Source organism: Urocitellus parryii, chromosome 3 (assembly GCF_045843805.1).
Source record: "Urocitellus parryii isolate mUroPar1 chromosome 3, mUroPar1.hap1, whole genome shotgun sequence".
In the NCBI taxonomy this organism is placed as follows: Eukaryota; Metazoa; Chordata; class Mammalia; order Rodentia; family Sciuridae; genus Urocitellus; species Urocitellus parryii.
The window spans coordinates 10,222,319-10,799,034 of record NC_135533.1 but is presented as its reverse complement, the minus strand read 5'-3'; the positions used below and the strand labels follow the sequence as shown (position 1 = coordinate 10,799,034).

Sequence of the window (576,716 nt, the reverse complement as noted above, 5' to 3'; positions counted from 1 at the left end):
GCCTCAACAGTCCTCTGGCATCTTGGTGCATAATTAATGTCTACAAGAAGAAATTTTACTAATAGTTTCATATCTGTATCTGAACAGGACCAGAGCCTGCCCTTCTTCTTCCTCTTGAGGAATAATCTTAGATGCTTTCATATCACTCAATGTCATTTTAGATGTGCTCGTATCACTGGTTTTCCATGAGTTGAGGTTGGATCAGATATGCTTTTACATTTCTCATTGAATTGAGTATCAAATGAATTTTAAAACTATTTATTCATTGCCGGGGTCTCCAAAATTGAGCACATTCCATCGACCTCCTTCACCTAACTGTATATATGTGCTAAGTGCATATGTCTTAATATTTAGAAGAGAAAACCAAAAAAGCTGTAGCCAACTGTGGTGACCCCAAACCCAGCAGCACACACATCCATTCTCCTGCGATTGTGCCTGCCATTTCAAGGACAGCTCAGGCCCGTCTATCTGCTCATGCTGCATGCCATTAGGAAACTCTAGATGACAGTCACTGACTCTAGTTAGGGAGTGAACCTGTTGGCCGAGTGAAGACAGGACATCCAAACACGATGAGAGACAGGAGAGGAAAAGAAAAAGGCCTCCACACAGCGTAGGAGCAGTGAGCATCATTCACAAACGTGGGGCCAACATGTTCAGTAACAGGCAGTAAAGGGTAACACTGAGCCTTCCTCTCTTATGTAGACTGAACATGTGTATCCAGGAAGATGGCCAGTGTTGTTTAGGATTAACCAGAGGACATGGAGGTGGGGCTGTGGGTTTTGCTGTGCACCTTCTCCACGTGTGGCTTCCCGGGTCTTTGCATCAGCACTGCCATCTTGCTAGTTCAGGTGTAGATCATTTTCCTCCTCTGAATTTCTACCCCTGGAAGAGGAGATTCCACCACAAAGTGTGGGTGCCTCGCCAGCCGGCTGAAGGGTGGATTGATTTTGCTCATATAAGCTGCTTGATCACGTGGCTTCTTAGGGTATTACCTATAACATTCCTGTATAACAGCCTGCCCCGAGATGAGGAGGGCCACTTTCACCCAGAGTCCTTCTCAATTCCACCAGGAGAGCAAATACAGGGCTAGTTGGGGGTTAGCATGCACTTGACTCAACTATACTTACTGCATGTGGATGGAGATACTCAGGTGATTGCAGAATATAAAACAAAATAGGTTTTTATAATAACAGCTAATATTGTGATTCGTCATTTATCAAGTGGTGTGTGCTCTACATTGATATCTCTTTACAACGAACAATTTCATTTAGTTATTTTAACAAATCCATGCAGAAAGTCCTGTTCTCACTCTATTTTATATAAGTGCAATGCAGAAATTAACATGTGTGGACTTTCACCTATTCTGACTCCCAAACCTTCAGGACTTCAATACAAGGACATAAGGTAGTTATCAATAACAGTGTTATAGAATAAAGAACAAAGCGAAGGATCCCAATATAGGATTGCTGAGTGAAGGAGCACTTTTTTTAGAGCTGATCTAGCTCCAGGAAGCCTGGTGGACCAGGAGTCTTGTAGGAAAAGGAGGCGGTCCTGGGTGATTACTGTTGTGTGCAGAGTCACACGGTGCTTTAGGTTTTAGAGGAGCACAGAGCTTGAAGAAGCCAAGAATAAGGGTTGTTCTCATTCAACATGGAGATTTAGTTCAGCTAAGACCTGGGACACCAGACTACTCCTACTAAGTCTTTATCTTTCTCTGTGTGTTTATGCGTGTAGGGGGAGTATCTTTAGATCTCTAGATACAAAAGGATCTATGTTTGTGAAAAGAAGCAGCTTGACTATAAACCAGTATGTGAAAAAAGTGGAAGGGTTAGCAAGAAAAGAACTGTGACTCCAAAGAGCAGGGGCGTATGGCCAGGAGAATCCTGGAGATGTGCAGGATGGAGAAATGACAATGGAAGAAAAGTTTAACAGTCCGTTCACATTGCCTGAACAAGCAAGCTGAAATAGAATGGATGTTGTATAGCATTTTAACTAAAAAAAAAAAAATAGCTACTTTCTAAGACAAAGGAATTCAGCTTTATTTACAAAATAAGTGCCACCTGAAAGGTTGGTGGTATCCATCAAACTTATTAAACATGGCAGGCATTAGACTTCCGACTGTTCCTTTGTTGCTTTTAGTTCTAGACAGAATGAGTCCTTGTGAGTTTCTTCTATGGTGAATATTAATAATAATGTCTCCTTCACAGTGACAACACAGGAATTGCAAAGATATTAGCAGAAGGTATTTACTACTTAATATTTTTTAAAAATATGTGCATTCCTTCTTGTCTTATAGAACAGAGGATCTTCAGGGCTATTCTCAGATGTCGGTAGGCACATAGTGTGCTGGGATAGAGGTCCTGCATCCATGGCTCTGAATGGGATGGGCAGAAATTCAGATTTTGGATCATCTCACATATCTTGCTGATGGGTCGATCATCAGGCCACACTTTGAACATCAATGACAGGGCAGCATTGTTAAATCTTCCTAGGGGAAAAAAGATGGGTCAAAAATGAAGGAAATTATTTGCATGTGGTCTCACAGGACTATGTGGACCCTCAGGCTCTGATGCTTTTTCTGCCTACAGGGAAGCTCCATTTTTCTTTGCCTTCTTGATGAACGTTGATGACAGTGCAGGCTGGGTTGCTATTTTGGTTTTTGTTTGGTTGTTGTCTGTTTATGTTTTAATTTTCATTACCTTGTGGGGCCAGGAGGAGAGAAGCACTGTGAGGCACAGTCAGGTTTTGTTCTTGGAGGGCTGGCTCAGAGCCAGGGTGTTTGGGTTCCATCAGAAATTGGAAAAAAGGAAAAAAAAAAGGTGGTTGGGAACTCTTCGTGCTCATGCACATGGAACACTTCACTTGGGACACCCGATGTGTGGGGGTTTTCCTCACATGGCAAACAATGAGTGTCCCAGCTAGGTGTCCCATAATTCACTACTTCAGTTCTGACATGATCTACCGGGAGATCATGTCCGATCTCATGAGTTAAGGCCTTGGACCAGAAACACACACACACACACTCAGATGGCAACCACAAGCCCCATCTGCTGACCTGTGCTCCTGAATGACCAGCCACGATTCAGGATTTCCACCGCATCACTGCAGGCCTAGGGGCTGCACACATTGTTCTGCTCATAGTCCTTTGGTAAAATATGACACCACCTAAGCGTAAGAGGGCTGCAAGATGCAGTCCCCTGGTAGAGTGACATCCAGAGAAGGCCGTCCCTCAGGAAGGGCAGCCCAGGTCTTTCAAGGCAGGACACTGACTGAAGGCGACTGTAGCTGCTGAAGCCAATGGACCTAAACTCAAGCTCTGGGTGCCGCCTCTTTGACTCCCTGGTTCTGTGGATCCTAAATCAACTTCTTCCCGGTGACATGGACCTAGTCAGGACACGGAAATCAGAACATTACACCATCGCTCTCCACCCTTGGCACCTCTCTCCGGCCGTCCTGAAGACACAGTCTCCTCAGCCTCAGTGTTTCTCTGGATGTTAGTAGCTGCTTTTACAAAACTCTGAGGATGATTCCCGTTGAGCAGGGGTGACATCCACCCACTCCATGTGCGGTTTCATCTGTGTTCTCTTAAATCAATCCTATGGTTAAATTCTAGATGTACTTTAATCATAAAAGTCATACCTAACGATATTAAATACTCAATACTAGCACACTATAAATGTTTTTTTATTTCAGTTGATACTGAGTGTTTCACCTACATGCTGAATTCTTCCTTATTTTTATGTCACTTTTACTCTTTTCAAATAATAAAAGCTAGCTGGGCACAGTGGTGCACGCCTGTAATCCCAGTGGCTCAGGAGGCTGAGGCAGGAGGATTTGGAGCTCAAAGCCAACCTCAGCAACTGTGAGGCACTAAGCAACTCAATGAGACTCTGTCTCTAAATAAAATACAAAATAGGGTTGAGGATATGGCTCAGTGGTCAAGTGTCTCTGGGTTCAATTGCTGGTACCCCCCAAAATTAATAATAATACTAAAAATAAAACTGTCAAGTCAAAAACTCTCTCAACTTACTATTAACAAAATACAGACAACATTGAGTTATAACTATTGACATTTATGTTTTTAAAGAACTTTCTTAAGTTTTGGTTTGTGTGATATTCTTAAATGTTGAACTTAGTATTTTTAGTATCTCATTTTTAAATTTTTAAAATTTATTTTAATTAGTTGTACATGGCAATAGAATGCATTTATGCACTTTGATGTATCATACACAGATGGAGTATAATTTCTCATTTTTCTGATTGTCCATGTTGTAGAATCACATTGATCCCATGCAGTCACATATATACATAAAGTAATAATGTCTGTTTCATTCTACTGCCCTTCCTATCCACATATCCCCTCCTCTCCCTTCATTCTCCTCTACCTAATCTAAGGTAACTGGAGTCTTCCCTAGTGCCCCTCCCCTTGTTGTGAATTAACATCCACATATTAGAGAAAACATTTGGCCTTTGATTTGGGGGGATTAGCTTATTTCACTTAGCATGATATTCTCCAACTCCACCCATTTACTGACAAATGCCATAATTTCATTCTTCTTTAAAGCTGAGTCCATTGACTATATATAACACATTTTCTTTATCCAGTCATCTATTGAAGGACATCTAGGTTGGTTCCATAGTTTAGCTATTGTGAATTGAACAGCTATCAACATTGATGTGGATGTGTCACTGCAGTGTGCTGATTTTAAGTCCTTTGGGTACAAACTGAGGAGTGTGATAGCTGGGTCAAATGGTGTTTCCATTTTGAGTTTTCTGAGTAATCTGCATACTGCTTTCCATAGTGGTTGCATCAATTTGCAGTCCCACCAGCATGCACCTCAGATAAAGCATAGATCTCTAGGATATATAAAGAAATCAAAAAACTTAACACCAAAAATCAAATAACCCAATCAATAAATGGGCTAGGGAACTGAACAGACACCTCACAGAAGAAGAAATACAATTGATCAATAAATATATGAAAAAAAAAACGTTCAACATCTCTAGCAATTAGAAAAATGCAAATCAAAACTACACTAAGATTTCATCTCATTCCAGTCAGAATGGCAGTCATCGAGAATAGAGGCAACAATAAATGTTGGTGAGGAGGTAGGGGGAAAGTGCACTCACACATTGTTGTGGGACTGCAAATTGATGCAATCTCTCACTTTTATACGTGTGTTTAAATCCAGTGTTCTGGAGGTGCTGATAATGTAGAAATGTGTTCTCTAAAATCCTTGTTCATGCAGGGTTCAGTTGCTGCTTGCTCCTGGAGGGCAGGGTCCTCAGATCCATCTTCTGACAGTGATGTGAACTGTTGAGCCGTCTCCTCTGAGCCATGACTTTTCTCTGCCAGCCAGTGCTTTCCCTTCCTCTATGTTTATGTTTTCCCCATGTTTATGTTCCCTTCTGACAATCTGCAGAAGCTGAGACCACCTCAACTTGACATGGAACAGAAAATACAACATTGGATGAGATGCATTTCCCAGATTATAGTGACTTTGCCATAAGATTTTATGTTTACCTTGTCTTAGTTCCAACTTTCTACATTTTACCCTAAAATGACTTCCAGCAAGTGCTGTTTATATGGTAAGGAATATAAGAAGAAAACATGCCCTGAAATTTTAATATGAACAAGATTTCACAGGGGGTTTTATTTTCACCTGGGGATGAAGCGTAATAAAGAAGAAATGGCTCTAATGTTTATAGATTGCTTTCCACATACCAGGTGTTTCAGAGGACCTGGAGCTGTGTTTTGGCATTCCTAAAGAAATGTGTGCTTTTTCTTAGGTGGATATGCACAGCAGAGCACAAGTGAGCCCACTGGCCAAACACACTAAACGTGCAGGATACTTTCTCAGGTTAGTGCCACAGCCAGCAGGTCAGGATGTCGGTATAATAAACAGCAATTTGTGAACTGCACCATGGCTTGATATGAAATTCTCATTCCTCCTGTGTCTGGTATGTGGAATAAATATTAATAATAATGAGAGTGCCTTCTCTAGCAAGTATCTCCATCCTCCTGGAAGAGAGAGTGGAGGTTGGAGAAGCTGCCCTGGAGAGGCTCTGTGATCCCAGGAGAGGGTGGACTCTGAATCCAGCACCACTCCTCCTTCAGAACTGAGAAGAGATAATACTTCCCACGGATAACCTGCATTGGTGGCTTGTGCCCTAGGAGACCCTCCCTTCAGGCAGGTCCTAATGAGACCCTAATGACACCTCACCCCTCTAGGGACTCCTCACTGGTTCCATGCCTCCCACCCTGCTCTCCCCAGCATCTCCACACCATGGAGTGTTTCTTGTAATCAGATGATTCCCACAGTCACTTCTTCCCACTTGAGATGACACAGAGGGCCCAGATGACATTCAGGAGAAGCTGGACTGCAGAGGTGAATGTCAGGGCTCATCCATGGTCACATGGTCCTGCTTCCTGGCATGTTCCTCGTAACCACGGAAAGACTGGGATTCATGAGATTCAAACCATGTCGAGTATCCGGGGGTCTAGAATGAGAGCTGTTGCTTCAGAGGTGTGCTCTGTGCTTGTCTCTGCTTCCTAATTGTGTGCCCTGCTGGGGATGAGAACAGAAACAGAAGAAGACAATTGCTTCGTCTTTTCTTCCCAGCAGACGTAGGCATGCTCAAAGTCTCATGACCCAGTGAGTCCTCGAGAGCTGCTAACTAGACTGAGCCCATCAGAGAATAGAACCTCCTTCTCCGAGGATTCTGCTGCATCTCAATCAGGAAAAGGGGAGGAGGGTTCTGAAGCTACCAGAGAAACAGGACCCTGTTCCAACCTTCAACCACTTCTCCTGCTGAGGTCCTTGAGCCCAACTGTGAGAGCTCCCCAGTTGCCTTATTTTATTTTACCATAAATTCTGCTTAGACACATTTCAAAGGCTAGTTTTTTTTTCATTCTTATAGTTCAAGCACTAGTAAGGGAATTCACATCTCATAATACAAGCTGATTATTTTTCTGCTATGGAAATAGTGTCTGGGAAAGTTAATGCTCACTTCTTTGACATATTTTTCCCAAATAATGTAAGTATGTACTTCATCCCTTGGCATTCTTGGGGAGTGGTTCAAAACCCTCTGAGGATAATAAAATCCGCAGTTGCTTAGATCCCGTGTATGAATGGAATAGCACTTACCTGTAACCTACATACATCCTTCCACGTTCTTTATGTCATCATTAGAGCACTTTAATGACTTATACAATGTGAGTGCTACATAAGTAGTTGTTTAGTTGTTATTCTATACTAATTAAGGAATAATGATAAGAAATTGCATCACCAGGTGCAGTAGTACATGCTTATAATCCTTGCCATTCAGGAGGCTGAGGCTAGAGGACTGTCCACACCTAGGAGTTCAAGACCCAGCCCAGTCAACAAAGAGAGGGAGGGAGGGGGGGGAGAGGGAGGGAAGGAGGGAGGAAAAGTTTGTATACGTTCAGAGCAGCTGCAGTGTTTTTTAGAATATTTTACTCTTGGTTGTTTGAATCTACAGATGGAAATCCTGCAGATACAAAGGGCTAACTGGATAGAATTTGATTAATTTTGTTTTATGGAGTGGAAAAACAGCAGCAGGATAGCAATAAACTTATGAACATTGATGCTAAAAAACAATACATTATCTACAAAATTATCTAGTTGACTTATACTTTTATAATTATAATCACTTAAACTTGTAAAACCTTTAAAGCACAATTGGCTTTAAAGAATAATGGCAAGCGGAGCAGATGGTTTTCTGGGACTACTGTGAATGTGGAGGCCATTCTTGTCAAGTTCGCACTGCCGTAGGCTTTCCAAGAAGTTGTTAAATATGGATGCTAATTGATCTTGGTTATTGAGTGTCCACTGTATCCCAAGAATGTGTTCAGTGTTAACATATATTATCTCAATCTTCATTACACCTCTCAAAATATGTACTACTTTTCTTCTTCTAAGAAAAGGAGACTGGGGCTTGGAGAGGTTAAGAAACACACTCGAGGTCCTATAACTAATAAATGAGTGTCTGAACCCTAGGCCCACATGCTTATGTTGCCATATGGCCTCCCACCTCTGCTCTCCAAATCCTGGGACTCTGGGCACACACCACCAGCCCACACTTTCACTGCTATCTCTAGTGCATTCAGTGTTTTCTTTGTATGAGAATCTGGCTCAAGGGAGAATGTGGGGAGCTCATTAGGGCTTTGTTTTCTCATATTTAATCAAATCAATATCCAAAAAATAAATAAACATTTATTAAACATGATAGATGTTTCAGGCATGAAGTATAGTCAAAAATATCATAATTATAGAGTGTACTAGGTCAAAAATACTTCTTCAATCTCAGGGTACATTTTAAGCACACATTTTGAAGAAATTAATTGTGAAGCACAGTTAGATAGTTCTTATTGGTCATTATGGAGTCAAGAAAGAATGTGTCAGCATTCCAGATAAGTGGGTGGGCAGACAGTGTTACTCTTGTGAATTATAAGACAGTATTTTCTGGGATTGCTTACAAGAAGTCAACCCGAACGCAGACTTCCTTTAAGAATCAAAATCCTCAGAGAAGCCACTAAGATTGGAACTATTGGAACTATTGACAAGTCTCCAGAAATACTGTGGAAATATATGCTGGGGAGGCAGAAAAGAGATTCCAAAAACGGAAAACTGTAGGAGAGAGAGGAGGAAACCTGAGAATGGAGAGAAGAGATGAAAAAAGAAGTCCAAAGAAGGAAGAAAACATCAGGATAAGGACAATAAAAAGGTGTGGTACAAGAAGAGGCCCAGGGACACACAACCATCAGGAGACAGAGGAATCTTCCACTAATGAGTGCATTAGTTACAACATGTATTTCTTGTTACCATCCAGTATTTCAGTTCAGCTAAGAATTTAAAAATAGCTCTCATTTTAGGAATGCTAATCGATTCATGCCCAAAACATTAAAAAGGAGCTCATCAGCTCTTTGAATCTTGAGTTTTACTTTTTGGGACCCAGGTCCATCTAGTGCTAACAGGTTCTTTCAGGTGTAAAGAAATGATTTCAGTCTTGGGTATTTACCTTGAAACCATGGAGATGCCATAGAATTTATTAGTCATCAAATAATTTGCCAAATTTTTAAATGACTAACTTGTACATATATATAAAGTACATAATTTCAGGCATAAAATAATGCCTAAATGTTACATTTGGAACTGAGCCATATTCCATTTTTAAAGTCTCTCTTTCACTCTTTCAGTCCTTTGGCAAATTTAATTCATTTGAATTCAAGTCAGACATTTTTAGTAATGTGTAAAATTAAATAAGACATGGGATAGGAAAGGAAAAGAGTGAAATGTGTTTCAAGTATTCAATGTTCAAACATCTTTGGAGATCCCACAGTTACTGTTACCAAACTTCAGAAAGTCTGCTCTATTTTTCCTGGGGAGGAATGCCCTTCATGGGTACAATTACAGTAGACAAGATTTAAGCAAGACAGAAATTCCAGATCCACTCCAAAGATGGTGCCACAAAACCATGCTTAAGAATTTGTACACGCATTTGTGTTTATTCATTTATTTGCTCACTCTGCCGACCTTCACTAAGTGAGAATCACAAAATTGAGTACACATGTTCCTGGCTCCCCAGGAGTATGTTAACAATCCAGTACAGAAAAAGCAAGCAGATGTTCCCCCCAGATGACACCCCAACCCTAAAGAATCTTCATGTACATGTGGAGCCCTCCTTTCTTCTTGCCTCTCTGTTTGGCTTTTAAGGAGATTCATGCTTTGTAAATAGTGGGTTCAGTTCCTTTACGTAATCATTTGAAAAAATTACAAAAGGAAATAATGGGGGACTGAATAAGGAGATTGAGATTTTCAAAACATCCAAGTTAATTTTTACAATGAGATATTTTTCATACACACCTTATGTGTTTTCCAAATAAATTAAGAAGTTTCATCTAACACAGTAGGTTTTTTTTTTACATAGAATCCTAAAAGTAAATAAAAGCTCTATTGTATGTTATAAATTTATAATATTCATTTAAAGAATTTATTTGTGTTTTAGTGATGTAATAATTTATTGATAATACTTGTGAGTACCTTTTGTGCCCCTAGAGAAGAATCCAGAAGGGGTGAGCTCAGGGCTCCAATGAGATGATCAGAACGGCTTTCCCTGGGTTGCACTGCAATGAGTCCAAGTCTCTGTTCAGGACCTGGTCCTCAGTTTTAGATCCAGCTTTGGAAATATTGTTCACTGCACACCTTTCTCAGCTGCACCACACTCTCCAAACTAGAAAGAGAAGCATCAACAAGCCCGAATGGGATTAATTTACTTGAAAAATGTATCTGCAAAATCAGCCAAGTACTTTACTGATCTCCACATTCTCTTTTTGTCAAAATGTCTACACAGAAGGCAGTTGGGGTGGGGGGTGGGTAATGGGGAATGAACTCAGGGCCACTCAACCACTGAGCCACATCCCCAGCCCTATTTTGTACTTTATTTAGAGTCAGGGTCTCACTGAGTTGCTTAGCATCTTGCTTTTGCTGAGGCTGGCTTTGAATTCCCAATCCTCCTGCCTCAGCCTCCCCCAAACCACTTGAATTACAGGCATTATCTCTGCACAAGAAGGCAATTGAATACACAAAGACTGAGTGGTGAACACACAATCAGAGCAGAGGGTCTAGCTGGAGATGTCGCTGGGTAGGGCCATCCATCACTGACCATCGGGATGATAGCCACAGACCTGCCTGGAGGACAGCATCATCACACCAGCAGATAGACTTCCAGGGCAGCGTAAAGCAGTGCTCACAACTGCTGCCTCTTGGGGATCAGCTCCCTTCTTTATTCCTGTGTCCCTGGGAACGATTACATTTGGGTTCCCTGCACCACAGTCACGTCCTCCTCCTCCCCGGCTGGGTGAAAGTGCATCAAAGCGTGCTCAGTGGACTTTGGGGTGCACACAGAGCTCCCGGTGACACATTTTATCACGTTGTCTTCCTTCTCATTCATGATGAGTGGATTTGCGTTTACTTCTCAACAGGAAGTGTTATTTCTGTTATTTCGCTTTTTTTTTTTTTTTTTTGAAGAACATCTCACTGATGTTGCCATTGATAGTCATGACAGCTGGGCCAGGCTCTAATCAAAAGCAGCATCCCTCCTGACCGTGATCCTGGTGAAGGGTTTTCTTCAGAGGCAGCAGACACAAGTTCCATAGTTCAACCTCAGGTTAAATGCCAGATTTCTACATGACAAATTGAGGAAAATGTTACCCAGGACTTAAGCTCAAAAAATTAAATATTATTTGGCACATCACCAATTCACAGAAATACCAATTACATGACTGATAATTTATTGCTATAGTAATCTATAAAATGACTGATTTACTTGGCTATCTTGCTGCCAAATATTTTAATTAGCTATCTGCAAAGTACTTAGCAACTCTTACATTGCTAAAGTAAAGCAGAGTTAATGTTTTCATGAATAGTCATTTCTTCCCCTGTGAATTTTACCTGATATGAATGCTAAGCATGGCACAAATCGTATCAGTCCCACAACACATTGTCATTCTGGGCACGGCCTTGCCTCCTTCTACTCGCAGAAGCAGAACTTGCTCTTTTGTTGTTAGAGGAGGGGTGAGTTACAAACAATGCACCATGAACAACTTCCTGAAGTGTCTCCACACACATCTGCACACTCTCCTAAACCTCCATTCTCTGCATGTGTGCCTGACCTCTTGCTCTCACAACCATGCACTCAACATCCAGGCTCACCATACAAGGATGCTGGAACCTCTGAAAAATCCAATCCCTACAAATTTTATAGGCTGCTATTCAAAATAATTTTGATAATTCTGTACATGACTTGATCTGTAGATTAAATACCAAGTGATGAATTGGTTTACATTCATAACCTATTGCAAAATAAAGTTTGCCCCTAGGGTCCATATGTAGCAGATCCATTGATTTGCCCTAGGAATTAAACAACCACGTTATCATAAAAGATGCCTTTTATATTTTTGTTCCTCCTGCTTTGTAAATGGCACTAGAATGCAAAATAAAGATAACTACCAGTTCCCCTATCTGTCTAGCTCACAGAGAACCATTGTGGAATGATTTAGCTTCTGACTGGTTGGAATACACACACACACACACACACACACACACACACACACACACACACCCTATTGGTTGGTTCTGTCTCTGGAGAACCCTGACTAATGCACTGGGTATGGATGGAAAGCCCCAAGCAGAGTTAACTGAATGGAAGGAAAATAATTTTAATAATAATATTCATAGCATCATGCCGAAGTGCTGACTCTGTGCCCTCTACCGCACATCATCAGGTCCTTTACAGTGATAACCTCATTTACCATCATGGCAAATCCACTTCTCATTATCATCCCATTTTATGATGCAAACATCAGGCACATGGAAAATGTCAGACTCTCACTCAGTCTGGCTCCCAAACCTTCTCTACTTAACTAGACAGTATATTACATCATTATCAACACTATCAGATGAAGAGTAAGACTACCATATCCCAAGGAAGGACACGTTAGATGAACATGGGTTTCTTCCATCTTCTGTGTGCCATGGGGCCACCAGAAGAGGCAGAGGTTATGTGTGTGGAAGACTTCTTGCCTAGGCCCATGAGTTCTGTGGGGCTGAGAGTCAGGCTTTTCGTAATTTATCCAGACTGAATATATAATTTGCAACTCCAATATCCCTACTCAGCATTAGTTCCTGACGGATGTAGCATGTGCCCCAAAACATCTGCAGGGATGCATCCAAAAGGCAGGACAAGGTGAAGAGCATGACCCCACAGGTAGGTTGCAAAGGAAGGGAGATTCCCTGAGATGAGGCAAGCTGTGAAAACCGCTGGGCTACAGAAACCATGCTCAGAGAGTCCCCTGTGTGGACCTGAACTCTGGGTGCAGTACTTCCCCGGGGTTGACCCACATGTCCACAAGGTCCATGATGCGGCCAGCCCTTGAACACATGAGCTTTGTATTGGAGACCTGGGTTCCAGGCCTGGTCTTTTGTTTGCTATCTGCACTCTTCCTGGGGAAGTCCCTTAATCCACTTAATGTAGGTCTCTTGTCCACAAGCTGTACGTAAGAGCTGCCTCGGCTGCTTCAGAGGACTGCTGAAAACTCTAGCAAGAGGATGCTGAGGCACAGCTTTACAAGTGTAAGATGCTACTGTCACTATTACCATTAGTTCAGAAATCATTGCAATGCTCTCAAGTGGCTAGACTTTCTGGTTTGGGACCATGACTGTCCCTAAGACAGAAAGATCAGTGGTGCTGAGAGGTCACCCACCTTTGCGCACGGGCCTCTCTGCGTCCCCTCTAGAGGCATGGGAGGGAACAGTCTATCCCAGAGGCAGAGCTTCACCCAGATCAGTGCCACTCTGTGAGTCATTTGGCAAAGACCTCAAGGAAACCTCTCTGCCTCTGAGCCTGGTCCCAGCTCACGTACTAGGAAAACACAGGGGTCTCAGTTTCCAGCCTGGGACTGACAAGTATCTCTCAAATGTGGACCATCTCTCCACAAAAAAAAAAAAAAAAAAAGATGAGAATTGGTTCATTTCTTTTTTTCAGTAACTATTTTTTATTGGTTCTTCTTAGTCATAAATGACAGCAGTATCTACCTTATATAGTTATTCAAGCATGGAGTGTATCTTATTCTAATAAGGACCCCTTTCTTGTGGGTATACACAATGATGGGGTTCACTGTGGTGTATTCATATGTGTACATAGGAAAGTTATTTCAGATTCATTCCACTGTTTTTCCTTTTCCAATCCCTCTTCCCCTCCCTTCATTCCCCTTTGTCTAATCTACTGAATTTCTATTCCCCACCCCCTGCATTGTGGATTAGTTTCCATATGTCAGCAAAAGCATTACACCTCTGGCTTTTGGGGACTGACATTTTATTTAGCATGATAGTCTCCAGATCCACCCATTTGTGGGCAAATGTCATAATTTCATTCTTCTTTATGGCTGAGTAATACTTCATTGTGTATATTGACCACATTTTCTATATCCATTCATTGAAGGGCACCTAGGTTGGCTCCATAGCTTAGCTATTGTGAATTGTGCTGCTGTAAACACTGATGTGTCTTCGTCACTGTAGTATGCTGATTTTAAGTCCTTTGGATATAGACCAAGGAGTGGGATAACTGGGCCAAATGGTGGTTCCATTCCTACTTTTTCAAGGAATCTCCATACTGCTGTCCAGAGCGGTTGCACCGATTTGCAGTTCCACTCATCCAGCAATGTATGAGTGTGCCTTTCCCCCCACATCCTAGACATTCCTAGTACATAGTAAGTACTCACCAAAAATGTGTTGAATGAGTAAAAGTTGCTTTTGCCATCTGTTGACTTAATTTCCAAATTTATGGTGTTGACCTTCTTCTGATTTATACTTTTCTTAAATTCTTTTAATTGTAGAATATAATAGAGTAGAAATTTCATTGTAACTGACATTCTTGAGCATTTACTATGTGGGAGGTACTATATACAATGCTTTAATATAATCCCCTCAACAATTATGTAAAGCAGGTACTAATAGTATCTCATAAGATGGGGGAAAAAACGAAGGTTAGAGAAATTAATTAATTAATACAAAGTCACAGAATTATTCAGTGATGGTCACATTATTAAGACCAGGCAGCCTGACTTTAAATGAACTCCAAGCCAGCCTTTTGTAGAGGACCTACCTACAGATGTTCATGTTCTGAATGGCTGGCTAGAGGCCCATTTCTAGTAGCTGCCCAATAAATTCTGACCAAGTGAACAAGTAAATGGTCCATGTGGCTAAATATCTACCCATCACAATCAGGCACAGGGAGTGTGACCTTTGATCTTTTTAAGGTAGATAAGTTACTGTTCACTCGATTTGCCTAATTCTTGCTTTTACATATTCTTATATGATAGATATCCATAATCATGCCATCTTTCTGACCTGTGAGGAAAGAAACAAATGAGGGTGGAAATTTAGATTTGCTACTTAAACATGCTGAGAATGCTCACTTACTTCTGTCCCAGGGAACAGTGGCCACTGGCTTCTCGAGAGAGTGTGCCGAATGACCCAACCTGCTTTGGATGGAGCCACGTGGGAGCCCTGTCTGGGTGTTGCTCCTGGAAACTGGCAGGAGGGTAGAGGCAGCAGCTACTGGAAATGACAGGGTGGGACCGTGTGTGGCAGCGGGTTCGCTGTGCCTGAAATGGGCACCTGCAGCATTTCTGGCATGTGGGCTGGGGGCGGCTGATGCCCGCCCTACAGGATTGCTGTTTACTGTTGGCTGAGGGTAAAATCATCACTGTTGAACGTGGGTTGTTGAGAGCAGACAACCCTGAAGAGCCCTGGAATGCTGTCTCGCTGGGCTGCAGGTGCAATGTCTCACCAGCCAGCAGGGAAGCGTCTCACGTCCCTCGCTTTCTGGGCATGAACACTCACGGCCCATTTTTTAATCTATTTTGTGTTCCTTTTTGTTTTTTTAATGTCATTAAATAAATTTATTGTGTATGCCATACATAATATTTTAAGGTGTGTAACAATGTTATAAGATGCAAATAAACACAGAGGAAATGGTTACTATGTTGGAACAAATTTACATATCCACCATCCCTCATCCCACACAGGGGCAAGAGAAGTTACTACTCATTTCCCCCAAATCCTGAAACAATACACTGTTGCTAGCTCCAGTCCTCAAGCTGTACACTAGATCTTCTGATCTGGTCAGCCTGCATGTTTGTTACTTTGTATCTTTTTATCTATAGCTCTCTATCCCTTCTTCCTGCCCTCCCCCACCACCCTGATAATCATGTTTTATTCTCTATTGTTATATATTTGACCTTGATTTTTTTTCAGATGTATCTTTTTTCTGTTTGAATTATTTCACTTGGCACAGAGTCTGTTAGATTATCCATATGGGGCAGATGGTAACATCTTCTTGTTTTCTCAAGGCTGAATCAGGTTCCATTGTACATACATCTCACAATTTCTTATCCCTCCATCCAGGGATAGACTCTGAGTTAGTTCCCACATCTTTCCTATTGTGAATTCTGCTACCATGAACATGGGACTGCAGAGATCTTTGTCAGGTGGTGACCTCAATTCCTTTACGTTCAAAACAAGGAGAGAATTCTTGAAATAATATCAGGCTAAAAAAGAAACAGATCCTGGAGCCAAATATGATTTAACCAATAGAGTGATGGCTCAGAGTCTGGGAACTTTCTTTGCAGTGACATTGCAATTATGAGATGCAACAGGATGTGAATCCAGGACCAGTTTGCACAGCGCCCTGCGCCTGGGCTGAGGGAACCTTCTCCAGCCCAAGGACCCAACTGGATCTCAAGGCCTTGCGGGCACCTGTCTAAGGGGCGAGGGGCGGCTCCTAATAGAAAGTGTTCTTGAAAAACGCTGAGAGTGGGTTTAATGTGATCTCACCACAAAAGTGATAAAAACGACCTGAGCTAATTCATGTGTTCATCAGCCCGAGTCAGATATTCCACAGTGTACACACATTTCAAAACACCATGTTGTACACAAGGAAGAGATATTTTGTTTCTCATTTTAAAAATAAAACAAACTTTTTTTTTTTAAGTCCACAATCTTCACCACAGGCACAAAGAAACAACTTGAATTTTTTTTTAAATTCACTTAAAGAAAAGGGAAAATATACCTGACACAGTTCCCAATATACATTAATATGTGAACAAAAGATGCTACTGCACAGTATGGTGAGAATCTAGGGTAACCAAATAAGAGGTGTGTGATTCTCTCTTTCTAGAAACCAGGTTCTGATCAAGGTGGAACAGCCGATGTTCCAGGAAGATGGGAAATAAAGACAGCTTCCAGCTGTCCACAATGCAATTCTCATGGTGTTTGCACTTTACTAGGAGAGGAGATAGGAAGAAATGATGGAAGGAGATTTAAGTGAAAATGCCAGCAGACTGAATCTGGCAGAAGATGGCCACCTCTCCTGGCCTGGGTTGTTTGCCCTTCTCACAGCCACAGCACAGTGAAAGGCTGGCATGCGCACAGTGGCAGCTACTCCCTGAGCTGCAGCAATGTCCCTAATGAAGGAGTATGACCTCATGGGCTACTGGACCTTTTTGAATCCAAAGCCTGTGCAGTCACCCAAGCCTTAAAATCGACTCTCCCTCCTGCCTTCAGATTCTCAGAAATTCTTTAGCAATCATAGATCAACTTAATATGCAGATGCAGTTATCCATGGGAGGCTGTGGCCAGCAGGTCATGGAGACCTGTTTTGATAGGAGCTGGAGTTCTACATACCTGAGGAGGGTGGAGTGTCAAAGCATATCAGGGATTCCCCCTGCCAATTACGCCTGTTTCAATCCTACTTCTTCTGAAACCTACACCAGATTCTTAGGTCTCTGAAACCTACCACAAGTCTTAAGAACATGGAAAAAATGAAGCAAAACAAATACATATTATGTGCTACCAACAATGAGCTGATGAGGTAAGTAACTGAAGCCTTATACAACAGAACATGCAATTGACAACAAACAAGCCAAAAGCAATGTCGACCTTCTCCTTATCTTTCACAGGAAAATCTCTATGATGCATTGAGAAAATCAAGGGTAAAGGGAGGAAGGGTGGACAATCTCTCTGTGCTTATATGTACAAAAAAATAATTCTGGAGGGTAAATAAGAAACTAGGAAGAGAGGTTGGAAACTTGGAACTCAAAGACAAACAGGGGTATGTCCACACCTTAAGCTCATGCAATTTGGGGCAACTTCTTTAAGAAAGAATGTGAATCTATGAATACAAAATTGGTTCAGGGCTTTGAAGGGATTCAGAAATGTAAGCCTCCCCAGCTTCATGCTAAATCCACTAGTGGAGAAGAACAGGGCAAGGTGAACATCAATGGATATTTTTTGAAAACCGTTTGGAATTTGAGCCATTTTTACCTATTCAAAAACTAAACTTTTACAAGTCAGCATGTTTACCAAAGCAACTTTGAAAAAAGAGAATCAATTAGGTAAAATTCACAACAAGAAAAACTACAGTGAAATGGCATAATTTACACATCAGATTGGCAAAGTTCAAATGACCCCCTCTCCTTAAAAATGTAGCTAGTGAGGGCATGGAGAGTCAATCATGCTGTAATGACCTCCATGGAGAACAGTTTGCTAAAGTCTCAATTACAAATACACATACCAGTTGACCCAATTCTGCTCTGAGGCAGATATCCCACAGGTAGACTAGCACACATGCAAAACAACAGAGGCAAGGGTTATTGTTTGAAGCACTGTTGGTACTGCCAAACTGTTGGAAACAACCTTAATGGGACACTGGCTAAATAAATCACACTAGACCCATTCAACAGAATACTGTACAATGGAAAAATAATCAAGGAAATTCTTTATATAATAATACAAAACACTCTTCAATCTATATTTTCCCATGACAAATTTCAAAACATTTTGTAGACTATCCTTGATATAATCTATTTCCTAGATCAGCACAGAATGTTTTGGAAACATTTCAACAACAACTTGTAATAACTAGTGTCTCCAGGGGAGGAAAAATCTAGATAGTTAGGGAACATGGAGGAAGGGAAAATTGATTTTGTACTTTGAAGTTTTGAAACATGTCAATGGATAGCTTTTTCAAATATGATATTGCAGGGGAAAAAACACATTACAAAAATTCTGCAAAATTCACAGCAACCTTAAACTCTACTGCAGTCTGAGACTGTCCTGAGGACAACCTATTGAGGCCCTAAATCTTCCAAGAGAGATCAGTTCCATATTTGATTCAGACCAAGTGAGAAAATGAAGATTGGGAATATTGGGCATTTTCCCCTCCACTGGAGGGCAGATTACTCACATTAAAAGTCTCATTAGTTATTCAATGGTTCGTGAATTTATGATTCTAAATGAAACATTTTGCAAGAGAGTTTTTTTTAGTGGTCCTGATAAAATTTCTAGAAAATGATTCAGTAAGTTCCCAGCAGCTAAACTTTTTATTTCTCTGAGATCCCAATGCAGTTGCTTGAGCTTCTCAATGACTAAAGAAACTCCTTTTCCCCAAGTCCTGTGCTAATGACTTCTATCACGAGAAGGAGGTGTCTGATACACAAAGGAAACAGAAAAAAGCAATCAAGTCCAGTGTTCATTCCTTTATTCTTTCTGGAGAAGTTAGTTATTTTGCTAAACTCAAAGGAAGGACATGGTTAAATTCCAAAGCTGACGACTCACATCCTAAAATAAATGAGCCTGAGATGGAAAATATTGGATCCTAAGTACATATCATTATTCTGAACATTAAAAACAAAAAATCTGCCACTGGTCACGAATGCAAACTCTTCAGCCAGAGAATTAGCATAGGAGGGGAGTCTTTGGATTCTGATGGATTTTGCATTTCAAGAGTGCTTTAGAGCCAAGAAGATATTTCAAGATTGCTATTTCCTTGAGATGCCTAAAATCTGCAGAACACAGCTTGTGCTTGGTTTTATTTCCACAAGATGGTGCTATAGCTTCTGCCAACTCCACTCACCTTTCCTTCAGGAACTAGGACTACAAAATATTCTGATTAAGGACTAAATCTGCATGAGATCTCATGAGTCCCTCAAAGAAACACTGTGCATAAACCTCCCAGTGGAGGTTGACTTGGGCCCGAAAGTGAAGACTGTTCCAGGTACCAATACCTTCCACCACCCCCACACATACCTGAGAAGATGTCTCCAGCCTTCAGCATCCTCCTTTCCCAAAATTCTGCTCTTACTGTCAGAGGTATGTGAGGCAGGGGTGGAATGTGGGTACTGAGGAGTGGCCAGAGTGCTCATGAGAATGCATGCTATGGAAACATGTCTCCCACACCTGCCTATACTTTGCGCCCAGCCCAAGGACTACTCTTTTATTAGAACCTTTCCTTTCACTCTGGCCATATTAATCAAATGTTCCTTTGAATTTCTGTGACATTATTCTTTTTACCTCTCTTTGGGCTTATCAAATGTTGCTTTACAATATCATTTTACCATTTTGATCAAAATGTTCCACGTTCTCTTAAGGAAGGGTTATGTTATAATTATCCCACAGCAATGAGCATCCTATCATTAATTTATGCATAGTCATGAGACCATAGTCATCTCAGCAAGTAGTTTTCTCAGCATAGTCATCTCAGCAAGTAGCTTGACTGATTTGGAGGGCACAGGCTCTGTTGGCCACTACCTGGACCTAGCAATATGATCTTATAAATTATACCATCTCAGGAGCTGTTTGATGATCTCTAAAGACAGTATTGAACTGTCCTAACTCCGTGGTTTTTGCATTGGTTTTTCTTTCTTAAAGCCTGCTTCTATGACTTTAACATGTTTAATGTTGCCCCCTTGAGGGAACCATCAAAGCAGAGATATCTGTATCATAAAGGAAATAGAAGGATATTTTGCTAAGCCAGAAAGCATTTCTCTCTCTATTCCTCTCTATTCTTATCTCCAATTATCTCTCTCCCATCCAGCGCCTCTGTTCCTTGGTGATCAACCCTGTGACAAAGCTACACTTGGCTCCACTCTCTCTCTCTCTCTATTATCCATCTTCCCTCCTCCATAGGAAAAGAAAGGGCAGGGTAAGTGGAGGCCTAGGGACGGTGCCAGATGTCCTGCCATCAAGGGTGGGTGAAGACTGCCATCAAGGGTGGTAGAGGCAGAGGCTGCACTGGGGAAACAGAGTGAGACCATATGGATCAGGGTGGAAGGGCACAGTCACTGGGGACTTGAACCATGGAATGGGACACCTCCAGACACAGACATCAGGGCTTGAGATTAGGGATGAGGCCAATAACCTTCCACTGGCCAAAGAAAAAGGTGGTGTTAGACCAGTGGGAGCATAACTATGGGAGCAGAACTAAGACTATTTCTATGTTCAAAATCAATAGCAGGCTGTTACCAGGTATTGGCCTCAATTATGTCCAGAAGAAGAAGAAGCACAAGGATCCAAGTGATTCTTTAAATAACATGAGATTTTATACCCCCAAAGACAAACTATCAAGAGATATAGTGCATGTTTCCAGCTCCTGCTAAACAGGAGAAAAAAAAGATGTATGCATAAAATTGACAGCCAGGTGTAAACATGTATGTTCATATCAGTATTATCATACATATGCACCTCTCATTTTATGCCAAAATGAATATGAATTATAAACATAAATATACACACAGAGAAGATAACATTAAAGGTAGATTATAAAAGATAATAAGCAGAAGGAGAATAAGAATAGAAGGCATAAGAGTTCACAGCATATTCACCAATCCTCTAATATCTGCAGGGATGGTCCCAGGAACCCTGTGGACACCAGATCCACAGATGCTCAATCCCCTTATATGAAGTGGACATGGGACTACATACAGAGACTCCTGTACTTTGGTGAGCATGCAGGCCATTTGGTCATTACAGGGAGCAATAATCTGCAGGACCTTGTCAAATAAGCACACCATTGCCAAAAGCGCAAAAGCAAGACAACCTGAATCAGCACTTGCAGGCACTGCTCACTGCAATGAGGACAGGACTCTGCTGTCTCTTGGACTACCAGCACTCTGCCATGTTTCTTCCCCAGGAGCTTTCTGGGGAAGTATCTGGCTGTTCACTGACATCACTTACCAGATGCTTTGGAGATGCTCAACTGAATAGGAGGTAACCAAGTTAAACTATCTTCCTACAGGTGATATTTCAAGAGCACCCAGCCTCTAGTGACTCAGGAAAGGTGTTAATGGAATTGCTGCCCTATGAACATCACATGAAGGTACCATCAGGTTGAGATTGATTTGCAAACTCACCAAAAAGATAATCTGTTCCTCGTCTAAATACTCATAGTACTCTGCACACACCTCTGTTATAAAAGGCACAGTTGTCACTCAGTATTTGCAGGATTTGGGCTCCAGGACCTCCCAAGTATACCGGAATCCATGATGTTCAAGCCCCTTATATATACTGGTAAAGTATTTGCACAGAACCTTTGTACATCATCCTGTGTACTTTAAATCATTTCTAGATTACCTATAATACCTAATAAGGAATACAAACTTTGTTAATAGTTCTTACACTATATTGTTTGGAAAATACCAACAAGAAAAAAGTCAATACCTGTTCAACATAGATGCAAATTTCAGTCCTTGTTGGTTGAATCTAGACAAGGAACCCACAGGCACAGCCAGCCAAGTGCATGACATTACAGCATTATTATGTACCTGTATCCTCTTGGGCATCAGGGCTGGGGGACCTATTCATCTCTTAGAATCCAGCAGGTGTCCCTGAAATTGCACTTTGAGCCACTCTGCACACTTGGTGATTCTACACATCATTATTAATTCACAAATGAACACTTTTCAGGAGTCATATGTAAGGCTAAGGCTGGCCTCTTTAGTTTTTTCATTCTACAAAATTCCCATCCTCTTCTACCCACCTGACTTCACATCTATCTCTTAGAGTTCCTGAAGTCTAAAACATTTGAACTAGTATACATGTTCCTCTCACAAGCACAGCAGATCCTTTCTCCATTAACCCTCCCCAAACCCCCTCCACTTGCCAGCACTGAATAAAATTGATAGTCCCAACTAAACCAGGCAACTGAAGCCCTGAGTCCAACACACAGACAACAGATGTGCCTACCATATTTTACTGCAGAGTTGTCACAGATTTTATGCCAGTTGTTTTTTTTTTTTTTTTTTGCAAAAAAGTGGGGGTGTAACAATTATGTGCAGCTTTTAAAAAAAATATCGTGCTGGTATGACTTTAAAACCATTTATTATTAAACAGTATTTGGTACAAATTACAATGTACAAAATACTTGAAAATATACATTAAAATTGAATAATTCAGCCTGGTGCAGAGTCATGTGCCTGTAATACCAGCGGTTAAGGAGGCTGAGGAAGGAGAATTGCAAGATTGAGGCCAGCCTCAGAAACTTAGTAAGGTCCCAATCAACTTAGCAAGACACTGACTCAAAATGAAAAAAATAATAATAATGAGGGCTGGGGATGTGGCGCAGTGGTTAAGTGCCCTGGGTTCAATCCCAATACCAAAATAAATAAATAAATAAATGGTCTAAATCTAGATTCATCATTTTTTCATGAGAGTTTAGCAAACATCTTTCCAGTTTGGGAAAAAAAACAAATATTAGTTGTTACGATTTGTGAAAAATAGTTAAAATATTCCACCTAAGAAAATTTACTCTAATGTTGCAAAATATGGACTTGAAAATTTCACCTGTGTCCTAAGATTCTGCACTTCTGTCACTGGTTTCCTGATCTGACACCCCGTCCTCAGCACCTCTCACTTAAGATGTGTTTCCATTGGCACTATGGGCTCTAACAACAAGAAGCAGCTCTCTAAAATACACTGACAATGTGCCTGGGCATGTGGTGCATGCTGTTGATGCCAGAGACTCAGGAAGCTGAGTCAAAAGGACCACAAGTCCAAAGCCAGTTTCAGCAATTGAGCATGACCCTGTCTCAAAATTAAAACAAAATAAATAAATAAAAAAGAACTGGAGATATGGTTCAAAGAAAGCAATATACTAACCACATGTCTGCAAGGACAATTGTAGGCTCATTGCTCTCAGTGCACAAGAAAACAGGTGTGCTTCCCTCTAACACCACTGGTGAACGTGTTGCTGCTCTCTGTTCATCTCTTAAGTGGCTTGACCAACAGAATTGTACCATGTGATGATTATGCAATGAAAGATTACAAACCAATTTTGTGACTGGAAAAACCCAGAGCAATGATTATGCAGTGAAATACAGTCAACTCCCAGGAAAGACTCCTTCATGGGTCTCTTCAGTCAATCCTGAAAGCAAAGTGAGAAAGAAAGGGCCAGGATATGAAGCACAAACTCAACACAAGCCCAAGGTGGGTTATCTTTCTTCTGTAAATAAAATGCAGGTCTCTGGAGGCAGTCACTATGGAAGCAAGACTCCAGGATGAAGGATCCTGATGGCTTCGATGGGGCATCACTGGGGAGCTGTCTCCCACAAGAAGTGAAAACTCCAGACAAGTCACTTTATTTGCGCCCACTTCCAATAAATGAGTTTTAAAATCTGATTTTATGATTTTACCTTTGAAAACCCAGACCCTCTGTTCCCTCCCTCGCTGCTCATCGGCTCCCTCATCAGTTCAGGGCGCCATCTTTTCTCACCTACAGGACGGCGATAGCCATGGACTTCCCTGCATCTGCATCTCCCTACCCACCCAGGCCACTCTCCACACTGCAGCCAGAGTGTTTTTATAACCTTCTAATCTGATGTCATAACCTTGCTGGATGGAAATCTTTTAGAGGAGGCCCAACTCCAGAAAGCTAGTGCCTGAACTCGGTAGCATGCATGGCCCAGAAGTCCTCGTGATTTGGCTGCCTATCATTCCAGCCTCATTCTCTGCCATTTCTTGACCACACCTCTGATGAAGCCCACTCTGTTTGCACTTCTCTGATTAGAAGGTTCCCAGACCTGTAATTTTGCACGGTCCATTTCTCCTATTGGTATGCCTTGGCTGCATCCCCCTCTAAAATGGCAAGAGCACCCTGTAAGACACGTCAACTCAAATACCACCTCAACCCTAGGGTACCTCTGCTTTCCCAGGCAGTGCCACCAAGGCTCTCCTCTATGCTGTCTACTTCACATCCATCTCAACATGACACACATGCTACTGTGTGTTGCCTGTTTTCTCCTGGATTTGATGGAGAGCTCCTCGGAAGAAACTTCAGCTTGCCTAGGTGGTGTCTAAGAACGCATGCTGAGTAAATGACTAAAGAAACACATGAAAGAGGCAAATGAGTACTTACACCTTGAACAGCACTGAGTTTAGGCTAATGCCAATGGGCAGGGGTTGAGAAAAGAGCTAAGGGGAAACCAAAAACGAGAAAAGAAGAATAAAACTCATCATCATGGAACAAGACCCACAGTGGCCATGTCAGGGTGGATTTGGAGGAGAAAGATGGCAACACCACAGTCAGCCAAGTTAAGGAAAGAACTCAATTTAAAATAAGTTCCAAGAGGTTAGGCTTAGGTTGTGAGAGAACAAGCACAAGATCAGAAGAGTTGGAATTAACCAAGCAGGAGCCTGGGATGGAGGCCCTGTGAAGTGTCTCCAGGGATGACGCTGATGAGCTTCTGCTTCCAAAAAGGTCACAGAAATTCATTTAGTCCCAGTACCTACAACTACACAGGACAGTTCACTGTCCTTACCCCTACTTGATCTCATAGCCACTGTTTCCCATTAAAGGGGTCCCAAATTCCAGAACCTACTTTCTTTTATTTATATTTATATATGACAGCAGAATGCATTACAATTTTTATTATACATATAGAGCTCAATTTTTCATATCTCTGGTTGTATACACAGTATATTCAAACCAATTCGTGTCTTCATACATGTACTTTGGATAATAATGATCATCACATTCCACCATCATTTATAACCCCATGCCCCTTCCCTTTCCCTCCAACCCCTCTGCCCTATCTAGAGTTCATCTTATTCCTCCCTTGCTCCCTCTCCCTATCCCACTATGAATCAGCCTCCTTATATCAGAGAAAACATTCAGCATTTGGTTTGGGGGATTGACTAACTTCACTTAGCATTATCTTCTCTAACTCCATCCATTTACCTGCAAATGCCATGTTTTTATTCTCTTTTATTGCTGAGTAATATTCCATTGTGTATATATGCCACGCTTTTTTTTTAACCATTCATCTATTGAAGGGCATCTAGGTTGGTTTCACAGTTTAGCTATTGTGAATTGTGCTGCTATAAATACTGATGTGGCTGTGTCCCTGTTTTTAAGTCCTTTGGGTATAGACCGAGGAGAGGGACAGCTGGGTCAAATGGTGGCAGAACCAATTTTCTTTTCCCCTATCTAATATAGCCTTCATTTAAAAATTACTTTATCTTGAATCAGTTGACCTTTCCCAGTCCTTCCCACCTTGTTACCGTAAATTTATTTATCCAACATGTAAAACTAAAACAGGCCCTGTTAGAAATAAAAACTAACCCACATCCAGCACCTTCACACATGAGGTACTTGTACTAAGTGATTTCTAGGCATTATTAAATTTTATTATCCAGTTTTAAGACATTAGGAAAATGAAGCATATTAAGATGAAACAAAGAAAGTTAATATGCCCAAGATTTCACATGAAATAAGTGGTAAAGGTAATTTTAAAAAGTTTAAAGTGGTTGGCCGGACCCAGTGGCACACGCCTATAATCCTAGTGGCTTGGGAGGGTCAGACAGAAGAATTACTAGTTCAAAACCAGCCTCAGCAACTGCAAGATGCTAAGCAACTCAGTGAGATCCTGTCTCTAAATAAAATTCAAAATAGGGCTAGGGATGTGGCTCAGTGGTCAAGTGCCTCTGAGTTCAATCCCCAGTACTAAAACAAACAAACAAACAAAAAAGTTTAAAGTGGTAAAGGTAATTTAAACACAGACCTTTCTGAACCCAATCTCATTTTCTTTCTACCATGTCCTCTTTTCTATAAAACCTTTCAGAGAAAATATAGGGCCCAAATAAAATATTAAAATCTCAGGACTGGACAAGTCTAAAAAGCCCAGTCACCAAGAGCAAGCATCAAGAAATGTAAAAGAAGAAAATACAAATGAATATTGAGAACTACAGTCTGTATTTGAAGAGAAGAAGAGCCAGAGAGGTAGGTTGGTCCCCACAGGCAAACATACCCTGCAGACATGGCCAGGCTCAAAGGGAACAGCAAACTTCCCAAGAGGTTAATTTTAACTTTTCTATATTTTACTACCAGTTAAGAGCCAGGTCAAGCCTTGCATGCTTAACTCTCTGGACAGGAGCCGAGGGGGCACTAAATTAAGGGTGGTGAACAAAATTACTGACAGGTCAGAGTTGGCAGGACAAGAGGTCAAGTCTATGAGACCTGAGACTCAGAAACCCAGGAATGAAAGTTTTAAGCTAAACTCCTTAACTTACAAGAAAAGATTCCCTGTTCTCATCCTTTTGTGAGCTGATGAAATGTGCTGTCCCAGGCTTATGTATCTGAACTCTACTCTTGTTTTTCTTATTGTTTCCTGTACATTCTAGGGCAGCTTAGAACACTAAAGGCTACTGAACCGTTGAGTTTAACCCATCAGAATAACACAGCAATACTAGCACATGCTTGGAACACAGAAGGCCTGCTCCAGGAGCCTATCAGAGCAGGCCATTCTTCCTTAATTACCTTCTATTCTACAGGACCAATGCAGTGGCCGATGGGCACAGTGATCAGGACATGGTCAAACTCACTAAGCCCTTCTGGCTTATAGACCATGGCATTCCTAAAAAAAAAAAAACGAGACAGAAATCGCAGTAAGATTCTCCTGACTCAAATCACCAAGGACAACCCTGGAGTCACAAGTGGGTTTGGGAAAGTCTTATTAAAAGAACATCAAAGGCCTGGGGATGTGGCTCAAGCGGTAGCGCGCTCGCCTGGCATGCGGGCGGCCCGGGTTCGATCCTCAGCACCACATACCAACAAAGATGTTGTGTCCGCCGAGAACTAAAAAATAAATATTAAAAATTCTCTCTCTCTCCTCTCTCACTCTCTCTTTAAAAAAATAAAATAAAAAAAAATAAAATAAAAGAACATCAAAAGTCTGCTCCCTAGGTAAGGGGTTCTGTATGTGCACAGCACCTGCCCGTGTTGTGGCATTCTCTGAAGTGGTTGGAGAGACTGTAGAAACACCCATTCAAGATGACAGAACACAGTGTTTCCCTGAAAGAATCAGACAAAGAACACCCAGGAGAAAACACAGACCAAGGACAAAGACATTGGCTTAGGACTTAAATATAAATAGATGTACTTGCTAGTGCATGCACATGTGCAATACACACACACACACACACACACAGTTCTGGAAAGAAAACATAGGGAACACATACCATCATATATATAACCACCCTAAAATGAACTCAGGGATACAGAACCAAATAGACGGTATCTACAGAAAACCCAAGGACCTATGGTCTTAAAGATACACACACACGGGGCTATGGCTCAGGGGTACAGCACTTGCCTCAAACATGTGAGGCACTGGGTTCGACCCTCAGCACCACATAAAAATAAAAAATAAATAAACCAAATGTGGGTATTGTATCCATCTACAAAGAAAAAAGAAATTCTTAAAAAAAAAAAAAAGATACACACATGTAGGCCCTGAGAGAGAGACAAAGGCAGAGACAGAAGGACACAGAGAAAAGAGAGACAGACAGACTGACAACAGACGCAGGGGAGAAGAGAGATCAGAGATAACCTAAGCAAGAGACACCTTGATCCCATAGAGACAGCAAACGTCAAGGAAGAGAGACTGGCGTCGGGGCCTGAAGGTGGAGGCGCGCACAGGCCAGCGACGCTCCGACGTGCAGGACCCGGGCGAGCGCACGGGGCAACGGCGCGCAGAGCGGCGCGGTCCGCGCTGGCCGGGGAGGACCTGGAGCCCGCAGAGACACGCCGAGAGCTTTCGGAGCACGGAAGCGCAGCCAGCCCCGACCCCGCCCGCTCCCGGTGCCAGAGCCCGGGGTCCCTCCGGCCCGCGCGCCCGGCGGCCGCGCCCTCGCTCCCCTGGACGGCGGCGGCCCGCCCGGCTCTTCCCCGCCGTGACGCGGCCGCCTCCTTCGCACCAATGAGGCTCGGGCGCCTCGGGCCCCTGCCCCTCCCCCGGGAAGGTGTGTCCCTGTTTCCTCACCTGAAACTTCCTTGGCAGAGCCCGATCCCTCCTCCCGTCCGGGCGGCAGGGGCGGGCCGCGGGTGGGGCGGCTGGGGCGGCCGGGCCTGGCCGGGGACTGCGGCCGGCGCCGGGACCTGGAGGGGACTCTTGGGCCCGGGCAGCATGTGACACCGACCAGGTGGGTGCCCTCCTTCCTCCCCAGCCCTGGGCTCCGGGCCGCCGGAGAGCCCGGCGGAGGTAAGGCAGGGACAGGAAGGAAGAGGAAACTAGGCCTCCCCGGGGACCTGCCCCAGCTAGGTCCCGGGGCGCAGGCTCCGGAAATGGGGGGCTGGGGCGACGGGCAGAGCCGGGAGTGAGGGGCTGAGGACCCCGATCGGGAGGAGGAGGGAACCTGGGGGGTATACCCTTGCCTGAAAACTGCTTCCAGCCGGGTCCCCGCCTTGTAAATGGGCACCCTGTCCCGCAGGACCCGGGGCCAATAATCAGGGCTCGCTCTTCCAAGTCTGGCCCTGGGGAAAGCTAACCTCTATAATAAGGAATAACTGAGATTCCCTCTCTAGACCATTCTTCACCTGGAGATGGGTTGTTGGCTTCCTCTTCATAACCAGGCCTGGGCCTTCTTTCGTTGTTATCTTCGTAGCGTTCTGTACATATGTGCGCCTGTCTGTGTGCACACCTCTGGACCCTGTGGGTAGAGGCTCTTTAACCTGAAACAGTTTGCCTGTATTTGGGGAGCTTCCTGAAGCTTCAATTAGTAACCACATTGCATTCTGAACCTAGGGAGGTGGGAAGGGAGCTGTTTAGAGCCGGGGGCTGCGGTGAGGGTGCAAGAGGCCAATCCCAACACTGGTCTAAGCATCCTTTACAGCTGCCTTCCAGTGAGGCCTGGGGGAGCTAATCCTGGTGCCACTTGTTTTCAGATCTCAGTCCCCTTCTCCCCTTCCTGGATCTTGGATTCCCAGGACAGACTTGCTCTCCTGTCTACCTAGAAGTGAACTCTGGCCAGGACTGTTGTCAGACTGAGGGGGAAGGGCATGTCACACAGGCTAGGGAGAGAGGGTGGTTTTCCCTTTCACTTCCTTCCTCTTTTCTTCCCCCACTGCACTCCTGGCTCTTGCATCCTTGACCTACTCCAGAAACCCCAGCTCCCAGGGAATCAGTCAGCAGTAGCAGGGTGGCCTCTTCCCAGCTTCCTGCTCTATCTACACCTGGAGCTTGAAGAAGCTAGGCCCTAGCAAAATGGGCATCAATTTTTTACCAATCTGTGGGCATGAAACTGAAGCCATGACCCTTGAAGACCTTTGAAGGGGGTCCTCGGGGCCTGGGGGGAAGAAATGAGAGGTGTCCCTTCTGTGTGAGACTGTGGCTCAGGAGGAATTTATGCCATGGTCACAGTCAAGAGGAGAGAGAAGTCAAGAAAAATTGAAAGAAAACCCTCCTTTGAAAAAGATACAAGGATTCGAGATGTAGTCAAGAGCCTTCATACCTCTGGGTTCTCTAGTGTGTTTGGCTACACATACTGTGGTCTGTCTGGGGTTGTCTGTGGCCACATTACACACCATGTCTGTGGGATAGACAAGAAGACGTCATACCTGGTGTCTGGAGTGGTCAGTTGATATGTGATGTGGACAGAAATGGGGCCACTCATAGGATCATGAATTGGACAGGAGCAGCATTACTAAAATGGTGGTGATGTAGACACAAACAGGTGACTTACAGCATCTGGTGTAGACAGGCTGGGTCATGCACAGTGTCTGTGGAATGAACAGATGCTGGTCACTCAGTGTGTGTGCAAGGTGGACGGCAGCAGGCCACCCTCTATGTTAAGGACACACACGGGTCATGCATACTCATATTTTCTATGGATGGCACAGGGCCACAGGTGGGCTAATGGTGTTCTTATCTAAGACCATCATCAATAGTGTTCTTATCTAAGATCATCTGGTCTATAGGCAGTAGATGATGTGAAATTTTCAAGTGTCAAGGAATAGAAAAAAGTTCATAAGGAATTATAGCTTTCCTCCAGTGTATAAGACAGGTCTTAGCAGCCAGTGGTCCAGAAAGCTACCCTTATTTTAATACCTTTGTAGAGTTGTGGGCAATAACCTTAAAACAGTGAATAGAGTTATGCATCTGTATGATGATCTTATTTTCAAAATCAAAACGTATATTTTTTATCATGAGCAAGAGGATATTTTCCTAACAAGAGCAGAAGTACAAAGTACAAAGGCACAAGTATTGTAATCTCAAGATTATTACAATAATTTATGTTGTAAGTCAGAATATTTGAATTGCCATTTCTAGAAAACCTAGGAAGTTTTGTCTTCAAAAATACATATAGTGCTCAGCATCAGTTCAAAGATAAAGCAATGTGACTGGAGGTGGGGTATCTTTGAAATAGATATTTCAAAGAATTTTATGTCTGGTGACTAGAAATGGATAAGAGCTAAGGTGTTGGGGGTCTGTAAGAGAGACAGCAAGCTCTGGCACATACTATTAGTGGGGTGACTTGAGCTTTGTCTTCTAAGAAGTCACACACAGATGAAGTCATGCAAATGCAAAATGTCTCTGATCTGGAAGGAGGCCAGATCCGCGTGATGCGGTGCCCTGTCTTTCCTGTGCTCACATTAATAGTGATTACTCACCCCTAGTGCAGAAGAAGATGAGGATGTTTGCACTCTAACGGAATGGGCAATGCAAAAATACTTCCCTTCTGATGCCTTTATCTGAGTAAGACACCATGTTCTACAGATTTCTTTGAGCTTTGTCACATTCTAGCTGTGTCATGCATGGTTGCAATAGGATTACTAAGACTGGATCAAGTACAGGACTATGGAAAATGTCTCCCTTTGGGGTGAGTGGAGTCTAAGGCAGAAAACCAGTGATGTTTCCAAATGCATAAAAACAGTGTTAGAAACAGTGTTAGTGGACAGTAATGTGCCACTAGATTGGAACTGAAAATATCCAGGTAGCACATGATATAGAGAGATAAAGCTTAGGTGTCACAGAAACACTTTTATAAATTCCGTGACTACTTGTTTTAAGGCCATGGTGGTGTATATGAGGAATAAGGCCTGGAAAATACAGATATGGGTGAGGGGAGAGGATGGAGTTAGTCAAACTGTCTCCCCAGGGAGTTAGGAGCCAAGTTTCAGAAAGTGTCTACAAGGACCACATATGTTATTTAAGATGTGGTGGAGACCGTAAAATCACATCACAGTATCACCTCCAGTGGTTATTATATTTTATACTTAAGGGATAGATATAGGGAGCAAACCACATACTGTCAGTTACCCAGAAACATAATAATTCTTCGACATGGGTACAGTTATGTTAGACATATTTTGCCCCATGTAGATGTATCCACATCTATGGATGACCAGGAACTTGTCCAATACTACTTTCTCACAGGGGCCAGGGTCCTTCTTCTTTGGTTATATAAGGCTCTATTGTACAGAGCCTCAAGTGTTCCTTACTGTGGGGAGGAGTGGTGTATACATGCATATGTTTGCATATATATGCATATGCAATTGCTCAGCATTCTGGTGATGAGCTTCCAGTTTTTCCACTTTAAGCCTGCACCAGACAAGAAAAGTTCAGGACCAGATACAGGATGGAGTCTATGAGGCTTCTGGAATCTTCCCTTGACTGATGAGCTGCCAGCTTCCTGACAGATAGACTTCTGGGTGCTAACAATAGACCTTCAACAAAGGATCTTGTTTTAGATTCACCTATGCCATTTGTTTAGGAAATTTGGGCCAGTGTCTAGGGTTAGTTTGCTCATCTACAAATTAAGCAAAGTTTTCTGTGTCTCCAAAGGTCCCTCTAATTTATAAATTTTATATGTCTCTCTCAAACTTTTTCTCTCAGATCAACAGTACTTACTATTTCTATGGCTCTTAAAAGCAATGAGATTTTTTTTTGTTGCCTCATTGAATATTCATTAGAATTGTGAAGAAAGTACTTTAATCTCATTTTAAAAGTTAAGGGATGTTCAAATAGATTAAATGATTTAGACAATTGTCTTAAAAAGGCAAATATTTAAAAAACCAAAACAACTAAAAATCAAACCACGTGCCTTTAAATCTCCATTCTTCCTTGGGTCGTGTAGTTGACTGAGAGCCAACTAACCTTCTGGAAAGGGGACTGAGCAGGTTACATGGCAGTGTTTGTGCCATGTGGTGCTCCTAGTCTAACCACAGTGACTATCAAGAGAAGCAAAGAATTCTCTGGGGCAGAAGAGAATTCTAGGTGGAGACAGGTGCCGACAGGTGGTGAAGTTGCTGGAAAGAAAGGAGGAGGCCAGGTTGTGCAGCTTCATGCTGAATATTGAGGTTTGTCTCAAGGGCAGTCAGAGGCCACTGATGAATTAAAACTAGAAGTGATGTTTTGAAGATCACTCAGGTGCATTGTGGAGAATAAGATGGAATGGAGCAAGATGTGTGGAGATCGGTGGACAGGCTGCAGTAGCCTGGTGAGGGGTGGCCTGGTGAGAGGACACAGTGTGCTCCTGGTGTAGCCATGAAGATGCTGAGCAGTGGTCAACCCTGAGGAGTATTTTAGGAGGTGGATCAATAGGACTAGGTGATTGATTAGATATGGCAGATCTGGCCCAGGAGAGAAACAAGAATTTTATTCTTTATGTAAAAAATATTTATTAAACACTTAGTATGAACCAAGTATTGTGCTAGGTTACACAATTGAACAAGCTAGATGCAGTTCTTAATCTCATACAGTTTATCACACCATAGTTGAAAGGAGGGTAAGACAAAATACACACATAATTACCTAATTTTAATTGTATAAATACTACAAAGGAGAAGTGAAGTGAATTATAATTGATAATTGCTTTAAAGAGAAGTAGAGTTTAACCCAGTTAGAGCATTGGAAACCTAAGACATACATCAGGGAAACTTCATAGTATAAATAACAATGGAAAGAATATTTCTGAGGTCAGTAGTGTTCAATATAACTCCCAGACATGGTATGTGACACACTATCCAAGATAAGAGTCCATTGAGCTTCTTTGGAATTAATAACATGATGGTTCTAAGGGATGCTGGAAAATTGGGCCATTGAAGTGGAGCAGAGGCAGGTAGGATGTGGGGACATGAAGACAGCAGATGGGCACAGCACCTTCTAGCCATTTGAAAGACGAAGAAGACCCAGGGATGTGTAAATACTGATGGAGTAGTACCAGGAGAGGACTTGAAGGTGAGAGAGCAAGATAACCCACAGTCCTGAGGGAGCAGAGTAAGAAAAGGGGAAGCTTGGAGAGAAGGGAAGATGGAAGGAGTGGAGATGCAGGTTGCTGTGGATTGCAAGAAATCAAAGTAGCTCCTCTGCTGGCTTCTGAGTTCTTTACAGAGTAGGAGGTGAGGTGTTCTGCTGGAAGTGCCAAGAGAAGCAGGAAGGTCACACTCTTGAGAAGTAGTGGGAAGAGTGTACCTAGTTGCTGGGGAAGAGGGGAGAGTGAGATGATGAAGGTACACAGCTTTATGGGCCACAGTAAATCTAATAAATTAGTTATCATTCCACTTTACAGCAGCTGCCTCTATAATTGAAAACAAAATTATTCATTAGTTATGTCTCTCCTAGACACTATAAAAGAAGGAAGGTGAGTAAAATCAAGACCCTGCACAAAGCACAGGAAACTATTGTACCTTGCTCATGGGCTGTAATAGCCTGACCTATTTTAATCCCGTCGACAGTTTAGAAGGAAGGTCCTACTCCCGACACGGCTTCTCTGGGCTATTAGATCTAGGGTGTGTCACACACTATGTCTGGGAGTTATATGAGGCTGAGTCACTCTGGGTGTCCGGAGAGTCGACAGGGAGAAACAGACAATGACATAATAGAATCTAGAGGGCAGCGGCTGCTGGGGGCTCTTGGCGCTCTGACAATGGTCTTACACTGTCATTGGATTATTATCTGCTTCCCCCATGAGGCTGCAGGCTCCGTGAGGACAAGGTCTTTATCTCGTTCACTACTGAATGTTCTACACTTAAAAGGGTCACTAGGGAAATCTTTATCAAATAAACAAATAAATGAGAAGTTTATAGAGGATACTGCTTATTTGGATGAAGACCTTTTGTCTCAAAAAATGACCCAAAATGGAACCAAAGAAATGCCCTACTCTTCTTTGCAGTTTCCTTAGAAACCTTTGTCTTATATTCCTCCATAGGATCAGCCCTGATGGAGGCTGAGGAGCCCCAGCATGGAGCCTCTATTCCCATCCCTGCGGTAGAAGAATTCAGAATTATCCCTGAAGCTATCATGAGGAGCAGCCAGATCCCCACCATGGAGCTTGAAGCCCAAGAAGACCAGGACCCATCTTATAAGTGGGCCGAGAGACATAGACTCTTGTTGACCCAGCCAAGAGGGTTACAGGACATGACTGACTCTGTAGAGGAGGGCTTGCCCTCTTTCTCAGAGGAAAGTTCTGCAGATGTGGAGACCAACCAGGAGAGCCTTGTGGCAGAGGCCTATGATACCCCAGGACACCAGGAGGCAGTACCTCAGAGCCTGGCAGACAGAGGGCCAATGATACCAGCTCCCCCAGAGCTCTGGACCTGCCCCGTCCAGGATGAACAGCTAGACAAGTTCTCAATATCCAGTGACCTGGGCTGCAGAATAGAGGTGGAATTTCAGCCAGACCTCACTTCTTTGACATTGGGGTCTAGAGAAGCAAAAGAGAAGGAGGCAACCTCTCCCGACACCTTGGCTCAGACTGTACTTTGGCTTCCCTGTGAAGAGCACCCTGCAGAGATGAGCCAGACTCAGGGCTCTAGAGGTGGAACTGTCAGCCAGAAGGAGGAGCGGGAAAGTCAAGGGGGAGAAGAGCTCTTACAGCCCCGGGAGACTCGGGGGCTAGAGGAGCAGGGACAATATGAAATGGGATCTCAGGGGAAAGGGGTTCTGGGGGAGGATGCTTGTTCTGGTGGGCTTTGGGAGGAGCAGGAACAGATAGTGGAGCAGGCTAATGGTAAAGAGTGGGTACACGGGCCAAAACAGGAGCAGGTACAAGATGGTGTGTCGCTTGGAGGACGAGAGAGAGAGAGACTCAGTGGGGAACTGGAGGTTCTGAACCGTGGTGAGCAGGGTCAAGAGGGGAGGGAGAGGAAAGCCCAGGGTCAGGGAGACCTCGAAGAGAGGGGACAGAGGAAGAGGGAGTTGAGGGGGCCTGAAGAAAGTAGGGTGGACTCTCAATACATGGAGAATCTAAGCTTAGTGGGGAAGTCAGAGGAAGTACCTGGAAAACAAGATCAGAGTCTAAAGGGGAAAGTGATGGCGGCAGAGGAGGAGGAGCCAGGGAGCTGGGCTGGGGGTGGGCTGGGGGCGGTGGGAGATGAGAGGAGCACAGAAGAGGAGGAAGGTACTCATTGTCCTTCCCCCCTAGCTCCAGTAGCCCCTGAGGACCATTCTCCTGGTGACTTACTTGCAGATGCCTTTTGTCCCGTGACCCAGATTCCTCAGACTGAGGAACTATCCCCCAAAGCTCTAACCTCTGCATTGGAGCCAAGAAGAGACTTGCCCCAGCTCACTTCTCTACCTGGCTCCTCTCCTACTGCAGTGTCACTGGACAGTACAGTAGCTCACAGTGACCAGCAAGAAGAGTCCGAGCTGAAGAAGAGGCCAGTGTCCAGCCAGGAGACTGAGGTGATCTCTGCCCATACATCTGTGGCTCCACCAAGGACACCAGGGTCAGCTGCTTTTAGTTCTTCCGAAGTCCCCCCCGTCACAGCTGCCTTGTCATCTGAGAGTCCCTCAGCTGGCTTTCCTAGGAGGGAGACCCCAAGAACCTCTTTCTCAACTGACACCCTATCTCCCTGTGGGGCATCAGAGACTCCCTCGGTGGCCCTTCACAGCTCCCTGTCTGCAGTGACCACCCAGGACCACACCTCCGATGGAGCCAGCCCTCACAGCCCCCCAGCCAATTGCAGTGGGACCATCCAACACCTAAGGAGCAACTCCTTCCCAGGGTCCCACAGGACAGTGCCGCCTCCAGACCTGGTGGGAATGTCACTTTCTGTCTCCCACTCAGAATTACCCCAGAGGCCCCCCAAGCCTGCCATTTATGGCTCTGTGACCCCAAGAAGGGACAGAAGAAGTAGTAGGGAGTGCAGCGTGATTTCAGAATTCCCGACTGCATTATCCACCCTGAGACAGGACTCTCAAGAGTTCACTTCAAGTCCAGAGAGACCCTGCAGTCCTCATAGCAGCCAGCCCTGGGGCTCTCTCCCACATTCAGCTTTTACTCCAGGGTCTTCTGCCTACAGTTCTTCCCCACCCACGGTCTCCATGGAGATGAGGATCCATGAATCTCTGAACCCTCCCCCCCTAGAGAAGAGACACATCCACTCTTCCATGGTGGAGAAAGATGGCCATCTTCCGACAGTGGTCCCCACAGTAAAGCGACACAGCCATCCTCTGTCATGGTCCCCAAGTTCAGAGATACATGGTTCTCCTAAAGGCCCCCTTCCCCAAATTCCTGACCCCCTTGTGTCAAGGCAACACCGACCTCTGCCATCTACCCCAGACAGTGCCCCCCATACTCAGACCTCTCTCCCCCCCAGGCTGAGATACAACAAGCCATTACCCCCAACTCCTGATATGCCCCAGTCCCACCATTCTCCCATCTCTTCTTCCAGTATCCCAAGGATCTACAGGCCTCTACCCCCTGTCCCCATTATGAACCCTTCCACCGAACCTCCTCCATTGCCCCCAAAGTCTAGGGGTAGGAGCAAGAGTACTCAAGGAGGACTTGTGAATTCAGGGGGTCAAGCCAAACCAAGACCCACTGGCCAAGACTGGACCATCTCCACTCCCCCCTCTACTGGACGTACCTCTTGGCCTCCAGCCACAGGCAGATCAACCGAGTCTTTGGCTTCCACCAGTAGGAGCAGGAGTGAAGTGTCCTCTGGCATGGCCTTCAGCAACATGACAAACCTTCTAAGTCCCTCTTCCCCTACTACTCCTTGGACTGTGGAGCTCCAAAAGCCCACCACCAAGGACGAACCGGCACTCTCAGAGGAGCCTGAGGGCCATGTCAGAGGAGTGTTGAGAAGATCAGACGCCCAGGAAGGAAGCAGTGGCCAAAGGAGGTCTTCTGTTTGCCCAGCGAGGCAGCCAGAAAAGCCCAGCCATCCCCAGCTGGAGAAGGCATCCAGCTGGCCCCACAGGCGGGACACAGGGATTCTACCAGAGGGCAGCGGTGGACAGACTGGGGGGCGTGGCGAGGGGTCCAACAAACACAAGGGCTGGAACCGGCAAGGCCTGCGCAGACCTTCCATCCTGCCCGAGGGCTCTGCAGGTGAGCAAGGGTGAGGGCCAGAGTGACACCACTGTGAGGCCAGCTCTTTCCAGCTTTCACTACCACGTCCCATCTTCTGTCCCCAGGGTCGCTGCTGTTCCCTCTGCAACTTCACTCACTCACATCTTGCCTTCAACAGAGACACCCATGAGCATCCTCTCCTTCCCGTCAACCTCCACATCTCTTTTCAACCCGGGCCTTCTTTTAGTGTCTGTCTTCCCCCACCCCCATGTTGTCTTGGATTTTTTCTACTTTTCAGCACCTACCTGCGTGGAGTAGAGAAGGTCCCTTCTACTTGTCCCATTCCTATTCTGACGAGGGCAGGGGATATAGCTGAGACTGGTTTCCTTCAATACTCTGTACTGGTCTTTATTCCCTCCCAAATTCCTTTTATTTTATTTTATTTTATTTTGGCTTTGGTTTTTCCCTTCTGGATACCTGAATTCTCACTGTAAGAGTTATCTTCTTCATTTTTCTCTGAATGTCCCTCTGAAATCTTAGTTATGTCACCCATTTCTATTTTCAGATTCAAGAGGTTCAGCCATGGGCAGATCTCCTGGACCCACAGATGCCGTTGTTTTCCGGTGAGTTACCTTCTCCTAATGGATCACTTGTTCTCTCTCTCTGCTTGGGATGCTAAGATTTCATCATCTGGATTTTAGTTGATATGGATTCCGGGACCTAGAGTGGCTCATGGCTCTCTCTTTGGGGGGTAAATTGGGGAAGAGAGACACCAGGAATCCAGGGCAGGGAGACTAAACTCTACCTGTGGGCTCTGTTGGCTGAGTCTTGAGTCATCCATCCTTCTCAGTCCTTTGATCTTGAACTACTCCCCATGTAAAAGTTCCCAACCATCCCGAAGAGGGTCAGGATGCAACTCTGCACCTCTCTAGGGAATTGGGTCCTGACATCCCAGCACGTGCCAGGCAGGTGAGAGGCTTTCGCATCTGCAGTTGCCCGGAGTCATCTATCTCCTGGCCAGCAAGCACCTCAGAGCCTTCCTTCCTCCACAGGGAGAAGAAACCAAAGGAGGGGACAGGAGGCTTTTCAAGACGCCGCTCCAAGCTCATCAACTCCTGTGAGTACCTTGGAGTGGGTCTGCAGGCCTAGGTAGATGTTCTGCCCAGGAAGGGACGGGGCCTCATGATTGTCAGCAGGCTGGGGTGATGTCTGCAGGAGAGAGAACTGCCAGGTAGCTGGGCAGCTTCCATCTTTCCCTGGGCCTCCGTTCACCTTCCCTTTCTTCCTCTCTTATGCGTCCTCCCATGCCTCTGTAGCCCAGCTACTCTACCAGGAATACAGCGATTTCTTTCTGAACAAGGAGATTCAGAGCCAGCAGCGGCTGGACAGCCTGGCAGAGGCCCCTGGGCCCACCTCCCCGCGGCAGCCTCGGAAGGCGCTGGTGTCCTCAGAGTCCTACCTGCAGCGCCTCTCCATGGCTTCCAGTGGCTCCCTCTGGCAGGAAATCCCTGTGGTGCGCAACAGTGCCGTGCTGCTCTCCATGACCCACGAAGACCAGAAACTGCAAGAGGTACCAAGCAGGGCAGGGTGTGGGAGGAGAAGGGCTTACAGGAAAGCTGGCAAGGTTGCCTTGCTGACCTTACTGTCTCCTACTCACAGCACCACCTCTAAGAGCAGGCTGTCCCCACCCCATGCTCACCCCACCACACACACACACACACACACACACACACACACACACAGTGACCCTGAATCCTCTCCGTTCTGGAGAATGAATTGTTTTCCGAGTATGAGCACTGTCCTCCTCCCTGCTTCCTCATGCCACTGTGCATCTGTGCCCACCGGTTACTGGTTCGGGGCTTGTGTAGAGTAACGATGTCTTTGAATTTGTTGGATGAACTTCATCCCATGCTTCAGGGTAGACTGAAATTTCCCTCTTCCTGCAAGATTTCAGGCTACACTGAAGTTTTCCTCTTCAATCAAGATGTTATTTTTTTGGTCCCTAGAAGAGGGCCCCAGGGAGTTGATCTAAGAGGCTTTAGGGCATCTCTTCTGGGTCTTCATTCCCAAGAGCAATACTAGAGGCTGTTAGTCGGGTTTTAAGCTATCACTATTAGCATCTTTTTCCATCAAAAGCTTCTCTTAACTCTCAGATCTATCTGGAATATGGTGCGCAGCCTTTCTTCCTAGGAAGACAGTTGAGCAGGGTCCTATAGAATAGTTTAAGAAATTAGCTTTGGGAGTAAATGCCCTGCATGGGAAGCTCACTTTAAGATCTGCTGTTCAACTTGGCCAAGTTACTCCATCCTTCTAAGCTGATGTTTCCCCGTTTGTAAACTAGAGATGCGAAGAGTTACTGGAGAAGTGAAAAGATGAGAGCCTGGTACTCAAGAAATGTTGACTATGTTAGTGCCAAGTGAGGTACACCTGGTTCCCCACTTACCAGCTGTGCAACTTCAGGCAGGTTATATAACTTCACTAAATCTCCATCTCCTCATCCACACATGGAGGTTAAAATGCCTACCTTTCAAGGTGGCTGGGTGGTTTATTTTATTCATTTAGTTTTTGTGGGATGAGGAATTGAACCCAGGGCTTCTCAACCACTGAGCTATATATATCCTCTGCCCTTTTTGTTGTATTTTGAGACAGGGTCTAAGTTGCTGAGGCTGGCCTCAAACTTGTAATCCTCCTGCCTCAGCTTCCCAAGTAGCTGGGGTTACAGGCGTCACCACAGCTCTGGGGTTTAAGTGAAATAACACGTATTAGTTTAGCATCGTTTGCTAAATGTTAGTGCCGAGCTTTCCCCTTTCATCATCAGGGAGGAGTAACAGTTTGGCCATAAGAATTTAATGGTAATCAGTGCTTTTACTACCACAGAGACCGATGTTTTTAGGTTTTTCAAAGCTCAGACTTGAAGGCCCTGTTCTCACCACCATTTTTAAAATACATTGAGAATGTTTAGAAAATCACTAATGTACCCATATTTCTTATTCAAACAATGGGATAGGACACAAACTTTAGCTCTGTCTCCCCAACTCCAGCAAACCAGTAAGTCTCTAGGGCTCCTGGTCCAGCTCTGGCCTCATATTTGTGAGAAGAGAGGCCTCTGCGTCTCTACCTCTTATACACACACTTGCATGTCATAAAATTGCCCCCTGGGGACTACAGTGTGCTGTCACAGGCTCCGTTTCTTTTCACTGTCTTTGGGAGGGGAGAGCCACTCTATCTGCATAAAAAGACAAGAAAACTGAGGTTTAGAAAGATTCAGTGAACCACTCAACGCCGTAGGGTCGGTGAACACTGGCCCCAAGACCAGACAAACCTGCAACCTTAGCTCGAGTGCTGCTGGGGGGAGGTTGTTGGGCCATGTCATTGGCCATCCAAGGGGTGTCTGTCTTCTTTCGCTTTTCTACCCGGGGTCTATCTTGAAGCCACATGCCTGGGTGGAAAGCATGAGAAGCCCACACTAGTCATGGCCCTGAGTCATTGGACCTCCTGCTGGAACTTCCAAATATGCTCTCAAGGGCTGTGTTTTATGTTATACCACAACTGCACCATCTCGTTCTCAGATATCCTGTTTCTTTCCATTTCTCCTCCCACCCCAACCTGATCCATCAGCTTCATTCCCTAAAACTGTTCCTCTCTCAAAGACAACTCTATCATCCACCTAGTGACTCCACTGTTCACCTCGTTCCCTGACTTAAACACCAAGGCGTTAACTGTGGCCCTTCCTTCCTATTCAGGCCCCATTTCTAGCAAGTAACCAAGTCCTTCCAGGTCTGCCCCCTAAATACTTATGAAGTTGGCCTGCGTACCCTCATCCCCTTGTTTTTTGAGGGTCTCATCTTTCATCTGGTATTATTACAACATTTCCTACCCTGGCTCTCTTTACCCTTTACCCTTTACTCTCTTACTCTCTTCTCTACATTGTTCCAGAAATGTCTTTATCAGAAAGCACATCTCATCAAGTTTTTCCCCTACATAAAACCTTGTATTTTTCATTTTTCCCTTATCTTCAGTCCAAACTGTTTTACATTGTTTATTTAACTCTCTAGATCTTGTTCCTATCTCTCTTTGCCTCTTCCGCCTCATCTCTTGATACTTTTGTATAATTGGTTCCCAAAATGCTCAATTTATTTAGGAACATTTTTTTGAAATAAATGTTATTGTGTATATTTAAGGTGTACACCCTGATGTTAGGAGATATATATATATATATATATATATATATATATATATATATATAGTAAAAAAGATTACTGCAGTGAAGCAAATTAGTATGGTCACCATTTCTCATAGATATCCATTTGTGTGCATGTTTAGTTTCTTGATTGGCATATTTTTGCCTTTGGGTGCTTGCACATGTTTTTCAAGCTCTGGTTTAAATCTTACATATTGAAACAACTCTTATCTCTCCCCAGATCAAGTTAGATTCTGTTGTGACTATGAGCTATGAAAGGGTCTATTTTATTTAGATCCCTAACCCTAGAATATTCCTTAGTGTCTGGTATATGCTAGAGAGCTAGCAAAGTTTTTCATTAGTCTTCTTCCTTTTCAACATCTTAGGCCAAATTTGAGCTGATTGTGTCAGAGGCCTCATACCTACGCAGTCTACACGTAGCTGTGGATCATTTCCAACTTTCAAGCCAACTCAGGGCCACCCTTTCCAACCAGGAGTACCAGTGGCTCTTCTCTCGGTTACAGGATGTTCGAGACGTCAGCACCACGTGAGACTATCCTCTCCCAAGTACCACTCCCTCAGCCTCAGTATTGTTAGCCACTGAACCTTCAGTCAGTGTTTTCCCCCTTAGAAACCTTCCCTTGGCCATATCTCAGGATGAAATTGGGCCTCAGCTCCCTCTATGATTCCAGATGGCTGTAGAGATAGGAAGAGCAAAGAAGCAGAGACAGTTGAGTTAGGCAGGCCATCACTGGATAAGTAAGTTAATGAGAAAAATGTCCGGGGTGAAGGTTGTGGACATACTGTGGGCATGCGCTGCATTAGAGATAAGGTGAGGAAATCATCTGAAGATGGGAAAACCAGAATAAGATAGAAGAAAAGGAAGAAATAGAATATGAGAATCAAGAGTTAAATCAGGAGCAAGCTAGCAATAGCCTTAGAGAATCCTAGTGTGTGGCAAGGAGCACAGAGCTAAGGAGAGTCAATAGAAGTTACAAATGGGAAGAAGTCAGAAGTCAGGGCATAGCAGGGGTCAGCCGGCTGCTGAGTTGAGGCCCTAAAATTTCACGAGACTTGTTACTGTACAGGTTCCTTTCGGACCTAGAAGAGAACTTCGAGAACAACATCTTCTCTTTCCAAGTGTGTGATATAGTCCTGAACCATGCTCCAGACTTCCGCCGGGTCTACCTGCCTTATGTCACCAACCAGACCTATCAAGAACGCACCTTCCAAAGTCTGCTGTGAGACTGATCCCCATTCAGTTTTTGGTGGGCCCTGCAGTGACCTTGTGCCAATCCCTCACCCAGAGTGCTGTCCCAAGGGTCCATGTCCCTGTGCCTGCAGTGTGGTGTCAAGCCCCAGCATGCCCTCCATATCAGATCTTCTCAGCAATCACATCTGGGCCCCTCTGCAGCAGATCTCACCATTGTCTCCCAGCCCCAGATATTCCACTGAGCGTCCATTCCCCACGCCTTCACGGAGCCCCCATCATTCCCCTTGTCCCTCCTCACCCGAGGTTCACTCTCATGCAGGAATAGCAACAGCAATTTCCGAGAGGTCTTGGAGAAGCTGGAGAGTGACCCCATCTGCCAACGCCTTTCCCTCAAATCCTTTCTGATTCTGCCCTTCCAGCGCATTACCCGTCTCAAGCTGCTGCTCCAGGTATGCCAGATACTTTATGGGTCACCACCCTGAACTCAAAGGGATGATCCTGAGAAGCTTCAGGACAGAGGACCATCATTTTTTGGCCATTTACCTCCTGTGGAGGATGTGAGCAGTCTCCCCACTGCATACACCCTTCTTTCTCAGAAATATTTGTTGTTAAAATTGTATCCCTAGGCTTCTCCATTAATCCACCCCCAGTTATCTCTTCCTGTTTGTTTATTTCTTCTTACCACCTGGCTCCTGCCTGCTGTTTATCCTATAGAACATTCTGAAGAGAACACAACCTGGCTCCTCAGAAGAAGCAGAGGCCACAAAGGCCCACCATGCCCTGGAGGAGGTCAGCAGCTACCCACTCCCATCCTGATTGTCCTTCACAGACAAGTCATCCCTTCCGCAGGCCCACAGCTCCAGACAGCATGGGAGGTGGGATCCTGTTAAGGGGGAGCTCAGCCTCCCTGCATCCACCACACCTCCAAGCATGTCCACCCACAGCCTCCTCTTCCATACCCAGCACCACATACCAAGGGACTGCGCTCCCACTCCCACAGCCCCTCACCCAGGAGCATTCTGTCAGCTTGTGCAGAATACACCAGAGTCCTAAGGCTTGACCTCCACGTTCCCTTCAGTCAATGCCAGCCCAGGAGAAAAGAGGAGGCTGTCATATCCTTTTCCAGATTGCTTTCAGGGAACTCTGAGATCAAAGACTCTAATACAGTCCTTGTCCCCTTTCCTTGCCTTGCCAAACCCTCAGCTGATCCGAGACTGCAATAATAATGTCCAGAGGATGCGTCGGACAGAGGAACTGATCTACCTGAGCCAGAAGATTGAATTTGAGTGCAAAGTGAGTTAGTGCCCAGCCCCCTACTCTGCCCATCACTCTCTGTGGCGTGTCGCACAGGTCACCTTCTAAACAGAGTCCTCTTGTTTCCCTCTTTCCAGCCTCCAACCATCCTGCCTCGCTTTCTGTTCTGTTTCTGGGATACACAAATATCCTCTTCAGTCTCCAAAACTATTGTCACTGTCACGTGAAGGTGCATAACTGTGTGCATATTATACTCTTTTGGTGTTAAAAAGGGAGGACAAATAAATACATACACACACACTATATACACACACACACACACACACACACACACATATACATACACACCCACACACACATTTGCTTGTGACTCATAGGGAAACTCTGGAAGGATTATTTAAAGAAGGAACAGCAGTTACAAGGAAGAGGAGGAGTGGACAGGATAGTTAGAGGGTTCAGAGGGAAACAGAATCTAGGCAGGTAGGTTATGAGTAAGAGAGAAGATAAGGAAGAGATGGTTGGTGAGGAGGGAGGACTGTCTGTGACGCTGCCTTCTCTCTCTCTCTGCCCCTAGATATTCCCACTCATCTCACAGTCTCGCTGGCTGGTGAAGAGTGGGGAACTGACAGCCCTCGAGTTCAGCGTCTCCCCAGGGATGCGAAGGAAACTGAACACACGTCCGATCCATCTGCACCTCTTCAATGACTGCCTGTTGCTGTCCCGGCCCCGAGAGTCAGTGGTTGGAATGGGAGGCTGGGAGAGAAAGGGAATGGAGGAGTCAAGAGGGAAGGCCTTAAAGGAACAGAGAAGAGTTGTCTTCTTAGAGGATCTTTTCAGTGGTTCAACCCATGGAGTCCAGGTCATAGCATAGAGAAGAGAAACACCAAATTTTGTCATGAGGAGTTATAAATGCCTCCATAATGGAGTTATAAATGCCTCAAATGATCTTCACCACCTTCTGAGATCATTTTTTGTTTGTTCGTTTTTGTTTTGTTTTTTTGGTGTGTGTGTATGGGTGTGTGCACGCTTTGGGCTGGAATCCATCTGCTAGCCCAGAGATACTTAATTAATTTCAGATCTTAATTAAGCTCTATTCCTTGGAACCTTGGAAAGTTTATATTCATTCTGTTTCTTCAACTTCTTAAAGTAACCCATTATTCATTGCAATAGATGAATTGCAATGAATGTTTTGCCAAATTGGTGAGGACACAGGAGCTACCATCTTGAAAGCAAGTTAGGACCATTTTGTGGTTTTTATAGGAATTTTCAGGCTGCAGATGCTAAGGACATAGAGTTTGAACCCAAGAATGTGAAGGTGGATAGAATAAAGACAGCCTAGAGTCCACTGAAAAAGACTTCTGTTTTGCAGGGGTAACCGATTCCTGGTATTTGACCATGCTCCCTTCTCCTCCATCCGGGGGGAGAAGTGTGAAATGAAGCTACACGGAGCACACAAAAACCTCTTCCGCCTCTTCCTGCGGCACAACACACAGGGCACCCAGGCCGAGTTCCTCTTCCGCACAGAGACTCAGTGAGATGGGGCTGGGCAGGGGCGCTGGTGTGGGTAGCCTGGGAAGGAAGTGGGATCAGGCAAAAAAAAGATGTCCAGGAAACCACCTAAACACTGCTTAGCCCCCTCTGGACTGGGGGCCATAATGGAGAGCTCTAAATTCCCAGAGGCAACTTGCAGGAGATCACAGGCAGGAGGAAGTTTGAAGTTGCCATTAAGACTCAGCATCTATTTTATATCTTTTACTCAAAAAACTAAAGAAGGGGGATGGACTGGTTTGGAGTAAGCAAAGAATTTACATCCTGGTGTCTGTGAGTTCGTGTCCATGTGTGCAAGCCAGAGACCCTTCAGTGCCATGGCTGCCGGGCACATGTATGAATAAGACAAGCACTGGGTGCCTTTTGCTCCCCCACCCCAACCTGCCTACTCCATCTTCTGTTAAGCAGAAAGTCATAGTGCTGAGAAATTTGATTGGCTTATCTTTTCAATGATCATAACAACTAATATATTCATTTGATCTTCGGAGATCAACAATTTTACCTATAAAATCTGGTTCACAGCCAGGTGCAGTGTCAGATACCTATAATCCCTATAACAGGGAGACTGAGGCAGGAGGATCACAAGTTGGAGACTAGCTGTAGCAACTTAGCAAGACCCTGTGTTGCTAAGTTGTCAAATTTTAAAAAAGAATTAAAAGTAAAAATAAATGCGGTACATGAAGCCTATAGCAGTGAATTCCTAAAAGACTATAGTATTACCAATATTATAAAAGATATGAGAAGAGTCTTTCTTTAAAATTTTCAACATATCTGATCATTTGAGATATCCTACATTCAAGAACCTTTTCAGTTTCGTCCCTTGGAAGACTATTCAGGGTAGTACTGATAACACTTACCTTCACTTATGGAACAGAAAGGCAGATAGCAGGTTATGTATGCTAAATATCACATAAGCCAAATAATCAGATGCAGTTATGTTCTCTTTGTTTAGTGCTTTGGGTAGAATTTTCCAGTAAAAGTGTCAGCTCTCAATTACCTAAGCATATGTGGAAGCAGAGGTTAAGATAATGCAAAACCTCCAGATGATTATAAAATTAGGATTACTTTGTATAAGAATGACAACAACAACAAAATACTAAGCTGTTTCTCCCCAGTTGAATTATTATCACAGAATAACTTTTTATTTTTGAAATATTTGATTGATGTGGGCAAGAGAGTGTCAAGAATCATGCAAAGTGATAGAGGGAATCTAAATTGGGGCGAACATTTTACTTGGCACAATTTCCAAAATGGAAAGTCTGCATGTGTGTAATTGACAGTTAACTTAATACCCCGACTTGGAAGGTATAAGGAATCTGGAGGGGGAAAGAAAGAGGGAAAGTGTGAAAGACACGTTAACCTACGGTTCAGGATGGTACCAGGTTCCACCACGTAGGGTCCTGGTGACTTTGTGGTGAAATCACTGAACTAGAAAGTCCTTCCCACAGCTATTTGCTTCCCAATCATTGGCTCTGATACACACCCGCAGGCTGCAGTTGTAGCTGAAAATACCACCCTACTTTGTTTTCTCAGAAGTGAAAAGCTTCGCTGGATCTCAGCCCTGGCCATGCCAAGAGAGGAGTTGGATCTGCTGGAGTGTTATGGTGAGTGAGGATCATCAGGGTTAGAGGTCTCCCCTGGACACAGGAGGTCAGGGTGCTGGGCGGTAACTCTGTGAGGCTTCTGTTGTTGCTTTTCCTCAGACTTCCAGAGTGAAGCTTAAACACTGGAGCTTCAACACTGAGACACATTTGCTTCACCATGGCAATGCCCTTCCCCCCACACACACCCTGCCTTAGGCTATAGTTTATTCATTCTAAGATATTTGTCCCCTTAAGTCCATTCTGCTGATTTTGCCTGGGTTTTACTAATTTGAAAGTGTTGGGGAAAATAGGGGGTCACAGGAGGATAGCAACACAGATTTGTCCTGACCATGCCCCTCCTGTATGGGATGGCCTGAGGCCAGTTAACTGGAGGGTCCCTGGTAGCTGCAGGCTCACATTCTGAATTTGTGTGCATTTGTGCCAAGATGGACTTCTTCTGGCTCTTATATCAGCCCTCAGTTGTCCACCAGCAAGGATTTCCTAGTTTATGTCCAGAGGGAAAAAAAAAAAAAAGAACTCAAAGGAATACTGGGTTTTTAGTATCTGAAAAGAATAAATGAATATAAGGAAGCTTTGAAAAGGAATTAGGAGAACTAAGCTATAACTGAAATGTTAACTTCCTATATATTCCATTAGTTGGCTTCCCTAGTGGATAAGGGGGGCAGGGTAATTTTTTCTTCTTCATTATGATTTTAAGAATGGTAGATGGGGAGGAGTTTTAGAAAAAGAAGTACAAATAATATGCAGTCTTGCGCTTGTTTTCTGGGAGAACCAGTGCAGCGTAGTAAAGCAAGAAGAGCAATACACGCATATGATGGAACACTTAGAGGTCAGCCCCACTCTGAACTTTTTTATCTTCAGCCTCAGCTCTATGGAAATTTTGCCTGGTTCATAAAAATAAACAGATATCCAGCAACTCCTCAAGAATCATCTTGATCAATAATTATCTTGGTCACTCTATGAGGATACTGAAGCCAAAGGGGATGGAGTCCCTTGTCTTGTGCATAGTTGGGATTCCACTGATGGAGTCTCCCAGTCTCACTTCAGACATTGAAGGAAATGAAGAATGAGTCACAGGCTCAGATTTTACCATCTCAGTGGAGAAGCAAAGCACATAAATGGAACATTTAGAAGAAGGAGACGTGGTTTCTTACCAAAAGTCAGTTTTAAGAAGTTCACAATCCATCAAAGACCAAGGGGCTGGGGAGGGGTTCAGAAGGAAAGTGGGTCTTCAGTAGGATCTCTAGTATTTGTAGTAAACAAACAGTAGTCGCAGATTTCTCAGTCATCTTCTCCAGAGAAATAGAATTTGGGATCCATTTCAGTTTTGGTATTTTAATTTCTGTAACAACTACTTGGTTCCTGGTAGAAGATGAATGTTTTTCCAAACTCCCCCTTTGTTTAATGGGCCCACACTTACCTCTAACTTAAGTCCTGCCCACTGCTCCCTGCCATTTCTCGCTCGTGTTCTGGGCTCCTGCCCCTTCTGATCTCTCTTCACCCTTCTCTTCCAAAGACTCCCCACAAGTCCAGTGTCTTCGCGCCTACAAGCCCCGAGAGAATGACGAGTTGGCACTGGAGAAGGCCGACGTGGTGATGGTGACTCAGCAGAGCAGCGATGGTAAGAGGGAGACTCCAGGAGGAGCAGGCCAGGTGTCAGAGGCAAGACGTGGGGGTGGTTAGGTTCCTGGGGCTGCTGTAACAGAGCAAAGTTATCCTCTCACAGTTTGGTAGGCAAGCAGTCCAAAATCAAAGTGTTGGCAGCACCATGTCCCTTCCGAAACCTCTAGGGAGGATCCTTCCTATCCTTGTCCAGTCTGATAGTCACACATGTTCCTTAGCTGTAGCAGCACATTTCCGGTCTCTGCCCACGTCTCCCTGGGGCCCTCTTCCCTCTGTGTGTGCCCAGGTTTCCCTCTTTCCATAAGGACACCAGTTGTATTGGCTTAATGGCCACCTTATTCCAATCTGAGCTCAGCTTAACTGTACTAATGATATCTGCAACAACCTCATGCCCAAATAAGGTCTTGTTTTGAGGTCCCAGGGATTAGGAAATCAACTCATACTGGGAAAGGGGACACAATTCAACTCCTAACAATGGGGAAGACTCAGAAACGGGCAGCTGCAGATTTCACCAGACCCAGGGCAGCCATATTTAGTACATGAGGAGGCTGGCCCCCTCCAGGTAATTTTTTGTGCTTGCCCTGTGCCCACAGGCTGGCTGGAAGGTGTGAGGCTCTCAGACGGGGAGCAAGGCTGGTTCCCTCTGCAACAAGTGGAGTTCATTTCCAACCCAGAGGTCCGTGCCCGGAACCTGAAGGAGGCCCATCGAGTCAAGACTGCCAAACTACAACTGGTGGAACATCGCACCTAGCTATTCCCTGAGAGCAATCTCATGAGCTTAAGAACAAGCTGCCCTCTGAACCTGCTGCAGAGGCTTTCTGTGGACCAAGAACTAAGTCCAAGAACAAAACCCCGTTAACCCAGCCACTCATCCCAGGCCTCCTTTTCTGTGCTTTGTGCTTGGTGGGGGGGATGTTGAGGGACTTCACACTGGACTCTGGGATCCTTTTTTCATAGGAAAAGGGCCTGAAAAGCCTTATTCAGGGAACTTTACTTCTGCTACCATACGGTCCTAAAGCATCCTTGGCTTCCCGAGTGCAGATTTAGACCCGGCCCAAGTTCCAGTCATGGCCACATGTTCAACACTCTGACCTCAGGCCACTGGAGGACAATGTTTAAGAGGGATTGACACATCAGATGGGAAGGTCAAGCTGGTGACCTCTAAGGTGTCTTTCAGCCTCGGAGTCTCCGCAGTGGTTGGTGTGAACGCCGTGCGTGCGTCGCGGAGATCTGTGTCTCTGGGTGGCAATGTGAGGGGGTACTCTTGCCATAATAAACTTGGCACTTCTCTGAGTGTTTTCTTCTCAGACTCCTCAGAGTGAACAAGTTTCAAAACATGGATTCCCGTAAGAGTTCCAGCCTCTTTTTTAGGTGTCATGAAAGAAGGCCAACATGGGGTGTAGGGTGTGGCAGCTGCTTTGTGACCCCTGAGAGTTTGGGCAGTTGTTCTTCTTTTCATGGTATCAGAAGTAGGAGAAGGAAGGAGAAGTACTCGATGCGTAATGAAAGCCCCATTCAAACCCTGTTTACTCTACCTATAAGGTCTAGATATTGGCTAGTTTGGGTGGATGTGACAAATCCTATTCAGACCATTCATGATTTTCTTATTGTGGCTCAAATCATTGTGAAGATATCTTCACAGAAGTTTTAACTTCTTTATGAAGGCAGCATGGCACAACAGAAAGAGTCCTAGAATCCAAGTCAAGAGGCCTAACGTGCAGTTACCACAGGCTATGATTCAATCTCTCCATGTCTCCGTTCCCTGACATGTAGAATGCAGGATCAGACCAAGCAAGCTCCAAAGTCTTATCCAACTCTAACCATATATTTTTCTCTGTCTCCTTTAAGATTACCTTTCTCAGTTGAAGGGTATCACTAAATTGTCTTTGTCACAGAGAACTGTTGTGTGATGTAATAATAACCTAGCATCTTCCATGGCGTCTTTTAAGCTAGATCATTACGGTCTTTCCTTGAAGGTTGCATTGCAACTTTGTAGAAAGGTAAGAATAAACATTATAAAATTTGTTCTATCTCCAGTTCATCATGATAATGACAACACAGTATCACTTTTGATAATACGTTCTTTTCAATCCATCCTAAAATATGTTAGCTTGCTTATTTTTTTTTAATTATTATCACTATAGCATGTAAGAATGAAGATTAACATTTTGTCTGAAGCAGTATGATTGCTAAAAAGTTTAAAATAGACGTTGGAGAATTTCAGTTGTGGGGTTTTTCCACTATTTTCATAAAATCAGATTATAAATTAAGTAATATTTATTATTAATATATGATAAGATTTGCATATATATGTAAATATATAAACGAATAGCTCATTGTTATTAATAGCAACAATAATTTTAAGAATCCAAACTATTTGTGCAAGCCAGTATTTGAATAATGGCCATATGGTTCAATGCAACCTTATATTTTTGTAGACAAAGTTCCCAATATTTGCTCAGAGAAGTAAAATACCACCTTCTAAATGAAACATATGCAAATAATTTTTTGAATTGCATGACTGCTTCTTTGCTTGAAGTTGTTAAGGCTTTCGGATCCCTTTGAACCTAAGTTCTTTAAGACTTTTAACTCTGTTTTCAATATTTAATATGTATTCATTAATTGGGTTATTATCTAATCTGGGAAGCCAAAAGATATTGGCTTCTACCTATGTTTAGATCGTTGGTTAAAAAACAAAAGAGAAGAACTTAGATATAGATCTCTTGGCAGTTGAATTACTAAAATTTCTCTAATTTGAGTACAGGAAAAATTAAGTGTAGGTATAGTGAAATCCTTCTTCAGATTTCCAGAATTGAACTTAATTTTTTCTTTAATCTCAACTGGCATCTTTGGCTTAGAAACATAGCCAAAATTGTTAGGAAAGAATGTAGCAACAAGCATTAGCCCATGTTTTTTGGATAAAATTGCATTTGAAGCACATATGAATGTACAGTGTTTTGTTGCTTTTTAAAGTAAAACAATGCATGAAGAAGTATCTTTAGGAGACATCAACAGCAGTCCTCTGTGTAGACCCTCTTCTGACTGAAACACAAGTGGAGCTTAAGATCATATGATTGATTGGATAGTGAATTATTTGTGAACTTGGCTCTACTGAATTTGCAGGTCATTTTTGTCTACTCACTTAACTTAGAAAGCTATCCTTAAGTTTTCACTACCAACATTCACTTCAAATTAGCTATTATCTTAAAATTTTAATTGTGCATTGCTTATCACCTTGGTCATTTATAACGATCTTGATAAGACCAGCCTATGGAGACTTTTATTTTCCCCAGGGGTAGGGATCCAACCCGGGTCCTTGTACATGGGAGGCAAACTCACTGAATCATAACCCTATGCACACATATTTATCCCCCTGAAATAAACTTGATTTCCTTTTGGATTCCTTATTGATCCAGTCATGTAGTGTGTGCTTTTTAAGCATTTAGGGGTATTGCCCTTATGGTAAATTCTTTATGGGATCAAATTAGAAGTCCAGTATTTACCAACACTTTACCAACACTTGTGCATGTTGGTACTCGGTTTTCGAGATCTCTGCATGAATAATTTTTGTGGCTGTGACTTGGTTTTACCACTAACACCAACCGGTGACCCTGGAGCCACATTTGCTGTAACATGACTCTAGAGCTGCATGATTATAGTGACTCCAAACCTGTAGTTTAGTGTAACCTTCTCACTCTGAAATTAGGTGTGTGAAAGGGCAAAGGTTACAAGTAAATGAGCTACAGAGAGACAGATGCCAAGCTAGTCGTGACTCAAATAGACTTCTTGTTCAGATTTAGAACATTGTCTAGGCTTAATAGTCTTTGACCCATTTTTTTCCATCCCGCCCATTTTAAATGACAGTTACGGAGTGGAAATTTCCCTAGCCTCTTCCCTGCAAGAGCATCCAGTCAGCCTACAATTCCCAGGGACTGTTGTGAAAGCCGAGGCTAGGCTACAGGCACAGAAAAGGCAGGGAGTGAATGGCGCTGTGGATTCTTTCAGGGTGGCCTGTGAGCAGGGAGATGGTAGAGGAAAGGAGCTAGGTTTTTGTGTGCTATAAACTGTTTTTCCGAGCTGGAGAGGGTGGGGGACTGCTGATCCCTGTGCTTGGTGAGTGAGTCATGGGCCTGAGGGCAGAACTTGCAATAGGGAGGGGCTGAATCTGGCCCACACACTTCTTCAGGAGCACCAATGGGCAGATAAATATTTTCCTGGCACTTTACCTGAGCATTTCAGAGAAGCAACTATCTTTCAACAATGCAGAAGAAAACACAAAAGTAAAGCGGGATCTAGTCAGTTTGTACCTTAAGATGGAAGCTCTCAATTAGACCCAGGGGCTCCTGAACACCAGGAAGAAAGTTCAGGCTGGGAGAGGATAGCTGAGAACAACATACTGTCAGGTATTGTGGTCAAGTTTTAAGACCAGCAAGAGAGACTTCAGACATCTTAGAAGCAGACAGTCTCTGGGAGAAAAGCCAAACAAGGGAGACAGAGGACCCAGTGGACCCTGTAGTGGGACTCATCTGGCCAATTTTGCCATCTTTTCTTATGGAGATCAACTTGTGGGAAGGAGAAAAGCCCATGCTGTTGGAATCCAAAGAATCATGAAGCCCTTTTTCTAAACCCGTATTTATGTCTAACGTGCCTAATACAGATTGGGGAGGGAAAGTGATTTGCCTGATATCACACAGCCAATTAATTATAAACTACAGATGTAAACAACTCAGTGTTCACCCCTGGGATTTAAGCAAGTTGTTCACTGAGTTTGTTATCATCATAAAAGGTGAAAGGTGACTTGCCATCAGAGGCAAAGATTGAACAAACAGAATATTAATAGGCAGGAAATTTTGTGAGAGAGCAGGAGAAGCTTGTGGTCAGGTGTAGATCTGTTAATAAGCAGGTGTTGGTGATAGGATGGCGTGTGGTCAGGCAACAGACTGGAAACAAGGGTCAAGGTGTGGTTTGCAAAACAATCATCATCCTTGCACAAGCAGGGCCTTAACCAGAGACTCCTGTGAGAGGGGGAGAGAGTGTGGGTGTGAGACGGGTGGCTGTTTAGATTTGGAAGAGAAAAGTACAAAAAAGGATCTTTGGAGAAGACGGAATCAATGAAGAATGTCTGGTCTTTCTCCCTGAAATAGGATAATACTGGTCTTAGCAAAGGGAAATAAAAGATGAAGGCATTTTTAAGCTAAGAATTCAAAGAAAATGAACGTACAGACTATTTTTAGAAAGCATTTAACAGTTTTCCTTTTCTGAACATGGATTGATTGATTGATTGATTGATTGATTGATTGTTGAAAGTGTTTTCAGTGCTTGGGACTGAACCTAGGGCCTCCTCACACGTGCTCAGCATGGGCTCTGCCACTGAGCTACACTCCCAGTCCTGGCAGTTGTCCTTTTAATGTCAGGCTAGGAACATTTTTTTTTTAACTCACTTGATATAAAAGTGAGCACTTGATTTTGCAAATTCCTATAATTAATAGTTATAGAAAATAACAGAAGAATCAAATCGAATTGAATTCTGTGCTCTGCACAGGGTAAAGTGAACAACCAGTGGGCAAAATTGAAGGTTGGAAACATTCAGTGCCTGTTGTGGTCAATAGCTCAGAAGAAGAGGCCTATGGAAAAAGGAGGCTGGTGTTCCTAGTGGGCCACAGGAATACGGACTGGGCAAGGTTGCAGCAGTTGGAGGGGCACTCAGGATGGAAGGCGATGGAAGAGGAGGACATGGGCAGACCTGAGCAGTGATGGGGGGAAACGCCAGGAAGGACCCACTGCCCAGTCTCTGTGATTGGAAATCCCATCCTCGGATCATAAAACTGGGAGGAAGGATGTGCAGAGGCAGCCTGACCAGGCGACGAGAAGCAGAAACAGAATGTGAAGGCTTGGAATGAAGACAATCAGGTGCCGGAGGCCACAGTGCCCAGGCAGAGACCACCCCCGCCTCTGGACTCCTGCATCCTGCCTGGCTTCCTCCAGGTGCCGGGCTCTGGAACCCGGACTCCCTTCCACATTCCCTCCTCCACCCCAGCCAACCTTCCCTGTTGGCATCAGAGCATCCTCTACACCACCTGTGTCCCTCCTGTTTCCCTCCCGCTGTGCATTGTCAACACTTCTCTCCAGGACACTGGAAGGATCTCCCTGTGGCTCCCAGGCTTGGCATCCATAGTGTGATTATAAGGAAGAGTGATTATAATGACTTAGCCGCCTCCCTAAGCCTGTTTTCAGGGAGTCCTTCACATTGGCTTCCTGACTGCCCCCTTTACTCTCCAAATCCCTTTCCAGCTGTGCAGTGTATACCTTTCCTGTTCCCTTTTACCACTATCCTTTTTCTCCCTCTTCGACATCACAATAATATCCCCATTTATTTTATTTTATTGGTACAAGGGATTGAACTCAGAGGTACTTAACCACGGAGCCACATCCCCAGTCCTTTGTTTGTTTAGACATAGAGTCTCATTGAGTTGCTTAGGGCCTCACTAAATTGCTGAGGCTGGCTTTGCACTCACAATCCTCCTGTCTCAGCCTCCCCAGGTGCTGGGATTACAGGCATGTGATGCCACCACGCCTGGCCCTTCTTTTTAAATCAAATGGAACAGTACTGTTTATATTATTTAGACACCGATCTGGGGCCATGAACCTTCTTGATTATCTCCCTCTACAACTATCTCCCTCTAAAAATTATCAACAGACATTGTTTATTGAAGTTGTCATCTCATGGTATGGTTTTATTTATTTGTACTGGGGTTGAACCCAGGGGCACTTGACCATTGAGCTACATTCCCAGGCCTTTTCATTTTTTAAATTTTGAGACAGGCTGTCACTAAGCTGCTTAGGGCTCTGCTATGTTGCTGAGGCTGGCCTTGAACTGGTTGCAATCCTCCTGCTTCAGCTTCCCAAATTGCTGGGATTACAGGTGTGTGCCACTACACCTGGCCAGGATGGGTTTAAATTCTATTCCAAACTTATGCCTTTTCCTACTTTGAGCAAATATTTAAATCTCTCTGAATCTCAGATATTTACCTATAAAATGCATAAAACTTAATGAGGTTGTTTTGAAAGAAAATTACCCAGCAAAGCACTAGCTATTCAATAAAAGCTAAATAAATGTTTATCATCATTATTAATATTTTGTCTCAGGACCAATTTCTGGGTCCTTAGAAGAAGCCCTTTCAGCCTATTAAACATAAAAGCTCGGGAAATTATCTAACATTCATAGCTTTTTACCTGTTAAGGATCTTTCGGGTTTTTTTTTTTTTTTTTTAAATGGGATGCTAGCATTGCAAAGCAAGACTCCCCCAAGTGCATTTGAAGAATAAAATAAATTCAAAGACTCTGTCTAGTTTTGGTGAAGGCATTTTTTAGGAAATCATTGAAACCTCAGTTTCTTCCTTTGTAGACTGGATGGTTCTGTCTGCCCACTTACTTGTCCAACTCCCCTCCAGGGCTCACAGTCCCAGTCGGGCTTCTGAATGTTTCCCCAGCTAATGCCTCTTCCAGCTCTTTCCACTTCTACCCCCAAACCACCCCCTGCCAGTCTCCATGCCACCTTTTCTTCTGCTTCGTTCTCCCCTCCTCCGTGTTAAAGCAGCCAGTCCTGTGTTCACCTGAACAACAGAGCCCCAGCACCATGGCCTGGTCTTTAGGGCCTCTCCCAGGCTCCCTCCCCAGTCTCCCCTGACCAACGTTGGCCCTGTACTGACCCCTGTATTGTAACTGGTGTCCAATGAGACTGGCAGTTCCCAGAAAACTGGGAAGATATTTTATCTTTGTGTTTGCCCAGTACCGACAGTGTCTGGAAATGTCCCCTGAGTGATGGGAAAATATGTCTGCCTTTATTTCTCAGAGCTTTGTTATGAAATTCAAATGAGAAGGTCTTTATAAAAGAACAGTATGAACTTAAACTACAAATATAACAACCCTAAATCTCCTGAAGCTCTGGACTCAAATAATACCTCTTCTGGGTGAAGGAAGGAGATGCTTCATTTCCAGAAAATTAGATAGATTTACTCTTAAATAATCAAGACCATTTAAGACTTGGAACTCACTCAACAAAAGCCAAATTAAAGCCTGTTTCCATTCTGTGTTCCATTTAGGTAAGTGGTGTTTAAATGGACATTTAAAAATAAATTCTAATGGGTTGTCTCATAAAATTTTGTAACTATAATATAAAATATTCAGCCAATAGGAACAGAAAATAGAAAGCAAACCTGCTTTAGAATAAAACACTTTTTTTTTTTTTTTTTTAAAGTAAAGATGAGCATGAAGCTTGATTGAAGAATTCTGATGCTGGGAGTGAGGCTGGGAGACCATGTGGGTTCTAAGTGCCAGCACTGAACCCAGGTCTGCTCAGAAGCCTCACCTGCGAGAAAGCTGGGTAGGCAGCATCCCACTCCAGGGTGATTTTGAAGCTGTCATGGGTGCAGATGTCCCTAGCAAAATGTGACAACTGCAGTAGCCAGATTCAGCAAGCAAAAATATAAGACGCCCACATACTGCAGAAAAATGCTGAGGCTAACAAATTATTTACTCTTTACCCCAAATTCCAGTTTAACTGAACATACTATGTTTTATCTGGAAAACCAAGCTACACCCCAAATAACTTTAATAACTTTAAACTGGTGTCTGTTGACAGGATGGGGCTCTGGGGCATTTTCCGGAAAGAATTCCCACTGTCTTTCTCACTGTAAACATTTTAGGTCAAAAATCAAGTGGTGGTAGATTGCCATCTAGTGGAATGATGGAGATTGGCAAGGAAAAAATTTGGAGTAAACCGATTTTCTTTTTCTTATTCCGAGATTTGCAAAGAAAGATTCTACTGTGACCAACAGCAGCGTCCCATGGTTGTACTGTCAGAAGATGAAGACGGCAAGTGTAAGGTGGGGGAGGCAGGAGCAGATGGGTTTTCCCAGAGGTTCCAGTGGAGTCACACAGGAGCAGGACCCTCAAGCTGCAGAAATTGCTGGACCTTGTGAGAGAAGGTTCAGCCACGAGGACTCTGCCCTCGTGAATGGATTAATGTCATCTGCATGGAAGTGGGCTGTTAAGAGGTGAGTTCAGTCCTCTCTTGCTCTTTGGCAGATGCCATGTGATGCCTCTGTCACCCAGTAACATATCAAGGAAGCCCTCGCCAGATGTAGTGCCTGGACCTTGCTTCCCAAACCACAAGCAAACATATTTTAGACTCCCCGGTTTCCAGAACCATGACCAAATACATATCTGTTCATTATAAGCTACTCAGTCTATCGGTATTCTGTTGTAACAACATGAAATGTACTCAAACAGTCAATAATGGTAATATAAAACCAAATTGGGGACAGGAAAGAACAAGGGGAAGATAAATCTACTCCCTGAGGCAGACATAATAATATCCATATAACACAGAGAAAGCAAAAGCACTTAGTTCTTGGTTCAGCCTCTATGCTCAAAGAAAGGAAATAGTATGGAAATTAAGAGTTGGGCATAAAAACGTAAGGTAGACTTAGGACCCAAACCAGAGTCTCACAAGTGCTTAAATAATTCTATATTTTGTTCAGTGAGAACAGGAAAGGTGATCTGAGCCTTCATAGAGGCAAATATCTTGATTTTCAAAGAGACGGTTTTTAGAAACCAAAGGAAAAGAACTTTAATGTGAAATTCCTACAGGCTTCTGTAATAGATTGTTAAGAGAAGGTTTATCGGCATTTTGATAATATGGTTTACGGTTAATAAACACCAGGCACAGTGGTGCACACCTGTAATCCCACTTACTTGGGAGGCTGAGGCAAGAGGATTGCAGATTTGTGGGCAGCCTCAGCAACTTAGCAAGACCCCTCAGCACTTTAGCGAGACCCTGTCTCTGCATAAAATTTAAATATTACAAAGGGCTGCCTATCCAGCCCTTTGTAATATTTAAATTTTAAATATTACAGTGCAAAGTGTACAGTGCAAAGTTCCCCTGGGTTTAATCTCCAGTACCAAAAATAACAAATAATTACAAACAACAATTGGTGTTCCAAAATTACAAGCCACACCAAACTCATCTTCTTTGTTATGTAGTTAGGTTTCCAAGAATGTTAAATTATCTGATTGCTGTACAGACAATGTGATTTGACTTTATTCAGTCAAAAATGCAGCCCCCCCCCCAAATCCACCCACAGACAAAAAGTCTGTGGGAAGGTGCAAACAATGACTTTGGACGATAATGGAGTTGAGGAGCGTTTGTGCGACCCGTGGCAGGTTCTGCAACTGCATCTTCTCCTATCTCTCACTCCTCTTCCTCACTGGCCTTTCAACCCTGCCTCCCTGGCCCTCAGTCGCTCATCTCCTTTCTTTTAGAACTACCTCCTGGTTTTCCTTGGTCACGTGCACCTGTCTGTCCCATTAGCTTCCCCTGCTCCTCTTCACTTCCTATTTCAGGTGACATCTCGCCATCCTCCCACTTTGTCTTGCTCCCCTCATGAGCTTGCTGTAAGGGCTCTCACTCTCCAGGTCTGTGCCCCCTTTTCTCTTCTGCTAGACCTGATTTCAGGAGAGAGAAATCCCTATGGCTCTTTCCCTCTTCTGTGCCCTGTTACTTCTCCTGCAGTCTCTACTCTCCATTTGTCTTTCTGGCTCTTTTCCAATCCCTCTCCCGGGTGCCACACCCCCATCCCTTCTCTTCTCAAATTGGTTGATGACCCTCCTTCTCAGTCTTCCCTTTAGCCCTTAATGTGCTGAAGCAGGACCTCAAGCTTGGAGCCAATGGGTTCTAATTAATATTTCCTCCTTCCTTGCCTGATTCGGCTGACCACTAGCAGATGGAAGGAAGCCATTCAGGTTCAGTGTGGATACAAAGCCCATCTACGCATTGGAGCAGGAGGAGCAAGGCCCACACAGGCACGTCCTCGCTCTTTGCCATTTCTTCATGAGCCCTGGACCCACTGTCTGGCCATCAAGGACAGTTTCATCATTGGTCAAACTGCCTCTCTCCTCCTCTTCCCTCAGCTCAACCTACCACCAAAACTCCCCAGACTAGCTCCCAGCCCCGGGGTGCAACCATAAACAGAAGTGGTAAAACTGAAGTTCATGGGTGAGGGCTAAGTGAGATGTAGCGATCATTTTAGGAGATCTCTCCAGGTGCTTCTTTTGGCGTCTCTGCTAGCTGGGGTGGGGGGAGACACAAAAGACCCTGGACCCTTCACCGCTGTGGCATTGTCCTGCACAGGAGAGGACTACGGGCTTGCAGTTCTTACTCGTGTAATTTTTGGGGTCCCCTCATCCCTTATTCTTTCTTATTATCCTCTCCCCCAGATAAGAGCTTTGGGGAAATGAGTCACAATTTGCAACCCTGGAGACTTGGCTTTGAACACCCTGGGACTTCTCTTGCAATGCTAGTTCTACAGGACCCAAGTTTTAGGGACAAACCCAGACTCAAGTTTAGATCTAGGTTTGTGAACAGAACGTGATTTAATGGCAGGACTGAAGGAAGAGCTCAAGATGCCCAATTTCTCCTTTAGGGGAGCCAGGAACAATACATGATCATGTCCAGTGGGGACTCCCGAACAATTACATCTCACAACTAGTCAGTGGTAGGCCACGGAACTCCTCCTAGGTGGAGGGGGAGGACCCACAATCAGAGAACACAAGGTAGACTAGTTTACTGCTTACAGCGGCCCTCAGGCTCAGTGTCCAGCAGTGAAAGGAAACAACGTACTGACACAACATTCAGAAGTAACCTGGGCTCCCCTTTCTTCAGGACCATCATAGAGGTGTGGGGGAAGGGCAGGTCCAACCCTCTTCCTTCTCTAATGCCCAGCAAGACAAGCACACATCGGGGAGGCATCCGATCCCACCCAGCCCAGAATCCTTCTCAGCCCTTCCATCAGCACCCCCTGTGCAGGTACCCCAATCCTGTCCCCCCATGCCCAGGACCCTCTTTCTACTCTTCGACTCCAACTAGGAAGCACAGCCATTCTTGTCTTCTTTGACCTCCTCCAATGCTGTGGACGGCTCCAGGGAGAAGACAGGCTGCTTTTCTTGTGCCTTGCTGAGTAAGGGCCCAGTTCCTGGTCTGGCCCCTTCTGGCAGCGGGTCAAGACCTGGAGAAGGCTGCCTGCTCATTGCCTGAGCACCAGGAGCTGTACACAGATCAGGAAAATAGCCATCTGCTCCTGAGGGGTGCCCCAGTGTCTGTGGGTAGAGTGGACCAGGGAAGGGCAGTTCTGGCAAACAGAGGTCACTCCAGGACACTGCACCTGGGAGGAGGGTCAAAAGACATAGGAATGATTCGACAGACAAAGAGCATCAAACATCATTCAGTGCCTATTAGAAGGGATTTTCTTTTACCATCCACAGCACCACAGCTTAGGACCCCAGTGCAAGTCTTGGAAAAACTGGCACCAAGCTCTCCCCACAGGACCAGGAAGGCTCCTGGGCTCCAGGTTCATCGGTTTGGTAATATGGACACTGAGTGGACCTGGGTCAGGCCAAGTGCTGTCTCTTGCAGCCAGCAAGGACAGTGGGGCCACCTGGATGGGTCTTTCAATCCCCTTCCCAAGAATTCTCAATGAGTGGATGCTTCTGGGACTTCTGAGGTCCAGGTGGACTAGTGACATGCTGACATAGGCTGCCATCTACTCTCTGCCATGTATCTTTTACTCATATTATTTCTAATCCTCACCAGGTCCTTCAATGATCTGCACTCTTGTCCCCACATCCAAGTCCAGGACACTGAGACTTAGGAGACCTGTAACTAGCTGAGCTGGGACAGGTAAAAAGCACGCCCTGCCTCGGTCTACCCTGCAGATAATGAGACTGTCTGAGCCTCTGCACCTTCCTCAGTCATCAAAGGATCTTCTTTCCCAGCCCTAACTCACCCACATTTCCCGCGGGTGGCTGCAGCAGAATCTGCCCCGATGGAGGGCCTGAGTAGTAGCCCTGTGACATGCCCCCACTGGGACCACAAGGAAACATAAAGAGGGGGTCTTCCGGTGGTGGAAAGGTCAGTGAACTGGGCATGGGGAAGGGGAAGGGAGGCAGGTATGAAAACTGGGGCTGGGGAGGCGGGAAAAGCTGAGTCTGTGGAGGCTGGGGGAACTGGACCGGTCCCGGCTGGCTGCTCTGTGGGTAATCCTGGGCTTCTGGGTCTTCCAGATACGCGCAGATGGGTGGTGAGGAGACGCTGTGGGGGACAGAGGAGTGTGCAGCGAGGTCCAGAGGTGGCCTGGTTCTTGCCGCACAGTAGGCGAGACCTTCTGACTTCCTCCCCCCAGCTCTGTGGGCACCCCACACTGCTTCCCGCCCCCGCCCCCAGTGCTTCTGCCGGTCCTCTGTCTGTTTCATTGCAACAATATCCTAGATCATTCCTACTCCAAATCCACTTTTGAAAATATATATATATATATATTTTAGTTGTTGATGGACCTTTATTTTAGTTATTTATTTATATGAGGTGCTGAGAATCCAACCCAGGGCCTCACACCTGCCAGGTGAGCCTGTAGCACTGGGCCACAGCCCAGCTCTCACGTACCCTTTTAATTCCCATCACATGTATGATTCCTTGCTCCTCGCAGCCCTTCCCCCCGCTCAAGGTCTGACTTTTCCTCCTTTGTATCCCTCCCATAATCAATCAGGTCTCTCTCCCTCTTAGGTCCCATACCTTGTCCCCCAGGATCCAGTGGGACTGCTCTCACTTCCAGGGACATCTGCCAGCAGAGACATCAGCTGGGGGGTGTGCACAGGGCCCAGGGGAAAAGGAAAGTTGGTTCTTCGAACAGGTGGGGGACTGAAGAGTGGTGGGGTCACCACCCTCTGAGTACCCTCGCTCTGTTGGATGGGTGCCAGAGTCTGGTCGGACATCATCAGCAGAGGGGGCTCTAGGAACAGAAGTCAGGGAAGGACTTAAGAAGACAGCCAGGCAGACCTGGGACTGTGGAATGACAGACCTGTGTGAAGCCCAGGGTCCCCTGAATGGGCTCCTCTGGCCCCAAACCCTGGAGAGCTTTGTCCCATTCCCATTTCTTGGGCAAGGACCCTCTGAAGGGCCAAGGCCTTTCTTGGGCAGGTGAACCCTCTGAAGGTAGGAGCTCACCTGGAAAGGTATCCAGAGTGGGCTCTGCAGGGAAGGGGCCAGACTCCCCATCCATGGGTGTGGGAAGTGGGGGCTCTTCCGTAGAGCTGGAGGCAGAGAAAAGGGACTATGAAGCTCTGGTGGTCTCTGGATTTAGACAAGCATCTCAGAGCACAGAGGGATACCAAATCCATAAACTCTGCCTCCTGCCAGACACTGGCCAGTCACAAACTCTAGCAACCACCCCAGGCCTGACAGCCAGCTTCCAACGCTTGCCCCTTCAAGATCCCAGGATCCCAGTTTGGCTTCCACTTCTACCTACTGGAAGGTCCAGAGGGTTCCTCACCTGCACTGGCTGCTGGCAGGAGCTTCAGGATTGTCCTCATTTTCTTTCCCATTCAACTTCTCAACTTTTCGCCACTTTGCCCGGCGATTCTGGAACCACACCTATGGGGTAAAGATACTTGGAGAACTTGAGGAAGGGGGGGAGGAGAAACTAGAGTCCAGGGACATCTGCCAGCAGAGACATCAGTCAACACGGTGCACGGCTACCTAAGGGTGGGAGGTCCCGTCACCACTTTGCTTCGGAAGCCTGCCTGTCCACTTGGTTTAACAACCAAGGCCTCTATGTACCTCTTTCTTCTTCTGATAGTACATGGCAGCAGCACTATTAGAAGCCCGCGGAGAGGCACCACCTCAGAGACCCAACTTCAGCCTCCCTGCACTCTGAGGCACGTGCCCTAACCCACAGGAATTCCAATGGGTAGCTTCTCAGCAACCTCCTACCCCTGCTGGTTAACCAGCCCCCTTTACCATGATGCGCTGGGGAGTGACCCCCACCGTCTGGGCTATCTCCCGGCGCTTGTCACCATCAGGGTAGTGGTCTTCTTGGAACATTCGCTCTAGCTCTTCCAACTGGTCTACAAGAAGAAATGGGCAGGAGGAAGTCAATCACAGTGACATGGCAAGAGAGAAGAAGAGGTGCCTGCCAGGTGTCTCCAGCAGATAGGACCACTGTCCCTGCCCCAAGAGCCTTGCAGCCAAGTTCCCCAGTGGGCCAGCCATTCTCTCTTGGGCGTCATGGCTGAGACCTGTGTGGGGTTTGCTATCCTGACCCTTCGTCCTGGTCCCAAGCTTGCTTTCTGCTGAGACAACCTAGCCTTCCCCTTGGGGCCAAAGGCACTGCTGTGGGGTCAAGAGAGATCCAGGACAAAGTGATACACAAACGGCTTACCTGAACGGTAGAGGGTTCGAGTCTTTTTCCGAACTTGGCAGTTCACTTCTGGGGGCCCCTTCTTCTGGTCTGCGTTTTGGCCGTTCTGGGTCAATGTGCTGAGGAGGTTGGCCAGGTGGCAGGGGCCCCGGCCTGACCCACAAGGCACAGGGTTGTGAGTGGCACAGGATGACTTAGCAACACTGAGCAGTGATGTTGAGGCCACATCCGTGGCATTGGGTTTTTTGTGTTTACCAGGGCCTGGGGAAGCCGGTCTCTTTACTGTCTTTGCCTGTCGTGCTAAGAGGGAAGAGCCTTGCCCCTGAGACTGGGGTCTGCCTGGGTTCTGCCTGTCTTTGTGGACAGCCCTGGAGCTGGAGGGCTGGCACACGCGCCTGGCATTAGCACGAGTCGGTTCTCCAGTGGGCTCTGGAGGCGGCTCCTCTCCTGAGATGGCACAGGGGGGTGGCAGCTCTTTTTTCAGGGTGTCCTGAGTGTGGGGGGCTGACCCCTGCTTCGGTTCCTCCTCCAGTTCATCAGTCAGGGACTGGCCTCCACCTTCCTGGCCTGTGGGAAGCAGCAGCCACTGACCTCAGCCCCAGGTAGAAGCAGGAGTCTGGGCTCCAAGGACATGCTGCTTTCTGCTCTACAGTGGACCTGTTGTTGGACCCTAAGTTTTCATCTGTCTACCTATCAAATGAGGCCCTAATTCCAGACTTCCCTTCTTAATTTGATGGTTGCAAAGATTAGATAATCCAACTGCTTTGGAAAATGTAAACAAACATATATAGCTCTAAGAGGGCCTTAGCCCATGCTAGGAGAGTAATCCTAATTTAGGATGCTTCTTCCCCATTTTTTTTCCCCTCCAGATACCAGGAGTTCGAGGGACAGCCATCTGTTCAGGTATTTCTAAGGGACTACGGTGGGGCTGAGGGCAGACTAGGAAGAGAAACAGATTGATTAGAATTCTGCTTCACCTGAGACTGGAACCCAGACGTGACTGCCAGCAGAAGTGACAAGGCAGGTTAAGATGGGTTCCAGAGCTCAGGCAGGGAGGTCAAAGGAGGTAACAGGAAGGACAGGCAGGAACCCTCCCCTTCCCTAGCACCCACTCTCCCTGCCAGCCCTCCTCAACCCCATGCACCTCCACTTCCTCCCAGTGTTCCCATATTCCTCCCCTCTGCCCAGGCCAACCCTCCCTTTACAGGTGAGGGAAAAGGAGCCCATTTGGAATCCTTTAAGCTTGCCTTCCTTTCTTCTAGCTGACTGATTCATCCAGAGCTTACCATGGTCCAGGCATAAGGCTGAGTTAGCACCTTTCAAAGCTTGGTACAGTGTGCATTTAACCCCTGTGAGGAAGGCACTTCTCCCATATGAAGACATGAGGATTAGAAACTTGAGTAATTAGCGTAAGATCAAATAGCATAGGGGGCACAAGTTCTCTCCAGGGTCACCCAACACTCCCCTTCACTTCCGGACTTACTCATAACCAGGCTTACTCATGACTTACACATACCTACGGTCCAGGGACCTGCTGTATCATTTCCAACGAAATTGCAAAATTTTGTAAATAAATGTTAACTAGATAAAGGCCATTGTTATTTGAATGGAATTGCATCATGCATTGTAATGTCTTAAGAAATAATTTTCTAACAATATGCAAAGCAGGAGGGTAAATTCTGGCTCAGGTGCTTTATCAAGTTGTTTCCTGGGACACACAACAGGCCTGAAGTGCAGGAGCCTGTCTGAAGCTGGTATAGAGGGTGCACAGCCACGGGGGTTAAAGGGACAAGGTTGGATGGAGATGTGGGTAAGGAGGTGCAAATTAGCTTAATGGCGTTTTCCTAGTGCCTGTAGTGTAGCAATAAACCTGGTACAGATACAGAGTAGGTGCTCAACAAACATGACTCTTTCTCATCTTTCTCTCTCTCTCTCTCTCTTTTTTTTTTTTTTTTTTGGTACCAGGGATTGAACCCAGGAGCGCTAAACCACTTACATGTCTCCTTGGAGTGATTTGCCCTGGAAGAAAAGTGACGGGCGTCAGCCCAGCCCAGCGTTTTGTCACCTGTGCAGTGGGAGATCTGAACCCCTAGTTAGGGAGGTCTGCGGTCACCTCCTGTCCCACTACAGCGCACCAGCTACCCAAGCTCTTAGGTCGTCTAAAGCGGGCGAAGTGGCCAGAGGACCCCGAGTCTCAGAGAGCCCCCCCAAGCTCGAACCCCTTGCGCGCTCACCCAGCGGTTCCCTGCAGGGATCCTCCCTGGGCTCCATGGCGTGGACTCCCGCGCCGCGGCCGCCGGCTGGGGCTGCACAGGCGCGGCTTAATGAAGCCTCGCCGGCGGGCAGGTGTGCAGAGCTTGCACGAGCGGGGCCTGCAGCTCGAGCGTGCATCCCCTCACCCCCACCCCCAGGGCGAGGCCGACCCCGGAGGCTCCGCGCCCGCAGGACAGCTGCAGGGACTGGGAGCTGGGAGCGCTGCGCCCCTTGCTCCCCTCCCCCGCAGGCCCAGGGGGCTTGAGGAGCCCAGGTGCTGCGTCTGGACCCCTCCCCTCCGCCCAAAGCTGAGGCAGGCGGGGAGAAGGGGGGCAAGACAGCAAAACCACTGGGGGTCTCCAAGCACGAGGTGCGGTGCTGGGCTCACCCACGCCCTAGGCACACTTGGTAATGAACTTGATTATGATTTCCTCCTGAACCCTTCCTTCGGGCGGTGGAGGATGACTTCTAGAACCATCTAGGGATCCTCAAATGCTTTTACTTGTCCTTCTCTCCTTCCTGGTCAGTAGGCTGTCTCGGAGCCTCAGGATGAACAAGCCCCAAAGTCCCACAGTGAAGGCCCTTCATGTTCAGAGCTTCCGTCCTTGTCACATTTCCACCCAGTTGCTACCTCAGTTTTATTGGAAAAGAAGGAATTCTCTTGACAGAGATCCCACAGGGGAGAATCTTTATGATTCCTAGCTCGTGGAATGTTTCATATCCGCTTTATTGAAAAAATCAAAATGTAACATTCTTATTGCCTCTGCCTTCTGCCTGAGTGGGTGGGTGAGAAGAGTGGGAGTGGGAGGAAGGCTGGACCTATTGAAGCAGGTGGTTGGAGTAGTGGGTGGGGAGGTTGAGTTCTGACCCAAAGGCAGGTGTTTTGCTTTTAGGCTTCAAAAGACTCTGGACACCAGGTGCTTTCATGCTACCATCAGCTATGGGTACATTTTCCTGTGTCTTCAGTGGCTTTGCGAGCCTTTGCATCTCAGAGGGTTGTGAGATCTTTATTCTTTTCTGAAACATAAAAATGTAAACTAACTTCATAGCAGTATGATCAAAACTTCAGGCATCTGACATTTCATTTCTACTTCTTCCATAAGACGGATATCCTAAGGTTAAGGTGGACTTTAGATACAGGGCCCAGTTTCTCTGCGGGAAATGAGGGATTCTAGGCCATTCAAGCCAGAAAGCGGCTCCGTGAAGCTGCACGGCTTGGAGGCGACATGGTTTTAAGTGGAACACAAAAGTTCCCTTGATTAAACACTTATAGGATAAGGACTGTATGCTGGGCACCGTGGACAAGTCACTTTCGTATCCAGAAGCTTTCTGGTGGAAAGAAGATGAGAGCACTAACACCATGGGTCTTGCCAATACCATGTGGTCAGTGGTGAGTCAGAGGTGTGTGTGAGCTCATGTGGAACCCAGAGGAGCAGGAAACCCAGGCGGACTGGGCTGGAGGCTTCTTGGAGAAGGTGGCCACCTGAGCTGTGAGTCTCACAGCTTACCATCTCACAGTCCTACCTAAAACCCCACCGTGGCCCCTCACTGCCTGGATAAAGCCCTGCGTTGGGACTAGAGCTTTCCATGGGCTGGTCCTTTCCTCTGAAGTCTCAGATCCCAGTGTCCCTACCTAGGTATCCCAGGGGTTTCTGTCTCTTTTGACCTAATGTTTTCTCAAAGTATTCTTAAAACCTCCTGAATCACAATTTCTTAGGGAGTTTATTTAAAGTACGGCTTCTAGGTCCCCATCCCCAGAAATCTTAATTGGCAGGTCTGCAGAGGGACCCAGAGACATCCATTTTAACGGTCCCTCCAGTGATTTTATACATATCAGAGTTTGAGTCACTGTGAGACTCTTCAAAAACAAAGTCCACTACAATCATCTGGGGGATACAAGTGGGGGCAGCAGATGGTGGGCACTCTATGGGAAGGTAATGACCTTTATGAAGGTGTCCACTGCGATGAGCAGCAGGACACAATTAATTTCTTAATAGAATGTCCTGTCACATTAAATTCAAAATAAATCATCTTTCTCTGCCATCATTGACGTTGTATTTTCTCTTGCTGCCTGGCTGCCCTCTGCCAGGGGAAAGATCAGAAAAGAAAAGGCTCAAATCACCATTGACTGTCCTTTCCTGAGGTTTCCAAAGGCAGGCCCTGGGCAGAGGCTCTGGAGGCTCTGGCAGCCTGTCCCAGCCATTGGCACTGGGCCGTCCACAGCGCCTGTCTGATCCTCTGGCCATTTGCCTCCTGCAGCTGCAGTCAGTCTTGATCTCTGACCCTTTATACAAACTTTGAATGAGACAGGGTCAGGTAGTGCAAAAGGCTATGTACAGGGACTGAAGGAGTTTGAAAATATTGGCATTTTCCAAACACATATTGAATTTGTGGGGCTTGGACGAAGAAAAGTTTCAGCTTTCTTGCTTGCTTTCTCAGTCTTGGTCTTCTTGGCTTCTTAATGTATGACTTGTTTTTCCCCCAAATAATATAGTTGGGTATTTATTTAAGTGAAGAATTTGATGTAATGTCTACAGATGAAGTAGCCATTAAGATGCCGTGAGTGGGAGACTATCTTAATGTGCTTTGTTGGGGAGGTATTGTGTGGCTGACATGTGCCCTGAAGGCATAATTTGCACACAACAACTGTGAGGGAGGGAGGTTTGTCATGGAAGTTAAAACCCTCTTCCAGGAGAAAGTCTGCCCTATCATATGCAAACAGCACAGGTATTGTTATGGCATCCTTGAGGGGATTTGCTTCTAAGTCCTCTTGACTACCTTTCATCTTTGTGATCAAGTATTAGTTGATAATACTTGATTTCATTTAGAGAAAAGGCAAGCCTATTTTATTTTATTTTATTTATTTATTTATTTTTTTTTGGTTTCTTAGTTATCAGAGCCAAACCGTAAGCCACTAGTACCCACTTAGCAAGAGCCATTTCTCCCAGCATCCTTTTCTTTCCATGGATATGAGAATGACGGAGCACAATGAGACCTGTCTTGCTGTCACCAAATAGTTATTTTTTTTTTTCAGCCTGTTAGCCATATACTTAGGTTAAGGGCTCTTGTCCTTCCTCTCTGTTTCTGAAAAAGGTACCTGATGGGGAACATTTTTCAAAGCAGAAGCACAAAGTGATTTGTTCTTATTCTGTGAGACACACCCAATTTAGGCAGCAACAGGTCACTGGGAGACCTGGGAGCAGAGAGGCAAGAATATATTGTGAAAGGGAGGAATAGACAGGCTCTGGCCATGGAGATCAGAGTCACAGCACATCTGGGAGGCAAGGGCCCAGGAAGTGACCCGGAAGAGAAGTCAATTCCAAGGGAGGGAGAGAAAGTACATGAGATGAGCAAGCGCTCAGAGATCAAGACTGGCTGTACCTGCAGGAGGCAAATGGCCAGAGGATCAGACAGGCACTGTGGACCCCAGTGCCAATGGGGACTCTGGGACAGGCTCCAGGGCCTGCCTTTGGAAACCTCAGGAAAGGACAGTTTGAAGTCGCTGGGGGTGGGGAATGGAGAACACCTGGCTAGAGTGGAAACTGCCCTGGCAGGGCGAGGACAGGTTCTGGCGTGAATCAGTGTAATGACTTTTACTGCCCTCGCCCCACACAGTCAAGACTGGATGCCTCTAAGAATGGGGGCCGCAGGGAACACGTCAGGGCAGCTGCTGTGGTTTACAGAAAATCCCATGGTCTCTTGGTTTGGTACTTGAAAAAGTGCTTTCACTTGGGTTCCAACCGCTCCTCCCCAGGGACTGTTTCAGGGGCGCTTTCTTCTGTCCATTCTCCTGGTCTTCTCCAGGACTGAGGCGCTAATTGCAGTATGGCACTCACTGAGTTCCCCTCAAAATCTGGCCCCAGCCTCCAGCAGCCACACAGCCTGATGTTCTGAACTCTGAGTCCTCTGGCCTGTGTCTTCTCCCACCCAGATCACCTTGTTTCACCAGCCTCAAGCATCCTTCCTTCTCTTCTATTTTGGTCAAATTCTGTCAAAGTCTTACTCCTACTTCAAATGTTCTCTCAACCCAGTGCCGTGGGAGGGAGCAGTTAATTCCAGCTGTGGACAGCTGACATCGGTGTCCCAGGAAAGAGAACATGAGGATTCTGCATGTTGTGTATTGAGTTCATGCATGGCAATATCCAGGTCTGCATGCCAGGCATTTCTACTTCCTGTATATGTATATATTTGTTGGATTCTCATAACTTCTCTTTAAAGTTCTACTATTGGCCCTTTTTTTATTAAAGGAGACTCTGTGGCAGAGAGAACTGAAATACTTTTGAACCCAGGTATTCAGCCTCCAGCCTGCCCTCTAACCACTGGATACACTCTTTATTTGCTTAGCTGGATCACGGGGCTGGACATACTGACTTGCCCATAAGGGATTGATAACTGTCCATTGACCAGCAGTTGGTACCTGTTGCCAGGAGTTAGGGAGCAGGGAAGGAGGTGAACCTTGATGTGGTGGAGTCTCCACAAGCCCACAGGGAGGACAAAGTTGGATAGAATTAAATACACCTGCATGCACCTGAGAGCGGCCTGTGGTTTCCTAGGTGATAATGTCCTGGAGTCACTCTAGATGTTACCCTGGGGAAAGCTGAGAAAAGGGTATATGGGATCTCTCTGTTTTATTTCTTACTGTTATTATTATTTCTATAGATATGAATCTATATTTATCTCTAAACAAAATGTCAAAAATATGATCCCCATGTTCTGAGCACAAGTTCAGTTCTTTTAGATTTGGTCAAATTTAATTCACAAAATTAAATTGAATTACTGTATTTTATATGTAGGGGAATTACTAACCTTATGTTGACAGTAGTTTTTGAATAAAGACTTAAATTATGTCTATTCCTTTAATGGGGTGTGGAGAGGCAAGCAGAGGAATTAATACTCAATTTGTTTTAAAAGTAAGACAATAATAGGAATGCAAATGTGTTAGAAAAATAGTGGTAAATGCAAAATGATTAGAAATGGAAAAAGTGCCATTTGTCCTCAAAGCATCAGTTATTTACCATTGCACACATTTTATCTTAGTGTTTGTACCACTATTTTTGCTTTGTCTTTATGTGCTTGTGGTTGCAATTTTATTCCATGTGTGACTGCAAGCATTGCTCCCCCAAAAGGTCTATGAAAACAGTTCTATATTATTTCAGAGTCTTCAGAATTTACCGAATGACAGCACTATAATTCAAGGGTTCACCACGTGTGGGGAGAAAACATAAACCTTGTAATTTAAATATCTACATTTTTAAAAACTGAAATGGAAAGTTGGCAAGAAAGCTGCTAATTGTTTTTCTCATATAAGCTTCTCCCCCTCTCTTCCAGCAGGTTATTGATCTAGGTTGGGTTTGTTGTTGTTTGTTTGCTTGTTTGTTTTATCTCAAGCCCAACCATAAAGTTGTTCTTTTTACAGAAACAGGTTGCACAATGGGTGAGCCACACTCCTCCATGTCATCAAGGCGGGGTCTGGAACAGAGGTCAGAAACCAACAACCAGCAGGACAGCTTCACATAGGGGCAGGAAGTGCCTCTGACAAGGTCCTTGCTCCTTCAGTGTCCTGGGGCTGCACCATCTCTGCTGGTGGCCTGGCTGGGGCTGGGGGTTCCCAACAGGACCTGCTTTGTCAGGAGAGCTCAGTAGGTGGGAGGAGGGCTCTGTCTTCTCCCGAGGCCTGGTCCCCATATTCTGCTCCATCTTTAGCCGTGAAGCCTTCTTGGTGTCGCATGACACAGGTACCCTCCCGATCTGGTGAATAGAGTGTAAAAGGTAGGAGCAAGTCTTGGCTAGCAAGTTCCTCTGCCTTTTTGGAGAACCAGACTTACATTCACAAAGCATGGTGACTATTCCAGGTCTTTCAGTGGAAGATGACCTAACCTTGTTTTTAAATATCTCCTCTGCTGAGGTCGATCAAGGCCAAGATTGCCAATGTGGGTTAGAAGCTGGGAGTACCGTCCTTTGCATGGAGGAGAGTGTGGTGACATGAGGCTGAGTTCAGTGAGGCACAGACACTAAACTATGACAGACTAGATTGATTACCTGGGAACTAATTCATCCTGCCAAACCTGTTGTTTAGTTGGTTGGAAGAAAGCAATAGAACTGGATAGGCTACTCGAGCTGGTCTTCCTTTTGCAAAAGGCTTCTGATTGTCTATCTTACAAGCTGGGCTGCTGCATGTGTTATTAACTTAGTGCAGGGGAATTTGTGATTTAACCTGGATGGGGTTTTGTCAGGTAGGCGGTCATTCATAGCAGTCCTCAGGAGAGGGAGTCAAGAGTAAAGGACAGGAGGGGAGCCATATTTGAAATTAGATGCACTGAACATTATTAAAGACCTATCTTCTGCTTAGGGATATAACTTCTGATCTGAAATCTTAGAGCTACTGCCCCAGGCACAGTTCTTTATCTGTGACTTGAGCTCATGAGCAAGGACAAGCAGGGATGTCTCTCAAACTTTCAATCCTAGTCTGATTCTCAGTCAGCACTCCTGAGACCCATGCCCAAATCAACAGCCCCTCTCATCTTCCTATCATCTTCCACCCAGTTGGAACCGCCTTGGTTCCTAGCTCTCCCTCATAGCCTATGCATCAACTGTCTGAATATTCCCATTTCCCTGTCTACTCCTACCCTGCTGTGCTCCATTCTCCACGGACTTGCAAGAAAGAGTGTCTTAAAAATGCAAATTAAGTCACATGTGTCCTCTTCTATTTATATGCTGTAATGAGTTTCCATTGTCCTTAGAGGAAAATCAAAACTTCTTCCTGTGGCCCTGCATGACCCAGCCTCTTCTACTTCATCTGGGGCAGCCAATCTTGTTCTTCAAGTCCCTGAAACACATCAGGATTTTTCTGTCTCTCAGCCTTCACATGTGCCCTTGCTGACTTGGAGACCTCCTTGTTCTCTGGTGGCTAGTTCACAGTCCCCAGGGAGGACTCCCTTGGCCACATGCTTTGCTGCACTCCTGCCTCCTAATATTCTCTGTTTCCCTTACACCACTTCAGACGACACGGGATCATATTTTTGTTTACAGTCTGTCTCCTCTATTTTTAAGTTTCTTGGGTACAAAAACTATACTAGTTTGTTTCACCACCATATATACCTATGTGTTCCACATATGAGGCATAGTGGGTAGGTTATCAGGGTTAGTTATCATGAGTGAACTCATGAATGAACTCCGAATATGGATCTTTTTTTTTCTTTATCATGTTTGTAGCACATATTTCAGTTTCTGGTCACTCACTGTCTTAGGCACAACAAGTATTTGATAAGCCTAATAAGTTGGGATCGTTCCTGGAAATATTTATTAGGTATTTTGAGAAGTGAAGAATCCAGTAACCAGGAATAACATGTACCATGTTAGAGTCCTTGTCATTACTCTCTGGAAAAGTTCACAGTCACTGGAGGCCATAGCTTTTTGGAGGCTGAGCCAGGTTGAGAGCCTGTTAGGGCTGGCTCAGTCTTTAGTAATGGACACAAACAACCTCATATGGAAGGTGGCCTTCGTGTAGGCACTGTATAGCTGTTTTTCCTGTTTATCCTGTCTGACCCTCTGCCTTTCCATTAGAGTGTTTAAAATATTTATATAGAATGAAGTTATTGATATAATTGGGTTTAAATTTAGCATCTGGCAATTTGTTTCCAATTTGTGTCATCTGTTCTTGATTCTTCTTTTTCTGCCTTATATTTGAGAAGCTGTGTATTTTAATTTCATTTGTTAGCTTGTTACTATACCATTGTTTCACGACATCACTGTTCTTTAATACCTTTATTTTATTTATTTATTTTTATGTGTATAAGAATCGAACCCAGTGCCTCACACATGCCAGGAAAGCACTGTGCCACTGAGCACAACCCCAGCCCATCACTGTTCTTCTTTTAAGTGACTGCTTTGGGACCTGCAGGATATGTTTAACTCAACAAGCTACTTGCAAGTGACATCATGCCACCTCACTAAACACAGCAACCTGAACACAGGGGACTTCTGTCTTCCTTCCTGTCCTTTGTGCTATTGTTGTCATACATTTTCCTTCTACCCATGTTATAAAAACCCCACAATACATTATTATTTTGGTTTTCATGGTCAATTGTCTTATAAATTTTTTTTTTTTTTTTTTGAGAGAGAGAGAGAGAGAGAGAGAGAGAGAGGAGAGAGAGAGAATTTTTAATATATATATTTTTTTTATTTTTTAGTTCTTGGCGGACACAACATCTTTGTTTGTATGTGGTGCTGAGGTTCGAACCCAGGCTGCACGCATGCCAGGCGAGTGCACTACCGATTGAGCCACATCCCCAGCCCCAAAAATGTTTTTAAAATTAGCAAAACTAGTACTATATTTTGCTTACATATTTTCCATTTCCACTGCCCAGCATTCCTTTGGATGGATCTAGATTTCCATGTCATATAATTTTTCTTGTTAAAGGAATTCCTTCAGCATTTTTTCATAGGAAGTCTGATGATGAATTCAGCATTGACGTGTCAAAATAGTCCTTTCTTTGCCTTCATTTGTGAAAAGTGAGTATAGAATTTTATGTTAACAGTTGTTCCTTGAGTATTTTAAAAATGTTAGTCCATAGTCTTCCACCTCCATTGTTCCTCAGGAGAAATCTGCCATCGTTCTTTGTTCATCTACCCATGTGACCTTTTAGTACCTACCTGGTTTTAAGATTTTTCTCTTTATTATTCATTATGGGCAGTTTGATTATGCTGTGCCTTACCATAACTTGCTTTATGCATTTTGTGCTTGGAGTTTATTTAGCATATAGTTCCCATCAATCTGGGAGATGTTTCATCTATTATTTCTTCAAATTTTTTTTTCTGTGTCCCTTTCTATCTCTTCTCTTTTTCGAGGGCTTCAGTTTTACTTCTATTAGCATTTTGAAGTTGTCTCACAGTTCATTGGTGCTTTACATATATTTTTCAGGCTTCTTTATCTTTCTGTGTTTCATTTTGGACAGTTTCTATTACCATGTCTTCAAGTTTTCTAATTTTTCCTTCTTCTGTGACTGTAGTTAATTCCATCTGGTTTATTGTCTCAGACATGGAGTTTTTCATATCTGGAATTTGATCTGAGTCACTTTTATGTCTTCTCCATGTGCACTTATTTTCCTCTGCATTTCTGAATATATGGAATAAAATTATAGAATGACTCTCACATCCTTGTCTGCTATTTTGGGTCTATTTCTCTCAATATACTTTCATCTGATGTTGGATTGTCTTTTCATGCTGCTTTGTATGCCTAGAAATATTTTATTGAGTACTAGACATTGTGAATTTTACCTTGTTGAATATAGTATTTGTGGGTATAGGTGCTTGTGTGTGCACATATGTGTGTCCTTGACATACAGTGGCTTAACTTGAGATCTTTCAACTTATAAGGTATGAAAGAAATTTGTATTCAGTAGAAATCATTCTGTGAAGTTAAAATTTTGAACTTTTCCTGGGTCAGTAATATGTAATATGAGACCTCATGATCTCCCAGGCAGCACCCAGGAGACACAGATCCCAGTCAGACATGCAATAACATGAGTAACAACTGGTACTCTGCAGTGTACTGTGTTGCTAACATGTTTGATAAGTTAGGTGTGCTAAATGCGTTTTTCAGTTATGATATTTTTAATTCACGATGGCTTTCCTATGATGGAACCTCATCATAAATTATCTGTATATTTGCACACAAACACACACACACACACACACACACACACACACTATATCCATGGATTCCACATCCACAGATATAACCTACTGAGGATCAAAAATATTCTATAAAAAGTAATTGTACTGTACATATGCAGAGTGTTTCTTCCTGTTATTGCCTAAACAATACTGTATGACAATTATCAATAAAACATTCACATTGTATTAGGTATAATCAACAATTTAGAGATGATTTAAAGTATACAGGAGCTGTGCATAAGTTTCATGGAAATACTACGCCATTAACTTGGAGATTTTTGGTACACATGGGATATTGGGAACCAGCCTCCCACTGATACTGAGTAAAAATGTGTGTGTGTTGCTCCTAAGTTTTATCCTGTTGTTTTGTTACTTAAAAATGCTTTAAATTTTTGAGACTTGCTTTTAAGTGTTTTTAGGTACAGAGAGGCTTTCAGTGTAAGGGTAATTTCCCCAACAGCCGAGGTGATAGGCCCAGCCTCAGTACCTGAATGTGAATACCAAGTGTGAATTACTATGTTTATCTTCTCTGGCTGGCAAGAATCCAAATTCTTCCTGGTCCTGTGTGAAATTTGCTCATTTTACCTCTTATTTTCCATTGCTTGGTTCTTTTCCTGGCTAGAGTAGTTTTCTCACATACCTGCATTGATTGGTTTTCACCTGAAGACGTGAGGGTCTTCTAGTCTCATTCTTCCCTCTATTCACTCTCCCCTCTCTATGTATAACAAGTACTTTCCTCCCCAGCATCTGTCCTAGGAAGTACAGACACCTCAGTCTCCTTGAATCCCTCAATTCTGTGTCCTCAACTCTGCAAGAAATTACCTTCAGAAAACAAGCTGGGGAAATTGTGGGGCTCACCTCATTTGTTTCCCTTCTCCCAGGAATGAGTGTCCTTCAAGGGTTGTGGTCCAGTGGCTGTGACCATTGGATGACATGCTTTGCACAGTTTTTGAGTTGTTGAAGTTCACAGGGTAAATCTGATGTCTGTCCCCTGATACTGATGGGAAGCAGAAGTGCCCACAGACTACTTGTCAATTTTGGTTTGCTTCCCACTGTCTAGAGAATCAGGTCCTAGCTCTATCTTGGCTTATTTGGCCCTATAAAGGCTGACTTCATTCCTATCCTACATACAAGCCACTTTTACTTACTCAAAACAGCTTGACCATCTGCACACATTTCCATCTCAGTGCACTGGATGACTGCCTCCCTGTGTGTGCTCCATCTGGCCAAATTTCACTTGTTCCTCGAGACTTAACCAGATGACCAGTTATTTTACTAAACTTATCCAGGTGTCAGTGTTAGTTGCTACAGGATTTGCCTATATTGTGGACAGTCTTATTTTGACTTCTACTCCTAAGATCTCCTGATCTCCTGGAGGGCAGTAACCTTTATGCCTTATTTAGATTTTAACCTCTCAGCCTACCCCGTGCCTGACATAGGTTCTGGGAAAATGTTTGCTTCAGTAATGAACACCCAGTCCTAGTGTGTAATCTTGCTTTCTAAAGACAGTATGGCTTGATTATTTGGGAAATGTGGAAATGATAAAAAACAAAACATCAGAGAAGCAGTCTTGTAAAAAAAAAAAAAACAACAATGACAACTAAAACTTGGGCTGGAATGGCTGCCAGGCTGTAGCAGGTGTTCTACATTATGCTAATCAGCAAGGATGTTGGGCAGGTGCTGGTTCCCTTCTAGAACATTATCTCATCATTAAAACAATTTGTGGCCCATAGTCTAATTTTTTTTTCTCTCACAGATGGTAGAGTTCTCTTGTTTCTGTGATAGGTAAGTGTAGGAAAAGTTATTTCCTACAATCTCTTTAGAGATCATCACTTTCAAAGCATCAGTTTTACTCTGAGAGAGTTGGAGTCAGCAAAATTCTGGCCTGAGCGAAGCCAGGGTCTTAGAGACTCATATCTCAGCTACCTCTTGAATTGCCTGGGACACATGCACTCGGGATCATGGTGTTAGGGATTCAAGAGTCTTACCTGTTCCTGAAAGTTGATAAGGACAAAAGATTTTGGAAGCCCAACCCTTTAGTCAAGAAAGGGAGAGGTTCAGATACATCCCAGAACAAAACAAAACTCTCCAGAATTTTTAAAAAAGCTCACAATACTGAGTTAACTTGCTTGTTTGCCAGTGAATGTACCTCGTGAATGAAATTCACTGTTTAGTTAACTGGAAGTGACAAGGAATTTATCCACCAGGAAGAAGTCTTCAAACTGGTTATACTAAGTAATGATTTAAAACTCCTTCTGGATGGAAGATAAATGAATTCATAACTTATGAATAGTTGGTCAAATCATTTCATTGGTCAGAAGGTAGTCACTCGTTTGATCCAGTGACATTGTCACGTACCAGGTGTGAGTCAAGGTATTGTGTCCTTTCTCAGCATGGGATGTCCACTTACTGTATGTTCATGGCTGTTGTTCAAATTCACCTGGTTGGAAAAAGTTTTAGTGAAACCCAGCACTCAGCTTTGACCTCTCCTAGTCATTTGTAGCTGAAAGTGGAAACTTCTCCTTTCATTGGTGTGGTAATATAATTTTTACCATGTGGATTTTTTGGGGGGAACACACCCGGTTTAACTCAGAGAAGAATAGAACACAGAATACATGTTGATAGGGAAAAATGATGATGTTTACTAAATAATAGATTAATGTCAATATGTGCTAATATAGGACTCTTAACAGGTTAAAAAAATATCACGGGTTGATGAAAAGAACTTGGGTTTTGGAGAAGGGAAGATGTAGTTTTGCATTACAATTTAGCCTTCTACTAGCTGGACACATTCATCTCAGTCTTATTTTTTTCATGTAAAATAGGGACAATATCAGTCTCATGAGTTAATGGGAAGATTGCATGAACCAGCTCCCTCTGGCAACCACCTGCTGCTAATGTAATGAGGAGTGAAAAACTAAGAGCTTCCCTCCCCACATCCCACTCCTCTGTAGCCATCCCTCCACACCCTCCTGCTCCCTCTTCTCCTTCCCAACACGGCCCTTCCATGCTCTCCCCACTTTATGTATATCTCTTTTTATTTCTCCCCTGATATTGAAATACCATTTGCAGATCTCAAGATGACCTTTATGCATATTCTTCATTAATAAACTATACATTGTAACTTCAATGCAATGTTCATCTTTATAATAGATTCTGAATGCTTAGTGTTGAAAATGGGGCAGTGACATCCTCTCTATACAGGGCCCTAAGTGGCCTCCAGCAGAATCCTAAATTTAATTGACTAGCAAAGACCTGCCTTGATAGGGTCCAGAACACCTTGGGGAACATTTGGTACTCAATGACCAGGCTAGATGGCCTGTCATTTGTGTGTGTGTGTGTGTTTGATGGGAGAAAAGAGTCAAGATGTGAATACTCCAGGAGGCAGAAGAATTCATGGGATTATAAACAAGCACATACCCAAGTTCCTAGAGAATAAAGTGAAACTAGGTTCCCTGTTGTATCAAAAGAACCACTTGCCATTGAGAATTTATCTCAATGAATATAGGAGACTTCTGAATTACTGGCCCCCAGGCCTGAGGGCACTGCCAATCTTCTCCACCATCCTCTTACCAGAGATAGTTTAAAGCTTCCTCTAATGAAGGTGGAAGAATATTTCTAGAGAACTGACCGAAGGCCACAGCGTAAAGTGACCTAGACTGACAGCAATGTTGTTTTGCAACTTCTCTGGGCAGGTGTGAGAGTCTAACATTGGTGACTGTGTGTTTGGAAAAAGGGCCATCCAGGAGATATGTGGGCAGTGGGAGTCTTAAAGAGATGAGGGAGTCCGCCACGTGACCAGGATGGGATGGGATAACTACACTGCAATACTAACAAAAGATGATCCTCAGATCCCACTGCACTGGAACAGCAAGGCTTAATTGTCTCTCAGAGGACATGTCTATCACTGACTCTGTATAGACAGGACCCAGGCTGACCCCCTGGCTGATCACCTGGAAAGTACATCCTCTTCCCAGACCCGCCCACAGGAGGAATGAGCACCAAGGTGCAGCTGCCTCAGCCTGGAGTTGAGCTCATCCTTTTGCTCACACAATGTCCCCTGAATTATCATATGGCTTTTGATTCATGGCAAGGACCCTTGGAAAATGTGTGAGAAAATGGAAAATTGAGGGGGAGGGTGGGGCATTACTGACCCTGCTTTGGTCTGTTCTTCTGGTCAGTGAACTGTATATTTGCCTCCTCCTTCTCAATGTCCAGAGACAACCTGAGAATGTCACGGGATTAATGGATCTGGCACGGATTCCCAGAGGAGCCCTGAGTGCTGTGCGGGTTGTCATTGCATCGGGCTAGGCTCTGGCTTCTCCTGGTCTAGAGATCTAAGAGCTAAGAACTCAAGCTGTCTGCTTCCCTCACAAGTACACACGGTAGGTCAAGAAAACGGGTTCAGTGTAATTAACACGTTCTGCAAGGCCACCATGCGAGCACTGAACATGCACTCTCTGCTTGGTGGCCCTTTCTCGGTAGAAAGAGGGGCTCTTCTAACTTCTATGCTTTTCCTGCTGTCTGAGAGAGGTTTCAAATTTCTAAACATAATCTGACTGTGCAATGCAGGCAATCTTTTCAAGTTTCTCCAGGAATCCAAGGGTTTATGGTTAATCCCCCTCTGCTGATCTCTTTCCTCTACCTGGACATTATGTGTACTAAGCACATTCTGAATAAAACACATGCTTCTTCATGCTGAGGCTGGGGGTGACACGGATGAAGACCCATGACTGTGAGTAGCCCTCATAAGCCCATGGGAATAGGTGGAAAAGATGTCTCAAGGTACCTTTTTGAGATGTGAATTTGTATTTTGTTACTATTTTTTCTTCCTTTGTATTCAGGCACTTGATCAAGCCTTAGCATTCTTTAGCTTCAGGGTACTTTGCAGGGCAGAAAGTAGCCTGCAGTCAAAGACTCTTCTTGTCTTTCCTAAAAGTATAAATGGTACTAAAGGGTTTGGAGGAGAGGAGGGAGAGGAGTCACTTGGAAATGATGGAGTCAGCAGGTAAGTGTCCCACCTGAGGAGGGTCTGTGATGAGAACCCAGGCAGCTGTTGGCAACATCCCAAGGAGGGGCAGAACCACACAGAGGCTGGCTTAGTTTCCTTTTCCAAGTATCACTCTGGCCTTCCTTGCTCCCTGCCCCCATCATGCTTTCTGGAGCACCTGCTGTGGACAGCACTGGGAAGTACAGATGCCACAGGGAGTAAGTGGTGGATCTTACCCTGCTCGCACCATAGTCTCAGGGGGGAAATAATTATAAGGTAGGGTGCTACTTCCCAAGATAGAAATATGACCAAGGTAATGGGGGGAGATGGAGAAAGAGATGTCAGTCCCAGAATACCAGTTACTCTCTTTCTTCACTGAGTTCTTTCTTAATTTCCATGGTCTGGTTCACTCCTGAGCCCTCATCTCCACCATCCTCTGGCTCTTTGTTCTTTAGATGAGATTTCTAGTTTCTGTGTTTTCATCTCTTTGAGACCCAGAGGAATTTGTCACGGGTCTGTTTTTGTCCTCTGCTTTTCTCTAAATTTCATAAACGTAGGCAACAAAGGAATTTATTGAACAGTATATGAGTAGCTCATAGATTCAGTAGAAGTGAAAACACAGACTTGGAAAATGGCTAGGCAGAAGTCAGGTTCCCACCCAGAGCAGAGTGGGCACTTTAACCCTAGTGCAGCCCTGCTCTAAATCACGTCTTGACTCGTTCTGCAACGGAATCTCTCCTGGCAAAGTCCTGAGCAGAAGCATCAAATTGCCCAGTGGATGGATGCTCACACCCCAGTCTCTAGAGGGCAGAAGTGGATTCTTGTCTCCAGTAGTGAGGAATGGGGTCCTGCAGCCACAGAACCCACACAAACGGGGAGTTGTTTGGATGCTGAATGTAGAAACAAACAATTCCCCTCCAGCTGTCATTTGCCTGCATTTTATCAGGAAGTCAAAATTCATCCCAATTGAACAACTACAGTTCTCATCTTTAGCTTGTTTGCATGCTGTCTTTCGAGGGGCATTCAGGGTCTTCCTCTTGGACGCTTCAGGCCTCACCCAAATCTCTAGGTACAAAATGGAGGTTTGCTCCCTCTGATCCCCCACAATTCTGACCCTTGGGCTTCTGGAATCTTCCAGGAATCTCCCACCCTTAGCAGGGAGCCCAGGAGACTTCAGACTAATCACGGCTGTTCTGTTTGAGAAACAAGATTTCCATTCACTACAAATGCCTGTCCACCTTTTCTCTGCCATCTCTTCAAGTTTCCCTTTTCCCTAAAACAACCTGCCTTCCTGTTTTTGAGCCATTTTCTCCTGGTTGTTGCCTGTACTAATCACCTGTCCCTTCATCAATAGCAGGGAACTTCTTCCTGGCATCTGTACTTCTTCTGTGGACATGACATCTGGGATATAAGGGAAACCGCTCTCTACTCTCTGCTTCCCTTCAGATTTGGCTGCACTGCCAGAAATGGGTTCTGAGGGGGAGGGGGGTGGAATCAGAGAACTGGAAAGGCACAGATCAGTTAGAGTGGGTGGCAACTGAATGGCAGGCGCCTGATGCAAACTAGCCTGCATCCTGACCTCTTTATCTTCTGTTTCTGCAACACAGCAGCCTTTGCCAACATGGCTTTGCTCAGGTCATGCCACAGCTAAAGCCAGTAGTCTGAGCGGCCTCCCAGTCTGCTGGAGAGATGCTCTGCAGGCATGTGTTGAGCTGCACCTGTGGTGGACAATTACTCCTTTGGGCACTTGATGGTCATGCCTTTCTGATCTATTTTTTTTTCAAACTTGATGGTGTAATATAAAATTATTCTAAAGAATCAGTATGGAGGTGTTATGGTTTGGATGTGAGGTGTCCTCCAAAAGCTCACATGTGAGACAATTCAAGAAGGTTTGGAGGAGAGATGATGGGGTTACAGCCTTCATCTAATCAATGGATTAATCCCTGATGGGATTAAGTGGGTGGTGACTGGAGGCAGGTGGGGTGTGGCTGGAGGAAGTGGTTCTTTGGGGGCATAGCTATGGGGTATATATTTTGTATCTGGAAAGTGGAGACTCTCTCTCTTTCTGCCTTCCGATCACCATGTGAGCTGTTTCTCTTTGCCAACTCTTCAGCCATGATGTTCTGCCTCACCTTGAGCCCTGAGAAATGGACCTGGCTGTGTATGGATTGAGACCTCTGAAACCGTAAGACTCCAAATAAAACTTTTCCTCCTCTACAATTGTTCTGGTTGGGTCCTTAAGTCACAGCAGTAAAAAAGCTGACTAAAACAAGAGGTTTCTCAAAAAACTAAAAATTAAACCACCATATGATCCAACTATTTCCCTTCTTGGTGTCTACCCAGAAGAACCAAAGTCAGCCTACTTCAGAGACACCTGCATACCTCTGTTTATCACAGCACAATGCAACATAGCCAGGTTATGAAATCAGCTTAGATATGCATTGACAGATGAATGGATGAAGGAAATGTGGTTCTCTCTCTCTCTCTCTATTCTGCCATAAAGAAAAATGAAATTGTGTTATTTGCAGGGGAACGGATGGAACTGGGGAACAGCATGTTAATCTAAATATTGTCAGACACAGAAAAGTATCATGATTTTCTCTTATACGTGGAAGCTAGAGGGGGAAAAAGAGAAAAGGGGATATCATGATAGTAGAAGGAAAAAACCATGTGTAGAGGAAGAGGAGCTAGGGGAGGGTAGAGGAGAGGGCAAGGGGAGGCACTGAGGAATAGTGGTGACCACATTATGCTATGTGCACGTATGGATGGACCACGGTCAAGCCCACTGTTCTAGTTCATAGGAGTTAAGAGTATCCCCAGGGCTCTCATATTGCCCCCCACCCCCAACCTAGCTTGCAGTTCACCTTAACTTTCCTTCCTGTAATCAAAGGGTCAGGAGTGAGGACTTTAAATAAAGTGGCTGCCTCCACAATGACAGCTTTTCCTATTATTAAGAGTATTATAACATATTCTTTGTCTTGTCATTTATACACCGATAGGGTTTTATGTCTTTTATCACCTTGAAATTTTCTTTGTAGATTTTAATTTCAAAGGTGAAGAGGGAGTCCTCAATTTCTTTGATTCTTTGACCTCTGAGTTACAAGACAGTTGAAGTAAATCACCAGAGGCTCAGAGGTGAGAAAGTAGCATTTGTTCTGGGAGGATTCGACATCGTAAATTTGTCCTTAGACTTATAAGTATGTTAAAACACCAAAAAAAAAAAAAAATCCATGATTTGTGTTCTTGACCTTGAGCAAGGAATAGCATTGCCCTATGAAGTCTGTGGGCACATGCCCAGTGTCACTGCTCCCTGGGTTCAGGCAATACACCTCTGCTCTTCCTGTTCAAATCAAGAGACTATTGGTGCAACCACAATCTCGGTGCAAAAGCTGCATAACTACGGGAACTTACCCTGCATGCTTCCCACCTACTTAACGACGATGGCACACAGGAATCTAGACTCACACACTCAGATAAACTGAGAAACATCTCCTTTGTTCTGTAAGTCAGCCTCCTGTTGACTCTCTAGGTTGTGTCTTTCTGGGCTGGCAAGAAATTCATCATGTCATTCCAAGGCTTCTCCAAGATTCTGGGCCTGACAGAGAAGATAACACCCACTCTTCTGTCCTCTGTCCTTGGAGCACATCACTGAGACTCAACTCTGTCTACACATCCCTCGGTGCTGAGAGCTCTCTGCTGGAGTGAATGCAATTTTTGGTAGTAGGGCTCAGTGGCCTTCTGTCTGTAGAATGGACACAGTCCTCTCTGAGGTCTTGCTTCTCCTTCCACTCACACCTCCTCACCTCCTTAGCCCATGGACAGATAAAGTCCCTTCCTGATCTCTGCCTCTTCAGTACACTTCACCGCCCCCTCCCCCTCAAACCTGATCTTAGACGGAATCATTAACACCCACAATTTGTTTCTCTTTCTTTGAGAATATAGAGGACAAAGCTCAGAAAGGGAGGGAGAATATTTGCATCCCATCCTTTCAGTTAGCCAAAGAAACTAGAGAAGGCTAATGTTAGGAGTGTCATGCTGTAACTCCCAGACATGCATTAAGTTCCTACTATATGCAAAAATTCTCTTCCTTGCAAATTTGCCATGTCAGTGGTAAAAAAGTCATACTTGAGTTCAGAAGAGGGTATATAATTTGCATTGATTTTCATAATTTTAATTAATCTGGGCAGCTAATATTGTCTGTGATGCTACAAGTTGAATGGATGGATGATTATGTACTATTGCTATTTAGAAAATAGCAATACTTGGTCAATCTGGAAGAATAATTTGTGAAGGTGTTCATTTGTATTTTAGTATCATTTTTGTAAACAAATTAAAGAGCAGAAAATATTAATGCTTTGTGGACAACTCAGCCCTCTTACCCAGGATCAACACTGCTTCTACTTAGCAAGCAGAAATTTTAATTTGAGACTGGGGGTTGTGGGGGAGTTTTCCCGATCCAGAACAAAGACAAGAGGAATTTGTGCTCTTAAATTCCTGAATCATGGCAGCAGAAGAAAGGTGTAGGGCTCTGAAGAGGCTGACCGGGCCACATCTGGAGGGTAGCATGTGCTGTAAGGAAAGGAGTGAGCCCCACCCCTCACCTGTCTGCTTCTTGGATGTGAGTGTGCACACGTGCGTCTGTGATCTGTGAACATCAAAGACCCATGGCCCATCGATACACTATTTCCCACTTGGTTAATAGGACTGAGATGACATATTGACACTGGAGTCAGGGTGGAAGGTGAACTCTGAGATCTGTGACCTGGAGACTTATCACAAAGGACCTCTAGGCCCAGGTTGAGCAGGATGGAATGGCGGCCCCTGTGTCTGAATGAATTGCCAACGTCTCCTCAGCAGACTGAACTGAAGACCCTCATGCCTCACACACTACCAAGTCTGACTTTCTCAACGTGCTCGTTTGTGAGAGCGCAGAATCAGATTTAATTTGATTCAGGTGTTATTACAGATAGAGGACTCAATCTTTGAAGAAGCTCCACTAGAGGCTGCAAAGAGCATATCCATGGAATAGCAAAGCTCTGGTTGTGAGTTCTGTGGATATTATCAATTGCTGATGTGGCTGTGGAAGGGGCTGGAGCTTTTCACTAGAACTCTTTGTAATGATGGCAATGTTCTAGAACTGTGCTGTCCAATACACTAGCCACTATAGGTATGTGACTGCGTAAATTTATATTTTAATTAAATACAATTTTAGACCTTAATCACACCAGCCACATGTCCTATGCTTGCTAGTGGCTTCCCTGTTGAAAAGTTCTGGAATCCCAGGAATCTTGTGCAGAGGTGATCTCTCTAGTTGTGACTTGGGACATAGTATTTAATTTTTGTGTGAACTACGATTGACTAGAAATGTGTTCCTGAAGCACAGTGTTGGAGAGGACTTGCACTAGTGTTTGGATACACTGGGGAGAATGTTGTGATCCACGTCCTTGTGAATGTCGGAACGGGGTAGTGATGGGCTTAAAATGTGTTTACCACTTTCTATGTTAAACTTTTCTTCATATTGGAGAATCTGTGTGTGTTGAGCAACCTTTTGGATCGCTCAGTTCCTGTGCCATCCTGTCCCCCATCTGCTTGGACCAGCGTCTCCAGCAGGCCTGTTTCCACGCTCCATTAGGGCTGGGCATAGTAAGAAGCCCTTGTGCCCCCAATCCCCCAATAACACCCAGTCAGACACTTGAGCCAAGGCAAGTGCCTGCTCTCTTCTCTCTTGCAGACTTATGTGGGGGTTCTTTGGAAAAGACTCGGGAGACAGAAGCTGGGCCGGCAAGCTTTGGTTAGAAGGAAAGGGAATCAACAGGGAAGGGGAGAACCACTTTTCCTTTCCTTGCTTCCCTGTCCATTTTCCCTGTTTTCCCGACTGAGCACAATGGTAGCATCTGAAGTCGTATGTGCCACAGACTGTCATCTTCCTTTCTTTGCTTGTATCAAACCCCCGAGGTAGTTTGTCTACTTTAAATACAATGACCTCTTCCTACTAGCACTACCTTAATTTGCTTAGGGGCTTATTTGGGGAAAAAGAGGGGTCCATAGGGTAGTTTCTGTTTTACTCCTCACATTGTGTGTCAGTCTGTCTTTGTCCACAGTATACATTAGTGTCTCGTCCAGGACTGTGTCTTTGTATGGGGGTATCCAATAAACTGACAAAACCTAGCAGACACGGTGTGATTTATTGAACTGGGGTACCTGGGAGTTGGAAGGAAGCTTGTGCTCTGCTCTCTGATTTCCCAGCTTCACTGGGTTGGGGTGTGAACCCAATTCTGGTTGGACTGTCACAGCTACCCTAAAGCAGCTTTCAACCCTGGCGCCTGATGATGGCCCTTGTATCAACTCTCCGTTTTCTCAGAGCTTCACCATTAGGAATGCTCTTCCCAGGGTTTTCCTATGATGAGCCTCCTGAACTTGGTTGAAAATATGGACACAACTTAATTCACTGTTTTACATGGTGGAGATGAAAGTGGAGCATATACGCTGTACTTTAGTAGGGTTTGGCTGCCACCTGGTGGAAGAAGTTCTGCTGTTTTTCAATGTTGATCAAATATATTTAGACTCATGTCAACTAGATGTTTGATGCCTGAGGACATTGGGAAATAGTTCAGTTGCCATAAGGTAATTAAAAGTCCATGCCTGTGTTTGTGAAAGGACATGCATACAGTCCTGCTCTTTGCAAATATGCTGCTCATTAAGGAAAGATTTGAGCACCGGATTAAATGTCCTTTGGTGTTTCTCCCAGCTCTGAGATTGTGTAAGTTTATACCTAACTCTTGAGGACAATTTTGAGGCCAGAATTATTAAGATCCTTATTGTCAATTGGAGCTAGAGTAGAATCCTACCAATGCCAGCGTAGCTATGAGATCTAGAAACCCACTCTTACAATGGATCCTTTGGGAAAATTTCACACAGGAAGGAATCCTCATCTCTATCAGAAGACAGCCCTGTAATTGATAAGCATGAGAAAGAGTAGAGTAGAAAGGTACAATTTAATAATACAAGGTACCCAATAGATTTTCCTTAGGTCAATTTCTTCCTTATCAGTACCTAAAAGAACCACAAGAAAGAAGGTAAATGAGTTATTTGCTTTGGGTTATAGAACCGTTTAGAGTCTAGGAAAGACATCTTGATATGGTATAGTGATTAATAGGTCAATATAGAGAATCAAATTTATTCCCCTTCCCAGATTTCCTTAGCCCCCTTTTCTGGGCCAGGGCTTCACGGTCTGTTTCCTCCATGGAGAGGCCTAACAGTTTCACCCTCACCCACGCCCACTGTGCACTTGTCTTCCCCAGGGTGAAGGCTGGCTTCTGAGGGTACCAAGGTCAGGTGCAGCACCACAGTTCCATCAAGGCCATGGCGGTGCCTGCTTTCCCTCAGCAGCGGCCAAGGGAGAGCGTGGTGACACTCCCGGGGCTCAGCCTCCCCAGTGGGTGCCTAGAAGGCTCCACTTACTAAAGACAGACCTAGTTCAAGTTCAAAAGGAAGGGATTGAGTCACAGACAGAGGTACTAGCTTGTGCAAGGGACTTGTGAGCACAAATCGAATTTAGAAAACCAAAGGTGCCAGGGTGGCTGGAGTGCAGAGAGCAGGTGGGAGAGGACAGATATTGCAGGGCTTCCTAGGATGATCCTGGACCTCAGCCTGACTGCAGGGATGATTCCTTCAGGTGAAAGAGCAAAGCAAGCATCGATGCATTTTGCAAGATCTGGCCACAGACTGGAGGGAGTCAAACAAGGAGATGATGGTTAGAGTGGAGGCTGGAGGTGATGGGGGACACCAGAGTGATGGCAGCAGACTGCAGTCAGGTGACCAGTGACCCTGGTTTGGCTCTGGCTTTTGTTGAGTCATTTAAGCCATCTGAAGATTCACTTTCTCATCCGTAAGGTGGAGTTAAAACTACCCAATTCACATTCTTATAAAAGATCTGGTGAACACAATTGCTAAACAGTTGGTGCTTTACAAATGCTATCTGGGTGTGAAGACGTGAGGAAGGAGGGCCCTCCCCTGAGTCAGCAGCTTTCCTGCCAGGGTAACTGCAGTGTCCTTACTGAGCCCCTTGCTTGAGCATATCACTGAACGCAGGTGATCTCCCTGGACATCAGGAGGCTTACTATTTAAATCCATCCACTGGGTTAAGGATGGAGCCCTAATTGTGAACACCAAATGCCTGGAAGGCCAGGAGGAACAGCAGTGTCGAGATGCGCCAGCTGGCATGGGTCACACGCTGTGCCGTGCACGTATGAAAACACAGATGAAGAGTGTAATTAGCAATCGGGGAGTGACGGTACGTTCATCCAGTGAAAACAGGTTATGGATTTGAAATGCAATGTGAACTTCATCATCTGGGTGAGGTGATTTCATAGTTGACTAATCTAGCAATCCTATTTTAAAGGGTGCTAATTAAAATTTGCCGGAGGTTATCAATTTACTGCCAGAACTGCAGAAAAATGGGCATGGTTGGATTTCAGTCCAACTAATTATTGAGTAAAGCATAAGACTTGATTGCCATGTCAGGGGAATGTTTTAGTTGGGGATATTTTGGAACTTTTTTTTTTTTTAATTTACAAGAGGAATTATTGAGACACTAGAATATCATAGAATCTTATTTGATTTATTTTGTTCATCATTAATCATATCCAGTGTCATTAGAGAAAATTCATTTTTACATTTGGTGCAGGAAGCCTGGGGTCTGGCTTGTAGCAAAGGCCCTAGGTAGCAGGGTAAGTGGGCGTGTTTGCAGAATACCAAGGAGGCCGGGAGTTTGAACGGAGTGGGCAGGGTGAGAATGAAAGATCCGGAGATCTGAGGCATTTTCCTTCATTATAAAGACTTGGGTGAGGCAGGAGCGTCTCAAGGGTTTGTGAACAAGTAGAAGGATGGGATTGCCATCAATGGAGATGGAGCAGGCATTAGGGAGAAGAGCAGAAGTTCAGTGTTGGACAGTTGATATGAAAAGTGTATATCGATATCCTCCTGGAGAGGTCAAGGAGGTAAGTTCTAGGTGAGATCACAGAGGGAGCGAGCAGACACAGTGAACAAGGGAAGGATGGTGCTTGGCCTGAGAATGTTCTACACAGAAAGGCTGGAGGAAAGTCGAAGAACCAAGAAAGGATTTGGAGGAGCAGCTAGTGGGTCAGGAGCGTGTGGTGCTGATTGTATTAAATACTGACCTGATGGGTTACGTCCAGTGAGGACTGAGGCTTGAGCACCGGCTTTAGCAAGGTGGATGTTGTCAAGGGTTCCTTAAAGATGGTCGCTCTGGTGAAGAAGTGAGGCCGAGGACTCACTGGAGGGGGTTTAAGAGAACCAGAAGAAGAAGATTGGAACTAGAGAGCACTTGGATAACTGTTTGACGGAGCTTAGTTACTGCAAAAGGAGAATAAAGAATTCAGGTGGTAGTGGGGTCAACAGAAGAACTTAAGATAGTATTCTTTTTCAATCCCAATGAGAATGATCCAGGGAAAAGACAAACCATGATATCGGAAACAGAGGGTCGGACTGCAGGGTGACCTTGAGTGGCTCAGAAGGGAACTGGGGGAACTGTGTCCAAGTGCAGAGGAAGAAGGGTCACATGCCAGTGGGTGGGTCCGCATGGGGCATCTGTGGAGTTCTCTTTTCATTGCTATGGTTTTCTCAGGGAAGCAGGAAGCTAGGCTATCTAAAGAACTGAGAAGAAGGAGAGCTGTCCACTGCTGGGCGTCCCTGATGGCCCACTTACAGGAAGGCATGCATGTGTGTTTATATGTCATTTTGAGTTAGGCCAGTCTTTGTGGCTGCCATGTTTTTCTCCAGGAATTTTCAGGTGCAGGGAAGGCAGAGTTGATTTAAACAGGGCTTTGGCTTTGCCCAGTGAGCACAAGAGGGTCTAGGGTACAAATGGGTGTGATTAAAAGGACCGATGTGGAATTTCAGGAGGAGATGCTCAATGATGTTGACTGTTGAATGAATAAGTGATTCAATGAAAAGCTGAAACTTAATAGAAAACAAAATAATATGTGTTTGGGAATATTAAAACAAATTCTCTCAGGGCCTGAGAAACTTCAGAGTAAGTCAGACAGAAGGGTCTCTGTGCTGCCGGATGCACTGTGAGTGCTCAGTCTGCCCATTTCTCTGTACAGCGTCTTCCTGGACTGTTCCGTGTGCTTCTGGTTCCTAGTGGCTTTGAGAATCCTAGTGTATCAGCCTCTGGGCCTATAACCGTGACCCTCTGGGCCTCTCTCCATGACTCTTCTTGTCAGTTTGTGTGAATGTCTTTGAATCTTAGAAAATACTTTTATTTAAATGAGCTTTATTTTTTTCTTACATAGAAAGCTTAATTAAGTATTTTATATGTACATATTTTCAAATATAAGATTTAATTTATAATCATAGGTGGGACTTATTCCTTCGTAAAAATTATAGAAAAAAGAAGATAGAAGTATAAAGAGGGGGAAAAAAGCCCCTATAATTTCATTGCTCAAAGTTAATTTTGATAAAAATTTAAATATATATTTCTCCTAATTTGGCTAATATTTACATAATCGTGATCACAATGTTGTTATGCACTCCTCTTTGTACCCTTAACATTATCTTATTTTTATAGACTTTCCACAATCATCCTTTTTTACTGCCTAGAAGGCCACCTTCTAATTGTCTGTTGACTTTTGATTAATATTTCAAGGTCACGCTAATGAGAACTCTGAGCGCTCTAGAAGGGGGGACGCCAAAGTTCCTCCCTCTTCTCTGTCTCCTTCACCCACAGTGAAGGTCTCACTCTTTCACTTTTTGCAGTCTTCCTGGTCTGCACCGTCACGCTCCTCTTTCCTTTTTCTTTTCTTCTCTCCCTCTCTCTCCTTCCTGCCCCTTTCTCTCCGTTGTTTCTCATATGCTTAATTATCTTGCAGCCCTGGGAGGGCATTGCTGTAACCTAGCGTCTGCCTTCCCGCAGGCACTCACCTTGGTGTTTCAGAATCAGATAGCAGTTTGGAATATCCCACTTACCTGTCATTTCTGCTTTATTGAAAGTTAACTCATTGTTATAATGAAATGGGACAGTGCTAGTCAGTGTCCTGACTGGGACAGTGGAACTCTGGTCGAACCAGGGAAACTCATTTTCATCCATAGTCTTTCACTCACCTGCATTCTTTCGTAGACCAAAACTTCACCAGCCATAAATCTCCCACCTGGAAACCTGACTAGCGGATTAAATAGCAGTACATTTTTAAGAGTCTGTAAGAATACATTTGTAAAACTCAAAAGTTAGGATCGCTTCGTAGGGTTTTAGCTGAACAGCACAAACCAAGAGGTAGCAAACTTCATATTGGTTTAAACCTTGGATTTCCCTACACAGAGTCTTGGAGAGTAAACCGAGAAGTCAGATCCCAAGTGCTTGTCTGGGATTGGATTGAGCACTTCTGTTGCCAAGAAGCTTGCCCTGTCCAAAGGGAGAGAGTCCCTTCTGTGATTACTGGAAGATTCTCTACCACAAGATGAATTGCCTCCTGTAGTCTCCAGAAAGCTTCTGCCATATGGAATCTTTCAAAGGCTAGAATATGAGTCAGTAGAAACTTTAGTGAGGCCTCTGTAATGCCCAGTTCTCTGTATCAATCTGTCTCCTTTGATTCTAACATTATTTACCTTGATTTTCATGCTGTGGAGCCTCAGCTTTACAAATTACATATCTACCCTGGAAAGGCTGAGGCGCACAGCAACTTGCAGGAAGCTATGAGTCCCTGAAAACAGGAGTGGATAACACCTGTATCAATGTGACTGACACCATTTATGTATTTATATGGATACATAATCACTAGAAGTACCTAGAGAAAAAATTGTGAAAATGATTTGCATATCCACTTTTAAAGATTTAGGGCAAATTTTTCTCTTTGTGTAAAACTTACTTTATTCCTAAACAGATCTCTATCTTACCTTGAGTTGACCTTAAAAAGAATCTCTTGGCTTCTTCATGCTTTAATTTGTGACTTTTCTTCAGGAATCTTATTGTTCAATGACACTGCACCCAAAATGACCTTGTTGCTCAATTCCTTGCAATGGAATTGAATAAAAACTTAAGAGTAAAAGGTCAGCTTTAAAATATGCATAATAAACTCAGAGACTGAAAGTGGTCCCACAACTTTCTGCACCATTTCTCTTCATCTCATTATTCATGTGGGCCTCCCTGAATTTTAAGGAGGAAAGATAAAAGAGCAGAGCATGTGGACCACAGGGACCAAGGATTTTTTTTTTTTAAATGAACAGGGAATTAAAGGTAGATTGGATGGTGTTTCTTAATATTGTTGCTACGGTGGTTGCGATAGTATGGATGGACACCCAAGAAGTTACTGTACCACAGAAAAGTAAAATCTCAGTATTATTCTAAGAAATCCTTTATGTCCTAATGTTTTTGGTCATAGAGCCAACATATTGAAAGCCTTATTATTTTAAAGATGACTAATTTTAAAATTTCTTAACTGATAACATTAAAGCCATTGGGGGGGCTGGGGATGTGGCTCAAGCGGTAGCGCGCTAACCTGGCATGCGTGCGGCCCGGGTTCGATCCTCAGCACCACATACCAACAAAGATGTTGTGTCTGCCGAGAACTAAAAAATAAATATTAAAAAAATTCTCTCTCTCTCTCTCTCTCTCTCTCTCTCTCTCTCTCTCTGACTCTCTCTCTCTTTAAAAAAAAAAAAAGCCATTGGGGTTATTCCAGCAAGATATGGTGGGACAAGGCTTGGGAATTTATATGAAGGACAAGTGGGGGAAATATTTTAATAGTACATAGAAATCTGATTCATGCATTCTACAAATATTGCTGAGTGTTAATAAAAGGGATAGAAAGATGTTTCTTTGGATAAGTTTTTAAAAATAGCAAGCTATTTTTTGGCATCAGTAACTTTTTAAGTTAGGTAAAGGGTTGTCATGTAATCATACATACATGCATTCTGCTTTTATACATGATGCACCAATTAAAAATAAATAAGTAGATAGCAAACCAATACAGTAGAGGAAGGTGTTGAGGGAGAACAGAGAAGAGGGAAGAAGTATTGGGTACTGAAATGGAGCCAATTATGTTATATGCATTTATGAATAAGTCAGAATGAACACCACTATGGTTATGTATAACTATAATGCACTGGTGAAACATTTTTCATAAAAGTTAGATAACAGTGCCATTTTGTCATTCAATACAGAACACTGAATCTTTAGAGTGGCTAATTTCATATGGGTTTAAAGGTTTAATCTGTAGGACAAATAAAATTTAAACACAAAGGTAATAGAAATGGTATAGTCTCTTAAGTATTTGAAGTTGACATGTGTTCTTGCCCATAGTCCAACCCAGCTCACAACAGTTACATTCATGCATGGTACCTCCAAATACAGAAGTCACCCCAACTCTAAGATCTCTAGATCTGAAGAACTTCTGTTACCCTCTTGTTCTTCCATCTGTCCTGTTAGGCCAGGACAGTCATATGTGCTCCTCATTGATTCTTTTGGCCCAAACCAATGTTCCAACTGGTCATGACTGCCTCTGGGCTTTCACTTTCCTTTATCTCTGGTTCAGGCAAATTAAGGTCCCTGGCCTTCAACTTCCATTTCTTCTTGCCGAGTGCTTTGCTTTGGATGATACCTTCAGGCCTGGCCTTGGCCCTGTGAACATCGTTTCCCACTTCAGATGTGAGTGAGCAAGAATATCACCAGGTCTGTCTAACCTTGAATTAGCACATTTATCTTTAGGACAGAGGAACTTATTCAGGGACAACTCAGAGTATCTACTTTAAATGGATCAAGGAAGAAAGAGAACAGTTGTTTTCAGGGACGAGGTGGATCATGCAGTATATCATTGTGGTGCCTTGGCGGTTACTTGACTACAGAAGTTTTTATTGCACATTTGCTGCAGACAAGGCCCTATTCTAGGAGTAGGGGAGAGCAGACGACAAGAAAGACAAAGTGCATGACCCCAGAGCATTTAAATTCTAGCAGAGTCTCACAATATTGAACAACTAAGCATAAAATTAAAGAAGGCATTTAGATAGAACTCTGCACAATTCTTTTTTGAGAAACCACGACGCACATATTAGAATGTCTACAATTGAAGACATTAATCACAGCAAGTGTGGGCAAGTTTTGGTAGAACTAGAATTTTCACACACTGCTGGTAAGAGATTATAATGGTATAATCACTTTGGAAAAGGTTTGACAGTTTTATAAAATAAAACATGCATCTATCTTATATTCTAGATATTATACTGTTAGGTATTCACCCAACATAAAGAATATATCACCTCAAAATGTGTGCACAGATGTTCAAAACAGCCTACTTGTAATGATTAAAAGATGGGAACTGCTCAAGCCCTCATCAAGAGGTGAATAAATAAACAACATTTTGGCACATCTATACAATACACTACTGCTGCTCAGCAATGAAAAAGAGTGAAACATTGAACACATGCAATAACACGAATACAGTTCAACAGGGCAGGCTGATTGAAAGAAGTTAGACATAAAAAGTATAGACACAAAGTAGAACATACTGCATGACATCATCTATAAAAACATCTAGAAAAAGACATACAGTAGTGAAAAAAAATCAGACTAGCAGTTGGGGACAAGTAGGCACAAAATAGCTCTGCTCATTTCTTATAGAAGGTTATACTTACAAATTCCTATGCTTGTTTTTTAAAAATATAACTGGCTATCAGATATTCACAAAGTCTTTAGGTCTTTAAAGTACTTCTAAAAAATACATATTAAGGTATGATTTTTATCCTTAGATCAATTGCTTTGACTATTAAAACCCTTTTCAGCCTTTGGATTAATTCAGTATTGTGTAACTTAGATTTCTAGGTTCAGGGACCAGTTGTAGGTCTATTATGAAAAATTTCTTACTTTTCAACCATGGATGATCTCGGGGCCCTCTGTTTGTATTTTTCAGGTTATTCACAGGGATGGAATGAGTCTTTACTGCACTGTGTTCAGAGCCCTTGCTTTTAGTACATGGGGACAAGCCCTTGGATCTGTTTATTTGCCATTAACCATGAACAAGGTGATGTTACATAACCTCTTTTCTGGGGTGAAGCAGAGCAGTTTTGTGTGCAATGGTAAAATTACACATCAACTCCCAGCTGGTGGAGAGTAATTGATCATGTCTGCCTGGAGAAGCGTTTAGAGATGGATTCTGAGGCTCAGGCTGGGATTCATCAGAAAAGAAATTAGGACTGATAAGTGAAATCTGCTATGGGCAAGGAAGGGTGAACTTGTATATGGCAGGAATTAGTCCATACACATTGACACCCTAGGAATGGCCTGACTTTATGGATTTCATTTTAATTTCTACAAGGAAGTACATTCTAATATTATTCTAAACTTAGGAAATTAGTGCATGCTCAATGCAGAAACCCCAGACACATACACTTCAAAATACCTTCATGCACTTTGATCTTTCTATAGGTGTGCTCGTCAATCTAGAAAATATTTCTGTTTTTTTTCAATTTCAGACACAATGATGAGAATATAGTTGTTTCTTTGTGTGTGTATGTGTTTGGGTCTGTCTATGGACTTGGTGCAGGACAAAATGTATTCCTTATGGGTCATGGTAAATATAGTTTGAAAGTCACCACTCAGACCATATCCCTTTATAACCAGAGCCTGAAGGGAGAGAAAAATGATTCTTATGCTTTACTGACTTGGCATATATCATCAGTCTTAATCATGTCAAATCCACGTGCTGTTTTGGGAGCATGGGTTTGAGCAGGACTAGTAAGCAAGGTTGGCTTCACACACAAAAGCCTGGTGCAAAAGCTCAAGCCTTACAGCTCTATGAGCACACCCAGGCTGCGTCCACCTCCTCTTTGCTCTAAGTGATTCTCTGTCATTAGTGAATGCCTTGTTCCTATCCTCAGAGAAAACTGCTCTGCTTCTCAGAAATTAAGGAAAATACAGTCCTCTGCCAGATCCACTCCCACCTACTCCAGCTCCTTAAATACACACAGAATGTATAACATTTTACTGTTTATCATGACTCCAACTATTGGGCCGTAGCCACATCCCAATTTTCCTACTGCCTGAAGAGAAGGGTGATCATAGGATGTTTTCACCAATTGGTGATTTAGATAGCCCAATGCCATTTTGGGTGACAGTCAATAGATTTATAAAAGCTATAAACCTGACCCATGTTAAGAAGAAACTGATTAAAGTACAAGGTAAGGAGCATGGGTTTCCCAGCAGGGCCCAACTTATGTTTCTCTTAAGAATACAAGCTAGTGGTCAGAATCTGAACTAACAGGACTGAGGGAAGAAGAGGGGCTTCCTTGGAGACTCAGAGTTTATTATGCACCTGCAATCTCATCATCTCAAGGCTTATACTGTGACCATAAATACATTAATAAGTGGGCTCTCTTTCAAATGATTCAGTGGGGGTAGCACATACAGGAAAATTGCCCTTAGGTTGTTTCAAGGGATGGGAAGAGGTCAAATAATAAGATCTGTGCTTAGTTTTTCAGTAGCTAGCAGGAATTGGGAATTCTAAGAGAATTCCTTCCACTGGCCTTCAATGGTGTCAGCATGATTCCCAGGGGGCAGTGTAGATAAGTCTCAATACTCCCCCCACCTTCCCACAATGTTTACTAAGCTTCAGCAAACCATATATATTTTTGATAAGCATCTGTTTATTATAACTGATAAGACTGTCAGAGTAAATAGGACATGCATTCTTTGGGAGTAAAATTTCTAAATGATGGACATAGTTCTCTTATAAGTTGTGAGTGTACTTCTAGTAAACATGACTGAGCCACAACTTCCAATCAAGTAGAAAGTTGTAACCAGGGCTGAGACCGTGGTCACTCTGGCCACTCCTCCTCTCTCCTGGTTCCCTTTGGGGCAGGGTTGTGGGGCACTGTGGAGGTCTTAGGCAAGTTTTCCATTGGAGGTTCTGAATTAGACTAGCCAATCAGTGGAGGAGCCAGTGCTTAACTAGCCTTCCCCCAGCTTCCTAACTGTCTCAGCTGTGTAATCCATCATTATGAATTGAAATCTGTCATGCGATTTCAGAGAGCAACCCAGTGCTATTAAAACTCCTTCTCACCTCTCTCCATGGAAGTTACTCCCTAGATTACATGGACCAGAGGTTTACCCTTCGTCCTTTTGGACCCCTATTGTCCCATCTCTAAAAGTAGAGAAATATTGTACCTGCTTACCTTGTAGGATTTAGAATGGATAAAAAGGAAGACGGAAAACTTGCAAGTGATTCTATGTGAAAAGATGGGGCAGCAGAGAGAGGTCCGAAGTATTAATGTCCTGGCCTGCCCTCTGAAGTCAGATGAGTGATGTGAATTCATTCTCTGAGCACAACATTTTATACAGAAACAATGATTATGAGAGATTGGTCATGATGAATGCAGGTGATTAAAATGGATTATTTTCTTAAAAATTGACCACAGACATGAACATTGATAATTTTTTATTTGACATCTGGATTTTTAACTTATATATTTGCATAACATAATCAAAAACTATTTTTAATGATTATCTGCTCAGAATCACAAGATAGTTAACTGATCCCTTTTAATTCTCTATTTGTAATCTGAGCATCACCCTGGTGTAGCACCGAGAAGAAAACAGTTGTTGGTCACTTTCCTTATAGTGACATAGGCACTCTCTGTACATGGAACACATTGGGCAGGTTCTCCTTAAACTGTGGATTGTATGGCAAGATTGGGTTTGGTAAATACAATAGGGAAGGGTAGAAGAGATAGGAGGGTCTCTACATAAGAGAGACAGAATACATTTTTTTTTTTTTTTGTACTGGAGATTGAACTCAGGGGCACTCAACCATCAAGTCATATCCTAAGCCCTATTTTGTATTTTATTTAGAGACAGGGTCTCACTGAGTTGCTTAACACCTTGCTGTTGTTTTGAACTTGTTATCCTCCTGCCTCAGCCTCCTGAGCCTCTGGGATTTTAGGGGTGCGCCACCATGCCTGGCTGAATACATTTTGATGTACTAATAGATGAAGCTGGCCATGTCAGTAACTTACAAGTGCTAATGTGAGCACTGAGGAGTGTGGAAGGAACCTCTGATACACAGTGTCCAGCCCCTCCTATTTCATAGCTAAGGACTGGGGTCCAGGGAACTTAGACTGATAGCAGAATGGAATAAGAACACTGGCTTCAGGTTCTGTCTCCTTGGTATACAATATTCATTGATCATCTTAGATTCAATTTCTGGTCATTTGAATAAATACTGGCCTATGAACCATATTTTTTTTAAGGCTGAGGTATGTCAAAACAAGTTAATTTTTATGTTAATTTTCCCCTGTACATTTTTTTTATCTAGGTTGTAATGATGATGATTATCACCACCACACAAAAACTTAGCAATCATACTTTCAAATTGGTGTTTAACGCAGAAGCAGGGTATCATGAATTGTCATTTATCTTTCAAGCACAGACTGCAAAACCATTTTCAAATCTAACAATTAGGCCAATTATTCTTGACTTATTATTTATGCTAAAGATAGTAATGAGGTCAGGGTGAAATGGTTCAGTTCTAACACACCAATCTGGAAGAATTTCTTTTTTGCAGGTAAAAGGTAACATTGTATTATGTAGAAAATTAACATTAGGAGATATTCAGAGGCAGCCCTCATTGTCAAGCATTTAAGGATGGCCTAGATTCTAAGAGGAACTTCAACAGAAGTTTTTTCTGCTTCAAAATTAAAAGAAGTATTTGAAGATAAATGGAAAGATTAAATAATCAGTACGGATTTTTTTTTTATAATGGAATGATCCACATGAGCTTTCCAATCAATGTAATAAAGTTGATTTACTTTCATAACACATAATTTTTCCACATTAAAATTGAGATCTATCATTTATAGTGTCACTTGGATTATCTAAACAGTAACATCTTTGTTTATTTTATTCATGTTTTGTGGTGCGGTGGGTCAAACCCAAGGCCCTGTGCATGCTAGAAAAGTGCTCTATCATAGAATTATGTCCTCAGCCCCTCACATCATTGAAACAAGTGGGCTTCCATGCAGAAGTTTAGATTCCTGCAAACCTGGTTGAATTGTTCATGTAAAGCAATAAACCATTGGCAATAAGGTAAGGCAGAGGCACACCAGTAGATGCCCGTCAGCAGGTTAGTTTTTGATAGCCATGGTCCAGAGGAGTGGATGGCTGGTCTCCACAGTCACAACACCAGACCCATCGTAGGTATTAGAAGTACTGACCAGTGTTCCGAAACCAAGCACATCATTTGCTGTAAGAGGGAGAAAAAAAATTAGTGAGAGGAAAACTTTTTCCAGTGTAGACTGATTTTGTCAATAGTTACCAAAAAAGCAAAGAAACACACACTTTTTATAAAATATATATGAAATGGAATAGGTTAAATAAATGATGTAGAGTTTTAAAGCTAAAAATGTCTATAACTTGCTACTACTATTCTTCCTAGAATTGGTTATTTACCATTTTGGGATGTAGACCAATATTAATAATAAATTTCATTGAATTGTTTTCTTTCTTTTTTTTTTCTTTACCAATTGTAAAACAAGAACCCACATCTTTAATGTGTCATTTACTCCCTTGCCTTGGTACAGTTCTTTTTTTCTTGATGATTCAGAATTAACATTTTACATGTTATTAAATGTAATATGGATACAATTTTAGTTTCAAATATAAAATATAGGTGACAGAAAGCTGATTACCTAAAAAAAATAAAGAAAAACATGAGATTTTTGGGCACAGTGAATATGGCTTATGTTCTTTAAAATTAACAGGAACTCCATGGTCAAGGCAGACTTTCAATTTGATATTGAGCAAGTCATTTAAACTCAGCAATAAAATAAAGAGATGATATCATCCTTTAAACTTCTTAATTATCAAATTAAAAGCCCTACCAGTTAAGTTATATAACTTTCATACATACAGATTTGCATTTCTGGCAAGTGAGTGCCTAGGCACAGATTGGTACCACCCCCTTCTCTTTGTTCACATAGGAGCACTGACCTTGAACTCCTGACTGTCTTATGAAATTCCTTGATAATTGATATTTTGTTTGGTAAAATTTGAAGAGGAATAAAAACATCAGTGTCAGAAGAGGCCCCTTTTCCTTCAAACAAAACCTAACCATGGATTTACAGTGTAAGGGAAAAGATCCCATCTCAAAGCTCACTTCCCACTAGAGGGAGCCTGCCATCTTTCCTTGAAGTTTCAAACAGGCAATCTAAAAATTCAGAGATGGTGTTACTGGATAAGAGAAAGTCAGCATTACCAGTTCACATGGTTTATTTATTAAAGTCCAAGTTGTTTTATGGCTGTCAATGTCTTTATTGCTACAAACATAAAGCTATATAGTAGCACCTCACATAAACACGACACAAATTTGTAACTCAGTGGAAGAAGCTCCTGCCTCTTCAGTATTGGGATTCTGGCCATACAAAGTTCCTAAGTGGTGGTGATGCATGCATCAATATTTGCATATATAGACATTCTGGCACAAAGAGTGTGCTGGTTGTCATGGTGGGATTCTTGATAAAGTCCACTTGGCATCTCTGTGGGAAAGAGAAGGCTTGACTCTCCTGAGTGGTCATCTTGCCTGGTAACTTGGTGCTCACCAAGTGACTTCCTGAGACCCATCCCAGGCCCAGGGTTTCAAGAGTTTCCCAACAACCAAAAGGGAAGGAGCTGGGGAGCAATTTGAACATCTCATACTACTTATCGATCATAAGTACAATTGAGGACGCTTTAGCAGGTCCCTCAGGAAAGACCTGTACACATAAGCTAGCTGAATTTGACAGTCTAAGATTCTGCAAACTAATAAGGTCAAAATCCTAGTTTTTACCTGAGCTTAAAGGATAAAAGCATAAAATGTTCCTCCAGTTTGTAGTTGCATAATAATTTCTTTCTGAAGATAAACTTATGGATTCTAGGTTTTGGGGGACAGTTACAGACATTGTACATATTGGTTTTTCTAATACACAGTAGCATCCTAATTAGTTCTCAAATGGGAAAAGAACTGACTGCAATGACTATATTGGGACATAAGAACATGCAATATTTTCCTGCAGGAAACATTTCTTGGTGTTAAGCAAGGCAACTATTAGCCATGCTTATAAACTGTATTTTTACTTTATTTTGTAATAAAGTTTCATTAAAACCAATTACACAGTTATAACTAATTAAAGGTAGAAAATTGTATTTGATAATCTCCAGCTTTAGAAAAGTATGGTAAAAATATCAAATTAAGATGAATAAGCTGAAACACAAAATCATGAATTTCAATTTACTATGTCACACGCCAATTATTTTGGAATATATTATCTCCAAGTCAAATAATCATATTTTTGGATAAAACATCATGTCTTTCTTAGAAGAAAAAAAAATGTGAAAGAAATATTTGAAATTGTGATTGGATGCCGTTACCCCAAATGTTGGAGGGTCAATAAAATACAGTTGTTTTTTTTTCTTATATGAGATGCCTATGACCAGAAGCGTTTCAAATTTTGGAGTGTGTGTGTGTGTGTGTGTGTGTGTTTGTGTGTGTGTGTATGAAATATCCTGGGATCCAAATATGAAATTCATTTATGTAATATATATACCATATACACATAGGCTGAAGGTGATTCTACATAATATTTTTAACGTGCCTGCATTTTTGACTGTTACCCTCACATGTGGTCAGGTGTGTAATTTTCCACTTGCACTGTCATGCTGAGGCTCAAAAATTTGGGGATTTTGGGATTAGGGATGATCAATCTGTGCATGAAAATGGCAGAAAGATAGCTACATGCAGACAGGGGAAAACAAGTAACTTCTTTATTTCTATCCCGGAGGACTTTTCCAAAACATTGTTTGATGAACTGATAGAAAATTTAGAGTCAGGTTTGCACAGAGTCGAGTTTAGCTAACCACGGTTGCTCCAAGACAACCAGTTATTCAGATCAAATCCTTTTTTTTTTAACAAAAGACAAGAATAAGATTTACAGATACATGTGTAAGATGGTAAGCAACTATAGGATGTGTGACCAACATAAGCAGCTATCACTGTGTGAATGTGAAAACTGTGTCTTCTCTATTCATTTCCAGCCACGATCATCAGTTGTATTGAGGACAGGTTGTCTTGTAGTCTTGACAGTATGAATACTGGTTCTCGTGAAATTTAATAGGGGGTATATACTAGGGAACATGGAGGCATAGCCTAACTTTTGAGTTTTGATATTTTAGAGAAATCGTAGAACTTAAGAATATGAGAAAGACTGACATCGATTTTACATTTTTAAATCCATTATCTCAACCTGTGTTCCTCCCCTGTGGCAAGGTGCGAATCAGCCACTTGCTACTCTGTGTTTGGTGATGTCTTACCAGCTTTTCTTCAACTCTGGAAAAAGACTGAGGACTTATGAAGTAGAAGCTGGCAAACTTTTGGGAATCAGTTATTCACCTCTGTTCACATCAGCTGCAGGGTAAGTGGGGCCACTTGCCACTGGTTTCCTGCCCACCTTACCTCTGCAAGCTGCTCAGTGGGCTGTGACTCTCCTGCACTGGTGACAGGAGCCCACTGCTTCTGGAGGTCTCTGATGCCTCCAGCATTGATTCCAAGAGCAAAGCATTTTTTTTTCTTTGCACCTAAGTGACTATTCTGCTCCAGAATTTTTACAGAGAAAGCAACAAGTACCCCATCATGATGGGGTGAATAAGGCAGTCCTAGGTGCAAACTGGGGCTCCCCCATTTGTGAACTCTGTGGGCTCAGTTACTTAAACTCTGGCCTCAGTGTTCCCAACTGTAAAATGTGAATAATATCATCTCCTTCACAGAGAAGTTGTGTGGACCATTTGGTCCAAATTCTAACATGCAGTAAGTATTTAAGAAATTCTCATCTGCCTTGCTTTCTATGATTGTTATTCTGTCCATAAAATAGACCAGGTTTCTCTTAAGAGAGAGGGAGAGAGGGGGAGAGAGAGATCATGATTTGAATAATTAGCAAATGCCTTGTTCAAGTGATTAATTTATAGCTGGCTGTGAGGTGAGATGAGGTTAATTGTCAATTCTGGTGGGCCAGCTTCTGTGGAATGACTTTGTAAAATCATTTCGGTGCCACCTTGGCCTGTGTATGTGTATGCATTCATTTGTTTACAGAGAGCTGGTCCGCCATAATCCATGGCTTCTACTCTGTGAATTTAACCAACCATGGCGCAAAAATACTCAGAAAAGAAAAACTGTGTCTGTACTGAACACACACAGCCTTGTTTTCTTGTCCTCACTCCTTGACAGTACAGTTTAAAACTACTAAGTAGTGCTACTAAGTAGTGTTTACAATGTGATAGGTATTATAAGTAATCTAGATTTAAAGTGTCAGGAGGATGTACTTAGGTTATGTGCAAATACTATGCCATTTTTATAGGAAGGGCTGAGCATCCAGATGTTGGTATCTATGGGGGGTTCTGGGGCTGGTCCTGCCTGGACACTGAGGGGTGACTATGACTGTAGTTATTAAAGTTTGACTCTGTGATGGCCACCAGGGTAGCCATTCCGTTACAAGGACTCTTGGGGTTTCCGACCCTGCTGGAATGTGAGGTTCAGTTCTAGGGGCTCGACTAGACATACTGGACATCACTGGCTTTAAGATGTGATGGAGCCACCGTACCCTTATAGTCCTTATTTCCTCCCTGAAGATTCTTGTCCTGTTTGGAGAATTGCTACACATGAAGAAAATATGACTTAGATTTTATTCACTAAAAAGAAATGCAAACCATACTGTCTCTACCATAAGTTCACTATTATTGGTCTTCATAATTTACAATTTTTGGCATACAGATTTAAAAAATGCTTTATATTTATGTACCTGTGGCAAAATATTCTATTCTAAAAATTGCCAATTTATGCTATAAAATATGAACTCTGGAAGTGGTTTTTATTAAAGTTATTCCTTGTAAAGTCGTGTTTACATTTAGCATTGCTCTTGAAATTTTTCAAAAGTGACATCGATATATTGCCTTTTCATTCTTACAGGCGGAAAGTCAAAGCAGTCCTAGTGTCGAGCTATTGAATACATGGTTTCTGGTGTTTATGTTTATATTAGAATCTTAAGAAATACAAGTTTGAAACCATCTTTCAAAGTAAGAAATACTTTCAGTTGTCTGTCTATACCAGCACGGTCAAATATAAATATGTGATCCACACATCTAGTAAACATTTCTGGTGAACACATTAAAAAACAGAAGAAGTTAAAAAGCTAAAGATTTTATTTAACCTAATATATCTAAGTTATTATCATCTTCATAAATATAAAATTATTAATGATATATTTTTTATTCCTTGTCTACACTGTGAAATCCACTGATGACACATATCAATTTTTATATTTACTGCATATCTCGATTTAGACAAGTCACATTTTAAGTGTTGGGAGCCACGTGTAGCTTGTGGATACTGTACTGACTGAATGGTGCAGATCTGGGTTGTTGAAGCAGAACCTGTGCTTGTAATTCAGCTATCAGTTTTTCCAGAGGAACATCACTTTTTGGTTTGACTCTATGGGTACTGATTTCGTGTCACATGTAGATACACACTCATAATCAACCCGAGTCATCAGGTTACAAAGGAAACAGTAGGCTCAGAGAATATCAAATTCAAAGGATCAAGAGACACTTGGATGGTCAACACATGCTCACTTGTGAGAAAGACTGAGTCCAGTGCCTTCAAGGGGAGGGCTAAGAAGTACCTGGCAGACTCTGCAGAAAAGACAGCTAAAAATGTAAGCCCTAAACAAACTAACTTAAAATTGCCAGGAGAATCTATAGTGCTTTCTGTAAAGTGTGTAATGAGTAGACCCCTGCCTCCTCCACGTGTGGCACATAATCTTCCAGTTCTACTCCTTTCTCTGATTTTTTACCTCTTCTTAATTCTCCAGACTCCAGATCTGATTATGTCATTCCCATGTGAAAAACAAACAAACAAACAACAACAACAATAACAAACTAAAACTGATGGCCTCTAATTGCCCAAAAGGTAATATTTAAAGCAAAAGAAAGCAGACTGCTTCCCTTGCGCCAACCACAACCACACATCTTGGCAGGGCATGATAATCTGGCTACTTCCTGCCTACCTGTTAGCTACCCATGCTACTTGCTAGTCCTTGCATAGATCAGGGACTTCCTATTTCCATGAAACATTTTATGTGTCCCTCTCACTTTCTGGGAAAACAACAACAACAGTCTTTTCTTTGCATGTTGTATCCTTCTAGTCTAAACTCTAATGTCACTTTCTAGCTGGTATTGCTCTTTGATGTTCCACCTGCCACAGACCAGATTAATAATTCTCTTTTCTATTTACAAACGACTTGACTGCTTCCCTAGAACACACTTTGCATTATAATCTGATTATTCAGACTCCTAGTCTAGGGCAAGCAAAGTGGAGGGTGAGCCTGAAACACCTTGTTCCATAAAAGGAGAGAGTGCTCAAGAAATTATTTAGGCAGGGGGAAGGGACCCAGGCGCTGGGGAAATAGAAAAGAACACTGAGGGAAATGCACTGCACTATGTGAATAATTGGAAGAATCCCCAGAGGCAGTCGGATTTACAGAAGAAAGAGCCAGCTCCTCATGGGAAATGATGGGAGTAGGGACACAGGCACATGGTGCAGCCACCCCTGTGGTCACTGGGTCAGGTAAGACCCACCAAGGACAGTCAAACCACTGGCTGAGACACTGTTGGGGGAGTAGCATATTCACAATATCCAAGCACCACTCCACCAAGTACTTCTAATTCAAAAGAAAGAATGGAGCAGAGAATCTCATCAATTCCATTTAGCCACATGCTCAAGCTTAGTTAGCACCACCCAGGAAAGGATGATATGATACTGTGTGCATCCTGACATGGTGCTAGAGGATACAACATCACCTATTTAAAGACTTTTGCCAAGAATATTTTTCCTGAGTCTAATCATGGAGAAATGATCAGGCAAATGCAGATTGTGGGGTAGTCAACAAGTTAGCTGCTTGGACTCTTCGAAATTGTCATTGTCACAGAAGACCAAAACCACTGGGAGGGCTTTTGTGAATTGAAAGAGATGAAGCAGACAGGACAACTGTAGACAACGATGGAGTGTAGATTGCAGATATCAAAAAGTTATCAAGAGGCTGGGGATGTGGCTCAAGCGGTAACACGCTCGCCTGGCATGCGCGGGGCGCTGGGTTCAATCCTCAGCACCACGTAAAATAAAATAAAGATGTTGTGTCCACAGAAAACTGAAAAATAAATATTAGAGAATTTTCTTTCTCTCTCTCTCTCTCTCTCTCTCTAAAAAAAAAAGTTATCAAGAGCAAGCAGGACCACAGGAGAATCTGAATGGGGACTGTATACAACCATCGTATTAATTGTATTTTGGGGAGTATAAGTACTGTAGTTCTGTAGGAGGAAGCTCCTGTTCTTAGGAGTTGGTGGCTGAAGAGTTTCAGGGGTTTTAGTATGATTACATCCTCAAGTCATTCTCAAATGATTCATAAAGGAAAAGTATACAAATACTTTAAAAGAATGAAATATAAATGTAGAAAAAATTTTAACGGTTGGTAAATCTCGGTGTAAGGTATACAGACTTTGTTGTACTGTTTATTCAGTGTTTTTATAGGTTTGAAATTTTTCACTATTGAAATTTAATACTACAATTTTTGGGGAGAGGTCAGGCTAACAGCTAGGAACTTATGAAGGGAAGCACTTCCCTCACATTCACCTGTTTCCTCAAAAGCTGGAGTAAGGAAGTGGCCCTACGAGGCATTAGAAATGTTCCCTGATGTGTAGTGCTTCCAAATAAATCCACATAGAGGAAAATGTGGGCCACGCTGAGGAGGCCATCAAGTGTGTGATGTGTCTGCCTCCCAGCTTCTTGCAGGAACTCCTAAAGACCTGCTGAGCACCCAGCTGGGTGGTGGCCCTCCTGCCACCCTGTGATGCTGTGGACAGAGCCTTGGCTTGCTCTCAATGGGGCAGGAGGATCTGAGGAGTACCCTGTTTACCTACCAGCACTTCCCAGGCCTGGGAAATGTAAGAGAAAGCTCATAGTTATGCCTGTCTCTGATTCGGAGTCTGGTGCTTCCCTTCTGGACTTTATCTCCCTACACCTGATCTGCTGGAGACTCTCCCCAGGGTGAGGACTCATCACCTCTGCCCTGACAAGGAAGGAATCCTTTCTCCAACCCCAGCATCCAAGGAAGGGCATTTATGATTGTTTGAAAGTGGCTGCATTTATCTCCATCTCTCTCAGAAGGCATGTGTTCCCCTTGCCCTTGGATTAGGGCTGGAAGGCACTGGAAGGCTTCTGATGTTCAATTATTCTTCCTTCTCCACATTTTCTGTGTTATGACTCAGACTGCTGTCCAAAAAATGATGACACTGGGAAAATGCTGCTGTTAAAGGATCAAAACCTCCAACTGATTATGCCAGTTAGAAAATGTCTCCCAAGATCAGAACTTTCATAATAAAAAGTTATGATTTGTCTTCATTAAAATGAATTCCCTCCACTGTAACATCACTTGCTTTTTCCACTCTGAGCAGGCCCCCCACTGCAGCTAAAGAGCCAATCACAGCTGCTGTAAGAAAAAGGAAAAGTTGACTGTGTATACACGAAAAAGAGAACAGCCCAGATCCATAAAAAGTGACCTGTTTGCATTACTGATTAGTGGTGAAATGAATAATCGGTGTAGAACTGGATGAAAATTTTCAGTGTAAATTAAAAAAAACCCCAAGTGTCAGATTTATATTTGTATGCAAAGAAAGGGCCACTAGATTATTCTAGGACTCTCTGGGCAGAATGACTCTGCTCTCCTGCCTTTAACTCTAGGTAGGGCTCTGCATTGCCTGGACACTGTCCTGCCCCAAACCATCCACACAAGTTCGAGAATTATGGCCTGCATGTGGCTCAGACGACTGAGGTTCTCGTTCTAACACACTGCTACCTGGCTGTGGAACAGGGCAAGTCATTTTGTGTGCTGGGCCTCAATGCCACCCCAGAAAATGGAGGGCTCAGCTCTCCACTGTAATATCTACAACATTCACTCAAAGTTCCTCAGGTGACCTCGGCCTCCACTTGGAAAGTGACAACAACACCCATCTGCAGTGATTTCTGATACAGCCACTGTGAAGATGGATGAGCAATGGCTATTCAGGGCTTTGACTTCTCCAGAGAAGTCAAAATCTGGGATAGTATCATCATTTCATCTGTACTTAGGAAGCTTTAAAGTGGCATTTGCTTCTATCCTTCAAATGTCAACAAAGATTATTATAAGTACATCAAACAAATGGAAATGGCATAGAAAAGTGAAGAAAGAGAAGAATATGTGAGGTAGCACAGTATAATTACTTAACATCAATCTCAAGCCTGCAGGTGGCATATATCAAGAATAAGCTAAAGGGACATACTCCATGGTCCCCTAACAGTCAAATCAGATAACCCCCGAACAAATAAAACACATAAGAACAGGTGCTCTTAATGCTCAAGAAAAGGCATCAATGTCTTGGGAGGAACAAGGAGGGACAAAGGACAACCAGAGGTTGCAGAACCTCCTCTTCAGATCAAGAACAAAGTGTGTGATCAAGAGAAAAGTTGGTGGCACCTCCCACCCCTTTACAAACTGCTTCAGAAGACATTATTCATTTGATTAAGATTTGGTTAAACCAGTCTCCTAACCTGGCTATACACCTGTCTACTTAAGCCTCATGCATATGATACATCGTGTCTGAAATAAGGAAGATTTATGCCCAACTGGCGAAGGTACCTAGTAACCCTACCATTAATAGAATAGGTTTATGCTCCTTGATGGGTAGGATCTGGATGAAGTTATCATGATGGGTAGAGATGAAGGTGGTGAAGCAGGAACCAATGAAGTGACAATTTTGGCTTGTGAATCAGAAGAAATAACAAGGGTATCCACACAAGTAAAACCAGGTGGCTCTACAAGAGGAGGAGGGCTGGTGAGTCTCCTTTACAAGCCAGTGTGGCTGCCCTTGGATGCCACAGCAGACACAAATGTTTGCCGACATATTTTAAAATAATTTTGTTTACAGTTTTTCAATGCTAAGTTAATGCTAAGTAATGCACATTATATAAGTTTGATGAAATACAATGTAGTCAGTGAAGATCAAGTCTATGTGGCTATACAGAAAAAAAGACTGTAAAGGGAAAATTCATAATTAAAACCATGTCTCTGGATCCCAACTGGGTAAATATAGTTCATTGTATGTATTTAAATTTTCTTTATAATATTTTTAGAATAAAATAAAAACAAAAATAGGATAACATGAATGTTCACACAAACTATGGGAAGAAGGAGTATCTCTCTTTATTTCCAACAGCAGAACTAAGTTGGACAAGAGTCCCCAAATTCTGAAGATATGGTACTTATATATTACAATGAGGGTGTTTCTAAAAATATCTATATTATCAAGTTGTGTTATATAATCTTTTTTCTAGCTGTGACCAAAATACTCAAAAAGAACAAATTAGAGGAGGAAAAGTTTATTTTGGCTCACAGTTTCAAAGGTTGAGTCCATGTGGCTCCATTATTCTAGGTCTAAAGTAGGGCAGAACACCATGGCAGAAGGGCATGGTAGAGGAAAGCTGCCCAGCTTATGGAAGTCAGGAAGCAAGAGTATGAGGAGCCAGGGACAAGATATGTAATCCCCAAGGACATGGCCCAGTGACCTACTTCCTATAGCCATACCCCACCTGCCTGCAGTTACCACTCAGTGATTCATTCAATTATTACTCCATCAAATAGATTGTTGATCCACTGATTATGTTATACCACTCACAGTCTAATTATTTCCTCTTTGAATATTTCAGCATTGCCTAACATGACCTTTTCTGACAGCTCACATATAAACCATAATACATCTGTATGATCACACAATCTCCCCCCAAAGAAAACCCCAAATACACCAATATGGGAGAAAAAGTCTTCCATTTTTACCATCTAGGGAGAATTAGAAAAACTACTACATCTGTTGAGAAATCCTAGGAGTAAAGTTTGTTTGTTATTCTAAGTTGATTCTCTGTTTGTTTATGATTGAGAAGATGTAGTAACATTAACCAGAGGGTTCTTAAGTCTTTGAATTTATGAAAAATCCTTGCATTTCTGCAAGATTCGCCATGTGAATTGCTCTGGCTCAGTCTCCATCAATTCATGCAGAACTTTTGTGATCAATTCATGGGATCCTTTGAGGTGACGCCTCGTGGGTGAACAGCCCACTCCTCGTACAAAGGTATCTTCCCCGAAGGGCTCCCAATTTCCATCTTTGGTTCTGTCATCCACTGCATTTTAGGTCCTCTGTTGAAATGGGCTCCTGTCGACTCCAGTTTTACCAGAGCTCCTGTGGCCTTCCTTCACCAGTCCTGAACACCAATCCTGCCCTTCCCCATAGTCCTGGACATCATTTGACTTCAATGGTAGATGTTCTTTCTGATATCTCAGCCTGAAATCAGATACTCTTAAAAAAATGAAATCTCAATCAATGGTCATGGTGGCTTTTCATTACCTTGTTGAAAAATATTTACAACAAAGAAATAGCAGATGGATGTTTGCAATCAAGCAGGGCTCAGTACAATCATATGACTGCTTTTAGAAGAGAGTTTCATTTTGTGACCGCTGTCTTTTAGGAAAAACAGCATTTAATTTAACTTCAAATATTTTAATATTAACAGATTTGATTTGTTATATTAAAGGTAATAAAGCAGTGTCTTGGACTTTATCCATAAAACTAGAAGTATATATGCTTGCTCCTAATATAATTCATCATGAGCTATTTTCATTTTTAATTTTCCCTTACTGATATACAATGATTATATTTCATATTGGGAATAGTTGGCATCTTATTATATGAATATTCTAATGAGTCTGAAAATATTAGCTATTCTTAAAAACAAGTCACTTTAATTCCAATTAATATATTTTCCATCCTGCTCTGGTTATAATAATCAATCCATTTTTTAATATTTATACCATGGACCTTTTTCCTAATGACAGCCTTAACTTCTTTTTTTGATGAGCTTTTTTTGCATTAACTATTTGCATGCAAGGTTGTATAGTATATTATCCCAGCCTCAAATTTATAGCCTTCTATTTGGCATTTTATTATATCTCTGTGGAATGGTAGCATATATAATGCTCCCTTATACATTAAATGTTCCAATGCTTTTCCCAGATTAGATGATAAGCTCCTCATGGGTGGAAATATGCCTTGTAGTAACTTCTTTGCTCATAGAATTCTAATATGGAAGGAACCTGGTATATTATCCACTTCAGTTGTTTAACTCATACAACAACTAAGGGCAGTTGCTCCTACTTTAACTGGTCAGGAATGCTCGGCTCAGAAATCTATGCTTCTGCAGAGACCAAAGTGGTCTCAGGCTTAGGTCTTTAAGCCTGTAGAGCTTAAGAGCCATGGGTCTAATACTCAAGCACTTTGTTTAAAGATGGAAAAAGGAATTCTAGACACCTTATTGATACATAGCACTGGAATCATGTCTCCTAACTTATAACTCCATGTGATTCCTTTTACACCAATCTATGGGCCTCAACCCAGTGGAAGGGGTCCCAGAACTATTGTGGGCTCAAAAGTAAATGATTTAAACTACATGTTTAATATTTAAATTGATTGAAAATATGGCTATATTACCTAGATTTTTCTAAACCTTATAGTTTTTGTAGACTGATGAATGTCCTAGGCTTCTGACCAGGAGCAAAACTGACTGAAGGATTTCTCACCTCTGATTTGTGAGTAAGCTACAGCCATGGCACATAGATATAAATCCCTTAACTAAGACACCTGAATTTTCTTTTTTGGAAAAGGCACTACTTCCAATCCAAAACAGTATCTAGAGAAACGTTTCCCTCAGCCTCTTGTCAGTTAAGTAGTATTAAGGGTCTAGACAAGGGGGAAAGAGGAAATGACCAAATAGGGTTAACTTCTAGGTCATGGTTCAATACTCAGTTTTTAGTAAAAACATTGTTATAGCTGTAATAAACACATTAGATTAAAGGTGGAAAATTTAGCTTATCTAGTTTCACTTTTAATATGGGAAAAGCATTTCCTGGTATAGAGAAAAGCTTTAACTAAAAAGTCTTTTTTTTTTTGTAATTCTGGGATTTATATTATTAGAAAAGATGAAAAAGAAATTCAGTGGTTATGAATGATTATATTTACGACTAAAAGAATGGATAAGTTTTCCAGAAATTTGTCATTAATAACATCAAAAGTAATCTGGATACAAAAGTTTTATGTAGAAAAGATATATTCATTTTGAAGTCTTTAGAGAAGGGTAAGAACAGTGGCAATATGGTTTCTATACTGAAAGAAAATCATTTCTCAACAGCTAAGTTGTACTGTTCCTTTACACAGGCTAATGTAATATTCTATCAAAGCTATAGGTTAGGAAACTGCATTTATTTAGCATGATATGGACAAATTTAAAATTTAATCAATTTTGTAAAAATCAGTCTTTGTGAAAATTTAATTTTCCCAAACACGTTAAATCACAAGTATCTTTGTACAGAAATAGTTTGAGCATGCCTTTGCCATATTCTTAATAAGTAAACAATCCCATATGTTCCCTGAAAGTGTCTAGGCTGAGAGGTGTGAAAGACGTATGGCTCCCTCCTGTTCCTCTGGTGCCATATGTGGTATCTACAGTTGGGGGAGGGGTTGGAGGGAGCTCCTCTCGTTTGGGCCCTCATAGTGCCTTATTGATGATTTTGATCCGATCAATATTGGATGGGGCATCCTACTTACCCTGTTGGTGACTTCTCACCTATCTACTCTTAATCAAAGACTTTTTTTTTTCCAAGAAGCAACCTAGGGGCAGTAGATATTCTTCCCCTTATTATTTCTACAACATCTGAACCACCTGGAGGAATGTGAACAATCACCAAGATCCTTCTTTGGCATTGTGTCCACTGCGTGGGAGTGAGTTCCTTCCTCCAGAGATGATGGACATGGTTGCAGTGTTTCTCTCTTCTGTATTTCCTTTGGGGATGGCCATGGAATGATCTCCACTTGGGCATCTGAGGCCATCTGATGGATCTCCAGTAGCAGCTGCCTCTGATCTTGGCTTTGAAGCAGCTTCACTTATAAGCTGTGGTCATGGATTTCACAGGCCTCATTCCATTAGTGCTAGTGTATCCTATTTTCCACTCATGGATGGATGGGGCCGTGATGTCTCCTCTCCTGTGAATCAAAGGGGCGTCCCCTGTAGTGTGCAACACAGACCTGTGTATTGATGCTGAGAGGTATAGGTATTTTTTGCTCTAAGTGTTAATATGACTGACAAAATATCTTTATTTTGGTTCTTATTCCACAGGGGTCTTTCCCTTTCAAAAAAATCCAAAGGCACAAGTAACCTGTCCCATGTCCTTTTTCCCTGTCCAGGGCTGAAGAAATCATCTCTGAAGATGGAATTTTTCCTTCCCATTCTACAGACAGGTAGACATTTACCTAGGAACAGGGATGAGCATCCTGCAGATTCTAGGCATGATTTCAGGCCTCTGACACACTTCTGCTTCAGGCCCTGATGAACCTTCTTCCTACCACCATCCTTGGTATTTCACTGGATAGGATGGTTGATCTTATGTTGATTCAGGATTTAAATATGCTTTAACATTCTAAATCAATTTTACTTTATTTTCTGAATTTCCCATTTCAGCACATCTTTATCTTTCTGTGTTGCCTTAATATTTTAAATATTTTGAATCAAATAGGAAAAGGTGCTTTAAAAATTCACACAGTTTTTCTAAATAGGAGTTAGCTTTGAAACATGGCTCTTGTAATATGCAATGCAAGAATGCAGCTGTATTTTAGGAGTAAAGCTTAATGTTACGTAAAAGATTTTTCTTTTAGTCATGAAAAAATATGGGAAGTCAAAGTGAAAAGCTACCTTTACCTTTTTATAAAAATTCTCATGAATTAATTATATTAATTATCTATCATTAGCTATCTAAGCTTTGTGATATAAACTCAGGACTCTCAAATGTAGTACTTTAATGCAACAGTTCACTCTTCAGGCAGAGACAAAGATTTTAACAGTTCAGCTGACTGCATAGAGTTCAATCGTCAAAACAGAGCACAAGATATGTTCTGGTATGTGATATATACTACTGGTTTCTAAAATGCTAAGAGAAGAGTTTTGATTGAGCCACAAACAGTATACAGTAGGGATTCCCTCAGTCCAAAAACATATTAAGAGGCCCTTATAAGTAATATGAAGACAAAATCACAGATTAAATTCAGGTTCTTCCAGGTAGCTCTTTTATGGCATTTGGGGTTTAAGAGACAATGATAAATGAGAAAGAAAAGAATTTTACCTTAAAGTCTGGTCTCTTTTTAAAAAGAGTTTAGAAAATTTTTCTTGGGCTCATTTAATTGCTATACCAGGAAGTTTAAATTCTTTGTCTCTTCTATTCCCTTGAAACTTTTTAACATTTTGTATAAGCAACAGACAAAAGCAGTCAAGTTACTGCTTTAATCTACATAGACAGGTACATTATTTTTTTTTAAATTTTTATGTATGAGGGTAATTCTTTAGAGTGGGGAGTTCTATGTATTGTTGGAAAAACTATTCTTCACACTATAGTTGTGTTAATCTCTCTTTAAATATAAAATTCACTGTGAAAATTCTGACAGTTTTATGTCTGATATTTTTATGTCTATTAAAAAAAGAGTTCTGGGTTAACACAGGTAGGAATGGTGGGGTATTCGGGCATTTTGCAGAGGATGAAAAAAGATACTACCAATTCCTCATGATGTACTAGCCAAGCTCTGTAGGGATCTTAGTGGGGCTCTTAGAATTAAGAGTTCTTTCTCTTAGAATTAATGGTTCTGTGTGTGTGTGTGTGTGTGGCAGGGGATGAGTGAATTTAGGAATTCTGTGCAAAGCATTGTGTGCAAAGCATTGTATTAAAGAGAAGGAAGGTTATTTTACATTTATGCTGGGACTATTCTCAATTATATAGTCTGTCAATTCAAGAATCTCCATTACAACATGGGAATCCCTAAAGGCCTCTCACTAATGGTTTATATTAACCCAGAGTATCAATGTTCAAAATATTTCCATAGCTTAGTCACTATTCAGAATCATGACTTCTTACCTAGGCAGACACCAGGTTTGTTTTGCTCCCTTTTCCATCTATGCACAGTACTTAGTACAGTGTGGACTTGCCATAAATATATACTGAAGAAATAAATGAATATCTGAATGAGATAACCAACATAGAGACTAAGAATGACTGGCACCTGTTAAAAGAGTCTGACTTGGACCCAGGTGTAGGTCTCAGATGATTCACAGAGACAGTGAAGACACAAACAAACCATACTTCTTTGGTATTTATTCTCCCTAAGCTCCCTGGCCATGGGTCTTTGACTTCCAGAGACCTCTTTCAAAGAATTCAGCATTTCCTTGACTGGTAATGACTGATTGAAGCTTATAAACTCCAAGTCTTCCAGAACTCGATTAATGTTGCTTCTAGGTTATCTTACCTGGGTGTATCCAGGACTTGGTGGGGAGGAACACTGGGCCCAATAGCTAGATCCCTGGTTCCCATTCCCTCTGTTTTGGCCAGTCTCCTTGGCCCCTGATATCATTAGCAACTGGCAATTAGCTTTGTTTAAACCCCGAAGTACCATGCTTCCATGGATGGAGCTTCAGGAAATTCCACTGGCTTTTGGATGCATGTTTGTAAGACCTCACTGCAGCACAGTGTGATGTTGTGACCCTCCCCAGTGGACATCAGGGTGCTCTCCCTGTGAGATGTGGAAAGCACTTGCTATATGGCTCAGTGGCTTTGCTACTGGTGAAAACATCCCATTAAATTTTCTCATCAGGCCAGAGGGAAAAGGGAAATTCATTAAGAGAGACAAAGTAAAGGTTTACTATATAATCAATCAATAGTAAGGTAACACCCTTGTTTCTCTTACCAAGCAAAATGCCCCTGAAATATTTTACAGGAACAAGGGAATTTCTGGAATTTTAACAAATAATCCCCTAAATGTGCACTCTCTGACATACCATTAATCATATCATTTATCATGCCTTATGATTCCACATTTATAAGGTTAAATCCTCCTTAAACTCTCTGAAGCTTAAACCACTAGTATGAATAATAGGTAGATTTACTATAGTTCTGGATATTTTCTGTGGCGAATTAATTTAGTATTAAGGTTGATGTGTTAGTTCACTTTTCTTTGCTGTGACCAAAATACTTGATAGTAACAACTATAAGGAAGGAAAGGTTGATTTTGGTTCTTAGTTTCAAGGTTTCAGCCCATGGTCAGCTGGTCTACTGCTTTGGGTCTGAGATGAGGCAGAACATCAGGGTAGAAGGATGCAACCAAGGAAAGACACTGAACTCAGGGCAACCAGGGAAGAAGAAAGATCGAGAGACATAGAGAAGGAGAGAAGAAGGGGCCAAGGACAAGACATAGTCCCCAAGGACATATCCCCAGTGATCTCTTTCCTCCAACCATCAAACATACCCCACTTGCCTGCAGTTTCTACCACCAGAAGCAAGTAGTCTGTTCAAGTATCACTGGATTAATCCACTGCAGAGATTGGAGCCTTTGTGATATAATCACTTCCCCAAAGTACCCCCTCTGCACTGCATTGGGGACTAAGCCTTTAATACAAGACTTTGGTGGTCATTCCAGATCCACACCATGTCAAGTCAATGTCTGCCATTATCTGAATTTTGCAATTCCAGTTTTGGAAAAAGAAATTTGCAATATGATTGACAGAATGCCCACTTCTTAGATCAATGAAAAATGAAAGAACACCTGATTAAAGCCCAGTTCCAGGTAGTTGTGAGGACTTAGGCATGTCACTTATTATCTGGGCCTGAATTCTAAATGTGCAAAATATAAAGTTTATGATTGGCAGAGTTCTCAAGTCTGTATCCTTTAGTTCACTGGTCTGAGAGATTGGATTGAAGTTACACTTTCACAGTTGGGACCTCTTTGAAGGTTCAAAATAATGTAAGTTTCCTTGCTCCCCCACTGCGCCCTTCTGGTGGAGCTGAGGACTGAACCCAGGGTAAGTCATGGTAAGCAAGTGCTCTACCTCTGAGCTATGCACCTAGCCCCTCTGATGCAAATTACTGTACACATTATACTTCCATTTGAATTCCTTAAATGACATTTCTGTAAATTTCCTTATCTCCATTCCATTATTGACGACTTCTTAAACCTCTTCTGTCTCTCAGGTTCCTTATTCTTTTAATCAAAGGAACAATGGGTTCTAAATATAAAATCGTTTTAAGTTTTAACAGTAATAAAGTGATAAGAAACTTGAACATTCATATGAGCAACAGCAAGATCATATAAAAAAGAGAATTTTGATCCAAAACCTGCAGAAGCCTACCTGGGAAACTAACCCCTTATCTCCAACAACCAGCCTAGGAAATCAGCCTACTATAACTTAGACTTGTAGGAAGTCAGACTGAAGTTTGTATTAAGAACCCAGAAAGCTAAACAATAATTTCTCTAACAATTGGTCCAAGCCAGGATAACAGCTTCCCTAATTTTTGTGCCAGATTCTAACTTTACCAAGCAAAGAAGGCCACCTGTGTTCCTGGACCCATCAGAGAGGGTACCTGCCGCTATCTACCCTGCCTACATCCTCCCCTGCCAGTGACTCCAATCAGGGCTCACCTGCACTTCCCCCTACGATTAAGCTTATTCCTGTCTCTCCTTTGAGTCTGTGCCACAAAGAGTCACTCTGCAAGTGACAGAAAACACAGCCTTTGCTTTTTCTCTTTTGTCTTCATTTATTTCCACAGTGGGACTAAAAAGAGACATGGAAAAAGCACTTGACCTCAGCTGGACAAACTTTCTACATTTCCTTGGTTAATCATTATTTTAAAGTCCATTGTAGCTACTATTTAAAAACTTAAACATATTTAAAACTCTTATCCTTACCCATGGGTATCCCCATTTACTCTGAGGATATGACTTCACCCCATCTTCTTGGGGAAAACAAGCCCAAGAAGCCCCTCTGCAAATTATCAGGATTCACTTTAATATCTCTATCTTTAATCCACTCAGTTGCTCCCTTCCTCTGGACATCTCTTCTGTGCAGGTTTAGATACCACTGTCCCTAAACTTCTCATAGCTTGGATCTACAGATTATTCCCCACTCTTGCCTGTGTCTTCAAACCCCTCTCATCACCTTACTACTCTCCACCTTGAACTCCTGCACTCCACCTCCATACCAAGTTCCTCTCAGGTATCAATCTCTCTCTTCTTCCTCCCAGGGCCTGAATACTGAATTACTTGTCTACTCTCACTTGCCCTTCACCCACATCTTGCTGCAATGCGAGTTTGACCTCTATTACGCCATTGAACTTTACTAAAACCACCAATGACTTCATTTTCCCCAAACACAATGTGTATTTTGGGAGCCTAACATTATGAGTGAACATGCATAGGACCTTGTACTTCTGTATTTCTTAATTTAAAAACATCTTTGCATTGGTGAGCAATGCACAGGCTCATAGATTTCCTAGAATTAACTCTTATCCTCCTCCATCAACTGGATGAAGTAGGTATTATTACTATTATTCCTATTTTTGGAAATTGGGGCTTACAGAGGACAAATCAACCCCTGTAGAACACACACCAGTTCTTCCTGCTATGGTACATTGTTGCTTCCTTCCTTTGAAATAGCAAAAGTATAAGAAGGAAAATACCCTTAAAAATCCTCAGCATATTTCCTGATACCTCAAAAAATTACATTGGGTATTATTATTTTTCCAATAATAATACAGTGCTGAACACATGGAATACCCTTAATAAATGCTGACTGATTACATGTGCCAGAGAGATCATAATAATGAGGTTTAGGAGTCGTGGTCTGCTAAGGCTTTAAAGGCAAAGAACATTGCCTTTTTCTCAGACCTAGAGGCCTCCAGAGGGTTTTAACTGATTACACTGACTTTAGGGAAGAATAATAAAAACGCTTCTATTTTTTCCTTCTCCATAACACTCATCCATTTCTAAAAAAGAAAATTACAGACTGTGCTATTTGGTAACCCTATCAACTTTTTCACAAAAGGCTTTGCCTTTATCTCATTATGGCAAACCTAAGTTGGTAAGTGTGAACTGAGGAGGAGAGCTGTGAAGTCCTTTTGCCTCTTACTGATGTGTGTAAATATTGAAATTTATGAGATTTATAATTTGAAAATCTGATAGTCTAAGAAAATAAAGTGTAATTACAGAGCTGAACACACACAAAAAAAAGAAAATGAGGAGCACAGATTTACTGATTTACTCCCCTGCCTTCCCTCCCGCTGGAACCGGTTTATGTCATGGAGACGACAAAGACAGCTGGAGGGACAAGAGGTCCTTAACACAGATTATAAGGAATGCGACTCCCTTCAAGTTCCAGGAACAGAGCCAAGGGAGAATGCCGAGGGGTGAATTTATTTATACTTCCCTATAACAGACTCCTCAAAATCTTTAATGAAATAAAAGCATTAGAACCTATTTGTCATTCTGCCCCAATGTTATTAAATGCATAGGGAGAGTCCTCAGAAGACAGTTGCCCATTTGCCAAAATGTCCTATACCAACTTAATCACCAACTGGAAGACGTCTTTCCTTAGTGCAAGAGCAAAGAGACATGACAGATTCATGGACACTCTACTACTTTAATGATGCTTCCCTTACAGAAAGAAAGTTATACTGGAAGAAGTGGCGGGCGGGGGGTACAGGAAGCAAACAGAGCACTAGGTGTAGGCTTAGCTGAATTTCTGGGTCAAAATGTATTACAGGCAAATTATTTGGCAAGAAACCTATAAGCTGGATAAAAGCAGCTTAAGGTAAAATTTGGAGGGAGAAGGTAAAGAATCACCCAGATAGACTACCAAAAGCAGATACCATAGATAGATGTGGTGTCTTTCTGGATGCCATACCCATGTCATGAGGATACAACTCTCATGAAAGCCAAATGGGAACACTTCTTATGGATTAGGACTGCACCAATAGCTAGGGAGCATGTTAAAAAAAAAAAAAAAAAAAAAAAAACAGAATTCTACCTTTTACCTTAGACTAAACATTACAATTTTATAGTCACAATTCTGAGAATGGCTCAACCACTAAAAAATAGTAATGAAGTGTTTCCTTTATTTACATGGATGCTTTAAAATGTGAGAAAAACTTATATTAGATAAAGGTGCCAAAAACATATATTGGAGAAAAGATATCTTCTTCAACAAATGGTGCTAGGAAAACTGAAAATCCATATGCAACAGAATGAAATTAAACCCCTATCTCTCACCATGCACAAAACTCAACTCAAAGTGGATCAAGGGCCTAGGAATTAAACCAGAGACTCTACACTACATAGAAGAAAAAGTAGGCCCAAATCTCCATCATGTTGGATTAGGCCTTGACTTCCTTAGTAAGACTCCTATAGTGCAAGAATTAAAATCAAGAATCAATTAAATGGGATGGATTCAAACTTTTTAGTTTCAATCCAGCTTCTCAGCAAAAGAAATAATGAGGTGAAGAGGGAGCCTAGGGAATGGGAGCAAATTTTTACCACTTGCACATCAGATAGAGCATCAATCTCTAGGATATATAAAGAACTCAAAAATCTTAGCACCAAAAAAACAAACCACCCAATCAATAAATGGGCCAAGGAACTGAACAGACACTTCTCAGAAGATGATATACAATCAATCAACAGATATATGAAAAAATGTTCAACATCTCTAGCAATCAGAGAAATGCAAATCAAAACCACTCTAAGATTTCTTCTCACTCCAGTCAGAACGGCAGCTATTATGAATACAAATAACAATAAGTGTTGGCGAGGATGTGGGGAAAAAGGCACACTAACACATTGCTGGTGGGACTGCAATGTATCATTACCCTAAGTACACGCATGAGGACATGAATGGTGTGACTGTACGTTGTATACAACCAGAGATATGAAAAATTGTGCTCTATATGTGTAATATGAACTAAAATGCATTCTGCTGTCATGTATAACAAATTAGAATAAATTAAAAAAATATGGAAAAATAGAAAAGCTAAAGGTCTGGAAGATCATAAAACCAAAAAGGTCAAAATCAGTAATAAAAAGGGGCTTCAAAGCCCTGTCTGGAGTGAAGGAAACAGTTTATTTCCATGTGGAAAGATGATGCGGCGTCACCCCTTGTCCTCACTTGGCTTTTGTATTCTCCACCAGGGAAAATGATACTGTGTGCTCTATACCTAGGAACCTGAGCTCAAGGCAGGGATGGTCCTGAACTCAGATCACTGAAAAGAATTTCCAGCCATCACCCTGGAGTGACTGTTTCCTTTTCAAGACCATAGTTTTACTTTTGTATACTGTTGAGAATAACTTGGTGAACGTGGGTGAAATGATTATACAGCAGATAAATTCAGAGGTGTTAATGAATACATTTGCAAAGAGTTTTGATTACCAGCTCTTTGAAATGGCTTGAATGGTACCAGATTCTGAACTTGGACTATCTCATTCAATTTTGTTTCTTAGTCTTAGAATAAAACTAGTTAAGTTAATTTCTTTCGTAGATGACAAAATATTGGCAAAGTAAGCCAAGAATCAAGATTCACAATGACCCTGAAAAGTTACTGTGATGAGCCACAGGCTTGGGAGGATTATACATTTTAAAAAGGGTGAGTTTTACAGTATGTGAATAATAGCTTAATAACACTTTTATATAACAAACACAAGCCACAGGAGGATGTTTAACTGGAAAAAGCAAAGCTTCATATTTGAGTTAAAAAAAATCATGTATAAGGAAAGTTTAACTGAAAATAGAGGTGGCATCTGAGTAGAGAACAGCTCAATGTCAGGCACCAACATGGTCCCCTGGGGCTGGAGCTTCCTGATCAGCAGACAAGGTCCTGGATCCTTAGCACCTGATGCGATGTCTGGCACAGAGTAGATGCAGAACAAACAGTTGTCAAATAAATATGCTGCTTCAAAACAGCACAACAAATGAAAAGCAAAACCCTAACACAAACTTAGAGAGACTAAAACTAAGAGTCTCTTTTCTAATTAAGAAACCTAACAAATGGAGGGGAAAAAAGATGAGAATAAACACAGAATAAACAAGAATCCTGACAGTGTTTTGTTTATTTGTTTTAGGGTTAACGAATGATGGGGGAATTGTGATCTTCTTACTTTGTATTTTTGCCTGTTTTCCTTATGTTATTGTAGAACAAAGAAAAAAAGATTCTCTGTTCTCCCTTCACCACCCTACAGCTGTTTTAACTGGAGTCACTGGAAAAAAATATTTCATTATCATTTTAGTTATATTTATTTTCTGTTTGTCAAAATGATTCTAGATTCCCTTATTGCTGAAAAGATATTTTATCAGCCTTAGGCATACTGTGATCCTAAGGACAATAGCAGATCCACCCACCATCTTTTGCCAAGTGCTCGTGCAACTGAACTGGGGAAAATAATACAACTTTATCCATGTGGCTCTTCCAACATTGTCTTAGTATGATTTACTTCCTCTAAGAAAAGGTACTTGCACGAACTCAAAATAGTGTGATTTAGAGTTGAGGCTGGATGCCAATTCTGGAGGTCTTCTTTTTTTAAAAATTTATTTATTTATTTATTTATTTTATTTCTTAGTGGTAGTGAGGAAAAACTTCTCTCAGAGCATTAACTTCTTTTTCAGTGCACATAATTGGTAATTTATCTGATGCTATCCCCATACTGTTACCTCCAAGTCTAAGTTCTACCTCTCAGGAAGATTTCACCACCCCTTCAGGCAATTATAAGATGCTTTAGAGCAATAACAGAGAAGAGGAATGAAGGTCACAGGCTTAGCCAAGGCATTTCCCACAAGGCAATGGGGAAAAAATCCTTCTAACATCTTTATTCATGAGTAAACCTAGAAGACAGGTGACTGTTTGTCTTCTACAAGTTCTGGGGTGGTACTGGGCCAAACACTACTAGTTTGTATTTTACTCTCTGGTCATGAAAACAACTCAAAATTAGTAATTACCATGTCTAGTCCCGGAGAACCTGTTTTTAGTAGGCTCGTTCAGAAGGGCATTAAAAAATAATCACAAAATAAAGCAAACCCACAACCAAGCAACAAACCCTACGTCACTTTACAAGCCACAGTATATCTCTCTAATTTTCTCATTTTTAAAGGACCTGAACAGAATATGCTATCCCAAGTCCAAAGAGAGACAGAGGACTATGGCAGTCAGACATCCCACAGGTCAATTTTAAGGCAGAACAGTGACATACCGGGAGACATGAAAACAAGCCCGGCCCCAGAGCAGCCAAATCTTAGCTCAGCTGAAGCTGCATAATGGAGAGTGAATGACTGCTGTCTTAAACCATGAGTCTTCATTTTAAAAAATTCCATAAATTACATATTTATGGGGCATGATGTAATGTTTTGATATGTTTACATTGTGGAATATGTTTACATTGTGAATCAAGCTAATTGACAAAAACTCATCACTTTACATACTGATATTTTTGTGAAAAAAAAATACCTTTTAGCATTTTTTGGGGGGGCGGAGGGAGTAGGTACCGGGGGTTGAACCCAGGGGGGCTCAATCACTGATCCACATCCCCAGTCCTATTTTGTATTTTATTTAGAGACAGGGTCTCACTGAGTTGTTTAACGTGCATCGTGGTTGCTGCATCCCATAAGTTCCAAGGTGTTGGGTTTCCATTGTCATTAGTCTCAAGATATTTGAAAATTTCCCATTCAGTTTTTTCTCTTTGACTTACTGGTTGTTCAGGAGTGTGTTGTTCAGTTTCCATGTATTTGCATCATTTCAATGGTTCTCTTATTATTCAAGTCTAGTTTTAATTCTATTCTGGTAAGAAAAGATACTTAATTTGGTTTCAGTGTTTTTAAATTTGGGGAGGTTTGCTTTGTGGTCCAGCATATGATCTATCCTAGAGACTATTCCATGTGAGCTCTAGAAGAATGTGTACTCTGTGCTGCTGGGTGGATGTTATGTGCGTCCATTTGGCCCAATGGACTCCCATCAAAGCCCACAGCTTCCTCCCTGATTTTCTCTCTGGATGGTATCCATTGCTGAAATAGCAGGATTCCATTCCACTACTATTATCAGGTTGCAGTCTATTTCACTCTTCAGGTCTGATAAAATATTAATATAAAATACACTTTACATATTTAGGTACGGTGCTATGAGGTGCATATGTATTTAAAATTGTTATATTCTCCTGGTGAACTGACCAATTTTTTCATGGTATAAGGATCTTCTTTGTCTTTTTCTGCTGTTATTGATTTAAAGCCTATTTCTCTTGATGTAAGTATAGATACTCATCCTTTATACTTACAATTAATATAAAAATACATCTTTTTATCCCTTCACTCTTAGTCCACCAATGTCCTGAATGTTAAAGTTCATCTCCTGCAACATATTGTTGGGTCTTCTTTTTCTATCCATTCAGCTATTCTGGGTCATTATTTAAAGTTGAGACTGGTAGGTGAAGAACTTGCTAATGGAATTTTGTTAATTTATAACTGCTCTGTAGTTCTTTTGCTCCTTTCTTCCAATCTTGTCTTTCCTTATGATCGGATGTATTTGGGAAGTTATATACTTGGATTCTGTTCCCTTTCTCTTTTGTGGATCCACTAGAGGTGTTTTTACCTTTATGTAAACCACTGAGTTTTAACACAGCATCTCTGTGGTGATAGCACATGGATGTCACAGCATAACAGACTAGAATCCTGGTTCCCAGGCTCTTTTTTGAAGGTGGTTTTATCTGTCACTTCTTGTTGTTACACTGGTATGACAGCGTCACATGAACAGTTCACTCTTTGCAGTCTCTGTACCCTTTCCCTTGCTTTTTTTGGTAACATCAGTTTGGGGCTTCATTACCTTGGCTTCCCACTGCCTTTCAACCTTGTTCACAGGTACCTTTCTATGCTTTAGAACCATTCCCCCCGCCCCTCACAGAGTTCTGACATTGTGTTTTCTTCTCTTGGCAATTTAACTGTCAAATAATGGCCTATTTCTATAACATTTCAATGCACTTTAAGATCCATACAGATTTGGGGGAAGAAAGGAAGTAAAAGTAATAATCATTATTACTTATTATCATTCTTTGTTTAACTTGATCCAAACTGGTTATGATATAGTTCGGGGATACATTCCTACATTCGGGACTTAGAGACTATCTGTGCCTTTTTTTTTTTTTTAATAAAAGTTCGTACATCAGAATGCACGAACGAGAAATGCAAAGTTAGAAACCTATCCCATGAAGTGCTTTGGACACTCTGACAGCTGCAATTTATCAACATAAATTACTGTGCTTAGCTGCAAAGCTTTTGTCACAGGGAGACAGGGCACTGCCTAAATTGCCCGCTGCCTTCTTTAATAATCATTTTAGTTCTCACAATCCACATATCTTAGGAAAAAAGATACCTTGATGCACACGGAGGCAGAGAAATTCAGATTTTATGTATATCACTGGGAGCATCAACATGCTTCTCTATTCATCTTTAGATTAGAGTCTCTTCCCCCTGTCTAGAGGTGGCAATAGATTACTTAGGCAAGAAAATGGGACCAGGAGAGTGAGGAAGCTTAGCAGTAAACAAGTCAGCCTGTCTACCATCTCACTTCCTTTTGAGTCAAAGAAAAGACCTGACAGAATTCACTGTCCCTGTCTTCCTGATGACTTCTAACAGCATTAGGTAAGGAGAATACTTTTATCTCTAGAATCACACCAACAGATTGATTTTAAAATGCATGCACTTAACATGTGTTCCTAAGACCATTATCATTTGATAAACAGTATGGCTAAGGGTCTTCAAGCCACTTTATAAACCTTAAGCACAATTTTTTTTTCCATTAAAAAACATCCATCTGCATCTTAGAGACATTTGAGATACATGACCCTACCAAGTTTTGTACATATTCATAAAAATCTAATTTGGGTGATGCAGTTGAATTCCAGGCCTTTTCTAATAAAGTGGCAAGTTTAAACCTGGCTCTAGATCTCCTTAACTTCAAAGCCCATGCTCACTGCACTGTACCTGCTGCCCTTACAGAAAGTGTCTGTCCATTTACCCCATTTTTAGAGAGCTAGTTTAGGACTGCTATCCATCATGCCTAATTTTTAAGTTGTATTTCTCTAGCAATAAATGAACAGAAACTTCTGGTTTAGATATTCTAAAAAGAACTCGTGGTGAGTTAATAATTCGTACATTTGCTAAACTCCCTGCCCTTAGAGTCTATACTGCTGCCCAAAGAAGGTTCTAGAGACAAAGCCAGAGTTACCTGCAGTCTCTCGCTTTCTATGTATGTTATGGTTTGGATCTGGAATGTCCCTCAAAGTCTCAGGTGCAGAGAGGGGAGGCTGTGGGATGACTGGGTCACCAGGGCTCTGAGCTCTTCAGGGCATTAACTCACTGATGGCTGAATGGACAACTGGGAGATGGGGCCCATTGGGGGGTGGGGACGTAGATCACTGGAGACATGCCCTGGAGGTGTTTATCTTCTCTCAGGACCCTACCCCCCACCTCCACCCATCTCCCTCTCCTTCTCTCTGTCTCCTTTCTCTTCTTCCAGGCTGCTGTGAGCTGAGTAGTGTTCCTCTGCCACACCCTTCCACCATGATGCTGCCTTGCTTCAGGACCAGAACAATGGAGTCAGATGACTAAAACCCCTGAAAACTGAAACTGTGAGCCAAAATAAATCTTCCCTCCAAGTTGTTCTTGTCAGGCATTTTGGTCAAATTGGGTACTTTCAAATATTTCATCCGTTAACAAATGTTTGATAATCATGAGGGACACCAATAGGACATCTGTGCTATACAGAACAGCAACTGCCCTTACATGTCCACCTCTGAATCCCCAGAAGTAAGAATGCAGATGGAATTCTATTTACTAATCATCTGACCTTAACATCAGGAGACTCTCCTGCGCCAAGATGATTAGAAGGGGACTTAAAAGTAGAAGGGGGGGAGGTCAGAATGGGGCAACATGAGAGAGACTGACCCTGTGTCACTGGTTTTGAAGATGGAGGAAAAGAGAGAGAAGAGCCAAAGAAGGGGGCCCCAGGAACTGGGAAGTACAGGGAGACGGGCTCTCCCTTACAGCTTCCCTGGGAACAAGGGTCTGCTGACATCCAGTTTTAGCACGATGGGGCCCTTTTCAGACTTCTGAACCACAGAATTGCAGGATGATAAATGTGTATTGTTTAAAAACAACAAATTTCCTAGATCAGGTATAGGAAACTAATGCATCATTGTTTGTGAGATACGTTACTAGTAAGGCTATTTAAATTATGGATAACTAGAGACAAGTATTTGAAATATAAAACAGTGTCTTATTTCAGCGAAATAGTTTTATAAAAGAATAGAATGGCACAAACAAACCAAGAGAAAAGCAGATAAATCTGACTTCATTACAACTGAAACCTTCACGGATCAAAGGACAGTATTAAGTATGTGAAGAGAAAAACCCATAGGGAAAAAAAAACACGTCTAAATTGCATATCTGATGAGGGTCTGGTATTTAGAATCTACAAAGAACTCTTGCAATAAAAAGACAAGCCAAGTTTCAGAAGGAAAAAGCACATGGATAGGTCTTTCTCCAAAGAATCTCCAAACAACTGACCCATAAGATGAAAAGATGTGAACATCATTAATTACTCAAGAAATATAAGTCAAAACTCCAGTGAGGTACCAATTCATCCCACTGTTAAAAAGGAAAATGGATGTTGATGAATGTGGAGAAATGGAACCCTTGCACATTCCTGCTGAGAATACAAAATAATGTAGCCCCTGTAGAAAACAGTTCATCAGTTCCTCAAAAAGTAAAATATAGAACTTCCATATGACTTAGGAGTTCCACACCTAGGGGTGTACTCAAGGGGACTGAACACATACACCTGCAAAATCGTGTACAGCAATGTTCATAGCAGCATACTCGGAAAAGCCCCAAAGTAAAAACAACCCAAATGCCTGTGTACTGATAAATGAATAATAAAAAATTTGGCCTTTCTGTTCAACAGAATATTGTATAGCCATGAAAATAAATGGTGTGCTGCTTTATGCCACTCCAAGAGTGTATCTGGAAAACATGGCTCTTAGTGACAAAAGCCAGACATATATTCCATTTATATGAAATGTTCAGAATAGGCTAATCTATAGAGACTGAATGGATTCATTTTCCAGGGGAGGGAAGGTATGGGGGATGTGGACTAAATGCTAATAGGCTGAGGTGAAGAACTGCTCTGGAATTACCTGAGGACAACGTTGTAGGGTGTATATGCCAACAGCCACTGAATTGTAGACTCCAAAGCAGTGCATTTTATGTAATGCTAATCATCCTTCCTATTAGACAGAAACCCGACATCACAGGCTTACAGCTGAGAACTGAGTATCTAGAGGAGCCAGGACCTCGGGGACCTTACTGCACTAAGCTGGTACTAGTTGCTCTCCGGTTACACCTTTTCCCTCGCACCCAAATTCCCCCACAGTGCTGCCCTTGATCTTAGGTGTTTCCAGCTCCAGGCAGAACAAACACTGCCTCATCATTTCTAATGCTTTCTGATGAAACTCAACTTTCTGGAGCACATTTTCAATTTTAGCTTCAATTCATGTCTTATTTACTGGAGTTTTTGCTTGTTCTTATGTCGGTAGTCCTTTCACCAAGACCCTCTTGCCTATGGTACCCCTCATTCCTTATCAATGAAATAGTAAAAACAAATCAAGTGTTGAGAATCGCTGTCTACTAGTTGGAAGTTAGATACCATTTCTATTTGTTTGCCTTAGAAATTTCAACGTGTTTATGCTAATATACTCTAATTCTTCAATACTCCACTAAACGGCCTGGAGAATATAAGAATGTCAGGATGTGTTAACTCCATGTCACCATTCCAACTGATATGTGTATGCTATGGTTTGGATATAAAGTGTCCCTCAAAGCTCACGTGTTGAACCCTGGATCCCCAGGGTAAAAATGTTCAGGGTGGAGCTTTGGGGAAATAAGTGACCAGTTCAGGAGAGCTCTGACCTCACTGGTGGATTGCTTCACTGGTGGAGTAATAACTTGATGGCATTATTGGGAGGTGGTGGAACTATAGTTGGAGGATGTGGGTCTCCCCAGAAGGGCATATCTCGTCACTGACTCAATTCTTTCTCTCTCTGCGCTGAGTGGCTGCCATGAAGTGAGAAGCTTTCCTCTGCTGTTTCTGCTCTGGAGGCAGCTGAACATGGTCTCTGACTCCATGAGCCAAGATAACTCTTTCCTTCCCCACATTGTTCTCAGGTACTCCTCAGAGTGACGAAAAGGTGACTAATGTGGCATCTATGCTATGGCTACATATTTTAATTCCATGTTCTTTTCCCTGTACATTTTTGTTAATGTTTCATTTTGAAATAATTAGAGAGATACAGGAGGTTGTAGAGAAATGTAAAATTTCCATGCCCCTCCCCCAGCCTCCTCCAGTGTTAACATCATGCACAATTACAATGGCGTCAGAACCCACCCAGAAGTTGGCACTTGTACATCCCACTCCTTGGTGAGTGAGTGTCAGGGTGAGGGTGGTGGGGGAGGAGTTTATGTCATTTCATTACTAGACAAATATGGTATAACCACCACGATAACAAATATATCATGGTGCTCCTCTGTGTTACCCTTTCGTAGCCATATTTACCTCCTTCCCCATGGCTAACCCCTGGCAAGCTAATCAATAGATTACTAATTGATCACTGATCACTAACCATATCTACAATTAGGTTATTTCACAAATTTCACATAAACGAAATTACTTAGTTTATAATCTTTTGAGATTATATTTTTTCACACAGCTTAATTTCTGCAAAGTACATCCAAGTAGTTAAATACATCAAAAGATTTTTTTTTTTAAATTGTAGAGTAGTATTCTATGGTATGGATTTTTCTCTCTTTTTTTTTTCCTAGAATTTTTTAAAATTTGTGGTTCTGGGGGCTGAACCCAGAGCCTTGTGTCTACAAGGCAAGTATTCTACCAGTGACATATACCCCTGTCCTATTTCCTAAGAATTTTGTAGTTTTACATTTATTTTCATTATTAAATTCCAGTATATTTTTAATAATAATCCTATTTTTCTCTAATTTCTTTTAATTGACAAATATATATTTATCATGTAGAAGATAATGTTTTGAAATATATATACACACACATTGTAGAATGAGTAAATCAAGCTAATTAGCATGCTTGTGTGTGTGGGTGTGTGGTTGAAAATAAAAAATCTCTTATCAGTTTTCTAGAATACACTACATTGTGATTAATGATGGTCACCATGTTGTACAACAGCTCTCTGGAACTAATTCCTCTTCTCTAACTGAAATTTCGTATGCTTCAGTCAACATCTCCCTGACATTGTCATTTCTCCCCAGCCCTGACAACCACCAACTGCAGTCTGTTTCCACAAGCCATCTCTTTCAGACTGCACACAGAAATAAGACCATGCGTATTTGTCTTTCAGATTCACGCTCCCTTCTAAAACCATTTACTTTACTTCCTCTGGAACGTCCTTGCGTTTTATCTGGGATCATTTCCCCACTGCCTGGAATACACATCTGAAAGAACATTCTCTTTGTGGCGGCCTCCCCACCTCTTTAAGTTGTCTGAAATGTTTTTCTTTCATCCTAACTGTTGAGAGTATTTCTGCCTGGACAGTTCTAAGCCACAGTGCCCCCCTCAGGTCCAGGGACACTATAATCCTCCTGCTGTGGCTTCCACAAGGGGGCAGAAGTCACCTGATAGAAAACTGTTGCCTTTGAGAAGAAAGACACCTTTTGCCTCTGGCTCCTTTTAATATTTTTCTCACTTAGTGTTTATGTAATTTCACTAGGTAGGACACTATGCTCTAAATATCTGTGTCGTTCTGAAATTCAGATGCTAACGTCTAATTCCCAATGTGTTGACATGAGAGGTGGGGACAGTGCCCATAAATGGGCTTAGTGTCCTTGGCAGAGTTCCCATAAATGGGATTAGTGTCCTTACAAAGGAGACCTTTTCTAGCTATTTGCACCATTTGCCACTGAGGACACACGGCTGGCAACTATTAGGACTCTGCTTGTGTCTTGTCTTGGACTTCTCACCCTCCATGGCTATGAGCACTAAATGTAAGCTGTTTATCAGCCACCCAATCTGGTGTCCTGGCAGCCCAAGTGGAGCAAGACATGGATCTAGATGTGAATTCCCTCTTATTTATCCTGTTTAAGACCTATCCTCAGCTATTTTTCTTTCAAAATTGTTTCTTTTCCATTTTCTTTCTTAATTTCTTCAAGTTTTCAAGCTTGACTTTTATTTCCTCAAAGAGTAAGCATGCCTGCTGTAGTCTTAGCCTGATATTTGTAATATGTAAAGACCAGGTTGGGCGTTTTTTTCCTGATGAAAAAAAAAATTGTCTTACGTCTTCCTAAGTCTTGCTGTTTCTAACATGTGATAGCACAGCATTGTTTAATAGAAGAGTTTTTAAGCAGAATTGAAAAAGGGTTCCCTGAAGTGCATCAATTTTCAGCAACCTGGAATAGAAAAACAAAGCAATATGCTTTTGGAAAACCCTATCTCAAAACCAGAATCCCTAGGAGGAAAAAGTTAAGAAAACCAACATTAGCTACTCTGGAAAGAAGTCTGGGGGAGCACGTTGCTCTCACACTGATGATCTGGGGGCCACTGCACCAGCTGATATTTAATAGAGTATAATCCCCTGGCCATGTACTCACTATTACAACTCACTCCTCTAAAACCAACCCAAAACTATGAATTTGTATTCCATTTTTAAAAATAACTTCAATATTGAAGTTTAAAATATTTTATTTTGTCAAGCTGACAAAAAAAGCCTATATCAATGAATTTCATCATTTGACTGAACAATGAAGTCATGCACCACAGTGGTGAGGAGTCAGACTTTGGAACCAAATTCCTGGATAACTGCTTAGTTTGTCTTCTTCCTAGCTGTGGGTTTTGATCAAGTTACTTAAACTTTCTGTGCCTCAATTTCCTCATCTTTAAAACTGGCATGCTAATAATGTCTACCTCAGATATTATTGTGAGGATTAAAACCATTAAATTATATGGAAGAGGATCTGGCATCTATTATCTTGTAAGCAATTTTAATTAATAGTAGTTTTTTAAATCTTTATTCATTGACAAATAAAGGAGAGATCTGAAATCTATTCCAAATGGGAATGTGTGCTGGGTGTCATTTATGCAGCTAAGAAAGCTCTCAGGCAGTCAGACCTGGAAAAATGTGTTGAAAATATCTGGAGGAGATCTCTGGATTTCTTCACATGTCTTTGATATTTTTCTTTCTTTCCATGCTCCAAGTTAGAAATTTACTGAACTAGAGTGTGAGCACCTGAAGGCCCAGGGCCTAATACAACTTACGCTGCAGGAGGCAGTGTGTTCTAGATGGAGTGAGGAGATGAGCAGAGAGTCAGGGCCATCAGTGATGGCTTCATGCTAAGAAAATACACCCTTAAAACCCCATGTGCATACTCAAGATACAGAGAGTGAAGTATTAACCTATTTAAAATTTTTCCATGACAAAAGGATGGCAAAGTTATAAGCATTGCTGCCTTAAAGCTTTAGTATTTTTGGCAAATTAAATATTTTGTGATTTTTGTATTTTTATTATAAATATGATTTGTTTCAGGATAAGTGAAGGAAGGAGGCTGAAGAGAATTATTTAAGTTGGTTAGAGAGAACTCAAATTTGAACATAATCTTTAAACCAAAAGTCTTTTAATTCAATAAAAGAAGGGTTCATTCTATGTTATTAGTAAATATTTGTTTCACAGATAATTCAATTAATAATATTTTAAATCTTCAATGCATAATCAGAAGGAATATTATTAAATAATACATCATTTCAATTTTCTTTTTACTAAAAGTAATGTAGAAAGCAAGGCCCTCTGCTTCTCTATAAAAAAATTTAAAATATCAAATAATAGTGGTTGTGATAAGCAAATGACAATTTATGACACTGTGCTAATAGGTCCCAAGATCTATGGGGACAAAAATAAGATCAGTATAGTATTATAATTTTATGGGTTTTTTAGTCAAAGAGAATTCATATTTGTATATCAAAGAGACACTTAACTTTCCAAACAGATCATTCTCAAGTTATCTTTATAAGTATTTCTTAACCAAGGAAAAGTGAAATGTAAGTGGTAGAGAGGAATGTAAAACCAGCTGAGTACAAAGCCACCTGACTTCATCCTCTCCTCCAGAAACAGGAAGATCCAAATGTCTGGTGAGAAGGCACACTCGCATTTTGAACGGGATGCTGGGATATGCAGGTGATGGACAAGACCTCATTTCTTCACTGCACGCCTAACAGCATGGATTTGAGCATGTGTATATTAAAAATGTCAGAAATAGGTGGATAGTTTTTTCTTGGAAATGTAATGATGACTTGATGTCTAGGTTTATGTTTTCTCTGCTTTGTTTTGTTTTCTTGGTTACTTGTGAACTGACAGTCTTTTATATTTCGAAGAGTATTATGCACATGAACTAAATGACCAATAGCACTTACTCTGCCTGGCCAGGAGTCTCGTCCTAGGAAGTCAGGGTACATGGCAGCCTTGAAGTATGAGAGTCCTTGGCTGCATTTACTGGATAGCATCCTGCCACTTGGCTTACTCTTGTGTATTTCATACTGTCTGGTACAGAGCAGGTGCTGAAGCAGTAAGGATTGGTTTTAGCTATGGGGACTTGGTCTCCCAGACAGATTCTAAGTACCTGGGGGGCAGATGTATAACATGTCTTTAGAATATCTTGTGACCTTTGGGCTAGCATTGAGCACATGATAGGTGCTAACTAGCCAAGGCTAGTTATTATTATTAGAACAATTTGTATTACAACACAATTGTGACTCCTTCCCATTTACTAAGACAGACAGACAGACACACACACACACACACACACACACACACACACACCCCTGCATTTTATATGGTACAGGGAGATTAAAGAAGATAAACCTGTTAACAGTGAGTTTTATTTTACAGTTACTTTCTGTGTAATCAACAGGTTTTGTACATCATCCATAGAAAATTTTTCAGAAAAGATGAGCAAGTAAACAAAATTCTAGTTCCTTGTAATGCAAAAAGCATTCAAGCAACATGGAGCTACTGACAGGTGGCAGTGCCTCTCTCCATTCTATCCTGTGCACATCACATCACATCACATGTCACTGGCATTTGAAATCTAGATCTTAGAAAAACAATTTTTCCAGCGAGGTTGGAAACTTTACCATATAGTATCTTACAGAGAAAAAAAATATACAAGTCACTTGTTGGGAATCAAATGCCACTACCACTAAGATACCTTCAATTTGGAATAGATCTTCCCCAGTAGCATTATAATTAAGACCTCATTTCTTTCTTATAGTAATTATAGGAGGTGGTATGACAAGGGTATTATGACTCCATGACAGATAAGGAAACTAAGCCAGAAGAAGCTTAAGTGATTTACTGTCTATTGGGAGTCAGATGTAAAACTGTGGCCAGAATTCAGGACTCCTGAATCATAAAATACTACATTAAAAAATTGTTCTTGAAGGGCTGGGGATTTAGCTCAGTTGATAGAGTGCTTTCCTCACATGCACAGGGCTGTGGGTTCAATCCACAGCACTACCAAAGAAAATAAAAATAAAAAATAAAAAAAAATGTTCTTGAGGTAGTTATAATAGAAGAGAAAGATCCTATGCCATGGCATGGAAACTTGAATTGCAATACGAGGTGGCCTTCCAAAGTAAATTGTCAGTTACACAAAAGAAAAAACCTTGGGAGATTACTATCTCTTTAGTACTCTTGAGGGTGGAATGTCCTCTAGACTGTAATTCATTTCCCATCCTAAGATCTTTCTTCTTCTATATTTTAATACTGGGATGAGGAGATAAAAGTATATTGATTTTCTGTCTGTCACCATCTTGCCCAGACTTCTTTTAATCTTTCAGATACTGGAGGAAGATGTTCCATGTTTCTCATCTTGATTAAGCCCTCTTTCTGTATTCCAGGGCTTCAGACAGCCCTTTTATTTTGGTCCTTACTACTCAAGGTGTGCTTTGTGAACCAGCAACAGCATCCTGTGGGAGCTCCCGAGGCAGATTCCCTCCCCCACCCACCTGCACATTCCCAACTAGACACACTCAAGTCTGAGAAATCCTGATGCAGGTCATCCCTTCAAAGTTTGACCTCTCCAGTCTAACACCACTAGTCTCCTTACCTTCCATCTCCTGTGCGTCATCCTTAAAACAGCACAGGTTGATGACTCACGGGGGAAAGAAATAAAGAAACAGAAACAGTAAATTTCTCGCAGACTCCCCTCTTCAGTGACCAGCAGCCCTTTTAACCATCAGACCACCTGCCTGCTGCTGCTCTGCTTGCCTCGGTCCTGGAATGAGTTCTGTGGCCTGCTGTCTGCATGTTTAAATCTCTTAGTTCCTTCCTAAAATACTGAAACTTGACTTCCAGATCGACACATATGGAACACACCCATGCACATCCACACACACATACACACACACACCCATGCACATTCACACACACACACACACACCCATGCACATCCACACACACACAGATGTAAGTTGTGAACTTTGGTGAGGTCAGATCAGCTTTTGAAATTTCCAAGGTCCTATGCTAGAAGATGATCTATCCTAACAGCATCCAGGGCCTGACCATTTTTGTGTGCCTACACTTAACGATTCATCTACTCAATGTTGTCACCTACGTGCCCATGTCCTGCTTGGGTGGCTGGACAGACCCACACTAGGACAATATGCTAAAGGTCTCCTAGAGCACACCCTCAACCTTGAAAAACAGAAATCTAACAATCTGTGGAAACATCACAGAGTATACCCAGACTCAGAATTCATGAAAATGAAACAAATTGAGATGGTACTTCCAGCTTAAGTTAGATTTTCTGTGGTCTTGTGTTAGAAACGATAAAAGGACAAAGCAGTCATTGGAAGCCATGGGACTCCTTGCCATCAAGTGTCGCAGGAAAACGGCTTATGACATTGAGGAAGCAGGTAACAAATCCTCTTCACCCCAATGAGTTTCTGAAGGCAGTTCACACAGCAAGGTTTGAGGGTTGCAATGTTTTGAAATTTACTGGGTCCCACAGCCCACTCGCCTCTATAGATTTTGAGCAATCTGCTCACTGGTGATTGGATGTTGTGCTATTCATCAGGTCTGCCTCTTATGAAGAAAAATGAAGAGCATAAAAGGAAAGAGCCACAAGGAAAATGGGGGTGTGCTGAAAGGTTAATGTGCTCTTCAGCCCACTTCAGATAGATCACTAGGTAGCCATGCGATCTGTTGATCTGATGCATGCAGAAAGGACTGTCACGCCTCACCTTTGGAGATGGGCCATTACTCCTGGTGACAGATTATGAATTGTGGAATATGGCCGGCACCTGGCCAGACAAGGAAGAGTTCATAAATCAGACTCAAAACAGAAATACCTGACAAAAATCCTTGAGTTCTTTGAGGGGCTGGGAAAGATATATAAAGAGGAAATCAGTTAAAGTCATGTGTAAATGTGTGTGTGCTGGGTGCAGGGGGGCTGTGGATTTTCGAAAGGCCTTTGTTAAGGTTCTGCAGAGGTATATTTTTTTGTTTTCATTGTTGGTTAGCTAACGTGTTTTGGTTCCCCAGGGATGAGGGTGGAAATCAAGAGTTCATGTAGAGAGTGGTTAGGATAAAGATTTTTGTCTTTAATGGGAAATTGGTTTGAACCTTGTAACAGAAGAGAGAAGAAGTGATCGATTTTCTTAACAAAAAGTGTAAAACGTTGATTCTCTGAGATCAGTGCTATCTTATTTTACAAATAATCTAGAAAACAAACCTTTACAGATCTGGAAAAGAGCCACCTCTTGGTAGATAATACTACACAAAATGGTAAATGGATGGGAATAGATAAAAATAAGGGCATAAGAGTCTGTGAAAATATCCAGGACAAAAAAAATGTCACCTAAATTGAAGTGTTGACACCTAAATGCCCTTGAGGAAAAATAATCTAAACCCCTGTAAGAAGCTGGGTCCATATTTTTGTGTGTGGCACAGGAATGAATCTCAAGTTGCTTCCTCACTAGTATCTGCAAACGCGCTCCAGTGTATCCCAAAGGCCCACAAACGCAGACAATCCTCTGGAATGGTGTTGGCGACACACAGAAGGTAGCGCTCTGGTCACGAGAAGAAAAATGAGGCTATGTAAATATATGGGTCCTTGCTACAGTGTCACCAACATAACTTTTGAATAATTTTATACTTAAAAAAATCATTATTTAGGCATGTTTTGATGATAGTATAGAACACCACATACATAAAGTGGAGAAAACTCTTATAAGAATAAAAGGGACGTGGAGTATTTTATTTCTTATTAAGAACAATCTCTCATAGTATGCTTTGTTTAGCTAAAGTTCTCCTCAGGGCTTTTAAAAGAGTTCTGATAAATCTATCCTTATGTTTTCAGATAGGAAATGCCATGCTAAAGTTTTTCCTGTTCAGTATGAATATCAATCACTTAAGTTCTCGGGGCAAGTTAGTTTCTCCTTTTCTGTGGAACACACTTCTGCAAAACCCCTCCACTCTTTTGGCACATTTGTGACCTTGACCAGCATTTTCCTACTACTAGCCAAAGCTGTTCTGGGGCACTGAATCCCACGTTTGAGGTCACATGCAGAATTCCTCCCAAGGGCTGCTCCTGATTGTCCCTGGCAAGCAATTGCCATCCAACTAGTAGGGAAAGATGCTCAGCAGCAGGTACTGAAGTCTGGAAGCTCCTGTGGAGGTAACCACAGGAATTATCACATAAATTTAGGGGATTTGAGCATAGGACAAGATTTTGGAGCCAGATCCGTGGGGCCAGTAGCATCAGTTTATCTCAGAGGGAGGGGTGACACAGGCAGAAAGAGAGAAACACTACAAATTAACTTGGCACAGGATAACCAATGGACCAGAGAGAGGCATCTGATCTTAACTGAGCCAGAGACAGTGGGTGAGCTAAGGACTGAAAAGCACTCGTGTTCCTTGGCAGGCTAGTGGAGAGCTGAGGCAGGAGCCCTCTTGAAGTAGCCATGCAGCAACTTCCTGCTGCAGGAGTCCAGGAGATAGCAGCAAGTGCCTGCCATGGGGCCTGGAGGGTGCCCGGCAACATGCCACTGAAATTGTACAGAGAGGACAGTGCCCCGGGGATGAAGGCTGGGATGGGGACGGGAATGCACCTCACTTTCCCTTTGGGTCTGGTGGCTCAGGGGACCAATCCAGGAGCTGGACAGAGGGGTGCAATGGCACTCAGGGTTGATTCTGGGAAGACCACAGTTGTGCACCATGGAGTATGCAAGACTCCTGCCCTGCCAGTGAAGGCTTCAGGAGGCCCCTGAGCCCAGACGCCCAGCACGGATGGGCAGCTGCCCAGCCTGGGGTGTGTTGATGTAATCATTCTGGAGCAAGTACTACCTAATAAAGTTCCAAAGGAGAATCAGGGTTAAACGCCAGCTGCAGGAACTTGCTTTTAGAACTCTGCACCCTGGGAGTGCATGGTTCTGGTCTATCTGGACAAAACTCCAATCCATGGTACTTCCATTCTGTCCTGCCTTGTAGTGCTGAGAAGGGAAGCTGAGAGCTTCTACCAGCCTCAGCTCCAGGCCACTCCAGCTGGCAGCTCTGTGAGCCACTCAAAGAAGATCTAAGAGGTGCACAGCCCGTGAGGAGATGGAAAGGAGGGCAGAGTGGCCTAGGCAGACTGGACCACCTCAGAGGAGACAGCCCCTTCATTTCTCATCAAGAATTTTCCCCTTTTCTATTTTGTAGGGCTGTGTGTTCTTGCTGTGCTGCTTAGTTTGGGTGTACACACACACTTCTTTTTGTTTGCTTTTCTCATTTCTTTTCACCTGTTTGTTACTTTGCCTTGTTTTGACTTTGAAGGCTTAGGACTTCTTGGTTGGTTGTTTGGGTTTGAGTCTTTGTTCACTATTGCTTATGTTTTAATTACATTTTCTTTCCTTTATTACTCTTTCTTCTTTCTTTCTCCATAGCCAAATTCTCTTGATATATATATATATATTTACTTTTTACTTTCTCTCCCTTATAGCCATCACTTATTAACTCTCTTCTGCTTTCCCTATATTTACTTTTTGAATATTTTAAGCTTTCTTTTGCCTTCCTGCCCATTTTCTTTTCTCTTAATTAACTGTGATTTATCGTTGTTAGAACTATTTAGTTTATATAACCCTGACCCCACTGTTCATGTTGTTGCAGTTACTAGTAGCGTGGGCAGTGTAGTTAACACCTGCTGTTTACTGTTAGGCCAAGTCCACAGCTGTTCATTGTTGCTGTTAATCACTGACCCTGCCATTCCTGTTTTCTGGCAGCGTTGCAGATGTCACAGTTGGCACTAGGCACTTACTTTAATGCCCCATATTCATCACTAGTCACCACTGCTATTGCTGGGGCTGTTTCCCCTTTTTCTGAGAGGGGCTAGGAAGCCGCCAGGACACTGAGACTCCATAGCTCTCCTGGAGCCTCAGCAATACGGAATTCGGGGACAGACACCCCAGACCAGTGACCAGGCCCCAGGTAGGAACAGTTGGAAAGGACCTCAGGTCCCTCTTCTGGACATCTGCAACTACTACAAAAATGGTGGGTGGTTCCAAGATGATGGTTCAGAGGAAGCCAGAGCCTTGCAGCAGTTCTGCAAAAAGGAATTGAAACAGCAGCTCAGGAGAGGCAGACGGAGGCAAGGCAGAGGGAACCGGCCCTTGGAGGATGCTGCGTCTATGTGCTAAAGCAAAGAAATATTAAAAAAAGATAAAGGACACCTCAATGAAGAAGAGGAATCCACCTGAACAGATGTGCAAGCCCAAGACCTTCGCAAACGTGAGGAGACAGGCAGACCAGTCTCCCCTCCAACAAAAGGATCAGGAGGGAGTGAGGAGTGGGTGTGGAGAAGTGCTGGGAATGAAATCTACCAGGTTACACTGTGTTCATTCCAACTACAATGTCATGAGTCCTGTGTGTATGAGTGTGTGTGTGTGTGTGTGTGTGCATAAAATTTTATGCATTAATTAAAATAAAAACAATAACAAGGAGATCAGTAGAGTAGAACAAGTGGCTTAGGGGAGAGAGGAAGAAAGGAAAAGGAAAGGTACTGGGGAATGAGAATGATCAAATTATGTGCATGTATAAATATGGCCCCATGAATCCCACTGTTATGTCTAATCATAATGCACCACAAATAATTTAAAAATGCTCTCTTAAGTTGTATGTGATGGTGTGACTCATTATGTTAATGTGATATTACATGTTTATTGATTTTCATATACTAAAATCATCCTTGTATCCTGGGAAAAAATCTCATTCCATCATGGTGAATAGTTCTTTTAATGTGTTGTTGAATTTAGTTTTCGGTTTTTGTTGAGGACTTTGGTATCAATATTCATTATGGATATTGGCTTGTAATCTTCTTTTCCTGGAGTGTCCTTAACTGGTTTTGGTGTCAATGTATTAAATGTTTTATTTCTTCAAGTTAACAAATATTCTAAAACTGAAACCCTTGCTAACTCTGGATGTTGAAAACGTGAATGGAGAAGTTATATTCCTACATTTGTGCATTTAGAAAGAATTCCTCAAAAGAATTCAAAGTTTCTGTGAGGTAAAATAAATATGCACATTTGTGGTGGACCATGCTAGAAGACAGACTGCAACAAAATTTAAAATAAATTTCAATTACCTAAAGAGAAATGTTTGTTCATGTAAGTGAGAAGATGTATAATCCAACAGCTTAATAGGCAAAGACAAAGAGTTGGCAGCTCAAAATAAGTAACTTATGAAGCCTGTAAGTAATAAAAAGATGCTCCATTCCCCTAATAATTAAATAATAATTTAATTGATAATGATATTCCAGTAACAATATTACCCATAAGGCTATCAAAGAAAATTAATTTAAAATTAATAATCTTCATCCCATGATCCAGCCATCCTATACTAAGTCCTACACTAACCCCTCTTGACTATTCACACAAATACATACACAAGAATTTTCTCTGCAACATTTTAATGATGTTAACAAAAAAGCCTTAGACATATTCACAAACATCTCAAGTCAGGACTAGTTAAATAAATCACTGTAACTCTGACACAGAAAAAAAAATATGCTGAAGTGGAAAAAGTCAACATAACAGAGTATGTGGTCTACTATCACTCTTTGGATAGAAACATGCATACAGAAGTACAAAGAAAACTCTAAAAAAATCAATAAAAAAGTAAAAAAGCCAGGTATCCTCTTTTTAAAGTTAAAATTTGATGGGATTTCTATATTCTATGTTTTATGTATCTTCACTGTTCCATCATTTGGATAACGAAATTTTTGTAAAACATGGTGAATTTTAACATTTATTTTTAAATTAATTTATTTTAGAAGAAGCATATAATCAAAGTCATGGGCTGTTTGTGGCTTTGGAACCTGGATAGAATATCTGAAGATTTAATTTAAAGGAAGAAAGTAATAGAATAAACAGCATTAAGTATTTCCTTAGTGAACGTGCTGTTTTATTGTGATGTACAGGCTGGCAATTAGTAATCTAACTTAAAGCCCAACTGCCTTAATTGTGTATTGTCCTCCAGTTATAGTTTAGATAGTAGGTGTACCTCAAAAGCTCATGTGTGAGACAGTGCAAGAACATTAAGAGATGAAATGACTGGGTTATAACAGGTTTAACCTACTCAATGCATTAATCCCCTGACAGAGATTAACTTGGTGGTAACTGTAGGCAGATGGGGTGTGGCTGGAGGAGGTGGGTCAGTAGGGGCATGCCTTGGTATATATGTTTTGTCTGTGGTGATAAGAGCTTGCTCTCCCTGCTTCCTGGTGCCACGTCCCTAGCTGCTTCCCTCCACCACACTCTTCCGCCATGACTCCTGCCTCACCTCAAGCCAGCTGTCTATGGACTGAGACTTTTGACACCCTGAGCCCCCAAGCATACTTTTCCTCCTCTAATCATTCTTGTTGGGTTTTTTAGTCACAGAAGTAAAAAATCTGAGTAAAACACCTCCTAAATACAAGAAACTCTAAAAAAAAAAACAAAACATTTTTCCAAATGAATGCACTACTTAATATATATATATATATATATATATATATATATATATATTATACAAAGTATGTCATATTTCATCCAAATTGATACCAATTAATCCATTTATTGACATGATATGTAAATTTAAAAATTCTGGAAGTATTCTATCCAAAATTTCCAAAGCATTCATAGAACCAAAAATGTTAAAATGACACAGTAAATGTAACCAAAACTTGGGACAGTATTTCCCCCTTTTCTATCATAAAATACATAAGTTTATCTCACAAAACAGTATAGGCAGCAAAAGAGAATTTTTCATGGCATTTCCCGATCAACAGTACCACTGTCAACCTCAACCAATTCCCAAAACATTTTAAAATGAGCAATTTAGTTGCTAGCTCCAAAATAAATAGTTTTATTTATGCAAAGTCAGAGACAGTCTTCGCTATATGGGCTACATGGTAGAATGTCTGCTTCCTTTATCTCTGTGCCACAGTGACTCAACAATCTGGAAATCATCCCAAGTGATCCCCTTGAGTGTCCAAGGTCAGAGTCAGTTCCAACATTTGTGGACTCTAGTTCACTAACTAGAGTGCACTCTTGGTTCATGCTACTTAAGTGAATTTGATAAAGGACGTTGGAATTAACCACTAGTTAGGGTCTGTTAATTAGAACTGTGTTTGACTTCCCACAAAACATACAAACTGAGTTGGTACTGCCGATTTCTTATCTATTTGCCTTTCTGTGAGGTTAAGAACTGTTGTAGAGCTTGGTATTTAAAGAATGACCACCGAAGAGCATTCATTCAACTAAGGCAATGGTTCATTTTAGGTAGTTTATGGAAAGATAACTTGACACCACTGGATATTCAGAATTTGATAATCATAGGTAGAACATGTCTATTGCACAACTAGGAGCAAAACAATGGAGCTGTTACAATCTAGGCTCCTGTGCAGGAAAAACCATATTTGTTTGGCATTTTTTCTTATTATACAAATAGTATTCTGGACAGGTTAGAAATTAAAAAAAAACTCACAATATTTTTAGTTTATATGTATTTTTCCACCTTCAATACTTATATTACATATAAGTATTTTTTGGCAAAGTTCAACCACAGCATACATACATTTATATACAGTTTTTAAATCTACTTTCAAATTAAAATTTGCTTGTTCCTGAGTAGCCTTCTTCTTCATCATGATACAACCATTTAAAGAGGGAAAGGTAGGAGAATATTTTTAATCTAACCATCCAATTATAGCATTTTTTTAGACTATTTTGGAATCTCAGCAGAGTCTTGAACCTTTTTCTTTCTTTCCTGGCTCTGTTGTCATCAAATGACTGAGTAGAATCCATAGGTCTGAGTGCAAATTTCTTGCTAAGGTGTTTATAGCCTCAAATGTGATTTTTAGATACTTTCAAGTTACTGATATCATTAATTTAATATGTAACCTAATTTGTTTTTTTTAAATTATTTATTTATTCCAATTTGTTGTACATGATGGTAGAATGCAATTCATATTATACATAAAGAGCACAATTTTTCAAGTCATTGATTGTATGTGAAGTATTTTCACACCATTCATGTCTTCATACATGTACTTAGGATAATGATGTCTAACTCATTCCATCATCATTCTTACCCTCTTACCCCCTTCCTTCCCCTCCCTCCCCTTTGCCCTATCTAAAGTTCCTCAATTCCTCCCATACTCCCACCCTATTGCCATTATGAGTCAGTATCCTCATATCAAAGAAAACATTCAGCATTTGGTTTTTTGGATTGGCTTGCTTCACTTAGCATGATATTCTCCAACTCCATCCATTTATCTGCAGATGCCATGATTTTATTCTCTTTTAATGCTGAGTAATGTTCCATTGTGTATATATACCAAAGTTTCTCTATCCATTCATCTAAGGAAGGGCATCTGGGTTGGTTCCACAATTTAGCTACTGTGAATTGAGCTGCTATAAACATTGATATGGCTGTGTCTCTGTCATATACAGTTTTTAAGTCCTTTGGGTATAAACCAAGGAGTGGGACAGCTGGGTAAAATGGCAGTTTCATTCCAAGTTTTCCAAGGAATCTCCAAACTGCTTTCCAGATTGGCCGTAACAATTTGCAGTCCCACCAGCAATGTATGAGTGTGTATTTTCCCCCACATTCTCGCCAACACGTATTGTTGTTTGTATTCTTGATAGCTGCCATTCTGACTGGAGTGAGATGGTATCTTAGAGTAGTTTTGATTTGCATTTCTCTAATTGCTAGAGATGTTGAACATTTTTTCATATATTTGTTGATTGATTGTATATCCTCTTCTGAGAAGTGTTTGTTCAGGTCCTTGGCCCATTTATTGATTGGGTTATTTGTTTTTTGGAGTTAAGGTTTTTGAGTGCTTTATATATCCTAGAGATTAGTGCTCTATCTGATGTGCAAGTGGTAAAAATTTGACCCCATTCTGTAGGCTATCTAGTCACCTAACTCATTGTTTATTTTGCTGAGAAGAAGCTTTTTAGTTTGAATCCATCCCATTTATTGATTCTTCGTTTTAATTCTTGTGCTATAGGAATCTTATTAAGAAAGTTAGGATCTAATCAGACATGATGGAGACTTGGGCCTACTTTTTCTTCTGTTAGACACAGGGTCTTTGGTTGAATTCCTAGGTCCTTGACCCACATTGAGTTGAGTTTTGTGCATGGTGAGAGATAGAGGTTTAATTTCATTTTGTTAATGTGGATTTCCAGTTTTCCCAGCACCATTTGTTGAAGAGGCTATCTTTTCTCCAATGTATATTTTTGGCACCTTTGTCTAATATGAGATAAGTGTAGTTATGTGGGTTAGAATTTTGTGTATTCTGTACCATTGGTCTACAGGTCTATTTTGGTGCTAACAGCATGCTATTTTTGTTACTATTGTTCTGTAGTATAGATGAAGGTCTGGAATAGTAATGCCACTAGCTTTACCTGTCTTGCTAAGGACTGCTTTGGCTATTCTGGGTCTCTTATTTTTCCAGATGAATTTCATGATTGCTTTTTCTATTTCTATAAAGAATTCATTGGGATTTTGATTGGGATCACACTGAATCTGTATAGTTTTTTTTGGAAGTATGGTAATTTTGACAATATTAATTCTGCCTATCCAAGAACAAGGTAGATCTTTTCATATTCTAAGGTCTTATTCTTTAATTTCTTTCTTTAGTTTGTTGTAGTTTTCATTGTAGAAGTCTTTCACCTTTTTTGTTAAATTTATTCCCAAGTATTTTATTTTTTTAAAAAACTCAACCAACTTCTAATTAAAAGAAAATTAAACAGAAATCCTTGATCTTGAAAGTACATCGAAAAGCAAAAATAAATAATAAAAATTAAGAAATAAAGAAGAGAAACATGATAGAAGGTATCAATAGTAAAACAGATCAACAGAAAAAAAATCTGTGAAATCAAAGACTATTTGAAGATACACAGTTAAATGAGAAACAAAGAAATAGAATGAAGAAGAATGAAAGAATTCTTATAAGAACTTTGAGATGCCACTAAAAGAACATATATTTGGGTGACTGTGATTCAAGAGGGACTTGAAGATGCTAAAGATGAAGAAAGCTTATTCAAAGAGATAATAACAGAAATTTCCCAAACTCACAGAAGGATACCACTATTAAGGTACAGGAATGTCAAAGGTCACCAGTAATAGTTAACTCAAACAAGTCTATCCCAAGACATATTATTATGATCAAATATTCAAGAATTAAAGACAAACTGTTTTCGAAGCAACGGGAGAAAATAAATAATAAATAGAGGTATTCCAAACTGCCCGAAAGTTTTCTCAGCATGAGCACTGCAGGCTAGGAGGTGTGGGATAAAATTTTGTGCAGAATGAGAAAAACAAATGCAAAAACAAAACAAAAAACTACTAATAAGTAATACCATACCCAGCAACAGTATTCTTTAGAAATGAAAAATTTAAAGATATCGCCAAGCAAAAGCTAAGGAAATTTATCACAACCTGACCAGTCCTGCAAGAAATGCCAAAGGGATTTCTCCAACTGAAGGATACTACTGAGTGTGAAAAAAACATCAAACCACTAGTGTACAGTGCACTGGAAACAGTACCTACTGGAAACAGTGCACTGGAAACAGTACCTACACAGACACACGCAAGGCTCTAAGATAGTAAACATGGTACAGAAATCATTTATATCTTTAGAATGAAGACTAAAAAGCAAAATAATAACTATACTAATATCTTAAAATAGAGGCACTATAGAAAGAAGATATGACATCAAAAATTTACAATGTTGGGAGGAATAGAGGAAAGGCATAGGTAGTGTTTGCCTTTCACATATATGCACATAAGCATGTATTTGTTTGTCGATTTAGTTAGCTTTATTATGTAATATTTATTAATTGTAATTCAAATCTTCTGCACTTTTTGATTTATTTTTCTTTGTCTACTGTGGGCTGCCGGAGGTTAATTAAAACCTGTAATCACTATTGTGTTTGTCAGTTTCTTCTCTGACTTTTCTGTAACTTACACTTTATGGATCTTGCTGTGATAGTATCTGGAGACACAGAGTTTTGTCTTCATTATGTTCTTCAGCATAAATTCCTCATTCATCTCTCTGATGAGTTCATTGTGAATTTAGCTTTGAGTAATAAAAATCAGAGCAACTTTATTCTTTATTAGTGTTTCTAGTATGTTTAACCTTTTTGTGTCATTTTGCTTTAAATGGATCTCCTGTGGATAGCAGATAGATGGTTTTGCCCAATCTGTTTTTATTTTTAAATTAGTTTTATTGTACCCGTGTGTTTTGTTTTAGTCTCATTTTATGTGTGGCTTGAAGAAACCATAAAATATACATTCTTATACACACACACGAAAGTCTATCCATCATTTAATTTGAAACTCTGTGGATAGTTCCATGTTATTAATTTTTGAGTCTTTTACGATTCCCAGAGGTGTGCATAAGGGCAGTTTTTTGACTTGAACTGAAATGTCAGAATGAGTGAATGGACAGCAGCAGAGTTTGGAAAATAATTGACAACTCAGGGGTGATGAATTGGGGCAGGAGTCCTCTGGCTTCTGGAAGAGCACAAAACCTGGGTTGCTGCAGTGTGCACCAGCTGCTTCTGGGCTCGGCACAGACTAATTGGACAGACATACTCCTGGTCAACAAGAAATAAACACCGCCCTGCCTCTTCAGCCACCTGGCCCTTACTACCAATCAATCCCGGGGCCATTCCAGTGTGAATGAGAGTTTAACTGCCCCATTTGCTTTTCCTACTTCAATGTGAGGCTGCAAACAGCAACCAAGGAATAATTCAAAGAGGCTTCACATTCACAGAAACACAGACATGTGGGGCCTGCAGGAAAGCTCCATCCAAGTTGGACTTTCCCTTCTTGCCTTCTTGCTTCACTCAAGCTCCTCATTGTCTCTGCCTCCTTCCTGAAGTCGTTCTTCATTTGCTTTACATTATGCTAGTCTTCTAAATATCCTTTGATAGCCATATTTCTGAATTCTTTAAAAGAACCTTTGAAAGAATGAGGTTGCAGTCACTGCATTTTTATTCCTGGGTAAGGCGGGAGTAGATAAGACTTAAAAAGAAAATTAAAAAGCAGCTACAAGGGTTTGTTGGCCCACCTGTCCTGCCCACAGTAAAAAGAGCTTCCCCTGGAGAAACCAGAAGGGGATGGGGATAGGATTGGGGTGGAGAAATGCAGGTAGATTTGTTTGAAGAAAAAAAGGATTATATTTTTAAGAAAACAGGCATGTGTACTTAGAAGCTGATTTATGAAGCGATATATTATGCTTTTGAATATAAATGGAAAACAACAATCACAGTAAGATGAAAACCAAATGTTGGACTGGGGGAATTCTGTGCTAAATGAATGCTGATCAGGTTACAGAGCAGCCACTACAACCGTGAAAATCAAAAAAAAAAAAAAAGAAAAGAAAAAAAAAGGCAACCTATAGCTTCAGGAAAGGGATCAAAAGACAGTGCCTACATCCTATGTCCCCTCTCGTCTTTTAGTTTTGCAGAGAACTTGGAAAGTCACAGGACATGGGTTCCATGAGCTCCGGTCACCATCTTCACTATTTTTCAAGGTGGTGGTAATTTCTTTACAACAGATCAAAGTGATGACATTGTTTTTTGAAACAGTTTTATGAACTAGGCTTTGCAGACTTTTGCACAGAACAGCTATGATAATAAGCTAAAGCTAAATAAAACTTGCAGAAATGAAATTGGTGGAAGTGGGGGAAACCACAGCTGAAAAAAATACACGTTCATTTATTCTTCATTCCACTTTTTGAACAGTTTTATTAGTGAAAGGTGGACTAGAAGATTGAATTGTCCTTTATTTTGAGAACCCGATGAGGGTTGTGAATTTCACGCTAAAACCATGAAATAAGTTCTGGAAAGAAATTGAGCAATATGGAGTTTCAGCATGATATACATATAGATCTGACAGAAGCTAAGCAAATTCATATCCAGGCAAATGAACATCTTTCCTAAGAATCAAAACAAAACAGCATTTGCTTTGCAATTCATTTTTATACTTTGGGGGTCCTGCAATCTTTATCATTCTTCCCCAGATGGATTTCCAGCTTTGCCAAGTAACTGTGAGGGTTCACCATGGAAGCGGGGCAGGAGAGGAGCAGGCCGGAACCCAAAAGCCTTCCTGTGGACGTTGGTGTGTTGATGGACTCAAGTCTCACTGGCCAAAGCTCTCATCCTCTGACAGACTGACATTTTGATACAAGAGATAAGAGAAATCTGCCCAGTCTTGTCTTCATATTCAAATTAAAAGGGAAAAAAAGCAAGTAGGCTTAAAAAAAAATAAAAGAATGTGATTTGGCAACTGACAAAGATTTGTGTCTTTGAGTAATGAGCAAGTGAGTTAAAATACCCACTCAGATTATCAGGCTCTTTATGTCAAATGGCTCAATTTCATCCTACCTATTTTTTTCCTTTGTTTGTATAAAATATACCAAAATCCATGAATTTAATTAAAGTCAGCGGGCTTTACTTGGCTTTCATGTTTTACGGAAGCATGACTTTCCACTCTTGTGCTCCATAAATAATAACTGTGTGGATTCTTATTTTTAATTCACAGTGCTTTTTCAAACGAACTTCCCTAGGAAAGAAGATCTCATAAGGAACAGAATTCAAACTCCAGTGTTTACAGAGTTGGGCTGCAGCGAGTTTGACCAGAAATAGCCGTCTGCTGGCAAGGTACTCTGTCAATTCCGCCAGAATTTAAGTTAGGGAATGAATTTTTTAAATAAACGACCCAAGTGGCATAAAGGAAGTTGTGACTGACAAACATATGCTTGACCAATTTGTAGGTTCAACTCAAACATACTTAGTAGTTATTCAGGTTTTCTGTTTCTGACCCAGGTCCTCAGGTCCTGAGGGGTCTGTGGAGGAAGAAGGAAGAAGGAGGGAAGCAGATGCTCTCCCTGCCAGAAACTGCTTGTAATACATAATATCCACCTTCCCATTTGTATAGAACAACAGAAGCTCTGATCTTCAGACATATCTCCCCCCGCCTCCTCTCTCCTGAGAACAGAGATGACATGACTCAATCTCCTCTGCAGCTAGGTAAATCAGTGAGAGAAAGTTCTAGCTAAAACGATACATGCAGAAGTTGTATGACAGACTAAGGAATTCCCCTTAAAGAGACAGTTAATGCTTTTGCTAGTCTATGCTGTTCCCTAGACTAGGAGGGACAGGATGGAGCTGCAGTGGTCATCCCTGCCCATGAAAGCTCCACCCAGGTCTGGTGGAGAGACTGGTGGGAGGAGCCAGGAACCAGTGTCCTAGATGACCTTGCGAAGTGAAGCAAGGAACATCCTTTGACTGTATCCAGTGACTTCACTTGAGAAAGAAATCTCTGCTGCATTGAAGCTACTGCTATGCTGAGCCTTTGTTCCTCCAGCTGAATGAATCCTGATGGATATGCTTTCAGGAAAAGAATCTTTGAAGAAGTAATTATATGTGTAATGAAATGGATGTAAAGAGTGTTGTAGGAGCTGGGGGTGCTGGCCCATGCCTGTACTACTCAGAAAGCTAAGGCCAGGGGACCTCAACTTCCAAGCCAGCCTGGGCAACTTAGTGAGACCCTGTCTGAAAATAAGATCTATAAAAAAGAAGACTGTGAGTATAGCTCAAGGGTAGAGTATCCCTGAGTTTCAATCCTGAGTCTGCAAAACAACAACATCACCATCACCAACAACAAACCAGAACGTTATAGGAACCTAGGGGCCAAGGATAGCCATCATCTTTTTGTGTCTGTGCTTATCTACTAATTAAATGGCAGAAATGAAATTTTTAGACTTTATTGTCTTTGGCTTAGTAAATTCCGGTCTAAGCATTAATCCTAAAAGGAAAATTCATAAACAGAGAGAAAACATCTTGCAGGTAGCTATCTCTTATAGTATCATTTATAATAGTAAAAAGAATACAACTGTCCAGGGGAAACAAACAGGTAAGTATTTACATTGCACAGAATGTTATGTAAGGCAATAAATGTATATTTTTGAGGACTGCAGACAGTATGTGATATACTTTTAGGTCTGTTTTAGAATAATATGGAAAAGGAGTATAGACAGCATAAGTATGCACACAGAAAATGACAGTAAATACATCAAAATTGCTATTATTTGTTGTTTGGATGACAAGATTATGGATGATATATTCTGATTCTGAATATGGATCTTTCCTAATTTTCTGATATTCCAAATTTTCTTTAATGAGCATATAAAACATAAAAACCAAATCTAAATGCACTTAAAAAATTTCCCTTGCTCTAGAAAACTATCAAGATAAAACAAAATAAAGACAGTAATAAAGTCTGCCAATTACACTTAGAACAGCAGTAACATGGGGTTAGGGTGCCTGCGAACTGGCTTATAGAATCACATATAAAAGAAGCACAGGAGTTTCAGTTTAATATAAATTCAACAGTAGTTGATATTTAGTAGTATTTATTATGTGAATTATTGAAGGAGCTAATCCAGAGCTGAGCTTCTGTACGACGGTGATGTTCAAGAAAGGATAGCAGCAAACCGCTGGACTCACTGCTGTAGCGTGAGAGCACCCTGCTCTGCTCTTTTTTTTTTTTTTTTCAAGAATATAGTGGTTTACCATTTACAAATCTTTCACATACATTCTCATTTGACCCTCACAACAACCCTGTGAGGTAGGCAGCACAGACATTCTTCTCAATTAACAGATGAGGAAAGTGAATCTAAGAGCAGTTAACTGATGTGCCCAAGGTTCTGTAGTTAGCAAATAGTTTGTAATATCAGTCTTTGGCCTAAAAATTCAGTGCCCAACCTCCCCTCATACTTGCCCTACCTACTTCACAGGGATAATGAAGATAAAATGATTGAAAATTAGAAAAATACTCTGAGGGGAAAAACCACTATATAATTATACCCAACATTGCCCATGATAGGCGTAGCTCCCTGCTCTGCTCTTAGTAATTTGCCGACGCACAGCAGTGAGTCCATGGAAAGCATGTGGAAGATGTTAAGTGCAGTACCTTCAAGAAATTAGGACATTTACTCTAGAAGAGAGTTCACAGAGGAAACATGCTAATTGGCTTCTGCGTGCAGGCTGTGGTGGAAAGGCTGGCCTTGCATGCCCCAGTTCAGGGATGAAGGAGTCCAAGGTGAAGCAGATCGTGTGCAGTTGAGGAGGCAGAGAACCCGCGTGTTCCCTGCTATGATCTTGCAGTGACTTCTGCTTCTTTCTTTCCCTTTGAGCATATGTAGACTGTTTCCCCTACTTGTCTACTAGTAAATATAGAATTTTTTCTAAAACCAAATCCATTTAAACAAGGAGGATTTTTTTTTCTTTTTTAATATATTTTTTGAAGTTTGGCTTTAAAAATAATTTAAAAACCATCTAAATTAGCTCTCAGTTTTTGTCACCAAATCTATAATACTCTTCAGTCAATGGCTTCAGAGGGTAAAGTGCTTTCCATATATGATCTTTCTGAATTCTGCAACAATCCCCATGTTGTGCAATTTCTTTGCTTTTCTAACCTGTGGTCAGATGTTTCACTGTGGTTCTGATGTCTCCCTCTGTTTTGGAGTTTTATTTTTGAAGACCCATTCCAATCTCCAGCAAACTCTTTATGGATAAAGGAGGCAACAGGGTTGGGTGGGGCAGGCGTAGATTCTCACATTGATACTGCAATCAGGAGATGTCGGGCTTTTCAAGTCAGGTAAGTTAGTTATGAAGGAAGTGTGGCTAGAACACAGGCCCTACTCTACTATGCTGCCCCAGTAAACTCCTGTTTCCTTCCTTCTGCTTCCCAGGACTATCATTAGGAACCAACACAGGACAAAGTGAACATACCAGCAGTAACACGCACTTAACAAATCCATGTTCACATTCTAAGTAATCTTCGTTATGTTCATGATTGGCTTCTTGACAATCTTACTTCAGCTGGAACCTCCAAAGTAGGAGCAAATTGAACAAGATGGGCCCAAAAGATAGGTTAATTATGCTTCTGAATTCAGAATAAAAAGAAAGTCTCAAATACTCTTTTTTTTTTATTTTAAAGAGAGAGAGGAGAGAAAGAGAGAGAGAGAGAGAGAGAGAGAGAGAGAGAGAGAGAGAGAGAGAATTTTTAATATTTATTTATAAGTTCCCAGCGGACACAACATCTTTGTTGGTATGTGGTGCTGAGGATCGAACCCGGGCCGCACGCATGCCAGGCGAGCGAGCTACCGCTTGAGCCACATCCCCAGCCCTCAAATACTCTTTATAGAACTTTTGATATACTGTCCACAGGTTGAAAGCGTTTTAAATTTCCTATTTATGCTCCTTTTTTAAAAAATCTCAATATATTTGTTGTTCATGTCTTTTCATAAGAAAGTAAAAAACAGTCTATAAATGTGACCAAAATTTGCATGCTTACCCCAAATACACGGGCACACAACTTTACAGAGATGCTGAGAAACCATGTTACCTGAAGAGCATTAGGCAATCTATTTAATCAGTTGCAAAGCTTTAGGAAATACAGCACCATTTAAGTAGTTCCTAAATGTAGGCCAGTGGTTATTAAACCCAGAGGTATGGGATGGGGTCCATATCCACCTCAAGGCTGCCTTATTTGAGTACTTCTATTTGAGAAATCAATAAGAAGAACTACTTGCCTAGATTCTCTAATTCCCCACATTGAGCTCTTAGACTCTTTTTCTAGTCTTTAACTAGCAAGGATTTGACAGAGAAAGCTAAAAAAAAAAAAAAAAAATCAGGAAAGACAGGGACCAGAAATGATGGGCCCATTCTTCCTAGAACACACTATTACCCACCTCATTCGACCTCCCAGGAAAACAAGCTAGCAACTGCATTTTACACTGAAACCCATTCTCTGGTTAGAGGTTACATTTCTGGTAGGGCACAGGCTGTTTCCAAGGGTGCAGAATGAAATGCAGAAAGCCATCATCAATCATTCATCAGTTACAATTACCATTTGCATCCATTTATCTAATCACAGCCTGCGGTAACCACCACCCAGGAACAGTTCAAAATCAGTCTAACACAGAAGCGAGGAAGGGATTATAATTCTCTAACATTGTCTAATACACACGGCTGCCCCTGCTCATGTTGCATGTTAATGAACTATACGTGTTCTGTCTTTGCCATATCACACACTTATACAGGCTAAAAGAGGGTAGAATTATTCTACTGCGATGAGAATATATGGATAATCACATGCCACATTTCTTTAAACCATTGAAGACATAAATCCTTTGAGTTGCTAATTCCTGGGACAGGTTTGAAGCACATTCTCTCTTTTTGCTTATATAACCATGTAAAGTGCATGATTTTGCAAAGCTGTCATGACTTCCATTCCTCTTCTTTCCTGATCTTGCATACATATGTCCCCAATCAGTGTCCTGTTTCTATGCACTGATTTTCTTTTTCCTACCAGGCTTTATCTCAGACATCAGGTTCTTTTCATGATGACAATTAGGTCTGAAGTTTTTACATGTTCACTTTTCCATGGCATCTTTTGGGGATCATTATACAAAGTTAAAAGCCTTGAAGACAGTTCTCCACAGGAAGTGAGTGACCTTCCTTTTCTCTCTGCTTGCAAAGTTCCTCTATTCATGCCTCCTTTTCACAAGAATACACACATGTGTGCAAGTGTGTGCATGCTTGTGTGCTTAGAATCACCTCACCAGCCAGACATGCACTGAACTGGTTTCTGCTTACATCTGGTTATATCATTAATGTGCTTACACACTTTTTACTCTACATATCATAGTGTACCCATCTTAAATTCTCCAAATTTCTGCATTCCAATCTTTAATCTGAAAATGATAAAGGCTATTTCATAGTATCCTTATGAGGAATATATAGTACCTAGGATTGTTCAAGGCATTTATTGTGTATTTGATAAAAGTTTTATTCCTTTCCTCCTTTTTCATGTGCCAAAGAGGAGAATGTCAATTTTTTTTCTGAATGTTTATGTATATATAATTATTATAGATTGAAAAACGTTAAGTAATATAACATGCAGATGATAGCAAAATTATTTTGTTGCTTAAGGCTAAAATTTAATCAAGGTTTAAACTGCACCCTTCACTGCCATCAGGTACAAAGACCTGCAGAAACAAGCAGAACACCTCTAACTAATTGAAGCCTAGGTCACTCAGGCTACCCTGCTATTGGACTGTGTTAATGTAGCCACATAAACTTTGTGGGGAATTTAGCATTTTGTTGCATTGCATGCTTGCAATTTTATAATGTTAACTAAATTCATTGAACATGGGGAGGCCTGGGGGGCATGAAGTACATTAACTCTACAGTTATTTCAGATGGATTTAACTGCATTTCTTCTGTTCTTTGGGTCAAAAGATTAGTTGGTATTTGCATTCTAGTTGAAAACCTCCTTAAGGAAGCTGACAATATGGTGAAGACTGCTATTTTCAGGTCATTATCTCCTCCCTCTTTTCTGTCTCACACTTGGATCTGGTCTCCCTACAAAGGGTGCTGAGACCTCTGTATTCCTCAGTATTGATCTCTATGAAGTAGCAGAAAAACTGCCTTGCCTGGGGTGTCTGTCAGGCCTACTGTTAGCCTGCATGATGTGGTGATGAGGTTCAGGAGATTTCCAGTAGGAGAGGTGGGGTGCTCAGTACCACCTGCTTATTATGGGTTCCAAGGTATCTCTGGTCTTCTTCCTGGAAGGAACGCACACTTTCTCTCTTACCCCCCTTTCTTGTGTTCACCTACTCATTTTACCCAACTTTTAAGGCCCAGCTCCATGCAAACCTGAATTGTAGGGCCTTCTCAGAGCGGATGATGTGCGTGGCTTGTCCTGGATGCACTTCTTGCTGTGTGCTTTCTGGAATACACAACATACTGTCTTGCTCATGTATGTAACAGAGCTTGTCTCTTCCAAGTGACTAGATGTGCTTCAGCTCAAATGGTACACACCAGCAATGTGATTCCTAGTCTTATTGAGATTTTACTACCTAAATTTCTTAGAAGTTGGATTTTTAAAAATTCCTTATTTGGGAGGGAGAGACTATCACTTGAGACTTGAATATTTAGCAATGGGATGCTTTTAATCATTAGGAAACTAGACAATGAACATGTACTGTTAAAGCCAATTACAACAGAACCCAAGGTCTATGTGTAAGATCCAAATTGAATGGATTTCACCATTTTACAATTTAAAATTAATTTTTTATAAACACATTTATACAATTTAAAAGGCTTTGACTATTAATATATCATGAAACTAGAATGCATTTAAAAATATTTTACAGTAGTAAAATGGGTTAATGCCTTTGTCAGCACTCAAGCCTGATTATCTAAAAGGATAATGGGACTCATGACACATCAGTTCTGTAAACATATCGTAATCTACACATCATTTCTTGGGGTAACTTACAAAATGAAGCATACAGAAAAAAAATTTTGGAAAATACTTTGTTCACACATTTTGAAATGTGACATTAGAGTTACTTATTCATGAGAATTTCATAATATATTAGTAAGCATGCTGCAGGATATTTTGGAAAAGTAATGAAGGCTTAGTAATGCAAATTTTTTTCTAAGCCTCCTTTCTTTTCTTAGCCCCCCCACACCCCAGCCTTCTTTTCTAAGAAACAAATGAGGTTTCAGTTGAAGATTGAGCTATATTGCTGCCCATCATTTTGTTTATTGCCTCATTCTGAGCATCTGCAGAGCTGCTCATTCCGTTGGGTCCACCTCAGCTCCTCTGTTAGGCTCCCAGCCCTTTGAAGGCAGATCTAAGATGTACCATCTTGTTTTCAAGGCCAGCAGTAGAATACCCATTGCAAAGCACGTGCCCGTATAAATAGGGCAAGAGCTTGCCAAATAGAAAAGGGATAGGAGAACAATGAGAAGGAGTGTGCACGATGACTTGCTCACACCTACCATCTGCTAAAGACGCTGCCACCATGCTTGCTTGCTCTTGTTCAAGAGATCTCATTAATCCACTCAGCTACCTGTGTACAAAACCCCCACGTGGCATTTACCCAAAGCTTCTAGGTTCCTAGACACTTGTTTCTGCAGGGCCTCAGAGACACTCTTGAACATAAGGACATTAAGGACACATATGGCACTATGGGTTCTCGGTTGTAGGGATAAGGGTAGGACTACAAGGGAGAAAGCTTCTTTTAAGAAATGGGAGCTGGCCTAGAAAAGGGAGAACGGCACTGGCAGACAGAGGAGGTGAAGGAATAGCAGCAGAGAAGTGGGAACAATGTGGGGGGTGCAGGGATCTGATGGACACCTAACAGTGAGGAATGGGCACTAAAACACAAACTCAGACTCCGTCCCCTGTGCAGGTAGTGAGCATACTTCATATGTTTGAGTAAGAGAGACAACATTCAAATTATCTGGCAGATTAAAAAAGGCATCTTAGAAGAGAAACCTACTAGTAGACAGATAGCATTAGAGATAAGAGACTCAACTAGGGTGAGGGTAATTAGAATTGGAGATAGGGGAAGACTGCAGAAATACTTTGGAGGCATGATCACAAAGACACCTCTGCCCGAGTAAAGTTTTTCAAAGGGAACTCATGAATCACTTCCTGGTTAAATCACGGAGATGTTTTTGGAATGCTCCTGGAATAACGCCACATCCTGCTACGGCCTACAAGGTTTCCCTCCTGCCTGCTCCTTTATTTCATGTCCAACATCCAATTCCACCAGGAAAGCCCTTGTCCCTTGGTATCCCTCAGTCCAGGTCCCTTCCCTCGGCTCTCAGGCTGGGCTCTCTCCCATTTCTTCTCATTCTTTAGATCTCACCTACACAAAGGGATCTCCTTGGAAACCTCATCAGTGTGACCTTCCTCAGTTACTTTGCAGATTTTTAATGTGCCGATTTCTCCCACAGCACGCACCCTATAGTCTATCTTGACTGTCTATGATCCTGGTGCTACACTGGTGTGCTATTGCTCCCTTCCCACTGTGTCAAGGAAGCCACTGAATTCTCGAGTCTGGTTGATCACTGTCAGTACTACCACAGGGGTGCCTGGTATATAGACACCCCTGATATGGGTGAGTATGTGTATGCATGAATAAATATGAGAATATGCTTTGAAGGCGAGGGAGAGAAAGATGTGCAGTTGGAGAGGACCGGGGTTTGCTCTTGAGATTCATCTGATGCCCAATTTCACCCTAACCCACTCTCTAGAGTGCCCCTACTTTGTTTTAGAATAAAAATCTAATCCACTCATTCATATTGTGAGGCAGGCGCTACAGATAGATAGACGATGACCCAGATAACAATGTCCTTAAGACAAGATATGAAATGAAGAAAACTGGGTTTACCAGGCCTGAGAGGCACTTACCTGTTTGGGGAACATATATCTATCTATAAAAGTATTATTGCACATGAAATGCTTAGTTCTTCCAAGGTTAATTTGAAAATTTGTAGATATGGTCTTTCCCCCATTTGTTTCTCAGAAAATGCTTAAAGAAGAGGAGAGCAAGGAAATATCCTCAATGCCAAGAAATACACCACTTCTATAATATGCCAAAGCATATTAATATCCTATTCAGCATATGATCATCACAAAAATCAAAGTGGAATTTCTTAAATAAAATTGAAGTCAGTCTTATACAAACAAACTTAGGGGACTTTCCCCTTTGCTTAATTTTAAAATTATTTGTAACCTACTTTATGAAATATATATAAAAGTCTCTAAAATTAAGTAATTTTGATATACTAAGGGTATCTTAATTTACAAATGTCTAGATCCATCCATTTTATTTTTTTTGTACAAGATAGTATCATATACATTAAGTTAAATGATGACAGATCAATTAAAATTTAATATATCTTTTAAAGTCAATGAAATTCATCTTATCAGAAATAATTTCTTTGGAAAAGATAACTAATAATACTAAATAACATTAAATACTAATACTAAATAACACTAAGTACTAAGTAAACAATTTACTAATACTATTAAATGAGTCACTTTCATTTTAGATTCAGTTTCAACCTTCCTGATACCCAAAGTTTTCCAATTTTAGCATGCTACAGGATCATATAAGATTCTTAAGGAACTAAAATTGTCAAGACCTAATCTATAGGTTGGAACTCAGAAATGTAAGTTTTAAAAACACCCCAGGAAGTTATGGGGGAACAATTTAAAAATATTTTTTTCTACATTTCTAGACCTCTCCCTTCCCTCCAAAATGAGTTTTGAGAAAAAATGTCTAAATTTTATAATGCTTCATAATTCAGAGCATTTTGCCATCCATTATCTCATTTAATTTTCATAACAACAGGAACAGAGAAACAAGAGCTACTAGCATTCCCATTTAAAACAAGAACCCAGAGGCAAAGAAGTGACTGTCTTTTCTCATGTGTTCTTCTTCCTAGGAAAGTACAGTGGTAGTGACTCGTTAAATATTTGAGTATTTGCTTTTGTGATAGGCACAGTTCTAGGTCCTGGGGAAAAAACAGTAAAAAAAAAAAAAAAATAGATTAAAAGAAACACTTTCCCTCATGAAGATAATGTTCTGGAAGGGGGAGACAGACAGAAGCAGCAGAGATAATAAGTAAATGATGAAACTAATATTCAGTGCAAGATTTCTGCTCAAGGTTAACCAGAAATTCAAATACTAAACCTTATGAAGAGTATCAAATGGGTTCTCCAGTTAACAATTTAACATAGAATAAAAGGGACTTCATTCCCTTAGGAGTCTAATTAATAGATATTTAATTATTACAAAACAATATTTTGCAAACATACAGCCCCCTATTTAAAAAAATGTAGCAACAAAATCTTACTGTATTGTATGTACACAACCAAATCTAAACACATATACTTCTTGATTCTGTTCTGGCTATTATAATGGAAGTGCACATGAGAAATGGAACCAACATTCCTTAGTCTTCCTGTAGGTGGCGGTACAGGTCCAACAATGATCCCTGGCTCCCAACTGTCCCTGTCATTGTCTCACTCAGCTAAAAATCACACTGGACTCTGTGAAAACCACATTTACTCTACAAGCAGGAATCACTCTGCAATGGAAACTTTCTTAAACAATTGCAGGACAACTCTAATGTTTAATAAAGGCTTTCCTGTAGAATGTATTAGGTCCCACGTAGGCTGAACTGATAAAATAGTTCTGTTTATGCTGAGCTAACTGTTTTAGGTTGTTGGCAAGTATAGTAGAATGCTTATTCCTGAGTGGGAAAATGTTTCATTGATAAAGTGATACATAATAAATCATTCATGTGGCCTCCTGGTCTGCCTCAACCAAAGGAATGCCTTTTTGTAGCATTTAAATTTCACTTCCTAACCTCGGAAGTGAAGTAGTATTCTGCAGGGAGGCAGGTTTCCTGTCTGCTGAGGTAAAGGATGAAGGGGCCAAAACAGAGGCACTGTGTGGGGCCAGACCATGATGCCAAGCCGAGCAGGCCTGTCTTCTTGAGCCAGAGCTCAGAACTGCTGTAGGCAGCTCAGGTATTTAAGAAAGAGAAGGGTCAGTGCTTCTGGTCCTGAAACCCAGACTTTTATATTATTTCATACTGACTGCCTGACTGATGAACCTTTGGGGGTCATTAATGGCTAATGTCAAAGAACTGTAAAAGGAAAGAAAAATACTTCCAACTATGCCATGGCATCAGACTAACTTTTCCCATATACTTATTCTCATAGACTTATTTCTTATATATTTGAAAAAAAAAAAAAAACCCTTTTTTTTTTTCCTGGAAAAAATACAAGACCAGAAAATAAATTGCAGTAGATCAGACATTCAACAACATGTCCAATGGACTGGCTCTCTTCGCAGGTAAATCCTGAAACATGCTGCTGAGATGGTAAGAAGGGCAGTTAGTCATCGCAGCCACTGGAAAGTCAAAAGGAAATTTCTCAGTGAAGAAAATGCTTTTTTGGACTGCTGAAAAACACATTTCCGCTGCACCCCTGCCCTCATGGCTAGTTATGCTCCCTGCGGAAGGAGATACTTTGCTGACCTCTGGCCGCTGGCGGTCACCCAGGCCATCGGAGATGGTTAATCCTGCTTGCCCTTTGTCTGAGCCAGTTAGGGGAAGAAGCTGTCAGGGGAGAGATGAGATGTTCTTTTTCTAAATCTCCTTAGAGTGCACTGCTTCAAGTAGCCACTCATCCCTCCCGTCCATATGGCCAGCTGAACCGCAGTGACAGAAATCAAGAGCATGGAACAATTCAGGGACAGATGTTTCCGATCCAGGAGGAGAGAGGGCCTGAAATGAAGGGAGAGGGAGCAGCATTTGGACAGAGGGAGGAAGCAAGAGTGCAATATATCAGTCCTGACCCACAGTCCCTCCGGCTGACTTCAAGGAGTTTATTGTTCAATTATCGAGGAGTTGAGGCACTGAAAGGAATCCAACAAGGACCCGGAGCTCTCAAAGCCCTGGCAGGTAACAGCCCAGATCAGAAAACCAACAAACTGTCAAAACAATGCCTTTACTCTTCTTCCCTGTATCTCAGGTTTGGGTGCCCAGCTGAAAAGTTTCTCCCAAAGAAATCCCCTAATTTACTATAAGGTCAGTGTTTCATTTAACAAAATAATTTTAGTAACTGTACTGTGACAATGGCCATACTTTAATTGAAAAAAATTCAAATTATAACTTTTTAGTGATTCCCCGATCAACACGATGATTCTACGAATTCCTAGCCAGCAGTTACTAAGGAGGAAGTGACCCCAAAATCCTGCTCTCTGCCCTCCAGCTTAAAAAAAATTCCTAAAGACTAACTGAATAAATAAACCTGGATTTTTCAGCATATTTGTTATAATTTTTCCTCAATTTGTGATTTTTCCAGGAAAATATCTGTCTTTATGCTCCTGAGGATTCTGTTAATCCATGCTGTAATACAATCTTAAGAAAAAAAAACTGATCTACAGAGTATATGAAATTCTGTAGAAAAAATTTACAACCGAATCTGGACATAGAAAGGGAAAAAGTAAGGCGAGTACTACACTAGGAAGTCCAATCTGTAGTTTCCAAAAAAAAAAAAAATCACTCTTCACATGTAGCATAGTGAAGTTTCTGGAACTAAACAATCGTGATTAAAAAAAATAAATAAGTACGAGACACCAAATTGGATTGGCGGCGGAGGAATTTATGGATTTTTAGAGAGGAGGTGTTATACCAGTAAACAACTCTTTGTCTTCTGAAATTCAAATTACTTGATGGCATGTAATCTATTTTAAGCTGTTTCCAAGAAAACAAGTGAATACGCTTAATTATGCACGGTGGAAATATAACTGAATGCACTGGCAGTCACAGAAAGGTGCGCGCCACGCTCCTAGGCAAACAGCAATTCAGTGGTAGATCATTTTTATGTTTATAATTACTTATAGTTTCCAGGGCTATCAGTTCCTCCTGTGACGTTAATCACCTGCTCTGTCATGGCCCTTAGGAAGGACTTACGTGACCTGCCCTCCAGCGAGACAGCAACAGGTAGGCTACTGCCCTGAAAAGAGCTCCACAGGAGGAACAGGCTTCTTTAACCACGTCAGCTCATTAACGCGAGCAGATGTTCCCTTTCTACAGAATCTGCCCATCTCCAGTCCTGAGTTCTACCATCCAAAACAGTGCTTTGCCAGACTTTGAGATTTTACTGCCGTTCACATCACAAACAAGGTGTCAGGCCAGGGGTCCTTACCACTTGTACAAGGAACAAGAACCCCTAGACTGTTATTTTAAAGACCCATTTGAACATTCTGAGAGAATTATTTGGTTCTGGGGAATGATATGAAGATATTATTGAAGAATCCCATTACAGGAGAACTTGGGATGATTTCACTTTGGTGGCCCCTTTCATCTGCCAGGGTGCCTACTTCACCTCCGCCCAGTGTGAGCAGATCCGTGAACAAGCAGAAAGTTTTCACTGCAGTGCTGCTCAGCCGTGGCTACTCAGCAAGCACTGGAGGAGTTTTAAAGAGAACCCAGCATTGAGGCTACACTGAGGTCAAGCACATCCACCCTCTGCACGGGACATGAAGGCACCGGTTCTTTTTATAGACCCCCAGGTAATTGTAGTGTGTGGCCAAAGTTGAGAACAAAACCCCTCACCTGTGGGCCTATTAGAACAGCATCAGGCAACTAATCTCTGCAAAATTCTCCTCCAGCATGTCAGTCTCCCCACAGCAGATCTGTTTTCTTAAATCCTATTAAAGGTTTTGGTTTGGTTTTGTTCTGTTTCTTTTGCCTTCGATAGAAGGTGATGGATTAATGGTAAGCACATGGGCTTTGGAGTCAGGCGGCCAGAAAAAAATCTGACATCTACTACTCCTAGGCTTTATGACCCTGTGCAACAAAGGTAGTATTTCTGTCTCTCAGTTGCCCCCTCCTGTGAAGCAGTACCTAATGATGTCCTATTACACGAGACAGTTCACAGAAAGCACTCAGAATCTGACATAAGGTAGCACATGGTATTCCCTTAGTATTTATTACCATTATTTCTTGTAGGAAATATAAGGTAAAGGCCTTAAGTGGAGTTGATATGGCTATGCAGCAGTATGCATTTATTTTGGTAATGGTGGAAAGTCCTGGTGACAGCGTTTGTATTATACTTACTTTAAGCAAAAAGAAATTATCTATCTTCCTTTATGCTTTAAGGTTCTAGCTAAATTTTGTTGAGCAAAGCGTTCTGCAAATTAAGGAAATGTTTAAAATTATTTGTGATGTAATTAATTTACTTTTATTCTGTAGACTGAAAACACAACTTTAGGAATAGCTGGGGGCAGTGGAGTCTTGGTTTGAGGCCTTCGGGAGTTAACTAGGTGGATGCCCGGGGTAAATGTGGGTAAAGTTACATGGCCAAGTTTTGGGCTTTCAAATGGTTTACAAAGCATTTTTTGTTTGGTACTGTACTTCAGGAATTTTGCTGACAGAGATAATAAGAATTTCTTCGTCATAAACTTGAACTGAAATAAAAACCACCAAAAACCACTGACAGGTCTTGTCTAGCATAGTGCTAAACAAGGCCTCAAATCTTCAGAAACATCACAGGGTTTTAATATTCAGGGAAAATTTTATATTCAGCTCTAGTGAAAATATCCTACTTCAGCTGATCTGATTATGATTCAGCATCATCTCAAAGAAGAGAGAAGTATAATTTATTATTGTTATTACATTGGCTGGTGATTGGAAACATATTACCAATGTACAAATTAGAGCCTCTAATTCTAAAGTAATTATCAGCCAATTTCAGAGTTGTTAACAGAAGTAGAATTATGAATATATTAGCTGATTCACCCTTACAAATCAAGTTTTGATTAGATAATACTACACGCTAATATTTCTTAAATTCAAATTTCTTAAAAGGCTTTTTAGAATAAAAATTTTGATAAAAATTTTTAATAATGTATGCAGAGCTCGGGAGGGAGAATAAATGATTGATGGTTTTCCTTTATAAACCCTATTAAAGGTTCTGATTTGGTTGGTCTCCAACTGTTTTGGCTCAGAATTAGGAATTCTAGTTTTGATGATAGCTCATGTGCATTGATTAGAAAAACATCTCGAAGAGCTATTAAGCATCAAGTTAATCACTACAAATGTAGTAATGGAGTATTTCATACTAAAAGTTCTTGATGATTCTGATTTTCAATTTATTATAGGATTAGTGCTATTATGGTCTGGATATGTGGTATCTCCCAAAAGCTCGTGTGTGTAACAATGCAAGAATGTTCCAAGGTAAAGCGATTAGATTATGAGAGCAGTCACATAATCAGTGGGAAAATCCACTAATATGGATTAACAGGATGGTGACCATAGGCAAGTAGGGGTGGCTGAAGGAAGCAGGTCACTGGGGCTGTGCCTTTGTGGTTTATATTTTGGCCCAGGTGAAGGAACTCTCTCTCTCTCTGCTTCCTGGCTACCAGGAGCTAAGCAACTTTCCTCTACCATACCCTTTCACCAAGATGTTTTGCCTCAGACCCAGAGTTACGCACTCATTTGACCATGAGCTGATTCTTTGAAACTCTGAGCCAAAATAAACTTTTCCTCCCGTAAATTTTCTGGTCAGGTCTTTGGTCATAACATCGAAAAGCTGACTAAACAATATACCCTTAAAGAAGCATCAGTAGTTAGTACCTACAGAAGAGCACATTCGCCTATTCATTTTAAGTAGTCATATTTGAATTCTACCTGTCGAAATAATCCTTCCATCAACAGCATCAGGTAGTATGAAATTCTTCAGAGCAGGAGGGTAATTGGTGGGTATGTAATTGGGATGGTTTTCTAATGTCTAAAGAACATTATTTGTAGTACATTATAGTATACTATAGTACATATAGTATATCACTTTTTAAACAAAGGTGATCAGTCTTAAAATGAAAACCTTTGGGTCATCAGGTTTGGTCAGACCAACCTGAGAGAATAAATTATCAACATGAAGACCTGACACATCTCACAAGGAGCAGACACTTCCAATTTATAGTTTGTTGGGAAGAGCCAAGCAGTCCTGCAAATCAAAATCCTAAAGAAAAGAACATTCTACAGAAATAAGGAGTCATGAAAGGTGAACTTATGATTTCAAAGATGAATAGTACATATTAAAAAAAGATGTCATTTAGTATAGCCTCCATTTTAAAAGCATGTGCTCAACAGATATTATCCTTTATAATGAGTGAGAAAAAGCTTCCTTTGAGTGTTTATATTCAGATACCTGAAATGAGGTTATAGTTTCCTATATGGTCTGACTTTGAAAAACAGAAAAAAGAAAAACAATTCCATTTACTGTATCTCTAGCCCATACGATGGTTTGAGTCTTCTTTGTTAAAATACAAAGGTGACCATTTACTTCTGTTTGAAGGTTCCCCTTTGCCTGTAAACATGGTCCTGGAGAAGGGATCTCACCCATACCTCCAGAGTCTCCACTCCTCTGAATTAGGCTCTCTCTTGACCTGTCACGACACTCTCCAATGAGTGCCACTGGTCCTCAAATGTGTTTCTCTTTCTATTATTGCTCCAAGATTTCTCTTCAAAGACTGTAACTATGACATATCATTGTTTCCCCAAAGGAAAAAAAAATGAGCTTACCAATCATGAGTCTTTGGGATCAAAGGAAATATTCAGTTAAAGAGATATATACATTTATACATAAATTACACATTATTTAAACCCTGTGTGAACAATTATGTGTTTTTCCAAACTCACAAGCAAGAAAACCTACCTGACTGGATCCTATTCATAGCCCAAAGTCAAAAGAGAAATTACTGTAATAACAGAAACTCACAGAAATACACAGGCATCATAACTGACTTGGAATGGATTTAATATTTTTCCATGTTCAGAATACCAGGTTCATATCCCTGCCCGTCTCACTGACAGACCTTGGCTAGTCTTTTGATTGCTTTTGTCCTCAGGCAGGGCTGCCAAGTCCTTTTCCAAGCCTTACCCTGTCCATAGTTCAGGTCTCCTCAGTTCCAGCTCTTGCTCTGCGGCCAAGTTCTCCTTCACTGCCTAGGCTTTGAAATGAAATGCTTCCATGAAAGAAAGCCATCCCGCTCATTCCATAAATGCTAAATGCAATAGGGCGCGGCTCTGGGTCTTACAGCCCTTTTGTTGCTAGTTTCCTGCTGCTGGTGCTGTCTCCTTCTCCTCCCCAGCCCCTTTTCCTTTTATTTATTCAATTATGTAACCATAAAACTTGTTTTTAAGTATGCAAGGACATAAAATACCAGGATTGTAGTGTCTGTGGTTCCCATAGTGAAAATTAAGGGATCTGATGAGAGCTGGAAATAATTGAGCAATAATTCTGATAAATATTCTAAATACACCCTAAAGTCTATGAATGAGTATACGGACTCTTAGAACTGAGACTGCTGTGCCACATGTTATCCGAGAAGGTGGCTGAATCTCTGCACATATTTTAGGCAAAAAGTTGGCAAGTTTTTAACTTTTAAGAAGTTTCTGCAAATCTCTGCCAGCCTCTGCAAAGCCTTTTTCTAACAACATAATCAGAACCACTTTCCATTCCCTCGGGGTTCCAACTATGATAAACTTACTATCCACTTTTCCCACTCAACGAGTAAAATATGTACTTTGACTGGAATATCCTGTTTTATAATCTAAGTTACTTTTAAAACTATTTTAAAAGGCAAAAGATTCTGAAATTTGTTCTACGCCAAGGTATAAGGCACAGAGTGAGGTATTATGAATACTTGTGAACACCATAACAAAGGAAATCATTCAGCACCATTCCAGCATACGCCCCACTCAGAGCCTCATGCATATTTAAATGAATTAATTTATTTTCTGCAATTTGCTCTTTAAGAGCTTAAGTGGCCATTTGCTGCTGTGTAGCTCAGGATTCTGTGCCTTGTTCTCTGAGTCACCAACTTATAGCTTGAGTGCTCCAGGTGTATTTATGCTCCCAAAGTATTTTAAATTACCCATTAGGAAATCCAATTTCCTATTTATAAGACTCGGAAGTGATTTTCCACTGTTAACTTTTTCTTAATTAAGGATATAGGCCTGAGTTCACAGCAGAACTTTTGGTATGACGAGTATTCACTGGCCCCATGAGAGTCAATATTTTAGGATGCCATCAGTATTGGAATCTCAGTCACTTAGGATGGGCCACTCTTGGATTCTCTTGGCATTTTCATTTGGGCATCCCTGAGAGTCCCTATGATGGTATCTACTACCTGTACTCTGCACTAAGCACTATGTGTGCAGGATCTCAATTCCCTCCACAGTCCACGACATGGTTATTAGTTTCTTTTTCACCGTTTAAATTTCAGGGATGAGAAAATGTGGGTTTAGAGAAGTAGGCCACCAGGTCACACACCTACTAAGTAGCAGAACAAGTATTTTAACCCAGCTCCCTCTTTCCAAATTTTACACTGATCCATTCATGTCTAAGGCATGTGATTGTGTTTTAGCAGGTAAAAATGATTAAGATCGAATTTCTGCTTTTAAGGAATTATGATTCAGTTAGGAAAAGGGTGATAAGGCAATTATAGAAAATATTAAAAACTCAAGGCTACAAGTTCCTTAGATACCCAAAACATACTTTGAAAATTCAGAGAAATTAAAGTCCACATCTGGTGGAGATAAAGGGAATATCTTCAAGATGCAATTGCTGCTTTCAGAGGCCTATAAAACAAGGTGGGGCTCAGAACACCAAAGTTGTAGATTTTGGAACATCAGATAAGTGGCCCATTCCAGGGTACAGCTCTTGAGCTATGGATGACTGAAATGAATCTAAGAATATGAAACATTTGGTTTTATTATGGGCTGGAGTTCAGAGCCTATCACCTGCTGGTGGGCTCCCCCATATGAACAATTCCTGAATTTAAGGAAAAACACGTTGGACACAACAGAACTGTGTCTCTATGATGAACAGGGTGTCTCTAAGACTTTTGTTGTAAAGGATCTCTCAAAGGACATCTCAGCTACTCATACTGTGAGACAGAGAGGAAATCTCCCATGGCAAAAGTGACCATCCTAGATTCATGTCAGGTTTTGTATCTGATTCCATCCTAGGTTCAACTGCTTCTAGATCCTCTAAATTTTGGTCCAACTTAGTGTCCCAGCCATGCCACCGTACATTCTCCATCTCAACTTCCTGTTCTGCCACGATGCCCACTATTCCTGTTTCTTCCTGGGAGAAAGCAGCTTATGCTTTCATTCTTAATGATGCAGTTCAAACACGAAGGCCACAAGGCCAAACCATAAGCGAATCCCTCTTTCCTGATGATCTCACGTTAGTGCTTGCCATCTGACTCAATCCCTTTGGAAACCTTTTGGCTTTTAACTCAGGACAAGTGGTCCAGAGCCTGAGCAGTCAATGTGGTGCAGTAATCTGTTTGAGGAGTTCTTTCATTCGGTAAATATGTGCTCAGTGATTGCTCTGTTCAGGAGCTGCTCTAATTGTTCATGATACAGAAGAGAACTAGATAGGCAATGCTGCTGCTCTCATGAAGTTTAACTTTTAGTGAGGGGAAGACAGACAATGATTTCACAAAATGATTTAAAAAAAAAAAAAACAGCAATGAAGAAAATAAAACAGGATGATATGCCATGGAGTGCTGTGTTGGGAGGGGAGGGCATAGTGCTAATTTAGACCTGGTTCTTAGAAACCAGGGAACCAGTATCCACGTTGACACTGAAATGCTACAGTGTGCAAGATACACTGGAGGACGAGGAGGACTAGAATTTGAGGCAGAAGAAACAGTAAGTACATAGGGTTACGGCAGGAACTAAAGGTGGGTGAGACTGGAGTTGAGTCTCATTATATGGGGAGGGAGGATTGGCCTCCAGGCTGGAGATGGGGCTGTGACACACAGCAGGAGAGTGGCTTTCACTCCAAATATGCGGGCAAGCCATTATAGGGTTCTGAACTGGGGAGTGGCAGAGACTGACTTTGGAGTTAAAAAGATTGGATTGCTTCATGCTTCTTAGGAAGACGCGGCAGGGTTCCAGGAGAGATAAGGAGATGGCTTGGACTGGGATCACAGTAGGCTCATGACTGAGGAGATGGGAGAAAGAGAGAATGAGCTTTTGCTTTGAGCAACTTGTAGATGATGCTTGTTTATGTCACCTACACAGTAAAGTGGGATGCAGAAAGAAAAGCAGGTGAAACAAAATCAAGTTGTTTCTTTGTTCAGTGGTTTTGTTAGGTTAGACAAGGTTCTTAGACATTCATTCAACAAAGATATGCCAAATGACAACTCCCACACCTTCTCTTCTGAGCAGCAGGGATTAAGATACAAATAAAGGAGATGGGGTTTCTGAACTGGGGTGCCGATTATATTCCAGGAATCTTGGTGCAAATGAAGAACAGGTAGAGAGGGCAGCGGTGGAAGTATATGTTTGAGAAATAGTGGCATTTAGATGTCCTTAAAGCTAAGGGTCATGATAAGATGATTTAGACACAGCTTAGAGACAAAAAGAAGACAGAACCCAGACCAGACCAAGCAAAAACAGGTTGTTTTTTTAATGAAAAATGATGTAGATAAAATAAATTTATTGACTTCTAGGTAACAAACTTATCTTAAATTTATCTTAATTTGCTTGGGAACATTGATTAATATGGCAATTGACCCTGCTCCCTGCCCCAAGTTTCTAGATTTTTAGGCACAAGTGTGATGAAGTTACTGATGCACTTTCATTCCCTCCTTATTAGAAATTTATTCAGAGTACAATGAATGAGAAATCACAGCTAGGTATAAAATTGGAACTATGAAACTCTGAGTAATTGTGATTGGTAGTGGTGGTGGCTGAATAGGTAATGAGGCACCCACAGATGATGGGGGTGCACTTCCCATGGCCTGCCTCTCCCTCTGCAGGCTTCTTTCCAATCCAAAGAAGAGGCTGGGTTGCTTTGAGAGGCATTAAGAGTGAAAGTTCACCTATTTTAATGAACTAAAAAAATCAAAATCATGAGTACTTATGCTTACAAATTATTTGGGGCCTGACATACAGTGGATCAAGACACATTGGGACACTTAAGAACTGCTACCTTGGCCACCCTTGCCCAGTCAGTGGTCCCAAGCCACCCTGTCCACTATTTCCTACCTGCTAGGGAGACATCTGGAATTGAAGAATCCTTTGTTTTCAGCAATTAGTTCTTGGAGTTCAAATTTAATGAGAAAGTTTTTTTTAAATCCACTCTCCTTGACAAGTGCTTTAAATTCACCAAATTTTAACTTCCGCCCAGTCCCATACCCGCGGCATTTGTCCTGAGTACCGTCTTCTGTGAATGTCTTCACAGTCACACCCAATTCAACGTTCTCATCTCCTTCCTGCTCTCCAGTCTCCAGGTGGACCTGAATAGACCTCTCTCTAGCTCCTCCCCAAATCCCCACTTCCATTCTGTCCGCGAATGTCACATCCACACTTCAGCAGCTTCTCCCCATCCCTTCTACCCTTCCCTGGGCCTCTGGAGTTGCTTGGTTCCTTCTGGTCTTTTAACACAAACAGACTCTCTTTCACCTTGGTCTTGACAACCTCTTGGATAATGAAACCTCCTTTTCTATGTATCTTCCTGAACTGCTGATAAACCTTTTTGAAAAAGCTTAATAAATGTACTGTCGTTGTACCCTCAGAATCACCCTCCAACCACCTTAAGGAATAGAAATCTGTCTTCTGTCCTTACTATGCTCCTACTCCTCTGCATGTTCAACAGTGACAAATCTAGTCCTCTAGTAAAATCCAACCATTTGGATCTCTTTCGAATCTGATCAAACTCATGAGTCCTCTTCAAGTGGCAGCTTCTTCCTTTTCTCCTCCTGCCTATCTCACTACTGTCCACCTTTTATCAGGATCTACAATTTTTTACCCAACATTAAGTAACCACATTCTCAGTTATTTACTCCTCTGGTTGACAGTGCTACAGAAATGTGCAAGGCCTAAATATAGAAATGAGGGAAGGAGCCACTCTGATAAGGAATCTTACTATTAATCAATGTCTGTTAAACATCTAGCATGAAGGATCTTTCTAAGTAGAACAGGGAGCAAAACCCAAAGGACTCACAAACTTAAGTACACAACCTACTTAAGTAGATTAAAATAAATATACAAAATAATTGGAACAAACAAAAGCCCACTTTTTACACTTACATTATACGGTTAAGAACGCCCCATAGGAAATGGTAGAGTAAGCAGAACTGGGGTTTTGCTCTTTTCTTTCTTTTTGCAAAGCAAATACTATAAGATTCAGGAATAAAAGACACACTAATGAGAGAGACAATTTCATTAGCTTTTGTTTTTATAATGATACTTGCCCTCAAATGAGAGGGTTTTTGTGTTTGTTTGCTTACCATTTTCAACTTCTAAAAGGGGAGTCTAAATGAATGCTTAGACATTGACTCAGGTTCACAACAATGAGCTTTTAAAAAAAAATTTCAGGGAGCAGAGGATTCATTTGAAACTTTAAATACCTCAAATGAGTTGGGAATTTTCACAGATTCCTCCACTGCCCCTCACTATCAGCTGCTCTCTTGACACACAGATACACATGCACATACCCACAAATTCCCTTTTGTATCCACATTCTCGATTACTTCACTTTAAACCATATAAATTTCTGGCAGTGTTTATAAATATATTCTACCATTAAAATTTGACCTATCCTTTATTATTTTAGTTACCTTAAAGATTTATGATTTTATAAATAAAAACAAAACCCTTGCTTCATTTTGTTTTGCCATTGTGCAATCAATTCTGTCCACTTACAGAATTCACATGGGTAAAATGCACTTGCTTACATAAAAGTGCTGCTAATGACATAAAATATGCATGGCACTATTCTAGACAACTAGAAAGAGACACAGATGACAAGACAAGCACTAAGTCCTGGAGGCAGAGGCACTGTAGTAAATAAAGGGAATAGGAAATATGCACAAAGAATGGCACTGGCTGGTGTCATGGCACACTTGAGGGGTTTAAAGGAAAGAGAACTTGCATTTAGTTAGGGGAAATTCATGAACAGGGTGACCTGCATGGGCCTTGAAGCTGGGGGAAATGCTAAAGAACATATTGGGGTGAATAACAGGGAGTGGGGCCCTGTATTATGGAGGAAATGGCTTGTATGTTGGATGTCAAGTGTCCGTTCTTTGGTTCTTAGAAGGACAGACTAAAATAGCACAATATTACATTGAGAATAATGATGAAGACTAATGTAACAGTGAAAAGAACTTTTGAGTTTAGTACAAAGTCATTCATTTAAAGAAAAATGTCGGGGAGAACTGCAGTTGTATGTGCATCCTAACTGCGGGGGCAGGCAGCCAGGAGGGGGAGGCTTTCGGGGATGCTGTCCTTACTCACTTTGCTCCATGAGCAGGAATCAGATCCTCCCCAGCTGTATTACTGTATCCACCTACAGGGATGAGCCAGTTTTCTTAATTCCCAGGGCATTTGACGTGCACCATGTCACTACAGCAGTAGGAAATAAAACTTCTTTACTCTTACTTAAGGAAAATAAGCCTTTGGTGAAGTATAAGTCAATAGAAACACACAGGTTTCAGTTTGTACTTTATATGTCAAAATTTTCTTGCCCGCAGTGAATTTCTCTTTCCTGGAAGATTTTTTTTTTTCACTTGTACACTGCACATAAATACTTCTCTAAATGGTTAAAAAAAAAAAGGGGGAGGCTATCATTTCTAGCTGGCAAAAACTAAAAATCAGAATGCCTTCTTAGTTTGGTAATTTTTTTTTCCTAAGTTGTACTCGAGGCACACATATATGGAGAAAAAAAAATCAGATTTAAAGATAATCGACAGAAAAGTTTTTAATTTGCAATTAAAAGGGGTCCAGAGAACAGATGAGTAAAAAAGGCCAAACATGCAACCTGGTGACTGTGTTGAGGAGACAGCACCAGGGCTGTTGGCACTGGAGTGGCGGGGAATCTGGACATGGCTGTTGAATTATTGCTGAGGTATTTCAGTGACTGTGACCAGTGTGCTTCGGCTGTGACTTGGGTAAAATGAGCAACGGTTCTAGAGTCCTGATCCTAGCTGTGAACACAACAGCACAGGACAGAAATGGCACAGAATGTCTTCCTCTACAGTGTTTAAAGCTCCTGTAATACAGTGATCTACAGCACAGCACATAGAACCTACCAGAAGGGTATACGCAGCACCCACCTCTGACACCGCCTCCCTGTGTCTCCGCCTGTAACTGCTTCTCATGGGAACTCTGCGCTGCCACCACATAAAAACCAAGGAGGACAGGGATGTCTCCCTAGAAAATCAACTCCTGGAAGTTATGATCTGGACTCTTCCTTCTCTCTGTGGCTTCGGAGGCACAATTCCAAACTGTGGGGACCCTTAGGTATCACCTACCATTCCTCTTCGTTCCCACGAGAATCCAGGTAACTTCCTAGTATTGCACCCACTGTTGGTTACCGAGTCAGAACTTGACCTCACTGTCATCCTGCCTCCGTATTACTAACTGAAGCAAATGTTTCCTGTCTTTTTCCTGCTACATTTCAGGGAAACTAAGATAGAAATTACAGTCAGAGAAGGCAAGTTATTTGTTAAGGAATAACCTCTAGAGATTTATTTTGTCAAGGGGCGTATAGCATTGAGCTGTTCTCTTTTAGGCACTGTTTTATAAACTTCTCAAAGTCAGAGATCTCTTTCCTCTTTTTGGTTCAGTTTGACTAATTTGGTGTTGTACCTTGTCAGCTTGAGAATTCACCTACTCATTATGTAATCTGTACCTTGAGTTTTTCCCTGTAAGTACAGAAGAATGCATTTTATTATTATGTAAGCATTTACTTCATGCAAACCTTATTTGGGCTTCAGAGATTCATACTCTGAACGTATCTATGACAGCATTCTGGTGCACACGCCTCTGCTTTGGTCTCCATCCTGGGTCTTTCCCCAGTTTGATCCTTCCTCCTTTTAATTTAAACCTACTCTCCTCCAAATATTTTCAGCTTTTTCACAATTTGACTTTCAAAGAACCTGGGGGAGAAAGTGGCAGCTCACTGCTGAGAAGCCTGACTGCAGTTTCAACCTCCTGTAACCAAACCATCCTGAACTCTATTATTATTGTTCTTTCTTGTTCTCCCTTGGATCTCTAGACACTCAGAACCCCATTGAACCATTTGTTCCCTTCATGAATGCTAAATACTTCTTTTTTTCCCCCCTGTGGAACTACTTGCTACAAGTTCCTTGAGAACCATGATGAATGGCAACACTTGGTTTATAATCACCCCAGAAATAAACTATCACACGGAGCCTGAGTTCCATTTAAATGACACCCCCTGCAACCTACAGGCACACTGACTTGTGCATTTGAAGTTCACAGAGTGCAAAGGAGCATCTTAGGTGGCACCTACAGCAGGATTTTAATTAGTAAGGTGCTTATTCTCTAACTCCTTTGCTTTGAACCTGCCCAGTTTCAGAGAAAACTCGTTTGAGATAAGTTATTTCATCATGTCCAAAGCTTTTAATAATAGATATGCCTATTATTAGCGACCAATCAATTTTATTTACATAGAGGACTGAGTCAGAAAAAATGAATTTGGATAATTTATTTAACATTTTGTGTTTTAGTTTTCTTCTGTATGAGGTGGGGCTAATAATACTTACTTTATATTAATAAAAAAACTTGATGTTATACAAATAAGAAAGAGTCTAGAGTAAAGACAGGGGATCCATGAAAGTATACAAGAATACAAATTATCATTATTTGGGCCCAGAGAAAATTCTACCCAATGCACTATTCCCATAGTAAAAGTTTATCTACAGCACCCCTTGATTCTTTTTCTACAATTCATGTAATCACCAAAGTTATTGCTTTCTTGTCTCAATATATTAACTGGACGGCTGAATGCACACAGCCCACATCTGAATCAGCACAAAAATGAAACCTGGAGGAGGGAAAATAGAAAGGGACTCTTGAGCTTCCACCAAAGTCATTCTCATCCGTCAACCTGCCCACATAAATACTGGGAAATCAACTCATTTAAACAACTGGGAGGCAAACCTGAACTGTAATAGTGTTCTTGAGTGCAGGCCAATGAAATATTGGCCTGCACACAAACTCCCATTTGTCATATTCTCTACAAATGCACGTTAATTGTTTTCATATTTAAATGCCCAGAATCAACCATAACAAATGTGTTTGTCAGATTGTTTGGAGTTTTCTAAAAACAAAGCAGGACTACTATGACATACAGTAAATTATTGTTGGTTCTGTGTTCTTAGCAGAACCACACAAGGGCAAGGACTTAAAAGAAGAGAAATCATTCATGTCTAATTTAAATCTTAAGACAGAAAATGGAACTAGAGCTGGGTTAATGAAATATATATTTAATCCTACTTTGTAGTGGCCTGTGTGTCATTAGTCTTCTATGCCTGAAAATATAAAATTTGCTGACAAATATAATATTCAAAAATCCTACAGAATGATGTAATCTAAAAAATAGTACTGTTCCTCCTTGTATTCTTCTACCTCGAGAAGGAGAAGTGATTCCACTGCCTATCAACTCTACTGTCCCCAAACCTGGTCCATTTCATAAAAGCTGGGTCTTGTGGTTTCCTCTGATTATCAACATGTGCAATCATTTCCTAATGCTAATATTCAGCACTTGTTAATTTCATGGTCTAAAACCACAGACAATAAGGAAATGCAGACTTCTGTTCTGCCATAGCACTGGTGTGTGTGTGTGTGTGTGTGTGTGTGTGTGTGTGTGTGTGTGTAAGACCTGGGAATTAAAGTAGCAACTGTGTAACTACAAATGCTTTGATAGTGCGTGTGCATTCAGTAAGACCCATGACTCTTCAGCTGAACTTTAAGGACCTTTTGGTTCCTGAGATTCTAAGGATATGAGGTTATAAAAGCTACAAGGGAGAGTCAAACTTTCTGCCTCCTGTTTTCTCAATGTCTTAATCACACATTGGATTACTGCCTGTGGCTGGTAGAAAGTTACCAGTCTCTCATGTACATACAGCCTCAGAGGCTGAACAAGAGAGGAAACTTAAAAGGTTAGAAAGAAGACATAGGACTAATAAAAAAACAGTTACAACCCACAGGGGAATGGAGCTTTATCTCTGGCCTAAGCAAACCTTCCAACTTCTTCATGGTTCCCAAGCATCAGAATATACACTTGGATAATCTTGAGTAGGAACTCTCAGTCAGCTTTTCCTTGCTGTGACCAAAACTCCTGATAAGAGTAACTTAGAGGAGGTATTATGGCTTAGATATGGCATGTCCTCTAAAAGCTTCTGTATTAATGCAAACATGTTTGAAGCTAAAACAATTAGATTATGAGAGCTGCAGCCTAACCAGTGGATTAATCCATTTGATGGGTTAATAATTTAAATGAAGTCAATGGGTGGTAACTATAGGTAGGTGGGGCATGGCTGGAGAAAGTGAGTCTCTGGGGAAATGCCCTTGGGGACTGTGTCTTGAACACTTGGCCTCTCCCTCTTTCTCTCTGCTTTCCGCCTGCCCCAAGGTGAGCAGCTTTCCTGTAGGATGCCCTTCTGCCAAGAAGTGTCGGCACCGCCTCAGTCCCAGAGCAATGGAGTTGCCAACCGTGGACTGAACTTCTGAAACAGTGAGCCAAAATATTCTTTTCCTCTTCTAAGTTGTTCCTTGTCAGAAACTTTTGTCAGAACAATGAAAACTGACAAAGTTGGAGAACAGAACCAGGCTGAATGAAAACTGTCCCCCTCATTGTCTTATATGGGCCCCAAATAAAACATGTCTGCATCATTTAGTCTTGAGTCTTTACCATGCTAGGTAAGACCAAGGTGGATGACAGCACCGAGATACATTTTTCTCAAAAAGAATAGAAATTGTCTTCCATGTGTCAATTTTCAGTCATTCTAAAGATTCAATGACAGAACAATTGTATTCAAGAAGTATTATTTCAGAAAATTGTTAAATTCACTGATTGTAGACCTGATATGTCAGGCTGAATTAATGGTCTGCCCAAAACATTCATGCTATAATCCCTGTAAGCTGTTACTAGGTTATGTAAGTGGCAAGAGTGTCTTTGAAGATATGAGTAAATTGAAAACCTTGAGGAGAAATCGCCCTGGATTATCTAGGTTGTCGTGATGTAGTCTCAAATTCCTTAAAATAGGGATGCTTGAGAGTTAATCAAAGAAAAAGTTTTGACAATGGAAAAGAGGTCAGAGAAAGAGAAAGGTAATGACATTGCCAGTTCTGAAGAAGGAAGTGGTCAGGATCCGTGAACATATATTTAAAACTATCACCAGACATCAGAATCTTCTATATTGCAACTGGAATTCCATCTGCGCTATATTTTCCCCAAGTCTGCACCCTGTCAGCCAGATCTTCTTTACTTGTGTTTTGTTATTGCTGTCTTGACTGATTTCTCTAGTTTCACTCTTCAGTGTCTGGACTTTGGGAGTAGATGTCAATATTATCCTGATCCTAAGAATAGACAAAGACCACATGAGAAGAGAATTACAGAACAGCATCACTTAGGAATATGGATGCAAAAATCCTCAACCAAATACTAGGGAGTCCAATCAAGCAACGTATTAAAAGAACATCATGACTAAGTGGAACCCATCTCAGGCAAGCATGCTTATTTAATATCTTAAATTCACTCACTATAAGACATTGTATGAACAGAACATAAAAAACCACATCCTTATTTCAATAGGTGCAGAAAAACACATTTGAAAAAATCATGTACTCTTTCATGATAAAAAACACTCAAGAAACTAAGCACAGAATGGAACTTCCTTAATCTTATAAAAGACGACCAAGAAAACTCATGGAAAATATATACCTAATGCCGAAATATTGGATGATGTCCTTCAAAGGTTATGACCAAGAAATGATGTCCACTCTCACTGCTTTTATTTGGTATTGTACTAGATGGTTTAGCCTCAGCAATTCGGCAAGAAAATAGAAACAAAGGCATCTGGATTTGAAAAGAATTATTCAAACTACCTCTGCGGAAACATGATCTTGAATAGAGAAAACTCCAAAAAATCCATTGAAAAACCATTAATACCAATAAATTGGTTGTGAGATATGAGTTCAGTTAATAGAAAAACAATCATATTTATTTTCATCTACAAGTAACAATCTGAAAATGGAATTAAGAACACAATTCTACCCCAGGTAAGGTGGTGCATGCCTGTAATCCCAGTGGCTAGGGAGACTGAGTCAGGAGGATCACAAGTTCAAAGCAGCCTCAACTTAGTGAGGCCCTAAGCAACTTAGTGAGACCCTGTCTCAAAATAAAAAATAAAAAGAGTTGGGGATGTGGCTCAGCGGGCAAGTGTTCTGTGTTCAATTCCCAATACTAGAACAAAAAACAACAAAACACCACAGTACTGTTCTCACCACAGCATCAAAAATAATAAACAATAATAATATAATACTTAAATTTTAATTTAATAAAAGAATTGCAAAGCTAATATTTTAAAAATATGAAAATAAATTTTAAAAGATCTAATTAAATAAAAAACATTTTGGGTTCATGGACTGGAAGATTTACCATTGTTAAGATGGCCAGCTACAGAAATCATGCAGTCTGTATCAAAATCTCAGCTGACTTTTTTTGCAAAAATCAATACACCAATCTTTGACCATTACCTAATTCTACTAAAAATTAAGTTAAAATGGTCCTAAAACCTAAATCTAAGAGAAAAAAAATGAATTTTTAGGGAAAAAATAGGAGCAAACCTTTATGATATAGAATTTGGCAAAGAATTCTTAAGTAGGACATCAAAAGCCTAAGCAACAGCAACAACAAACAACCACAACAAAAACAGATGAATTAGGTCTCCTTGAAATTAAGAACATTTTTACTCCAATGAATACCATTAAATAAAAGAAATTAGAAACCACAGAATGAGAAAAATATTTGTAAATCATAGACTTGCATTCAGATCGTAAAAAGAACTTTTACAACTCGGTGAGAAAAGACAAACTACCTAATTACAAAATGCCCAAAGGATCTCCATGACAGAGAAATGTGGTCAACAAATGCAGAAAAAGATGCTCCATGTTGTTAGCCAGGGGGACATGAATGAAACCACAAAGAGATACGCTTCACACACACACAAAATGGCTAGAATCAAAAATTCATGTAAAAGTAACTGTTTGCAAAGACTTGGAGATGGTGGGACCCTTGAAGGCTGGTGGTGGGAATATAAATTGGTGCAATCTCTTTAGAAAGCAGTCCGGAAGTTTTTCAGTAATTAAATCTACATTTATAATATGACCCAGCAAATCCCCTCCTAGGGATGTACCTAAGAGAAATGAAAATCAGAAATTTCACATAGAAATTGTCCTTAATGTTTATAGCAGAATCACTTATAATAGAATAAGGTAGAAATAATCCAAATTTCCATTAATGTATAAATAAATAAAATGCAGCATGACCATATAGCAGAATATTACTCAGCTATAACTACCAAATGAAATGCTGATAAATTCTACATTGATGAACACTGAAAGCATTAAAATAAAATCCATATATGATTCCATTCATATGAAAGTCTAGAATAGGAAAATCCACATGAACAGAAATTAGAGAAGAAGCTGCTTAGGGCTAAGGGGAGAAGGATAGAACAGGAGCACAGGACGGTGACAACTAAAATGTAGGTGGTTTCTTTTTTAAGCGATGAGCATGTTCTACAGTTGGTAATTGTCGCATGCACCCCTGAAAATATCAGATATCATTGAAATCTTCATTTTAATGGGTGAATTTATGGTTTGTGAATTTTATTACAGTAAAACTGTTTAAAAGAAGATGACCTTGCCTTGTAGCTTAGAAATCATGCAGTCCCTATCAAAATCTCAGCTGAGAGAATCAGGTCTTGCCTTCTAGAAGATTCTGCTGGTCTGATTCCTTCCGCTTAGCTTGCTCACGGTCATCTACAACTCTGTGTTTTAGACAGAGTTCAGCATACACACATCTCTGCAAGACCTTTTTGCAGTGCACAAATATGAAAATGAAAGATCAGATCTTTGTTCCCATCATTGCCTCTGACCTGTTTTATACGGTGTGAAGTTAGGTGGTACTTTGTAATACTATAATACACTTTTTTAAAAAAAAATGAACACAGCAGCTTGTGATCTCTTAAAAATCATATTTAAAGGGTAAAAAAATGACTCATATAAAACCAAAATTAACATGTCAAATATTTTATGAGAAACATTGATTGATGAGAAAACTAATAAGTAAAATCTGGTCCAAAGGAGACTACAAACTACAGACATGTCTATGGACCATCAGGATTTGCTGAAATCAATAGAAAACTGGCCAGTTCTATAATGTAAAAATCCATGTGTTTACACAGAACAAAAGTTCATTTGACTTAATGTAAATCGGAATCATTTTCATTATGATTAGTCAGTTAACATCAAAGTACAGAAATGTGCAAAATAATAAAAAATTAGAAAAGTCTAGGGCTGGGGATGTGCCTCAAGTGGTAACACGCTCACCTGGCATGCGTGGGGCGCTGGGTTCGATCCTCAGCACCACATAAAAATAAAACAAAGATGTTGTATCCACCGAAAACTGAAAAATAAATATTTAAAAATTCTCTCTCTCTCTTTTCTCTCTCTCTTAAAAAAAAAAAGAAAAAAAAAAGTCTAAATGTCTCATAGAATCATAAAACCTTTGAACCAATCCAATCAATCCACTGAAAGATATTCAGGATTTTTCTTTTCTTTTCCTTTCTTTTTTTTTTTTTAAATCTACTTTAAATACTTTTTCAGGTTTTCATGACAGGTTAAAGAGTAGCATGTTTGTGCTTATACTTTGATAATTTAAGTTTCTCTGTCATTTATTTGATCTATCAAATTTTATCAGCTATAAAGTGCACATTTCCCCCACTTTTCTTCAATTATAAGTAGTATTACTTTTGTTAGCAGACATATAATAATAATGCATATTCAAAAAAAATGGCATCTTAGATGTGATAAAATGCAATAATTTCACCAATGTGCTAACTTGAGAAATTGGTTTTGAGGGTAGACCTCAGTTAACATATTTCTTGGGGAAGATGGTTAAAAAAAAAGTCAGCTGGGATTGGTATACACCTGTAATCCCAGCTGCTCAGGAAACTGAGGCAGGAGGATTACAAGTTCAAGGCCAGCCTCAGAAACTTAATGAGATACTGTCTCAAAAATAAAAAGGGTTGGGGATGTAACTCAGTGCACAGAGTGTCCCTGGGCTCAATGCCCAGTACTGCTCCCTGAAGCCACTGTATATCCAGTTTATGAGAAAATTTTAACATTTTAATTCAATTGTGAGTGAATCAATGATTATGGAAGACTTAGGAAATAAAAGACAGTATCCTTGAAGCAGATAGGAAATACCGATGTCACAGTTTCAGAATGTTTTATATTTTTTAAAGCACTGGGCTGGAAAATCAATGATTAAAGTAACAAACATATCTGAAAATATGAAACATCTCAGACATTAGTGGCACCAGCTTAGGAGAGGTCCCGACCTACATGGGTTCAGCCACAGCTGCTCTGTGACAATGGAATTAGCATCACCTTCTGAGTTTAATGGAGTGAGCAGTAAGAGTGTTTGTCCCCAAAATACATTATTAGCAAGTTTAATTTTACATATGCATAAAATGGTCTCTTATTAGGGTCCCTTAAATTACTTAAGATTTTTCATAGAGAACTCCTGCAGAAAACCCTGGTACTTATATACTTATATATACTTAATACAATTTTATTCTTCAAAAAGATGAAAAATCTTTTTAGACTGTTTTCTCATATTCCTTTTCTTTCAAAATTCTTTCACTTGAATTAGGAGACCAGTGTCCCTTTTAGTCAATACTAAGACATTATTTCCTCTGTCATTTATTTCTGTATCTCTTTGAGGAAATACAAAAGAATGAACAATGAATACATCATTTTGATCTCAATTTGAGTGTTATAAATGAGAGGCCTGGGAAAATGGAAGTCAACTCCATTTAACGTGTTTCTTAAGCAAAACAGGAGACAAGTTCTATTCTGTCCCACAGAATTTTATTTTTCTTCTTACCACCCACTTTCTCTTCTTTCCAGACTCTCTTCATTTCTTGTCCACAGTTACCACTTTCCTTATATTTACTTCTCTGTATTTCAAGTTCATTTCCCTAGTTATGGACAATTTACTAATTAGCGCTACGAATTGCTCTTTCCTCATTTGAAAAATGGGGACAAACTGTTATAAGACTATTGTAAGATTTAGTGTACTGCATAAAAATAAAATGTCAAATGCCATCTGAATGTTATTATTGCAATTGTTCATACTGGTCCCATTCTTTTAAAAACTTCAGGAATGTGTGGAGTTGACACCTCTCTATTTGCACCATGTGCTGCCATCTCTGATGGACTGGGTGCATAAACTGAGAGCTAGTGTGTGACATTTGATTTTTATTACTTAGAGTGGCAACCTGGAAACCCCTGCAAATTCACCAAGGTTATCTAGGAAGGAAATCCAACTTTTCATCATTACTCATTAACACATATTCATAAATCAGAGAACGTAGCAGTTTTCCTAGCAGAGAGGAGATTTTTTCAAGACTGAGGTAATTTGAGTAAATCTTTGAAGAGAATCTTTTAGAGACACATGGAGGCCTATGGTGTGTGGTTGAGTAAGGTCACAAGAGGGTGGAGACAGGAAACTGCAAGGGGGCAGAAGTGTGTTGGGTTCTGAAAGAATGTAGCCAGGACAGGACCCTAGGCTCATGCTTAGGGCTGATTGTGGCTTTACTGGAACCTCAAAAACAGAGTAAGTCTAAAATTGAGATTTCCCCGGTGATTAAAATATGAATCTTTGGATATTTATATTAACAATTTCTACTTAAGGAGTCAAAGTCTGATTAGAGTCAGTTCAGAATATAATTGTAGCTTTTGCCAAAACCTTGTCTGGGCTTTGCTGCTAGCTCTTCCTACTTAGTGGGTTTCCCTTCCCCACCCTTGTCTTATCTACTGGACCTAGAACAACCAGGAGATGGTGAAGACATGCCCACAGCATGGGAGCCTCCCTTCTCCAAAATTCCCAATATCAGACTTAGACACCATGGATATAATATCAGCTGCACAGACAAAGAAAGATGCCTTTCTTTTCAAATAAATGGGAATCAAGAATCAAGGTACTGGGCCCCTATAGAGTTGGGACTGATTCTCTATATAAATTCAGGGCCATATCCTTAACAGAAGGGTAGACCTGTGGATTAGACTGGTAAGACCGCTTTGATAAAAGGCCATGTACTGGGTAGCTGATAACAACAGAAACTTCTTGCCCAAAGTCCTACAAGTTGAACATCCAAGAAACTGATAGCAGCTTTGGGGTCTGTGAAGGGTCCGTTCCTTGGTTTATAGATGGCACCTTCTTGCTGTGTCCTCACATGGTGAAAAGGGCAAGAAATCTTTTTCCTTTAGAATAATCCCATTCATGAGGGGCCAAATCAATTCCCAAAGGCTTCAGCTCCTAACTCTATCACACTGTTAAGTGTTTGAGTTTTTTGGTACTGGGAATTGAACTCAGGGTACTCGATCACTGAGCCACATCCCCAGCCCTATTTTATTTGGAGACAGGGTCTCACTGAGTTGCTCAGTGCCTTGCTATGGCTGAGGATGACTTTGAACTCCCGAGCCACTGGGATCACAGGCATGCTCCATGCGCCTGGCTGCTAATTAGTTTTCAATGCACGAACTTGGAGGATGCAGACATTCAGAACAAACCAGCAAGGAACTTACTGAACTGCTAGAAAAGCTTCAGAATAAGGAAACTTAAACTTGTCTTTGAGCTTTGACAGGGATGGGGGATGGGGAAAGAGAAGAAGAAATAGAGACCTCAATTCCTTGTGGTTAAAATTTACACAAGAAGATTTTTCATGGAAACCTCATACTTGGGCAGCTAAGTAGTCTAAGACTGCTATATCTCAGGGCATTAGTAGAAACAGCTTGAAATTTGAGCTAGAAAGACACCCCCAACTAACTTTCCAAGTATTTCCACAGACAAAACCTGAAATATGAAAAGACAACCAAATACATGAAACAGGACAAAAGAGTCCACCATGAGTGAGAATAAAGAAAATATTGAAAAATTCAGAATTTGACTACAAAAAAGAGATAATGAAACTAGAATTATTAGATAAACACCATACTGTATTCCACCAAAAATATGCTGTCATTTATTAGAACATGTATCAATTTAAAAAGTTCTAAGAAAATAGTGGCAATTATGTTATGGTACATTAAAAAACTTTTTAGAATTCAGTAAACTACATAATCCAGCTCAACTTCTGATATTTAAGAGCTCTTCAGGAGGGGCTGCCGGGGAGGTGGGAATCTCTGAAGGCCCATGTCCTGCCGTGCACACTGCACACTGCCCCCTGCTCCTCTCTCCCCTTCCCTCCCTCTCGATGTCATGGGGAACACAGTGGCTGAAGTGCAACAGACATGACCAGGACACGCAGGTGGAGGATGGAGGACGTCCTAAAGAGCCTCCCTGTAACTGCCTACCCCTGCACTGCACTGTGAGGAAGCACATACTGGCTTTCTTAAAGCTGCCATTTCAGAGCCTTTTTATTGGGGGGTGGGCAGGTACTGGGGATTGAACTCAGGGACACCTGACCATTGAGCCACATCCTCAGTCCTATTTGTATTTCATTTAGGGAAAGGGTCTCACTGAGATGCTTAGCGCCTTGCTTTTGCTGAGGCTGGCTTTGACATTTCTTTCGAATGCAGAAGCAAGAGAACTTGACTATGAAAAGAAATACGCTTGTCTGTAGAAAAGTCAAGTGAATCTATAGTCACATTTTTAGAAATGATTAAAGTGTTCAGCAACTAAATAAACGTAACTCCAATACAAATTATGATGGAATTACCGATTCTAAAATTTATGACGAAAAGTGAGAAGCCAGGAATAGTCATGAAAATTCTGAAGAAGAAGGCTGGAGACTCATTCCCATTCCATACCTATTGTAAAGCCCAGGAACCAGGGCAGTGTGGCATCAGAGCAGCAATATGTAAACCAAGGGAAGACAGCAGAGGTCCAAGAAACACCCACACATGTGAAAATCTTTGGAGAAAGGATGATAAATGATTCTAGGGAATTTACAATCAGGAAGACAAAAATATGGATTCCTATCTCATATCATGCACAGAAATGAATTTCAAGTGAAACAAATTCCTAAAACTAAACCTTAAAAACCAAATTGAAAGTACTTTCACAACCATGGAGAAATAGAGATGGCTTCAGACATAAATGTTACCAACATTAAGGACAAAGATTTAAAAATTTCTCTGCATTTAACTCTTATAACCTTTCTTCTCATAAAAACAAAGAGAAATTTCTAGAAATCAATAGCCCAGGCGAAAGAACGCAGCAATCCACATAAGTGGATTCACCATGGCTAATGACTACATAAAGCTGCTGACCCTCGCCAGCTGGGATCATAAGGAAAAATTAGTTAGGGTCTGACGGGTAGAAATGAGTCTGACAATACCAAGAACTGGTAAGGATGTGGGGCAGGGGACCCTGGTGCCCCCGGGGGTGAGTGTGTCCTGGCACACCCACTGGGCAGGGTAATGTGGTGCATCTAGTAGAGGTAACAGTGCAGCATGGAAGAGGCAGCTCTTTTATTCCCAAGTGTTTACATCCCAAAGACACTCCTGCACAAGACGCAAGTCAATGAACGTCCATAGCATGCTACCACGAACTAAAACGCTGTAACTATAATCCGCTTTGATAACACTCGGAACATTTCTCTTCTGGGAGATGGGACATGGGCAGCTTTCATACTTTTTTCTTTTAAGTCAGAATGTCATGTGAGATATTACAAGTTGGTAACAAATCAGATCATTTTTGGAACTTGTGGCATCAGATTTGAAGTGTGTGGATGGGCAGAGACCAAGCCATGCGGCCACCTGCGGAGGACTCTGACCTGTTTCCCCAGGGCGAATTGCTTACCACTGACCGGAGGAGTGAGGCAGCTCCTGACTAAGCGCCTGCAGACTTTTCCCCCTCTCCGAGCCCAAGCCCACTCCATGGCTGTGACAGACAATCTAACATTGACCTCAGGGCTCTTTTCCCACATGGAGGGAGCTGAGAGACTCAGGAGCCCTCTGAACAAAATCTATTCACTCTTCTTCAGGTCAACATGATGTCATTCACAATTATTTTTATTATCTTTCATGAGTTAAAAGAACCCTAAAATAAGAATTTTCCCACGGATAATTGATGGAACAAACTATTTGCACTCTATTTCTCTATTTCTCGCAACATCCTTGAAGTTGCTTTTAATATATTTTCATAAACATGTAGATAAAAAATAATTATTTCAAAAGTCAAAGCAATCTGTAACTACACGAACAAATAACAACATATTGCATTTAGACAGGATTAAAAATTATCCCGTAGGAAGGTTAAGAGTCCTACCCTCATCCTGCCCAAGGCCCCCCTTCTAGAGAAAGCTGGTTTACAGAATTGGGATGTTTGAAAGAGCACAGAAGAGTCCCCCCTCCTCTTCTGGCCCTTTCCTGTCTCTGTAGGCCCAGGAAGCTGGGCGGCTGCCCCCCTCGCTCCTGTAGCACTAGCCACGCAGGGGGAAGGAAGTTCCCCACTGTCAAGGTGGGGTCCTTGGAAATAATGGGAATTTTTAAGAGTAAAACTGTTGTTTTAGGCTGGAATGCTTTCAAAAAAGCTTCTAATGGAAGCTCATGTCAGTTTCCTTGGAGAGCTTCAAAGCCTGTCACCTGTCTCTGAGCACAAGAGGAGACCTGCTGGAGCCGGCCTTTCAAATTCTGATGAGCTCTCCAGACATGTTTTCCAAAATATCTCTGGCCTTTCCTAATTGTTTCAGCAGTAACTGATAAAAAGATTTTTGTAAAGTCTATCTTCCAAATATTTATTTCCTTGTAGAAATCTAAGAGTTTCCCATACTTCAAAAGAATGACATGGTTCCATACTTTACATGTACAACCTTAGAGATAACTGGTTAATCAAGGGACGCCTGCTTTGTCTTTCAGTCAGACCTCTTTGATTAAATTACTGTTATTCTTAATGGCCAGAATGGACTTATTTCTCAATGCCTGGTGGTTTCCTTTGGAATCAGGATTTAGTTCATATGCAGATCCCCCTCATTTTTTTTGTTCGTTTAAAATCTGACACTTTTTATATAACTAAAAGCTAATACAGTAGGTGATTGTTGGACAACATCTTAAAATTTAATAAGGGCAGCTATCATAGATTGTGATATCTCAAAAGTTCGACTATGAAAATAACTTGCTATTTTAGTTAGAGCAACTACTTCTAAAAAGCCAAGTTGGTTTCATGGGCATAAAACCATGAAGAAAGTTGGGCAAAAAGTCCTTAGAGATGACACCAAAAGAACGATCCATAAAGAAACTTGGACTTTATCACATTAAGTTAACAAATTTAGTTAATTAATCTTCAGAAATAAAAATATAGGCCAAGCACTCTTAGAAAATATTTGCAAGTCACACATCTGATAAAGGACTCAATTCTAAAATACACAAAGGATTTACAACTCAGTGCAAAGCAGAGTAATCTAATTAATAGCTGATCAAAAGACCTGGATAGGAGTTTCTCTAAGGAAAGTATATAAAAGTCCCATAAGGACAAGAAAGGAAATTTGATGACATTAGTCATCAAGGAAATGCAAATCAAAACCCAGTAGGACGCCACCTTCATAGCCACCAAACTAAGCAAAACTAAACAAAAAACAGATAATAACAATTGTTGGTGAGGATGTAAAGAAACTGGAAAGCTTATATATTTCTGGTCACAGACACTTTGCAAAATCATCAGGCAGCTTCTCTGTTAAACAGTGAAATACCTTATGACTCAGAGATTGTAATCCTGGACAGCAGAAAAGAAAACTCCCCTTTATGGAGGGGCTTTACTTACTGAGGTTCCACTTCAGGCCTGTGGTTGTCACATGATCACACGGCTGTCCAACAGGAATGAGGCCGCACCAACTTCCTTCCATCCCGGTGTCCACGTGCAACCTGTGCTTTCCCTGCAGGACAGGAGGGACGGCCATCAAGAAGGGAAGAGAAAGGAAAGAAGCTTAATGAGCACTGTAGATGCGGCTGCAGGCACCCCAACCCTCCCGTGGTTCGTCCTGCTTCATATTAACAACACGTGTCGGGTGGAAGCTGACTCATCCTAGAAACTTTCACCTGGATTGATCCTAACAAGAATTTTTTCAAGGTAGCTTGTTACATACATGAGGACCCCCGATGGGAACTGGAGGCATCAACTCTGAAAAGGAAGAGGAAGGGGTTTGCAGGCCAAGACCACCGGGGAGATGCCAGCGTTGTGTCAGATGTCCACTTAAGGTGACTGAGGTGGCAACGGATGGGTAGAAGACAGGGCAGTGTTGGGCCAGTGAGACCATCTGTGTGAAACCCTAATGGTGAACACTGACATAATTCATTGGTCAAGAGCCACAGGAGTACCGTGCCGCAGGGTGAATGTTAATGTCAACTATGGCTTTGGTTAATACTGACATATCAATCTGAGTCCATCCCTGGTAACAAATGAGCCAAGATAATGGGGGCAGGGAGGAAAACTGTGTCTCATCTGCTCAGTTTTCTGTAAACCTAAAAACTGAAGTCTACTAATTTAAAAAAATGTCTCACAATGACCATTTCTCACCCTTATACAGGACCAACAGCAATGAGGTCTGTACCTACAGGAGATACAGCACCACCCAAAAAGAACACGCAGCCACTTCTTGGCAGCTGGTACAACCTCTCCTGCCTTTTCCCTCTGGGGAACAGTTTTATTTCATGCCAGGCGTGAGTCCTTACTGTTTGCATGGAGGTCTCCTCTAAACTGATGTCGGCTGAACAGTTCACCATGTAAACCTGAGTTTTGTTTCTGCTGACCATCCTCCACCCTAGCAGTACTTCTCTCCGAAGATACAAATACTGAATGCTTTACAAGTGATCCTCCCTCCATGCCAACCGGAGCATGCGTGAACCCATTCTCAGGAGTGATAAAGCCTCCTGACGCTAAAATGTCATAAGGGCAGGGGGGCTCCTGGAAATTCTGGTTTCCTCAGAATTACTTTGGTTTCTGCAGTAAAGGAATAGGTGCCGAGATGTTTGGGGGAAGGTGGATTCTGGTCCAGTTTCCTGATCAAAGGCTCTCGTCCTAGGGCCCCATGAGAGAGCACTATGTTACCAGAGTGGTTCCAGGTAACCTAAGCTTCCTGGGCAGTGGGTGGCCAAATCACAGGGTTCCCTAGCTCTAGAGGGAGGAACGGAGAAGTATGCATGGGCCCAGATCTCTGTGCCTCTGCTGGTGACATCATTTCTGACAATGAGACCTGCTGTCTTCCTTACCAGAGAGGGATTCCTATCTTCCTGGTTTGTCTCAGCTTTGGTGTATTACAGTTCATTCCTGTTTGTTAACTGATGATTGTCTTCCCCCTGTTTTGGATCTGCTTAATAGTGTGGACATGGTTAGCTGAAACACGGGTATGTCTGGTATGTTTGACAAAGGAAAGAAGGAATTATTTTTCATCTGGTGGATATTAATTCCCTAAGAGAAAACTCTTCAGCTTACATCATATAATGCAAAGGAAACAACACATATACATGTTAAGTTTTATTTTCCCAGGGAAAGGAATGGCTGTTATAAAATCGTTGATTTAAATGGTGCAGTAGTAAGCTTTCTTATGTAGCTTTGCTCTGTGCTCACTGCTTTCTTTGTTATTTTAAGAATCAACGGACCTTAAAATTTTCAATTTTAAGGGAAAAAACTAGTTTGTGGACTTGAGAATTCACAGATAGGTCTTAGCCTATAATCAATTAACTTTTTTTTTTCTCTTGTTCCCAAGAGGTGCTTTGCCATCTGTGAATGGTCTTTATATTTATAAATAAGCAAATTTCCCTTTTGTGGTTAGAAGACAGCAGCATTATGTTTTCCTCTTCTATCCTTATGTCTACATGACATTTTTAAAAAGTGAATAACTGTATAAAGGAATTCTGTTTATTCCTTGGATTCTCAATTCCTAACAGGTCTAGCCTGTATGTGCCTTGACATAGGCAGGCATACGGCTGACGTTACAGAACTTCCTCAGGATTTATGCCATCACTGAAGACCAGAGGCACATGAACTAATCATCGGCTTCCATCGACTCTCATGAATCATCGCACAGGTTCCTGTTCCATCCTCTGTCCTGAGCTAAGATAACTCTTTAAGTCAAAGGCAGGTCCAATGAGTAAAGAAGGAACAAAAATCAATCACAGCCACTTCGCTTTTCTAACTGTGATTATTTGAACATATCGAAAAACCTCCATAAGGTATGAAATTCTAATTTAGTAAAAGAAAACAAGACGTGTTCATATGGCACAGGGTCTGGAGATTGTGCTTATGATCATGCTCCTATGTTCCAATTCCAAGCTAGAGCAACAATACATACAAGTGGGTACCTAGAAGGCCTAAGAAATCACTGTCATTTTGTTTTGTGTCACACCTCCTCTTTGCAAACGACTATGACATAACTGAGAAAAAAGATTAAAGCTCACCTACATTTTGCCTTTGAATAATCCCAAACATAGAGGCATATGAATTAATTATATCTGAGTCTTTAAATCCAATAACTATGCTAACATTCATGCCAAGAGTTCTTAGCATGGATCTCACAAAATACATAGCAAATTGATAAAATCATTCACAAGCTCCAAACACAGGGAGAACACAAGGGTACTTCCTACTTAGTGTGGAAGATTCAAGGAGTGGGTGACAATGATAGTTCATAAAGTAGACAGTCATTCATAGAACTGCTTCTAATACTCAACTTATACCTGATTATCTGGCTAATTGCAGCTAAAATTGAAGGAATACACAGTTGTACATGTGGAATGCTGCTGCAGAATTACTCAATACAAGGTTAACCTCGGGAAGTTCGTCTCCTGTAAGTTTGCTCAGATGCTTTAAAAATATATCAACAAACACTGCAAGAAATTAAACAGCCTGCAGGACAAAGAGTGAAAGAAGAAGGAGGATCTGCATTCACTTTACCAGAAGAGGTTCCTTCTTGCATACCAAGACAGGCTTGTGCTGGAATGTTTTCACGCTGGGATTGCTCACAGGATGAAAAGCAGTCACAAGAGAAATGGTGGGCCCAATGAACGTGTAGTTATTAAACCTCAGAGCTACAAGATTTGTACATTTTCTTTGATTCTGCTCCATAAATGAAGAATTCAAAATAGAAGCCTGGTGGTTTACCTGAAATACTAATACCTGAAATGTACTAACCAATGCTGCATGTGTTTATATGTAGCATATACACATACATGCTAAGTAGATGCTTGTAAGGAGTGTGTGTGTGTGCGTGTGTGTGTGTGTGTGTGTGTGTGTGAAAGAGAGAGAGAGAGAGAATGATCTCAGTATTTTCTTTTGAAAATGCATTAATATCTTATCTTTAGATAGCTTTTTAGAGTTTCAGATCACGTTAGATAATTTTCCAAAATGCTCTGCACAGAACACTACTGCCAAGGTCAGAGAAGATTGGAAAAACTGCTCCCTGGGTTGTCCTCTTGGAAGTCACAATGTCTGTCAGTGCATCTGTGCTCTAGGTAGTCTTGCAGAAAAAAAAAAAAAACAAACAAAAACCATTTTCCTGAATGAGTGTTTTGCAGCCTCCCTTGCTGCCAAGCTCCCTGCATCTCTCAAACAGGACCTCATACCTCCGCATGAGAACTGTTCTTCCCTCATGACACTACTTAGGGAAACACTGACTTGGAACAGTAGTAATTCTGCAAAATGATATTTTGTTTAATATTTTCACAGCCAGAACACTTCAATGATATGTCTTAAAATTAATGAATAACCTACCCTGGATTTTTATTTTGGAAATTGTTGAATATACTCATGCTGAAATCACGGATGCTCTGATACTAGTTTAGACGTGCTCCACTATTGAGCAATTAATGTTTAATCCTCATTCCAAAGAAAATCTTTTTTTACAGACAGCTAAGTTAAAGTGAAAAATATTTGTGAAATAAACTGCTATTGTTAGATATTAAAATTAGATGTTAAAATATTATCATGACAGGCTGAAATTTTGATTAACCTTCTGACACTGGACTACTTCAAAATAAATTTGATGCAACCAATGTCCATCCTTTGCTCTGTATCACCTCTCTATTTATGCTTTCTTACAGTGTGCTCTGCCCTATCTTTCTGCTTTCCTTTATTCTAGACAGAGAAAATAATCTGCTGAGTGCTCTCACACTAAATTGTCAAAAACTTACACTTGACCCCTCCAAAAGATGCTGACTTTTAAAAGGATGACTTCTAAAGACAGTATTTGTCCCCAAAGTAAGCATTTTTAACAATGGGAACAAGACAAGATATATGTATTTTCAATCAGAATGATCTAAGCATTTTGAAATCACTTCAGATGGATGCTCTTGTCAGCATGGAATAGGATCAGGATGCCCACATCCTCCTATCTATTCCTACTCCACTGCTCCATCCTTAATCTGGAGAAACCCCAAAGCCCAGGGCATGCCCTGCTTCTCCATGACCCTCCCATGTTCCCAGCACAGCACAGGTGATGTACTCCTAACCACTACAATGTTTAATCATTTGTGCCACAAAATGGACCATTTTGCTACTGTGTTGCATCTCTTAGACGGGTTCACATTGTATCTATTATAATAAGATTTCTTTGACAGCAAGGAGCCTTTTTAAAATTCTTTTTGGTTATACATGACAGTGGAAACCATTTTGGTATATTTCTAAAAGAATAAAATACATTTTATTCTAATTAGGGTCCCAGTCTTACAGAGGTATACGATGGTGAGATTCACTGTGGTGTGTTCATACATGAACATAGGAAAATTATGTCGGGTTCATTCCACTGCCTTTCCTATTCCTATCCACCTCCCTTACCTGCATTCCTTATTGCCCTTTGTTTAATCCACTGAACTTCTATTCTCCCTCATCCTTGTTGTGGGTTACCATCCACATATCAGAGAGCATATTTGACCCATTTTTGGGGGTGATTGGCTTATTTTACTTAGCATGATAGTCTCCAGATCCATCCATTTACCAGTTAAATTCATAAAGTCATTCTTCTTTATGGCCAAGTGCTATTCCATTGTGTATATAAATGGCATTTTCTTTATCCATTCATCTGTTGAAGGACATCCAGGTTGTTTCCATAGTTTAGCTTATTGTGAATTAAGCTGCTATAAGCATTAATGTGGCTGTGTCACTGTAGTATGCTGAGTTTAAATCTGTTGGGTATAAACCAAAAAAGTGGGATAACTAGATCAAATAGTGGTTCAATTCCTAGTTTTTTGAGGAATCTGTATACTGCTTTCCAGAGTGTTTGCACCAATTTGCAGTCCCACCAGCAATGTATGTGTGTGCCTTTCCCCCCACATCCTCACATTTATTGTTACTTGTATTCTTGATAATTGCCATTCTGACTGGAGTAGGATGAAATCTCAGTGTAATTTTAATGTGCATTTCTCTGTTAGAGATGTTGAATTTATTTTTAATATATTTTTGACTGTATTTCTTCTCCTGAGAGGTATATGTTTAGTTCCTTTGCCCATTTATTGAATGGGTTATTTGCTTTTTGAGTTCTTTGCATACCCTGAAAATTAACACCTTATCTGAGGTGCAGATAGCAAAGATTTTCTCCCATTCTGTAGGCTCTCTCTTCCACTCTGATTGTTTCCTTTGCTGTGATAAGGCTTTTTAGTTTGATGCTATCTCACTGATTTTTTTTTATTTTACTTCTTGTACTTTAGAAAGTCTTATTGAGGATGTCACTCCCTAAGCTGACATGCTAAAGTGTGGGGCCTACATTTTCTTCTACTATGTGCAGGATTTGTGGTCTAATTCCTAGGTCTTTGATCTACTTTGAGTTGAGTTTTGTGCAGGGTAAGAGATAGGGGTTAAATTTCATTCTTCTACAATATGGATTTCCAGTTTTTCCAGCACCATTTGTTGAAGAGGCTATCTTTTCTCCAATGTATATTTTTGGTGCCTTTATCTAGTTTGAGGTAATTGTATTTCCATGGATTTGTCTCTGTGTGTCCTATTCTGTTCCATTGGTCTTCATGTCTGTTTTGGTGCCAATAACATGCTGCTTTTTGTTACTATATCTCTGTAGCATAATTTAAGGTCTGTTATTGTGATGCTTCCTGCTTTGCTTTTCTCGCTAACGATTGCTTTGGCTATTCTGGGACTCTTATTTTTCCAAATGAATTTCAATGACTGCTTTTTCTACTTCTATGAAGAATGTCATTGGAATTTTAATAGGAATTGCATTAAATCAGTATAGCCCTTTTGATAGTATGGCCAATTTTACAATATTAATTCTTCCTATCCAAGAATATTGGGTGGTCTTTTCATGTTCTAAGGTCTTCCTCCATTTCTCTCTCTAGTGTTCTGCAGTTTTCATTATAGAGGTCTTTCACCCTCTTTTGTTGGATTATTCCCATGTATTTTATTTTTTTTTGATGCTATTGTAAATGTAATAGTTTTCCTAATTTCTCTTTCAGCTGATTCAAGGACTCTGTTGAATAGAACTGGTAAAAGTGGGCATCCCTGTCTTGTTCTTGTTTTTCAAGGGAAAGCTTTAAGTTTTCCTCCTTTTTGAATGATGTTGGCCTTGGGTTTAACATATATAGCCTTTAACTATGTTGAGGTATGTTCCTTCTACTAGTTTTTCTTGTGTTTTAAACATTAACAGATGCTCTGTTTTGTCAAATTCTTTTATTGAATCTACTGACATAATCATGTGTAGACTTAAATATAAGGAGTCCTTTTTTTCCTGTTAGATATAGAGTATAAGAAAGACATAATTATATGTCTAATAAATTTCTGATTGGTTAATTGGTTAGAGTAAAAGGGAAAATTATGTTAACATGAAAAGGTGTCAATATGCCATGAAAAATCATCTTTTTCAAAATTTGAGTAGATGACCTAAAAGGCTCCTGAGGGAGACCTCATGTTCTTTGTCCAGATGTTTGCTTACCTGTACACTAGGATACATGAAGCACAATCAATCCTCAGGAAACCTCTGTCAGTAGTTTTCAAAGCACACTTAAAATGCATGTACCATGTACATTTTTATGTAAATGTATACAGTACATTATGTATTTTTATATAAAATGGAAACTATAATACTACCTTACTGAATTATTCTCAGTACTAAATATCATACGATGTGCAATGTTCCAAGAACAGAGCTTTAGGAATTATACTATAAATGTTGACTTAGGTACCCTTCTTCTATCATGTTTAATTGGAATATAGGCTTTATTTGTATCCCCCCTTTTATAATCCAGTCACCTTGCCCCAATCATTTATAAAAAGAAAATTAGTGTGATTATCCTTCATTAGACTCACATGAAATATTAGGAGAGAGTAAAAGAAACATTTTTTATTCAAACATTTTTATAGTACACTTTCATTAAACATTAAGATATCTCAGGAAGAATTATATCTCCATGATGAAGAAGCTTTAGCTTTTACCAAATTACTTTCTACTTCCTTCACTTTGTTCATTTTTTTTTTTAGAAAAGTTTAAGACTTTCTGAGGTCTCATATTTGGTGCCATAACCTTAAAATTATTTTTTTTGAATTCTCAGTATATTCTGAGCCTAATCCTATGGTAGCACAGTTATTTTAATTTTTTTCAATGCCAGCAATAATTTTGGTAAAGTTCCTATCAGATTTTTAAATCCACTGGCCTTGTTTCCCACGTTTTCTCCTGACGGGTGAGCAGCTGCTGGAATGCAGGCACTGAGGAATACATTGCCATTCTGCTCCTTGTCTTAACTGCTCTAGCTTCTTACTGGAAAAGGGCTGTGCAGAGCCCAGTGTGATAGGCCATCACCTTCCCAGAGTTTCCCTAGGCACAGCTGCCCCTCCACCTGGGCCTCCCTTGTTCACACAACTCAGCTGGTACCTGGCAGACCAGAGATCTGAATGTAAGCACGTCTTGATTTTAATGTCCACGTCTCTTTACTACCTTGTCACATCTTTTAGGCTTCTAACTGTAAAAGCTGATGAGGCTCATTTCATTCTTTTGCTTTCATCCCGTTCTTTTTTTTTTTCCCTTTTTGTTCCTTACATTCAGTCTCTAAGTTAGGCTTTTGTGCTAACTTGTTCATGGTTAGTAGTACTTACACAGTAAATGAATGAATTACTAAGGGAACAAACACCTGCCTGCTTTGCTCTCATCTACCCATCTTCAACACTTCCAATTCCATTTATTATCTCCATTCCCTTAACTGTTTGTTGTTAATGGTTGTATATAAGAGGCAGAGAAGACTCATGGGACCCTCATTCATGTTTTCAAAACACATTTACTGGGTTTTCCAGAGGTGTAAAATAGTTAAACCAAAATCAATAACAAGGCTAAGATCAAGAAAACAAAGATATGAAAAGCATTTTTTTTTATAAACTAAGACATCTATATGAATCAGGAGCAAATAAAAACACTGTTTTCCCCATAAGTGTTATAAAATATTAACAAGAGGCAGGTAGGTTAATATTCAGATGACACAAGTTCTAGCACAGCTCAGATGCCGCCTCAGTACCATTCCTGACTTGCAGCTGTCTGTGCAAGGTACTGGGCACACTGCTTGAACTCAAGGACAGGAGTCATGTCTCATTAATTTTCATATCTACAAAGCTTTTCACTGTGGGGCAAACAGTACAAATACAATAAATATTTATCATACAGGGGCACTAAGCTTAGCAGTTTCCTACATCTAGTCTTTACTCCCAACTTCTGCCAGTTACCACCTCATTACACCCATTTCTTGGTTCCTTTTCATATTGAAATTCCTAGGAAAGCTTGTCTAAATGTACTGAATCCAGTTACTGCCCTCCAGGGTTCTCTTAGAGTCATTCCAAATAAACTTTTGCTTTTGCCCCGCCTCCCTTTTAAGTTGGTTTTCATCAGAACAACCAATGGCCTCAAACTGGTAAATCTAAAGGCCATCATTAGTTCTCACCCAACTCAACCTACCAGCCTACAGTGCACAGGATTTTCGACCCCTCCTCTTTGAAATACCATCTTTACCTTGCTTTCAGAAAACCACACTCTCTTTGTTTTTCTTTTAACCCACATCTCCTTTCCCAGCTCCTCCTCTTCTCTCCAAAATCTTAACACTGTAGAACTTCAGGACATAGGCCCCATATCTCAGCTGGATCTTCCTCTATAATCTATCTATACCATGCTCCTAAGATCTCAGTCATCTGGATTTTGTCAAATCCTAAATGTATATCTCTAGCCCGGACCATTCCTCCAAATTCTGGTTTTGAATGTTCAACTGCCTACTTTATATATCCTGATATTTTACCTTGAAGCTACCATATTCAACAGCTTTTTTTTTTTTTTATCTCAGATGGTGGCTGTTCCTCTTTCCAACTGATAAGCTAATGCTTTTTCTTATTTTCTCACACCCTACTTCTAACTCATAAGGAAATCCTACTGTAGCACTTCATGACATACAATCTATGTGTCTTGGCCAAAATGTTGGAGTATACACACATTTCAAGTTATGTAAACCATAATCTTAATATTTACAGTAGTCTTATTTTTATACCTCTTCTAGATAAGAGCCTTTGACATCAGAAATGCACAAGGAGTGATACTGTTTTGTGGGGGCTTTGGAAGACATGTGGGTAATGAAGGGGATTATATAGTTTTTTTTACCTCTTGAGAAAAAGTTTTGCTAAGATTTTTGTGGACAAATATGTCTTAATGCTATTTAGTTTGCATTTCTGTGCAGGAGAAGAGATTATGATGATGAGGGCACAAACACACTGGCCATGATGTGTTGGGTTGAAGTAACAAGGGAGATGAGAGCAGTCTCCAATGGTCACAGCTCACATGCACTCAGGCCAGCACCATCATATGCCCTCATATCTGGCTGATCCATTTGGTCTTTAACCCTCCTCCGTTCACACAGGTGCAGGTGCTCAGCCTCTTCCTCCTCCTCTCTCTCCGTGGCAGTCAGGCCCCAAGAGCATCCACAATGAACTTTGCTTCTTAGTATGTATGCCTCCTGTATTCCTCAGCAGGAGACTGTAGAAGTGATGGCCTCATTCTGAGGCCACAGTAATTTTAAAAAATAAATAAATAAAAGGTACAGCTTGCTCTAGAGGAAGCCAGTCACTATGCCACCAGGATGCTGGAGCAGTCTTGTAGGGAGCCCATGTGGAGAGGAATGGGGCCCGCACCCCCACCTGCAGCCAGAGCCAGCTGGCCAGCTGCACAAGTGGGTCCTAGAGTCAGAGGCCCGAGGCCAAATACCTTCTGAGACCCTCTGCCTAAAGTGTTCTGCCAACCCCAAGTTCCTGACATACACGGGAACTCTGAAGGGTATACAGCATGTCCCAGGGTCCTGGGCAACCTGCTGCAGGACAAGGCTGGCTAATGACCCTGAACCTCTGGCTGTCGTTTTCCAGATGCCTCTGTCTGTACTGTGTGGTCTCTGCATCCCCAGGGCCATCTTCGTTCTCAGTCTCTGACCCTTCGGCTCCTTTAACTGTCCATAAAGCAGAAAAATGGGCATTTTAGAAACATTGTTGTTCAAAAGAGTATATGGATCCCTTTTTAAAAAGCCTAAAATTGACAAGTTTTTGTTGTTGTTCATAACGGAAAAAAAAAATCCTGCTACTTTTTCCTTCCAGTCTCTAGAGGTTACCTAGACTGATTTTTCCTACTTTATCTTTATTTTTTCTTAAGCTATTGTATGAACTTGGGAAAGGTAACGGTGAAGTAGGAGAAAAATGTTCCCTAACAGTTATGAAATGAAGATAGATGAAACAATCACGAAACACCATCATTTTATGCTTAGTGCCACTCTAAGTACTAAAGATCACCACACTGTATATGATTATTAAAAAGGACCACAACAAAGGAAGAACGAACCATATTTCACAATGATTTTTGGCATAGTGGGAAAAGAAAGCACTAAAAATAGTGTGTGTTAATGATCTCTCTTCCTGTCCCAAAGTCACATAATCTTTCTACATTTAAATATATGGTAAGATGTGACCACAGTGTTATTTTAAATTTGATTTGGCCATTATCAAGTTTCCAAAATTGGATATTCTGCATATTTCAGAAGTAAGACACGAGAAGCTGCATCCTGTGTGTCCCACCTTGTATTTGCTGCTTTACTAATTTTTTTATACAATAAATTTTGTTTTCCTTTTGCTGTTACCAATTTTTGGTATCCTAGAAACCCTACTATGATGGAAAAGAACAGGTACTCACAACAAAGCAGAATTACCAACATATTTATGGCCTTGTCATTTGACAGGGAAGGTCAAAGCGTCTCAGAGTTTATTCATAACCCGGCACTAGCTTTCAATTCTTTGGAAATTGCTCCTTGATACCCAGCTTCCCTGAAATCACAGAGAGTGGCAGCCACTCTCTTAAGGTATAAATCAGATCTAAATAACTGATCGCACTTTCTTTCTCTAGATCTGGACAAGAAAAGCGCTGCCTTTTCATTGCTGAATGCTGGCACTTAGAGAAACCAGTGTACCAAAGATGCTCTTAATTTTTATAGTTGTCTGTAAGTCTTTGAGATTATTTTAAAAAAAAGGTCCTGCTCTTGAATGTCAGTGGCTTTTTGATAACCTCCCTTGATTTCTTAAATCCAAATGCAATACTATTGCCTATGCAGGGATGGTGTATCGCTATTAATCCCATCATGACACAGTTATTCCATAATTAATATGAGCAAAATGTGCACGATTTTGGCACACTACAATACAAGCCAATGGCACAGTGGAAAGTGAAATGGTATATCACAGTTTTTGTGTAAACTATTTTAATTATTAGTAAATTATGAATATTTAAACATATTTAACTTCTAGCATTTCATTCACAGTAGATGCATATTTACTTGGAGACATATTCAAAAAACTATAAAAGACTTTGGAAATGGATAAGATAAATGGATTGCAACAAAAGTTTTGCTTCATTCATATAATCAAAATAAATCAACCCACAATAAAAATCACAATCTCTTGCCTAACTTCTGGCCCAAAGTCAGTTCTCAATACTAAAACCAATGTCAGAGAGGAAATGTCCTCAGGAGGAAGAACCCTGTGACAACCCCTAAGCATATAATCCCCCAGTCCTTCCCCAAGGAGGACTATACACATTTACTAAGGTAAACCCCTGGAATCTCATGGGGAAAGAAAAACATCCAGACACTGCCAAGATATGACCAAGAGTTGCAGAATAAGGATCAGTGTTGACATGAAGACCCAGGATCCTGAGGCACCACCCAAGATTGAGAGCATGGGTGGAGAACAGGAAATGGGCTCTTGGGCCTAGTCCATCTCACGGAGGTCTGCTAGTCCAGGGACAATTTGGTGCTCGAGCATAAAAGTAGAATGGACATACTTGAGAGTGGTCACAATTCCCACACTGATTCCTTGGCTGTGGGGTAGAAGTGGGGAAGACCAACAGAAGTATCTTGAACTGTCAATAGTCTGTCCCTCCCCCTAGAGATGGTAATTCAATTCCATTGCTGAATATAGGGGAGAATGGGAAGATGAGTTACTGTGGGTTTGTTTTTTTTTTTTAAATGAGTAACTGAAGTTCATCCTTGCATTAATTCAGAGACCATGAGGACATGAAAGAGAGGGTCATGTCTCTGTTTGAGGAACACACAATGTAGGGTGAGGGAGAAGAAAGACATGAAGCCCCACCTCTGACAGTATACAACAAGCTGCCAGGGGATGTGACCGATGCCAGGAGGGGTTCAGGAGCACTGATCAGGGCTGGGGTGGCGGCTCTGAGAAGGAGCCAATTTATCTGAACAAGATCTACAAGTAATGTTGCAATTTCCAAATTTAAAGAAGATACACGGAGACTGCCAGAGAAGGAAAAGGGGGAGAAAGTACAGAGTCTGAATAATAGAGAGTCGAGGCAATCCTCGAAAGCCAGTACCATAGCTGAAGATGAAACTGGAAAAGAAAACCCCAATACAATTGTCCCCACTTGTCCTAAGAGGATATGCTCCAAGTCCTCACCCAAGGGCATCATGCTTCAGAAGTGTCACTTATCAACAGAGGCGTGTTCTGAGAAATGTGTCGTTAGGTGACTCTGTTGTATGAACATCCTAGATGGTACTTACACAGAGACAGCTGCCTTGTCCCTGGACAACAATCTTAGGAAAGCACCAGTCTGTTGGCTGAGATGTCATTATGTGGTACATGACTGCTAATTTTTCCTATCCACACACACCTATGATAAAGTGTCCTTTATAAATTAGGTACAATAAGATTGTTATGGGCCAGGCTATACAGGCAATAGCCAAACAGACTCCATTTTGCCCTGAGAGTCCTCGTCATGTAAAAAATACTTCTCCCAGGGAAATCTCCGCCTCTGTACCCATCAACAGTTGCTTAGCATGGCATGTTTGGCAACACAAAATGGTAATTCTTAGACAATGTAAAAGTGTTCTCTCTTTAGTTCCCATTTTTCTTGGACAATGTACCCTGTCAGGGATTGATTGCCTAGACATTAGCAGCCATTCTTTAAGGTGTACACAACTAGGGACATTTTGGCCCACTCTCCTTTCTGCTTATGATTTTAGATCTCATGGCGTTTGTTTATGGTTTTGAACCACAGCAATAGCCACTTACACTTTAATATGGTTTTGGACTATAAAAGGTGTACTTGAACCCTGGGAGGGGGTCAAGAGGTGTAGACTTGCAGCCTACCCTTAGCCTGCCAGCTGGTGGATCTGGACCGCCAGCTAGTGAACAAAGGTCTCCTGATTTAAGATCGACTCGGTGATTTACTTCAATCTCGCCTTAACAAGATGTTAATAATAACAGTCAAACAAAACAGCTGTAAAAATATGCTGTAACTAAATACATGTAAAACTTACGAATCATCTCTGGAACTTTCCATGAAAGAGATCAGTTACTCTGAAACACTCCCTTACATCTCCAATTAATTTTCTATTCTTGTCCCTACAGATACCGGGATTTGAGAGAGTGACGGTAGAATACCACACCAAAAAAAAAAAAAAAAAAAAAAGAATACCACACCTGCAGCCAAGTAGCCCTGACTGTGGCTGCTAGGCCAGATGTGCTATCCACTGGGGAGGAAACACAGCCTCCAGTAAAGGAACCATGTGTCTCTCTCCTAACTCCCCGCAGAGGCCCACAGCAGCCAGCAGAGCATGTGGCAGACCCTGCTTCAAGGCCTCTGATGACACAACTTTGTTTCCCCCCATTTTCCTTTGAACTATCGGAAATGGAGACATTCCCTAGGCATCCTTGGAAACTGTATGCTGAAAATGGCAGAGCTGAAAACACTCTGGGCCCCTAAATGACCCAGGAGACAAAAGCTACCCCACTGATCTGGTCAGCAGTCCAGAACTGTTATTACGTGAACACAAAAGAATCTCCTGTGGAATGTGAATCAGCAAAAGATGGACTTATAAAATATGCAGACAGAAAACAGGGATTTTAACAGGTGCCACGGTAGAGAGCTGAAGCTAGGATGGGAGTCAAATGCCGAGAGATGGAAAACTCTGTTTTCATTCCATTCATCTCTCTTGTGACCACACAAAGCTAATGCTACATGTTACTATGAAACCTGGATACATTTAAAACTTTGTTTTCTCTAATATTATTAAGTTTCTCTAAAAATAATATGTATTTTTTTCAGAATTCATGTAATATTTGTAAACAAGAGTTACTGGGCATAGAACTCTAAAAGTTAAATAAATGTAAGGTAAGGCTGAAGAAGCAGGCTCAGGGATACTAAAAACAGAAAATGATGAGAATCAGTCTTTAATGCAGAATCAACATATAACTGAGAAGCAGAGAAATAAATACACATGGGAAGACAGAGACTGCCAGCCAGAATTAGCAGTTAACACAGAACTTTGAAAGAAGGGGCATATGTGGGTACAAGGGCATCGAGATGACAAGCCCCGAGCCAGCCACTACTACTTGATAAATAAACGTACACGCCTGTAACCACATGTTATAAATTCATCTATGCTACTTCTGCACTATGTCATAAAAATAACTTTGTTAACTATTGGCTGAAAAGGGCAAAAGGTTTTCTGTAACATGGAAAGGTTTGTTTCCATGGTAAGTTCCAAGGACAATTTAGTTGTGAATTTGAAAGCAGAATACAATTTTCTTTGGTATGACAATCTCTCCGTTCACCTGCCACTGTCCCTGTTACTCACAGGAAGCCAATTTTACCCGCCATAAGTTAATTTACAGTGACATCACTGACCTAACTCTAAATAATTCAACATTTACAAAGGGCTGCAGCTCTTCTCCAAGTTAAGAAACACAGGCAAAGCTGTATTGCCTCCTGTTAAAACATATTTTCAAGTAAAATAAAGTAGCTAACAAAGATAACTTCGAATCTAATGCAGAACCTTAAAATAGTCAAATTCAAACTTTGGCTTTTAAAAGTTAACTTTATTGAAAAAATCGAGGTGCTCATTATGAATGTAAAAGGTATAAAATTATGAAACAAAAAAACTCACTGAAACAAATTTTTATAGACTTGTTGAACTGTATTTCGTGTGCCCTAACCAAAAAATGTCTTATTTGAGAGCTCTGCCCCAGAGCGAAACAGATTGGAACTGAAAAACAAATTCACTGAGGTAAAGAGAGATAATAAAATACATCAACCATTGCTTTTTAATTATTTTTTTTTTCATATTTTGTGAGATTGTTCTCTGAATTTGGGAACTTTAGCAGCCTAGTTTTTATTAAAAAAAGAAAAAAGACCCATGTCCTTTCCACATGCAGAAGATGGCTACAACAAGGTCAGTACTCTGATTGCAGACTGAAGATGCTAATGACGAAAGCATCCTGGAGGGGAGCGTGACCTGAAATGTGTAGAATACTCCCAGTGCTTGCCTGGCCCTAACCATGGTGATGAGCGGTGTTTCCCGTTCCTCCACACATCCCTCTCCTCTATCTCGTAATGCACCTGGGTGGAATAATTGGAACTCCAATTTTAAGCATTTCAGCAACATCAGTGAAATAAAGCCTCGTGTGGTGGAGGAAGAGAGGGGGCAGAGACAGAAGACACCCGGGTCTGAGTGCTCCCGCCCACTGCAGGGATGGCCCAGCAGACACGGGAGGGCATCCAAATGCTGCAAGACCTCAGACTCTCCTCTCTCCCGCCATGCTAAGCCCTCTCGGCCACCAGCCTCTGCTTCTGACTTGACTTCTAATATGGTCTGTCTCTCGGGGGATGGGAGTTAAAAAAAAAAAAAGTCTGGCAATATGAACCTCACATTTTCATGACGCTGCAACAGTTATTGTCTTATAAATCACCAGAGTAGCAGTGAGAGATAGGACTGCACACACACGATTTCAATTATTACCCCAGATTTATTTCTCATTATAAGGAGTGAAATTAGTTTTAGGTAACTTATGAAAACGTGCATTCCCAAGGGAAGATAACAAATGATATACATGATACATATGGTTTTAAAGATAAGCAGCCCAGTTCTACCTGCCACTTCTCTGTCCTTTTCTCCCTCAGCCTAAACATCAGTAGTCAAATAAAATATATGAAAAAGAAAGAAAGAAAGTCGGAATAGCATCTGATGTAGGAGAAGTCTGCATGTGGGGCAGAGGGCAGTGTGGAGAGTGACACCAAGGAAGACATGATGCTTCCCGACCTCACAGGCGTCAGTTCTCTGGACCCATTAGAATGAGAGCAAGTACCCTTTACCGTCCACTGCAATTAGATGTGTTAATGCACATGCATCTGGTGCTTCTCACTGAATAGGAAACCTTTCAACTCTTCCAGTTTTAACCATGGGAAGGTGTAAAAACTAACAGCATCACAAAGCAAGGGGTGATGAGTGGAAAGCAAAATTAGGGCAGGTAGCGCAGGAGCTCCCGTGCCTAACAGTGCCAAGAGGAGCTGCCCAAACAGACGTGTCAAGACTTCCTGCTGCAGAGCCTGAGCCCGGGTTAGGATGAGTCTTCTAAGCACTAAGAAGAATATGGAGAGGATAATGAGATTTTTCCCCCCTCTCTAAAATGCATGCCCCCAAAGCACCACCAGCCATTTTTATGAGTCCTCAGCAAAGCAATGTAGGCTTTTTGAGGTTTTGTTCTTGTTTTTTGTTTTTGTTTTGTCCTGCACCAAAAGAAATATTTTCTTTATTTTAACTTCTCTAGGATTGTCACTTATTTTGGAGAAAATGTCAACCCCCTAAATGTAATAGCTAATACAATTTCTTCCTAAATGATATAAGTCAAACTATAAATATAGTTTAAGACACAAAACCATGGATATGTTGTAATTATTTTTATATCCTAATGAGAATTTTACTAATTATTTACAACACCCCAAAGTACATAAACATGCACTTGAAGTACATAAGATAATGATTTTTATTATGGTTTTTATAAAAGCAAATTACAGATAGATACACAATTGTGTATAATAAGAATGACTCATTTGTATAAAAACAGAAAATAAATAAATTCTGTAAAAAGAGGAACCTAGAATTAATGATCTTTGCGAGCCTTCCAAAAGGAAAAGAGATAAAGTATATTAATATTAATGTCTGCTTTAAATAGTTTTATATTCTTGGCAAGCCCAGTTGTCAAGGATAAACTTCTGATATCACAAACCTGACAAGAATTGTATGGAAGTGACTTATTTCTACTTAAAAATTCAGCAATTAAGGTTTTGCTTTTATTAATAATAATGCCAAAGTAAAATTTCTTTCCAAGTTAAGAAGGATATACATTTACATGCCCATGGGCGTTTTCCTCTCAAGGAGGATGGTTCTGAAACTATAATATTGAATATTTGATAAAGAAATTCCATTAACATATTATAGATTTGCATCAAAACAGTTTATTTTCATATTGAATTTAAAGATGCAAGTCACCTTGAGTTCTTTCTTACATTCTAAAAGGAATATGGAGAAATACCCTCATTTCTAAAAGGAATAATAAAATGGTCTATGAAATACACTCAACGCTTAAAGCCACCAAAGTTGGTAGAATGGAGGGAATAAGAGGAAGGTTTGAACTGCACATTTACTTGTGTAACCATGTAAAACTAGATGAAATATTTGTGATAAAAATTAAATTGTGAAGAAATACATAAGCAAAAAAAAATCCTCCACCATAATGAAATTCAAAATACCTAAATTCCAATATCTTAAATAGAAGTGTAGGTAATTTTAAAAACAAAATTTCAGATTAAAAAACAATAAAAAGAAAAACATTAAAGAAACAGCAAAAATATCTTGAAAGGTTAAACTAACAAATTCAGAGTTTGTTCCAATATGTACCTGATTCCCTATTCAAGAATCCTACTTGAAGTTTCCGTAGTCTTCTCTGACAACAAAGAACCTTCCAGTTCCTACCCTGCCCACCTCCTTCCTCTCCCAGGAAATGATGCTAGCACCCAACAACCCAGAAACTAAACCATGGATCTGCTCAGGACATTCAGTCAGGCAGGTGATGAAATCAGAAAAGCTATTTTGTAATGTTCAAAGCTGATATTTAAATTATATAGGGAACACCCATAAATTAGCTTTTAAAAAAGCCCCAACATCTACATAATGTAAGTAAAGATTAGGAAACACAGGAGGAGGCGTTTACAGTTATTATTGATTACAGAAATACAAATTAATATACTGAGATACCACATGATTCCTATGTACCAACATCCAGAAATTTGAGTAACATATGAGTATAAATAGGGAAATAGAGATGATTTTAAAAACACAATTCTAAAATAGGAAAAATCTCTCATTTACTCCTAGTTTGGTAAAACTATTCCAGATTTTATCAAAATTTTAAAATTCTGTTCATCAACAGATATTATTTCCCTGTGGTCTTGAGCTTGGAAAGTATGAACTCAAATAATCTTTCCCAAAGACAAAAGCCATAGTTTTTCTACCAAACCAACTTAGTAACTATAAATACCTTCCTTGATACCTAGATTGTGGTCTCTGAATATTTTTCTTACAAACATGGCCCCTGGAGAAATTCCAAGTCTGCAGCAGAAAGTGTGCAAGAAACTTGCAAGAGAGAATGTGTTCTAGAAATAGAAATAGGTTATCCAAGACTATGGGGATCATGTCAAGAGGATTCAAGAGCAAGTTGAATTCAAGTTCCTGCTGGCCAAAGAAGGGACATTTTGAGCAGCAATAAAGATAATAACTGGAGTAAATTGATGATGTATAGTTTAAAACCATGAGATTAAAAAAAAATAAAAACCAAAGCTTCAACCAATGGTAAAGCAAGCTAGGAAAACAACTCATTAGTTTGTAAAATAGTAAATAAAAGAATTAGTAGATCATGCTCTGCTTTCCTATATCAAGTATTTCTCTGTACAACCTAGTAGCCATAGGAGGGAGCCTCTTCCATAAGAAAGTACTTTACAGAAGGATTCCAGGCAATAGATCTCACAGAAGTGATAGAATTTTGTAATTAGTGTCATACAAGCACTAATATATAGATACATGTGAGCAATAATCATCAATGATTGAACACCCCAAGAGACAAATATCATGATGTAATGACACCTATCTCGGGAGTTTCCCCCATAAAAAAATGTTTTTAACTATTCTCCTCACAGCTTTAGAATTAACTACAAATTGCAAAACTAAAAACTCAGTGCAAATAGTATTATACATGTCATGTGAAGAGCTTAGATTGTAGATCCAAGGGAAAAGTTTCTCCAGGAGAAATGTTAAGGGAAGAAGGGGGAAGAGAGAGAGGGGATGGGGGGAGGGAGGAAAAACTGATACAGACAGAAAGTGATGTGTAGACAGAAAGAGACCATATGGGAATATATATGTATATATATATACATCTCCAATTTTAATGTATTATCCTTTTTTGAAGCCTTATTCAAAAAACAAACTATAAAAACATTTTAAAACAGTGAAGAAAATATAATCATTGTATTTTATTATATTAAACAATTATTTTTAACTTTAGATACAATAGTGGTACTGTAACTACAGTTTTTAAGACTACCTTACTTTTATAGGCATGTGCAAAAATATCTTTTAAAGATAGTCATGAAAAGAATATACACTTTGCAAAGCACACATTGACAAAAGATTCTATATGTTAGGATGGTTTCTTAGGTGATGGAAAGGGAAACCTTGAGGGGAACAGGAGAAAAATCAAGAAATTCTAAACAATGAAATAAACTGACAGTAATCATAATGTGCAAAGAAACTGAAAGCATGATTAGCTCAATTCTTTTCAATTGAACCCTAAAGAAGTAAACAACAACAACAACAAAAGACCCAACAAACAGAAACATCTCAATTCTCAAACATTTTAGTTTTCATGAACATTTTGATTCCAGTGCCACAGATAGTGAAGGAGAGACTGCTCCCCTGGATTTGCCAACAGTGTACACTGCAGCTGAGACTCACTCTTCCCACTCAGGACCACAGGCTCCAAGACAGCACCTTGCTGGTCACCACACTGCTTCTTCATACACTCACTCCTTAACTATCTATGCTGCCATTATGTAATTAAACTTGATATACAGTCTCCTTCTCATTTCCCTTCTAAGGGTTCTGAATGCTTTCCTTCCTTTAAATATGATTCTTCTGCAAAAAAAAAAAGTATTACTGCAATAAACGTCTTTTTTGGTTTGACAGACTTGTGGGTATGTGTTTTTAACATGAACGAATGCTGACTTTTGTCAAATGTCTTTTTCTGCATCAGTTGAGATAATTGTATGGCTCCTTTTGGGGATAGAAATGCAATTTGTAGGTAAAAAGCACTGTTGATAAAAGGAATAGAGGAGAAGATTTGTAGCATTCCTTTATTTTTTAATGTTGCAAATCAACATTTCAATGCCAAGTACTAAGTTAGAATTTGGTACACAAAATTGTATGAAATGAAGAATACATTAAGGATAAGAATTTTAAAGAATTATGCACCACTTGGCTGTAAAAACAAAATTCCTTGATGGCAGTCCATTGAATAATACACAATATCTATCCTGTGCTACAACTAACAACTCTGTAACTATACTTACTACTATTTGAAATGGTGGATAGGTACTTTAAAGGGGAGAAATCTTTAAATCTAAGATGCTAGGTTAATGAAAAGAACATAAGGTTTTTCTTACTGAGTTACATCTATGGCCAATCAGTCTAGGCTTCTAGCCTAAGGCTGAAATCAATTTCAACAACTTTTGTCTCAGAGAGGGGATAAAATTGGCTCAGGGTTTGCATATGAGTGTCCACCAAACCTCATGTGTTGAAGGCTTAGTCCCTAATGCAGCAAGGCTCAGAGGTGGAAGTGACTGGAGCGTGAGGGTCTGACCTCATCAGTGGAATAACAGCCCACTGACAGGCAAAAGGACTCCTAGGCAGGTGGGGCCTGGCTAGAGGAAGCAGATCAGTGGGGACAAGTCCGTGGAGATGAGAACTTGTCCCTCACTCCTCCCTCCCCTCTGTTTTTCAGCTGCCATAAGCTGAGAAGTTTTCTTTCACCACAACCTTCTGCCATGATGTTCTGCTTTAGAGGCTGCCACCAGGGAAGGAACCCTCTGAAACCACGAGGGGAAGAAAATTAATACTTCTTCCTCTAAGTTGTTCATGTCAGATATTGGGTCACAGTGATGGAAAGCTAATGCAATGTTCAGTCATCATACCTGGTGCATCAGCTTTACATATTACTAGTTATGAATGAGACCTTAGATTTCAGTTTTTTTTTCATTTGAGAAATAGGGATAATAATGTGTATTTCACATATGAGTTTCTTATTAAAATTTACAAAAGAAAATCAAGTTAATACATGTAATTACTTAGCATAGTGACTAGCACATGGTGAGAACATTAGCCACCAACACTATTTTTACTATTATTATTGAAGAATTTTGGCCGTCGTCCCCATTTAACAGTTTTTTTTTTTTTTAACTCAATGGAAGCTCCTAGGTATGAATATACCTGAACTCTCTCCTTGCTAACTGGCAAGATAACAAGGTAAAATCACGAGAATTTGTCTGAAATGGCAGGTTTCCATATAGAAGTCTATGTGGGCTCAGAGCTTCTATAAATGTTTAAGATAATATTTAAAAATCTGAATGTATATAAAATGAACATTCATGCGTTTCACAAGTTTCTCAAATGGGCTCACAAATCCACGAAGTTAAGGATCTCTTATTTAAATTCTAGAGTGATGCTTCATGGACGGCTTCCTGTCTTCTTTCTGTAGCCTTCCAGACCACCACATCCTTGGTTTCTTCCCCAGAAACAGCAGCCTTTCTACATTTCTCCCACACATGCTGTGTGCTGTCCTCACCACCCAGCCTTGCTCACGTGGTCCCTATGGGGGCCTTCTACCCTTCACTCCTCAGGACCCCAACTCATCTGCCTGCTTTGGGGGCCCACATTAGCAACGACCTCTCCAGGAATCTTTCTTCTAGCTTTCTGTAGGAATGTTACGTTGCTTCTCTGGACTCCTGTGATATTCTGAATGGTGTGTTTGTAACTATTGAGTTTATTTTATTTTATTCTGCAACACTGTTTAGTGAAAAGACTGTTAACTCTTTCAGTCCATTTTATTCATCCTCAGGTTAGCAAGATGCCCCATACTGATAAGCCCTCGATAATATGTTGGTTGAATGAAGACATGAAAAAAAACATTGTTCAACATCTTTTATTTTTCATAAGTCTTTCTCTGCTACTGAAATATTGTACAGTGTAAAATATGCTCAGAAAAAATATGAAGGTCTATTCCTAGCTTTTCAATTACTGTTATCAAAATTTCAGAGTGCCCACTTGTTAATAGGTAGCATCACTCAGGAGAAAATCAATCCTTCTCTACTGTCCCTTGAGCAATATTTTTGTACATTAAACTTGCCTGGTAAAATATGGCCAATGTTCTATACTCTGTGCTTTTACCTGGAGGGCTGCTAATAGGGGTGACATTGGCTTCCTGTCATAAGACAACTGGAAAGGCCAATGAGTATGAAATGAATCAATCTGGCCCCTCTCTCACCATGCCATTTTCCAGAATGGAAAAGGATTCAGATTTGTTATTCCAGTATCTGAGCTAAAATGGAATATTCTTCCTCCGTGATAAGAACTGATCACATCCATTCATTTCTTTCTACTGAAAAACTTACATGCAAGAAAAGGTAAGCATGATTTTGTTACAGAAGAATTACATGGTCATTATATTTGCTTAATGTGTTTACTATTTAAAATTGTTTCTTCTATACAGAACGGCAGCGTGGTAACTTATAAATCATGTACCCGGCAATGGTACTGTGGAGCAGAGAGAGTTAAAAGGTCTGTCTGACATTCTGAAATGTGTCTTTAATAGGCACAATAACCCTTACCAAATCACTCTGCCTTTTGGGGGACCTGGTTTACTCACCTTTAAAATTGTGTCTTACCATCTTTATCTTGTATGGTTGCTTTGAGAGCAAAATAATTCTTAACAGGAAAGTACACAGAAGTCCCTAACAAATATTTTTTGAAAAACACACACACACAACTCATGTGAGCACTCCCTAGTCTGAATTTCCAGTTTGTTTTTTTTTCAAAAAGCTGCAGGTGGATAAAGTCTGCCACACTAAGGCTTCTCCACATCATAAAACACAAAGGACCCATAATAAGACAATGAGGATGGACTGCTTTTGATGGGAGTAGTCTCCAAATGTACCGCCCAGTACAAAAAAGGGATACACAGGCAAATGTTGATAGATTACAAATTTTATATAAAAATAAGGGGAAATGAGAATATATATACTCATTTGTTTTGTTTTTGTTTACTGTTATTACAATAACCTGGAATATTCTGAAATAGTATGATGATGCTGTAGAGATAAGAATAAAAGTGATACATTTCCTGAATTATATAATCAGGAATTACACCTTCTGAATTATGTAATCATGTTAATATTTGAAAAATAAAGTTTGATAACTTCAAACTGCAACAAATGAGCCTAAGAGCATATGAAATTAATACCAAAGCTCCAGAAACAAAACTTACTATTTCAAGTGAAAATTTTTAGACACAATTCTCTGAAATCAGAAACACCTGCCACAAAATCTTAAATTTCACTCAGTAGTTTTACAGTTTATGGTAATAGAGATGTTATTACTTTGAAACTTGTTACTATACATTATAGCATAAAATAAGAATGTTGTTTCAAACTTGGACGTTTTTAAGTTAAAGAAATAAAAACAGAAAACAAAAAAATTTAAAAATATATATTAAAATTAATTCCAAAGCATGTTATTAACTTATGATTTGCATATATATTCACACATGTATATACATGTAACATGTACATATATTCACACAAATATAGACACTTTTTTTTTTTTTAAGTTCTGTTCACTGGGAGTCTAGAAGCAATACCACGAAGTAGAAACAAGCATACATATTGCTTGGATCTTGGTTTTTAAACATCACTTCCCATTCAGGAGTATTTAGGATAATGCAATGTGATGTCTGCAACTTACTTTCAAGTGATTAAAAAAGAAAATACACATATGGGTAGAGATAGAGCATTCAAATAGTTCCCAGTTTGACTTTTCATCTTTTATCATTATGATTGTGAAAGCAGTTTGCATTCACTAAAAAATGTACTTCAAATTTTGAATTTCAGTCAGTTCTTGGGCTAGCAATATGAGTGTTATATATATTTAGTGTTATATATATTTAGTGATAATATATATATCTCCCATGTGACAATGTAGGATTGTTCTAAAGTGAATGATTAGGATATGAGAGCCTTACTTCATCAGTGGATTAATAATTTGAATGGACTTTTGGGTGGCAATGGAAGGCAGGTGGTGGCACGGCTGGAAGTAGGTCATGGGTGGAGCAGGGGAGCAGTTGGGAATGGTATATCTTGTCCATGGATCCTCCCTTCCACTTTGCTTCCCAGGTGCCATGAGCTTAGAAACTTTCTTCACCATCATCTTGGCCCAAAGCAATGGAGTTGGCTGACCACAGACTGAACCTATGAAACTGTGGGTCCAAAATAAACTTTTCCTCCTCTAATTTGTTCTTTTCAGATATTTTGGTCACTGTGATGAGAACCTAACTAACAGACCTTGGCACTATCTCATGATGCCAGACAGAAGTGCAAGTCAGAGCTCCCAGGAGCCAGGAGATTGTGAAAGTGAACAGTGTCCACTCAACAGTTGCTTAGCCATGAAGTCCAGCAGGTGAGGTGTTTGAATGCTCTTTCCAATATTTTCCAGTGACAGCAGGGTTACTGTAAGTCCAATAGCCTCAATCACTATAGGCCAGGAGCTTCTTTGTGTGACAAAGTTATTAAAAAATTAAAAGTAGTTGGTTGGGATGCATTGTTTATTGTGTGATTGATTTATTTGTATATATGATGATTTTCATAATGAAATATTTATTGAGGAGGAAAAAACTACCCGGATTTTTTCAAGACAATGAGGATGGACTGCTTCTAGTTGAACCACTCAGTGCACAAAAAATATTTAAAACTGGTTACCTTTTCTTACGTAGTCCAATAAAATTTATATATTCCTATGTGTAGCTATATAGCAAAGGATAGAGGACTTGAATTCAGAAATTTCCTAGACTGTTATCAGATTTACCATGCACTCAAAATGTTGCTCTGTGCATAGTTTTCTCATCTAAGAAATAGAAAATAAAATATAGAGTCTGATTGCTTAAAACACTGCTAGGCAAATCAAGTGACACAATGATGAAGACACTTCGTATTTCTGAACATGCTATATGTCTCTGAAAGTCATTATTTTTGGTAAATTTCCAGCTGTTCAGATCCAGAGGTTATTTTATAACCTGTGTGTGTGTGTGTGTGTGTGTGTACATGTGTAAATGCCTATCATCTTGGGTTATGCCCTGCAACTTGCTTCCTGAAACTGAAGCATTTTTTTAAAATTTCATTGTTAACATTTATTCTATATACCTCTAAGTCAAATATCAAAATTCAAATAATGAAAAAATTTTTCCTGTGTACATATGAATGCATCATAGTGAATCTCACCATCGTGTACATCCACAACACTGGGGTCCTAATTAGAATAAGATATATTCCATGTTTGTATAATTATATCAAAATGGATTCTAGCATAATGTACAACTAAACAGACCCAGTTTTTTTTTTTTTTTTTTTTTAAGACATATAGGAGAATGGTTTTAAAAGAATCCTTCCTGGTGAACCTAAGATACAGAATGCTTTTTTTTTTTTTTTTTCTCAGTAAAATTTTGTTGGAGGAGCGGAGGTTCTTGGGGCAGGTGGATGTATACTTCCTTGTCACTTGTGTTGTGTGCGTGTGCATGGCCCCAGGAGGATGCACTTTTGCCATTCCTTGGAAGAGCTTAAAAATATCCAGGGTAAGTATGTTGTTTGAATAGACATCCTCAACTCTCTCCTTCCCCAGCCTGACTTCTTCGTTTGTATATATTTTCCTCACTTCTACTTTTGGTCATGTTTGGAACAAATAAGATTGAAATGCTTCCAAATTCGGGAGGGTGGGAGGGTCCCTCAGTGGCTGAGAAGCAGCACAAGGAAGCTGGAGTAGACGGGAGTTCTTGACCTAGAGACTTCTCCTTGTGCCGGCCTTCCTCCCAGAGGCTCATCCATTTCCCTGCTGGTGACAGCAAATGGCTTCACCATTCATTGTTACTGCGGTGGTAACCTTTTGTTTTCAAAGGAAGCTGCTGAAGGAATGCTCAACTGAACTAAGCATATGTGACACAGCACACTGTGTCCTTCGCTAGGGGGACTGTGGAGGGGTGAAGGAAACGGTATCACTTCCCAAATTCCATGACTTTACCTAGAATTGGATGATGATAAATTATGGTGACAGAGTTCAGACACGTGCTGATGGCATCCTTTCTGCTGTTTTACCTGCACGGCACTCTGGGGGTCACATCCAGTCTCCCAAACCAATTCTCTGTCACTCCTGGTGGAAAATGAAAGGCCAGTGTAGAACCAAGTTTTAAACAGTTTCTATGGAGATGGAATGTTGTATTTCCTCGCCCACAGCTTGGAACTTGCTGAGGGATCACCACAGGTGTTTTTCTGATGAGCATCTTCCCGTATATCTCCCTCAGTGGAAGACTTCTTCACAGCCAGAGGACTTGTATACTGTGTGGCTAGGTGGGAGGTAGGGGCTCTCTTTCACTCTTTTCCTCTTGAGATAAGATAGATAATCAAAAACTTCCTATTTGTTGTATTTGACTCTCACTGGGTAAACTGTTATTTCATCTTTGATTGAAGTGTATAATTATGTTTTTAATTTAGAATATGAGGAAAAATATAACTTCATGAATTTTATTTTATGATTGGACTATTTGAGGCCCAAAGGAGAAAGAAAAAAATGTTTGAAAGAGTGCTTGGTCGGAATGTTTTTTTTTCTTCCTCAAAGTTCATATGCTGAAACCTGACCACAGATGTGATGGCGTTGAGATGTGGGGCCTGGGGAGGTGAGCAGATCATGAAGGCAGAGCCCTCACAAGGGGCCCTTATAAAAGAGGCCCCACGAGCTCAGCTGTCACTGCCTGCGAGAAGACACAGGGAGAAGGCACCACCCATGAGCCAGGGCTGGGAAACTGAATCCGCCAGCACCTTCATCTTGGACTTTCTAGCCTCCGAAGCTGTAAGAAATAAATTTCTGCTTGTAAACTATAGAGTTTATGGAATTTTGTGATTGCAGCCAAATGGACTAAGACAGAAAGTGAGAAAATCGATCCAGATAAAGGGAGTTTACAGCAGTTTGTTTGAAAATGCTGTGTGGAAGGCTGAAATTTTAAGTAGGGCTTTAAAAGAGAGGGACTTAGACAAACATGTTTTTTTGGCAAAGAATAGTGAGTTCGATTGTGGAGAAGAGAGTAGTGGAAGTCAGGCTGGAAAATGACAGATGAGGCAGTTTTCCCCAGGCCTGAAGGGAGATTCAAAGGTCTGACCCAGAGGCCCACGGCTTAGGTCCAGACCCAGGAAGAACAGGGAGAAGAGGAGGGAAAGCCTTTTGAAAATCCTGGGGCTCAGGTGGCCAGGACACCCCCCCCCCCATATTTCGAAGAGAATATGAACTAAAAATAGGTTGAACAGCTCTTCTCTAGTGTGTGTCCACAGAGAGGCTACAGAAGGCACAGCACAGCCACGGAATGCCAAGCCCTGCAGGGAAGAAAGCAAGATATGCCGCCATTCACACAGTTACCGCCCTGCCTGTTTTACCCTTGGAGAAGGTCTCATTAGAACAATTTTATAAGCCATCTTCAGTTCCCAGGTGAGTCCAAAAAATTCAGTTGCTATCAGGAAACACTGAAAAAGGGCAAACAGTCACACTAGAGAAATGTACTTTTACTGCCATTTAATCCCCAACTAATGGTAACCTGTTTCTAATCAAATTGTGCTATAACAGCTGCACCTTATCAAGTTTCTTCGAGTGCCTAATGCCCTAATGCACTTCCTCTTTCTTATTCTTAACCCCCTAACTAACCACTCATGCCCCTTGAAGCACTAAATCACCCTGATTTCAGTGGCACCGCTCTCTTTTCAGGTCTCTCGTTTCTTTTCCTGTAAGATTCTCCCTGGGTTCAGTGGTCCCTCATTGCTCTTTTTACTTGGGACCTTGGTAGAGAATGTGGTGACTCCTCCCCCGGGATTTTAACATGATTCTCAACAGGTATATCTCCAGCTCGGATCATATATCCTTTTAGGCAATTTTACTTGGTTCCAAAGATAGATCAATCTCTTTACAGCCCAGACCCAACTGGCCATCTTCCCATTTTGATCTGTTCTTGTTTTCTCTCCCCCAAAGGACAGCACCAGCACACAGCTCCATGCACAGCCTAGGTACCAGACGGCCTCCTCCTCTCATTTCTGCAATGAAGACTTGGTAGGACACACCCCACAGAACCCCAGCTCTCTTGTTCAGGTTCACGTTGACTTCTGAACTTACCATTTCTTCCTGGGATTTCTAAATTAGTCAATTGGCCTCCCTTTCCCCCTAATCATTCTATCCTCCGGCACTACCACCATAAACTACCTAAAATGCCTATCAAATGCCATTCTGATAAAATGCTTAGTACCCAGCCTTCACCTTCAATGGTAAGACCGTCTTCCAGGCAACACAAACAAGCCCCCGCTGCATGGAACCTGCCTCTGGCTGCATGTCCTGTGTCCCCAGGTCCAGCAGGTCCAAAATGTGACAAGTTCACCAAGCTCACCTTGGCTTGGCAGATTAAGTATTTTATTCCTTTCTTTGTCTTACTCCTTATCAGGAATGAATTTTGATATCATCTTTCTTGAGGAAACTATCCACAAATCTCCAGCAACCCTGGGCCCAGTCCACGTCAGCTGCTCTCTCCAGTGATCCCCACAGCACTGTGTTTTCTTACAGCATATTTCTGAATTTTAATATCATTCTTCTGTCTCTTCCGCTGAACTATAAGATGGAGAACAGAGGCAGAGCCTCTTATTTCAATTCTTCAAGTGTCTGCAGAGTCTATTTCACGATAGGTGTAAAAGGTGTTCAGATGTCTCTGAGTACTTAAGGTGGTGAGTCAGCAAAGCAATACAATACCTAACAAACAAATAATCTGAGTATTGGGTTTAATTCTTAAAGAAAACTAATTTAATTAAACATGGATAAAATCATACAGGGAAAATTATTATACCAACTTAAATAGGACACTGAGACATTAAACAAACAAACAAACAAGAATTGTAGAGCCCTGAAATTTTACTTTTTAGTGTCTTGGTTCACATTAAATACAAGGTCTTCCTACTCACATGTGTAGACTTCTGTCACTATAACAGGACAGTTTTTGGTGTTATAATTTTAAAATGCTGAGGGGAAGGGGAGGAAAAGGAGAGAAGAATGAACATTGAAAACCTCCCTTGGAGGCTGGGCAAGTCTGAAGCCATGGACAAGGGGAGGTGGAGGGAAGGTGGGTGCCATGTGCGCTCCAGCCGGGAAGTGACTATGGCCCTTGCACAGCAGAGCAGACGAGCCAAGGGAGAGGAGCAGGCCCAGCAACCAGCAGCCACACCGTCGGGAGGAGGGCCTTCAGGTGAGGCACTGAGCATCCTCACCTGGCCAGACCTTCCCAGGCGGGGAGGACGGAGCAGCATTTGCCCTCTGGAGGAGGAAGGCAGCTTGGGAAGGCTTGATGCAGAGGGCTACTTCTAGATTAGATGCCTGTGGTCCTCTTCTAGACTGGCACTGTGTGAGATCCGCTTAGTGTTCAGCACCAATTTGTTTGTGTTTTCTTTTGTAAAAGTAATTAATTGTAAAAATCAACAGAGAATAATGTGATAATTCAATACATACATAGAGTGCGTAATGAACAAAGCAGGGTATTTAACATTTCCGTCTCCTCAAATATTTTTTAAAAGATTATTGATTAATATTAAAGAATCATACATATTTAAGGGGCTTGGGGTGATATTTCAATACCTGTACATAATGTGTACTGATCAAATCAGGGTAATTAACATTTCCGTCTCCTCATTATCTTGTTTGGAGCCTCTTTTAGTTATTCATAAAATACATAATGGTGTATCATGAGGTAGAGTAACTCCTCCTCTGTAGAAGACCAGGATTCATCACTTCTATGGAACTGGTGTAAGTTCCCTGATCCAACCTCCCACACCCTCCTGCCCCTCAAAGCTTCCCAGCATTCAGTAATTGCCATTATACATTCCACAATCAACTTTTAAAAACATCTACATGAAAGAAAACTCGTGGTAATTTAAGAAGTGTCTCACTTCTTTCACTTAACATAATGTCTTCCGGGTTTATCCATTTTGCTGTAAATGACAGGATATTGTTATTTTTAAAATATTTATTTTTTAGTTGTAGTTGGACCCAGTACACCTATTTTATTTATTTATTTTTATGTGGTGCTGAGGATCAAACCCAGGGCCTCGCATGTGCTAGGCAAGCGCTCTATTGCTGAGCCACAATCCCAGCCCGGATATTGTTCTTTTAATGGCTGAATAAATTCTAAGGTGTCTATGTCCCACATCTGTGTTATCCCTTCTTTCATTGATGGCACTATGTGTCAGCAACAATGAATACTGCAGCAACAAGGATATGCACGTATGTGTCTCTGATATCAGCACCAATTTTCCTTCAAAGAATTACTATAAATATCCTTGGGCAGATCTCATAAGATTCTCTGCAAATTCCTATATATAAAATGATCTTTTCAATACTGCTTAGACTATTAGTTCTTTGCTGCCATAAAATTTATATCTGAGTATAAGGACAAGCCAATGACAAAAGTTATAGAAGAGAGAGGGAAGAATTTTAAAAAAAATAAAATTTTCCAAAGAAAGGAATTCAAATATGACAACAAATAGAAGATTTCAGAGTTGTCTCTGCCCCCATTTCAAATCATGCTGAGATTCACTTCTTGGAGGCTGTCACAGACAAGACTGCTTGACATGGGTATGGATTGGTACAGGGACCCAGGACTTGAGCTCTCAGCAGAAACATCACACATGTCAAATCTGCGTCATGAATATTCAGCTTCACTCAGACGATGAATACCTTCTTATCCTATTCACTGCCAGTATGACAAACATATAATATATAAAAGGGCAGGCTTCATCCAGCAAATAATTAATCTGATGAGAGAAAGCAAGTGGCAGTAAAACATAACTGAGATCACAAGGAAGGCATATTTACAACACATTTAGAAGTTTGCTCAACTGAGATAAAGACTGACAGAAGTCTGCTCTGTAACACCAGCTCCACATCCGGTCCTGGAATCCTGATTAGGAATCACTGAACAAGGTTTGGGGTAATGTAAAAGGCACGCCTTATTAACTCCGGGACATCTCATTTCTTGGTCATAAATCCTATTAACTTGTATTATAAACTGTCATAAAACTTGGAGATAAAAGATAATTTATGCTCAGTGTACAGAAGCTCATGTTTCTGTGCTCCTCGGAAGCACAGAACCAGAAAATGAGAAAGTGTGTATGTGAAACCTGGGGCCACCCACAGCCTGCACAGGCAGCAGGATAAACACAGCCCAGAGCGCTGCCTGTCTTCTGAGGGAACAGGGTCCAATGGGTCACGGACATCAGTGAAGCTTCATGTTGGGGCATCTCCTTTTTCGAGAGCTCTCCTGCTCACAGAGGGTGACGGTATCTTACCAAGAACACATTTTTTTTTTTGGAAGTAAAAGAGGGAGGCTTACTTTTGAGGGAGGAAATATTATGCATCCTATTTTAAACTTTCATTTCTAGATGGCAGATTGAATATTTCCTTCAAAGAAAATACATGCTAAGGTTTGCAATCGTAGATATTTTGACCTGTAGTAATTGACATCTTCTAAAATACAATATAAAAATTTATATGCTTATAACCCAAGCATATTCATATAGATGCAGAGGTATACTTCCATGACTTTGTTTTAAAATCCAACTTATCATAAATAAAAATAAATCACCAAAGGGGATCAAAAGGAGACTGTAGACTAGACTGGAACACACTAAACAAATTTCAGTGAACTGCTTCTAGATATAAGGCTCAGTCCCAAATGCCTAACATAACTCTAATCAATGAACAATCATTACTTATTTATACATTCTAGTCACATGACAGTCTCACATGTAGACTCTCCAAAAGAAGCACAGAACATCACAGTCATCACTAAGAAGACTTGAGGGTAAGATCAAGAGAAGCACATTTTAGTTCTAGGGTCAAGGAACATCCTGGCCAATTAATGTCAATATGGCAGAATCAACAATAATTCTCTTGCAGTGGTAAAATGTTTTCAAAACAAAGAGCTCCCATAGAGAACTTATTCCTCCTGCTATCTTTTATGTCAGATAATTTATAGTTGTAAAGAAAATTTTAGAAAGCAATTTTCTCAAAACTAACATTCACGATAATTAACATTTATATTGAATTTTACCATTTTAATGTATGTTAACAAATCTCAATGGAAATTCATTTAATTTCTTTATAAAATAAAATTGTTGTCCTAGGAAGACATTTTATAGTTTAGCATTTTTCTTTAATTTAGAGGTACAGCAGTAAGGTGGAATGTATGTTTAAAGTGAACCCAAGTTCTATCTTATTTGAAAAAGACTTTGTAGGAAAAAAATTTCTATATGTGTGTATGTATACATAAATGTACAAATATTTATGTACATATTTTCACATGCACACACCGCTGGCCACTCAGGTAAACACTGCTTATGGAAAATTACCAGCCTATGGGCTGTGACTTGTTTTAAGAGCTTGTCATTTGTATTTAAGTCCATTAACCCCATGAAAGAAGAAATGTAGTGGCGTGGAAAAAGTGTTGAGGCAAAACCTTTATTACCTGTCCTGCTTTCCTCACAGTATTGCTATGAAGTTCAAATGTGCTCCAGCTTGTAAAAACCTCAAATATCTTCCTACCCAACAGTGAGATGTTAGTGTTGATTCAAATAAAGTTAAGAATTTTTAGTGTCATTCTTTGTCATTAGACACATCAGACTGTACTCATCTTTGCTGCACAATACTTAAAACGGTTTCGGGTTAATTCTGTAATGTTCCATCAGCCTATCCTGACTGTGACTGTAATTCTCAATAACAATGAACAGCATCCGTGGACCACTGTTCTGAAGACCCCCACGTTTGCACCTCCACCTTTCCTTACTGGCAGCTAATGTCTTTCCCATGAAGATTCTGTTCAAATGTAAGTTCAGGAGAATGTATGTTCCAAGAAAACAAAGGTTTTTGTCTGTTTTGTTGATTTCTTATCCCCAGAAAGGAGCCTGGCAAATAGAAGATATTCAACAAATATTTGTTGCACTAATTGAGAGACTAAACCGTGTGTGTCTGTGCAAAGCTTTTCCTTACTACCCATGCCCAAATTATTTGTTCTCTCATCATCTTTTTGCACTAAGCTCTTAATGGCATTATTGCTATCATTCGGATCTTCAGAGTCCCCCACAGGTCCATGTGATAACGGCTGGGGCCCCAGAGTGGTACTATGGGAGGTGGGGCCAAGGGAGGTCTCAGGTCATCAGGCATGATCTCAAAGGGTAGTGGGAACCTGCCGCTTTCTTATTTTCTTTTTTCATGACTTGGCCACGAGATGCGTGGTTTTATTCCACTATATTCCCCCACCACGATGTTCTGCCACCAGCCAAGGCAACAGAGAAGAGCCAATGATCACAAACTAAAGCCTCGGGAAGACTGTGGGCCAGGTAAGCCTTTCCTCCTTATAACTTGATCACCTCAGTATTTGTTATAGTAACAGAAAGCTAACCCAGTTATGAATACATTTTTATAAATGTCTCGTCCACTAGACAGGAACTAGAGATCAAATGTATGACCAATCCTAATGTAGCAGGTGCTATATAATTGCTAAGTAAAGAAAGAATATGGAGTTTGAGATCTGAATTCCTCAGCTCCTCTTCCACATTTTCCTAGGAAGCACCAAGTCCAGGTGATATAAAGAGCCAGAAAAAGATTTAAAAACAAACAAAAAAAAAAGGGTAAAACAAAAAAAAAAAAAGAAGGGATAAAACTTGCTCAACAATACTCAGTATACATTTGACTAGCTATATTAAACAACAAATTTTCACAATGGTCCATACAGCAAAAAAGAAAACAACTGCCCACTATCTTTTATTTATATTTATATAAATAAAATATACATATGTATATGTATATTTTGGTACCAAGGATTGAATCTAGGGGCACTTAACCCCTGAGCCACATACCAGCCCTTTTTATTTTTTATTTTGAGACAGAGTCTCACTAAGTTACTTAGGGCTGTGCTAGGTTGCTGAATGTCAAGAACCATCTATGGGCCGTGTGCAGACTACATCGCACATGGCAGCCTAATGAATAGGAGAATCTGGTGTCTAGGAACTTCTAGTGGTCATCTCCTCTGGCTTACTGCCCAGATACACTCTGAGCCCTATTCAAGCTCTGCCAAAGGTCCCACACAGCACTGGAGATGGGGTGACCTGCTGAGGCTGCACAGCCCCTCTGAGATGGGTGTGACCTGCCAAAATGCCAATCAACCTGCTGACGGCAAGGCATCATGAAGCAAGACTCCACTCCTTAAATCTTATCCCTGTCTTTAATGTATGCCCTTAATAAACCACTGGATTTATCAAGGGCTCCCTCTTTTGAAGAAATCTTTCTGACTTTGTCTTTTGTTCTTCATTATTATTCTAGACTTTAATTTCTTAGGTGGCTTACATCCCCCTGAGCAGGAAGAAGTATCCCCTAACAAAATGATGGACCCCTCCCCATAGCTGAGGTTGGCTTTGAACTTGCAATCTTCCTGCCTCAGCCTCCTGAGCCACAGGGATTATAGGTGTGTACCACTGCACCCAGCTGCTGATTTCTTTTTAACTAAAATCTACCAATAAACCTTATAAAATTTGTTTATTTAGAATTTTTTTTACAAATTTACAAAGAATTCTATTCTATGCCCTACATTGATAGAAATTTTCCTGATACTTATCATTGGATAAAAATGACATCATTGTTAAAGATTTGCTTTAAGGAGTAAAATTAATTATCAGGCAACTTAGGAGTAGTAAAAGCTAAACATTTGCTTTCAAGTACTTAACAAAATCAAATCCAGTTTCCAATTACAAGGACAAAATTCAAAATATATGAGAATTCCATTTGATATATTTGCCAAGTCTTGTGTTTCCCTTGTGTTGAAGGTTTTCTCAAGTGTCATTCACATTCAACTGTTCTAAATGCAAACGTGCTAAATTTAATTCTTACTCAATTTAATTAAAAGTTACAAGATTTTCTTTTTCTTCTGGCTGCAATAAAATGTAAACTTGGAGATTTCTCTGCCTTGGTGCTAGGCAGGGACTTGGGGCCACAGAGGAAAGCAGCTACAAATAAGCAAACAGTGTACTTCAGAGTCAAAAGACAGTGAGGCCAAGGTTCTCCGCATCTTCTAGAATGCTAGATGTTTTATGGAAGGAAGTACTGTTTTATTTACTTTTTCACTTACTGGCTGGAGAAGGTAGATGAGAGACTCCTCTTGGATCATGATAACTGGCAGAGGCGTGATGTGAGTGGCTTGGAACAGGGTGTTCACAGACGCCATGATCTGGTCAAAACGCCCAGCAAGGCCTCCCAGTGTCACGATCACGTCCACCTAGGTAAGCAGGTGAAGTGGGAAGTCACATGTTTAAAGAAATTAAATAACCAAGTGGCATTAAACCCTGAACGAAGCTTTCAATACTCTAGGCTACTTATTCAGATGGAAGAATTCATGCGCTTCATCGAGCTCACATAACTGGAGAGTGGCAGAGCTGGGTATCAAGAAGAACTCTTGACAACCAACTCGAAGTCTTTCCCAAGTGCCTATTCACCTAGAAAACTAGCTCACTCTCCCCTTAAGGATCCATTTGTGCATTCCTTTCAGGTGGGTGTCTTTGACTTAGCACAGTCAAAGGGGATGTTTTGTTTTCTTTTTTTGCAGGGGGGTTGGGGGGAGATGGGGGTTTGAGAAAGTTAGGGACGTATCCGAGGGCCTGGAGCTTGCTAGGCAAGTACTCTATCACTAAGCTATATTCTCAGGCCCAAACTGCTATATTGCTCAAGAAAGATGGAGGATTAGAACTTAATTAAAATATTTTAGGAAAACCTTATATAATATAGAAACTGACAATAATAATAATTCTGTTATAAAATAAAATTTGCTCAAAAACAAAGAGTCTTTGAGTTTTCAGTTCTGAAAGAGTACATTAAAGAAAAAACTAAGATAAAATGTAGTCCAACCCTGATGTACCAATGGTACCCCAATGTGTAATTCCTAGGGGCATAAATAATGTATTAGCTCCAGAATCCGAAGGATATGAGGTTGGTTGATTGGATTTTTATTTTATTTTAGTTTTTTGTTTGTTCATTCAATGGCTCTAGCTCTTGTGACCTGATGGTGCCTAACACATTAAAAGATGCTCAAGAGTTTGATGAATTAATAGACGAAGAGACTGCAACAAAAGACTTGCTGGCCTGGGGAAGAATCAGAGTCACCACCACACCGTGGGATCATTACAAGATTAATGAAAACATTAAACACACAATACATGATGGAACCATGAAACTTGGAATGGATTTACTATTTCCGAACATATCAGAGAGTAAGGGAGAACGGGAATTACTACTTTGGATAAGGTGGGTTTGTGTCTAAGCTAGACTATTTTAATATAGGCAAATCATACATCTATAGGAGTATTATGATCTTTGGAGAGACTTTTCTACTACTCCAAGAGTTAGATTTGGGGCCCCAAAAGGACCATGTACCCTAGGAAACATGTGACCACGTACCTTAGGAAACATGTATTAATCTGAAATAATAGGTAAAGACAGGGACCCCTGAGTCTTCAGAGGAAAGAGATAACTTGTAAGGAATTAGATTTGCCAAAGGCTTCTATCCAGGGTACCAAGTGGTAGCATCTCAGAGGAGGTCTTTCTGGGAAGCATCCTCTAGTGCAGTTGAGAAGGACCCAGAACCCCACATGACCTCAGGAAAATTACAGAATTTGCTTTAAATTGAAGAGAAATGAAACAAAAGAAGTTGTACGTGAAATATGGAGACAGTTTTAAGGCTCCAATGAAAAGAACATTGGCATATTCATATCCACATAATCCTAAATTCACATCAGAAGCAAGGTCTGATAGAAGTTTATTCACTATGCAGATACTGGAATCCCTCTTCCAGGTTCTCAATGTTTCATTACTACACTCTGGGCCTTGAGGGATCCCATAACCTTTAAGGCTGAAATTTAATTCCCATCTTCTACAACAGGATATCATGATGAATAAGCAATATCTGTAAATCAGTCACTGAATTTTTCAGAAGAAAGGAGCAGCAAGATTACTTCTCATCACTACTCATTTTCCCTACAGGAAGTATTTAGCAAGATTGATTAAAAACATTAGTGGATCAATGCAAGCTGCAGGTGGGGTGGGGGAGGGGTTGCACCCACCATTTCTGCCATTGTCTAGTCCTAGCTGCAAGTGGGACCCGGGATTCACAGAGAAGGAGGAGAGAGGGCAGACATCACCCCTGCATATTTGCATAGGTTTTTACAAAGCAAGATTGACATCTCTGAGACAGTTAATGCCATTGGGACAGGGCCTTCCAGAGAAAATAGGCCATTGTGGATGGCATGAGTGTCTTTTCTAGGTGGAGCCAAAGCTTGTATTTCCACATTCACTTCTAATGTCACCAGTCATGCTTTGTTATAATCTTTGCTATTCTTATGTGTCTCTCCTTCTGGAGGAAGCACAAGAATCCCGACGCTAGCACTGCGTTTGCATGGGCATACACAACAGGTATTTACTGAGCTCCCCTAAGCATATAAAAACTCAGGAAAAAACATTGAAGATAAATAACCAGAGAGGCAAGAAGCTAATTATTAATTAGGCTGTGTAAACACCATTTAATTCCTACAAAATACCTCCCTACTTGGCAAGGGTCCCAATAGTTAGTAGCTTTTTAAAAGTCAGTATATCACATTTATTACCTCATACACATGTTGGATGAATTCATAAGTTTCATTTGTAAGCTAATGACAGATTGGAAAAACCCAACAAATACTTAGTGATTATTTGTCACGTGCTGGGATATATTAGTGAGAAAATGAAAGTCCCTTGCTTCACGGGATCAACATTCAGATGAAGGACAATGTACACTCCTAAAAATAAAAAATAGGCACATTATTTGGAATGTGGAAAAAGTGGTAGAAGAAACATAATAGAGACAGGGAAATAAAAAATGCTGGTGGAGAGGGTGCTTCAGCTTAGAATGAGGGACAGGCTGCATTGGAAAGACGTAAAAGTGGCGGCAAGAACCCCAAAAAGGTTGAGGGACTTAAGCACACAGGGGCACTGGGGCCAGGTGTGGGAGGAGACGCTTCAAAGAATGAACTAGAGGCAGGGAGAAGTCACATGGCCCCAGGCATTATCAAAAAGCTTCAGGACGCTAGTGGCAACTGAACAAGAAATTTACAGCAAGTAAGAAAAATCAGAAAAATGTGAGTGCTCGGTTTAGACGATTCTCTCCTGAATTTCAAGAATGCTAACTGCTCACTTAACATCTGCACCTGGACATCGTCCATCAGGGACTTCAAGGTGGATAAGCGATATCTTCCTCACTTCAGCTGCTCTTATCATGGCTACACATGGGATCCCAGTCTTCCTGGACCTGCTTCCTTCCACATCTTTATTATTCCCTCAAGAAACTGCCACAGCTCCATTTTTGAGATGTATCCAGAATGTCTACTTCTCACTCTCCGTGACCTCATCACAACTGTGACCAAGCCACCGAAACACGACCGGGTGTGTGAGGCCCGTGCGTCTCACAGGATTGCCACGATAGCCACCAGCAGGTCCTTCTGCTTCTGCCTTGGCTCACTCACAAACTGGTCTTACTGCAGTTTCAAAATAATCCTGTTAAAATGGGAACACATTACAACATTCTTCTGCTCAACATCCCTCAACAGCTTTACAATACTCCTCTTTCCCTTTTTCTTTTGTACTGAGGATTGAACGCAGGGGTCCTTCAGCACTGAACCACATCTCCATCCCTTTTTATTTCGAGACAAGGTCTCCCTAAGTTGCTTAGAACCTTGCTGAGTGGCTGAGGCTGGCCTTGAACTTGCGATTCTCCTGCCTCAGCCTCCTGAACTGCTGGAATTGCACGTATGTGCTATTGTACACGGCAGTTTTCCAGATTTCACTAGAATCTACAAAGCCCTGCAGGATTTGATATCTAGTTACCTCTCTGACCTCACCGTCTGTTTCGCTTTTTCTTTTCCTCTCTGCTTCAGCCATATTTTCATTTCTTCTAGTTCTTGAAGACACCAGTCCCTCCTACTTCAAGGACTCAGTACGGTACTTGCTTTCTGTCTAGAGTGCATTATCCCCAGATATCCCCTTGGCTGGCTTCTTTACTTCCTTCATTGGCCATCCACCTAAAAGTTCCCCTCCTTCATGGCCAACAGTTCATATTGCCATTTTTAGCTTTAGATTTTTTTCCCTAGCACCTCTTGAACCCCATGCCAAATATTTTATTTATCACCTTTGACCTACTGTCACCCCAGTTAGATGATACGTAATGTGAAGGAAAAGGTTTCCTATCTCCAGTGCCTTGACTGAAGCATGGAACACAACAGGTGACCAGAGAATGTGTGCTGAACAAAGGAATGAGAGAAACAAGGGCTCCAGAGCCTGGCCAGGGGACCCCCGTGCTGGGGAACATGAGGAAGTTCTGCAGCCAGGGCCCAAGACACTGGGGCAGAGGTTTTAAAATCTTATGATGGACAAGGTTAAGAAATGTACATAGAATTGAGCAACTGAAGTAAAGAGGTAAACAAGATAACCAAGGGAGGCACGTAAGAAAACCAGAAGTAGATGTATCAGAAGGTATATCTGAATGCACACAGAATTTACCATGAATTAAGACAGTACTAAAAAAAGTATTGATGACTTAGCAGTCAACCTCCCAAGACAGGAGGCAGGTGGCCAAGACTATGACAACGAGGACTCCAGGAGCGAGCAATAAGGATGAAAGAATCTGACAACAGGAGCTTCAGACTCGAGAGAGTGTTAGCGGAGAAGAATGGAAGAGTGCTTTCCAAAGGACATAAAATGAAAGCCACATGGGGATTTTAAAATCAGCTACATTTAAAGAAGAAAAATGAAAAAAAACAAGATTAATTTTGACATATTTTAATGTGAAGGATGTAAATATCAGCATTTTACCATGGAATCGATGGAAAAATAATAATGAGATTCAGTCGTCCCCAACATCTACAATGTATTTTACCTGATGGCACATCTCCAAGCTCCACTAAGTGCCCAGGTGGCTAGTCACTTCAGCCATGAGCAGAGCAGGTCTAGAAAAAGCACAGAGCAGTGAAGACACCTAGCACTGCTTCCGGGGCCACGCTGGGGACGTGGTGGGAGAAAAGGCAACACAAACAGCAGTACCTCCAGGGCTTCTGAGCGTCACCCTCCTTAGGTGAGAACCCAGGCTCCGGTGCAGTTAGAATGTCAAGACACAACAAACACAGGAGACTTGAGTGAAGACAGCCAGGAATTTCAGAGGTCACTGAAGGGGAAATGCTGTGTCCTTTGACTGATATTTCCCCAGTCTCCCCAACCCCAGCCACTGGTAACCACATTCTATTGTCTGTTTCTATGAGTTCAACTTCAGAAGATTCCACAGGTATGTGAGATCATGCACTATTTGCTTTTCTGTCCCTGGCTTATTTCACTCAGCATAATGTCCTCCAGGTTCATCCATGGCTTGCAAATACAGAATTCCTCTTTTTCTATTTGTTAAGGCTAAACAGTATTCCATCGTGTACACCTATCCCATACACTGACTTCAAGTTCTTTGACAGAATACCTACTAGTGGCATTGTGAGATAATAGGCTAGCTCTACTTTTAAATTTTTTAGGACCTTTGTTCCAAATGGATATACTGATTACATTTCCTATCAATAGTATAAAAAGTATAAAAGGGTTTCTTTTATACTTTTTTATACTATATTTAAATAGTATAAAAGGGTTTCTTTTATTCCGCATCCTTGCTAACATTTGTTACTGTTCATATTTTTGATAATAGCCATTCTGACAGGAGTGAAGTGGTGAGAACCCAGTCTCAGGTGGAGTTAGAATGTCAACATACGACCAAGACAGGAGTTTTCATTTTCTGGATGATTGGTGATGCTGGAATGTTTTCAAGAATATACTTGTGAGCACATACATACAACTACCCAACACATAACTGTTATGCCATATTAATTAATACAGAAAATATGAAAAACAAAACAAGAAAATCTTGACTGATTTGCACATGTCTCCTATCCTCGAGTCTAGATATTTGACATTATTTGTTAGCACAGAGCGGGGTGGGAATAAGTGTTGCCATTGGCTTTTCATGTGCCATCACATTTGGCAAAAAGAATCTTGAAATCCTGGATGAATACACTAGAGATCTGACTAGTGTCGTATACTAAGTAAATAGCCATGTGAGTATACACAGGATACATGACCTCCTTGGGCCATAGGTGGCTCATCCTTAAAAACAGAGGATGATTAAAATTCACTAACATATTTTTCAAGATTCCTTTCACTTCTTTTGCCCCATGTTCTCTGGTTTCTAACCATAATTAAAAAACGATCATAACTATTTGTTTAAAAATTAAGTGTAAAACGTGGCTTTGTGTTATTTGTCTTAATACAATCATGACAAGACTAATTCAGGCATACATAGCACCAAAAGCAGCAGCAATTTCATTTTTCTATTATAGCAGCAAAATCCTTTCAGTTACGAAATTACAAGTTTTTTTCTCTGTTTGACCTTAAAAAGTTTAGAGAGGAAGCCTAGAGTAAGAGGCAGTGACTCAGCGCACTTTAATTAGATTTATGTTCCATAACTTGAATGCTGGAGATGCATAAATGGACAATTTCCTTGTGGCTTTTACTCATAGATAGGGTGGTCGTATAATTTAATGTACAAAACGAAACACTTGGGAAGTAAAGGGGGACATTATAAATAATTGCCCAAGAATGCAGGCCTCCATCAGGACTCTGCCACCACGGACACCAGCACATGTTCTCCCTACTGATGGCGAGTTACAACTGACCCGAGCAAAACCAATCCAACACAAATAAAAGGAGCTAAAAGGACTTTGATATTATGCTTAACTAACTTCTTCACCTTTCAAACATCTGTACTGTACTATCCTGGGGCTTCAAAAAGATGACAAAGGAGTTTGGTCCAATTCCATTTGTTGCTTCTATCTTCATCTGAAGATAGAAGACCCAGTACAGATTATGGGGGACAGATTTTGATCCAGAGAGAGCAAAAACAGATCAACTGAAAGAAACCAGTAAAATCCAATTACTACATGAGAATAAAAAAAAAAAAAAACTTCAGAAATATCAAAGAATGTTTTAGTAAGTCTGTAAAAGAATTCCCATGATGGATGTGAAATATAACGAGAAACCAGAGAAATTAAAGACCACAGATTTTATGGCAGCAGATATGCTACACTGACAAACACAGAATATTGGCAGCTGTAGAAAGGATACTTCAGGATCCCATTTCAATTTCAACTAGGTCACATTTTACTGTAAGTCCCAGCTGAGTGTCAGTCTGTTTGGGTGAGGAATAAATAGCACCTCTTATAATGGCAAGATAATGAGGTTCCTTCCATGAAGGAAAAGTCCAAGAAAATTCAGGATTTTTCTCAAATAATTCTTGTTCAGTTCTCCCTGACACAGCTTTAATTCATGTGTCAGTTTCTCATGGACAACCAGACTGCTCTGCCTGTCCTTACCTGCACGGCTGCCTCTATAATAACCAAGCAATCTTCCAGGAGGTAACGAGATCAAGTTTTCCATATCTCAAATCTGTTCTTGCCAATGTTCTGCTTAAAATTAAGTATTGGCTTCCCCGGATCCCCAAGATAAAGTCCAATCTCCTCCATGCTGCCCCACAAATTACATCCTCATCTCACCCCATGTTTACATTCTCGAAATGCTTTAGTTCTCAGAAAACAACACAGGACTGTCCCCTCCCCTCCCTGTAGAGGGTGATCTAACAAAACTGAACTTCTTTGGACAGAATGATTCCATCCTACTTTGTCAAACTATAATGTTATAAAGCCAGAGACATGTTGTCTTAGCTCAGGCTGCTATAACAAATGACCCAATTACTTTACGTCAAATGTCTCTCTCACAGTTCAGGGGATCGGGAATGGCATGATCAAGGTCCCAGCAGACCGAGTTCTGCCGAGGGCCCTCTTCCTGGTTGGCAGACCCACTCACTGTATCTGCATGTGGGACACAGCTGACAGAGGAAGCAAGTGCTCTGCCACTTCATCAGGACTAATTCCATTCATGAAGGCTTGCAACAGTTTGGATAACTGTCCCCCAAAGGCCCAGGTAGGAAAAGGTATGGCCTGTGGCTTATAGCTACTGGAAGGCCGTGGAGACTGTAAGAGGTGGGGCCTCCTGGGACTTCTTGGTCATGAGGAGCATACCCTTGAAGGTGACTCTCAGGCTCTTTCTATCTCTTGTGTTTCCCAGCCACGAGGAAATGGATTTGCTCTGCCTCATGCTCCCACCATTATATACTCTCCCCCACTGAGAGCAACAGGCCCAACCAATTATGGACTAAAAACCTCCCAAACTGTGAGTCTAAATCAACCTTTTCTCTTTATTATAAGTTGATTATCGCAGGTATTTGTAATAGTGGTCAAAAGCTGCAGAAATACACCCTCATGACCTAATCGCTTCCCCATTTCCGAAACCCTTCACACTGGGGATCAAGATTTTCAACATACAAATTTTGTAGGGGACACTACTATTTAGTCCATGGCACATGCTATAAAAAAGAAATTTTTTTGAATAGCCTACTTTAAAGAAAAGTTTTTTTGAATAGTGGTGGTGGTGGTGGGCTCACATTTCTATCTGAAAAGTGAGAAATATATCCCAGGGACGGTGAAAAGGCTCTATGATGAAATTTCCATCAGCTGCAAACTAGTGGCGAGAGTTGCAGTATGAAAGCCCAGGCAGCTGAAACCCGCATCTAGTACTGATGGCCCTGACCTGTTGGAGAGCTCAGCTGACTAGGAGGAAGAAGCCCTGCTGGCAGCTGTTCTGTCACACTGGATTGGGAGGCAGCCGTGAATGAGGCCAGAAGAGACTGGCCCATCCCAATGAGGCTGTGGGTAGACCCTCCCTGCCAATCCATTCTCTGATTGTGAAGGATAGAAATGTCAAGATTGCACTGACAAAGTGTGCATGCACGACCACTACTCTCTCTCCTGTGACCTATGTTAAACATTAGCAAACTAAGGGTTTTACCTTTATCCTCAAGTACTCAGAATAGACATTGGCCTTTTGTAGATATATCGCCAGGACTCAGCCGAGGAACCCCCTTCATGGGGGAGGGGAGACTTTGGATGCTCTAGACTGGGAAGGGTCCATTTCTAATGAGCTTCTCATCATTATATCAGACTTCTTCTATAGCACGTGTGACAACCTATCAGCATAATATGAACACCAGGGCATGCATCCCAAAGGACAGCAAAATCCTAGCATCAAAACCTGGGTCTCATTCAGATTGCATTTCTCAATCAACAACACTTAGCAGAGTGGTTGGCTCATACAAAACAGATGTTAGCTGAACAGTTAGTTTAGAGGCCTCAATTCTAGAGTGGGGGGGACTCATCATCAAGTATACACCTTACGGCTAATGTCTAAGGACCTCATTTCTTTCTCAAAGTTCTAGTGGAGAAAATGATCCAAGTGTAAGTGTAATTTTTCAAAGAACATTGTAATTGGTTCTTTCATTAGTATCTTAGAATCTCCACCTTTCAATTCAGCTTGAAAACAACTACTACATTGTTTTCTAAATTAAACTGTGATAATCTGTTTCAAATTCTTCAATGGATTCCCATCACCTTATAGATCAAAATTCAAATTCCTTATTCAGAGAGTAAAGACTTTTCCTGTGTTGGCCCCTGACCACTGAACCCATTGATTGCTGTGCCCATTTTTCCTCCCTGCAACTCTTTCTGTATGTGCAGTTCAGATGGAGCCTTGCTTTTCTTTTTGACTTTCAGGTGGCCTTGACGCATCTGTCAAGGCACTTGAGTTTCAGGTAAGCTGGTCTTGACAGCATTTGGGATAATGACTTTGTTAACTCCCAGAAAATGAAATGCTCTTTCCATTTTTCCTGGACCATGCTTTGAATCTTTAGTTAAATGTGTCAAGGCTGGTTGCAGTAATAATGCATTCTTTCCCCACAAAGGTGTCTTGAGTACTAATATTTCCTTGATTAACCAGACTATAGGCTCTCCAGCCACAGAAATGAGATCCCTGGAGATGGGACATTTTTCCATATAAACAAAAACAACAGTGTACTGTCTATAAAAAATATAGAAATTCATTATTTTTCTTCCCCCATGTAAATGCACCAAGGAATAGCAGGAGCAAATTTGCATGTATTTACATTTCTCTGTATCAGGAAGTGAGTGGCAAGGAGAGTTGAATAGAATAAGTAAAACTCACCCTCATGAGGTTTTTTTTTTTTTTTTTTTTACATGATTATGTTCAGCTTATCTCTGCTGAAAATTAAATTATTTGAGGAGAAAAGTGAGGAATATATTTATGAGTGAGTACAATTACATAATATTTGGGTCTCTATAAATAAATAGAATGGATATTATAAAACCTAGTAGAGGTAATTACCCTTCCAAACCTCACACTGTCAGGATATGAAGATACTTCCAGGGAAAAGGAATTCCAAGGTATTCTTTTAAGTTACAGAGCTTGTGAGAAATGGAAAGATAAACTACTTGTGGTTTGGAATATCATAATACCTAGCACTGCATCTTGAAAATGAAAGGTATTTCCTGGAAAATGAAAGTATGATTTATATCATATTCAGAAACAATTAGATACTGGAAAGTAGATGTTGAAAGGTTGTTTCAATTTGTATTATATAAATGTTGCTCATAGAAGCTAAATTATTGCTTGTTAGACAAAAAGAGTAAAAAAGGAAAGAAAAATTTAAAATGCATGCTTATAAAAGTAGCAGGTATATTTCACTGTGGCTAAAAACTTCCCAACATACATGCTGATTTACTGAAGTTGAGTCTCTTAATGGATATTAACAGTCATTCTTTCCCTTTTTGTGGATAATGGGTCATGGGGTCCCAGGAAATGGAGTCCCATGTCCTCTTTCTTCAGTCTTTCCCACCACTTGGAAAGTTGGACAAATGGCAGATAATTGTCCAAACCATTTTGGAAACAGACTGACTTCAGTAGAGATGCTTTTGTCTCAGAAGATTAGTATTTCTACACCGATGCTCGTTTTTTAATAGCAATTATCCTCTCTTGCTTCATGATGATTCATTTTCACCCAACAATTCTTTTATATTTTGCTTCACCCATAAAATAACTCTCAGTTGCATATTATTGTCTAAAATGATACATGAAATGCTTGGTTTCCACATATGGATGAAATAATTTGACTATTTGTAGTATTTTTTGGTGTATTATTTCCTCAAAGCTTACTGGTATAAAACTCTCCTCACTTTTTATTGTCCAGTTTATACTAGGTAGCTTTCAGACTTGCTACAGTGCAATCATTAGGTTTTGCAATCTGGTGCAATATAAATAGTTTATGTTAATTATCCCCTTTCCACCTTCTGGGAGAACAGAGAGCATTTTGATTGCAAATTTTGTACTTGGTCATTAACACTTTGGTTTCTAGATTTGCAGTGGACCATTTTATAATGCCAAATGAAAATGTTAAAAGTGCTACTTTAGTGGCATTTATTACTTCTTGCAATTCCATAAGTTTGTGTCAGCTGAAACATGTATACAAAAGAGCTGATCACCTTATCACCGTAAAGTTTACCTTCAAGTTAATCACAGTGCTAGCTGCCATTTGGCTAAATGTGTTCCATATCTATGAGCAATACAGTCAATCTATAATCTGGGATAAAATACCTCTCTGAAATAATTTATTTAAAGGAATGCTTTTTAAAACAAAATTTGTTCTAATTAGTTATACATGGCAGTAGAATGCACTCTGACACATCATACATAAATGAAGTATGATTTCTCATTCTTCTAGTTGTACATGATGTAGAATCACACCAGTCATGTAGTCATATATGTACACAAGATAATAATGCCTGATTCTTCCTTCCTCCAGGCCACCTCCCCTCCCTTCACTCTCCTCTACCTAATCCATCTCACTCCAGTCAGAATGGCAATTACCAAGAATATAAGCAACAATAAATGTTGGTGAGGATGTGGGGACACATTGCTGGTGGGACTGCAAACTGGCTCAACCATTATGGAAAGTGGTATAGAAATTCCTCAAGAAACTTGGAATGGAACCAACATTTGACCCAGCTAAGCCACTCCTTGGTTTATACCCAAAGGACTTAAAATCAGCATACTGTAGTAATATAGCCACATCAATGTTTATAGCAGCTCAACTTACAATTGCTAAACTATGGAACCAATCTAGGTGTCCTTCAGCAGATGAATGGATAAAGGAAATCACACACACACACACACACACACACACACACACACACACAATGGAATATTTCTTGGCTTTAAAGAAGAATGAAATTGATAAGGCTAGAGAATATCATGCTAAGCCGAATAAGCCAATCCCCCCAAACCAAAGGCTGAATATTTTCTCAGATATGCAGATGCTAATTCACAGTAAGGGGGAGGGGCAGGGCTAGGAAAGAATAGAGTTGCTATGATATGCTTTTAAAAAATAAAAAATATTAGTGTCAATTTATAGGCATCTAAAATATCTAGTAGAAATAGATAATAGAATTACAATGTAATCAGTAAAATTTGAATTTACATGTTTCTATTTCCTAATGTTTCAAATTATGAAAGGATTTTTCATGATATACTGTTCATATTGGGAATCATATATATTCACACATCTGCTTGGAAGAGAAGGTACATAGTAGGTCCAGGAGAGAGGCTGGTGTTATTTTATTTCTATTCCATACATCTGGATTTCAGTATGCTACCTGCTGCCATTGGATAGTGTGCTGCCCACAGAGTGCTGAGCAGAACAGCTACTGAAGAAGGAGAGGGTCATAGAAGCAGAAAAAAAAAAAAAAAACATTTTCTACTTCCAGGTCCTAAAAGTGAAGGGTGTAAAGTAGGAACTATAGGATTCCATATCCTTCTCTGACTTAAACCGCATGTTCTGGGACACTGAGGTTCAGCACCTTTCATAAAGAAGAATGTATTTAGATAGATTTCTCCTGATCACCTAATTAATCACTATTAAAATGTATATTGACCTGATAAGACTATCTCTGTTAGGAAATCACATCATTTCAGTGTTTTTGTTTTTGTTTTTTTCAGTCATGACTTAAATAAAAGCAAATCATTTCTTTAAAATAGAGATGCTGTCGTTACGGTGGAAAATCATCACATGTCCTGCTAAGGGAAACTCAGGATAACAAGGGGAAATTTTATAATCTAATAAACAGTTTCAGGATGTTCTGTTATGTGTGCATTATTTTTACAGAAATCCACAATATATATATATATATTCTTTCTCCATCTGCAGTTTCTGCATCTTTGCAATGCTGTATTTCAAAGTAAAATTCTCCTTTTCACATAAGGTCAGGGTGTGTTCTGCTAAAGAAACCCTCAGCAACCAAATCTGTAACTCTCTGAATTAACAGGAAATTTTGTCTGGCAAGTTAGTCATCAAGCTGAGATCCCTGGTAAGCAGATAAACTTAACCCTTGTCCTGGGGTCTATAAAAGCCTGCCTTTCCTCTGCAGAGATGGATTAGGTTGCCATAGCCTCTAAGGTAGTAAGCTTTTTATATCCATAGGAACATCTCCTGAGTCACTTCAAAGCACTGGGTTTATCTATTTTCTCTTGTTACACAGCACTATAAAAAAGATTACTGGTCTCTAAGAAGAAAGAGAAACAGAGATGTGAATTCCTCTTTTGAAGCCTTCTCCAAAATGATCTAGAAAACAATCTGCTAGCACTCAGTGCCCAGAAATCTTTTTCTTCTCCTCAGTTCCTTGTCTGATACTTAGCCTGCACAGCATTTGTTTCAAAACATGAATGCATAAGTAGTTATTTTAGCCCTTGATAAACAGAAGAATGTTAGCTATGTGTTCAAAAGCAAGGAGTGGTATACCTAGACATTTTAATGTTTAACTGAATTTCGTGTGCATGTGCCCGTGTATCATGTTATTTTCTAGAATTTCCTAAACATTCCCTATTTAGGTTTGTAACATTACTTTGAGGTAGACAGGCACAGGCAAAAAAGTCAGTGAAACTTGTCATAAAAGTCTTATGATGCTTCAGTTATAGAGCTGATGTTGGAATTATACAGTACTGCTTTCATTATTTCTTCATGAGAGTTAGCAAGATTTATTACTGTCAAGTTCACAATGGCTTATGAGACAATCTCTACATATTCTCATTTTTTAGCTCTTGACTTTTGCAAGCAACTTAGAAATTGAAAAACAGATCCAAGAAGTTATGACATACCAATTAAAGAAATAAAAGAAGGTATCTTAACTTTAAAATTTTTAATTAAAAATAATGCACACCCTTTCAAAGTTATATATGATCAAATAATCATAAATAATAATATACTATTGGACATTTAATCATATATTGTGTTCACCAGCTTTTTGTCACAAAAATTTGTTACAAAAATACCTGAGAACAACAATTTAGCGAACAAAAAAGGTTATTTTGGGATCACAGTTTCAGGATTCATTCCATGGTCTGCCGATTCCATCACTCTGAGCCTGAGGTGAGGGAGAATATTATGGTGGAAGGGTGTGGTGTAGAAAAGCTGCTCAGTTGATAGCAGACAGGAATCAGAGAGAGCTCTACTTGTCAGAAACAAAATACATTTCTCTAAGAGCATGCCCCCAATGATCTACTTCCTCCACTCATGCCCTTACCTGCCTTCAGTTACCACCCAGTGATCAATTCCAATGTATTAATCCACTAAAGCCTTCATAATATAATCATGTACCTGTGAACATCCTGCATTGTCTAACAGGAGCTTTGGGGGGCACACAGGCATATGCTGAGTATTTAAATACATTCATATCTTTCTACCATCGTGCAGCTAGAAAGAGTGCCAGGCCTATCCCAAGCACTTGAACATCTAACCTCTAACTACAATTCTTTGGAGACTGATCTATTAGAAAAGTTTAAGGTGGGATTATTACTTTTAATAACTATGTTCATTATCACAAATGGTAAAGATGAGAACGATGCGGGAGTATCTGCTCGCATGTTGCAGGAGAAGTGACATGACATCATGAATGCTTCCAAGAAGAATCCCAGAGAGTTCTATAAGTCCACTGAGGTTTGTCACAATGTCCTCTGAATTTGTACTGATGTTACCAGAAATGCATTTATTCATTGAACAAACACATATTGAATAATAACAATGGGAACTAAGAAAAGATTTAAAACATGCACATTTAAGATGTTCCATACAAATTTTAGTAAGAGGACGGAATGAAGGTAGCAAAGTTAGCAAACAAGGCAGGTAAAAATTGATAATGTCTGAGCTAATGTAGTGGCAAAAAGACTGCAAAGAACAAAGTCTGCCAAGAGAGGGAGTTCTGGGGGTTGGTAGGGTAAAACATAAGGTTACTCTTCGCTTCTGGCCAGGTAGATAGACAGTAGTGTCACTGAGTGAGGTGCGAAAAACAGAACGAGAAAATAAAAGATCTTTGTGAGAAAAAATGATGAGTTCTGTCTTAAACACTGAAATGAAGTTCCTCTGGCCTTCTTGTTAGTAGGTGAAATACAGCTTTGGAGTTTACGGTTAGAGGTATTAATTAGTGAGTGAATGGCACACAAGTGGCAACAGGAGCTGAGGAAAACAAGGTAAAGAGAAGTGGGTCAATAAGCAAGGGCTGTGGAGAAGATACAGGTGGTGAGGAGGCAGGAAGGGGTTTCACAGGCCTGGGAGAGAACGCAGGAAAAAACAGAGTGGGTCCTTCCAGAGCCCATTCTGATAAAAATACAGGCAGGGACAGACCTTCATTGAATCCCATCACAATTTGAAATCCATCCCTTGGAAAAAATAGGAAGATCGGGAGGACCTTGGCTGTCTCTACAGTTTAAACACTGATCAAGTCTCTAGCCAAGACTTTTGTGAAGATCTAGTGTTTACGTGAAATGTGAAATAGTTGTGTACATGTGTGGAGAGACTCACAACTTCTTGAGGGCATCCTTTTAAAGATGAGAGAATCCACAAAATGCATTGCTGATTTCCCTGTTAAGGAGCATTTGTCTAATCTATTTTACTGTGAGTCATGGATCAGAACAGCTAGACTTGCTCTATGGTGAATATTTTTACTCTGGTATAAGTTTAGATTTGCTAAAAAGTTGTACAGATAGTATGAACACATAATATTCACCCAGTCCCCAGTGTTAACATCTTCATGTACTGGGGTAACTTGGTCACAACTAGTATTGGTGTTGGTCACCACTAATAACTGAACGCTAGAATTTATTCACATATTACTAGTTTTCTACTAATGTCCATTTTCCATCTCAGGATACAGGTCAGGGCATCCAACTGCATTTAGCTGGTGTGTCTTCTTCATCTCCCCTAGTCTGAAATAATTTCTCAATTTTTCATTTTTCAGACCTTGAAAATACTGGTCAGGTGTTAATATCCTTAATTCGGTGTTCCATGAAACTTTAAGATTAAACTACAATTATGGGTTTTAGAAGGAAGTCTATAAGCATCCTTCTTATCCTATATTCATGCAGAAGGACATAGGCCATCCAATGAATTATCACCAATAATGCTAACTTTATTTATTTATTTATTTAGGGTATCGGGGATTGAACTCAGGGACACATGACCACTGAGCCACATCCCCAGCCTTATTATGTATTTTATTTAGAGACAGGGTGTCACTGAGTTGCTTAGTACCTTGCTTTTGCTTTGAAGTCACAATCATCCTGCCTCAGCCTACCAAGCTGCTGTGAATATAGGTGTGTGCCACTGGGCCTGGCATAATGTTAACTTTGATCACTTGATTACAATGGTATCTTCTGGGTTTCTCTACAGTCATTAGTATTTTTCCCATTTCAGCATATGCTACAACACACACACACACACACACACACACACACACTTTTTACATCTTGCTTCCAGTCTGGCCAAATACATTAGTTCATAGAACAGGTAGTGAAGGTGGATACACCAGTGTGCCCTGGATAATAACTCAGGGCAGGGTCATCCTTCCTCCTGCAACCCTATAAGCCAAATCTCCAATCAGATAAAAGTTAGTCCTAAATTTGATTTTCAATTGAGTAAATAGGATATTTAGAATAAATATAAAATAAGTCATTAGACCATTATGAAGAAAAATGTTCACCGACATCCAATACTGATGGCTAATGGATATACCAGATTGAAAACTCATAGTATTTGCTGATGTATAAAGATAATGCAACTACCTCAGAAATGCCATGTAGGAATTAAGTGAAAAGACAATTTATAATTTCTTTAAAAAGTCCTCACAGTCAACAATTGAGAACTCCAATTCAGATATAATAGCATAGAAACTATCCTAAACTGTATAAATCACATTTCAGCATTTACTCAAAGAATAAAAATGAATTTACTCATATATAAACCCATATTCTTTATATAGTATTTATCTATAGTCATTAATATTTATGTGTGTATACATAAAACTTAGCCACTTAATCTCATTCATAGTACCTGTTCAGTATCCTACATCATTTGATTAAAAAACTGCTTAAAAAGCAATATGGTATCAGGAGTATAAAATGTACTGAAGTTCTGTCAAAACTGGTATAGGTTTATGTCTCTAAAACATGTAGATAGAAATTAATGACAAATTTTGTCAATAACGTCTATGTTTGAAATGTCAGCAATTGAAATAACTGATTCTATTGCCACATAATACTAGTAAATATCTTAAAGAAACCTATCGTGTTATTCTGAGGACCATATAATCTAAATTCATTACTGCTTCATCCTGAAGAACATACACTTACATTTTTAGATGGTTGGGGAAATAGCTTTTAATGTTTTCCACTGAATCCCATGGTATGGATCTCCAGAGTGTATCATAGCTTTAGAATATGTGCTGTTTGAAGATTCAGTCATATCAGATGGTATTCTGATAATGTATTATTCATGACTCATTTATGGACAACCATGTGGCAACATGAAAGCAAAACATTACAAAGCCACATGTATCAGAGAACCCTTTTGCAGAAAAATAACAGTTGAGGGCAATTAAGTTTAAAATAGGTGAAAAAATAATTTTAGGAGAATTTTTCTTTACTCTCGTGTTAGAACACTCCTTTAGGATAAAAACATAACCTAATCCCAATTCTATAAAGTTCTAATATGTAACACAGCATAGTTTCTCAGCATATTAAAGACTACTTAGCATTTCACTTATTTATATTATAATTAAAATTTTATTTCATAGTGTGATCTCTTAATCTTTGATTACACTTTGATTACAAATTCATATTTATAACTTAATAAGCAGAAAACTATAAATAAAGATAATTTGATAGGTTTTATAAGGGTAAGAGAAGAAGTATAAAAATTATTTGATACTGCTTAAAACTATGTACTTTAGGAAGAAATTTTTAAATTCTTCATCAAATCATGTTGAGATAGGAGCATGTATAGAGGGGGAACCTGTATTATATTCTAATCTCGTTTTTCTCTTGCTATTTCATCAAAGCAAATGCAATATTGTACTTCTCAATTAAAGATGGACTCTCCCAGAAAGTCATTTTGGATTTAATACACTACAGTCCCCCCGATTCACAGAGGATACATTCCAGGATCCCCAGTGGATACCTGAAACCATGGGTGGTACCAAATATTATATGTACAAAGTTTTATTTTCCTTAACACACTTATCTGTGATAAAGTTTAATTTGTAAATTAGGAATAGCAAGAAATTAATAATGACAGTCGATAATAAAATAGGATAATTATAACAATATACCAGAATAAAGTTTTATGAGTATGGTCTCCTTTCTCTCAAAATACCTCATCGTGCTGAATCATCATACTTTCTCCGCTTGTGATTCTGCACACTAACCTGATGCCCCTGTGATGAGATGAAGTGAGGTGAAGGGGAGACACTGTGACAGCATCAGGCCACTGCACAAGGGTCACCTGAGCATAGCCTTGTGATGATATGTCACTCGGGTAATGGGGAGAGCAACTGAGTGGCTAATGGGAGGGCAGCATGACCACACACATCTACTGAACAAAGGGATAACTCACTTTCTGGAAAGCAGAGAGCAGGAATAGTGAGATCTTTAACATGCCACTCAAAATGGTGCAAAATTTAAAGCTTATGAAATATTTACTTCTGGAATTTTCTGGGTAATTACAGTTAACCACAGGTAGCTGAAAATGTAGAAAATTAAGCCACAGATAAGAGGGACTGTTATAACTACTTTTTTCAGGCTATATGAGAACTACCTTGAAAAATTTTAATTGTGGAGTAATACAGCCTTTGCTTAATCTAGCTGTGCTTTTTAAAAACAGCAAATAAATCCCTATATTCTCATCATAAATCTCTTCAAGTTATATGCCATCAGCTCATTGAAGTTGAAAAAGTTAAGAACATACTATCCCACAAAATGCCACTTGGGCATACTGAATATTTAAGTTAAAGACACTTAAAAAACAATAGGTACAAAAGTCACCCTGCAGTTTCTTGAAAATAGGAGATGAAAATCTCATATACAAAAGGCAACATCCTTATGCCCAAGGCTGAGAAGTCTAGACCCCAAGTGTTCTGTACTGAGCTGGTTAAAGTAATTCTTCTCTTTTAAGCTATCCCACATAATTCAGTTGCTTCTTCATGATTCAATACTTTTTGTCCAAACCTGTATACACTGAATTGACTCAAGTGCTTCTTGGGGCTTCATTTCTGTATAGTGGCTCTTGTGCCGCATGCACTTTTTATTGTTTTCCTCCTGTTGATCTGTGTTATGTCAGCTTACTTCTCAGGCCTATCTTGGTTCCAGAGAAGATGGAAGTGGAGAGTTGCCCCTCCTGCTGACTGCTCCCTGTCCTCAAGGTGCCTGTGGCACTTCTTTAAACTCTCTTCTTCCCTTTGGCACCAGGCTCCTATTTGTTTATTGTGTCTCAGCTTCTCTAAAAAGTCTTTCTCCTAAATGTGTTCTGCTCTGCTCTCCTGTGTGCTCCCATAAAGCATAAAACATACAAAATATTCACAGAGCACCTCTTATGTGCAAAGTACCACCGTTAAGTGTCAAACAAGCAGAGTTGACTCCGGCTTCAGGGGCTGTACAGTCCAGCTGGGAAGAAGACTTCAAGCAATTAGAAATGATTAAGGAAATGATCGTAAGTGTTCACCATGTCCTAAAGGAGAAATAAAGGGAGATATGGAAATACGGAGTAGCAGCACCTAGCCAAGACTAATAGTTAAAGAAAATTAGGAAAACTGTGTCATACGTGGTCTAGGCAAAGAGAAGGAAAAACTGGATTCTAGGCAGAAGGGCAAACATGAATAAACACCTTGAGGTACGTGAGAGGAGGGAATGCATCACAGTTTAGAAAGAGGAAGAAAGGCTCTGCCCAATGCAAGTCCTGCAGCCCGTGTATTCACTCAGGACTCCCCAGTAGGCAGGCCCCATCTCCATCAAGGTTTTTTTGGCAGATCACACCCTCTTCCCCCACTCTGAGGCTCTCTCTGGACTTGGGTCTGATTGAGTTTGAGATGGGATTATTTCTTTTGAGCCTCAATGTCTGAACACTATATTATAGATACTACCAATTAACAACAAATGTGACTCACATAATTGCATTCCTAGCTTTGAATAATTTAAAAGCAGAAAGGCTAGGAAAATCGAAACACAGTAGTGAAGATTTACAATTTTTTTTTCCCTAAGAAACTCAAAATCAGCTGCATCTGGATAAACGTATAACTTTCCATTGGCTGTTTTCTGTTTGTATTAAACAAATATTTAATTGTAGCAATTTATTGCTGAAAATGGCACTGCGCATTTCATATATTCAGCCAAGGTAGAACGGAGACGAGAAATGTTTACTCGATTACTTTTGTTGAGTTTGCACATTGAACTACTTGCCAATTATGACAGTTAACAAGGTTTTTCTTCAAAGGAAGAAAAAGATTTTACTACTTCAACTACTTCAACCTGGAAAATATATGCTAGAGTAAATCTCTGATACACTGTATTGCTAAGAAGGACATTTTGGTTAGAATTGCATAATGCCTATCGCATCCCTCCAAATGTGTATTAGCTATGAGGTTTGAATATGTGAGCCATGTGGATGCATCCCACTGCTCATACTATTCTAAGAAACTCAGAATACTCTCATCCTCCTCTGCCAAATAAAGGAGAGGCTTCATGGATAGAGGATGGGAGTTGAGTTTAATGATGGTGAAAGTGATGCCATATCCCACTCCCCCACCATGCCTTAATCCCCTAACTGTGCTGCCGGTGGCATGTGGGGACAATGGGAGAACCAGTCTGAAGACAAAATTTACACAGCAGGGCTGAGATCTGACTGAGCTGTGCCTGAAGGCTGCCCTCTCTCACTTGATTACTAAGGAAAGGTCCACATGCATTTCCTGTTATTAGTACTATCAAAAGCATCCAACACGTAAGAGTATCTTCCTGGTTGAAAATTGCATAATTGATCATGCATCTCTGCTTATCTTTTCGCCTTGGTCAAAGGCGAGAACAAAAGATAATTTGTCATCCAATATTTTAGGTATAATTTTATAGATTTTCATTAAGAAAAGACTTAAATACCCTTTGGTATCATTTCAACAGATACCAAAAAATATAGCAAAATAAAAACTTGTAAATTAAGTAAGTAAAGTGATTAAACATTGAGATTATAGATGAAAATCACTGAACACCCTTAAAGAGTACATGTAAAGCAGTAGATTCTTCTGTGGCTTAAAATATAAATCAATCTCTCTCTCTCTCTCTCTCTCTCTCTCTCTCTCTCTCTCTCTCTCTCTCTCACACACACACACACACACACACGGAAAGTTGGTATTTTATTTCTTTACATGTGAGTGTTCAGTTGACAGCCCATGGCCCAAATCAAGACCATATTTGTTTGTTTATTTGCAGTCAATATTTGAACAGATACATTATAAAATACTTGCTGCTTGATGTGGCAAAAATGAGCCAGAGATGAAGAATACCTAGTTACTTTAGGCCACCAATGAGTACTCAGTTTTGATTACCTTAGACATGGTCCAGTTCACTCATTTTATACCTTGTCTCTGTAAGATGTTTAGATTTGTGACCTTTGAGTTATGTGCACCTGTTAAGGTTTTAATAGCTAAGTACAGCCTTATTTGATATACAGGGAGAAAAAAAAACTGACAGAAATCTAAAAAGAACAGCACAAAAGTAATTAACTATTTCAGATAAGTAAAAGCCTTAAACAAGCCCTTTTATATCCTTGGTGATAAGAGCCTTAACTACCAAATCGGCGCATATCTTACCTGTAGGTCTTTTTCTTCTATCTTCTTTTGGAGCACTTTAAGGCACTTGGTAAAGTCAGTGTGGTCCTGATCTGGAGTTGAAAGAAGCTCACACCCCTAATGAATTGAAGAAAGAGAAATGTAAGAATCAGTAAAGTCTTTAGCCTCATAAACAAGAGCCAGAGCTGTACCACGGGCATCAGCAGACATTATGTATGATTTCTCTGTAATCAGAATCATCATCATCATCTTTTTATTTCCCAGGAATGAGGTTAATATACTACAACATTCCAATTACACTAATGTAGCATAACCTGTGCTCTTCTTGGGGCGAATGATTGCTCCAAGAAGGGTACAGGTCATACAACATAAATTGTCTTGAAAAACACTGATGTGATGACATTCAAGATTAAAAGAATGACTTTGTACAAGTATAATAAATTATATGCATAGTGAAATTACATGAAATTAAAATGAAAGCATTTCTAAGAAAGTGTTTAGGGAATCTCATAAGTTTACTTAGATGGATGGAAAGACAAATTTTGAAAAAAAAAAGTAATGCTTAAATTTTACATTTTAAATAAAATTAAATTAGCTTTCCTGTTTACTTTCTTGATGGCCCAGTTTACCCCCGTGTGAAAAGCAGCACAACGAGGTGTTGTGCTGGCATAAATGCGTCTCGGATTCCCTTTCAGATATAATGAAGTGAATTTATAAGATTTTTGCCTTCTCTACAGCAGACGCCTTACCTGATGAAAAGCACTAAAATATAGTTACAAATATAAAGCCATCAAGTGCCAGTTCATTGGCACTGGTCAACTTAGATGGCCAAAGAAATCATTTCTGAAATGACACCTTCTTTCCCACTGTTGCACGGGGGCAAAGAGAGGTAAAACCAGAGCACGATGGGACATCCGACTTCTTAATTCAGAAGTAAAACAATTCCTGGACTCTGACAAACAGCTGAGTAAGGGAAAGTTAAATATAATCTAGTCTATAAAGTTGCCATTCAAAGAGTTCTCAAGGATACAAAACATTCGTACTGCCTCTTAAATTATTCTAAGGACCATTCTCGGTAGATTTAAAGGTTCTTCTGTTACCTCAAGGTCTCTTTAAACGCATCAAGCTCAACCTGTGCTTCACTCATTTATGACTGTCCTACAACGTAGTGACCAATGAAAAACTTAATTCCTCATCATTCAGAAATATATTACGCTCTAAAAGATGTATATGTCATCTTTACAAGATCATTGACATATACTTTCCTGACCCTAAGAGAACATTGCAATTCACTGTAATTGCTTAGGCAAGGGTATAAAGAAGTGACTAGTCACAGGCTAACATTTCTAGAAAAAATCTAAGCATATGCCACAGCATATAGGAATATTCTCAGGGCTGAAGAGATTAGAATATCACCAAATCAGACATGGTCAAACTGAAAGTTCCCTGAGGGCAGAAACTTGGTTGCATTTGTTAGTGTTTCTACTTCCTGGCATTGTTCTGCTGCATAGTAACTGTTCAATACATCTTTAAATAACCTTTCTTGAATATTACATATGTAGCCTATTAAATGTAGTGAACGTACACGGGCAAGGGGCTAGGACAACATAGCATCTTATTGTAAAATATAGCATTTACGACAATGGAAACCCATCTTTCTCTTTTAATGCTGATAGTAGAAACAATAAGAGAAATAAAACTTAACAGGCAAATAGAAATAGCAACAGATGATTAATAGATCCCTGTCTGCCTCACAGTTGCCTTCACAGAATCATCAGAGAGCACTATGGGGAAAACGACACTTGAACAGAACCCAAGAAATTACCTAGCGCCACAGCGATGCTACAGATTAAGAAAATAAAACAAGGGAAAACCATTGACTTGATGACCACTGGTCAACGAGGCAGCAATCAGCAGCAGTGAGGGGAGAGAAAATGGCCATCTTCACTCCCGGGAAGGGGGAAAGCATTCTTACAAATGGATGTTTTGTGACATTTCTAGAGTTGGTTCCATGAGGATGACACTTCCAAAAAAAAAAAAGGCACTAAAAACATGTAAACAAGAGTGGAATATCTCACTTTACCTCATCACTTGAAATGGACAAAGAGAAAAGCCCAGGTCAGGCAAAGGAGAAGAATGATTCATACTGAAAACTTCAGGACTCATCTACACCGAGAACATCTATAAACTCTAGCTGAGGCCTCGGACAGCCTTCCATAGCTTCTTGGGATTTTCACGAGTTTAAATGATTCTAACCTCAACAGAGATTGAGATTGAATTCACTGGAAGTGGAAAAAGTTCCAAACGGTCTCAACGGGCAGCTTTCAACACTTAGGAGGCCTGCAAAACAAAATAGGCCTCCCAGTGCCATCACAAACAGGCCTCTGGCCAAACAGAAATGTTTTCACTGCTTCCTGGGTCCTAAGGTAACCCATCAGAGGCGACAGGAGAAACAGGAGGCTGCAGACGAGAAGCACCAAGTTGCTGCAGGGAGAGAGACACGGAGAAACGCCATCAAGGACCAGGCAATGCCCACCTACGTGTCACACATTAATATTGATTTACAATTACTTACTAGATAAAATAAAACTAAACATCACTGTGGCATTGAGATTTTTCCAGTGAAAAATCTTAGTATTTAAAAAACTTGATATTTAAAAAAAAAACTCTTTACATTCACCAAATACCCAGAAAATACTGAAGTCAGGAGATTTGACCATGAGGAAAGACAAGACTTTCTAATAAATAGTTTGTAATATTAGCTTCCTAATTAAAAAAACATGGTTTATCTCAAAATATACAGAATTCTATAATATATATAATTTTCCAAAAGCATAAAATATAAAACTCCAACCTTCTCATACCAAGGTTTGCGTGGAAACCTTTGCTTTAATCAGTACTTTGATTTTTTTTTTTAGTTGCATGAAACATTTTTTAGGACACAGAGAATTATTTTATGAGCCACCAGGTGGCTCCAATTTCTTTCTATACATATTTTGCATGCAGTTTTTGTCAATATACAAGTACAGTTTTAAATAACTCAAATCTAATAACACACTCCTTTGATGAGTACACCATTTTTCAAGATGGATTATTAATTTTAGTACTGCATTTTATTAATCTAGGTTCATAAAAATTAGTAAGATTTGGATCGATGTCAAAAAGTTCAGCATATGTTAATATCAAGGTTATTCTGTTTTTGTTCTAACCTTTAAAAATATTTTAAAGTAAGGAACAACAATGCCATCCCCAACCCTCCACTCCCAATATGCTTTCAAAAACATACACACTTTAAAGGAAAAGCAGGAAGAACAGAGAAAGTTAAAATGACAACTTTAAAATTCTGTTCCAGTATGATGAATTGACTGTAGTCTGCTTTATCAGACAGCTCTTACCCCACAAATCTAAATCAGGAAAAGCCATATATAGTTATAAAGAAACTACCAGAGGTCCAACCAATATTTTTAAGGGCTTATTATTATGTTTGCTGCTTTATTGAATAATACTGTATACAGAAGAGGTAGGCATCCACCAGTAGAAAAGGTAAGTGAATATCATAATACTACATATAAAATACATAATACATATAAAATACAAATATATTTATGTGTTCATCTGTAAAACAGACAGAGGCTCCTTTTCTTCCTCTTCTCATACTGAGAAATTCTTAGCAAACACCCACATCTAGTAAGTAATTGAAAGAAGGTCAGTCTTGAATTCATCCCTGAATTGTTCCCTTTCTTTTGGCTAGCAGAGTAGGCATTTGAAATTCCATTTGGATTTTGGGATCCAGCTACATCCCTTAAAACAGAGCTTTATTGGGAAACCCTGTACTTGGGAATAAGTACACCACTATCAATACTGAAGCAGTCCGCACCTATCCTTGGGTCTGTTCAGTTAGACAGACTGCAAAGGGAGATAGTTCATCACGGCACCAGAAGGTGAAAGGCCATATTGAAAAATAACTTATAAAAAGTATCTCAGGTTTACTCATCATTTTATGATTCATACATATATAAGGATATAATTAGTTTTCAAGCAAAAGAAATCACTTAGCTTATTTCAAAATATACAGACATCTTCCACAAGCATAAAATATAAAACTCCAATCTTCTCATACCAAGGTTTGAGTAGAAACATTTGCTTTAATCAGTACTTTGATTTTTTTTAGTTGCATAAAATATTGTTTAGGACATGTTTTTTAATTAGGAAGCTAATTATTGACCATTTACTATTATTTAGTCATGATGTATACATGAAAAGAGTATCAAAGACTCCCAGGGTTGGAAAAGCAATAAATGATATCAAATCAACAAAAGTTTCAAGAAATTTGAAAAGATGCTGATGAAATTAATATGAAGGAATAAAGGATCAAGAAAAGCAAAGGCAATTTGGCTCAAAGGAGGTGGCTGAACTCGCCTTTCTGGGTATTCAGGTTTAAGGAGCTGTTGTAACTAACAAAAATGGTATGGGCAAAATGAAACACTGGAAGATCAGCACCACAGGGCAGAGAGACAAGCCCACATCGAGGAAAGCTGTCTTCCAGGAACCACTCAGTGACTGGCACCCCATAAGCACACTATACACAGCTGTTGAATGACTAGCTGAACAAGAAGACAGAAACAGACTCATACATATTGGAAACTTAATAGCAAAGTCTAAAACCATTCATAGGAAAATAAAGTAGAAAATGATAGGACCTAGGTGTAGTACAGGTCATTTCTTAAGTAAGATAGGAAAAAATTAACAAAGCCTACTACTTTATATTAGGAACTTGTTCACCAAAAAGCAACATGAATAAAGCAAAAACAAGTAAATTTTACAATGAAAGAGGATAATTCCTACACACATAAGTAAAAGAGTGTTACTATCCAAAATATATAAAGAAGTCCTAAGAATGTGTAATGAATAAATAATTGGTTGAAACATAAGCAGAGTATTTTAATAGGCAAATTATAGAAAGGTAAACCTGAAAAAGCCAATGACCCTGAAAAGCTGTTGATTTTTTTACTCATAATCATAACAATGAAAATGAAAAATTAAATTGGCATACATGTCACACACCTCACTAATAACAAAATGGTGACATACTCAACCATTGTAACATTCTGTCAGTGAAAATGAATTTTAAAAACACATGCATATATCATAGATTCATGAGTTATAGAATCATGCAGGCAGTACAACTGCATACCATCCCATAGAGATTGGTTCCAGAACCTCAGAGGACACCAAATCCACAGGTGCTCAAGTCTCGTGATATACAACATGGGTTGGCATTTGCATATAACCTATATGTATCCTCCTGTATACTTGAGATCTCCTCCATGTTTCTTCTAAAACATAATAAAGTGTCAATTCTATGTAAATAATTGTTATACTGTATTGTTTAGTGAATAATGACAAGAAAAAGATTCCATACATATCTATATTGGCACATTTTTCTGAACTATTTTCAATTCATTGCTGCATCCTCAGATGCTGATATAGTTTGAATATGAGGTGTCTCCCAAAAGCTACTGTGTTAATACAGAAGGTGTATCTCTCTCAGTCTCTCTCACTTCCTCCCCGCTCCCCACCCTCCCAGGCTGTCAGCAGCTGATTTGCTTTCCCCTTGTGCCCTTCAGTCATGATGTTCTGTCTCACTTGGCCCCAAGTCAGCTGTCAACATACAGAACCTCTGAAACCATGAACTAAAATAAACTCTTCCTTTGCCTAGTTGTTATTATCTGGCATTTTAGCCACAAAAACAAAAAGCTGAGTAACACAGATACAGAAGCCAGTTGTATACATAAAGCTAAAGTATGCTAATTATCTCTTCATACCATTTAGTAAATCTTGATCCATACAAGCAACACCTCTTCAATTGAGTATTAGCTACTTAAGTATCTGTTCTATTATTTCTTTACTTATGTACATTCTAAATATTGCATACTTTAAATTTAAAGAGTGTAGACAGTGCCTCTTCATTTTATAGCACCAGCACCCAGAACAATAATAATAGTAAGTATCCATTGAACATTTTGTGCCTGACCAAACTGATTCCCTTCTCTATCCTTCCTGCTAAGCTGGCACAAACCTACAGTGAAAGAAAATATATGACCATCCCATATGATATTTAAATGATTCTGTTAAGACTATAAAATCCTCATACCAAGTTGAAGTATATCTCCCTTTATTGTTTTATAAACTGGCCTTTTGTACTCTCTTGGATCCTATAGAAAAGGTCTTATGTTTCTTTTAAATAACACATACCATTTCATTTTCTTCATCCATTCCACTGATCCTGGTTGTTAAGTCATTTAGGATCCAGACCTCTATCAAGTAACATAAACTCTCCCTCTTGGCTTGCAGAGACAGATGTAATGAACATGTGCCTCCAGCTGCATCTGCATCTGGTCACTACACCAAGTGGGACAGGTGAGGGCAAAGCCATCAGCAGAATGTCATCACTCCTGTCCAGGGCATCTAATTGTCTCTACATGAGCCTCCTTATCCACAGGGGATGCAGATCCTGGGGATGTCTGAAGCCACGGGAAGTACAAATCCAACACATCATGTGCTTTTCTTATGCACACATAATGTAAAGGTTAATTTATACATAAGCAAAGTAAGAGGTCCACAGCACTAGCCCATAATAAAAAGACAATCATAAAACATACTAGAATAAAGTTATGTGAATATGGTGTTTCTCTCCAAATATCTTGTTGTGCTGTACTCACACTTGTGACAATGTGAGGTGACACAATGCCTGTGTGCTGAAATGAAGTGAGAAGACACATTCACTTGTCACTGTGACACAGCATGAGGCTACCTGAACACTGTAGTGAGCCACCTCCAGTGGATCTGAGACCCACCTACAAGGCAAGCAAGGACCTAACTGACCAGCAGGTGTTGCATGAAGCATGGATGTGTGGGACAAAGTGACAGTGCATGTCCTGGACAGGAAGGACTGAAGGGCTTCCATAGCACCGACTTCATGCTATGTGGAATGGCACGATTAAAAACTTACTCATTTTAAATCAAATTGCTCACTTCTGGAGTTTTCTATTTAATTTTTTGGACTCTGGCAGACATAACTGAAACCACGGCTAGTGAAACAGATAAGAGGACCACGTTACTCAACAAGGCACGCTCAACAAAAAGTGAATGGAAAGAGCAAATATCTTAAAAATAACACTCTGCAAAAGCAGGAGGTTCATTAAGAAAATGTCATAAAACATTAAGTATTATAAATGGCTTCAAATATTAGAGTGTGATTTCTTCAATAAGAAAATAATTCCTCAAGATGATTTATGTCAAAAATACAAAGAACTTACAAATACAATTATTTTCCTTCTTTTTTTTATTCAAATACCTTTGGTCCTAGTTTCATAAACATTTCTCAAAAATGCTACATAGGAAATAATCAGATAGGGAAGCAAGAAAAGAGACTACTCACTGCTATGGAATGCTACAAGTAATGAAGTTTCAGGAAATAGATAAATCCTGCAACCAAAACTCTAGGTGTAGTGGAACTCCAAAAGAAATGACTTACAAAAATGCAACAGTAATTATTATAAATATTTCATGAGTGTTCTAGAGTAGATCATTCACACAAAATTATATAAAGACATGTATATATAAGTATACATACATATGCACACATATATATGCCAATATGCCATCAGATATGCGGGTATGAATTAAATATAAAACAATATAACCTCAGAGATACTATTCAGTAAGAACACATACTAGTTATTTGATAGTCTGATGAACCAATTGTAAGTAAATTAAGAAAAATATGAAAATTAAAACAAACACTAAGAGTAGTTGGGAGTAAAGTGCATAGAGGCATATGTTTGTTGGTGACTAGAACAGATGTTCAAAGAAAGAAAAACACTAATAAGTGGCCAGAGTTTCTCCACTTCTACAGCCTCTATGATCACCAGCAGCAATAGCAGTATCACCACCATCACCACCACCACCACCACCATCACCACCACCACCAATACCACCATCACTACCACCACTAGCAAACCATCATCAACACCACTACTCACCATAACTACTACTACCACAATCACCAACACCATTACTAAAACTACCACCATCATTACCACTACCACCATTAGCACTAACACCTCCACTACTACCATCACCATCTCCACTCTCATCACCACCACCAACAACAACATCTTTGTTTATAAATCCTAAAATAAATTCCAACTCTGCCTTGTGTTATATTAGCCCAAATTCTTATGATCCCTATGTGAAATACAGAGAGGAAACCATTCATGTCAAATGTCCTTGCTGACTTGAAACAAGACATATGTATAAAAGTTCTGTAAAGAACTTCATGAGACTTCATGTTTTATATGTGGCACACCCAGACCACCCATTCCATCCTGTGAAAACACAGTTCACTGCCAACCAGGGGCAGGCCTGATCTTGGCCCTCCAGATTGTCCACATCCTACTCACATTTTTCTGTTTTTCCATAGGACACATTACTGTCTAGTTCCCTCCTTAGCAGAATGCATGCTCCACATTATCAGAGGCTCATCCTCCACTTGTGTGCTGTTGTGTGAGCACATAGAATAGCACACAGTAGGCACCCAGCACACTTACTACCTACCAGGTGTTTCATTTCTCACGTGTGATCAGTGCTGCATACTGTATTGGGGTGAAAAATGCTGCTGAAGAAGGTAGTAGAAACATTTTGTTCTTTCCTAAAATTATGTGTTTCATAGCAATGATTTTAAATTTTGATTTGAATAAGACTGAAAAGATGTTTTTCAGTCAGTCTGGCATCCTAGTCTCTTGGTAGTGAAATCATCAATAAAACACTTTTCCAATTTCAAAAGAAAATTTTTAAAGAAGTTACTGAGTTTGACATTCTCAGAACAGACTAACCCTAAACAACAAAATAAAAAATTCCAAGTCTAAAATCAAATAGGTCATATTTGATTCGTATTCTTTGCTACTTTTCATTCCTTTGTACGCTAAAGGGACACAACTGGAATTAATTCTTTCCTTACCAATTGCAAACCTTCCTGACATCAATGCTAAAACCACACAATCAAAACCCATAGCCACAGCTGAAATGAAAACATGAAATGGACAATTAGTCATGGTAATAGGAAGACACTGGCCTTTTTATTTCTTCCATTTTCTTTAAGTTCTTCATATGAACACTGCCAAAATAACTGCTTACCCAGCATCAGTTCCCCTTTGATTAGATATTAGCGACTGTTTTTTTTTTCTTTTTCCCTGTGAGCATTTATTTCCTCTTTCTCGGACATAAAATTTCACAAACAAATGGTGCCAGGATGATCCACCCACTGCAAATGGTTTAAAGAAGGCACACATCACAACTCAAGCCACAGAGCACAAGAATGGCTGCAGGTGCACGTGGAACACGGGATGAGGGCCCTGTTCTTCAGCACAAGGTGTGTTGAGATGCAGCCACACAACACAACAGGACAACCTAGAGGGTCATAGATGCACACGGTGGCCCCTGATTGAGGCTGACACTGCAGTTCAAAGAGTAAGAAAGAATTGGAGCCTGAATATTGTGTCTGTTGCCCAATTGAGCATCACCACCTAAATCCACCTCTGTCTTTTTCAGTTATACAACGCAATAAATAACCTTTTTTGTTGTTGCTGTTGTTGAAGCCCACTGTTTTCTGTTACATGCAATATACCTCCTGCCTTTCCACAGATAGAGAAAATATTTATTTATGTTGTTTAAGAATAAGATACCTAGAAAATGACTTCTTCCAACATTTCAATGTTTTATCTGTACTTAAAAATGAAAATTTGCTTGAGGTGTATTATCATCTAGGTTTTATCTGTCACACACAGTTCAGTATCTCGGAATTGAAAACCTAGAATTTAAGGATCATATGCATTGGGAGATCAGGGGAAGATAAAACACTAGATAGAGAATACAGGCAGAACGGGAAAGCTTGGGTCCCTAAAGACATGATCAATTGGCCTCTTACTAGCAGAACATTCATTATCAGGTTGGGCAATGAACTTGTGCTAATCAAAAACTGACATTATAATTGTGTTCTACCTTATTTTGACATTAAAGCACAGAAAAGAGTTTATAAAGACATAATTTTACCATAAGGCATAGAATAATAACATTAATATTTGCACCCCAAAATACTAGGTCTTAACTGAAGATTGGGCAGAAACAATGAAAATTAAATAAAATGTGAATTAAATTTGCATGTTTTATATAAACATATACATGCAGACTTTTAAAAAAATTCTGTTAAATATAAAGATGATATATCTCAGTTTCATTATTCAATATACAGAGATGAATATAATTTGAAAGAAAATTATAATTATTTAAACATAGTCACTTGTTATATGAGGGAAACAAAAGTCAGATGCTAATTACAGTATACTAAAATCAGAGATGCATGCTCAGAAAGTTATTGACCGATTTCATAGCTTCTTCTCCATACAGGAATCACAGTAGAATAAAAATTTCAATGTTGAGAATCAGATCATATTAGAAAAGATGTAATAATAACAAAAATAACAAATTAAATTGGAAAATGTAACAGTTGTCCCCAGAGAACCGAGGCAGGAGCCACCTCTAGGCAACTGCACTGGGGTAGCCACAATAGTAACCAAGAATTGGGATCCGGAGACACACAGTCCTGGCAGATACCATTGTTGTGACATAGACTGAGCCTACCAAATCCAGAGGAAATCAGGCACAGAGAGTATTTTGCTTGGGGCAATAGAAATCAGGGAGGCCTGGGAGAGCCCCTTCTGAATCTGGGAACTCACAGGACCAACTGAAGTGGGTCAGGAATTTGAACAGGGAGCTGACTACATGCTCAGGACTGAGCCTGGGAGCCTGGGAAGGGTCAGTCCTCCACGGGCGACAGAAGCTGCAAAGAATTGGCTCCTCCATCCCGTGAGTAGAATCTTGGGAAGACTCCTGAGGTATCTGCCAGCGGAGAGAGGCAACTGCCAGATTGTAGAGGTTGATTTCATTTCTCCAGACTTACTCACCATGTACTAAAGCAAGCGGGGCTCATTAGACCTGAGTCCTAACCTCAGGAGCTCCAGCTACAGGAACCACAACCCAGCAGAGACTTCACCCTGGAGTGGAGCTGACAGTACTTGCCATTTCACCCCACCTCATACTGCTGGGAAGGGAACCTGAGAATTTTTTAATTCCAACTGGCATCTAAGTGAGCAACATACAAAAAAAAAGGAACAATTTGACAGCCCAGGCCTACTTGTGTTCAGTACATACCTCAAGAAGTAACAAACAGAAAGACAGTTGGGCAGAGTGAACATAAATTCTCATTGACTGTTTTGTCCACTGCAATGGAAACGATTCCTTAATTTTTCATCAAGATTCGCCTGTTTTTGGTGAGTATGTGCTGAATGACGCACACACATTTATACACACATACTTATTACCGTTTTCTCAACTCTAGTATTTTTTGAAGGTAGTTATTTTTGCGTGCTGTTTTTTGAGGGTTATGGTTTTGATTATTACAGTTTGGTTTGATTTTGTATTTGCTTTCATTATTCTTGCTTTTCTTGTTGCTTCTTTTTTCTTTTCTCTTGCTAAACAGCATAATTCTATTTTTCTCTTTCACTCTTCCTTTAATTTTTTACTTTCTCTTCCCACCCATAACCATCACATCCTACATCTCTTTCTGCATTTTCTCTATTCACCTTTTGAAATTGCAAATTCTTTTAAACCTACCTATATCTTCTTCTTTCCTCTTAATTAACTCTATTCTTAACCTAGCACTCATTGGTTTATATAATGCCAGCACCTACCACTAATACTGTAGTGTTTGTTTTTGCTGCAGAAATCAGAGATAATAGCTGTTGTTTGATTATGCAAGACATAATACATGATTGCTTACTGTTTTTACTGACAGATATTGTTGATCCTACCATTTCTATTTATTTTGCCTACTAACACTGTAGATGTAATAACAAGTATTTAATTTAGTACTAGGTATTGTTTGCATAGATTGTTGCTATTACTTGGCTCCCCTAATCTTTGAGATACTGGAAGCCTACAAGGACCCTACAAATTCATAGGGAAGAAACTCTGCTGCCTGAGATCCATTTGAGTAGATGGATAGACACACAAACAATATGAAAAATCTAGGGAAGAAACCATCCCAAACAACAGAGAAGGCTTCAGCAACAGACTCCATTGATACCACAATAAAGGAAATGTCAGGGAAGAAATTTAGAAAGTTCATAGTTAAAGTGATCTACAAGGTAAAAGATGATGTAAAGAGTGAAATTAGAGAGAAATACGAGAAGTGAAAGATCACTTCAATAAGGAGAGAGAGACTCTGAAGGAGAATAATACAGAAAACCTTGAAATGAAGGAATCAATAAATCAAAAAATTCAATGGAAAGCATCACCAATAGAATACACCACGTGAAACAGAGATATTCAGGTAATAAATACAAAGCACATAATCTTGAAAATAAAGTTGATCTTGGTGAAAAGATGTTAAGAGTCCATAAAAAAGAAGTTTCAAGGAAATGGGATAACATTGAAAGGCCAAATCTAAGATTCATCAGGATAGATGAAGGCTCTGAAGTACAAACTAAAGGAATGCACAATCTTTTCAATGAAAAATATATCAGAAAATTTCCCAAACCTTAAGAATAATGGAAAATCAAATACAGGAGGTATAAAGGACTCCAAATATACAAAATTACAACAGACCTACTGCAAATAACATTATTTTTAAAATGCCAAACACACAGAATAAGGATAGAATTTTAAAAGCTGCTAGAGGAAAAGGACTGGTCACATATAGAAGTAAATCAATCTGGATCACTGCCAATTTCTCAACCCATCTCCTAAAAGCTTGGAGATCTTGGAATAATATATACCAAGCTTTGAAAGAAAATGGACCCAAATCAAGAATACTATATCCAGCAAAATTAAGCTTCAGAAATGATTATAAAGTAAAAACCTTCTAAGATACACAAAAGTTAAAAGAATTTACAACGATAAAGTCTGCACTAAAAAACACTCAATAAAATATTTCATGAAGAAGAAATAGAAAAAAAAATGAAAACTAGCAGCAGGAGGAACTACATTAGAAGAGTAGTGAATGAAAGGAAAATCTAATTCAATTTAGAAACTAGAAGTGAATCAAAATGACATGAAATAAAAATCATCTCTCAATAATAACATTGATAAATGATATAAACTCATCAATCAAAAGATATAGGATGGCAGATTGGACTAAAAAATAAGACTCAACAAAATACTGTCTATAAGTCACTCAACACATAGGCAAACCCTTCCTAGACAGAAGGTAAATAGATGAAAAAAAAATCATTTACATGGATATCGTAATCAAGCAGGGGTTTCTAGTCTCATATCAGATAAGATGAACTTCAACCCAAAATCAAGCAGAAGAGACAAAGAAGTTCATTTCATACTGCTAAAGGAAATCATAAAACTCATGAAAGAAGAAATAACAACCATAAATATTTATATACATCAAACAAATGCTTCTCAATGTCAAGAATCAAATATATCAAAACACAATAACTGGGTGACTTTAATATACCTCCGTCATCAGTAGACAGATCTTCCAAACAAAAAATAAAGAAGCTATAAAACTAAAAAGATACAATTAATAATTGAGACTTAACAGACATATATAGAAAATTTCATCCATCAATGATTGAATACACTTTCTTCTCAGCAGCACAGGGAATATTTTCTAAAATAGACCACAAAGCAACTCTTAGCACATTCGAAAAAAGAGAGGTGGGCTGGGGTCATGGCTCAGTGGTAGAGCTGCTTGCCTACCACGTGTGAGGCACTAGGTTTGATCCTGAGCACCACATAAAAATAAAGATTAAAAAATAATCCCACAATTATTGACTTCTAAAAAAAATAGAGGTAATACCCTTCATTCTATCAGGTCATGATGGAATGAAAAAAAAAGAAATTGACAATAAGATAAAAAATAAAAGTTACTCTAACACTTGGAGATTAAATGATACACTATTGAATGATGACTGGTAGCAGAAGAAATCACGGATAAAATTTAAAAAAAAGAGGTAAACGAGAATAATGATATAACTTATCAAAATTTCTGGGACACTATGAAGGTGGTTTTAAAAAGAAAGTTCATAATGGCATTGAGCTTGTACATTAAAAGCACAGAAAGATATTAAATAAATAATGTAACATAACATCTTAAGGGCCTAGAAAATGAAGAACAAATCAACACTTAAACAATAGAATACAGGAAATAATTAAAATCAAAGGTAAAATCAATGAAATTGAGATTAAGAAAATAATTCAAGAAATCAACAAAACAAAAGGTTGGTTCTTTGAAAGAATAAACAAAATTGACAATCCATTAGCAAGCTAACCAAAGAAAGAAAAGACTCAAATTATTAAAATCTGTGATGAAAAGGTATATATCATCATAGACACTACTGAAATACAGAGGACAATCAAAAACTATTTGAAAATTTATACTCCAATAACCTAGAAAATCTTAAAGATATCAACAAAATCTTAGAGACCTGCCCAAGGGGAACCAGGAGGATATAGAAAATTTTAAGAAATCAAGGTCAAGCAATGAAATTGAAGAAGTCATTAAAAGCCTAACAAGAAAGAAAAGCGCAGGACTGGATGGATTCTCAGCTGAGTTCTATGAGACTATTAAAGAATTAATACCAATTCTCCACCAATTATTCTGCCAAATACAAAAGGAGGGAACTCTTCCAGACTCAGTCTATGAAATCAATATTAATCTGACACCAAAACCCAACAAAGACTCATCAAGGAAAAAAACTTCAGACTAATATCCTTAACATTGATGCAAGAATTCTAATAAAATTCTGGCAAATTGCAAACAAAAGTATGTTAAGAAATAGTGCAATGATAAACACGTGGGGTTCATACAAGGAATGCATGGAAATCAATAAATGTAATTCATGGCATCAAAAGACTTAAAGATAAGAATCACATGATTATCCGAACTGATGCAGAAAAAGCATTTGACAAAATAGAGCATCCATTCATGTTTAAAACACCAGAAAAACTAGAGATAGACGGAGCATGCCTCAACATAGAAAACCTATATATGTTAAACCCAAGGCCAACACCATTCAAAAAGGAGAAAAGATGAAAGCATTCTCTTGAAAAACAAGAACAAGATAGGGATGCCCACTTTTACCACTTATTCAACATAGTCCTTGAAACTCTAGCTAGAACAATTAAGCAAAAGAAAGGAAGGGAGGAAGGGATAAACAAATTATAGGGATACAAATAGGAAAAGAAGACCTCAATCTATCTCTTTTTGCTTATGACATGATCTGATATTTAGAAGACCAAAAAAACTTCAACACAAAACTTTTAGAACTCATGGATGAATTCTGCAAAGTAGCAGGATACAAAATGAACACACATAAATCAACTGCATTCCTGTACACCAATGATGAATCAGCTAAGAGATAAATTAGGAGAACTATCCCATTCACAATTGCCTCAAAAAATAAAATAAAATACATGTGAATCAACCTAAAAAAAGAGGCGAAAGACCTCTACAAAGAAAACTACAGAACACTAGAAAAAAAAATTGAGGAAGACCTTAGAAGATGGAAAGACCTCCCATGTTCTTGGATATGAAGAATTAATTTTGTAAAAAGGGCCATACTACAAAAAGTGCTATACAGATTGAATGCAATTCCCATCAAAAGTCCAATGACATTGTTCGTAGAAACATAAAAAAGCAGTCATGAAATTCATTGAAAAAATAAGAGTCCCAGGATAGCCAAAGCAATCCTCAGCAAGAAAAGAAAAGCAGGAAGCGTCACAATAACAGAACTTAAAATATACTACAGAGCTACAGTAACAAAAATGGCAAAGCACTGGCACCAAAACAGGCATAATGACCAATGGAACAAAATAGAAGATACAGAGACAAACCCATGTAAATACAGTTACCTCATACTAGACAAATGTGCCAAAAACATGCATTGGAGAAAAGATAACCTCTTCAACAAATGGTGCTGGGAAAACTGGATAATCCATGTGTAGTAGAATAAAATTTAGCCCCTATATCACACTACACAAAATTCAACTCAAAGTATATCAAAGACCTAGGAACTAGACCAGAAACCCTGCACATAGTAGAAGTTAATATAGACCCTACACCCAGCATATCAGCACAGGAACTGACTTCCTTCACAAGGATCCTAAAGCACAAGAAGTAAAATTAAAAAATCAACAGATGGGGGCTAGCAATATAGCTCAGTTGGTAGAGTGTTGCCTCGCATGCACAAGGCCCTGGGTTTGATCCCTAGCAATACACACATACATAAAAAAATCAATAGATGAAATGGCATCAAATTTAAAAGTTTCTCCAGAATAGGAGAACATCTCTGACACTAGCACTTCAGATAAAATGTTTATTTCCAGGATATACAAAGAATGCAAAAAACATCACACACACACACACACACACACACACACACACAAAGTAAAGATCAAACCAATAAATGGGCATAGGAAATGAAGAGACAGAGACACTTATTCAAAAAAAAGAAATATGAATGGTCAACAAATATATGAAAAAAATTCAACATCTCTAACAATTACAGAAACGCAAATTAAAATTACCCTGAGATTTCATCTCACTCCAAAGAGCAAGGCAGTTATCAAGAATACAAGTAACAACCATTATTGGTGAGGTTGTGAGGAAAGGGTACACTCATACTTGTTGGCTGCAAATTGGTACAAACACTCTGGAAAGCAGTATGTAGATTCCTAAAAAACTAGAAATGGAACCACCAGTTGACCCAGCTATCCCACTCTTCCATAGATATCCAGAGGATTTAGAATCAGCATACTACAGTGATGCAGCCACATCAATATTACAGCAGCACAATTCACAGTAGCTAAGCTTTGAAGGCAACCTAGGTGCCCTTCAACAGATGAATGGATAAAGAAAATGTGGTATATATACACAATGGAGTATTACTCAACCATAGGAAGAATGACCTTATGACATTCACTGGTTAATGGATGGATCTGGAAACCATCATACTAAGTGAAATAAGACAATCCCTTAAAAAAAAACCAAAGGCCTTATATATGGAATATCACGTGTGGAATATGTGGATAAAAGTCTGATATGTAGAAGCTAACCAGCAATAAGGTGGAAGAATGAGCAGGAAGTTTAGTAGGGATGGGCGATTGGAAAAGGAAGACAGTGGAATGAATCTGACACAACTATCCTATATAGATAGATAAATACATCACAGCAAATCTCACCATCTTGTATATACACAAGAATGGGGTCCTAATTATAATAAGATATATTCCACACTTGTATGATTATATCAAAATGGGTTCTATTCTCATGTTTAACTAGAAAGACAATTAAAAGTTTTTTAATTATTAAAATAAATGTACATTGAGGTTAACATATATAAGATTATAAAGTAGTATATAAATAATTAACACTATCTTGAATGAGTTTTAATTTAAATCTTAAGAGAAAGACAAATGACAAGGAAACAGGCTTAGCAAAATATTTCACAATAAGTAATTTTCAGAATATGCTATGGAATGGTAAATGTTCAGATCAGTTTCTCCATGGCCACCATCTACAGCTCTACCAACTATTTCTGCTTATAATACATGGATTCTTAATCACGGTAAAATCACAACCCACCTAAAAAAAGGATAGGTTTATGTTTAGCGTGCTATACTTACACAACTTTTTAAAAAGAAAAATGTTTCAAACACTAAGGTTATGGTAAATACTTTGATTAACCACATAATTTTATCAATATATAAATCAATTTATATGTTAGGAATATTATAAAGTCCTTTTAGTCAGCTTTTTTTGTTGCTCTGACTACAAGTCCTGACAAGAACAACTGTAAAGGAGGAAAAGTTTATTTGGGGGTTCAGAGTTCCAGAGATTTCCATCCATAGAGAGCTGGCTCCTTTCCTCAGGGCTGGAGGTACGGCTAAGCATCATGGTGGAAGAGTGTATGGAGGGAAGAGGCTCACATGATGATCAGGAAGCAGAGACAGACTTCACTTGCCAGAAACAATACATACCCCAAAGGTAGGCCCCCAGTGACCCACTTCATCCAGCCACACTGCATATGCCTTCAGTGCCCCACAGTTAATCCCATCAAAGGACTGAATAACTGATTGGATTAAAGCTCTTGGAGGGGGAGATTGTTTCTTCTCTAAACTTTCTGTCATTTACTCACATATGAGCTTTGAGGAGGTACTTCACATCCAAATGATAATAAAAATGTGTACTTTACGTCAAAATGCATTCTACCATAGAATAATAAATTTTAAATAAATAAATTTATTTATTTTAAATAAATAGATTTATTTGTTTGGAAAAAAGATATAGAATATTAAAAAATAAAAGTCTATCATATGAGTAGTTAAATATTGTATAAGAATTGCCAGTCTTCTGATATATTAATTAAATCTTCTCATGACTATCAAATACTAATCAATCTCTTGGCTTTAAGTGGCAAGCTCCGTGAAGTTACCCTTACATTCTGTTTCACTACTGTGTCCCCAGTACAAGGGACCTACACACTGTGCAGCATAGTAGTAAAGGATTCAGCAGCAAATAGAGTCACTTATAAAGGCAGAGCACATGAGATAAATCATCCCTCTCGGCCAGGGATCAACAAACTTTCCCTGTAAAGGGCTAGATCATAATTCTTCTGGACTCTGCAGACCACAGTCTCTCTCTCAACTACTTGACTCTGCCTTTGTAGCGGTCAAGAGTCCACAGACAATAAATATGTAAATGGGAATGGCTATGTTCAAATAAAACTGAATTTGAATATCATATAATTTCCATGTGCTATAAAATATTGTTCTTCTTTTGATTTTTCTCCAAACATTTAAAAAGGTCAAAGCATTCATAGATGACCAACTGTACAAAAGCAGACAGCAGGCTGGATTTGGCCTGTGGGTATCGGCTTATTAACAGAAACCTGTATTAGACCTATAGTTGGTTATTGCTACAATATAACTAAATCCCTATATATTTGCAAGAAATTTAATATGATGAAAGGGGTACAGACCTTTTAAAAATCCTCCTCAACCTCATTGTTCCTTGGCAGTGGCACAAATAGGCAAGGTAAATATGCTGTTGACACACAGCATATTACCATCTCAGAGGCCTAGAAGGATCTCAAGAAATATTTGATGTTACAGGTAGTCTACCTCACATCAAAGTTTAGTAGAGTGTGCAGAATATTGCTAATATTCTCCAAATAACTTTGTGTTGATGTTTACAAAAATATTTTTTAATTTACTGACAACTAAAATGAATTATTACAAGGCAATGAGGGTCAATAATCAACCTAATTTCAAAAGACCAATGCAAAAGCCATTAGACTGTCATTCTCGATTACTTAATTTACAGTTTGCCAATAATTTCACTAATGTAGGTTAATGAGATTTTACATTTTGCATACATAAAACCTATCACGTTGTACTTTGCTGACTCCTCTAAAACTCCAATGAGAAACAAAGCAGATGCCTTGAAAATTTTGTAATAATATATTAATTGTTATTTCATGCTCTACACTAAACAAGAGACTTAGACTCATAAAACAAGAGGTGAGAGGTTAAGGCTAGTGAAAACTTTCCCAAGTTCGCTTTTAGTTTATTCATGTTAGGTCAAGTCATTTAGTGCCCATCCATCCACCCAGAATGGAAAATCCTTGTACAAATTATCCTGAAAACACTTTATGGAGCTGCGAGATATCTGCTGTGACTTTATGGGCTGAGCTTATGAAGTTAAGAATTCAGAAATGCTATGTCCTTCTAGGTTCCATACACATGCACTTTGAAAATTTATTTCCAGTGACTTGCATATAGGCTCTTATCTAGTATAATTAAATTCAAAGTGTATGGAAGATTCTTCTCAATATACAAAGATTTTACAACAAAGTACAGCCTAATTCCCTGAAAAGTCAGATAATCTTGAAAGTTTCTAATCTTAAAACTGTGATCTATTGACTATTAACTGTCTTCCTTACTAAATTAATATCAACAATAATTAACATTTGAGTATACTTTGAGACAGAAGATATCAGTCACTATATGGATTACATTCTTGAATCCCACAATAACGTTATAAAGTAGGGGTAATTACCACTTTTAAGTCATGCAGACAGAAGCTCTGTGAAATGAATAAGCTGTCCAAGGTCACTGAGTGCTCTGAAACCCACTGTTCTTTATACTCAACTTTGCTTACTTAAACGTTGAATATTTTAGCAAGGATAAGCAGGAAAGTGCCTTTTAACTTTCCATAATCTTTACGTCATTAGCTTTCACAGGTTTTAAACACCGGAAACCTCCTCCAGCTGTTAGGCAGATGTAACCCTTATAAATCCATGTGGTTTCCATGGCAACTCAGGGCTTAGAAACCCTCCAGGCTCTCAGGGCATCTGAAAGTGGGAGGGAAACACTTGGCTTTCCCACCTCTCCCTTTTTCTGCTTTTCTACTCAATCATTATATATATTTTAATATTTATTTTAAGTGACACAAAAATAGATTGTTCTTATTAATGATGTAACCTGATGTTTGAACACATGTATACATTGTATAAAGTTTAAATAAAGTTAAACATATCTATCTCCTCATTTATCTTTTCTTCATGGCCAAAACTTTCAAAATTCTTTCTTCTAGGTTTTTGAAATACACATTATATTATTGTTATCTCTACCATCCTACTGTATAGTAATAGCACATGAAACATGTTGCTCTATCTAATTATAACTTGGTATTCATCGACCAACGTTTCCCCATCCCTAGCCTACCTGTAATTTCCCCCAGCCTCTGATAACCATCCAACTTGTTTAGATATATGAGTGACATCATGCAGTATTTGTATTTCTATTCTTGCTTATTTCACTTAATATAAATATCTCTAGTTTCATTCATGTCACAAAAGACAGAATGTCATTTTTTTTGTGGCTAAACAGTATTTAACTGTGTAACAACACATTTTCTTTCTCTAGTCATCAGTCAGGGGACATTTTAGTTGCTTCCATTTCTTGGCTTCTGATATTTCTTCTTTTGCTATTAAACCAACTATTTTGATTAATATCTGTTATTAGTATACTATCACAACTGACATCTCTGTGCAAAAGTGTTTATTTCTGTTATTTACTTACACATGAGTTCTAGAAATAAAATTATTGGGAAAATAAGAATATTTTAAAAATCCATGATATGCGTTGCCAGTGTGCTCGTTAGGAATGTTGCAAAACTTAGACTCCTATAGTGCAAGAAATAAAATCAAGAATCAACAAATGGGATGGATTCAAACTAAAAATCTTCTTCTCAGCAAAAGAATCAGTGAGGTAAACAGAGAGCCTACAGAATGGCAGCAAATGTTTACCAGTTGCACACCAGATACAGCACTAATCTCTAAGATATATAAAATTCAAAAATCTTCACACACACACACACACGTAACCTAACAATAAATGGGCCAGGGAACTAAGATACTTCTCAGAAGATGATATATAATCAATCAACAAATAAATGAGAAAATGTTGAATATCTCTAGCAATTAGAGAAATGCAAATCAAAACTAAGATTTCATCTCACTCTAGTCAGAATGGCAGTTTTTAAGAATACAAACAACAATAAGTGTTGGTGAGAATGTGGGGGAAAAGGCACACTCATACATTGCTGGTGGGACTGCAAATTGGTGCAGCCGATATGAAAAGCAGTATGGAGATTCCCTGGAAAACTTGGAAGGGGACCACCATTTGATCCAGCTATCCCACTTCTTGGTTTATTCCCAAAGGACAGCATATTATAGTGACACAGCCACATCAATGTTTACAGCAGCACATTTCACAATAGGTAAATTGTAGAAAGAGCCTAGATGCCCTTCAGTAGATGAATGGGTAAAGAAACCATGGTATACAAACACAATGGAATATTACTCGGCGTTAAAATAGAATAAAACTATGGCATTCGCAGGTAATGGATGGAGTTGGAGAATATTACACTAAGTGAAGTTAGCCAATCCCCAAGAAACAAATGCCAAAAGTTTTCTCTGAGGATGCTGATCCATAATGGGGATGGGGTGGTGGGGAGCATGGGAGAAAAAGGACAAAGGGGAGGGAGGACAAGGGAAGGGACAGGGGGTAGGAAAGATGGTGGAATGAGATGGATATCATTACCCTACGTACCTGTATGAAGACATGAATGGTGTCACTCTACTTTGTGTACAGAGACATGAAAAATTGTGCTCTACATGTGTACTATGAATTGAAATGCATTCTGCTGTCATATATAACAAATTAGAATGAAAAAAAAAAAGAAGTATGTAAGAATAAAGAGTTTCTTCTTTTAAAATGTAAGTAAACACAGATAAGAAAGACAGTTCATCATGAATTTCTTCCTGTGAATTTAGTTGATTTACCTGCTTCTTAGTGGCAGTAAGTTTCATTAAGGAAAAGATAAGTTCTATCAACGAAGAAAAGAGAAAGTAAAAAAAAAAAATTTGAAGTAGGAAGCAGGGATGGGTCTAGAAGTAGTCTGTCCCAATAAGGATAAAATGGTTAAAGGACAATATGCAAGAAAGAGACATGCTTTGAGGGCAAAATACTTGTCTATCCATAAGAATAGGAGATAAGTATATATCAAACATAATCTTCATCTTTAATGTTAGCTCTGAAAATATGAAATATAATTTCTAATCTCTTCATATTAAAATGTTGGTGTGGAAATTTTTTTAACAAATAAGTAATGGTAAGTTTCACTGAGTTGGAAAGTGTCAGCTCCTACACACCTTACTTTTCCTATTCATTACTGAATTCGCCTTTCTTTGGTACTTAAGCAAGATAAGATATACACTTAGAAGTATTTGGGGTGATACTTTTAAGACCCTTGGAAAAAAAGAATATATTTAATTTTTAATTTAATAATGAGGTTCCATCATCATTCATTAAACTCAATTGCCTGAAACTCTGTAATTAGGACCTCCCTGCCAGATTAAGGGCACAGCAGGCATGGAGTGAAATGACATATATTCTGGATAATCAAAGATATAGATCTAAAATTAGCCCAAACTTGTTCTCAAATTTGCTAAGAATGGGGAATAGTTAGATAAAGCCAATTGAAATCTAAATGATTTAGGTGCCTTGACACAGGTATGAAAATTGTCTCTTTCCCTGCAGAGATGTAATCACAAAATAACCAAGTCCTGCTTTCTATTTTATTGTATAAAGCACAGTGAGTGTGTGAGTGTGCATTTAATTTTAATTACCAGATTTCTACAAACATTTCAACTTTTGAAATTAAAAGGTTTTTTTTCCTTTTTAAATTATCAAATGGCAACCTATGAATAACGATTTCTTCAATAAGAATGTCACATGATTAACCATTAAAAACTCAAAATTACAGATCGCCTAGCACAATGCAGCATTCTCTTTGTGGTTTTCTAGATGGTATGTAAAAGAAAAGAAGAAACACAATTTAACCCTGTTTGCATCCCAAACATAAAAGATGTTCTAATCCATTGTAACCTTCATGGCCCTGTGTGTGGCAAGGTGACTTTCCTTTCAACATGACATGGATGTGAGTTACAGCATTTCAAACAAATAAGTAACCTTTCTGTTAACAAAAGCCAAGCATCTTTTGAGAACAGCATAGGGTTTTCAATGATGGCGTCTTTCCTAAACACAGAGCCAAACTCTGAGTGGCAAGGGAAAAAGGAAAAAAGTGACCATGGCAGGCTTGCAATTGCTGTTTGTAAAAGGCCTCCTTGATACTTGGGAACCCGAATGGCAGAGAGTTCCCCATATAGATGGCCGATTTCTCTAAATGGTATCAGGGCTCTTTGTGTCTAGACTTTATATCAATATTGCTATTTTTGCAGAGCATCTGCTTTCTTTCCTTTTGGAAGTCTAGATTTTTGGTGCATGCTATGCAGAATGTGACTGGCCCCTGGGGACTGAATCTCAAATGAGCTGCCTGGAAATATACTCCTACTTATTGTCCCAATCCAATCAAACACATCCTACGTAAGTCCAATGGGGGAGGGCCCTTGGAGTTGGTGACTGGTTTTCTGCAGACGATGACGCATGTACCTTTTCCCCTTCCTGATTTTGCTTTGTATCCTTTAGATATAATAAATCATAGCCAACTATACGACAATAGAATTAACCAATGATATGACTATAGGTTGAATTCTCTGAGTCGTTTCCATGAATCACTGAATCTGGGATGGTCTTGGAGACCCCTAAGAAAAAGAGGTAGAGAAATAATTCTTTTCCAGTGAGGATGCATGAATCAGCTTGATTTATTTTATTTTATAATGTTCCTGTATGTACTCAGATCCAGACACTTGTCATTGGTCTGGGTACCTTTGATCTAGATGCCTTTGCAACCGCTATGAATGACAAGGAGAGAAACAGCCCCCACTTGGGCCCTCTGCCAAGTCTTCCCAGAAAGGCCAGGATGTGAGGAGAGTAGGAGTCAGAGCACTGAAGACAGCCCTGGAAGGTACTGTTGGGCAGCCTGCCTGTCAGAATCCCACCTCAACCATTCCTAACCCTACAGCCTTGGACAAGTTACTTAGGCTCTTTGTGTCTCCATTTATCTGTAAGATGTAGATAATAATATTCTACCAAATGTGTAACAAGGATGACATGAATTTCAAGTACACGTACACATAAAACTGTAAACACTTAAAATGTTGTAAACACTTAAAATTTGTCATCATTACTTTCTTTTAGGTGGACAGGATTCAATCTATTGTCTTGAACAATTTAATCTGTTTTTAAGACTATTTTTATATTCAGAGCATAATTGAGAGCTATCCTTTATATCCCCTGCTGGACACAGGCAGAGCCTCCCCATTACCAACATCCCCTGACACAGTGGTGCACACGTTTCAACTCTTGAAACTCCAGTGACACATCCTTATCACCCAGAGCCCATGGTTCACAGTAGGGCCCAGCTCAGAGCTCATGTTCCCTGGGTTTCCATGCATCCGTGAATCCATCACTGTAATACCACATGGTACATTTCACCACCCTCCAAATCCCTTTTACTATGTTCAAGAATGTACTGATGATTTTCTTTTATAGCCTTTTAAAAAGTAGGCAAAGTCTGTGTAGTTTTCTTTAAAAAGCTTCTGAAACAGCCAAGAAGCTTATAAAGAATCAAGACATTTGAGCCTAGTTGGAAACTAATATCCCAGCGTAGATATCGGTGGGTAACAGGTAGATGGGCTGGGGTAAAATGCATTTGAGACATTCTAAGGTAAAATTCTATTTTGGGCACACTGACTTAAGCGGATATTGTGCACAGTGGGTTTCCAAAAGGGCATGTGGAATGTCAAGTTTCACAAACTCATTTAATCACAGAAATCTTCTTTATATGAGTATCATGCAGAGCGAGTGTTCTGCTGCTCCAGTTACAAAAGAAGTATTAAATCTTGCTTCATGTGATCTGCAATAAGAACCTTCTAATGATTAAGGATACCAGAGTGAATGGTTATAGACTCTGGGTTCCCAATGATCATGTGTCAACAGGGGTAAGGAAGAATATCGTGATAGAATTGTTTACATCAAGCTCTGTAAACCAAGGAAGGACTATCCTACACCTCTGGGTGGGGATCTGTGAGAGGAAATACTAATGAGGAGGCCCGGCGAGGCCTGGGTACATGAGGGAGACAGCCTCAGAGGCCCTGGAGGAGAGCATCTATCACCAGAGGCACAGCAGAGGGAAGTGGGCTTCCTGGAGCTCACCTGTGCCTCACATGAGAGCTCTTAGGTGTACAGGGCAGAGGCTCTCCCTTTCAAAGTACGCTAAATAAATTCAAACAAAACAGTCTTCGAAAAATATAGATGGCAATCAAGTCAACGTGAAAGGGCTGTGATTGAGGCAAGCGTAAGAATTAGGGTATATTCAAGAGATGGTTTCACATAATGTTCCCCTGGAAGTCTCATCCTTCCCTTGGTGAGATGCTAATAAAGGTTAGACAGCCAGTTTTAAGAATATAAAGTGAAGAATCTGTCACTCAGCTGTCAATGGAAACTGCCTGTCCATAATTCCCTGAACAACAGCTTTATATCTCAGCTCATGTTAATTAGTCTTCATGCTTAAGCCTAAAGATTTATGAGGCTCTGAATTTTTTGTCTCTCTTTTTTGGTTTTATTTTGTTTTGAAAAGAGATATACAAATATATGGAGTTGAACTTTAAATATTTTGTAGCTTTTTCTGATTTGCATAATAATCAAAATGTTAAATTTTTATAATTGCTAATAACACAGTTTGTCATTCTCTCTAAATTAACTATTTTGCCATATCTAAAAGTTATTGGCATGTAGCTAGGAAGAACTGGAAAAGAGCACAAAAAATAGAAAATAATAGAATTTGTGAGTTGAGGTAGATCAACGCAGATGTTTTCAACTGCAGACATTCTGTGAAAATTTAAATAGAATCAAACCCAAGGCTTTGTCAAATTCAAAAGGATATTCCAAGTGATTCTGATTATGAATTGCAATTATATTCATAAATTCATTATGAAGATGAACTGATTAAAAATTTTTAAAAACATGAGAAACAAGAGATATTAAAAAGCTCATAAGCAAATAATTTTAGAAAGTCAAACAAAATACTACCAACTTAAAATAGTGCTTTTGTATTTCCAGAACACTTACATGCCACGGTTTGATCATTACTACATGAAGATGAGAAAATCAGGGGCAGAAAACATGTGGAAATAAGGCTTGTATGTATGTAAACTAACAACTCAAAAAATAATTTGTAGTTGAAGAAAACAATCTATTACTTAAGAAAAAATTAAAATGTACAAATTGATAGCCAGGATTAAGTCTTAGTTATTTGACAGTCATAATTACCCGTCCCCCCAACTCCATTTTCCACCCTCCTACCCTCATCACTCGAGAATCAGTATCCTCATCTTTTAATTGTAATTAAAATACAAATTTCATCAGTAATCCATTTATGAAAAAAGTCATTCTATCTAAATGTCAATTGGAAGCCAATTTATGATTATTTTGACTGAGAAAATTGTATTTAAACCCAAATCTCCAGTTTCCTAAAATGTAACTGCAACACATTTACACAGGCAACAGTCAGTATGGAAAATGTAAACTGATGAACCATTTTCAGCTTTCAGATGGCACCTTTACAGCATTTTATATTTATAAAAGGGAGCACTGGGTTAAAATTTTAGATAATCTATCCTTGCCCATTGAGAAAAGGCTTCAAAAACTTAGGTATGGCCTTGCCAGTATTAGATGACAATGAGGAACCATCATCAGGAAACACTGGCTTAATAAAACACATTCATGTCATTTGCTTTAAAACTTTTCTATTTTCCAATTCAGAGAAATAAAAACGGGTAACAATCACCAGCCTGGATTTCTGTCTCAGCTCTTCTAATTTATACAGTGCTGGAATCACCTGGTAGCCTGGACCAACCTTGTGATGTCTGTACTGGAAAAGAAGGAGCTGAGCCTCAACTGAGTCCTGCTAGCCCCACTCCCCGTTACACCTGAGTTGGTCGTCTCTGGTCATCTCTGTAGCTGCCGTTCTTTGGGCACCATGGTCCAATACTCTTGGCCACTGTTTTGACACCATACAGTGTTCTTCCAGGTTGGAAGAATGAACAGAGAAGATTAAAATCAGAGGCTGAGCCTAGAGTCTTATTGCTCTCAGGATGAGAGTCATCTCGCCACTCTGTCCAGAACACAGCCTGTGTTGATCCAAGAACTCTAATGGAAAGCCAAAATACCCCCGTGTGGTATAAAGGAAGGCATTCTCATATCTAAAGGGTGTTACTGTCACCACGCTAACGGCCTACTACCAGATCATCTCAATTCTCCAATGATATATGACAGCTCAATCTACATCCTGTGATACGGCTTAAATATCATCCTGTGATCCTGCCTTTAGGTAATTTACCAATATTCGATTTTTGGTCATCTGGGGTCTGGCCCAACTAGCACCTTAACCTTACTGCCCCAGAATTGAGGGTGGTACAAGGCAAAATGGAAATGTGAAGGCAGAGTGTTTGGTCACCACATAGACTCCTATCACATTGTTGGTGACAGGGGCATTCATTCCCAGAGAAGCTAACAATTATGCAAGCACAACTGCTCCCCCCCAAAGCCAAAGGTGCTACCTGTTGAGAAATCCAAATTCCAACAACAGTCTTTTCACAAACAGCATGGACACGGATCCTACAGCTGTCAGCTCTACCATTTCACTCAGGAGCCTTCAGCTCCTGGGGCCTTAACATCCTCATTAGGAAATAAGGCTAATAATTTGTTTAATTTTTTATCATATTTTAAATTATATTTTTATTATTACATTTAAACATATTTATCTCCAGTCCTAATTATCCTCATTTATGGAAAAAAAATGTTATTCCACAACTTTTTAAGGAGTTATCTAAATATTGCAATGAGTTCCTCAATCTCTTAAATATTAAAGAAGCATACTCAAAAATTCCCTTCCTAGTGAAGGCCTTGCCAACTATCCAGCAGAGAGAGTATCAGGAGTTAGTTAGATGACATAGGACAGTTTCTCTTCCCATTTCCAGTAAGATAAAATGTATGGAAACATCATGGGTGGAATAATTATTAAGACTGAAATAGATAATTGAGTCTTGAATTAAAGAAACATCGAATGACCTAGAAAAATGAACATAAAATAACAAAGTGTACAGCTCTAAGAGACATTCCTCTCGTAATAGTGAACCAACAGAGAACAAATAAGACAAAGAGACAAAAGAGAAAGAGGGCCTGAGACTTTACAGCTACCTGGAAGGAGGCTGTAGAGGGTCAATTAAGAACTGCAAGACAGTCCCAAAGCCATCACCACACATAAATACATGCCGACTCCACAGTCCACCTTATGACTTTAGCCAACTTAGTTTTCTAAATTTCTTCTTTCATTTCACTCTCTTCACTAGAGACCCAGACCCGGTTGGGAGCAGGGCAGATCTGAAAGTGGGAGACAACCTTATTTTTTGAAAGAGAAGCTTAAAGACTGTTGAAGTTGGAGATAATGGCTTGTAAGAATTATGTGTAATGTTGCATTAACTTGTAATGATCATCATTATTAAAGCTACAGCCAAACACTCACCATGAGCTCTGTAGGACACATTTAACTATATAAAAGACATCATCTGTGCCCTCTAGGAACATGCCCTGAAAGTTCAAAAACAGTCAGTTCACATGAGCAAACTGAACTGCACTATACCTACCCTGAACAGTGCAGTTTAGAAATCAGAAGACTCGGCTAAACCTTACATTACAAACTAACCTTCAACAACTGTGAATTTATTTTTAGTGCTAAAAACAAGCAAAGGAATACAAGTTTATGATGAGGTATTAACCTAGAAGTTTGGTTTCACCCTATCCCCACTTCACTGCATCCTGATATAAAAGACCGGCCTCCCTTGTGCCCACATTCTGAACACAAATAATCAGATTGGTGCCACCAATTTTGACAAGCCAGTGGCGTTAAGAGCCAGGGAGATAAGTCACATCTGGCCAGATCTTCAACCTGTTTTTGACTATGCTTATCTCTGCCTCCCCCGCTGTTGCCTCTGTTCCCGAAAATATGATTAATATCTATGCATTTGCAAAACTCTGCCTTGTAAGCAAGGCTGAGGCTTTCCATCCCAACGAGGTGGAGGTATGGAGTTAATGAGAAGTGAGACTGTGGGGAATGAATAGGAACATGCCAATGTTAAGGTAATTGAGCATGAATATCAAACACTGACTTGGGAACAGTCTTCATTTGCTGAAGGAAAGTCTGATCAGCTGGTGGGCAGATGGAACAGGCACTGATCTGCATTCACTGCCAACCCCAGAATTTGTGCCTCACAACAGCCTATACTTCATTACCAGGGAACCTTTGTTTTCCCATCTACAATCAAGGTATTTTTCTCTACTTTTCCTTATTTTCTTACTTCTCCTTACACTTACATTCATCTTTCCCCCTCTCCTTCCTTTCTAAAAATGGACTCTTACGTTTTCTTTTTAAATTTGTCTCATGTCTCCCCAAGCCTTATAAAGAATTTAAGTATTATAATCTGAATGTCTGTTATTCCTTTTTTAAAAATGTGTAATTTGCCAGCCTCAGTTTAGAATAACACTGATGATGGTATTTCAGATAGAAGAATCAGTAGCGCTGTAATTTTTCCTTTAAAAACACTGCATTGCCTTCAAAACCCTGTGAAACCTTGAATTATTAATTACTTTAATGCACTTCTATGAGATTCTATCATCCCCAATTATATCACATAAATATTCTTATATGACAAGGATCACTGGAAGATTTTCACAATAGTGACAAAATGAACACCTTGATGATCATAGGCTATTCATAAATTGTATTGAATAGTTTTATTCAGAAAAGAGTAACAAGTATCAAGAAAACTAAACATTGTAGGGAAAACTTTCATTCTAAGTTTCTAGGAACACATATAATTATATATGAAAATGTTTTAGTAGTTTATAATGCAAAAAATAGACACAAATGTGTATCAAGTGATAATCAGTTAAGAAAAAATAGATTATATATGTTAAATAAAACTAAAAGGATTATTTGTGAAAAATATATAATAACTTGAGGACTATAGACAATAGAATTCTATTATATGAGTTTATGAAAACTACAAGCTCATGTAAAATATATGCCTTTATATGATTGATCAAATGCCTATTTGATGGTGATAGAATTTCTCTAAGATTGAGTTTTCATGTGTCATTTTAAAAATTTCGATTCTAGATATATATCACAATTTCTATAATAAAACAGTATGAAAGTAGCTAAACAATGAATTTCTCAATCCCTGTCTACAGACCAACGAGATCAGAATGAACACAGTGAAAGCAATTATATGAGAAAGATCTTGGCTATGAACGTGTTCATGGTTTACCTTAACACTGTAGAACTCTCGGACTTCAGGCCTGATGGAATCAAAGTCTCCATTGATGAATTCAGGCAAAAACCTGAAAGAAAACAGTTTGTTGCATGTAAGGAACCAGACCAGTACATTTACTTAATAAACTTTAAAATTATGACTATAATAACTAAACTAGAGAGAATACTAAGTTATTCCAAATGAAAAACAAGCAAGACTATTTTCACAGGGAATAGGATGTCAGATCATACACTCTAAGTTTCAATACTATATGATTGAGGCAAACTCTGCAGACGCAACCCATTCTTCAACTCAGACACATTGTCAGCCAATATTTATCTTCTTCAATAGATAAATACCAAAGAAGGTAATAAGTTTAAAAAAGCTCCCAATTCAAAAACCCTAGCACAAATATTTTTCCTGTACCCCTTTTTCCTTTGGCATACACACAAAAACTTACATTATTTTACTCTCATACAAGTTTGAATAGAGCAAATCATCAGGAGGATTCAGCAATCTATGCCAAGCCAAAGTCAGCTCAAATATGTTTTCCAAATATCCAACTGACATATTTCTAGAAATGGGTCTTCTGCATAGGTTGAAAGAGTCTGAGGTTCTAAACATAGGAGGGACTCCCAAATGCAGCTGTTTTAATGATACTATGATTAGCTTAGTTTCTTCCCTGATGTTTATTTTTTTTCCAAAACTCATTGTAAAAGCCTGCTCTATTCCATCTACCATAAACTATCACTTATTATTTTTATATAAAATGTTTACATGGATTTGTAGAATTTCTTCCCACTTAAAACACCTAAATGTGCAGAAAGAAAATATTCGTGATGACTTACTGCTCCTGCAAAACCCTTAGCTTCCTGAGGCCAAGAAAATCATATAATCAAGGGAATATTCATTTTCCTTTCCTACAAAAATACTCTTCTCTTCATATAACATGAAACTTCAATGAGCAGCCATTCTTCTACCTAACTGCTCTACTTTGAAAGGAGAATAACACTTCTATTATGACTGCTCAACAGGGCTGAACTGTCCAGGGCTGAACAAGGTCCCTAGTTAAAGGAAGATATCTCCCTAGATATTGCACATGGAAAGATATGAAGACCCAGAACCAGAAGACAACTCTAGGTAATAAAAGCCAAGACACAAGGGGCTATTTGGCTCCTGGGGAAATTCTACCAATATCCCCAAGGGCTCAAATAAGGATTCAGGCCCATAAAATTTTCAAGGAAAAATATCCACAGCTGCCACTTTCCACTTAACAGAAGAAAAAGAAAAATTCTTCATGCTTCACTTCTGTATCTGCAATTACCAGTTGAGGACAACTGACCTGGCGGCCAGTACACGGAACCAAGGGTGGAAAACCAGGGCAAAGGGGGCAGATAGAATAAGAAATATGGCTCAGAACACCTTGTACATGTGCTCAGAATAAAACTCGTAAAGATGAACATTAAAAAATAATACATTTACCTTGTCCTTGAATTCAATTTTTTATGGTTCTTAATCCAATTGGAAATGCTCTCTCTTAGGTCCAGTCTAATCTGAGTGATGTGTGTTGGGCAGATCTTCAAGCTACACAGTTTCCTAGCACTCAGTGGCAAGAGCAAGATCTGTGCCACAAAGAACTGCTACAAAATATCTTTCCAGAAGAGATCTTAGTGGGAGATCTCTTTGAAAAGATCTCTTTGGTATAGATCTTTTCTGGAAAGATCTTTTGGACCTAGTCCATCAGGTAACAATTTAGTCCTTTTTTTTCTATGGGTCTTCTTTTCTTTTTTTAAATTTGTTATATATGACAGCAGAATGCATTACAATCCATATTACACATATACAGCACAATTTTTCATATCTCTGTACACAAAGTAGAGTCACACCATTCATGTTTTCATAGATGTACTTAGGGTAATGATGTCCATTTCATTCCACTGTCTTTCTTAGCCCCTGCTCCCTCCTATCCCCTTTGCCCTATTTAGAGTTCATCTAATCCTTCCATGTCCCCCTCCCCCAACCACATTATGAATCAGCATCCTTAAATCAGAGAAAACCCTCAGCATTGGGGTTTTTTTGGGATTGGCTAACTTCACTCAGCATTATATCCTCTAATTCCATTCATTTACCTGAAAATGCCATGATTTTATTCTCTTTTATTGCTTAATACTATTCCATTGTGTATATATACCACATTTTCTTTATGCATTCATCTATTGAAGGGCATGTAGATTGGTTCCACAGTTTAACTATTGTGAATCGTGCTGCTATAAACATTGATGTGGCTGTGTCCCTGTAGTATACTGTTTTTAAGTCCTTTGGGTATAGACCTAGGAGTGGGATAGTTGCACAATCTCTTCAATGAGATCAGAAAATTTCCCAAACATAAAAAATGAATTGGAAAATCAAATACAAGAGGCTTACAGAACACCAAATGTACAAAATTACAACAGATCTACACCAAGGTACAGTATAATGAAAATGCCTAGCATACAGAATAAGGACAGAATCTTAAAGGTCACAAGAGAAAGGAATCAGATCATATATGGAGGAGACCAATGTGTATCTCGGCAGATTTTTCAATCCAGAGCCTCAAAGCCAGGAGATTCTGAAAGACAATGGATGCCAACCAAGAATCTTATATCCAGAAAAATTAAGCTTTAGATTTGATGATAAAATAAAAACCTTCCATGATAAACAAAAGTTAAAATACTTTATAGGTAGAAAGCCTACACTCCAGAATATCCTTGGCAAAATATTCCATGAAGAGGAATTGAAAAACAACAATGAAAATCAGCAGAGGGAGGTACTACACTAAAGGAAAAACTAATCAAAGGAGAAATCAAGTCAAGTTAAATACCAAAAGTAAACAAAAATGGCTGGGAATACAAATCATCTCTCAATAATAACCCTGAATGTTAATGGCCTAAACTCACCACCAAAAGACATAGACTGGCAGATTGGATTACACGCACAAAAAAAGATTCATCAATATGCTGCATTCAAGAGACTCATCTCATAGGAAGAGACATCCACAGACTGACAGTGAAAGGTTGGGAAAAATCATACCACTCACATGGACTGCAGAAGCAAGCAGGGGTTTCCACCCTCACATCAAAGAAAGTAGACTTCAAGCCAAAGTTAATCAAAAGGGATAAAGGATATTTCATACTGCTTAAGGGAACCATTTGTCAACAAGACATAAGAATAATAAATATATACGCCCCAAACAATGGAGCATCTACATTCATTGCACAAACTCTTCTCAGGAGTCAAACAAACCACAGCACAATAATTCTGGGTGACTTTAACACACCTCTTTAACCACTGGAGAAATCCTCCAAAAACAAGCTGACCAAAGGAACTACAGAACTCAATAATACAATCAATAACTTAGACTTAACTGACATATATAGAACATTTCATCCTTCAACAAATGAATACACTTTCTTCTCAGCAGCACATGTATCCTTCTCCAAAATAGACCATATATTATGCCAAAAAGCAACTCTTAGCAAATATAAAAAAAAGTAAACAAACTACCCTGTATTCTATCAGATCATTATGGAATGAAATTAGAAATCAATGATAAAATAAAAAATAAAAGCTAATCCAACCCCTGGAGACTAAATAATATGCTACTGAATGAACAATGGGTTACAAAAGACAACAATTTAGTCCTTTTGAAGAGCCATAATAACAGAGCAACAATTAGACGAATGGCTACTGATCTAATTATGTTACATAAAGGGAAGAATATTTTTGCAGGAAGTACTTAAATATTCCCTTTGTTTTATTATACAACATTCTTGGCCTCAGGAGGCTAAGGTGGTTTTGCTGAAGCAATAAGTTATCAGGGGCATTTCACTTCTCCACATTTAGGTGTGTTAAGTGGTAAAAAATTCTACCAGGTCATGTAAAGATTTTATGTAAAAATAATAAATGATGATATTTGTACGTATAACAGAGTAGGCTTTCTAAAATGAGTTGCATAAAAAATACACAGCCTGGAAGAGAGGTAAGGCAACTTTCTACTACAAGAAAGATGTTAGTTTGAATGATCTAGACCAAATAATTTTTTTCATTAACCAATTCATTATACAAATAATTGCAGCACAACTATGTGGCAGAGACAGTTTATTTCAGAATAAGGCAGAATTGTAAAGGAAATGGAAGTACATAGGCTTATAAATTGCATTGTCTGATTTCAACATCTTCCTATAAAAGTTCTTCCCCAAAACATTCCTGCACATCATATCTACAGTTTTCAATTTTATTTTATACCTATTTATTCTGTATCTTATATTTTGCCCCTATTGGAAACAAAAATCGACTATTACTTCATTTTTCTTTATATTTTTTTTTCTGTAAAATGAATTCACTCAGTTTTGAATTTTCTTTAAAATGCTTCCACATCACCACCAATTAACCTCAGGAAATACTTACAGGGACCACAGAATATTGATTTTGGATGAAGGATGAAGTAAGTAATTCCTGAAATATCCCTATTACCCTCTGTAAGGAACTAAGATCAAAGACATCAAGTGAATTTGTGGACAGGGCCTCGTCTACTTCACCAGGCAAGAGGGCTACTAAAGAACTTTTGGTTTTGGACTGTCTGGTTCAAGTAACTTCCTAATAAGACTGACCTTGAGTTGCTCTCCAAATCATAGTTCCTCAGATATCTAGAACCAATTTGGCAGTTTCGAAATAGCATATTGATTTTGACAATAGATAAAATTGAAAAATAAAAGTTGGTGCACACAGGCAGCTGAGCATCTGTCCCCTTAGGACAGATCATTTTAGAATTAGATCTTCCTTTATCTTATATTGTGAATAATAAAAGAAAGCAGTCATCTAATTCACTTATATTTTCATATAAAATATTAATAGGAAAACAAAATTATATAGATAAATAACTAACTAACTCTGGTTAACTTTCAAAATAATTTTCTCAAATGTACTACACATACGTATTCAAATAGAATCATGATGCCTATTTCTACAGATACCTATGGCAAAAATATACCAGTAGTCATGCTCAAATGACTACCATAATTATAACTTTTCATCATATAATACATTAGTTTTTGAAACTCTCTGAAATATACTTTTTGACACTGCAATTAAAAGCCCATCTCACTTTTTCCCAGGTGCCTGTTGCCATGGAACCTGGGCATTGTGAGGAGGTGCTCAATGGGATGACACTTTACAGATGTGGATGAGCTACATTCTGATTTCATGACAGTTTACCTAAGATTATTTTTAGAACTCTTTGGGGACTGACTACACATAGCAGCAGACTATGGATGTGTGAATTTGTGTAGCCACCAGTCCCTTTTCTGCCTACCACTGACACAGATCACAAATATATACCCTTTTGTGTCAATCTAAGGAAACTGACTCATTAATACTAAACAGTGTCCCAATCTCTTAACTCTTACTGCACTTGTCATTTACAAAATGTAAGTCCAAAAAGGGCTGAGATCTATAATGAACAGATGATCCGTTCCATTTAACAATAATCAGAGAAGCTGATGTATTTAGAAAATATGGTACCAAGTCAAACACAAGATTAGAAGATAAGGTCTTATGAAAGGCAGAAGTTCTCTGATCCTGGTGAAGGATGCTGTCCCTGCATAAAGCCGTTCTTGCCCCCAAGCAAGACACTATCATTCCCCTAACCTTCAATAGCATGAAATTTGTTACTTTTCATTTCATTTTAAGCAGTTTCTGTACATGTCCTTTGCCTTCGATCAGTTGGCGTGTTCTTTGAAGTAATATCTGTCTCTGATGGACCTCCTATTCCCCAAGCACCAAGCGCACAGATGCTGAAAATGATACAATAAAATGAAGAAGTAGAAGAGGAGGAACACGAGCAGGAAGAGGAAGTAAGAAGAAATGAAAGGGAGAAAAGAGGGAGGAGACGGAAAAATCAGAAAGGGGGTGAAGGGTAAAGGAGAGAAGAGGAGGTAAAAAAAAATGGCCAAGAAAAAGAAAAGCCACGAGAGGGAAGAGAGGAGAAGGAGGAGGCAGGAAAGAACAGCAAATCCCGTAGGTGCTCACTATTACCACTGCCCTCAGCATCTCAGCTGTCAATCAGTTAGATTTTCTTCATGTGTAAAATGAGGACAATTTAGAGCGGTGATGAGGATTAAATATGTAAAGCACTTAGAAAATGCCTGGCACACAAGTAAGCACAATTAAAACTATTCAGTTAAAATATAATTGATTAGTGGAGAAGCCGAGTAGCTTGCTGTAGTTTATAAGGCTGAAAGCAAAAAACAAACCCAGGCAGCCCCACCTTTGTTCTTTTTCATGGCTCAGTGTACAGCCTCCCACATACCCACGTTTATTAAACAAACAGTGACATTCTCACAGAGAGCTCTCTACTTAATGCACAACATGCTACTGATTGAGCTGGGCACTATTAACCGGTATAATTTATAAGGTTTTCCCATGGGCTGAAGGAGGATTTTTGTCCAATTCTAAAAGTAGAACAGTATTTTGACAAAAGGTTACTGTTACCTTGTCTTAAGAGAAGAATGTGTGAGAACATAGTTGATGAAGACTATGACTCTAGATACAAGAAGAAATAGTACCCAGTCTGCAGAGAGGAGGAACTGATCATTCACAGACTTGGGCCAACATTCTCTGCAGAAGTGCCTAACTTCACTCAGGGTTGAGAGAGAAGTGAGGATGATGCAAAAATACAATAAGGAGAAATGTTCCCACATTTTGACTCAGTGACAGATGCAATCAGTTAAACGGTTTTCATAAATAAGCCTCAAAATATAGTAGTGGTATCAAGAGGTATGTCAGTGTTTGAGTAACTTTGGATAAGAGAAAGAATCTTAAGAAAAGCACCATACACACAATGATAAATGAGCTGACCCATATATTTGACTACATAAAAGTGCAATGACACGTTTGTGGAAAGAAAGACAGGATAAGGAAAGTCAAATTATAGCACCTATATATGCAAAATATATAATACTGAGGGACTGCTGTCCTTAATATAAGAGGAGACCTCCAAAGGGGGGAAGGGAAAAAATCCAATAGGAAAAGTTATACAAAATGAGAAGAGCTATAAGATTGTAAAAACATGTAAATCTAAATAATTATCAAGCGGATAGAGATTAAAGCATTACTAGCATACTATTTTGTATACCCTAAATTGTCAAAAATGAAGATGCATGAATGACCATGAAGGCTGAATGACAATATGCATCCCTCGTAGAACAGTGGGACTGTGGATGAGTACCGTCCACAAAAATGTAATCCCACACAGAGATCCAATCTATTAAAAAATACACTCAAGATATCTGAACAAGAAGAATAATGTTCAACAAGATATTACATGAAATGTGTCAGAAAGTATCAAGTGAGAGAAATGTGTAGCTTTGTGATGAGCTGACCTCTCTCTACTATCCTAGAAAAAATGTCCACCATGTGCTATTAAATAACACAGGTGATATCTAGAAAACCATGTTCATTGTCATCTTGATTGAGCTGTTTTAACACAATACAATAAAAACAAAAGTATGTGTAAATATATTAGCAAACTTTATACAAGCATGAAAGAATATATGAAGTTGAATAAATCAAGCTGTTCACACTATCTCAAGGAATAAAATTAATTTTTCTGTGAAAAATGTCACAAAGCATATCTTGAGGGCCAAGGGTGTCGAACAGTCATGAAGTACTTACCTAGCATGCACAAGGCCCTGGGTTTGATGCCCAGAACTGCCAAAATAAAACACATCTTAATTTAATTTGATGACTAAAAAGAAAATTAATTATGATGCTTGGAACAGCCAATGAAAAAGTGAGGACAAAATTAGAAATTAACTGGAAAGTCCTAGTCCCAGAGAAGAATGCTAAATAGTTATTAATGGTCACTGAGGTTTGTTCTAATTGAGTCTTCTAGTCAAATCCTGTATAGGATAAGTAATGCCTCATGTCTTAAGATACTTCACTTCATCTTCTCAAACTGAGTATCCCTGAAATCATACCACATAACAGAAAATAACTTTGTCTCCCAAAACAATTATTCAACAATTTCTATAAAACCTAATGAACACTCAGAGAAAACAACAATAATGAAATAATGGCAAAGGAAATACAGATGAAATTATCACATCATACAGTTAAAAAGACTGGGGAAAGAGAAGGGAGCAATGATAAAGAAAATACATATGTAAAACTTTGCCAAAAAACCTCTTGATTTAGACATAGAAGGGAATAAAAAGAATCTGTACGAGGAAGGAAAAGCCAAGGGCTCTCACCCTGGAGAAACCTTTTCAAAGACATACTGAGTCTCTGTTCTGTGCCTGCTTCAGTATTTTATTCGTACAATTATATGAATGATTATAATTTTAGTTAATTTCTGTAACACTTCTATAAGGTTAATTTTTTATCATTTTAATTTTATGGTAGAAAGTCAAAAATGAGAGACATAGAGCCCTGCATAGGTGTCACACAGCTTCAAAAGGTCCTCCCTCCTGCTCCCCCTGAATGCACTGAGCAAAGAGTGCTCTGACTGGCATGGGGAAATCTTGCTCCTCCTCCCTCACAGGATGCATTTTCATTTCTTCCCAAATCCTGGCCCTTATTTGGAATCCACTCCACTTGCATGCCCAAAGTCGCATGGTAACAGAACAGCAGTGTGAGGGTTCCTCACGGCCAATCATCATCAGAAATACCCAGAACATGCTTCTTGATTTATGGTTTGTTTTAATGAATGGAGAAGTGGGGAAGAGAGGCACAAACACAAAATCACATGAGGCTTGTTGAAAGGATACTGCATTCTAGTTGGTAAACAAAGACATGAATATTCAATTCTGTAACTGAGCAATCAACATCAGCAGTGTGAATTTTATGGGTCAGTAAGAAATTAAAATACACAGGCTCCTCACATCTGCCTACTTGATGGTTAGAGGGAGATCTCTAACCTCCTAGAAATCCAGACAAAATATGTGCAACAATGGTACGTAGACACTGGACAGCAGCCCAGGACAGGGACTGATGTGTGATTCTATGGTGGTGGACACATGATGTCATTGTGCAATTGTTCAAACCCACAGAACACATGACTCCAAGAGTGCACTTATGAAATCTGGGTGACAATGACTCACCACAGTAGGTTTACTCACCCTTGCAGCAAATGTTCCACTTTAGTGGGGGATGCTGATCATGAGGAAGCAGAGCATGTGTGGGACAGGTGGTAACTTGGATATCTTTATGACTTTCTCTTGATTTTGCTATGAAATTAAAACTGTTCTTCAAAATTAAAGCATTTAAAAAGTGGATAAAGAATCTTAACAAGAGATAAAACAGTGTGGCAATCAAGCATAAAACACAGAGTTACCATTTCACCAGCAATTCCATTCCCAGGAATGTAGGTGACAGAAATTATCACATATATGCAAACAAAATCTTATAAAATAATGTTTATAGCAGCATTAGTTACAATAACCAATAACCTAATGTCCATGGATGGATGAGGAATGATATGTGATACAACTTGTATCACCCTCAAAAATATTTTAAGTGATTCTATACGGATATATTAATATACATTAATATCAATGTACGTAGCACCATTCACAATAGTCAAGTTATGGAACCAGCCCAGATGCCCATCAACAGACGAATGAGTAAAGAAAATATGATATATCTGCACACTGGAGTTTGATTGAGCCATTAAAAAGAATGAAATTATGGCATTTGCTAATAAGTGGATGAACTAGAGAACACCATGCTAAGTGCTAAGATCCATGCTAAATAAGCCAGATCCAGAAAGTCAAGAGTCAAGTGTTTTCTCTTGTGTGGAAGCTAGACCAAAATAAGGAATTAAGGGGTGTGTGTTGGGGTGGGGGTGGGGGGATCCCATGAAAATAGAAGGGATATCAGTGGAACACAGAAAGAGATTGAGACAGGGGAAGAAGGAGGGGAAAGTGAAAGAATGGTGGAATGAAACTGACCAAATTATCCCATGAGCTTACATGAACAGTGATTTTTGCCTTTATGTATATCTATAATGCAGTATTAAAAAACTATTGTATGATTATGTCCAAATGAACCCCAATATTTTGTATAACTGTATTGCATAAATAAAAAAGATATTAAGTGAAATATATCCAAAAAAGTTCATATATAATATGATTCCAGTTATTAGAAGGTCCACAGTAGAGAAACTGATAGAGACGCAAGTCAAGAGTGGTTGAGGCAAGGGGAAGGAAGTGGGGTGAGAGCTGGAGGGGAGTTCCTTTTGGAGGGGGTAAACTGCTGTAAGACTGGCAGCAATGAGTCCATTGATCCACATCCTTGCCGACACTGAGACATGCTGGTGGTTGCACAGAGACTGTGCACTCTAACCAGACCGACTTTGGAAGGTGAACCCTGCATCATTGCACTGCTCTGAGGACAGGAAACACCCACCATGAGGACAAGATCTTCCCTAGACAAGGTCTTTATATACCACCACACCAGCCACCACCAGAAATTCCTTGGAGAGACCCTATTCAAGGCTGGGATCAGCATTTTTTTCCTTGAAGAGTGAGAATCAATTCTTCAGGCTTTGTGGGCACACAGTCTCTGTCACAACTGTTTAACTCTGCCATGGTAGCATGGAAGCAGCTGGAGGAACAGGAAATCAGCACATGGCCGAGTTCCCACATGGCCACTCAGAGGCAGGCTGCACACCACTGTCTGCCAACACCTGTTCTAGACCATAAAACAAGACCCCATAGACTCGATAGGAACAAAATCATTCCAAGTATGCTCTACACAGAATTTTCTTCCTTTTCTCCCTTTTGTAAAATAATGAACGGTAATGAGTACTTACTGCATGACTAAGAGGACAAATTAGTTGCAACTTTATATTATTATTATTTATACTTAATAAACTTTATATTATTATTATACTTAATAAAACTGATTTAATTAAAATCAATTAGATATATTCTTAAGGTAGGTTAAATTTTTCAATTTTCCTACGTACATTTTATTCTACTTATTATTTACACCAGCTTAACCTATTGCCTCAATGGGTTATATATTAATCACATATCAATATTTATTTGTACAAATGCAGTGAATATAGAGATAATTTAATTTAAACACACCACAAACTTTGAAAAAAGATGCATTGAAGAAAGTCACTCTCATGATGACTGACATGTTGATTCCAAAATGTTACAAAGTTATTAGTCCTTGAAAATAATATTTAATGCCAATTTAATGATCACATTTTAATCAAAGAATTTTAATTTTCAGTGTAACATCTGATAAACACTAATCCACTCCAAGCCTAGTACGCTCCATCAGAAATTACTCCATTGCCTCTCCTTTGCTGAATACTATACCCGAGGGTGGGGAATATGCTGTCAGTGGCTTCCATTGCACACGAGAATGGATTTTCTACATGAAAAGAAATTCTGCATGTGCCTATGACTTTCAAAGCTCAGGATGTCAATGTTCAGACAATTCTACCTAAATGACCTACATTTTCTGGGAATGAGATTATTCCCATTCCAGAAAATCAGTTTACATTTTTAATGAATGACCTATGTAGGTAGAACCAAGGATGTATGAGATACAAAGAAGAAAAAAAATAGTTTGACAGCAAAACTGAAGGAAAAACAGTTGTGAAAGAAAAGCAATTTTATAAATATATCATCAACTCTTTGCTCAAACTGTAATATCTTCTTTGCTCTAGAAAGAGAAAAATAAATCAAGACTACAAATAAGAATAAATGCTGGAGAGGATGTGGGGGAAAAAAGAAACATTTATACACTTTTGGTGGAATTGTAAATTAGTAAAACCACTATGGAGATCAGTACAGATGTTCCTCAAAAGACAGAAACCACATATGACCCAGCTATATCCACTCCTCAGTATTGGTCCAAACAAATTAAAGTCAGCATACTATAGCAATACATACATACCCATGTTTACAACAAGGTGAGTCCTAAGAGCCAAACTGTGGAACCAGCCTAGTGTTTATCACAGGTCGAATAGATAAAGAAAATGTGGTATATATACCCAATAAACTTTTGTTCAGTCATAATGAATGATCATCTCATTTGTAGGAAAATGGATAGAACTGGAAATAATCATGTTATATAAAATAGGCCAGACTCAGAAAGACAATGGTCATATGTTTTCTTTCATATGTGGAAGGTAGACAGGAAATAGTAACAAAAGGGACTTTATAAAAGTCACAAGTAAGATAGAAGAAGTAGTAGACCGGCAGGGATGAGCGAAGAGAGAGGAGGTAGGTACTGGGAATGAAGCTGTTATAGGCACATATTAATATGCCACAATAAAACCCACTATTCTGTATAATTAATATGCACCAATAAAACATTTTAAAAGAGTAAAATAAATAAGTCAGGAAAACTTCAGGAATATTTGCATTATAAACATGAATGGTATAAATATGGTATGCATATTAAATTATATAATATACAGATATAAAAAGTGAATCCATTAAAATAAATTCTTATATTTTGCATGCAACCTCACAACTATTCTCTGAGTTGAAAACAGTGTTATGACCTAAAATAAGTTTGCATGAAAAGAAAAAGTTTTTCTACTAAATCACATAAATCATACAAAGTGTTTCTAAAAAAAAAATTTATAATACAAATTACACTTAAGCATATAAACTGTAGTGATTTTATTCTCTTTCAATATTCCTTCAAGATGATATTCTTAAAAGACCTACTACCAAATTTTTGAATGGGAATGAGTTTTGTTCAAAAATTGAGTTATAAGATACAGCGGGTCACCACTGACTTAAGGCTTTTGCTGTCCCTGGGAAAAAGTTTAATGTAAAACACTTCTAACAAATCACCACCATCTACTGCTCTAAGAGAGTCATTCTATAAGCTGGTTTAGTCAACCTTTCTAATTATCTTTCCAAAATTCTCTAGAATCATTACACAATCTTAATTTTAAAAGACTGAAGCCAATACTTAAGTTGTTTTTTTTTTTTTTTTTCAGTGTTAGGGACTAAACTCAGGGCATCAAGCATGCTAGACAAGTGTTTCACCACCGAGCCACACCTCAATCCTTATGTCTTATATAAATTTGATTAAATCCTAGATAAAACAAAGTTAGAAGAACTAGATTTTAGACAGTTGGAATTGGAGGTGATATCTGTTGGGGTGCCTAGGAATAGCAAAAGTTGTAAAAGCAGAAAGAGAGCTAGAAAGTCAGAGCTAAGACCACACATTATAGGAATCCCAGAGAATGCATTCCGATGACAAAGGCTTACGTGTGCCTTGCTCAAAAACTGGTGAATCCTCCATATACAGAATACTCAGTTCAACTTCTATTCATTTAACATGTTATATAAGACTTATCACCGTCCTTAAAGGTGTGAACACAGGTGAGCATTACAAACACAACATTCTACGGAAAGCTGTAGAGGCACAAGAGCCAAGAGCCAGGATTGGGGAACGAGTACAGGAAGAATAAAGGAAAGATGCGTCCTAAATTGGTACTGCAGGGAAAGTTAAAATCAATACATGAAGTCATGGGAAGAAGGTCAGAGCTTAAAACAACAATGGGAAGAACAGAAAGAAAACAAAGGCGGTCCAGGAAATCCCATGCATGGAGTGTCACAGGATGGCAGGAAGGCACTCTCTTAAGTTCTTAGACCAGCCATCTGATTATGTCCTTCCAGATTGCATATGGTAGAAATCAATCCTCAACAGGATGGCACTCAGAGGTAGGGTATTTAAGAAGTGATTAGGCCATAAGGGCAACTCCCAGTTCTCCCCTAGAAACAGAGGTAGGGGTTTTGGGGGAGGCCCAAAGCTTGCTTGGTGCTTCTACAACATGAGTACACAGGAGGCACCATGTGTGCTCCAGGAAAACATCCCTCTCCAGATACAGAATCTGCTGGAATGTTGTTCTTGTCCTTCTGGGCATCCAGAACTAAGAGAAAAAATAATGCTGTTTTTCTGCAGTTTCGTTTACATTATTTTGTTACAGCGGCCCAAACAGACTAAGATTTATCATCCAGTCACTTGTACCCTCGTGTGTTGTAATCTTTAAAGGATGAGAGAATGACGTCTCGGGCGCCCTTCAGAGCAGGCCTTTGTAAGCTATGTTCAGTCAAAGTTGTATTAGGTCAACTTTCCCTTCTGCTCTTTGCAGAAATTATTTGTTTTCCAAAAGAGGCAGAAGGGGTGGGGAGGGGAATGAGAGTGGCTATAGGAATGGAAAGCAAAGCATGGGCTTATTTCCTAGAAGGAAGTGGCGGTTGTCAGCAGGCAGGAAGTGCCAGGAAGTGCCATGAGTAGCTGAGCAGCCCAATGCACTGCAGAGTGGAAGGTCTCCTCTTATTTACAACAAGAAAAAACCCAAAAGAACATACAGAGGTTAATGCTAGTTCTTCACCTTAACAAATATAAAAAGAGAGCTCACTGATAGTGAATCACTTTGTGTAATTTATTTGCTTTGTGCTTCTCTCTGTGATTCAGCTGAGACATAATATACAGAATTCAATAAGTACAGCCAGTGATAAACGCCATTAGGGTCACTAATAGGCTGTCTGCTCCTCCTGAGCTTCCTATTGCCAAGTGCAATAAGCTGTCTGGCTACAGCTTCTGCTGGCATATGGTGTTTTTAATCTCAATCCTGCTTTTACTTCCACAGTTTCCCCCATGGCAAGAGCTAAAGTTTTACTTAAGAAAATGTTGAGGAAAATATTTCTTAAGTAATACGCTAAATATATAGTAAATACTTAAAAACAGAAACTGGCAAGGATAGAAAATTATGCTTCCAACCATTACACATGGACGTGTAAACTATAGTCCTAAAAGACAGAGACTAAAGCCTCCCAGTTCTCCCCATGAAGATCTCTCTATTACAGGAATCCCAAAGAATGCATTCAGATGACAAAGGCTTATGTGTGCCTTGCTCAAAACCATAGAATCATTAGATGATCAATATCACTAACAAAAATAAAAGGACTACTTGGGAAATAAAAGAAATCCAAAATACAAAGTGTGAGGGTACTCATTCAAATAGAGTTGATGCTTCAAATGGAAATAAAATCAAATAGAAAATATAATGTAGACAATAGACATGACACCAAAGACACCCAAATCTAAATATCTCAGTATATAAATAATCTAAAATCATTATAAACACACACACACTTAAGTATTTCCAGCCTCCAGAGACGTCCAGGTTACTAATCTGATGTTCAGTTTTCCCATGCTACTTTGTTCAACAGAAGCACCACTGGACACCATTGGACACTTTCTATTCCTTCTCATTTTTCATGTGACTTAAGGATGAGGACCACAGTTTCTTGGTTTCCTCTAGTTCAGTGGTTATTCCTGTTGTATCCTTGTTAGTCTTCAATGATCTCAGACTTTTTAACACTTGAATTCCCACAGCTCAATCCCTGGACTTTGCTGCTCTGATTTCTGCAGTTTGTAGGTTATCTTACCAACTCTTGCGGACTTAAAGGCCTTTACATGCTAATGACTATGAATCCTGCAGCTTCTCTCCGCTCAGACTGAAGTATCCAACTCAAGTGGCCCATTCAAAAGTTTTGTGGGTAAATAACTCAAACTCTATGCATACTTTACTGAATCTCTGCTCTTTCCCCCAAAGAAATTGCTCATTTTACAGTCTTATCAATCTTACCTAAAACAATTTTTTTTTCCAGTTGCTTAGTCCAAAATCCTTGGAATCATCCTTGACTCTTTCTTTTGGCACCACAATCAATTTGTCTGCACATTCCACAGGTTCTTCTTTCAAAATATATTCCCCATTTGGCTCTTTCTTACCATCCGCCATGTCACAACCCTAAGAAGACAGCTACTGTCACTCCACTGCTCAAAACCCCACAGTGGCTTCCCGTTTCACAGTAAATCATTACCATTAACAATGAAGCCCTTCACCATCACATACTCTTCTAAACCACTCTCCCTCCTGAAATCTTCCCCTTATTCTCTTCATGATAACTTAGAAAATTAACTGTAATTTTTTTCTCCTTCTCCAATAAACCCCTTTATAATATAACTTCACAGATTCTTCTATCAGAAGGTGCTGATAAGAGTCTGTTTCCCCATGATGGAATTGGATCAACCTGGTCATTTGCTTTGACCAACAAAATGCAAATGAAATGACAGTGTGTCAGTTATGAACCTTAAAGAAGCTGTAGCCTTCCCTTTGGTCTCTGAGAACTCTCATTGTTGCCCTGAGAGCAGTACTGGGCAAGCCTAAAGGACAGAGAATGAAAGACAAGAGTCAGCTGCTCACCTTATTATTGGCTAACCTCCAAACTTGTAAGAAAGTCCCATCTATGTGCTAATAACATCAGTACATCCACCCAACTGTGATACCCTGATACTATAAGGAATATATATGTCTTTATCCCTTGGCTTCTGACATAAGAACTTCTAAGACCACTGGAGTCTTCACTGATCAGTGTCCTTTTGCTGATGTGATGACTAGTAGCTCAGGGTTCCTAGAATAGCTCCAGGTTGCAGGCTAGTCTCAGAAAGACCAAAGTATGATTAGAGGATTCGGACTTTCAGCCCCAGTCCCTTGCCCAAAGGGAGTGAGTAGGGCTGGGGACTGAGTTAATCGGCAGTCGACAGTGACTTGATCAGTCATTTCTACGTAATAGAACTTCCATAAAGATTCCTAAATGATGGAGTTTAAAGAGCTTCCAGGTTGGTGCACACATTCACATGCCAGAAAGGCGATATATCCCAATCCATGGGGGACAGAAGCTCCTGCCCTAGCAACCTTCCTGTCCCCAGTTCTGTGAGCCGTTACAACAAGTTGTGAAATGTGAGGAAGAGGTTCTGTGAACCCCCAATTTGGAGTTGAGTCAGACATGATTTAGTCAGCATTTTGTTGTTGTTGTATAAATAACAAAAATACCTGATAAAAACAATTTGAGAGGAGAAAATGTTTTGGGGGGCTCACAGTTTCAGTGGTCTCAGTCCACAGGCAGCCAGCTGCATTCTTCAGGGCCTGAGATAAGGCAGAACATCATGACGGAAAAGTGTGGTAGGTGAAAGTGGCTGGGGACATGGCACCAGGAAGCAGACCCCCTCACCACAGACAAAAGATATATCCCAAAGGCACACCCCAATGACCCACCTCCTCTAGCCACACCCTACCCCGTAACCCAGTCATTTCACCTCTGAACTTTCCTGCATTGTGTCACACCTGAGCTTTTAGGGGACACCTCATACCAACCCTAAGACAGAATGGTGAGTAACCTGGGAACCCATTAATTCTGATTTTCTAAGGAAAGGGACAGGTTTTTGGGACCAACCCCTTAACCTGTGGGGTCAAGGCTCATTCCGGACACTGAATATTAATTTGAATTAGTTGCAGGACACCTAGCTGGGGGTTTGAATTGACGCGCAGAATTATTTGGTGTAAAATCCACACGTTTCTCTCAGAAGGGTCGTGTACACAGGAACTGATAAAGCACAGGATTGAGGACGAGGTTCTGGGAACCTCTGGGATTGATAAAGTTTTCCATTATCAATTACTTGACTGACAGATGAGTGAGCCCAGAAGATCAGCCTTGCTGACCCTTGGACTTGTGAGAAAATAAATGTCATCGTTTAAAGCCACGATGCTTTGGGGTGGTCTGCTATGTGGCCAAAGCTGATACCAACTTGCCCATCACTGGCTTTCAGGTGGCTCTCTCTCTCTCTGGTCTTAATTCAGGTCACTTGCTCAGTAAGGGCCCCGCCCTTCAATTGCTGCTGACCTACCACAAACATGTTACCCCTTCTCCAGCTTCAGTTTCTTCCTGTTTACTAGCAACACACTTCACATTTTAATTTACTTATCTCTATGAAGTCAGGCATTATGTTCCCTACGGTATCTCAAATGCCTACAATAAGGTCTGTCACACAGCTTCGCTGCATAATCTAAAAGAACATAATTTCTCATATGATATACAATAAAACAACATAATTGCTCATATGATAAATCAGTAAAAACCAGGTTTGGGCTGGGGATGTAGCTCAGTGGTAGAGCACATGCTGAGCATCAGGGAGGCCTGGGTTGGAGGCCCTGCAACACAAAAAACAAAACAAAACAAAAAAACACACACACACCAGGTTAATAACTCTGGCAAGAATACAGAGAAATATAAGTTTTTTCACTTTGTTTATGAAATAGCAGAGAAGAACACACACTCTGGAAATAAAGCTATCAAACTGAATTCAAGTTTGTTTTTTAAACATTACTTTGATGCAGGTCTTTTATTCCTAAGAAATTACCCTAAGTGTCAGAAACTCAAAGTTTTATTTATATTGTTCATCAAAACTTTACTTAGAAAAAATTATAAACTGTGTACATTTCTGATATATATAGAATAGCGATAAAAATGTAACTATTTATAGTGACATGGTAATATGTTCTTAATATATTATAATGAAAATGGGCATGATGCAAAACAATATATACATAAAAACCTCTATTTTATTACATGTAAATACATACACTCAGAAACGTACAAAAAGTTAAAAATTGAGAAAAAATTTCTTTGTAAAAATATTAACAGAGTTATTCATAAACACAGGATTTCAGGTTATCTTCTTGTTTGTGTTTTCCTGTATTTTCCAAATTCATTACAATGAACCTATATTACTTCTATAAGGAGAGGGAGCAGAGGTAATAGTGGAAGACAAGTCTTTTTTTCAAAACAAGAAATATATAAAGGTAAAAAAGATGAATATTAAATAATATCAATTTGGCTAACTTCAACTATCTTGCCTTTGTATGATTTATATTTGTAATTTTGACTGCATTAAAAATTGCCTGAATACACTTCATGTGAAATAAGACAAGAAGAGTTCAGTTCAGACTTCGGCCCTATGATTCGCCTCAAGTCTCTTGTTTTGCTAAATCATGGCAACTTGCACCCTTGCCTGAAAGCAGTCTGCTGAAACCAGGGAGGACATTAGCATGATAGGGACCACTCACTCTTCCTCCCACATCAGAAACAAGCTTTGGAGAGCCACTGCCACTTGGAGGAAATTCACTGTGAAAGCCCTGTTACTGCTAATAGGAATCATAAGACCACACTATTATGCGAAAATGTTCTTCTCGCCGACTGATAAAATGCTAAGATGACAGAAACTGCAGTTGTTTTTCTTGTTCCTAACACATGGAACTGCTCTCCAGTCACTAATAACAAACTAATGTACAGCCAAGCAGGAGCAAACTGAATACACACTAGAGGCCGCTCATGATAAATAAGTGAATTTTGCATGAAGGAAAAAAAAATCATAATAGTTCTACAAAGAAAACTGCATTCTAAGCTTACAGGCATAAGTGGCCTTTGAAACTATTAAGCTGGAAGTCAGGAAACATTTTCTTCTGTCTATAAACTTTCCTTAATTATTTTTGATAAAAGAAATACTTTTATTAAAGTACTTTTCTGAGAAAATTTCCTTAAAAAGACATATCAAAGACATTTTATAAATATTTATTATCTTATTTTTTAAGCAAAGCTCTACCTTAAAGTCCTGAAACCTTAATACGTATTACATATTGGAAATATATTTTTAATCCTCTTAACTGCTACAATGATTCAGACTACAAAAGCTTTATGTTGTACAACATGAGCTTGTCTAAGTAAGAAAAAATTTTTGAAAAAGCAAAGGATATCTAAAATAACAAATTTACAAACCACCCCAGGAAAATTATGAGTGATGAGAGTAGAATTTAGGAATTTACTTAGAAAGAAATATTGAAGTCCAAGAAAACACACAGAATCTTCTGATTGACAATACACTTTTATAAAACCAGGGAACAATTATACCCTAATACTTTAATATCCTTTTTAAAAACCTGGGAGGAATATTATTAAATTTGTCAGACTGGCAGAGAGCTGTTTTACCACTTTACATGCATGACAGGTAACCATTTGATTCCCTTTCACTGTCATTGAGGAATTTTAAAAAATTTCCTAACTAGGGCATTTTACATCACAACCAGCATGGTATTAGGTTAGAGAAATGAGTACAGTGGGGGAACTAAGGAGAAGATTCATAGAGATCTTCAGATTGTCCCAGAGCATGAAGATAGCGTTGGAGACAGAAGATGCTGTGGATGGATATTGGTGGGGAATTTGCAGTCTGTTTCTACTTGTATTTGGCTATCGACCATGTGTAATCATTATTTAATCAGATATTTAGCACATCATGATCTAATTGCTGAGGATGAAATAGTGCAAATGCCATAGATGAGCAAGCAATCTGGTGGAAATCTGTAGTGGGATGATTCCCAGGTGATAAGATAAATACTGGGATGATGGAAGTGCTGGGCAGGAGAACGCACTCGGAAAGCACCTCATGGACAAGTGCAGTAAAAGGGGCTGGTAATAATGGAACACAAGTGGGTGAGACATCCAGCCCCCAAACACCCTTAGGTCACATAGCATTTGCCGTCTACTGGCTTGATGAGAGCCATGGAAAAATTGTCACTATCAGGAAGAGCCACCTAAAAGAAAGGACACTGCTTAATTAGAACTACTTATTTATCATCTGTCAGTCACCAAACCTGGTCCTGGCTGCTGGGAATATTTCTAAAGATGAACAAAATAAGTACAAGGAGTTATGTGCAGTAAGGTAGAAGCAGGTACAGAATTCATGCATAATTAAAACATAATGTGGCACTACATGAAGGGTTGCTTAAATGATTTTTTTTTCCTAACCTGGGTCTGTGGAAATCGGGGTTTATCAGGAAAGACTTCTGGGGAGACAGGACACATGAGCAGAGTTTGGAAATAAAGCAGAGATGGCTCAGAAATGGAGCAGACAGTATTCTGTATAGAGGTCTCTCCATCCGAAGCCAAAACACACTCCTGGTATTTCAAGGGGCACTGTAATGGTTAGAACATAATAAGCCAAGTAGGCAATCAGTATTCAGATGGCAGGAAGTTTTTAAGCAATCCTTTCTAAGAGGCGTTAACGTTTAACACCTCTCCCTTCATGGAACCTCTAGCCCCAAATCACATGCCCCAGGTGTCAAGGGCCCTTTGGGGATACCCTGCACATCTGGAGGGAACCTGACCTCCAAGGCCAAAGCAAAATGTTTCTGGCAGAAGCCCTGTGGCGAAGACATCACCTTCCCCGTGGCCCAAGTGAAGAACTGCAGATCTCATCAACGAAAGGGCCAACTGCAATTTGGGATTGTAGGGTTTGGATAATGATTCAGCTTTTTCTTTCTTTTTTTTTTTTTTTTAAAGAGAGAGTGAGAGAGGGGAGAGAGAGAGAGAGAGAATTTTTTTTAATGTTTTTTATTCTTTAGTTCTCTGTGGACACAACATCTTTGTTGGTATGTGGTGCTGAGGATCGAACCCGGGCCGCACGCATGCCAGACGAGCGCGCTACCGCTTGAGCCACATCCCCAGCCCAGCTTTTTCTTTCTTTCTTTTTTTTAATTGTAGACAGACACAATACCTTTGTTTTATTTATTTATTTTTATCTAGTGCTGAGGATTGAACCCAGTGCATCACCCATGCTAGGCAAGTGCTTTACCACTGAGCCATAACTGCAATCCCAATGATTCAGCATTTTTAAATTTTTAAAATGACACTCAGCATAACCACATATTCATGGGAAAAGTGTAATAATTCAATAAATGTGTACAATGCATACTGATCAAATCAGGGCGATTAAGCATTTATTTGTGCTAGGAACCTTTTCAATATATATATATATATATTTTAATTATTAATGGACCTTTATTTATTAATTTACCTGTATGTGGTGCTGAGAATTGAACCCAGTGTCTCACACATGCTAGGCAAGCGCTCTACCATTGAGCCACAACCCTAGCCCTGTGATGGGAACCTTTGACCATCTTCTCGTTATTTTGAGATACGTAATAAATTGTCAAAATCTGTAGCTGCCCTACTGAACTTACTCCTCTTATCTAGCTGTTTTAATACCTATTTTACACAAGCACATGCACACGCAAAAATTTTTTTTCTTAGGTTTGTAAAATATTTTCCATTGTAGTTTAGATACCTTTTTCGAGATCATTCAGCATATTCTTGAACTTTCAGACTACAGAGGCAAAACTGCAGTCTTTAAGGAATACAAGTCAAAAAACTCTCAGAGCTACATCTCTGGATTGTAAGTGATAGTCCAAGGCTCCTCTTGGTGTAATTGACATTTGGACATTTTCCCGTAACGTTTACTAACTAGTCCTTGCTTAAATTGAATTCCAGCTGCCACTTTTCTGTCTCCTGACAACTGGAAGGCCAAGGCTGGCTCAGTAGCAATCCCATCATCAACTCAAGTTTCAGGTCCTATAATGATGTGTCACCAAATTATGCATGCCGTCCAGAGTAGTGTTGGAGTTACTCTGCTGACTCGTGGTCATAACACAAATCCCAAAATTTAATAATAAGGAAACAACGCAGAAGTCTCCAATGTGTGCCAGCAACAGGCATGCATGTGCACTTCCCTACATGTATATGAAAACCCAGACCGGGACCATTCTGAAAGTTAAAAAAGAAAACAACAATTTTGCACATGTTGGTACAATAGGATCATCTCAACCATTACTTCTTAGCTCAGTAATTAAAAATCTATTGAAAATAAGCAAAAAAAAAAAAAGTGACAAAGAAATTAGCCCTTACACTGTTCAGACAATGTAACATTAAAACAATTCAAACTTTTTGTTTTAAAAAAAGTAAAATTAAAAGAGCCACATGTTACTCAAAACTTTTGACAAATGATTTGAGTTTCTTTGAAAAAAATCCCCAGGAGGTAATTTATTTCTGAAGACTCCGTCCACAGAGCAGAAAAGGAAAAGGGTTCTGTCAGGAACATACTTTATGAAATAGAATAGCCATAAAGAACAATGCCTCTGATTAAATTTAGTTGTAAACTGACTTCCTGCAGCTGCTAAAAACGATCTCACTCTGAAATTTATTTTCGGTTCATGCATGATGTGGCAAACATGGCACCTCTGCATACACATTCCTCCCTCCTCCAGGGCCCCAAATGATTCATGGCTATGCATGGATAGCTTTGAGATCTCTGATTTATAGCATTTGATAACCAACAGACTAAAATATATTACTAAACTAATCTAATCAATAATTTGAGATAAATATGCCTTCACAGTTTGTTGTGTAAGGTTCTTTAATACCAAGACTTCTGTTGTAAATTTTCTTTTAAATGTGCTAATCATTTTTACCTTCCATCATTTTGATTCAAAGACCCAATAATGTTGACATGCTTACAGAGCTTAGTAATTTGATTGCATAAATACTATTTAATAGAAATTTGCCAAAGCAAATAACTAATCATTGCTAAGGTGAGGCTTATGAGAATCAAGAGGAATCAAAGACATTTGTTTTTTTTTTATAAGCCAAGTTCATCATGTATATATTAGATACATATATATATGATATATATGCATATATATCAGAGCACACTGGAATTGCATTTTTTTGACTATTAAATTCTTGAAAATAGTTTAAAATAAATTCCAATTCCTGGGAAAACTAGTCAGAATAGTCACTGGAAGACTGAAATTAATGTCAATTATATTAGAGGCTATTGAGATCACATTTTATGCTCGGATACTTGATGCAAACTTATTCTATAGCCGATTTTTATTTATTGCCTTATCTCATAAGAGCCCTAAGGGAATTGAGTAAGATTTTCCATAATTTTCACTAAGACACAGCAAACTTAAGCCTTATATATAGTCTCTAGTATTGTTTTTAGAGCTTCTAGGGTTAAATTGCCAATTATAAGAATTTTTCTTGGTTCTAACTAAAGAAACATATTTCCCAAAGAATCACTTAAAGAATGGTAACACATCCCAAAGAAAGAGCATGTTTTAGGAATTAGGTCCACAGACTATGCTGAATGAGTAAACAAAACTGTGGGATACCCACCTACTGGAATACTACTCATCAGTAACAAAGAGGAAACCATGGATACAAAGAATCCTGTGCATGAATCTCAAAAGCATTTGATAAATGTAAAAATATTAGACATAAAATACAGCATATGACTCCACTTAGAAGGCTGGGAAGAGTATTGAAAGAGGGGATCAATTGCAGAGGGACAAAAAGAAACATTGTGGGTTGGGTGAGGTAGTGCATGCCTATCACCCCAGCAACTCAGGAGGCTGAGGCAGGAGAGATGCGAGGAGAGGGATAAAAGGGACTTTGGGGGAAGTCACACGTGTTTTAGTCTAGACAGTGGTGGTGGGTATCCACCTACATATCATTTCAAAAATAACTGAACTCTATGCGTGAAGATTCGATTTATTATGTGAAACTATACCTGAACAAACTGAATAAAAATTAAAAGGAATCAGAAGCTAAACACTGCATTCCTTCATTCCAACCACAGTAGGAAAATAAAATGCTTATAATCTTTCTAAAGAGAGCACAATGATCGCATGCTTAATGGTAACTGTGAACAAGAAGACTTGCAGCTCTGGACCCAAAACTGCACATCCAGATAGTCTATTGTTGGTCTAATTCCAACTCTGAAGGGCCACAGTAACTCTTGGCTTATCCAAATCTTTTCTAATTAGTCAAAGCCATAAGGTTCTCCATGGGACTTTCTCTGAATACTCCAAAGACAGTGATCTCTTTATGAAAGGTCATAGACCAAGAAAGTATAGTTCAAAGAAGTGAAATTACTGTGTCATAGTAAAACAGTGGCACAATTAGACCTTGAACCCTTATCTAATATCCCCATTACCACACTCCCAGCCACCTGCAATGAAACTGACTGAGAGAACAAATGTTTCCGAATGACCTATGACGTGCACCGACTCCTTCAACGGGGTACCAGACACTTGCTCGCAGGTGCCTGGGTTAATGATATTGATGCAGGCTGTAGAAGCTAATTCTTAAGAGCTGACCTCCCACATTAGTCAGCTATTTCAATTATATTTTGAACCTGGGCAAGCTGGGGCACAGTTAGTTTTAGAGGCAGAGTTACGACAGTCATCCTCTGTTCCCACTTGATCACTCTGAAAAGTGTTATCGATCTACTGATGAGAAAGTCGCAAGGAAATATAAAGCTGAAAGTCTGAAATCTTACAGGAGAAAATTGGTGGTGTGAGAGGAATAAGAGGTCAGGCCTGCACTTGGCTTCTCTGTTTGACTGGGTCTTACTCACCACCCCACCCTGTGCCAGAGTGCTCACTGGAGCAGTCGAAGTGACACAGCAGAGACTTTTGCTTGGCATGCTCATCTTTTAAATCAACTTGAGTTTGCGTAAAACAATGATTCTACATCAAGAATCTTCTGGAAGACTTTCCTTCTGTATTTCTATATTCATCAGTTAACTCTGAAAAAACAAACCAAATACAATGCTGCCTACACTTCAGATATCATACACAACACCAAAATTTATAGCTATTCTTAGACTATTCTGCTAAAGAGTCTAAGAACCCATCAGTCCCACAAAGTCACAATTACTAAAACGAACCTCTGAAACTTAGGTTTTGACATTCATGGTCATAGTTCATGTTGTTCTCAAAATACCAATGAATTCAAAGGCAAGGACCTTAGTTTCAGGAGAAAAGACTTATGCAGACAGGAATTAGAAAGCAATGTAATGTAGGAAATTGTGGAAAAAGTGGAACATACACCATGAGTCATTTTAGGCAAAAAAAAATGTGTAATCTTTTTGACATATTCTACTTTACACATAATAAGAAAATACGTAGTTATCCAAACTCTTTTTTATCATCAAGATACTTCTGATAACTGATGCTACATCTGAGAAATCCCTCGCCAGAATAAACCTTAGTCTTCATGGCATCTTTGCTAAGATATCAATGAAGGAAATCATTAATTCAATAAATTCTCAGATGCTCATTAGTGTACTAGATATTAGGAGGCATATAAAGATGATTAATTGTGATTGCTGCCTTCCAGAAGTCCACCACCTAGTGAAGGATGTAAGATATGTCTACACATAGCTAAGTCACAAGATGAAATGAGAAAGTAAATAATTATAAAGTATTATGCAAAGTTAAAGAGTAATAGATCACGGGAAATTTATACTCTAGTAAAGCACATAAGTCTTCCCAGCTCTAAATCAAGGTAAAATGTGAATGTAACATTGTGATTTAAAAGTATTTTTATGTGTGAAGAGATGTCACGTGATACCAGGCTGGAAGGCAAGGCTGTCCTCCTGGAGCCCATGGCACAAGTGCTGAGCACCGAGGCGTGGATGGCAGAGCTAGAAGAGGGGCTAGCGTGTGCTCTTCTTACAAACGTCTGAGCATCAGTGCAGCACGGGATCTACCTGCACGGATGAGGCAAGATGGCCAGCCACTCAGGAGGATCCTGGGTAGCAGCAGTGTGTACCAGATCAGCCACCAGGAAGTGCCTGAACAAGGTAGAAGGAAGAGGGGCATGGCATATTTAGAAACCTGAGCAGATCTATTTGAGCAAGATGCCTGGGACGATGACCTTGAATCTCAAGGTAATGAGTTAAGATTTTCTTCAGGAGACAAGGGAAAGTCTCCCTCCAGAACCCCCAGTCACGACATCACATACACACACACACACACACACACACCCCTCAGTGGCCCTAACCCTGTACACACCATTAGGATCTTCAGCGCATTCTCTCGTACCTCCATCTGGGTAAATTGTCCATCCTCCATGTCTGCCTTGCCGTAGAACCTATCACACAGAATTAGAACTTTCTCTTCACAGTCTTATAAACCCAGAACATTGGATATTTTGTCTTTATTTCTATTATACTGTATGTTTTATGAACTATATGTACATGATATACATGATATATAACATGTATTCAAAGTGATTATCAAAGTGTCTAACTACTGAAGATAGAAATAAATGCATGAATGAGGGAATCACAAGCTAATTGCTGCATTCTTATTTCTGCTAATAGATTATAACAGAGATTCTGTCTCATTCCAAAGCTTGTGTTTTTGTTGTTGTTTTATCAGTTTATATTAACTTTCTAAGAGACTAGAGATTGCAAATTTCTAACTATATTGAAAAGCTTTATTTTTAAGAAGGATGAAGAAGATAAACACGCTCTCCCATATTGTCACACTGCTTTTATTGAACCACTGATTTCATGACTCTACATGATTCTTTCATTCCTCTTCTTGAGTCTATCTCCCTCGCCATTTACCACAATTGTGGATTATGGTGATCATAATTATCCAACATTAACATACACCAATGTTTCCTGATTTTTTTCCAGATTTAGAGAGCTATAAATTTACCTCTCAGAAACATGTTAATATATTCAGAATTCAATGTAGAAAAATTCCCTTTTATAGAGTTAAAATACAGGCAAACGTCTGAGGTGCAGAAGTCAGATGAGGGTTCCTTTGGGGAGGATGGGGACAGCAGTGGTCAGGAGGAAGGCTTCAGCAGAGTTTTCATGGGTGTGCTCCCCGTGGTGAAGAGTCACCGAGCTACACACCAGGATTCCTGCGCTTTTCTGAATGTTAGTTCTTTAACCACCCTCATGGCACTTGACACACCTAACTGCTTTTCAGACCCTGGTCAGGAATCCCCCAGAGCTGAAGCTGTTTTCTGAGGAGGAATAACTTTGGCATGGGAAAAAGGTGATGGTGTCCCAGGGGGAAGAGGGACTTAACTTCTCCATAATTGATATTAATCTGAAACACAGAAAACAGTCTCTCCATCTTCTTTCTAAAGTGGACAACTTATACGTTCCCAACTGAATACAATATCAATGAAATCGTCACTAGAAAAATAAATGTCTAATTCCTACCACTTGATGGAAAACAATCTGTTCTCTACAAAAATCCTAGAAACATGCTGACCCTGTCTCTCTGGCTTTGTGGTGGGGCTCCATCGCTGTGGCTTGCTACCTTCTGATCACTGGGGCCTGTTGCCTGCTCCACCATCTCAGCTCTGAACACACGTGGGTTTATGCATGTGGGAGAAGGCAGGAGAAGGATGCTATGAGCACACCCAGGCCTCCTTCATCCCAGGCTAGCAGAGCAGAATCAGGAGACTTCTGTCATTATCAGGTTGGAGCTACAGAACAGGAGTACTGTCCCACACGCCTGGTGCCCCCCTTTCTGGTTCCTCATTAACTGTTAGGAAAGCAACAAATTAGGAGTACAGGAAGTGAAGACTGAAGTCTCCTAAAATCTCTTGTTCTTCATTCTAAAGTCCCTGTGGAAAACTAGGATCAAACTGTCATTGGCAATGCCCATTCGATATTTTCCTGAGTCTCCAACCTGCCTCCGTTAAATGTCCCATCCATCAAGATCACTCAAAACTTTAAAGGAAAACAAATCGAATAACTAAACCAAACATTCATTAACAAAGATTTTTTTAAGAAAAGGGGAATTTATACAATTAAGCTTACATTCACTTGAACAAGTAACTACAGAAAAGCGAGTCATACTTTCTATTGTTCTAAAGGCAGAATCAATAGGGAGACTCAAAGCAGCTCTTGGCTAGTTAGGAATAAATAAGAGATAAGAGATAATCATTATCTTTTCTCTTTGTTTCCCCCTACACACATACATATTCAATTATCATTTGTTAGTTTCACAATAGGAAAAAAAATACTTAGGACTTTTTATAAGATGACAGATGAAGGCAGGTTGCTCTTAGAACTGAAAGAAATACAAACATGAAAGATGGGGTGGCCTAGAAAAATGCTGAGAAGAATAAGCCAGACACAGAAAGAAACGCACTGCATGAGTCCACTGACGCCGAGAGTCTAGAAGAGTTAAACTGATGGAGTGAGTCTGGGAATGGTGGTTGCTAGGAGCTGAAGGAAGTAGGGGATGAAGTTTCAGTTAAAGGAGGTGAATGAGCCCCAGGGACCCAAGCCAAGAGAATTGCACTATATACCTAACAACATGTTAAGAGGGTGGATCTCAGGTTAAGTGCTCTTATCATAATAAAAAAAAAAATCAATAAAATGCAATGGAGGGTTTAATGTATCCAGTACAGGACAGGACCTGAGGCTGGGCCTAAGTTTTTATTATTAAAATTAACAAAGTTATTATATTATCATAAATAAAAAATACTTGACTGCTGAGGGCCATTGCCAAGTAGGATTGACACATCGAAATTTCCTTGCCAGCGTACCCCATGTTGCTTAGAGGACATTCGCTGGGACATTGCATGTATGCTTTAGTAAGGTGACCTTGCTCAAGGACCAGGGCGGATCCAGGTTTAGAGCTGATCAGGTTTTAGGGAGTATCCCATCCTTGGGTTTAAGGCGTTCCCGGTTTAAGACAATATGGGTTTTAGGGAAGTTCGAGGTTGAAGATTATTGCTGCTGGGAATAGGGCATTCCTGCTGCTTGAGTTCCTGTTGAGTTCTCGTGAGATTGAAATGGTATTTGGAAAAAAGCTCTCGGGGAGTATGTGAATTGTGCAGCAGAATAGACTTCCCCTGAACGTGTGTGGAGGCCGGTGTGAGTTCAGGAATAAAGAATTGCTGTTTGAATCTACAAAGCTGTGAGTGGCTCGTGATCTTGTGCCCAGCCAAGATATTGGCATTATAAAGGTCCCAACTCTCCTGTTGGTATGCCTAGATAAGGCCTTATCCAATTTATGTCTCCCAATAACTTTTGAAAGTCATTAAGTGATTTGAGTTGATCTACTCGTATTTGAATTTTAGGTGGACGGACCATGGTTGAGGATAATAGAACTCCTAAATAATTAATTGGAAAATTTAATTGTACTTTATCTATTCCTATCTCTAGATTATTATTTTTTAATAAGTTTGTAAGTGTGGCATAACATTCCAGCAATGTGTTTTTATCTTTATGTGCCAATAACACATCATCCATATAGTGAAATATTTTTACTTCAGGATTTTGATTTCTAAGTGGCTAGATTGCTTTATTAACATAGATTTTACACATAGTTGGACTGTTAGCCATTCCTTGAGGGAGTACTTTCCATTCATCTCTCTGATCAGGACCTTCATGATTTAATGCAGAGATAGTAAATGCAAAACGTGGACTATCCTCGGGATGAATTGGAATCGAAAAAAACAATCTTTAATATCTATAGCACAAGATCACGAGCCACTCACAGCTTTGTAGATTCAAACAGCAATTCTTTATTCCCGAACTCACACCGGCCTCCACACACGTTCAGGGGAAATCTATTCTGCTGCACAATTCACGTACTCCCCGAGAGCTTTTTTCCAAATACCATTTCAATCTCACGAGAACTCAACGGGAACTCAAGCAGCAGGAATGCCCTATTCCCAGCAGCAATAATCTTCAACCTCGAACTTCCCTAAAACCCATATTGTCTTAAACTGGGAACACCTTAAACCCAAAGACGGGATACTCCCTAAAACCTGATCAGCTCTAATCCTGGATCCACCCTGGTCCTTGAGCAAGGTCACCTTACTAAAGCATACATGCAATGTCCCAGTGAATGTCCTCTAAGCAACATGGGGTACGCTGGCAAGGAAATTTCGATGCGTCAATCCTACTTGGCAATGTCCCTCAGCACTTGACAAATGAAGGCACTCAGACGGTCAATAAATACATGAAAATAGGCTCAATCTCTTTAATCATTAGAGAGAAGCAAATTAAAATCACGGAATTCCATTCATAAACACTAGATGGCTAAAACCAAAAAGATGAAAAAGAATAAATATGGGTGAGCCTATGGAGCAATGCAACAGTGCTAACAGGAATGAAAAATGGTACCACCACGTTAAAAAACCAATGTGCCAATTTTTAGAAAGTTAAAACATATATGAACCCTACAACCTAGAAACTCCATTCCTCACTACCTGCCAAAGATAAATTAAAACATGTTCACAGAATGGCTAACATGCCGTTGTTTATAATAGTCAAAAAACTGGAGACAAGCCAAAGGGCAGCTGATTCCCATCAGTGCATACCTACTTTGCGGTACATTTACATAGTCAATCTACTGACCAACAGAGACACTACCAATGCATGAAACAATCTCAAAAATGGGCTCAAGAAAAAAACAAGACACAAGTTGTATATACTATATGATTTCTTTTGTATGAGATCCAGTAACAGAGAAAATAAATTTATAGTGATACAAACCGGGAAGTTGTTGCCTAGGGGTAAGAACCTGTCTGGCAATGACCCCTAGGTCTTCCGGACTAGGGCAACATGTTGAGAGGGTGGATGATGACAGATTGTAACTAAGTCTCAAACAAGACCCATGTAATTTAACACCCATGATCTACAGATCTGTTGTATGATACTCATACCTCAAAATTACACTGTTTATCATATATCATAATGATACACTATATATAATTTTTATTATATACTTTTCAAAAGGGACATAGGCACTAACTTAAGAAGTTCCAATTAGCCAAGGGCAAGATAACTCAACACTGGACAGAATAATATCTGCAGCAGTCTAAAACCCATCTGACATGTAATGCCAAGAATAAAATTTACCTTCCCAGGCTGAGAACACTGAGGGCCTATATCCTGTTCAGGCCCTCTCAGGGCAAAAAACAAAGAAAAAAAATGTAAGGGCAGAAATAATGGTACTCATTCCCTGAATCTGTCACTGTTTAACTTTCCACTGTGAATGAAAGTGCTCCATGTTATCTCTCCTCTGAGGACCAGATCTAGCCCTGAATATCCAGTGGCATCTGAAGCAAAGTGATAAGAGGTCTGGTGTAAAAAGCTTTGTCCCTCCTGGGCCTGAGAGAGGGGGAGAAGGTCCTACCATTGCTGTTTCCATCAGCTCTATCCCCACGTAAGCCTATTTCTCTTGTCTGGCCTACATCAGCCTTCCTTCCTTCCTTCCTTCCTTCCTTCCTTCCTTCCTTCCACTCCAAATGTATAAATGTTTCATTTTGTCTCCAATTGAGATGACTCTTTAAAAATGCATGTTTTGTTGCATAATTACAGGACTTTATATTGCAGATATGGATGTTAAAATAATAAACACGTAAGAGAATACAAGGGGTGGTCCACAAACTATGTGTTGGCTCTTTAAATCTGCATATTTTTTCCTTTCACTGTGAAGCCCTTCTGTTAAAAATACAATTAAGAGGAATTATGTTTAGTCACCTGTATCCAATTAGTTTAACAGTTAGGACTTGGATTTAATGAGATTTATTCCAAGGATTTAATTCCCACATGAGGCAGTTATTTTCATTCATTTCCCTATTTGAGTCTCTACCCCTACCCAAGCCAGCTATGTCCCACAGTGTAGAGTGTGAGCCATAGAAAACACCTCATTACAATGAGAAAAATCAATGAAAAGTACACTGTTTTATTGAACATCATATGTGGACAAACAGTTGTTAGATAAATCACTTAAGTCTTCTTGGAAGAGTTCTGTAAGTTTACTTAAAAAATGTGCTGAAAAACAATAGGTGTGGTTGCTTTGAAATTAATAATGGTATCCACTCCCTAAATCCAGTATTGTTTTACATTCAATTGTGAATGAAAGTGTTCATGTTATCTTTCCTATTAGTATTGGGCCCGATCCAATAAAAATAATCAATGTGGAAATCTATAGTTTTTCACAAGCACACTAGATGGTTTTTATGGGTCAAGAGACAGGTGGGAAGTACTCCATTAAGATCCTTCTGCGGTTCTGTTTGTGATTATGCTCCTGAGCTATGCTGACCCTTAGAGAAACACTCCACACAGGACTGTTTGCAGCAAGCAGGCTACAGGCATGGGACAAGCAATCCCCACTAACTGGCCCCAGCACTCCACAACACACACTAGAGTGTTTTCCTACATTGTCCTTGATGGGTCTTGGAGAATACTGCTAGATGCACTTGAAGTTATAAAATAAAGGAGAAAAGACCATTAGGAATTTAAATTGTCTCCAAGGCAGTCACTATTTCATATTTTTTAATAATGCATCCAGTCCCCAGACATCCATATTAGCATGTCTAATCTCAAAGCAAACATGCCTTTTTCCTAGTAAGCAACTGGCTGCTTTCAAAATGCAGCTCCAACATTAGGGACCCGATGTTAAACATTCTGATACCATAAAGAAAAATACATCATTTCAAAATACATATATTTAATGCTTACCTAGAGTATGTTGCATCATATTTTTTGTTTTTTGCAGCAAATAGGTGACTTCTCAAACTATAAACATTTTGATATAACATATGATAGAGATGGAACAACATTCATAACTAGTCTACTTATATCTACACTATAAATCCTTGTGTTTGCCAATGAGTTGAACTACAAACATGTTAGCAATGAACTAGATTTAAATCCTGCTTCCATCAAACATTCTCTCATCTAAAAATAACTCACCCATGCAAAGATCAGGAAACCAGACAGTGCAGATAGCAAATCATTAAGAAATAAACTATCTCCTAAAATATATATCCATGCTTAACTTCGAAGTAATTAAGTTAGAGTAAATTATATTGGGCTTTACTTCACACTAAAATAAAATCTCACATCTTCTACAACAGAGAATATATTTCTTTTATGAGATCAATTTTTATTCATTTAAAGTGTTCAAATAACAACTGAAATTGCCATTTGAAGTTTTATTTTAGCCAATGTTCAATGTCCTCACTAATATCGATATTTGATAATGCTACTTAATGAGGCTTTGAAGTAGTAGAATGAGGGTTTTTAAAATAAGAATAGACGGATGTAATTCTACTAACAGCTTCCATTGAAATAAGAAATAATACAACTTGGTTAAGCTGCTCACTCACTCTCATTAAGGTGATTTTCTGTTAGGGTCCACAAAGAAAATTAATAGTGTCCATTTGCTAAGAAGATAATAAAACAAAGAGGAGCGGAAATTAGTGGTGCCATGGACACTGGCTAAATGAAAGCATACCTTTCTCTCTCTCCTCCGGTGGTATCATATAAGCGGTTGGCACCTCCATCAGCACAGGCTCTTAAAAGAGCTTCAAATAAAAAGAACACAAATCATTTCAATACAGGAAGCACAGAGCAATGTCCTTCAAATGACAAACATTAAAAAGCAGATACTGGGAAGCACACATAGTCACTCTAACACCGTTGGACCATTTCATACAAGCTAGTGATACCGTTGGTGCCAAAAGTGATCCTACCCCGCAGTAGACAAGCAAGACAGGATCACCCATGGACCACGTTGAATTCCTTTTCACATCTTTTTCACGCTCTCTGATTCGGTGCAGGAGGAGCTGGTATATGGGGCCAGAGTGCCTCCAATATTTCTTGAAACTCGTTTTTCCTCCTTGGTAACAGGAGGTAGGCCTCGGGCTCAATGGCAGGCGATAGGACACAGTTATTATATTTCCCCCTTTATAGATTTTTACAAGTACTCTCTCTTTATGGCCAGTATTATGGGATTCCGTTTTTTATTGTGACTTTAAAGTTTCCTTTCAAAAATAAATCATCAACATAACAAGTTTATTTTAAAATATAAATAAAAAAATAACGTAGAAGCTGTGTTGAACAACACACAAAACCCAGTGAGACCTGGGAACTGCTGGGGGACTCCCTTTCCACCTGGGGCTTCTATCCCTTTCCTGCAGCTTCCCTGGCATTTGCTGGGGCTGATCACTCCCTCCTCGGAGTTCTCCCGGTGCATGGAATGCTGACTTCACTGCTGGTGCTTCCTCTCTCATTTCTATTTTTCACAGAAACATCCCCTATCTTACCATCAGCTCCGGTTGCCACTCTGAAGCATCAAACACACACACACTTGGCTAAAGTCATAAGATGATGTGATGGGGTCTGCACATTGAGCATCTGCTGCCAGTCAGTACAGAAAAATAGATGGCCAGCTGGCTCAAGTCCACTCCAAGAACCAACTACAATGTGAGAAACTACCTTCCTTTGAAATTAAAATTAATGACACAGGTAACTGAAATTGGGACAGGAGCAAACAAATGGGTGTGTTCTCTTATACATTTGTGTATTCCTGGTGTGTCTAAAACACAATAATCCTGATGAGTACAGTATCTAAAAAAGGCCAGTGGCACATGATCTGTTTTAGAAAATACAAGGTTGTAGGTGGTAGTAGAGTACCATTGAAATAAATAAAAATTCAGTTTCCACAGTGGAGATTTTCCCCAAAATTGACCTACCCACCAGGGTGAGGTGTCTTAGGAGATTAAAAAAAAAAGGTGAAATTACCCCCATATTTCAGTTACCCCCATATTTCATCAGGAAACCAACTATCTCCTGCAACCATAGATCGTTATACCCCATATGATGTTAAAGCAGGTGTAGGGCAGCTCTCTTGGAAATAAATACCTTTTTATTTGGCTGCAAAGTTAGTTATTTGGAACTTGCTCTTGAATAAGAGACTAGCTAAATCCAATACTGTGAATTAGTAGTAACTTTGAGTGTATTAAAGTGTGGGCGTCTAATTTCCATTGGATCAACAGGCTTTGATGGTTCTAATTGTACTCCTGCACCTAATCTGTCTTCTCTCCGGGGCTACATTTAGGATCTTCCCTTTATCTTTGGTGTGCTGATTTCATCATACCTCTTACTTGGAATTAACTGTGTTTCCTAAATCTGAGGATCTATTTCCTTCTTGTATTCTGGAGAATTCTAGACATTTTAACTTGATGAGTTCTCATCTTTGGGTCTCTGTTCCCATCTACCTCCAGGTGCTCCAATGAGATGCTCTTTTACACAGTCTCACTGTACCCGTCATGTTTCTTAAACGGTTCATTCCTTTCTTCTCATCTTTCTGCATGTGTGGGTATCTTCTCAAATCTTTCAGGTTATAAAGTCTTTCTTCATTATATTTAATCACCCGTTTAAAACATTCAAATGTATATGCTTATTAATCCTTTTAAAAGTTTTGTTTGGTTCTCTTTTAATCTCAAGGATTTTTCAGGTAATCTGCTGTTGATGTTTTCGATTTCCTCATTTATTGTCTTTTTAAAAAATAGTCTTTTGCAATAGTGGTGCACACCTGTAACCTCAGTGACTCAGGTGGCTGAAGCAGGAGGATCACAAGTTCAAAGCAACTTAGCAAGGCCCTAAGCAACTTTGAGAGACCCTGTCTCTAAATAAAATATTTAAAAAGGGCCAGGGATGTGACTTAGTGCTGGAGTGCCCCTGGGTTCAATCCCTGGTATTAAAATAGATAGATACACATGCACTCTTTTGCTAGTGGTTTCAGATCAAAATTTTTCTTTTCCTTTTTTTTTTTTTTGTACTAAGTATTGAGCCAAACCCAGGAGCATTTAATCACTGACCCACCTCCCCAGTCCTTTCTATTTTTCATTTTGAGACAGGATCTTTCTTAGTTGCTTAAGGCCTCAATAAGTTGCTGAAGCTGGCTTTGAACTTGGGATCCTCCTGCTTCAGCCTCCCAAACCACTGGGATTACAGGAGTGCAACACCATGCCTGGCTCAAATTCACTTTTTAATGGACTCTCTTCTTATTTTATTTATTTACTTTTTATTAGTGTCCAATAATAAAACAGAATAGTGGGGTTCATGGTGACATTCATATATGCACAAAATAGTCTGCTCCATTTCACTCCCCAGTACTTCCTTTTTTCCCTCCCTCCGTCCCTTCCTGATCCACTTCTTCTAAAACTTTACTTTTTATCCTGGGGCACAGAAATGGGTGCAGGAATGTCTAAAATTTGATGGAGTGTTAAGGGATCTCCTCATCTGCAACAGACCAAAGCCTTGCCCCCTCCCACACAGCTGTTTAAATCCAAGCCCCAACATCACAGGGTAGCCAATGACTGGGACACCAGAGTCTTCAGAAGAAAGAAACCACTCTTTTGAGGTACTTCTTCATTTTATGGCACTTATAAAATCATGGTACCTTTTTACAAATTTAGTTATATATTTAAGAGTGTTTTATAATATTCACTTGCAAATTTTGAGGTGTTTAAACAATAGTAAGAATATTGAAAGATAAATAACTGCCCACACTGACAGAAATTAAAGCCTCACTTTATTTTTCCACGAATGCTTGATCTGTAAGACTATTTCCTGTGTTCTATGTTATGGCAAAAATAAAATAGAGGCCCAATAGGAAAAGCACATATTCACTTGTGTTTAAGTTTTCTCTTCTGTAAATGAGAGTAAAATTAACTGTGAAAGAGGGTTATTAAACAAATAATGATTTCATAATTATATAGTGCTCATCCCAATACTGGAGCACAATAAGCATTCAGGAAACATCATTCTGCTTTCCTTCAGTGAAAATAAAATCTAAAAGACTGTGTTCTTTGAGAAGAAAATTGCAGGCTACCCAGAAAATGCCAGAAAACAAGAGTTTTAAAAAAGACAACCAAGAAGGATGTACCATTTTACTAATTACCCACACACTTTATAACTCATGACACTAGAGTTCAAATTATGCCATAAACGTAACTTATAGAAAAATCACAGAATATATTGTACATTTCCTATGTTTCAAAACCATCAAAAGCTAAGAGAGAGAGATTATCTCATATATAATATATAGCATAAAACAACTAATTAGGGAGATTGGGAAGACCGATTAATAGAAACAGATGGTAAACTATCCTCATAGTATATAAAACAATTCTCCATAAGCAAAATTAACAAGTGTAAAAGATCTTTTTATGTAAAAACTTATTCACTGAAGTAATATAAAAATCTGAGGAGTAGTAGTTTTTAATGGCTAAAGACTAACAAACAGGATGACTTGTCAAGTTTTGCACACAATGTTTCTTAGTAAAGATCTGTTGAATTCAATATTTATATCTATCAAAGGCTGGAAATGTAGCTCAGTAGAAGAGTACTTGCCTAGCATGCAAGAGGACTGGTGTTTCATTCAGAACACTCCAAAAATTAAATAAACAAACAAGCAGCATTTACACCTATTATGTGCTAGGCTCTTTCTATAAAATAAAAAGATGAATAACAACCAGATCCAACTCTCCAGTGGGAAAAAAAATGCAAACAAGAACAAATATGTCCAACACACTATACACTTTGAGTAGGCCTATAATAAAATCATCAAAATGCAATGAGAAGATAAGGAAAGGAGAGATTAATTCCATGGACAAATATGTAAACTGCTTACTAATTCAGTTCAGCTAAGATTCCTGCTGTTTTTAACAATCAAAAATCTGTTTTTAATGTCTGGTATTTCTAACATCTATAATTAAGCTGGTATTTTAGAGCAGTTATAAAAATATAAAAAGCTAGATTAAAGGAACTAAATTTGTCCATGTCTATTCCTATTCAAATGGCAAAAGGAGCTAAAAATAACCACGAAATTTATAGATTACTCCTGAAATTTATAATTACTCATTACAAACAAGTTGTATGGAGGGACTCAATCTATTTGAAAGAAGAAATAAGTGCCATTCTGTCTCTAAAACTATGTCCAACAATGCATCGTAAAAAATTAACTACACCTCCTTTAAATTTTAATAAAAATGTTTTCAACAGTTATCTTCCACATATGTAAATTAAACTGAATTCAAAAGAAACCTCTCAATTATACAATGAATAATGTTGGCAAAAGTTCATACAAAATAATTTGAAAAATGTGTATACAAATAGCACTGTTAATGATAGTGACCAACTAAAGATACCATAGGCAGATGGCATATATGATATATGGAAAATAAGTTAGTTTTGATAAAACGAATATGCCTCAAAAATATTTGCTTCATCAATGGATTATTTCAAGCATTACTGCTTGAGTTATCTACTAATATAAAAATTCTGAAAACATTTTTGCAGATTTGTCAAATGCAGCAACTTCAATGGTTGGGCAATTGCTTACTAGCATCAAGTTGATAAACAGTTGAAGACTAAATGTCATTAAAATTTTCTACAACAACTTTATATTTGAGCAGTTCCAGTGAGCATGTTAAATATATCCTAAACTGGCAAGTTTTTTAAGTTGGCATAATGTAAGTAAATGATACTGATAGGAATGATACAGACACTGTTCACAATTATATTTGGCTATTTCAAAATTTTCTGTTGAATAAAGTCCAACAGAAATAATTTTACTTTTTGCATAATGAACTGTTAAATTAGTTATGTGGATGTTATGGTTTGGTCCTGGAGTGTGCCCCAAAAGCTCGCATGTTGAAAGTGTGGTGTCCAACGCAGAAGGTTCACAAGTGGGGCTTTAAGGCAATGATTGGATCAAAAGGCATCTGAGCTCCTCAGTGGATTAATCAAATGGTGGGATGGAGGACAGGATGGAGGGAAAGTCAGAGGAAGCAGGTCACAGCAGATAAGCTTTTCCTTGGAAATTTCTCTCCAGCCCCCTCCCTCCCTCCTTCTCTCTCTCTCCCTCACTCTTTCTCTCTCTCTCTCCCTCTCCTGCCATGATACAAGCAGCTTTCTCCTGCCACACCCTTCCTCATGATGCTTCTGCTTTGAAGCCACCTGACCATGGACTGAACTTCACTCTGACATTTCGAACCAAAATATTTTTCCTCCTTTAAGTTGTTCTTGTCAGGTTTGGTCATAATGATGAAAGTGGACTAACACAATGGAAGAAACTATAAAATAAAATCAAAGAAAGATTTTGTAGCTTTGGTTATCTAAAAAATGCTATGGATAAAAGACGGATTCTTGTCTTGATCAGTCTACTTGTTAGTACTATGACATGAAGACAATCCCAAGCATTTTGATTCTAATGCAAGATCATTATGTATACTCTACTGAATTCACACAAAAAAGAAATTTCAGGGACTTGAAAAAGACAGCATAGATGAAACACAAAGGAAGATGGTGCATGAAGAAACATTCTCACATGCAGTTGAAGAGACTATAAATTTGAGGGATGTTTGGCAAATTTATAAAAACTTTAATGTGTATATCTTTTGATGAAATTCTATGTTGCCTACATAGATACTTGCCCAAATTTATGATTGAAAATATACTAGGATATTCATTATGACATTATACATAAACATAAAAAAACAGCAGTAAATTTATATGGCCATGATTTAACTATATTATGGTTCTAATATGCAACCATTAGAACGAAAGTAGCTCTTATATGTACGAGTGTTTTATTAAAACATTTAAAGAATCAGTCAAGTGTTCCCTGCAATAGCAATTCAGAGAATGTATAGGAGTCTACCAAACCTAAGAAAACTAAGATGCAGGTAAAGATTGTTTATATCAAAAGTGTAGATGAAGTAATCAATAATCAGCATTGATAAGATGCATCTGCACTGAAAAATGGCACTAACATCACATCCCTAAGAAAATTCATGACAACTACCAGAAGATAAAGGTCATCAAGATCCCAGAATCAATGTATATCCCAAACGAGGAGTAACTGTGGAGTGAACACTACATATGGAAGCCACTCTTGGGAAATGACTAGATGTTATCATTTAATCTCAATTACCTGTCTTAGAGTCTTACTGAAAGCTACATAAACTTTGTGTTGGATGAAAACCATCATGTCTTCTTATTCCAAATGCAAACCACCTCTGTATTTTACACACACACACACACACACACACACACACACACACACACTCTTACTTCTCTTAAACAGTGATTATTTCTAAGATATAGGGTTAGGATGGAAAAGTCATTTTATCACTCTTCACATTTAAACACAGTGATGTTAAAAATATTTTATAGGTAAAATGAATTATATTAAAATCTTAATTTTAAAACCAACAAAAATAGGTTAAAGGGAAAAGGGAGTTATATACTTAAGTTAGTAGGAATAATTCCAAACCAATCCCATTCTTTGAGAAGGAACCAAATACTCTGTCAGGTCAGGATTAATTCAAAGCTACTTGTAGATAGTCTAGAAAACAGAGTAGCTCCATGATCTGATTTAGAAGATGCCCAAAGCAATTTAAAAATCTCTAATTATTAAAATCTTGCTTATTCCTAACACAAGTCCTACGCCTCTAGTTCCCAAAAATTCAATAAAATGTTTATGTACATGAAAACAATTTAAACTGTCAATATTCATGGTTTTATCTAGAATTCTGTCCTGTGCCTGAGAAACAACAATAAACCACTTAATCTGTAAATTCTCCTCTTAAGCTAACTCTCACACCCATATGAGGTGGTCTAGTTGTGGGAAAAACTATGTGTCCCTCCTGAATGAGCTTTGGAACATCCCACCAGCAAGGATACATTAATAAGGAAGAGTTGTTCTTCAACTTCATTTGTTTGTTTTTAATGAGAATTTCTGAAGACTTTCTTGGTTATCAAGTTTTAGACTGAATGTACTGCAATTAAAAAGGCAAATTTAAGATGAAGAACTGGGCAGAATTATCAAGAGGTGTTATAAAGTCTGTAAACCCTTCTGGCATATATATCTAGATAAAACGTTGGCTCTTTGAATATAAGAAATGGCTGAGGATTATTTCCCTTGATTAACTGACCAAAAGAGTGAATGGCATTAGCCAAGATAATGATAAGCTCCCAGTCCATAGCAAAAAAAAAAAAAAAACTGTAAGAGAAAATGAGAAGATAATAGCTGATGAATTAAATTAAAACAAATAAGGAATAAACCCAAAAAAAGCAAGTCTATCAGAATCACAATACCTACCCCCAACCCCAAATCGCCAATCAGTAAAATTCTGAAATGAGAAAATTAAACAGTGTCATGGCATTTTCACCTCCTCCTTTTCTTTCAACCTCATCCATCCATTGATTCTATACTTTATTTATATCAAAATACAAATGCTTTGAAACTGTCAAAAAAAAAAAAATAAGGAAGGGTAACCATGTGTTCAATGAGTGAATACATCCAAAACTCACGAGAACCAGCGGAAGGCTCATTGTCAGGCACCAGGATGACAATTGGGATGATAACTGAGGGTTGGTTTGTGGTTTTGGTAATTGACAGATCGAGTCATACCTATTTATTATGAGAGACAGGAAGTTTGGATCTATGGGGGGTGACCATACTAAGCCTCGGGACGAAGCCAATACCGCTGAAGACACTGCTCACACCCCACTACCATAGCTAAAGCCAGACACTCGCCTTTTAAGTTGCATGAGCCCAGGAATTCTCCCTGGGCTCAGGCCAGTCTGGGCTGGGTTCTCTGTTACTTGAAAGAAGAAGCCCTAACTAATATAAATATTAATTCTACTTCAAAGACACTGAACCCTCCAAACTATGTTGGAACAAGCCCTTAAGAGGAGGCAGCTCACCTGCTACTGGTAAATAGTGTCACCAGTGGGCCTTGATTCCAGTCCAAAGCAGTGAGTTCATGGACACTGTTAACAGAGACAGATTAGGATGCTTTCCCGTTCAAGACTTTATTTCATGTGAAAAACTTTTTTCAAGGCATTTCATGGAAATGTATGCTCTCCCCAAGAAATAACAATAATTTACTTTTCTCAGAGGAGTACTGAAATGCACACAAAATTAACTGCTGTTTATAGAACTCTTTCAGAGTTTTAGATTGAAGGCTTTATTTATAGTATATTTATGTGCAATTATTAAGAAAGCTCACATTCTTTGTAATATTCTACAAATAATGAGTGGAATACTCTCTAAATTTTAGTCAAATCAGGAGCACAGAATTATCCCTATTTCAAATAAAAATCAAGTGATATTTCTTCTGAGCCTCTATGTGCTTTGTGCTGTGCTAGCCCTAATGATCTAGTTCATGCCACGTAATTAAGATTTTTATTACCGCTTAGTAAATATTGCTGTGTCAATTCTATTATCCTCTCACTCTGCCACCTTCTGTCTTTTCCTCACTACTAATGCGCTGTGGAGATAAAGTATGACATTTAGTCATCCTTGATCCTATTTATAAAGTGTAAAATCACATACCTCTTTAACACCGAGTGACACCCAATGCCTCATTACTAAGAAATCTTCAGGAAACAGCCTACCATCAAGCTGTCTGTTCATCCTAATGTGGCACACCTAAAAGATGGGTAAAACTCAAAATGTACAAAAACTGCTAAGTAGCACAGAAAAGGAAAACCATCTTGTATGTGTGAAGCTGGCATACGCATGTTTATCCAAATGTGTATTTCAGGAACAATTAAGTGGTATCTACCCTCAGTCACAAAACTTTTACTGAAAACTGGCCATTCTTTAGGAATAAGTAGCAAACATATAAACTGCATCTACAGTGAATAAGGAAAGCATGTAAGAGATCTTTACTGACCTTGCTATAATATAGGGGTCTTTGCCGTGGGTGATTGTTGGAAGCACTGTAGGATAGTCAGCAGTACCCCTGCCTCTATCTGGTACACCAGTAATTGCACCTCTTAGTTGTGACAACCAAAAGAACCCAGGGGCACTCTACCACTGAGCCACATCCCCAGCCAATTCTACTTTTTATTTACAGACAGGGCCTCACTAAGTTGCTTAGGGCCTCACTAAGTTGCTGAGGCTGGTTTTGAACTCATGAAGCTCCTGTGGCAGCCTTCCAAGCTGCAGGGATTGAAGGACTATGCCACCGTACCCAGCCTCTGACATCTTTATAAAGATATTTAACACAAATCACTGAGAGATTCTAGCAAACATATCTATTCTCTTAGTCAGGCAATGATCATTAACTCCATAAGGTAATAACAACAGGTTAATTTCACCAACTAGAACTTACTACCAAATAATTAAAAGCTAATGAATGGATTAAATATTTTACCATCAACCAATGTAAGATTTCATATTTTATGTTTTTATAAATTGACAATTATCTGTTTCTAACTAATCACAATCGTACGCTAATCTCCTTCCTACTTAGGGAAAAGGGGGAGACTGTGTGAGGCTATGAAAAGAAAGAAGGGAGACAAAGTAAGAACGATGTGGTCAGATATGTTAATACTATAAAAGTTGAGAGGTAATTAAAAACAGTTTATGCAGACCATGGTAAAGAAGAGAGACACCATTCAACACTTCAATTTGAAAAGTGTTCTAATTTATATGATAAAGGACACTAAAAAAAAAAGGTTATGAACATAGATGCAAATTTCCTCAACCAAATGCCAGAAATCCAAATTCAAGTACACAGTAAAAGGATTACTCGCCACAAGTAAGTAGAATTTGTCCCAGGGATGCAAGGATGTTTCAACCTATGCAAATTAGTAAATAGGATACATCAAATTAAGAGAATGAAGGACAGAAACCATACGACCATCTCAATAGAAGCAGAAAAGGCATTTGACAAAATTCGACATCCTTTCAAGGAAGAATTTTCAATGAATTGGGCATAGAAAGAAGGTGTACATGAACACAATAAAGGTCATATTTGAAAGCTGATAGCTAGCATAATGAAAAATGAAAGGCTGAGAGTTTTTCCTGCAGGATCAGGAACAAGATCTCCTAATTTGTCTTCCACACTGGAAGTTCTAGTCAGAGGAATGAAACAAACAAAGAAAAGAAATAAAAAGCACCAAATAGTAAAGGAAAGAGTGAAACTGCCTGGTTGTTGATGGAATGATTTCATATATAGAAAGTCCTATATAATTCACAATAGCACTGTTAGAATGGATAAACAAATTCAGTCACACGTCACACAAAATCAACTGGCCAAAAGCAGCAGCATTTTGAACAACAAACTATCTGAAAAAGAAATTCAGAAATCAATCACATAAAATATAATAAGTAGAGGTAAATTTAATAACCAAGGAGATAGGGGATCTGCATTTTGAAAACTATGTGCCACTGATGAAAGAAACTATAGAAAACACAAATAAATGGAAAGGTATCTGATGTTCATGGGTTGAAGGTGTTCATGAACACCTTCTTTCTATGCCTAATTTATTAAAAGTTCTTCCTTGAAAGGATATTTATCCTACTAAGAATTAATACTATTAAAATGTCCATGCTACCCAAACAATGCATAGTCAATGCAATCCCTTTTCAAATTTCAATGTCATTTTCCATGGAAATAGAAAAACTCAAGCCAGGATCATAGAGAACTACAAAAGACCCTGAGCAGCCAAAGCAATCTTAAGCAAAAGGAATGATGTTAGAGGTGTCCTAGTACTGACTTAAAAAGCTGTTGTAACCAAAACGTGGACTGGCATAAAAAACAGGTATATGAGAACAATGAAGAAGGACAGATGAGCCTGAAATACACCCATCCATGTGGCCTGGTTTTTGCTAAGGGTGTCAGGAACTCACAATGGGGAAAGGAGAGTCTCTCCAATAAGCAGCCATAAGAAAAACTGTATATCCCATAAACAGAAAAATGAAAATGGTCTCTGTATCACCTCTATTCAGGAAGCAATTCAAAAATAGGTCACAGGTTTAAATATAAGACCTGAAACTGTAAAACCACTAGAAGAAAATGAGGGAGAAATAAGCCACAGTGCTGGTGTAGCGAAAGACTTCTTTCTTAAAAGCATGGGCAACAAAAGCACAGACAGGCAAATGGAATTGCACCAAACTAGAAATGTCCCGTAGAGCAAAGGGAACAACCAGCAGAGTGAAGAGCCAGGGGTGGGAAAAGAAGGAATACCTTAAATCCAAAGGATATAAGGATCCCACACAATTCAACATCAGGAAAAGAAACAGCCCGACTTACAACTGGGAAAGATTTGAACAGACATTTCTCAAAAGCAAATGGGCACTTGGAAAAAAAAAAAAATCCAGTTTCACTAACTACCAGGGAAATGCAAATTAAAAGCACAGTGGGCTACTATCTCACTTCAGATAAGATAGGAATTATCAAAAAGACAAAAGACATCAAGTGCTGGTTAGGATGTGGAGAAAAGGAAAACCTCGTGCACCACCAGTAGGAATACAAATTGGAACAACCATTTGGAAAACAGTAAGAAGGTCCCTCAGAAAACTAAAACTAGAATTATCCTATAATCCAGTAATTCCACTGCTGGGTATATCCCAAGGAGAAAAACTCAGGACCTTAAACAGTACTTTTCACAATAGGCAAGATGTGAGCTCAACCAAAGAATCATCATAGATAAATGCAGAGAGCAGGAGGAATATATGCACAGTGGATACTATTCCGTTTCAAAAACGGAGGAAATACTATCACAGGCAGCAGCAAGGCTGAACTTGGAAGATATAATGCTAAATAAAATAAGCCAAGCTCAGGAAGACAAATTCTATAGGATCTCATTTATATGTGGCTTTTTTAAATATCAAGTAGAAAGCAGGAGATACAATGGGGAGAATAGAAAGAGGCCAGTCCAAAGGAAACAAAGTTCCATTTAGGTAGGAAGAATTAGCTTCAATGAGCTACTGGACATAATGATTTATGATAAAAAGAGAGGGTGTATTTTAAAATTGCTAAAAACAATTTTAAATGTTTTCATCAAAAATAGTATATGAGGTGATAAATCAGTTTGATTTAATCATTCTATATGGTAAGCATAATCAAAACTATATATATATATATATATATATATATATATATATATATATGCAGTTATTATTTGTCATTTAAAAATATTTGAAGGCTGGGGATATAGCTTAGTTGGTAGAGTGCTTGCCTCATATGCACAAGGTCCTGGGTTCAACCCCCAGAACCACTACCACCACCACTCCACCCACCCACACACATACTCACACACACACACACACACACACAAAAAAAAAAAAAAAAGTTTGAAACTTTTAAAAAAAGATCACTCTTGCCAGGTGCAGTGGCACATGCTTGTAATTCCAGCTTCTGAGAAGGCTGAGGCAGGGGGAATCCCTTGTGCCCAAATGTTTGAGGCCAATCTGGACCCCTTCTCATGGAAATAAAAGAAATCATTCTTCCTTTATTGATGGGAGCAGGTTAGAGGAGGACAAGGGTGGAAGTAATGAAAATTCCCAGGAGGATGCTGCAGCAGTCTGGAGAAGATGGTGGCTAGGGCTGTGGTTACTGTATCTAAGGCAGGGAGAAATGGATGTCTTTCCAGATGTCTCTGGGAGCAGAACTGACTGGCCTGCCTGAGACTGGACATGAAGGGAGGGCAACAGCAAGCAGAGACTCTAAGCTCCTGTCCCGACAGTGCTATAACCAGTACTTAGTATTCCTTCCACTGTGCACTGGTTTCTTGTCCCAGTGCTTGGCCACATGCCATATGATGATGCTTCCTCCTGTTCTTGGCTCTCCATCACCTTTCAAATGTTCTGTCCTATTTGTACTATAATCATATCAGCCTGCATTTATTCTCCTCTCAATGAGAGAGGTTTTACACAGGTATTCTCCCACTTTTCTCTACTTACACCTACCCCTATGTGTCTCTTCCTAGTGACAATATTTTATAGTAATGGTGTTTGAAAATTAAAGGGCATTGCCAAAAAAAATCCACTAAAAATTCAAAACTTGAAACACAGTTTGCAGGGTAGACGCCTTTCTAGTCAGTATTGTCAGATTTGTTGCTTAAGTCTGAGCTGAGTTTCCTTGTTTGTTTGCTTGTTTGTTTGTTGGCAATTCCCAAATCAAAGGAAACAGGAAATCAGAAGGCCCCGAGATAAATTTGGAAGTGTGAGACAACTTCTAGTAAAGAAGATTTGTTTAAAACCCAGGGGGGTAAATCATTTCTTCCATTTGTATTATCTTGTCTTACCCCTCCTTTCCTCTTATATGACATTTTGTATAACCCTGAGGATCGCCTTCCATTTCCATGCACTTTCCCTTCTCACTCCCTTTCCCTCCCACCTCTCATCCCTGTTTAATGTAAATATTCTTTAAAAGGGGTAGAGAGAGAAAAGGGGAGGGGAGGGGAGGGGAGGGGAGGGGGGATAGTAGAGAATAGGACAGACAGCAGAATACATCAGACACTAGAAAGGCAATATGTCAATCAATGGAAGGGTAACTGATGTGATACAGCAATTTGTATACGGGGTAAAAGCGGGAGTTCATAATCCACTTGAATCAAACCGTGTAATATGATGTATTAAGAACTATGTAATGTTATGAACGACCAATAAAAAAATAAAAAATAAAAAAAAATAAAATAATTTTACAAAAAAAAAAATAAAAAAAATAAATTGGGAGGGACTGTCCTAGTTACATAAAAAAATAAATAAATAAATAAATAATTAAATAAATAAATAAATAAATAAAACCCAGGGGGGGAAAAAAAACAAAAACTGCTGCCACTGATATGAGAAGGAACCTATGGTGAGCCAGCATTTTTCTCGCTTATTTTCAAAACAATCTCAAGGAAATTACAAGAAACATTAAGTTCTTTATAAAGTGCTTTATAAAAAGAAGGATAACAAAGAACAGACATAGAGACATAAGTAAGCACATGAAAACATGTTCAAAAGCATTTAAAATCAAAATCACAAGGTCACTACCTATCCATAAAAATGGCCAAAATAAAATACTGATTTTATTTTACATCAAATGCTAGTGAAGAATCAGAGAAACTAGACCACTTCCATGTAGCTAGCTGCAAATGTGAAATGATACAGCCACTCTGGAAATCAGACAGCAGTGCACGTCACCTAAAGGTGCAACTACCCAGGAGACAACACAGTCTTGGGCCCTTATCCAAGAGAAATGAACTTATGTTCACGCAAAATCTTGTATTATTCTTGAATATTCACAGAAGTTTTATTCACAAGGGCCTGAGCTTCAAACAGCCCTGGGGTCCCTCAACACGGAAATGGTACAGTGAGTCCTGGTGTGTCACACCACAGGACACTCCTCAGCAGCATGGAAGGAACCACCAGGGCACATTCAGTAATCTAGATACATCTCCAGAGAACAATGCTGCTGGGAGAAGCTAATGCCAAAGGGCCTTCGTGATTCCATTTACATAACATTCTTAAAATGACAAAGTTACAGAGACCCAAAACAAATCCGTGGTCAGGCATGAGGAGCAGAGAGGATGGCCATAAAAGGGAGCAGTGGGGATCCTTGTGGGGTCCAAGTGTTCTGCATCCCGACTGGTGGTGGATACAACAACTTCCACATGTAAAAAATAATTTACTGGAACTAAATGCACACAAACAAGCAGATGCCCACTTAACACAGAAGAGGTGAAATCTGAATGAGACAGGTGGATTACATGGGTGTGTTAATTTTTCCAACTGAAATCATACTACAGTTTTGTAAGATCTTACCATTAGGAAAAATTCAGGAAAGAACACATGATTCCTCTGTGTTACTTCTTATAGGTCTCTGTGACTCTACATGTACATCAAAATAAATTGTTTAATTTAAAAAATTAGAATAGTAGCAATCATCCATATTCACATGAAAGGTACCCAACTGATACTCTTTTGTATAGCTCTTCTCTCATGCAAATCTTGCTAATGATATAAAAGCTGTTCTTTCTATTGTAAGAAATGTGATGATTTAATTATTAGTATGTGTATTAAAAAAGGAAAGAAAGCAAAGTTTTTATGTCAGTTAAAAATAGGAAATCATGTATCTGTCAGTTTCTGAGACCATAAAAAAAGAGTGCATAACAGGTACCTATGATATGGTGCTTTGATGATGATCCTCTGCCAAGGTATGTTGACAGATGTCTTATTACATCAAGATTAACCTTCTATAACCTGCAGAGGTTGTGCTTTATTTCTCATTTTATAGACAAGGAAAATGAGCTCAAAGATACAAAGTGATCTACCAAGTTACACAATGGATTTTCCTGTGGTCTTCAGAGTGAGAAGCTAGACTTAGAAAATAAGAGTTTTCGTTTGTGTTATACAATTAGAAATAATGTAACAAATAGCTCCTGATTTAGTCAGCTTTTTTGTCACTGTGACCAAAAGATCTGACAAGAACAATTTCAAAGGAGTAAAGGTTTATTTGGCACTCATGGTTTCAGAGGTTCCTGTACAAAGATGGCCAACTCCATTACTCTGGGCCTGAGGGAGGCAGGACATCATGGTAAAGAGCACAGAAGAAGAAAGTGGCTCAAGACATGGTAATCAGGAAGCAGACAGAGCTCTATCAAATCTGTGGTCAGGCATGAGGAGCAGAGAGGATGGCCATAAAAGGGAGCAGTGGGGATCCTTGTGGGGTCCAAGTGTTCTGCATCCTGACATCCAGGGACAAAATATAAACCCCAAAGGCACCCCCCCCCCAGTGACCCACCTCCTCCACCACATCCCACCTGCCTGTGGTTACTGCATAGTTAATCAACATCAGTGAATTAATGCATTGATTAGCTGATAACATGATGTTTTCACCTCTAAACTTTCTTTCAGTGTCTCACACAAAAGTTTTTGGAGGAGACCTCATGTGTAAACCATAACAGCTCCTGAACTAGAACCTAGGTCCAGTCAGTATTAAAGTCCAGATTGTTCTTGGTAGACCACAAAACCCACCACTGTGCATTATGGATGGCTCAGTAAGGCAAACTGAAGTATAAGGGATGAAATTACCCAGCTTAATGTATGAGAATCTTAAAGGTCAATTTAACTGATAGCAATAAAGCACATGGCTTTTCCAATGCTATGCAACACAATCCATGGTAGGAGCCAAAGAGGTGATATGATCCACTGATCCCATGATCTATTCATAGAACTGGTTTGATGTCCTTCTAAGAGCAAGCAGAGAAAAGGCTGAAGAGATCTTTTAAATACCACAGTCACTTTTATGGACTTTGCCATGCTAGAGAAAACAATTTGTCTTCTATGCCTGTTGGGTCCAACCAGGAGATAGCATGCAATAATTTACACAGAGAAATTAAATGCAGAAAGAAATCTGAACATGAAATCAGCTCTAGGGAGAGAACAGCTACTGCCCAGGACAGGAAAGGGCCCAACGACAGGACTACCTGGAAATCCTCCCTTTGAGGTGCTTGGAAATTCACTGTGAAGCTACCCGAGAGCATCCTGGGGAGCTAACCAGGGGAAAGTGGTACCTGCTGCTGATCATAAGGAACATTGGAAAAAACTGTGCTGCAGGCACTGCAGAGAAAAGGCCAAGGGAATAGGGGGGCAGGGGGTGCCCCTTTGTCCAGCAATGTCAAACACAACATTTGTTGCCAATAAGAAAGGCTGATCCCCATGGTTAAGCATAGATAATGAAGACCTGATTTGGAGTTCAGAGGCAATAAATTGTTAACTCCAAAAGATAGAAGCATCTTTCTGACTCCAACACCAACTATTCCATTAGTCACTTACCATGTCTCCTATCCTGGGGAGTCCAAAGCCATCCCTCCTCCTCTCGCCTTCTACTCCCACTTCCTCATGCCCCATGCAGGACATTGCACATACAGTAAGCATGCCATAATGGCTTATTGAACTGAACTGAAATATACCACAGCCATATCTTTGAAATATCAGGCCATTTCAGATTTTTCAAAAATATTTTTAGCTTAACTCATGAGGGTAGAAAATGCCCTGGGGGACATTGAGTTTATTAGGTATTTTCCTATCAAGATCTGGATTAAAATTCTAGCCTGATATACAGAGCAAAGTCAATTCAGTTACAAAATGCACTTTGGTACTCACATACATCAAAGGAGTACTTCTCCTTCTGTGCATCCTTTCTCAGCAAAGGACTGAAATAATTTGTATAAGGTGAAACTGATAAGGAAAAATATCCCTAGTGTTTTTCATCCAAAATTTTGACTTTAAAAACACATAGTATAGACCCAAGGGAAATCCTCTGGATATATAAAATGCAATTTACAAATTAAATTTAAAATACGTCAAAGAACAAAGAATAAGATGATATCTGTGACCTCCACTAGATTTGGCAATTGCTGTCATTCGGCACTTTGTGCTAAAATAAAACTTCAGAAGTTTCTAATTCCTAGATTCCTCTCTAATGCCCCTAACTTGCTCCCATGTGCCTAATTGGTAGTACATGTTATTCTGGATGTAGGATTTACCCTTGTTATGGTTTGGATCTAGGAATCCTCCAAAAGCTCATGTGTTAGGCAATGCTACAATGTTCAGAGGAGAAAACATTGGATTATGAGGGCTGTAAATTCATCACTGGATTAACCCATTTGGGGGATTAATAATTTGAATTGACTACTGGGTAGGCAGGCTGGACACGGCTGGAGGAAAAGCCTGGACTATATCTTTTCCATGGCCCCTTCCTCTCTCTCCCTCTGCTTCCCAGCTGCCATGAACTGAGCCAGCACTTTTCCACCTTGGTGTTCTGCCTCGCCATAGGCCCAGGGCAATGGAGTCAGCCAACCATGGACTGCACCTGTGACCAAAAATGAACTTTTCAGACTCTAAGCAGTTCATGTCAGGTATACTGTCATATCAATGAAAAGCTGAGAGAAATACCTTACAGCATGCTGGTTACTGTTTTGCCTTTTTTTTTTTTTAATGGTATGCACTTGCAAAGCTGAGCAACATATAAAATTGTGTGATGTTTTTAATTTTTAAACAATGATATTCCAAAATTTGCTTTTATCATATTACATTATGTTTCTGATGGATTTCCATTTAGAGATACAAATCTAATTCACTAGATTAACTTAGCTCCTGTGCAGTTAGTGAATGTTTTAAAAATTAATCTCCTATTCATAGAAGTTAGGTGATTTACATGTTTTACTATGTTTTCAAAAAGGTTTGGTTGGGCTGGGTTTGTGGCTCAGTGGTAGAGCACTTGCCTAGTATGTGTGAGGCACTGGGTTCAATCCTCAGCACCACATATAAATAAATTAATTAAATAAAGGTCTATCGACAACTAAAAATTATTTTTTTTTTTTAAAAAAAGCTTTGGTCATCATTCTTAGACCTCCTTATAAACATATGAAACACTTTCTCAATAGCATATACCTTAAATGGATAACACACATTAATTTCACTAAATAATACTGATTTCCTGTCAGTAATGAATCAGACACACTGGTATCAATATTAAGTAGGAATGCATAGGACATGTTTAGGAATTTGTTGATTACTTCAGTAGAAGCCCCTTTGCCTACATATAAAAATGAAGGTGCTGATGGTCAGATGCTCTGGATCAGGAAATGTCAACCAGAAAGTTGATTCTGCTGGGAGACTGGCCATGCTCTAAACTTCCTTTCCTACCTATCCCCTACAAGAAATCCTTAGCAATTTCTCTCTTCAAAGCCTGTCCAGACATAAGATTGGAATGGACAACCTCCTCTAGCTTTCGGGTCTTTGTATACTCAATGTGTCTCAATTCTCTGGACAAGAGATACTGGTATTATTAGTGATAGGTATCAATTAACTTAATAACCTCCCAGTATATTTTGTGCATTCATTCATTCATGCATGCATAAATTTGTAGGCACATACTAAATGAGCATCAACTAGAGCCAAGGGGCAAAAGAACAAGAAAGATCCAACCCTCAAGAAGTCCCCAGTCTACAACTAAGCTACACAATAAAGCAAGCACCAGCTGTGTGACACATTGAGCACCGGAAATGCAGCTAGTTTATATAATATGTGCTATAAGTGTAAAATATACACTGAATTTTAAAGACTTTGTAAAACAAGAATATAAAAGATATAATTAAGTTTTATATTACTTGCAAATTATTCTTATTTTTCTTTTTTTAATGTGGCTATACCAAATTAAATTTATATATGTGACTCACCTTATAACCACCTCTGTCCAAGATGGTATGAGAGACAAGAATAATGATGCAGTAAGAGGATTCCTAAGGTAGGGTAGAAATGTCTATGGAAGTGTCCACGAGATCTAATGGACAATAGAAGGACCCCCGCATCACAAAGTATACTGTATCAGGGATTTGTGCTAAATGAGTAGATTTTAGCTGTTTTTGCCACAAAAATTTTTTAAATGGTTACTATGTGAAAAAAATGGATATCTTAATTTGCTTTGCTGTAATAATCTTCTAAACATCTAAATGAATCCCATCATATCATGAGTTTACTTTAAACATGCAAAATATTTTTTTTAAATGCTCCATGAGGGCATGAAGAAAGAACAAAGTCAGTTCAGCTTGGGGCACAAGAGAAAGCAAGCCACAGAAACTGAGAAGACAGATAATAAAAATATGAATCAGTTGAGGAAAAGGAAGGGACTAAAGTCCTTCCAGGCAAAATCCCAGAAGTGAGAGACCAGAAAAACTAGCTACATCAGCCAAACTAGGCTGGGTTTGTCACATCAGCCCTAGCAAGCCTTGATAAATATCAGCAGTAATCATCATTTTGCATTATTTCATCCCTAAAACAAAAGCAACATTAGATAACTGAAGCAAAACAATGAATACACAGAAAGTAATTTCTAACTCTCTTTTTCATACTACCATCTAATCTACCACCAGAATCACCTCATCTAAAGGATAAGCCATTACCTAAAGCCACTTACCCCATACATGAACCTCACACAATCCCAAGGAAGCAGCTAGTGTTACTGCACAGGTGCTGACACTAATCTACAAGAGAATAGCAAGCCTTCACTTTTTTTTTTTTTTTAGTTGTAGATAGACATGATACCTTTATTATACCTTTTACTTATTTGTTGTTATTGTTTTAATGTGGTGCCAAGGATCGGACTCAGTGTCTCACACATGCTAGGCAAGCACTCTGCCACTGAGCCACAACCCCAGCTGATGCCTTCATATCTCAGTGATAAAAAAGTATGTGAAATTATAGCTCCTCACTGCTCTAGAGCTATAGGCTTTCTTTTAGCTTTCACGAATGTTTTAATTGCAAAATGAAAAGGAAACAAAATTAGAATTTTAATCGACATTGGGCAAATGATAGTGACCCAAAGACAAAAACAACTTTTATTTATTCCATTACTATCTGGAGCTCCAAGCCTCACTGAAAGTCACTTTCATTCATGAGTGTAAATAAAACCAAGAAAAAGAGACAGTGGAAAAGTGAAAAGAACACAAAAGGAATTGAGATTTGTTGTTAGATGATAGTATTTAAGGGACTTAAAACAGAATTAATCTCAACAGCTGGAAATCATATTTGGCTCACGTTAAAGAAATGCCGCTGCTGCTTGCAAACATGATAAATGAAGAGCAGCTTGCAACCATGATGGAGAAAAATAAATATTTCATTATGCAAAATGCATCTCATTGTTGTGTTTGTAAATCTGAAACAATTATAAGTCCTGCATCACAGCACACGCTGTTTGTCATCCTCACTGCCTTGCAGGTACTGGGTTTTTGTTGTTTTTCTTCTATTTTTCTTTTTAATTCCACATTTATTTGGCTATAATGACTTGGAAATAACTTTTGGCATTTGATGATAGAGACAAAAATAGCTATCATTTCCCCTGCTAAAGTACAGAACTAGGTACTTCTTTTTAATTACATCTTTGATCCTTAGAACCTACAAAGCAATAATAAGTTGCTAATACTAAGAAAATTCAATAATAAAGGGAATCAGTGCCTCCAGAAGGAATGGCAGAAATAAAACTCACTCCTATTCTTTTTAAAAGATGCATTCAAGCTTGTTTTAATAATTCATAAAATACACAACCTCATAAATGCACAATGAAGTACAATATAGCCCAGAGAAATGAACTGAGATGGAAATATTGATCCCTACAATATTTTTAATAAGTGCAATAACAAGGTGTACCCTCCAAACAAACAATCCACCCAGCACAGCATGCTCCAGTTGCTCACAGTTAACCATCTGAGACACCAGACAGTGAAAGCCTGTCCTTGAGAAAGACAATTAACACATAGAAGAAAATCACCAGGCAAGAAAAGGAGGGATGAAAGAGCCAAGAAATCAAATCCTAAATGTCACACTGCTGAAGGCCTTTTAGTCAGCTGGAATCCATTTACTGAAAGATTTAAAGGAAGCCAAAATCTTGTTTTAAGACAGAATAGAGAAGTCTCTTCCCTTTCTCCACCTCAAAGAAGTGACGAAAAACAAAGAAACGAAAAGTTCCATCGTTGGTAGAATGAGACCAAGTGTGTGATCCCAACAGCAGTCTTTGTGCAGCAGCAGCCAAGGCAGGGAAACTGGGTGTGAGGAGGCACCAAGGAGGCGGGGGTTGCAGATGCAGATGCAAGGCACTGCAGGAAGCAGCCTGCTGCTGAGGGACAGAGACCAGGGCAGGGCTGGACTCCAAGGCGGCACACCTGCCCCTGCACAGACAGCCAGCAGCCAGGGATCAGACTCCTCCCAGCAGCCAGGGGTCAGCTCACTCAGAGGGACACTAGCACAGGATCCAGAGGGACAATGATGGTAAAGGAAAAGGAAAGTGGAGAAAAGAAAAGGTGGAGAGCAGGGGAGAAAAGAGAGGGAAAAGCAAACAGGAAAAAACGAATACATGAGAAAATGGCACCAGAAAAACATCACCAAGTAAATGAAAATCATGACTGGAAATATCATGAAATCTCAAAGAACTGGAGGGAAAACAACGTCACTCAAAGGAGAGACATCAGAGCTCTGAAAGACACAGCAAAACCAATGAAGAAAGGGAATCACAGGCTTGCAGAGCTCACGAAAGAGATTAAGTCTAAACAAGAAGTTGCTCAGAGCACAACTGACACCATTAGGAATCCATCCAGGGGCCCGGAAGAAGGGATGATGGAAGGAGCAAAGGAAATGGAATTAACAAGGGCTCACAGAAGACTGAAAGACAGGCGAAACTTGCCTTCTCAGGAAATAACATGTGTAAAACCGCTTTCCCAAGACAACCACCAAATTAATTAAAAGAAAATCTTCCAGTGCTAACAGGAGAGTGAAGCTCGAAGACAGAGGGCACACACCCTCAGAACACCCAATACAGACGGGTAACTTGAGTGAGGCCTAATTAGAAGTATGAATTCATTATAAAACAGAAATAACAAAATGCCCCGGAACTGGAAAATTTTTACTCCTTAGTCCAACCTGGAAGGAAACAGGGGTCAGGGTATGTAATTAAATGAACTGAGTTGGTGGTGGGAAGAAAACTTCATTAAACCTAATCATGAACGTGAAAAGATATCACATATGATGCTAAAGGGAGGAAAAATAAACTAAACCACCACCTGAAAAAATAAATAATTTGACTATAGCACCCCAATTTCTGGCCCAGTCTAAACAAGGCAGCCAAGAATTTGCCCAAACTTAAAATTGTAGGACTGTTTTCCAAAATAAATGAACACGTCTGGTGGGAATTAAGACAGCACTGGCACCTCGAGGAATTAGAGGCGAGCCCAGACTCCTACCTGGCTCTCTCCATCTCTAGGTGACCACTGGCAGTCCACACACCTACCACAAGCAAACTGGTCCACATCATCCTTTCAACTGCCTAATTCTTAGTAAGACAACACAACCAAGGGCCACCATAGTAAAGGACCCAGAGAAAGAAATACAGACTAACAGAAAAACAAGGATCCACAGGAGCACCCGGGGCACAGGTGAGAACAAGAGTGGACACAGGAAATGAATATGCTCGTAACTCCTGGGATGAAACTGTGTGTGTAAAACAAAATAGATACTATGAAAACGGAACAAGCAATGTCTCCTAATCAAATGTTGCTGGGACAACTGCATAAGCAGAAAAACACAGACCTCTACTATGTACTCCACATAAAAAATTAATTCAAAATGTATAACGTAAAAACAAAAATCTTCTTAAAAGAAAGCTCAGAGTAAATGGACGAAATTGCAACCCTCAGGAAGACAAAGCACAACTTCACGCCCCAGGACACCAGCAACAGTAAACCTTTTTAAAAAATATATAATAAATCAGATATCATCAAAACTGGAATTCTTTCAAACATTCATCAGAAACAACTTAAAAAATAAAATGGCAGGTCATAAATTGAGAGACTAGATTTGTAATACATATGTGACCCAATACTTGTATCTCAAATACTAATACCTATGAATAGATAATAAAAAGACCACAAATATAACAAAAAATTAAGCAAGAGATTTGAATGGACACTTTATAAAAGAAAACACAGAAAAGTTAAATCAGCACTTGAAAAGATACACAACATCATATGTACTGGGAAATGTAAATTAAACCACAAGGGTACTACTTTACATGTGCTAGAATATTTAAAATTGAAGAGTAAGACCAAGTGTTAAGAGAGGCTGTGAAGCAACTGAAACCTCAAATGTTGGTCAACTACTCGGAAGACCTGTTGGCAGGTTCTTATAATGTTAATATACAATTACACTATGCTACTTAAAGAAGATAAATGAAAAATATGTGTACAAGAAAGATCTTTTTCTGGCTTTATTGAGACATAATTGACAAATTACAATTCTATATTTACAATGTACAACATGATATATTAGTGTATGTATACACTGTGAAATGATTGCCACAAGCAAGCTAATTAACATGTCCATTTTATCACATGGCTACCTTTTTATAAAAAAGAATGAGTTAGATAAAATTTTTAGAGCAACTTACTTGTAAAGGCAAACACTAATAACAGCAAATACAAACCCACCATCAACAGAAATGACTGATTCATCCAATGAATGGACCACTACCCAGGAATAATGAAGGAATAAACTGAGGGCAAAAGTAAGCAAACTACTAGAACCTGCAGTGAATGGATGGACTTCAAAGTTCTTTAACTGAGCAAACAGAGCCAGGCGCAAACCAAGTCCATTCTGTATAATTTGTCCATGTACATGCAGTTCAAGAGAAGCAGAACCAACCTGTGAGATGTGAACCGTGCAGGTGGAGTGGGACTGGCTGAAACAGAGAGGACTCTCCGAGGTGACAGAAACATCCAGATCTTGACTGGAGTAGTGACTCATGTACACACACATTTAAACTTATCAAAGTGCTATTCCTTCAACATACTGTATGGAAATTTGAATCTCAATTTTAAAAATGAAATAAAAAATAATTCAAACTACAGAAATGCCAGAATTTATATGTGGTGTGGGTATTTTTCATTCAGAAACTTCAACAGGACAGAATAACATCCACTACTAGTTAAGAATCACTGAATTACATTTAGTACCATATTTAGTAGCTCAAGTTTTAGGTTCACAAAACTGGTTTTGCTATGAGTAGCATACTTAATATATGTCAGAACTAGGACACAATCTCAATGTCTTCTCAGGCCATGTCCAGTGTGCTCTGTCCCTCCACATTTTATATAACCTTCATCTGATAAACTGACCAGTGGCTGATCTCCAATATACCATAGGTTCAATGAGGTCTACTTACATAGACACATACACATCATTGTTACATGTTCCACTGGGAAAGAAAAAACTTCTACAAATTAAATTATGAAACATGCTTTATTTACACTAAGAAGCTGCTATACTTATTTTTAAAAGATCTTTTGAACTAGATCTTTGACATATATAACTCATGCATCTTAATAAAAGGGAAGAGTAACACAGTGTATGGGATTTTGCAAAACAAAAATAAAAAAAAAAACTTGGAATGTCAGTCATTTATTCTTTTAAGAATAAATATCTGCTCTACAAGTATAAGCAGAATTTTTGCAATATCTCAGTGACAATATTATAGGCAAGTGCCTTCCAACTTGGATCCTGGGAGGATCCTCAATTATGACTCCTCATTAAAAAAGAACATATCCTCGTTCTGTGGTTTTATAAAGAAAAACATGGCAGTAATGAATGAAATAATTTCATCAGTCAAGAACATTTCCTGCTATTTAGTAAACACTTGATGAAGTGCACATGAAAAATTCTGTTTTAGTACTAATTTAATAATATTTTCTTCCATCTAATTTATAAAGTAATGCCAGAATTCATACTACTTGGAAAGTGTAAACACATTGTAGCAGGTGAAACAAATTTGATGTCTGGAAGCAATCTGGGGACTGCCAAAGTTAATCTTCAGTAAGTCAGTGGTCAGAGAGGGGTTTGGCACACTTGCCTAGTGAGAATCACCTGGGGTCCTAGTTAAAATGACAACAACTCGCCCTCCAATGGAGAGGCTTAGAAGCTCTTCCCAGGGGTGAATCCTACCAGTAGACAAAAGAGAGAACACTGTACCAGAACACGAAAACTCTCAGAATACAGAAAACATTTTACTAATTATACAGGGTGCATAAAGACGTTTCAAATCCATTACAAAATAAAATACAGATTTTTTAAGAGTAAATATTCCTATGACTGGAATTCTGTTATGAATCAAAACAAAGGAGGCCTGGAGATTTATATGCACATTCAGACTCCATCAGACGACTCTGAGGAATTTAAGAACCCGTCCAGGAAAAATAAACAATTCTTGAAATGAAGAGAAAGTGAGTTATTTCAAAAACTTTCTCAACAAACATTTTGCAACTGGGATGCCACTTCACAAACTATTCTGCTCTTTCCCTAGTGTAATAACAAATTGCTTAAAATATGAACATTATATTCTAATTACAAAAGCAAAAATATTTGTCCACTAAATATCATATTAACATGTGGCTTCTTCTACTTGTTTTATATTCTAGATTTGATGAGAGAGAGAGAGAGAAAGAGAGAGAGAGAGAGGGAGGATGCTTTGTGGTAATGGAAATGGTCAGGATCTTGTGGAATCAAAACAGTACCTCTATCAACTTAGCAGGAAGACAAAGGAACTGAATTTCAATATAATTTTAATTAGTTTAGTTTTAAATGGCCACATATGACTAGCAGCCACCATATGCAACCCACACAGGTTCAGTTAATAAAGGGGTTTCACATTTAAAAGTTCATTTTTGATCAATGAACAGGATAGATTCAAATGAAAAACCTTCTTTTCAGCAAAAGGAACAACCATTGAGGTGAAGAGAGAGCCTACATCTTGGGAGCAAATTTTTACCCCTCACACGTCAGATAGAACATTAATCTCTAGAGTATATAAAGAACTCAAAAACCTTAACAACAACAAGAAAAAAAAAAACCCAATGAATAAATGGGCTAAGGAACTAAACAGACACTTCTCAGAAGATGATATATAATCAATTTACAAATATATGAAAAAAAAGGTTAAACATCTCTAATAATTGGAGAAATGCAAAACTAAGTTTCATCTCACTCCAGTCAGAATGACAATTATCAAGAATACAAGCAACAATAATTGTTGGTAAGGATGTGACAGAAAAGTCACCCTCACACATTGGTAGGACTGCAAATTGGTGCAACCCATCTGGAAAGCAGTATGGAGAATCCTTAGAAAACTTGGAATGGAACCACCGCTTCACCCAGCTATCCCACTCCTCGGTCTATACCCAAAGGACTTAAAATCAGCATACTACAGTGATGCAGCCACATCAATGTTTATAGCAGCACAATTCACGACTGCCAAACTGTGGAAGCAATCTACATATCCTTCAATAGATGAACAGATAAAGAAACTGTGGTATATATACACAATGGAATATCATTCAGCATTAAAGAGAATAAAATCATGGTTTGTAGGTAAATAGATGAAGTTGGAGAATATCATGCTAAGCAAAGTAAGACAATTTCAAAAAAAAAAAAAAAAACAGGGGCCGAATATTTTCTCTGATAAGTGGGTAATGATCCATAATGGGTACTGGGCACATGGGATGAGTGGAGGAACTTTGGATTGGGCAAAGGGGAGAGAGGGGAGGTAGAAATGATGGTGGAATGAGACAGCCATTATTACCCTAGGTACATGTATGATTGCATGAATGGTGTGACCCTACTTTGTGGACAACCAGAGAAGTGAAAAACTGTACATCATTTGTGTACAAAGAATCAAAGAGCATTCGGCTGTTACATAGAACTGATTAGAACAAATTAAAAATGAATTTTAAAAGTTTATTTTTGTTCATTTTGGGAAGCCGCTGAGCAGCATCACAAACAGGACAGCAGGACCAGTAAGTAACGCAAAATGACAAACACAACAACCGCCACTCCCAGCCACTTCCGACTTTTAGTGGCATAGCCTTTGTTTAATTCCCAAGAGTTCTCAGGAAGACCTTTTAAAATTTTGTGACTGCTAAAAATCGATCTTAGCACCCACTCTACGCATGTTTACATTTGTTTTCTGATACTGATTTTTCTCTTACAGAGAGAAACAGAGCTAGTTTTAGTTCTCACTTCCTCTCTTTAACTGTACAATATGACACATTTTCCTGCAGAAGAACCCTCATTTGAAGAACCTTCTATTTAAAAGAGTCTTCTCAGGGTTTAGCCTGAGAGCTTCCTCTTTTCCTGCTTCTTGACATAGGAGGCTGAGACGGACCACTAACTACCACAACACTCACATGTGCCCTCCACCGGGGAAGAGGCAGGGGGATGACACAACAGAGGAGGACAGCAGTGGCCAGGCTGTGAGAAAGCCAAAGGCCCTGCCCCCACACACCTTCATAGGAAAGGAAAAGCCTCAGTCCCTCAATGGAGGGCAGCAGAAGGGACAGCTGGAAGGGGAACAGTCCTTGAAAAAGGACAAAGGAAATGCATTATGATAAAACCTACATGGTTGGTTAAAATAATCCAAGTATTCATTCCACCCAAGAGCTGTAATCAACAGAGATATCCAAAGCACACAGTTTGTGTCCAACACCATTTGTAAAGTCACTCCTACCCAAGATATGTAAAATCCATAAGCTATCGGAAGATGATTCAAACAAGAAATACAACTCGAGACCCCGACTCACAGCAGCAACTATTTGCACTTCTGGAAATTCTGGAAAGGGAAAGAGGTGTGTTGGCTTGCAGTCATCTACAAGGACTGACTTTGAGGGAAAGAGAGACCATAGATCAAAGAAAGAGAGGACAGATTTACTAACTGAGCAAAGAGTGTAAGTCAAAGCAGAGAGGCAAGAGTGAGTGTGATCCAGCACACAGAAGGGCATTCAGGAGAGCAGATGAAAGGTTGATGTTGGTAAATAGAAAAAGATGAGGTGTTGACAGGGTCAGCTTGTGGAAGAAATTGAATATCAGAAAAAAAGGAATTTAAACAGATGGAATCAACCTATAGATACTGCAAAGGGATATGTCAAGAGTTAGAAGGGCAGTCTGGGAGATGAATTGCAACAGAGAGGAAAATGGATCAGAGAAAAGGGCTTATGGGACATATAATAATCAGGGAAGTAAGGTGGCAGCAGTAGTTGAAGACACATCAGAAAGAAGGAAGAGGAAAAGGAAACTTCAAATATTATGCCACCTTTCCATCCAGAAGAACAGAATGAAGGATTGGCGGCACGTTTGATCACATCTAAAATACATAAAATCCCATCTGTTTTCACGTCTTTCCTGGGCGTCTGGCTTAATCCAAGCGTGCCAAATGAGGCCCCCCAGGGCTCTTCAAAAGAAGCAGCGCAATATACATTACACTGATCTCAAGTGCAAACACATAAGACTAGCAATAAATTTTTAATAATATTCCTTACTTATGAATGAAAATAATATATTTGCTTTCAAATAACAGTGTGAGATGAGCATATTCAGGAGAACTGGCCCTGAGCTGGAGAGTCCTGAGGAGGGAGGGTGCCTGCGGAAACCGTTCCCTCCCCACTTCCACTTATTCACAAATCTAATCATTCACTGAGAACGCCTTCTGGAGAAAATGACTGTAAAGCCTGACAATATAATTCGTAAATAATTTTCACTAGAAAAGGCCTACCTAACACATTACAGTCATCACTAAACTACAAGAAAACACATTAAAAAAAAAACTGAAAGCCTGTAACCCATTCTACACTTCCCCTCCATAAAACTGTGAAGTTTTAGTTAAAGAGGAAAAAACATTATCCAAATACTGCTTTCAAAACATATTTATAGGTTAACATCACTAAGGCAGATAAATAGCAAACACTGGCAGTGCTGGAAAGCATTATATACACTGTGTAGTACTTAGGAAAAAATATACTTGGGAGAGTTTACATAAGCTTGGGTCACTATAATATATCTCCAACTATTAACTGGAATACATGTTTACTTTTTGTCATTGCATTTTAATAAAAATGGACATATAGTGGAGTTTATGAACATGAAGTATTACTTATTCATCTTAAACTATTTTGGATTCAGGAAATTGTTCTTAATAAAGGGCAAATGGTTAACTGTGATGTTGAGATAACCTGAAACACAGCAAACCTTCAATGCATTTGCCTCTGCAGAACTGTGTTTTGGATTATGTGTTTAATGCTGAAGATGTTAGATCCCAAGCACTGTAAATTTAAATATTATAGGATCCAAAGACTCTAAAACATGAAAAGCATTTTACTACATTAAAAAGAACAACATAATGAGACAAAAGTTTATGGTTTCGCTTTTTTTCCCCCTGGAAAGTTTTGCTACAAGCCTAAAAACAGGTTTTAGGTACTAAGAGTGTTTGAAGGATATATATTTTTAAAATAAAAATAAACCACTAAACTTAGACCTTGTAATCCTTAATTCTGCATATTATTAGAAGAAATAAATTATTAATGACTTAATAGAGATTTTTGCTTTATTTTGAGCAACTACAGATTGGGGGTTGAATCTCAGATCTGCCATTTGCCATGCAAGGAGCAAGTGTGACCAACCAGATGACCTTGAGCAACCCACTCAATCTCTGTGTGCCAGTTTCCCATCCATCACAGAAGGGGAACAGAGGACCTACTTAGGTAAGTGTTGAAGAAGCCATCTAAGGACAGATCTCAAGACAGTGACTGACACATGCCACTGTCACAATCAGCATCATCAGAGTTTGAACTCTTCTCCTTCATCTACACAAATGCACATCTGCATTCTTCTCAATTTCTCCCATGGTTAGTAGTGGCCAGTTTGGAATTAGGAACACAGAGCCTTCATCAATGAAAGCAGCCCAAATGGCAAAGCTGAAGTGCACTCTGAAAACCCAGCAGCTCAGATCTTGTGTTTTTCTTGAAGAAGTGGGTAACTGTGTGCCCACACAATTGGTATGAGAATCTTTAAAAATCATGTACACAATTTTATAAACAAACAACAAAAATTTTCTTCTTCTTATGACTCTACTGAGAAACTGCGTATCCTGATCACTCACTACACCTCACCCTCCCTCCTCTTCCTCCAACACACCAACCTCACTTTCTTCTCAGGGACCACCTTATCTTTGGATTTGATTTTGATTTTACTGCCACCAGATACACTGCTCCAGTTGTTTAAGATCTGCCTTTGTCTCACTCATCCCCCACCAATCAACCATGAGCACACAGATCATGCCTTATCCAGGAGTGCGTCCTCAGCTTTGAAAATGCAGCAGGCAACTGAGTTGTGCATAACAGCATCCAGCTAAATATTTGTTTAAGAAATATTTTAATGTTGAACTTCAAATCTCATGGTCTTAAGGTTTTCAATGCACCTGAGTTAAAGGATGGCCTCCACTCATGATGCTATTCCTTGTAATCATGAAGTTATTATTACTTGCAAATATCTTTCAGATTCAACATCTTATGAGAATGGGATTTTTTTTTTTGTTCTGAAGAGACTGAGATCTAGCACCTGTCAATATATGTATGTTAAATTTAGAGCCAAAAGATAATAATAAAACTAAAATAAATCTTTCTTGTTCACCAATCATGTTAGCATATTAAAAAAGAAGAAATAAGGGAATAAAAATTGGTTCAAATTGAAAAAACACACAAGAACGAACCTGGGAAGTAGCAGCTCTGCTAAAGTAGAGCTTCTAATAAGATGAAAAAAAAATGCAACTTGCCATTGAAACTGCTGAACAAAGCAAAAGACTGCTTAAATTAATGATTGTACATCATTTAAGCAGAGAATTAATTTTCAAAGAACATGACATGACATGAAAAACATAATCACAAGTATTTCTAAAGGGAACTACACTACGTCTACACTATGAATCCTATTACAGTAAATAGAATCATGTGCCCACATAAAATTAGAAAGAAATACTCAATGTTGTGAACAGGGGATTTTTCTAGATAGTATAAATGCAGAAATCACTATTTTTACTTGGTGCTTTTTGTTCCTCTGTGTAAACATGTAAGTCACATCTGCAGTTGGGATAAAAATACTGGGGCTGGGAAGGTGGTTTGCCTTCAGTTTTCCATAAGCATTTTTTTTTCTTTCTGTATTGCTCCTAAGGAAAAAAACAAATGGAGTACTGAATCCAGTTAAAGTAATAATCTAATTATAGTCCTTAAACAGAACAAAGAGAACAAGCCTATGGTCAGCACTGCTGTTTGAACCATAATTAGACCACATTCATGAAATTCCCTATGATGCTGGAAAGATAGAAACTGTGCGTTGTTTGTAAGAAGAGCATCTCCAGTAATGGCTACTATTTATTGGGTAATTATGACCTTCCAGTTTAGATATTATCTCACTTCATCCTCATAGAAATCTAATAAGATATTTTTATTATTTCCATTTATTACATAGGAAAATATAGGGATTCCCTTGTAAACAAGCGGGAGGCTCACGCAGGCACACACACATTCATTCTCTCCTTAAATTTTTGGTGAGATATGCTATTCTCTAAATGTCTGAAAGATTTCATTACAAAAACAACTGCTTAGCTTCTTTTTGAACTTTAAACTGCTTTGTGAAAGTCAGCCTTTGCTATTTGCAGGTTCCACATCAATGAATTCAACCAACCCCAAAAAATATTCAGAAAAACTATAGCATCTGTACTGAACATGTACAGACATTTCTTTTTTTTTATTGTTGGTAGTTCAAAACATTACATCTATTTTGATATATTTCACAGTTTGATTCAAAAGGGTTATGAACTCCCATTTTTACCCCGTATACAGATTGCTGAATCACATCAGTTACATCAATTGCATTTCCATTGATTTACATATTGCCATTCTAGTGTCTGATGAATTCTGCTCTCTATCCTATTCTCTACTATCCCCCCTCCCCACCCCTCCCCTCCCCTCTTCTCTCTCAACCCCCTTTACTGTAAAATACTTCTTCCACTTGTATTATTCTTTCCTTACCCCTCACTTCCTCTTGTATGTAATTTTGTATAACCCTGAGGATCACCATCCCTTTCCATGCAATTTCCCTTCTCTCTCCCTTTCCCTCCCCCCTCTCATCTCTATTAATGTTGATCTTCCTCTCCTGTTCTTCGTCCCTACTCTGTCCTTAGTTACTTCCCTTATATCAAAGAAGTCATTTGGCATTTGTTTTTTAAGGATTGGCTAGCTTCACTTAGCATAATCTGCTCTAATGCCATCCATTTCCCTCCGAATTCTATGATCTTGTCGTTTCTTAATGCAGAGTAATACTCCATTGTGTATAAATGCCACATTTTTTTTATCCATTCATCTATTGAAGGGCATCTAGGTTGGTTCCACAATCTTGCTATCGTGAATTGTGCTGCTATGAACATCGATGTAGCAGTGTTCCTGTAGCATGCTCTTATTAGGTCTTTGGGGAATAGACCAAGAAGGGGAATAGCTGGGTCAAATGGTGGTTCCATTCCCAGCTTTCCAAGAAATCTCCATACTGCTTTCCAAATTGGCTGCACCAATTTGCAGTCCCACCAACAATGAACCAGTGTACCCTCTTCCCCACATCCTCGCCAACACTTGTTGTTATTTGACTTCATAATGGCTGCCATTCTTACTGGAGTGAGATGGTATCTTAGGGTGGTTTTGATTTGCATTTCTCTGACTGCTAGCGATGTTGAGGATTTTTTCATGTACTTATTGATTGACTGTATGTCCTCCTCTGAGAAGTGTCTGTTCAGGTCCTTGGCCCATTTGTTGATTGGGTTATTTGTTGTCTTTTTGTCTTCTTGTCATGGTGCTTTAACAATACAGGATGATAACATTTACACAGCATGACATTGCATTAGGTATCATAAGTAACTTAGAGAAGGTTTAAAGTACTAGAGGGGATGCACAGAGGTTATATGCAAGGCTCTGCTATTTTATATAAGGCACCTGAGCATCTGCAGACTTTGGTATCCCACAGGGAGTCCTGAAACCAATCCCCACAGACACTAAGACACAACTGTGATTATATATTTATTTCTATCATAAACTCATTTTTTAGACCAACTTACATATTAATGCCATGTCTGGAAATCCCACTTACATTAAGTTATAGATAGCTATAATTTCTTTATATAACACTTTAAATGATAGTAATAATCTTGTTACCTCAGAATAAAAGTTTTGTTCAAATGATTTAAAATTACATATCAAATACATTTACTGTTAATGCACTTCAAGTCACTGTGAGTGACTGCTTCAGAAGGAAGTTGTACTGGTCAAAAGCCAGTTGTCCACATAACCACTGCTGAAGAAACAATGCCTGTTTTCTTATAGCCCATCTTGGCCACAAGACAAGCCACATTAGCCTCCCACTCCAACTGCTAAAAGTTTTACTCCAACTGTCAAAAGAAATGATCACAATCTTAATTTTATCTACATAAAAAAAGTTTAAAACTTCAAGAATATCAGTTTCTACCTCCCCTTATTGAAAAAGGAAATGCTTCTAGTTGTGTTGCATTTTTTGATTCCTATAATATTTGATTTTTCTATAAAAATTAGTGCAATGGTGTCTAAAACATGAATGTTAAATTTATAGTGCTATTCTTGTTGAACATCTATCTTTCCTTTTTACCCCACCTACACAAGCAACACACAATCCACACAAGCTGGTTAACAAATACCAAAATAATTGGTATAATGGAATTCCATACATTTTCCTTGGCTTGATTCCATTTCCAATAAAGAGGTTAAAAATTTCACTTCTTGAAAAATAATGTAAACAGTCATCTTGCCTACAGTGGTGTAAGTTCATGAATTAAACAAAATGAGGCAGCTATGGATTTATGCCATCCAAACATCTTAAAATACATCATCGAACCACTTTTAAACCTCTTTATAATCAAAGGTGCTTATTGATTTACCTACCATGTATAAAAGAAATAAGCCTAAGGTACAGTGAGGGAAGAATTAGCACGAACCCCTGCCATGTATATCCACTGTAAGAGACCAAAGGAGGGAGGCACCTGAGTGGATAGACCTACACAGGCCACCTCAATCCAAGCAGCCCATCTTCATCTATGTGTGTGCCAGGAAGTCCTACATTTCATAAATTTTCACTTTAGGAAGACTTCTGCATGTAAAACAAAATTAAAGAACTTTAAAAAATACTGAATATATAATATATGGTGTGCACGTGTGTGTGTGTGTGTGTGTGTGTGTGTGTGTGTGTGTGTACATATAATCGTATGTATTGGCATTTATCATCCTGGACACACGGGTGAAATAAGAACAGATCTCCAATCAGCAGTAGAAGGAACAGTCCTTCCTGCCAGGATCTGAATTGGACTAGAGATGTTTCCATCTGAACTCTAGCGCTTCATTAAAAAACATTAAACCCAGTCTCTGCCTGCATCAGTCAGTGTCTCTCACTCTTGTCAAACTGTTAGCTAAGTGAATTGGAAGGGTAAAATAAACTACTCTTCCCAGTCCAATTCATCAAGGCTGAATAATAAAATGTCATTACTGAACCATCATTATTCTGAACCAAATGTGATACAGCCGCAAAACACAACATGGAAGAAGAAAATATGCACATTTCCCCACTAAACTTGTTAAGGATGACCGTTAAATTCCACTGTCTTCTGACAATTGTGATTTAGATGAGAGTCAAAAATACACAAAAATAAATTGTCTATTCTATCTCTTCCTACTCATCATGCTTTCTTTATTGATGGTGGTCATAACTCTGCAAACCATGAGGAGTAGCAGTGAATATTGTGTGAAGGCAGCAAAGTCAACATTAACTAATAAAGGCTGGTCTGATAACAGAATCACAATGCTAATTGCAAATCTTAGGCTACTGAGAAAACAACAGGTAAATCCCATTAAGACTTCTGATATCTGTGTGTGCTGACTACTGAATTTACCTGATATATATATTTTTAAATAAATGATTGAAGAAGCAAAGTCAATATGTATAATTCATTTAAATTTAATTAACTAGATATCCAATCATTATGTTGAAAATGTGTCTACTCAGAAGTAAATACACTGAGTAATTTTAGCAGCAAAACTGATCAAGCTGACTTCTGAAAACCAAGCAGATAATCAAAACAAATTTAGCCAAAACAAAAAGCAAAGGAAAATTAAACATAAATGATTCTTTCTGCATACATTATACTACAAATATTCCAAAATTATTACATATCATGGATCATGCATTCCTTCAGAAAAGTATTTTCTCTGGATGGATATATTTCTTCCTAAATTTTTCTCCAAAAATAGTGCTGTATTTAAAATGATTTATGTGTTAGTCAGCTTTCATCACTGCATCTAAAATACCCAACAAGAACAACTTGGAGGAGGAAAAGTTTATTTTTAGTCACAGTTTCAAAGGTTCAGTCCATGGTCAGACAACTCCACTACTCTAGGCCCATGGTCAGACAACTCCACTACTCTAGGCCCAAAGTCAAGGTGGAGGAAGCTTCTCGGTTCATAGCAGACAGCAAAGGAAAAAAAGAAAAAGAGTGAGGAGCCAAGACAAAATATAAATCCCAAATTATAAAATTTTAATGAAAGTTATCTAGTGATCTACTGCCACCAGCATGCCCATCTGCCTACTGTTACGACCCACTTGATATTTTCATTAATTTATAGCTCCCATAATCTAAGCATTTTACCTCTGGATATTATTGCTCCATTGCCTAACAAGAGCTTTTGAGGAAAACCTCATATCCAAACCATAATGATTTATATGACATGTTTGAACACTGTATAAAACCCAAAGAAGTTACAAAAAAAATTAAAGATTTTTACTGAATAAAAACATGCTTTTATGTTTTGTTATTTTATATGGGAACAAACAGTGCTACTTTTAAAATTAGGATCTCTTCACCTCACATTAAAAAACCAGTCACAATTCTGCATACTAACAATAAGCATATGGAAAGCAATATTTAAAACATAATATCCTTTAAATTCTAGTCAAGGAAAATAATATATTTTGGCAAAAACTTAATGTGTGAGGATCTGTAGGATTTTAATGAACGAGATCAAAGAAGATCAAAATTAAAGGTAATTTCTTAGTAACGTGTAGTTTTTAATATTGTAGTAAACTGCATATAAATATCACTGTTCAAAATTTAGATTAAAATTTATTCTCCTGGACTACCATCTTTGATGGCACAAAGCCTGATTACAAATAAAGAGTGTATAAATTAGATGGTTTATTACTTGGTATTTCTGGTATTGCTCAGACTTCAATTTTTCTTATTCAAAAATGATACTTCCTCTCAATCGAATAAGTTTGTTCAAAGCCAGAGGTAAACTGTATGACATGACAGGCAAACTCTAAAGTCGCAATTATTTTCTTGAGGACAAATTTCAGATATGGGATAACTTCTTAATTGTCTTCCTTTCTTATCAGCTACACATCCATAACTCACTTATCAGCGACTCTGAAGGGTTCGTTCTTTCCCAACTATAAGGGTAATGTTCTTAAAAAAAAAAAAAAAAAAAAAAAAAAAACACTTCAATAACAGAACTGAAAAGCCAATGAATAAATAGAGCTGGTTACAGTCAAAGTCATAAGGGAAAAATCTTCTTGGCTTTCATGGTGGGTGTGACTTTTATGTCTCACTGTAAATATAGAACACCAAAGAAAGATGATGAAATTATACTTCAGATTTTAATGAGCCAGAACAGAATCCCAGCTTGCAGTACTTTAAGCAAAGTAGGCAAATTTATTTACAAAACTCCTTGCTATCTTTATGGATTTCTCATTTTTTAAATTATTTTTTAGTTGTTGATGAACTTTTATTTTTTTATTTATTTGTATGTGGTGCTGAGAATCAAACTCAGTGCCTCCCACATGCTAGGCAAACACTCTGCCACTGAGCCACAACCCCAGCCCTCTTCATGGATTTCTGCCACAGGTTTTGCCCCTGACACTCTGAGCCAAAGTATAATTCTGCAAAAAAAAAAAAAAAAAAACCTGAAATCCCTGACATCCTTCTTAGAGACTGGCTACCTTCAGTTTAAAATATATTCCAAAGAACACTGATAGGACTATATGTCCATATGTCCATATGTCCATCCCTGAACCAATCACAGCAGTCAGAGGACTATCCACCTGGATACAGATTAGGGGATCCACCACAGGAGCCCATGGCTAAGGCATGATCGGCAGCTTCCACCAGAACTAAATGGTTAAAGGAGGAGAGGAGCAGTTCCCTTAAAAAATATGATATTAGTTACCAAAAATAAAATAACTATAGCTGAAAAGGGGGGGTACATGGTAGACCAACAAGAATAGCTATCTATATCACTGAGTAATAGCAAGCAAGCCTTTTTTATAATTTAAAAGTCTGAAATTAGAGTATATCTAATTGCATTATTTATGCATGCAAAAACTGGATTTGTTACTCCTGATGACATATCTGGACCAGGAAAATCCCTTCAATCTATAAGCTATTTGAGAACCATCCAAGGAAGGAAGATGAAACCTAATAGTTCACTGAATATTTTCCAGTGACACATGATAGTAAGATGTAGAAAACACTAGCATTGAAACTTGTATTTTTAATGATGGCAGATTACTGAAAAAGATGGGGTTCAATACTCTATCACTCCTTTTAAAATGCCTCATCATCAATGTTATCAATGGTACAGAAGACAAGATTGTGTTAATCAGCTTTTTAGCCACGGTGACCAAAAGACCTAACAAGAACAATTAGAGGAAGAAAATTTTATTGTGGGGCTCATGGTTTCAGAGGTTTTATTTATTTATTTTTTTTTAAGCATTCATAGGTTGATCATGTCAGTGTGAGTTTACTTTTTTTTGTCACTTTTTTATTGGTTATTCACAACATTACAAAGCTCTTGACATATCATATTTCATACATTAGATTGAAGTGGGTTATGAACTCCCAATTTTTACCCCAAATGCAGATTACAGAATCACATCGGTTACACATCCACATTTTTACATAATGCCCTATTAGTAACTGTTGTATTCTGCTGCCTTTCCTATCCTCTACTATCCCCCCTCCCCTCCCCTCCCATCTTCTCTCTCTACCCCATCTACTGTAATTCATTTCTCTCCTTGTTTATTTTCCCATTCCCCTCACAACCTCTTATATGTAATTTTGTATAGCAATGAGGGTCTCCCTTCATTTCCATGCAATTTCCCTTTTCTCTCCCTTTCCCTCCCATCTCATCTTTGTTTAATCTTTTTTTTCCTGCTCTTCCTCCCTACTCTGTTCATAGTTGCTCTCTCGCCATGCACAAAAGTTAACTCAAAATGGATCAAGGAGCTTGATATCAAATCAGAGACTCTGCGTCTGATAGAAGAAAAAGTTGGCTCTGATCTACATATTGTGGGGTTGGGCTCCAAATTCCTTAATAGGACACCCATAGCACAAGAGTTAATAACAAGAATCAACAAATGGGACTTACTTAAACTAAAAAGTTTTTTCTCAGCAAGGTTTCAGAGGTTTTAGTTGATAGATGGTTGACTCCATTGCTGTGGACCCAAGGTGAGGCAGTACATCATGGCCTAAGAGTATGATAAAGGAAAGAGGGAAGCAGAGAGACACCAAGCTCATCTCACAAAATATAAACCTCAAAGGCACACCATCAATGAGCTGTCTCTTCCAGTCACATCCTACCTGCCTATGTCTACCACCCAGTTAATCCCCATTAGGAGACTGATGCACTGAGTAGACTAAGGCTCTCATAACCCAAATATTTCACCTAAATTTTCTTGCATTGTCTTACACATGAGCTTTCAGGGGACACCTAATGTTTAAACCATAACAAATATTACATTTAAAAACATGAATAACACAAACATGAACTCTTTTACAAAAAGACTCAGAAGTGTAAGACAATGAATGTAAAGTTTCAGAAAACAGTCTTTTTTTCATTTAATGTTTCCAGGTGTTGTGGCTTCAAATATGCCCACAAATGCAAATTCCTTCAAGTTTCTCCCTTGATACTTCAAAAGGCGAATCTAAATTCCATCCCTCTGAAAGTAGGTTTGATTTAGTGACTCACTTCTAACAAACATTATGGTGGAAATAATGGCATACGACTTCTGAAACTAGGTCATAAAAGACACTGCAGAATCTTTCTTGGATTATTCACTCCTGGAAAAGACAAAGGTCATGTTGCAAAGACACTCAAGCATCCCCATGAGAAACACAAGGGATTCTCCTGTTGCACAGGTGAGTGTGCCTTGTTGAGAATGGATTCTGCAGCCCTAGTACATCCTCCAATGACCATAGCCCTAACCAACATCTTGACTTACAACTTCAGAAGAGATCACTGGCCAGTAGTATCTATGGTAAATTGCTTTTGTCAGAGAAATCAAGACATTATAAATGGCAATTTAATGGTTTAATGAGCAACTTTTTATTTCTCTGTGATACCTAAAATAATGCATCATGCAACTGAAAGTCTGCGGCTCAATAAAATGCAGCAACTCATTTTCATTTAAAATCTATTGCTTAGTTGATTGTTCCTGTTCCATTGCACTTAACACAGAAATATACACTTTCTCAAATCTACACTTCCTTACTGCTCTTCAACCTATATATATCCTCTGCCTCCTCCTGAATGTGGGGTTTTTTTCTCAAATATATTAGAGATACAAAGTTACAAAGATGTTTGCAGTATAAAAGACTTGCCCATCCCCAAAAAAAAATACGAGAGGAAAGGTTTTTATATTGTCAAGTAGATATTTTTCAAAATATCATTGTAGTTATTCACATAACTACTAGTCAAAGGAAATGGCTAAAGTTAATATCTTTTGCATACATATCAGTTCTGAATCTCTTACATATGGTTAACTTTCTGAAATTTTATGTTTAACTAATGCATATAGTTTATAGAAATATCTTAAAACATTAATAAATTCATACTTTAATGTATTTATGCTAGTTTTGTACTTTTTTCCATTGTTCTCCCCTTCTCTTTTTTTTCTCTGTGCTCACAAATAATATTTTTCTTTCCTTTAATCCCTATCCATAAAAAATACTAGGATGGAAGTATGATTCTCCCTATGTATGCACAGACACATGAATTTTCAGAGACACTAAAATATGCATATATGGACTTTTTACTTCATTTATTTTAGAAAAATTAGATCATATGATTGAAACTTTTTGTAACCTGATTGTTTCTCCCTCAATAATAGCTCACTGAAATTCCAAGGCAAAGAGTATATAGATCTCATTCTCTTTTCAAAATTGAATATTCTGTGACACAAATAAATATACCATAATATATAGTAATATTCAATAATGTAGAGGCACTTTGCTTTCTAATTTTCTGACCCTATTAGGAAAGCAGCAATAAGCGTCCATATATACACATACACACATATATGTGTATGTCTGCATGTATATGTGCATACACACAGATGCATGTTTTCTTCACATGCTGACTCACATTTCTATGAAATAGAGAATCCAAGGAGCTGCAACTGCAGAACTGAACAGATGTGTACTTTCACTGTGAAGAGAGATGTGTACTTTCACTGTGAAAATGTCTAAGAAAAGAACATAACAACTTCTATCTCTGCTAACACTATCAGATTACCCTGTTTCCTATGTTGCCAATAGCAGTAGCCAGTTATCATTTTTGTCAGTCTAATAGCTGGAAAAGGATTTTGCTGTATTTTAACATTCATTTACACAACTAGAGTGAATTTCAGCATCTTTTCATATCTTTTGGTTTCACTTGAATTATTTCTCCTCTAAAACCCATATTTCCAAACTTACCTAAAATTTGTGAGGGGTACATGTGGCTTTCTCTTATGATTAATAGTTATTATCTCATATAAAAATAACTTTAAATTATACTTATACTTGAATATATATTGTTTTTCTATTAACTGTTATATTTTGTGCCAGAGAAAGTTTACTGAATTTTATATAGACAAATATAGCTATCTTTTAATTTCTGTATTTCTAATCCTAGAGGAGAAGGCTCTTCTCTAATCCTGCAATTATCTTTAAAGATTTTTATTTTTCTAATTTTTTACACTCAAATATTTTCATTTGTAAATATTTCTACATATGATACAAATGTCCAGTATTATGATACCATCTTTACAGGTAGGGAAAATATTTTGTACTTTTTAATCAGCAGTAGTGGAAAGTTAGTTAATTATTTCAAGTTTCCTTATTAAATAATATTGAAAAAAGTTAAAAACATAACTCTGTATTAACCATTTATCATGCTTATAATATTACAAGAGATTGCCAGATTAGGATCCAAGGAAAAACATCATACTTCTACCATAATAGTTCCCATCTCTACTAACACTATCAGATTACCCTATTCTGATGCTTCCAACAGCAGTAGTTTCTCTCATTTTGTCAGTGCAATAAGCAGAAAATGACTTTTTGTTGTTACTGTTTACTGTTAGCAAGCTCTGGCTAAATCAAAGAAGTATGTTCTCATCAAGTAAAAGCTACAAGATCCAAGTAAGATCAATTACTTTGATTTCATAAAGTAATCCCAAAAATTTCATGTGCTCCATAACTTTCCAGCATTCATATATGAATACATGACCAGTGAAACTCCACATCAGGTACAACCACAAGAATGGGATCCTAATTAGAATAAGTTATACTCCATTTTGTATAATATGTCAAAATACACTCTACTGTCATGTATAGCTAAAAAGAACAAAAAAAAAAAGAAAAAGAAAAACATTCATGTGCATAAGAAAATTCAAAGTTAAATTCAAAGTGTCTTCTACAGATAATATTCAACTGTGCTACACAACATTCCCCGCACAGGTCTTCCTATGTAACTGTCACTATTATATCCAATTTTTGGTTCAGAACATATATTTAAAGTACTAGGTTCCTTCTAATATTTACAATGTGGCTATAGTTTTCATTATATTTCTGCCTCTCCTGATAAGTAGAATCCTTAATCCTAGGGGCAGACTTACTTCCACATTATAAAATATTCTAAGTGTAAGATGGCTGCTTTTTGGCTTGTAGGTTTTCCTGTTGTTACAGATAGGTCCCCAAACTCTGTGGTGCCAGCCAAAGCCCAACATGAATGATGTAACACACTGGGCAAGAGAGTAACTCTAACCTGGCTAGCATCAGGAAGTATTCCCGGGTTTGATGGGTGACAGATGCTCCCTTTCACACTGGCATAATATTATAAAGAATTCTAACCCTAGTGTAGTGTTTGGGCCATTTTTTTAACATCACTTTTGATACTCTTGCAATTTATTATCAGAGATGGTATTTTTGCCTACAGCAGTTTTTCAATGAACTCCTGATGTATGTGCAGCCACACAGATTTCCCCTCAATCCTCAAAGTCCCTCAGTGAATTTCAATAACACGCACTGACATTACAACACCAAAATATTGCTACTTGCATACAAGTGGTTATTTCTGGTGCTGGGTCTCAGTTTTAATACAGGTTAAAAGCTCTCAAGGGCAAGGCCTTCCCTTCTTGCCTCTCAAATTCCTATTCAAGTACCCTGCCAGGCACCCTGGTAAAATCCCAGGTGCTGCATAAATCCTCGCTGGTTGAAGTGCAACACAGACTACCAGATTGTAAATGCCTCCAAGGAAAGATTCTTGTCTGTCTTTGTAATCCCAAAAATCCGCAAGATCCTCTGCCCATGGCTCATTCATTAGTAATTTAACAAGCATTTGGAACCATCACTAATTCATAATGCTGGACAAGAGGCTTAAGGACTTCACAGTGACAAGCTCCTGAGGATATTTCCTTTTACATAAAACATCTTGCTTGCTTGTTTTAAATCAAGAAAATAAATTTTCTCAGAAAGCAGTTTCCTTAATTAAGAATGTAATACTCATAATGAATGCTCGTCACACTCTTCCACAGAAAACTTACCCTGGTAAAAATATTTTAAACAAGAATGTTCTAATAAAAAAAAACAAACCTAGTCACTCTTTGATCTGGGAATTAAATGATAAAAATTAAGAACAGTGCCTAGTTTTCTAAATGTATCACTTTACAAAGAAATAGGCTTTATTCTTTGCCTGTTCAAAATATTTTGTCTATTTTATTTTGTTTAGATTAAAGAGTTTCTATAAATGTTAAAGAAAGCTAAAATTAAAAAGTTGGGCAGTAAATAAAAACCTTCAATTAAACATCATGCTCAGTATGCAGAAAGGAAGAAGGTTCACAAGGTAAAACAGTGTATTTCAAATGCATCACCACCAATCCATGCAGCACAGGAATTTCAACATCAAGACACTCATGTGGAAGAAACAAAAAAACTATAAACTGAATAAAGTTCAGTGGAGTAGAGGCAGAGGAGTAGGAGGAAAAGAGAAGGGGAAGGGGAAAATACTGGGTACCAAATAGAGCAAATTATGTTCCATGCACTTGTATCCTAATTTTTTATATAATTAAAAAGCATCAACAAAAAAATCTTATGTTCTCACCAAATTGATGCTATATGAGATTTTAGTACAGCTAAAATTGAAATTTATCAAGGACCTCACCTCAGATGCTAAGAAAAGCTATGCTTAAAAAATAAAATGACCAGGCTGGGTTCGTGGCTCAGTGGTAGAGTACTAGCCTAGCACATGCAAGGCTCTGGGTTCGATCCTCAGCACCACATAAAAAAATAAATAAATAAAGATATTGTGTCCAACTACAACTAAAAAATAAACATTTAAAATCATATCCATAGACCTAAACAACTCATTCTCAGACCACACCCAGAGGCATTATTATTTTTAAAAAAATTGTCAGAACTCTTGAGGGTAGTCCAGACCTGCTGAATACAAAATGTTGGGCTGGGCAAGCACCCTCCAGGTAATTCTGATGCTTGCTGAATTTGAGAACTACCTGTCTATACTGCATGAATATATCAAAAAAGTGAGGACAGAGTATACAAAGTTTGATGCACGTTAAACCTCTTAAGAAAAGTGAACACCCCAGCCAAGACAAATATTAAATTGATAATAAAGACTATAAGATACTGAATTATACTTTAATGTCTGTTTTTGATGATGCCTACGGAAATACAGAGATGCAACCATCACTACAATCAATTTCAGAACATTTTGTCATCATTAAGGGACACCCCTGACCTTTACTATTTCTATTACTCCCTATCCTTGGCTTTAAGTGTCTGCCAATATAATTTTTCTATCTCTATAGATTTTCCTGTTCTGGATGTTTCATCTGCATTGAATCATAATATGTAGCTTTTAAGCCTAAATACTGTCATTGGCTTAATATTTTAAGGTTCACCGATACTGTAGCTTACATTATAGTTTACTGCTTTGATAATAGTAATTCTCATCATGTGGATACAATGAATTTTGTTTCTCAACCTATCCATTACAGGACATTGGGTGGAAATGAGTATTATGAGTCACTGATATGGACATTCATGTGTAAATTCTTGTGAACATACATCTCCATTACTCTTGGGTATACACCTAGGAGTAGAAACAGGTCAAATGGTATACTCTATGTGAAATAATTTTAGGAACTGCCAAACACTTTTTCTAAGTTTTTCTAGTAATGGTGCATGACAGTTCTGATTTCTCTACACCCTTCCCAATACTTGTTCTTATGTGAATATTTGACTCCATCCAAATTGGTGATTTTGATTTGCATTTATTTCATTGGTGACTTATGATGTTCATCATTCTTTCATGTGCATACTAATTGTAGCAGAATGCATTTTGATTCATTGTACACAATTGCAGCACAACTTTACATTTCTATGGTTGTATACGATGAAGCATCACACCATATGTGCAGTCATACGTATACCTAGGGTAATGATGTCTATCGTATTCCACATCTTTCCTGCCCCTGCTTGCACCCTCCCTCCCATTTACCCAAAGTTCTTTCATTGTATCTTCCTTGGAAAACGTCTATTCAGATCTTTGTCCATTTTTAATTGGATCATTTTCTTATTATTGATCTATAAGCATTCTTTATATACTCATAGATCATTCTTTATATACTCTAGATAAAAGTCCTTATCAGATTTATAATTACTACATATTTGTTCCCATTCTGTGGGTTGTCTTTTCACCTTCTTGGCAACATTATTAGAAGCACAAAATGTTAATTCTTGAAATATGCTCTGAAAACTATCAAGTTTAAATTCACTATATAATTCTAGGAATACTTTTTATTAAGATTATGGATATTAACACATGGAATCTTAAGTTTACTCAAAAGTTTTACTTACTAGAATAGTTTTTTAAAAATAATTTTCTAGTTATGAATGGAATTTTATCTTTATTCCTATAAATGAGATGCTGGGAATTGAACCTCATGCACACTAGGCAAGCTCTCAACCACTGAGCTAACTAGAATAATTTTTAAACACTGGCTATTAACAGGAAATTTATGGTTACTCAGTAGAAGTTTCACTAGATTAGGAAAGTTATTTGTCAGACCACAGCTCTATGGCATGCAGCCACCATCTGGAAGAAGTTAACTGCAAAACAGTTTGTGGAACAACTCATTTGAATGAATACTCAATGGTTCTGTGACACCTTGCCATCATCTATATTAACTAGTCATGTTCACCACATGAATCTAATCAGAAAAACAAAAATATACAAAATGCAGAGTTCATCTGCTTTGCACTGAAATCTTGGATACTTTTCCTTGAGATAAATATGCAGCGCTCCCTGCTATCAGAGACTCAAACAGCAGTACAATGACATTCTACGAAGACAACTGATCACGGAAATCTTGGAACTCAAGAAGAAAATCTAAAATAAAACAGGATTAGGTTCACATGCCTACCAAAAAGGGGCCCAAGTTAAAGGAGCCAGCAGACATCAGACTAACTTTTCTCAAATGGGGCAGGGAAGAATTGACACAAGAGTAAACAAGTGAGCATCCACAGGGAAGCAGACCGGCGTGCTGGCAGAACAGAAGGCAGCCAGGCACAAACATGAAGGGCCAAGTAACAGAGACCTTCTCCTTCAACACAGTCTCCTTGACCACCCTCAACGTGCAAGTGCTACACTCAGCCCTGACACAAAAATGAGAAGCCAAGACCTGGCTGCAGAAAAATAAGAATCCAGCCGTGAAGACCAAGGAGACTGAGGATGGGACAGCTACGGTGAGCATCAACCACAAAGCACCTGCAAGCCTGTGGGGTCTGGACTTCATTGTCTTAAGTGATGATGACACCTGCAAAACCTCTGGACAGGAAGAACAAGAACCTTTGCCAAAGACTCTACAGATGGTGTGCAGCCCAGACATAAATGGAAAATAACCAGAGGTCTTCAGGTAATTTGAAGAACAACTACAGAAAAACAGACAGGACTGGTACTAAGATGAGATCATCTGGGGTAAAAACGGAGAGCAATATGGAGGCACTGTACAGAAGAAATAGACAGTAGTTCATCACACCCATAAGTTTGAAAAAAAAAAAAAAACAATGAAATGGCATAAAGATGGCTCCATAGAGTGAGCTTTAGTGAAGAACGAGGCAATAAGTCCACTACTAGGAGGAAGATAAGATGGGCTCAAATGTTCTGGCGAAGAGACACCAACTGAAATACTCAGTGGAGAGACTATTTCAGATCCAGAATAACAGAGCTGACATTAATTCAGCTATTTGAAAACAACCACCATTAACCCGACTTCAAAAGTTAACAACTAAAACACTTCTAAGAAGTGTAGTGCCCCATGAAAAACTTCTAGACCGCTTAATTAAAATCATCTCTGTTTCCATGCACTGTTATAAAATAAAAGTGGGGTGGGCTGGGTGATGGGTGAGGAAGAAGGCATACAGTTTAAAATGTACTACTTTATACTACAAACAAAATCTTGGAAAAATAACTGTAGCATACATTTCTCAATATCAATGTGTCCAGTTACAACCTTGATTTTTGTTTATGATCCCAGTCTCTGCAGTGCCAGTGAATTTAAATATCTTCACATTTCAATCTTTATTTTATTTCCTACTATATAATGCTTATCTCCAAAAGCTCAAAAGAACATCATTAAATTTAAACTTACAAAAATCCATACAGGAAAAAAATCCAGTTACTCAGGAAAAATAAAGAGAAATGAATATTTTTTTACAGAATTAGAAAATAGCTTTTAACCTATTCAGATGTAGCAATTTTGTTTTTATTGTTGTTCTGGCAAATTGAGGAATATTTTTGTGTTTTCCTTCACATTAATGGTTTTCCAAGTCTATAGACTTAGATAAATACTATAAATGCTCACAAGGAAAATATACTTTCCAATTATTTAATTTCCTTTAGTATTATTAGGAGTATAGTTACCAGTTTATTCCTTTTATTGTTTAAATAAAGATTCCAGTAGCTACTTTAATAATCAAAAGTGCTATGATCATCCATTATATCATCTATGATGCCAAATTAAGATCTTATTCCAAATAAGTCATACTACATGAGAAAGAATCAAGAAAACTTTGGAAAAAAAAGCAATTTAAAAAACATTCAATTCCATAATTTACAAAATACACATTCATCAATATTATAGGAAGGTGAAAATAAGTGGTAAACATGTATTAGTTTATTTTAAAGAAAGTTTCTCTCAGTTTTACTATAGTATCAAAGCTGGAAAGACAATGTGCTATTTGGAAAAGTCAAATGAAATAAAGACAAGTCAATACCCAACTAATCAATCAAGTATAATAACCACCTGATCTTAGGAATAACATATCAATCAGGAGCCATCTTCAGACAGACTTCATAAAATTAAGGCAACAGTCACACTACAAGCAAGTGTACGTATGATGGCATTAGAGGGACTTACTTTGGCTGGAGGCAGAAATGAGGGGAGCTTGGGGCAGAAAAAGAAGAAATCTGTAAACAATTTATAGGATTCAAATGGATTATTTTATCTTCATCACTCACCTTCCTTTCTGAAAGATCAAAAACTACTGAGCACAAAATATCAATGAATCAGCAATCTTCTAGAGATGAAAAGTTCACCTCATCAGAATTTGGTAATTTGTAGTAAACCTCAAGGTAAAGTTTAATTGCAGCACTCTCATGTCTTAGAAGAGTAAAGCTTAATCAGAACTAGGTAGTATTACACTTAAAGCATCCCGAAACCAACCAATATGGCGAGCAGTTCTCCCCAGAGCACTGCAAGGAAGCAGAAGTTGCAGATTCCATCTATCAATCACCATTAGCCCTATGAGTACACCTCTTGCATCCTCCTCCATTTATTTTATTCTAGTACCTAGAAGTTCATTCACAGACACATGAGAGACTTGGTGGAAAAGAGCAGAAATAGGACATTTTCAATAATGACCAAATTGGCACCTAGGGGGGTTGGGAAAAGAAAAGAATGACTTCAAAAATAAAAATAAAAGGTAAAAAAAATGTAGAAGATAAGCAGAAAGGAAAGGGGAAGATGGTTTCAAATGTGCCAAGTAAAGAGACTTATGGAAATATTGCCCAGTCACTAGAGAATAAGGGTTGGGTGGGGAAGAGCATCTATGCTCCAAGAATACATCAAACTATGTCTTACCATCATGGGTATCTACTAATGTCCATTATGGGGAAATCATTTCCACTACTGAGGTTTTCTAAACAGATATTTGGTAACATTAACGCTACAGACTCTTCAAAAATCATGATTCAAGACAGAATAAAGCTCAGGCAATGACCAAACATTCAGGGATAATCTTCCACGTACAGTGTCTAAGCCAACTCAATGTCGCAGGGTTCTTTCCAGAGCTTGCCCACCTCGCCACTTCCCTTTAATTCTTCCTCTTTCATTTTAATGATATATTTTCTATAAGTTTGCCTTAGGATAAGTTATAGAGCCATGTAGTTATGATTCATTAAACTAAAAGAACAGTTTAATTAACTACTTATGGTTTTGGCTTTTATTTGAGATACTCTTTAGATTTATGAAAGTGACACTCTCCATGAACTACAATTAACAACTATCTTTTAATTTTAATTAAAAAATTAAAAGAAGGCAGTTGAAATTACAATTAGTTCAGCATTCAAAAAAAATCAGAGAGAGAAGAATACATCAAACTATTTCCCAACATCTTGAGGAAGGAAGACACCATCAATAATGTTATGGTAAGACTGTTCAAAAGGGATACAAAATGCTTGGCACGGGGGGAAATACATTCCACACTAATAATAAAGTTGAAATGCTAACACATTATTAATGATGCATTGAAATAGAAATGTGCCCTTCCAGCTTTTCACACAAGTGTTTAACAAGTACCAAAGTCTTCATTAAAAATAATTAGTGAATCCTTCTCACATAATAAGCATCATATAGAAAATATAATTGAGACCACATTAATAGCAAAAGATTTTCAAACACCAAGGTCAGCACTCAGAAGATGAGGTCTCATTAGTGTACAGATAAAATAAATATAAAAAAATGGACTGAATCTTTACCAAGTTTCTTCATACGGGAGTCTGACATTTAAGATTAACAACTTCTAAAAAGAGGGTGAGGAGAAAAGTGTATGGTTTGACAATAAGATACACAGCAATCAAGACTCCTCAGAACTAGGAATGCAGGTATTTGGACAGCCTAATCTTCCTTCTATGGAATAAGACATTCACATGCAGATGTGCCTAATAAAGAATAAAATACAAAGATTCACATCACAACCCCCAATTTTGTTAAATTGAGTTCATGGGAAAGAGAAGGAGTGCCTGCAATTACTGTGCAAGGCCAGAGGATGGTACTGTACATCACACTAGCGTCCCATAGAACATGGGATCAGAGTTGCAGCCTCATGGAAATTTAATAGATGTTCAATGTGATCTGAAAATAGTTTTCTACAAGGAGAATCTCAAAACCATTCCTACACCCCATTTAACTAGAGATATGTAGAGTAATGCAGTAATGTCATATATGAAAACAGCCACTTCCTATCAAAAAAAGGTTTGCATGTGCTTTCCATTTTTCCCCTGGAGGAAAGAAGAGCTGCTGCTTTAAAACTAGAGATCAGATATATTTAGATTTGTTGTTGAATTTTCAGAAGATCAACAATTCACTGCTTTGAGAAAATATGAGGAAATTATAAAGCACATACAGAATTCTGCTATCATTAGTGCAAGCAAACACATCTTAGGCTAATCTGTGGCATTAATGTATTACAGTTTTGGTTTGTTTTGTAAGACAAGGCACTAAGCAATTCAGTGAGATCCTGTCTCTATCTAAAAATGCAAAATACAGCTTGGGATATGGCTCAGTGGTCGAGTGCCCCCGAGTTCAATTCTTGGGACAAAAAAAAAAAAAATAGAAATAGCATTCCATTTATAATATTATAAAAAGATTCCTATTTCATTTCCAGCAATGCGAAACATTATTTTATTTGACCAGCAAGAGTTTAAGAATGTAGTACTCAGAGGCCTACTGAATGTTTTGATTTAATGCAGTGTCTCAAGAAGATCTTTTGAATCAGCAATAATTGAGGTTAATATAATAAAAAGGGGAAATCAAACTGAGAGACCTTCCTACAAAATCAAAGCCAGAAAGAATCTGGAAACCATAAGGTCAGGGATATAGATAAGCCATATGGACAAGTAAAATCATCCAAATCTATTAGGTTGAATATGATTGTTCACGTTTCAGTATTTGTATTTTTCAAGATCCTAAATTTGCTTTTGTCGGTCACGCAGATCCTTAATCCTCTCACTTTCAACTTATATTTATATTTTGTCCTCTCATATGAAAATTATTTTCAAGCAGTATCAAGATGATTCCCCTGCTGATATTCCTGCAGTATTTCTAAGTACTATGGAATGTGAAGAATGCACAAGGAAATGAATCATGATTAACTGCCATTGAAACCCCAAGAAGAGGAACTAAAATTACAAAATGCATCATTATAAACAAGATGTACAAAGTAATCACAAAGAAAAAAGACTAGCTTGGATGTATAACTAGTTTTGTAATATATTCAGTAAATATTTGTCTAATGAATGATCCAGGTTGGTAATGATACACACATTTAAATATAGTATTATCAGTACACTGTGTGTGTGTGTGTGTGTGTGTGTGTGTGTGTGCGTGCGTGCGCACGTGCGCGTGCATGCTGCTATGGATTGGACACAAGGCCTCATGCCTGCTAGGCAAGCATTCTACCACTGAACTGCATCCCCAGCCTGTTAGCACTTTTTTTTTTTAAAAAACACAAGCAAATATCATTGGCAACTGAAAAAAAAAAAAATCATACTACCCCCTTTATCCTCTATGGTCTCCTCTTTTAAACTCTCAAGAAATTCTTGAAGGCCCAACATGCCACTGAGTAAATAAAAATACAGCTACACTCTTAAAGGGAGAAGAAGGGAAGGTATATTTTGGACACTTCAATCTTTAAAGTTAAAATCACAAAGCAATTTCCCTTGTGGCCATATCATAAATTCAAAAACTACTCTATGTGATTCTCTTATTTCTCCATTCAATTCTACTATAACTTTGGAATGTGTTTTACACATTGAATATCTATATAGAGAATAGATGAATTTCAACCTAAAAATTAAAAAAAAAATTAAAGTCAAGTCATAGTGCTGCATCCATTCTTTCTTTAATTAATCTATACTTTCTTGGGAAAAAGATAGCAAACACCACTGATATTTCCCACCTTTCACTGTCTCCGTTATATGGGACAGAAAGAGAAAAGGGGAGAGAGACTGGTGGCTTTTACAGGACAGCAAAGTAGGGCAGGTACATCTATGCTGATTTCACTGACTCACTTCATTCCCATTCTTGAACAGCATGTTGAATTTCTTTCCACCAAGGAAACTCGGTGAGTGTACTCAAGTCGTAATGCCTACCCTAGCATTTACATTGACTTTTGTACTAACCCGGCAATAGTTGGGGAAAAGGTAAGCTATGTTCTAATGAACATATTCAAAAAGAAGTGAAATAGCTTAAATATTTTTCGTAAAGAACTATATCATTGTTCCCAAGTCAAAAATACCAGAACTATGAAAACAAACAAGCAAACATAACAGTACACATGGGTACTATCTTTCTCTACAAAATCATAAATCTGTTCAAAAGCTCCTGTGCCCACCTCTAAAACATACTCCCTTCTCTAGATGTATATCAGGTTTCATGGACATTGCAGGGGTGAAACATGTAACTTTTTTTTTTTTAATTCTATGATCAAATCTTTTGCAATGGGTCTGGTCACTGACTGCAAATTAGCAACATCCCATAAAGAAGCAGGTTGGCCTGAATGAGCAATGATCTACAGAACAGGCACACCAAAGTACACAATGGTGTCCTATGTAAATCAGTAAATCTTTCTAATTGATGATTTACAAGAGAAGAAAAAAGTCTGCTCATCTATGTGAAGGGCAATAGATCGATGTCCAAAATAACTAGAGATGGCTGAATTTATTTAGATGTATACAATAAACTACTTAGTCAATACTTTGTCCTATATCTGTTTCAGGTGTCCAAAATGGATTTCCTAAATTCTAATTTAATAGTGAAATTAATATGTAACCCCATGAGATATTTCCACTGCTTTCTAATGTCTTCAAAAACAAAGGGGCCAAAATCAATCCCTGGTTATAATAGTGATTTTAGGGGGTAGGTTCAGTCTACCAGTAACTGATCAGAGCTACAGAGTCCTAAGCAATGGAGATTGCCTAGAAGAACCCTGGGCACCAGGCTTATGAAGCAAGAAGACTTTTTAGATGATGCTCTTATGTAGAGAGAAGAGAGTAGAAGTCTTATACCTAATACATTTGGTTCTGCAGAGGACACCTGGATGCATGCAGAGGGACAAGCAGTCCCGTTCCTGCCCCCTAAACCCCCTAGCAACAAGGCTTGCCCTGTCCTCACTGTGCTTCAACAGACTCGGAACACTTCTTGACATAGACACTCAAAAATGAATGTGTAAAAAAAACAAAATACAACAAACTGAAATACTGTGTAACTTGCTATATAAAAATGACTTTATCTTTAGAATATTCAGTAAAACAGTTCATACTAAGTGCCACAGAATTGGTAGTATAAGAGAAGATTTACAAATGCACTTCAAATAGAAAGTTCTGGAGATTTGTGCATAAATTCTCTAATGTCCTATGACATTGTGGTTACTAAAGCAAAACAAACAGGCATAAGACCATAAAATTCCATAAGAAAAATGCTACATGCCCATATGTGACTATGCAAGATATAGTTCCACACTAGCTGGTTCATTTGAGATTCATTCGCTGCACTTTCACTAAAATAAAAAGTTAGAAATATTTCCACTCAGATTATTTTTTATTGCTCTCATATGTTTGTGTTATGTTAGTTATGACAAAAACATTTAATAGAAAAGAGATTCAGAATCTTTGTACCATTCTTCAACAAATAACTTTTGGAACTAATGATCTATTAGATTATTGTACACATTGAAATAAATGTAAAACTATTGCTAGAAGCAATGTCACAAGACCCCCATGGAACAGGTGGGGAAGGACCCAGTCTCTTCTAAACGTTAATGGTGTCTCCATGAAACACTCTTAGCTTCCCCTCTGCCAGGGAACCTCTTATCCCTGTGAAAAAGGGGAAAGCCCTAGGAGGTGAAGAAACTCTGAAGCAGACAGGTCAGGATTCAGTTGGCTCCATGCCTCGACGGTCTCATTATAGAATAAGAATCATTGCAATAATGATCCCACAGGACAATTGCAGTGAGTACATTCAAACTTGCATGTAGAATGTGTCTGCAGAGTGACAGGCATCAAATACACAGGAATAACTGTTGTCATTAACTTGGCCCACTTGGCAGTGATCCATCATAACCTACAGAAACAAACACACTTTTCCATCTCATGTGGAAATGCATGTGTGTTTCAGGAAACAATATTCATCTTTACTGTGCCTGAAGCACTGTTTTCCGGTTTTCAACTTCTTTTTGTGCATACTGGCCTCACCTCATTCAATGATACACTGAGTTATAAATAGGTAACAATCCATAGCTTAAAAACAGTCACAAAACCACAGCACATTCTTGGTTTTGAAGGAGCCAGTGATATTTACATTAATAATTGTAACTAATGATGTCAACTCAGCTCTACTTCCAATTCTGATCTTTCAACCCTTCATACATTTGTTATTACTCCTCATTTTAGTTTAATGAAGAAACCAGACATTGCCAATGAGTGCCACGTAATTGAAAGTGTTACTAACATTTATTACAATGGCTGTATGTTGTTAATAATGTTTATAGAAACAGTCTTGAATAATTATGATTCCCTTTATAAAAATTAGCTAGACAAAAAATTTACATTAATATCAATTAAGGAAGAGACCAGAACAAAGGATGGAATGCCTGCGTGGATATGCAAGAACACATGTGACCAGTTATTGCCAGAGGAAAAAGTGACAGAAAAGGAGACCAGAAGATAACCATCAAAAGGAGGAGGGAGGGAAGAAAGAGAGAGAGGCCATGCTGAGGCAGAAGAAGCTGACACACATGGAGAACACTGGAGAATGAAGAGTGTGGTGGTGGACATTGGGGAGGAAGGGGAAAGGTCTCATGGGATGCTGACCCTCTTTTTGGTAAAATAGGGCCAATATCCTTGGTAAGTCATTTTCAGAGGCTTTAAAGCAAGACACTTACTTGGTAAATATGTACTATAACAAAACACGACATTCTCACACAGGAGCTTCTGGAGGAGACCTCACACCTCAACCATAAAGAGATGGTCCAGGATGATTATTCATACACCAGAAAAGACAGAGAAGTGAGAGAATAGGAAATTACCATAAAAAAAATCTTGTCACCAAAATCTGGTCCAGAATGACAGCAGAGAGCTATACACTATGAAAGTGGGTACAGGCTAAATATCTGAATGCACCTAAAAAAAGGCAGAATCAGTGAGCGGGAAAGAACAGGAGGCTGATGATAAGGAATTCAGCACCCAGAGAAATGTATGATCCTGGAACACTGGAGATGGAGCAGTTTTCCAAGAGTTCCAATGCCAAGGTTAGAAGTACTAGCTGGGAGCTTAAAAAACTAGAATGAAAAAGAGCATCAAACTACATACTATGGTCCAAATCCAGTTGTGTGCCTATTTTTGCAAATCCCTCGTTTGTAGAACAGAGCCACACCAATTCTTTCACGTGGTTCCCTAGGGCTGCTTTTACCAACAGCAGAGTTGAAGGGCTGTGACAAAGAACACATAGCCTACACAACCAAAAACATCCACTACCTGGCCTCTTGCAGGGGAAGTTTGCTGACCCCTTGTCAATACACCAAGGGAATTAACCCATAAGCCTTACCATAGGCACTGATGTTACTGAACATACCTGGAACACACTGCATAAGTACTGAGATTGTTTGAATCATCTGCTTGAGTTTAAATTCCTCATTTGTCCATTTATTAGGTGTGTGAATTTGAATATCGCATTTAAACTTCATTATCTCAGTCTACCTCACTCCAGAATGGAAATAAGACACATTTTTATTGCATGGGATTGACAAAGGATGGCATTAAAACATTATCTGGCAGGTGGCAAACACTGTTTATGTGTTGGTCACTATTTTAATAGGTGCACAGTAGTTATTAAGCAATGAATGCTGGATAAATATTAAGAGATAATCTGACTAAGGTGCTAATTTGTTGAAAGCATGATGGTAGTTAATGCAAAACACTTGTCAATGAAGTAACCTTTAAAAAGGGATATTGCTTAATTGAAATAAAAGAAATCATCAGAAGTGACATTAAACATAAAGATTATGTTATTCCACCTCATTTAAGTGAATCCTTGGAAACAAAGTAACACAGGACTTCTTAAGATCTTACTTGTATTAAAACATGCAGAATGATTAAAGATCTAATTCAATAGAAATGGGCCATCATATCTGGAATTAAACAGAATATGTCTCCGACTTCATATCACACAATATATAAAATGTCTTATACAACTGAGAAACCATTTTGTAGTCCCCCCAAATATTTCTGCACAACTGGGTCAGGTCTTTTCTGCCAGCCTTATTTACAGACACTACAGCTTGTCCATAACTGCTTTGCTTGATGGACCTGAACCAAGTATGCAAATTGCTCATCAGATCTTTGGCTCAATGTTCATTTAAATGTGCTCAAAGCATAAGTTCTGTGAAACACTAAACACAAAAAAGGGACATAGTGGTGTCAATTTGGAGGCTCAGTAAAACTGTGACAAGCCTAACTACTGTACTACAGGATTCTTAAGTCTAACAACTTAGCTAATCATTAGTGGAACAGATGGTTCCCAGATCAGCCTAATCGAAATTCAGATATGCTAAAGCCTACCATTTTCCCAGCTAAAGTGATCTGCTGGGTCTCTGCCTGAATGCATTTAAATGACAAAAATGCATGTGATAATCTACCTGTCCAGGAGTCACAACCAGCAAATCTATAAGAGCTACATCAGGAAAAATAGCTAGGTAGCAAGGAAGGACTGTGTGAAGACCTCCATAGACTCTGTCATTAGACCTACCAAAGAGCTCCCACTGTTCAGTTCTATTGAACATGTTCAAAAATAGAATGTTTCCTTCCCTGACAGTTCCTCTCCTGCCAGCTTTAACAAGTGTTTCGCCCTATGATTTTCCCCAGGCCAACTCATTCAGTTTGTTCCAAGCCTCAGTAGCACACATAACCACACACAGAATGCAGACCAGAAGACTTTCCACCAAACATTTATCCCACAGCCAAAGCCCATGTTACACCCTCTCATCTTTTCTCCTCCCCAAACGATGCTGTAAACCAAAGAGCTTGCTCATATTTCAATCCATGAATATCACCTGCACTTCCTTTTAACCTATAAGGTGTGGCTGATGTCTCGGATATTTTATGACTTCAGTCTTATTAGAAATGAATCAGGGAATGTTGCCCATATGCTGGTGTGATCTTAAGCTTAGACAGCTACCCAAGATCTGAGAAAGAAGGCAAGAAAAAATAATTCTACATTAGAAAGAGGAAAGGTGTCATACTACAGACAAGTACCTGATGTTAACACAATCTGATCATCCATCCATGATCTTATTAATGTGATCAGCAATGCTTTGTGGCAAACTCAAGTTGAAAATGAGAACATGCTTTTAGAAACCAAAAGCACATGACTGATTTTTATAAACCTATTCCAGGTAAATGTACATCTGTTATGTCTATTTGTTTTTTGTATTTTTTAAATTTATGGACTCAGAGACCCTGACCACTGAATTGGAGGCCCCTGGTAACATAGTGACTCAAATTGAAAATGAATGACCTACAACAAGAAAGCAGAGCCTTTCAAATATAGCATCTCTATGATTTTCATTTCTCACACCTTCCTAGCTGAGAAAATCATTTACTGAAATAGCAGGGCTGACTCAAAAAAAAGCTAAGTAAATATAAGAGTAACACCCATTCGCAGATTTCAAAAACCTGATATTTTCAGAAAAGTTACATATTAACTATACTTCTTTCCATCCTTTTCTCTACTTCTCAAGTACTTTATTTCCATTTCATTCCTCCAGATGAAATGGAATCTACAAAATGCTGGCAAAGGTAGGGATATATTCCAAGATGTCTAACCAAGAAAAATCATCAAAATTTCATGAGGTATACAAGGGAAAATACATTAAAAACCTCTAAAATTTTAATCACCCTTGAACACCTTCCTTAGGCATTTAAACTAAAAGCCTCAACTATTACCAACTAAATGTTGCAAGAGTAAACTGAAAAATAAACCTTCAAACCAGGCTTTTGCCTGAAATGAATCTCAAGAAATGCTTACTGAACAGCAGTCTTGGGCATAGGTTTAATTTTTCAATTTTGTAAGACATGGAATGCAACAGATTGGATTTTTCTGTTTTAGTTTAACAGCCCAGCTTCAATCCTTAGGTTTTTGTTATTCACAAGTCTTCACATTCACAGAAGTTACAAAACAAGTTGGGCACATGGGCAAAGGGGCAACAGGGACAGCAGCCCACAGCCATTAACCCTTGCCGCTAACTCTCCTGTGGCACACAGCATGCTCTCCAGAACTCCCAGTGCTGGGACTTCTCCCTGATGGGAAAATCAACAACACAAGCTCAAGGTTTCCCTACTCTGTTGCCTTTACTCGGAAGAAAAGCAACACAAAAGGGAACCCTACAATCACAAAACCTTAGCTTCTGTTATGAGATTCAAAAGACCCTCAGTCCACCTGCCTTTGAAAGGTGTCAGTATACCTGCCTCGTACAACAGCTAAAGACTCCAGAAAGCCCAGAATTATCCTAGATGTAAAAAAGAACTTCATATTTCAATAACCTGAAGAAAGTTTATTTTAGACATGAGAATTAACTAACCATTTCAGTACACCTGACACTTGAGATACTTTGTGTTCTCTCCATGTATAAGCTTTCATTTTTTGTGTGTATGTCTGCTCATTTGGCGTATGTCAGGCATGAGACTTTTTCAAATCTAATTTACTACAGAAAAAACAAATGAGGAACTCAGCTCAAAAATCAACATCATTTCACAATACCTACAAAATAGGATCTTATATCCCCAAAGACATACTTCTTTAGATATGATTTTTCAACATCCAAGATTTCCAACAGTTTGTAGCAAAAATTATTTTGTCTCTAATATTTGCAATAAAAATCACTCTCCTAATACTAAAATAAAATCTGATACAATAAATTTATATTCAAAAAGGATGTAGCTAATCAGTTTATTTGATATTTACTGGCAATTTGAATCAGATTAAATTCAATCTTTCATTTATTATAATTACTGAGCAAGTATGTGGCCATCACTGCACGGGGTACTAGAGATAAAAGCCAAAAAGGACCTTGAGGCTATATGTCATACTAATAAATACTGTTAAATTATTTCCAAACCCTGAGGGCAATGTTAGTATAATTATAACATGAAATTATAAGCTGACTAGCTTTAAGGGAGCTGTGTATAGAATACTGAGAGTTTCCCTTTTAATTTTATCAGACAAGTTCTTATACAGTATCATGTGTGGTCATTTATTCCCTCACACTATCTCTGACTATAGACATGAGCTTATTAGCATATTGGGTTTGCCCTATAAGACACAGAACCTTAATTTGAGAACACTGGAGAGTTCTGTAGTGGCAAGAGATGATCAAGAACCACCACAGAAACATGCGTAAGTGGATTAAGACTCAAATTCTTCCACCTATCTACTTTGGTCTAAAACTTACACTGACAATGCTGCAGAAGAATTCCTTTGGGGGTAAAAATAACCTTATGAATTCATGAAAGAAGAACAAAAGTTCTAAATACCAAGTGATATTTAATATTATTTTCTAGCATAGAGTTAATCCCATAAACGTCAAAGGATATTGCAAATAAATAGTTAACAAGGACTGATTTTTTACATGAAATGTCCCTAGAAGTATTAATTCTGTGAAACTATACCATTTGTAACTATATTTCTCAGCATCCATAGAGAGTCTAATAGATTGCAGGTCTTCTTTTTTAATCTTGCAAATCTGATCAGCTGCCCTTACCTTATCACGGGATACTAAGACAAGTAAGGCATGCAGATACCTATCTGCTCTCACTGGTCCCAAAGCTATTTACATGTGAACAAAAACCTATTGATTATTCAGGATTAATATACACATATTAGTTCTAAAATACAGTATTCTCTGCTTGAAGGTGTGTGCTCTGGCAATCACCTCAAGGCTAATGAAGAAGCAATAGTGAATTCTTATCAATTAAATAATTGAACCACCTTAAATTCCACTTTTTGGTGTTTCACTTAGGTTCCAGGATACTTAATAGTCATGTTATTCACTCCTAAATAGAGTAAGAACACAAAGAAATATAAATGCTAATTAAGAATACCTTTTTCCCAAAGATGACGAAAACACTTGTCCAGAGGCTGATTAAGAATCATAAGGCAGAACTTCAAACTTCCTACAGGAAAAAAAAAAGAAGAAGGTAAAATAAGTAAGTGAACTGAATTTTTTAGTTGATTTTTGTTGTTGTTTTGTTTTGTTTTTGTCTTTTCTGTTTGATTAATTTCCAGACCTCTTATCTGGGTCTGGAAATACACCCCACTAGTGCAGATTTTTAGTGTATACAAAGCTACATTTCAAGCACAGATAATCCCTCAAGCCTTCATTTCAAGAGGAATCATAGGCTAACTAGACCTACTTTACTCAACAAGTCTGTCACATTCCTATATTACAGAAGAATTCAGTATAAACACAATTCATCATAAAAAACGATTGGGTAAACTTTCTGTAGTAAATGAAGAACTCTTGACATGAATTCTCATCCTCATATTCTATCCGCCTCTTTGATAGAATTCCCCTCCCACAGGCTGGTTTATATCATCCTGACATTTTGTACCCCAAGGTGGGGGTTCTGTGTATTTCCTCTGTTCATGTTCATTCCTAGTCTCCCCTCCCCTCTCTCTGCTTCCTCCATCTCTACCCCACCTTTAACATTCCAATGCAAAACCCTGCATGTGTTTTCACAAAGTCTTAGTAGGTCTTTCTATGATTGTTTTATTTCAGGGTTTTAGATGCCACTTGAAAGACTCTGAAAGATGGAGAAAAGTTACTTTCCAACAATCATCCCATGCCATTTATTAGAGACTTCAAACAATGCAAAGCTGTTGAAAATCTATCATTCAATTCAGTTCGGTCCAAATACCCTCCATTCCACTTACAGAAAATAAAAATGTTTGTTTGGTGATTAAAAAAATTGTTTTTTATGCCATCTCACTACTAGAAACAAGATAAGAAGATGACAGCAAACATTATTATCATCCACAGCAAACATTATTGAGAGCCAATTACATAACAGGCCATGGGAATACCAAGAGGAATAAGATTACAGGCTATATGTGAAGTAAGACATAAAGATGATTTATTCAACAATACAATATGAGTGTATGAGAAGCACCAGATAAACAGATCAATGAGAATGGCAGGAGTTCAAAGGCTAGGGAGTCAGTAAGGTCTGGTGTCATCCTAGGAATCTTTGCAAAGTGTACTTTTTTGAACTTGATCTCACAAAGAAAAAGAAGTTGGAAAGAATAAAGAAAAAGACATTCGAAACAAAGGAGATAGCCCACAGGAAGCTGCTATCCTTAGCCATTAGGGTTACTACTACAGGTTTTTATAAACAATGCCCTAATGGCATGACTCTAGGATAGCAATACTAATGTCACAAATTCCTGATGTTTAAGATGACAGGAGCTTAACTTGAGGCACTCGGGATGTATTTAAGAGCAACACAGGAGCAAGCAGATGAAGCATCTGATGTAGGTTGGGGAAGTACCCTTACAGAGGTAAGAGCAAAAGGAAAAGGTAAGACCCGGCAAGCTGCCACCATACTGCACAGAAAGGTCAAAATAAAGAACAAAGGCAAAATCCCTGGGGTTTGCGCACTGTCACGGGGCAGAAGGAAAAGACAGGAAGGTAGGAGAATCTGGAGAGCAAGCCAAGAATGAGCCTTCAAGACACAGAATGCAGCAGCAAAGTCAAGGGGACCCAACAATGAGAAGAAGACAATGAAAGGGGTAGAAATCTCAAAGAAAAACCTGCAAATCTACAGAGGGAGACTCAAGATCATAGAGACTGCAGAGTTAGTGTACACTCAGGAAATTAAGAAGAAAGGACAGACAGTAAAAATATAAAAGCATTCCTATATTCTAAACAGGGGGAAGGAAGAGAGAAAGGTAATTATCCACTTATTCCTTCAAAGACAAGTTTACAGAGCACAAAGCCCTCTTGATCTGAAACCACTCCACAGGGCAGTGCGGAGACATGGAGTCCCCACACCAGGCGTTCATGCTAGAAAAGGGGCTGGGACTGACACACCTGCAGACACAGCAGAGAGGCACATGAAGCTCATTTATTTATAAGAAAGTAAACATAAAATAAGAGGGGAAAATATGGAATTAGAGTGGAATATGGAGTATTTAAAACAACTGCTTAAAAACAAAGTGAAATTAGCCAATCCCAAAAAAACAAATGCCGAATTTTTTTCTTTGATATAAGGAGGCTGATTCATAGTGGGATAGAGAGAGGGCGCATAGGAGGAATAGACGAACTCTAGATAGAGCAGAGGGGTTGGGGGGAATGGAGGGGGCATGGGGTAATTAATGATGGTGGAATGTGATGATCATTATTATCCAAAGTACAGGTATGAAACCAAGAACTAGTATGAATATACTATGTATACAACTAGAGATATGAAAAATTGTGCTCTACATATGTAGTAAGAATTATAATGCATCCTGTTGTCATATATAAATTTAAAAAGAAAAAAAAATAAACATAAAAATGGTGAAAAAAAAACAGCTGACAGTTCACAATTTTAAATGCAGAGATCCAATTGGGGTTGACCAACAAAATCTAATGGCAGTTATAGGCAATGGATCTGCGTATAATATTAGGAGATTTTTCAACCATTTCCAGGGAACAGAAGTAGGAGAAGGCATAAGCAAATAAGATGTTGAGGACAGTTGGTTTTTAAAAGTGGCAAAATGACTCTTCAAAAATTAAAGGAAGCAAGAAAAAAAAAAAGAGTTAAGGAAACCTTCGGGATTTCCTTAGGTAGCTTTAGGAAGCATGAGACCATTACTGATCTCTGCTGCAATCATGACAGATTTTCATTTTAGTAAAAGAATCCTGCAGGAGGGTTGTTTGTTATTTCTGCTGGGTTTTATTTTGTTTTGTTTTACTGAGCATTTTACCTGTACGCATAGTTGCCCAGGTAAAACTCCATATCTCAAATACCTTGTCACAGACTAAGTTCTGGCCAAGGAGGTGTACACAGAACCTTCTTGTGCTACGGCTGGTTAGAATCCTTAGAATGGAGGGGGCCTTTACTTCAGCTTCCTCCCTTCTGCATCCTGCCACTGGGAGCAAGAACTCATGTGTCCTCTGAATGAAAGTGCAGCGGCCACCTTGGACCATAAGAACAAGGGGCCCTGGCTGCTGATGAGTTAGGAATCCTCCACTCCAGTGCTCCATGGTCTGTCTCCAGGCTTCCTGGGGGAAGGGGGAACTAAGCCCTTTCCTTAGTTGAACATTAATTCTGAGAAGCTTCTTAATTCCTAGAAGCAACAGGCCCCACTGTGAGATCAGGAGCCAGGACTGGAAATAGAGCCCTTGCTGCTATTTTACCAGAATTTGTTAAAAGACAGGGAAATTGTTAATTGGTCTCTTTCTCCTTCCCTTTCTTTCCTACCTTCCTTCTTTTCTCATCAGTTGTTCCCAAATTATCCAGGGGAGTTTGTGGCACATGAAAATTTCTGGACCTTATCCTAGATCTGTTAAACTGTATCTCCGGGCATGAGGCACAGGGATCTGCATTTTATAACAGTTGCTCCGACACAGACGGCCCATGAGGGCACTTTGAGAAATCTTGCCCAGTTATCACCACACCTCTTCCAAAGACCCAGGGGGGGCTTGTTTCCTAGGCTAACATGAGACATCTCAGTAGGCAGCAAGGCAGGTCGCTGTGCTAGCCAATTCATTTAAATTTTCAAATAATACATGGCAAAGTCCAAAACAGTGCCATAAAAACAACCAAACCAACCAACCAGCAACAACAATGACAAGAAAAAAAAAAAAAACAAAAAACACTTCTCTCTTGTTTAAGTCTGTGCTATTTTGGGTTTCAATATTCTATAGAGAAAAATCTAATTTTAATAAAAGTAGTGATCATGGTTCAAGCTGCGTTAAGGTAAACATGACCTAGATAGAAACTGGAGATGACTATAAAGCAGAGCAGGCAAGCATCAAGCCGCGGGAAGGAGAGCATCAACTGGCCCATTCATTCAACCGGGATGGGGCATGAGTCTCAAGCTAAGCACATACCCAGTGCTCAGTAAGATATTAATAGCAAGAAGTTAATAATGTGGAAAAACCAAAGGTCCTTTTCTGTTGACAATGTCTCCACTGCCAAAGAGGCACGTAACCATACTGTACATAGGTCTCAAAGAACTAACGAAACTATTTCCTATTACTATTTTTTTAATATGTGGACTTGGTATTTCTGTGGCTCCAAGAACAATCCAATGGGAGGGAAACATTACTGTTCACATTATTGCTATTCTAGACCAAGACTTTCATTAAGGTAATACCCATGAAAGCAGCTTCACTTAAAAAAAAAAAAATCAGGAAAACACACAAGTTATGATTTGCTGATGATGTGATTAAAAATAATTGACTATTTCTACCTACGACATGCACGTTAAGCTGTTTCTATATAAGAAGTTCCTTAGGTAATAGGATCTAATAATCTTTCCTGATGTAGTTTGGTTTTCTCATAGGATTTGACTGTCTTTTGCTAACCTAGTTTCCTCTGGAATCATAACTAGACGAGTCGTAAGTTGATGAAGGCACCACGGTTCCTAAACAGTGTATAGAAGTTTCAACACAGCCACTCCACAACCCTGGAGGCCACCCCACTCTCAAACCTTGGAATTATGGGACAATGCCTCAGATGCCAAACATTCAGCAAGTTTAGGAGTCATTAGCCACGGAAGCAAGGAAATTAATAGTCTTATTTCAAGTATTTCTCAAGTTGCAGCACTGATGCTGTTTCTGGAATGTGAAAAAAGATTTTTTTTAAAAAAAGACTGTGAAGAACTTCCTCATTATGTTATAAAGACTGCAGATTTTTTAACCAAGTGTCCTAAGGCGATCTCAAAGATAAATGTAGGCACAGATGGCAGGATTTCAAGTGTAATGGCAACAGAATTTTTTCCTTATCTATGAAAATTATGATACGCTCCATTTTAAAGAAGAAAGAAAAATGCAGATTAGTCTTAATTGTTCAAGTCCTTGAATTGCTTTCTCATAGAGGTTTCAATTACAAGTGATGAATGAAAGTCAAAATTCCTCAAACTGCATGGAAATCCTGAATTGAATAAAAAGCCCCAAGTTTATGACATGAAAATAAAAACAAGGCCAAATCACCAGCCTTGAGCTCAAAAGGGAACAGACCTCAAAAGGCTAAGGACTCATTAAAATCAGCCAGTTCAGATGTTAAGAAGCAGGAGAGCTAACCTACCTCTCTTTACTGTATGTAGTTCTCTCTATTCTATTATATATTTTTTTAAATCTCTCTGGAGAAATGGTTGATTCTGTAAATAAGGAAAGAAATGTACAAGATAAGCCCAGAGCATCAGGTAGTCCCAGAAAGAAAGGAAGGGGTTCCCCAGAACAAACCAACAGACATATCCACCTTGATAGGAGGCAGCTCAAGGGCACAACAGCCTTCAGAAAAAGCCCCCTGTGGCCCAAGGAACAAAACCGCACCATGGGAGACACAAAAGAAATGATATGATACTGGATTACAATTCAAATTGTAAAAATAAACATCCGTGGGTTCAGAGTGATATAACAAAATATTGAATTAATAAATAGGGAAAAGAGAAAAAAATCCCACAGGCCTAAGAATCCCAAATAAAGTATATAATGCCCTACAGTAAAGGAGAGGTGTATAGCCATAGCCTGCACCTGGTAACTTTTTTCCAAAGAGTGTATCTGGACAGGAGGTAGAATCCTGACAGCTACAACGACTGGAAGGCCCCTGCTCGGTGAGCCAGGGCAGCACCCCAGTTGTCAATCACGCTGCAGCGCACACACCGTCTCTAGGGTCTTCCTTCCCAGACCACTCATCACCCAAGCTCAATCGGGGAACATATCAGTCCATTGAAACAGAAGAGCATCCATACATAGTGCCCCCTTCCCAGAGCCCTCAAAACCAAGGAAACGCTGCAGAACTGCCACAGCCAAGAAGAGCTGAGAGGGTGGAAAGCTAAATGTACCGCGGAGCCCTGGATGGGGTGATCCTGGGACAGCAAAGGAACGTTAGGTTAAAAACTAAGGAATTCTGAATAAAGTAGGGAACTGATAATAAACAAAGAATACGGTTTCAATATTAGCTCATTAATTATAACAAATGTACCGCAGGAATGGAGGGTGTTAATATAGGGGAAATCATAGATGGGGGCTACGTGAGAACGCTGTCCTATCTTCTCAATGTTATTTTTCTGAAAATCTGAAACTAATTTTTTTTAAATAAAGTCCATTAATTTAAAAAAAAAAAGGCCTGAAGCAAGGACAAAAACAGAACTGAAAAATATTCCATGAAGTATTCATTTAGTGATTACTCCAGGAGACAAAATTATTTACTTCATGACAGAAGACCAAGCATATGTCTAGACTTCAAGCATAAAGCCAGGAAACAACCTACTATGCCAGAAGGCAAAGACAATTTTACTCCATCTCGGGGAAGTGGTAATTATACCCAGAGTTTCTTTTAATTAAGAAAGTAAAATAAGGACAATAGAACAGCACATCAAGAAAACCAATTTTTTAAAAAAAATTTCAGATCTCTGAGAATGAAAACTATGTGAATTATACACAATAGTGGACTTGTTCACAACTCCTAAGTCAGGAGTGAAAGGTTTATAATAATAAAATTATAAATATAATAAAAAAGTATAATAAAAAAGGAATTAAGATTTAGTGCTATTTCATATACAGATCAGCACAAGGCCCCCCTCACCCTGACACTAGACAGCTGTGGATTATCTATTGTGAATGAGATCTCTCAAGAAAAGGTGTGAGTTGGGCCACACAAAGCAGCAGAGGGCACCCTCACTCACACCTGCAGCACACAAGGAAGACCTGCAACCTATCTGTGCAGGTAAAGCAGAACTACATACAGAATCATCCCAAAATGGGTTGTTTTCACAATATTCTTCAACATACATTGAAGGAAATACAAATTGTGCAAAAGCTCAATCAGACAAGTAAATGGTGGAACTAATCACTAATCTCCTCCAACTAGCTTCATCTAGAATCTACCCAGCACTGACCAGAGCCATGTGGAAGGAAGGAAGAAGGGATGGAAGCAGGGAGGCAGGGAAGAAAGAGGCCAGGAGGGATGGGTATAAAAAAGCACCAACTCTGGCTTTACACCAATTATCACAAGTAATAAGTTGGCCCTATAAACAGCACATTTCTACCTCTCTGTATTCCAGAATCACAGATTTAAAAGAAAAAGCATGTCCATCTCCTCTCCTGAGATTCCGATTCAACATGTCTGCATAAGTCCTGAGCCCCACAGTTTGCTGAAGGCAGCATGAGGTAGACCAATGGGTGGCCAAAGCTGAGAATCACAGGTGCTGTTCCTGAAGATGTCAGTGGACAGGTGACAGAAAGCCTTCCTAAACAGCAACATCACTTTAATACTGGTCAAAACATATCTTCCCAACCTTAAATTGCTGTTTTCTGAAAATTTATATTTATATAAAATAAATAGCAAAAATAAGAAATTAACAAGGAGCAAAATAATACTTGAATAAATAGGGGAAAAACAAAGTAAAAAGTTATTTGTAAATTTTTATTTAAAAAAATATTTGACTACTGTCGGGGTTTTTAGCCCCCTGTCTCCTTCTGACCTGCAGGAGAAGCAGGGAAAGCACGCCCCGACCAGGACGAGCCAAGAAAGGTAAAAGTCAGCTGGTGGCCTGCACCCAGCCCTCCCTCGCTGGGAGGACAATCAGATGCACCAGAAAGACGAGTCCAAGCAGGATCTTGTTTACTGAGGAAGTACACACAACTTATATACTGCACAAGAGACAATCATAATAAAGGTCAGAAGGGTGATGCAAGTTCACATGTACACCCATCCCTAGTCTGTAAGGGAAGTCTGTAAGGGAAGGCACGCACGAGCTGTCCATGAGGGCGGAAGAGTCCTGGACCTATCCTGGAGGTGGTCTGTTTTTTTCGCCACCATCCACAGCACCACCTCCTGGCTGATCGCCAGGCACCATCCCAGCCACATGTGCAGCTCCAAGACGGGGAAGCAGGCAGCAAGTCATGCCCTACAGACTACCTTTTTAAAAACATTATATCATCAGTTTTTTAAAAAGACCTTAAGACCAGAACTCCAATAAACAAATTAAAAATAGAACACAATTTACAATAGGGAAAAAAATTACTCAGATACATTGGCAAGTTATCAAAAGTTTATACACTATTTAAAAACAAAGTACTGGAACTCTGAGAAAATCAATATTAGCCCAAACACATGCCAGTCATTATATATACAATAGCTATTTTGTCAAAAGAACTGAAGACCAGTATTATGAACCTCTCATCCCTGAAAAGTACTTCAATTAAACAGTGAAACTCTAGGGCACCAAGTTTCATATTCATAATGCACAAACTTCTATATTTAAGCTCAGAATCTTTTTAAGTGTGCACAGGGAAATCAAGACTGTCAAGTCAATTTGTTCTTTGAGGAAATAAATTGCACATGGACAAAGCTGAACTATTAAAAAGCTCTGAACAAATATTCTGTACCAAAGTCTATTAAAATAATTGAATTACCAATGGACTAAGAAAAATTGGCAAGTCATATATAAGAAATTGCTTCAAAGAAAGTAAACAAAAAGTAGAAATAAACAGGTGCTGCGTCTTTGAGAAATCTTTCTTGCTCTCCTCCAAGAGTGACCCCAGGGGGTACCCCAGTTAGGCGGCATAACAATAAATGGTGCCCCCTTCCATCTGCAAAGGGTCCTGGTTGTGATAATGGATTATATGGTGGCTGTATCCTTTATTGCCTTCAGCTTCCACTCTGTAACCCAGTTTGGGTTTCCAGCAAAATTCATCTCAACAAAGCGTTCATCCCATCACGGCCTGGAAATAAAGCTTGTCAGGGCCACGAGTGACCTCCTAATATAAAATCCAATAGCTCCTCTCTCTTCCCATCTTGCCCAACACATCTCAGCATCAGGGAGGAGGAGGTCACTCTTTGAAGGCTTCCAACCAGCACCGACCTCTTGTGAAACACCCTCTATTGCTCCCCCACCCCCTGTCCCCACCTGCTCCTTCTCAGTCTTGCTGCCTCCTCCTTATCTGCATAGAGAGCACCTAAGGGTACAGGCTGAGGAAGCGCTGCCTGTCTCTAGCTCCTCTATGCAGGAATGCTCCTGGTGTCAAGCCCTGGGTCTCTTCTTGATCTATACCCACTCCCTAAGTCATCTGCTCCAGTCTACTGGATTCAAACACCATCTGCCATGGGGACTTCCACATTCAAGTCTCCAGTCTGGGGCTTTCTCCTCAGCTCCAGAACTGTGTCAAATTTCCTATCTAATGGCTCTCCTTATGTCCAGAATCAGACTCCTAGTACACACTCTCCCTCCAAACCTGCTCCATCCACAGTTGGTCCATTCCGGGACCACCTCTACCACTAATAATGTATTCCAAATGAACATCTTTCATCTCTAGATTTCAAAATATGATCCTCAAATAGGCCTCCTTACTTCCACATTTTCCTCCCATGTATTCTATTCTCCACAAAATAACCACATCTTGTCAAAACATGGTCAGATCAAGTCATTTCCCTCATCCTCTAGTGGATTCCTTACACGGTAAAGATCAAATTCCTACTGAATCACCTCCAAGACCCTCCGTGATTTGGCTTCTCTTCTCCCTGCCTTTACCTCCCATCACCACCTACCTAACTGTCCTTGCTACGGACACACTGGCTTCCCTGCTGCTCCTCAAACACACCAACCCCTGTTCCACCTTCTGCCCATTACCATGGAGAGCCACACATTTGGAGAGGCTCACTTGTCTTTCACACTAATCCTCAGGTCTCACTAAAATGTGAATCACTATAGAACTTCCTCCATTAATCCATATCAGAGAGTAACACCTTCACCACATGCTGGTACACACTCCAAACCTTGATTTGTTTTAATAAATTTATAAGCAGTTCATTATTTCCCTGAATCCACTACCTACAATGGTGTCACATGCATAGCAAACTCTTGGTGAACACCTGCTGCGTAGCTCTTCCAACACTGACTCTATCTCCATTCCCACTAAATCAGTTCCAGAGATCTTCCCTAATAACCAAATGACTCCCCTCAAAGCCGTCTATGCTCCTTCCCTTGGTCACTTAAACAATACACTTCCTTGCAGAATGAAATCACTGTGCCTAAAACTCAGTAGCCCTTTTTGGGTCCTGAAGCCCCCTGTGCTACTCTTAAATGAATATTATGCAAAATGCTCCAGGAAGGATCCCAGAAAAGACAGCCACAACAAGCAGTCATCTTGCCTTCAAATGGCTAAATGGTGTTTTCATCTTTGCAGCTCAAGAAATATCTAATGAATCTGGAGACGGTCCATAGAAAAGCAACCATCCCATTAAAGAGTTTGGCGGTATTTCCTTTAAAGTAGATTAAGTCCTTTCAAGCCAAATAGATGTTTGTGTTTAGCACCTATTTAAGGAAGAAAGAAATCCATGTAATATGCTTCGAGTCCTACAAATCTGAGCATAGAGCTAGTTATTATCATTCAACCTTTCAGTTTGGAAGTGTAAAGAGTTTCTGAATGGCTTACATCAATTTCCATCTGAAAGCATTACCTCCCATGATGGAACTGTAAAGGGTCTGCCCAAGCTTAGTGATCCTGATATTATAAAATCTATAAACAAAACACACCAATAAATTTCCCCCAAGAATCCATATATACTACAAATGCACACTAATTGGGGAAAAGAACACTTATCTTTACTAGTAAGTTTTTATTATGGAGGAAGTAAGGGGAAGGGGGAAGGGGAGGTTACGCCTGACCAAGTTTTGAATCTTTCTTGGCATAAAAGTAGAAGGCAATACCATGAAACGTTTTCTTTTTCACCTTTGCAAAGGTTAGCCATATTCTTGTTCCTAGTAAACACATTCTCACTGTAACCCAAATGAATGAAGCCGAGTTGTTTATCTTGGCACAGGGATACCTTTGGAGTTGCTGACAGAGTTCAAAGCTGCTCCATCAACTGTCCCTTGCCCTGCTGACTTGGGCCAAATAAACCGTGTTTCCTGTCAATCATGAAAATCAATCACTGCCTAGCAAACTGTCGATGTAATGCCATAACCCTAAGGGTTCATCATAAAGTACTAAAAAATTACAGTCCATCACATCAGTTCTGACATGTTGACAGCTGGGCCCACAATAATCTTCACACTTGAAAAGTCAGTTCAAAACATTTCCTAAAGGCAGAATCCACACAAGTTCAGAACATGCTTCTAAAAACAAAAAGAGAACCTAACTTTTACCCTCCAGCTATTCCTGCAACTTCAGTGCATTTCCAGCGACATCAAAAAGCACAGAATCCCTGTCACGGACGGCAACTAAAGGCAGGTATGGAGGCTCTGGTGGCAGTCCATGCCCTTCTGTGCCTTTCCTGGGCCTTCCACCTGGTATGGGTAGGTGGGGACTGTTTACAATACACAGCATCAAGGGCTTCAACTCAAAGAACCAATACTAGAATAGAGAAAGTCTTGTCTTTTAATATTCCTTAAAAATGGTTTGACCCAAGTGTCATCCGATATTGATAATTAAACTAAGTCCAAGTTAAGCTAAAGTGGATATATTTATGCAACACACTGATGTTCCCTAAATCCAGTGGTTTGAAAGAAGAAATAACCAAATTATTCTGAATTAGAGTAAACCAAGTATTTCCAGCTGCCTTCCTTAATTGACATTGATTACATAAGACACTACCATGTGATCAAAATAGTTCTGAATAAAATGCAAGTCTTCTTATTTGATCAATTTTCTAAAGAGCAAATGCACAGATTTAAATTCAGAAGAACTGTGATCATGAAAAAATTCTGATTACGCAGATGCCATCTACCATATCAAGCATCAGACTCCACCTAAGCCACAGCCCACAGACATCTGTACCTCATGAGCACTGGGGGCTTTCCGAGACAGTAAGAACATCTGCTGTCAGTAGGCAGAGCTTTGTCACCAACAGGTGACTAGCTAGTGCTCTGGCACATGACACATCAGTGTCCCTTAGACAGATCCAGGTCCAGGTGAAGTAAACAGAATAGGTAGAGGTCCTCTATAATATCTTCTCTTTTTTCCCCACAGAAATAAAATATATACAAAGTAGTAAGCTAAGCAAGGATAATCTATGATTTTGTTTGCTAATAAACAAAAAATAATAGAAGAAACCCAAAAGCCCATGTATGGGATTGTGCCATGTCCCTAACTACACACTATGTAGCTAATATGGAACATTCTTCAAGGTAAAATAAATGGGAAAGGAAAAAGCACACAACAGCTATATCACATTCTATTTGTGCAAACATTGCATTCCATTGTGCAAATGTAAAATTTTAATTTTCTGAATTTGGTACCCTGTGTCTATATTTTCAAAAATTTATGTACATAAATTTAAAAATAAGTAAAATAAAGGAGTTTCTGCTCGTGGAAAGAAAAAGAAACTCTTCCAGGCAATGACCCACCCCTGAGAAGTTGCTGAGAAACAGTCTTGAACACCACTTTGAGATATAAAAAAGGATGCCAAAATAAGAGATTATTTGGGTTTCAGAGTAATATTTTTCATTTGTAAAACTCTGCCCAGCATTCTTCTTTCCAAAAACTATGAAGCAATTTAGGCTGATTAAACTAAGCCTATTTTAAAGTTTGAAGGGACACGGGAACGTGACCTACAGCCAGTAATTCTCTGCACTGCAAAAGGAGATATGACTCACTGCTCTCTAGAAAACAAGATGTCAGGGCTGCTTCCTCCATTGAAATGTACCCTATAGAACTCAGAAAACATTTGGTTTTCAAAGCTCAGGGTGAGGTCTTACAAAACAGTGTTACATTTTAAAATCTGCTTGTGTTTCATGCCCCAACTCCCAATTCTATTTGTATTTTTATAGTGTCTCACATAGAACCTTTCTTTTCATCAATAACTATGAACAACAAATACAGGAAAAGGTGAAACATGTTAAAAAACCATAACTTAAAAGACAGGTAATGCAATGGAGAGAGGGCAATTATTAACTTTTCCTGTATTTAAAATTGTGTCATATGAATGTTTATACCAAGTGTACACAATACTTAAAAGCTTTTTTAAAAGGAAATGAGGCTAGCATAAAAATTATAAGCTGCTATTAAATCAACATAATAGCAACTCATCAAGGATAAGGCCCCACCTCCCAACATCACTGACCCAGGGGCCTCATTCCTTGAAGAAAACTGAAGAGGAAGACATTATCAACTCCCTGCCCCATCACACACACACCGAAACCGACTTCAGAATAGAGTCAGAAAGTGCATCCAAGGGATGGTGTGTGGGCATCTGTACATGATGTACACATGCAGGCTTAGTCCAGCTGTGCTGGTGCAGCAGGATAGACCATGGGTGGGAAACTGACTTTAAAAAAGAAATTTATGTTCCCACAGTTCTTGAGGCCAGGAAGCCTGAGATTAAGACATTAGCAGCTGGCACCTGGTAGGGTCTTACTGCTACGTTCCCACATGGTGGGAGGCAGAATGGCAACAAGGGGACAAACGCTGTGTCCTTGCCTGGCAGAGAGTGGACCCACTCCTGCAATCCCTTTGCATAAAGGCATTAATCTACTCCAAGGCCCCACCTCCCAACATCACTGTCCCAGGGGTCGAGTTTCCAAAGATAAATTTTCAGGGATACAGCCTAGAACAATAATATCTAAACACAGCTATGAACACAGCTTGTGAACATATCCTCAGAAAAGCTGAAGTGTGCCTAAAGACTGAGTGGAGATGTTTTTTTGTGTTTTTGCTTTTGTTGTTTTGTTTTTTCTTGGTACATGAGCAAAGCAAGAAATTGCAAGGGCTGGATGTGAAGCTCAGTGATAGAACACTTGCCTACCATGGACCTAGATTCAATCACCAGGATGGAAAAAAGGAAAGGAAAAGATAGTAAAGTCATCATTAAAAGTATCAGCATCACTCCTAGACTCATCCTTTGAAAGGCAAGGGCATGTCTCATTTTGGAATCCCCAGGACTAAGCAATTTGCCTGGCACACAGCAGATACTAAATAACACTGAAGAAAGAACACGTTGAGTTTTAGGATGCAGGTGAATAGAACAGCACTTGCCTGGCATGTGCAAGGCCCTGGGTTCAATCACCAGCACTGCAAAAATAAAAATGATAAACTGCTGACTGAGTGGACATACAATGGGTTTTCAGTCACCCTCCACCTCATCCAGGGGGGTGTTCCACACCCAGTGGGGACATCAGGCTCTCTGTGGTCTCCATATCTTGGCTCAGGGTTTCCTTATATAATTAACATGGGTTTGGGGATCAGACAGATGGAGTCCAAATCACAGTTAGCCACTTCTCAGCTTTGTGAGTCAGAGGTAATTGAAAAATTTATTTAACATCTTTGAGCCCACCCAAGCATGGGTTAAAACAATGGGAGTGTGGATTGATAGTACACAAAGAGTTTTGTGGTAGCTGGCAAAAAGTAAATAAACACTAAACAAATGTAGTTTTCTGTCCCTGATGAAGATCTAGTTAGCTTTCAAAACATAACAGTGTTTTACCTTCCTGTCCCCATTAATCTTTCTCCCCTGCAAACTACAATCTTTAACTCCTTCTGCTAATAATAGTTATATACTTCTCATTCAACAGATCATAAACTTTAGCCACATACATAATTTAGGGATGCCTTTTGTCTTCGAAGTTAAGTGTAGGATCTGGCACAAAGAAGTTATGAAATGAATTGTTTCTAACATGAATTTATAAAGACATTCACAGTCCTGTTTCCATGCCACTAAACACTGCAAAACTAAATCTGCATACAAACCACACTCCCATAGTCTTAGAGTTCTCTACTTCTAATTAATTTTTTAAGTCTTCTTCTATCTTACAAAGTTGCTACTAATGACACTCTGCCCTATATAAACAAAAACACAATCTGAGAACGAATAAAAAGGTTGGTAGGTAGGTAGCAGGTAAACTTTGACAGTTTCAATGCAAGAAACATGCGGTCCAGTCCCTAATCAGCTAAAAACTGAATTCTATTTCTTTGCAGGACATTGAATCTCATGGAGGGGATGTAATAGTCCAAGACCTTCAGGGCCAGTTAATAATCAAGGATGCTCACATTTGCAAACACCTGGAAGGTTTCCACCTGAATCCTATCTCAGCACCATTTCCCACCTACCCACACCTGGAAATGACCCACATACAAAGACCATATGTTGAGTTTTTCATTATTCATAATTTTGTGAATAATATGAATAACCAATTCTCTACTTGAGATTCTCTTGCTGTGGTTATTTGTAGATTATCTTTAGCATTACTATGGAGTATGCAATCTGTTGAATTCTCAGATCTGCTGTGGAGTTCTCTCTCTCTCTCTCTGGCATTTGAAGACATTACTACTCTTCACCACATCTACCAAAAGGCAAATGAAAGAAAAACAAATACAAACTACTCCCTCATTCTGTTCCTTGAGGAACTCTTCCATTGTTTAGAAGATGCAGTGAAATCATATTTCACTGATTTAAAACTGAACATTTCCCTCTAAAATGAATTCTAGGATGCCGTCGAATGTGTTTCCAAGACAAAAGTGTCTTTGCACTGTGTCAGGGTTTAGCTGGCAACACTTTTCGTTTCCTAGTGGTACATAAAATAATGAGGCATCTTAGGATTAACAGCACTGGGGATCTGATTAAACCAGAATTTAAGTCATACTTGCTATTGATTTATGCCAATATCATCTGTGAGTTGTAACAAGGTTTAACTACAAATCATATTTATGGAATTATGACACTGTGATAAACTGGGTGTGGTAGTACATGCCTGAAATCCCAGTGACTGGGAGCTTGAGACAGAGGATTGCAAGTTCCAGGCCATCCTCAGCCACTTAACAAGGCCCTAAGCAACTTAGCAAGATTCTGTCTCAAAATTTTAAAAATAGGGTGGGAATGAGGCTCAGTGGTTAAGTGCCCTTGGGTTCAATCCCTGGTACCAAGGGAAAAAACCAAACAAACAAAAAAGGAAACTATGATAAAAATACCAGACACTAGCAGGAAATGAGCATGAATTTCTCTGCTTTTTTTTAACAGAAGCTAATGTTTTTATTTAAAAGCCATGATTTTCTTTCAATACTATGAAAGGGCTGATGATACTAGGGCAGTCACTAATGTCTTGGATCCAATCAAGAGCATAGGTCCCAAAATCCATGGTGTGAAAAACAGCAGATTGAATGAAACACACCCAAAGTGCCAAGTGCAATGAGATCAGAGAGGGCCAACAATAAACCTCCCCAGAGGAATGGGGTAGGTGCCAAGGAAGCTCGACACAGCCCTCTTGAAAGGCAACATCGTCCAGATAAAGGAGGGAAGGCATTCCTGGCTGAGAAGACGCCATATACAGAAGGTGCACTACTTACAACATAGTGGTCAACACTGTGAATGGGGGAGAAATGGGGAAGGAGAGGTGAACGTCAGGGGAGAAAGATCCCACAGGAAATTATACTTATGGCCATTTTAAGAATATTCACCAGCTTCCTCTCCTCACTAATTTTGTTGCAAGTTAAATAATTGATTTTGTTTTAAATCGCCATTTTGATATGGCAATTATTGGCCTTACTGCTTAGAGCCATGTCAAGGTGTTCCCGACAGCTATAAGATCCTGAATGTCTTCTTTCGCCCTCACGTCCTGGAATGAAAATGAAATCATTCTTAATTTTTTTTTTTTTTTGGCTAATCAACTGGTGTTCCTCAGCATTATGATTCATCAGCTAGGGTTTCTAAAATTGCACACTCCTCAAACAAGCTAAAAAGAATTTGTGAAGAGGATTATGAATGAAATCCAAAGAAGACAGGTTAAATCTGCTCCTGAGTATAAAGCCAAAGAATTGATTCCATTAGCATCTGAATAATAAGTGCCAACACAGCAAGCTGTCATCTGAAACTCTTGGCAGTTCCATCTCTGAGCTCTGAGGAAGCCAGAGCCCCAAGGTAGGGATGTGTGAGGAGATAATTAGAAGTCCCATTACCTCGGGTACTGGCAGCCCCAAGAGAATAATAGAGTGCCACCGTTTTATTAGCAAGTACATTCCACTGTCACATAAACTGTAGGTTGTACCATAACTTCTTACGCAGCCCCACTATCAAGGACCAAGATTTTTCCCCCATGAGGAAGGAAACTCAATGGGAAGCTTTTTTGTCTTCAGATTCACTAATGTATTTGTAGTGCCTGGAACAGGGGAGATGCTCAGATAGCAATCAGTGAACACCAGAACGAAAAAGGAGCAAAAATTAGAAATCAAAGTGTTATAGGTGTACTTTCTCATCTAAGCCCTACAGATAATGGGGGAAATTCTCTTACTTTTCTCGCCTTGCCAAAGGAAAAACTAAAGCTTAAGAAGCAGAGTGGCTTTCCCGAAGTCACAGCACTCAGTTGCAGGAAAAAGCCACTGTGTCATGCCAAAGTCTGCTCAACATGCAGGCTGCCCCTTCCATATCTGTATTGATTTCCTGTCCCTGACAACATTCAATGCAGGTCCCAGGACATCCATGGTGTTTCATTTAGGAAAAAAAATGTGAAGGGCAAAGAGTATCAGAACCCATCGGCAAATACCGAGTTGCCAGTAGAACAGCACATTGCCTATGAGCCTTTGAAGAACCAGAAAACAGATGGAGAATGAAAGGAACCTGGGGGCAGCAGAATATGCCACTCCAAAACATGCCACTTGGCTCTAGGAACTGTTGAAGGCCACTAAGAAGCAGATTTAAGAAAAGCTCTCTGCCTTCCACTATTTTCCTAAAAGCAGAACAAAAATTTATGAAGATGTTTTTCTCTTCCTCTGTATTGCCAGAGGTGCTTCAGATGCTAATCAACGTCATCAGAGAAATCTCTCAAAAGCTTTGCTACCCAGCCTTTATTGCTATTGGTTTCCCAGGAAGTGTCTGCTCAGAATTGGCTCACCTGGAGACCAAAGGCCCTCTTCTATGTGGTTGTCTTCTCCAAAAGTGTGTTGCTCTTTCAAAGATGCGGCATGAACTCAAATGCCAAACTTAAGTTACTCTTTCCTTTTCTCCCCTGTATGTTAGATACACACAGGTTAATACATTTCTGTTTGCTTTTTCACTTGTTAATCTGCCTTTTGTTACCAGGGTCCCACTTAAGAATTCAGAGAGACTAAGGAAAATTATGTTTGTTTCTTCCTTTACTAACCTCAGAGATAAAGGATGATTTTAGTGAGGATTTTAGCATTTAAATGTCTTGTTATTTGAATATCTTAAATTTTCCAGATAACTTTTTTTGTAAACTACTATTTAACTTCATTTAATAGCTTCATTTAATTTTTAATATCATTTCCCAAATTACTTATAATAAGTACATCATCTTATTTTATAAAGTAATATTGCATTTCAAAAAATTTAATCCAGAGCTTAGCAAAATGTTTCATAGAATGATTTCATACCACTTGGGTCATGACTACCTCTCAGCTGTCAGTGATTGCAAGAGAGTTATAATATGACAGACAACCCATCTCCTAGAACCCATGGAAAAAAGTGAAGGCAAAGGCACGGGAAACAGGGACAAGGAGAAGGAGAGCACGTCTCAGAAGGAAGCAAGGATACCTCCGTTTTGAGAGCTTGGCATAAAATGAACACAAAGTACAAATTCAATAAATACCAACCAAAAACAAACAAAATAATATTGGTTTGCTTTAAAATTCTTCCTTGTAGATGCCCTATTTTATTTTTTAAAAAATTAATCTATAATAATATCTAACAAAATTTTCAACAGAAAGTTTTTTTTTTTTTTTAATAAAGGATCAGACAAACTGGGAAAATGGGTCATTTCTAAACCTTTGGGTGTGTCGACATTTCAATGAAAATTACACATACATATTTTTAAAGTAGGATTTTAAAAGTAGCTAAATAAAATAGAAAGAATGCATATGAAGTAAATATTACTTCTCATATAAAGGTATGCCTTAGTCCATGGGGACACTTACAAATGCTCAAATTTGAAGAAAAACAAAAAATAATTTTACTTACACAGATGATGGAGCAGATAACCAAATGTAAGTAATTCTAATTATTATAATTATGGGGTTTTCTATTATACTTAATTTATATTCTATTCTATTCTATACACATGGCAAATTAATCTTAATGCAAACCTTATCAATATACACCACTATAGTGAGCAGAGCAGAGCACCTAACAGAGCTTGGTGTCAATCCTGCCTTCAAGAATGTGTGTGTGGGAGTGTGGGGGTGGGTTATGTGGAGGTGGGTGTATGTGTGGGCAGGTGTGGGGTATGGGGGTGTGCATCCAAAGAAAGTAAAGTGGAGCTAGAAGAAATTTAAACTGTCAAAAAACAAAGCAAAAGTGGTCTCCAGATCTAATGGTGCACTGCCTATTAGATAAGGGGAGAAAAGAGAAAATCTTGATCCAGTGTCATGGTTGTACATATAAGGACTCCTCCTTGTTGTACACAATTTTTTTTAATAGAAGGAAAAGCAAAAAGGGTAGAATAAGAATTAAACATGAAGAAACATCAAAGTTGAAAATGTCAGCAAAGCCATTATAACTGAAAGCATTGGGAATACCCACAAAAGACTTTGATTTAATTATATATAAGAAAAGCTTAAATGGTCTAAATAAATTTAGGGGAATATACAAGGAACAGAGCATTAAGATTTGTGGTGCTTAGGTTCAGTGGCCAAAGTCTGCTTTGATTAGTTCAAACAGTCACATCAATTACCGAACAGGTAGTAAAACTACACATAGGCCTATCTCCAGATTACATATATTATTTCTTAGTACTATGGGCAGAACAGGGGGAAAAAGTATGGAAAAGGAATTTGATAAACATTTGTTTTAGAAACCATGAAGAAACATAAAAGAAATCACAGAGCTAGTGCTTATCTTTGACTACCAAATGGAAAAAACTCACAAGGACAAATGAACTGAGTCTAACCCCAAAATAATATGATGGATTCACCAATTACCACTCTCCTGTACTTTCTCCCTAGCTGCCCTTTATAGAGCAGGGAGAAGCAGACACAGATATAAAAGTAGACTCCAGCCCTGCCATTATTAGCGGAGCCTGGGCTCCGTGAAGGCTGGAAGACAGCTCTATCTGCGACACTAACAAACAAGAAACACTCAAGATACAACTGCAGCTTTTTAAACGTCTGTTTCTGGGCTCCAATTTTCTCATCCATCTGTGTATTCAACATGTTCCATCCCCCTTGGTGTTCTTATCAGGGTGGCATAAGGTCCTGGGAACAGAGGGACTGCACTGCCCTCAGACAGCCTGAGGTCCCGGGGGAGGCTGGCCTCCACACGAGGTCCTGTGGGAAGCACAGGTGGAAGAATAAACCCAGGGACAGATGAATACCTTAGCCAAGCCTATGCTTAAATTGTTCAGCAAACGTGGTGATACCTTAATGAGTCAAGTAACTCCTACTCTTCTCTCAATGTAGGACTACCACCAATTATCTAAAATTAGTTAGAAATTACATCTGAATAAGTTAACTTATAAGTTATTTCGTTCAAATTTAAACTGAATTATTTTAACTGGATTAGGGAAAAGGGGGGCAGTGCCATGTACTTGAATCACATCTAGGGCTCTTGTTAGGAAAGAGGGAGGGAGGGAGGAAGGAAGGAAGGAAGGAAGGAGGGCAGGAAGGAAGGAAGGAAGGAAGGAAGGAAGGAAGGAAGGAAGGAAGGAAGGAGGAGAGGAGGAGGCAGGGAGGGAGGGACACAGATGACGGACAAACTTAAAGGTGAACAAATCCCAAAAAAGCAAGAAACAATGCAGTTCTTGGTAAATATATAAATTATAGATATTTAGAGAACACATCAAGGAAATTTCCTAAAATAAAAAAGATAAAAAGGAAACAGAAGGTATAAGAGAGAATGTGAGAGATATAAAAAATAAATATTAACAATAAGCCTAACTATGAAAAACTACAACTCCAGATATTTCCTCTTAGGTAAAATATTTTAAAATATAAATTATGAATCCTTAAAGAAGAAATGAGGATGTAGTTCTCCTGACTGAGAACCTGGTAGCCCATTTCTAATACCTTTATTTGAAAACAAGTATATTTAGTGACCTGAGCTGTGATATTCAGAACTTGTTCACAGTAGCCAAGAGGGATGCTCTTGATTTCCTTTAAATTCTGCTCACCCCTTTATCCAAAACTCATTAAGCAACTGGCATTTAATAGTGAACAACTATAGTGGTATTATTTTTGTGAGGTTCTTAGAGCAAAGAGGATTTAGTTTTATTCTTTGGAGACAGATTTACAACAGGAATCCATGCAATGCCTGAAAACTAGAATTGAAGACCATTTTTTTCCACTGGTTTCTGCAACTGGCTGCTCTACCACTGAGCCCTAGCCTCAGAACCTTCTTTTTAATACTAAAAAAAATATATTTCTGTGCTGCGTTCTCATTGAGAATATTCATATAATAAAAACTACTTTGTGCTAATATCATTTAAGTGAAAGTATTATTTCTCTCAAGAGCATGTTTGTACTATCATTTCATTGACAAATCAGATTTTGACATTCAGGTGGGTTTGTCATGTTTTGTACAATTGTACCTCGCTCCAGAACCACCAGCTCAAAATCCTTTCCAAGATTCCTACAAGTTGGTCCCACTTCAAATGAAATAAAATATAAAAAAACTCACCAAATGAGTTAGCTGATTAATGAGTAGAAGAAAAAAATCTTTATATATTTATACATACATACACTCCATGCCCTTTTTCCCTTCCCTTCTTGGACAATGCAGGAGGAACTCAGCAGGGTAAGAATGTGTATGAGTGGAAGGGCAAAGAGGCCCACAGTGAGGTGTCAGAGCCAAAGAAGGGTGAAGGGGACTACCCTGGGATGTCAGAGCTCAGGCAGGACAGAAGGGATAGTGACACTCTCATCAATAATAGGGAAGGTGTAGCACAATGACCAGCACAGAATATGTAGAATAACAGGGCAGGGATTTTTACCCGATTTGTTCAATACCGTAGCCCCAGTGCCTAGAAGACGGTCATATAATAAATTTTGAACTATATTTGATAAATTGATAAATATCAAGACTCTAGTTTGTAATTCGAGTGATATTGATAAAAGTTAAAAGGAATTAGAAAAGACCAAGAGGGTAAATGAGTAAAAAGAAAACGAGAAAATAGAATGGTTCTAAAAGTCAAAGTAAAAGAAGACTTCAAGATGTGTCAATCAAACTGAGCACATGAAATTTCTCACTCTTTCCACAGATCACTGTGAGTACCAATATTGATATATGAAAACTTAAAAAAATAACATCGGTAGACTAAAACTTTGGCAAATTTGAGAAGATATAAAACAAATGTGATCACACTGACAATAAGACAACAGAGAGAAACACTAAAAATAACCTTCACGATACATCAACACAGTTCATTGTTAGACAACTATTCTCCACGAGTCTCATTTCTGCCCACCTTGTGTGGGACCAACTGACTGCCTTTGTGTGGAACTATCTCTTCAAGAATAAGAGAAGCAGCAACCAACAGTCATTTGTAGCCATCGAAAAGGGAGTTGGAGGCTTACGATGAACTGTCTTTGAATTCAATTGCTGCTCCTAGAACCCCAACTATCTCAGCCATCATGACAACAACTGAACCCAGTGACCAGACTCATGACCCTTGATAGACTGTTTCAGGTGTTATCAACTCCTCCTTTTCTATCTTACAGGCACCTGGAGCCCCAAACCAATTCTATCCCTGGACAAGGCCTCCAGACACTCCCCCAGAGGAACCTAAACTCCTTGGAGATATTTGCCAGCAGGACATGGGTCATGATTTGGTGCTCTCTGACATAACCTGGTTTTCACTAGAGATGAGATCCTGTTGGGCACCAACTCGGAGCATCATTCAGAAGTTCTGGCAGTGTTGTTATCACTCCTGTGCCTGCAGAGGGAGCTGTGAACCCTCACAATCCATGAGGTCCTTCCCAGGTAAAAGTTCCAGGGATCAAGAGGACAGATTCATGCTCAGTTCCTCTATCAGTTATGGGTATCTAAAGTCTCATAAGTCCCCTGCAGGAGGCTCAATACTGGACGGTGGGTATAGGAGGCAGCACGTACCTTTCTTCAGCATCGACTTAGTACTTTATCTTGGTTAATCAACAATCATTCTTCCAGTGCAGCCCAAATAAAGAGGCCCTGCTAGAAATTGCCCAACAAGCGATGGCCTCTCCACCTCTGGGTCTTCAGAGTCTCACTCAGGACCTCCATGATGCAAGTCTATCAATGGGGGAAGAGAGCCAATCTCCAACCAGAGTAAACCCTGGGGGCTTTGGACCCATCACCTCCATTGGATAGCCATCAGGAACATTCCTTTTGAAAGGCAGCTGTGAGCTGACTTTTAGGTTCTTAAAACTAAATGCCTTAGGAGTCTGGTCTGATATCCCCACTGAAGCACAGACCAATAGGAAGGGTTCACTTAGCCTCACCTGTCAAGTAGAAATAAGATATCCAAGGACCAGAAAACCTGTGAACTTGTAACTTTATGTGATAAACAAACCCCCGGGGAAGAAAAGTTATCCCCAACTCTGGCATCTAAAGCAAACCACCGGTTCACACGGCCCTTAGTTTATAAAAGTCCCTCTAAATTATTTGGGCTTGCTTCAATGATGGTGTGGCTACATAAGCCTGCTATCCACTGGGCTGCTGCACAGGTTCGATCTCAGCACTCACTATGCAGAAGTGACAGTGGACAGCATAAAGCTACTCTCATAGCTCTGTCCTGTATTCGCTTGGTGAACCTTATCACACATCTGATGGCTCTTCAGCTAGTACCCACGTCCGTCCTATCTCAGGATGGTCACATCTGCTGCTTGGAGCAGTCCTAATAGTGCCCTTGATTAAATGTGTATGAGACAAATTAAACAGATTCAGTCTGAGTCTCTGTTAATCTGACCAGGCAGAGTGGTTGAAAGACTTGGCATTGGTGTGAAAGTTCTTCAGGAGCTAAGACAGCACAGAACAAGGGTCAGTGCTGTTGGGAGAGAATGCTCCAGACTCTTATGTTTTGTTGTTTGTTCATTTTTTCTTTTCGTGTCTTGTGAGTTACTAACTCACCATTTTTAATCCAGACTATCTTTTTTAAGGATAGTGTGTAATACAGAGCCAGCAAAAGGCAAGCAGGTTTACTAAAGAAAATGTTGCATTTCAGGGCATTTCCTCCTTGTTATTAAAAATAAAAATTAAAGTTCAAAACTGTGGGCTTCTCTCATGCAACCCACTGGTATCACCTGACCCTCTTCATAGCAATCCCAGGGAAATGGTATGAGAAATGGTAATAGGTGAAGAGTCAGTACATTATTATAAGGTTCATCAAGGCAGATACTGGCCAGAGCTATGGGAGTCTTTAAGCTTTGATTTCTGAGATTGATCCAAAATGTCAATCCTCCTACTACGGCTACTGCTGTGAGTAATAAACTGTCCCTCATCTCTGACTCAGAAATCTCATGTATTCTACCAGTGTCCATGAATTGTACCTAACTAACTTGTTACCAGGGGGATATAATCTGAAATTATTCATAGTTCTTGACAGCAAAGCATCATACATACGCAAAGTAACTTATACTTTTAGGTAAAAGAGAAAGCTGCTATAAAGCCATTTAGTGAAGCTCTAAAAAGGCAAAGAAAGTGATAATAAATTTAATAAAGAATGCATCCTCCCCCTTCTCAAGACTTTCACCTTACTCACAAGTGTCATCTGTATTTGTAAAGCCTGTGTCATGCCATTTCAACTTTATAATTATTTTTAATATGCTCGATGTTACTTTCAGCTATGAAATGAACAAGAGTAAAATTATACAGAGATAAAAAAGCAACAGAAAATTAACCATAAGATACTTCAAAATTTTTTAGAATTAACAAAATACAGTATCTAAAATACTATCTCTTGGGAATGCAGTTATTTTAATATGAATTTTTCTCAGTCTACAACTCCAGTTCATGCTATAAATAATATAGCATTGGAGGATAAATATTATGGAAGTCACATTTCTGAAATTTTTAAGAATACTATGGTTTATAGAAACAGTAAACATGTCAGGAGAATACATATTCAGGCTTGGGGTGGAAAACATATGTCTATGTCAACTTGACTGCTGAAAATGATAGCCGATTTTCTTTCCTTCCAGAAGACAATATCAACTACCCCATAAAGCACCAGACACTTTTGTTCACATCATAAACTACCAAGTCAAAATATGTGCATATGAGTGTCGCCATGGAATGTGTCTCAGTAAATGCCAGTTATCGTCGTCATAAATTTCTAACAGCTCATTATAAACAAAACCCAGGAACAAGATTCAAAATTACATTATTTTAAAGATAGGTCATCATTCATGGTTGATAACTTCTATACACAGCTAAAGTAGGGGGCTACTGCTTAGTAATAGCTTTCACACTCTTAAAAAAAAAGTTCACATACTTAAAGCATTTTCTCAAAACAAAATTAACACTACTGAAATAAATGCCAGATGTTATAACATTTTATCTATAAATATTTCAGCATATATCTCAAAAATATGAGTTCTTCATATTTCTACATCATAGGAACATTATCACACCATTAAAACACGAACAATGATTGCTTAGTATCAAATATCTACTGTGTGCAAACTGTCAAATTCTTTCTATACTTGATTCATTCAAATATGAATCTAAACAAGGTCCAAACATGGCTCTCCAATCTCTCTTAATCCAGATTTCCCCTCCACTTCTTTTTGTTGTTCTCCTTACAATGTATTCGTTAAAGGCAGTAGACTGCTTATCCCATACTATAGACTTTGCTGATCATACCTAATGGTATCATTTGATATATTCTTCTACCACCTGAAATTCTTAGAAACGGGTGGCTTGTGCCAGTTATCCATTTTTTGGCTCCTGGCTATGAATGTACTCTTCCTTACCTACTCCGATTGGAGAGCTGCCCCTATGTTAGGTTTTACCTAGAGAACATGGTGGAAGGACACTGCAAAGGAAGGGGCTTGTCTTCCTGGTTCTAGTGTACTTGTTTCTGGGCAGCACAGTACACAGTGCTCTTCAGCCAAGCCGAGAGGCCAGCACCAACCAGCACCTCCTTGGGTGACTTCCTCAACACATGCCTCTTGGGAGCTTCACAGGTCAATGCTCACAGCGGGGCACCTCACCAGACCAGCTTCCCCCAGCACATGCACCTGGGGAGGCTTTGGAGAGGAGAAGCAGGGAATGCAGTACTCAGGAATGGCTTTCCAGGAAACCCCACCACTAAGCAGACACCTCGGTTTGAACAAACTCTGTTACCCACTAGTAGGTAGTTTGAAGTAACTTCCATGCTGTGGCACCTTCCTGTGAATAACTTTCCCAGCACTCCTAAGAATGGATTTCCTGACAACACAGCATCTCATCAGACTTCCCCACTGTTAAATTAAGTTGAATTGAATTTTGCCTAAAGCTGCACCCATAAGTAGCAAACTGCAACCTAACTTAAGAATATATTCTTGTAACAAGTAGTCTAGTCCCAGGCAGTCACAGGATGCACACGGCTGGCATGTCCAGCGAGGGAAACACAGGACTGTAACCAATCAGGCTCTTTCTCCAGGGCACTTTTTTTTTCCAAAAAAAAAAAAAAAAAAGGAAAACTTCCTTTTTGTATAAACACCACCTGCTCACAGTTGTTGGGTGGAGATCTCTGAAGCTTGGTTTTTGTTTTGTTTTGTTTTGTTTTTGTCCTTGGCATGGGATTAGACACTGTAACAAGGAATAACAAGCAATCTCAATTGATTATCCCCAGCAACACAGGAAGCCAGAGGACATAGGTATCCATACCACACCTCAGTATCCAACAGAATGAATGAAACGAATATCATCCATAATACTAAATATGAAGGTAAATATAAGGCTATGGTTTAGACAAGTGCCCCGTAAAGGCCCCATGATAAAGGCCTGGTCTCCAGCCCATGGCACAATCAGGAGGAACTCTGATCATCTGGGACACGCTCGTGAAGCAGGTATCAGAACCCTGACCCCTCTTCACTCCCCCCTTGCTTTCCAGCCACCATGCAGTGAGCCACTTGCTCCTCCATGTGTCTCCCACCAAGTGGTGCTGCCTCACCTCAGGCCCAAGGCAATGGGGCCAACTGTTATGGGCTGAAACCTCCAAAACTGAGCAAAATAAACCTTTCCTCTTTATAAGCTGATTATCTCAAATATTTTGTTACAGTAACAGAAAGCTAGCTAAAACATATAATGGTTAATATTATACTTCAAGTCACACATATAATTTAAAATTTTCAAGTATGAAAAGAATATACACGGGGACTAGAACTACCCAAAAAGTAAAAAGGAAGAAAATAAAGACAAAACAAATGAAATATCACAATAAAACGTCTAGAGAAGAAATAAGGGGTTAAACAAGAAATCATGGGGCTGGGGATGTGGCTCAAGTGGTAGCGCGCTTGCCTGGCATGCGTGCGGCCCGGGTTCGATCCTCAGCACCACATACAAACAAAGATGTTGTGTCCGCTGAAAACTAGAAAAATAAATCTTTTTTTAAAAAAAATATTAAAAAAAAGAAATCATGCTTATCACCAAGAGCGTGTCATATAACAGAAAAAAAAATAGGTGAACTGGATCTTATCAAAATTAAAATTTTTGCTCTGTGAAAGTCTTTCCAAGAGTATGAAAAGATAAGCTAAAGACTGGAAGAAAGTATGTGAAAATCATATACCTGATAAACCTATACTCCAGATAGAGGCCCTTTATCTTTCAAAAGTCAAAGTAATAATAATAATAATAAAATAAATACAATTACAAAATGGCAAAAACATGTGTATACGTTTTACCAGAGGGCACATGGGTGGCAAATAAGCACATGAAGATATTCCTCATGAGCTATTAGGGAAATGCAAATTAAAACTACAATATCATTATACCCCTCACAGAACGTTTAAAATGAAAATAGTGGCAATATCAAATGATACAGACGGTGCAGAAAAACTGGATCAACACCTCATTGAGTAGAAAAGCCACTATGGAGAAGAGCAAAGCAATTTCTATTAAAAAAAAAATATGCAACTAACATATAACCCAGAAAGTACAGTTCTGGGCACTTATCCCAGAGAAATGAAGACACATTCTCACAAAATCTAGTACAAGAATGTTTACCGCAGCTTTAGTTATATAGCCTCAAACTGGAAGCAACCCAAATATCATTTCTGGGGTGAAGGGCTTAACATCTACTTGTTCCTACCATGCAATGCTACACAGAAATGAGAAGAAAGGACTAGTGTGCCCTGGACAACTTGAATGGATGCCAAGGGGGTTAACTCTGAATGAATAAAGAAAACCAAAGGGTTACATATTATAAGGTTCCATCTATACAACACTTGAAATAAAATGTCAGAGGCAGAGGGCAGGCCAGTGAATGCCAGGTATCCAGGATGGAGGGTAAAGAAAACAGGTGAGGCCAGGAAGGGGAGGGCAGGGAGACTGCTGTTCTGGGACAGCTCTGCACTTGAACTTGGAGGAGCCAACACAAACAGGCACACATGGATGAAGCCACGCTGAACACAAAATGAGAACCCAGCTGTATGCTAGTAACAGACAGACAGCTGAAACCTAGACATCCAGCAGGTTTGAAACTATAAAAATAGAAAAAGATAAGTAAAAAAGAAAACAATAGCCAATAGGTAGCTAATGCAGTGACATTGACGTTGACCTTGTCACAACAAGCTTCTTAAAGTTCTGGATTTCAGGATATACTCTCTCAACTGGGCACCATCCCTTAAAAACAGGATATTAGAAAATATATGCCAAGGAGCAGGTAATAGTGACATTTCCATAACCCTTACAATGCCTCCCAGGGTTTGGGACCAATATTACGCCCTCAAGTACTGTTAACTGATTGATTGATGGGAAGTACTCCTAGAATTTCCCAGTAATGTGGACCTCTAGGCGATGGCTGTATCAGGTCAGCTTGCTGAAACATTTATCACCGGCCTCTGCCAGAGTTTCAAGTAAGATTGAGTGCCAGCATATACCTTTCCTTCAGAAACATATAAACAGAGAGTAAGCATTTTATTCTCATTTAAATACATTCATTTAAAAGAAGATATTTTGATGCAAAAATTATTAAACCCTTACAGTACAAACAAAATATTCCCTAAAACTTGAAATTACCTTTCTGTTTTACAGCTGTTTTTATTTTTTCCCCTAGTTAGGGTGGGTCTTTCCAAGAAGCAGTTAAATATTATAATGCTGCTGTCCTACCTCAGTTAACTTGTTCTCAATAGTCCAAGGCATCATTATATCAGATAATAATTAATATTCAGTTTTGCCCTTTTTATTGATACTCATTTCCATGAAGTATTAAAATGCTACTAAAAAATTCTTATTTCAACACTTTGTCATTCTAAATGGTGATACAACACTCAGGATACCATTTTAAAGCAAATTTTACAGAAGATTACATTCACTTTATAAGTACACATTATCTTGATTCAAGTACTCACCAATTTTCTTACAGTAATAAAATTCACTTACAAATAAGTACAAAATACAAAATAGAAGACTTGAAATTTTATGTTCTTGTCAAGAATGGAATTATAGTCTTTAAAAGCCAGTTCTAAAAAGGATGACTAATATTATTTTAAGAACTGGGAGCAAGAAACTCTCTGTAACCACAAAACACATGAAAAAATATCAGTTGGAGAATAAAAGCTCAAAAGAAATAGATTATTTGGGGTGAAGGGAACTTTCTAAAATGACCACCTTCTCCCACAAAGTAAAATTCCCAAACTGAGTAAATGTTCCTTAACTAGAAAATGTAACTGAGGTAACCAGTGTGTGTCCAGCTGGCTCACCCTGGTTGTTCCATTAAGAGTGAAACACAGGTGAGACGGCTCTGCTTGACTCTCACCCCACCTGCCCACTGACAAATCATTTAATAATCACCAGAGAGTAAGAAGCTAACATCGAGGGCTCTGACCCCAGGGATGTAAAGATGGCGGTGGGGAGAAGAGACTAAATTTGGTTCTGATAATATGAAATTTTGATACCACCTCTACCCCAGGCCTCCAGTGCGGAAACCTTTCTTCTCTTTCTTTCCCATCTCTCTCCCAGCACCCTGCACAGAAGTGTGCACTCAGCAAATGATGAATAAATGCTTGTTAACTAGAATAGCCAAGAACAAGGCCACAATATTCCATGACTCCTTCGCTTTCATAAAAGGATTCTATTAGCTGCCATGTCATGGCCCCATGGTTCACTGAAACTCAATTACAATGAACTACTTTACAAAAATGTCTCATTTTAACAAGCCCATCTCTCCTGTTCTCCATAAAACAGAGCACTTTTTGCAGGTTGAATTTTTCATTCTCTAGTATTTCTGAATTTTTCTAGGGTACTAGCATATATACATGTTTCTAAAGTAAATGAGCACTCAAAAATGTCATATTTCCTCAGGACCAATAAATCGAGTTTTTAAAAACTAGTAAATCAGTTTAGAAGTTCTAGTTTAAGGTAAATATAGAATTTTTTTTTTGCCTCATCTCAAAAGCAAACCATGTGATTTAGATATGAGGTGTCCCCCAAAACCTCATGTGTTAGACAATGCAAGAAAGTTTAGGGGTGAAATGACTGGGTTACAAGAGTTTAAATGCAGTCAGTGTGTTAATCCCCTGATAGGGACTAACTGTAGGAAGGTAGGGTGTGGTTGGAGGAAGGGGGTTCCTGGGGGCGTAACTCTGGGATATATATTTTGTCTTTGTTGAGTGGAGCTCTCTCTCTCTGCTTCCTGGTGCTTGTGCCCTGGTGCTTCAGTCTGCCACACATTTCTGCCATGATGTTCTGCCTCACCTTGAGCCCGGGGAAAGGAGCCAACCATCTATGGACCGAGAACTCTGAAACCGAGACCCCCAAACAAACTTTTGCTCCTCTAATTATTCTTGTCAAGTCCTTTAGCCACAGCAGCAAAAAAGCTGACTAAAACAGCGGGCACTGCCTGAAATATCTTGTTTCCAACTTTTACAAGAGACCAACTACAGAGCTCAGGGGTACTTCACATAAGTCCTATTCAGAGATTAAATTGTATGGAGACTGATGGAAATAACCAACCTCAAACCAAAAGAAAAAATATTTAAAAAGTCACTGATGTGCATTTCAAAGGACAGGGAGATGGCCAAACCTGAACCAAGAGGGCCACCAGTCCACACAGGCTCTCCATTCCCCTCTATACTATTTATCTGTCATCACCTCTTCCCCCTTAACCCTTCCCATTGTTACATTTGCCTTATAACCTTACTACCCGCTTCCCAGCTAAAACTGAACCATCAGACAACTTCCACAGATTTACAAACACACCCACCACTCCACCATCTCCATGTCCACCTGCTGCACTCTCCTTCCCATGCAGGTAAATGATTTATCCTCCTAAAGCACAACAGTCCTCTTGTGCCTCATCCCTTCCCCTCCTGCACTGCATAGATCCCGTCATTCCTGCGGTCCACCTCTCTCTTCTCCTAAGTGACCAGTTTCTGGTTTCTGCTGGATCATTCCCATCAGCACACACAAGGCTATTAATTCTACATGCTTCAAAACACAACACACACACAGATTACTACTTGGGCTGCCTCCCCATTTATTTCTGTGCTCTGTTATAACAAGATGTCTCAAAAAAAAATTCTTGAGAATTTTAGTCTCATTTTTCCCCCCTCAATCACTAATATCCCTTTCTCTTTAAATCCACCACAGTCAGACCTTGACTCCACCCAGTGAACACAAGCAGCAAGAACTCCACATTGCTGAACCTCCTGAGACTTTATCTCCCTTCACCCAGGAGCAGGATTTCACTCTGATCATTCCCTCCTCCCTGGAAGCACTTCCTTATCTGTATCCAAAACTTCACAATCCCCTAGTCTTCCTCTGCCTCAATGGTGAGCCCTCCACGATTTATTTGGTTGCTTCCTCCTATTTTTCTCAGGCTCTTACTCAGAGAAGCCCATGACTCAGTGAATTTTCTTTAATAGATCAACTAGGCCCTCAAATAATAGCTCAGTTTTCAAAAAAAAATTAAAAAAACATTCCAGCTAAGACTCAAAAAGTCTGTATTTATTAAAATATTTGAGTGTTTTTCATTGCTTTGGTTACAGCTGCACCTACACACTAGCAAACAAATAACCTTAATGACCTCCAGTTCTTCTTAGGGGCAGGAAACAGTGCTTCTGTTAAATACTCCAGAACATAACTCTATTCAAATAATTATGCTGATCAATTACTCCTCTCTCTTGACTTTGGAATGCCTAGATACCATTCATTGTTTTATCAACCAATGCTCAGCATAGAACCTGGTATACATTAAGAGCTTAAAAAAAAAAAAGTTTTCCTTCAAATTGAATTCATAGGAAGCACATGAAAGAAACAAACAAGAAACCATCAATGTTTAAGGTTACATCAAGTTTTCCTGAGAAAGAACATTTTTACCAAGGAACTTCAGAAAATTAAGTAACTTTTAATAACTTAGCGAAAAAAATTAACTACTATAGAAATTGACTTGAAAAATATAGACCTAGAAGGCCAACCAAGGGATGGAACCTTCACTGAATATTAATATTAGAGGTTTACATAGTCCGTGGCCCCACTGTGTACACTGTGAAATGATGTGAGTGACCAAGACAAGGGTTCACCATGTCATGTGATGGCCCATCCTCCTGTCTGAACATTTTACATTTAAAACAGTTACAGTATTACTATTTTAAAATAATTATCAGATGCAAATCCAAAAATAAAGAATACTTTAAAAATGTAAGAGGATCATTTGCCGCATTTTTTTTTTTTAACTGGCAAACTTTCTGGAGTTGAGCAAACATTAGTGGATTGAACAGGTCAATAATGGGTACCTAGAGTAATGGATATACTTTAAAACCTGAGCTGTTTGTTCTGGCTGATAAATTAGACAGCTGCTCTGAATTACATTTCATGCTGTTTTCACAAACAGCTAATTTCCTGCTCCAGAATTAAAACTACTTCATCACCTTTTCTTTATCTTTCAAGAAAGATATCAAATTGACTTGCTTGTACTTAGTCTTAGGCATATCCACAAATATTCTTCCCTCTTCAAAATACTGCCAACTATGGTATTAACTCCATATTTAGTACAAAATTATATTATACAGATTCATCATTATTACAACATGGGGCACTTTAAAATTGCGATCTCCCCTTTTGCAAGTTTTCTTAAACTCATATATTCTTCATTTCCATATTTTCATGGATCATAATATATTTCTAAGTTCGGGGGGTGGGGAGGCTCGGAATCACCAAGTTGTAATAGTCGTTTTGATTGCAAAATCCCATTTACATTTTTACCTCCAACCCCTACCAATCAGCATTATGCAAATTGCAACATAACTGAATGCAGCATAAAACCTCAATTCTTTCTAATAAAAATTTAAAGAAAAATACTTTAATTTAAAATTTCATTTTTAAGAACAAGATTATTCCACTTTAACTTAATAAAAAGGAACTATTTCTAAAGTGATTTCAAAAATACATATTTGTATATATGGAGTATCAGTATAATATCCCTAAATTAACATCAAATTCAAGAAATAGGTAACTATCCAGATTCTATTTCCTCAACGAGTTGAGCAAGTTCATGTTCCTGGATTTGTTTGTTAATAAATAACCAATTAGATTTATGCAAGGCTCTTTTTTTAAGCAACATTTTATAGTAATGAAAATTCTGACTATAAAAGATAAATGGTAAGCTGGTATTTACCCTTGTGGTTGTGACAGCCTATTAAAATAATTTATCCTCCTGCAATTTAAGTTTCATTTCTGTGTTCCTTAGTTAAGTAGGTAACAAAATGCAAACTGGATTCCACACAAATATATATAAATACTCACTGGAGGTTCCAAATAAAAATATTTTCATTGCAAATCACTCTCATTCCTCTCCATATAGCCTGTAGTAGCAGTAGAAAAGTACTTACTCTCTTTCCCTATAAGGTATCATAAAGCTTCACATTATAAAAAATAAGATTTTACTTTGAATCTCAAAATCACCGGAAATCTCCAGCCATATACACAACCTCTATCATGCCTTTTCTTTAATAATACATCTCTGCATACAATTTCAGAGACTCTGATGGCTCTTTTCAGTATTATATTTCAAAGGGTTTGACACTTTTCACATTCTCTTACTATTCTTAAAAAGGCTTATTCAAAGAATCAGTGAGAAATGCCAAGATATTCTGCTATATCTGTAATTATATTAAAATAAATGTCCACTTTTTCACAAACACACCCAACTCTTATCAACATCTTGGCCACCGTTTAACCATTTAGGGTTAGGGTTAGTAGAAGCCATGAGTGATGTATGACTCATTCAGATCATCAAGCCTGAATTCCTAAGGTAACAACCCCTCTCTATTCTGTCAGATTTCTTGCCTTCACTGCCCTTCTCTTCAGCACCCACACCCAAACTCTCCAGAACCCCAGAGCCTCTCAGGACCAGAACAGAGACCTGCACTTCACCAGCCAGCACAATCCTCTGTACCGCTGTGCACAAGCAATCCAGTGTCCCAGGCTCCTGGGTTAGAAATCAGTACAGCTGAATCTATCCACTCATTCAGTACAGTCAACTCATGAGTCTCCAAAAAGAGGTCACGAAGACCATGCTAGAGGTACAAACAGGAAAAGTCTAGAAAGAAAGAATATCGACAGGGGAATGTGCAGAGAAAACCCTAGAGAACAGCAGTGCCAAATCCGAATTTCGATGACCCTTTCAATCTCAAACTAAGGTTGTGACATCCTGAGCACAGGCAAGAACTACAGTCAGCATAAACCAGAACAGAACTGAAGCCCTCTGAGCGCAGCTGGACTCTGCTAAGGCCTCCTTAAACAGCCCTCACACACCGAGATCATCATTTTCTTTAAAGCCAGGAAATCTACTCTCCAGGGCTGAAAAAAATGGTCATAGAGAGGCAAGTTGGAGGTGGGAAGGTAAAAGCTTTGTAAGAGACTCTCCACCACCATTCCTTTGGCTAGGAAAAAAAACCCTGCCAGGAACAGAAAACTATGAAACCCTGAGTACAGGAATAACTTGGCCTATTTTGTCATCCCTTGGAAACTTGTCTGTGAAGAGACCATGGTCATTCTACAGCATGTCATTCAGCTCTGTAGGAGATCATGTTTTAATAATCCTGTTTTTCTTTTTTAAACTAACTGTATAAACGGGAACTCTCAAGAAAAAAAAATAATCAACTTAAAAATTGTGGCATGTGCAAAGTATCAGATCGGCTGCCTAGCATTCAAGCTCACATAAAGATTGAATACACCTGAAATTACATGTGTAGGATAGTAATGGTTACAGCCCACAAGAATTATTTGCATCATTCTACCATGAGTTTGACAGTGTTACTGTAAGAAAAAAGGAGAATTACTTTTCAACCTTCAGTGAAAATTTACCCTGCTATCACTATGTGGGATTCTGACATTATGGGAAAGAAGAACAGCTCTTCTGAAAATTAGTTCTATTTTAAAAGCTCATGTTAAGATACTGAACAAAGATAAAAGAAATTAAAGTAATTTTCAAAGAAAAAACTGTCAGTATATCCCAAGCTTCTTCAAGAATGTTCAGATTTCAGTTTCACATTATAATTAGCTTTCACAATTGAGAGTTACAATTGCTCATGCACAATGACTAAGTGAAGGAAAGAAAACTTAAAACATTGCAATAAAGCCTATGATTTATTGGGCAAGTAGAACTTCAATACATAAAATGAGACCCAAAGAAGAAAAATGAGTTGGAATACATAACAATCAATAGGATTTAGAACACATGTATATAAAAGGACACCTCCTTTTTCCTTTTTAGCAGTACTGGAGATCATACTCATAGTCTTACACATGCTAGGCAAGTGCTTTATCACTGAGCCACACCACCAGCCCAGACCACCACTTCTAATGTTACACTTGGAGGCTAGGGATGCTTCTTGCCCTGCTTCCAACGTATTACCACTACCATTCTGGAGTTCTAAACTCAGACTTCCTGCCAACAGTTCAGATGCTAGGAGCACTACCTGATTTCCAGGAGAACTTACTGTTTATAGCTAATCCGCATAGCAGCTTTACCTTTTACAAAGGTAAATTAGACCTCTCCAAGATTAACAATTCACCATTAACTTTTTTTTTTATTAATCCAAGCAAGTATGTTATCCTCTGCTATACACAAAAGCCAAAAAGTTTATTTAAAACTCACAATAACAGCATTCAACAAATTATAAAATGTTCATGACCCATGATTCTTGACCTTATTTTATTATAAAGTTGAACAAAGTATTTAGTGCATAATTACCATGCAACCCTATAATGAAGATTTTGCATTGGGTTTCTGTTTTCAAACACTGTCTAATATCATTAAAAACAGAGTGAACATATTAATATATTGGTATAAGTAACTGACAGACTTCTAAATTTGAAAAAAAAAAACAGTCTATTCACCAAAGATTCTGGGATAAGGTAGAGCTAAAAAAGAAAAATAGCATATGCTGGTTGAGACAAAAATACAACTAGGTTAGAAATAACATTGAGAATATATAAATAGATATGTCTGTATAGATAGAGATATACATGTATATCTTCAGTATATTTATATACAGTAGACCCCTTATCTGTGGTGGATGTATTCCAATATCCCCATGGGTGTTTGAAACTGGATATTACTGAATCCTAAATTACTGTGATACTGCAATAGTGTCTGATTACTGGAATGGCTAAAGTAAACAGGTGGGTAGCATATACAACATGGATACTATGGACTTCTGAAACCATGAGCCCCAAAATAAACTTTTCCTCCAATTGTTCTTTTGGTCACAGCAGTTAAAAATGTAACTAAAATAAAAATTGGTAATGAGAAACAGGGTTATTATGACTAACCTGACCATGTGATTTAGAAGCTTTTAGATCTTTTTGAAATTTGTGGAAGAAATTTTGGGAATTTTAGTGTTACAAGCTGGAAAAGCTTTAGATTGTTTTAAGTGGAGGTTAATGGACAATTCTGGTGTAATGTCAAAAGAACAGAACGCTAATAGAACTGTGGACAATAAAGACTGGGATTATGAAGTTTCAGAGAAGGAGGACTCTTCTAGAAACTGGACCAGAGACCACTCAAGTTACATTGTGGCTAAGAAGTGAAGAAGTTGTCTACATTTGATGCTATGAGCAGAAGGCTGACCCTTCTGGGATGTATATTAGGACCTGAATGTTTTTGTTAGTCATGGAATTAACTTGATAGTCTATTACAAAACAAATGCTATTTATTTAGCATATTACAAACTGCAGCATGAACTGAATATTTCAATTAACTGTGTACTTACATACTACTCAAACAGATGCTACCTAATGAAGTTATTCTTTAACTAGAATTATACTGTATACAGACATTCTTCTGAGTTATGAATTATTTTTTAAAAATGTGATAAAGAAAATTTAATAGCTATTGTTTTTAAAACTCTTTTAGATAGACAATCACCATCTCTATCACACTTTCCAGTTCAAATGTGTTTCTATTATGTCTAAAATCCTATTCTAGTCCCGTTTCCACTAAATCATCTCCAGCTTATCCACAATTCAATCACAATCTTGATTCAGTAGCCTTCCGGTCCTTGTCATGTACTACCTAAATTAGATAATCTAAAGATATGTATTCTCTTTCCTAGCCTTCATTTCTTTTTGTAAACTGGCTCTCAGCATGTATCCATAAGAGGTCTCCCCTGATCATCCCAACTCTGCCTCCTCTAGAAAAAAGCACAGAAGGTAATTTGATAACTCCAAGAGAGAAACTTAATTCATCATGTTGTTGAGATTCTGCAAGAACACTATTCTACTAAAACTACCTTTAAAGTAAGAAAAGGCAAATTATCTATTTTAAAAACAATGAAAGGAACAGGCTGAAAATACACAATATATCATTCTCACACATAATACTTAACTTTACATGCCCAACTAAAGGAATACTTTTAATTCTTACATATTTAATTGTGTTTAATAATCATAAGTAATATTGACTGTTATAGTTTGGATATGAAATATACCACAAAACTTCCTGTTTTAATACAGAAATATTCAGAGGTAAAATGATTGGATTATGAAAGCTACAACCTCACCAGTCCATACAAGTTTGAATGGACTACCTGGGTGCTAACTGTAGACAGGTGGGCATGTCTGGAGGAGGTGGGTCCCTGGGGATGTGCCCTGGAAGGGGACATGTTCCCTGCAGCCATACCCTTACTGTATGATATTCCACCTCACCTTTGGCTCAGATCAAAGAAGTCAACCCACCATGGTGTAAACTTCTGAAATCATGAGCCAAAATAAATCTATCCTCTTTTAAATTATTGTTGCCACGTATTTGGGTCACAGTGACACAAAGCTGAGTAACACATTAAAAATTAAATATTCTGTTATTGTACTATCTCACGACTCTGATAAACTGGGACTTCTACAAAGTATCGACAATATTTCTGTGTAACCAAAATAGAAGTCAAAGGTCTAGGAATTAAGAAAATCACACATGCAATTTCTTAAAATAGTTATAATGCTTTCATTTACTACCTATATTTGCTATTTTCCTATTTTCTTTCATTTACTCCTATTTTGATAGAATTCTAACAACTATTTGATTTGTCAAATAATAGTACATTAAAAGCAACTTTGAAGGCTGAGAGTGTGACTCAGTGGTAGAATGCTTTCCTAGCATGTATGAAGCCCTAGGTTTCATTCCCAGCTGAGCAAAAAAATAAATAAAACAAGTACCTGGAAGGTTTGGGCTAGGTACTATCCAGCAAAAGACAAAAAGAACCGTACACAAAATTTGTGCTCTAGTTAGACCCTGTTTCTTACAGGGATACAGAGTAGGAATTAGGAAGCTACTTTATGCTAAGGTTGAACAAATAAGTACACATAATGTAGATAATGAAAACGAGGTTTCTCACAGTCAGAAAAAGTACACATATTGAAACCGAGAAGGCAAAAATGAACACTGTGGTCCTGGATTGCAATCCAAGATACCAGCATGAAGTCATGGATATACACACACACACACACATACACACACATACACACACACACCTGTTGCTTCCTGACTATAGCCACTGAGAGGACTTTCAAACAATTAAAACCACATTAGCAATGAGCTCAGGCCTCCAGATCAGGACTTCAGAATACTATTATCTAACAAAAAGGACCAAGGTTTCTCCAAGAGGCTGATTCCAAGGCTGGAACAGAAAAGATGAGCCTAGAGCAGCCCTTGATTTCACAGATTAGGAATGATCAAAAAGAATAGCAGGGGCTGGGGTTGTGGCTCAGTGGCAGAGTGCTCACCTAACATGTGTGAGGCCTGGGTTTGATCCTCAGCACCCCATAAAAATAAATAAAATAAACTAAAGGTATTGTGTCCAACTACAACTAAAAAATAAATATTAAGAAAAAAAGAATAGGAATATGTGAATAGGGTCCAGGAACAATGTTTGAACTTTTAATGTTCAAACAATTTAAGCAACAAAATCAGTGTTGGGTTAGAATCCATAAAATATCCACAAATATGACACAAATTGATTAGTCAGACATAATAAATGGAAAATGGGCAGCTTTTTCTTATGAAAGAATTCCAGTTAATAAATGCAAAAGAGGGAAAATCACCGCAAAAGAGGGAAAATCACCGTTAGAATATCAGAGTGATAACTGCTATAGACAAAAACCCACTCACCAACAGATCCAAAAATCAAGGTTTTTGAGAAGAAACAACATATGCACATAATTTCAAAGTAGCTACCTGAAGATAACTGCAAAGGAAGAAAACAGGAACTTTATATTGGAAATCCCTGGGAGATGTCACCACCAAATCCAATGTTTACATAAAATGCTAAGCCACACTATTACACTGGTGGTCCCCAACAAACCACATCCCTGATAACCAACCCAGTATGAACATGACCAAATGCACCTGTCCATCAACACTTTGTATCCTCAACTGGATGGGGGGACATTATTTCTGTAGAATTCCTGCCCCAAAACGCACTACCTAATCCTAATCATGAAAAAAAACATCAGACAACCCCAACCCTGAGGGTCATTCTACAAAATAACTTAACAGCACTCCTCAAAAGCACCCAGGTCATGGAAGGCTTGGAAAGATGAAAGAGCCATAAACAGTGAAATATAAAGTGTGACCCTGGATTAGATCCTAGAACAGAAAACAGGTATTACATGAGAACTGAACTGTTTATAGTTTAGTAAATAGATTTGTACTGTTATCTTTCAGTTTGTGATCAGGTAACATGTCAACACTAGCGGAAGCTAGGTGTTAGGTATAAGGGAACTCTGACAATTTTTGCAACTCTTCTATTCTGAACTCTGGACAATTTTTTTCAACTATTCCCTCAAAAAAAAATTAAATGTGGATGCGATTTTAAAAGAGAAGATATTCAATAATAGTAATTTCACCATGGACAAAACACAATTGAATAGAATGCACCCACTGTACAAAACTGAATGAAATTATGTACAATGTTTAGATAAAATGCTAAGCCACACTATTATACTGGTGGTCCTCAACAAACCACATCCCTGATAACCAAGCCCTTGTACATCTGGCTCCAAGCGTAGTCCTGTGGAACTTCAGCAAGCAGGAGTTGAGCAGGAAGCTAAGAAGTGCTCCCACTCTCCCGGCATACACCTGATTAGAGTCCTTGGTAAAGGACTCCAAGCACCACACTGGAGAGGCCCAGTGGAGATGCCCAGCCAGGCCGACCAGGCATTCCAGATGAGGCACCTTACACAAAAAGAAAGAAGACACCTCCGACATTCCAGCCCCCAAAACACGGCAACTGAAGCACAAGAATGAGGCACTGAGACAGTCCAGATTGCAGAATCCTGAAGAAAATCATCGTCATTTGTCACTACATTAATAGGTGATTGCAAACTACAGGAAAGAGTGAGCTATCCTGTGATGGATTAAATGTGTTAGAAGTTCTCCAAAGTACAAGTATGAAGACTCGAATTGGGTGTCAACATACTTTATAAATAAACATATGAAAAACTGTGGTATGTATGTGTAATAAGAATTGTAATGCAAAAAACCCAAAGTACACATATAAAGGCATGAACTGGCATGAACACACTCTATATACAAAGATATGAAAAATTATACTCTATATGTGTAATAAGAACTGTGATGTATTCCGCTGTCGTGTATCTAAAAAAAATAAAATCAATAAAACTAAAAGAAAAAAAAAGAAGTTCTGCTTCATAAGAAAGTTGAAAACATATGCTTATACAGAACCCTCTTGTCATATACCCCTCAAAATGCTAGAGAAAACAGCATAAATAAGTATATGAGAATGCTTTCTAAGAACACAGTGGGTCTCACAAGAGGAAAAGCCCCAAGATCATGTGCAGTGGCAGGCAGAGGTCAGTACCTGAAAACCAGAATAGCCAACGGAGGCGTGGAGGAAAGTCCAGCCAAAGGCTGGACATGATGAGCTTGGGTTTTCTACCAACACAAGGTCAAAGCTCATGAGTCAATTTCATTGAATGACCTCATTCTCCAAATACACCAAGAGGAACATAGAGCACAGAAGACGCACAGGAGGATGAGAACTTGCGTCACTGCCCTCCAGGGCAAACAAGAACACAGGTCAGCTAAAGTACCACTCAGTAAGTGACGCTTCCTCATGACCCGCAATCTACCATTTTGCCAAATTTTCTTACCTCTCCTCGTCTTTAGACTCAGAAATTCTTTCTCTTACACTTAAAGAACAAACTTGCAGATATCAAAAGAAACAAACACAAACAAACCTATAAGCTGGAGAAAAAAAAAAACACAACAAACTATGTCCTTAACCATTGCACCTGGATTCTAGGAATTTCTGAGACATTATTGCCTATAGAAGATGGTCCAAAAATTTTAATGTAAATGCCCAGATGCCCATTTAAATTTTAATTTCAGATAAATGATATCTTTAGTATAAATATAGAATATTTGCTGAATATTTTTATTTGCTACAACTGGTCTTACCAAAGTAGTAATACAGAGTCTCTGCTCCTAGAGGGACAAAATATCGTGAATTTCTCAGTCCTATTGCTCTTACCACCTAAGCATACACTGATCCAGCATCTGTATGTCCACTATGACCAGAGCTTTGGTGGCAGACTGTGATCTTTATATGTTTTAGCACATTTGCAGACCTCCAAAGTGTCCTCCATCAGAGAGCCTGGCCAATGACAGGAACACAGTGAACAATTGCATCAGGAAGGTTCCATACAGGTTCAGTAGGTCACTCTCTGGAGAAAACCTATCAGCAAGTATCAAGACCACATTGCTAGCTGGGATTCAGGAGCTAGAGCCATATTTGTGAGGCCTCAGGATAAGGAGAAAGTAAAAGGCAAAGTAAATGCCTAGATCCAGAGAAACGGGACTCCTGGGACTATGGGGGAGGAAGAGGTCAAAAAGTGGGCACTGAACCACATCATCTAAGGCAAGAATATTCTGGACACTCTGGCCAGGACTGGAACATTCAGACCTGACCACAAGCTCAATCACAGTGACTCCAAGCCTTGGTACTTGTCCAGAGCCCCGAAAAGTCACCCTGTGGCCAATTTTGTCCATGGTCCCCAAAATACCCACCCCATCCAACTTCCTGTTGCTGACTTCAATTTATTTGCATGACAGTGTGCCCTATCCCAGACCCAGATGAACATTTACTGGTCTAAGCCAGTCAAGACACCATGACTGCATGTGGCTGGAGTCTAGGAAGGGCCACGTGACCCAGCTCTGGCCAACGTGATATAAAACAAGTCAATCACACAGATCTTATGGAAAAGGGATAAACCAGGCTGGCATGTCCTTTTTTAAATTCCCTCATGCTTTTCTCCTACTTAAAATGTGTCCTTCAAGCCTCCAGTTGCAATGACCATCTGTGAGATCAGAATCAGAGGACACAGCCAACCCCAAGGGACTGAGCTCCTCACACACAGAGCTGCCCCCCATCAAGAGCATTCACCAGCCACACCAGCTATCAACCACTGCCTCCAGACTTACCGCTGGAGAAAACTAACTCCTTAGCCTTCCATGAAATCAGTATTTCTACTATTTAAATCCAATACACTCCCCAACAGTGTTAACACTTCCCAACAGAGGATCATGGTGGTCTCAGTGAGCAAGATGAGACCAAGTTTAAATTGGTCTGAGAAAAGAGGTACAGATGTTGGAAACAAACATTCTTCAAATAAGAGAAATAAAACATTGTTGGCACGTACCAGAGATACACATAAAAAAAAATCAGTCTGCCAATAAACTAGCTGTGTGACATTGGGTAAGACAGTTAATCTCTCTACACCTACATATTCTCAACTCTAGAACAGAAGTAGCAATACATTCCTCTTAAGCATGACCGTAAAAATAAACTAACACATAAAAAACTCTTGGACTAGCTCCTCATATACCACATATGATCAGTAAATACTAACAAATCATCTTAAATATGCAAATATAAATATGTAAAAGTTAGTAACAGTTTATGCAGCTCAAACATGACTCTGCACAAGTGAACAGAAAACTCAGAGAACACACCACAGCTCTCTCTCAAGCGCTCCTGTCTCAGCCTGGTGGCGCCTGTGCCTGTTAATAACTGCAGCAGCAGCAGCTCTAACTCTTCAATACCATAAAATGACTCAATTTCACAGGAAGACTGACTAAACATGAGCTATTTACACTTCAAACAATGGTGGAAGGGCAAAAGTGTAATGTCAGATTTTTATCTCAAGTATTGTTCCTACCTGGCAAGTGGAAACAATGACTCGTTTCTGAACAGTGATAGAAAGGTTAGATTTATGATAGACTTCAAGTATACACTACCGCCATATACAGAGCCCCTCCACAGTGATCCAATGTCACAGCTAAGGCACACTTCAACAGGATCACCAGTTTCCATGAAAGTCATTAGCATGAGCTGTTCTGCACACACATGTGGGCTCTCTTTACTTGTGATTTTTTAAATCAACAGAAACGATTACAGGCACATTCCAACAGATCCACTGAAACCCATAACACTAATTCAGGTGAGCCTTCAAGAGGCAAGAGAGACCTTTCAGAAAACAACTGTCCCTATGATAATAGTATTTGGATCCAGACAGCAGAAATTAAAGAAAACTATTTTATAGTTTTAAATAAAACTATAAAAGTTTCCAACAGTCTTCTCATACCCAAACTACTGGTTTTGAAAATGACTATGGAGCTTTGGGTACCAAACACCTGCAAGTTCCCATTATCCTCTCATTTTCCCCAGTCCTTCTCCCCCCCCCCAAGACCCTATGTCAACATTCCTCGTTTTGCATCTCTACCCACCTCAGCTTCTATTACTCTCGAATTCTTGGATACCTCTCCAGCACCAAATGCATTCTACCCTTTCTCCAAATTTCAGTTATAATGTAAAAATGTTAAATGTAAAGGAATGGAGAAACTTGTCAGCAGGCAAGTGTGTATGTGTGTGTGGGGGGGAGTTCATTTCTATAGTTAGAAGAGAATACTCAGCACACGGAGAATTAACACACATAAAACTATATAATTGTTGCCTAACTGTAACAACATTATTGACTCCTGTATGCATTTCCCTGTGTTAGCAAGCAGGTGAGGAAATACAAACACAAATCCAGAAGGCCCTGGGGGTTCATTTACCTTCTCCCCTGCCTCCACTTCTGGACCTTTTCCAGGACCAGCTCAGCAGATCAGAGCTAATGAAAGGACAGGCAGAAATTGGCTACTCAGGAACAAATCCTGGAAGTTCCCAGGGTTACACAGTCACTTGGATGTTCTAGCAACTCTGTGGGGCACTACGGGTGAAATTCCTCCTGGCACCTTGCAGCGCAGCCATGCCTGGCGGTTCTGTTGGGTGAGAACTTGAGGAATCGTGTGCCTTTTGCCACTTCTCTGCTTGCTATTTTTTAATGCAATAAACACTATTTAATAATTGCTTCAGTGTCGTGAGGCATGTGAGTTCCTGCCCTGGTTTGCTTACTGTCATGAAAGGCCCTATGCTGCTTTTAGAGATGTATTTTCGCTTTTAACACTCAGCCTGTGATAGATTATTTACAGAACAAGAATCCTGAGTTCAAAGGAATTTTAAATGACCTGTTTACTCGTCTTTTAAATTAACAACAAAATCAGCAGCATTTAACTGGTGCTAAAGCAAAATTTTCAAAAAGTTTAAAATCATGACATTCATAAAAAAATAAACACATGCCAGAGATTTTATTCATTAATTAATGAAGGTATTCATCTTACAAATATAAATGTATGTATGTGTGTGCACACATGCACAGGCAAGTAGTATTGCTGAAATCTATTTGCTAGTGGATGCAAAAATGGTGAATCCATTATAAGGAGGGTTCCCAAACTGAGCACCAAGCCACTTAGGCCTCAGTAACCTAACAGAGTACTAAACAAACTACTTCTGGGTTACGTGGACCTAGTTATTTAACAAAAGAACTGTTCAGGCATTGTTAGTGGTCCTACTGGCACCATGGAAGAAATTACAATTACAAATCAATTGAATCCCCACTGGGCAAAATTTGCTTGAAATATTATGAATAAGAATCATTTGCATTACTATTAGTTAACTTCTACTGCTACCCAGTTGCAAAACAGTCTAATTAAAGGCAAACTAGAAGACATACACCCAGATAGTCACTTCAAGGATCCACCTGGCAGACGTGATATTCCAGTAGGAGGATGCCTAGGAATCTCCATTGTTGATTCTTAAGCCTTTGACAATGTTCCTACCTTAGATTATGGCTGGCACTAACCTGAGTAAAGTGGCAGTCACATGAGGTAAGAGTTGGGAAGCAGGGACAACTGCAACCCACAGATATTTTCACAAAGAACTGCAGAGGCTTCACTGCTATTGAGGACATCTGAGAAGGACAATCTGATACTCTCTGCTCCTGGACAAACAATTTGGTTCAACCTTGCTGAAAAGTCATCAAATAACATGTACTAGTAACCCTAGGGGCACATTCTTGATTCTGTGACTCCACCCACAGAAATACACACTCAGTATATAATATGTGGACTAAGACATACAAGTATCACACAATGCTAATTACAGAAAGGTTTTTTAAATATTTTTAGATTATTAACCTTAAATAGTTCTTCCCAGAAGCCTTCAATAAGCCTCCATGTCCTATGTGATTCAGGGTTTCTCCTACGAGGTCTCATCACAGGGTACTCCATTTTCTGACTTGTTTATCCATTTGCCCTCTGAATCCATAATGTCTGCGAGACTGCAAGGATTTAGTCTGATGCCACTTGCCTAACAGGCACTAAATGTTGGTTCAATTAATAAAATAGTATACAGCCTAAATATGTATGTTTCCTCTATAGAGATTAAATAGTTGCAAGAATTAACAAGTGCCTTCCAGGAAGAGGCAATTCTGAATCCACTTTCAGATGGTTTTGATCTATTTGATGACTTACAGGAACCACTAGAAACCCCTGGTTCACCAGAGTGAGGTCAGAGAGCTTTACTGACTTCAGACTTGCAGAAGACTTCAACTGTCTCTTCCCAAAATTAACACCATGGGTTCATTTAATAGAATGATTTCATGCAGAAGAAAGAATGTGACAGTGTGACTCCTCTGACTGAACCACATCCAGAATGTGCTCCTTCAGAGTTTCTTTCATCAAGGAACACTCGTGCACTGAGACCCACACAGGCATGACTTGCAGAACATCACTGGTTAGCATTTTCCCAAAAGAACTCCTCTTGACTATAATACCCAAACTTTATAGAGCGTAAGTATCTCATAGCACAGTATTTCTTTGCTAGTGATTACATAGGAAAACTTTAGATTTACTTCCCCAAAACCCAGTTATAACAAATCAAAATTATGTATGAGAAAGGTCTGCAGTTATATCCCAACCAACTATTGACAGAATATCAAAATTACATGCAGATATTTTAAGAAGCCAACAAGTGGCAACAAAGGGGACGTGTACCTGCGAGGCTGTTCATGCAGAGAAAGGTATGGGCACATAACACTCGGGTGAGCCAGTCTCGGCCACTGTGTATATGTCCTGATGCATTACCACACTATCCATTTCCAAGGACAATAAAGCTCAAAGAAAAACGACTGTGCACTGCTAGTTTAATCCCAGTTCTAGACAATGATAAATACAATCATTAAATGTGGGGGAGTTTTGTTTTGTTCATTTGTGTAGTAAGGTTTTGAAGCAATGTGCAATGAAATCTATAGGTGTAAAAAAGTATGAACAGCTCCATTTCTGGTTTTATTTATTTACTTATTTACTGCTACAGTCAGCTTTTTTGCTGCTGTGACTAAGAGACCTGACAAGAACAATTAGAAGAGAAAACGTTTATTTGGGGGGTCATGGTTTCAGAGGTCTCAGTCCATAGCTAGCTAGCTCCAGTCCTCAGGGCTCAAGGTGAGGCTGAACATCATGGCAGAAGAGTGTGGCAGAGGGAAGCAGCTCACATGGTGATCAGAAAGCAGGAGAGGCTGCACTCACCAGATACAAACTATATACCCCAAAAGCATGCCCCTGATGACCCACCTCCTCCAGCCACACCCTACCTACCTTCAATTACCACTCACTTAATCCCATCATGGGATTAATTCACTGATTGAGTTAAAGCTCTCTTTACCCAATTATTTCTCCTCTAAACTTTCTTGAATTGTCCCACACATGAGCTTTTGGGGGACACCCCATATCTAAGCCATATCACTTATTTACTTGAGTAAGCACTGAAAGCTCTGATTATTTCATCTGAAGGTCTATTTTCTAGGCCTTCCCACTTAGGATTCTCAATATTCTACAGAAGCTACAATTTAAAACAATGAAAAACAGGCCTCCAGGAAGCCTTCCAGGACTGGGTAGCTGATGCCTATCCTGGGAGAGTGGAACCAGGAGACAAAGGAAAGCTGTTGGTATGCCGTCCCATGCCCAGTTTCTGGCACATGTCAGGGAGGCACTCAAATGATTGTTCTACAAATGACTACAACATTTAGCCTGGACAGGGAAGAAAAATGAAAAACTGGTGGAGGTTTTTCAATATTTAAAGAACAAATAAAAGCAAGTGAAGGTCTTCTAAGCTCTGTTAGTTGGAAAATAAAAGAAATGAAGGTAAACGTCACCTTATTTCATATACACATTTTAATAATCCGCTGTCTGTCCAACAAAGGACTATGTTCTCTCTAAAGGACTGAGCTCCTGAAACACATGCCAGCAGAAAAGCCACCAGCCACGCAGAGGAGCACTGACCAAGGCCTCCCAAGGTCCCGGGACCCACTGCCCACACATTTGTACCCAGATTAGAAAGAAACTTCAGGAGCAGGTTTTTCTCTTTGAAAAAAGCAAAATTTTCAGCAGAGAGTGGGCCAAGAATTCAAAAACTTACACATGGCTTAAGAGTCAATCAAAAGCCTAAGTCTGCTAGAAGTCATAAAAATGAAAGAAACTATTCCAGTGTGAAAAATACACATCTTCAAAGACAAAGGTTTGATAAGAGACACAGAACAGTCTCATAATGAAGTCCATTTGCTTGAGCATCTGCTTGCAACCTACAAAGAATAACTCCTTCTGAAGGATTTAACCAAGGAAGGAAAAGCAAGATAAGGGAATTTATTGGATGGGAAGTTAATGCACAAATACACCTTATTTTCCTACAAAATTTCAGAAGACATCTGGTATTAATGTACTAAAATCCAAATTTTCTTTGTGTATGTGTGTAAGAGAGAGAGAGAGAGAGGGAGAAAGCCATAATATTTTAACAATGTGAATATTAAAAGTGTTCTCACAGGTTTACTTGATGTTTTCAATTGTTTCATCTAAGGGAATACCATTCTTGCTGAAAATGCTATGAAGTATCAACTTACAAGATGTTTTTTTAAAAGATTTACGATTATTTTTAGGCTAGCTTTAGAAGCTTTAATTTCTAAAAACATGCATATCAAAAGGCTAATATGGAAAGATTCGGGGAGGGGTGCCAGAGACACCAAATACCACTGAAGCACAGAAAATTGATTCTCCAGACAATGTGAAAAAGATGACTTATAAAGTTAATGAGATATTACTTAAGGCAAGAGAAACAATTTGGCCATTAACCATGAGAATGAACCAAAAATTTTGTCATCAGATATAATGAAACTAATTAAAAAGTACAAAGAACACTAAAGCAGATACAAAAATAAAATTCAGGCAAAAGTTAGAACTATACCACAGACACACTGAAGGGTAGTTAAGGCATGCAACAAGTCTCCATAAATTATAAATAAATTTCAGGAATAAAAAGGAAGGATATCAAGAGTGATGAGTTATGCACCGAGGAAAACATCAACAAGCATCAGGTTTCCAAGGAATAGTCAAGAGACAGGAAGACCAACTAGGAGGGATCTCCCACTGGGGAGGAGAGTAAACAGGATTAATCTCTGAAACTTTGAAATCCACTTCTCTGTGTCTGGATGATCTTAGAGAGCCTTTGACAACAAGAACACCACAGTCCTTAGGCGGCAGCATTAGCTAGAGGTTTCTTTACCATACCACAAAGAGATGAAAGTGTCTTTAAAAGTCAACAACAACAAAACCTGCAAGTTTTCAATATTTCACAGCAGGCATATGAGACTTCAATTTAAACTACAAAAAAGCCCTGTTGATAACTAGAGGAAACATATCATCAGAAAACCCTGTTTTAGTTCTACCTTCAATACCTTCTTACAGAGCTGTCCTTGAACAAGGAATATTCTTTTCCTTGTCTGCAAACTTCCTTCCAAAGTTATGAGGCGATCAGCTGCTCCTTGCTCATATAAATTTTAAAAAATTTTGACCAATTATATCATGAAACAAAATATAAATCAAATATGTCCAATAAAAATCTACCATCTAAATTGTGATATGCTAGATATGTAAACAACACACTGAAGTTTGAGGTTTAGTACCAAAACAATGCAAACCTTAACATTAGTGGCTGTGTATGTTAATTTATAAATCAAAATAACACTTTCACTATATTAGGTTAAAAGAAATATAAAATTATTTTTAACCCTTTTAGTGAGCCTACTGGGAAATTCTGACTTGCATATGAAATTATATTTCTCTTATATTGGACAACCTGCTATACACTAAACTCTTTCACAGAACTAATGCTCGTATCTTAAATGTTCCCCAAAGACCCACATGCCAAGATTGGTCACCAGCCTGTGGCACTACTGGGAGGCAGAGGGACCTTACAAAGTGAGGCCTAGCAAAAGGAAGTGAGGCTATTTTGGAACCCAGTCCTTTCTGCCGTCTCTTGGCTTACTGACTGCCATAAGGTGAGCATTCACCATGCACCGTGCCACCCACACCTAACCTAGTGAGGATCACAACTCAGCAATAGAATGCACCCTGGATGATGAGTGGTTAAACTTCATGATCCAATAGTTGACTGGGAGCTGGTGCTGGCTATTGCTGAGCAGCATTATGACACAGTATCAGACAGAACAGTGGCCCTTGAAAGATTGACATTCAAAGTGTAGCCAAGTGCAGGGGCAGAGTACTTCCAAGCACATGCAATCCCCAGCACTATCAAAAGAAAAAAAAAAAAAAAAAAAAAAGCCAAGTACAGCTGAATTGTGTCCCCCCCGCAAGCGAAGGTATGTTGAAGTCTTAGGTCCCAAAACTCCAGAATGAAAAAATACGGCCTCTAAAGCGATGAAGTAAAATGGGGTCATTCGATTGGGTCCTAATCCAGTATTACTGATATTTTTCAAAGAACAGGAGATAAGGACCAACAAGATACCCAAGATGTGAGGATACAGGGAAAGAGTCATCATTACCAGACAAGGAGAGAGACCCACAGGGGCCAGTCCCCAGTCTGTAGTAATGTGCTACCTCTGCCCCAGCACCCGATACATTGTTCCAAATACTTGAAAACTTTCCAGTAACAGAATGCAGATTTTGTTTTTACACATAGGCTACATTAAACTGCAAATTCAGTTTCTTAGTCACACTAGCCTTTTTTCAGATGTTCAATAGTGACATGTACCAAGTGGCTGCCATGTTGTATAGCACTGATCTAGAGAAGAGACAAAACCTGAAATTTCTAACAAATGTGCTCAATTGGTTAGGAAGTGTGACCAAAAAAATATGTGTTTCTACTATTGAAGCATTTTGAGTCATTAGTTTAAAAAACTAAATATGAAAGCATTGGACTCAAATCTACCCTTATACCATTTTTACTATGATTTAGTGAGCAGAGATTAAAGAAAGAAGTTAACAGTTCGGGACAACCTGCTGTGCATATGAATGTCGTCCTCACCAAGAGTTCCTGAAAGGTTAGTCTGTTGTGGCACAATACAGAGAACTGATGGAGATGACCAGCACAGGTTGACCAACTATCAAATCTCCAGGTACAGATGACCTGAGGATTCCCAAGTCAGCCACTGTCAATACCATTCCTTAGACTTCACTATGCCTTTTGTGGATTTAATCAGACACTTTTAATAGAACCTAAGTGTCAGCATAAATACTATATTGGATAAAATATTCCCATATTCATTCTACTTAGCGATAAGGCACCAAAGAAGAGTGTTGTGTCCACAACTAAGAATTCTGTGACTCTATAAAGTTCCATATGCATGGAAGAAAATTGTAGAATTCAGGTAATAGGAAGAGTCATTCTGTTAGACTTACCTAAATACTCTTTTACCTAACTAGACTGAACACATTTACTCAAATAAGTAGCTATCTCTTTTGAGAATTTAGCATAGAAATTAGGGATTTCAGAATTCAATAATCAGTATATTAAAATTAATCTAGTACAGAGTTCTAATAAGAGTTCTTTACATTTGAATAGGCCTCTATTTCTTCAACTTGCTTTTTATACTTTATAATATCTTAATTTTCCCAAGAGCTTAATGTTTAATGTTAGGGCTTAATGAAAATACTCCTATTTTGCACAGATAAAATATTCCTATTTTACATAGATAAATTAAGGCTCAAACTAATTAAGCATGCCAAGGACACAAAACTAGTGAACAGAATGGATAAAACTTAAACCTGATCAGTTTCCTAGTTCCAAACTTTCCTACAGGAGTTAGCTGTTGAAACATTAGAACTATGCCCAGTACACAATACCATGTAAATGTTAGTTATTACAAAAATCTGTAATATAATTATGTTGACTTGATCAAGTGCACAGTAATAATACTTAAAATGGTAACTAAATTCAGAATAAACCTCTATACTGGTAATTCAATTCAGAAGAAACAACTCCCAAGAGCATGATGGTCACAGGAATCTTTTTAAAATTTAAATATATACTTTTTGCAAAGAAATGCAGAGTGATCAATAAAAAAGCATACTCGCATAAAATTTATTTATGAAGACCAAATTATGTGGAGAAAATAAAAATAATTTCTGAGTAAAAAATTGTTTTAAGAGTGATATAATAAAAAGATAGCAATTTTCTATCTGTGTACTATCAGATCAATTTAAGAGTGATGCAAAAGCTTCATTTAATATGTCAACAATGTCAAGGGGGATTAAAAATGTGAGGAGCAACTATGCTAAATTAAAAAACTGAATCAAATGCACAGATAGTCCTCATTGCAAATAAGCAACTGGCAAAATTACTTTTGGAATGAAGAAATTTAAATATGGAGTATTATATAAGATGAAACTTGATAAGTGGAATAAAGCAACTTACAACGTACAATGTCCCCATTTAGATTAAAAATACTAAGTATATATTTATAAATGGCAAATGTCTAAAAGGATATAAATATAAATATATACAAACTAATTTCCACATACATGGTGATCTTTGAGGGACTAGAATAGGGTATTTTTATTTCATTTTAATTTATGTGTGCTAACTTTCCAGAATGCATTTGCTATATGATAGCAAGGGTGTGGTTCCACAAGGGTCCACTGGAGTTTAAGGATAGGTCCACAGATGGCACTATTGGGAAGTGTTAGCCACCTTTAAGAAGTGGCTTAGTAAGGCACTCAGGTCAGTGGGGTAAGCCCTGGGAAGAGACTGAGGACCCCAGTCTCTCTGTGCTCCTTGATCAAGACTTGATTATTTGCTCCTACATGCACTCCTAACATAAAGTACCACCATCAGCCACCCTCAGCAGAATCTAAACCAGGGCTGCCATTAATCTTGGATTTTGAACCCCTAAACCTGTATGCTAAATAGACCACCATAAAAAAAGGTGGCTTATGTTAATATAGTGACAAAAGCTGACTAATACAGCATATTTTACCTTGAAAAATAAATTTAAAAATTAAATATATTGATTTTGTATATTATTCCTCAACAAAGCTGATTTTTTTTAAGTAGCTGTTTAAACTACAAATTAAAACCTCTATCTACTGTGTGTCTTAAAAAAGAGTTTGTGTCAATAAGCACATCTGAAAGTAAGGATCCCAAGGAAGATGTGAGTACCTCCAACTAAAAGGTACATACAGCACAGTTATGCAAACTAGTCTACATAGCCTATTGCTCCTAGGCTGCATGCCTGTACAGTGATGTCACTGTGCTGATTCAAACATAAAAGGGTAAAAGGACTAGGCAATGGCCAGTTTCGGCTCTTTTGTAGACTTAGGGAACTACCCTCATATGTGAGCTCTGCTGTTAGGCAGCACATGACTACTTGGTTAGCAAAGCAGAACCACGGCATTAATGATACAATCTGAGATTTGTTGTATATAAAAGTCTGGTTTTTATAGAATATTGTTCCAAAGGAGGAAGACACAGGAACTTTTAAAACCTGTCTCCTTCCCTCTCTTCTTCTCCATCCTCCACGTTCAGATTTTACCCTCACTGCTCCACCATATTCTCCCCAAATCTCCAACTGCGCTCTCCGGCCTGATCAGGTCTTCTCTTCCCTCACAGCCGCCATGTGTGTGCTGTGCGAAGGCCTCCATGCCGAGATGCAGCAGCAAGCTCTCCCTCAAGGACGGCCCATCACCTGCAAGGCTCTTCCGATTTCCCCATGTCTCTTTTGAAAACTAAGTTGTCTTCAATCCACCATTTCTTTGCCTCCTGCAGCCTGTCCTCATGTCCATCTCTTGAGACCCTGCAATTTTTATGTGGGCTACGAAACACAAAATTCAATATCCAACTAGATGTATCTTGGTTTGCTCCTGAGTCTCCAAACTGACTGGTGCATAGCACTCTCTGTTGACAGTTGCTCTTGATAATGCAACATACCATTTCACACAGCCATTTCATTTCTAGAAGTTTATCCTGATATACTCGAAAACTATTATGATCAAAAATATACACCTATATTTTTGTGTATAAATTATAGCACCTATTCATGATTAAAATGCTAGAAAAATAGAAGAAACTTACCTCAACATTGTAAAGGCTTTATATGACAAACCCAAGGCTAGCATTATACTGAATGGAGAAAAACTGAAAGCATTTCCTCTAAAAATATGAATAAGAAAAGGTCCCCACTTCCACCACTCCTATTCAATAGTCTAGAAACTCCAGCCAGAACAATCGTGCAGGAGAAGGAAATTAAAGGGACACAAATAGGAAAAGAAGAACTCAAATTAGCTCTCTCTGCTGACAGACCTGATCCTATATTTAGAAGACCCTAAAAACTCCAATAGAAGGCTTCTAGAGCTGACAAATGAATTCAGCAAAGTGGCAGGATACAAGATCAACACTCATAAATCAATTGTATTCCTATACTCCAATAATGAATCTGCTGAAAAAAGAATTAGAACACTATCCCATTCATAACAACCTCAAAAAAGAAAATAAAATACATGGAAATCAATCTAAAAACGGAATTGAAGGATCTCTACAATAAAAACTATAGAACACTAAAGAAAAATTGAAGATGACCTTGGAAGATAGAAAGACCTCCCTTATTGCTGGATAGGCACAATTAATATTGTCAAGCTGGCCATACCACCAAAAGTTCTATACAGATTCAACACAATCCCCATCAAAACACCAATGATATTCTTTACAGAACTAGAAAAAGTAACGCTACATTCATGTGGGAAAATAAGAGACCCAGAATAGCCTAAGCAATTCTTAGCAAGAAGAGTGAAGATGGAAGCATCACAATGCTGTGCCTCCAAGTGTACTACAGAACTAGAGTACCAAAGTGCATCTTACCGGCCCCAAAACAGATACGAAGACCAATGGAATATAATAGAAGTCACAGAGATAAGCCACATAGATACACTTATCTTATACTAGACAAAGGTGACAAAAACACACATTGGAATAAGATAGACTTTTGAACAAATGGTGCTGAGAAAACTGGAAATCCATAACGGAGGAATGAAATATGATCCCTATCTGCACAAAAGTCAACTCCACGTGGATCAAAGACCTGAGAATAAGACCAGAAACTCTCCAAGTGCTAGAAGATGCAGAGCCAACACTCCAGCATGTCAACACAGGAACCAACTTCCTTAACAGGACGTCTAAAGCACAAGAAATAAAATTATAAATAAATAAATAAATGGGATGGCATCAAATCAAAAACCTTCACAGCAAAGGCATGAAGAGAGCCTATAGAAGGGCAAAAGACCTTTCTCACCTGCTCCTCAGTTAGGGCATTAATATTCAGAGATACAAAGAACTCAAAAAACTTAACACCAAAAAAACCTAATCAATAAACGGGAAAAAGAACTAAACAGACCCTCCTCCATACAGCCAGGCATGGTGACGCATGCTTGTAATCCCAGTGTCTCCAGAGGCTGAGGCAGGAGGATCATGAGTTCAAAGCCAGCCGCAGCAAAAGCGAGGCACTAAGCAACTCAGTGAGACCCCGTCTCTACATAAACAGGAGTAGGGATGTGACTTGGTGGTCAAGTGCCCCCAAGATCAACCCTCGGTACCAAAAAAAAAAAAAAAAAGAAAGAAAATATAAATGGTTAAATATTTTTAAAAATGTTCAACATCTCTAGCAATTAGAGAAATGCAAATCAAAACGACATTGAGATTTCATTTCACTCCAGTCAGAATGGCAATTATCAAGAGTATAAATAATGATAAGCGTTCATGAGGACGTGGGGGAAAAGGTACACTCATACATTGTTGGTGAGACTGCAAATTATGACCACCACTCTGAAAAGCAGTATGGAGATTGCTCAAAAAACTAGGGCGGGGCCGAGGTTGTAGCTCAGTGGCAGATTGCTCAACTTGCATGTGGAAGGCACCTGGTTCAATCCTCAGCACCACATAAAAAATTTTAAAAAGGTATTATGTCCATATACAACTAAAAAAAAAAAAAACTAGGAATGGAACCACCATATAACCCAGCTGTCCCAGTAAATATCCAAAGAATTTTAAATCAGCATAGTATAGTGATGAAGGCACATCAATGTTTATAGCAGTACAATTCACAAGAGCCAAAGTATGGAAACAACCTAGGTGCCCTTCAACAGACGAATGGATAAAGAAAATGTGGTGTGTGTACACAATGGAGTATTACTCAGCCATAAATAAGAATGACATTATGGCATTTGCCAGTAAATGGATGAATCTGGAGATTATCATGTTAAGTGAAATAAGCCAGTCCCACAAAATGGAAGTATGAATGTTTTCTCTGATATGTGGAAACCGATCCAAAATAAAGTGGAGGGGGAGGGGGGAAAGAAAGAAAAAAATGGGACAGGGAATTTCATCAAAATAGAGGAAAGACCTTAGAGTAGATGAAGGAGATTGAAGAGGAAGGAAGGAAGGAAGGAAGGAAGGAAGGACAGGAAAAGAAGAGAATGGTGGAATGATCTCATTGAACTTTCAAATGTACACACAGGAATATAGCACAGAGAATCCCAGTATCAAGGATATCCACCAGAGACTAATGTAAAAACAAAAACACTACAAATAAATTGTAGAAAGATCAGTAGAGGAGACGGAGAGGAGCAGGAAGAGGAAGGAAGTGCTGGGGACTGAATTAGACCAAATCGTATCCCATGCTTTTGTGATAGGTCAAAATGTAGCCTAATGATTTATATAACTAAAATAAATAAATAAAAATAAAAGTGTTTTTAAAATATGCATTGTAGATTGAAAACAGTAAAGACTAGAAATAACATAAATGTCTATTAAGAAAGACTAGCTAGCTAATTTGAGTCTACATTGCATATGTGGTTTTAAAAAACCACAGATCTTGAGATAATTTTACATATGGACCACAACAAAATAGTGGAAAAGTTGTAGAAAAGGACATAAACTAGGTCTTATTACAAACTTTTAATCATCTACATATACATGCACACAGTTTAAAACACAATTTATGTGAATGTGTGCTAGGGCTTAACCAAGAGCTTCACACATGTTAAGTATATGCTCTACCACTGACATTCATATAACTTTTTAGGTCAATAATCTCTGGTAAATAGAACGGATTTTTTATTTTAGAAACCCTTCTATTTTATTTGGGGAAAAAATGAACACATACAGCATTCAAAGTAAAAAAAAATCCACATATTTTAACTTATTGCCCCCAAAATAGTTACTTAGAAAACAATTTATAATATGAATTCACTTTGAAATGAGTAACAATGGTTATGTCCAGAACAGAGTACAGAAAAAATCCACACTGTAGTTCACAAAACAAAAAAGTTCTTTTAAGAATACCATCTTTCTCTAAAATAGTGATCAACCTCCAGAACTATATTTGTCCACAATATCTTTCCTGGCAACTTTTCAAAACTCTGGAGAATCAGCTTTATTGTTGGATTGCCCAGTATACTAAATACAAGTTACAGATAAAATAATGCCAACAAATTCACAGAATTTATGAATACAACTTTTCTGCTAGATAAGTTTTAAATGTCTCCTTGATGAAGGGAATTCCTCTAATGAAGTTAACCTCAGATATTTTTTTACTTTGAATGCTGTATGTGCTCATTTTTTCCCCAAAGCATGACCAGGCATGATACTGGTCCCTCACAGTAAGTGTTCTGTTTTAAAATATCTTCTACATATCTACAGTCAACATCAATATGCCTGGGGCCTTTGTTTCAAGGCCAAAGCTAGAGGTGAGACAGGAATCTACATCATTTCACAAGCAAGAACAGGAAGAAAACTCTGAAAACAGCCCAAGGAAGCCCTGGGTTCTGTCTCCAGGAATCTGAACTTGACACAGGGTATCTTGGTCCCCTACAGGCCTAGCTCCAAATGTGGAGCTTACAAATGTTCTGACGTAAGGGGTCAAGGCCTTCTCTAAGCCTCTGATTAAAAAAGAAGCAGAGCTCTCGGTCCTCATGTTACTCCAAATGTTTTCCATCTCAGCCCTGATCCGAGATTCCACCACCTTTGTTTTCCCTCTAGACCTACTGCTGCATGTAACAGCTTATAGCTACAGAAGGGAAGTGCTTAACAAGTACCTAGTCTTTGGACAATAATCCGATGATGCATTTCTATGTGACAGATGAAGAAACTGAGCTATGAGGTACAGGACTACTTAGTGGCCAACTAGTATTTAAACCTGGAGATTCTCATTCCTGAGTATAATCTTTCCTGTGCAGCACTCACCATCTCTTATGATGTATTTCTTCTAACCCAGAAGACATTAGCAAGCTTCAGACAATAGTGCTCTGAGCTTTTAGAATCAATCTCAAGGCCAACAGGCCACCTGTATAAAATGTTTATTTTTGGTACTGCCATTGGTTCTTGCCATTATTGGATAACTGACACTATGGAATCTAATTCACAAGTGTTATTTGTTGATGCCTTTCTTAAGTTTTCAAAAGCTGTTATAGCAATAATTAGACACTCCACCTCTTAACCAAGCAAAAAGACACTGGTTCAGATTCTCATTCTATCACTTAGTGTTTTCCTTCATCAGCAAAGTAAGATATAAAGGTAGAGTCGGGTGTCAAGTAATGTAATATTAAAAGACCATGTTGTTTATGAAACTGAAAAAGTAGAAGTTCTATAAGATGGAAACAATAAAAACTAACTGGCAAAAAATATACATCTAATCTTTCGAAATTATCACAAAGAAATCAATTACTACACACGAGAATGAATGCTACCAATAAAATTCATTCATTCCATCCTCACTTCCACTGAGGTGCAATAACTTAACAGATTAATAAATGATTATATAAGAAATGTCTTAATCTGTTGCTGGGTAAGCTCCAGCACCTTCCCAGTGAATTAGAAATGCACCGTGGACATTGACAATGACTTTCCCTGTGCATGTTCTGCTCGGCTGCAGATGTGTTCCCGCTGCTGTAAGAGGTCTATCAGTTAACTAACTGTACAGGTACACTCACTGGGCTACAGGTAGAGGACCCACAACCTATCAAGTCATTCAGTCTTCATAAGGACTCATATGTATGTTCATTTTTCAGATAAGGAAACTGAGGCCCAAGGGAGGATGAGAAAACTGAGGCCCTGGGATGCAGTGCGAGGAATCAGGCAGCATGAGGCTGCAACCGCTCAGGGTGCCATGGAGTCCCTTTAACCTCTCTCCGGGGAGGGGCACGGGAGCGCGTGAATGGCGAGAAGCAATACAGTACCAGCGGGAAGCAGGGGCTCCAGCGGGGTAAAGACATGCTCCATAGCGGAATACTGGCCTCTGCATTAAAACACAAAAGTGCAGGTTAGAATCCCCCAGGCTTCTAGGGGAGCGCAGCGCCACCGCCCACCCCGCGAGCTGCGGTCTGACCCGCGCAGCGCTGGGGCTGCGCATCGCGGGAGCGCGCGGGCAGGGCGGGGACAGGGCAGGGATGAGGGGAGACGGCAAAGCGGGCGCGCTCTGTGCTCTTCGGGGACTGCCCCTCCCGCCTCCATCCGGGAACCCGGCATCACCCACCGGCCGCCCCCTCCCCACTGCTCCCCCTCCTCCCGCGGCTGCCTCACCTACACAATGGCGGGAGGAGCCCAAGCCTCGGAGCGCTGCTCCTATCGACCGCTCGGCGCGCGGCTGAAGCGCCTGGCGTGCAGCCTCCTTCCGGGAGCGCCGAGCCTCCCGCGCGGCTTCGCGCTAGACCCGCTCCGTGCTTCTGCGCTGCTCTCTACGCCCCACCTCGGCTCAGGGGCTGTCCTGCTGGACGCGAAGCAAGGTATTCCTCGCTCACCAGCAAAGCAGCTCCCCCGCCTCCTCCGCGGCCGCGATCGCTTTGATCTCCCGCGGGCTTCGGCCCCTGCCCTCCGGCCCCGCGCCCCGCCTTCCCGGCGCGTCCTGGAAGAAACCACCTGCCGCGCGCCGCTCCTTCTCCCCAGAAGAAGGGGCCCCGGCCGTGCAGCCCTTTCCAGCGCCGGGCAAGACTCACCTCCGACGAGCCAGCGCCTGCACTCGCACCAGAGCCCGCACCGCCACCCCTCCCGGCGGCGGAGGCCCGGCCTGCACCGGAGGCGGCTGGGCCTGGGCAGTAACGGCGGAAGCGCGCGGGTCTTACAGGTGCTGGGCGTCTCCGCCAGAGTGAAGACCCAAAGAAGGGACCCCAAACCCAACTTTTATACACTAGTATTCTCTCTTAAAACTCTTCAGAAGGACCTATTTAAAGGTGCCAGTCGTGTAGAGATGCGCACGTGTAACACAATTGGGTGCTGTAGCTGCAACACCTGCGAGAACCACAAATCATCAGGGCACGGAAAAGCGGGAGATGGTGACCCAGACTGTAGGCAGGCAATCATAGAAGATATTCTTATGGAAAAAAAAAAAAAAAAACACAGATAAGGAACCTTAAAGAATAAATTTATCTGCCACATTGCAAACGATTCCTTAACAACAAAAATTTAAGTTTATGGAGCAATTATTATGTTCCAGTTACCGTTGAGAGGTTTTATGCTTAATTACTCTAAAATGTAGGCGCGAAGAAAACAAGGACCAAAATTTTTTTACCCTTACATATTCACACTGTAACAGCTGGTGGTATAGAGCAAGCAATCAATGAGTATTGAATGTTCATATTGAAATTGTTTACAATAATATGGGATGCTACTTCTCTGGTTTTTCTTAAAACCGTCTATTCATCAAGCCTCAGCACAAACCAGTCCCCCCCCCCATCTCATCTTGGATTGATTGGCCACATAGCTATAATCACAATCCCAGTTACCTTACTTCACTTAGCACTCCTATTAGATTGCTAGCTTCCTAAGGGCAGGACCCCTGTCTGGTTGGAGGAATAGCATGAACAAAACCAAACAATGCGCTTCTTCCAAAATACAGGTTCATTAAATAATTATGATCTCCACTAATACGTGGTGGGAGGAAACATAAAATTATGGCATATTATACAAGGAATTATTGGAAAAAAATAATCATATGCCCTTGTGGAAAAATGTCAACAACAGAATAAATAGTATAAATGCAAGCAGAAAAATCTCACTTGTATTTTTAAATGTTTTAATGTCCTAAGGAATTGGTAAAGGTAACCTAAGCAGAAGGGATGGAGTAGGTAGAAGGCAATATGTTGAGGGAAATATCACTTGCTATCTCATACTTACATATCTTATTAGTACATATTTTAAATATATTTTTTGTTTCACAAGAATTACACATTTATGGGGTATTACAGTATGATGATTCATGTATACAACGTGTAGTGCTCAGGTCAGGGTAATTGGTATGTCTGTCACTTCAGGCATAACATTTCTTTGTATTTGGAAGATGCAGTCCTCCCTACTAACTCCTTTGAAATATTCAATTAGTATTATCAACCATAGTTATCCTACACTAACAGAATTAGAAGTTACACCTCCATCTGCACCTCAGAACCCACACCTGATTCTCTGCATCCCTCCCTCCCCCAAACCTTTCCCAGGTTCTGCTAATCACTGTTCTATCCTCTACTTCTTAAGAGTTCAACTTTTTGAATTTTCACGTAAGAACATGGTATTTGTCTTCCATGCCTGACTTATTTTACTTAACAGTGCCTCATTCCATCCATGTTGCTGCAAATCACAGAATTTTTTTTCATTATTTTTACAGCTGATAATGGTGCACTGAGTATAGAGAACACATTTTCTTTATCCATTCACTCATCCATAGACACTAGATTGATGCTGTAGCTTGGCTGTTGTAAATGTGAAAGTGCAAATGTCTCTTCAACATTTATCCCCAACAGTGGCATTACTGGATCACATGCTCATTCTATTGTTAGTTTTCTGAGGCACCTCCATCCTGTTTTCCATAATGATCACACTAATTTACATTCCTACAAACAGTGTATGAGGGTTCTCCTTTCTCCGCTTCCTGGCCAAGGTTTGTCTTTTATTTATTTATTTTGTGTCTTTTTGATATTATTTTGAAGATTAGGGATGTTGAGCATTTCCTATACTTGTTGGCCATTGGTATATCCTCTTTCCAGCAGTGTCTGTTCAGGTCATACACCATTATTAAATTGGATTATTTGGTATTTTCTGTTGAGTTGTTTAAGTTCCTTATATATTCCTTATATATTGTTGGATAAATAGTTTGCACATAATTTTCTCCCGTTCTGTAGATTGACTTTTCTGATAGTTTCCTTTGCTGCACAGAAGTTTTTTACTTTAATGTAATTTCATTTGTCTAATTTTACTTGTTGCCTAGGCTTTAGGGTTCATATTCGAAAAAATCTTAACTAGACCAAAGTCCTAGTGTTTCCCCTATATTTTCTTCTAGTCATTTAATAATTTCAGGTCATACATTTAAGTCTGATCCATTTAAAGTTGATTTTTATATACAGTACGAATTAGGGTCTAGTTTCTTTCCTCTGCAGATGAATATTCAATTTTCCCAGAACCATTTATAAAAGAAATTGTCCTTGGATGTTCTTGCTGCCTTTATTAAAAATCAGTTGGCTGTAAATACAAGGAATTGAATTCATCCCATTGGTCTGTGTGTCTGTTTTTATCTGCTATTTTAGTTACTATCACTTTGTAGTATGTTTTGAAATCAGAGATTCTAATGACACAGCTTTGTTCGTTTTTCTCAGATTGCTTGGACAGGTCTTTTGTGGTTCCATATAACTTTTTTTCTATTTCTCTGAAAATTTCCATTGGTATTTTGACAGGAGTTGCATTAGTATGTAGATCACTTTGGGTACTGTGGACAATTCTTCCAACCATGAGTATGGGATGCTCCAACCATTGTCTTTGCCTCAAAACACATACCTATTCTGATCTCAGTCAAAGCCAAGCAGCATTTCAGCCACCTTTAATGTATTTCCACTTGCATATTTCCCTACTGCCTCTGAACCAAGGGACTAAAACTGAAATCACTCATTTCTTCCTCTTCCCAGTGTCTTCACTTCTCTCCTTAGCCTCCTTGTTCCTTTGTACTGCTTGATATTTTTAATTTGCCTTTTTTTTTTTACTCGTTCACAAACTCAGTTTCTGCTTCTTATTCTGTTTGTCACTCCAACCTGTCAAGAAGAAATTCTATCATTTTGTCATTTTCTTTCTATCTCATACTTACATATCTTATTAGTACATATTTTAAATTCTCATTCTTTTAAGATCTAAACTATCATCTCTGAAAAGTTTCCTGAGATTCACTCAAGCCCCTTATAATTAATCTTGTCCTTCTCTGTGATCTTGCTATACTCTTATGCTCCTTTTCATATTCCTTGCTATATTCTAACAGTATTCATTTTAAATGTATGCTACCTTTTGGTCAAAGAATGTATCCCAAGTTCCAGCTTTTACGTGTACATTTCGAGCATCAAGAAAGAAGGTGATGATAAAAAGAAAGGGAAAAAAAGGTGCCTTATAAAAAGTCTATTGCATAAGTGAAACACTCTAGGTCCTAAGGTCATACACCGTCTCTCCACAACATGGTTTTGCCTTCTACCTTTATAGGGAAAAGTAGACAGGCTCAGGGGAGATGATTTACAGTTGGGTGGTTTTGCAGTTAGGGGAAGACACAGTTGACTGAACAGGAAATATTTATGTCTGTATTTAGCTATTTTTAGGAACGTGGATGGATTAACACACACAGGGGTGAACGCATTGCTCCTCCAACACAGTCTTCCAGGGACACAGCTGAGGTTCAATACTGAAAGAGGGTTTATCAAAATACTTTTGCTAAATCAGATAGTATAGGACTTAATCACCTCTCTCTACTAGCTTCAAGGGAGGCTGTAAAATGTAACCTTTTAGAAGTGATATGGCCAGGTAGAAACGGACACTGATACTAAAGAGAATAGTAATTGAGAGCAAACTAGCCAGCTAGCACTTGCCATGCCCAGGTGGCCACATTAATTGCTGACAGTTGCCCTCCTCTACCCTTGCTCCTTCTAATCTAGTCTTCACATGGTGGCCAAAGTTCTCTTTTTAAATTAGGAAACAAATCATGTTTCTGCTTGTTTAAAACTCATCTGCTGATTCTGGAATAAAATGCATAGTGAAAAGGCCCTAAATCAGCTGCTTTTGTCAATCCTGTTCATTTTACACCATTCTTCTCCATACATAGGAATATAAGTCAAACCTGCTTTTTTGTACTTTTGAACCAAACAAGCCCTTTCTACTTTTCTTCTCTCCAAGAACATCTTCCATCCCTAGTTCTTCATGTACTCGACTCATTTTGAGCTCAAATATTGCCTCTTCAAAGAAACCTTCCTTGATTTTCCTATCTAAACTAGCTTCCTTAGTTACTCTCCATCTTAGCATTCTGGTTTTCTTCTTCATACTCTTTTATCTTGGAAGACTTGTTTATTGACTGTCCTCTCTATAACAAATAAGGGATTTTGCCTGATCTCTTCATTTCTGTCTTCTTAGTGCCAAACACTCCGTATATGGTGCAGAGTAATATTTTCTTTCTCTATATTTTTATAAAGGATTATGTGTGAGTGTGTGTGATTTATTAACCATTCAAACATTTATAGCATAAACATAATAGAAATGGGCTGAATAATAATTTACCCTATGGATAATACAAGGTTCACAAAAGAGTTTAGAAACACTTGGCAATCACCACTGGAACTCCCAGCCACCTGGGCCTTATCAGCTTGAAGTCTGTTGCAATAAAAAGCATCAGTGTTTTAGGAGTCAGCAACCTGGCTCTGTAGTATGAAGGAAAACAAACTCATGTCTTATTTAAATAAGTCTCATATTTGTGAAAGAGCAATAAGCTTCCAACTTGCTTAATCCACTCTTGTTTAGTTGTTTTGGTCTTTTCGTGGCAGGAGCAGATGGATCTGTTGTCATATGCCATCTACTCTTAGTCCTAACTAGTACATCCACTAATGGCTGATGGCATATTGACCTAGATGCGGTGGATGCAGTAGAGAAGTTCAAAGTGAAAAGATTTGGGAATATTTGAGGACTAGAATCAACTTTCGTTTTGGGGTATCTATTAGGTATGGGTTGTGACAGATTTGACTCCAAATTTTTTACTTCTCTAACAAAGTAAATAGTAATTTACTAGTATGGGAGAAAACAAGACTTGTTAAGATGATAGCAAATGAATTTTAAATCAATAATATAATGTAAATTTACATCTAAGCCTCACTTGATTTATGGCATTCTGGGTTATGTATTTTTCAATAAATAGATTGCAGAAGTTTGTTGGACCTACAAAAACATTGAATAAAAAAGTGGTGCTGCTTTTTTACAAAGACTAGTACTGTAAGGGTCCGGCGGAGCGTTGGAGAAAGAGACCACACAAGGGACTGGCTTCATGCAATTGGCAAGAGGGAGTTTAATGAACCAGCATGCTGGGGCTCAAGGCTCACTCAGGAAGGGAGAGCAGCCCAGAGCCCAGAGCAGAGGTCAAGCAGAGCTTAAGTACACTTTTTGGAGAGGGCAGGGGGCTTTGCATACATCAGAACAAATCATCATGAGGCATGGGAAAATTGAACAACAACTCTGAGACATGATTAGCACATTCATTGGTGGAAACAGTCTGGGCAGGGGTGATTGGTCACTTCTAAGCGGGGTACACATTCAAACTGATTGGTTTTAGGGCCTCAAGGACTACGTGACATACTACACAGAATCCCAGGTTATTAGACAACCAGTGGAAACAGTGGAAATATTTACTGGGCAGTTCAGGTATTGTCCTAACAACTACAGGGATTACAGGTTCCAGGGGTAGCAGAGGAATCTTAACAATACCTGGTCTTTTACTTTTTAGCCCAGGCCTTACAATTTAGAAGCTTTACAATGCCTGGTCTTTTACACTTTAACTCAGACTTTTGCAGCTTAGAATCAGCTTAGAAATTTTACCTTTACAGTACAGGTCTAAAATTGGATTGCCAGTGACTCCGGTATAACTTTACAGATTTCTAGAGCTCCTTTCTATATGGTTCTGTAGTATTTTGCCCTGCAAGTCCTTGCCACCTTGGCCTCTCCCGATTCTTGTCTTGCTTTATGTCAGTGAGGCCAGCTGTGTGATAACTTGGAAGTGACCTCTAGACAGAATGCAGACATGATCAGGGGCTCCTCTAGATGGTTTTCTTTGTCTCACTGATCATGATTCTTCTCTGTATGTTATTTGATATACATTTTTGCTTCTCTGTTTTCTTATGCAGGAAGATAGGTTTGGTGTCAGATACTTCTGTATGAGAAATAGTAGAAATTCTTTCCAGTAAGTCTGTTACAGAACTAGGGCTTCCCAAGGATGCAGCCACAGAGATCCAGGTTACTTTTTTTTTTTTTTTTTAAACAATTGTGCTAAAGAGATTTTAGGCATTTTTCTCAGAGTAACAGACATGATATATTAGAATAGAAGAAGGAGAAAAGGAGACACTCTCAAGAGAGAAAATGGGTCCTCTCAGAGAGAGAAAGGACTGTGCCTCTCTTGCTTGTGGGTCCCAGGGAAGTTTCCAGAGAGTCCCACCCAGGTCCATCTCTGGGCTTGTGACTGACAGCAAGATGGCATCACACTTACCCCTGCAGAGGGGACATGCATGGATCCAAGGCTGTTCTAAATGGAACCTGTTTTCAGATTTTATTGTTAGGGGGCATTATCCTTATCTCCTGAGTTCTGGAATCTGGTCTGTGTAAGGGTCACTAAAGTGTCCCCCTTCAAGGTAAACTGTTCTAATTGGCAGGGAGGGGCCTTTGAACGCTTACATTTCTCTTGCAAATAACAGTTGTTTCCTGAGGAATGTGGCATTCAACTGACTTAAGCCAGGCAAGTCTGCACCCAAGTTGCTTTTTATAAGAAAGCATGTGAGTGTCAGCAAAGTAGGCCCAAGCTATAGAATCATCCCCTAAACCTCACCTTCCCACTCTCACATCTGTAATAACCCACAAGTCTGAGATGAAACATAAATCCTAAAATGTTCATTGGAAGCTGTGTGTGCAGTCAGGAGTTTTTGACTGTTGGGCCAGACAATCGAATAGGTAATGATCTCATTACTCTCCCGCATAAAAGCCAGCATGACTGGAACCTCTCTTCTGCTCATCTCGCTTTGAAACTCAGCTCTTTCTGGCTTCATATCTTTTTTTGTTAACAATGAAAAGGTTATCCTCTGGAGACAGTTTATTAGGTTAATTCAGCAATTCTTTAATTTGTCCCTGCTATTAAGCAATATTCTGAAAATATTTCTCTCTTCATTTTGATATTTTCAGGATCAGTTTTTACATTTAGTTTCAAGTATGTGTGACTTATTTAGATTCTCTGTTTTCATGGTGGCTACTTGTTAACTGCTTTGATCACTTTAAGCTTATTTTATACACCTTTACAGATTGTTAAATCACATAAATCCCATAAAATCAACAGGAGAAAGAAAGCCTAAAGATTATATCTACTGATTCACATTGTTCTTTCTGTTTGTGGCTACATTTTTTTATTGTATGTAAACAGAAGTTTTGGTGTTTCTTGTGACACTATTGTATGTATTTCAGTGGCAATCCACTGCCTGAATCCCAAGGCATGCCTGTGTCCCAACTGTGCTTTCCCCTTCTAGCTCCCAGCTCTAAGGCCTACGTCCTTAACTGAATCAGAATGCATTCAGTTCCCTTGCTCCTAACTAACTGCAAGTTGGACACTGTTCTAAGCACCTTACTATTCCACTTAATCTTCATGCTATATCAAATTAAGTATTACTGTTTTACAGATAAGAAACAAGTTTAGAGTAATCTCCTAAGAGTTACATATTAGCATGTTATCACACTTTTATTTAACTCTTTGTTTTGCCACAGGTAGCTTTTCACACCCCCTCCCTATTATTAAGCTCAGATATATATTCATACACTTACATAATTAAATTTCTTCAGCATTTCAGTATTTATAGTGGGAGGATAAGTCTTCCACATTAGTTTAGGATGACATGGCTGGAACATGCCTGGAATTCTGAGAGTAGAGTATACATGTGTGTCTATAAGTAGGTGGATGTGAGCAAGGGGGAGAGGTAGAGAAGGCATAGTTCTGTTTTGAATTACAGAGAAAACAGCACTTTTAGTGATGAATTTACACTCCTCCTCTGCTTTGGAACTGCTTTTCCTTTGTAGCCCAACTCCACAGCCTCCCTCTCACAACTCCCAGCCAACCACATGCCAAACTTTTTCACTTGTATTTTCTTAAAAATGTCTCCAAATCATCTACTGCCGCCTCCTCATTTCAAGCCTCTGTTTATACCTCACTGCAACTGGGCCATATCCCGAGAAAATAAGCCCACACTCTGACTTGTCTCCACTTGTCCCACACAGACAGCATAGTGATCCCTCTCAATCACAATGCCATCATGTCATTCCTCTGCCAACTGCCATGGAGTGGTTCCAACTGCTCTTGGGATAAAAGCCAAAATCCTCAGTGTATCTTAGAAGACCTGGCATGTTCTGTTCTTGCCTCACTCTCCAGCCTCACGTACCCCACTCTGACCTTTTTATTCCCAAGTGCACCAAATTCCCTCCCAGACCCTTTTATATATGCTACTCATTCTGCTTATAATACTGTTCCTGGTAAATATAATTAAATAAGTATTCCTGATTTTTATTGTTGTTGTTGTTGTGACAGGTCTATAGCTTCTCATAGACTGCAGGTTCAATGAGGTCAGGAATGAGTCTCGTTCCTGCTCTTAACAAGGAATTTAGACAGTGAACATGCTCAATAAATATTTGTTGAAAGGAAAAGAAATGTTATGAACTTCAAATGTGCTTTTGTTAGAATAAAGTTGAGTATGAACTAGGGTAAATAACTGACCATTTTAATTTTGATAAGAGGAGAAAAATAAATTATTTTCTGTAAAGGAAAGTTTTTGAGAAAAAGAAGATAGGGAGTAGAAGTGAAGATGTATGAGTTTTTACAAGTCCTCTTATTTCAACTCATTTATTAGGGAATGAACAAAATCATTCCAACTTGAGATCCTGAGATAATTTCTTCCAACCACTACAGATACAGCCAACTTGGCTTAGCATGATGGATCATATTTTGGGAACATTATTTTAATAATTGTTACTTAAAATAGCAACATTTTGGAGTAGTTTAAAATGACCACTTTTCTTTTTAGGTTACTTTCGTGCTTTCTTCTTTCCAAAGTAGAGTTTTTACTAAGTATTCTGCTTTTTCCATTACTAAGATTTACGTATATATTCTGGCAGTCTTGTAAAAATTATTGATACTTACAGTAGAGGGCAGCAGAGAAGCACACGTCAAGATGAAATGCTGGCAAGTGTCCAAAGTCCCTCTGCTAGGGACCCTTTGGAATGATGTGTGATTACCTCAATTAGGGTAAGTTTCAGCAGTTTAAGAAGATAAAAGTTCAGAAGATAAAGCGACTATAAAACACTAAAAGATTGAGATTTAGAAAACAAGGAATGTTAAACGTTTTGATCTTGAAAGTATAAATATTAAGTTCGTGAGCAGGAATGCATACCATATCATTGACAATAAAGAAGATTTTGACTTTACTTTCTGTCTTTAAAGATTCACCCTTTGGGGCTGGGGTTGTGGCTCAGCGGTAGAGTGCTCGCCTAGCATGCACGGGGCACTGGGTTCCATCCTCAGCACCACATACATGTAAAATAAAGATATTGTGTCCACCTAAAACTGAAAAGTGAATATTAAAAAAAGATTCACCCTTATTTTTATCAAAAAACACAAAATGATGATTTTTTAACAGATTGTACTCAACTATAATGAACATAAAACCAATCTGGTATAAGATAAACATCTTGATCCTTTCAAAGATCATACTTATAAATTCATTTTTACATTAGGTAGTTCAGTGTTTTATATTTTTTCATTTGCTTGAGTGAACAAAAAGGTCACTGCACTTAAAGAAATATATCCTGTGGTATGGTTGACCTTGCGTTATGAGCCTCTGAAAGTAAGTCGAAGCGGTGAAGCACAGCCAGAGGACTCCAAAGATTCTTCCATTGTTTGAGAAGCAGTTCAGTGCAACATTCAGCTAGGATGGGGCCATCAAGGTAGAATATGTAGGTTCCACTGAGTTTATACAAAGCCCTAAAATCTGCAAAGCTTGACAGATGGAGCCATCATGTTTTTTAAGGTTCCCTGTCACAGGAAGAAGTAGAAAGTTGAAAGGATAGTAACTACACTTGGTTGTACTTATGGGTCAATCAAAGGAAGAGTGGCTCTTAAAGGTAAACTAGCCATCCTATTTAGAGGAAAATCTATTCAAGAGTGATGCCGACCATAGTTCTTAGAAGACTTTGGGAACTTTAGGGACAAGCATAAAAGATTAAATAACTAGATATTGGATTGTTGATGGCATTTGACCAGAGAAGTGTCCCCAAAATTTATGCCAACAAAGGGAGAAATCACTTTCTCTTCTATACTCAAAGTTCAACTTTAATAGCTTCCATAGTGCAGAAGCAGATTTAGGATGCTCAGTTTATTTAGTTAAGGACATAATCAACTGTAGTATACAAATGATTATTAATAACTATCATACAATTAATAATAACAAAAGTTATTTGCATTGATGAAAAAATAATTCCATGCTTTGTAGACTCTAATGCAGATTTTTGTTCTTCACATATTGACACCTTTGACCTTGGAGCATTTGTAATTAATGGTAGGTAACACTCATTTTCAGGCAGAAGTAACATGGTCTTCATGACTTGTGAAAGCACAGCCAGGTTTATACTGCATTGGAAGTTATTGTGCCATAGAAATGAGGCAAGAATGTGTCTAAAAGAAGGCTTAAAAAGAACTTTCAACAAGTATAACATCACAATTCTCAGTGATCGCAGAACATTGTTTCATGATTTCTGGGACATTTTGTTTACCTCAGTGGTACATGAAACAATGGCATGTGTTAAAATTGGTGGTGTCTCATAAGCAGATAAATATAGTATTTTTGTGACCATTTTGAGTGGGAAATCTGAGGCCCAGAAAGACTAAGAATTTTCCAAGGTAACACAAAATAGAATATAGTCTATCTATTATAAGTTGTCTTATTTTCTTATCTCAAAAGAAAAGCTAAAAGTGATTCTTTCACTCCTTAGATCTGTCCTTCTTTCCCAATTATTCACCTGTTCTGTTTTTATCTGTTAGTATAGAAGGAAATGCTTTTTTTTTTTTTTTTTTTTTTGGCTCCAGCACTGGGACATAAACCCAGGGACACTTTACCACCGAGCTACATTCCCAGACCTTTTTATTTATTTTTTATTTTGCGACAGTGTTTTGCTAAGTTGCCCTGACTGGCCTTGAATTTGCCAAGGATGTCCTCAAAGTTGTGATCCTTCTGCCTCCACCTCCCAAGTCACTGGGTGTGCAACCACATCTAATAAATGCATTTTTAAAAAATACCCAGACTGTCCATTTACAATAAAAGAAGTAATAATTATTGTGAAGTTTTGTCTTCTCACACAAAAGAAGCTCTTGAAAAGCTAAGAATTAATGCTGGGCGCAGTGGCAAGAATCTATAATTTCAGCCACTGGGGAGGTTGAGGCAGGAGGGTGGCAAGCTGGAGGCCAGCCCAGGCAACTTAGGGAGGCCCCGTCTCAATGATAAAAAGTGCTGTGGTCAGTGGTAGAGTTCCCTTAGACTCAATTCCCAGTACTGCAAAAAAAGAAGAATTGAAAGGGTTTATTTATCATGAAATTAAAATACTTTGTATAGTTATAGGAAGGTCATAAAACACATCTATTTAAAACCCATGGCAAAGTTTAATGATTAAGCCTGTCTGAAACTTGATTGTCTCTTCATCCTTAAGTGTTCTAGGATTCAAAACCTTTCAATATACAGATATAAGAGAAACAAATGGCTGACTTTATTACAAACATTATACCCTCTTGTGTCAACAATTTCATGTCTCCTTGCTCTCTCAGTAATCTCAGAGTGTGGGATAAAACTTGAAAGTGAATCTACTTAGAGGGCCAACTGGTCCAGAAAACAATCACTGGGCATATTTTGTAGGATCATCTGACAGTTTTAATGTCCAAATGTTGTCAAGCTCTGGATCTGGTTCAAATTCACACTTAACCTTTACCTCTGGCCAAAACAGTTCCATCCACAGTCCTCACTGATCACATCCCAGCAAGGAGGAGTTTGCAAATGCAGTGGCATGTACACCGAGATTTTGTTTGATTCTGCAGAGTGCAAACAGGGAAGGAATTCAATTTGAATGCTGACATTTGTAAGCACCAAAATAGTCTACTCTCTGCTTTAAACAATTTAGGTATCCACTCTTTGAAAAAAACATCTCTTTGGAATTGCAGTGCCATTTGCTTGAGTCAGAGAGGAAGGAACCCAGCTAAAAGAATTCTGAGTGAAGAGGAGGTTAATTTTAAGGGTGAAAAATGATGAAAAAGAAAAGGCAAAAAAAAAAAAATTGGAAATGCTTTCCCCACTATATGTCCTCCATTTCTCAATGCCAATAATGTCTTTCTCTTCATCTTTGGACTTCTCTTACTCTGTGAAATTTCTTGAAAACATGTGTTGGAAAGTACCTCTCCATACAATGGGCCACCAACAACTCGAGAAAGCCAAGTTTAAAATACATTTTTTTGCCAACTCAATTTTAATTGCATCTTGATTTTAGACTTAGAATAGTTGATATTTCTCCAAGGGGTAAAATGAGTAGAAGTTACGAAAAAGCTTCTTTGGATTAAACCTAAGGAAGACGTTTTGACCTGGCATTCTCCAATAGCAAAGTTTTAGCTCCTGTAATTCAGTGTTTTCCAGGAAAAATTGGGCAACTACTTATTAGAGACTGGGTAGAAGGGGTGCCTTTGTGGAATTAGATATTCAAATAGTTTAACCTCAAGAGTTCTCATACCTACCCATTATTTTATAAAACAACAGTGAAAAAAATGTTGACTCTTTATTCAGTAGTAAAATGCAATTAGAACATTATTGTTCCATCCATATAAAAAGCCAGTCTTTGAATGGTCTGGTTAGATAAGATTTCACTTGTCTAATATTGTCTTTGCTTAGTTTAAACTTTGCAGATTTTAAAATGATTCCATTTCTGGACTGAGGATTAGAGGTTAGCCTCAGAGAGAGAATATATATTTCAGCAACCTAAGGAAATACAGGAGTATCAGTGCTCAGAGGATTGAGAAATGCATTCCTTGCTTCAGTTGTCATTCTCCAGTGGGCTGTGAGTGGCTTCACTTAAATGAAAGGGCATGGCCTAACTCCCTGCAGCAGCCTGGTGTTGAGCACATTGCATCTGCTTTATTAAGGTTACTTAAGTTCAGTTAGGGGCTGACATATGGCAGAGCTCCCATTTAAAACTTCAAAATGAAGAGCTTCAAAAGCAAGCTTATCAAGGCTAATAGAATGAACTGCAGTGTCCTTGGTTGGGAAAAAGGTAACTCAGTATGTGACTCACTAACAGCTTGTCACCTCTAGGTCTGGAGTTGAAACTCTTACCAATGGATCATTCCATTGACTAATGAATATGATTTAAAACTATCGAGGAACTCAAATCCAAGACATCATTCATTGACTGGCATTCCAACTTAATGTCTTAAGTATGTTTTATTAAACATACTACTTATGTAGATTAAAATATGGGAGTTGAGTTTAAACTTAGATATAAACCACCTAGCTTATCTAAAGACTGTGAAAATTTCATACCAATTTAATGAGAGGTCATTAAATTGAAATGCAAATTTATCTGTAAGTTTTAATTTGGTATATTCTATCAGTTTGCGTCAGGTCAAGGCATACTTCTAAAAAGACGTCCTGAAAAATAGAATCAATCACTGCCTCTAGATGGAAGAAATGGATTATTTAATCAGATCATTATTTTAACAACAGTCCAAAACATTTCATAATTTAAACATTAACAAAAGGCCACTTTAGGTTATTATACATATAGGAGTTGAAATGCTGGGTCACATGGTAACTCTACATTTAATTGTCTAAGAAACTCTCAAATCATTATCCAAAGCAGCTACCATATTTTCCATTGCACCAACATTGTGTGAGAGCTCTGATTTCTTCACATCCCCAGCAACACTCTTATTGTCTGCTCTTTTTGATTCTAGCCATTCTTGAGAGTGTGAAGTGGTACCTCAGTGCAGCTTTGATTTGCAGTTCCCTGATGGCTAAGAGCATTGAACATCTTTTCATAGCATGTGCTTCTTGGCCATTTTTATATCTTCTTTGGAGAAATGTCTAGACTCCTTTGCCCATTTTAAATTGGTTTGTTTGGAGTTTGGTTGTTGTTAGGAGTTGTAAGTACATTTAAATGAATGAGTAACTTGTCAAATACATGATTAGCAAATATTTTCTCCCACCCTATTGGAAGTCACTTTCCAAGTTTTTATTTTTTTTAATTTTAAGAAATATGTCTTTTTCTATTTCTTCTGATATGAATGAAGAAAATTCAGAACTACAATTTCTGGATAAGTAATTAGCTTACTACTTATTATGACTTTAAAAAATATAATGACCATTCCAATATTGTAGTCAAAAATTTGGGAATGAAAAATTCAGGGCTGGGGACGTGGCTCAAATGGTAGTGCGCTCGCCTGGCATGAATGCAGCCCGGGTTGGATCCTCAGCACCACATACAAACAAAAATGTTGTGTCAGTCGAAAACTAAAAAAAAATAAATTTAAAAATTCTCTCCCTTAAAAAAATATATATCTTTAAATAAGAAAAGAAAAATTCAAACATTTCTAAAGTGCTTTGTGCATTATCTACCCAGCATAGCTTCTGTTCTATTACCCTTCTTCATGGTGCAAATATCTGCACTAGGATGTATAAATTACATGATTCTTTCCAGGTATTTATTTATCTATATTTGGTACTAGGGACTGAACTCAGGGGAACTCAAACACTGAGCCACATGCCCAGTCCTATCTTGTATTTTATTTAGAGACAGGGTTTCACTGAGTTGCTTAGGACCTTGATAAGTTGCTGAGGCTGGCTTTGAATTCATGATCCTCCTTCTCATCCTCCAGAATCACTGGGATTATAGACATATGCCACTATGCCCAGCTTCTAGATATTTATTTTGGTTTCAAATTCTGTCTTTTCTGTTTGATATTCTTTTTCTTTAATTATTTTTAAAATAAATGACAGCAGAATACATTACAATTCTTATACATATAGAGCACAATTTTTCATATCTCTGGTTGTATATAAAGTATGTTCACACCAATTTTATGTCCATCACATTCCACCATCATTGCTAACCCCCTGCCCCCTCTCTTCCCTTCCCACTCCTCTGCCCTATCTAGAGTTTGTCTATTCCTCCCATGCTCCCCCTCCCTACCCCACTATGAGTCAGTCACCTTATATCAGACAAAACATTCTGCATTTGGATTTTTGAGATTGGCTAACTTCACTTAACATTATCTTCTCCAACTCCATTCATTTACCTGCAAATGCCATGATTTTATTCTTTTTTATTGCTGAGTAATATTCCATTTTGTAATGAACAAATATATGAAAAAATGTTCAACATCTCTAGCAATTAGAGAAATGCAAATAAAAACTACTCTAGGATATCATCTTACTCCAGTCAGAATGGCAGCTATTATGCATACAAACAACAATAAGTTTTGGCAAGGATGTGGAGAAAAAGGTACACTCATAAATTGCTTGTGGACTGCAAATTGGTGCAGCCAATTTGGAAAGCAATATGGAGATTCCTTGGAAAACAGGGAATGGAACCACCATTTGACCCAGCTATCCCACTCCTCGGTCTATTTCCAAAGGACTTAAAAACAATATACTACAGGGACACAGCCACATCAATGTTTATAGCAGCACAATTCACAATAGCTAAACTGTCGAACCAACCTAGATGCCCCTCAGCAGATGAATGGATAAAAATAATGTGGCATATATAGTCAATGATATTCTCTTTTTATTCTAATTTGTTATATATTCGAGCAGAATGCATTATGATTCATGTTACACATATAGAGCACAACTTTTCATATCTCTGGTTGTACACAAAGTATATTCACACTATTTATTTATTTATTTTGATTCTGTTGTAAATGGGGCAGTTTTTCTCATTTCCCTTTCAGAGGATATACAGAAATGCCTTTGATTTATGGCAGTTGATTTTGTATTCTGCTACTTTGCTGAATTTGTTTACTAGTTCAAGAAGTTTTCTGGTGGAACTTTTTGGATCTTCTAGGTAGAATCATAGTTGGCAGATAGGAAAAGAAGAATTCAAATTAGACAAAAGAAATTAAAGGGATACAGATAGTGCTCTCTAATTGCTCTGGCCAGTGTTTCAAGAACTATGTTAAACAGAAGTGGTGAAAGAGGGCATCCCAGTCTTATTCCAGTTTTTAGAGGGAATGAATTACATTTATTGATTTCCGTATGTTGAACCAACCTTGCATCCTGGGATGAACCCATTGATTGTGGTGCGGTATCTTTTTGAGTTTTTGTATTTGACTTGCCAGAATTTTATTGAGAATTTTTACATCTATATTCATTAGAGATATTGGTCTGAAGTTCTCTTTCTTTGATGTGTCTTTTCTTTCTTTGATGTGTCTTTTCTTTCTTTGATTTTGGAATTAGGGCGATATTGGTCTCATAGATTGGGTTTGGAAATGCTCTCTTCTTTTTCTGTTTCTTGAAATAAATTGAAGAGTGTTGGAATTAGTTATTTCTTAAAGGTCTTGTAGAACTCGGCTGTGTATCCATCCAGTCCTGGGCTTTTCTAGGTTGGTAGACTTTTGATGGTGTCTTCTATTTCATCGCTCAAAATTGATCTGTTTAAATTGTGTTTATTATCCTGATTCAGTTAGGCAAATCATATGAAAAATCAGAAATTTGTCAATGCCTTTGATATTTTCTATTTTATTGGACTACAAGTTTTCAAAATAATTTCTAATTATCTTCTGTATTTCTGTAGTGTCTGTTGTGATATTTCCTTTTTCATCACGTATGCTAGTAATTTGAGTTCTCTCTCTCCTCTTGGTAGCATGGCTAACATTTCGTCAATTTTGTTTATTTTTTCAAAGAATAAATTTTTGTTCTGTCAATTTTTTCAGTTGTTTCTTTTTGCTTCAATTTCATTGATTTCAGCTCTAATTTTAATTATTTTCTGTCTTCTGCTTTTGGTGTTGACCTGTTCTTATTTTTCTAGGGCTTTTAGATATAATGTTAAGTCATTTATTTGTTGACTTTCTTCTATTAAGGAATGAATTCCATGCAATGAACTTTCCTCTTAGTACTATCTTCATGGTGTCCCAGAGATTTATATACATTGTATCTGTGTTCTCATTTCACCTCTAAAAATGTTTTAATCTCCTCCTTGATGTCTTTTGTAACCCATTGTTCATTCACTAGCATATTATTTAGTCACCAGATATTGGAGTGGATTTTTTATTTTATCATTGATTTCTAATTTCATTCCATTTTGATGTGATATAAAATTGTAGGGATACTACCCTGCATTCTACTTGCTAAGGGTTGCTTTGTGGCATAGTATATGGTATATTTTAAGAGAAGGATCCATGTGCTGCTGAGAAGTGTATTCATTCATTGAAGGATGAAATATTCTACATATGTCAGTTAAGTATAAGTTATTGACTATATTGAGTTCTATAGTTTCTTCTTCAGCTTTTGTTTGGATAAACTATGCAGTGGTGAAAGAGGTGTGTTAAAGTCACCCAGAATAGTTCTGTTGTTGTCTGTTTGACTCTTGAACTTGAGAAGAGTTTGTTTGATAAACATAGATGCTCCATTATTTGAGGCATATAAATTTACTATTGTTATGTCTTGTTGATGAATGGTTCCCTTAAGCAGTATGAAATATCCTTCTTTATCCCTTTTGAAAAACTTTGGATTGAGGTCTACTTTATTTGATATGAGGTTGTAAACCCCTGCTTGCTTCCACAATTCATGTGAGTGATATGATTTTTCCCAACCTTTTACCTTCAGTCTGTGGATGTCTTTTCCTATGAGATGAGTCTCTTGGAGGCAGTATATTGTTGGGTCTTTTTTTTTTTTTTTTTTTTTTTTTTAAATCCAATCTGCCAGTCTGTCTTTTGATTTGTGAGGTTTGGCCATTAACATTCAGGGTATTATGGAGACCTGATTTGTATTCTCAGCCATTTTTGTTTATATTTGGTATTTAACTTGACTTGGTTTCTCCTTTGATTAGTTTTTCGTTTAGTGTAATACCTTCCTTTGCCAATTTTATTGTTGTTTTCCAATTCTTCTTCATGGAATATTTTGTTGAGGATGTTCTGTAGTGTAGGCTTTTGACTTGTAAATTCTTTTGTTTATCATGAAAGGTTTTTATTTCATCATCAAATCTAAAGCTTAAATTTTCTGGATATAAGATTCTTGGTTGGCACCCATTTTCTTTCAGAGCTTGATATATGTTTTTCTAGGATCTTCTAGCTTTCAGGGTTGAAAAAGCTGCACATAATCCAATTGATTTTCCCCTATATGTAATCTGATTCCTTTCTTTCATGGATTTTAATATTCTCTCTTTATTCTGTATGTTATGCACTTTTAATTATAATGTGCCTTGTTGTGAATCTATTGTGATTTTGTACTTGTGGTGTCCTGTAAGCCTCTTGAATTTGGTTTTCCAATTCATTCTTCATTTTTGTATAATTTTCTGATATTATTTCATTGAATAGATTGCTCATTTCTTTGATCTGAAACTCTATGCTTCCTATATCCCAATAACTCTTAAATTTGGTCTTTTCATGCTACTCCATATTTTTGAATATTCTGCTCCTGGTTTTTTTTACCATGTTCACTGTGTTGTCTACATTCTTTAAGATTTTATATTTTGTCTTCATTGTCTGAGGTCCTGTCTTCCAAGTGGTCCAATCTGTTGGTGATGCTTTCAGTTGAACTTTTAGTTGGTTTATTGTTTCTTTCATTTCAAATATTTCTGTTTTTTTAACCTCTATTTCCCTATTGAAGTAATCTTTTGCTTCCTGTATTTGTTAATGTATGGATCTGAAGCATTACTGTTTTTACCCTATAGGCTTATAGTACCCCTGTAGGGATCCAATACCTCTCCTTTGAGGTGAAGGACAATGCTAATAGATCCCAATATAAACAATATACACCCTAAAAACAAATATTTGCTATTAAGACATTTACAGTTTGGTCACAGTGTACAGAAATGGTGAATTCAATTATTGTCTACAATATACTCAGTAGGTTTGTAAAAGGGTTTACAGTTTCTGATGGTGGATAAAGAACCAGGAGTGAGGAGTAGGACGATATCCTGAGGTGGTAGGTTGTGAGGATATAGAGTTATTATATCTTAGAAAGTATGAAAGAGAAATCTTAAGAGGAAGATTAGTGTCAGGAGAAGAAAGTAGTAGTAATTTGGGTAGACAAGTAAGTGGGAAGACAGTAGAGTACAGAAAAACATACATACATATATATTAAGAAAAATTAAAAATGTTAAAATAGAAATTGGTGAGAAAAAAGAAAAAAATAATATACAATACAACTGTAATGCACTATTTAGACATCCCAGTTCTCAAAATAACAACTCATGCAAAGTACTTGGTTTCCCATATGTTGAGGATATGAGGGCTGGAGAATAAAGAGGGAGGGAATCTTGAAGGAAGGAACAGGGATTGTTTTGGTTGGAGATCAGTATCTTTCCTGCCTCCCTTCTCCTCCAATCAGTGGGGTTGTTGGTTGTTAGCTAGTTACTCCACCTCCAAAATGGTAAAGGTAACCAGGGTGTCACTGTGCCTGGTTAGTGGGTTCGGGGGAGATAGAAACTGGGTACCTGGCCAGCCAGAGTTTCAAACTGGAAGTTACCTCCACTGAAGATGGTGATGAAGGTGGCCCAAGATAGAGGCACCTGCTTTCAGTGGTTGGGTGTTGGATCTGGTGGAAGGAGTCCAGGGATTGCATTGGATAATGAGTTCAGAGATGAGCTCTGTGGTGTGCAATGTGTGGCTATTGGCTGATTCCAAAGCATGTGTGAAGTTCTCAGGTGCAGGCAGACCAATGCACATAGGGAACTATGTGGGCTGCTGCAGAGTCCCAAGATGGTGGCGACGGGGGAGTCCCACGTTGGTAGATGGTGGTCTACAAGGGAGTGGCAGCCAGAGTTCCTGAGTGTGGGAAGCTGCTGGGTGTCCTGCATGGGAACGGCATCTGTGATTTCTTCTGGGATGGGTGGCCGAAAGTTCTGCTCAGGTGCTGGTGCCTACAGTCCTGGTCTCAGTACTTGTTCCTTTTTATTCAAGCTCTTTTCAGAATTTTTAAACACCGAGTTTCGGCCCAGTTGTCAGAGACTACCAAAAATAGATGTTCACAGGGGTACACGCCTGTAATCCCAGTGGCTTGGGAGGCTGAGGCAGGAAGATCTCCAGTTCAAAGCCAGCCTCAGCAAAAGCAAGGTGCTAAGCAACTCAGTGAGACCCTCTCTCTAAATAAAATGCAAAATAGGGCTGGGGATTGGCTTAGTGGTCCAGTGCCACTGAGTTGAATCCCGGGTACCAGTCTCCTGCCCCACCCCCTAATAAAAGATGTTCAGATAGAAATTTTAAAATGTACTTATTTTTTAAAAGAGCAAATAGAATTAGCCAAAAAAAGTCCTTTATAGGAGTAAAGCAGGTGCTAACATTTCTTTCCCCCTCCCTCCTTAAGTATTCAGGAAATTAAAATTAGAGAATGGTAGACACCTGACATAGAAATTGGTTTTGTTTATTGTATTGTTGGACATACAAGAAAATGAAAAACAGACAAAGAACAAACAAACTCAAGTTCAGCATGAGCTACAAGAAGGCAATGAGTGAAATGATATTGAGGTCTATTTAGCTATAAAGTAAAGAATGAGAGAACAACTAAGTAATTAACCAATGTGAATCTCAGAAACATTATTAAAGTGTGAAGACATTAATGACTCACATTCCTCCAGGCAGCTAGAAACTCAAAAGTTTTGGAAAAAGGAAGTTTTCTGAATGCTTAAAAAAAAAAAAAAGAAAAGAAAGAAATAGGCAGGTGGGTCAGATTCTATTCCCTTTTTATTTATTTTTTCCTTGTTCCTGGAGTAAAGCAGAACCTGACACCCCTTGCTCCTATTGTCAGCACAGTCAGCAGGAGCCTTAATAGCCTGGGGGTGGAGGGGGGGCAGTGTAAGCACATGGCAGCCCCTTTAATGCATCAGCTAATTCCATGCTCTAGCTATAGCCTTGGGAACAGGAGAAATCCCAAACAGATGCTTTTTCTAAAGGTAAGGGAAAAAGTAAAAACTGATCCTGCTAAAAAAGAAAAGAGAGAGATAAAAAGTACATCTGTGAATTATTTAAATCCTGTATTAGAAGGGTAATGTTGAAGATTTCATTAGCAAATTTAAACACTTCTGTATAGCTCCTGATAACTTTACTTTTTCAGCTACTTTATGCAAGTTTACCCTCTGGTGGTTTTTTTAGTTTTATCTTTGCTTCTGTCCAAAGTAATGTACCATACGGTTTAATTTCTAGCCAAGCATTCAGCCAAGTGATATGACTACCTACAATAAGCCATGTGGGTGAGACTCCAGGCAGAAGCTTCATTCTAACAGAGGTATACACATGTCAGAGGTGGACTTCCAGGGATCTGAATCCTGGCTCCATATTTGCTATTCATGTGTCCTTAGAAGTTTCTTTGCCAGATAAAAAGCATCAGTCATAGATATTTGCTCCCCAGACAAACACTGAGAAGGACTTTGATATAAGAACTTCCTCCCTGGCTCCAGGTAGGAGGAAGGCTTGTGTGTGCACAGGAAGTGAGGGGATCCACTGAGAGTAAAGGGTCCACCTGTGGTTCCCAGATTCCTGCTTCCACTGAGAGAAATGTTTGTAAGAAATGAAAGAGAACCGAGAGTCTATTAGGGCTGGCACAACAACTCCATGGAAGAGTGGCTTCAACAATAGAAATCTATTTTCTCAGGATTCTGGAGGCTGAAGGCCCAAGATCATGGCGCTGGCATTTCTGGTGAAGTCTGTTTTTGTCTTGCCGTTGGGTATCTCTATTCTCTTTTCTGTGAATGCTCCTGTGTCACTTTCCTCCTCTTTTAAGATCACCAGTCTTATGGATTAAGGGCCCATACTTATGACCTCTTTTAGCCTGAATTGTCTTTCTGTCTCTAAACACAACGTCTTTGGGGGTTAGGGTTCTAACATGTGGGTCTTGGTGGGGGTGGGGGTGCTACTGTGCAGTCTGCAACATTCAGGAAGCCATCTCTTCTATTTTGTAAGCTGAGTGATGAAAGAGGCCTGGAGAACGAAGCCTGCCCACAGGCTTCCCCATCTTACCCTCGTCCTCTCACACATGCTACACAGGAACACCCACAATGCCCATGTCTGTGCCCGACACAGACATCCCTGCAGACCTCACAAGCACACGCACAGCCTAGCCTTTGTCACTTGGCCTCTGCTTCCGAGTTTATACAAGATTTTCTGGTACTCATAAATAATATTAATCACTAGCCATACATTATCAATATTTCTAGTGAATGATTATTCCAGGGCAATGTGTTTCCTCATTATAAAAAGTTGGTTAGATAATGATAATGGTGATAGTAGGTTATTTATCAAGTACCGAGCACTGCACTTATTTTGTGATTTAATTTTATCAATAACCTGGAGACCTCGACACTATTCCTCTCCCCATCTCACAGAAAAGCAGATGGGCTTTGGACAATAGTGATTCATCCAAGGCCTCATAGCTAGTAACTTCCAGACTGATTGACATAAAGCCAGAGCTCTTAATATATATACAGTGGAAATTTAACACATCAACAAAAATCTGAGAGACCTGGCAAATCTTTCTATCTTTATCTTGCAACTGGATTTTTAGCCTCTTTACCTTAGGGCTAGGTATTTTTTGTCCCTCTCAGGGGTAGGCAGGGCACTGGATAGGGTCTCATGCTGTATATGATAACAGTATTTGGGGCTGTTCATATTCATTATTTGTACACCATTCCTTTGTAAGCTTCCTCCTCTGTCACTGCACTGCCCCAGAAGGATGAAGAAGAGTAACAAGACACAGTTCCTGGAAGAAACTTAGTATGTAACTGGGACATAGGCAGTCCAATTATTTAACATATATCATGAAAAACATGGCACTTGACACAGCACATCCAAACGGTGTGGTAGCATAAAATCACAGGATGCCTGGAGGGGTCAAGAAATAGTTTATTGTGGAAGTACCTCTGAGGCATAAATGGAAATTAAGCAAAAGTTCACCAGGCAAGGCAGAAGGTGAACCTCGTTGAGTCACAGCATGTTTTATGTGATATCGTTTATGTTTAGCTCTGGCTTTTGTCCTGTAGTGCTTTTAAAAAGAAATAATGCTTCTCAGCCCTGTCCCTTCTACCTCTTGCTCCCTAAGCCAATGCCAATGCTTCCTGTCCTATGGCTATGCCCTCCAGGTGAAAATAAGTGACCAGACCCCTGGTAACTCCACAGTCTGGCAAACTCAGGATTATGTAAACTGGACACAAAATGAGAACAATCCACCTGGATCCTCCTGCTTTACAGAAGATGCATAGCAAAGCACCACGCTTATACAGTTGAATCAACAATGTGATTTGCAGTCCTTCAGAATGATGTCACTCTCTGGGGGAAAAGAAAATACCCACTCAGCATAGAAAGCATCTCTTCGTTTATTCTCTTACTGACCTACATCAATGTGAAATTAATCAGGACCCTGTTTTACAAACGAGGAACTTTATTTCAAATACCTAACTCCCCATCCCTTCTAGAACAGCAGGTAATCCTATTTTTGAGGTCACCAATTTCATGCTTCCTGACAATCTGGCACAAGCCCCTTAGCTACTCTTTTAACCCATGTCAATATTTCTCTTCATCCACTTTTCTCAGACTTCTCTCTAGTTTAAAGTCCAAGTTATCAATCTTTTGTTAATAGTGCCTTTCGACCTGTGCTCTGGTGCCTTCTCCACTCCCTATCTTATAAAACCTTCTCACCATTATCTTCAATTTGCCTGTTTCCTGCTGAGAAAGCTGGAACAGTCAGGATGAGAGGAAAGGCAGAGGAATTAGATAACCAGGCGAGTTTCTACCTCTCCTTTCCCAGCCCTCTCCTCATCTGGAAGCAAACGCACCTCTGTGGCTGCATGGGTGAGGCTCCAGAGAGTAGGCAGCTGTGACACAAGAGGGAATTGTGGGCAAGTTGGGTGGGGAGCATAGGGGGCGGAGGTAAAAGTGGATGAATAGTAGGAAATGAGGATTCGGGGTAATTCCATGGGAATTAATGTGGAAAACAAGAGGAAAAATTGTACTGAAAATCCATTTAAAAGGTAAATAGTAGAGGTTAATGAAATATCTGCAGAGAGATAAACTGTGCTTGTATTTCAGTGATCTAAATGGAGAACATCCAGGTTAGCATTTGGACAGAAGTCCATAAGATGGAAAGAAAGCAGCTGAAGAAAAATGCCAGCTGACCACGGCATCCCATTTGGGAACAGAGAACTGGCAAAGAGAGTGACATTTCCTAGGTGATAACTGAGCTGCATGCACTGAGCTCTTGCACACAGGGGATCTTTGGCACCATGTGAGGAGCTTAAAAAACATGTGGCATGGCCTTAAGAAAACATGGAGACCTCGATACTATTCCTCTCCCCATCTCACAGAAAAGCAGATAAGCTTTGGACAATAGTGATTCATCTAAGGCCTCATAGCTAGTAACTTTCAGACTGATTGACATAAAGCCAGAGCTCTTAAAATATATACAGTGGAAATTTAACACTTCAACCAAAATCTGAGAGACCTGGCAAATCTTTCTCTCTTTATCTTGGACATACGTCTCTAGATGTGGGACATACATCTCTAGATGTGAGGCCCCGTAACAGAAGGGTTCGCCATTTCCATCATTTGAGCTGCTCCTCAGGGGACGCAGGTGACTGGTAACTTTGGGACCCACATTCTCATGTAGTCCTTCAACAAGCCAGTGACATAGGCTAAGGGTAGCCTTGCTGCTTGATAACCGAGGACCGTTACAGAAAGCCACGGTTCAGGGCTCCTGGAGCTGAAAGTGAACTTTTTGCATAATGGGCCTGGTAGTTAATGAAATAATATAGTGGAGAAGGCTCATTAAAGCTCAGCCTGTGGGGCTGCATCTGCATGGTGGAACATGCTAACTCTGCTGCTCTGCTTTGCTGGCTCTGGGCTCTGCCTGGAGAACAGTTACAGTTGATCAGTTTTTTAACAAAGTGTTCCATTAGACCAACCGTCCTTTACAGAGAAATCCTGGTACACAGAATGCATATGAGATGGCGTATGCTTTATCATCTGTCGGGATATATTTGCACACAAAGGCAAGTGCACTATAGTGGTTGAGAGTGAGTGTGTTCCTTGCTCTCCGTCTTGCATGCTGTGTGACTTTCTGAACATTACATACCCTCCCTCTGTCTCAGATCCTTCAGACCTAATAGTGACTTTAATTCTGTTTACTTCATAAGGTCCGTGTGAGGATTGAGTGAGAAAATGCCACTGAAGAACTTAGAACAGTGTCCCAGGGGCATAATATGGGCGCAGTCAGGAAATGCATATTTCTTAAAGAATTTTCTATTATTTTTTTTAAAGTACAGTGGCTACATGAAGGACCAGGGTGATTACATAGCTTAAAATCACATATTTCATAGCAGATTCCGGTATGGAATCTGAGACTGACCGACTTGAAGCCTGTGTTTTTCCTGCTGCTCAATAGTAGATCTGGCCACAAGAAACATGATCCTAATCAAAGGAGGTCAAAACCCCTCAGGCCCAAGTTCCCTGAAAGAAGAAAAAGATGGCACCTGGAAGAACCCAAAAAGAGGGACACAAAATAAGTGCAATTAACCCTTCTTCTGGGACAACTGAAAAAATAGATGGCAATGGAAACATGACAGAGTGTAGGGACTAAAGGAGAAACTACGAGAGAGTCAGTGGTTACTGGAAGAATGTATGTATGAGAATTTGAAAGATTGATAGAATATAATAAAGAAAAATAGTGGAACAAAGACAGAAGAATCAACTTGAAATTCCAGGGGAACAAATGGCTTTATGAAAATGGAGAATCACTATGTCCTACTTTTCTCTGTAGCAAACAAAATAGTATATATTTATATACTCTGTGTATTAGAGGAAGTAACATACCTGAATTGTAGCATAATGTAGCATAGTAAAAAAAAAAAAAAATCAGTGCCTACAATGTAAAAAGATAGGCATGGAGAGCAGTCTGTGCCCTGCTCTGGGTTCCTCCAGTGTGTAGAACAGCACTGAGTTGCTCCATTTTATGAACCAGAAGTTTGCCATGAACTACTCCATTTTGAATACAAGTGCTAAGGCTGCAGGATCTGGTAATCTAGTTGGGCAAATAGATAAGCCCAGTATTTCCAACATCTGTGGTTATTGAATAAGAACAACCTTCTCCTGCACAGCACAAAAGGTACAAACTGATAAATTGATTGTGCTAATAAAAAATCACCACCTGTGAACTTATTGAATTAAATCAGAGAAACCAGGCCTGTGAGCTGATCAAACTCACCAGAACATCAATCGAGGCAGCCCCTCATCTGAAGCAGAGCAGGAGGGGTGCTAAAATTGGTGGTGAGTTGTTATGGCCCATGCTGATATCGCCAGACCCCTTGGTGAAAGCATAGGAGGTCCACAGCTCCCAGCTCCCAACTCTGACCTCAGCTCAGTTGCATCTCTCTGCTTGACATGGCCCACTTTAAAACCATCTGCCCTCTGGACCCTTGCCTGGAACAGCTCCCTGCCTGGAACAGCTGCTCACCTTGAGCAAGTCCCACACCTTTTTGGCTGCTTCTACCTGGTCTGACCACCTGAAATGAGTATGTATATCAGCTTTCTGCCTTTGCTTTCAGTTCTGCCTCTTTAAACACTGTGGCCCTCTCTCAGACATTCTGTAACCTATATCTCCTCATGTAAAGTGTAACGTGTGACGTGAGTGGTAGATTTTAGTAATTAAGATTGAAATGGAATAAAAGAATTTCTGATGGCCTCACTTCCAGCCACCAAGTGAGTCATAAGTACTTGCTAACTTAAAGCTGATGAAATTGGCATAGTTTGTAAATTCATTGTTATTCAGTAAATTCTGACATTGGGAAAGACGGGAATGTGTCTGGTCTATAAGAACATCAGAGCTGACTCATGACACTAGGAAATATTAGCATAAGCATACTTCCTACAATGGGGAGATGGCTACCAGAAAAAGAGATTAAAGGGTTAAAAATGGTTGTCTCTCAAGGGAAGGAGTTAAGATTAGCAGAGAATCTTTTTTCTAACACACTCATAATATTTCTGACACCTAGTGTTGGGAGATTTCTCCCACATTCTGCACATTTGGGGAGACACTAACTGGGTGTCCTGTGGTTTAACTCCAAATCCCTGGAGTAAGCGTTGGTTCCTCTGGCAACCGCTCCCATCACCCAAGAGTCACCTCACTGGCATAAGGGCAGGTGTGGGTGAAAGAGGTTTGTTATGAAAAGATGTTCCTCTCATTCCCATTCCCAGGGCTTTAAAAGATCTGTTCCAGGAACCAGAGACAAAGACCAAATTCATATTTCCTATAATATTATAATGTCATAGGGACAAAGGACTTTTCATTAAAAACCTTTGAATAGTATTTGTTTTCTAAATTAGATTTTTTATACTTTTAAAACAATAATTATAGTATCCATTAAATATAGACACTGTACTTGGTTTTCCAAGGATCCAGCATAACTTGCCTTACTGACAGGGTGATCCAGTTTTGTCCCATCCTCTTTGTAAAATTATTTGGAATTTGTCCTTTTTATTTCACTTGCCTGCCATGGCTTAGTCTAGAAAGAGCAAGTGGTGCATTTGGTTTAGGTTCAAAGAAGATGGGTGAAGTACTCCTAGGACAGAGAAGAGAGTAGGAGAGGATTAACATATTCCACCTTCCCTGGATTAATAATTAACACCAAGAAAAGGTGGTGGTAATGGTTGACAATGAATTAAGCCTTTATTCTGTCTTAGGCACTGTTCCATGTGAAACCATTTAATTCCTACAACTATGAGGTTAGGCACAGTTATCACCTCCATTTTACAAATTACAATACTGAGTTAGAAGAAGGTAGGTTACATGGCTAGCAAGAGCCAGAGGACAAATCTGAACCCACATTCTCAGACTCCGAGGAATGAGCTCCTTGGGTTCTTTCTGTTAGTCCTTCTAAGGACACAGGTACATCTTAGTTTCTGGGTTGAGCAGGAGAGCTTAGAAAAACTAGTCACAGTGACTCCAGAGGGTTGAAGATAGTTAGACTCGGTGGGTGGGGGTCTTCTTGCTCTGTGCATTGGTTGTAGCTGGCTAGCATGCAGTTTGTTTCCATCACTTGACAAAACAAGGTGGGACGAACTATACTAAGTATAGTAAATACCGATTTTGTTCCAAGCAAAAACTAAGACATTCTCCTTGTCCAAAGTTTAGAGTTCTCCAAGTCTGCTATTCCACTAGGCCTGATCTCGAGCTTCCATCTGTCCTTAGAGAATCCAGTTTGAGCAAGAATCCTCCTACCTCAGTTTAGCCAGAATCTGCTACCCTTCATGTCTGATCACCCTCCATCTTCTCAGATTTTCTCATCTGTCCCTTGCCCCTGGGTGATAGCTGACCATCCTGGGCTGCCTTCAGTAAGAATCCTGTTGAATTCCCTTGCTCTTGGTAATTTTCCATCCACTGACATCCACCCTCCACCCCAACCTGTTCCTTTGCTACACTTGCCACTTGTCCATGCTGTATTTGGAATTGAGCTCAGTTCTAGGCCAAGGTCTCTCTTCTCCTATTGCAATAGTTCCTGAGTCAAATCTGTCTTTGCTGCCCTAACTACTGTCTAGTTCTAATTTTCCTTGACAATGGTCAACTCCATCCTCATTGGAGGAGTGGCCAAATTATTAGGAGATCACTACAGAAACTACCACACAGTATTCCTTTGGAAGGTTTGACTCATTTTGGTCGGGAAGAACTTTCCTCTTTTCCCCTACCATGCACATACCTCCATTCATCAACCCTTTTCTGCCCTCTCCCCTCCATAGCCACATAGCCACTGCTCACTGAAGCAGGTGTACAGAGAGAATTCCAAATGAGCCAGCATTATAGGCTCCTTAAAGTTATGCAACAAATTGACTGAGGTTCACAAAATAGAAATGTGATGATGGTGATGGTATTTGTACACATGTCACCTGTGTTTCTAAGGGTATGTTGTATGTAACTAAGTCTAAATATTTAAAATATCCTCTCTCCAATAAAAATATTTGATAACCCAATTTGGAGCAAATCTACTGCAGATATAGAGCACACCCAGCAGCCACTTGGGACAATTTCCATGTTATAAATAAAATAGATCAACTCCATGCAAGTGTTACTAGGGAGATCCACCTTTTAAATCTTTTCTTACTTCTATTTCCTACTAATTTGCCATTTAGTTCTATACTTGTGATTTATATCCTCTTTTCAAGTCTTTAACTTTCCATTGATTAAAAATAACACTTTTTCTACTCAATATTATTGTTTCTATAAACTTCTTGATTCTTAATGGTCCTCATTTTTCTATACCAATTTACTACTCTTATTTAATGAATATGATTACCTTCAATGTTCAGAAATTATTTAATCCCATTTTACTTAAGTTTTCCTAGTCCCTATGCCTCTATACCTCAAGTGATTTTTTTTTGCTTATTTTTATCATCATCTTTGTATTATAGCTGAACTTACAATGATCTTCAGTTTGTGCCCATTTAAAATGGTGCCATGAAAAGCTAGTTTGGGCAGGAGGAATTTGTCAGCTTCACAGAAGGGCAATGGACCTGAGGAATTGGCCATTTAATTAAGGGATATTCAAGCATCACTATTTGTAGGTCCTTTCTTTTGGCCTAGTATTTTCACTAGGAAGAAATCCCATTATTTCCTATACAGCTGTCCTGGGAGCCGAGTGGGGTGAGTGGCAGAGCTATCTAGGCTGCCAGACTCACATTCATCTAGCTCCCTTGGCTGAGGGCAGCCCTCAGTTCTGCCCTGGTCTCAGGCCCAGGGACTTGCTGACGGGATCACTCAAGCAGGGCTAGCTGTTGGTTGTGTGGGCTTGGGAGGGCCAAGCAGAGCCCGATGGCTCCTCATCTTGAGTCAAGACTCATCCACCTGAAGTCCTTTTCACCTGGAATCCCACCCTTCAATTCAGGTGAGCCTGGAGCCTCAGCTCTTGGCTCTGGGTTTCTCCACACTCTGGCCTGTAGGCACTTCAATTTTAGCTGTCCATACTCAGTTAATCCACTGTGTGCTTATTCCGGCATGTTGTTTTCCTCCAAATTGCATTGGTTCCCTTATATCCACTGTGTCGCGCTTCATTCTGGGAGTGGGGTAAGGAAGGCAATGCTTTTATTTATGTGTTTAATCCTTTATTGTTATTTTGGTGGCATTTTCATGACATGGCTGAGATGAACACATTTTGTATCTACCATACTTATTTAGAAGTACCGTTATTTAATGGTTGTATCCAGTGAAATTAGAAAAGTCATTGGTGTTAAAGTTATTAATGTCATTTCTAAATACAGGGTCCATTGAATCAATATTTTTTTTTCAAACAAGTTTCTAGATGACTCAGGCTAAAATTGGAGTTCTATAAATCTATTTATCAGTCATTAGGTAAAGCTAAATCTACTCTGTGACATACAAAAGAACATTAGAAAGAGTATGTTTCCAATTCCAGATTTATCTTTACCATTTCGGAGAAAATATGTTTTGTTTTGTTTTGACCTGGACCTCAGTAAAATGATGGCAGTTAAATTTCATGGCTTTAAAGATTCCTTCTAGAACAAACATTCTGTGATTCTATTATGTAATTTTAAATCTCTTTTTGAACTTACCACTCCTCCAAACACTGTTACCCAAAGTGTGAAAAACAACATTACAGGTAGTCAGGGAAATAATGTTTAATGGTAAAAAAATTAACATTTATTATTATTTTGATCTATATAATTATGAATTCATTTTAATTCAGAAAAATTTGTAATTAGTACAACAAAACTGACATTATTTTGTAAACAAATGTACTTAAGTTTAAAGGTGAGTTGACCTAAAGGAAGCTGTCAACTGAACAATGGAACGTATCTTGTGTTGGTGATAAAAGTTACAAAGAAGGCAAGCCCACAAGTGCAGACAGTGACATGTGGTCCTACTATGACATATCCCTTCCTAATGTGCTACCTTTGTTTTCCACTTGGCAAGATCTTTAAACATTCAGCTCAAAGCTTGCCTGCTTACTGAACCAAGCAAAGTAGAAGGGTCTCATCTTGTACAACAGTTCAGTTCACGCAGTTGAATCATTCCCACAGACCACGGTTTGCTTCTTATTTTTTATATCTCCAGTACATCACTGGGCTTGCATTATAAGACACGCCCGGTGAACATTTGTTAAAAAAATGAACCAAGTCACTGTATCCCCAAATGCAATGGGAATGGTTTCCTGTTTGATTTCTTTTCAGCATGTATCACTAAATATCAACGAACTCTGCTTTTACCATATTAGTTCCAGAATACAATATCCAAAAGAACACAAAGCAGGGGAAAAAGTTTGGTATCAGGTGAAAATAAGCAAACTCTTAGACTGAGCACCAAATGGGGGAAAAAACTTCTAAGGGCCTTTTTCATGCTACACCTCCACCATTAAGCTATATCCTCAGTCCTATTGGCAGCCTTTGAGATGAGTCTTGGCTTCCTATGAATTTTAGGAAGCAAATAAAAATTTCAAGCATCATTGAAATATGAGATTTTTCAGTCAATGGGACCCTGGGATCAAGAGTCTTCCAAATGTTGGGTAAAGTAGAATGCAAACCTATAGTATGGCAGGGTCTCGGGTGTTCTTTAAGTTGTTTTTAAGGCTACTGTATAATGGAGTAACTTATAGAAAAATAACAGGAGCACTAACCCTGAGAGTAAACACATGGAAACCAAAGGAGTCAATTAAGAAATATGTCAAGAAAGAAAGATCAATGGGGTTGCTTCTGACATGGTCTACTGAGGTCATTGTAAAGTTAAAATTTATGGCCACAGATTTCTAATGTATTTCAGAAGAAAAATTTCTTTTTGTTTCTTTGAGGTATTGGGGATTGAACCCAGAGATGCTTTACATTCCTAGTTTTTTTTTGGGGGGGGCGGGGGGAGACAGGATCTCAATAAGTTGCTTAGGGCCTCACTAAGTTCCTGAGGCTGGCCTTGAACTTGCCATCCTCCTGCCTCAGCCTCCTGAGGTGCTGGGATTACAAGCATGTGCCACTGTATCTGGCTTGAAGGAAAATTTCTTTGGTAGTGCAGGCACACTATCGTAAATTTTGTCCAGTCACTGACCCCAATACCCACATTAACATAGGATTGACTTGTGGATGAATCCCCGCTGAATAGAATGATCCCTCAGTTCCAGAAAGAGCCAACTAGGGTCAAAAACTTTCCTGCCTGACATGAGGAGGAGTTAAACATCTGATTGTTAAAGACTGCAGAAGGTGGACCCCAGTTGTCCGGGTAAACATCAACCAGCTATAAATTTGGAAAAAAACATGGTTCCCTTTGTCGTTCATTCTTTGCTTGAGTCTTACTTTACTTCCACTCATAATAAAATTCGATTGCCTGGTTATAGTGCCGGAGCCTTGCAGAAAACTGAAGCAGGGCAAAGACTTCCCCTTCAAGCCCTTGATTCTTGCAATCAAGTCAGGCTGATTTCAGATAAGTTGCTCAGAGTTACAGGCAATGAGTTTATTAGAAAGGATGGTAAAGTGAAAGGGGACTCTCTCAAGGGAGTGAGTAGGTCTTCTCAGAGACGAAACAGCATGCCTCTCCTGCCCTCTGGTTTTATTGGGGGCCCCAGAAAAGTTTCTAGAGAGTCCCACCCAGGTCCACCTCTTGACTTCTTACTCACAGTAGGAGGACATCAAACTTTCAACTTTTGACTGACAGCAGGAAGACAGACTTTCAAGTCTCTGCTGCCATGACAACTCTAGATCACATTGGCTCATGCTAACTGATTCTAACTGGAACCTGTTCTTACAGATTTTATGGTTGGGGGAATTATCCTTATTTCCCTGAGTTCTAGGATCTGGTCTGTGTAAGGGTCACAACAGTCCCCCGCTTCAGGGTAACATGTATTCCTGTTAGAATTATTTCAGACCTGCATTTCTTTTGCAAATAACAGGTAGTTTGCTGAGGAAAGCAATATATCCTGTCTACTGAAGCTAGATAGGGCTGCAGGTAAGATATTTCTTGGAAAAGAAAGCATTTGAGGGTCAGCACAGTGGGCCCATTTTATAGAATTATCCCCTTCACTTCATGTTCCATCATTCACATCTGTCTGTTCCCTATCAGTCTGAATTTTGGTGTCCAATTTTAAATTTTCTTTCATCAAAGCACAAGAATCAAACTTCAGAGCTTTAGCACCCTACCCTCCTGTAACACAGAGAAAGGGGCTTTCTCCAACTTCTATTACGATATTTTGTATTTTGTAGGCTTTACGCTATAAGGTCTATTGTAGCTTGGATTAACAAAGCATTTTTACATGCATCATTTAATTTTCTCCTCACAATGCTTTGCTGTTGGCTTGATATAGCAGAAAGCAAAAGTGAGAGAAGGTAGTTAGATGGCTTTCCAAATATCATCCAGTGAGTAGTTGGCTAAACCAGGAGAATGCAAACTCTGATAGGGGATTAGGGGAGATAAATCTGGCCCACTGCTTGTTTTTATAAATAAAGTTTTATTGGAACAAAGGCTCACTTCGATGAGGGATAAACTCTGTCACAAATGAAGAACTGAAGGCAAAATAGTGTTTATTACTTGATATATCACACAGCCAGATGGAGGTAAGTTAGGAAGATTCCCAGGTGCCCTCACTCCAGAGGCTTTGCAGTGGCAACTGTGCCAATTCTGGCTTTGTGTCCCGATCCTGGTTCCTGCTCTGTGATCTTGGGATTGCTCCCTCAATCCTTTGTAAGTCCACACTAGTCAAATGCTTAAAACAGAGCTTCGCTCATGGAAAGCACTTTGTAAAATAATTATTTTTATTTACATTTAAAGCCTTTTATTATCTTGTTTCTTTCTAGTGGTAACAATCACGTTAGAACCATACATTGAGGTTGTTCGATATGTGGTTTCACTTAAGTTTTGTTGCAACCAGTTATTAATGTCATTTTAGAAGGAAAAAAAATGGAGGTTCATAAGGATTAAATAACTTGCTTTGATATTGATTCCAGGACAGTCTGGTTTTTAAATCCTCCTCACACTACTGCTAATCTCAACATTTCCCTTATAGGAGCTCAGTACTTAAAAAAAAAAAAATAGAAAAAAAATGAAACATCACTATCCCCTCCCCCCACCAACCAATACATTAATCAGTGTTATCCACCAATGGCAGACGTATTTGTTCTACTCATGGCATCTTGGGTTTGTCTGCCTTGATTCCTTTAAGCAAGCTATTTCTGGAATCTGAAATATGCTATCCTTGTAACCCCCTTTATTAAAATTCTGTCTATCCTTTGAAGACAGATTCAAATAGCACTGAGTCCTTAAGGACTTCTCTGAGCACCAAAGACAGAGTGGTCTGTTTTCCTAAGAATTCAATATTTTTATGTGTTCTCTGCTTATAGAGTTCCTATGGTATAGAATGATTTATATTAGGTTTTTTTTTGGTACATGCCTTAAAGTACTCTCAAAAATTGGTGATTTTAAGCTATTTTGTAGAGGAAGATGGATATATATATCACTACTAAATTAAAAAAATAAGTCATTCAATGGAATGTACTTCAATGCTTCTTTTTAAAATATTTCAAGTTGTGATTTTGTAGGCATTTGAGATATTGTCTGCACAGAGCTTTGCTTTGTATTATAAGTGGTAGGCACTCAATAGATATTTACTCTAGATCTCACGTTCTCTTTATAATGCTAATTTCATATTTCCATTACTCAGTATAATTAATCTGAAAAACAAGATAAATAACAGAATAATAATTTATTCTAACACCTTATCTCTGTATTCTTGTTTTGAAAGTGTATCTAACTCCTCTTACATTCTGTGTCAGAAGCTTATGTTTGTATTATTTTAAATACATTTGGTATATTTCATCCCCCTGAAGTACTCATGATACAAGTGATATTTTATTCAGAATTAGTCCTTTAAAACTTTTTAAAAAAGGGCATAGTAATCTATTTGTTTGTGTTCATATCTTATTGGCAATTTTTGTACAACTCAACTTGGTTTTGCAGCTTCTGCTGTATTTTGAATTTTATTTGTCTAATATCATTCTTAATTGGAAATGAAGAATACTACAGGAGTAAAATATCAACTACTGAATTACTATCATAGGGTTGGAAGGGAAGTTTGAGAGAAAGTAATTTCGAATTAGTGAAAAACTCCATTATATTAAAATCTTTAAACAAATGTATCTCTTCAAGTACATTGACAACTGTTAGCAGAATATTTTTTCCAAGTAGGGGTTTTAATGCCAATTTTTAATTAAATTATTCTCATGCACATGGAAATGTTTAATCTAAAAGTTACTTATAATTTAAGTTTATTCTTAGTAGACAATCTTTCTTGTTAAACTATACTATATACTATATCTTTCTTTTATAGATGAACTTAACTGATGGCAAATTCTCCATAGATTCTGGACGTTTTTTTTTAAAATACCTTCTTTATCTATAAAATGTATTTTGGATATTCTATATCAACTGATCTTAACACAGTGGACTCACATCATTTAATCTAACTACTTGCATTATGGTGAATCTTAAAACAGAATTTGGCAACCCTTTCAGGCAAGCTAAGAATTGTCTACCCACTCACCCCTTCATCCTAGTGATTTTGTAGTTATCTCAAGAACAGTTCTTTCAGTACCATGGAAATCTACATTCCATCCAGGTGGGTGAAGTCCTACATATCTCCATGTGTGAGCATTCTGCACTTACACTTTCTTCCACAACATCCCATATATGAATTGGAATGTCCTTTGCTGATTAGTGAATCTGTTCTCTGGGACTAAGCCTCAACCTTATCTCCTCTGTGAGCTCCTTGGGCCTGCCCTTTACCAACAATCTGTACATACTTCTAGCATAGTACTTACTAAGTCATACATGGATTATCTCTCTTTTCTGTCACACAGTACATATTGGTAATGACTTAAAGACTTACAATGTTTATTGATAGATAATTAATGATATTAAATATTTGTCAACAAAGAACAATGCTTTCAGTACCATTTCTAATCCTTTATGTTTTGTGTGATTCAATTCATCTCTATCACACACCCCCACAATTAGGAAAATAGAGTGTACATGGGTCTAAATATATTTCCGATTGCTGAAGTACACAATTTCAAAAGGTTGTCAAATATGGTAATTATCTTCCATTTAGCTTTTTTTTAAAATTTTTTTAAACTTATATGACAGCAGAATGCATTACAATTCTTATTATACATAGAGAGCACAATTTTTCATATCCCTGTTTGTATACACAGTATATTCACACCAATTTGTGTCTTCATACCCATACTTTGGATAATAATGATCATCACATTCCACCATCATTAATAACCCTATGTCCCCTCCCTTCCCCTCCAACCCCTCTGCCCTATCTGGAGTTCATCTGTTCCTCCCATGCTTCCACTCCCTATCCCACTAAGAATCAGCCTCCTTACATCAAAAAGAACATTCAGGGGCTAGGGATGTGGCTCAAGCGGTAGCGCGCTCACCTGGCATGTGTGCGACCCGGGTTCGATCCTCAACACCACATACAAAGATGTTATTTCCGCCGAAAACTAAAAACTAAATATTAAGAAATTCTCTCTCTCACTCTCACTCTCTTAAAAAAAATTCAGAATTTGTTTTTTTGGGATTGACTAACTTAGCATTATCTTCTCTAACTCCATCCATTTACCTGCAAATGCCACGATTTTCTTCTCTTGTTGATGAGTAATATTCATCGTGTATATATGCCACATTTTTTTTTATCCATTCATCTATTGAAAGGCACCTAGGTTGGTTTCAATTTAATTTTTTTTATTAGATGTTTTAGGGAGTGCACACTTAAAAAAAAATCCCACCTCACTAAGTATATTGATAGAAGTTCATAAAGTGGAAGGAATACGAGTTCCCATCCCCATATTCTCCTCTCATTACATCTGGCTTCTGAAATATTGGAAGTTCCTGAACAAGAAGCCGTGTCACACCTCTGGTTTCTCACAGGCTCTCTTTGGAATGCCCAGTCTTCCACACTGTGTGAAGTGCTCTTTCCCCTTTCCTATTGCCATGGGGCCCTTTGACACCACAGATCTAGGGAGCACCAGTATACAGTGGAGCAGAGACAATGACCCTTGAGCTAAACTTTGGGTTGGAACTCCCCTTACCGGGAAGCTCTGTCTCCTCTCACTTTCTTCTCCTTCATGTATCCACAGTACATCATCAGGAATCTTTCTGAGAAATGGATGTGTGAGAAGTAAATTTAAGGTCTTATACATATAAATTTATTTTTAGGCTGGAATCATGGGATCATGGTGTACATCTATAATCCCAGCTACTCAGGAGGTTGAGAGAGGAGGATTGAAGGTTCCAGTCCAGTCTGGGCAACTTAGTGAGATCCTGTCTCAAAATTAAAAATAATGATACTTTGAAAACAACTACACCCTACTATACTATGATGTGTGTGTCAGTGTGTAGCCTCCGAGTCGTCGGTGAGGCAATGCCCCATGCATCCAGTGGCACTTTGGTCTTCCCTGTGCTCTCTACTGTCTTCGCTGGCTTTCCTGTCTCACTTCCCACATCCTCATGCCGCTTCCTGGAATTGCTTCCAAAATAAACTAATTCACCAAAATCCTGATTTTAGGTGTATCCAAAGATAAAAATCCAAAAAGCCAGTTATTTGAGGGACACTCGATCTCTTTTCAAAGTTGTTAGGAGCTGCAGGAATTTATGAATACCAAACAGAGCTTCTTAGTCCACATTCACCACTCTGTAGAGTGACCAGATGATATGGGGGGGGACATTTGTCTTCCAAGGTGTTGGTTTCCTCTGAAATGAGCTTTGCTGGCTCTCCCTCCCACATTTCGCCATGATGTAAAGGTTCTGCAACAGACTTGCTTCTTTCATGTCAGCTTGTCCACGGGCCACCAAAGTGGGCTCCCAAAGCACCAGCACACCATGTCCCATCCATGAGCTTCCATCACATAGGTCACTCCAGAGGGGTCTGATGGGTCTGCTTGAGTGCAGTGCCCATCTCTGGCCAAGGGTCTGGAGAACCTGACTGGCCTATCATAGCTGATCCTGTGGCATGTATGTAATGGGATTTATAATTGTCAGTACCATCAGAAGGGGAAGAATCAGCTAAGGAAAGGACAAGGGAGATTTTATAGCATTATAGAAAAGGAATAACAGACCAGGGAGATGTACTATATTCATAATACAAGGGGTGAAGTCTATGTATGAACTAACATACGTTCATACATGTACTATATTCATAATCTGAAACATGCTCAATTAGCAGAAAGTCTCTGCTTTATGAAAAACCCAAAAAGGTTGAAATAACAAAGTCTTATCCTGGATTTCTGGGTGGTATGTTATTCTTGGTTGTGTGCAGAGATACGGCCTAATGATACAGCAATTGAGGCTAAAATTATATGTAGGAGTGAAAAAACTTTCTCCCCTGCCTCATGATGGTTCTATTTTTTAGTCTAAAAAATGAAATGATAACATATTGCCCAAGAGGAGAAAAGGCATGTGAGTTCATCCTGTGTACACAGACATAGACAGAAAGTGACATCCACTAAGCCATGGGGTTCAGAAATGCATACGTCCTTCCTTGTAGCAGAGAGGGCAGTGATACTGTGGGCAATTTCAGAATAGTAAACTATTTTTAGGGAAGATGAATGGGCCAAAAGAACAGAAAAAGCCTGGGACAAAGTTCATCTGGGCTGTGGGTGTGTTTGGCTTTGTCTCTTTTGTACTATGGGTGTACACTTCCTTGGTTGAAGAAAGGGATGGAAGGCAAATGTGATCCATTTTGGCCGATAGAGAAACTTCATAGCAAGCCCTTCCCCTCACTTTGAGGGAGGAAGAGGGCTCAGAGACAGAAAGAGGTGTGGGAGAAAGTTGGGGAGACCTGTTTGAGTCTGCATTTTAGTTCTTATTACTTAGCATCTCAAATTGCCACACTTTGGGGTGTTATTTTCTGAGTCCCAACATACAGATTTGCCAGCCTAGCACACCCAAGAAACAGGCTAAAGAAAGGGTGATGGAGAAAAAAAGAGAAATTTTGGAAAGAATAGAAAATGACACTTGTTGTTGTCCCTAGCACATGTAACCTGTCTTTCTAGAAGGTTCTGGGTTGGTCAACCTCACTCTACTTCTGCTGCATGGAATCATCCATGACATCATCTTTGTTCGGGAGCATTTCCCTGGCAGATGCCTGGAGAAATCTTGTAAAAGATACTAAGTGTTTGCTGAAATATTTGTTGAATGAGTGCTTAAATCAGGAAATATCAAAGAATGGTAGAACCTGTGAGATCTATCTGCCTGAACTACTTAGCTTGCTGAATTTTCACTACCACTTCTGAGCCATAGGAGTAGCCCCAGGGAAAATTGCAACACTGCTTTCCAGGGTTGTTCTTTATTTATTTATTAGATCCTTTAAAAACCAAATCAAGCTAAAAGCACTGTACTTGTTCTATTGATTATCAAAACTTCTGTTTTTTTTTTTTTTTTTTTTTTTTGGCAACATATTTGATTGAGTTCATGGAATGTTCACCAAGCTGCTGGGGCTTGCCAATTAAAGCCCACATTGAAATGTTATAAAAAAGAACAGTTTATTGTAATCACAGATACTGTACATAACATAGCAATTTGCTTCTTGAAAGCTAATTACAAAAGTTGTTTGAAATAATCAGGACCTTATTCTGCAGCTCATGGACAAGAACAGCTGTATGAATACTTGTCACCGTAGTGATTGTAAGAGAGTAGGGTAGAAAAAAATAGGTTAGTTAAAAGTTCAAACAAAGAGTGAAAAATAAAATGGAAATGAATCCCCTCAGCTCTTTTCAGTGACTGTAATGAGCATTCAAGGACATAATGTTCCAGATTTTAAGCAAAATATTGAAAGACACTTTTGACACAACAGATTCTGTTAGGATTATAAAGCATTGAGTATCTATTTAATTAACTGCATCTAAAGTTCCTGGGATTCTTCCATACTCAAACTCTCATAGCATGTGGAATCATGCTAATTTTCTCTAGAGAAAGGGTGCAAATATGACTCACAAAACAGATGGCATTTAAAAGCTAAAGACTTCACTCAATGGATAAATTGGCATGTATAATATAATGTTAATCAACCTGTTCTATTGTTTTACATGATCATTTGCAAGTGTAAAGTAGGCTATCCCACCAGATAAGTGACACTTTGTTCCAGGGACCTGGCTGTGCATACCCTAGAAAAGTCTGCTTCTTGACTGAATGAACTGCCGTATTCTTATCCTAAGGTAAAATAAAATGGTTGAATTATTATAAGACCCAGCAGCGTTGTCTTCAAAAGGAATAATCACAATTTCACAAGTTAGTGGAGCCCTGAGAGTCGGAAACATGTGCCTTCGAGAATAAGGGCAGCCATGGTTTGGCCATTTCAACAGGATGAGCTTTTCATCTCACCAGATTACTTGTCGTGGATTTAGAATATATAGTAAGAATCACTTGATGGATAGCCTCTTTCGACCAACCATAAAGCCCATTTCCACACTTAAAAATAAGCGTTCTTATTGTTCAAGGAAATTTATTTTTTTCTTCCAAAAGAGAAAGTTATTTGGGCAATGGAAAAATAAGGTTATTTGTTGAGTTAAAAGAGCCCAGTGGAGTTATAAATATACATGCACACTGCATAGATAATCTCTACTGAGTTTCACTTCTTAAAACTCCTTGATGCTTTCTCTACACTCATAATAAATCCTGGCCGAGCCTAATTAAATTGGGGTTCAGGATCACTAGTATTTTATCTTCTACTGAACTTTTAACAGCCACTTCATTATTCACTAGAGTGGGTGGAATACACATATAAATAGCAAGGAACGATGCAATATTTATTATCTTTTTTTCTGGTAAAATATTTTTACACAGTTAGCAGTTTTTTTTTTTTTAAATCCCAAACTTAGTATTGCTTTTCAGTATTTAGTACAATATTGAATCCCACAGGATATCAATAATATTTGTTGATGGATTAAATATTGAATAAATCATTTTGAATCATTTAAATATGTATTTTGAATAAAGGATTTTATTTCACAATATCTGAAAAAAAATCTATGGTCATTTATAGGCCAATCGCACCACAAGGATTAAGTAGATGCTTTTCTGAAGAAGGGAAGGCTTAAATTAATATATAACTGGTTGAAAAGATTACAGATCTTTAATTGACTAATTCAATGCTAAACATATGTTTGATTCTTTTTGACTTCTCTTTAATGTTAGGTAACACAATTTCACTCTATGTTCATCTAGAAATAATCACATTTTCTTAGAAGCCTAAAGAAGCCACATTGTCAGGGGTAATATGCTGTTTATTTCCAATTTCCAAATAGTATGTGTCAGGAGTATAATAAAGAGGCTATGGAAGTTTGTTAAATGCATGATTAAATGGTGAACACACCTATTTACGAAGGAGTTTCCCATTTCCTGGGATTTCTCCTACATGCCAGGTATTACTTAGGACCACAAATATACACCACAGGAAAAGAGAGACATAGTCCTCTCAGAGACTCTGTCTTGAGCAGAATACAAATATCAGTAAATAGTAACTAATGTGATTAGTACCACAAAAGTGGATGTGAGGAGTGCGCTTGAAGTTCCTTACAGGAGAAATTTCCATACCTTTTGTTTCCTGGTATTATGCTCCTTTGGAACATTAATTGATTTTTAATACCTTTACTATCACCTGTAGCCTGCTGGCCATCAATTGTGCAAACTTAGTTTTGATGCGTGTGTTCAGAACTATGAAAGATGCAAAAGGTATTTAAATATACCTTGTAAAATTTAAAACAAACTTGTAGGGGGAAAAAATCTCCCATGGATGGTGAAGGTTTGATATATGTTCTGTACAATGGAATATTTTTTTTTAGCCTTAAAAAAAAAAAAAAAAGGAGAACTTCTGTCAATGGCAACAATATGGATGAATCTGGGGGACATTATACTGAGTAAAATGAACCAGGCACAGAAAGAAAATGCTGTATGTTCTCATTTACATGCTGTATCTGAAAGATCTGAACTCAAGGTAACAGAGAAGGGCAGCTACCAGGGCTGGAGGTGGGGTGGGGAAATACAGAAATGTTGGCCAAAGAGGTCTTTCAGTTACAAGATAAACAAGTTCTGGAGATCCAAGGTATAGCTTGATGACTACAGTTATTTTTTATTTTTTATTTTTTTAAAGAGAGAGTGAGAGGAGAGAGAGAGAGAGAGAGAAAGAGAATTTTTAATATTTATTTTCTAGTTCTCGGCGGACACAACATCTTTGTTGGTATGTGGTGCTGAGGATCGAACCCGGGCCGCACGCATGCCAGGTGAGCGCGCTACCGCTTGAGCCACATCTCCAGCCCGATGACTACAGTTATTAATAATGGATTGTATACCTGAATTCACTGAGAGGAGGTGTTGTGTTCTCTCCATGAAAACAAAGGTAACTAGGTGAGATGATGGATATGCTAATTAGCTTTCGCATGGTGATCATTTCAGGATGAATACATGTATCAAGACATCATGTTTTTCTGCTTAAATATATATAATTTTTATTTCTCAATCATACTACAATAAAGCTGCAAAAAATATTTGTAGGTAGGAAAAAAAGCTGTCAATGTTAGATAACATTAATGTTTATCCTGCTTTTCATAATATTTCTCCAGTACCTAGCACTGTGGCTACTCTCAGTAGTCACTTAATACATTCCTGGACACTAGTTCGATATTTGTATGGAAGGAAACATGCCAACTGGAGTTTAGTGCCTTGATCTCATCTTTAATGCCATCGGACTTGACACTTAAAAGACACGGGGCTTGGTCTCTTGCACATAGAAAACCACAAGGTAGAACTCAAATTTTACCATTAAATAACTTCCAATTACCCTTCCAGAGGTAAATTTTATTTGTTCTATGTGAAATGTTTATACATTCAAGTGACAGAGTAGTTGTTGTTAAAAAAGAGCAAAAATTTTCATAGGTTTATTTTTCCTTATAGGACTATAGTGAATTGAATAACTTCTCCCAATTTTGCTATTAAAATGTGTGGGTCAATAACAACATATTAACCTTTTTGTGTCACTTGAGAATTTTCACGGAAAGCCACAAACTCAAAGTGACTCAGCTTAAAAAAAAAAAAAAAAAGAACAAAAAAAAGTAGAACCAACTTCTTTCTTTAGAAACAAGACAAAACAAAACCCCTCAAAAAAAAAAAAAAGTCAACAAAACCCCAAGTATGTTGGCTTATGGAATTCAACTGAGAGTAGCAACTGAGCTTCAGAATGGGCAGGAGGAGCTGGGGCTTAGTGGTTTCAGGGCACTCTCCTAACACATGTGAGGCACTGGGTTCAATCCTTAACACCACAAAAAATAAATAAAGGCATTTTGTTCATCTACAACTACCAAGAAAAAAACACAAAGAAAAATAAAAAAAGGACAGGAACCCTCCTTTCTAGAAGGCTCCCAGGGACAACCAACAGAGACTCAAAGGCAAGCAGACATCTTGGTGTCATCCTGCCTGTTGGCGTCATTCCCTTTCTTCACAGACCACCTTTCTCCACTTGGTAGCACACGTGGTAAGTGACAGCGCCAAATGTTTAATATTCACATCTTTAGCCTCCAAATGGAGACTTAGTTTGACTCTCTGGATGCCAAATTCCAGATCCCCAGGGGGAAGGGACTCAGTGGCCCATCTTGGAACAGGTTCACTGCTGGGGCAATCAACTGTGATCAAGGGCAGCTCACATGAGGCAAGGACAAGCCAGTCCCTTTGTTACCAAAACAGTTGAATAGGGTAAGTTAAGTAAAAGTATGCTAGAAAGATAGGATCTAGAAGTCCGCTGTCATTGCTAAGCCTTCTTTATTCTACACATTTGAGACATTTCTGTAAAAAGCACAATTTTAATACCAATGTAATTCTATTAAAAGCTGTCACCAAATGATGACTAAGTTCCTGAAGGTCTGGATAGGTTGCCTAATACATTTGCACATGGTATATGCTCAGTAAATATCTCTTGAATTAAGATGATTTAAATAGATATATTTGTAAGATGCAGTGTGTTTTTGTTGGCCTTTTATCACTATGACCAAAATATCCAAATGAGAACAACTTAGAGCAAGGAAAGTCATGATCCTAAAGCAAGAAAACTTAGTATTTGCATCATAAAGTTTCTATTTGGTTCTTTTTTTGGCAAATTCTTTATTTATTTCAGAAATATTAAATTGGAAAAAAACTGTCTCAGGGTTTGTGAAAACTGTAGGTAAGCTAGCAGGAGCCTAAACAGACCTGCAAGGTGTTGTTACTAGTGTGGAATGTGGAATGAGCAACAAAGCCCCTGCCTTTAACCCCTCATCTATAGGTTCCTTTCATAGAGCTCTGTTCAGAAGCTTAGGAGACAAAAATGAGGACTAATATTTGTGTTCTTTTAAAAATAGTTCAAGTAGACTACTAGGTCAGAGCGATTAAATATTTCTCAAAAGAAAACAAAACAGTGCTTTTCTAGAATAAAAGAGACCACTTGGCTGGAAAAGATGGCAGTCTCATACTAACTGAGAAAATCATATTTTAATATCCGATTACACAGTGTAGTTTGAACACGGTTAATGTTCTAAGTCATTGCAATTAATTTATGGACAATTTGAAAAAGTCAAGGAACAGTGAGACCTACAGTTCACATTGGCAAGAGTGTTGGAAAGCATCCTGGACTTGGAGGGTCCCACCCCTTCACAAGAGCACTGGAGCGCTCTCACATCTTAGCTGCTTACATTCAGTGTGACCATGGTCAGCATTGTCCACCTGGCTGAAGCCTTCTTAGGAGCCCTTACACCTGCATGATTCACATGATTCACTCCCGGGCACAGGGTTGGGTGAAGAGAAGAATGACTCATATGAAGAAACTTCATTTTATAGGATGAGGGAGCAATTTCCGCAAGAGAAAAAAGAGTTGGAAATTCATGATTACCATCCGTGTGTGTGTGTGTGTGTGTGTGTGTGTGTGTGTGAAGCGTGAGAGCATTTAAAGTCCACTCTTTTTGCAAATTTCAAAGGTATAAAACAATATTAGGACCTTCAGTAGCCTTTCTGGACATTAGAGCCTACCTACCTGGAATAACTGAAGAGTGTCTTCTGAACAATGTCACTCCAGTCTCCTACAAACCGCCATTCTACTCTACTTCAGGTTAACCCATGTTCTCACAAATGGTAAGATTCCTTTCTTTGTAAAGGCGGATTAGAACTCTGAGACCCACACTGTGGTTGCTTCCATATCTTGGTTATTATAAAGAGTGCCATAATGAACGTGGGAGTACAGACGTCTGTCCAAGATCTGATTTCATTTCCCTGCATACACCAAAGTGTGAATTCTGGATCATGTGATAGTTTTATTTTTAATTTTTTAAGGAACCCCATACTGTCTTCCATAATGACTGTACCAATTTATATTCCCACTAATATAATGAACAAGGGTTTCCTTCTCCCCATATTCCCATGAACACTTACTGTCTTTTTGATAGGGGTAAAGTATATATAATTGTAGGTTATAATTTGTATTTCCTTGATGATTAGTGTGGTTGAATATTTTTTGATATACTTGTTGAAAATCTGCATGTCTTCTTTTAAGAATGCCTATGTTATGGTTTGGATGCGAGGTATCCCCCAAAAGTTTATATGTGAGATTGTGTAAGAGGGTTCAGAGGGGAAAGGATTGGGTTGTAAAAGCCTTAACCCAGTCAGTGACTTAATCACCTGATGGGATTAATTGAGTGGTAACAGAATTGTTCTAGTCAGACCTTTAAGTCACAGAAGCAAAAACGCTGACTAGAATAGCCAGGTTCTATTGCCTATTATCAAATCAAGCTACTTATTTCCTTGGTATTGGGTTGCTTGATTTCTTTATATATTTTGGATTTTGGGTTTGTAAACATTTTACCCCATTCCACAGCTTCTCTTCACTCTGTTGGTAGTTTCTTTTGCTGTGAAGGATTTTAGCCTGATGCAACCCTTTCCTTAAATTCTTGCTCTTGTGGCCTGTACATGATGAGTCATGTTAAAAAAAAAATCTGCCTGATGTCGAGATTTTTCCTGTTTTCTTCTAGCTGTTTTACAGTGTCTATATGTATTATGTTGGATATAAACAGACAATCTCACTTCTTTCCTTCTAATTTGGATGCCTGTTATTTCTTTCTCTGGTTAAATCTCTCTGGTTAGAACTTCCAGTACTATGTTGAATTGAAGTTGTAGGATTGGGCATCTTGTCTTGTTCCTGATCTCAGAGGGAAACATTTAGCTTCCCGCCACTGAGTCTGATGTTAGCTGTGGGCTTGTCATCTGCGACCTTTATTGTGTTGAGGTACGTTTCTTCTATATATAATTTCTTTTGAGAGCATTTTTTAGTCATGAAAAGATGAGTTTTTAAAGATATTTTTCTGTATCTATTGAGACAATCATGGCGTGTGTGTTTTGCTGGGTTTCAGACCCAGCAACACAGGCTCAGCAAGTGCTCTACCACTAAGCTACATCCCCAGTCCAATGATGGGATGTTCATCCCTATGTTTTTCACATTCATCAGCTTGTACATATTGAATAATCCTTGCATCCCTGGAATAAATTCCACTTGATCATGGTGTATGTTCCTTTTAATGTGCTGTTGAATTCCGTTTGCTAGTATTTTGTTGAGGATAAGACTTGGAAATTCATCAGAAAGATTTAAGGAGCCACTTAGGAAATGAGAAACAATCTTGAGGGAGGTGGTGGGGGCATTGGGCACTTGAATCTGGAGGATTAGGGTTTACATTTTTACCCTCCTGTGACAGTCAGCTTTTCATTGCTGAGACCAAATTATCTGAGAACAACTTAGAGAAAGAAGAGTTTATTTTGGGCAACAGTTTTAGAGATTCAGTCTGTGGTCAGCTGACTCCATTACTCTGGGCCTGAGGAGAGGCAGAACATCATGGCAGAAGGGTGTGGAGGAGGAAAACTGCTCAGCTTATGTCAGCCAGGAGGCAGTCATAGAGACAGAGAGCACACGAGGATCCAGGGACCAAATATAATCCCCAAGGGCAACCCCTGGAACCTACTTCCTTCAGTCACACCCCGACCTGCCTAGAGTTACCACCCAGTAGTCCATTCAAATTATTAATCATCAAATGGATTAATCCACTGATGAGGTTACAACTCTCTTCATTTAAACTTCTCTCTCTTCTGAACATTTCTAAGCTGGGGATCATGTTTCTAACACACGAGCTTTTGAGAGAACACTTCATATCACATCCAATCCATAACACTGCCTTGACTTCAGAATTGCAAAGTAAAACATTTTAGCTAGGACATTTTTGCAGGGTGTGGGTACTGGGATGCCAAACCACTGAGCCACATACTTGACTTTTTTTTTTTTTATTTTGGGAGAGGGTCTCATAGTAAGTTGATTAGAGTCTTACTAAGTTGCTGAGGCTGACAATTACAAAGGAAAGAAAAGATCATTATCTTTTGAAATTGTCTTGGTGTTGTAGTAGAGCAGTTCACATATATTCAAGGCTATTATTCAGTCAGCACAGAGTATTAGAATTCTACTCATATTTAACACATTTAAATTCTTCCTTCTTTTTATGCTGTCCTGTGATCCCCTGCATGTCTCTTTCCCTACCATCTCAGTCACCCTAAACTCATCCTTGGGACCCCTATCTTATCAGTATTCAGCAAGTAAATGCTTTTGCAATGATAGATGTTGACATATTGAATATCACTCCATTTTGTTACTATAGGGACCAATATAGTCATCTTGGGGATTCTGAATCAACAACAACAAAAAAAAAGAGGAATTAGTGTTTGTTTGGTATCCGTCTCCTATAGTCCACTGGTGACAGCCATCTCTCCCCGGCTTACTGAACAGGCTGTTACTGCAAGGTCATGGTCATATCTACTCCAGAAGACTGGTCATAATACAAGTAGGAAGCACTCCGAGAGGACAGGTGCAGGAGAGAACTTTCTGCCTACCCTTGCCTTAGCAGGAGGAGTGAAGCATATGTCTAGGTTATGTTAGCTGATGCTGGACAGAGATACAGGCACCAGGATATTTGTGAGGATAGTTTGCTCTTAAGAGTGAAGAATGTGCTGAATAGTGAATGGGTGAGTAGGTGAATGCATTTATGGCTCTCCTCCCCAAGGGCCTCTTTTCTAGTGTCTGAATTTCGAGTGGACCCACAAGCAGTTGCACAGATCCAAGTAACCTCCATCCATGGGAAGCATTATAGACAAGTTGTCCAAGAATTCTCAGGTGATATGAGAGTAATTAGGACCAGTATAAACATATATTGATTTAAGTAGTTAATTAAGACTTGATGGATATAAATAAACTTTCCCAAACACTGTGGTGACCAGAAACCTCCAAACTGCTTTGAGTCACTAAAACAATTCTCATGGTATAATTATATCCTTTATATTTTCTCTCTATCTGGATGAGGTATATGTATCCAAACAACATAAAATAGTGTATCTGGAGGGAAACTGGAGTCACTCATTCCAAACCTGTTATTTTAAAAACAAACTGAGGTCAAAGTGCTTTAAAACCTTGCTTTTCAAAACGAGATCCAGTGTTGTTTTCTACAACGGCACCTATGCCCCAAACAACACAAGGTCATTTCTATTACTACTTGGGTCAAAAAGTAATAAACTAGAAGTAACATTGCATTGTTCAAGGTCAGGGACACTGTGAGCACTGGTACATGAGCAAAGCTGGCTTACAAGTGATTTATTCAAAATATCTGTTGTATACACATTATGTAATGAGCTCTGTGGTAGGCATAGGCATATACACCCTGGCAAGTCACATACAAGGAGTAGGGACCATGAAGAAGATGGCAGGGTAGAGATGTTTCAGAGGGCACTGCAACCCACATTCCTGTGTTTCCTAGATGCATTTCTACCTCCTGAGCCTATGGACCCCGGAAGTCCCTGCCTGGGCTGCCTTACTCAGATGAGACTGAAAATCTCCCTCTCAGAATTGTGGTCACCATCCTGGCCTTTTGCTGTTCCGGGAGTTCTTTGAAATGATTTATAAGAATGTAGGGACACAATGCTGAAGAAAACAGGAGATCCCGGCTTCCTGGGGTTTGTAGTGTTACAGGAGAAAGAGACATGTAACAGGCAATTAAGCAAACAATCATTTAATTACTGCTGTGATTCTATAAGTACTTGGTGAAATAAAGCTCTTACTCTCTTACAGTAGATCTAGAAGATGAAAGTCCCAATTTAACTTCCAAAAGAAGATGATAATAATTTTTATTAATATCAGACACTTCATATGCCTTGTTTTGAGTAGGCATGACAACTTGGAAATGTTTCCTCTTTTTACAGATGAGTCAACGGAGATTTCTGGGGACTAGTAACTTGCTCTGAATGCTTTCCACTCAGGGATGTCAGTGGGAGGATTTGAACCCATGCCTTTTAGCTGTTCTCACACCACTTAAATGGGCAGGACTCCTGAAGCCAAAAGGAAAAAGGAAGAACTTCTCTCAGTCACTACATATCATATTTCTTTTAGCTTTGAATTTCAGTATTAGGTTATCCTTAAGCTCCATAAATATGTGCTAGCTAATTAACTTTTAAATTACAAAAATGTTTCCTTTCTGCTTTCAATGCCCACACATCTCGATAGGCTGAGCACACCACCAGCGGCATCACTCTGGGAAAGTCTGGCAATTCCTTTTGCTCATTTACTACCAATAAAGCATTTCTATGCCTCAAACACTAGAATAGCATGTATTGTATTTTTAAATAACAATCCTTCCACTAAACCGAGTTGTTTTTCTCCTTTTTAAGCACACCCACCTCTGTTACAGGAACCCTGCTTTTAACCATTGTTTTTGCATGTCTCAGTCTGGCATTTCTAATTGCAAGTGAAAGTTAACCCACTAATTGTTGCATAAATCACCTAGTGCTCAACTGCACAGAAAATAAGGTGTAATTTTATAATTAATAATATAATACTCACTAAGCTATGATCATGAAGCAATAGGAGGAAAAGTATTCCTTCCAAACTAAAGGGAATGAATGCAAAACTAGAAGGCTGTATTTTAGCATAGGTTTTATAACAGTGAATTTTATTTCTATTTTAGTAAAATATCTATGACAAAATTTACTGCTTTAATCATTTTTAGGTGTATAGTACATGGCATTAAGTAGACTCTTATTGTATGAACGTCACCATCATCCATCTCTAGAATTTTTTACATCACCTATTTTAGTCAAAATTTTAGCTGCTGTGACCAAAAGACCTAACAAGAAAAATCAGAGGAGGAAAAGTTTACTTGGAGTTCAGGGTTTCAGAGGTCTGAGACCATAGATGGCTCTGGGCCATGAGGGTGGGGGCAGAACATCATGTCAGAAGCGTGTGATGGAGGAAAGAAATTCTGGACATGCCTCCAAGAAGCAGAGGTAGGAGAGGAGAGAGAGAGTTCCGCTCACCACAGACAACATCTGAACCCTAGTCACACCCTCAGTGACCCACCTCCTCTTGCCACACCCTACCTATCTACAGTTACCACCCAAGTTAACCACTATCGGGGGTTAATTAATGCACTGATGAGGTCAAAACTCATAACTTAATCATCTCACCTCTAAACATTTTGCACTGTCTCACACATGAACTTTTGGGGGATACCTCATATCTAAACCATAGCATCACCCCCAAACTAAAACTCTGTATGTATTACAAAAATTTCTCAGAGAAAACATTTGGTCTTTGGTTTTGTGGGATTGGCTTATTTTACTTAGCAAGATAATCTCCAAATTCATCAATTTACTGGCAAATACCATCATTTCATTTTTCTTTAAAGCTGAGCAATAGTCTATTGAATATGTATACCATATTTTCTTTATCCATTCATCTATTGAGGGACACTTAGGTTGGTTCCATAGTTTAGCTATTGTGAATTGAGCCGCTATAAACATTGACATGGCTGCATTACTGTAGTATGCCGATTTTAGTGACTACATGACCAATATGACTCTGCAACATGTACACTCAGAAAGATGAGAAATTATATCCCATTTATATCAAAGTACATAAATTAATTCTACTGTCATGTATAACTAGTTAAAACAAATAAATTAATAAAAATTTTCTTTTTCCAAGATGCTGTTATCCACTATTCTACTTTCTATCTTTATAAATTTGACTGCATCTCATAAGTGGAATCACATAAAATTACTTTTTGATTTGGCTTATTTCACTTATCTTAATTCTTTCATAAGCTACAACATAAATAAATCTTGAAGACATTTTCTTTCTTTTCCAGGTTGAATAATATCCTACTGTTTGTATGTACACATTTTAAAATTTGCACTTTTATTCATTAATGGACATTTGGGTTGCAGTGAATTTTGAATCAGTTCAACAATTTTACAAATGATTTTCTGGGTAGGAAGAACTTATAAAAATATTCTATTATAAAAAAATAAAAGATTGAAGATGAATTATGATATTGATGTGCACTCTGTAATATGTGGGTTCTGAGCACTTGAAATGAGAAATAGTAAATGTAAAATACATACCAGATTTAAAAGACAGTGTGAAAAATGAAGTAGCTCAGTAATAAATCTTAAATATTATTATGTCAAAATGGTAATATTTTGGCTATATTGGGTTAAACTAAACATGTTATTAAAATTAACTTTACCTGCTTCTTTTGAGGTTTTTAATGTATCTCCTGTAGAGGTTGAAAACAGAAATGTGGCTCACATTTTATTTCTCCTTGTTTCTAGTTCCTTGAGATTCATAGTTTATTAAAAAATCTAATTTTTGGTATAGGTGTTTATTGTTATAAACACTCCTCTTAATACTGCTTTAGGTGAATCCCATAGGTTAGTAATTTGTGTTTCCTTTTCACTTGTTTCAGAGATTTTTAAAATTCCCTTGTGATTTCTTCAGTGACCTATTGTTTCAGTAGCATGTCACTTAGGAACTTCAGAAAGACTTTTTTTTTTTTAAATTTCTAGTTTTCTTGCACTGCAGTCAGATGATAAATTATATGATTCCAAAATTTCTAAAAAGTCATTTGGATCTTGTTTCATGTCTTATCACATAGTCTATGCTAGAGAATGTTCCATGTGCTGATGTGAAAAATGCAAGTTTGACTATAGTAATGTGGTCAACCCTGTTTCTGATTAATTCTCTGGGGTCCTTTCAGCTCCTATATTTACATGTCTATCTTTCCCAAGATCAGAGAAGTTTTCAGCTATTATTTCCTTAACTATAATTTCTGTATCTTTCCTTCTCTTCACTTTCTGGAATTTCCACATTCAAATATTTATTAAATTTAGAGTTGTACTATATGTCTCAAAAGCTGTTTTCATACTTTTCTGTCTTATTGAAATATATCAAAAGACCTGACTTGGCCCGGCATGGTGGCACGTGTCTGTAGTCCCAGATACTGGGGAGGTTAAGGCAGGAGGATTGTCTAAGAGTTCAAGGCCAGTCTGAGCAACATAGTGAGACCCTGCCTTTTAGGAAGGGGGGCCTTGGCTTCACATTCAGAAAATCTTTCTTCTGATTGATCTAGTCTGTTGTTCAGGTTATCAATTTTATTTGTGACTTGACTCACTGATTTCTCCACTTCCCAAATTTCTGTTTGGTAACTCTCTCATTTAGGTCATGAATTATTTCACTGATTTCACCGAGTTGTCAGTTTATATTCCCTGTTATCTCATTGACTTTCCTTAGACTCCGTTTTTTTTTTTTTTTTTTTTTTGATAGCAGCGTTATTGATATCCTTTTCTTTGGGTTACAGAGGTAGTGTGTTCCTTTAGTGGCATAATGTCACCTTGTTTTTCATACTTCTTGTGTCCCTATATTGATATTTGTGCATCTGGCAGTTCTACTGTCTATCAGTTTTTATGGGGAGACTTTCATAGTGGAAGATTTTATCCTAAAGAAGGGACTCTTTAAGGGAGTTTGGGAGGCTCTGTTGGCTTTGGCTCCAGTTGGGCACCACAGTGTAGTTAGCCTCCCCACGGCTCCTTCAGCTGCGATTAGTGGCTTTGGGCATGGTGCATGAGGTACTGGTGTGCTATACACACAGCAGCTGGGGAGGGGAGGGACACTCTCTGTGTGGTCTCTGTACCACTTCTAAGAGGTGGTGGGAATGTGGAATGGAGTGGATGCTTTCTCAAGCACCATTGCAGTGGGCTCCATTGTCAGCCATGGTTTCTGGCAAAGGCAGCCGCTGTGGGTGCATGAGTATGGAGCTTACTCTCAGTGGTGGCAAACAGATGTGTGGAGTGCAGCCCTCAGCCCAGCCATGGCAGAGGCCAACTGTAGGCTGGCTCCACACAGTGGTAGAGAGAGACATGCTCCACATGCCCTCAGTCCACACGGTAGCATGGATGGAGGGCAGCCAACCACAGAAGGTGGTGGAGGTAAGTGGAGGGTGATGGGTCCTAGGTCCCAGGAAGTAAATATCCTGGTCTCTTGGGAGTGGCATCCCTTTTCTACTGAGCTGAGCCATCTTTTGTTCTGTAGTGTAGGACTCTTCAGAGCTTCGATTCTGGAGTCATAGTTTCACTGCTGGTGGGACCCAAGGATGGAGATGTACAGAGGCTTCTGTCCCCGAGGGTGATATAAATGCATGTATCCACTGTGGGAATGTATCTCTCTCATAGTCAGATCATTTTACTTCTAAATTTTGTTACGTTATCTCACACATGAACCTTTGGTGGACATCTCTTATCTAAACCATGACAAGTTTTATATTACCATGTAGGAAATCACAACCTCTTATCTAATTATGATGTTGTGATAATATTCCTTATTTTAAAAAATAAAGAATAATTAACAGGAATGCATAAATCTTCCTCTTTGCATCCCCCTCCACTATTTGCATTACCCTTCTTTTTTTGGAGGGGGTACCGGGGATTGAACTCGGGGGCACATGACCACTGAGCGACATCCCCAGCCCTATTTTGTATTTTATTTAGAGACAGGGTCTCACCAAGTTGCTTAGTGCCTCACTGTTGCTGAGGCTGGCTTTGAACTCATGATCCTCCTGCCTCAGCCATTACCATTGTACCCAGCCCATTACCCCTCTTTATTTGACTTATTCATTCACAGAGACTATTAGAAAATATTTCTTAAGTTCCTGTTAGGCATTTGTTTGAAGGGCTCAAGGCAAGAAGTGTACACCACATGAACACTGACTCTACTGCTCTGGTTGATTTTCCTCTCAGAAAATGATGCCTGTTCTTGAAGGGGTAAAGGAAACACAGGGCCCATCTATTTCAGTCACCACCACCAGGAAGTCAGGAATCACGATCTCTCAGCCCATGCAATGCTCTTCCTGTCTTGAGAATCAGAGTTCCAAGGGTGAACAAGGTCGAGACAATTTCTTTTACTGCCATACCTGCATGTAAGTCATAATCACTTAGGTAGGCAGAATATTACATACACCTTTTCTACTTCAGCTATTTTAATACAGAATCTTATTATGCTGAGATATTATGCTCATAAGACACTATCTGAATATGTTCCTTTTTTCAGCTTCTTAAATTTAGCCCCAAAGAATGCTTTCAGCTATTAAGTGACCACATCTGTTTTCTTTTTCACCTGAAAGATGTTATTTTAAGAAGTATTTGTAGATATTTTAGACACTTAAAAGGTTTCTTCACACAAATGCAGATCTTGGAATCCCTATGCAGACCATAGGAAACTGTGCTTACTTCTGAAACTTCCCACTGATTATGATCCGAGTGGTGAGATTTCCCTGGTGAACGAGTGGAGTGGATGTAGACCTAGACTATTGATTCTATTTAAGGAAAATTTTATTGTAAAGAAGCCAGCGTGAGCTGGGGAAATGCAGTGGGATTAATGGCAAGGGCAGGCAAGGAGAGCGCAGAGGAGGAGATGGGAAATGGAAAGGGGGTTTGGAAAGGGAGAGGGTGGGAGTTAGAGGGACAAGGGGGAAAGGGAGAGAGAGATGGAAGTTTGCTGGCAGCTGGAAGTTTGCTGGGGCCCCTTCAGCTGTGGCTCTCAACATCTCCCCCTCTCTGTTTAAACAACAAGCATGTGGCTTAGGGACCGTGCCTGCCTTAGGTTGTCCAATAGTACATATGGTCCTTACCCGTTATCGGATGAGCTGACCTCAAGGCGTCAGCCTCCTGTCTTAGGTTGGTACCATTGCAACTGGATCTTACCCTTCACTGACTACTGGTCCAGTATACAGCCACATCTGTGGATAGGTCTTTGTATCAGCGGGGGGGGGGGTGAGGTTCTTTGCCTCACCTGTTGGCCCCCAAATTTTAGCTGAACGACCATGACAAGCAGAAGGGAGGAAGATACACCAAGCCAATTGACGGCTCCTTTTGGAAAAATTGTACCACCGATGACATCAGTAAAAATACCCCAACACTACCACAAGTCGCCACACCAACAGATAGTTCACAATGCATACAGGTGAGTTCACAATGCATACAAGTGATACATAGTCCAGGTAAGTTTTGCAAGCAGTTCAGTGATGGCTATTGCAGAAGCTGTAGATTGGTTTTATTTTTGTCTTCACCAGCACTGGGATGAAGATAGGAATTCTGGCAATAATGGCTAAAGAAAAAATTATATAACATTCCAGAAGGTACTAAAAGAAAACAATTTTTTTTAGAAAACAATTTTCTTAACAATGTACCTTATCTTCAACAGAATTATTAAATATAATGAAAAGGAAAGGTGAAAGTAAACAAACAGATCTGTTAACCTCCTTTTTTGTTCATATATTCAAACAATCCTCAACAGCTGTTTACCCAATTTAAATTAAACCATTTAAATCATGTGACAAAAAAATTTGGAGCCATTTTTTCATGAGCGCTCATCATATATGATATATGTTTGAATGTACATATGTCCATATAACACAAAATACAAGTGGGCACACATAATATAATACATACAACACATAACATAATAGTAAAGGCCTTATAACTTTTTACAGGTGAAATCTCCATTGCAATGTTTAAAAACTCTATATTCAAAAAAAATAGAACTGATCAGCAAAACATTAACCTAGGTCTGTATGAGCTCAAAAAACAAAATAGAACTTCATGATATGGCAAAGGGCAATAATAAAATAGATATTGAAAAAAGCATCCTGGTTCAGCCAGATGTAAGAACAGACAAACTGGAGTTTTGGATATCAGTTGTTATGGATTTGAGCCAAATCATTTTGTTTTTGGTCTGTAGAAATCGCTTTAGTTAATCTTTCTGGAATCCAAATTGGCTGCTGTTCTCCCTGTGGAAACACATAAATAGACCCCTGACTCCAGACAATTACTGGGTCAGGACCTTTCCATTGTCCTGTTAGAATATTCTTCCAAAGTGCCTTGGGCTTATGTACATTTTTTGGACACATATGCCTTTCTGCAGCACTAAGCCCTGATGAATCCAAATTTAAAAAGTTTAGAGTAAAAAGGGTTATTTTAAGTTTATCTTTGGGGAATATATACCCCTTCCCAATTCCTTCTTTTTGCTTTAATAAGTACATTTTAATAGTTTGATGAGCTCTTTCAACTATGCCTTGTCCCTGTGGATTGTATGGGATTCCTGTTATATGAGTAATGCCAAATGATGAGCAAAATTGTTTAAAAGAGGTAGAAGTATAACCAGGGGCATTATCTGTTTTTAACTGTTTTGGAACAGCCACAGTGGCAAAATTTTGTAAACAATGAGCTATAACATCTTTAGTTTTTTCTCTGGCATGAAGGGAGCCCATCAAAAATCCAGAATAAGTATCAACTGTAACATGCAAATATTTTAATTTTCCAAATTCTGGCAAGTGTGTGACGTCCATCTGCCAAATATAGTTAGGTATCAATCCTTTAGGATTGACTCCAAGATTAACTTGTGGTAAAAAGGTCACACAATTTTGACATTGTTTTATTATTTGACTAGCTGGTTCCTTATTTTAAAATGCTTTTGTAAAGTATTAGCATTGACATGGAACATTTTATGAAAATTTGTAGCTTCTTCTAGTGTAGAGAAAATATGTCATGTGTAGTTTTATCTGCTAAATCATTGCCCAAACTAAGGGCTCCAGGCAATCCTGTATGTGCCTGATATGTCCTATAAAGAATGGATCTTTTCTGTCCCAGATTAGACTTTGTATAGTGGAAAGCAAGGAGAAAACAGTAGAGGAAGGGGAAATCCTACCAGCATCTTCAAGGGATACTATAGCATTAACTATATACTGACTATCGGAAAATAAATTAAATACAGAATCTTTAAATATCACAAAAGCTTGTAATACTGCATTAAGCTCTACCTTTTGAGCTGATTGTTTGGGTACTAAAAATGTAAAAGTTTGATCAGGGGTAACTACTGCTGCTGTACCATTATTTGGCCATCAGTGAATATATTTGGAGCATTCATGATAGGTGTTTTTCTTGTCATTTTTGGAAAAATTACAGGATGCAATGACCAAAAAGACAATAAAGGATTAGGTGGTAATCAAATGAAACATTAGATTTGCACATGATTATTGCCCAAGTATTTAACTCATTAGCTAACTCATCAATTTGATTCATAGCATATCGAGTAATAATTTTATTGGGAGAAATTCCAAACACTCCCTTTGCTGCTTTTATTCCTTTGAGTATTAATTGTCCTACAGCCTCAGGATACCTAGTAAGAATAGTGTTAGAAGAATAAGATAAATGTATCCATAATAATGGACCTTCTTGCCAAAATACTCCTGTAGGAATATTTTTTTTGTTGGTAGTACAATAAATAATAAAGGCAAACATATCAATTCTATCCAAATGCATATTTTCCGTATATGTTTCAATGATTTGTAATGCCTTTCTTGCTTCAGGCATTAACATGCGGGGAGAATTTGGATCTGATGGACCTTTTAGGATATCAAATAAAGGTCCCAACTCTCCTGTTGGTATACCTAGATAAGGAGACGTAAATTGGATAAGGCTTAAGAACTTTTGAAAGTCATTAAGTGATTTGAGTTGATCTACTCGTATTTGAATTTTTGGTGGACGGACCATGGTTGAGGATAATAGAACTCCTAAATAATTGGAAAATTTAATTGTACTTTATCTATTGCTATCTCTAGACTATAATTTAATAAGTTTGTAAGTGTGGCATAACATTCTAGCAATGTTTTTAGCTTTGTGTGCTAATAATACATCATCCATATAGTAAAATATTTCTAGTTCAGGATTTTGATTTCTAAGTGGCTGGATTGCTTTGTTAACAAAAATTTGACACATAGTTGGGCTGTTAGCCATCCCTTGAGGGAGTACTTTCCATTCATATCTCTGATCAGGACCTTCATGATTCAGCGCAGGGATTGTAAATGCAAAACGTGGACTATCCTCAGGATGAATTGGAATTGAAAAAAAACAATCTTTAATATCTATAACTAAAACATACCAGGTTTTTGGCAAAGCAGACAATTGAGGAATCCCTGATTGAGCAGGTCCCATAATAATCATCTTGTTATTAATAGCTCTTAAATCTTGCAATAATCTCCATTTACCAGATTTCTTTTTGATGACAAAAATGGGAGTGTTATGGGGAGATACTGAAGTTGTATACATCCTTCCACTAATTGTTGTTTGACAAGGTCATGGGCTGCTTATATCTTTTCTTTAGTCAGGGGCCACTGTGGAACCCATACTGGTCTTTCTGATTTCCAAGTAATTTTTATTGTCTCAGTGACCCCTCCTGAAAACCTAATCCATGTCTATCTATTTCTTGATCTATCTGTATTGGTGCCACTGTACTTTGTCCTTTTTCTCCTAATCCTTTTCGTTTCCTGAAACCTTGTCTATCCCTAATAGTGGGTGCATTTTGATTGATGTTATTTGTTAATGTTAAACCTAATTGATCTAGGACATCTCGTCCCCATAAATTTACGGGAAGATGATCCAATACATATGGCTGTATAGTTCCCTCACATCCTTCAGGATCCTTCCAATCTAATACCATTGCACTTCTATGGGGATTAGTTGCCACTCCTAGGCCTCAAAGCGTTTGAGTGGCTTGTTGTAACTGCCAATGTTTTGGCCATTCTTGACGAGAGATGATGCTAAGGTCTGCACCTGTATCCAGTAGCCCATTAAATTCATGTCCTTGAATATTTAGTTTTTGCATAGGGCGAGAATCGACATTTAAAGAAAGCATAGCCCAATCTACATCTGTGGAGCCTAATCCCTTGGAAACTCTTTCTACAGTATGACTGAAAAATTTATCATGTAGGCAGGGTATTTTTAAAAACTGTGCTATTCTATCTCCTGGTGAAATTACTGATAAACCCTTTGGAGAACTGGCTATAATTTTTATTTCACCTTCATAATCAGGATCAATTACCCCAGGACTTATCATAAGTCCTTTTAGAGTAGAAGAGATGCGTCCCAATAATAAGCCTACTTTTCCTTTGGGAAGAGGTCCTTTTACCCCTGTGGGAATGATTTGAACTCCCATCTCTGGAGTTAGTATTGCTCTGGCGAACGCACAGATGTCCAACCCTGCACTCCCTCTGGTTTGTCTAATGAGAGATCTAATGGATAATGTGTCCTGGGCACTACCCTGATGTTTGCTGGGTTCCTCCAGTGCCCTGTATAGTTTTGGTCGTGGGCCCCGGAGTATGGGGCCCCCCTGTCCGTTTTTTGGCAATGGAGCCCAATCTTTTATTCCACGATATCGTGGTGGGCAAACACCTGATCCTTGTCCGTTTGATAACGGAGTACCCTCTATAGTGGTTTGAGAATGGCATTCATTAGCCCAATGTCTCCCTCTATGGCATTGTGAGCAAATACCCAGTATTCTACCCCTTTGATACCTAGTTTTGTTAAACCCTCCTCCTATGGGGCAACTCCTTTTAAAATGTCATGTTTGTTCACAATTGTAGCATGTTTTTGGCCTGGCACCTAAAGCCTGTTGTACTGCAGCTGCCAAGACTTGCCCTTGTTCATTAATGTCTCTGCATAATTTAATATATGTGTTTAAATCTCCATGTTTCCATGGTATAATGGCCGCCCTGCACCATCTTTTTGCCTGTTCATAGGCTAGTTGTTTTATTAATGCCATCGCTTTTTCTATATCCCCAAAGATTCTGCTAGCTGTTTGTGTAAGCCTATCTACAAATTCAGCGTAAGGTTCATTAGCTCCTTGTATTACCTTAGATAATTGACCTTGTAAATCTCCATGCCCCTGTAAAGTTTTCCATGCCCAAACCGCAGCTAAAGCTATTTGTGAGTATATGGCAGGATCATATCCAATTTGTTGCAGCTGACCCTCATAAGGTCCCTCTCCTAACAACATATCTAGATTTCTGAGGATAACTGGCTGCTGCATTTTGCCTAGCCGTCTCCTTGCAAAATTCCCAATTGGCAACCTTCCATAACAGATATTGTCCTCCATTTAGCATAGCTTTGCACATACTAGCCCAATCTGCTGGCATTATGTTCAAGTTGGTAATGGATTCCACCACACTTACAGCGAAGGGTGCTTGAGGACCATAGGTTGTTACAGCCTCTTTCAGCTGCTTCACCGTTTTGAAATCTAAAGCATAGTGAATTCGCTGCCCTCCTGCCTCCTCAAATACAGGACATGCTAATCTTTGAGGTCCTGTTTCAGGATCCCCTCTATCAACTATGGGGGTTGAGGGCCACTCAGCATATGTTGTCTCCATAGATGGAGCTGTTGGTTGAATTACACCCTCGGTGATAGAACGTGTTTGTAGCAGTCTCCTATTGTAACTTCTCCCGTGATAGCTTTTTCTCCTCTAAACTTTCTTCCCCTTTCTGACTATCTGAGAGGCCTCCTCTTTTTCCTGATCTAATATGTCTTCTACCATAATCTGAACTGAAAGCTTTGGACTAGGCAAAAAAAATCGTTATCATCATCCACAATGGCAATGTGCCAACTTGCAAGGTTTCTGGGTTTTTCTTTTCCCTCTTCCTTAAGTCTTCACTATGATGGTCCCATTGTGATATATTCAACAACTCCTCCTTAAAACGCCATGGGCTACATTTTTGTATCATATCAACGTATGCCCTAACTGTTCTTGGTTTTACTGGGGTGCCTCCTTCCTCTAGCAATTTACTTAACACTTTTTTTTTTTTTGCTAATTTCTGACCCAATATTTCTGCTACAAAGATAATGCAACCCAACAAGATAACACAAAACAAAACCGAAACAGAATGAAACAAAAACGGAACAAAAATCCGATGTATCGATGTATCAGTTTTTCTATTTTCTTGACATGTGTATCCATGGTCTATCTCTATCTCTTCCTCAGGGATGAACAACTTTTCTAGCATCCTATTTATTTATAGGGTCAAGGAGCTTGAAACAGAAACGTGACAAATCAAAACAAGAACACATTGTTTTTTTGAAATGATCACCCATTCTCTAGCCCTGCCCTCAGGGGTGAGCAGTTTCACTTACCCCCAAGCGTCAGGCGTTCCCCCGTACGGGCCACCACGCGAACTCTCCAGGAACTCCGCGAGAACTCAACCATCACCATCCTAATGGTTAGCTGGTGCCACCTCTCAACCACTCCCCCTGGCAAAATGCCAGGTGCCATCCCTACTCGGCTGTGGCTCTCAACAGAAAAATGCCTAGTAAGTCTTCCAGGAGGGAGAAAGAAAACTTCCCTCCATCTCATATGAATCTAAAGCCATGGAAATACAAAGCAAAATGATCATTTAATAGGTTACCTTGCAATACATTTTCTAGGAAATGTTTTTTTAAATGTTTGCTTATTTAATGCTAAAATGTCTGCAAAGATATGTGCCACTAATCCTTTTTTTAAAATGAAAGAACTATGGTTCAAAGAGGTTAAATAGCTTACTGAAGATCACTTGAAAAGTAAATAATGATTGAGGCTCTCATGTAACCTCAGAGCTTATATCAGTTGTACAGCATTATATGTTCAGATATACTTAATCCGGTTAAAGTTGCTCTGCTTGTTTGGAAGTCTGGTGTTCCAAACAACAATGTAAAAGCAATAGGTGATCTTAGGCATATAAATTAGAGACCTAGTTATGCTTCTATATAAACTTACAAAAGATCAAATTCATTTCTTCTTAGGTCAATTCTAAGTCTCTTAGAAATTATCTTTTTAAAAAACTTTCTATTTATTTGTAGATAACATAGCAGATAAACCCAAATGTTCAAAAATCATTAAATAAAAGGGCCATAGATTATGTGACAAACTTCTAAGATAATAAGGATGGTGAGTTGTTACAATATAAAATACCTGAAGAAATAAGCAGAATTTGAAACAAAAAAACTAGGTGTAAAGAAAATAGATTATGTGGAATTTAGCCCACAGAAATAGATATCAGTATTTGAGATAGCTTAATAGAGAGGCTAATATACATGTCCATTGGACTATGAGCTTTAACATTAGTAAGTTTTTTTGTTTACCATAATAAAAGATATTCTGGTATTTTCTGAGGTCCCAGAAGATTGATCTTGGATCTATTTAGTAGTGTGGACTGAAAATAGTAGAAGTAGAATGATCTATTAATACACTGCATAAATTCAATCTGTTATAAATATTCCCTAAATATAAAGTTGCTCTGCCAACCCATCTGTCCCGTCCCCAGAATTTGTTTTTTTGTTTGTTTTTTTTTTGGGGGGGGGGTAAATCTCTGAATTAAATACCTTTCCTTTGTAGAACTTAGAATAGATGCAGATTTACATTTGTGTACTAATTTGATCATTTCTTCCTCTATGGTACATTCTAGGATGGTAAATATCTCATTTGGTTTTGTTCACTACTGTGGCTTCAGTACCTTTATAGTCAGTATCTATTTATTTGTAGATAACATAGCAGATCAACCCAAATGTTCAAAAATCATTAAATAAAAGGGCCATAGATTATGTGACAAACTTCTAAGATAATAAGGATGGTGAGTTGTTACAATATAAAATACCTGAAGAAATAAGCAGAATTTGACACTCTGAATATCTTGTGTTGCATTCACCCCAGATAATCCTAAAAAGTAAACAGCATGAGACTTCAGAGAAGTATCTTTCACACATCAGAGGGGACTTTGGATAGGAAATGAAGGTGGGGCAGAGGTAGAACATTGTATTTGATGATTACAATTTTGCAACTTAACCCTGATAATGAGAAGAATCCCTGAAAGGTTCATACGAAACTAGAAGCATGTGTGGAAGTTTGAGTGGTGTTCAGAGCCCTTAAACTTAAGCCTATGTGTGATAGAAACATCACACCTTTCCAGCTACCTTACCCTTGACTTTATCTTCTGCTTTGAGATTATTTACCCCATTCCCCCAAGAAGGATATGGAAAGGCAATGATATGTAGTCTTCAGGTTCATCTGAATTACAGTCTGGCATGTTGGTAACTTAGAACATGAAGTTTTAAAATAGGATTTTAACCTAGTTGAAAACATCTACTGGAATTTCCAGAATCAAAAAGTCAAATAGTGAGTGTTGAGGACATAGAAAAATCAAGACCATTATACACTGCTGGTAGAGATATTGTAGTGCAGCCACTTTGGAAAACAGACTGGCAGTTCTTCAAATGATTTAAACAGAGAGCTGTCCTATGACCCAGTCATTCCACTCTTAGGTACATAGCCAGAAGAAATGAAAACATGTATCCACATAAAAATGTGTGTATAAGCGTTTATCACAGCTTTATTTATAAAGGTGGGGAGCCCCCACATGTCCATCATTAGATCAGTGGATAAACAAAAAAGTAGCATATCCATGTGTATTAGAGTGTGCTAGAGAAACAGCTCATAGAATATACATTGATATAGATGTATAGGTGTACAAAAGGTTTAATAGTAAGTGGCTCACATAATTATGGAGATGAGGAGGTCCTATGATCTGCCCTCTTCAAGCTGTAGAATCAGGAAAATCAGGTGTATAGTTCAGTCTGAATCCAAAGGCTGAAAAATCACAGTGGACAGTGCCACTGTCCATGGGCAGGTGAAGATGAATATTCTAGTTCAAGCAGACAGGAAATTCACCCTTCATTCACTTCCTTGATTTATTTATTCCCTCAAGGGATTGGATGATGGTGGGAGTCATCTTCTTGAAGTCTCCTGGTTCAAATGCTAGTCTCTTCTGGAAACAATGTCACAGAAATGTTCAGAAATGTTTTAAAAGCAATCTGGGAATCCCTTAGCCCAACTAAGTTAACATAAGATTAACCATCACAGAATGGCTGAGGACGTAACTCAGTGGTAAAGTGCTTATCTCACCCTAGGATGGCATATTATGTGGTCATAAAAAAGGATGAAGTAGGAACACACACCACAACTTGGATGAACCTTGAAAATATTGTGTTAAGTGAAAGAATCCAGACACCAAAAGCTGACATGTTACACAATTCCATTTATATATGAAAGTATTGATAAAGAAATCTAAAAAGACAAAGCAGATTAGTTGTTATTCGGGTTGTAGGGAGAGAGGATTGAGAGGAGTGATAGCTAGAAGGTAAGGCTTCACTTCCAGTTGGTGAGCACACAGCCACACCCTGCATGATAATGATCCAGTTAATGGTGGGCTATATGTTCCAGGGTAGACCTAAGGTTACACTGCAGGTGAGAAATTCTTGTTGCCTAGTGACATGATGGCCGTCATGTCAAGATATAATGCATTTATATCATTTATATCATATTTCCATGGTGTTGCTGGTTTAAGAAGTCATAAATGCACATCACATATGATGATATGTAGTAAATAATACTTGATAAATACTATCACTTGATAATAACACAAATGCTGGTTTATGTATTACTTACACTAGGCTTTAGTCATCATTTTAGAGTCTATTCCTACTTATAAAAAATGGTTTACTATGAGTAGTATGTTGTGTTAAGGTGGAAGTCATCCTATGCATCTCATGTTTACCACTTCTCTTGATCACATGTTTTTCTTTCTTGCTTATATTTAGTCTCATGTTGTTTTGTTGGTCATGGCCTTAAAGAGCAATAGGCTACACCATAAAATGCCATGTAGCTTAGGAGGCTATCCCTCTAGGTTTGTGAAAGTATTCTGATGTTTATATAATGAAGTCACCCAATGATTCATTTCTTGGAACACATCCTATCATTCAGTGATATATGACTATATTCTAAGATTGACGGCATGAGGGCAGCAAATATTTGTGAATATACCAAAGACCACCGCATTGTACAATTTGGGTGAAGGCACAGAATGTAGATTATAACTCAGTCAAGGTACTTAAAAAAAAATAAGTGAAAGTTATGTCACTTCATTGCTACTAAGCTTTCAAGTGGAAGGCAACTTAGTATGACAGCTAAATGCCAAAGAATATGGACTTGAGGTCAATTAACCAACAGTTGGCTCTGACAATTGCTGAACCTTCTGAGCCTCAGGTTCTCTTTCTATAGATCTACAAAGTAGGGTGATGGCAGCTTCCTCATAAGATCTCTGGGAAGGGTCAGTATAATATATATTAATGACTTGGCCAATACTAGGTGTTTAGCAATATAACCTAATTACCTATCCTGTTTCAAATTGAAGAAATATTCACCCATACTGAGTTTAAAGTCAATAAAAAGTTCTAGTGTCCAGAAAAACAAGTTAAATATTTCTAGGAGAAGTTCACTGTATCCCCAACCCTGTCATGACAAAACAGGTGTATGCCATGGCAAAACAATGTTCAATATTTGCATGTTTTGATTCACAGAAGGTAAATTTAAACCAGATTTTCATCTGCTTCTACTTTCAGAGATGTTCTCTTTTTTGCATTATTCATATTAGCAAAAAATGAAAACTATCTTAAGTGTCCCAAAACGGGAGAGGTTAATTTTCTTATTGTACCATGATTATGTTGTCATTTTTCAGAAATATTTTTTATAGAATTCTGTAGAATGAAACAAGATTATGTTAAGGGAAGAAAATAGAACAATATATAAATACATGTTTAATAAATACAATGTTCCAGTCTTCTAAAAAGTATATATTGATAGATAAAAAGAAAGTCGAGAAGGGGCAATATAGTTAAAATAGTTTGGGTTTTATTATGTTGGAGAGCCTGGGATTGCTTTTTTATTTAAATAATCTACATCGCTTAATGTTATGAAACTAATATTAAACTATCACACAGAAACTATAGTAGGTTAAACATACCTACTGCTGTTTGTCCTCTATTTTATGGACTCTATTAAGAGAGTTAAAACAAAAGTTAATTATAAAGGAAGGTAGCAGCATTGATGGAACTCCTCGATCTTAGGAAGGGAGCTTTCTTGAGGGTAATAGGTTGTACCTGACAACAAGCTGAAGGGACATTTTTAAGGTTGATGAATGATGTCTGCCAGTCTGCTAATTAGCTGTGTCCCCATAGGCAAGCCATTTAACCTCTGAGGTTCCCGGTTTCCTCATTTGTAAAATAAGGAAATAAAGAGGGAGAGGGAGAGAGGGGGAGGGGGAGGGACGCACATTTTTGTCATACGGGGACAGGGACTTGGGCTTGAGTGCAACACTACTGTTTTAAGTTCTCTGGTGTCTTACAAAACTGATCCGCTTCACATGTGTAGAAAACAAAACCCACAGAAATTCCATGACCAGTGCCACATCCAAAGACAAGGGGACCCCGATGGCTATTTTTGTCTCTCAAGGATCACTGCCCCTTTTCCTGTATATTTGGGACCCTGTTAAGGGAGATTTAACTTAATTGTTAAAAGGCAGGCGATTTGTAGGATTCCTCCAAAAGATGCCACGGAGATGTGATTCTGTGACATAATGCTGAATTTACTGTATCTTATGATCAAAAACTGCTTATTAAATACATTTGCCTCCATATGGTGGCGTTTTAGGTAGAATTAGGCAGATTCTCCTTGTGGTAACCGAGTTTCAGTCTCATGGAGGCACAGGATTAGAAGGGCGGCTGACCAATGAGAACACATCAGACAGCACACACTTGATGTGAAATTAACCTGTAAATACTGCAGTCACAGGAAAGAATGCAAGTACATTTAAAAGGAAATGCTCAGTGGTCTCTGTTGTGGATGGGAAGGGACAAGAGTGGTCATATTATTACTCACTCTGAGTTCAGGTAAAAACAATAGGGAAATGAGAGAGGGTCACTCTGTGAACTATGTCTCAGTTAATCAACTGGATGAAAGAGGACTGTGCTTTTCAAATTGACGTCTTTACAGCTGTTCTTCCTTGGCAGCAATTCCTTTGCACAGAATTCTAAAGTGTCAGAGCTCAGCGTGCAGCTGCCCTCAGTTTCTGGCACCAGCCAGCCAAAGCTCTGCACATGCTTGGATGCAGACTGAAGCAGAGGAGAAATGCCTGCCCCACTCTCTTGGAGGTGCTCCCAGGCGGCACAGGGGGTCCTCCACCACAAGCTCTTTCCCTTCCTGGGCACCCCTCCTCGGCCACGTTCCCTCCTTTTTCTACTTGTTCTTAGCCCAGAGGTCGACAGCCCTGCTAATGATTATCTTTTTTGGCTTTGTATGTCCTTAGTAGCTTTTCTGCTCTTCCTTACAAGGATTTCTAAGGGTACTAAACTTATTCCAGGGGTTTATTTCATCCATTTCCTGTTTATAATGGGTTTACCTGTACCCAAGTTCTCTTTCAATCCTGAATAGTGACCCTAGGGGATAGTAAAGAAACTGGGGTTCTTTTTAATGTTGGAGTGGCCTCTACCACATTCTCTTATATAACCAATACTCTGTTATTATTTTTTAAAACTATAAAAAGAAATTATTAACTATTCATATAAAAAATGCACAAGGCTTCAAAATATTTGCTCAATGCAAAACTGATATTTCCAGAACACGTTCACCATTTAAATAGGTTTATTTTATGCACAGTTGACAGCAGAACTTATCTTCAAGGTTTTTCTTTTTAATTATTATTTTTGGTCTCCTAAGTACCTTTATTCTGTTCTCTTCATTTTGTTGTTGTTGTTGTTGTTGAACTGCTGAAGAACATTAAACATGATATCTACCCTCTAACTTTTTAAGCATATAGCACAGATCTCTAGAGTTTAACATCTGCATAACTTAAACAATATCCTATTGAACTCCCCATTTCCCCTTCTACCAAGCTCCTGGTGACCACCATCCCACTCTCTGCTTCTGGGAGTTCAACTGTCTTGGATGCACCATGTAAACAAGACCATGTGCTATCAGTACTTTGGTGACTGGTTTATTCCACTTGCGGAATGTCCTCCAGGTTCATCCATGCTGTTGTGTATGGCAGGATCTCCTTTTTCCTAGGGTTGAATGATACACCACTGTATGTGTGACCCACATTTTCTGTATTTGTTCATCAACAGACATTTAGGTTGTTTCCATATGTGGGCTATGGGGATACCACTACAGTGAAACAAGGGAGTATGGATAGTGTGTCAAGACCCCGATTCCAATTCTTTTGGATATAACCCAGAAGTAGGCCGATTGGATCATATTTTTAGTTTGAAGGGCCTTGCACATGCGGGCAAGTACTCTACCACTGAGCCACACCTACAAACATCCTTTCAAAAATAGCCATCCTAACAGATATGAAATTGATTTGCATTTCCCTGATGATTAGTGACACTGAACATCTTTTCATTTACCTTTTGGCTACATGTACATCCTCTTTCAAGACATGTCTATTCCATTCGTTTGCCCATTTCTTCGTGGTTATAATTATTATTGCTATTTATTTTTAAAAAATATTTTTTAGTTGTAGATGAACGCAATACCTTTATTTTGTTTATTTATATGTGGTGCTGAGACTTGAACCCATTACCTCACATATGAGAGGTAAGCACTCTACCACTAAGCCACAACCTTAGCCCTATTATTGCTGTTTAGTTATCCAAGTTCCTGTATATTTTGGATGTTAGTACCTTAACAGATTTTTAGTTTAATATTTTTCCCCCCAAGCTGTAGGTTCTTTTTCACTGTTGATTATTTCCTTGGCTGTGAGAAGCATTTTAGTTTGATATAATCCCACTTGTCTAATTTTGCTTTTGTTGCTTGCATGTCTGGTGTTATAATATATTCTTAGTTTAACAGAGTACTGTAAAATAAACATGTTTTGGCAGTTCATGAGATAACCACATTCTTAGATTATACCCTAGCCCCAGAAAATACCACTGAAACAGACATGACTTGGTATTTTCAGAGAAACCTTGTGAATTTTGATAGGTTCAAACATCTTTTCCCTCATGCTGAGGGAAAAGGCGATTCTTCACAGTTCATTCATCATTCTAGTTAAATAGTGATAAAAATAGACATTTTGATTGAATTTTTAATGTCATTTTGTCATTGCTTAAAAACACCATCAGCAGGAGGGGAGATAGGCAAGTCATAATGCTGGAGAAAGAATGACAGCTGTTTGAATTAAATTTAAAGAAAGCTATGTAAGAAAACATAGAATGTGATTTAAATTAATGAGTACTGTTATCCTTGGCAATCAGTGGCTTCATAAAATCCTTAATAATTTAAGGTGAGAATATTCGCTTCTTTCCCCAGTTCCTTACAATTTCATAATAGCCTGGAAACTTCCTGGTCTGTCAGAATGTGTTATGTGGCAGTACCTTAGTACAGAGGATGGGCAACAGGAAGGGGACCAAAATGCAGTGCCAAACTCTGGGGCTGTCACCTTCAGTGTGGCTGTATGACAACTGTCCTTACATGATTTTCCAAGGAACTTATGTTCAAACCTGCCTCTCCAGTGTGTTAAGTCTCTTGGGAGCAGTGACCACATCAGATTAGTCTGAATATCTTGTACATTTCCTGCTTCTCAATCCACATCTCCAACTCCAGCACTGACCACAGGGCTTGGCATGCTCTAAGCACAAAATAAATGTTTGTTGTTACTGAGGGATATAAAATACAATATTGCTTGGATGCTTTCCCAGATTCTAGTTTTTTTCCTCCTCCTTTCTCAATAGCTCACATTTCTCCAGCCATCTGATTTAGGTGGGGTAAAACCCTCTGTCAGCTCCTAAATTGGAACCTAATTGGTTTAAGTCAACCGATATACTCTACCAGTTCTAGGCTACAGTGGTTAAGAAATTTGTGACAAGTTAGGACAAAAAGGTTCTATGGGACTCAAACCCCAGATTGTTGTTTGAATTCTCCACTCAGCAAGCTTTCTTGAGCTTTTAACCTGGAGTTGTGTAATTCCCTGGTTGGGCTCCACTTGGAGAGTCTTGTATTGAGTCCTGTTCCATCCCTTTTTAGAAGGGCCCTCTTATAATAAACCTGTTCCAATTATAAGTTCATTATCGCAGATGTTTATTAAAGTGATGAAAAACTCAAGGTCCTTCGGTGTGTTTATATTCCAGAGGAGATAACCAAATGATTAAATGAGCAATTATAACTCAGTGTGGCGAGACCCACAGAGGGAAGCCTAGTGTAGACAGCTAGCTGGCATTTGGGTGATTCTTTAGAGAATAGCACTTCAGAGAAGCCTCTAACCTGAGACCTGAAGATGAGAAGGATTTGTCCAGAACAAAGTTCAGGAGAAGAGTATGGTAAGGCTGAGGACATGCAAAGTAAGAGTGGCTGGATTTGAGGAATCAGGGGGAAACTCGGCACCACTGGGCTGTGAAACCAGTGATAAGGAGAGCGATGTTGATGGTGGGGAAGGAGAAGTGATGCCCAGATAGCATCCTGGTAAAAGAAAAACTTGGCAATTATCCAAGATCATTGAGGCAATTTTGAAGAGTTTCACTAGAAAAACTTCAGAACTGAATTTGTATTTTAGAACTGTCTTCCAGCTTTGAGTAGTGGGAATGGACCAGGATAGACTGGTTACAGTTTTTCCGCATTATCATAGGTGAGGAACAGCCAGGAAAGTCAGTTCAGGGTGGTCTGGATGAGTCTGGAGCTACTCAGGACCCTATGAATGGAGATTCTGGCATGTTATTGAAGCCCCGAGTTCAGGGGTCCTCCAACTGCATCACACGGTGATGAGATCACAAAAACAGAGAATGCAGAGCAGGAAGTAGAGGACCCTGCAGAGAACTCTGGAGAATGTAGGCGTCTGAGGGGCATGCAGAGGAAGAGAAGCCAGCAGTCAGTCACAAGACCAGCTTTACCCCGTCCTGTCCTGTCCTGTCCTTTGCTGGCCAGCATCCTGCTCTGGAAGCACTGGCTTGCTGGGAAAAGCTGATCATTTCTGTTGCTATTTCTCCTTGTCCATGCAGTTAGAGTACCTTGGGCATTGCATCATGAAAAATAGTTTTTTGTCTTTCTTCCCTTTTAGAAGACAAATCTTAAGGTTAGAGTTCTTCCCCTAATTTTGTTGGTATCCCCACTAGTATCTACCAAGGGTTCCTTCTATGGATTGGAAGAATGATTGAATGGCAGTCAGTATGGGAACAAGGACATGTGGGTCAAAAGATTCCAAGTTGCAATTTGGCAGGAGGAATACATAATGGATGTTTAAAGTTGTGGATATGTCATGATGTATTTAGGCATTTTACACTGCCTAAATACACTGTAACATCACTGTGTACCTCATAATTATATTACTTTCAAACAGATACTTAAAGAGATTGAGTAAAGCCTAATGTATCTTTCCCAGTATAAAAATGTAGCAACATATTTGAAGTAAAAAAAAAATATCTTTCTGAACTATTGTTTTCTAAAGATCAAATGCAAGCTATGCATATTGTAGATGCTAAGAAAGTATTCATTGATTGATTAACATTGATCAGAGATCCTGGGATCTCATTTAACATTCAGAAAGTGGACAGAAAGGGAGGCATTCTAGATACAAACTCACCCAAGGGTAGCACACAGGGCAGCTGAAAGAAATGAGGTGGTGTTGGGTTCAGTGTCCCTGAAGGAAAAAAAAAAATCACTAGTGGGTTGGTTCCTCATGACCCTGAAATACTGTTCACTAACAAATTGATTCTTATTTCCATAAGCCCAAGGATGGTTCTTTTAAACTAGGAAAGAAACTTAAGAATTTTTCTCCTGTGAACCAATGACTCACAAAACTAAATCAATTTGGGGTCACAAATAAGGAAAAGCAACTTAATTCAGCTGAGTTTTCAGAAAGAAATGCAAATACAGTGAAAAATAATACAGTATAGACAATTAAGGGAGTGAGAGAAGAGGGAGAAAGGAGAGAAAAAAGGTAAAGAGACGGAGGAGAAGGGGAAGGGAGGGAAGAAGGGAGCAGGAAATATAAAGGGAAGAGAAAGAGGAGACATAAGGAAAAGAGGCCTCAGCAGATTGTAATAACTATTACAATTTCCTCAGCGACTTCACTTGAAAGATCTTCTGCCTTGGCCATTTCTTTCTCATAACAGAGCATGAGATCTTATTCCTGTTCTACAGAATAGAGGATTCATGCAGTCTGAGGTGAGCCTGGAACAGACACCCTGGCCTCCAGCCTTTTTTGTAGATGGCTACAATATTATTTTTTTCATTTTCTGATGTGGTGCTGAGGATCAAACCCAGGGCCTCACATGTGCTAGGCAAGCACTCCACCACCGAGATACAACCCCAGCCCCTGGTCTCCAGCTTTCTAGACTCTGAGCTCATCTAGGGTTTATGGATGTAAACTGCACTTGTTCAGCAGTGCACTTGGTTTGGATGTCTTCAGAGACCATTGTCACCTGCTATTTCTGCTGTTTGGAAGTCTAATTACAGTACCTCCGATAGTGTTGAACCACATTTTCTTAGGTAAGAAACTGGCTTGTCTGTTTTTATTTCCAAACTTTAAAGTTTATTTTTGAAATAAAGGTTTACTTCCCTACAGGCTTCTGAATCTCTTGCAGGTGTGTGAAGGAATGATGGGGGGCTTCAGAGAATTGCTTTGGAACCTAAGAGATAGCTAGTAAATTGAGATATCACCTGGGTCCCTTTGGCATAGAAAACTGTCAGCGTGCTTGATTTTTTCAGTGGTCAGAAATGTTTTCATTAAGGGAAAGTTAAAGTTTCAATTTATAATTAGTCTCTATTTGCTTTGAAACAAAAAAGGTTTCATTCTCTTTTATGTATTTTAGAAACCTCAGGTAGAGGTCAGCTTCAAAAATATTTAGCAACACCGCTGAGCAGGGATGCCAACCCTGCAGAGGACGCAGGCCCACGGTGTCAAGTGTGCCCATTCTCTAGGGAGTAACACAAGCAGGACCTCAGATTCTGTTTACTCACTCTCAAGAAAGACCTTCAGGACTGAACAATATTAACTACACTATGAACTGCTCCGACTACTTCATCCGTCTTGCTCTCTGGGGAGAGAGGCATGAAGCAGAGCCGAGAGGTAGAGAGGCACGTGGGTGAGCTGTGCCGCTTTCGGCTCTGTGTTGGCATTGCCTGCCGAGCCCTGATGAGAACTTTGACCCTTTTTAAAAAAAATCAAAATTAGAAATTTGAATATAAAGCATATATAGAAAAGTGCAGAAATCATAGTTGAACTGCTCAATTTTCACCAAGTAAACAGTGCCCCCCATCCTGCCCACGTAACCACTACCCAGAGCAAGGAAAATTGGGATGTCAGCTGTCCAGCTTTTGCCCACACCCGGGACCTGACTCCATGTCCTTGCCAAAGGTAAGCGTACTCCTGACTTGTAACATCATGGATTCATTTTATTATTATTACTTTTTGGTGGTGGAGGGCAATGAGTTCACTTGTTGCCCAGGCTGGTCTCAAACCCCTGGGATCCAATGACCCTCCTGCCTCAGCTTCCCAGTGGCTGGAACTACAGGCTTGTGTCATTATGCCCAGCCCGTTCTTGAATTTTGTTTCCATAGAATCACAGTATGTGTTGTTTTGTGTCTGGTTTGTTTGCCTAAAGCTATGTGTGTGAAAATCATCTACTTTTTGGCATGTAGGTTTTTTTTTTTAAATGTTCTTAAGTTTTTAAATTTCCCCCCCCTTTTTTTTTTTTAAATTGGTGCATGAAACTTGTTAATCCCTAATGGTGAGGGTTTTTTTTTGTTGTTGTTGTTGTTGTTACATATTTTTGGTGCACAAGCTTCAAACATTTTTATACCTCTCTTGGACTCTATTGTATCAACATACTTTGGTACATAATTATTCATACTATTGTTGATAGACAGTTAATTTCCAGTTTGGGGTACTTAAGGATAATACTGTTGTGAACATTCTTGAACACATCTTTGGTATACATGTGCACACAATTCTATTGGATATATAAAAACTTTCCTAGATTTTTAGTGTTCTTGTTAAGGAGTCCCAGACCTGGAAAAAAAAATGCACTATAGAGACCATTTGCTTGAGTTTCTCTTAGAAACATTTTTATGTGCCATTTTCCTAATGAAGGGGCTAATTGCTCTGGTTTAAAAGATAGTAAACTTATCCCCCCTGAAACTAACGGCTGAGCACTTGGGTTAGCTTTGTGCCTGGATCCCAGACAATCACATGACTATCTGACCGTCTACCTTCTGCAGAAATTGAGAGGAGACATTTTCAGGAGGAGAGAGAAAAATAATTTCTTTTTTGACCCTGGCCCATGGAGAACCTGGCCACTTGGGTTAAAAAAAAAAAAAAAAGCAAATGGAATTTTTTTTTTTTAAACAGTCTTACACAAGACTTGAGGCAAAGTGAGTAGGAGACAAGACATTGATTTTGAGGTAATATTGAGAAATGTATCTATGATCCAGAACACCTCTGTGTGCATTCTGGATAAGATTAGTAATGATGAATGTTAAAATACAGTAGTAATTAAGAATGAAATTGACAGGTTTTAGGGTGTGCGTATACTTAACCTTAGCAGATATGCCCCAATTTTACAAAGTTACCACTTCACTCTACAACATCAGCTTATGAGAGATCTATTTGCTCAATAACACTAGGTGCTGTTGGTCATTTTTTATTTTAGTCATTCTGGGTATTCTGATGTATTATTTCATTGTGTTTTTAATTAGGGTTTTTTCCTGTGAGAGATTGAAATCACTGTTTTGTATGCCTATTGGCCATTTGGATTTTCCCATTTTTTTTTTTTTTAACTATAGTTTAAGTTTTTTGCTGACTTTTCCATTGAGTTTCTTCTTTTCATTACCCACCTCCTACTTTGATTTACAGATATTCTTAACTTTCCTTATACATGAGTCTTGACTGTGGACCCTTGGAAGTTTTAAGAATTATGAATCTATTTTTCACATAGATCTGTCATTGACGGAGCACAGTTAGTTGGAATATTCCTTCTACACTGACTTGTGCCAATTTTGTGATGTCCTCATAAATTTCCTTGTGTCGGTAGGTAGGTCTGTTTTGGAAACTTCTATTGGTCTATTTGTCCTACTTCTGTTAATGAACCCTTTATCTTACTTCACTTTTGTAATAAGCCTAGATATTACTAAGTATTTAAACAAAACACACACTATGGTTTAGACTGGAATCACATTGAAATATGGACCAATTTGAGAACAATTGATGTCTCTGCAAACTTGAGTGTTCTAACTCAAGAACATGGTATATGTTCTGTTTTCACCTTTAACATTTTTTGCTTTATAAAAGTAGATTTATTATTTTTTTCTGGAATAATTACAATAGAATTTTTTTAAAAAATTTTAAAGCCAATGACCTTGTTATATTCACATAATTATAGTAACATTAGTTATTTTTTTTTTTTAAAGAGAGTGGGGGGGAGAATTTTTTTAATGTTTTTTAGTTTTTGCGGACCCAACATCTTTGTATGTGGTGCTGAGGATCGAACCTGGGCCGCACGCATGCCAGGCGAGCACACTACCGCTTGAGCCACATCCCCAGCCCCTAACATTAGTTATAATGGTTTATTTAGAGACACTTGATTCTATACATACAATCACATGGTCTGACAATAAGTTTTTTCTATATTTACAGGCATCCTTATATTGTTCCCAGTTTCAGGGGAATATCTGTCACCCTTAACTTGATTTCTATTATAGAATTTTTATACTCTGAAGAACCCTCATCTTCCTTGTGTATTAGGAGTTAACATTCTTTTGGATTGGTGTAAGATTCTGTAATTTTTCTATACCTATTGAGATGATCATATTTTTCTTTATTCTGTTAATGTGCTATAAATTATTGCTCGATTTTTCAAATATTAAACTGAACTTGTACACCTTCCAGTGCTGGAATAAAACCAACATAATAATGGTGTGTTTTCCTTTTTATAGATTGCTGGATCTGATTAGCATTTTTTAAGATAGTTGCACCTTGGCTTATAAAATAGGTTGACTTAATATATGATCCACTTTGGTAAATGTTGCTTTGATTCTTGGAAGAATGCACTGTCTGCAGTTCAGGTGTTCTAGATATGTCAGTCAGGTCAAGTAGCTCCATCTTCTTTATTTTTATTGATGCTTTGTTCTAGCAGTTACAGAGATGATAAAAATGATAAAAATCTCCCAGTATGATTGTGGATTTGCATATTTCTCACTTTTATTCTGCCAATTTTAGTCTTATATGTCTCCCTTGATTTCTATTAACACTTCTTGCTTTAAAGTCTTTGTCTGAGATTATAATCACAATAGCCCTTGCAAGTTGCATCTAATTTCTTATTTTCAAACCCACCGACATCATTCCCCTTGTTTAATAAGTTTAATATGTAAGTCTACATATTTACCTGTGTGTTGCTGTTCTTCCCTTCCTGCATCCCTGAGCTTCCAACTGTGATCATTTGCTGCCGTATGAAGAATCCTTATCATATTTTCTTGCATGGGGTTCAGCTACAAATGAATTCTTTTAGTTTTGTTTGAAATGATTTAATTTCACATTTACTTCTGAAGGATGTTGTTTCAACTGTATGTACCATTTTAATTTGGCAGTTATTTTCCTTCAATGTTTAAGAGACATTTTCATTGTCTTTCAGTTTTTGTGGTTTATTGTAAAATCACGTTAATTCCTATTCTTGTCCCATTGAAGATAAAGCATCCTTTTCCTCTGCTTGCTTTTTAAGCTTTAGTCTGGATTTGATACAATGGTCTTAGATGGATTTTTTTTTAACTTTTACTCCTGCTTGAGGTTCATTTTACATCTGGAATCTGCAGATGGACAGAGAGATAGATACATTTTTGGTGCGAACACATGAGATCTACTCCCTTAAAAAAAAAAAAAAAAAATCACTGCACTAAGGATTATAACTATGAGCAGATTAAGATCCCTAGAACTTCCCCATCTTCCACACTGAAACTCATGCCTATTGATCAGCAACTCCCCACTCTCTTCCATCCAGTCCCTGGGAACTGCCATTCGAGACTCCCTGCTTCTGTGAATTTCCCTGCTTTAGATTATTCATATACCTGAAATCATGTAATATTTGGGCTCCTAGTTCATTAAATCTTCTGACGGTTGTTCAATCATTGTTAAGATCATCCATCCATTGAATTTGATTTGCAGTTATTTTTTCAAATCCTAGAATATCAATACCATTTTTATTTTACTCTTTGTCACCGTTTTCAATCATGTCATTAAATACATTGTACATACCAGTGTTTTTAAACCTCTGTCCAGTACCGCCAATTCTGTTCTTCCTGTTTGTAGTGTCTGTTTCTTTCTCTTGACTTTCTCCTCTATACTTTTTAAAATTTAAATGGCTGCTTATTTTTTGTGTTTTGTTGTATCAATTTTAGAGATAATGTAGGGCTTTTAACCTTTTCTTTCATTTTTTTTCCTGAAGTCATTCAGGCTCAGAGCAGATCATGTTAATCTAATCAGAAACTGAACCAGGTAAAAGATGGCTTTTCTTCCTTAACCTGGTCTATTCACAGTGCTCTTGCACTTCTGAAGTGTAGTTCTGTGTGCTGTCGACCAGGGCCTCTCTCAGCAGCTCTGAAGTAAACAGGTTCCCCTCAGCTCTAGGGCACTGCCAGAAGCCCTGCTCAGCCTTTAGCCTCTTGATCTTCTCTTTACTCCTCTTTTGGAGTAAATTTTGGAGTAAATCTTCTCTTTACTCCTCTTTTTTTCTTGGCCACTGATTTAAAGCAGCACATCTCAAGGGAAAAAGCAAAATCTATTTTATCAGAGAGATAAAACAGATTCATCTCTCTGAATTTCCTTTCTGTCTAGGTCTTAGCCCTAGGGGCCCTGTGATTTTCCTGGGAATTGGCTCAGACCAGGTCAGGGCTACACAGTCTCCATGAGGCTGTCTCCACATCTAATGCTGCAGCCCAAGACCACGACAAGCTGTCAGAAAGGAAAACTGAGCGGGCTGGAAAGCCAGGAGCATGAACTGAACCCCATAAGGACAGTATGAAGCCTCTGCATGCTTCTTGTCTCTGAACTTGGTGACAAAGGTGCACTTGCACTCCTGAAGCCAAGGCCTCACACCACAGAGCTTCACATGCACACCATTTTAAGCTTTAGGAAACTGAAGGAAGATGTGGACTGCAGAGAAGTCAACCACAGGCCCAGATGTTACCTTACGAGAGTGAGGTGAATTGCTATAGTAGCAAAAAGAGCTAAGTGTATAGAGGCATCGGGACAGAGATTTTTACAGTTTTCCTTTCCTTCCTAGGGTCTCCGAGTCTCAGTGAAGTCCCCTCTCTACAAGGTTGCATCTGATTAAATCATGCATACAGGACACTACCTTTTGACTCACAATTAGTCGATTTGGGACTTTCTCCGGGAGGTTTTATCTTAGGAGTACCTGGAATCCTGTTTGACTAAATAATTGGGAGAAGAATAAGTGAGATTACTGCTCCTTTCTTTCCATCTTCCAACTTTCATGAGAAAAATCTCATTTGTGGCCCATCCTAACTAGGAACATACCAGAAGAGAAATTCTAGGGCCTGCTGATCAGCCTGTCCACATGGACTCAAAGTCATGAGGGATGCATGACGAACTTCTCACCTCACAGATATCCCATGAACCCTCCAGATGCCCCTTTTCACATTCCCAGTCTCCGATCTGATTTTTATCTCCTCCTGGGCATTTTAACAACCAGCCAAGTCAATCATGATTACTTACAGATTTATCCATATTCTAACCATCCATGACTTTTGTTTCCACACAAAGTAAACTGTCCAAGGCTCTGCCCACAAGGAAGAAAGAGCCTCCCCAATTTCTCTTGGGGGTATGCCTTGTGGCTTTGGAATGCCAAGATAACTGATCTGTAGAGCAAGCTCTTCACATTTCTCCTCCTCCATCAGCTGGTGATGAGAACACACATAGGCCTAGATGTGAGCCGAAGTGAGCCCACTAATAGGGAATAACATCAGGGTCTCACCTGTGCTCTCCAGCCCTGCTCAGGTAAAATACCCAATTAGCTACCTATATCTTACACTGGATTGCTGGTGGACCTTCCTGCCTTTGATGAATGTGACAGAACACATTTCATGTGGGAGATTTGGACTTTATGGTCTATTGAGGTCCATGCATCCATGGTCATCTGTTCTGTCTGTCAGAATGTTCTCTTTTCAAAAGGTGTATAATTCTTTTCTGCAGATAGCATGACCCTGCTTAGGAGTCCTAGGGATGTACATTGAGATAGGAAATAAGGTCATATGGTTGATGTGCTTGAAAATTTTGAATCTTCTAAACTCTCCAGTCTTGTACAAGAGGCTCAGTGTCTCATTTACTCCCAATCTCAGGGAGGTGACTCGCCTAGCAGATCTATGCAGTTTGAAAATTCACTCTTGGGCTCTGTTATTCTTATAATTAAGCCTTGTCCCTGTGTTCCAATGTTTTCTGCCTCCTGGCTACAGAAGAGATTTTAAATGCTGTCAAGGAGGTCCTCCATCTTTTGCACTTCTTAAATTGAAGATCAATTACCCTCAGTCTTTCATTGCCTTTCCCTAGAATAGTCAGTCATCCCAGCATCCTAATAATTATAATTTTCCCTGTTTGGTACCTTGCAATTACCAGTGGGGTATTTCCCACTGGTATCTCATCTCAGTTCACCATCAGCAAAAATTTTAATAATTGCACTGCCACCTGATGCCCTGAGCTACCTATTACTGTGAAGCAAACTTGGAGATGTAGATTTGCATGCTGGAAATTTATTGGTGAATGCTTTGGGGATGAGTCCCTGTGGAGGGGTGAAGGAAGTATAACAGAAGGAGAAATGAGGAAATGAGCTGAAATGTAGTTGCTAAGAGACCTCCGGTAGTGCTCACCTAGTGTACTGCTGCTAGCACAATCCTTTACACTTGAACTGCATTGAGGTGAGATTGAGGTCTTTTGGTTGCTGGATTAGGGCCTCCCCAGGCAGGGCTCATGACCAAGGATGAGGTGGCACTCTTCAGCTAATGACAAGTTCCTGAGAATCACTCTTTGGAAAGCCGAAGGCAGCCTACACACTCCCCAGTTTAAACAATTCCAGGGTGGGACATACAAGAAATGGGTCGTGATACACCCTACAGGAGTTTTCTGAAGAATTCAAACAGATTTCTAAAATACCTTGTCCATGTTATTCAGTTATGCTTAGTGTAATGGTTGATTTGAAATGAGCAAGACTGCCAAGACCTGGGATGGGAATCTACCACCTATCCTTTTGTTTTGCTCTAGGTAGGTCAAATCTTCTGAAAATTTTACTTGCAAGAAAGTTGTTGAATTTCATGCAAATTCAGCCTAACAGAAAAACATATCCTCTCATGTTCTCTGTGTGGTAAGTGTGCTTTTCCACTGTTGACCCTCCAGAGCTACCTTTGATCTCTGCCAGGATCCTTCTTCAATCCTTATCTCAGTTGATTTTCTTTCTTATTTTCCACTGTCTATTCAATCACTCACATTATGTTTGTGGAGTGTTGTTGAAATTCTCCCATCTACAATTTTTCCTTTTGGGCTTGTTAAGGTAATTTTGCTCGTGAAGAATGATAGCAGCGGAGTGGTATTCACACATATTTGAACAAACACTCATTACCCTGCACACAGGGGTTGGGCTGGAGAACATGCAGCCCAGAGGGGTTGAATAACTCCTCTCAACTAACTCTCAGCAATGCTTTCTCCTTCCTCCCTTCATCTCTAGAGGTCCAGAGCTATGTGTGACCTTTATCCTATTCCCCTATTGATAGTTCATAAGTTAACTAGCAGAGACAGTGTTAAGGATTGTCTTACCAACTTCCTTTTTAATATGAATAAAGAAGTATGTGTGGAGCTGTACTCAGAGGAACCAGCACCGAGACAACTGAAGCCATGTCCGCCAGTCAATGTGGTGCAGGCCAAGCCACGACCATCCACACATCAGAAATGGGATCCTTCTTTCCTTGGAGGGAATTATTTAAGGGACAGATAACCAGAGTGTGGACAGTGGAGTTGGCATTCTTCTGTGGAAACCTTGACAACTTGCTCAGGGTACTTAGTTCTTCAGCTTGATGTCCACTCAGTAGCCCATTCCTTGATACTGAGGGGGAAAAAATGCACTTATGCAGTGTAAGAGTTATACTGCTAAAATGAGGGGGTGGGTGAGAGAGGGAGATAGAAAACTTCAGAATGGTACAAAGTAAAAATATATCTCATAAAAACTTGTTCCTCATGGGCATTTTTCTTTCCTCATGCTAAGATGTTAATTAAAATTGCCATTAGAATTCTTGCCTCTCTGTTTATGCCTGAGGTTAAAGAATAGATATTTATTGGTTACATGGATATCATCTATTTTCTGTTTTTTTTCCCTCCCACCTCCTCCTTCTTTTATCTTAAAAACTTTGAATTTTTCTATCAACTTAACTCCTGGCAACAGTGATTGCTTCAAGGATGAGACAGGGACACCATTAAGCCTAACGAGATTCCAGAGATACCAGGAGGTATTTGTTATCGTATTTTGGGAAACAAACCTCCTCTTCATTCCATGACAGCTACTTTAAAAATCGAACAAAAAACAAAGACAAAAGACATTTGCCGATCTTGGAGTAGGAGTCCTGTTAGCACGGGCAGCCATCTTGCTACATGATGAGATCCAGTAGAGGCTTTTCTGTTGGAATGAGACCAACACCAAACAGGAGTGTGGAGGGGATATTGGACTCCAACAGGAAGATGAGGCATAGAAGGATATTGGAGTTTTGTGTCTTTGTTGAAAGAAGGTATTTAGTAATACCTGAACTACCTCTCCACCAAGTTTCATAAATCAATGCATTCTGCTCATTATTTTATATAGTTGAAGTTGAGTTTTATGCTGCTTAATATCAAAAGCAGTTCCACCAATGTGCAAGGATCCAATTAAACAATCTCCCTGTAGAAGTAGTATCTATGTTAGTCAGCTTTCTGTCACTGTGACAAGATGCATGAGAAAAAAAAATATCAACTCAAAATATGAGAATTCCATATTGGCTCATTATTTCAGAAGTTTAAGTCCATGGTCACTTGGCACTGTTGCTCTGGGCTTGGACGAGGTAGAACATCATGGTTGGAATGAGTGGTGGAACAAAACTGCTTACCTTGTGGTGAGTAGAAACAAAGAAACAGGACAGGGCCAGAGCCCAATATTCCTTTCAAAGGCACACCCCCAGGAACTAGCTCTCCCCTCCACCAGATCTTACCTCCTAAAGCTTACCCCATCTCCCACCACAGGGTGGCGACTAAGCCTTTAACACATGGATCATGGAGGACATTTAAGATCTGACTCAACAGTGCCTGGCTGTGTGCACTGTGAAGGTCATCTGCAGCTCTGGTGGCTCCCTGAGAATCAAACTCTTTGCCTAAGGATTTTCTGAGTAGCCACTTTGAAAATATGCAAAATTAATTTAATAATGTAGCTTATTTAGCCAAGTTCAATTATTTAGTTATGTAGTTTTTGGAACATGTAATAAACATAAAATTATTAATTTGATATTTTATATTTTCTGCAGCTTATAAAATCTAACATGTAATATAAAAAATGCAGACAAATTTACAGGCAATATTTTGATTGCTGTCTTAGGCAAGGCTCTATCTTTTTCTGAAATATATGTGTGAAAGCAAGTTTTGATTCTTACAGTTGGAGTTCCAGTTAACATTTGTAATGGCGATTTTTCTTTTACATAATAAACTAAATAACCCTATATATAATTATACTTTTTAACCACCATTTTTTAAAATACTTGATAAACATTTTTATGATACAGTAACTGTTCTGTTTTCTTAAAAAACAACAAAAAAAAAACCAAAAAAACTCTGCAAAGTATATATTAGTTTTACCACATCTTCAAAAACACTAAAATTAAAAGTTAGATATTTAAAAAATTCAGTTAGGTGAGGTGATCTCTTAAATTTTTGGTGAATGAAGACCCTGCAATTTTTATCATTTGAAATTGTATCTGATGATACAATTTGATGACAACTGATGATACTCGTTTATGTTTGAGCATACAATTTTTATGGCTTATAAATATTTGTTAGAGAAAAAATAATTTGATTTATGTATTTTCATTAAATCATAGAACAAAAAAGAAAAGCCTTCATATACCTAGAAAATAATCCTTGAAATTAGACACATTTTTTAGAGTTGTGTTTATACTATGGAAATAAAAAAATAGTAATAAATTTCTAGGTTTTTCAGATGGCAATTTCTATCAAGGCAAGGTTTATTAAATTTGTTTGATATTCAGAAAACCAAAAAGAAATCCATTTGGTGGCTGCATCTATACAAACAGAATTATATAGAAGTAAGTAAAAATCAGAAAGTGTCCTTAAAATCTAATAAGTATGGTACAGAAAAATTTTCTAGAATGCTCTACTAGTGCTCTTCCTTCAATACTATTAGTCATAGTTAATGGCATAAATGAAAAAGTTAGGCGATGATAGGATCAGTTTTCATGTGGGGAAAATCAATCAAACCTTCTGCAGTTCTCCAGAACTCAAAGAAATTAGTCAGCATCTTTGACAGCTTTGCATTTCAGCTTCGTAGTAATGGATGCTAATTAACAAAATCCCATAGCTCTTTCCTTTCTCTCCCCACGCATTTCTATAGCCATGTTAACAGCAAAATGGGCTGATCCCAAAGAAGGCTAGAAAAGTAGGAGGGAATTGCTCATAGACCTGAGGGAGGGAGGAAGCCCACTTCTAGTAACAGTTGGACTATTTAAAAAATATAGTCAATAGAAACATGTCTCAGTTCACATATTGTTAGATTTGATCAAAATTTTAGTTATTTTATGATGTCCTCTGTGTTATTTTCACTGACTCACAGTGTACATGTTAAAAAATAACTTCTTGATGCTAGTATGAATGCTATTCCGCTAGCTTTAATTCTAAGAAAGTCGTCCCCAAATGGCACTATTTGGTATTTGCTCGTGAAGACTCCTCTGCTGGGAATTGAACTTTCTACATTAAGGAGGGACTTTGGCAATGTCCTGTTTTCTCACTAGTCCATTTTCTGAAGAACAGAAAGCTGAATATGGTCGATTTACTGAGCAAACGATTTCACAAGTGAATGGTAGAAAACCTCCTCTGTGTTGTGTGGTTGGCTTCTTGTCTGGCAACTGCATACTTTCATTTTTGGTAGTGTTCACAGAACTCCTTAATCATCCCACAGTTAAGCTCTTCAGTTGGCACCTCCTGGAGCGAGTTCCCTGTGTTCAGTGGTCCTTGTCATCACTGTCACTATAAGACTTCAATATCTTGTCTTTCCCTTTCTTTAAATCAAAGATAGTGGCAGCTTCCATACAGTATTTTTTAGTAAAATGGTTTGCCATCACCCATGGACTCCATTTTTTTTTTTTTTTTGCATTCCTGATAGTGATGGATGCTTTACTTTCTTTTCCACATTACTCATTATTTTCCAATTTTTTTGTCATATAGTTAAACTCAAATTTATAGGCTTAAAAAAACCATCAATACTTACTATTGGTGCCGGAGGGACTTTGAGGGAAAAAGGACTACTCATGCTTGTCTGCATCTGGCTTTGCTACCAGATGAGTTTTGACTCCAATTTGCAAAAACTTTTTTGGTTTTCAAAATTGTGGATTAGGGATAATGGACCTGTATATGGAAGCAGTTATTGCCGATTCTTACATTTTCATTCTGCAGAGACTTCCTAAACAGGGTCATCTTTGCTCAGAACAAATAATAAAAACAGTTAAAAGACCTTGGGTCAATCATATTCAAATCTTTGGTGCCCTTATCTTCATTTAGCATTCACTTTTCCCAGGTCCCAGGTCTTTAATATTCCACCCCTCCTATGTCTCAGGCCCTGGTGCTGGAGAAGTCGAGATAAAGAACAAGAAGGAAGAAAGAGGGAGATGGTTCTGAAGAGAGGAGAAGAAAAGACCTCCAGTTGGGGGCACAAAGTAACCAACTACTGCTGTAAACAGCGGTAACACCAGACAAAATATGCAACACAGCTCTTCAAGAATTCAACAGAGGTGCCGGGTGTGGCTTTTGAGTACAAAGAGAGATACAGTGTGCGCTTTCTGCCTGTGGATATTTTCCAGACTGTGACAAAAGGAAGTGAAACTCAAAGACAGTGGGTTCTTGCCATTTGAAGGCTGAGGCTGCCCAAGGAGCTGGAATCTGTGAGCATCCTACAAGAAAGGAGCCTGGGAGGGACTTTAGGAGCAGGTGAGAGGGCTCCTATAGGAGTGGATGGCGTCCCTTCTCTCCCCGTAGATCCATGTGCCTCCCATAATGCTTAGGATGTTCCCCCCATCACTCAGCGTTCAGTAAATATCTCACGTTCTCTGGAATAGCTAAAACTGGTTCTTCCTGGAGCTAGCTTCCCTACAAAGGTCCTTGTGCTTAAGAACTACCCAGTTAAATTTCATATTTTCTCTGACGTCATCCCATGTGCATTCAGCTGCATTTTTCTGGGGGGGAAAAAAATTCAATTTGCCCTGGGCTCAGTGGCAGAGCGCTTGCCTAGCATGTGTGAGGCACTGGGTTCAATCCTCAATAAATAAAACAAAGGTCCATTGACAACTAAAATAAAAAAAATATTTTTAAAAGCTCAATTAAAATTATTGGTAGCATGATGGTTTGAGGAACAAAAATATTTCGTAACAAACTGATTTTTGAAGTTTTTATTGCAATATGCAATTTTAATAAAAGCTTTAAGAAGCTCAGTAAATTAAACTCAAAACTATCCAATACTAAAATAATGAAAAATAATTTTTATCTCCATTATTACTTTTTGGCACTGTAGCCTTTCTCACCTTCTCATTCATCCATGCACTGTTTTATAGAAATTCAAAAGGCATTTCCCAGGTAGCAAATTATACCTCTCAGAAATCAATTACATTTCAGGAAAAACACTAACACTACACATCTTTTTATTAGGAAATAAAACCACAGGATATAGATAGTAATAAAATTGGAATTATTTTACTGGAAAAGTCCATAAAAATATCCAATCACTTGAAAATCAGAGAGAAAAACACAGCCATATCGGCTACTGAACAGTATTAGTGGTATTATTTTCCCCAAGTTCACATCAATTTCCTCTCTCTACTTGTGCTATATAGTTCACATTTAAGAAACCAAGTGCTTACTCCCCAGTTTGGGAAGGCTGAAAACGTTCTCACATTGCACTGCAGTCGGTATCTTAACTCTTGTCCTTTTTAATTGATTAACGAGGGAGGAGTGAAGGAAACAATGTTGGAGAAAAATTTCATTAGGTATAAATTGCAAGACATTTGTTTGAATGAACATAATGTCTCAGCTCTGTTTTGATGGGCCTTGGGGGAATGCTTTAAGTATTACTGTAAGTACCAGACAAAGCACTGAAGAGCTTAATGGTGCCATTAGAGCATGGCCTTGGATCTGGTTTTTGCTTCAAAATGTTCTTAGGGAAAACTTCACTGCCTGGTAATAGGGACCAAAAGAATTCTCTCAAGTCCACATGTTACCTGCAAATATTTCAGATGGGAGTTAAGATAAGCCAACAAAAACTATTTTAAAAGCTTCAGTCATCCTAATTTACCTTTCCTGTATAAAGGAACATCTAGCTGTCTCAAGGCTTCATCTGACAATCCAGGCTAGGATCCCCAAATGATTTATGACTTTTTTTTTTGTGCAATGCTTTTGTGTTTGCCACAATTCTGACTTTGAGTTATTTTTTCACTCCCACTAAATTCAAATGTGGCTTTTAAAGTTTTAAGATATTTTAAAGAACAATAGAGGTCTGGGGATGTGATTCAGAAGTAGAATGCTTTCCTAGCATGCATGAGGCCCTGGGTTCAATCCTCAACACTGAGGGGTTGGGAAAGAAAAAAAAAAGAATATAAAGTTACCTACTTTTTTCCATTTATATTGGCAAATGTTTTGTCATAATTGTTTTTTAGTATTTTTCTTAAATAAAACATTATAGGCTTAGCTAAACTAACTAAAATTCTATGAAGTAAAATCTATGATATTCTTTTTCATACCTTAAAGCAATATACCCACATTACACTCTTGGTTGGTGTCTTATGTATTTGTATGTGTTATATATATCATTCTATACGTATTTTGTGTTTGCTTTTATAATTTATCATTATGGTAAGCCCAATCCATGTTCCTGTGTAAACTTAGTTTATCCTTCTAAATTTCTTCATCACAATGATATTGAAATTTGTTCATTCTAGTGATTACATACTGTTGGATCTCCAACCCCATTCCATTTTTTTGTGATTAAAATATGCTACAGCAAATGTTTCCTTGTGCACATGTTCAAGCTCTTTGGAGGAGAGAGTGGCCGAGGAGAAGAGGTTATATATCTGGAAATGAAACAGCAGGGGTTCTGTGTAAAGAGTACTCTCCATATTATTACATTCTGCTTCATTACCCTCTGAAGTGACTATGCCTTCTTTTGTTTCTAAATGCAGTGTAGGAGAATTCTTCTTGCTGGTAGCTTCACTAACACTTTATACTATCAGACTTGAGCATTGGAACTGATAGATTAAAAAAAAAAAATGGTAGCCAGGCGGGGTGGAGTACCCCTATAAACCTAGCAGCTCCAAAGGCTGTGGCAGGAGGATTGCTAGTTCAAAGCCAGCTTCAGCAACTTCGAGGTGCCAAGCAACTCAATGAGACCCTATCTCTAAATGAAGTACAAGATAGGGCTGGGGATGTGGCTCAGTGGTTGAATACCCCTGGGTACCTGCATCCCCTCCCCCCCGGAAAAAAGCATGTTTTAAATCAGCAATTGATTATTGCCGAGATTTGATGACTTAATATTTTTGTATTTGTCAATTTTTTTCTGCCAATTCACATTGTTTTTTATTTTTTTTATTTTTTTTTTTACCATTAGGGTATTTTAATTACTGATTTCCAAGAATTCTTTATGTATTTCTTATTTTCTACTTTAACCACATAGAAGTTTTGGTTTTGATATAGTCACATTCCCTGAGGCGAGAAATCCTCCTCTTTGTTTTGGTTTCTAAAAATCGTCTCAGGTTTGCACACATTGTTGGGGGACTGACGAGGCTGGGCAGGGAGGCATTAGCAAGAAGCAGGTTTACTGGCTGGAGCCAGGTTCAGAAGGGAAGCTTCCCCTATAGTCCATGGATCCCTCCGAACCTCGAGTTCTGAAAGTCTCAGAACTTCATACCCAGTGTGTAGGTGAAGGGGCTCAGAGGCCCACAATCTGCACAAGTCCACAAAAAAGCAGCTTTTCCCATTGTTCTGGGCATTCAACCCAGGCCTGGATACAAAAGTGCAGAGACCTCTGTGGAGGCCTGGGGTTAGTCTTTCTGATCACATCCTGCCTCCCACCTCCCCCCTGAAAGACTATCAGCAAGAATTTCTGCAATCGTCCAAGAACTGTTATGGTGAGGGTCTCTGGAGAGGCTTAATTAAGATTTTCCGTGGAGGAGGGGGTTCCACTACAACATCTTTAATTTTGATGTGAAGTGTTTGAGAAAACATTTGACTGGAATTAAGTTGATTTCCCAGGTTGATTTAAGGATAAGTGCATTTAATGTGCCTTCTCCTTTATAAACATGGTGTCTGTCTTCATATGTTATCATTAATTCACATTCTGTCTTGGTCATTTTGAGCTGCTGTAACCTAATAACAAAGATGTTTGGCTTAAACAAACACCAATTTCTCAGCAGTTCTGGAGGCTGGCAAGTCCAAGATCAAGTCATTGGAAGAGTCTGTCCAGTGGGGTCTTGTTCCCAGTTATAGACCAAGGTCATCTCGTTGTGCCCTCATGTGTTGGTGAGGCAATGAAAGCTCTTTACAAGGGCACTAATCCCACTTGTGAGGGGTCCACCTTCATGACTTCACCTCCCAATACCATCACGTATAGGGCTAGGATTTTAACAATGCTTTTTTTGGGAGATTAAAACACACAAGTCATCTAGTAAATTTCTATAGTTTTCTCTATAAAAGTCACTTGAAAAATCTCTGCTCAGCTCAGAGCCTCCTACTCATCAATAGCAGACATTTGCTATCAGGGCCCAGGAGAACTGTCTTGTCTATGCACATCATAGTGTAGCGCATGTGGCTAAGAAACTGGAATCCATAGAGATTTCAAGTGCTCCTCCTCTCCCGTTTCCCATGCACAAATTCCAACTGCCTCTGCTCAACCTCTAATCAGAGAAATGAACCCAAATGGAATGCAGTCACCATCAGTTTGGAAAGTACAGCTTACTTTGTTTTTTCCTTCTCTTAAGGACCCCACCATGCACACCTCTCATCCAGTTTTTGGACACAGTTGATTTGTCCTGTGTTTTCAGAATGTTATAGTTGCTTAGCAGCAATAGGGGAGGACGGGTACTCAGTACTGTTTCATCGTCCTCTAATACTCTTATCTCTTATTCTTATTGTATTCACTAATGTTGCCTGAAGAATGTTGACTAAAAAATAATACTAGTATATTTTCCTGTCTTGTTTCTAAGATTAATGATAATGTTTTCTAAAGTTTTACCAACAAAAGTTTTAATTTTTGCCTAGATATACTTTATCATGTAAAGTAACTCTCCTTATATTCATAGGTTAAATGACACCAACTCTTATCCCTCACTGCCTAGCCACTTGAATCTAGCAGGTCTTCAAGTAGTTCTTTACAAAAAATGGAATAAAAATGGCAAGATCATTTTATTGATTATTTCATCTGACAACAAGGTAGTATAGATTCATTAAAAATTTAAGAGAATAACAAAGAAAAAAAATCAGCATTAATTCTACTCCCATTTTCCAGAGATAACTGGAAAAATACTGTAAAAGCTGACAACCTACTCAACAATACCTATTATGTGCCTACTTTTTGCTGAACTCATTCTAGGAGCTGGGTATCACAAAATGCCCCAAAACATCTATTTTTAAATGTTTATGTATCATATGTTTTGAAATAAAAGTGGCTCTTTCTTTCCTTCAAGGGGAACCAACTTCATGGTACCCAGTTGGAAGTGTGCAATGCAATTTATAGGCTGTGATGAGGCACACTCACTTTTTCCAATGGTGATATTCTTAAGCACAATGGCATTTTGACCTCTACATTTTACCTATATTGTATCTTAATAGCTAATCATAGAACTAAATGTTTTTACTTGGTTATCTCTTAAAACCTCTGGGTACAATCAATATTTTTCTGCAACTAATGATACTTTTAGTTTTCCATTTATGCTCTTTTAAAGCGGCTGCCTTAATAATCCCATATGAAACATCTCTGTTGTTGGGATTATTATGCCATCTCTTTATCACCAATACAGCCAGTCTTGATCCAGCATTTTGGGCTATTCATTACAGATAGGTACTATAGGAAGGAGAGCAGCTATGACAGTATCATTTTATTAGTTTGGCTAAATGTCATAAAGTCTTATTAATGCTTTAGGTGTTATTTCTAGGGAGAAGAAATTAATGTGAGGATTTTATGGTATAAAGGTTATTTTATTGCATTTAAGTAGATTTAAATTATGCTTTTAGATATCCAGAGTATAGAAGTCAAAAATTCTTTAGGAAATTAATTTTATTAAATCACCGGATAGAAGTGTTTAGATCTCCTATAAGGAGATCTATAACAGTTCAGCTTTCTAGGATAGCTTCTCATCTGTAGAGACAGAATACTCAGGAACAAGATTACTCATAATGAAAATATCAAAGACTTGGTCTCCAAGGATTGTTGTGTCCATATCTTCTTAAAAAGAAATGTGTGCAAATGATACGTGAATACATTTTTATTATACACCTAGTAAATAGCCATAAATTCTGAGGGAGAAGATTAGCTCTATCAAGAGTTTGATTCATATTGTTCAAGAATTTTTTTTAAGGCATTGAATGTGTATATATAGAAAATATTTTAGAACTTTTTCATGTTAGTACATATTTACTTATTACCAAGGAAACTTGCGATTAGGAGAATGACATTTTTCAGAGGAAAAAAACCTCATATTTTCTCATTATTTCTTTCCTGTTCCGATTTTGAAGAGGCAAAAGCAGCAGGAAGAAATCAAAAGTTCTCTCTGACCCAAATCTACAGACTTTATTCCCTTGAGATGACCAAAAATCCGACCTTATTAAGGCTTGCTGACAGGAAGAGTGGTCACGTGGCAAGATTCCAACAGGTGAGAGATGTGGTCGAGCAGACATTCGCAGGCCTCAGCCCTTCCCTAGACAGCCTTGTCGCGAATTAGGGATGTGTGGCTGGGCTGCAGCACGGAGCGTGTGGCCTTGACAAAGGACCAGAACATTAGGGACTCCTTGCCTCTGCCATCATACAGCCACTGATTCAGGCTGGCCATCTCTTTAAGAAAAAAAGAAAATGTTAATTTTTCAAATAGTCCCATATTAGATGCAAGATAAACCCGGGTTACCCCAGTGATGGGCTTTCAAGATCAGTGAACTAAGAGGGTTACTCTCCCTGAGGGAGTGAACACTACCAGGCCCAGCGGGACTCTCCCCTCCCAGTGAGGTTCTGGTGAGGTAGCCACGGAGGGCAGAGTCGCCAGCTATGGCCATCTCTGTGCAGCCTGCCTATCAATCTGAGGGAAGCCATTAGGCAATTGATAACCCATAGTTTCTGTGGCTCTGATCCCTGGAAAGCTACCTGCTGGTATGTTGTAGTATACTAGTGGATATGTAGAAAAAAGTGGGATCTTTCCCTAACTGTAGGTGGGAAGATTTCAGAATAAATCTGTGTTTGGTACAACCATCATGGAAAACAGTATGGACATTCATCAGAAAACTTGGAATGGAACCACCGTTTGACCCAGTTATCCCATTCCTCAGTGTATACCCAAAGGACTTAATCAGCACACTAAAGTGACACAGCCACATCCATGTTCACAGCAGCTCAAATCACAATAACCAGACTATGGAACCAACTGAGATGCCCTTCAACAGATGAAGAGATAAAGACAATGTGATGCATATACACAATGGAATATTACTCAGCCTAAAAGAAGAATGAAATTATGGTATTTGCAAGTAAGTAGCTGGAGCTGAAGAATGTCATGCTAAGTGAAATAAGCCAATCCCCCCAAACCAAAGGCTGAATGTTTTCTGATATGCAGATGCCGATTTATAACAAGGAGGCTGTGCTAGGGAAATAGAGGTACTTTGGATTAGGCTGAAGGGAGTGAAGGGAGGGGAGGGGGTATGTGGGTAGAAAGAATCAGACATTATCCCCATGTGCATATATGTCTACACGACCAGTGTGATTCTACAACATGTACAACCAGAAGAATGAGAAGTCATACTCCATTTATGTATGATGTGTCAAAAATGCATTCTATTGTTCATGTATAACTAATTAGATTTATCCTTTTTAAAAAAACTTAGAATATATAGTTCTCAAACTGTTTTTTTTTTTTTTTTTTTTTTTTTTTTTAGAGAGAGCGGGAGGAGAGAGAGAGAGAGAATTTTTAATATTTATTTTTTAGTTCTCGGCAGACACAACACCTTTGTTGGTATGTGGTGCTGGGGATCGAACCCGGGCCACACGCATGCCAGGCGAGCGCGCTACCGCTTGAGCCACATCCCCAGCCCTCTCAAACTGTTTAATAAAAATTGGACTAATTAATTTTTGGCATTTTCTCAGGTTCCTCATCTATAAGATAAGGTGATGACTAACTACTTTTCTACTTTAGAAAGTTGTGATCATTGTTTATAGGAGTGCTTTGGAAGTATATTATACAGTAATTAGCATGTAGTTTTAAGATGAAGCGGATTTTATCAGTATTTCCCGACTCAGTACTGTAGCAAATGAAATAAGATATACAAATGGGGTTAGGAAACCCTATATAAATGTAAAGCATGGTATGTTGTTTGGAAAGCTGGTCATTTATGAGATGTACTATGAATTTTCCTGTAAATTCATTGAGGTCTGGTTTCTGGTGTTCTTCGGGTGGGGAGCACCCCAGTTCTATTGGGCTCTCTAAAGTTTAAGATACACCTGGATATTCAGCAGTAGCTTGTCAATAGCAAGAACAGCTCAGCTTTCTAGGATAGCTTCTCATCTAGGTGAGCTAGATATTTACTATATTTGGTGGGGCCTGGATATTGGTAATTTTTTTTTTTTTAAAAAACCCTGATAAGTCTATGGTGTAGTCAATATTGAGAACCACTTTATTGAGGGGAGGGTGAATCTCAGCAGGTTAGTTTTCCAGGTCAGCCATTTTCTTCAGGGAAGTTTCCACATTAAAAGGCAACACATGGTCAACATTTTCTGTTTATTTAGCATTGCTGTTTTATCTATCATGTGCTGAGCTTTTAGTATGTGGATTTAATCCTCACTTAGAAACTGGGATTTGTATTCAATAACTTGAGCAAGGTAATTTAATAAGTGATAGTGATGAGAGTCAAAGAGTTCTATGTGAATTTGATTTCTGTATTATTGATCACTGTTTTATTCCTGCCATGTTTAATTTTAAAAGAAAAAGAGAATCAGGTTTTTTCCGCCCCCTGCTACTCTATGCAGCAGATGATGTTGGGTCCCAAACCAACTATTCTTTACCTGTAAGTGTCTAACAGCCTATGGGATACCAGGCAAGTTATTAAAGTCTATTAGTTAAGCGGAATATGCAAAGAGCTGGTTCTGCTTTATGGACTTATTTTTCTCACCTGCATGTTGATCTCTCGTCGCCTGTTGTCAAGGGCTTTCTGTGTTACACTGGAGAAAGCAGCTCTCGAAGTGTTGGAGTGGCTCATTAGAGCCATGTCTTAGAGATGTACCATTTCAAAGCTAGAGGGGAACCGAGAAGTCCTCTCAGGTCAAGGTGCTCGAGCTGCAGGGAAGGATAATGAAGCCCACAGAGGTTGAGGGAGTTACGCAGGTTACAAAGCTCTGGAGTGCTGAGCTGCCCTGAACCTGTCCTCACCCAGGCCTCGGAACACTGTGGCCACAGTTATCCTGGCTCAGCAGAAGATGGGTAGAGCACTGAACCCGACAGTAAAGCCCAGGTCCTCCAATGTTGGTCCTGAAGGCCGAGGATCTGCTGTGTGGGATCAATTTAAAAAGTCCGCAGGGATTCCAAGCAGTAGATTTATTCTACTTGTTGGGAGAGGGGAGCAATTCTCTGAACAAGTGCCTTACAAGGACTTTCTTATTTCCTAGGGTGATATTTTATAAGGACTTGAAGTACTTCACTGAATTCTATCTTTTAGTGTATAATATTGCTACTTTCCCCTAAAGGATCCCCAATTTTGAAGGCCTTTTTCCCTTATTTTGGTAACTTAAAAATAACTTAATAAGAGTAGAGACATAGCCATTTTACATTTGTAGGGTACCAAGTGATGCTTTGCTATGTGGGTACCTTGTGTAATGTCCAAGTCAGGGTGAACACGTTGTTGATCTCCTCAGTTATCATTTCTTCGTGGTGAAAATATGCAGAATCCTCTCCGCCAGGTTTTCTAGAATATGCAGCACATTATCATTATTTATGCTCAAAACACTGCAGTTTAACGCCAGAACAGGTTTGTGAGTCAGCTTTTCCCCGTCGCTGCGCCTCCTGCCCACTTTCCTAAGCCTGTGGTGACCACGATTCTACTCTCACCTTCTAGAAGATGGACTTTTAGATTCTGCACATGAGCGAGACCATGCAGTATGTGTATTTCTGTGCCTGGCCTGTTTTACTTAACCACGACTTCCAGTTTCATTCAGGTTGCTGCAAATTACAGCGTTTTACCCTTTTCCTGGCTGGGGAGTATTCCATTGTGAGTATGTACCACAGTTTCTTTATCCATTCATGTTGATGAACAATTAAACTATTTCTTTTTTTAGGGGGTGGGGGAGCTGTCGTGTGTGAACAGTGCTTCAGTGAACATGGAGTGGCGATGTCTGTTCAAAAAATATATTTCATTTCCTATTTTTTGAGGAACTACCATCCCGTTTTCCACAATGGCTGTACCCATTTTCATGCCCACTAACAGCATGCGGAGGTTCCCTCCCCCAGCTCTTGTTATTTATTCTTTTCCTGATAATAGTCATTCTCACTGAATGAGGAGATCCATTTCCTTGTGGTTTTGATTTGCATTTCCCTGATGATTAGTGGTGCTGAGCATGTTCATATACCTGACAGTCACTTGTGTGGCTTCTCTGGAGAAATTCCCACTTAGGTCTGTTGCCCATCTTGAATTTGGATTATTGTCTTGCTATGGAGTTTCTTGAATTCCTTATACACTCTGGATGTCAATGCCTTGTCCAGTGTCTAGTTGGCAAATATTTCCCCCCATTCTGTCTCTCCACTCTGCTGTTCCCTTTGCTCTATAGAAGCTTTTTGATTTTAGGTAGTCCCAATTGTCAGGTCTTGCTTTTGTTTACCATGCTTTTGGGGGGGGGGTCTTGTAAAAAAAAAAAAATCCTTGCCCCTTCCAGTGTCCTAAAACATTTCCTCTATGTTTTTTTGTAATTTCACAGTATTAGGTTTTATAGTTGAGTATTCAATACATTTTGAGTTGATTTTTAGGAACTAGTGAGAGAGATCTAGTTTCATTCTTGTGCTTGTGAATATTCCACTTTATCTACACCATTAATTATAGAGACTACACTTTTCCCAGTGTGTATTATTATTACTTCTCCCCCCTCCCCAGCCCCAAACATTAGTTGGTTGTAGGTGTTTGGGTTCACTGCTAGGCTCTCCATTCTGTTCCACTGGCCAATGTTTCTCTTCAGGCCAATACCACACTGTTTTGATTATATAGCTTTGTAGTATATTTTGAAGCCAGGTTTATAATGACTCTTGCTTTGTTCTTTTTCATCAAGATTGCTTTGGATTGGAGTTTTTAATGGCTTCATGTGAACTTTTTTTTTTTTTTTTTTTTTTTTTAGAACCGTTTTCCAGTTTGTCAAGAATGTCATTGGTGGGCTGGGGTGTGGCTCAGTGGTAGATGCTTGCCTCACATGTGTGAGGCACTGGGTTCCCAGCACCACATGTAAACAAATAAGGGCCAATAAAATTTTTAAAAAGAATGTCATTGGTTCTTTGGTAGGGATTGCTATGAACCTGTAGATTAGGGATAAAATGGACAGTAACAATATTGCTTTTTCTAATCCATGGACACAGATGCCTTTCTATTTTTGTATACCCTTAACTTTTCCCATAAATGTTTTACAGCTTTTATTAGAGAGATTATTCACCTCTTTGGTCAAATTTATTCTTGCACATTTTTATTTTATTTTTGTAGCTACTACAAATGGTATTGTTTTTCTGATTTTTCCAGATAATTCTCTATTGGTATATAAGTAAGACTGTTGGTTTATACGTTTAGTTTGTATTCTGCTACATTACTGAATTGGTTTATTAGATCTAATGGATTTTGGTGGAGTCCTTGAGATTTTCCTATGTAGGAGATCATGTCATCTACAGAGGTAGACAATTAGACTACCTCTTTTCCTGTTTGGATGACCTTCCTTTCTTTCTCCTGATGACTCCGATTAGACTTTCCAGTACTAGGATGAATAAAACTGGAGAGAGTGGGCATTCTCGTCATATCTAGATCTTGGAAAGTTCTCAGCTGTTTCCTGTTCAGTGTAATATTGGCTTTTTTTTAATTTGGCCTTTGCTGTGCTAATGTATGTTCCTCCCATGCCTAATCTACTCAGTTTTTATTATGAAGGTTGAATTTTATCAAATACCTTTTAATTATGTTAGTTTTTGTGTTTTCATTCTTTTGATTTGGTATGTCACATTCACCGATTTGTGTAGTATATTCAACCATCCTTGTATCTTTGGGATAGAATCCTTGATGATCGTAAGTGGTCTTTTTAATGCGATGTTGGATTTAGTTTGTTAGTATTTTACTGGGGACTTTTGTGTCTAAATTCATCAAGGATATTGGACAGTAGTTTTGTGTGTGTCTCTTTGGTTTAAATGCCAGGGTAATGCTGGTCTCCAAATTTGGAAGAATTTTCTCCCTTTCAATTTCTTGAAATAATTTGGGAATTCGTACTAATTCTTTCTATGGTTTGGAAAGCTCAGCAGTAAAGCCTTCTGATTGGTATCTACTTCCTTCTCAGCACTACTTTCGTTATATTCCATAGATTTTGGTATGTTGAGTCTCCATTTTCATTTTTTCTAAGTAATGTTTTAATTTCTTTAACTTCTTGCTTGATCCATTTATTGTTGAAGTATATGTTGTTTAATTTCCATGTATTTTTAGAGTTTCCAAAATTTTTCTTCTTGTTAATTTCTAGTTAATTGCACTGTGGTTGCAGCGATTTCAGTTTTTAAAATATTTCTGCTTTCCATCATATGATCTATCCTGGAGACGCTGGAGTTGAGTGTGGAAAGGGTTGAGCAGTTCATGGCCACTGAATGCTGGATCACACCTGAAGTCCTCAGAACATTGAGACGGGCCTGGTGTAAGCACAGGACCAGAGACCAAATTGCAATGGGCTGCAGTACTGCATGAGTAGCATGGAGTACCCATGGCCCAAGTCCACTGCAACAAATTGCAGGTGATGGTGGTCAGAACAAAAGTCCCATCAATTGGGGACTTATGTTACGGGGTCTTGGCCTGATACTGAGGCGAGTCTCCAGAAGCTATTGAAACATGACTGGAGTTAGGATTCACCAGCCCGAGTTCTAAGGCAAAGTTTGTTCCTACTTCTCTCCCACACCCACTTGGTGGAGTCCTGTACCACACTGTATTGCAAGGGGTGGTGGAGCTAGCCCCTTGGCCACCTGGTCAACCCGAGTCTAGAGGCTCAGCTTGAGGGCCCCGACATGAAGGTAAGGGGTGCAGGCTCTGCCTGGTACCGAGTTTCGCTGCAGCAGGACTGGTTCTGGGTTTCAGGTCCAAGGTTTGGGCTTAACCCATTCTTGCTTCTCAAGCACAGGGAATCTTTCCCCATGCTGCATTGCTTGGAGATGGTGCAGGGGTGATGTGGGAAGCACTTTCCTTCCCGCCTTCTTCAATGCATCTGATTATTATGCCAAAACCTGATACCATAGTCTCTCACCCGTTTTCCTAGGCAAAGGAAATAGGGAACATGATTACCTGTTCAAATTGATGTTTTTGTGAAGAGAATCACTGGATGGTCTTACTTGCGGTTTCCCACTTCCGCCTACCCATTAATTTTTTGATTAAACAAACACGAATTTGGGTTAGTTCCATGTGGTTATAACTACACAGCCTACTTTTTAAGATCCATTACTGTCTGGTTTAAACTACCTTTTTGGCTGTATCTTCTCTTCTTTCCCTATATAAAACATAGTCAAGACAAAAGGTTGTTTTATTTTGGGGTGGTATCAGGGGTTGAACCCAGGGGCACTTAACCACTGAGCCACATCCCCAGCCCTGCTTTGTATTTTAGAGACAGGGTCTCACAGAGTTGCTAAGCATCCTGCAATTGCTGAGGCTGGCTTTGAACTTGAAGTCTTCCTGTCTCAGCCTCCCAAGCTATTGCTATTGCAAGGTGGCAGAGCCTTTGGCAGGTGGTGACTGGTAGAAGGAAGTGAGGTCACTGAAGGGATATTAAGACTGTCCATCTTCCTCTCTTTGCTTCCTGGCCACCAGGAAGTGAGCAACTTTGTTATGCCACACCTTCCCTGTGGCCCACATGACACAGGGCTGAATGACCATGAACTGATATCCCTGAAATCATGAACCAATATAAACTTTTCCTCCTTATACATTGGTTTCCTCAGGTATTTTGTGATAGCAATGGAAAATAACACATTTGCTAACCCTCGGTCCCTACTCATATTTTTCATCTTTAAATGTCTATTATCACAAGCTTATTCCTGTACAAAATTCTTGCTTTCTCTAGGCAGTAGCAATCACTCTAAGAATCTAAATTTGTAGTAAATCTCCAGGACCTTCACCTGGTAGATCAATAGATTTGTCTGCTGAACCCCACATCCAGATGACTAGGGTATTTAGTGCCAAGGGAGATAACTGAAGAGGACCTGAAAATCTAATGTTCTAATTTTTACCCCAAGAAAGGTAAAGATTTCCTATTATTATAGATGTGTTAAATCAGTATTTTACTCTCATGGATGAGTTTTCATTGAGAAAAAATTTCCTGGAGCCAACTATAATTAAATTAATTACTTTTCTATAGCAGTGTTAAGCCATTTCAAATAATTTACAGTATTTTTACTTTAATGAAACAAATTGTTATAAAATTTACAGAGAAAATTGTTTTCAAAGATTAAATGCTTCCATTAATCCAATAATAGACTCAATAGAAAAGCAACCATATTGGAAATTTTTGTCTATTTCCTGTTTTTAAAGTTTTCTGGCTAATCTTTGAAGAAATGTTTGGTATTTCCAACAATTTTAGTCATTAGTAAATATTAAATGCATAAGTTTAGTCAATTTTATTTTGTAGTTTTTTTTACTTCCTAAAGGATTAATTATGAATTTCATGTAAGATTAATGACTATTCATTTTTGACACAAAAATAATTAGTAGTTCAAGGTACAATTATAGGGTCCTAGGAGGAGTAAACTTAGGGATTAAAGCATTCTACCTTGGAAAATAGGTAAGTAATTTAATGAAAATTTAATTTCCAACCAGGGGGAAAATTTCTCTTGAAGTCACTCCTTCCATTTCTGAGTGTCTTGACTTATATGGTGGACCAGTCAAACCAGTCTCAGGCTTCACCCGTTTCTGTCTGCAACCTGCTGAGGTCACACTCCCTGTGTTGACTCCTTTTCTCTTAAAGCTCTCCCGCCCATTTTATAAGATGTCTCTCAATTTGCAGCTCTCTGATGTTGTTTCATTAATTATGCATTTGAGGCAGGAAGGTCACAGCCATGATTGTCCTTCTCAGCATGCCTTGTCAGGCATGCATGATGGCTACTACTTTACCACAGACGAAATCAGCTTTGATCGCTGGCTAAGTTGGTGTCTGCTGGGCTTGTCCATGGGGGAAGTTACTCTCAGTCTCCTGCAGTACATATCTTGGGGGAGATAGTAAGTAAAAGTTTGAGAAATGGGAATTTTTAAACTGATTATAATATCCACTAGTGATCTTGCCCATGCAGTTATTGCAGTATCTGAATGGCAACTTCTATTTCCTTCATTTCTTCTACCCTTGGCAGTTAAAACTTTGCTGTGAAGAAGAGCTATAGAATTTTCTTATCTCACATATTGATATCTATTTCGATTTGCTCAAACTTTTCCTGTCTTGGCCTTTGGGAGCTGTTTAGGTAGATCCTGAGCCCTTTCAACATGTCTCTCCATTTTGGAACAATTCCTCACTTTATAGACCCTTAGGATGCTCCAGGCTCATCTTGTGGTTTTTTTCTTCTTCTTCTTTATTTAGAGAAAATATTTTGAAACCAAGATGCAGGATCTAAGATGTGTTCATTCCTACTGAAGTTCATTGCTTCAAAGCCCTCTTAGCAGACAGAATTAGGAAGTTTATGTATGTGCATATGCTATGGTTGGGTCTGGAGTATCCCACAAGCTTGTGTTGAAAGCAGGATCTCCAAGCAGTAAAGCTCAGAGGTGAGACTTAGATTATGGAAGGGTCATGAGAACTCTATCTTCCTCAGTGGATTAGTCTTCCCAATATCTGGATGGACCACTCAGAGGTAGGACCTGGATGGAGGAAGTTGGTCCTTGGGGTGTCCCCTAAGGGTTTCTCTTCTACACAGCCCCTTCCTCTTTGTCTCTCCGCTTCCTGGCTGCTATGAGCTGAGAAACTTTCTCCTGCCATATCCTTCTCCCCTAATATTTCTATCTTGGATCCAGCTGACCATGGACTGAACCCTCTGAAACCATGGGCCAAACTAAGTCTTTCCTTCTTTAATTTGTTCTTCATAGGTGTTTTGGTCACAGTGATGAAAATCTAACACAGACATACTAGGTCAATACACAGAAAGAAGGGATGGATAGACGGTAAAGATCTATCAAAGGACCTCCAATTCCAATCTAGTACCCCAGGATTCCTGCTAATCCTTTCCCTATTTGGAATTTCTTTCTTCAACAGTGCAAAAGCTAGCTTTCATTATCTATTTGTTCAAATAAAAAGTACACTTACAATAGGTAAGAAATCTTGCATGTATTTTATCTGTAAGAAATGTGTTCACTGATATGAATACAGTATTTAGGTACAGTTGGATATTTTAAAGCTAAAGACAAAACAGTTAAAATACCCTTTAGAAATTCACTTGTTTCTTACCCAATCCCTTCACTGAGGTAAAGGAAAGATGAAAAGTGCTTCCAGGTGTGCAAATCTGATTTACAAATCTTGTTCGTCTCCTGTATCTGGACTGTACATGGCCTTTACTTTCCTTTCTGTACCTTTCAGGAATTCCTTCTCATCAATATTCAGAGAATATTCTTGGTCCAGTTTTAGAGGTTGGGTAGTCAAGAAAATGGTAGCCAACCGGTTTCTTTGTTTTGCCTGGAGCCACATATTTTTCCTTGTTAAGGTTCCATGGCTCTGAATGCTCTTCTGGCTTATTGCAGAACTTCTGGTAAAAGCTCACCTACTGGGACCTGTGTTTTGGAGACGTGAACAATGACAGGAGGGTCAGAGTGTCCTTCCTCCTGCAGCTTCTTGGGTCTGGCTCTGGGATGCTGGAGATGCCGAGGGTTCTGCCTGGGCCGATGGCAGTTTGGGTAAGAGTAGAACCGCCTCTCCAGGCCTAGCATTCTTCCGGTAAGAAGATGGATCTGGGAGAATTACCAAAGGATATTTGTCTTTTCCCAAGTGTCACATTAAGTTGTGAGAACAGTAAGAATCCTTGGAAAAGAGAATTCCAGTGTCACCTCTAATTTTTCTTAGATTTTTCCCACTAGATGTTGCTGTTCACATATTTGGACTGTCCCCGAGTACTCACTTCCTAGCCACACATCTTGACCCACTCACCCACCTGACACCACTGTGACAACACTCCAGCCCATTCGTCCCTTCTCGCTGCTTTGCCATTAGTCACGACCCCACCTCTGCCCTTCTGTTCTTCTCTCCAGCGTTTCCTCAGGAAGTGCCTGACCCAGGAGGTGCCCTGGTGTTCACCCTGGTGCCGAGAGTGCCCCTCACTTGCCTCCTGCAAAACCCTCAGAAGCCCATTTCTCTGTGCCTTGTTTGTGCTTTAATTGTCCTCTGTCTCCTTCACTCCTGGCTGAGGTTCCTTTCATATGATCTGTTTATCTAAAGAACTCTTATTTTCCTGGGAGAGATGGCAAGCACTGTAGTTCATCTAGTTCCATCTACACCTATGTTATATACATATACGTTAGATGTAAAGCCGCCATCAAAATCCAGATGCATACACAATACACCCAATGCCTGACCACGAGGAGGAAGGGACACAGTGCAGACACTTGCTGTATCACTTCTAGCTGTTCAACCGTGAACACCCCACAGCCTTTCCCCACCTGTCCATCTTACTGTGTATCAGCTCACTCTCTCCTCTTTGGCCCTTGAAGAAGGTCTTGGTTCCCAAGAGGAAGGCTGAGCATTCTGGTCTGAGTGAATCACGAACCACGGGGCCTGTTAGCATAAACAGCAGTATTTCTCTGCTAAGCCTCGGTTTCCCTGCCTCGACAAATCCCTAGAAACTCCCTCGGGGAGTATCTTTAAATTGATCCATTTTACTCTGTACAAAGGTGATTATTTACACTTCTTCAGTTACTCTGACCTACTCATCAGAGCTGCTCCCAGCAATTAAAAATGTGGCGAGAAACCATAGACAAAATTAATTTCAGTTTCCCTCTATCCTCTGTTCAGACCTGGATCGAGGGCACAGAGTCCAACAGGAGAAAATTCACGAGGAGATCAGCATTTGGGAAGGGATTTTAGTGCTATCACTCTTCAAGCTTTATTAGGCATCTGATCAATTTCTAATTAAAGACAACATGAATCCTCATATGACAAGGGGAGAAGGCGATTCCCAAGTAAGGTGGCAAGTGTTTTACCTCTAATCCCGTCTCTGCCAAAACAGATCATAATACTCACTGGCAATTTTAATCTAGTCTTTTTAAAGAAATAGGACTTGTTTTCTCTAGGTATGAGAAATCCCACAAGTCCCGAGTTTTTAATTCCATTGCTTGAGATCATTTTGGGAAGAGAAATATGCTTCAGATCACTTGATGAAAAGATGACTAATGTTAATTTCATTTCAGACTCTAAACAATTTTATATTATTCATTGGAGATGGATTTATTACATTCAGATTTTTGTTCTTGTATAGCAAAATAATTGATCTCATATTTTCTCAGATACAACAGTAAGGAATACATCATTTTGATATGGTCTAATTCTATAGAAAAAAACTGATTTCTTTGTGAAATACTAACCATAAATTTGTTTAATCAAATAATTTTGGAGACAGGAAGAAAGGAATGGGGACGAATGATCATGACAAATATCTAAGTTTATGTCAATGACAAATTAAGAGAAACGCCAGTTTTGATCAGATGACACGTGTCTCTATTTTATATAACTAAGTCAGTTTTCCAGAGCAGCTATCATTACATAGAGAAAAATAACATAAGATGAACCCAGAGTCTATCATATAATTTATATTTAATCATTCACAGAAATACCAAGCTGGAGGGGATGTTAAAAATAATTTACCCAGCTCCTCGTTTTATATAAGGGAAAACTGAGGGACAGCCCAGGAACATCATCATAGTGTCCTACCACTTTTCTACTGTTCTAATTAGAATTTGCCTGATGCAAATGATACCATATGTGCTGACAAAACTTTATGCTCCTTCCCGATTTTAAGAGATATTTATCTCACATGAAGAGAGTGGATGCTGGGAGAGAAGTATCTGCTAGCTAATCAATACCGGATTCACAAAATCTTTGGAAAAGTGACAGTAAGAGGATCACCTAGTGCCACTGTTCATAGCCTCCTCCCTCCTAGAAGAGGGAGTGAGAACTACAACATGGCCAGCTGATTTCCATTCTCGTGAGGCATCTCTCTGTGGGCCGCAGTTTCTTTCATAAAGTTATGAATGGGGTTTGACAAAGGGGAGACTGGAATGGGGACTGTCCGTGGGTGGCAATTTTATGAAGAAGGCTGGTCTCCAAGTTCCGCCCAAGCTTGAGTTCCAAGTTTGTCACCTTTTAGGAGACACTGGGCTAGCCAGTGGAGCTTCCTGGGGCCAGTTTTCTGGATATGATAAATGGGAACTTGGATTAAGTTAGTAGTGGGCAAGCTTAAAAGCCTTCAAGGACCATGGTGTTAAAACAAGGATATGAAATGTCAAGGTACAAACGATGAAGAGTCCTATGGACTGTGGAAGGTGCTCCCACACCCAAGCACATGAAAATAAAAAAGTGTATTGAAAACACTTTGCTAAGTATTGGTGAGTATGAGGAGTGGCCTAAAACTTACATATTTCTGGTGAGTCTAATTTTTGGAAAACTGGCGGTAACAAGCATGTTTATAAATGATGATTTTAAATGATGGTTTATGACCTAGTACTTTAACTTCTGCATGAACATGCATGGAAATGAGTGCTTATGATCCATAAGACATGTAAAAAGTTATTCAGAACTTGATTCATAGACAAGGAATTTTATATACCACATGATTCTACCTACATGAAATTTCAAAACAATCAAAATTAATCTAGTTTCAGAATTAAGGCTATTCTGGGTTATTTTCTTTGAGAGATAAAGGAGAAATCTGTACATTGACTGGGATGTGTTTATATTGATATATAAACATCTAGATAGTCACTATGTGGGCACTTTGCTGTATATAAGTCAAATGATTTTTAAAAAATGAACAACAGCAAAAAGAAAACATTTTTGCTGGGCAAAATAAAACCATCTCTGACGAAAAAAATTCCCCCTGGATACTGTCACTTTGCTCTTTCCGAATTCAGTCTCTAAATTCTTCAGCTATAACACTCAATGATTGTTTGAATAAGAAAAAAAAAATCTAAGGTGAAAATTTGGGCATGGCAAAGTAAAGTTAATACCAACTTTTATGGCCCAATATTATGATTGTCAATGGGCCCATTAACAAGAAAATGATACTTACTATAAAAATTCTAAATTGCTGTGTCAAGTCCCCACTTTCCTTACCTGAAAGCTATGGTTACCTTGTGCATCATAATACTGACTGTAAATTAGTAACTCATTTTATTTCCTCCATCTACAGGGGTTGGTGCTTGAAGGGGGCGTGTTTGAAAGGATTTTAAAATTGGAATTCAGTTGCACAGAATCTTACTACACTGAGGAGAAATAAGATACCCCCTGCTATTATAATCAGAACAGTACCCTGAATTTACTTGGGAGCAGGTTAAAAATCAGCAGCTGCCTTATTGGTGTGTGTGCTGGGGTGGCAGGATTTGTCACTGAGTCAGTAGAACATTATCTTCTCATAGATTTCAGCAGCAACAGAAGTCCACACAGTCATGCTGTAAAATTATAGAATTAGACCACTATACCTTGGTGTGATTTTGCTTTTGTATAAGTATGGCCTCTAAATTAAGAAAATGTCTTTGAAGAAATGAAGGAACAGACACTTATTGAGCTCACTTCTCTCCAGATTTGGACTATTGTGCATTTAAATCTTAAACACCATTTCCATTTATACATGGGTGGGACAGTTAGGATTCACCCTGGGTGTGTCTAACCCTAATGTCTGGTTTGCTTCCACTGGCTCCTGTACAGGAAAGGACTACTCTGTGTTTAAAGTCCGCTACAACCTTCAGTGAATACTAAGGTCTTGGCATAAATATGAAACCCAGTTATTCAAGAGATGTGTCTTGCTTTCATTCCCCAGGAATCAATGTTATTTTATTTTTGTCCTGTTCTTTTGTTTTGTAGAAATCTGACCTCAGTCAATTCAAGATATCCTTCAGATTGGGTTTCCAACACTCTCGAGGTTGCCCCATTCCCCTTAAGGGGCTGATGAGTGTGGAGCTTGACGATGATTACTCAGACTGGCTTCTGTCCCATTTAATTGGACCACAGAGGTCATAGCTGTCGTCATCCAGGCTTCAGACATTCTCAGGTGTGACTCCACGTCTCCTACCTCCTTGATGTGCATGCTCCTCTCCCATTCTCTAGTTTTAGGGCAACCATGGAGGCCGTCTCCCGCCATTCTGGTACTTCTCCAGTGATCCCCGACAGTACCGGGTGGGGGTGGGTGTGGGTGTGGGTGTGGGTGTAGGTGTAGGTGTGGGTGTGTACTTCAGAATCTTCTTTCCAGCTCTCTCCTCATGAATTATTTAAACTTGTCCATCCAGGATTTTTGCTGCTTTTACCTGCTAACCTTACTACAGAAAGTTTAGTCTGAGAAATGTAGGGTGGATAAAAGTTATTAAATGACATTTTTCCCCAGTGGTTTTGGTATTTCATGGTGAATACTTTTGATTCTCTTAACTGGTTTATCTATTGCAACTCTCCTAGAGGTCATGAGTACCCAGTTAGGATTGGGAAGGTCTGGTGGGGGCGGGGGGAAACACATATGCTGTGAAATGTTAGATTAATTATTACCCTATGTCAAACATTATCAATACAATAAATTCTTATTAAAGTTGAGCTAAATTAAGTATTATAGAAGAGGCCATGTATTTATCAGCTTAGGGATTTCAAAAACTTAATGAACAAGAAAGTCATCAGGGAAACTTAAAATTCAAATGAATTTGAGGAGGAGTTGAGGAACAGAAACAAAAATAACTGCTTTTTTGATAAATGGACAAGTTTGAAAACTATTGATTTGGCTGATCTGATTACCGAAGTCTATCTGTAGTCCCCTGGGAAGTACAGAGCAGGGACCTAAGAAATGGGATATTAATGGAGACATTTTAGTAGTAGAGGAGTTAAAAATATATTTGAGGGGCTGGGGTGGTAGCTTAGTAGAGCACTTGCCTGGCATGTGTGAGGCATTGAGTTTGATCCTCAATCCACATAAAAATAAAAGGCCATAGATAACTGAAAAAAAAACTATTAGAACATGCTCAGAAATATACAATGTAATTTTGTGCAAAAGTTTAATTTTATATCAGGACAAAGGAATGGTTTTGGGGCACCTGTAACCCCAGATTTCTTCAGACTTATTTGCTTTTCAATTTTCAGTCCTCTTCTCATATTAGAACAGGTGGAATTTGATATAATTTACTTATAGTAAGAAAACTGCATAGATGTGTTAATTTCCAACTCATTTGAACTTTAGCATTTTATTTTTAATATTGAAATGAAAGTTTTGTGACCTATTAAAAGATTCATGGGCTGGAAACTAGTCAGATTTTTCAGAGCTGGAATGGACTTGTTTTAAAAATCATATGTATCTAAGTCTTGCTTTAATATTAGAACTATTTTAATCATATGTCCTTGTGGTGGTGGGAGAAGGATGGATAAGACAGGATAGCAAAAAAATCTAGGATAAACTCATTGGCTTTTAGTTGTAATTTCTATCATTCATGCATTTATTCAGATACTTATTGCTAGACATGGCTACTAGTAACTAGAAACAAGATTGGTTGATATGACCTTGATGTGGAAGAATTCAGTCCAGTGAAGGAGACAGACATCTGTAAAGTTTCTGTAAAACCAAAGTGACATGATAGAGATCTGAACAGACCATAACGTATGGTCATGTTTAGGGACCCAGAGGCACATTTTTCTAGAGACAGTGGGCGTGAATGGGGACTCGAAGGATGACTGTGGACCCACGAAGGGCTGGAGGAGCCAGGCTCTCCGTGAAGAGCCTCGCAAAGGCAGGGCTATGAAGTGAGTGGTGAATGATTAATTTTCTGATGATTAGAAAGATCGTAATTAACTTGCAGTCGCTGCACCATGGAAGAATGGCAGGATGTAAAAGGGCCAAAATGTAGGTTGGTGTGAACGCAGAAAGGGTTTAACATTCCAGGCAGAGGGCACTGAACTTCATTCTAAGGGAAGCGGAGGAGATGAAGGTTTTGAAACAGGGAAATGACAACCGAGTTTATAGAAGAAATTATACTCAGTGTGTAGGGGACAGATTCAGGGGGAAGATGGTAGAGAGAGAAAGAAGAATTAGTACAGGAGGTAGAAAGTGAAGGCTTCAATTGAAGCCATTACAGAGGATTAGGGAAGAAGGTGATGATCTGGAGGAAAGCATTAGAACTGACAGAAGTCAGGATGAGAACATCTCTCTTCTCCCTTTGAGTTCTTTCCGCAGCAGACTGAGATCTGGTTTCGAGTGGAGGAAGTACATGGTACATGGATAGGTGGGTGACAGGCGGTGGTGGATGCAGCTGGTACGTGCTGGCAGGTAACCACTGCCCCACGTACTACATTCCTCCTAGTGATTTCTCTTGGGGAGCGAGGTCACTGGCCTGCTTTGCATTTCATTTTCAAGTGGGATAAGGAAGAGGAGCAAGTCTCATTGTATTGCTTTGAGGAGTAAATGAGATGCCTGAAAAGGGTTTAAGTCTGTTAGAATCTATTTGCTGAGGGGGAAAAGCAAAGGCAGTAACTGGAGAAAGATACAAGACAAAAAAATTTAAAAACTGTTTTTGGGATATTGGAATTTCTGTGTTGGCTAAAGGGAATAAGTCAGGAGTAAGGGGGAGCAGGTGAGAAAGAGGGATTCTGAGATAGAAGGAGGGAGGGAGGGAGGGAGGAGACAGGGCGAGGCTCTGGATAATTATCCATAACAGTATCAGAAACACTGGGTGTGAGTGGGACCCACACCACAGTTTTGGTGGGTGGCAGTGGATCTGAGGGAAGAGGACTCCCGCTTCTCCCTCTGACATGAGACAAGAGTGAGGTCCTAGAAAAAGTGAACATAAATTTTGAGGCAGAAGCAAGCTCAGGTGAGGGAATTTGACAGTTTCATTTTCTGTGCAGTAAAGAATATGGATGAGCCTAATATAATGACTCATCTTCTGCACAGACGTTGAATCTGTGAGGGCAGGAAACATCTGTTCAGCCTTGTATTCCCAGCATCCTGTGGTGTGGCTGGAAAATAAGAGTCCCCCGAATAGTTATTGAGTTGAATGGATCAATTAAAAACTAAAACACATCCCAACAGCAGAAAAAGTACTCAAATTTTACCTCACTGCATCCTATTGACTGGATTAACGTTAATTCTGAGGACTGTAATGAGAAATTAGTGAGTGAAAATTTAGAAACAATCAAAGAGTATTTTATGTGCTATCATAATTCTGATTGTAAGAATACCTTAACTTTATGAAATGAACTTTGTCACATTGCAAAGGAAAGCATATACTGAAGGTTGACTTTTCAGATGTTTTTAGTGAAAATTGTAATATTTAAGAACCAAGAGAAAATTATTGGAACACAGAATTTTCCATCACAAAGTGTATATTCTCATCCTATTGGAATTAAATGTAGCTTCCAAAGTTTTCACAAAGGTTATTCAATGATGTTAGATTTGAAAACTTTCCTAAATGTTATCCACGGCCAGGAAGGATAGCTAATTTCACAGAAAGCAGAATTCATATACAGCAGGTTTCTGAGAAGTTGGAGAAAGAACAGAAATCAATAGAGTGAGGTTTAATCAAGACAAATGGAAAGCAATTCACTAGAGAAAGATCAAATCTGAAAGGAAAAAAAAGGGCACATAAGCCAGAAAATTGTAGGCTAGGAGTCATTAGTGTGGGGAGAAGATGCTCAGGTGATTGTCATTAATAAATCTAATTCGAGTTTACAAAGAGAAGCTACTGCAACAAAAGGGCAAATGCCACCCAAGAAGATATTAATTCATGTATCATACCCATGACCTGGGGAATAAGTATCTTTTTTTTTTAAACCAGATTCCTGGGTCGATATATAGCAGACACAATATTTAGTTATGCTATGGTCCTCCGCTTCTGATCCTCCAAACAGCTTAAAGTTTAAGAAATATATAAGACAGCAAGAACAACCCCCTTCTTTGGAGATTTGTAAAGCATGTTCCATCATAGTGGACCCTTGCTCTTCCTAACAGGCCACCTCTCATTGTCCTTCTGTAGCTTGGCTTTTTATTTTTTTTAAATTAAAAGAAATTCAATTAATCCATCTAGGCCAACCTTGAATGAGATCCATTAGAAGTGAAGCCTTCCTTAATTTCTGCTGCTGCATTCAGTCTCATGCTCAATGCTACCTAATCTCTTTCTTCAGATGCAGGCTAGGGTGAGAAAACACCAGAACAGGAGAAAAAGTGGAGGCTCTCTGGGTTTGACCTGGGCCAAGCTGGGCTTAGAAATTTCAGAGTCACCTACATTTAAGAAAGGTCTGACATAGCTTATATGATCTCAAGGTAGAAAGCACATTGAAAGATGCCCTTGAGGATGCAGAGATGCATGGGGATGAATGACCTTGACAGAACTCCTTGAAGACCAATCACTAGATCTTTACTAGATCGTTACCAAAGCATTGTCCTTTGGCTCCAAGTCTTGAACAAGGGGCCCAAAGTGTAAGAATGGATGAGCACATTGCTTCTGCTTTTTCATGGTCTATGGATTTAATTCCTCATCAAGGACACCAGGAGATGTTGTATTCATGTCAAGGGACACAGTAACACTAGAAATTAATCTCCCCATACTCAGATTATATGAAAGGCTGTGGGCATCAAGTGGCACATGCAACAGGAAAGAGCTCTGGAGAAGGTTCAGGCTGTTCCTGCACTTGGGTCAGCTGATCCAACAGACCCCATGATGATGTTGGTGTTAGTGCTGGAAGAGACTCAGTGTGGACTTCCTAGCAACTGTCGAGAAAAAAAAAAAAAAAAAATCACAATACCGGCCTTGGAATTTGTAGCAAGACCATGCCAATTGCAGCAGAAAAGTATAGATTAGTTTAGATATAGTTCCTGGTATATTACTGGAATATTCCTGTAGAGTTTGAACTCTTGCTCATGAGGCAATAAGTCACTAAACATCTTGAATTGTTCATAACGAGTTACATTGGCTCAGCAGTCAAAAAAGTAAGACAGGTCCAGGGACAGTCAATCTCAAGATAGTTTTGCTATTAGATTTTAAATGCCTTAAGTCTTTTCCATCTCTTTAAAAAAATATCCCATCTTCTCTTTAACATTAATTTCTTTCCGTATGACTTTCTGCAAATGTTTAGTAGAAACTTCTTATCTAAGGATGCCACACAACTTTGTTCTACTTTAATTCAGAAATCTGCTCTTTCTAAGCCTTTGGAAAGATTGTCTTTTAATTTATTCTGCAGTGTTCTGATGCCAGGTTACTTCTATTTACATGGGAAGTGATTTATTTACTGCTGGTAATTGTCAGCAACTAGGATATTTATGTTGTCTTTGGCCTTTGTTTATTTGGAAGGGAGGTTACAGTTCCCGTGTATATTTGTAGGAGTTTGGCAAGTTCAGTTCAGACTTAAGTTCTGTCTACATTACTAGCTCCACACCTTTTCCTTGAACTACATTAGCTCTAAGTAGCAGGAATTCTCTTAGGAAGTTAAAGCAAAACATTTAATAAGATGCAGAAGCATATCTTGGAAACTAATGAGTCAATTGGGCCAGGGATAGGGTGCCATTGGGACTCCTTGTTTCTTCTTTGCTCTTTGCATTTTTTTTCCTCTCTGCTCCTCTCCCATCACTCCCTTTCCTGCTGCCCTCTCCCCTCCTCCTGTCTTCCTTCAATTCTTTCAACTCTTCTGCTAGTGTAGTCTAAAAAACATGGCTGCCATCAGCTCTCAAACATCTTTTTGTATAATGACAAACTTGATGGCTCTGAAATCTGATTCTCAAGTCTAAATTAGCCAGGGAAGAGGATATTTATTGGTCCAGCTATTTTTACCCCTGGGCTGGTCAGCTGTGGCCCTTGGGGTGGAGTCACATGGCATTAAAGTCATTGCTACTGTGTAGATTAGGGGAGAGAAATGGTTCTCAGAAGTGTGGGCTGCGTGGTATTGAGGTAGATGGGAGTGAGGGATAGGGAGGAGATGGCTCCGAGAGCTGGTCGATTTATTGGGTGACTATTCCCCGTCATCAAGTGTGGACCCTTTTTCCCTTCACAAGTAGCTCTTTAAACGCTGTAAAGAAACCAGAACCTGAAAAGTTCTGTTCTTGCTAAACACAGTTGATGAGGCTGTTCCGTGTCCACCATTGCCAACATCCCACACTCAGCTTGTGGAAATTACAAGGTTCTGGTCATGCACCTGCTCTTTTCAATTTTCTCCACCATCTCCTTACCTACTGACATTGGAATTTCTAACTGGATATGGGGAATAAGTTGTTGGATGGGTAAGGGTTGTGCTAGGCTATCCTAGCAAGTACCTTCAATGCAGGATTTGAGGAGATTTTCTGGTTTCCTCACTTCTGAGAGCAGAGTCAGAGGGGGAGGATGAGGAGCAGTGGTTCTCCTTCCTGTGGGTGGTGGTGGACAAGCACAGCTGGCTCTCAGGTGTTCTCCGGCTCCACAGACCTTCTCAGAAGTGCCACTTCATTACAGGATTACTTAGCTTTCACTTCTTGCTTATAATATGCAAGTTTTCATTTTTTTTAATTTGGAAATATGTTTTCAAAGTAGAAATGAGGCCAGTGTTGTCTTTTAAAACTAGATATTGATTGTGCTATAAAATTTATTGACCAAAGTATTTCATTTGATCTTGACAATAGATATCTATGCCCCCGCCCCAGGAATGGGCACATATTTCAGTGTATACTTTACAGACAGTGGAGCAATTATAGGGGAAAACTTATACCTTTGAACAACGAAGTTTATTTTCTCCCTTCTCATTTACATGTGTTAGAAATGCTTAACTGAGAAAGGCTCCTTGTTTTCTATTAACATAATTTGGTTTGTCCTTATATTTAGTTTCTGAATACTAAAGCACTTTCAAATATTATAATTAAAAATAAAATAGCCTAAATAATTAAAAAACCATGAATTATTAAAAGTAACTGGAATATTCATCTGGTATGATTAAAAATGTTATTTGTTTTAAAATAGACTTATAAAAAGTACGGAAATTTCAGAAAATCAGCATGGGAATAACAATAAAAAATAATTCCACACAGCCTTTTCAAACCAACTACTATATTTGAAACCCTCGCAGGATATAAAGAAAATTAGTATTTAATAAAAAATACTAGGTAGAGATTCTAGTTAAGTAAATCAAAGAGAAGATTTTTAAAATATGAATGAAATACCATCAACAGTATTTTGTAGAGGAATATTAATAAAGTCTACTAAGAGTTCCGAAGCGTTTTGTGCATGTTAAGTGCTGTTGATTCTTTCAGGTAATGATGCTCTATTATAAGAGGAGTCAATATTTGGATGACACAAGATTAAACAATAGATTGCCTGCACTGGCATTGCTCATTTGACTTGCAGGATAATATGCTCTGAATTGGGAGGCATGTATTAATATTCATTTTGAGTTTTGAAGTGCCAAATTAGGCTGTGAATCAGACTAAGATATAGTAATGCAAATTCGGGAGCATAGCAGCTGACATTTTAAGGGTCAGAAAACAAATAGTGAAATCCATGAAAACCAGAGTTTTAGCTTCAAGGGCTTAATATGAGAACACTTGATAATGAGAATGAGAAATCTGAAATAGGAAGAGTAACAAAAGAAGTTGAACCAAACTTCAACAGCAAGATAATATATTCAAAATACTTTATATACTACAAATTGTGAGGTATAGTTAACAAAAACCAAAAAAGACTTATCTTCCAATTCTAGCAAAAGAATTTATCAATGCCATTGAAACTCCAAGTATTTTTTCCATAAGTACCTCCTTTGTCTTCAATCCCAGAGAATGAACTGAATTTTCTAAATCATTTTCTCGATTCTCCTTATAATTTTACTATATACTAATATATTCATGAGCAATGTAGTAAGCATTCAGTTTTATAGTTTGAATATAAAGTGATTTTATTATGTTTATGACTTTTGAAAATTGTTTCTTTCACTCAAAAACCTAAAGATTTATTCATGATGATGAGTTTAGTTTATTCATTTCCACTGTTGCATAGTATTCTACTTTATGAACACATCATACTTTCTGTTCCCTTTGTGATGGGTATTGTGGACTTTTTAACTTGTAAAATCACGAACAATGCTCTCATGAACATTCTTGGATGTAGCTGATGTGCACATATATAAGACTTTCTACAGAGATGTTCTGTGTCTATGCTAGCAGTACTACAGAAAGACCTACAAAACCTTCAGAGTGCTTTCCATGTGGCCAATGACTGAGGAACTCAACTTTTAAAACTTAATGTTAAAATCTGTTTAAAATTTGATAAAGCTTCATGTATTTATCATATACAATATGATTTTTGAAATACAGATGCCAAAACCTGGGTATTAGATCTTCTCATTACTACTGGGTATATTTTACTACTGGGTATATTTTATTTAACTTTAATTCAAATTAAATCGTATGTAGTCACACTTGGCTAGTGGTTTCTGCTTTGGTCTGTGTAGCAGTAGGGTATGTTCTCAGGAATGGCCCGAGTCACTGGACATGTGAATGACCCGCTTTGCAAGAGAATTCTTTAGGTGTTTTTAATGTTTGTTAGTGCATTATAGTACAAGTAACAGTGGGGTTCATTTTGACATAATCATACCTGCATGGAATATAATTTGCTCTATTTTAGTCCCTTGTACTTCAATCCCCTCTTCCCTCCCCATTCCTCTTCCTCTATTCTACTAGTCTTCCTTCTATTTATTATTGTTTTTTAAATTAGTGCTTTATGAGTATATATTATATATTTGGTCGTTTTCATTCCACCATTTCTCATCCATCCTTCCCTCCCTTCAAGCAAGCCCTTTCCTCTATTCCACTGATCTCCCTTCTATTTTCATGGTATTACACCCCCCTTTTCTTATTTTGGTGTAGCTTCTGCATGAGAAATACTTGAACCTTGATTCAACCAGTTCCATCCATTTACCAACAAATGCCATAATTTCTTTTTTTATGGCCGAGTAAAACTCCATTGTATATATAAACATTACATTTTTTGATTCATTTATCAGTTCAGGCACCTGGGCTGGTTTCATAACTTGGCTATTGAGTTGTGCTGCTATAAACATTGATGTGGCGGAATCACTATAGTAACACAGGTTTTAGTTCATTTGAATAAGTACTGAGGAGTGGGATAGCTGGGTCACATGGTGGTTCCATTCCTAGTTTTTTTTTTGGGGGGGGTGTCTGTACTGCTTTCTAGAGTTGTACTATTCTTAATTGCTTTTTTTGTCTGCATCTTCCCGTTTTCTCTTAGCATCAAGTTTATAACAGATTCAGTTTTGTCTTAGATGACATCCTAGTTCAACAATCTTTTTTAAAGTGCTCGTTTTAGTTTAATTTGTGCCAGTAAGATTGTTATTTCTGTGTTTTAGGTAGTTGAGTAGAATTACACTTAAAATTTTAATTCCGATTTGTTATGTGAAAAGCATTCTGCCATCATGTATATGTATATGGGACACATATAGAGCACAATTTTTTGAGACACTGATTGTACACAAAGTATTTTCATACCATTTGTGTCTTATAGGGTAATGATGTCTAACTCATTCCACCAGCATTCCTACTTCTTTCCCCACTCCTTTCCTCTCCCTTCCCTTTGCCCTATCTAAAGTACCTCCATACCTCCCATGATCCTCCCCCCCAATCGCCATTAGGCATCTGCATCCTCATATCAAAGAAAACATTCGGCCTTTGGTTTTGGGATTGGCTTGCTTCACTTAGCATGATATTCCCCAACTCCATCCATTTACCTGCAAATGCCATGATTTTCACAAAAGTATAAATTATTATAAAACAGTTTCTTACACTCAAATTGAAAATAGTTTAATCTAGTAAAATGGGGAGAATGTATACTTGTTTGAGCAACTTAAATGCAATTTATTAAAAATAGTATTGAGTAATCTGCTAATTAACAAAGTGTTAACATCAGAGTAGAAATTCAAAGCCATTAAAAGATTCATTATGAAATAAAATCCAACTGGATCAAGATCCTAGGCAGACAGCCTGTAGCTCTTGCATCAGAGCTTTCTCATTACCCATGGGCATGAGGAATGCAGGTGTGATCTTGGGGGACACCATTAGGTATGATATTAAGTGTAGCTTTTCTCCTATATGTCTTGTATCAAGTGAGGGAAGTTCCCTGATATTACCAATTTGCTAAAATTTATCATGAATGGATTTTAGATTTGGCTAATACATTTTCCATATTGATAGAGATGCTCACATATTTTTAATGTTTAAAAAAATGAAATTTTCCACTTTAACAATTTAACCGAGATAGTTTGTCATACAATTCATCCATTTAAAATGCAAGATTTAATTGGCTTATAGTATATAGTTCAGTGGCTTCTGGCACATTCAGAGTTGCATACTTTACAATGGTTAGATGATTTTACTTTAAAAAACAAACAAAAAACACTCCCCAAAGCAACCTAGTACCAATTAGCTGTCACTATCCATGTCCTCCCAGTTTCCTCTTTCCTAAATTCCCATGACAGTCACTTGTCTACTTTCCATCTCTATGGCTTTGCCTACTTTGAACATTTCACAGCTGGAATTTTACATATATGGCCTTTCTTGACTGGATTATGTAATTTAGCATGACCTTTAAGTTTCATCCCTGCTATAATATGTATCAGTACGTCACTTTTTTATTGCTGAATAATATCCTATTGTATGGATAGACACATTTATCACTCATGAGTTAATGTGTTAACTTTTGGACATAAACTAGTCTTGAATTTCTAGGATTAATGCCACTTTAGTAGGATTTATTGTCCTTTTATATTGTTGCATTCAATTGGCTAAAAAAATGTTTTGAGGTTTTTTGCATCCATATCATAAGGAATGATAATAGTCCATCCTTTTGTTATGTTTTAGCATAGTTTTGGTATCAGGATAATGCTGGCCCTGCACAGTGAGTTTGATAGTGTTTCAGTTTTCTAGACTTAGTATGCATGTAGTACTATTTCCTCCCTAAATATTTAGTGCAATTCATCTTTGATTTGTACTAATTCATCAGTGAAATTATCTGTCATTAAAGTCCATCTCACAAGTAAAATTCCATTCTTTAGTACATGGAGCATCTTTCAGGGTTCATTGAAAGAAATTAGGTCTTTCTTAAATGATACTTTCTCACACCTGGCATTTGTGATAGGCACATGCTTGACTATCTTTCTAAAATTTCCCCATTTATTATAAGCAAATTAGGTATAAATTCCCAGGTGTAACCAAGTAGCCTCAGAACTTCTCTGCAACACGTTTGCAAGGAAAAGCACACCAACAGGAGGATTCTAGGGGGAGGTCTCCTCCCACTGTGGATCAGTAACTCAGTATTCTTATGCATTGGTTTGAACAGGGATATTGTGACTGCTTCTATTCACACTGAATAGTCAGAACCACTAACCTGTAAGGTTTGGACCATGGCAAATTAAAGGTTTGCCATTCTTTGAAGTCTCAAGGGAGTTAGGAGGAAACTTTAGCTATTCAACTCTTTTGACTCCAAATTATTGTGATGGTGAGCATGATCCTTTACCTATTTGAGTGTCTAAACCTGAAATATGAAATACAATTCTAAGGGAAAATGATTTAGCCCTGCTCAGTTGATAGGAAAGGGACAATGTATGTAAAAGTTTTAAAAATAAGGATCCAACAGATAAAAATTCAAATTCTTCTTGAAGCCCTGTTCTGCTTTAAGGCATTGCTACATGAAAAGATATATTGCTCTGGAGAAGAGAAAAAAAAAAAAAATCAATATCAGCCTGTGAAAAACCCAAGTGGAAACGTCATGAATGAAGCCTAGCATTCAATAGAAAGTTCACAGTTATGGACATCTAATTGTTCTGTGAAAGAAAATACAAATCCCTGACCTTCCTTAGATCATAGACCATTGGAAGAGTTTTGAAACTGAAGGAAAAAGGGAGGATCAAAATGAGAAGTTTAATAGTTCCCTAAAAAAAGCTATTAGAGACTAGGACACCAAAAGTTGTTCAGACTAAAACTTCAAACAAAAATGCTATGCTTTAATATCCACTTTCTAAGAAGTACACTGATAGATTAGTTTTACCACATTTAATTAGTCTGTATTATATAGTGTCACAAGAGAGATGCAATTATCACAGAAGTGGTACCACATACAAACCTTACATTCATTAGTGAACTTCAACTTAGAGATTCTTTTGGTTGAATTTGCAAATAGTTTGTGATTCTATTTATGTCCAGGGTCTTAAAGTAGATGTCTGAGAGTTTTAATCACTATTATTTTTAATTTTATTCCAGTTCAGTTTCCTTTTTCATGTCTTTTTCCTGATGTCATCTGCAAAATGTATTAGAATTAATTTTAATAGATAACAACTTCTTAAACGAAGACCATCTTTTTTAAACTTGTAAGTACAGACCCTTCATATGAAGTATAAATTGGTACAATAGCAACATGTAGCATGTCTGAAGAAGTATATACCAAGACCAGCATTTATGTAGTTCATCTTTTGCGGGGGGAGGGGCGGTATTATAATTGCTATATTTTTATAATTAAACTGAAAAATCATAAATACCCATAATCATAGATGCAAATGGATATATTGTGATGTATTTTATAAGTGAATATTAATAGCAACTAACGTGAATACACCAAAACTATGTTTAAAGTTTTATTTTTGTGAGTTATACATATTAACAAAAAGTGCAACTTATTTGTTGCTATAAAGAACAATGTAGTTTATATGTAGTTTGGATACTTGCAAAACAATACCACATAGAAGAACAGACACTTTACAATCAAAAGCAGATGGAATAAATGTCAGATTGAGAGTAGTGATTATCATTGGAATATTTGTTTCTTTTTAGTTGGATGGTACACACACCTAGTTTATTATATTTTGTATGTTATGTGACAAAATATTTCATGATTGAATTACTTTTGCATTATTATTTCTATAGTTCTTGTTGCTCCAAGAAAAAACTAGCTGCATCATGGGGAGGTAATGCTCTTGTCCTTAAATATGAAAGCTATTTGAATAGGATATTTAAATTCTCATTCATTTTTAGAGAAAGTACAAAACTTGAAAGTGTAGTAATGTCACTCTGAAGTACCACTACCTCAAAATATTTGTAGTATTTCAATGGTCTGCCCCCAATGTGGGTCATGAGACTACAAATCAAACACGTCTTTTTATGGCTTACCCCTTCCCACCTCTATTGCTGAGGATGGCATATGGCCCAACATGTATTCACACCAAAGCAGAGCAAGAAACTAAATGGTGTGAAGCAGGTGAAATGACAGGATGGCTAGATCGGTCAAATCTGTTTCCTACATGAATATTCTTTTTTTCTGCTTTCTTCCACTCTACATTGCGCCTTCTTCAAGTGTGCCTAAGCAGTGATAGTTCTCCCACTTTGAGGTAATCCATGTTCTAAAGTCATCACCCCTTTACTACACAATGAAGCTCAGAGGCATGACTTAAGTGGGAAGATTATTTCCCAAGAAGATAGACCTTAGCACCACTCTGTACTGCATATGAGATAGGATACCTTGGAACACGCCACAAATTTAACCAGTATAATGTCTTAACATGCCATGCCAGTATTTTCTTAGTAGCAAAAATGGAAAATTGGACTAATCCCTAAAGGTCTTTTCCAGCTTTAACATTTTCATAATTTTACTCTTTCCCCCATTTGCAATATTCTAAGATTTTATCAGGTAAAATTTGTAAGCTTAGCAGAGGAGAGAGATTTAAGAGTAAGTCACAAGACCCTTTTTCTTTAAGAATTTGCATTTAGGAACCAATTCATGAAACAGTAGATGCAGAAGACTGCACAAGAAAATTAATGAAATTCTTCAAAGTGATTTGCTATTAACTACTCTGTTAGGCGTCTTTCTATAAAGACCACCCTCAGCCCTGTACCACTGAAAAAACAAGTGTTCACAAAATCCTGTGTACTTTGATAAAATGAACAGTTTGGTCAACTAAAAATACTGGGGTCTCCTAGACAGAAGGGTGTGGAGCTCTGGTCTATCTCAGGCTGTACGGGCACAGTAGTGTATTTCTGAGTCACATATACTCTTGGTTCCTAGCAATTGTTGTCAAATATGAGAAGTACTCTGGGATTACATCCCTGCTATCATTAAATATAAATCATAGAACAAATAGAAGCAGTGGGAGCTAGAGAGCCCTTCCCAATCCTCCTCCTCACTTCTTTGAACTTGGTGTAGGATCCTGCAAAGTGCATCATGCTGTGACTCCCTTTTGTGGTCATTTCCTGTTTGCTTATGGAATATTGAGTTGTGTTATATAAAAATCTACTTAAATGTTTTCTTATTTTGGGGTGCAAATTTTCCCTTTTTCCTTATAAACAATGCTGCAGTGGACATCTCTGCATATATATCTTTGACCCCCACTGTCAAGGCCTCTTGTAGAAAGGTTTCCTGGAGGTCAGGTGCTGTCTCTTTTGATCAGGAACTCCAAACCCTGTCCCCTCCACCTCTTCTCACTCTGAAGGTATTTGATTTTTCTCCCTCACTTTGTGAAAGTCTTGCACTAATAATCTTCTGATATATTATATATATATATATCACATTTTTTTGCTCTAAATTCTGCCCATGTCTCTCAGGATTTAAAAACTGGGATTGTTATTCAAACTTTTGTCTTAAATTTTAACATTAAAAACGATTATAAAGCAAAACGGGCATTGTGTGCTAATGGCTTGTATTTCATTATGATGTGAATGTGTTCCTACAATGATTCTTTTAATTTGTTTTATCTTATGGGCATTGCAGAGAATTGACAAATGAAGGTTGACCCTTGTATGCCTAATATCTATGAGTAGATGTGAGTTTCTATGAATTCATAGAATGTTAGAAGTAGTTATTTGGAAATTAAAGTGAAAGAACAGTGGACATATTAGAAAATGGGATTTTTTGAGCCAGATTTGTTTGAATTTCAGCTCTGAAGAATTATTTGAGTTTCTATTATTACTATACCATTACCTTGAACAAGGTACTAACAATAAAAGTAAACAATATTTTCAAATTTGGTATAAGGTGATCTTTTCCAGAGTGATTTTGCTTGAACTTAAGATAGTTCCATGGGTAAATTTCTCTTTTTCCACTGTATATCTCAGATGATAAATGTTTGGAAAATGTGAATGTTTGGAGAATCAAAAATTTGGAAAGTTTTAGAGGGATTCTTTAATCCTAATCCTTAGATTTTATTTATTTGTTTTAAAATTTTTAGTTGTACATGGACACAAGACTTTTACTTTATTTACGTGGTACTGAGGATTGAACCCAGTGTTCCATGCATGCTAGGAAAGTATTCTACCACTAAGCCACAACCCAGTCCTAGATTTAGAAAGAGTTTGTTAGTGGATTTAAGCTGTGAAGAACAGTTTTAGGGAAGTACTTGTTTAAATTTTAAAAATAATGTATACTGCGTTTCCAGACCCTCTTAAAAAATTATGAGTCTCATTACTATTATATTTTAAAAATTGATTTAGATAGTTAAGAGCTATATAGGACAGCTAAAGAGTATCAGGAGGAAAAAAACCAATAAAGAGCCCCTTTCTCAAAAGGTTTTAGGGAAAACTTTACCCAGTCAGTGATCTTTAAAATGTAGCAAAGATTTGGAGATTAGAGGATGACCGTCAGAGGTATTGGTTTTTAAACACAAACATTAAATTTCTCCTGTCTTTTTCATCACTGTCCCATGTGTGAGCATGTCAGCCTGGGAGTAAAAAGCTCTAAATAGCCTTTAAGCACACATACAAAGAAATAGAATAAGATGGCCTCAATGACAAGACATTATGAAAACAGACATGTTAAGAATAGCATGATTGAAAAATAAATTGGTAGATGCTCTTTATCCTGGGGTTTGATATATTCCCCCCACCCCGCACACACATTGAAGAATTCTGGTAAAATAATGATCTCTGTTGATGATTTATTAATTCAGGGCATTCTTTTTAAATACAGTAGGAGTCTGGATTATTTCTGGTATCTCCTAATTGTCTAGTGCGTCTGATATTCTATTGATTGCACTTTTCCATTGTGTGTCCCAAAGGCAGAGAAGGGCAAACAGCAATCATGAAATATGAATGAGGTGTCTCATTAACCTTTGGGCTTTTGAGTACTTGGAAGCATCTAATCTATGTTATTGGCAAGAAGAGCCTGGGAGCACCGCAGGGGGCGGAGGGGGAAGGAAGGAAAGCTTCCTTTGTGGCAGGCAAACTCCTCCATGCCCAGGTCTGGCAAAGTGCCTGTTCTCAGAAAATAGGCTCCTGCATTAAACTAGAGGCTCTGTAATTTGAGCAAACACAGTGTAATGCAGAAAGAGCCTGCTGAGACTCAGATCAGGCTATCTCCAAAAATTCCGATGCATCTGCTGGCATAGATTTCAGTGTTTCTGGTAGACGTAGTGGGAGAACTATACTTTGAAGGATATCCCCTTAAACTCATTTAGCGAGCAGGAATTAAGTTGACAATACATAGAATTCTTGTGGTTTTCCTCCAGAGCATGTAGAACCGATTTTATTTTTGCATGTTTTACATTGGGAATACATTTCCTACCCAAATACCGGATATTAAAATTAAGACTATTATCTCCATATTATCAGAAGCTACTTTGTCTATAAAGTTGCTGTCTAGACGAGTTAAAGCTCTTCTTCTAGACTTTAATGTCCTTGCAGATATAGTCAAAATTACATGAACACTATTATAGATGCAAAAAGCTTAAGAATTTAACATTTAGTTGTTAATAACATGGGATGTGGCTGTGGAAGCCCACTACATACAATACCACAGTAAATAGTGGAGAGTGCTATTAGATAGCATGTGCTGATAAAAAGACAAAAACAGCAAGCTGTGTAAGGGCAGGTGAAAGTGCTTAAAGGAATAAAAAGTGAAGCTGGTTCCAACTGAAGCAATTATGGCTTCCTCAGAAAACATCCAGAGTCTTGGGTAGATGGCGGCCCCAGGGATAAATGGATTCAGTATCCCCTTCCCTATTTTTTGTCCTCAGTAAATCCTCTTATTCCGTAGCTTTTCCTTTTATAGCCAAAGCTTAGTGAATTCCTTGTATAAAGCAGTCACTTTTTCCATACTAAATCACTGCCCCCCCCCTCTTTTATAGTCCTGCCTCATGCCTCAGGAACATCTATAATCAACTTCATCTCTCCTCAGTTGAGAAGGTCAAAGAAATAACTTAGCACCATTGTTAAGCATCAGAATTATGACAGATGTACATTGTAACAAAAAAGAAGAAGTCTCATTTGAGATATTAGCTGTAATAATAATAATAAGGAAAGCAATGTCAGATATAAGAGGTCTCGAAGATACTCAGAACATTCAGAATTCCTAAGATAGTGGAGAATGAACTGGCAGATGGAGACTAATTAAAACCGCTTTGGCTCAGGGAGCTATTTTCAAGATAAAGCTTGTTCAATTATATAAACTATGTTCAATTTTATTATTTTATAGTTCTATTTAGTGTTGGAGGTATATTGCTTGGTTGGTGCGTGTTTAATACATGAAATTTAGGGAAAACCACATTTTCTTTGATAGAAAAATTTTGCTTCATTTAAAAATATTATCCTAGGTGGAGAAAAGACTCTGGTTAAAAGGTCACTGTAAGACCGTTTACTGTTGCACTTAATGAAAACTAAACAAAAGTCTGAGAGGTTAGAACGGAACATAAGGAGTCATCTAACAATTTCTTCATCCCTCAGAAAACTTACAGTAACATAGCTAGTTAGTTGCATAGTTGGCAGTAGGAATCCTCTCAGGCATGACTTTATATCGGGCTGCATTTCTGTAACTTGGTTTTGTCAGAGATTGTATGAATTACTTAATGCCTAGATCCAACATTTATTGGGCTACTACTGTGTACAAGGGCCAGCACTCAACATGGGAACAGCAACGCTGTCACACAGTTCACAATAAGATTGAAATTAATTTTTGAGCTAAAAAGTCATTATATCTGAGCATATTTGTTGTCAAGCAATCACTACCAGAGTATAATATTGAATGAGTCTGTGTTGAAACAAAATTAGAACTACGGACCTTCAGGCTCCTCTGAAGATTTTGATCTTTCTTAATAGCCTCTTTGAAAAATGATTTGATCAATTAATTAAGAATCTGCTCCATTCTAGAGCTATAGAACACGATAAAAATTTCTTTCCTTCCTTTCTAATGTTGCCTGGGAGGAATTTGGAGGTGCTAGTTTGAAAGAATTTAACTCAGAATTCAGCCAGTTATCTAACAAATACTTATCTATGGTTGTTGTAAGCCAGGGATTGTGCCGTTTGTGAAAAAGGCCCAAAAATGTCACCTGCTTCCATGGAATTTGAATTCTGGAGGTAGGGACATGTAACAGTCATAAACAAGATCATTTCGGATTCTGATCATTATTGATAAGTAACCAAGCCAGAGGTGGCAGAGGAAAGGGGAGGCCAGGAAGCCTGGTGTTGACATTAAAGGTGAGATGTAGAAGATAAGGACAGGCCCTCCAAACAGAGCCCTGGGGAAATAGTACAGGAATTCGATGGCAAGTGCAATAGTATCACTCTCAGAAGAGTCATTTGCTAAAACCATGTTGCCATATCTTAGTGCCCTGTGAGAGGTCAGAGACAGAGTCAAGGAAATATCATTCAAACCCTTATAGGATACGGAAATGAGCCCAAGTTTTATTATTTGAACTGTTACAAAGGCTACAGAAAAGGTTTGTATGTAGCATTATGGACTTGAGCAAATGCAGATCCTAAGTTGACCACCACAGTCATGAAACGGAACAATTCCATCACCCTCCACTTTTGCTCAAGGCCACCCTTTCCTTCCCCCTCAACCAACCCCTGACAACCTCTGGTGGCTTCCCTGCCTGCAGAGGGCACCACGTAAATGGAGCCCCATCACTGCGGCCTTCTGGCTATGGCCACTCGGCCTGGTAGGATGCATTTGGCATTCATGCTTGCTCTGTGGGTCCAGGATCCTCCTTTTAGGTGCTAAAGGATATTGAATCATAACATCAAGTTCATGTGCAACAGTTTACCAGTTTACTGTTTGAAGTACATATGAGTTTTCTCCAGTTTGGGGAGCTTCCAAATACAAACTGTTGTGAATATTCATCTAAAAAGCTATTTGTGTGAGTACAATTTTTCATTTCTCTTGGGTAAGTACATACCAGATGACCTGGCAGTTCTGTTAAGTATGATATTAACTTTATAAGAAGCTCTCAAAATGATATTTTTCCCCCAACATAGCTAAGTTTTTACATCACTATGAGCCATGTGAGAGATTTTCAATTGCTTCCTGTGCTTCAAATATGTTATATTACTAATTTTAAAAAATTAATTTTTTTAAAGAAATGCCTTGCAGTATTTGATCGAGGTTATATTTGTATTGACAATACAGGGCATTTTTATATGTTTATTTGCTTTTGGCATATCTTCAGGGAAGCCTAAATTCTTTGCATATTTTATTGGGTTGTTTGCTTACTTACTGTTGAATTTTGAGAGTTTAAAATCTTTTTGAAGAAATGTGATTATTGCCGTCTTAAGTTTACTAATCTTGTTCTAAGCTGCGTGATTGCTATTTATCTTTTTCATTTCTACCATTTGTGTGTATGTGTACACGAAAGTGTGCAAATGTATGCTGGGGATTGAACTAAGGGCCTTGCACATGGTTAAGTACAGCCTTTACCTCTGAGCAACATCCCCTGTCCCATTTCTAGCATTTCTATTTCTTCCTTCCCTCCATCTCTCTTTTTTTAATTCTTGAACATTTCCCATCTGATCTTTGAACTTGGATCCCAAAAAAAGCATTGTGGATTCATTATCATATAGTCACAATTATTTTAAACTGTTATCGTGTTTTAATAACTTTTTCTAGATTATCTTCTAAATTGTGTTCATTTTTATTCCCACCTGTATTATATAAGGGCTTCATTTCAAATGTAGTTATCACTTTGCAGTTTTATTGTTTTTTTTTAATTGACAGGTAAAATTGTATGTACTTATTGCATATAACTTGATGTTTTGAAGGATATCTACATTTAAAAGGAATACATCTCACTTGTTAATGTATGCCTTATCCCACATAGTTTTTTGTTAATATTTAATACCCACCATTTTAGAATTTCTAGAAGATAATGGTTTTAGCTATGGTCCTCATACTGTACAAAGACAATTGAAATCCAGAAATGTTGATCTAATGGAACTAGAGAATAGTTCATGGCTGTGAGGGCTTAAGACAATTGGGGACGGGGGTTGGGGTGATTTTTGATCAAAGGATTCACAATTTAATTTGTAAAGGAAAATTACAAAGTGTATGTATAATACATGTGTATGCACAGATGATATAGATGTTTCAGTAGTGGTTTTAAGATGTTTGTCAACTTTGGGATTGATTTCCATGCCTTTGTACAAGAGTGACCCTTTCTGTCTTGCTGACGTTGTCCTGATAGTTAAAATGTAAACAGAGTGGCCGAGTATGGACTAAATATATTGATGCATGGCCTATAAAGAAATTTTCCAAGAACTTGTTTGCTTTTTTCTCGTCATGTCTAAAAGTATTAGATTTCTTTTAATTTCTTCCACGCTAAGAGAGTTCTTTTAAAGATTAGGTAAATATTAAAATTTATCTCCTAGCAATTTATAGTTTTAACTTTCATGTTTAACTGTAGCATTTTCCTATACTTTAGTGTGAACTCCTTTCTTTTTTGCATTTTTCAAATAAAAAAACTTACAGAAATGTTTTTGCAAGTCATAAAAGAGGAAATTCATTTTACATAAAGAAATTGTGAGTTAAATGAGCAACAGTTAGGAAAAAATGGGAAGCATTTGAAATGACAATTTATTATAACTATTTATTAAATTTATTAACTAAATTAAATGAGTAAAAAAAATCCAAGGGAATTTTGTTTGTATGAGGGTTACAGGAAAAAAAAAAAGTCCATGCATACATTAAAGCAGTAATCCTGAGGGAATATTTTCAGAGCAATTCATTTTTTAGAGTGAGATTTAAGTATAATTTTTTGATTAGATGAACAATTCCCAGTCAATAGGAATTAGCTTAAAGGATAGTCATCGTTAGAGATATTAGTATTGTTCTGCTCAAAAGAAATGTTAGAATCTACAGAAGTTGCTGTTGTCGAGTGTGAAGCTTAGTTTTAGTATTACGGAGCATATGGTGTCAACATAGTTGAAACTTGGTGTTTCAGGGGATTGGTTCCAGGAATTCCTTAGGACACCCAGCTACAGAAGTCCCTTGTGTCAAATGGTGTAGTAGCATTTGCTCATAACCTACATACATTTTCCTACTTATCTTAAATCCCCTGTCGATTATATTAATACAGCATAGAATACAATACATAGTACATAATAACTACTTGTGTATCACTATTATTTAGGAAATAATGATCAAGAGTCTGGACATGTTCAGTGTAGACGAAACCAAACCATTGTTGCTAACTTGGACTCTGTTGGATCTGAGGTTGGTTGGATTGGGGATGAAGAACAAACCAACAAGGTCAACCTACTGAGGTTTCCTTTGTTCTTTCTCTCCCCTTTTTCCCATCTGTCTCCTTTCTTCCCTTCCTTCCTGTTCCCTTTCTTCCCCACCCCCCCCACTTATCATTTGTTGCGAGCTTACTTCACGCCACAGTTTGAAGGTATAGAAATTATATAGCATCTTTGCCTTCAGACTCCTCACAGCCCCACTATCCCAGGCAACAGAATGAGGAGTTAAATACACTAAGATAAAAGTAAACTCTGGGTGCAGGGGAGGAGGGTCGGCTGGAAAGGTTTGGGAGGGTGTGATATTAAGAGGAGCTTTGAATGACATTCAGGAATTATTCGGGAAAGAAAGGTAATGCACAAAGCCAAATATCACTTATGATCAGAAAATTAGAACTCTCCTCCTTACCTTTCTGTTTTTGGTCAACTTTTTAAAAGCTTTAAATAGGACTAAGACAATTGACATGAGATGAAGGGACAGAGACCCTTCTCATTGTGAATCCTTGTGTTCACGTTAATTCACAAGTTTTTGTTTGTTTGTTTGTTTTTCGTAGTTGTCTCAGTGAGTCCATGAAGTCCAACACAACTGTAGGTAGGTTTTTGGGCACAGAACCAACATTTGATGGCCAAGAGGCTCCTTTCTATCCCGCAATATCCTCAACTTTCCAGGCTCTAGCAGGATTGCAGCAACCCCTAAGGAATACACCTTAACACAGAGAAATAGAACATTTGATCAGCTAGGGCTCAGGGACTGTGCTATTCTATCAATAACCGAGACAAAAAGAAAATGCAATCTTTGCCCACGGGAGAGAAGTGAGAGGTATAGGTTGAAAGTAAGTCTTGAGGGAGGAAAAGAGATTGTAAACTAAAAATAATTCTATTTTAAACCTTGTGTTGAACAAGTGAACAGGTGTGGAAAAGGAAAGAGTGGTGGACAGGGAGGTTATATAAATGAATACTTTATAAGCCTCACTGATCAAAAAGGTAACTCTTCATTTCAACCCACTGGCAGAATTGAGAATACTATAATTTAAAAAGTCTTTTTCAAGACATTTGGACTTGAGTAAAATATGAAACGATTTTTAAAGGACAAATCGATTCACTTGAACATAGCCTCATATTCCTTGAAGTTTTGATGTCCGTTTTATTGGACAAGTGGACGTCATCTTCTAAGCCACAAGGAACAAATAACAATCCATCTCCTCTAGTTTGGAAGAGGCACAAACAAAGGTTTCAATATATTTCCTCTTGAACCAGTCACACACTATGGGAGTATCATTAGTAATTTACTAAATCCAATACAGTGCTTAGTAATCAGTGCACACTCAAAGATTTCTCAAATGAATAAGCGCACAGTTGAATGCTAATTAAGACATGAGTTTATTTAATTATCACTCTTATATCCAGGAACCTCACCTTTTAATTTAGGTTCATAACCAATTTTTTTTTTGGTTGCATGAAGTTCAATGTAACATCCTGGAAATTTAATTAGACATCTTTATTTAGATCTTATCAAGTATATTGCATTAAAATAATTTAATTTTTGAATAGAAAAAGTGATGTAGAAGACTAAAGGATAATTTTTCTTTAAAACTCAACTAACATGGTACAATTGATTTTGATATGAAAACTTCAAAACCATTTCATTTTACATATTTTAATGGCTACTTATGATTTGGATTAATTTTCATTAGGAAGTTATTGAATGATCTGTTGTAGCCATTTCTGCTGGCAAATTCATTGTTGGGTGTGGACTACCGGGGGGGCTGTAATTGGGTCAAGAGTGTCCATTAAAGATCATAATGGGGGGCACGGGAAAATGGAGGAACTTTGATGGGGCAAAGGGGAGGGAGAGGTGGGGTTGAGGTATAGGGCCAGGAAATGTGGAGGAATGAGAGGAACATCATTACTCCAAGTACATGTTTAAAGACACAAATGGTGTGACTTCACTTTGTGTACAACCAGGGACATGAGAAGTTGTGCTGCAGTTGTGTACAATGAATCAATGCATTCTGCTGTCATACCTAATAAATTTAAAAAAAATTACCAAAGGTGGGAGAAGATGGGAGCAATGATGTGCCATTTACTCCGCTAGTTTGAGGATATGGGTATTAGCAATTCCATTGATTCTTCTTTAAAAATAGCTTGAGACATAATTCACTTGCCATAACATTTATCCTCTTCTAGTTCCTCATTCAGTGGTTTTTACCATAGTCACAAAGTTGTGAATTATAGAACACTGTTGTCCTCCTGAAAGAAAATCCATATCCATTAGCAGTCACTTTCCATTCATCCTTCCTTCAAGCCCCTGGCAGTCATATCCATCTGTACGAGTCATATGACCTTTTGCATTTGATGTTGCATTTCACACAAGGTTTTCAAGGTCCATCCGTGTTATAGTACGTGTCAGTACTTCATTCCTCTTCATGGCCAAATAATGTTCCTTTGCTTTGGATCATAGACAAGTCCTCTCATTAATACTTTGGAACCAAGAGACATTGCTCTCTCCATTTTGTAAGATGGGATACATTGGGTATATATTTCTACATTCTATATTTGCCCCTTGGAGTTTAAAGGGAAAAATGATGGCTGGAGGTTTTCAAAGAATCAGGACAGATGTGATATAGACCACAGTTAGGGAAATTAATCTTGAAGAGATTTTTAAAAATTGCCATCCTATGATAAGGTGAGGAGATATGAGGGGAAAGGAAACCAGAGCAGAATGAGGGGATGATTGGCTGGTGGCCACAATTTCTTCATGATTCAGAGAACTTGGTGCTTCTCTGAGGATGTAAAAGGGAGAGGGAAGTATGGGATTTTGAAGTCGTTGGCATGGGGAAACTTGCCGGGGCCAGTTAATGTTGCAGTGTAACCACTTAGAATGGACCAACCTGCTTTGTCTGGGTTTCTCATCCAGGAGAGGTCAACAGTCAAGTATTTGAAGCAGAGAAGAAGAGTTACAGGACTAATTCTAGTTTTTGTTTTTTGTTGTTGGGTTTTATTTAGTATTGTGTAAGGACTTGGTCACAGATTACCGCAAACAACCACCACCACCTCTATGGCATTTCATGGAATCTAAAGGGAAAGGAGTGGAAAACATTGGGAAGATACTGACTTGGTGGAAAAAAACCAGAAGGAATTAATGGCCTGGAGATGCCAGTGACCTCTAAGAGCACATAAAATGAAAGAATGGGAACGCAGGTCCCCAAATGCTGGTAGCAGGCCTTTCCCAGGCCCCTGAGGCCCAGCCCCCAGGTAGCAGGCCTTTCCCAGGCCCCTGAGGCCCAGTGCCCAGTTCTTTGTAATGCATGTCAAAGTGGCCAGCTCACTAGGCCATGAAAGCAGGCTTGCGGTTTTCCTGCTTGTCTGCCTGAGACATATGTGTTCCACAGGAACGCCAGGAACGTCTTGACCTTTTTCTGCTCTGGTGGACTCCCTGATAAGAGAAGTTTCAGTGTCTAACAATGGCAGATGTCGTAGCCGAATTTCTCCCCTCTCCCTCCCTTTTCTGAGTAATTTTCCACTCTTGCTGCTTGGGGGATATAAGGGGAGGATGTTAGTAATAAAGAGAGACTCCTGGATGAAGAACCTTGGTGTCCTGTGTATTTCTTAACCTCATCGTCCCTCGCCGGACTCGGTTCCAGTTAGCCGGACGCGGCACCCAAATCCTTTGGAGTTGGGTATAGAACTAAAGGTTTCAAGATAGTTGCAAGTGATGGCAAGGTCAACTGTGTTTCCATGGAACAGAAGTGGAAGTATAGCGCAAGGGTTGGGAAAATGAAGAGATGGTGGGTGTTGGGTTGGGTCATGCAAATGAAGCTTGAACGTGGCACTGTGGATCTAGCTGACCCTGCTATCAAACACCCTCTGTAGATCCAGTTCACGTGCTTTCCCGTTTTCAGAACCTGAACTGCTCCTGATGAAATCCAGCTCTGGTCACAGTCATCGTCTTTGTGAACATCACTTTAGTTCTACAAGCTTCAGATTCTTACTTTTAAGTGAGGAACTTGAGGCACGAGGTTTATAATGTTGTCATATTCTAAGGGTTTATATTCTTTAGACTTAAGATTTCTTCATTTGCAGTAATCTCCTTAACTGGTTTAATTTCAATTCTTTTATAATGAGCTTTAGTAGAATTCTTGGTTTGATTTATGCTGTCTAGGTCCTATTTCCTCTGAGCTCTCTCGCAATGGCAGTAGGCAGTTTGTTTAGAAGAGCCATACTGTAGGCGAGAAGAGGGGTGGGGAACAAAAGGGAAAAGAAGCCACATTTGATTATTAAGTGAGATTATTTTAATACATAAAGCCTTCTATAAATAGAAGATTTTAAAAATCATTTTATTGATGAGATTTAGGTTTAAAAATGATCTCACTTTATATAATTAGAAAGTGACAGAGTCCCTATTCAAATTCTTCACTGAGCTCAAAATGCTAGTGAATATCTGTGCATGTGACTGTAAAATAACATGAGAGCCATATGGTAGCCATATTTGGTATGTGGGTGGAGCAAATTACAAAACTGGTTCACAAAGATGGAAAAAGCAAGTGGAGATGAATAAGAAGCCATGATGAGAGACTGAGCAAAAGATTCTTCTCATTTCAGTTCTTGATGGTTCCACTCATGCCGTTTTCATAATAAACCTTTAAGGTTTTATAGAGTCGTTTCCATTCTGCCACCAGAAAGTCTTATTTAAGACATACTAGGATAAGAAACTTTTGTACCAATGGCATCAAAAGGAACACTATTATCAATTAGTATGGGTGAAGGCCGAGGGACAGGTAACACCTCAATGATGTTAGCCGAATTTTTAATGGTGAATAGTGTTTCCGTTAGACTAGGAAGTTGGGAGAAGATTATTAAGACAATTATACAGAAAAGCAAAGACCCAGAACTTGATGAAAAATATGTGGTAACTCTGAACTCCCTCCTCTGCTGGTCCTCAGTGTTCTTAAATTGAATATTCCTCCATATGCAGACAGCACGTGGAAGAAACAATTTTATAAGGGCAAGAAGTTCCAGTCATTCATTATCTGAAAGTGTTGGCGCTGAAATTAAATGAGTTTTAGTCAAGCATAAGATATAGAAGTAAAATAGATGACGTTAGAGAATGAGCAAATTTTTGTATCTACAGAAGTGGGGCAGGGGGTTCCCATCCATATCCTTGACAGATTTCCTCTTGGAGCTATGAAATGGCTTGTTCTTCAGTACCCATATAAAACCACCCACCATCGTCCTAACTGTTGGATCTTGAAGTTCTTTAGGATTCCTCTGCTCAAAAGCGAGCATTGTAGCTCTGTGCACTTGGCTCTCTACCTTATCCTTGCATAACTTTCATCTTCCATCATCTGCCGAGGTGCCGGCATCAGGTGGAAGGGGTCCTGGTGAACATTCGACAGTCAGCAGTAACCTAGCTCCCAGAACATCCAAGCCACGGCCCCAGCAATGATGGCAACAGCATTCCAGAATTACCTTTATTCCCAGGTTTTCTGGGATCACTACTTGCCTCAGTTACTAAAAGGAAGAATCTTTCTGATATTTTCAGGCCCCACATAATTTCTTTAGAGCAAAGTGCTCAAATACATAAAAGCAATCAGAAAACCATGAGAGTCTGGTGTCACATGTTTTCCTCCATTCCATGGTAAGGCAACACTTCCCCGTCCCCGTCCCTCTCCTGCCTCATGTTCACGCCTGATGTGAGGAGAACTTTTGAAATAGGCAAAGAGTATCTAGAACAATGTTGCCGATTGATGCCATAAAGGCAGTTTATAGAGAAGCACAGCTGGTTATGTTTTACGTGTGTGCACATCTGCACTGCTCAGCCTGTTCCTGTGCTGGACTTATCGGAGGCAGCCATCTCTAACAATTACCACTTCCTTAAGTCCTACAGGTACAAAATTTATTTGGAATGAGGACTGCATTTTTTTTTAAAAAAATCTAAGTTTGGTAGATATTTTCTAAGATAGGCTCAATAAAATTCTTAAGTTTTATGTTACACAATTACTTACAGCATAGTTTTTATAAAATCGTTCTACATATCAAGGTTGTCAGAGCAGAAATTGGGTTAGTTTCATTGCAAAATTCCTTACAGAATTTCAATTTTTCTTTCAAGTCAACTCCAAAGATAGAGCAGTTTTGGTTTAATGAATAGGGAACAAATTAAGCTCTCATACACCAGTGAGGAAAGAAGAAAACATTTCCCATTTTCTTTTTAAGGGGGTTAGTGTCTGGTGGATGGGTTATTTTCACCAGAGGGACCCTCTTGAGATCAAGGAGGGCTAATAATTCACTTAACTGCCTGAGAGTCTTAGTCTTCATTTCATATTGAGTTTTTTCCTAGCCCCCTTAGTAACCTAGTGGTACCTCAGAACTCTGATCTCCATGGAGAAAGGGCAAGGAGTGGAAAGATAGTTATGCCTTTGGTATTCCTAGGAAACTAAAATGACCTTCACTAATCAGTGTTTGCCAGAGGACAAAAACTCCATTCCAAGAATTGTTTACAACATTAGACATTAAATATATATCCGAGTTTATTATTAAAAGAAAAAAAATCTACATTGACCATTAAATAATCCCTAAGTTTATGAACTAAGAAAACAATGTGTTGAGATTTTAGTTTCTGTAGATTGAACTCATATGCAGAATTCCCTGTGCAACACTCACAGTGAGAGTTGATAGGAGGATGAAAAATTTAGTTGAGATAAATTCAAAAGACAAACATGAAAAGTATTTCTATGGAGCAAACTAGAAATCACTGAAATGGAAGATTCATTGCCTATTCGGAAACCAAGATATTTCTTTAAGTAATACCTGGTCTTTTGTTTTCAGACATTTGTATTTCTATTTACTTCTACAGTTTCAGAGAAATTTGCTTCTGGCATTTTAATCAAATATAGGTCTTTTCTTTGATTATGACCCTTGAGTTATTACTTTTCATTGTGCCAGTTTCTTGTTTAATTTCATAGAATATACTTCTAGTCAGAATCTTCAAAGTCATCCTCATAGGAATCAAATATATTTTCTAATTTATTTGGACAGATTAAAACATACAATGACTTTACATCTAATATTAGATTTTTCTTACACCGTTTTCAGAGGGGATGAATGGTATTTGAAAACAGTTTTATTAATCATCAGAAGCCACTGAACATTTTAACTGCTGTGAGGATCAATTCTGTTTATTCTCCAAGGTTTCTAGTTGTTTGAGAGTTATGTTGGAAGCAATTATAAGAATATAAACTATTATGAGTGGAAGAATGATGAGTGCTTTTGACTACCTGACAGAAGGTTTAAGTTTTGATAGTAAGCATCCTCTAGACTTTCATCTAGAAGTTTGTGTGTAAGAGGTTTACTGAGGGATGCTCTTGGCAACAGCTACAAGAGTGAGGAATGGTTGGGTAGAGGAAGAAGTTGAACTGTGATGTGGAACCTACAGATGCCTCTGCTAATCCCTCCTTGGCTCTGGACCTCTACGTCCCTGCAAAGAAACTTAACTCTGATAGCACATGTGTCTTACACCAGGGCATGCAGAGTTCTTGCTGTTCCCACTATGTTATCCTGTTATTCTGTGGAATGTCCAAAGAGGTCAACAACTAGCCCAGGGGCCCAACATGGCCCACCACCTGCTTTTGCAAATGAAACTGTATTGGAATGCAACCAAGTCCATTTGTTTCAGAGTTGCATGTGGCTATTTTTATATTTTCATGCCATAAGAGAAGACTGTGTGGCTTGTGATGCCTAAAATAGTTGCTATGTAGCCCTTTATAGAAAAAGTTTGTCATTATTTGTTCCAACCCAACTTTAGGTTATATTGAGAGAGAAAACCAGAGCTTACAGAGCCCTGTGAGACCTTCATTTGTTCACTCATGGGGACACCCTCCAGAGAGTGCAGTCATGCAAAATCTTAGAAATAACAACCTTAGTGTATTTGCTGGCCATTACTAATGAGTCTTCATTTCTTAACTTCCGATCAGCCTGTTTTTATTTTTATTGCCTTAGTGACAACTCTACTTCCTTGAGCTAGAAGCTATGACTGTCCAATTTAGATGCCACAGTCTATTTGATGATTTCTATGATTTCCATACACTCTAACTAGTCCAATGGCTGCCTTCAGCCCCCAGTCTCACAGCTGAATCCTCCCATGTCCCTCAACGGGCACAGACCTGTGCCATTCAATATATATCACTCCTCACCCTTCGCTGGTCTTTCAGTGAAAAATGTGTGTTGCTTACTGGTCATTTCTAGATTTACAAATAAGTTATTCCAAGTCCTCTGATTAAACTCACAATGTAATCTCCAAAGGGGATAATCTTGTTCCTCCCCCAGCAAAGGAGGAAAGGAGAACTCGGATGTCTCTTAAGTTTGTCTGGGTGTTAAGGTTTCCCAAGTTTTTTTTCCCTTTTAGGGTTTGATCCAGAAGTAGGACAACTAGGGCCTTGTCTGCTCATTTCTGACTTCCCTCTTGCTCCCTGGGTAATTTCCACGCCCCACACTCAGAAACAATCATTTCTAGTCCCTGTCTGTGAAGTTAAAACTATAAATAGTTTACAATATGATGCAAGCCAACTCCTCAGATTTTGGTTCTTGGTCTGCAAAAGCTCAGATGAGTAGATCCAGAACATTCTTTTCTTACCCTGAAGTCTGGCTTTCTAGACCATTATCTGTCTTCCTCTCAAACCAAAAGATTAACTACAACTGTGTGCTACGATTTTAAAATCATTTAGTGCTTTCTATTATATCCTGTACTTGAATTAGGCTCAAGTCCTAATTTTAATAATGGATTAGCTACATGGGGTGGTGCAGGAATTCCAAGTATGGAAAAGGAAAAATACATGTTGCAATTATGAACACTAGTCTGTTGTTATCTATTTATGTATTTGAATTGATGAAATATTTTTATCCAGTTGACTATTTATGCATAGTTCAGAAAGCAATGTGATGCATTGCTGAAGCAGATTCCAATGGAAAATTTCCAAGTTGATAAATGTCTACCTTCAACTGTATTTATGGAACACGAGAACTCCACTTGGACATCCCTCTCTTTAACTGATCTCCTGTTGACAATTCCTCAGCTTGCATTTTGACTTTTCATTTTAATTTTATGCTATAAACCATGATGGAGCCATTTCCAATCTTGCCTTCCCCATGTGATAGCTTAAGCACAATGTTCTTGACAGAGCCCTTGCATATTAAAAAGTCAAGCTGAACCTCAGATATTAAATATATGCAGGTTGAAGTCTTACTATGAGAATTCCTTAGATGTCCGATAAACCGAGAAAGTTACACTGAATGCCGAGCTTGAAAGGGAACTAGAAATATAGAAAAGGAATGGAACTATAGTATAAGATACTTGATATGTTGATTTGAATACTAAACTTTGTTTCACAACAGTCTGTTACCATAGGAATGAAGATATTTGTTTCCATATGAACAAACCTAGTAGAAAGGTGAAAATGAAAAGTTTTTGAAGTAATTTAGTGAATACCCATGTGACTTGCCCATGTGTACTTGCATTAATAATGGAATTAGAACACTGGCCCAATATCAGAATCAGAATGATTTGCTACAGTTTTCAGGTGAGAAAGTAATAGTCTTTACATAGAGAAGAAGTTCATCTGGATGATACCCTTACGGCCTTAATACCCACCTCACAGAAACATCTCTGTAAGAACTTATCACTAGGCCAGATATTCACCATTTTCAGTTAACCTCTGTAGGTTACCAAGATTGTTATTCCTTTTGGAAATGCATATGCTCTTGAGAAATTATTTTAATAACTACAAGACATTTTAAATGACCAGTGTAAGAATGACAGCCCAGAAAACACAGATTAGAAGGACATTTGTATTGGAAAATTAGGAGTCAGCAGCAATATTGTTTACCACTTCAATAGCTCTAAGAAGAAACCCTGGGTCTATGAGCGCTTCACTAAATGAGCTATAGTATTGACTGATGGTCCTTGTAGCACCGAAGATTCACATTTTAAAGTGTTTGGAGTGCAAGAGGAAGAACTCTGAAGAGCAGTGAATACTTGTCACTCATAAATCCAGAGCTCCAGGCCCAGCCCTTCTCCTAAACACCTTACCTGCATTTCAGGACTTCAGAACACTGGGGTGGTATACAGATTTAAAAAAAAAAAAAAAGTGACTAAAAACCAAACAAGCTTTGCCTGCCAAATATTCATTACAATGCTTTTTGCACAACACCTGCTTAATAACTATTTAGTATTACCTTCTATAATAACTTTCTAAATTAAAAAAAAATATTTTTGGTGTAGATGGACACAACACAATGCCTTTATTTTTATGTGGTGCTGAGGAGGAGGCCGTGTCCCGCCCGTGCTAGGTGAGCGCTCTACCACTGAGCCACAATCCCAGCCTCTCTACATTCTTGAGTGAACCAATGTAGAACTTTTGCTTAAGTGAATATGTTAGTAGTATAGGTTGTTTAATGCCATGTTTATCTGGATGAGACCTCCGATGATCTTCAACACACTCATTTGTGAGGAAATGGCCCTGGGTGGGGAAGTAAGTTTTTCTAGGTGGTAGAGGTGGGAATAGGACTCAAGTTGACTCTAAACTGGATGTACTTTCAAGTCTTAAATCTATAAAGCAATTTGGAATATTCATTGTTTAATTGCTTTCTCGTTTGATTTTATCAGATCTTAAAGCATCATTCAGCTCCACAGTCAAGCTGTATCAATATCAGCTTAAGTTATTAATCCCTTTGCTGACTTTAGATTCAATTTATGGCATGGATTTTATTTTTTTGTATTATTTACTTCCCTTTCCTTTCAGAAAAGGCTCAACTGAAATTATTTAGAATGTCTTACTTAACATGATACAATATTCGAATGCCATGTCCTCAACAATCTCCCTAAGAAATATGTTCAATTTTGAATGGTCCCAATTTCATCTCAATGCACAGAAGTCCTTGTCACTTTTTAAAAAATCTTGTGCAGTGGGAATCTCTTTTTAAAAAGGTCGACAATCTTTGGGGGTTAGTGAATCAATACTATCTATTCAGGGATGAACTAGCGCTCGCCTATTCATGACAGTAGATAGACACATTTATAAAAGCAATAGAAGATGTCTCTAGGAGAGCGGTGACACATTTTAAATTTCACGTAGCATTGGATAACAGCTTGCTACACTTGAGCAGATGAAGAGATAAAATGTCAGGCTGAGAATCTGGAGATTGGGAGGCTCAAGGCCGACAGCAGCGGAGTGAGGAGTGCTAGGCTGGAAGTGGATTAGACACTCACCTCCGAGTCTAGGACCATGCCTTCCCTCCTCAGGGGATCTGAGGTTCTGAGGATGTGTGGTGCCACCCTCTGCAAACACTAAGATGGGTGGGTCCTCGATAAACTGAGAAATAAGTTAATGAAACCGACTTGAGGTCAGTGGTATGCTTTGGGGAGTTACTATTCCTTTGTAGCTTACAATTCTGCTGCACTGCTTTGCCAAGTCACCTAATATTCTCTCAATTTCCAGCCTAGGCAAGAGCAGGCCAACTCTTATTGAGGATTCGTGCAGATGTTTCCCGATAAGAGCTGGAGACAGAACTCAACTTCACTTTGATTATTTTATTATTTAAAGTCCCCCAGTTTCTAAAACCATAGAAACTGAGGTCTGATAATATTTCTGTTGATTGTGTCCTTTCTGTACTTCTCCAGATTAGTAGGTAGTTGTCCATCATCTATTTGAACACCCCTTTAGTGATGGGAAGATGAGGGGTTCTTGAAGGCAGCTATTCTTTATGTAGATAATTTTTAGAAATCTGTTTTTAATATGGAGTTGAATTTTCCATTCTTAAGTTTTGAAGTCATTGAGCATTTGTCTCAATTGACATTTTTGTTTGAGACATCAGAATTCTTTTTTCTTTGGGAGTAAAATGAGGCACAACAGAAGAGTCATGAACTTCCCCTGGAATGAGGGTATATGGTTGACATCATAATGCAACTAGCAGGAAATGAGACATAGCTTCCTTCCCCCCAAGCATACAGGCGGTCTGGATGTTAAAGCATTATTTACAGATCAGCAGCAGTCAGAATCCTCTAGACACCTCCAGAGACCAGGAGCGAGGGCATCCACTTCCTCTCCAGAAGACCATAGCCAGCCTTCCTCACTGGCTGCCAGAAGCTGTTGGATGCCTCCTGGGGAGGCAGGTGGAATTCTCACCTCAGCCTGGGAGATAGACGGTTGGAGTCCCCTTTTCCTAGGTGGAAAAATGTCCTTGTTTCCGAGAAAGGAATAATCGATCTGCACGTTTGACTGTTTATACCTTATTGACACCTTCAGGTCTAAGCTCTTTAGGTTTAGAAGTCTTTTTTTTTTTATTTGGCCCATTTCTAATTTTTTCCGACCAACCTCCACCTCAGGAGAGCCGAGATGTTGGTTGGCAGGTGTGGTCAAGTCAGAGCTCCTCTGCAGCAGTTGGGCTAGTAGGAGGAGACCTCTGGAGGTTAAGCAGAGGTTGGGATTTTAGGGAGCAAGGATGGCAGGGGCACACTAGGAAGCTCCTGGAGGAGAGGTGTTCAGAAAGGGTGGAAGGGCCACGGAGAATTTGGGGCTGGTTTCCACGGAAAGATTACACCAGACCAAGGCTTCAAGGTTTTTGAGCACTGTTCTGGGTCTCTTTAGGTACAGCTTTACCTGCATGTAAGGGATTTCAGGGGAGATTTCCCCTGTACTGTCCCTACCAAGCCCTTAGGAGGGCTCAGTTAGAAGAACTGAGAGTCCATCATTTATCAGAGAGCTTGTATTGTAGGGCACGTTTTAGGGCTCAGACCAGTAGTTTGATGAGTGGCACAGGGAATAAGCCTGAAACAATCCAATGTAACCTTCTGGCCATGGTTGACCTTGGATGGTGTCTGTTGGCTGGAAGCCCTGCTTCCCATTGGAGTTATAAGGTCAACCAGAGGCAGGAATTCAAGGAGATCTGATACTAGAATCTTCAGAGTAAGCTTGTGAACGTAAGCCGAGAATGCGAGAGACGTTTTGTTTTGTTGGAGTACATCTTAATTGAAGTGTGCATTTGGACAGAGACCTCACTCATAACCAATAGGTCCTTGGGAGTGCTGGTAGTATTATGTCTTTTTGGAAAAGAAAGATTCTCAGAAACTCATATGTACAGAGACATAATGAGGAATTATCATCTATTCAGAGACTCAGAGGGACCCAGAAGTCTCATAAATGCTCTCAGTATTCTTTTACTGGCCCTTTGATTTCTAGATAAACCAGCCTTTTTAGCAAGAACTAAAAATAAGGTAAATGAATCATGGTTCTAAAACTGTGGTTCAGAGATCATTTCAGGGAAAATACATTTTTAAATTCGTTTTTTATTCTAATTGGTTATATATGACAGCAGAATGCATTGCAATTCATATTAATGAATAGAGCACAACTTTTCATCTCTCTAGTTGTATATGAAGTATATTCACATCATTACCCTAAGAACATGTATGAAGAATGATATCTTGTTCCACCATCTTTTTTACCCTCATGCCCCCCTTCCTTCCCCTCCCCGCTTGCCCTAGCTAGGGTTCATCTAATTCTCCCATGCTCCCCCTCCCAACCCCACTATTACTCAGCCTCCTTATATCAGAAAACATTTGGCATTTGGCATTGGGGGATTGGCTAACTTCACTTAGCATTATATTCTCCAACTCCATTCATTTGCCTGCAAATGCCGTAATTTTATTCTCTTTTACTGCTGAGTAATATTCCATTGTGTATATATATACACATTTTCTTTATCCACTCATCTGCTGAGGGGCATCTAAGTTTGTTCCACAATTTAGCTACTGTGGTTTGTGCTGCTATAAACATTGGTGTGGCTTTATCCCTGCAGAATGCCATTTTTAAGTCCTTTGGCTATAGACCAAGGAGTGGGATAGCTGGGTCAAATGGTGGTTCCATTCCCAGCTTCCCAAAGAATCTCTATACTGCTTTCCATTTTGGCTGCACCAGTTTGCAGTCCCATGGCTGGTCCATTCTTATCTTTCCAATCCCACATTTAATGTCAATACCAGAGATACCTCCTTAACATCTCACCTAGAAGTTCCTGCTTGTCTCCCCTTCCCTCTGCCACATTGTCTTGATTACTTGCCAACAAGAAACTAGGAAGTCTTTCTACCTTCCAAGGTCATCCTCAATTTAACTTTCTTTAGCATTGTTTCTAGTTTATTTTAATGATGGAAGTTTTGTTAAGTGAAATTCAGACATTAGTCCTTGGAAACACATCATCAATTCTAGGCAGCTTATATTCCATTGTGTCTACATATGAAGAGAAGCAGTAGAGAGCCCAGATAGGAAGAAAGGTCTTTTGTGTAGTACATCATGATCCCTGTTACCATGGGCAACTATGTCATATGTGATGACGATCTATGTGCTATGAGCTCTGTGTTGTGTTTGGAATTTAGCTAGATGAATCCCAGTTTCTAAAAGTGCATCTCTGTTTTCTTCCTGCTGAATTGATGATAGGGTTAAAAAATACATTTTCAAACTTGAAAATCTATAGCCCCTAACATGGCATCTTAAAGCTTTTTTTTTCTAAGCTTGTCATAGTTTATTTCTTAAAAGATTGGTTTCTCAATTGTTTTGCACTAGAGACTGTTAAATGGTGGCAGCAGTTGTTCAGAATAACATTTTATAAATAAGTTGCTTTATTCCATGAAAAATAATTCTGAAGTTTTAATGATGAACCTATCAATCATCGCAATTATATTGTTGTTTGAACCTGCACCACCAGAAAATAAGGCAGAATATATTCCTCCAAATCAAATTTTAATGAACAAGCTGATATTTATTAGTTTTATTGTATGCTACTAGTCTTCAATTTTAAACTTAAACTTGATCAACCATGTATTTAATTAATAACTAAGAGCATTCCACAACTTCACAACTGGCTGTGGAGTTGAATGGATGATTTTAAAACTTAAAACTTAATAATTTTTTTGTAGATATGTTACTTATAGTTGATTTACACATTAATCCACAAAGTCAGATTGAACCAAGAAATAACGTAACTACTTTCAGCACCAGGAAATGCCAGGAGATAATCTAGTATGTCATTTGTTTAAAATATTTGAACACCAAGATCTATAAGAATGTATTTTCCCTCCCTGATCATTAGCGTTAGAAAGAACTCCCGATGTGGAGAAAAGGGTACTCTTGTACATTGCTGGTGGGACTGCAAATTGGTGCAGCCAATTTGGAAAGCAGTTTGGAGATTCCTGGGAAAGCTGGGAATGGAACCAACATTTGACCCTGCTATTGCCCTTCTCGGACTATTCCCTGAAGACCTTAAAAGAGCATGCTACAGGGATGCTGCCACATCGATGTTCATAGCAGCACAATTCACAATAGCTAGACTGTGGAACCAACCCAGATGCCCTTTAATAGATGAATGGATAAAAAATATGTGGCATCTATACACAATGGAGTACTATGCAGCAATAAAAAAATGACAAAAATCATAGAATTTGCAGGGAAATGGATGGCACTAGAGCAGATTATGCTTAGTGAAGCTAGCCAAGCCCTAAAAAACAAATACCAAATGTCTTCTTTGATATAAT

The 576,716-nt window shown here is 39.1% G+C and overlaps 3 protein-coding genes across 3 annotated transcripts; 1 reads left to right on the top strand and 2 right to left on the bottom strand.

The window, feature by feature from the left end:
* The first annotated feature begins 28,754 nt into the window (after nucleotides 1-28,754).
* On the top strand, nucleotides 28,755-50,554 carry Arhgef5 (Rho guanine nucleotide exchange factor 5). The gene is made up of 15 exons (XM_026409382.2): nucleotides 28,755-28,835; nucleotides 34,842-37,970; nucleotides 38,497-38,554; nucleotides 38,984-39,048; nucleotides 39,248-39,501; nucleotides 42,498-42,658; nucleotides 43,200-43,352; nucleotides 43,644-43,773; nucleotides 44,039-44,113; nucleotides 44,528-44,617; nucleotides 45,153-45,310; nucleotides 45,948-46,109; nucleotides 47,660-47,730; nucleotides 49,247-49,351; nucleotides 49,947-50,554. The coding sequence occupies exons 2-15, from the start codon at nucleotides 34,853-34,855 to the stop codon at nucleotides 50,102-50,104; spliced, it is 4,758 nt and encodes a 1,585-aa protein (XP_026265167.2). The 5' UTR covers nucleotides 28,755-28,835; nucleotides 34,842-34,852; the 3' UTR covers nucleotides 50,105-50,554.
* A 10,721-nt stretch (nucleotides 50,555-61,275) lies between these two features.
* Nucleotides 61,276-66,872, bottom strand: Nobox (NOBOX oogenesis homeobox). The gene is made up of 8 exons (XM_077795887.1): nucleotides 66,836-66,872; nucleotides 64,623-65,168; nucleotides 64,202-64,308; nucleotides 63,735-63,835; nucleotides 63,410-63,495; nucleotides 62,978-63,194; nucleotides 62,196-62,500; nucleotides 61,276-61,574 (listed from the first exon to the last, which is right to left on the bottom strand). Exons 1-8 carry the CDS (start codon nucleotides 66,870-66,872, stop codon nucleotides 61,276-61,278), a joined length of 1,698 nt encoding a protein of 565 aa, XP_077652013.1.
* Nucleotides 66,873-100,276: 33,404 nt separating this feature from the next.
* Nucleotides 100,277-432,935, bottom strand: Tpk1 (thiamin pyrophosphokinase 1). Its single transcript, XM_077796672.1, has 9 exons — nucleotides 432,932-432,935; nucleotides 432,585-432,643; nucleotides 373,007-373,078; nucleotides 312,459-312,528; nucleotides 278,630-278,702; nucleotides 247,662-247,757; nucleotides 225,545-225,691; nucleotides 189,455-189,566; nucleotides 100,277-100,766 (listed from the first exon to the last, which is right to left on the bottom strand). The coding sequence occupies exons 2-9, from the start codon at nucleotides 432,625-432,627 to the stop codon at nucleotides 100,648-100,650; spliced, it is 732 nt and encodes a 243-aa protein (XP_077652798.1). The 5' UTR covers nucleotides 432,628-432,643; nucleotides 432,932-432,935; the 3' UTR covers nucleotides 100,277-100,647.
* Nucleotides 432,936-576,716: the final 143,781 nt, after the last annotated feature.

Coding starts and splice junctions, on each gene's coding strand:
- Arhgef5 (XM_026409382.2), top strand. CDS start 34,853: ATGGAGGCTGAGGAGCCCCAGCATGGAGCCTCTATTCCCATCCCTGCG. Junction 43,774..44,038: donor GTCTCAAGCTGCTGCTCCAG/GTATGCCAGATA, acceptor TTTATCCTATAG/AACATTCTGAAGAGAACACA. Junction 44,618..45,152: donor AGATTGAATTTGAGTGCAAA/GTGAGTTAGTGC, acceptor CTCTGCCCCTAG/ATATTCCCACTCATCTCACA.
- Nobox (XM_077795887.1), bottom strand. CDS start 66,872: ATGGAGCCCAGGGAGGATCCCTGCAGGGAACCGCTGG. Junction 63,836..64,201: donor TCACTCCCCAGCGCATCATG/GTAAAGGGGGCT, acceptor TTTACCCCATAG/GTGTGGTTCCAGAATCGCCG. Junction 62,501..62,977: donor ACTGGATCCTGGGGGACAAG/GTATGGGACCTA, acceptor TGTCCCCCACAG/CGTCTCCTCACCACCCATCT.
- Tpk1 (XM_077796672.1), bottom strand. CDS start 432,627: ATGGAGCATGTCTTTACCCCGCTGGAGCCCCTGCTTCCCGCTG. Junction 247,758..278,629: donor GAGAGTTCTACAGTGTTAAG/GTAAACCATGAA, acceptor TCAATTCATTAG/GGGTGTGAGCTTCTTTCAAC. Junction 100,767..189,454: donor AGGCCTGAAGTGGAACCTCA/GTAAGTAAAGCC, acceptor TCCCTCTTACAG/CAAATGATGTGCTTGGTTTC.